Source organism: Lonchura striata, chromosome 1 (genome assembly GCF_046129695.1).
Source record: "Lonchura striata isolate bLonStr1 chromosome 1, bLonStr1.mat, whole genome shotgun sequence".
Classification (NCBI taxonomy): domain Eukaryota; kingdom Metazoa; phylum Chordata; class Aves; order Passeriformes; family Estrildidae; genus Lonchura; species Lonchura striata.
Genome location: NC_134603.1, coordinates 143,255,816 through 143,826,744, shown reverse-complemented (window position 1 = coordinate 143,826,744; position 570,929 = coordinate 143,255,816). Strand labels below are relative to the sequence as shown.

General features: G+C 37.9%; 2 protein-coding genes across 14 annotated transcripts; both read left to right on the top strand.

The window, feature by feature from the left end:
• The first annotated feature begins 11,098 nt into the window (after positions 1–11,098).
• Positions 11,099–51,392, top strand: CUL2 (cullin 2). 2 transcript variants are annotated; one of them, XM_021542927.2, is made up of 21 exons: positions 11,099–11,205; positions 14,033–14,171; positions 19,607–19,709; positions 21,480–21,574; positions 24,191–24,296; positions 27,169–27,251; positions 32,795–32,891; positions 32,990–33,100; positions 34,315–34,477; positions 35,608–35,732; positions 37,319–37,426; positions 39,446–39,505; positions 39,880–40,008; positions 40,109–40,195; positions 40,702–40,854; positions 41,233–41,310; positions 43,074–43,140; positions 44,235–44,437; positions 47,025–47,126; positions 47,835–47,951; positions 51,009–51,392. In XM_021542927.2, the coding sequence occupies exons 2-21, from the start codon at positions 14,053–14,055 to the stop codon at positions 51,138–51,140; spliced, it is 2,238 nt and encodes a 745-aa protein (XP_021398602.1). In that variant the 5' UTR covers positions 11,099–11,205; positions 14,033–14,052; the 3' UTR covers positions 51,141–51,392. The 2 variants fall into 2 exon arrangements, with proteins under 2 accessions (XP_021398602.1, XP_021398601.1); XM_021542926.2 differs by lacking the exon at positions 11,099–11,205 and adding an exon at positions 11,301–11,414.
• Positions 51,393–97,860: 46,468 nt separating this feature from the next.
• PARD3 (par-3 family cell polarity regulator) lies at positions 97,861–539,319 on the top strand. Of its 12 annotated transcripts, XM_031503797.2 has the most exons (26): positions 97,862–98,110; positions 145,565–145,666; positions 244,757–244,937; positions 273,311–273,489; positions 288,213–288,344; positions 321,170–321,261; positions 324,085–324,096; positions 324,236–324,319; positions 333,133–333,258; positions 334,619–334,998; positions 345,133–345,272; positions 346,774–346,902; positions 350,760–350,798; positions 363,445–363,633; positions 364,100–364,270; positions 374,201–374,351; positions 380,930–381,119; positions 385,925–386,073; positions 387,112–387,156; positions 393,509–393,736; positions 400,314–400,530; positions 422,434–422,544; positions 440,780–441,034; positions 524,268–524,388; positions 533,700–533,827; positions 537,215–539,319. In XM_031503797.2, the coding sequence occupies exons 1-26, from the start codon at positions 97,991–97,993 to the stop codon at positions 537,606–537,608; spliced, it is 4,065 nt and encodes a 1,354-aa protein (XP_031359657.2). In that variant the 5' UTR covers positions 97,862–97,990; the 3' UTR covers positions 537,609–539,319. The 12 variants fall into 12 exon arrangements, with proteins under 12 accessions (XP_021398603.2, XP_021398607.2, XP_021398612.2 ...); XM_021542928.2 differs by lacking the exon at positions 324,085–324,096 and having other exon boundaries at positions 97,861–98,110; positions 385,925–386,076; XM_021542929.2 differs by lacking the exon at positions 324,085–324,096.
• Positions 539,320–570,929: the final 31,610 nt, after the last annotated feature.

The following is a 570,929-nucleotide window of genomic DNA, read 5'->3' as shown; positions in this document are numbered from 1 at the left end:
CACAACCCCCGGTTGTTCCCTGGGCGGTGCCGGAGCCCTGACGGACACGGAAACCTGCCCAGAGGCCGCCCCGCCGAGATGCTCCCCGCAGGTTGTTTTGTAATTAGTAAAAGCACGGTCCTTACATCAGTCATTCATAGTATGACATAGTTCTTTTACATTTATTTGGCTAAGTAAATCAGAAGTTGCCAAGAGGCAACAAGCGGGAGCGACGTGCGTGTTTCCCCGCTCGCTGCCGCGGGATTACGCCCAAATACCCTGAGTCATGCTGGGTTTGTGCTGAAGGTGTGAGCACGTCCTTTGCCGGAAGCGCAGGGCCCGTCGGCTCAGGGCTAATAATGTTCAAATGCAATAAATGCGTAAGCCATAAACTTTGTTACTATGGGTGATTGAACATCGCATGTTTATTGCTGATCAGTATTTTACAAAGTAGTGTTACAAGGGATTATACTGCAATTAATTTTAAATTGCACACATCACTGCACATATATTCTGAAGTTATGTAATGCATTTACCTATTTTTATGGTTTAGGTTATTTTTTTTTTTACTGTAGGAATATACTCAGTGTGCTAAATAAACATGAAAAACCTAAGTTAATTTCACATAACTCATGATTAAAGAATTGGAGGATGTGTGTGTCAGGATTGGTGATAGGTCCATGCAGGTCAAACACTCAGTCTTATTCATGGCACGGAGAGAACCTGCGTATTGGTTTCCTGTGTTTTTAAAAAAACCAAATAATTCTTATCTCTGACTTCGTAAGAGATGACTCATACTTATTTGCAAAGGTCTTACCTTTAAGCATTTAGTTCTTTAATTTCCTTCACAGGAGTTAACACAGCTATCAAAATCACAATCTAGTGGAAAAAATACAGAATCTTCAATCACCACTATTGCTTGTACAAGTTTTCAGTTTTTATCCTACATTTCCTTTGTTGAAATATTGAACACCCCCTTCCTGTTTTGAATTCTGTTTCCCTCCCTTGTTTTTTGTTTATATGTTATGTGTCTGTTCTGGGTTTTTAAATAGGAGTTTCTCTTCCCGTAATTCTGCTTTAAGATCTAATCCATTACGTACACTATTGTTATGCTCATTCATTAAAATATATGTTTTCTCTTGTCAATTAATAATATTTGTTAGAATAGCAAGATAATCAAATGAACAGACAAGTGTTAAACTACTGAGAATTACTCTGCTGAAACCTTTGGAAGAAATTCCAGTTTTGCCTTGTGTATTCAAAAAGCCAAAAATGGCTCTTATGATATTAGAAGCAAATATTTTTGAAGGTAGAAGTCTTAAGACAAACAGGAAGAAATTTCAAATGAAGTGTTAAATAATGGAAACCACTGGAGTGAGTTACCTGTAAACAAAATGAGAATTTCCATGAACTCTTAGGGCCTGGATTTGGACGAGCAGTTATTTTTTATTAGTTTTCAAGTAAGCCATAAACACTTTGAAATGTTTAACTAAGAATTTATTACTATTTATACCACTTCTCTCGTAATTAAGTGTGTCAGAAGCATAAGTGAACTGCCAGAGGGCCTTAGACCTTGGTGATACAAGGATGACTAACCAGATTTGGCTCTTGATGCAGCTCGCCGAAGTTGTCAGGCTGGAAGAGGAAGAGAATGAAAAGGGACTTGTGTTCCTACCACAGCAGGGCTGGGGTACCATGTTTGTTACCTGAGGCCAGACCCACCTGTGCCACGAAAGTGCTCACTTCTACTAAAACCAGTTCTCTTTAAATTGGGATCAATGCCTGATGTGAACCCTTTTAATTTCAAGTGCTGAGACCAAAAGCAATCCATTAGAAGGCCAAACAAGTCAGGATTTGTTGTGATTTTCGTCGTTTATGTAAGAACATAAACTTGAAATCCAGGCTCTTTGCTGCTGTCAGAATGACCACCTGAATAATCTTTTCTCTCTATCTCGAAATGTCCATTGCTTTTTTTAATTTTTTTTAAAACTTCAGTGGGCAGAGCCATTAAGTTTCTTTCAACCTGGAACAATTCTTAAGTCTGATCCCCACTGCACCATCACACAGAGAGAAGTACTACCCTAACCAGGGAGGGTTATAGATGAACAGGGAGTTGTAGCAACTTCTTTTGGAACCAAAAAGAAACATGGTGCTCTTTGCAGAGAACATATATATTTCACCAATGCACATTACATCAGTAGGAGTGCTATCTCTGTAATTTTCAGACAGCTGATTCTACATATGAATCTCACAGTTACCTTTTAAATAGATTTTTTAAGGGGATTGAAAGAATTTTGTACATTTCAGCTCTAATCTTATGAAATGCCTATTTAGTTTGTTAAAAAGTTCATGGATTGTCTTGGCATAAACAACTACAGCAAAATGGATATGCTACCTAGCTTAGTTGTCAATTTCTCTTTAATTAGAATCCAGACATCTGAAGATAATAGAGGTAAAACTGACAGAAAAAATAGACTGGTATCCTATTTGAAATAATACTGATACTTACTGATGAATAATTTCACCACAAGTCTCCTCATGGACCACTCCAATTTCAGCTGATCGTTGAATAACCCTACCTCTACTCTTTCATTGCCTGCAAGGAAATAGAGGGACAAGTGCAGAACTTGCAGAGTAGTCACAGGAAAGTGCAGTAAACACATAGACACTGTTTTCACAATTTATTTTGTGAATGTGATGAAAGTCAGAAGTAGACAATACCTGCATGCTGCAACAGAATTCTGATCAGTCTGAAAGAGAACAGATCTGGCAAGAAGTACATTTTAATGAGTATAAAATACAAGACTAATAATTTATTTTACCTATTCTTTTCTCTTCTAAACTCCTAGCAATGCAAGAAAAATATGGACTTCCATTAGGTAACAAATAGGAACAGAAATGGCACACCCTTCCAAAGGCAAACATTGAACAATATTGTAAAAGGTAAAAGGTTTGTAAGTATTTTTTTGAATGTATATAGTTTTTTTTTTTTAATTACACATCTGTAGAATTATAAGTATTTTGTAATGCCTCCTTTCCTAAACTGTCAAGTTGGAAATAAAACTGACTAGTACGTGTAGTACAAGAGCAAATTGATGATCCTTTTATTGTTATTATTTGCTACTGCCATCACTGGAACCTCTGAAAATCAATACTGCCTAAATTAGTGCTGTGCTAAGGCACTGCCTTGACTTTTGTGGGTTGCATAAGCCAGAAGCACAGGAAGGAATAGCCTTGAGGAGTCCTAGGTCTGGCTTAGTGAGAAGCCTGGCCTAACAGCTGTGAGGCTTTGCAGTACCTCAGCTAGATCTAGTTTGCCTTATGCCATGTAAACACTAGGCTTTCTTTATTTGGAAGGGTTGGACATTATTATTGGTGAAGGGGATATCAAATAGTATTCCAGGTCCATTTTTTAAATTATTGTTACTTTGATTTTCTTGGGTTTGTAATGATTTAATTTTGGATAATAAGTTGCAGTAATGTGATAATATTTTACACTCCAAAAATGAAATACAACATTTTAACCATTTTAACATGGTTTGTTTGTGTTTGTTTTGTTTGTTTGGTTTTTTTTTTTTTTTTACTTTTTTAGGATTTGTAATATGAAACTTATAAATACAGAACAGGTTTCCCAAGTCATATACTACTGTCTGGTATGTTCTGCAGTTTGAAAGGAGGTGCTTATTGATGCATTAAAACTTAGCAAAGCAAATCGGAGTACACTAGCAGCTAAACTGCGATCACTTCATTAATCACTGCTTGAACAACAACACAAATGGCTAAAAAGATTTGTGAATGTGTACTTAGATACCTGGTATGGTGTTTGTAAGTCATGAGGAGAACTGACAGGATTCAGACTGTTTCCTAATCTACCAGTCCTAGGTCAGGTCCCCCCACATGCTAGAGCCAGAACAAACAAAACAAGGGAGAAACTTATCGTTTGGCAAATAACTTGACATTGTATAAATTGCTACATATTCATTTGTTGCATATTCATTTCATGAGAGAAATCATTATAATGGGAAAATAATATTCTTACTAGGGAACAATGTAAAGTATCTGAAATATTTAAAGGATTGACTGGTGACTTCAAGATATATGCATAATGATATTTTTGTTGCAGCAGAAAAAAATAATGCTAACTTAGATCTACTACATGAAAATTTTGTTTCCTGTGCTGAACAATAAATTTTACTTATATAACACCTTCCTCATAACATGTATATAACAAGTACTTCACAGTATTCATAACCATTTACAATTTATTGTCCTTTGTAGAGATCTTTGAACATTTCAGGTGAAAAGTACCAGATTTGTATAAAGCACTATTTTGTATTTATAGCATGAATATTAAATTTCCCAATAACTGTTTGAGTTGTATTTAAAATTTAAATACATAAAACTTTACTGTTAAAAGTTTTGTGAATAGGCTGTGTTAAAAAAAGCACACAAAGAAGAGTTTGTTGTTGACTGTGAGTACACTGTGCCACAGGAATATGGATATCCCAAACAGTTGACATACACTTGTGCCTTGAAAAAGATGTACCCTGTAAGGCAGAGTAAGCCAGTGCAGGAATGTGGCCAACACTAATAGGACATTGAGGAACTACCTCACACAAATGTGAGTGACATCAAACATTCAGATTATGCAGTAAAAGGCAAACATATACAAAGGGTTCATATTTATTCAAAATATTAAGTGAAAAAATATATATTAAAAAATAATTTTAATTTGGTTAACACAATGGCTGTAGACTAGATTTTCTAGCAACTGTAGGTTGTTTTTGATGGGGGAGCAGGTTGTTTTGTTGGTGGTAAATGGTTGTAAATGACAGTGAAGAGCAAGAATGCAGAATATAAAATGAAAAGCAAAAGCTGCTGAATAAATGGACATAAAGGTGTCTGGGAGCTATAAAGGGAAGGAAGAAGTACAAGTGAAAAATAACTAAATGGAAGAGTATAACAGAAGATTGTCAGGCTATTTGGAATGTATTTATATGAGAGAATTTCTGTATTTCTTTCATGTCAAGAATTGCTAGTTCTTAATCTACCAGTGATACAGATAAATGCCTAAAGAACATATTTCTCTGAAAAGGATATATCTTTCATCAAATGCTAGCTCAACTAATTTATTTCTTTGATGATGGTATTTTGCCAGCTGGCTAAGTTATGAGCTGTTTTTTGTCATTCTATTTGTCTAGTACTTTTGCACCTTACAGGAGGTTTCCATCTCCATTAAGTATGAAATAAGCATTTTACTGGATCATTTGAGAGACATATATATCCTTTTATAAAATAATTTCTCAAGAAAACCCAAGGAAATTGAATGATGCCTAGTTTAATTTGCAAAATGACATGTTAGAAATGGACACTAGACATGTCCCATTTATCATATTTTAGAAGAGACAGATACTATTTGCTCTTTTTCCCTTGTCTTTTGGGTTGTTTTGTTTTTTTTTTTCCTGGAAACCACAGCTCTGCAAATTCAGCTTTGTCTCAACATTAGGTTATGTTGCCTAAGAGTCTTCACTAGGGGTTCTAAAGTCACCAAGTTCAGGTGTTTTTCTTCCATCTGTGTGTATATTTATATGTACTGTACACATAGATGCCATAGAGCTGTATGCTACCATTTTTAGTATAGTGGTAGAACCACTCAAGATTTACATTACTATTTTCTCCAAAACATTGTGCCTAGCAAACAAAAAGCAGCAGCTGCCTTCCTCTCACAATATATGTTCATAAAATCATAGGATTAGAAAATCATAGGATTATAGGAGGTTGGAAAAGATCATGGAGTCCAACCTGTGGCTGAACACCACCTTACCTTGTCAAATAAACCACAGCACTAAATGCCACATCCAGTTGTTTATTGAACATCTTCCAGGATGGTGACTGCATCTCCTCCCTGGGCAGCCCATTCCAATGGTTGACAACCTTTGAGTGAAGAGATTCTTCCAACCTGAACATCTCAGCTTGAGGCCTCTTCCTTTCATCCTGTCTGGTTGCCTGGGAGCAGAGGTTGACCCCCACCTGGCTACACTTCCTTTCAAGGAGTTTTAGAGAGAAATAAGGTCTCCTCTGAGACTCCTCAAGGCTAAACACCCCAGCTGCCCCAGCTGCATTCTCATATGACTTATTTTCTATACACGTCACCAGCTTCATTCCCCTTCTCCAGACATGCTTCAGCACCTCAATGTCTTTCTTGAAGTGGCAGGCGTAGAACTGAACACAGGACTGGAGGTACTGAGCAATGTCTTTTCACTGTGTTGCTGCATATCCATGAAAGGATTATTTCACTATGATTTTTAAAAATGATTGTACAGCAGTGCACATCTATGTACACATCTAAGTACACATGATCTATGGGCCTTTTATTAAAAGGCACTGCTAAAAGGGACCTGAACCACTTTCTGAAGATAATTGCATAATTTCTGAATCAAAAGGGGAGACATTTAGAATATTGTTTGGTTCATTGCTGGTACTATAAACAAATACATTCCTGGCTCATGACCTGGTAGACGTAACAGAACTTCCTTGGTGTGGGTGTCAGATTCAGTCAAAGAAAGAAACTGAGTTTCTAGCCAGGCAAAAAGCCTGGGAAAGAGCTGGGAAAGAATGTAAATAATGCTTTATCTTTCTTGTTTTTCACATTGTTTATAGTTAAGTTCTATCACTGTGTGTCAAACACTCTGCACCAATGCTGTGGGTTGTTTTCACTTCAGAACCAATGGATTTGGTCCTTGTGGAGCTCTGTATAAAAGAGCGGTGTATTTTGAATAAATCAGAGTTTTAGTATTACAGCCTTCTGAGTCAGTCTCCTCATTCCCGTCCTACCTCGACAGCGACACCTTGGAACTGCAGCTTCCCTTCCCCTGTGTGCAGCATCCTCTCATGGCTCTCTCTCTCATTTCCACCAGCAGGAGCAAGTGATGATATTTGAACAGTTCCATGTGCTCAGCTGTGGCACCACACTTCCCTAACCCGTACTAGCTTTGGGATTTTATGTATACAAGCTAAAGCATGAAAACTACAAACTAGCTTATTTACTAGAGTAAATTTCAGGGGTAGTTTCATATTCAAATTAAACCTGAAAGCAAAATCCCAGTAATTAACACAAACCCACCCATATGGTGTCTCAGCCAGGACTCCTTCATTTTTAACAATTCAGAAAATAAAGCTAGAGAACCTAATAGCTTCTTTAGAAGCTTTTTGCATTCTTTTCTCAAATGCTTAGATAAGCAATATGATAAATAGGAACACTGAAACCTCTTTCATGCCAGGTTGCTTGTTTGTTGGTCAATTGTTATATCTGGTTCACTCAGCACATAGCAAGTACTGAGCCGTTGGCATCTGATGCACTTACTGAACGGAAAGGATTTACAACCTTGTAACTGAACACACAAAAGCTCCAGAATGTTTTACTCTTTTGATACCTCATAGCTGTTTAATATCTCAAAATTCCTTTAAATAAAATCATTTAGGCTCAGTAATTGCATCATAGAGTCTTGGCAGCTCATTGATCTCTAAATACAAGTTCTAAATACATGATTTTGCTTGTCAATACATGATTTTGCTTGTCTTGGCAGCTCATTGATCTCTAAATACAAGTTCTAAATACATGATTTTGCTTGTCAATAATGTTGCAGAATATTTTTTAGAAATTTTTTGGGGAAAAAAAGGAAAGAATAACTAGATTTGCTCAGACAGATAACTTCTTAACTACAATGACATGAAAATAAATTGGTGCCCCTTTTTAATAATAGATAGGAAAAAAAATTACATTTGCAATTTTTTTTCCAAGCAGTCCTGGGGAAGGATAGAATAAATCTGGGAGTTGAACTAAACACTTGATGGCTAACTAATAAATGTTGTTTGAGAGAGTTCAACTTTTGCTAGATTTCCTATTTCATGGACAAAAGGGGTGGGTTTTGTTGGTTTTGTAGGTTGTGCAAGCTGAAACTCCTGAACTGCTACTTTTTAATCTATTCAGTACTGACATCTTGTGGCCAGGAGTGCAGTGAGCATCTGCTTCTTAAAATTAAAGGGATTAAAGCAGATTAAATAACCACACATTTTAAATTCTTCATAAACCTAAAAAAAAAATTACAAAAATAATACTTAATTGCTTAATACTTAAATACTGCATATTTTTATAATCACAAAGGATTTGTTCAGTTTATACATATATTTTGCACATTACCATATGAAAGACAAATACCCACAATAAAAGTCTAGATTAAAATATCTATAATGAAATAAAGGTCCATTCTTACTTTAATTTATTTTGCTTTCAGAAGCAAAATATTATTTTTAAAAATTTGTATTATTATCTGCATCAATAATGCAGACTAACTCATCCAGTAAATTGAATATAACATGAATAAAACATAATTAATCCAGTCAATATTCTCATTTTCTACATGAAAAAGGCTAATGAATATGTTACTCTAAAAATAGGATTTTAAATCAAAGACAAGAAGAGCAGATAGTATAATGGAAGACATTTGCAGATGAGAGGGTGGTGGTGGGGAATGTGGATACTCAGTATCAGTTCCGACTGCATTCTAAACCAGCTTTTACATGAAGCATTAGGTGATATAGTGGCACATTTAATACAGTGTTTGCATCACCTCGGGGCTGTGGGATTCCTAGTTCTGTACCAGAATAATAGTGTTAGATGTAGCATCAACATAAACAAAATAGACAGCTCCTTCCAAAAGAATTAATTACATAAGGGCAAAGAAAACAAGTTAATGTAAATAGAAAAACCGAAGTATCAGATAAGAGAAAACTGTATGTAAACAATGGGGGAACTTAGGAAATACTCCAGTACTGGTTAGGACAGTGAGCAGATTGGGTAGCAGATGTAATCAAAGAAACATAAATTTGCGTATGTGGTGGCAAAGTTTTAAGGTGGTATGTACATGTAGTAGAAAATAACCTGTGTCACTCACTACTGTAATCAACAATCTATAAAGAACCAGCACGAATTTACTGGGAAGAAATTGACTTCTCCATAGGACTATCCTGCAAAAACTCCCAGAATTTCCATCTGTTCCCCATCTGTGTCTTCTCTATCTACAACTGCTGAAAGACAACACTAAGCCTTAGTCAAACAGGATTTAAAGGTCTGCACATCTGCTGTCATCAAGAAATGCATCAAGACATGACTGAGGTAGATGAGGACACCATTAATGGGTCATGCTTTGCCAAATGGCAACTTTCATTGCTGGCTTATTTGGGCACATCTGCACAGCATGTTAATTCAGATGATCTGGGCTTTAGCAGGTAGGAACTCACTGATTCATAAATCACATATCCACTCACATAAAGCATTGGTGTATACACACAAGTTTTAGTCTTGCTCTTGGCAGATACATTACATCTGCATAAGAACCTTTGTTCTTTTGAAGTGTAGGCAGCACTGTGGGAGTGGCAAGATGAGTTTAGTAGCACACACAGAGTAATGCTCTCTGCTTGCTCATCTCAGACTCCTGCAATGCCCCATTCTGTGAAACACCTGGTCTGTGTTTTCACGTGGTGATTCTCTGGACACCATTGACAAAGAAACTTGATGAAAAGGATATCTAGATTTTAAAATTTTGTGACTTAAGTAGGAATTATTTCCTAAATATATTTAAATCCAAGAACAATTTTTAAATATCTTACATAAAAGCAGTAATGTTCATGTTCTTCCTCTGAATTGTGACTCCCTAATTGTGCTTCCTCAACTGCAGCCTTGTAGAACAGTGTGCAGAATAGTTGAGGATTTGGTACCTAATTAAAGTCTGTGCTTACTGTGAATGTTCATAATTTCAGAAAATTGCTACGTGATTCTTCCATGCTGAACAACCCAAATGATTAGTTTTGAAAATACCTCATTTCCTGTATCTGTTTCCAGTTTATAACTGTTAACTCAGGACTAAACTTCCTCATATAACAGAAATTTAGAAAATATGTACTGTGTAATGTTTGGGCAGCGTATAGATAAGGATGTTTTTCATTAGCAGCAGTCTAACTTGTGATATGTGATCTTGTACAATTAATACATTCACACAGCATGATTAAACAGGATAATTAAATTGTGCCAGCATATATTTGAACTTCTAAGCTCACAAACTTGTGGCTAAGACTACTAAAATGTGAAAATATTAGAAAATGAGAAAGTGCCCCAGATACAATCCAACACTTGTAGAAAATAGCAAGCACCCAAAAGCTTAAAGTTACAACTTCCCTCCCTGCCCCCCCGGCAAATAGAAGAGCTTTAAACTCTGCTAGTTTCTGTTAAATTAACAGAATGGAAAAATAAAGGGGTTTACGGTGAAAACAGAGAAAGTTGAAATAGTGTCTAAAATGTCTAGAAGGAGCTAATAAAAATAATTTTAAAAGAGAACACAAAGGAAAACATTAAGGCTTAATGATAAAGCTGCCAGCTTTATGGAAAAAATATAAAACTTCATTTATGGAAATGAAACGGGCAAGGGCTTGATTCGAAAACAGAAATAATTATTTTTGACGTTTTGAGTAGTTTGAACAATAGAGAAGTTTCAGAAATAAATGTCTGTTTTCCAGAAGACTATTGTCTCTGACGGAGAGCTGCACTATGTGCTCTAAATGATTCCTTTTTTTAGTTTTTTTAGCTTTTTTTGAAGCAGATCTGCAGGGCGCTGGGCTGCCGGGGCCCGGCGGCTCGGCCTCCGCAGCGACTCCGCTTTGTCACTCCCACCCAACAACCCCGCGTCGCCGCTTTCCGCCGAGGCCCCGAGGGGACGGCGGAGGCAGCCGGGGCCGAGGCACTGCCCGGGGCGTCCCGCACCCGAGCAGGGTGCTGGAAGCTGGGGAAACTCCCTGCTGGGGTCCGGCGGCGGGACGGGAACACTTCCACCGTCTGAGGTAGCGGCGACCTCCTGACACGGAGCCCGGGAACGCCGCGCCCGTGGGAGAGCCCCGTTGCAGCCCGCGTCCCCCGCGAGTCCCTGGCGGGACGGCGCGCCGAGAGCGGTCCCGCCATGGGGGCGGAGTGACGCGTGCGCGGGGCCGCCCCGCCGCTGGGAAGCGCGGCCGCCCGCGCTCGCCGTACAGCGCGGGCTGTACCAAACCCCGCTGCTCCGGCGGGGGACGCTGCGATCGGAAAGTGACGGAGCGCCGGGACCCGTCGGCCCCAGCTCGCCCCGCGGCCGGCGGAAAAAGCCCAGCGGGGAGAACCCGGGGGTGGCGGCACCTTGGGTGAGGCGGCGGCGCGGCGGCGACAGCACCGAGCGGGGCCGCGGGGCCGCGCCCCAACCCCGGCAGTGGCGGCGCCGGCGGAGGGGCGGGGCGCGAGCGGCTTTGGGTAATGGCAGCGCTGTGAGGACGGAACGGGGCAGCGACCGCGGCCGAGGGCAGGAGCGAGGGACGCCGGGCGGGGGTCGCTGACTCGGGCCCCGGGCCGCCAGGTAACGCCCTCGCCCGGCCCGGCCCGGCCCGGCCCGCCGCGCTGAGGGCGGGAGCGCCGCGCCGAAGGGAGGTGGCGGTCCCGACCCCGCCGGCTGCGCGCGGGGGCGATCGGGCCCTGCCCCCGGCCGGCCCCGGCCCCGCCGCTGCCCCGGCCCGGGCCTCATCCCCGGCGGTGCCTGAGCGGCAGCGCCCGCCCGCCGCCTCCTGCCCCGGCTCCTGCCCTTGCCCCCGGGCAGGGCGCGGTGCGGCCTCTCCGGCGGGGCCGCTCATTATCCGCTGGCTGCGCCCTCAGCCAGTTTCGCTTTTGTTTTGGTGGAGGGGGAGGTGGGCAGCGGGCGTGGGAGGCAGCACTGGTCACCTGTTTGACGCGAGTGCTCCTGCCCCTGTCTGCGCGCCCGCCACGGACTTGTAATACTGCTTATGGAGGTGGTTAAATAGCTTGGAAATTTGGGGCGTTCTTTGATACTGGACAGAATGCTGTGCTTATTTGTGTGAACAAATATATGCTGTATGGCAGTGGTGTGTTTTAAAGAATGAGGCGATGGAAGCGGCATCCTTTTATTATCTTACTGAGTAAATATGTTTCAATAACATCTCTTTACCTTAAGGCTTATCAAACAGGTATGGCTTCCCACACCCTGAATAGTCTAAACCCTAGGGTAGATATTCTGCTCTCCTGTGGTTCTTACCGTGATCAATACAAGACATCTAATAATCAAAGTTGGTGAGCTTTTGCATCGCTGATACTGGAGCACAGCATGCCCCAAAAAGTCCAGTGTCTTATAGTAAAAATTATACCATACTTGTTAAAATATCTCTAAAACATACTTAAATTCATATTTCCATGAAAGTTGTAAGAGAATGCCAAATAACAGTTATCTTAAACTTATTAATTTAATCTGTCTTAAATTTAATTCCGGAATACTTGGATGACCATGTGGATGCTTTACACATTATTAGGTTTTAATCATCCTGAACACGTTTAATGACATTGGGATGTACTGTGGTGAGGACTTTTCCTTCACCCTTCCTTCTTCCCCTCGGTTTTGCTTCTCTTTGAAGAAAGGGCTCTTTTCTCTTGGATGTACCACCTGTGTTTCCAAGACAGCAACTTCTAATATAACACAAGTACAGCTTCATTAACAGAAGCAGTTATTATGATTCTTAGTGTCTTTTGTGGACCATGATTATTTTTTCTTGGGGTCAGCTGGAAATGATCTTGTGTTTTCCATAAGAGGGGTATTTGGTCTTTTTGAAGATTACCACTTCCCCCTCTCCCCTCCCATCCTGGAAGTGAGCTGTTGTCTGCCTCTACTAAGGTTCATGTTTCTGTGAAACATACATCAGTGTGTTTTTCAGCTTACGTTACTTGATGGATCTTTGTTTTGTCAATTCTCACTGATTTTTCTGTGTAAACTCCTGCTAACATAAATGGATTGAAGTAATAGCCAAGTTACAAATACCACAACATTTACAGCAGTTAAGGAGCTTGGTTGGTTAGTCATGGGGATGGGTTGTGTGCATGCATGCTAAAAGTTGCATCTGATTTAACTGCTTTTTTTCTTAAACTGAGAAGTGATATATCCTGTAAGAGCCAGTAGTGGTTAATCTAGTAAGCTAGTTGCTCAATAGTTTTTTAGCATGACATTTCATTCTTTCCCTTACAGAGGTCTGCCTCTTGTTCTCAAAGTCTGTCACCAGCTTTCTACTTTCCCTTTTGACCTTGAAATTTTGGAAAGACAAGAGTCACTTGTCCATCTGTTTGAAATGGAAATAGAAGTATTCTTTCCATTTTTTATTGTAGTCTTACAATGTCATGTTTCTGAGCAGCAACTAGACTTGCTTTGTGCATGGAATGTCACACATCAGATCCCTTTTAAATTAGTGAAAATGAGACCTTCACAGTTGTCTCTTTTTAAAATCACCTTACTTTCCCCCTAGTTTTTAGATAATTTAATGTTGAGTGTTTTTTTTTTTTCTCAATAAATCTCTTCTGTTATTTTTGATAGGATATAACTATCACAGCTTCTGTATTTTCAAGCCATGTCTTATTTGAAAGGCATCAGTGTTTTCCTGGCTCTGCATATTGCCCTGTGTTTTCTTTTTCACATCCTGATCAAAGCTTTTGGGTTTTGTGGCTTTTCAAATGTAAAACCAAAAATGTCTCATGAAAGCCTGAGGTGAGCACAGGCTACAAACTGACAGTAGGAATTTCAGATACTGTGGTAATCGTTTAGTTTGTTCTTACCCCAAATTTTCTTAGATACAGTTAAAACAGTCTTTGATAAAAGTAAACAAATCAAAATTTACAGGAAAGTTGTTTTCTTCATGGGACACTCTTAAATGAATAGTTTGGTGAGATAATGAACTTCACAAAGTATGATGATGTTAGATTAATTGGTATTAAGTTATAGGCTACTTATGCAACATTCATATTCTATTCCAAAGCATTAAAAATGAGGAATTGTGGAATCATTTTGGAAGAGGTGGGTGTTCTTTGTGTCGCTGTATCATAGTGGTGCAACAGTGTACAAAGTTTAAATTCAAAAATTCAAAGGAAGTGTATACTTTTTTAATGATTGTGCAATGTTGTCTGACATGTTTAATTCTTCTACAGATTAACACTAAAGCCCCACAATGTCCTTGAAACCACGAGTAGTTGACTTTGATGAAACATGGAACAAACTTCTAACAACGATTAAAGCTGTTGTGATGTTGGATTATGTTGAAAGAGCAACGTGGAATGATCGCTTCTCGTATCCTTTAAGTGAAAAATCTGACTTGATGTGTTTGTGTGATGTGTTTAGCACAGGGTAAACCTGTGTTATGCAACAGTGATCCTGGGCAGCTTGTTGTTAGGCTGTACCTGTTATTAGGCCTGTGAATAAATTGAAAGGGATGGGAAATTCTGCATATTTGGGAAGTATTCTATGTGAAAATCACCATGCTGATAAAAAGTTAATTAGCCTCAGTTCTAGTCACTTTTGGTAGCTATAATACTTAGCTTATGCTAAAGCTGTTTTTGCAGGTATTGAGTGTCCCCTATTCTGACACTGAGATTTTCTTGTATGTTTAAGTGTTTGTGTGCAGCAGGGGAAATACCCAGGACAGAGAGTGCACATCTTTAAATTTGAGATGTGGGGGATGTTGAGATTGTTCTGTATAAACCTTTCTCCCTCTTCTTTGCATTTCTAACTCTACTGATAGCTACCATACTAGTCATTTCCATAGCAAGGATATATTAAAAAGCCTTCTTCCTTTCCCTCCTCTGTTACTGCCTTATTACTTGTGACAGTTAAGCTACGTTTAAGAATTACTACTCTTTCTGCATTCATATGGTCTTACTATTCAAGTCACAACTGTACATACATTGTTGTAGTGGAAAGGTTTGTGTTCTACATGTAAAATGGACCTGTAATATTTTACAAGATTTAAGTTTCAGTGACCTTCTTTTAAAAGAAGTGTAACGTTTCTAACCAGCTATACTGTGCCCTGACATTAGCCATTTCATTGTGGTGAATAATTGGAGAATTTTGGAGGCTTTGCACCTCTTCTGCAGGGGTTGGTCATAGTTTGGTTTAACTACGAGGGAGAAGAATTGTTTAGACTTATTTATTTGTTAATTCTTGTGGGTGAAAAAAGAAGCACCTGAGAAGATGCTTAGACATAAGTTTTTACAACATAAGCTTATTCTGTGGGTCAGAGCTTGACTCTAAAGTCTCATCTCATTCTGAACATGTTAACCATTTCTCAGAATTGCTTGCCCACATGCCTGTGTTTTGAGTGTGTGCATGTGTATATGTACATAGCTCCTAGTTCTTGTAGAGACTTTTTGTGGTGTAATAATCTTTAAGAGCTCTTTCATTAAAAAAAATTTGTAATTAATTTCTGGGGGCATGACCTTGTACTGAAGTCAAGTTCAAGTGACTCTAGAATTTAAAAAAAAATTTGAACTAATTAGGTGGGTACTTACATGCTGAGAAGTTGTTCTGTAGTCATTCTTTCTAAGCAGTTTTTGAGGATTACATAATTCAGTCTTTATCAAGTGGTTAAATTCTGTAGCTTAAAACTTTAAACATTTAAACAAGGGTATCTAAAATACATTTAAATATAAAATAATTGTCACATGAGCTGTTGTATTGGTTCCACGTCACACTGTTTTGCTTACAACTTCTTATGTGGAGACCTTCCACACAAGTTTGCTGTTGATCCTCTTTTGGGATTCAGTCCAGTTGATTGAACATCAGAAAAGGATTGTTTATGAACAGCAGACTCAGGAAGCAGTCTTGGAATAAACATTTGATATGTAATTCTTAAGACCTTACTTAGTATCATCTCTTAATTATATTCCTTGGAAAGTGGCACTATTAGTGTCTGATTTGGCACGGGCATGAGCCTTTTGGCTTATTGTCTGTGACTGAATGGCCAAAGGAGTTTGTGTAACTTCCAGCTTGAATGTTGGTTGTTGAGTACTTCTGCTTCCAGAGTACTTCTGTAACCAGACTTTGTGTTTTAACACAAGCTGCTCAATGAGTGCTCAACAACCTGGTGGAACTGGTAGTTCTATACAGCTGGAATAAAAGCTATTTCCAAGTTTTATACATAAAGAAGACTAAGATATTAAGGATATAAATTTAAATTGGCATTTAAAAAATACGTCATCTTGTTCCTTGTATTTATTTTCTCTTAAATTCAATTTAATTGGAGTAATGTTTCTAAACATCTAAAGCAATTATAAAGGAAATGTTCTATTAACTTTTTCTTAATTGCTTAATCAGCACAACATAAAGATGGCAAATTAGTTGAACTGTTTCAATAAAATCCAATAAATAAAATTTCATTGATTCATTGATAGTATCAGTTGATCTTTGTACTGTATGTATAGTTAACAGAGTGATGTGGAAACAAAGGATAAAATACAGGAAGCAATCACTGTTTCAATCTGCATCAGTGTATTCTACGAAGTGTTAACTTTCCCTTGTGCTGTTTGGGGCAGTTAAGATCCGATGGAATATGGAAGCTGAAAGTATTTTAGGGATAACAGGCTTGTACTGCACATATTCCGTTTCTAGAACTATTTTTTTGCCCCACTAGTTCCCAGAACTTGTCTTTAATATTGTGTTTCCTTTGTAATTTACGGTAATTTTATTGTTAAACATGGCTTATCTTTAAATAAATGTTTTACCTCATACTTGCAATGGTAGAATGGCAATGAGCTGGGAACCATTGTGGTGGAAAAGATCACCTGAAAGACCATATGTCACTTTATTTAAAATGTGAGTCATCCTGAGCCACCTTTGACCTTCAGATTTCCTTTTCAGATTCTCTCTAGAAGGACATGTGTATGAACTTGTTTCATTGGTAAATGAGTGACAGTTATGTCTCTGTTTGGGGTGTTCTTGTGAACACATTGTATCACTTGCAAGGCTGTTCAGTAGGCATAGACGTGATTTAAAGTTAAGGCTTGGTTAGAGAGTGGTAGGTAGTTCCTCTATACTTTGGTAACTGCCTTTTACCTAGAACTTTTTTTAACAGGTAGAACATCAAGCTCTTCCTGTGTTGTCTTGGGATTTCTACCCAATAAGTTAAAATAAGGTCAACAGTACTCAGGGACAGCTGTGCTTTGAACAGAATTATTTTTAAAGTATGCAGCATGACTATCTGCTTTTTTTTCACCTTTTTTTTTTCTCTAAGTTTGCTCTGCCTCCTCTAATGAACTGTTTTGCAAGGACCCTATTATGAACCAGAAACTTAAACATGCATCTCTAGAGACAACTGGCCAAGAAGGAAGAGTAAATAAAGTTCATATGGTCATGATTCTTTCTGACTGAGTCTTGAAATTCTCTACAAATTTTGGTTCTGTTACAGAAGATTGATGAATAGAAATTTTCCCAAAGCTCTACACTAGTTGCCTAGAGAAGTCTGAACTAGGTGCTTTTTAAACCCCGAGGACAATATTTGTGAGTTTTTGTAGCCTTGGATATAGCATTTTCTTGTTGGTAGTAATTTTGTTGTTGTTCCTTCTTAGTTTGGAAGTGCTTCCGTTTCCCATTGCTGGGTAATGCCCCTCAAATAGCAACTACCAAAGCACTTAAGTCACAGAAGGGTTTTGATGTTCTTGTTCTCAATACAGAGTGAAGGCCCCTAGGCAGCAGTTTGGCTACAGCTTCCTCTGGCCTTTCTCACCCTGCAAAACTGCATGCTGAACTTGAAGAACAGATGGCTTTCACCATTAAAGATAAATTATTGAACAGTGAAGGCTTCTTCCTGTTGTTTGATGGGACAGCAGCACAGGAAAAATAGGCTTTAAGTTTATGGAGTAAAATACCAGTGATGATTAAGGATTAATTTCATGTCAGAGATTTTTTTTTTTTGTTAAGAGGGTCACAACACTTTTAATATGACCCTCAAATTTGGATTCTAGACTCAAAGATAAAATGGATAAAGAAACAAGTACAAATTGAGCAAGAAAGAACAGCTTTGTTACAGTCAGATATATTTCAGTCTCATGATAGCTTTTCTTTTGTATAATTCCAGAGAAACCTGATATCCAGCAAGTAGTATTTAGTTGATACAGGAGGGTGAGGTGCTGTTCAAGTGCTTCTGTGATTAAGCTCTTAGTTTGTGTATCTGCTGATATTGAACACAGTGGCAAATACCAAGGAAGAGTACTAGATTCAGCTTTCTTCATTTGTAAGAAAATTTCTTCTCTAGAATAAGGAAAGGCATGCTTGGAAGTTTGTTTTGGTATATTATTGGTCATTACTTTACAAGATGGTATATTGCATTGGCTGCTACTGTTACAAAGCAGTGGATGTTGCCTGTTTTGTTTCACAGTGTTTCCATTTAACACTTTTTTGTTCTAAGGAGAACAAAATGTTTTGTTCATTTAACACTTTGCTGTTCTAAGGAGAATTCTAGCAAAGATGATCTATATGAGTGAAATAATGTACTCAAGATTAGATTCTGGTTGGGGATCTCTGAGATTACAGTTGCCAGATAAAGGGTTTTTTCCTAATTAGTTCTCCTGCATCAGAATCTTCTTTGTTTTGAGTAGTAATTCCATATAAAAAATGAAACATGCATTTGGACAAGCTGTGTGATGAGAGCTTGACACTGTTCTGTAGATTAAGCAGGTGACTCTTCCACTGTCTGTCTTCTGCCTCCTTTCACACAGGCATATGATTTTTTAGGGTAGACTAGAGGAAAGCAGATCTTGTGTCTTCCCTTGATTGAAGTGATATGCTAAATTATTGATTCCTACTATGGCTGGCTCTATAAAGTGCCTAGGTTTAGTGGTTAAGCCATGTTTTAAAGTAATTTTTGCAGATTTAGTTTATTTCCCGCAGTTGTTCATGTGAAGCCTGACCTAATCCTTGCTTGAATTTTCTGAAAGCAAAATTCTCAGTCATAACTTCTCTTCCCCAAGTTACTCTTAAAACTTGATACAAACCAAAGGTATAGCTCTGCAAGGTAGTTTAGGGACAAAACTACCTTAAAGGTGGCTTTACATGTTGCTGCTGCCCCGTTAAATTAGCAACTCAACTGTTTTTTGTGGCTGTGATCTAACAGGATTACTGAAATTGTGATGTTTAAAAAGCATATAAACTTCTTTTTTATCCACACTACCATTGTGATTATTTAATTTTCAGTGTCCCCTGAAATTATTTTACCTGTGGAGGTGAGGGCAAAATGCAGGGACAGTAAGTTATTTTGGACTCCAGGAAGGGAAATTGAAGTCTGCTTCACCATGTACTTAACTAATCATGTTCTTGATCTAATTAGTGCTCCTTTCCATTATATGAGAAGAATTTCAGTTCATGCTGGCTGCAAATACAGAAGAATGGTGCATGAAAGCTGCTTTTTCACCTTGAGATTATTGTATATTATACATGGCAAATAAAGGGTAGAAGCCACATCAGTATGAGGCTATGAGAAGTTTCAAGATCTTAGCTCTAATACTGCCTAAGTATTCAGTATTTAAAATTTAATATTGATGCTGTAAACTTGGATTCTGCACAAGCCAATACTTACACTAATTTCAGAAAATTATGCATTTTATCTTTTTTGCTTGATGTAAAACAAACCCCAAAACCTAAACTGCATGTGGGGAGGAGAAAGGGTTCTGTAAATCATAAACTTTGTTTATATTGTCTTCACGCTTAATTACAAACCTTGACTTTGAGCCCAGAGACATTTATGCTTTGTGTGTGGCCTATCCCGAACCTCTTGGAGAGAGACTTTATACTGAGACTAAAATTTTTTTGGAGAATCATGTACGCCATTTGCACAAGGTAACCTGTACAGTTACTGATGTCCATGTAGGTGTTCTTCATCCTTTTTTTGACTTTTTATAGGTTTTTATGAGACAAAATCACAGATGACAGAGTTGCAGAGACACAATTCTTGTATATATGAAATATATATAACACATGTCACCACATGGACACAAATGTAGGCAGGTATTATAGATACCTTTTGATTTGCAACACAAAAGAAATAATTTTATTTCTAAGCCAACAGTTATGGTTTATGCAATAGTGTCATTGGCTTGAAAAGCAAGTTCTTTCTTTTACATTGAATGCTTATAATCAAACAAGTTAGAGAAGCATCTTCATTTTGCAAGTGTTTGTAGTTTGTCATTAGACTTGTGTTTCAAGATAAATGTATCTGCTCTAGTGTCTTGGAAACTGATTGTATATACTCTCTTAAAAAATAAACATAAACCTTCTGAAATATGTGGGAAATAAACACTTGGGAGGAGATGAAATAATGGCAAATTATTTATTATGACAACTATATTTGTATGTCTATATAGCTGTGTTAAGTTCTGTTTCATCAGCTAAGACAGCAAATTTCATTAAAATTATAATTCATCATGTTTTGTAGATAGGACAGATGTATGGCACCTCCATCTATATCAGTAAAAAGAGAACTAGATTTAAATAAGATGCTTTTCAGTGTCTTTATATTGGGTGAAGCATCGCAAATTCTGCATAGTGCTGCTAAGTGGCTTCACGCTTAGGTACCTGAGTATTTGACAAGATAGACTGGGTATCTTAACAGGCAGTTCCACTGGCTACAGAGAGGTTAATTCTGGCACTCAGACTAAATAAGTTCACTAAACTAGCACAGAACTCTGCCAAATAAGTTCTTCATTTATTTAATGAGATGAATAAGCTCATGTAGGATAATCAGGGAGGTGCCAGAACAGTGGAAGCTTTGGGAAGTAGTGGAAGGCATACATCCAGTTTTTAAATTGGCTAGCTACCACTTGTCTCTGAAATAATGTTGGAAAATTCTGTTTTGTCTACCAACTTTCCTCTTTCGTATTTTTTTACCCTTTTTTGCATGAGCTTCTTTGCTGCTGGAGCCAGATTTTAAAATGACAAACTCTAAAGAGAATTAAGGTTGAATTCCTAGGATTTCATCTTCCCTCACAAATCATACAAATTAGTTTAAATGGTTGAACTTACTTCTCTGAAGTATGAATCTATTTTGAGAAGTTCAGTAGCTTGTCAGATAATGATTTGCTTAAATTTCAGAAGATTGGGGCCTAGATTTGAAAAACTTTAATGCTTTTTTTCATTTATACATGTCTGTGCTTTGTTAAACTTGTATTATTCTGTGATTCTTGGTACATATAAGGACTTGTCTCCAGTAAGGCATAGTGGTTTTACAGTTGGTCAGTTCTGGTGTGCAGTGCATGTAGCTGTGTGAATATAAAACTGATCTGTGTCACTGAGAGTATGGTTCTGTGAGTTATCCCACCAGTTTGATGTGAGAATATGAACCAGGCTTATTTAAGCAGGTACTTCTGAAAAGATCAATAGAAAACAATACAGTAGAGAGACTGCTATTTTTATATGCAAAATAAAGCAAGTCCAGGTGTTCTAGCTGGCTTACCACAACTTGATAGTATTAAGATGTGTAAGCTTTTTGGTCATTGCCGTGATTCTGAATATGCAAATACTATTCCAAAATGATCATCCCGTGATAGCTTCCTAAGTGTGTGTGCTATTTTCATACTAATTCTGGTGTGTGGGGTATGTGTGCCTTCACAGAGAGTTCTGGAAGCTGAAGAACAAGTACTGGTTATGTATCACAGATACTGGGAAGAGTATAGCAAAGGGGCAGACTATATGGACTGTTTATACAGGTAAGCTTTGCAAAAGAGTTGTTAAACCTTTGAAATTAACATGAAATTTAACATGATCTGCTGGTTAAGTTGAAGAGTGTTGATTAAAGAGAGCAGTAGATGAATATGCCTCAGGTTAATTTTGGAGAGAATATAGTTATGGTAGCAGAACATGAGAAAAAAGGAGTAATGCCTCAGCAGGTAAGTAGCCAAGATAATTTCTTAAGTTCTTTCATTACTAATATATTCTGCTTGATGTTGCAGTGCCAAATGTGTTGGTGCTAATCAACCCAGCAGTGTATAAACTCAGAATTGTAGGAGTTCTACAAGGTTGGCACTGTACTGCAGTTTGCAGTTGAACCAGCACGGTTTGAGTCAAAGCTTCAAGATATTCTACTTTTTATTAATAGTTGGTGTTCTTTTCTTATTGCATGCATACTCTGAAAAAAGTACCATAATTTAGTTGACTCTTTTGTATTCCAGGTTCTAGATTGTATAATTCTTGCAGCAATGAAAACTGATCAATGTCTATAGGTGGTAATCTGAAAGTTATTTTAAAATAGATTCCCTTAAAACTTAATTAGGCTTGCATCTCTGATTCTAACCTGATAGGCAATACTTGAAACACTGCTCAAATGTGAGGCATTTTTGAGCAAAATTCCTAAAATGTGAGATCGATCATATCATTGGAAATCGAGTTAAATCTTTTCTTTCTTCAGTGTTGATTTTGGTTTGTTTTTTTACCCATCCTCCTTGGTGCATTATGCTAGGAAGACAAATGTGGATTCAGTTTGAAAGTAAAATCCCACATGTGCTTGACTAAACCAAGTGTATAAAATTGATGGAATAAGGAACATTGAAAGAAACATCTTTGGTTGTTGTTTCATTCTGATGGTAAAAATAATAGATAAAACCAATGCTGGACGTTAGGCATTACCAGTGTTTTGGTGCTGTAACTGGTTTTATAGATACTTCAAAAAGATCTGGTCTGCCTACTTTAATTTCAAGTGATTTGGGAGAGTTTTCTTATCTAGCAAATTGAAATTAAGTCAGTTAAAGGAAAAAAAAAAGAAGTATTACAAATAAAATCCTGAAAACTAAACACACATGGTGCAGCTTTTGCTTTGTTCCATTTTGTCTTTGAAATATTCGTAATAATACCAGCATATCATGGTATAGCAATTTTTAGTTTTACGTGCTACTCTTGTTGTATGTACTAATGGGGGGGGCGTGGGGGGTAAGTGAGGAGAGTGTAGGGCTTTCCTTCTTAGCAAGTTTAATGAGAAAAAGCAGATTGGCAGCTGTTGGCTTTGTTCCCATGGGGGAAGATGGGAAAATGCCACCAAGGAGCCTGCTTAAGGCTGGTGTTCAAGGTGTTCCTAATGTCCTCACAGGTTTGATATGACATGGAGGGCCCGGAGCCTTCTAAAGAGGCCTGCATTTATAGTTCATGGTTACAGTACCTCATAAGAGTGTCAAACTAGCTGCTGTACTCCAGTTTGTCATCACTGCACTAGGACACATCTTCCTTCTTTGGACTCTGTGGTGTCCTAAATTCTTTTAAGTTCACAGGATTTCACAGTGTGTTCTTCCTTTTCTCCTTTGCTTGGCCTTTGTCTTCATGTCGAGAGTGTTCAGACATCTCTAGTCAGGTGCAGCCTCTGAGGCTCTTAAAGTGCTTCAGTAACTTGGCTCTTTTCGGTGTCTAAAACTGAGCATCTCAAAACTTCTGCTTAGATCAGAAATTTAAAAAAAACTCTTCAGTTGGCTCATTTAAGCATTTCTAATGTAAGAAATAGTGTAGTTGGGAAATATATTCGAATTTTTTTTCCCAGTTATCTAGGAAAGGAAAGAATTGGTTCTGTTTAAAAATGTTACAGTATTTGTTCTATGGGAATACTGAGAGTCAAGAGGGATGTTTTAGCAGGTCTTGTATAGAATACATTTTGTGTTCTTTATAAAAACTATGCATACAGTAGTAAATACTGAATTTAAAAATAACATTTATGGCATTTCTTCTCTATAACTGTTACTTAAATAATTTCTGAAAATTCTTCTCTTTAAAATTTGTCATCTGGCTGTTAGCTAGTTATCATGAACTGAATAAGGGATCATAACAGACAAAAGTTTGCCCTGTTAAAATGAGCAGTACTTCTCCATTTCAGTCTGAGAGAAACACATAAACAGTCCAGGTAGAAGGAAATACTTTTAACTTAAAAATATCCAATAGTAGGAGTGTTTTTCTACCATTAAAATACACTACTAGCACTCTAATACTAATCAGTGAGTTTAGGAGTTATTTTGCACATAGGTGTATGTATGAGAAATACATACATACATGTATCCGTATATAAGCAGTGCATGTTGAAAGGTTGGATTCTTACACAAGATGTTCACCAAGAAAATGCTGACAGTGATATTTCAGGATCCTGTTTGATCTCTGTTACCAACACTACTGTTTCAATGTGATGTAAATTCTTTCAATGTCATTTGTACTGTAATATTTTTCTACAAATAGCAGTGGAATTGTTTAAAGGAGGTTATATTTTGTGATATGGAAGACATTCCACAATTCTGAACCTAATTTTAAGTTTCTTATTTTTGCCTGTTTTGATGAGGATGTCCTTATTTCTATAGGTACCTCAACACACAGTTTATTAAGAAGAACAAATTGACTGAAGCTGATCTTCAGTATGGTTATGGAGGGGTGGATATGAATGAACCTTTGATGGAAATTGGAGAGGTAGGTATTTCTGAAAGTAGGGTTGGCTAGAAACAGTATTCAGAATGCTATTAGTTCAGCTTTGTCCTTTGAAACATTTTTGCTCTTTTATGTCACAGAAATGTTGTAGATGTAAGCACTATTCTCCTTGTAAAATGAGATTACAATTTTGGTGTAGAAAATAAGAGTGACCTGGCAGGGAAAAAAAACAAGTATAAAAACTGTTGGAAAATCTGGGCTTAAAATGTGATAATAGGAACACTTAGCAAATAAACTTTAGATTCTTAAGTGATACTGCTATCTAGAAAACATGTTGAAGAAGCAGTATACTTTTGTTTTTGAAGCCCTTTAAATATTAGTTTTTAGGCTTCTATTTCTTGATGTGACAAAGTATAAAAGCTTTTCTTAAGAATCTCAAGGCAGTAAAGTTAATATCTGTTCACAACTGGTGTAGGTTTAGGTTTATGGCAATCACCCCTTTGTCCTGAAAAGTAATGGAGACTTGAGTCCTACATTCATATATTAAATTGCAGCTTTATTTTGGTGAATTCATTGCTAGATTTCTTGACCTACAAGATGAGCTCCATTTCTTGACCTAAACTTGGCAAGTTTATCAAGTCTTTGTTTTGAAAGCATTTTCTCCTTCATTATGGTTCATGTAGGATTCTGTCTTTTATTCTTTGGATTGTACAAGGGCTCTGGCAGAAGTAAAATTATTTGTTGTTTATCACTTTAAAATTGAATGAACTACCATTTATGCCATTTTAGATGACTGAAATGATCTGGACTTTATCTACCCAAGGGCAAACATGCTTATTTTATGTATAGTTCTCTTCAGTTTCAGCGTGAAGTTACAGAAATAATGCCCAGTATTTTTAGAAGCAGAGCTGCACTCTCTGTTCTGAAGATTCTGTCTCAACGTCATTCTTGTGTTGTAACAATACTTTGGGAGCTTTTCAGTAATCTTAAACAAGTCCATTCTTGCTCAGCTCTTCCGAGGTGTGTAACAGTAGGTCTGTACATGAGAGCAGACGTGCGTGTGTGAGGTGTGTGGGCACAGCTTCAAACAGTTCTTCATCCCCACAAGTGTTCAGACATTCAGTAATTGTTGTAGTAGGAAATATACAGGGTGAGATAAGTTAATGAAAGTAGTTTGCCAGTGCTTGCAAGAGATTACTTTTTTCTTCTCTGTATGTTATGAATGCATGGTGAAGGAGACTGCTTTTCTGAGTTGAACTCCTATGACTGATTTCAGTCTCCTGAGTTTTCAATGGCTTTGTGGGAACCCTGAGCTAGAAGGTATTTAAGATGTGCCTTCTGGGGTTTTTTTCCCCTGATTCTGGAAAATGGAGAAAACTGCCACGTTCAGTATTGCCAGTCTAGTTGGAGAAATAAGATCAGTCCCTATCCTCAAGTGGGAGAAGCTGTCTTGAACTAATACATCAAGTTGCTGGATTGATCTGTCTATAGTTTATTTGACAGGAAAATTCCAATAGGCAACTTGACTTTGCTTCCGCCTCATATGTGAGACAGACCATGCTAGAGACCACATTCAGAAGAGATCTACTTGAGCTTGTTTATCCTCACCTCATAGTTACTAAATGTATCAGTTCTTTTCCTTTCTTCCCCCTCTCTCCAGAGCTGGCTTTTTTCAGCTGGCTTCTTTCATTCAGGATGAGTTCCTGTTGTCTTACAGAAATTTAACTGTCCTCCAACTACTCTCCACAAGGCATGACAGTGAAAATTGCTCCTAAGATGACTTTGTTTCAAAACATGATCTGTCTTTGGCTTTATAAGCAAACCTTTACCTCTCCTTTAGCCTGCTTATGGTGCAGTTGTGTCAGGTTTACTTTCTTAACCCTGTATTGCAGCATGGATGCTGAATAGCTGTGACAGCTGGAGCACGTTCATTTGTCTGCTTTTTAAAAAGGAGATTTATTTCACAGAGTGGGTCAGATTGGCAGTTGATAGCTATGTACCTGCTTTCATTTAAGGCATACCTGATTGATTGTTTAATTTTTCCATCTAGTGAACTGTTAGTTGTATCAAAGCTTTCTTAGAAACAATATTCCCTCTGTCCTTACTGAACTGTGCAGTTTCATTTTTTTCCAGTCTACTACTTCCTGGCAGGTGTTTTTGTAGGTCTCCTATATGCAATTATTCTCTGTGTATAAGGGATCACATCCCTTTTGGGCTTTAAATCTGACTTTGATTCAAGTGCAAAAGCTCATTTGAACTATTGCAATTCTGTTTTTAAAAATGGTGTACCTTGGGAGCAACTGCTTCACTTGTAAGAATTGATGAATTCCTGAACTGATTTGAATTCCATTAGAAGCCAAATGTTAGCTTGCCAGTGACTTTGCTGAAGATGTAAGTATCTTAGTTTCGAGATGTTCTTTGTGCGTTGGATGAAAGGATTCTGTATCTTTGACTGTGACCTCTGACAAATGGGCCAAAAGAAATTTCCTTTTGTCAGCTGAGGCTCATTTTGCAATCATTGATAGAAATACTGGTGTTTACACACATTCAGACTTTGATTAGAAAGGTATGTTACTTACCTATTGCCATGCAGATGGTTTTTTTTATGTGTAGTCTCAAAATCTGCCTTTGTAACCAACTTGCTTGGAGTCCTTACATGTATTTGAGAATACTTGGAGTAGAACCAAGGAATGAATCAGTTCTATGAGATGTGTAGAAAGAATGCAGGCTGGGAAGCCAGCATTCATATACTGCCCAAGTAGGGAAAGAAGAGGTTATGTAACAACTGAATTTTAAAAATCCTCAATGGGGAATTGTGTCATCTTTGGTACTGTTCTGGTTTTGGTGTGGTGGTTTTTAGGTTTTTTTTTAAATGTACTTTTTATTGATATAAACTTGTGTTGTGTCCTGACAGCTAGCTCTTGATATGTGGAGAAAATTAATGATTGAGCCACTGCAGGCCATCCTTATTCGGATGCTCCTCCGAGAAATAAAAAAGTGAGTGTTTGATTGTTTCTTGCTTTAACATAATGTGGGTTTTTTTTTACTTCTTTTTCTTCTTTTACTTTGAAAATCTGTGGACTTTTACACAATTTTTATGTTTGTTTTTTTTAAGGTAACTTCTTTTCTGATTATGATGGTCAATCAGCTTTTCTTGTTGTAGCTGTGTGTTTGTGGCTTTCATGTGTAGAAAAAGGCAGTGAATTCCCTGTAACCACAGAATAATGATCTTTCTGTTTCAGCAACCCTTCTTATTAATTGGATAACAGGAGTTAGAATAACTGTCTAGGTCCCATAGGATACATTTTACCTTTTTCTCCACCTAATGCTGACTACCTTTAGCTTCTGTGCTGTCAGTCAAGTTAAGGAATAGGCCTTGGGCAGAGATTTGCCAAAGCCAGAGAAGCTGTGTTTGCATGGAACCCAGAGCAATTCTTGCAAGTGAAAAAGCTTCTGGGTTTCTGTTTTTCAGATCAGTACCTTCACTTATCATTTTTCATGTTTGTCTTGAATGAAATGAAGATAATTATTTTTTGTAGTTTGAGGGAAAGTTATTGTTTTATTTATGAATATCTTTTTTTTTTTTTACTACTTCTAAACAAAACCAAAGCGCTTGAGATTTTTCAAGCTTTGATTTAAAACTTTTATTTGATTAACTTCTAAAGGATCTTCTATTTTATGAATAAACAAATTTTGGGATCTACTACAGATCTTGTGTGTAGTTGTAAGTTTCATCAGTTTCTGCACTTCTACCACTGTTTATGATAACTCTGGGGTTGTTTTAAGCGCTTACTCAGGTGACCAGACTGCTGTAGACAAACTGAAGGAGAGAGGTATTTTGGCAGATTGAGGTTCCTTGAACATGCACTTGGTCAGAAAAAATATCTGTAAGGCATTGAAAACCTAATTTTAATAGTTTATTTGTATTTTTCATTCCTGAATTACATATTGGACAACAAAGTAAAGGAAGGATATGATGTCTCTTTTTGATGGCATTTCTGAAGCCAGGAAGTATTTATTTGCTTCCCCTTGTTGACTCATGGTTCCTTTGTAACCAGGACTTAATAGTGCTTTATCCATTTTTACTCAAACTATTTTTAGTAAATGGAGATTTCCCTAATTCATGGTGAAGAACATTCTCCTTTGCTACATGAAGCATAGTGTTGCTGAAGACTTGTCTTACTTAATGTATATATTTCACTGGTGGGTGGGAGTAGAAATGTCTATGAAAACTTTTTTCAACAGACATCTGATGCCCCTTAAAATAATGGTCTGTGTTTAGGTTGAGGCAGATTGCCCCAGGGTGTTTAGATCAAGCCTGTCACTGGGAGGCAGTGTTTCAGAGGCATTTGATCTCGAGAGTGTAACAAGTTGAAAGTATTTGTTGCTAAACTATTTGGAAGCTTTGAAATAAAACTTTGGGCATGCTCTCTAGTGGTTGGATTGGGATTTTTTTCCCCCATTTTTTTATTAAGGAGTCTTTTGTATGATCTCAGAGAAGTTAATTCCGTTCTGCTTCTCAAAATATACATCCAACAATTCACACTAAGTTTCTTCTAGCCACTTTGTGATCTGTGTATCATTTAATGAATTATATAAGAGAGAACCACTTCTTGTAGCTGTTTTTTTCCTGCTGTCATGAAATGCACTGCTCCCTATGGGGATTCTGAGGATGGCCTTTGCATGTAACAACAGCCTTGTTGCTGTTCTTTGCTGTAATTTCAGTGGTCAATACAGCTTTTAAGAGGCAGTTTTAAAGACGCTACTGCAAGTGATTTAAATGCCTTTTAGCATTGAGTTCAGTAATTCAGGGATTAAACAAGGTGGATATCCATAAGTTATATCTATCAGACTTGCAAGAATATGTATGGGATTAATATAACTTCAAAGTTTTAATAAAATTGCTAATACATGTATATGCTTAAAAAACCCTCTATTTACAGTAGACCTTCCTCATAGTAGCTGTTTGTGTATGGTTCAATTTATTACAATGCTTTAAAAAATAAATTAATGTAGATGGGACAGTTGAACTACTTCTAGGCAGGAAGTTTGTGTAGCATACAACAGTATGTGGAGTTGATATCCAACACTGTAGTAAATTATTGCATATAAAAGTAGCTTTCTTACTTTGTAATGAAAAAGGTAGGGAAGCAGAGCCACAAATTCTTCTTTCAAATGTTACTTTATCCATGTATTTAACTGGATTTTTAAGACTCCTGACTATAGCCTTGAGCACGCCAACCTTTTAGAAGCTATAAGCTTGTGCAATACGTTATACATTAAAATTTACAATAAACTTTTTTTGATACATGAAAATAAAGAAATACACGTAGTGGCTTGTGGCTCAGCTGAACAAGATAGCTAAACTTATCTAAGAGTTTACTGACACCAAAAAGGAGCAGGCTGTCCTCTGCTACCTTCCATGTGCCAGATTTGGTGCTCACCTAGTCCCTTAGTGACCCAGCTGAACTGCTAATGTGACAGAAAACCATTTTGGATATTGTTTCACCAGATTGGCATAAGTCAGTTCAGCAAAGCATTAGATGAGTGCCAAAGCAAATGGAGGCCTGTGTCTGAGCAAAAGAGAGCAGGATCAGCCCCCTTGAACAGCAGAGAATTCTTAAATCACTTAAGCCTGTCTTGTCTGACTGCACTCCTAATATAGAGTTCCAAGTACAACGCTTTCATCCCAATTCCTCTAGCCCAAACACTCCTCCTACAAGGAAAGCTGAATATCAACTTAAGCATTTTTGTGTCAACACAACAGGAAGCCGACAAGATCTTGAATTGTGAGAAAATTCATCCATGCAATTCTTAAACAGAAATAATTTGGATATTGCTCAGGTGCTATCTCAAATGAAAATGTGATTAGTACAGAGTAACTGAGAGAGGCCTCTCTACTAATGCCACTTTCTAACTAACTGGACTTACTCCTGTCTAAGCTGATGCATTATCTATACCATTTGTTTGAAATTAAAGCTACTGGAAATTAACTTTTTCAAAAGTGTTTGAAACAGTTTCATCAAGTTCACAATGAATTCTATAGGTAATTTTCCTTGAAAAACCCTTGGTCCTACATAGCAGAGATTTCTTTTAATGAATCTGATATTTAGTTATTGTACCTGAAATTTTTTAAATGTTCTTTGGGGCTGTAGTAATACACTGTACAATACATGTTGAACATCCACTTTAGCTTGAGCCTGAAGATAGGAACAAGATAGAGTTAATATAAATCAGCACAACTTTCTTGTGTTTTGTAGCTTTCTTCATTTCCTTTGGAAAAAAAAAACAACACTTGTCACCACCTGAATTAGTGGAACTTGTGTTTCTAGCACTTAATATTTTTATCCAGATTCCTTTCCAAAGGTCATCATACCCTTATACCCAAGATATCACAGGATATCCCTGCTTCAACGTGTGTTGCAGATGCTCTGTAGCTTTATGTGTCTGTATTGCTTGCTGAGTGCTGCCAAGAAGGAAAATAAACGTTTCATAGACTTCTACCTTTGCAGGGTCACCAATTCCATTTTAGTGTGCAGTTGTTCTTACTACTACAACTTATGGGAAAGTTGTCCATAAAACTTCTGCCAAATTTTGTTGACATTTGCACTTCACATTCCTGGGAGCAGGGTGCCATTGGTGTAAATAAAAACCTGAAATGTTTGCGAAAGCAGGCAAAGCCTGTTTCTGTGCTGGGTTTGTTTTCATTTATTACCTTTGTGCCATCTGACCTCTGCTTCAAAAGCGTGTTTCCTTCCTTCCAGCTCTTCCATGGAGTGTGTCTCCTGTACTTATACAGCTTTTTACTAATGTTCCTTTGAGTCCCCTGGGTCTGGCCATTGCTGCCCGCTCCCCTCCCACACATGTATCGGCTAAGGTGTCAACTGGCCTGTTGAGCAGAGGGAAGCTGGGACTTGAGCTGTTCCTCCAGTAATGCTGCTTGTGTTTCTGTACCAGGTCCAGAGCCCTGCATGTGGGAGCTGGGCTGGGCTGTGTCTTACCAGAGCCCCATTTGTACTATGATCAGCTTTTAGTTCTGTGGCTTCCTATGCTACATGGCCTAGCCCTGTGTTCACAGGCTGCTGCATCCTGCAGCTCTTCATGCTCCTGGGCCCCTCTATGATTCTGTGCTGCTGCCTCTGCCATCATAAACCAGACCCCGCAGAGAGATGTTGGCAAGGGTGCAGGGTGTCATTACATGTACCCAAACCCAGGTTTAATCCACTGGTTCAGCTCCACAACCAGATGAAATATTCCTGTTTCCTGTGTGCAAAAATCACACCATATCTGGTGGAACCCATCAGTTCAGTTCATTTGTAATGGATAATGAAAATCAGACCATCCCTGATGGAACCCGTCTGTTCAGTTAATTTGCAATGGATAATAAAGCTGCATAAACCATACAGTGACTGTTCATTGTCTATTAAGACAGCTAATTCTTTACACCCATCATGAGCTTAAGTTTTCAGAACTGAAAACCAGTAGTGTTTGAAAGCAATATCCATGATTAACAGTGTTGTGAATACATGAAGGTGGTCTGATGTGCATAATACAGTGACTGCTGGTGGGGCTGTCCTGGTAAACCTCCACAGCTCATAAGCATCCTCTGGAGTTTTTCCTGATTACAAACCAAAATAAATGACATTTGCAAAATTACTTCTCTCCCATTTTACCCCAGCCTAGATGGGTATATGGTAATGTTTGTCTTTGATGCTTAATCATAAATATACTTTCACAAATCATATTTTGGTCCTATTTAACACCTTAGGAGTTAGAGAATATTTTTTATGTAATAGCAAAGTACATATGAAAAGAGGTATTATTTTAGAACTTCTCATGTCTTAGGAGGAAGTCTCTGATGTTTTGAGTGCTGGTATTTCCCAGTCCTTGCAAAGGACTGAACACTAGTTTTTAAAACACTAATTTTAATTACTTCTATTTTCACCTGAGTGGAACTAAAGACAACATTTTCTTCACTTCAACTCCTTTGTTTGAAGCTAAGAACTTGACTGGAAGATGTAAGGTTTTCCTTTCCTGTATGATTAAATATTGTGACATAATGGGCCAGGTGTGTTATTTATTCCACTTGAAATCTACATGTTGAATAGTAGATATTCAGAAAAGAAAACAGCATGCTTATTGTTGTGGTGCTGGTAAAAAGGATGGATTTTTTAGAAGGAGGAAGAGGGTAAAGGTAGTCTATGTAATAAAGGCTACAAATACAAGATGGAAATTACTGTTGCTTTTAAACTACTTGCATAGAATATATAATTTGGAATACTTAGATCCTTAGCAAATATTTGGAAATCTCACAACCTTTAAATGCTTTTGAACTGTTTATGAGTAACTATCTGAACAATTTAAATGTATATAAGAGAAAGAAGTGCATTTTTTATTTTAAGATTAATCTTCTTTTATTTTGCCAATTTGAGCAGGGGAGTTTACTGGAAAATGTGTTCATCCAATTTTATTTCACTTGGCTATAGATGAGTTACACCAGAAATCTGCATTTTCATAAATGTTTTCTTTGTCTGTTTCAGTGATCGCTGTGGAGAAGACCCAAACCAGAAAGTAATCCATGGGGTTATTAACTCCTTTGTTCATGTTGAACAGTATAAGAAAAAATTCCCCCTAAAGGTAGATACACATTTCTGATTATGTATCTTTAATTTGGAATGTCAATCTAGTATATACATTAGTTTAATGTCCTTTAAAAAAAAAAATCTCTCTTCTAGTTTTATCAGGAAATTTTTGAGTGTCCTTTTCTGAATGAAACAGGGGAGTATTATAAACAAGAAGCTTCGAACTTATTGCAAGAGTCAAATTGCTCACAGTACATGGAGAAGGTAAGAGATTCTTCAGTGCATATGCAGTAATTAAAATAATTTTACTGATGATACATGTTGTCCTTTACAGTTCTCATAGTTGTTCTTTGTGTTTTACACTTTTATGTAATCGAAATCATATTTTTTAGTGACATGGTTAATCTGAACGTTAATTACAAACCTTGCTATGGATGGAAAGTCATTTTGAAAATATTTCATAATAAATTATGACTCAATGGCATGAAAAGTCAAAAAGAAAAATAAAATATATCAGGTTGATTAGTATTATTTCCTCCCTTCCTTATTTTCTTTCAGTTTTGAGTAAGGTAACACTAGAGTTTTAGCAATATGTGGTTAGAAAATACAAGTTGTTCCAAAACATTATTAAAAATTACATACTCTGAGGTGGATTTTCTTTCATTTTGCTTTGTGGTGTATGAAGTTATGTTGTGGTTAAATTACTTGGAATTCTTATATATGGTTTGAGAAAACAAAGATTAATACAACACTAGGAGTTAGTTCTTGGTCCTGTACTGTCCTCACTACCAAGAAAGAAGAGTTGAGAAGAGGACTGTGAAGTTGCTTTTAAGTTGATGGTTACACACCTATATTGAAATTCAGGGACAGGCGAATGCTTCAACTAAACAAAAAACAGTTCTGCCTATCATTGGCAGTCTGCAGCTTCCTAGACCCCCCTCATATTCACAGAGTGTAAGTGCTTTTATTGGCAGTATTCATATAACTTGTCTTATGATTAAGCCTATTTCCTTCATTGAGTTATAAAAAGATATTTTATTAATGGCTCAGATGTACTCTTGTACCTATTGAGCAGATGTTTACATACAAGGAGATGTACTTAGAATAGTAAAGTGATTCTTGGAGTTCTCTTTTTGTTAGGTATTGTGGTAAAATTGTCTCAGAAGGAATAAGAAGTATGGTAAGAGAAATTGGAGAAGACTAGTCATAAGGTTAAAGGGAACAAGAAATTTCAAGATGAAGACTGTGGAATGCTGGTGACATCTGACCAAGCCTAGTTAGTACTCAGACTCGATTATGTTCATTTGTAATAGCCTGATTCAGAAGAACAAATTAAGTTTTTCATCCTGCACAAGTTCTTTTATAACTCTTGTTACTTACTCTTGTTTCTCATTCTACACACATACACTATTGAATATTCTGGTACTATATAGGTTGTCAGTATTTCTCCAACTTGCAGTTTAAACTCTCCTGTGTAGGTTTTAGGTAGATTAAAAGATGAAGAAATGCGATGTCGGAAGTACTTGAATCCCAGCTCATATGGCAAAGTAACTCATGAATGCCAACAGAGGATGGTAGCTGATCACTTGCAGTTTCTACATGCAGAATGTCACAATATTATCAGACAAGAGAAAAGAAGTGGTAAGTCCCACTGGTCACAAAAAGACTGAAATGGTTTTCTGTTTTATTCACTTAGCATTGCAATTTCCTCTTTTTTCAATACCCTACTGTGCATATGAGCATTTTCAACTAATGTTACTAATCTAGAAATCCCCATTAAATCCTGAATGACATTTCTCTTTTAGCATGTAACTAATTCAAAACCTTCTTTTTATTGTTAACAATCCTTCTTTCAGCTAATGCTCTTTCCTTGTCCTAGTCATCTTAAAAACACACTGAAGTCCCATGTCCTGTAGAATTGATTATATTTTATGCTTCCTTTGTAAACCCAATGGCTCTGTCTTAACAGATTTCTTCATCATCACTTAACAGGTCAGGCTTATAAAATATTTTGACACCTTTTCATAGCCTCTTTTTATCGTTCTGAATCTTTTGTGACCTCTCATCCCAAATCTTTTTTATAGAAGGAGATGCTCTTGTAGTTATATTCCCTACCTGACTAAAAAAAAAAAACGTGCTTCCCAGTGACTACATGCCTCTTACATGAAAGATGGTATCTCTTATGTGAAACAAATTATTTTTCACAGTCAAACTCAATTTGTATTTAATAATGGTCTGTTCAGTTTCCAGGCAATCTTTCAAGTTTGATTAGAGTTTGGATCTGTTTTGTTTGGTTTCTTTTTGGGGGTGTGGAGATGCAAAATACAATAAAAATAGCAGTTGCTTATTTAAGAGCTTTTCTCACCTGAGAAAAATTTCAAGCTACCACTGGAGGCAAATAAAAAGTCAAGAAGCTATGTAAACTGATTTTAGTCAGCTGCTGCTAAGGGATATTAAGGAAGACCAGGGTTTAAAATAAACTGGCACACTATTTCTCCGCACTAGCCCAGCTGTCTTCTTAGAGTCTCTCCTAAAAAAGTTGCATTGTAAGGGTGAGGTGGTCACAATGGCAGGACTCAGTAAACACTGATAATAGGCCTACTCTTTCCTTTTTTCTTTTGTCAGTGATCCTGTGTATGTTAATTTTTTCTTTCAAAACAGTTAGTCTTGTTTCAGTCTTTAAAAAGTTCTGTTGGATATTATGATACTATATTAAGTATTAATTTTTAATGTTTCTAAGTGTACTCTATAAAAATGTATCTCTGTTACAGACATGGCAAATATGTATACTCTACTTCGTGCTGTGTCAAGTGGTTTACCTCATATGATTCAGGAACTACAAAACCATATCCATGATGAGGGCCTTAGAGCAACCAGCAATCTTTCTCAGGAAAATGTGAGTTTCCTCAGGCAACTGAAATGACTGTGTGATTAACATTCTTGATTGAGTGTTTGCCCTTTTCCTCTTAGTTGTTTTTTGTTTTTTAATTTTGCTTATATAAAATTGGTTTGAAACACGATGGATAAGTTGTAACTTCTCATCAGCATGGTTAGCTCTGCCAATTATCTGTCCTGAGTACTGATTGTTGTAATTGCTGATATCTAACCAGAAACAACTGCAGCTAGATATTTCTCATTGTTGTTTGCTTAATACTGCCAGGGCAAATAGGTCCTTTTGTTCCATGTATGCATTTTTTTTTTTTTTTTTCAGAATTTCTCTTAAGTCAGTGGCATTTGCTGTTCTGATATATTAGAAGCCAGTGATTCCATTTTGTAAAGACCTGACATCCTGTCCTGATATCAGTCTGGTCGTTTTCTTAATAGCTTTGTAATCATATTGTTTTATATGGTCATGCAATTTCTGCAAATATTCTTATTTATTTTATTAATGTGTATTAAACTTTTTTTTTCCATTTATGTCTGTTTAAATTACTCAATTCCATTTTTGTTTCTCCAGCATTGCTGTTCAAACTACAAGCTTTCATTTGACATTGTATTTTTGCATGTGTACAAGCACAGATCTTGCTGTCTAGATCTGTGCTCACTTTAGGATGGTGACTTTAGCTATCCAGTGTTTCTGTCTATAACAATATATAAACACAAGCTGTTTTACATTCACTCTGTACTGACTGCACAGGGATGCTTACTATTCTGTGACTACACTGTGACTTCAGTGTGCATACTGAAAAGGGACTGAAGTCTTTAGTAGTACAGTTTGCTTTCCAATTATTTTTAGGTTTATTGAACTTATTCTTTCAAACTAATAGTGTCCTCACAGAGAAATAAATACAGACCCATGAGAGTGGTGACAATTCACAGCCTTATGTAGATAATTTCAAAGTGTGAAATACTTGTTCTGTTGTATAAACATTTGAAAAAAACTTTGAAACATTTTTATGTGTAGCCTGAGATAGTACTTGGGGAGTTATGCTACAGAGCCTTTCACAGCATTGCACTTGTGCCTGCCAGCTTGTCTGTGTAGGGACTCCTCCAGCTCATGTCAGTCATTTCTATGCAGAATATGATGCTGGAATATAGGGCATGAAATTCAATTGGTAACTGCCCTATGTAGGCGAATGTAAAGGGATCATTCAGATTTTCTGTGTCTGAAGTTACTGTGTAGGAGAAGCAGTAGTTTATCAGTTGCTTGATTGCTGTATTTGTGTTAGCATTAATGATTTTTGAAAAGGCTAATAAATAAAGGATTTTAGGGAAAAATTAGATAGCATGAGAGCAGTAAAGACTCAAATCTAGGTTGGATAGCATGACTGTAAATGTAGCTTAGACTTTTTATTTCCAAGGCATGCTGTAGCATCATAATGTGAGAGTACATCAGAACCCATCCTCTCAAAAATCACTGTAGTATTAACTTTCACAAAAAAGAGTAATTAGTAAAAAATCTATAACTAATGTAGATATGTCTGTTTTAGATACTAGTACTTTTCTTGCTAACTTGCTTTCTGTTGTATCTACCCTCTTTAGATGCCAACTCAGTTTGTGGAGTCAGTTTTGGAAGTACATAGTAAATTTGTTCAACTGATCAACACTGTTTTGAATGGTGATCAGCACTTCATGAGTGCCCTTGACAAGGTAATTTTTACTTAAGTAAACAAAGCATTGGAAAACAAAATCGAGGACTTGATTCAGGCTCACCAAAACTCTTCACAGCATCAACACATATGGTCAATGATAGTTCATATGCAGTCTTTCTAGTTTAGAAATGCAATGGAGCAAAAGACAATCCAGTGTAAGGGAAAAGATAAATTAAAGACCATTTTAATACTTGTTTTCTGAAAGAAGACCTTTATTTTTATCATATTTCAAAACACAAAATGGTGCTGATCCATTCAGTGCAATAATAAATGCAGATAATATATAGGCAACTGGTGGGGTCTGGGAGGTTTGGTAATTCCTGCATGCATTTGAACTTGAATTTGCTTGCTGAGATAATGTTTATCTCTGAATCCTCTTAGTATTACTTCCACAGAATTTTTGCTTAGATTTTTCAAGTTGACTGCAAAGAATATCTGGAAACTTACATTACTTCAATCACTGCCACAATAGGTAATTTTTTCCAGGAGAGAGCTGCATTTGAATTTAAATAATAAATATAGGGAAAGAGGCTTGCTGCTGTTTTATTTGAAATGCATAGCCATGCAGGTATTCAAGATAACAGTTATAATTATAATAAATGTTAATACTAATAATTATTAATTATAACTAATAAATCTATTTTCTTTAATTTTCTCTCAGAGGATACACACATAGAGTTCATTGCTCTTTTGTGGTGTATGCAGTAGTTGCAGTTTGTAATTAATGTCAGAGTCTAAGCTTTGACAATTATCAGTCAAGGTTAATCTGAAAAGGAATAATGGAGAAGGTACCAGTGATGGTACCAACAGTAATTACCCAACTGTATTTGTGATATTGATGAAATAATTATTTAGCATTTTAAAACAAATACTTCAATGCCAAATACATTTCTCTCTCTCTTGCAATTAATGTCATGTACCAGAAGGTGGAGTAACATGAGACTGACAATTTCATTTGCTGGCACATAGGCAATGCACTTTTTCTTAAATACGTCAGTTCTTCACTTCATTGATCTTTCTTACAGGAAATACTTAAAAAATTGATTTGCTGTTAATTTTTGATGGTGGATATCAAAATCACTATTGCTGCCTCCAGCACTATTGCAAAAGACTGCTCCAAGCTTTAAAGAGTTTCCTATTTCTTGTCAAATTGTGCATTCTTTTCTCAGAGGAATTCTGAGACCTGTTAGCAAATTTTGCAATCTTGAGGTGTTGTACAGAAGAGTTCCTTGTCATTTTGTCTTTATAATAATAACAATAATATTTTCCTTCTTCAGAGGAACTATAATTCCTAGGATCTATGGTCATGCAGTATTTTTGATTCACTATTAGTTTACAACACTAATTTAAATGTGACATGTAGTTTAGAAACTCCATTATTCTGATAATCTTTTTTCCACTTCTAAGCTACCATTATCTCTTTGCTTTTTCATCATGCTCAGGTTTTCTTCAGCCAGCATATTGTTTGTATTCTCCTACTTCAAATTTCCACTTTCACTGATATATTTTTCTCCTTTTTAGTGTATGAAAAAATCCAACAACCAAAAGTGCTTTGGTTTCTTACTGTTGTGAACACATCATATAAGTTTTTCAGCTGAACATACATGCTGTTGATGTGCTGCTGCTCACATCTACTTTATCTGCACTTATTCCTAAGTTTCTTTCCATCCATTCTTTTGGACCATAATATTGCTGTATGCCAAAATCATAATACTTTTGTGAAGTTTCTAATCAGAACTTAATTTATTATTTGGTTTTCTGTAATTATTTTTCTTCTACTACTCTTTCTCCTTTTACTTAATTTTCAACTTGAAAATGTTTAACAAGCAAATTCTCATAAAGCAGTAATTTAACCTTTTTATGAGTTGTTTCTTTATTTACCCCCTTTTGTGTAGTTCAGTTTTATAGGATCTCAGATGGTCTTTGCCCTGAGGATTTTTTTGATTTCTTCAAATTTCATAAAAGAAAAAAGTTTAAGTCATTGGCAACTTCTCTCTTTGCTCTATGTTTTATGTAGGCTTTGACATCAGTAGTTAATTATCGGGAGCCCAAATCGATCTGCAAAGCACCTGAGTTGGTAAGTGATGCACACAGAAAGTAATTCTTGTATATAATCATCATATGAATTGCAGTAGGGTCCTTCAAGTGCATATCCAGCTCTCACACTGGGTCACACTCAGGTGTGTATTTTAGTAGTAACAGCTTAAGCTGCACACACCTTTGTGAGTGTGCAGAATTGCTATGGTTCTAATTTTTGTTATAGATTGTATTTTCTGTGGGTGTAGAATGTATCGTTTGCGCATGAATCAGCCTTTGTATAGAATGTGAGACAGTAGACTGTGACTTATTTTGTGTTTGAGCTATTGTAGAAATCTGGAAATACTTTGGCATACATTTGTTCTCAATCTTGACAAGTAGTTTTGGGTTTGATTTTTCTTTTTTTAATTTGAGCTGGCCAAATACTGTGACAACTTGTTAAAGAAATCAGCAAAAGGAATGACAGAGAATGAAGTAGAAGACAAGCTTACAAGTTTCATTACTGTTTTCAAGTACATTGATGACAAAGATGTATTCCAAAAGGTAACTTTTCCTCTTCAATAATGGTTAAAATGTCACATTTAAAGCCTACTTGAAGAATGTGGTTATGCTTCTTAAAATCCTCATCTCTGTTTTAATGCAGTTCTATGCCAGAATGTTGGCAAAAAGATTAATTCATGGTTTGTCTATGTCTATGGATTCTGAAGAAGCAATGATAAATAAACTAAAGGTAAGGAAATGCTCTTCTAACGCAGAAGAAACAAATGTAGGAGTATGTAGTGTTGAGAGGGAGCAGCAGAGGGTGCCAGAGGTAACTTAGCAATTGGTAAATCTGTTTCCAACAGCTGAAAGTAAAAGCTAGTGTTTTGGTAGTCTATGAAAGATAAAAGGCTGAATATCACCTAGGCATTTGAGATTTTTCTGAGGTTTTGGATAATTTTATTAACTGTGTTCAAGTCATTCATGTTAACATTCAAAAAGTACTAAGGTCTTTCTTAAACGTCTATCTTTTGATTTTATAAAACAATATTTTTCAAAGAAATAAGTGTATATAAGGTGAAACTAAGATAAATATAATTTTATTTTACAGTGTTTGTCTTTTATTGTAACTAGTGTTTTCTATAAATAAAACAACACTTCTGCTGATTAGATTTTCATATTGTATTAGTGAGGGAGCATAATTTATGTGATGAGTACTGTTTTCACTTTGAAACCTGTTACAATTTTTCTTCTCAGCAAGCCTGTGGTTATGAATTTACCAGCAAGCTCCATCGAATGTATACAGACATGAGTGTTAGTGCTGATCTCAACAATAAATTCAACAACTTTATCAAAAACCAGGACACAATCATTGATTTGGGAATTAGTTTTCAGATATATGTTCTACAGGTACTAATGTATGTTTATTGCTGCTGAGTTATTTGTACTTATTTTTTATGTTCTGATAACAAATATACATTTTTTTAAATTATGAATACTACTTTATATGGAAGCTGATAGTCTGTGATCATTGTGGAATTATTTTTTCCTAGTGTTTCTTTGTAAAATCAACCCACTAGGTCCCTAAACAATAATGATATAAAATTGCAGTCTCAATTGATACCTTGGTGGGGTGGGCAGAAGGTGCAGTAAAAAGTGATCAGTAAAACTTCCTGAGTGAATTGATTGTCTTTGTACACTATACATCCACTTAAAGGTGTTTGGATTTTTTTTTCTTAATATGTTGTGTGAAAATGTTAATGCTTTTATTTTCCCCAATACTTTTAGGCTGGTGCATGGCCTCTGACTCAGGCTCCTTCTTCTACATTTGCAATTCCTCAGGAACTGGAAAAAAGTGTACAGATGGTAGGTTAGTAGGAGGCTTCCTATAAACATGTGGAAAATGTAAAATAACTCCAAAAGAAAAAATATCACTCTAACAGAGAAAAACTTGAGCTACTTCATTTTGATTGTAAATTATGGCTATCATGTTTCCAGTCCATATGCAATATGGAAGGGTCACTCAAATACCTTACTGAATTTAAGTATATATTTGTGTAGCTTTTTCACATCTCTCTTTTACACTTTGTGATTGCTGAGAGAGATGCTAATAAATGCAATCAAATTAACTAGGTTAGTTCTTTGCTTCAAAACCAACTCTTAATATTTAGATAAAAGAAGATTCTGTTTCTAATATTGAATCTAAACAGTCTTAATAGCAGACTAAGATGCAAATAGAGGTTTCTTGTTCCGTGTTTCATATAAGCTGTTCAAAGTCAAGCTTCGTGCAAACGTCTCTAAAACTCATTTTATGATTTTTTCAAAGCAGTAAAGGTTTTGCTTTAGCCAAATATTTTCTTCTTATGTGATTATTTCTGCTTTGTAGAGGTATTTTCTTGCTTTTGATTATATTACTGTATCCCAAATGTTACCTGTACAATGTCTGTTGAAAATCAAAATATTTGTGTTGACTTTTGCTAAGGTGTATTTGATGGTGAAGTACAATTTAGGCAATACAAATTTTGCATTATTGGACGTAAGAGATTTTTATAGCAGATTTTATGCTTTAAATTATTATTTGATGTTAGTTATAATGGCAAATGTCTTTTTTCTGTGGTGAAGGATCTTTTTCTTGTAATTATGCTTAATATTCAGACTACTTACTCAGCGTTAATTTCCATTTAAGTGGCACTTGGCTTTAGCTATATAATAGTTTCTGACCCAGACTACAGGATCACCAGGTCTAATGAGATTTTCCTGTCTTTGTGGGTTAAAATAGGAGTATTGTCAATTGTTCCTCATTTGGAAAAATGGTACAGAATTGTGTATCAGAAGCAGCTCAGAATCTGGGTTGCTTGCCTAAATTCACTGTAATTTCATTTTGCTATTTTAAAGGAGCAAACATATTTGTGTGTCACCTAGGTAGAGGTCAGTGCTTTAAATTAGAATTCCCTAAAGAAAGAGAACATGCCCTTGAGGGGGAGTCTTTGAAAATTGTCTTACAATGTCTTTATTTACTGTCCAGTTTGATAATTTGACCCATGGAGAGAGTTCTCTTAGGATTCTGGCAAGAATTTAGAAAGAAAAGTGTTGCAATTGCACTCTGAAGTATACGAGTACTTGTGTAACTGGGCAACCTCTTCAGCAGCTTTTTCTGAGATTGCTGAAGCTTCCTGTAAATACATGTTTATCTGAGTAGTGTACAAATACTGTTTTTCATACTGTGCAAGTTTGTGGGTGGAGGAACACCTAATTCCTAAAGAGATCAAAATTCCCTGTTTTTATGTTCTCCTTCAACGTTAATGAGAGTTTCCAGACCAAATCAGAATAAGCCAAATTGATGTGTGTACACAGTGCTGGCATGGTGGGGTTTAGGGTGTTTGATCTCATTTTAGGAAAAGGTTCTCTGAATCTGCTGAAGTTCTTCTCATTACCAGAGTTAGACCTTAAATTAAGATTAAGTCATCACTCATCTTCTAAAGGAAAAGGCTGTCGTGAATGGATCTGCAATGTTTTCATCCAGTGTGATGGACATAAAACCAGTATTTCTTCATTAGGGTGGTAGGGTGATGATAAACTGTTGTGAGTAGTTATATGTGTGACTAACTGATGTTCATTTTGTTTTGCAGTTTGAATTATTTTACAGTCAGCATTTTAGTGGAAGAAAGCTTACTTGGTTACATTATCTTTGTACAGGTAAAAATAAGTGTTTTGCTAAATTTATGATCTAACAGTTACTTGCTAAAAGTTATTTTCAAATTACAAAAACATGGGGAGTTGGAACATTATTTTGCATATAAAGTCAATGGATGTATTTTGTGTTATAAATTTATATTTAATACTTAGAATTTCCAAAATCTATGCCTTGTAAACTTGTGGTTTATTAAATCCAAGTAAAACTAGAGTTGTACTTAACTGCAGAAAAGCACTGCAGAACTGCTGAGTTAATAACAGTTGTCCTGGAATTGTTTGTGTAGTATAGCTGTTCCTTACATAAATACTAAATAATTTTAAGAATGCATATTATACTATTTTACTCAGGTATGTGAGTAACTATATAAATACATACTTCTAAGTATTTAGTATTTATTATTATTATTAAGTATTTATTTTAGTAAATGCCAGTCAATCATGTTTTATTTTAAGTGCTTTCAGTCTCAGGCTTTAACAACTGAGCACTGCAACTTATCACATGGAGATGAAAACCATAGCCCACAACAATGTAATATAATGAAAATCTAGTTCTGCTAAAAGAAGGTTGCTGTTAACTCACACTCAGCTTCACACAGAAAATCTAAATCTGCTTTCAGGTAGATTTCTTCAGTGCTTTTTGTTTTTCATGGGAATTTAAAAATGTAAGAATTTGAAATTTTTCTCATGGACAAGTATTTTACTTTGTTTTTAAATCTTTCCTTTTATCAACTTCTTCATTAATCACTATTCTGAGATTCTGTGTAAGCTGTTAATTGAAGTTTATGCATTGCAATGTGTTGAGGCTACTTGGAATTGCTATTATTATTATTATTATTATTATTATTATTATTATTATTATTAATTGTTATATTGCAGTATTTGTCTAGTATTCATAGTTAATGGGGCTGGGGTGGTTGTTGTAGGCCACGCTGTATATGTGTAAATTCACAGCATCAGTTGTCATTGTTCCATTTCAAGTGTTAAATACAAACTTGAGTTGAATGTCTGGAAATATTTTAGGAGCTCTGGTAGTCAGGCTTCAGAGGACTTTTCAGCACCTTTCATCAGTTTATAAAATACTACTTGTGTCATTACAGGTGAAGTAAAAATGAATTATTTGTGCAAACCTTATGTAGCCATGGTCACAACATACCAAATGGCAGTGTTGCTTGCCTTCAACAACAGTGAGACTGTCAGTTACAAGGAGCTTCAGGACAGTACACAAATGAATGAGAAGGAGTTGACAAAAACCATCAAATCTTTGCTTGATGTCAAAATGATCAACCATGACTCAGACAAGGTATGCCATAATGATATTAAAAAGTTTCATGTTTTCAGTCTTGTCATTCTGTTATTTGTTGAGGACTTTTTTAAAATATCAATTGTTTAATTTTATTTTTGTTTATTTTTGACCCTTGTAAAAATTTGTAAATCTCTACTTATAAGGAAAGAGTCAGGAGGAAGTAGAGTGTCTGTTATATAGGCTTTCTATGCCTATAGCAGCATGAAAAGGTAATAATGCAGGGACTCTTTATTATTTCTGTTGCCTTGCTTTCAGAGTTGTACTGAATCATGGGAAGGAGCCCAAGCAGTAAACCAGAGTTTTACAATGATCTTAAAATAATAGTTGTGGTATTAAGAGAATGAAAAAAAGAGCAACCCTGTTCTTCCTTGCTGATAGATTACAGGAGCAAGAAGGAGAGCAAGGAGACTTTCTGGGAGAGGATTTTTGCTGCAATTTGCCAGACTTGTCTTTCCATGAGTTTCTTGGAATTCCAGTAATATCTGAGCTTTGTTTTTCATTAAGGCAATGGTTGATACTTCTTTTTCTGACTCTCATCCTTCTGTATAGCCTTTGTGAAACCTTTTTTCCAGTACAGCAAAGGGAAAATACTTTACTCTGTTAAATAAAAAATACTGCAGAAGAGCCTGTGCATCCCATACAGACACAACATGTGCATCCAGCTCACCCAGAAAGCCCACTGTGCAGACAGTATCAGACAGAACAAACTGACATAAGCTGTTCAATTCGATTACAAGAAGAAATCCAAAGCTGCTCTGACAGCTGCTTTTGTTTTTAACCAGGAAAATTTTAGAAAATGGAAAGTGAGATCACAAGGAGGATTTGGTTCTTGGCTGAAGCATAGGACTTGCTTCCAGTATCTAGAAATGAGCTCAGGTTGGAACAATTGCTGGGAAGATGTCTGTTAAACCATGGGTCAAATAAAACACTGGGAGCTATTACAAGAAACAGTGAGACCTTTAATAATCTTAGAACATTGCCTGTTATTTAAAGGCTTTATATTGCTTTCTGTCCATTGTATAAGGTTCACCCAGTTTCTTAAAACTTATGTCATAGAAGAAGGAATAATACAGCTTTCCACCCCTTTTACTTTTTAATGTTTACCACTGCATTTTCCAGTTCTTTACCTTTCAGACACTGTATTCAAGTGTCTTTACTATTTCTGTTTTCTTTGCACTCCATCCAGCAATGTGATAACAGATCTGTGGACAGTCTATCTACTTCCTTATTAAATAAACAAGTGAGCTTTAGTGGTTTAAGCAGTGGAATTCAATACATAAACTTCCCTTTACCTGTATCTGAGCCAAACAGAAAAATACAGTGTAGTAAATGTTGTAGTTTGCTTTTGCTTGTTTGTTCATTTTTGAATAGATGTGGGGGAAAGAGCATGAGAAGTTTAATTTCAAAATCTTCATTGTTTCATTAGAATCATACTTTTTGAGTGCATGCTCAATACACAATTTATTTTGGTTTATATTCAACCATGTCAGCAGAATAATGCAAAAATTTAATGCTAGCCTATTTTTTGTTAGCTTATTATTTTCAAAGCTCTTGGTCTTTCCCCTTTCATATTGTATTTTCTATACTATGCCCGGTATCCTGGTTTTGATATATATATATTGCAACAAAGACTATTTGTTGCAAGATATAAAATTGGAATTAATATCGATTTGAGTGCATATTTAGATAAATATTTTCTGTTTTTACTAAAATGCTTTTGTTTTAGACAGTTTGGCAAGATTCCAAGGTCTCAGAATCCCAGTAACTTTATTCTGTTGGAAATTGGTAATACTTGTACAGACTCTTGCCTGGAAACTGCAGAGATATGTCCAGTCATGCTGTGTTGAATGTAAAGGTGTTTTTAGTGTAGGGGAAAAAAAATGAAGAAGAAATAATAATAATAATAATAATAATAATAATAATAATAATAATAATAATAATAATAATAATAATTATTGTTGTTATTATTATTATTATTATTATTATTATTATTATTATTATTATTATTATTATTATTATTATTATTTTATACACACACATATATATGTGGAAAATAATTGAGATTCTGACAGGAAAGAATTCAAAATCTGCAGCCAGATGTGCATTGTAGAAGTTGCAGTCTGTCAGCTATTTCTGCTATAACATTACAAAATGTTTAGACGCTTTTCCTTAAATTCTGGAAGACGACATTTGTAAAAATTATGAAAGCAGCAGCTCCCCTTTGAGGTCCTGTCATAGGTAAATGCAAATCCCACTTTATTTGCAGGAAGAAAATGACTTTAAGTGTAGAGTGTTTGCAACTAAGATAAGCTATCAAAGTATTAAAAGATAAATCTCTTGCTAACTAAATTATTGTATGGCAGAGTTCCTCAATAGTGTTTTTTGAAATAGATTTGATTTCTAGGTCAGTTAAACTAGCTTTAAAAATTGACCTGGTTCAAGTGGCATTTTAGAATTTCCACCTACAAATCTGAATTTTTTTCTGTGTATGTAAGACTTTTCAAATTAACTGTGACTTTTCAAAGTAAATTGTTGCTATTTTCTGGTTCCATTCCTGATTTTTAAAAATTATTCTCTATTGCAGGAAGATATAGAGACAGAGTCTACGTTTTCATTAAATATGAACTTCAGCAGTAAACGAACAAAGTTTAAAATTACCACATCAATGCAGAAAGACACGCCACAGGCAAGTATTCTTTAGTGTTTCTAGCCTGAATAGCTTAGAAAGCTTATTTTTCTAAAATGGAATTTACTTTGTTAGTTTGTGTAAGCAGATACCAGATTCCATAAGATTTACAAAAGAAATTTTATAGATTTAAAGCTTAAGCAATGCAATTTTTTGTACTTAAAATATAGGCAAGAGAAGATGAAATAGGGAACAAGTAGAAGAAAAAGAGAAACAAAATGGTAATACCAAATGGTATTGATGTTTAGTCTATATCATGAGACTTTTTTGTTGGTGGTGTTTATAAAAGCAACTTACTGCAAGAACAGCAGAACCAATCAAGTATTTTCCTATGGTTTTATGTCCTTTGGCAACTAAAATCAACTCCTCTGTTGTTAATCCATGTTCTCGGTGTATCTCCTAAGACACAGGATTTTGTACAAGATAGGTATGTGCTGCCAAACTCAGTACATTATAGTCAATTCTTGCTTGCTTTTCTTCCTAGCAAAAATGTCGGTTTAGATGCCTCTCTCCTACCTTTCTGCTGACTTTCATGAAACCTGATAGCCTTGATTTACGGACGTACTTTTACTGGAATTGAACTACACCTGCATTTTTGTATTAGTTCACCACTTTTAGTAAAGTAAAAAGTATAGATCCAATATACTTATATGCAGTCTTTATTTGTCTTATTGTATTTTGAACATTACTGTTGTTCCTGTATGGCAGGAGATGGAGCAGACCCGAAGTGCTGTAGATGAAGACAGGAAAATGTATCTTCAAGCTGCTATAGTCCGTATCATGAAGGCACGTAAAGTGCTGCGACATAACACTCTTATTCAGGAGGTAAGAGAAAGTCCTTGAGCTTGATTTCATGCAAATCTTCAGGATAATAGGGTAGAACATCAGACTACAAAACTCAACCATGTGGAAACCAGTACTTCAGTGAAATTAGTGAGAATTTCCCTGGAGTCTGTTTTGAACTGCAGTACTGGAGCACTAGCGGGGATCCCTCAATCTCATAAATGTGTCTTAGCACCAAAGCATTAAGTTCTTTCTCTTTCCGGTTAGCTGGTTCTATGCCAGCTAAGATATGTTGTATCCTATAAAAATCATTTCCAGAGCTGTTCAGAAAACCTGAATAGGGATATTCTAGTATGGAATTTCCACAGAAGCATTTAGTCAACTCTGTACTCTAATCATTATTTTATTATAACTCATGGTTTAAATTTTAAAAGTTGTCTGAGTATGGAGACATGCACTTTTTCTTCTCCCTTTTCCACAAGGCAGTACAGTTCTCTAGATTTTTTAAATTCCAGATTAATGATCTGTGAACTGTCACAGGCTGGCTTGGAAGGAAGTGCTATTTCTTTAGTATTTCTCCCACTTTCCCATCTGCTGGTTGCCTGCCTAATTGTATTTCTCATTCCAGCCTAACATTTGCTTCTTCCAACCAGTTGGAAGTTGCCAGTTTTACTTTTCTCAACCTTCCAAAGCTCTTTCTTTAGTTCAGTTCATTCTTGCATCTCTGAGCCTTGCTGGATGGCCTCAGAGAAGACTGGTGGGAGGGGGAATTGAGATGCCTGTTTTATTCAACCATTTTGAGCATAGAGGTGGAGAGACATTGAGCAATTTGTGGTGATGGAGGAAACAGTTTACCACACCCACCCCTTAATTTTTATTTCTTAAAAATAACCTAGGAGCAACAGGGAGTTTGTAAGGCCAGAAGATGCAGTGTGCAACCTCTTAAGGGTTTTGGGTATTGAAGAAGTGTTAATACATGAATAGTCTGAAGGCAAGCTTAATTTGAGAAATCTGATTTTGAATATCTAAAAGATGAGGCAGCATAAGTCCTGATTTTTCTCAGAATCTTTGTTTTTCTGGTTTCCCATTATTTGAATCATCCATGCAATTATTATGAAACCATGTAAGAATTTGCAATTAAAACTAGAAAATTATAGGCAAGCTCTTTCATCTTTGAGAATACTTTCTTCAGCCCACTGTTAAATTATTAGAAAAATATCTTGAAATGTACTTTGCCTGACACCAGTTTATAAGAATGAAATAGATTACAAATTTTTATGTTTTGTAAACAAATTCTTTCTGGTTGCTTCTTCCTTTGTGTAATAGAAGGGCCACTTATATGCCCTGCTGTGTTTTGCTCTTGCAGGGCTCTTGCAGAATAGTAACACTAGGAGCTTTTTCTTCAACCTTGCAAAAAAGGTGGATATTTTCATGGTTACTCAGTTAAAAACTAAGTAGAGAGTATAGTTGTGATATTGTTACTGATTCTGATTCTGCTGCTATTGTTAGTTTTATCATGCTGTTTATATTATTATATATAATGTATCAATTAAAATGTGCTGTTTGACTTCCTGAGTAAGAAGGAATATTTCTGAAAGGAGTCTGTTTACTATGAATAGTTTATATTTTCTCATCTCATTTTTTTCTTAGCTCTAAGGGCAGGCTCCTAACCCGAATGTAGTTATCTCTGATTCTAACACTACAGGACCACACATTGCATTTAGTTTAAGGTGTACAAAAAACACTCCAGACCCTTGATAGACCTGTATATGTCAGCCTGTGGTCTTTGTGGAACTGTTAATTGTGTTAGATATGCCCTGATAATTTCAATTCTAGCTCAGCTGCAGTCCCCTGCAGGGCGAGGTAGCTTTTCCTATAAAATGAGTAAGATTGGAAGAATAGTGGAGGGGAGATATCACAGCAGTCATTCCCGAAAATTTTTTATTCTGGCCATCAGATAGTTCTGTTTATCCTTCTTACTTGTACTATCTTTGATTTAAAAAGGCAACAACTACAGGAAAACACATACCAATACAAAATTCTCTCTTTCGTTTTCTCTGTCTTAAGTAAATACATGAAGTGTGGTGATGACAATCAGCCTCAGTGGAGGGCCAAGTTGGGTGAAATCTGAGCAGACCTATCAGCTTGTTAGCACCCAGTTTCTCCTCACTTGTGCTGCTGTGGAACATACCAGACCCTTGGCTGTTAGCCCAACAAAACTCACTCTTTTGAGGTTTCTGTTTGCTTTGCTGGGTGAGTTCCACCTGGAGAGTTCTGGTGGCTCACAGAGGGCCTCAGCAAACTCTGGAGCTCGGACAAAGCCAGCCATGAGAAGTTGTAAAGAAAACTGAAAATTCAGCTGAAATGAAAGTTATTTTCTTTACAGAAGAAATAAGAAACTACAGGAAAAATATACTGTGACACTTTAGTATTAAGATCTTTTGTTTGAAAAAATTTCCTACTTATAGATTTGTACATTCTGTTGGTGCACACAATTTTTTCCCCTTCTTTACAAGAGAATGGGCAAAACTGAGAACTTCTAAGAGACATCTGAAGTTTGGCCTGGAGTGGCACTTTCTTCCACAATGCAAATATAAATTTGTTTTTACAATAAATAACTTCTTACTGCATGTATTAAAAAGTTCCAGTATAGCCAGATGGAACTCTCTAAATTGTAGGTCTATGTTCAGTGACTAAAGAAGGAGAAGTTCATCCTGATTTTCTCCAACTGTGTAGGAAAGGAGAGTTGTGGTAGGGGAACTCCACTGTGATAGTAGTGAAGAAATGTGTTAGTATTAGATGAATTTTTAACATGAATATTTATCTTCATTTGTACTGTGACAAATGAAGCAAGTGATAGGAATGAGGAGGTCTGGGGAACATGTGGCCAAAGTAACCAGTGAGCTGACCAGTCAGTTTCAATGTCCTGACACTTATACATAGAGATACTTTCTCGTTTGTTATAAATTAACTATTCCAGGGTTATTTAATCCCATCTTTAAAAGAAAAATGTACTGAATTTTCTTAAGCAAATAGTTAGATGACATTTATAACTGTGAAAAATAAAAATAACACAAAAACTGTGTCTTTCTTTTGCAGGTAATTAGCCAATCAAGAGCTAGGTTTAACCCAAGTATCAGCATGATTAAGAAGTGTATTGAAGTCCTGATAGACAAACAGTACATAGAGCGAAGCCAGGCCTCTGCAGACGAATACAGTTATGTAGCATGATGTTGCTATCCTGCAGGTATGATTGTAAGGAGATCATTGCTGTCACTGTTTGGTGTGTTCCTGTGGGAAGAGGCAGGCCTGTGCCTCCATAATTGGTCACTTGGCAGCCCCTGTTTTTCTGCTGTTTACAACATCACCAGTGCCATGTCATGAGCGTCAATGAAAATGCCTATAGATATTTCAAGCTCATGTCATTATGACATTTCTTAAAACTTTACTAAAAGAATGAGTGAAGTATTGCTGAAATGTGGAGAATTGGTTGGGTACCATGCTTTTTTTTTTCCCCCTCCCCTTTCACGTTTGCAGTTGATGTTTTTTAATGTATCTTAAGACAAAGTAAAAAAAAAATCACACAAAAAACCTAAATATTGTAATATGACAGATAACCTAATAATTGTATCTACATTAAAATGTAAAAAAAAATGACGAACATGATACTGCTGCTTGTCAAATAAAAAAATAAAGTTATATAATGTGTCTTGAATGATTGTACAGCTGGATATAGCATTAATGTCTGTAAATATTATTCAGGCCTGAAGAATAGAAATAATGTTACGTGTTTGGGTTTTGGATAACCTCAGAAGTAGGTCTGACATAACAACTAATTTATATAAAACTGAATACCAGGTATGTCATGTTTGATGTGATTATAAAAAATATTTATGATTTGAGTGCACATCTTGTTTTCTTGAGATTAGGCTAATTTACATTCTCGGTGCCTGAAGGCCTCTACTGTGTCTGTTAATCCCACACTGCAGGAATACGTTACAAGAGAAAATAAACTGATGTTTGGGGGGATTAAAATGGTGTAGTTCACAAACACTTAGGAATAGTTATCGTGAACATCAAAGATAGAGTTCAGTGGCTTGTGAAACCACTTTCTTAATGGGAAAGCATATAGCAGGCTGGTAACTGAAAAATTTTTTCTCTAATGTATTGTATAGAGAGTACGTGGATGGGTGTCTATGTTTGTTTCCACATAAACTCATACTGCTTGTTTCTTGTTTTCCCTCCTGACTCCTATGGTTGTTTTTATCATGTTTTGTTTTCCTCTGCCCCAATTAGATTTCCAGCTGTTAGGGTGAGACAAGAAATCCACAGGCTATTTCATGTCCTGTGTTGTTCATTGGGGTTGGCATGGTGACTATTCATTCTTAAACAAGCAAACTATAATTTTAAAAGGTACTAACTCTACCACTGGAAGTGAATGGAATTTAAGAGCATTGAGAGTTTGAACACATTGAATGCCTGCTGCAGAAGAGTTTCCTCATGACTATGCCTGCAATTATGATTGACAGGATAAATATTAAGTTTAAATGTTCTATTTTTGCCAGATTTATTTGCGTGCATATAAAAATACATATGTAGATATATAGTATTTGCAGTATTTTTTTAGATTGTGTAGTATCACCTACTAAAAATCCACATATCAAGAACTAATTCTAAAGAAAAGCAAACCTTTGAAGGGAGCTTTTTACTCTTTTTTTGTGGTTTTTCTTTTTATTCTTTTTTTCTTTTTCTAGTTCTCCACTGTATGAAAGGCTTCTCTCCAACTCTCAGATTGTTGCTGTCTCTTATTTCTTAAATGATATTGCATTCATATACTATCTAGAGGGTATAGGAAACTTTCTGTGGTTAACTAGGAAATGCATCAAGAAGTGATGCTGTTTTTCTGATGTGGATTTTGCTAAGGATGAATAAAGGGCAATAAACAATAAAGTGCAATAAACACTCCTTCCATATTTTTGGTGTTTTATCCCACTATGCTAAGATCTAAATTTTTTTATGTGGATTTATGTCTTTAAGAAGTGAGGTTTTTTAACTAATTGTAATATGGTGCTGTAGATCATTGTCTAAAGTGTTAGTTTAGAGTTGTCTCTATGTGATGGGAGACAGCAGAGGTGCTTATACTGTCACCAGCTGTAGTAAACAGGAGACACATCAGCTTAGATTTTGACTGGAATGACTTCTAATCTATTTCAGTGTGGAACATTTCTGTGCTTTATAAAAAAAAATCATTAATTACATCGACAGACAAAAACTAGGGAAAATACTCTATTACGTAACACAAATAAAAAGAAAAAAGAAAAAAAAAGAAAACATATTTCCTGAATGCTGAATTAGCACATCCTTTCTGCAGAAAACAAACTAACACTGACACCAAAGTTTCTGGAAGCAAACGTGGTTTATCTTGTAACTTGTATTTGAGTCAACAGATTTTAAACTTGTTCATAAAAGGGTTAATAAAAGCTTTATTTAAATATAGATTCCAGTAGCAAAATTTTAAGGCTGAGTTTGAAGAAGTTTATTTTCAGAATCATTTCAGAGGCAACACAAGAACTTCACTGCTCTAGCCCAAACGTGCAAGGTTTTAACATTACCTTATCTGTCAATTTTTGCATACCTAAACCATCATTTTGGGTTTAGGTAAGCATGCCGCTGAGTCGAGACATGTTGGGTGAGTTAAAAACATTCATCTCTTTCAGAGCAGTTGGCATCCCCAGATGATGTCTTTCATAATTACAGACAAACTTAGTCTTTTCAGTGCCTCTTAGGAAGTGTTATTATAGCTGGGAAACATATTGAATTTTACTTTATAAATCACACCTTCCCCCTCAGGAAAAAAGTAGCGCAAATTCAGACCCTGTAGCTGGGTTATGTCACTGAAATAATTGGTGGCACACAGGGATGCAGTTTATAGTGTGGAGCTTCAGCCTGGCAACCAACAGCTTTGGCAAGTGTAGGTTCAAAATATAAAGTGCTAATGGGTATTAACAGGGGGGCAAATTGTAAGAAAGATAAAATAGCCAAAAATGTCATTCAGTTTTAATTTTTTACTGGAAGAAACTGGTATAACTGTACTGGGGTTTTTTGTTTATTTGTTGTATGCCTATTGACATGTATGACTTGCTAGTGTATAGGAAACCATACAGCTGAGTGGAAACATAATGGTTTAATACATCCCAGACATGCCTGATATCAAATGCATTTTACCTCTGGTATTGAGTGCTGCTGATCATTCTTACACTAACTGAAAAGGTGTTTCTTGTCTAGTTCTAGGAAAGAAAAGTGTACCTGCATTTTAGTGTGTTCATTCACCCAAGGCAGCCAGAGCTAAGAAAGGTATTTAATCACCATAACATGAACTGTTTGCAAAGCAGTGAGTATCATTACTTTCAATGAGTACATCATCTTTCCAAATAAACAGAGTACAGAAATTGGTCAGTGGAGAAATAAATTTTATAAACTGATATCTTTCAATTATGTTTATACATTCCTTATCCTTTAAAAAGTTAATTTTAAAAACAACTACTGCAGCATAGTATTGATATTGAGCAAATTCTAATAAGAAATATGAATTCTTTGTACCCTAGGACAGATATTTTAGGACTGTCCATGCTTTACAAATATGGTAAATACTTAGAGTTAATCTAAGATATCATGATATATGAAAACATACTCTCCAGAAACAATTGTTGTTACACTGATTATTTTCCCTTATTACAAACCTGACTTTGTCTTTACTTGTTTTTAGTAAGTTGTACTGCGCTTCTGAGCTGGTAAGAAAACGGCATTTTTCAGTTTTGTCAGGGAAAAGAAGAAGAAGGGTCAAAAAAGTGTTTGAGTATAATAAGCTTAAAACAGTGTAAGACTTTGATAAACACATGTGCGTGGTTTTAAAGAGGAGGGATTGAGAAATAGATTTGTAAAGGATTCTTAAAACCTGACTGAAAACTCACACAGTCTTGTACATCTGTATGTAAACTCTGACATAAGGTGGGCTGACTTAGGAAGGCTATGGAATAGAAATGACATTGTTGAGAGAGACATTGAATTAGAAACAAGTTTCAAACTATGGCTTTGCAAAATGACCAGCTATTTTGGGGAATTAGAACAGTGAAAGATGCATTGTAGCAAGACAGCATGAGGTAAAATGATAGGTGATTGGTGTTAGAAGTATTAGCAGCATTGTGTGGCAAAAGCTAATAGGCTGAAAAACATAAGGAAATGTAACCAGGAAATAAGTTGCCTTCTAGTAGAATGGCACTGAATTTTACATCTCTTCTGTCTTACCCTTCTATGTGACTGATAACAGAATAAAATCTTTCGAAATGCCTTTCAGTTGCCCAATCTCTGTAGAACTGGGATTTTCCAACAAGGGGAGTGAGTAAATATGATGCTAAAAGTAACCAAACATATCCATATACATATAGGTGCTTGGATGTGCATTTGTTCTTATCTCCATTCTGTGGAATTCACAATTGCATCAATAAGGAAGAACATAACAGGCAGCAAAAGCAGAGAGGTAGATGAGAGGCTGGTTGGTTGGCATGTGGCAGTCATGTTGGTGCTGCTCCCACCAGCTGTACCAGGAGTACAGCACAAGACATCAAAGCTCCCTTAGTCTCCCCAGTAAGCCCAGCCTTATAAATGCATCTGGGAAGTGAAGGATTAAGCATCAGTAGTACAGAGCAAGCCTTAAGGTATTGTTGGTCACTTCTAAAATAGTTCTAGTAATTTGGGGAATTACTTCCACCATTCATGTCTACACTCGTTAGGATCCCTGTGACTGAAAGCTGAGCAGTGATTTAAGTTAAGCAAAACTGAAATACTCACTTATTTGGTTGTTTTGGCTGGAGTAGCAAGCAGCTGGCATTAACAACATCATAAGTTCTTCCTCCTCAGCTGGGGTGCAGTGCTGGGTGCATGCATTACTAGTTTGTTACAGGATCAGGTCCAAAGTACACTTGAACCACTGGCAAACTTGCTGTATGTGAACCCTTTTCTAGAGCTTCTGGACTAGCTGGAAACCTCAGATATTTTAGAGAGAAGAGCTATACTAGCTTTGTGTGTCCTTTCTTCTGTTCTTCCACTGAAGTAAATAAAATTACACACTGGTGTTCTGTAAAATTTGCTCTCCAAATCTTTGATGCAGTTGTATAGCATGAACAGAAATTATGTATTTTAGGACTACAGAAAGTAACATAGGACAAAATACTTGACAATGTCCATACAGCCATGGCATTAATTCTTTCAGTCTGACTCTTATCCAACCAAACATTTGATATATTGGTGTTTACAAAAGCAATGGATACATAAGGAGATTGTTTGGCATGTTCTCATGTGAAAGAGGCCTTGTTCTTAACATAATCACTGAATGGCAAACACTGTAATTACCACCTTTGGTGGAAGCTGGTGCTTCTGATGTGTGTCAAACTGGCTTTTTCCAGCAGCTGAGAACAGTAGCACTGTTGCTGTCGAGAGTTAGTAAAGAGGAGTGATTTGAGGGCAGTCTTGAAACTTGCCAGATTGCTGTTGCCTGTCTTTTAAGGTTGGTTATATAATCTGCAACCTACTAGGTGTATATGTTTAAAAGTGCAGTATTCCTCTGTTATTATTTCACATTATATTGAACAGTTTCAGTTGAGTTTCATAAGATGTACTTGGTCCGTTTTCTTAAAAACTCTACTCATGGGTCCATTTTGATTTCTTCTTGCCAGTCACTAGCTTAATATAATTTGTGCTCATCAAAAGCTGAGTTTGAGAGAATAAAAAAAATGTCTGAAACTCATGATACTGTGTACTCATCTGTATATTTGAAGCCAGGTCAGGATGTTTTATGAGATTTATTTTAAGAAATGCCAGGCATTTGGCTCCTTCAGAGTGACAAGATACATGGAGTGAGGTGCTGCCTAGAGCTGGTCAAGAGGAGGCTATCAGTGGAAGGGTACGAATCATCTTCTGATCCTTATGCTTTGGAAGTTGATGTAGTGCACAGAATCCAGCACATCACATGCTCTATTCAGGGTTTGTTCTCTTTTAAAGAGAGGCACAAGCAGTTATGCTAGTGGACATGCAAGAAACATGAGACTTGGCCTTTTTGAGTCTGTTCTCATTCTTTCCTTGACCAGAAGAGTGCCCCAGTCTTAATCAATAAGGCAAGCAAGGCCTGTCACTTTTCTTGCGTGTGTACAAAATTAAACTGGCTTGAAGGTAAATCAAAAAGGATGAGCTCTTACCTGCTTCCCATGGCTTTTTGTGTATTTTTCATTGCAGTATTTGAGGGACTAGAAAACAGTAATTTAGACAAGGGACCTGTAATTTAGTCATTAATATATTCCTGTGGGAGCTGGGGCTGGGGGTATGGGTTCCCATCAGTGGGTTGGTAACTGAAGAACCATCTGCTTCTCGGTGCACTAGGAAAAGTAGCAGTGGCCAGAATTCTGTATGCAGTCTGCATCCTCTGTGCTGGTTGATGTTCATAATAGACTTAAGTGATAGCTAGTAATCTAGATAGCAGTAATGAATATTTGAGCATTTAAGTTTAGAGGTCATCTCACCATCTGGTGACTCAAAACTCAAAAAGACTTGGAAATTGGGCTTTCAAAATGATGTTTACGGGTTTGCCCGTATGTTCTGCCTGACTGCCATCTGAAACCATGGAAAGGAGTCATGTGAACCTCATCTGTAGCCTTGTCTGAGTGCTTCCAAGTGAAATTCTCCCTTCCTCCAAGTGGTTGTGTGCTGGCACATGTTTTAGTGTGCTGGTAATGGTGTATCTAAGCCTTCCTGTAGCCACAAATTGAAGAGAATAGATGTACACCCACAAAACATTCCCTGCTTAAAATCTGAGTCATGGCTGTGAATCAGAGATTTGCCCGTTGCAGCTGGTGAAATAGATTTGGGAAGATGTAACATTCCTCTTGGGAACAGCAGTAGTCTGATTTTGGGCTAAGGAACTTGTCCATCTGCGTGAAAACAGGCTCTATCCATGGAGAAGACCCCACAAATTAATACCTCTCATCCATCCTGGGAGAGTTCAAGGACAGTCTGGATGGGGCTCTGACCAGCCTGGTGTAGTGGAAGGTGTCCCTGTCCATAGCAGTGGGACCAGAACTAGGTGATCTTTAAGGTAATTTCCAACCAAAACCATTCTATTATTTTTGAGTGATGTAATTGAGAAACTTCACTAGCTGCTCCTCAGCCCTCTTTCCTCAAGGCAGTAGCCTTGCCTGTTTTGGCTGCTCTCTCTCTTTCAGAGCACTGGGCATTCAGTTTTTAAAAATGTGTCTTTTAAAGGACATGTATAGGTTGGCAGATAGGATGGGGAAGAAACGGAGCTTGTGCAGTGGGCACACCTGGTATTGCTGCAGTGGGGAGGGACAGGTGGGGACGTGCTCCGGCCCTGAGCCTGGCAGTTGGTGCAGCAGAGCATGAAGCTTTGCATGTGGACTGGCAGACCCTCTTTATTCTTTCCCACACCCAGGCACAACCTTTGAAATACAGACTTGACAGGCAGAGCTGGAATATCTGCTCCTTCCCTTCCTGGTGCAGTTCCCGTGCGCGTAAGGGCCGCGTGTCGGGACAAGCCTGGCTTTGCCAGCAGAGCCCATGGAGAGCAGAAGCACCCTCACTCTTTGGGCAGCGGGGGAAGGTGCAGAGCTGGCAGGGATGCAGCCCTGGGGATTTGCAGGTGGCAAAGGAGCCTGTGATCCGCATGGACTTAATTTTAATATAGGGACAAAGATCAGAAACTGTGCATAAAAACGTCAGGAAGCATGGGATAAACTTCTTAATCATGTATTAACTGAGGTGGCTCATTTACAATGACAAAAATGAAACTATGACAGGTAAAATAGTTGGTTTATGCTTGGATTTGCCTTTGACTTTTTTGCCTTCTTTTTTTGTTTGTTTGGTTTGGGTTTATAAATCCTTTTGTAAAATAAAATACAGGCTTTTGAAAAGATTTTCAAGAAGTTTGTTTTGAAAGAGGTTTTTGTGGAATTTTTAATCTACATTTCCTGTCAATGTGCACTCTGGGCTTTGCATTCTTCATAATTCTCTTCCACACTGTCTGAAATGGCCATTGTGCTGTTGCACCTCTGCAGCAGTGGTTGGCTGCCTGAGTTCCAGACATAAAGTTGTTTCTCTTTACAGGGGCTGTTCTTGCTACATCCACCTCCTCGCTGTGACCAGCTCCTTTTGTGCCATACCTTCTAGGCCCTGGTGCCTACATAGTACATTTTGTACATGACAATTGTACATAGTACTTTCTGTATATGACACCTGTACATAGCATCTTAGCACTTCTTTAAAATATGTGCCTATAAAGGTATGTCACAAGTTTCTACTCTCTCTGCTTCTGTAGCAAGTGATTTGGTTTTACCTTCCTTAGAATGTGGTTTTATTACTGTTGTACTTACATGAGCCCTTGGATACTTAAACCAGATTTTCTTCAGGAGTTTGCTATGGTTGTGTCTGGTTTTTTAATTATGAAACTAAAAATCCTATTAAACCCTGTCCATATAGACTAAGGTTTTAACACCACTCCTACAGTGCACCGAAAACTAGTATTTAGTGCTCTGCGTGCTAGAGTAGTATTTTGAATTAACTTTTTGTTGTTTAGAAATCCTTTGTGGGATACAGTGTTCATTTTTGAGTGTATAAAATGCTTGTGAAAGCTTCCACTTAGCTGCATGCTGGTTAAAGTATGGACAACATAAATGCAAACTCCTTTTCAAGCTATCACCTGCGGCAATAGAGGAAGCAACTGTGAAGGAACATCTCTGTATTCAGACTCTGCTGGAGGCTACAAAGGCTGTCAGAAATTTTACAGCAGTTGCATTTGGTGACAACTGCTCTAAAATCAGGATTTCTATCTTATGTTGCAGCATGGAGGGTGAATACCCTTCCACTGTTCTGGTTTTGCACAATGAGATTGTTCTTTACTCAGCAGGGAGGTTGGCTGATTGCGAAAATTTGGGGAAGGTGACAGAAAGCTATCAAACCTGCTTTGAGCAGTTCTCATCTTCCCTGAAGCCACTACTGCAACGTGATTCCCCTGCTGGCTCCGGGCAGCAGAATTCATTGTGGCTGCGGGAAACGTGGGTGCTTTCCTCCAAGTGTGACAGCCGAGTCTCTGCAGGTTTAAGGATTTTCCAACCCTAGTGACCAGGGTGGGGGGGCCAGCGTGCTGACAAGGTTGAATATTGGGAAGATAAATATGCAGAAGTGGAACTGTATTGTTTCTCCCTGGTCAAATCGAGGCGTTCGGGGTGTCCGAGCCTGTTGGTGGAGCAGCGGCCCCGCTGCCGCCTGCTGCCGGCAGAGGTGTCTGAGCCGGGCAGAGGGAGCCCCGCTCGCTCCCGCGGCTCCCCGCCGCAGCAGCCGGCTCTCCTCACTGTGGTCCAGGAGAGGGAACGCTCTCCATTATGGGCCCAGCATTTAGCAGCTGCTGCAGCAAGCTGAGCTGTCCGGGACCCAGCAAGGAGATCTTGGAGGGCTCAGGACACGAACAGAGTGAAACTTGTGCGCTCACGCTTGGAGGCTGGAAAGACAAACTCCTGCTGCTGCCATGCTCTTAAGATTTTGGGTAATGGGGTTGGTATTGGAGTGTCCTGGACTTCGATGATCCTCGTGGGGCCCTTCCAGCTCAGGATATTCTGTGATTTCAATGTTCCTGATGAATATGAGGACTCACTGTCATGCATTTCTGCTGAGACAGCTGCAACCTTTTAGCAAATTTGGATGGGAGGGGGAAAAGGGGAAGGTGCTTTGCATTTCAATCAAGTGCCTTCTCCATACAAGGACAACACATATTGCAGAAAAATGTACTTGGCTTTTCCACTGGAATCCTGGGTAGAGGTAACCATTTATTGTTGTAGGAAGAGGAGGCTGGGGGAGTACTGCAGCTTTTGAAAAGTGTTGATCATCCTCTTGCCAAGACCGGAGAGAGGAGGGCTAAGAAACAAGATAGGTGTGGAGCTGTTTGCAGATAAATCAATTAGAGTAGAAGGGACCTAGAAAGGTGGGGAAAGACACAGTTTTGGGGTTTAAGGGTGTATGGAATCGAGGAGTAGGCAGATGCAGAGATAACAGTGCAGGAATATGTTGTGTGTTTTGATGTGTGGTGCATAATTTTGTCTCAGAAGAAATCCCTAACCTACAATTCACCAGCTGGGTAGTTTTTATGCCCAAGTAGTAACCAATTAGAAGCTTTATGTCTGATTCCCCATAATTTACTCCTCTCTTAATATCCTCATTCCTTGTGTTCCTGTTAGCTGCTTCCTCAATCCCAAACCTTTCTTTGCATTTTGTGTGGATTATCAGATGGTGTGAGTTTCTGAAGCCTTATTGAAAATAAAGGGCTCCTCATCTGAGGGTGTCACATGAGAGTTAAATGGGGAATCTAAACTTGGCTTAAGAAAGAAGCTGGAAATAGTGAAAGCAATGAGAGTTACAGGTGCAGGTACCAAACTTTCTTTCCCAACCTTTTGAAATGGCTTAGCAATGCTGTTATGTGAGTTCCAAGTGAGCAGGAGAGAATGGGAGAAGCCCTGAAGCAGAGAAATGGATTGGGAATGGAGCCAGAAATCTATACTTGTCTTACCATTTGAAACAGGCTGCAGCTAACTGGGGAAGGGGGAGGTGTGACAGGAGAAAATGGGTATAATAAATTCTGTTATTTGAAGGCTGGTCTTGTGCCACTTAATCCTTCTTACTTGTTTTGAGATTTTATGTCTGAAAGCTGTTAGCTTTTATTCTTTTTCCAAAGTCTTTATGTATTTGTGGGGTTTTTCCCCTATTTTTTTGTAGCAGAAACATATTAAGAAAGGATTTTTAGATGCTTGGGTATAGTCATCTGGTTGGAATAGATAGGCCAACCTGATAATAAGAAAATTTAGATATTTTAACCTTTTATATTATGGAATACTTTTATTCATGGATTTATCACCATGGTAGGTGGTGCTATGGATCTGAAGAAATGTGAGGACTGATCTGGGAGCAGAAGCCAAAATTTACCCCAGGTAGCCAGGACATTAGAGTGTGCTTTCAGTCTGCCCTGGTGGGGTTCTGAATTCCCTTATGTTTGGCAGCTTCAGTAGCAGGGTTGGAGAGGCCTCGCTCCCAGGTGAACCTTAGCAAGGTGGCCCTAAGAGGCTGCTTTGGATTTCCTTGGGCTCAGTGTAGGGAACTGAGCCTGGGTCTTCTTCCTGGGTGTGTGCTCTCATCCCCAGGCTATTAAATAGAAGGGATAGGTGAGAAGGTTGCTGGCTTCCTTTGGCTCTATTTTAAAAGGAAGTTTCTGCCATCAGTGCACTTCATGGGGTGCCTAATCTTGTTGTGTGTTCTGGAAACACCCTCCAGACAGAGCCCCTTAGGGGACATTGGGTTCTGGAGCCTGCTCAGGCTGCAGTGCTGAGCTGTTCGGCCCTGCTGAGACTGAGGCAGTTCTGGGCATGCACAGAGGTGAGACATCACCTATCCGGAACATCTGGAAATCAAAAGTAAGGTGCGCCTGTGTGTGAAATTTCAGGATCACTGTTCTTGTCACTGTTTGGTTTAGCTTGATAATATGGTTCAATATTTTAATTTTGAATAAATCTTGACCTAATAAAGTCTATCTCCATCTCTGTGAGAAGCAAGGATTTTTTTTTTTTTTAATATAACTTGAAGCAAAGGTTGAACATATTTTCATGAGCAACCCCATTGTTGGATTAGTGCCCTCATTCAATCAGAGCGTGTAAAACACAAACCCTAGGCAGAGCTAAACTACAAGCAGAGGAGATTTTCACAATGCTAAATGGAGTGAAAGTACCAGGGGAAAAAATATCTAAAATCCTCTTACATGATTATTAAAACAAAAACACACACACACATGAAACTAGCCAAGTCTTAGACTGGGGTGCCACAGGGAACTGGCAAAAGCACAGCCTGTTCTAGTTGGATGCTTTGTTTGATATTAGGTGGAAGCTGTAACAAAGCAAATATCCTAGGGCTGCTTGTAGGCCTCCGTGGAGGAGCTGAGTCTGTTGGCCCCTTTCTCCTTCCCCAGCTGATCCCAGCTACCTTTCAGTTCTCAGCACTACTCCTCTCTAGTCACACATTCCATCTTTTTCTCCCTTCAGGTTATTAAGAAACCTCATGCTCATTTTTTCCTAATTCTCATAAGGTGAATTTATCGGCCTTTCCACACAAATATCCTTTGTCATATAAAGCTGCATCCATGTCTGTGGATTCTGGAGGGATTAGCATTCTCTCTTGGACATCTTTCTTGCTTGCACTGGCCTTCTGTGCACACATGCTTTTAGCACTACCAAGAGACATCAGTATGTGCATCTTCACCAGAGTCCAGCTAACATTACTGCAGATTTTTAGAAATAGATTAAGAAGTCTTTATGTATACAACCTCATTTTCTGGCTCCTTTCTTTAGCAGCTGTTCAAAGGCACCTGCATCCATTTTCAACAAAAATGGTGCATTAATAACAGTAGGTTCCACAGCAGGAGAGCAGATTGCTGAAGCTTTATGAAGCTGTCTGAGAACACATGGTGAGATGGGACTGCATAGTTCACATTTTGGGCTGTTCCCATTAATGTTACTCTCCACTGTGCTGTATGAAAACTTACAGGTGAGGAATTACTTTAATTTTGTAGAAATTGCATCTAGTTTATGGGGCTGAGGCCAGCAATTATACTTGGAAGATGAAATACAGTGTAATGAAATGAGCATGCATAAAATTGCATGAGAATATGAAATCCTAGGTGAGAAGAGCTAAAGGGAAAATAGAGAGAATGCAGCAGAATGGCAGAATGAATACCATTAGATTTGCCAGGTCAAGTTCATGTGCATTCCCTTTCCCAAAAGGAAATGGATACGTAGAGGAGAGAGTTTGGCCTCCAGGCTTTAATCAGAAACTTGTTAGGCAAATCATGAAGATTTGATAAGAAACCTCTATCAGGTGCTGCAATAATGAATGACCTTGCTCTGCCACATACCTGCTGGTGGCTTGGAGCATGGTGGCAATCCCCGAGTGTCTTTACTACTCTGGATGTTTCCAGGAGCAGAAGGAAGCCACAGTGGCTACCCAACTGGAGAAGGTGGCAATGACTCAGGCCTGGCCTTTGGATCTGCTGCCAGCGTGCAAAAACCCCAGGCAATGAGTATTTAATTCTTACTATGGATGAAGAGTCCATGGTGATACCTGAGCCCATCCTGGTTTTAGAATCACTGGTAAGATAGCATTAGTGTGAGCCAAAGTTCTCTCCTGGCTTTGCTGTGTGTTGGATTCCTCCTTTGCTGCAGCCTTGCTGGGGAGAGCTCCTCGTGGCTCTGCTGCTGTAACTGTCAGCTACAAGAGCATGAGAAGCTGGTCCCTGAGCTCTGACCTACTTGGTAGAAGAGCTGTAGGACTGTAGAGAGTCTCCTTGAGCAGCTCAGGGCTTTGAAGGACATACTTTGATTTAAAAATATTTGAAAGATAAATATGAACAAGGAGGAGGGGGGGCATAAACAATGTATAAACAATCTGGGGACATAAAAAAGAGGCAGTAAGGGATGGTTGGGTGAGCCTAAAGGAAATTCCAAGCTGAACATGAGGAAAACCTTCCTTACCACAATTTCTAACTATGCAACAACATTCCAACATTTTGGATACTTAGACCTAGAATGTAATGAACAGTAAGAATGCAACTCAAGAGAGGCATTTGGCAGAGTTCAATGAACTAGATCTTTACTATTTCTAATATATTTTCACTGAGATGCTGCAGGAGAACATCCACAGAGCTCTGAGAAGCTTTATTCTTTGTCCTTTGCAGATATTACAGGCAAGATCAAAAAGAAATTAGATTCATTGTCTTAAATAAAATTACCCTTGTTTGTGTCTTTCTAAATAGGCTGCAGAATAGCTGCAGCTATTTAGAGAATTCAATTATTTTCTAAATCTCTATTGAAAGCAAAAGCCTGTCCTTTAATTATTTAGGTTTTATTGAGTAGACAGTTTATAATCATAAACAACTTTGCATTTAATAACAAACTTTGAAACTCAATGTGTAGGAATCATTAAAATTTGTGTTTGTTGAATTAATATAACCTTTTATCTAGGAAAAGAAAATTCCATTATTTTAGCAGCATGTAGAATTCTTTTTTTGATGTCAAGAGATGTCTAACTTCAGAAGTCTAGAGTGTAAAGGTTTGCACCTGAGTTACTCGTCTTCTATTCTTGTATAGTCAATAGGAAAAAGTAGGTACTTTGTGCTTTCCTCTGAGCTGTTCTGGCTCCTCTCAGAGAATAAATGCTCCAGAGATGCTACTGAGTGGATCTCTACCATGGTGAGAGGAGTGCTGAATGAACAGGTTACACATAGATACCTACATTTATGTAGATTAATGCTGAGCTGCAAGCTTGGCCACAAGAAATGCTATGAGGACAAAAACAAGGCTGGGCCCAAAACTTGGACAAGACTGCAATTTCTATGAGCGTTTGGGAATGCTTAGGGTTGAAACAAGACTCAGGAGCAGCTGTGGGAAATCAATTATCAGGATGCTGTAAGAAGAGGGGGCTTCTTGTGATTGCCTTTGGTTGTGGGGGTTGCATGTGTAGAAGAGGACATGAGCTGACAGCCAGCCTGCTCCTCCCGGGCTCAGGGCAGTAATCCTGCACCGAGCTCAGGCTGCGGCTGCCGCCTCCATTACTGCAAGATAAATCTCTGTTCTTTCAGCTAATGGAATAATGCAATTAGGACAAGGCACTGCTCATAAACTCTTATCATTTAAAGGGCTGGTTGGTAATGAAAAAGAAACGCCAGCTGTGAAGTATAGAACCTGCCTGACCAAGCCTTGCTGTGCTGGGGGGACACCGTGTTGTACCTGCCCATGGCTCTGGGCTGGGAAGGACAGATCTGTGGACAGGAATTAGGGAAGAGGTGGGAGCAGAGGAGAACTTCACAAAGGTCATAGCTGTGAATAGTGTGGAAATTATGAGCAGGGATTAAGTTATTTTTAACAAAAACTATGGGGCACTAAATGAAGCTAGCAGGAGCTAGGCTAAAAGCAATAAATAGTAAAGTGGATTTTCATAGGATGGGTAATTGAGTGGTTAGACACTTTGACTAAAGGATGTTGTGACTGCTGAAAGTTCTTGTGGCTCAGGAGGAGACTAGACAAGTTTATGGAACTCTGTGAAGGGCTACTAATACCAAAGAAGCCACATCTAGCCAAGAAATCCCTGAAAAGGCCTGGAGACAGGGACAATATTGGCAGAAGTACGTATCCTCACACTCCTATCTGGGCTAGTGCTTAAGGAGTGAAGGTACTGGGTTATGGAGGGACCTTAGTGCTGACTTGTGCAACCACTCCTAAGTGTTCTCTCACCTCCAGAAAATTATTTACTCTTTCTTAAGTTGGTAACTTTTTTTTTATAGCAACTTTGCATGTTCTTCATACCATAGAATGATGTTTTCTTTTCCTGTCATGTTATAATAATTATTTGTTTTGCTGGCTTTACTTATATTTATTTTTAAAATGAGATATTCATCTCAGGGGAACAAAACTCATTAAAAAAACCTTATTCATGCCAAAGCACTTCTGGGAGATCTGTTTTTATACTTTAGAAGATGCAAAAGTAAATTTAACTTGCTGAGGTCAGACTTTCATCTTGTTTTCCAAAATAAGCTACAAAGAGCTGTTTACATTATTGTTACAAAGCAATGTATGCATCTGCAGCCTTCAGCTTTCTGTCCTGCCTACTGGGACTCCTATTGCCATCTCCATGGGGAAAACAGGATGGTAGAGTGTAGAGATGGACATAAATCCATGGGAATTGAGGGCTGATAGCATGGCTACAGCACACTGCCCAGGATGAAGCAAAAATCTGTCAAATCTATATCGTTAATCTGTTTTCATGATGGGAAGAGCTGAGTTGGAAGATCTGTTTTTAATATTTTGAATATTGTGTGTAATTGTTGTTATGCAACTACAATTGTAAAATCCCAGGCAATTGTCTCAAAATGAAGCTGTTTCTGAGTGTTCACATTTGAACCCTTGTAAAAGAGATTCTGGGTACTCACACAAAGCACTGCAGTCCCTGGGATGTCTGTTTTGGATGGGCAATTCCTCTAAGAAGTGCAAAATTCACTGGCAGTGAGCTGCTTGAATTTCTGGTTGGGAATCTGAAAATCAGCATAGTCTCAGCAGTTTTGGCCTTTGACATCCTCTGCTTCACAGACTCACTGGGAAATGGGTAATGTTATCTGCTCAGCTCAGGGTTATTGAGAAGAAAAGCCAATATTCACAAAGTTTTTATTAATGATTGGCTAATACCATGCCTGGTGCAAAGACACCTAGTGCAGTGTAAGGCAGGCTTGGGACTCTGCAGTGAGTGTCTCTTTAGTGAGATAATAAGCATTTGGTGCCTCAGGAATCCTGTGACAAGATCACCATGTGGTTGTCAGTCTCAGTTCTACTTGCATTTGTCCTTTTTTTGTGACAGCATAGTTACACTTTATTCCCTCTGCCACCTTTCAGAAATGAACATTGTACAGGCATTTGAAAATGGCACCTTGAGAAAAGCACTGTCCCTCCCATGGGCATGGGTATGCAGAGGGCTTTTCTCAGAGAAGCCTTTAGGGATTTAAAGTACCTCTTTTATGGGAGTGGTGGTGCTCATATTGTTGAAATGGAAAGGTATTGATTTTAGCAGTAAGAGGAGCTGTGTAAATGCAGAGGCAGTGTGAGTATACCCAAGTCAGAAAGCAATAAACCACAAGAAGCCAAACCAAACCTATACTTGTCATGAGTTAAAAGCAATCCTCAAAGAGTACAATGAGCTTTTGCCCTTGGTGGCAGCAGGTAATAACACACCAGTGGTGACTGATACCTGGAAGAATTACCCTGTGTAAGGAAGGTTTCAGCAGAGTATGTGCCCTGAGCTGTTGTCACAAGCTGCTGGCACTCCTCAGCACTCACTCCCACAGGCAGTATTGCATTACTCAATCTGGAAATCAGGCAAGGAGAAGTAAAGACCAACCACTGTCCTGGAAAGCAAATGTTCATTTCTCCTTTTCCTAGTGGAGAACACTTTCTGCCTGGTCAGTGGATGCTAAATTTAGCAGGGAATGTGTAGGGTGAGCTGACTAATCTCCAGAGTAAAATGCCTTTGGTGTGACAGCAGAGAGCCAGGATGAAAATTGAGGTTGGTCCCTGCAGTGCTGTGCTGGTGTGAGTTGCAGGAGCCTGCTCCCAGTACTGCTGCTCCTCCAATGTCCTCCCTGCAGGAATACAAACCCCCAGGTGATGCAGGGGGAGACATTCATACAGATTTAACTTCAAATTTCAATGTTTAAGGCTTCCATTTGTGTTATTTGCTCTTGCACTTTAGTTTGTGAGTACTGGGCCAATTAACTATAAATTCCTGAAAATAACTTTTGAAAAAATCTGGCTTGTCTTTTTGGCTGTCAAAAATAGACGTGATGCATAGTTTTATAGTCAGCTGAATATATTACTGAGAGGATTAGAATGATTCCAATTTTTTGAAGATGAGTGAGAAAATTGTCCTTTTTTTTCCAAATTGATTCTCTAGCAACAGCAGTTTGAATCAATATGGTAAAAAAGTTTCTATTCATCTTCTTAGTTTTTGGACTGCTGTTTTTCCTGGTTTTGAAGTAGCAATCAGTGAGACTGTAGTAGATGCCGTGTATAGCATAAACTCCACTCCATACTCTTTTCCTCTGAGGCTCATGGAAAGCACATGGACTTGCTACCCAGAGATTTGAGATGCCATGATCTTGTGAGACCTTTGTGTACCCTGCAGAGTTCTTACTTTCTCACAGGCTTTGTTATTCTTCATACAATTATATCAGACAAGTTGACATAACAAAAACAGATTTAAGTCCAAGAAATGAGATTGCTTGGTCCACTGAACCATTGCTTTAATTCCTCCTCACCACCTACCTGCTACTCTTTGCATTATTTTCTTGTTTTGCTGCACAGCCACAGGCTGAAGTTCATGCTTAGTCCAAATAATTTTAAGAAACACAAAAAAACCAACAAAAAAACCCCAAAAAACCACATGAGTCGGACATTCCTCAAAAACCTCACAAACCTGCTCTAAGCAGCCCCCTAAAATCTCAGTAGGATTGTCACTGAGATATTGGGTTTTACTCTAGGCTGAAGTGATGCAATCTGGTGGAGGGACATTGGCTTTCTGATCCATATCTTGCTGTTAGAAGAATTTCTATCTGGAGTGCTCCTGCTCACTGGCAGGGAAGCACAGATTCCTCACCAGCACAAGTTTGGTGCCAGGAGCATCTGGGACTGACCTTTCAGAGGCAATTTTGAGAAAGGTGAATGTTGTCTGGTTTTGTGCAAAGGAAAGTGAAATGTATTCAAGGGCAAATCAAGATGTTCTCTGTGTTTGAAAAACAAAAGAACATTAAAACAACCCCTGAAAGCACTACAGTAAGCAAACAAGAAAAACTTACAGCAGATAAGTTGTAGTAGGGCAACCCTCTTGTGGGAGATGAGACTTTTTGGATATAGTCACACAAACAAATAAACCATAAAACCTGTCTGCAGGTAGGCAGTACAGGTTCAGTGATTACTAAAAAATATTTGGGTTTTGCGTTCTATCTGCTGGTGTCATTCTGCTTATGCAACACTGAAGTCGCAGTTTAGAAATCATGAAAAGATCTCATATCAAATACAAATGGAAAGCAGAGGGTGCTGTAATTCACCTGCTGCCCCTGCAGTCATGCTCCATGAGATAGTCTGGAATTCCTCAGCAGAGACCCTGAAACTCCCATTCAGGTCATCCGATGATCCTGATATGCTGAAAACATTTATTCAAAATATTCAAATGTAGATTATGTGATTAGTTTGAAGGTAAGTATGTTGTCAGCCAGATCATTTGTTTTCATGTAATTTGTACCAGTCTGTCTCTAGACTATCATTTTTTCCAGGTCTGCCACATACTGTGTTTGAGTACCTGAGACCTGTAGTTCACCAGTTGCTTTGTGCAGGGTGTAAGTCAAGAGAAGGTTGTTTTTGGAACTGGACTTCTCTAGGGGAGACTCTTGAAGCTACACTTGGTAGCTGAAGTCTTCTGTTTAAATCCAAGGGCCACACAGCATTGGGTAGTTGGTGCTGCCTGGCAGGATGAGAGGAAATACCAGCAAGGTGCAGGTGGCTTGAGTTCACCACAGCCTGCTCTGATTGATCAAGGGGAACATAATTAATGGTTCTGATAATAGTACACTGGTGCACTCACACTTCAGAATCAGTAGTAAACCAATATGCAGGTGCACACCTCCTTTGCTCCAAATGATCTACAGTTATAGGAATACCTTCAGTTGCTGTATACAAGGTTCATATTTTTAAAACCCACCCACTTCTGTGTGGTGCTGCAACTCATGTAAGTAGGAATCTTGTCCATAGTGGTTTCAGCCCTCCTCTGATTTCCAGCTGAGGTGTTGAAATGACAGACAATGTAAAAGCAGTCAGAAAAACCAGTTCCTGATTGTCTCATTATCATCTTTCTTTTCCCTATGCTAATCATGACTTTCACTAGTCATCTTTTTATCAGTTACCCCAAGTTCTCCCTCTGGCTTCTTTTCATAATCTTTTAATATTACTGAAATTTGAGAGTCAAAACTAAGCTGCTGCTGTTGGCATCTCTGCTGTCAACTTTGTTTCAGGAGTCTTAAACTAGGTGTGATCTTTGTCTTCTTGCTACTCTTGAAGGTATACATCAATCAATCATCAATTAATTTGGTGGATATGTACCTATTTCCTTCTTTTCTTTGTGCCCAAACTACCAAAATCTGTACCCTTCCTTCCCCCAGGATGGAGTTCATGTCTGACTGCTAAGTTAATCTTACATCTCTTCAGCACAAAAATGGGGAAGATTTTCTCCTGCCTGCTCCCACCCTGATTCTTTCTCCTTCTCATTCTGCTCCCTGCCAGACCCTGGGTTCAGCCTGACAGAAAGCTTTCTACTGCCTGTTGCTGGATCAGTTTTCTGCCTGTTTAGGGAGTTGAATATTCTGACCATGGGGTCCAACAAGCACTAGAGCCAAGACAAGCAGGGGCAGCAGCAAGGAATGAGAATGTGCAAAGTGGAAGAATGTTTTCAGACAGAGGATTTTGAGCCCAGCTAGAACTCTGCTTTGAGCTTTACCTTCCATCTCCAGTGACTGATGGAGGCCTTGCACAGTCCTCAAGGTCTGTAGCTTCCAAGCTTGTCTCCTTGCCTGTCACTTTGGGCACATTCCTTCTTAATGTTTCTTTCTTGTTTCAGCATACAAAGTTTAAGTTTCTTGTCTTCACCTCGAATGCCTTCAGAGTTCTGTTCCTCCCTGTCCAAACCCTTCTCCTGTCCTAACCTATAACCTTCATTTTACCAATGATACTTTTGTTTTCCACCCACTTGCCTTTTTTTTTTATAGAGATGTGTGTATGCATATATATGCACATACATTTGGTTCATATTTGCCTAAATGGGCAGAAATCCCTTCCCCAGCTCATCAGCAAGATGACAACTCTCTCCCCAAAATATGCATCTTTGTAAGAAAATAATTAATAACCATAATGTAGGACAAATGAAAGAAGCTACTTTTTATGGTTCAGATGAGTAAGGACAGTAATGATTATTTAGTTTAAATACTCAGTCACTCTCTTTAAATCTCTTTTATCTTAAAGAGTCAATTTTGTGCAACAGAGGTTATGTGTTGCATGTATTTTTGGGGCCCATTACACAGTAGGGACTTGACTCTAATGCTGTACCAAAGCAGAAATATTTAATAACAACAAATATAAATGAAGGAAGTAAAATAAAATTACACTTGTCTTCCATGCTTAAAAGCAGAAAATCAATGAAAGTGTTTTTTAATGTTTGGTTTTTCTGAAAAAATTATTTTGCATTTTATTGGTTTTTTGGGGTTATTTTTGCCTCACCTAAGCAGCAGCAGCAGCAGCTTGTGCTGGCAGCAGTGGAGGTGTTCCCATCAGACAAGTTTTCAAAATAGAACTGCCACAGGAATTCCAGCTGTCACCCTCTTCATGATGTGGCCTTTGTTGGCAATGCTCTGGAGAGTATCTTCAGCTTCTCATTTAGGAGAGGTGGTGGTTGTCAAAGAAACCTCTCACTGGTGCCTTATTCCATTACTTGTTATATAAAGTAGATTTTTCAGTGTGTATCACAGATCAAAGCATGGGCGGTTGTCAAAAATGTTGAAAATAATTTTGCCAAGAATTTTGAAAAAAGTAGAGGCACTAAAGAAAAGATGGGTAGCATTCAGGCAGCATTTGATCTGGCCTTCATGAGGGGCACAGCAGCAGAAGTATGGGCAGAAGTTGAAGTGTGGAAGCTTCCATTCATAGTGCTGATCTCTGAGGCTGTCAGTGCTTCTGAGCAGGGTCTGGGTCACCTGAACAGGTTGAGTAAATTCCATGGCTGTCTTTTGTATACCCCAGTGTTCTGTAGTATGCTCTGCCTAGCAGCAGGGGTCTTCTGTATGACTTTCACTGGGTAATTGAGTGTGTGTGGGGTCAAATATTTGAGACTATCCATCACCTTCTTTCCCTGAACAAGGTAGGAATAGAGTGCCAGCAGGCAGCTGCCCAGCTGGGATTCTCTGTTCCCTTCTCTCTGACAGCCCACCAATGGAGCCCACTATTTATTTTCTGGTGCCTGTGCAAGGTACTTTCTATTTTTCACTATTTTATACCGCTTGTGTTGTAACTCTGATAGTTAGGCTTGTAAAAGAAGGAAGGTTTGTAACTGCAAGAAATATGTGTGATTAGATCAGCTGATATAAAATGTGGTCAAGCTTTCCAGTTTGCATGCATTTCAACAAGTCTGATGCAGATAACATTAGAAAACCATCATTCCCAGGCTGCTGGTATACCTGTTGGAGCAGCAAAACAGATCTTGGAGTCCTTCACCCTTCTAGAGCTTCTCACTCCTCCCACATCACTGCATTGACTGCTCCCTCAGAATGAGACTATACTATAAAGCCAGTGAAGTTCTGCAAGTCATTTTGAAGTAACCAAACAAAAGAAAAAGCAATCTGTAATTATGTTAATGAATTAGTTTGTTTGTTGGAGAAGTGATTTTACTAGTGAGTTTCAGTACCAGGAGAGCTGATAGACTGAAAAGAAGAAAAAGCATTTACAGCACAGGAATAAGGCAACAGAGATGAAATGCTGAGAGAATTGCAATGAACATAAACTTTATGTCCCTATTTATTCTGTACTATTCAATACTGCATCATATGATAGTCGTATTTAAATCTAAATGTTTTGTAATTCTCCCTTCAGAGTCAGATGTGAGGAGTTACTCTTTTGTGATGTATCTTGGGGAGGGGTAAATGATAACTCTGCTTTTTATTTATAATTCTCATGAATTTGTTTTGGCACGTAGAGGTTGACAGGTTCCCCCCTGTACGCTCTCCAAGGACCTCTGGCATGCTGCACAATGTGCATCACATACTGGTTGTAAAGCCTGATGGCTGAGAATTAAGAATATTTCTTGTAGATCTTTTGGGGGCAGGCTGGCAGCTTTTGCATTTCTGATTCTGGCAAGATGTGATTGTATTCAGTTCTCTGATCCTTTCCCTTTTTGTTGTTTTTGGGTTTTTTTTATTTGTTTGTTTTGTTGTTGTTTTGTTTTGGCTTTTTTTTTTTTTTTTTTTTTTTTTTTTTAAGTCTGAAAGATTGAGTGCTTGCTTGAAAGTTCTAAAGCTCTGAGATTGGATTCAGGAGAAAGATCTGTCAAGGATGCCTTTCTTCCCTAATAGGCTGTATTTCTCTTCTGTGTTACTGCCAGTTTGAGGCAATATGTAACAAACAGAAGTGTCTTGTTAATGGGAGTTTTCTTATTGTATGTGATACTTCCTAGAGAATGAGCCTAATTACTTCTAATATTTCTCATGCTCTGACATGAAGGTAGCATTTATGCCTATCAGCTTTAGCGTTATTTAAGCCAAAGTACTTGTGTAAGAAGATGTGAAAAGTAGAAGCTGAAGTTTATCATCATTTGTTTCTTCAAAATTTTTTACTTCCTCTATTTCTGCCCCCTCAGGGTGGGTGGTTCTCTTAAATGTGTCTAAAATTGAGAGCTTCACAGCTGTGCAAATTGTGCAGCAACCAACCGTTTCAGGTGTCCATAAAGGAAAGCTCCTTCAAGAGCAGGGGCTTTTTTCAGAGTTAAAAAAAAGACATATTTAAAATTCTTTTGACCCTGCATCATAGCATGAGCAGCTGTCACTACATCTGACTGGGAGCCTGAAGGATTAGAAGGAAAAAACTTTGTTCACTGCAGAAAGAAAAGTTCTTGTAGTGGTTTTAAGCTGTTGTGCTTAGTGATGGGAGCCCTTCATAATTGCTCTTCACCCCTTTGAACTTTATGTCATCCTCAGCTCTCACCTTGTCTATAAAACTTTCTGCCTTCATGGTTTGCTTAATTTTATGAAGATAATTTTGTTTTTCTAAAATGCTGTCTCCCAGCACTTAGGTACAGAGTTCCAACTCTGTCTGCATTAAGAGCTCCATTGAAAATTCCAGCCCAGCTCTGGCTGTCCATCCCTGTCCCCCATGGCCACATCTCTGTGCTGGGTCTGCTTTGGGACAAGGACCCCCTCATCTCAACCTGAGCAAAACCAAGACAAAGAGAAACAGTTTGAAATAATAATCATAGTGCACACAAGGTCACTGTATTAAATGTGGCATGGGTATCCTTTCAAAGGGGTTTTTAAACTTAATTAAGTAGAATCTATTAATATACCTTTACTTGCAATATACATCTATGGGATGTATATTGCAAGTAAAAGTATGTCTTGCAGCATGAAAGAAAGCCCTAGCAGCTCAAGCAAGTGGTTAAAGAATGGTAGAGCAGTAAGAAATACATGTATTGTTGTGAAAAATGTATTAAATAAAACTACCTAGAGTCAATCCTTATGCCTTCTTAAAGCATGTAGCAAAAATAGCTATGACTCTCTCTCTAGTTTTCAAATTTCAGGAAATAGCAAGTTAGAAGGAGGGAATATCAAGTACATACAAGATGAGCAGTTACAGGCTGGAGAGGGAGAAATTCTGATTCAACACTGTTGTGTGTGATGCTCTTCTCTTAGTTTGCTTCTCATAAGCTAGCATTGACAGTCTATTTTCTTTTGTATATTTTGCTAATAATTCTGGTGGAATTATGTTAGGGGAGAAGTTCACTGATTGCACAGCAAGAATGTTTCTTTGACATTTTTTGGTGAAGCTTTAGCAAAAGAATTTTAAATTTAAACTTTCATCTCAGACACTACTGCCGTTTCTGTTGCTGAATGCAGAGAATGAAACTGGCTTGATAAGAGTGGACCAAATTCAAAAGTGAGATTTAATTGCTAAGTAAAATAAAATTCAAAACCTGAAGAATTTAGATATATACTCTAAGTATCTCAAGGTTAAAAATTGTCTTTTAGTACTGTAGTTACAAGATGTTAGCATTAATAACAATTATAGTTAGTAGTCCCATTAACAGTAGCACAAGATGTTACTATTAATAATAAAAAATATTTATTAAGTTTTCTACTAGTTGTCTAGTGTTTTCAGCAGTGTCCCTAGTTTGTATTTAATACTATATATATTGAAAATCAGTATTTCCATATTGTGCCACACTGTTGACATTTTCTTCTCTCTGCCTTGTTGCTTACTAAAGATGTGAACACATAGTGCTCACGCAGTCAAACCTTACCGAGATTGAGGCCGACTTCCTGCCAATGCAACGTGGTATTTTGGGCTGAGTGAAGCCTTTCAGGAGAGAATCCCTAAATAATTGATCTGCTTGTCTGAGCTGTCATGCTCCACTTCCCCTGTCTGTGCTTGGCAGAATTCTCTGTGCAGTGATGGCAGGAGCAGCGGGCGGCGCGGAGGCGGCAGCGCCAGCACCTGTCCCAGCAAGGACGGGTGGTGCAGCTGTCCTGGCTCCACCAGGTTCCTTGGACACAGCTCCAGGGATCACGGCTGCCAGAGGCAGGGAAGCCCTTTTGATAGATCTACATCCACCTTTTTTTTATTTTAATGGCAAGCCAGAACTCTTGCTTAATCAAGAGTTGAGGATCATGTAACAAACTAACCAGCAGTTTGCTTTAGCATCACACCAAAGTCTACACAGGCATTTAGAAGTTATTTCTTGTATTTTTAAACTCAGAGGGGGATCTTGTGCTGCCCTTCAAGCAGCAGCTGGCCTGTCAAAGCAGCAGGCAGCAGCAGAACTCAGCCTGGTGAGGCATTGCAAGCAGTTTTCCTGCTGTTGCCGTGCTCACCAGGGTCATTCCATGGGGTCTGTTTCTGGAATGCAGGATGACGATGGTGCTTATTCACCACTGGAGAATATATTCGTGACATAGTTGAAGGGAGCAGCTGGTTCTTGCTGAGGTCCCTGTAAAATTTATTGGCATGGGAACAGCAGTGGAAAGCAAATTTCACGCAGAAATTTTGTTTCAAAGACTCCATAGGTGACTGTGATGTTTTCTGCAGAAAGAAACAGTTATGAAAACATTTGTGTCGTATAGAAAATTGTCTTAATATCAGATTACTGTGGATTTTGTATGTTTATTTTAACCAAATACTGAATTGTCCTCTGAGATTAATTTAAAGAATTATATCTAAGATACATGAGGATCAGTACTGAGTATCCTGCCATGAAAGGGTGACACAGAGTTCACTTGGCAGCAGCACCAGACCAACCTCTGTCCTTCCTTCAGCTGTGTCTTTCAGACCAGGTGTGTCTTCATACTGAGATAATCAGACTTGGGGTAGAAGCCCCAAGAGATGTGGTGTAGCTGGGGCACCTGGAACTGGTCACTGGAATGGGTCACATTGAGTCTGCATTAATGTTTTATTACAGGAGTGGAAGCTTGGCAGGAAAGCACAAGTTCTTTGTAGTGAGGACATAGTATAGAAGTGATTATGCAGCACAATAATTACTTGGCGTTTAATTATTTTATTTTTTAAAAACATGGGTTCTGGTCACATCTGTGCAGGATTTTTTTGTAAACCATAGTGAGCTGCCAACCACATTTGAAGGCCTGTCCTTCAGAGGAAGCTTTTCAGAGCAAATGATTGTTTGCCAAGAGCTGGGCAGCTCAGTGCAAAATTGTGAGGTTGCACAGACACACACAAACCATCCCCCCCAAAAAAATCCAAACCCCCAAACCAACAGACAAAATTTGTGCTTACAGTATCTGTGATTGATTTGATTCCAGTATCAAATCACAGGGGATTGCCCTGAGAGCAGACTCTTGTGATTCTTGCTGGGTAATTCATGCTGCTTCAGCGAGTGCTTCCATCCCAATCTGCAAGTGCTGGTGAAGCAACTTTGAGGAAAAACCTGAAGCAGTGCATATAAACCATGTAATTTGTAATTATATATTTTAGGACTTTTCAAGCAGATTCATTAATTGGGAAAGACAAAATAAATTTCCTACTTGTGAAGTCCCTGGACTTGCTGTTTACAAATTTATCATTCTGTAGCTACCAGTTATACCTAATATAGCATATACACTCAATGGGCAAGACACTGTGAAATGTCTTAATGCTTCTTCATCAAAAAAAAGATATTAGAGAAGGAAATATAGACACTTTGGAGTTGAAATGAGTTCAAGTGAATGGAAACAAATAAAAGATTAAACCACAAGACTACAAATTATTGCTCAATTGAGCTAAGTGAAAGCATAAAATTTTAGAAGCAGAAATGTTTGTGTCACTGTTTGTTTTTTACATGATATATGTAAATATGTCATGTGGTAGTCATGTATAGAGGAGGCGAATGGGGAGAGGGTTTCACCAGCTGCCAAGGATGGGCAGGGTCAGGCTTCTGCAGGAGCTGGGCATGGGAAAAGGACAGTGCAACATTCTGAGAATAATGCAAGTTCTTTGAAGGGTAGCTTTTTACCCAAGAAAAAGGGCCTAGGGGATGAATTTATATCTATTGCTGCTTTATGGGGAAAACCATCCCAATTCCAACATACAATAACCACCAGGGCATTAGAGATGTGAAACTGTGGAACCTCTCAGTTCTAATGGGGTTCTCCAGATATACACTAATGTTGCTGTGTTCTAAGCCTGGCTGCAAACCTGCCTGAAACTGCATGAACCAATTAAGAATTTTGGTTCAGATTGTATTGATTTGTGATATTTTTACTGCTATATGGAATTAGGGGTTTACTTCCAGTGGACAAGAAGGAGATCATCTTAATTTCTTTAGGACCCATGAAGTGCCTAGCCAAATACTCATATCCTTAATTTTATTACTTTTGCTTTTTTTTAATATATTTATATTTTGTATATATTTATGTATATATATATTTCCATATGTTTTTTATATATGCTATATATATTCTATATATACTTAGGCTTCTTACTTTTATTGGAAAGTAAAACAGTACATAAATTTGTGATACAATTTTATGTTTATGGAAATAATATCTAAAATTCTGTTATCTGGAAGACAGTAGGGATAAAACAACAGGAGGTGGCTCCTTTTCATAGTCTCAGTATCTCAATATTTGTCCTCCCAGCCCTCTGGTCAATATGGACTTTCATAGCCTTTTTAATGTTCTAAGTAAAGAGAAAAAAACATGATCTCGTTTCATGTTGGCCTTTTTGCTGCCTTTTTTTGCTTTTTCCAGAACATTCCCCCAAAGCCATAGACTTCATCTCCTTTCTATAATGCTCCTCACCACCACCTACGCTGTTAAATTTCCAAACAGTGTAATAACTGCTTGATGCAGTAGTTTTTCTCATTTGGGCTAATTTGTTCCTAAAAGGAACTTACTAATATGTCTTCTTTTTATTCTGAAAGAAGACTACTATAATGTCCATACTCTGCTTCTGTCAGGTTTTATTAAACCTTCACAGTATTAACAAAAAGCTGTATTTTGTTTTAAGAAGTTCCTGAGAAATTTTTTGGTCAATGATAATCAGATACTCTGTGTTTGGCAGGACAGATGCAGCTGAGGATATTTGGAACCTGTGTATTCCCAGCCTTCCTGTGCAGGGTCCCTTCATTTCTCTGCTCCCAGTGCTCCCAGTCAGCCCTGGGCACAGTGGTGCTGGGGAACAACTTTGGCAGCTCCTGGCACTGTCCTGGCCTTGGGCTGCCCCTGTGTCCAGCCAAGCTGTTCCTGTTGCTTTTCAACCTGCTGGGGCTTGTTAGTCCTCTCCAGATGCCTCCCAGTGTCTGCTGTTGCTGCTGGTTCTGACCACATGAGAGTATTAAAAAGACACAATCCTGTCCTATTCAAAGGAAGTTTAGGTGGAAAAACAGTCCCAGGTTGTCATTCATCACCCTAAGGCCCTTCCATGTGTTTGTGTGCCAGCAGAAGCTCCTTGCTGTGTAGCTGGGAAATTCATGTGTCCTGCTCTGCCTTAGGAGTGTAGGACTGCACAGCAAAACAAGGGAAAACATGAAAGTTTGCAGGAAACTAATAATAAAAAAATAGGAGCACAGAAAATCTAGAGATGAAGGAATATTTTTGTGTTTCTTTAAATTCATCAGAATATCATTTCCAGCAAAAAGTGTGCAGTAAAGTGTGACAAGTAATAGTGACAGAGGAGGCATTAGGTCCTGCTGTATGAAACAGAGGGGGAAAACTATCTTTTAGAAGATCTCAAGGTGAGATGGGATATTAGCAGCATGATAGAAATCTTTTCCTGGTAACACAACCTGCAAAGGAGAAAACCTTTTTAAGAAAGCCCATTTGCTGAATGGAAGACAGGCAGTAGAGAGAATGGTGATACATGAGAAAGAGTAAGGAAGAAAACCCAGCTGGGAAAAGAAAGCACCAGACCATCTGTTCCAAGAAAAGTGTGCACATGGTATCCTCTTTTAGAGACAAATCCCCACAGAAAGGTAGAACTTGCCTTTAGTTTCAGAAAAGTATTTGTTTCAGTCTGATTTTAAAACCTGTAAAACTTTTATATACAACAAATCACTGGTGTTCAGCCAGGGTCTATCAGAGGTTTTATAAAGTAATGGACAATGTTAAAAAATTTTAGACAATCAGCTCAGAAGACAAGAGCTGTTTCATTTCATGCTTTCATTTCTTTGGGAGATGATTTCAGTATCTGTTTTTATGGAATAGGAAGGTGTGGGGTGTGCCCCTCACCCTGAGGGAGCTGAGCTGTTCTGGTAGCACCAAACTTTTGTCCCAGCATCTGGTGGCAGCGAGGTTGTCACTGTGTCATATGCTTGCACTTTGCTGCTGGGTGGAGCTGAAAGCATTGCTCCCATGAAGAAGCCAGGGGGTTTGGAAAATGTGATTTGCAATTCCCCTTCACTGTAGCTCTTTTAATTACTGGGATTTGTGCTGTGCTGCAGTAAGCCAGCATGTTCCTAAAAATGTGCCATTACAAACAAATAGATGGTTATATGCTAGTCCAATTCCTTTGTTTTCCTCCATGGGGTCAACAGTTTTTTCTTGAATGCAAGACAGTCTTTTGCCCACAGGCTAAACTTCAGTGCCTGAGACAGAAACACAAACTTTAAGGACTAAATACAAACCAGCCAAGGATTTCATCTCTGGGGTCATGAGCAGAAGGTCACTGGGCTGATACTTGGAAAGAGATGTCTACGTGCTGGGAAGTTTGCATGCATAAATAATGCAGTAACTGTGACTATGCCCTCTTTACTATGGTTTTCCCAGTGTTCTATGGACACTTATCCAGTCTCTTAATCAGATTGCTTTAATGGACTAAAGATAATGAGTGTGACAGTGCAGAGTTTGTTGATGAGAATTACGGTGGATGGACTAATTCTGATTAGCCTGGAGGTTTTAAGTCTGCACTAGAAGTTTCTTTTTATCCTCTAGCACTGAGGGATCTGGAAACATGGAAATATGTAATGTTACATCAGTCATATAAATATTTAGTGTGGTGCTGGAAGCTGTGAAGAAATGCCATGTGGAGATTCACACTAGAAATACTCTGTCTTCTGTAGTCTTCCCAAAAACATCTGCTCCTAGTTCTGAGGTTACAATAGTGAGCTAGATGGATCATGGTTCTTGACAGAGTATGGCAGATTTTATGTCCTTACACATGTGTTGGCTTAGTCTGGCTTGTGGCAGTGGTGTATTTCCAAAGTGCTCATGAGTTACTAAAGGAGGAGTGAGCAAAATGTGTGGATTGCAGGATGAGGATCCAGCATAAAATTGCTATTTAAGTGTTAACAGAAAGGATGTGTACAACACATTCATGAATATAACTCGGTAGTCAAAGGTGTATTTTGACTGAGAAATATGATTTTACTGTTTATTGTATTTGAATCTAGGTGGTATTTATAGAATCATGTAGTATGTGTTCTTGTAGCCTGGCCACACTCCTGGTATTAACCTTAAACAAGGATTCTAATTGCAATACAAATATAGAGATGGTGCTGCTGGGAACAGAATAGCACCATACTTTTGAATTGGCAAGCTTATAACTAGTAACACACCAGATCACAGCCACTGATGAAATTCAGCTGATGAGAAATATGCCCAGCTTAGATAAGTGTTCTAAAAACAGAAACGTAACTGTCAGCACATGCATTTATCTGTAATATTTAATAATCCAAACATTTATAGTACTTTATTAAAGTAAAAATGTCAAATTATGTTATGGCTTGCTAGCAAGTTTGTCAGTATTTCAGAATTTCCTGTGTACTTTTTATTTCCCGAGGAAATAAAGGAGGGCAAAATTTGTCTGAAGCAATATCACTCAATTTACATTAAACCATTTAATCTAATACAATATAGCTGTCCTATTTCTTCACAAAGTTGATTCATTTGCTCCTGGAAAGGCTCTTCTTTGGGAAGAATGTTGTGTAGGAATTTTGGTCCTGAGTACTGTTCTTTGTTACCTGCTGCTCCTGACTGAGTCAGGGAGACGGAGCAGAGATACTCGGAACTGCTCAGGGAGATGCCATCCCAGGATGCTGCTCCTGAGCACCTTTTGGGTTTATAGCACTGAGACCTTCCCAGAGCCAAAGAGAAATGGAGATTCAGAAAATTATCTCAAGATCAGAGTGACAGAAAAGTGATCCTCGTGTTACCTTTCCAATCTCTGACTTGCACTCTCCCATTGTGCTACGCCCAGCAAGCTGGCCCACTGCTCTGCTTTGGAAAAAGCGTAGTTACAAGCTGGGGCAGGTTAGTTTAGGCAACACTTGCTTTGAGAAGTCATTGCCTTCAGATGCCCATGCACACACCTACTTCTTTGTCCGTAAATAATTATATGTACATTAGATTACTCTGAATCCTAATTATGACATACATTTAGTAAATTTGAATGAAATTGTGTGTCCATGTTATATTTGGAAATGGGCTTGGTGTTTTTTTTTCAGGTTGAAAAAAAGGCCTGAGAGAGGCTGATTTTACTGATAACTTCTACAGTTCTCTCTTTCATCCACCTGTTGTGTCTTCTTGTAACACTTACGTGGCAGGAATTATTTCTATAGACTTTGAAATGCATCCAGTGCAGCTGCTCATCTTGACCCACAGACACTACTGTCTGCAGGGCAGGAGGCAGCCAGAGAAGGGACTGGCAGGAAAGTAGGGCACTTTATGAACCTTCCCTGTCTTGTATGCCAGCCATGCCTAGGAGACCCAGGGCCTTCCTATCACCTCTTCTTGGTTTTCCTACCTGAATAGTGCATACAATGAGAAATATCCTGTGTACTGCAAATAAGTCACAATACTTCCAGGACTGGTGTCACACTGAGAGGAAGAAGTCATCCAGTTCTTACTGATAATGGGAGAATATCTTGCTTGTAGTTACATGGAGAAGAAGGCATTTTTGAGTCTAATAACTTAAATGAAAAGGCAGTGATCATGGAGCTTACAGCTCTTAAAATATCTCTGGCTCTGCCAGTGACTCACTCCATGGCCCTAAATACCCCCCAGACTTTAGCTTCCTCCTCTGTCAAAAGGGGACATGAATACTCACTTGTGTTTAACTGCGGAGATGATGCAAGACTTAATTAGCTATGTTTGTTGAGAGCTCTGAAAATGTGGAAATGTCACTGCTCTTGATCATCTTGAATAGCTGATGGCCTGGCTTGTCAATGTGTTACTGTCAGGCCCCTCTTCAGAAGTGAGTGGGACAAGTGAAATCTCCTGGGTTTGTTTGCCTGCTTTGGGGCACAGCTGAAGCTTGGCTTTGCATGTCTAAGTAGGTGGACAGAAACCTGGTGGTTTCAGGAGGGAGGGTACATCCCACCTGCTCCTGGTTTCCTCTGGGGCCACGTTAGAGAAGGTGCACGTTAGAGTGGCTGCCTCCTTAGCCTGAGGTTACATCTGCCTGCTCTACAACTATGTTTTCTCTTCTGTTTTGCTAACAGGACAGCTCATTGGTGGAGGCTATTAAGAAATTATGGCTCCTCTGGCAGGACTCTGGCAGCAGCTGTACCAGCAGAGAGCTGCCTAAACTTATAAAAACAAATCAGAGAGGAACATAATCAGAGGAGAAAAACTTCCATGCCAGTGACCAGGACCTTTCAAAGCATGAGGTTTTCAAGCCTTTTTTTTTTTTTTTTTTTTTTTTTTTTAATGAGGCTGTGCTCATTCAATTATCCATTAGCTCATTCTGAGTTCTCTCTTCCTGGGGCTCAAGCAACCCTTGGGGAAAACCCTTGTTCAGGGCCAGAGGGTTAGGGGGAGGAGGAGGACTCTCTGACTCTCTTCCATGAGCTTGTCCTACTACTCTGCAGTGAAGTTTCACACACCCAGGCAGTAAAATGGTTCTCAATGAACTCTTAGCCCCAAATATAGGCAATGCTTCCTATAGATGTATAGGAAGGAACTAGAAACATGAGTTTTGGATATGACCATGCACCTTGGTATTTCTTCATAGCTCTATTATACTAGAGGCATATATACCATTTTTGAACTCATATTTCAAATGGCTGATGCATTTCATATTCCATGCAGTTTACATTGCCCACAACTTCAGTGTTGTTCATTAATAAGGTTAATTCAGGCTCCTTTGCAGAACAGGTGGAGTAACTCTATGCAAGTCACAGAGTCTCTCGGTATCTTTAGGTTTGTGGTTCATGGACCTCTGAGGTGCTACCACTAAGAAGCAGCAGGTAAAAATCTCCCCACTTACTGTGAATAGGCTCTAAATTTTAATGGAAGCATCAAAAGACCCATTGGTAGTTGTTTGGGGTCTGTCCACTGAGAGGGACTGAAGCCACTAAACATAAGTTCCCTAAAGAAAGGCAAATGGATTGTGGGGATAAGCTATCAAGTACAGATGGCCCACAGAGAGAAACGCCCAAGCAAGATGAAATCATTACAACCTAAAATTAATCTTTCTGTAGTTAACCTCGTGTAATTTTGTGGTCACTCAATTACAGAATAGAAAGAAATGAGGAAAATGCCTGGGGCCAAAGTACGATTTTAGTGATAAGTGATTTGGAAGTAATAACAAAAAAAACCTTTGCTGTGCCCACCTAAATATAGGTTAAGAAAATAAAATTTATTACCTATTGCATACATTTTGACAAAGTTAGAAGTATGCACACATAATTAATTGTCTTGGAGGTTTTATTTAAGTGACAGTAATGAGACTTGCAATTCTGTACCTTTCTTTTAAGTTGTATCAGCGTGTCTGTACTTGAAAAATGTTAACAGGTTTGTTGGAAAAATCTTGCTGTGGTTGGCCAAGTTTTTATAAGCTGCAGCCTGATCCAGTTTGAACATCTAGATAAATATTAACCACTCTCAGGCAGAAAATCAATATCGGCTTTATTTTGGTTTCTTTTTCACTCTGTGACTAGCCTGCCACAGGTAGGTCATGCCACCTTTCTTACCCACCTCTAAAATATATACCTTCCTTCAGCAGCTGACAAAATGAAGATTTTATATGGTGACCTGGCAATTCCTCCAAGGTTCAGTGCCACATGGCACACAAGAACATTCATCTTCTGACACCTGTGTAAGAGCAGAACGGTTTTTCTTTCACAGAACTCAATTTTATTTTTACAAGAATGCAATGCCATTGCTACTGCCTCTCTTCCCTCCTCCCCAGCAGGCCAATATTTATCTTTACCCTGCTGGAGATGAGCTTTCCATTTCTACTTTTCTTATATCACCCCAATACTCTCAGGTTGCCCTTGGCCCCCTCCCTGAGCTCACTCACAGGCAGCAGGTTGTGGTGGGTGGTTGTATTATTTCAAGCTCCTCAAGCTGGCAAACTTTGCCAGAGTGAATCACTTTGCCTTCTTATTGCAGTTAGAAGCAAGCCAAAACTTGCCATTCACGAGGTAACTTTCATTTTGTTCCCCACATTGTTTCTTTGCCCTTGGCTTCCAGAGCTGAGGTATTTTTCTCTTCTGCCAGCTCTGCTTGGATCTAAAACCAGGCTGAGTGAAGTAGTTACTAAAACTGTGTGAATTCAGGTTACTGCTAAGGATCTTTACTATTTGCAGTTATCTATCTTTTAAACATGCTGGACTCTTCTGGTTGACATGAACAGTCAAGTTCAGTGCTGTGGGTTATTTCATAGTCTGATGAGAAACTGGTGATGAAATAAGGTGTGTCTGTGGCACAGTCCTGTTTATTTATAATCAAAGCCTTGTTTTCCACTACTATAGGGTAGATCTTAAGCAGCACAGTTTTCAGATCTAAATCCTATTTTAGGCTTACTCAAACCTATTTGTGAGGCTTTTTATTGGGACCATACGTTCTTATATGCTTCTATTGCTTGTTCTCTCAGCTTCATGAACTTCCAATTCCTCTTCATCCAACATTAAAAAATAATACTAAAGAAACTAGTCCTATTATATGTGTTCCCTATTTTGGGTAGTAATATATGGAATGGAAGCTGTGTGTCATAAAGAAAAGTTGCAGCTCCTCTTCCTATTCAGTCCACTTGATTACAGATATTAACATGGTCAGATGGGAAACCATTGCATTTCTAGGGAGAGGTGAGAGCAGGCAGGTAGGGCAGACAGTCCAAAGCCTGTGTCCAAGTTGCTTTTGGCAAGAGAAGATTTTGGCCAGAGAGAAAGATGTCAAGGGGAAGAAGAAAACTGGTCTTATCAGCCTCAGAGATTCTTATTGTTCTCTGGGTTGCAGGAGAAAAAGCAGATGCTTAAGATAATGGATTGGGGTTTTGGCAGGGAGGCATTTGGCTGTATTTTCTAGAGGACAGTGGTGCCTTACCAGATGTCTTTCATCATCAGGTGAAATGCTTCTATAAAATAACTGCAGAGAATATCTGCACAGCTGGAAGCTGGAAGAGTAAAATGGATTAGGCAGCTCATGGAACAAAGCTCGCGAGTCCAGAGGAACATCTGCCCCCAGGGAGGGCAGGACTACCTGGATGTGTGAGTTACTCCTGGGTAGGCAGTGTAATCCTCAGAGCAGAGATATTCAAATATGAATACGAGCCTGAGCCTCATGACAGTGAGCCAAATTTTCCTGCAGTGTGAAGGCAGTCAGACTCATGAGGGATCCATTCCACTCCACTGTGGTTGCTAAAGATCAGCTGGAAATGTGCTCTCTTGTAAGCAAAAGTTGCTGGACTGATGGCTTTGTCATGTGGACACCTTTACTGAAAATGACCACCAACACCCTCTGCTGTGGTTGATGAAACTGGTAGCTCTGATATGTCTTATATTTCACATCAGAAAAGCTTTGACTGACAGCTCCAAACAGAGCCAATGGCTGGATGGTGTTCTTTGACCAGTGGAAGCTCCAGTGCAAAAAACCATATATTCTTCTTCCATCCTTCAATACAATCCCCAGAGTTCAGGGATACAAAAATATGCTGCATTTAATCTATTTGTTTAAAGTTTTCACTACAATTATCAAAATACTGTGGGGAAAGCCAAAAATTATATTTCAAATAACTATCCTGTCTCTGGTTAGTAAGGTAACATAATATGCACTTTCCCCTAAGCATTTCCAGAGTTTGTAAATACTAAAAAGTGAATTTGTGTTCAAGAAAGTACAACAGAAGACTATTCAGAGCTGAGTTTGTGCCCTACAATAACAAGTTAATGGCTTCCCTGGTGTGATGTATAAGAAAGCTTATTAATTTCCTTAGCTGTGGTACCAAAGATATATTAAATAATTTTGTGTTCATGGAAGCACTAACTCCACAGCAGAATAGGCAGACACCAGTAAAATGATGCTCCTAATCCTTCTGCCTATACAGTACTGGTTCTGTGAAGAGAAAACTTTGCCTAGTCATTAGTGCTGCCAAACAAGTGTGCTAACAATTATTAAATCAACCCCCCTCCAGTCAAACCAGTAATGTTTTGTTCCACTGAGTTAGAGTAGACATAAAGCACTACTCAAGGGAAATCTAGAGCAACATCTCCCATATCTGATAAGTCTGGCACTTTTCACCATCACTAAAATTATCTCCAACCTCCCACGCACTAAAACAGGGCTTTACAATTAGTTCCACAAGTGCCAGTGAGGAGTCTCCTAATGATGCCAGCAACTACAGCCGAGTTTATCCTTCTGCATTTGCAGAGAGAGGGATGGATCCTTCCACTTCTCAGCCTCAGGGAAAGGCCTCACTCAGCCCATGTGTCTGGATATTTGGTTTTGTGTCCCTTCTGTGGGCACTGTGATTAAAGGGAAGCTTTTCCTTTTCTTTAATAGCTGAAGAAATTTGAGACACAGAGGACTGTGGCTTGCTGCAGGGATGGCTATTTCTCAGCTCTGGTGATTAGTTTCCAGTAATACTGAGAGTGGAAAATAACTGCCAAAGGAGAAGAAGGCTGCATTTAAAAAGATGAACAGAAAGAGAAATCATGGTAGTGACGGCAGACCAGAGCTGCAATGTTAGCAAAAAGAAGCTCCTGCAAGGGCTTTATATACACAGCTCTCACATCCCTCAGCTGGGTGTGTTTTTGTGTTTGTATTAGGGATGAAAAGACTTATTTAGTAAGCAGCTGTGAATTATTGAATAGATAATGGATCACTATACATAAAGAGAAAACAAAAATAGAAAAAGGAATATCAATATTGCATAAGCAATACAAAAAAGCTGAAAAAATGTCAAAGGGAGTAGCTGAAGTTATGATCTGATGAAACAGAGAAATATGCAACTAGAAGAAGTTAGAAGAAGTTATCATATCCTAAAAGCTTGAGACATTAAAAGAGACAAGAAAGTATATTTGGTGCATAGTAATTAAAACTGAAGATGCCATGAATACAAAGCTGTCCTGTAAAGGTGGGCAAAATACATAAAGTATTTTCATGATGAACAGCAGAAATCCAAGTTTGCAGTCATCACAAGAGAAGAACAAGTTCAGGTAATTGCTATATGCAAAACAGGGTGCCAGGCAGTATGGAAGAAGGAAGAGATCTACACCTTTTAGACATTTATTGTCTGAAAAAAACCCCAATCTTGAACAGGTGCATGAATGGAAGGATCTGACCGAAGATGAGATCAAACCAAAAATTTCTCAGGAAAAAAATCACACCCTGCACACAGCTCTCTGATGAGGCTGTTATTTAACCAGCGGGCCTTGTGGCAGAGGTGTAATCCTCTGCAAATATTAGGAGGTTAAATACTGACTTAAGTCATGTAATGTATGAGCAGTCACATTGACTACCTTACCTTTACCAATTTGCCCATGTACATGGCATTCAAATCAGCTGTTTTACTGTGAATTTCAGTGCTTATGTGACTGAGCTAAAACCCATCAAATTATAAGGTAAATTTGTAGAATACATTTTTTCAATTTTTATACAACCTAGGTGCTTTTAGCACAGGTAGAGATCAAAGTATATGAAAATATGCAGCGACAGTTAACTTCCAGAATTAATACACTAAAAAAATTAAGATATTTATAGAAGTTGCCAATAGGAAAAAAAGAAATGTTCACATATGCTGCTTGCAGTTAAGAAAAAATTAAAGCAAATCTAAGAGAAAGGTGAAAGCGGATGTCAAGTACACATTAAATATGCTAAAAATTCCTTCTAGATCTAAACCAGGTTGAGATCTACAGCTGGTAAGTGGTAAATATTCAGTGTTTTGGAAAATTTCAATTGATAGACTTGCATAGATGACTCTCAAGCATTGCTAACACCTTCTCCTTTGTCTGAACCATGCAATTCAAAGGGTGTGAAAGGCTCTGTCCAGGACAGGGTGCCTGTCTGTAATGGCTCCCCACAGTGCTGAAAGAAGCAGGGTGAAATATCAGAGCTATTAATATTAGAAGACAAAACCAGATGCCCTCACAGAAAGGACACCCTCATGGAACAGGCAGCCCAAAGTGTAACTAGTGGCTGCTCTGTGTCCTGCCATGGACAAGGACAAGTCAGCAACACAAAAAGCAACTCTTGAGCTGCTCCAGTTTAGTCACTGGGATTTTACTGTGCGTTGGCCTTTTCAGGTGCCTTGGGACACTGTGAGTGATTCAGAGTGTCTCATCTGCATCTGAGGTCAGTGACCTGCAGGAGTGAGGTGGAGAAATCCCCAGGCAGGATAAACTGTTCCTCTCCAGCTTTAAGGTACCTGTGTCCATCACAGCTGCACTTTGCAATAGTGAGAACTGAAAGACGCGGACTCCCTCCACATCCCTGCTCAGTAGCTTTAGACTTTGAAATCTGTTTCAGGTGCAAAAAGTATAGAGAAAACAGCATTCATTACATTCTTATTTCACAGCTGGATAAGTATTGGAATCTGCAGGAAAAAAGTTGAAAAACTTTAGCAGTGTATTGATAAATCTTGTGAGAAAGAAAGCACAGAGCCTATATGTAATTAAACTCTTTGTTGGCTTCCCTGTTTTGGCTAGGGTAGAGTTAATGTTCTTCATAGTAGCTGGTATTGAGCTGTGTTTTGGATTTTTGCTGGAAATAGGTGAAGTTGTAATTTCTGTTGTGTGAGAAAGACAATTTTTGAGTCCTTGAGAGCAATTATAGTTTCTTTGGGTATTATGCCCTTGCATACCAGAATCAGTGTTTTATTTCCACTGTCTTTTTGTATGAAGCTGTATCCTGTACTAGTGACTTGATGTACTTCAACTCATCAATCTGAGACATAATTTAAGTTATTAGTAATTTATTTGTAATATTTTTTTTCCAAAGAGAATATAAACTTTAGATAACTTACTGAAGTATATATAGTGCACACTTATTCCATATGAAGGAACAGTTTTTAAACCTAGCATAAACTGAAATCCCAGAACAGATGACATGATAAATGGAGGTGCAGTGTCAGCTGGATTAGTGTGGAGCCACAGTGTGAACTTTGGCAAATTAGAAGGCTCCTGAGTTGCTAATTCCAGCTGCAGGAAGATTGGTAGAGCTAATCTTGTCCATCTGATCTATCTGTTTTGGTTTGGATGTATGAATTAATCTCCTTTAAATTCTTCTCTCAAATCTGAACACACAGCCCCTGCTGACGGTAGCAGGACCTGTGCTCAGGTGTGGTCCTGAAGACCATTCTGTAATTATAATGTGTGGGAAATCTTGGTTTTTAAAGACACTCCTAAATGTTTCCTTGAGCCCTGGAATGTCAGTGCTGAAGGGCCTTTCTGCCCAGTGAAACAAGATGAGACCTGAGTGAAGATTTCTTTTTGGCACTGAGCCGTGGTTCTCAAGGTGTTCTACCTACTGCTGCTCTCCACAGACACACTCCTGCAGCATGCTCTAGTCCATGTGCTATCACAGTCAACAACTGATTAAAACCCAAAAGATGTTCTTATCAAGTGATTTTGTTTTCATTGCTTTCAGCTCTACTCATCTGTTGTCCCTAGATGGGCCCGATATCCTACCTCTGCCAGGGCTAGTTAGCTGACTTTGCATTAGAGAAGACAGTTTGGCTTTAATTACACATTTTGAATCTTTGCAGACCAATTTAAGCTTCTGTGAGGAATTAAATCATTCTTATGCTGTATAACGCTGTACTGAATTCTGGAAAACCTACCCACTTACTGTCATAATCTTTTCAGTCTTGAATTAAATAGATTACTGGTGGCATGTCACAATATGTCATGTATTGTAACTCTTGGGGATTCTCCTATTTCATGCGAGTCTTTCTTTTTACTGATTTCAGCAGCTGCAAATACTTTTAAGCAAGACAACAAGGAGGGAAGGCAACAAAAGGATGTGAGATGGAAAGAGAAGTGGGACTGAGTATGGAAAAGAGAATAAAATATAGAAAAAGAGGAGGGGAAGAAAGAAGATTTTGAGGTTAATGAAAGGAAAACATGAGAAATCATAGAGTGAAACAGATAATGTGTCACCTCTTTCTGATTATTTTTTTCTTACTCTGTCTCCTCTAAGTCAAGAACTATCTTAAAAGCAGTGTTCAAATTTCAGCTGTCTGCTTTTGCCCCATTCCTCTTTCAATACTTGATTCTGGTCATAGCATGTACTTGGAGATTTTTGGAAGTTTTCAGTGAGTAGTTTTGCTGCAGCAGTGAAGGTGACAGTGTATATCCTACTCACACTCCCTGCAAGGAAATGTGTAATACATTCCCTGCTGGTCCTGCATGCTTTGACACTTGACTGCTGGCCTGTGCCCTAGAAAAGGCTTTCTGCAGGTGCCATGGGACTTTGCTCTGGAGCAAATATTTATGCAGGAGTGATAGCATGTGTTTGCATCAGGAGTGTATTTAACTGCATGTGTAACAGAGATGAATGTGTTCCAAGTGCATGTCTGTATTTTTATCCCTCTAAATTCCTGTGCAAATTGGAAAGTCTTTGCTGTAATATCCTTACCCTGTGCAGTCCTCCCTGTTACCATCAACACAGGGAGAAGCTGAGCAAGGGATATATTTCCCTTCAAGCTTTATCAATGTTTTCCCGCAAATATCAAGATAACGATTTTTTTTTTCAAAGCCATGCCGCTCTCCCATTCATTTTCAGTCCAACAAGGATGGGGACAGGATGTAAAATTAAAGATTCCTAAAGAGGAACAACAGTTGAGAAATATATCCTTAATATGTTTATAAACCCCATGAATAATTTGTGTGGTGGAATATATGTTCTATCATGTTTTGATAGGCCTTTTGACTAACATATCCTGTGGGTGTTCTTCTTCATGTCACAGGCAGGTATTTTTTCAGGAATGCTCATCAATAGATAAAACCTGATAGTGGCAAATAATTTGGCATAGCTTCTCTTCAGCAAATGGGTTCCTCTGGCAGTATCTGAATTTGTTCCACCTCTGCAAGTACTTGACAAATGAGCCCAGTACTGTAGCTCTGTGTTGATATTTTTTATTCGTTATTTGGGTAGAGCTGATAAGGCCTGAGGGTTTGATCCAAAGCTCACAGAAGTCAGGGAAAAGACTCCGCAAGCCTTTTTTAGTCACTGGATTTCTGTATTCTGTGTTTCAGAGCTTGGAAATCTGTGCCAAGAACTTAATCAATAACTGAAAGGCTGGAAGAAATGCAAAGAGCAAACTTCTAAACAGGCAGAACAAAACAATACAAAACAAAACAAAACAAAAAAAAAAAAAAAAAGGAAAACATCCAATAAATTCTCATCAGAAACAAAATGTCTCCAAGTAGCTTTTACAGGTGAGGCTATAAGTGAAATAACTTTCTGAAATTTCAAGGAAGTACCAGGCTTCTAAAAGCTTTAAGACAAAACTGAAATGGACATCCTAGAGTCCCAATATCATATATTCTACAAGTACCCTTTAGTTCAGTCTTCTGTATATTAAATAGGTTCACCTAGATTTCTGATGCTGCTTTTAAATCTCTTAAATTCTGCTATTTTTAACAGCTTTATTTTTACAATTTTTAATAGTTGCTGGTAATTGAAAAGTTGCTACAAATTTAATTTTACTGATGATATGTTTATATGTTTGTGTTAAATATTATAGGGCTAGGCAGCAATGACCCCTCTACTTAGATTATCTAGTATTTTCCATGGTGGAAAATACTGTGTTTAGTTTTTCATTTTTTAGGTGTTAGGAAGCTTTGATGACTGAATGTCTGCAGCTGCCCTTTGAAACTGGTCAGGGATAAAATTCCAAATCTGTGTAAGTGCTTCGTCTTTGTCCTGTGAAATTCTGCAGGGATTTTCTGGTCTCAGCTGTTGACATTCAGTGTTCCTGTTCTCCCTTTTCGTTTCCTCTGTAAAGCTTGCTGAAACTATAACTGATGATGTGCTTTGGGTATAACTAACCTCATACCCCCAAAGCAAGCCCTAGGGTGGCTGGATCCTGCAGAACAGCCTCGGTGGCTGCAGAACAGCTCTGTGGCATGAGAGAAAATGAGAGAAGGTGAGAGATCATTCTCGTCCCAGTGCAGTCCCTGTGGTGGGTGTCCCTCCTGGCAGGCACAGGCTTACAAACTCCTCATAGCCCTAAGGGCAAATAAAAGGAGCTGGTCAGCTCCAATGTGTGACTTAGATTTGTGCTTTGCAGTGCAGGGACATTCAGAACCCTACCTGTATCATTATGTGAACATAATTTTGTTCAGCCCATAGCATAAATATAGTGTGTGGTATGAGAGCAGGCTGAAGCAATTGGTGTCAATGTTTTCCTTATGACATTCCATAGCTCTAGCACACACAAAGATTATTTTGGTATCTCCTGGCAATGCCCCCTTGTGTGCTCTGGACACCTCCAGTAACTTCACTCTTTTCATGCAGCTCATGTTTTTCACTTTTTAGACCTCTAATGATTCTGCTTCCTTACCTGTGGATTGCCTTTAAGGGCCCAAACCAAGAAGTAACTCAATATGTTTATTTCAGGCCTTCCCAGATCTCAGCTCAATAAGCTATTAGTTGATATAAATTAGATAAAGCAATTCCATTTATACAGTTCCATGATGGGTGAAAACCACCCGAGCATTATCAAGAAAACTATTCAAATTCCTCAAACATAATTCTTTTAAAAACAGCAAAATTCAGGAAAAGAGTAGTGAATTTACCTATACTCATTCCTTAGCCCTAAACACCTCCCCACTACCCAAAGTTGCTTGAGACACAGGTTGGAGCCCCTGGAAAGGGTAACAGTCTTGTGGCTTTTCTTGAAAACAATACATTGTTCTTTGCTACAATTTCCTCCTTCTATTATACCACAAGGAAAGTTCTTGTCTTCCCAAATTTGTGTGTCTGCATTCCCTAAGTCGAACATCAATACATGTGTGATTCTGTAACTACCTCTTACTGATCTGAGGGCTTTTCAATCCTGAAATCCCAGACCCTTTTGAGAAATTGTAGAAAATAAATTTTTATTCAGTTTCTTTTTTTTTTTGTTGTTGTTTTTGTTGTTTTTGTTTTTAGACCAGGGCTAGCCACAAATTATTTAAAAAGCTTTAATAATTTTCTCAATCATAAAAGAAAATGATGGGAAACACTCCCTTACTTCTTTGTGGAAGAACCATCAGTATGGCAGGAAAAAAGTCACAAAATATAACATCTGAGAAATCAACCCATTCCTATAGATGAAAGGTTATCCATGGAAAGATCTCAGTCACAGACATGTTTACTTTGATTAAATTTCTACCTCAGAGTAAAATGTAAACGACTCAGAACTTTAAATTCAGAATTTTGAAAAGGAACTTAAGGCTTTACCTAATAACTCAGCAGAAGTGTTACAGCAGGTAGCTATCTTAAATCATTAAAACCTAGTACTGTTTGGTATATCCATAAGGCATTTTCACAAATGGCACTTTTTAAAAAAAGACCTGTAATTCTTCAAGGAATACTCTTGCTGTTCAGTTTGACACTGGTCTTTCTACAGTACTGTATGAACTTTAATGGGCTTAAGGAAATATCTATATTTAAAAGAAACTGAACTTAATACATACTCTACCTGGAGTTGGGGTTTTCTTATGAAACCAGGGAATATCTGTATGCCATGAACAGACTACTAAACCTGAACACATCCAGAATTATTCCATAAAAATTCTCTGATGTAGAGTATAAAGATGGGATAAACTGTGAGATAACTCTGGAAATCAGCATCATTCCACTGTCTGAATAATTTACCATTCCCGTAAAAAAGGCTTTTGATAATCTGCATTTAATTGCAAGATTCTCACTCCTTGCATGTTTGCAGCAGCGGCTTTCAACTGGTTGGCTGTTTTGAACAAAACTTGACTAGTGATCATTAGCAGCTTTGATTCTCTCCATCCCATACTTCACCACCTACTTCTTCCTGCAAGACAGATGATGTTTTCATGGAAATCCTCCATCAGTGTACCATTAATAAATGAATTGACAGGTTCTGTGGTCTGTTAGCCCATGAAAGTTCAACATCCAGAACCATATATATGCCACCCATATTGCAGCCTGGATAGTAGTTGTAATTTTTTTAAACCAGCAACTCTTGCCAATTCTTCTCCTGATTAGTATAATCCTTTTCTCATAATCTCTTATAATAATGTTTTATACTTCATTTACCGTACATAATTAGGCCTCATACAATCTCTCAGCCTTGTTGTATTTTTTTTTAAAGTTCATTCTTGCTTTTAAGGAAGAACAAAACAAACACTATATGTGGTAAATTTTATTTTAAATGCTTTCAGAATGATGTGTGTATAATTTGTGTGTGTATCTAGTGGGGAAGAAACGCAAATCTTTGAGGCTCTCATTCCTGTTAGGTCTATCACTATTCATGTTCAAGTCTTTAAGTTTTGGCCTTAAATCAGATCCCAGGACAGACTTGTTTTCTTGTACGTCATTACTGAATTTTCCTGTTTCACACATTTAATGGAAAAACTATCAATATTTCTTTCTAAACTGTTGGAGGTTTTTTTTGTTTTTTTTTTTTTTTTTTTTTTTTTTTTTTTTTTTTTCCAGGAGACTGTTAGAACAGCTGGGAAAACTGCCAAGCAACTTGTTAGAGACAGTAGGAGCAGGAACTAAATCACAGAAAAACATGAAAAACCTGTAGCTGCGTCTGAACAGTGAAATAGTTACTATCCACCAGAAAGAGTATTAAGCCTTATAAATATCAAGTTTTAGAGCAGTGTGGAAAAACTTCTAATATGCAACATTTTGTTTTAGCAGATAAATGCAAATGACAACTGAATGTGAAACATTACAAAGTCTATGACATAGTAAAGTTCTTGTTAAAAACAGCCTGGGAAGAGCCTCTATTGATTTCACATTTTCACAGTCCTTTCTGCAAGTTTCTTAAGTGATGTATATTAAACCAAGGATTTATAGCTCTTTCATCCTTTCCCAGCAGCTCTTATGATCACCTAGAAAGCACAGAAGCTGCAGGTTAGAGGACATTTTCATCTTTCTCCAATAATAAACTTGATGAGCTATGGCCATAAAACTGCAGAGTGTACTCAGTTGTCTCAGTCATGAGCTGTAAACTGTTTACACCAGTTTTATTTTATTTCTGCCTTTCTGAGCTCATGCATACTGCCTTTATTCCACACAAGTGAACACTGGGGATATGACAAAATATAACAACGCAGGTGTGCTTGTTTCCTGCTTTAAAAGGCAGACTATTTCTTATTTAAATTCATATATATTAGTCCAGATAACTCGGGTGGGTAACTAATAAAACTGGCATCTAAGCTAAAAATTATCTGTAGGTCAGCAAATGGATTCTTTGATCTTGTGAGTGCCCCAAAGCTTTCCAAAACTGAAATTAATAGAAAAAGGTTCTATAGATTTGAATGAAATTGGACATTATTCATGGAACCAAATTAATATAAACTGACTCCTCCATTTTCTATACTAGAAACTCCTAACTAGAATGCAAAGGGTTAGGGATGCCATTCTCACCCTTGACTTAACAGGGCAATAATTCTACCTTTGATGTTTTAAAAACATCATTAATTCTGCTCCATACCTCTGTACCTACTAAACCGCAGACAGCTTTGCCATTTGTACCAGGTTTGAAGTTCTTAAATTTACTAATACTATTGCTAAGGGAACAGGAGCAGACTGCCAGCTGGGACAGCTGCCGGGCAGGGAGCACCAGAGGACACGTGCTGAGTTGTCCGGTGTTGTAGAAGGATGTTGACATTATGTGCTACAAAGCTTACTTGAATTTCACATATTTAGCGCTGTGTGTTCAGGAAAAAGAAAAGAAAGAAGAAGAAGAAAGTTTTTTTTTTTTTTTTTCACTGCTTTCTTGTCCTCCAAACTCTGCTTTCACTCTAGTTAAATTGTTTTACCATATCTACACAAAAGATATATATTGTCAGGCCACACTGAATGACCAATGAACTGTGCAATTCCATTGTCCTCAATGAAATCCGTGGAAAAAAGTGAACGATATCTGCAAACCCCTATGACTTCTGACGGCTTTGCAGAGGAGATTGCTCAGCGGTTCCATTGATGCTGGTGTTACTGACGATGAAGGAGGTTTTGCACAGTGCCGGTCCTGTTGCGTTAACAGATGCCCGAACGACCAGGAAGGCCATCTGATTTCGGCCGTGAGCGGTGGCTGCGTGCCCCGGACACCGGGAGGAACAGCAGAGCACCGCGGTGTCCAGCCTTCTCTGCGGTGCCGTGCCCTGCTTTCCCCGGACCCGCGTACCTGAGGCAGGGCGGCGGCGCCCGTTTCCCCCCGTGCACCGGGACCAGGACTTCGCGGGGCTCCTTGTGCCGGTGCGGCCCCGGCTCCGCATCCCCGGTTCCCGGCGGGGCAGAGCGAGGCGGGGGCAGCCGCACCACCTCGGGCTCGCTCGGGGCTCTCGCTCCGATCGTGTGCGGGCCCGCCGGCTCCCCCGCCCCGTCCGCGCTGCCGGCGCCCCGCGGAGCGGCCGGCTGCCCCCGCCCCGCCGCGCCGCCCCACGCCTGCGGAGCGGAGCCAGCGCCGCCGCCCCGCCCGCCGCCGCTGCGCGCCGGGGCAGGAGCCGGGCAGGTGGCCGCGGGCAGCGCCGCGGCATGTGAGAGCCCCCGGCCCTCGGGAAGGCAGCACCGGCCAGTCCTGCGCTGCCCTCCCTTCCCCGCGCCTGCCGGGCCGGCCGCGAAGCCGGGGCAGAGGCAGGGCGGCCGCAGCGGCAGCCCGGCGGCGGCCGGGGGCTGAGCGCCGCGCCCCGCCGGGGGGCGGCCGTGGCGGAGGGCGGAGGGGAAGAGGAGGAGGAGGAGGAGGAGGAGGAGGAAGGCTGCGCGGGGCCGGAGGGACGCGGGAGCCCCCCGGCCGCACAGGATGAAAGTCACGGTGTGCTTCGGGAGGACGCGGGTGGTCGTGCCCTGCGGGGACGGGAACATGAAAGTTTTCAGCCTGATCCAGCAAGCGGTGACCCGGTACAAGAAGGCGATCGCCAAGGTGAGGGGCGCGGGGAGCGGCGCCCGCGATCAATATGGCGCTTCCCGGAGCGGGGAGGGAAGCGAGGGGGAAAGTCCGGGCTGCCCCGCCGGGGAAGCGGCGGGAGCGGGGCCGGGGGCGGCGGCGGAGCCCGCGGGAGCGTGTGCCCGGCGCCGCCGGGGAGCGGGGCCGGGGGGCTCGGCCCCTCCGCGGCGGCCGGCGCGGCCCCTCCGCGGCTCCCCGCGGGCCGCGGCCCTTTGTTCGCCGGTGCCCGGCGGCCCCCGGGGGCGTCGGTGCGGGAGCCGCCCGAACGCGGCCGGCAGAGCGGCGCGGGGTCCGGCGGTGCCGGGTCTGCCCCGGGGCGGGTGGCGGGGCCGCGGCGCCGCGGAGGGCTGGAAATCCAGCTCCAGGCTTCCCGGCCCTCCAGGCCCGGCGGGGAGGGCGGTGCGAGGGGACCCCGCCGCGGGGGCGTCCGGCGGCGCCCCGCGGGCCGCCCCCCGCGCCGGGGAGGCTGCGAGGGGCCCGCGGCCGCCCGCGGCTCCTCCGCGGCTCCTCCGCGGCCGCCGCCCCCGGGGGAGGCTGCGCGCCAGCGGGACGCTCCGCGGCGCCCCGGGGTGCGGGGGGCGCCGGCCCGGCCCGCGGCGGGGCCCGGCAGCGCCGCGCCGGCCTCCCGCAGCCCCATGTTGAAATCCCTGGCTGTGCGTGTGCAGGCAGCTGCAGACTTGGCTTTCCCTCCATGGGCAACATGTTGGGTTTTGAGTTTCTTCCCTTCCTTTTTTTTTTAAAAATATTTTTTTTCTCTCTTTCCTCCCTTCCTCCCTTTCCCACCCTCCCCGTGCTTTCTTGTCGCTGCAAACTTCTTTTTAATCAACTGGTTTGTTGGGCAGTATGAGCATCGTTGGCTGAGAACTTCAGCAGTGCCCTTCCCCTTTCCTCTGCCTTATCGATCCAAGAAGTTTTAGTGTGCTTCTCTCTCTTATCCCTTCTGAGACATTTTACACTTTTACCGGTTTTACTTTGGCCAATGCACACTGCCAGCCTGTCCTGAAACATGCAATGGAAGGAATATTGTGACCGGTTCATTGATTGGTTTGAAGTGATTCCTGAGAAAATTTTTAAAATCAGCTTTTTAATAGAGAATTGCTGATGCTGGGAGGAGAACAGGAACTAAGTTTCCCATCATCTCCCCACCTAAGAACGTGGGTTTGAAGACAGCAAACATATTCTGATTCTGTCTGGAAAAAAGAGAAAAATGATTCTTGAGGATACGGCTGTGGCTGCATACCAGCTGTCATTCATATACAGCAGTTAATGCACATGGCAGTCTACTTGCATGTAGGAGTCTGGGGCTGAAAGTACCTCTCTGGTTAAGGTAAAGCAGTGAACAGTAAAGTGAGACTGTTTATGGAACACTGAATGCCTCATTGGGCCATTCACATGAGAAGTGTTTGCAGCATTTGTTCATCAGTGTTAGAGCATTAATAAAAATAATTACTTTGCTGTGTTTTTTTCCAAAACTGTGGCCCGTGTAACTCCTGTGGCAATGGGCTGCATCCTGGCTTCCAAGTATTAAGCTGTGTTAAAGGGTGGCAGTTGCATTCTGCAGGATAATGTTAAACCTGGGAGGGATTGAAGTTGTAAGCACAGGGGACACACACAACAGTGACCAGGAAAAGGTTACATCATTGCAAATTTCATTATAGAAAAAAAGTGGCCCACCTGTGGAAGCATGGGAAGGAAAACATGTAACTGACTATGGCCATGTACTTCTTAAAGAGACAGTTTGCAGAGGGGCAGCCAGACTTTGACTGGTTCCTGGTATCAAAAGCTCTGCATCCTGGGTTAAAATGACATGGTGGTTTTATTTATTAGTATTTATATGGTGGTTATGCTAAATGCCACTGGTATGGACTTGAGGTAGCTGCAATTACTGAGATTGTTTCTATTAGATGGAAATTCTGTGGTTGAAAACAGTAGCAGTGTCCATGGGCTTTCTCTGAGTGTTTTATATGGTCACTGTCAAACCTTACTTTTAACTTGAATTTGCTGACGATTTTCTGTGGTGATGTTTAGGTGGGAGGGAACCGGATCTTACAGTAAGTAAGTTTTGTAAGTAGGTGTATAGTGCTGTTTGCTGTGCTTGCAGTAGAGTAACATAGTAATTGTCTGGTTTGGATGCTAGAACTCCACAGATGACTCTATTTTTGTAGCAGTTAGATGGCTCCTTTCTATGCTTGTGTAGCAGATGTGCAAGTCTTCACTTCGTAAGGAGACAAGAGAGGGGACAAAGTAATTCCTGAGAGGATCAAAGTATATGTGGCCATATGAACTTACAGTCTGGCAGCTGGTATCAAACTGACACTGAAATCTATTTCACCACCACTATGCTTGTATGGAAAGAATATCTGGTGGAAGATTATTCAAAATATTTGAATGAAGTCTATGGTTTTCATACTTATAGGAAAAGCAGCATTTCTCATCCTTCAAGAATGTGTGTGTCTACTTTTTGCAGAAGTTCTTCAGGAGAACTCCTTGAGAACTGAGTTGTCAGCCCTTCCCAGATTTCCCCCCGCTTTGTCACGGTTTCCCAGTTGTGATTAGCAGTGAGGCTGCCCAAAACCATGCTTGCAGAGTGCCAGGAGGGAATAGCTTCAAAATTTGACCTCAGTGTTCTGACTTGGTATTATTTAGGTTGAAGAGACATGTTGACAATGGAAAAAGTACTTATGGAGAGCAATCCACATAATAGTACAGTTCTCCTCGCTGTAAAATTTTAGGAGTTAAAGACATACAGATAATACAACTGCAGATAACTGCAGTTAGTTCTGCTATGTCTTTGATCAGGATTCATAAATCTCCAAAAATTTATTATGGATTAACATTGCTGTCAATGCTAAGTCTTTGTGTGTGGAATTAGTTATCAATATGAAAGGCTGTGTTTAAAGGCTGGTCTGTGTAGTGTGTATAAATTTTTGCGTTCTTTTACTTTTATTCCAAGAGAAGCTTTGTGTATGAAACATGATTCATTCTTTCTGCAGGTTGTGTTTGCTGGAAATGAACAAGCAAATGATAAGAGGTGTTTGAAGTGTCCACCTTGTTCAGGGCAAGTGGAGTCAGCAAAATCGATCATGTTAAATGAAACCCAGTTTTCATGGGGGCAGGCTAATGGTGCACTTGTGTGTGGCTGGATGGAGTGATGCAGCCTCTGGCACCATCTCTGCCGAGTCTTAAAGGAGTACAACTTGGGCAGGAGGAATGGGAGATGTAGTTTCCAGACCCTGCTGGTCAAGGGTTGTGCAGATTTGGAGTTGGTGTAGTCCTAGCAATTAATGTAATGGTTAAAAACTTGCAAGAAGGTAAGTGTGATTTAAGAGGGGAGGTCAGCCACATCTGAGTGGTTTAACATTGAGATGATGGCCTGCACCGTAAGGGAGAAGGCAGACAGTCAGTTGAGATGAAACATGCTTCTCAAATATTGAACCAGTGTTAAAAGGTGGAAAATTATTATAAAAATCATGTATTGAGCAACTATTGAAAGGAAGTAATTCTGCATCTTGTAACTTTGGTTTGATCTAGATGTAGCCAGAGATGTTTCTGACTTTTTTTGTTGACTTTTGACTGTCAGTATAATCTCTTGTGCTTTGGTTTTTGGGGAGGATATTGTAAGCATTTTATCTTCTTTTTCTTGCAAGTAAAAGTTGCATTGCTTAAGCAATGGGTAGATTAAAAAAAAAAGTGATGCAAATGGTAAGCAAGAGAATGCAATAGGAAATTGTAGATTTGCTCGAGTTGTTCAGTGGCATGTTGAGTCCCTGGAGGGGTTATTTGGTCTCCATGATAGTTCAGGCTGATGCCCGGCATATCATGAGCTTATAGGGTGCTCCTAGACTTTATATATAAAACTAATTTTCCAGTTAAAATAAATAAATTAAGTTTTACTGCTGAATCAAAAAGATTTAAATAGAAGTCTTGAGACACCTTTCCCCTCTCCCATGTCAAATGCTGTAGGAGATGAAGTTTTGTGAGGGTTTTGATGTTGCATGGAACAATACTTCAATTGTTAATTTGAAAACTGCAGTGCACTAATATTTGTGAAAAGAAATTGTAATCTGCTCTTTGATAGTGTTAGAGGCTGTTGCTGATAAGAGACCAGAACTCCAGGAGAGTTGGCAGTGTAAGCGAAGGTAACAGGTGTCAGATGACCATATTCTCTTGTAATTTGTACACTGGGGGCTTAAGCCACCCAAAGCTTAAAGCTGCATCTCTTTGGTAGGTCTGACATTCATCAGCAGGGAATTGTGAGGGATGAGGGTTGAAACCTGAGTGATTGTGTCTGTGAAGCTTGCTTTTTTTTCTGTTTTTGATTTTATCCCCCCAGTGCCAGCTAACGGGGACTATTTGCTTAGAAGTCAGTTCTCAGGCAGCCGGTTCTCTGCCAGGTACACAACGGCAGCTTTGATGCAAGTTGTGTTCTGTAGAGCAAACAGTTGCACAGTTCCTCATGACTGTGTCACTGGGGCATGATTTGTAGAGCCTAACACATGGGTGGGTTGGTGTGAAAATCTGCTGATTTTGCTTGGGCTTTGTATTGTTCTTGGCACATTCCCTCCTTGAGCCAGACCACTAGGTTTTTGCTACAGGCTTAAATGGATCTGCCACAATGCCCATTCAGTGACCCCTTTGGCAATACTCAAGGGCAGTAGAGGCTAAATTTACCATAAAAAAGATTTAAAGTTCTTTTTGTGTGTGTATGATTTTTATTTTTTTTTACATTTTTAGGTTTGGATTTATTTTTTCTATATGTGCAAATCTCAAGCCTTTTTTAAGTAGAAAGAAATCTTACAGGTGATTTCCAGAATGCACAGGAATCCTCTCAACCCCAAAATGTCAAAAAAATGCCTGTCACCCCTGCTGCTCAATTGGCAATCAGTTTAGTTCTAGCCAACACCCCAGGATGATGTTTCTGGGCTCTGCATTCAGTGTTGGCTGGGTAGTATTTCAGTGATTTAGCTGAGGCCAGCCAGGATTCAGTGAGGCTCTGGGCAGTTTTGAGCTGTCTCTTGACCTCTTCACTGAGACAGGTTCCCAACAGTGCAGTGAAACCCAGCTGTTGGGGAGCCCAGCTGTTGGGGAATGTGATTCTGCTGAGGCTTGGTGAACAGCAGTGGAGAGATGCTAATTTAAAGAAGATAAGTACTGAAATGGGTCATGATTGCTTCACATTTAGAAAGCTACTGTGTGATCCTGCAGATTTGGTGCTGGAAATGCAAGGCTATAGTGATAAATTCCCTCTGCTCATTGAGGAAAACTTCTTGTAACTTCTCTCCAATTCCCTCTGTGTTTGCAGCCAAATCAATGTTTTCCTGTCATTGGCTCATCTGTAAATACAGGTGGCTCTTGCACATGGCAAGAGAAGTTGCAGGGTGAAGGTAGAAATGAACCTTTGGAGTGAGCGTGGCAGTGGCTGCAGAGGTCCCTTGCGTGGGGACTTTGCTGTACAGCAGTGCTGTGCCCCAGGGGACCTGTGGCTTGCAAGACAGGGAGCTGCACAAGCCCTGCCATGCCCTCTCTGCCAGCTTTTGCCTTTGTTCTGAGCCATCTGTACAAAAGGGAGGAGGCTTGTCTTAAAAAGGCCTGAGAGCCACGCTGGGGCTGTAGCCCTGTGATTTGAGCAAGCAGGCACTTGGGATTGTTCAAAGCTAATGAAGAAGAGTGAATTCTGTAGTGTTTAAGAAGAGAGTCTTGAGAAGTGGGTAGCATGTAAGCCCTTCAGCTTTGAAGGTGCTTTCAGTGAAGGATGTGTGTGGTACTGCTGAGGCTGGCTGGTGTGAGCAGCACCTATCTCTGGCTGGACAGGATGCACCATGGATTTCAGTTTGGCACTGTGTGCTTTCTCAGTGTTTCACTGACTTAATAGTGATCAAAGTGAAGTATGTGTTTGTGGAAGAGTGGTAAAGTGGAGCTTGTGGAGGGTGATTTCCCTTTGAGCAGTTCCTGTAGCTCTGAGGGGAGGACTGTGGAGGAGCCTGTGAAAGTGCTCAGTGCGTTTGGGGAAGAGTTCCTGGAGGCAATCTGGGGTTTAGGGCGTTGCCAGCCTTTCTTCTCCTGGGCAATGCAGCCTTCCACCAGTGGAAAGCCATCTGATTCTCATAGCTTTTTACACTTTAACTTCACTTACAACAGTCACAGATGTTTTAGTTCTGTTACAAAAACACCACTGGAAGTAACACTTTCTCAGTTGTATCAGACTATGACATCTTTTGGTTGTGGTACATTTAATCTGGTAAAATAAGACATAGTAAATGGGGGAGAAATGGTGGTTATACAGAATATGGTTAATGTAGCTTTAAAACAATTTCCTGGCTCTTCAAAGGAAAACAAACCGTTTCATCCAAATATAAATTGAATGGATAAAACATGCAACAATGCTGAACCAGTGCTTATGTATATTGAAAATAAAGTGGAATTCTTCTAACATCAATCCAGAATATAGCACAGATGTTCTCACTCAGAAATATTTTCTGAGCAGTAAGAAAATAAAAAGTGAAGCAAAAAGTATTAAAAAATTCTGGAAGATACTTTAGGGCATCTGTGCTTTATTTTTTTCCCCCTCCTTTTTAATATGCGCTATATATTTTTGTTGTTTCTTTGAGGTCATTTTGATGTAATGCTCAGCAAGTCTGGTGCTGGAAAATGGATAAAAAAACCACCAAAAACCAAACTGCCTTTGAGCTAAGTTACATAATCCAGTGGGGCTGTTTAAAAAAACAAGAAAGTAAAAAGGAAAACAGCAGGACAGACATACATAATACTTGTCAAAATGACTAATATTGCTAGTGAAAGAGAAATTAGTCAAATTTTAAATTGGGGAAAATAATTTTAAATTAACAGCAAATATTAAAGCCTTTTGTTTTTTGAGAGAATCACATTAGTTTTACTTGCTACAGTACCTCAGCAGTGTCAATATTTTTTTTCCTATGGGTATCCTTAGTTATTTTCTCAAGTAGGTCCCAAGTATTTGTTAAATTTGAAATAATTTTAATAACTGTTTTGTTGTAGAACTTGGTTTTGGTCTTTTTTTTAAAATTAGGTAGCAGGTACTTGGTGGTAATTTATTTTCTACTTCAGTTCCCTGTGGCAAAGTGATGCACATGAATCACCTATTTAGTCCCAAAAAAAGGAGAAATGCATTCCTACTTTCCTACTAAAACTCTTGAACTGCATCCCACACCATACATCTCAAGGCTGGGGTTCTGGTGCAGGAGAGAAGACCAAAAGTTTTCTGTGCAAGGGGTTGATCCTTGCTGCCCAGGAGCAGAGATGAGCATCCCCTGGAGCTGGGCCCTGGGGTGCTGCTGTGGTCCTGCCAGAGACCAAGTTTTGGTGCTGCACAAGTTGGCTTGTTCCTCTTGGGTCGTTGTGCCTCCAGCTTCTCAGGGCTTCTGTGGTGACAGAAATAGGGCTGGCAGAAGGGAAATGACTGTGGGGAGAAGGATGATCTTCTGTGGGGGTGGAAAAAAGAATGGGATGTCCTTGGAGTTTGGTAAAGGGAAATGCTTTTGAATGATAGATAGATATGACTCCTGTTGCTTTTTCTTTTCACGTGAGTGGGAAATGGGACTTTGCAGGGAAGCAAGACACTAATGCAGTGCATGAAGTACAGACAAAGAGAAAATGCCAAAGATGGGAAGAAATGGGTTAACTTGGTGCCCTGGAGGCAAGTGGTCCATTTAGCAAGAGGATGAAAAATTGACCTCAGTGGTGCAACAGATGTCACCCAAAGACTTTCTTTTTAAAATCAACCTGTGGAATTTATTATAGGAAGCTTTTCTTTCTGGGCAATAAGCTTAGGGAAAGTAGCGTATCCCTGATTTGGTAGGGAAAATAGACTCTGTTTTGGAAAAGCAGTGTCACTTATTTTGGCCATACTCTCCACATTTGCTCATACTCAGCCTGCTGCTGATGCAGTGAAATTATGAATTTGTTACAGGAGGAGCAAGATGATATATCATTAGCAGTTTTCTTTTTAAGTGGCAGCATTTATAGGATTTTTTTTTTTTGGGTGTGCATGTCTTTACAGATTCAGAATAGCAATTTAAAATGTTTCTGGTGTTGATGTGTGTTACTAGAAAAAACAAAAAGTTACGTGGGTATAAAGTATTTTAAATGGAGATAGAACTTCTGGGAGTGCCTGTATGTTTGTGTGTGCACCCACTTAGGTGTTTTCATTTGCTTGAAGAAACGTAGCCACACTTACTAAATGGAAAAGTAGTTTCACCTTACCCCATCTTTTTTGCATGTGCTTTCAAAGTTGTTGGGTTACTCTATCTTCCCCCTAGGCAAAGGCCACATAATGTTTTTTCTCCTCTGTTAAATGTCAGAAGCAATATCTTACTTGTGAGAACCTTGCAGCAATATACATCTTTGTGCGTATAATGAACAACTTTGTTCCAAGTTCTTAAGGACCTGAACAGGAAGGAGCTGAACTGAGTAAATACTGGAAAAATTACTTCTGAGGTTGCTGGAGTGTCTCTGAGACCACACAGCCTAAAGTTTTGTTGCTCTAAAACTTAAATGACATTTGAAAAACCCCAATAAATAGGAGGCTTCAGAACCTTTTGCTTCCTTAATAAGCTGCTAAGTGAAATAACAAAGCTTGATTTAATTCAGCCTCTCCAGGAACCTGTTGGACCATGTGTTATTTGTGTTGTTTTAAGTGTGCATTTGTTTGTGCTGTCAGTTTGCCCCTCTGCCTTCCTGTAAAGACCCTGTGCCTGCAGCTGTGAGGATCAGGAAAGCAGCCAGCTGCTGGGTACCAAAAGAAGGAGAATTTAGGCAGCAGGGCTGTGGTGGCCAATCTGTGGTGGCCATCCATTCCTGATGAATGAGCTCTGGCCTCAGGTCTCTGTGCAGCCTGAAGAGGGAAGGGATTTTATTCACCTTGAATTTGTCTCTTGACAGTAGCAGGCTGCTGGAAGACTGCTAGCCTGAAGTGTTAGTCTTTGCTAAAAGTTAAAAGGTATTGTGCAATTATAGTAATTTGGAAGTATTACAATAGGAGGAGAGTAGTCATCTCTATACACCTCACTTATTTTGCTGGGTGTTTCTGGTTTTTATTGCAAAGATGAGTGCTGGGTAAGAGAAGAAATGCTGCTGCTTTTGCAGGGAGATGAGGGGAGGTAGCCCAGCAGTGACTGTGACTTTCCTGCAGTGGGGGAGCCAGCTTTGTAGGGCTCCTGCAAATAGTGCTTTAAAATTCAGAATACTGTTTTAGTGTAAGCTCTCTTTGTAAAAAGGCCAGTGAATGTGATTTTAAATTACTATAACTGTATGCAAAATATTTGTATGTGTAAGAGCTTCCATTTGAAGAGAAAACCTTCTGTATTTTCTGGACTTAACTAAAGTGGTCTAAAAGAAAATGTTATGCTCTGTATGTGAAACAGCATATTTAACTTGTGGTCATGTTAGGCAATGGAGTAGTCACCTCACCCTGTACCCAGTGATCACTCAGGAGCACAGTGCTTTGGTAAACTAAACCCAGATGTTAATGTGTTTGAAATGTTACTGTAATCAGTGTCTTAAAAGTCTCTCCTTTATTAGTATAGCTGTTTGAAGTAAATTCTTGATGACCCATTTGTTGCTTTGCCATGTCCATAAAATAGCTGTTGTTAGCTTGAAGCCTCTGCTAAATTAGAAGCCACAGGTAGTGAACATCCTGTATTGTATCTTTTGGTGGTTATGAAATATTTAGCTGAAAAGGCTTCTGGTCCTTACACTGTCGTTGTGGAGGAAAGAAGTTTCTTTTGCTGTGAAATTCCCTAGCTGAGGAATGGAAGCAGCAGTGAAGGGGAGCTAGCTTGTATGAAAAGCTATTTTGTGCTGGGTTAAATATTCTTGTGATATTTGAATATGAGGTAATTAGCTTGAATGTACTGCTGTTTACCTTTTAGAATCTGGAAAAGTCTAAACAATCTGCTGAAGGGAACTGTATCCTAAATCTACTTCCAAAATGGTTTTTACAGTTGTGTATTTCAGACTTGACTAAATCTGCTTTTTGTGGTGGTATTTTCCCAGTGGCCAGTGACCTGTGGGAGAAGTGCTGAGCTAAATGGTTGAGGAAAGGTTTGGGCAAAGTGCTAGTGTTGTCCTGTGGTCTGTTTAGAGTGATCAGACAGATCCACATACTTGTTCCCTTTCTACAAATACTGTCAAGGTGGACCTGTAAATGCATATGCATGCATACTACTTTTCTCAATTAAAAAGAAAAGTATCAGTATTTACCATAGCCATTCACTGTACATGAGTCCAAATAATACGAAATGGTCTATTTTATTCTAAATTGCCTCAGTTTAATAGTTCAGCACTTGCTTGGTCTCAGAACAAAATAAAAAGGCTTTAAAAATTTGCTTTATGTGAAAACTATTTGGAATCTGTAAATCATAATAGCTAATTTTGTATGTCATAATATCATGGTAGCTAAGATGTATGTCTTGTTTTCATAGAATCATAGAGTGGAAGAGACCTTAATGACCATTTTTTATAATTTAAAGGTCACGTGCTTCCAATGCCCCTGTCAAAGGCAAGGACACTTTCCATTAGACCAGGTTACTCAAAGCCTGATCCAACCTGGCCTTGAACACTTCCAGGAATGGAGCACCTGCGGCTTGTCTGGGCAGCAGAGCAGATGCAGATTTTATGGGTTTTATGGGTGGTCTGCGTTACCCTTTATATATTATGTCTGTGATTAGACAGTGTGTAAAGACTGCTTTAACTCTAGCAGCCTTCACAAGCTGCTTCTGATTCAGTGAGCCAGTGTTTTGTTGCCTTCTGAAAGACTTTGTTTCCAAAGGCTGGTGGATGCCAGAGACATGGTGAATAGAGAGAATTAAGACACAATGAGTCCACATTTTTTTCTTGATCGCTCTTGGGGATTAAAGTTGTGTGTGATACTGAAATAAAAAAATAGTTTTTCTGTAGTTAATTAGTGTTTTAGAAACATGCTGTTTATCATTCAGAATTTTCCTGTCACTTTTTTCAAAAAGTGTGCTGCTCCTTCTGAACTTAAGTGTGGAGTGTGATAATTCACTTTGTGTTTTGTGTTACTCTTCATTGTAAGGTAGATCTGAACTCAGTTTATAATCAACAGCCCTTTGCAGCCTGCCTTTCACCTGGTAGGCTGCTAGGGAAGCTGGCCTTTGGGGAAGACCACGTGGCTTTGGGTTTGTACACTGTGCCTGGATGCAATAAATAAGAGGGTTGGTTCTTCGCAATTGCGAATTGTGCATTTCTCAGCATGAGCAGCAAATCAGAGACAGCCTGCTTTGTTGAGAGAGAGGGGCTGTGAGATCAAACACTGAGCTCAAAGATGCCAAAGTCTGTCTGTTTTAACTTTGTGGCTCCTCTCACCCTCTTTCTGAATAAGTAGGACTACAAATACAGCATGATATGTAAAAGCAAAGCTGTGGAGTCCTCCCCCCCACTGCTTGCATCTTTATATATAGTTCATTCTGCTGATCAGACTGTCACACCTGCTACCAGCCTCCTTCAGAGAGCAGATTGCAGCCTTGCAATTTAAGTGCTCCTAACATATGTTTGTGATACACCAGCAGCAGGACAAGGTTTTAGCTTTGATAGGCTCTACTGTTTTGGGAATGTTGTTAAATGGACAAGGGAGGAACAAAATAATAGTGTAATTTTGAATAAAATAAGTAAAGTAAATATGCAGAAGGATAAAGTGAACTAATAAAATAAATCTGCCACTTCGTGTTTTTTTTTTTTTTTTTTTTTTTTTTTTTTTTTTTTTTTTTTTTTTTTTTTTGTTTGGGTTTTTTAATTTTTTTTTTTTTAAGCATGGATTTTAATACATATTATGTTTGGTATAGAGCTCCACAGATAAAACCTTCCCCTTTGTGTCATGACTTACACTGTTGCCCTGGTCATTGCCAGGATGTTGAATTTCCACATCTGTATCCAGACTCACTGGTACTGGGTTGCACTTGCTGTGTCCCATTGCAGGCACCAGCTCTGTTACTGCAAGACAAGCAGAGGCTCTGATTTGCAGTGTGGTTGGGCTGCCATGGTATATTCCTCACTAGTAGATGAATAGTTTTTATAACTTGCTTTCATTATAGAATGAACTACTTCAAATTGCCTAATTTTTAACATGGAGGTAGGGTTATGGTGCAGGTTATGCAAGTTGTTAGAAAAGACTGAACATTTTGTGTCCCTACACAGTTAAAAAATTCTCTAACTCAGCTCTAATGCAGAAGTCAGAGCATCTTCAGAGAAGTTTAATGTGGCTTCAGTAATACACAGTAAAAAAATGAGTGGTACTATTTTTTGTGAAAACTGTTGCTTATTCCATTTTAGTAAGTATTCTGCTGCATAGGAGCTTGAGTTATAGAAAGAGATATATGTGGAAGTGAAAAGGAGAGACTAAAAGTGCTGTGGTTCAGATTTAAGGAACAGTTAGCGTATTTTGGTTCCTTTCAGAAACATTGGCTGAATCTTGTGGTGAAGATACAGGAAATGTCTGGTTAGTTTTGCTTTCCTGATGCTGTGATTTGGAAAGGGAAATGTATGTATCAATGCCCTGTGTCTTCAGGTGTGAAAGAGGGCACAGAGTAGGAATGGGCTCCTTTTTGTCACGACTTACCAAGACAGGCCTGCATTAGCTGGGAAGCTGTGTAGGTTTATTCCAAACACAGATGATGGAGTATGGGATTGCTCACCTGGGAGCAGCTTTGTGTATTCCTGTGGCTCATTCTCTGCACGGACCTCATTAACACATGCATTTCACTACAGCACGATGTTAATTGCAGCAAGTGATTACTGGCACAAAGTCCTGTGGTTTTCTTTGCATCTTTCTTTGACCTTAGGAAAGAGAAATGTACTTTGCTGTACGGGTTGCTTGTGCTGCATCAAAGCTGTGATGCACCCACCAGTTGTAACAGCGTGCAACACCCAAACTATCTGCAAGGATATGGCTCTTCAGCACCTGATCCTCTTAGCAGGGCAGTTTTCTTCTTTGCTTTGCTGCCTTTCCCTTCAAAACAAAATCGGCAAGCAAATGTCATAGCATGAGATGGGCAAGTATGGATTTATCCCTGCAGGGTGCATAGAGAAAGAAGGCACAGGAGGTCACTGGCTGATCCAGGACCACACAAGCAGTTTGGAACCAAGCTGGAAATAAAGTGCTGACCTGCTGAGTCCTTCATTGCAGGACTGTCTTTCCTCTCTAGTAAGGATGTGGTAAAATATTGCTGTACTTAGTCCTTCTCCAATCCTGTAGCTCAGACACTATGAAAAGACACACCAGGCTTCCCAAGCTTGTAATTGGCTGTTGAAAAGAAAGTCTCTTAGTTTCAGAAAACTGTGGAGTCCATCATGTTAAACTGCTTAATAATGTCTGTTTCTTAAGTAATTTTTTTAACTTGGGTTGAAACTTTCATATAATATCTGTCCTTGACAGTGTAGGATGTTGATACTAGTATTGTTTAAATGTTTGTAACTTAGGGTGTAAGTAAAGGAAGTGCTTATGTTTGACTTCAGTGTAGCTATCTAAAAGGATTTATGAGTAGTGATTTTTTTTTAAGTGTAAGTGACACACTGAAGCCAGAGGAGGTCTGTCAGTGATATATTTGCTTTAAATATGAGAAAATTGGAGAATGGAGAATATTAATCCATGGTAGTAGAATTTAAATCAGTATTTCCATTTTTTCCTCCATAGAAGTTCTGTAATACTCTCCTAATGTAGAAGTGTTGTAAATAAAGGTGGACATGGCCAAGAAATCTGAGTAGTTGATAAGTGCTCTAATAGTGTTCAGCTGATGCTGGTAAGGAAGAATTATTTACATGGTTATGCATTTTTTTTTAGATTGATGAGTCTCAACTTAGCTTGTAAAATACTGTGCTACAGACCCTGATTTAAAAGCAACTCAATCTACCAGAACTCTTTTATCTCTTCTGCATACAGTGCTGAAGAAAGCATGTTTTCCCCCCATTAGGTGTGTCATATTAGGATTTCTATATTATAATGTCATATTAAGATGGATCTCTATATTATGAATAAGGAAATGTGCAGGGCTGCAGTAGGGCCAGAGACAGCAAACAGGGGAGCGCTTGCTGTAGTACAAATTAAATAATAATACCACCAAACCCTGAAAATTGGGGTTTTGCAAATCATAATTCCACCCTAAACTAGTTATTTCAGAATGATTGATTTGAATGTAGCTTTTGTATTTTAAAAACATGCTACAGCATAACTGCCACTTATTAATACTGCTTTTGTTGCAGCCTTCAGGTTTTATTAACAGCTGTGATAGTCATTATGTTATCTCCACAATCCTGCAAAAATGTGGCTGGTAGACTATGCAGCTAGGGGAATTTATGAAATAATTTTAGATGACATTATAACTGTTTTTCATTGTTTTCCTCTAGAACCTGTATTTTCAAGTGATTTTGTTCAGCTTTGATAAACATGCTGTTACTAGGCATGGAGAGCCTGAGAGATTTCCATGAAATCTAGTAGAATGTATCTCTTAACGGTTTACATGAATTATTTTGTGTTTCTTGTTATTTTGACATATCCCTCTTATTTTAGACAGCTGTCTCCAGTAGAAAGCCCCTGAGAAAAGAAAAGCTGCTTGTATTTAGATTTAACAGTCCTGAGGATAACAGTGCTGACTGATGCTTTGCTTCCTTTGCTGCCTTTGGAAACAACTGTTCCTGACCTGTTCAATGGCATCTCTGTTCCTGGCTTTTTCAGAAAAGTTAATTCTGTTCTACTACACTCTAGCCTCTATTGTTTTCTTCTGGTGTTGTTTCTGATTCTTACAAATTATTTTTGCACAGCAGTTTCCCTTTTTTTTTTAAAATATGCTGCATGTACATCAAAGATTCTAATTTAGAAGGTTTCCTCATCCTCCTGCATTGCTGAGTTATATAATGATACTTTGGAAACTAGTACTGTATTTGTTTATTTTATTGTAGGCTGTGCACTAGCTGTCTTTTAGGCTGTCTTGGAGCTTCTTTTTTAGCTGTTTTAAACTCAGCTATTCCCTATAGCAGTAATTAAAGAATTCTCTACTGTCCTATTAATCTTGCTGGTTACCTGATTAGATGAGTTGTTCCTTAAGGCATGCAGTAGCAAAGAGAAGGGGTGGCTGCTGAGCAGGGATGGGCACAGCAGAGGGGTTCTTTCTGTGCAGGGATGGTCACAGGAGAAGGGTGGCTGCTGAGCAGGGATGGGCACAGCAGAGGGGTTCTTTCTGTGCAGGGATGGTCACAGGAGAAGGGTGGCTGCTGAGCAGGGATGGGCACAGCAGAAGGGGTGGCTGCTGAGCAGGGATGGGCACAGGAGAAGGGTTCTTTCTGTGCAGGGATGGTCACAGCAGAAGGGGTGGCTGCTGAGCAGGGATGGGCACAGCAGAGGGGTGGCTGCTGAGCAGGGATGGGCACAGCAGAGGGGTGGCTGCTGAGCAGGGATGGGCACAGCAGAGGGGTGGCTGCTGAGCACAGCAGCACGCTTTTGCTCCAGTCTCTCTCCTGCACTCTCCTCATACCCCTGAGCTCACCCTGTGAGGAGGATTCACATGGACAGATTTTTAAGCTACCAGCAATACTGTCATGGGAGTCCTGCAAATGCTACTGCGTCAGGACATTTTGTTAAAAGTTGAGTTTTATTGAATGCAATTGAATTGCAATTAGCAGTGATGTATGTAGAATAGATGTATGGTGGTAGGGCTCTGCAAATTCAGATGTTGATTTTTCTGTTTGCCCTGTACTTTTGTAAGTGGGATACGTTTCCAAATGAAGATTGTTCTGATAATAACTTAAAAGGCTATTCCTGTTTCTGTTCTATCCCAAGTTGCATTTATATTGAATTTATACACCATTAAATAACTTTAAAATATTTATTTAAGAGCCACTGATACTTTTTTTTTTCATGTGAACACTTTGACTTAATGTTAAGAGTATGTATAGTCAGCATTTCATCAACAACAAACAGAAAATGCATTGGATGAGCTTATTACCAAGCAAGCTGGATATATAATCAATATTTGAAAAAAAAGCCCCCAAACTGAGCAATATGAAATAAAGGAAATCATTTAGTTAAAAATGGAAATTGATAATTGTCTGTAGTATATATCTATATACTTTTCACTGAAGTACAAAGCCTATAAAATCAAGTATGTTAATTGATTCACAGATTGCTGAAACATGACTGATCTCAGCCAACTGAACTATTTTCCTAGAGGAAACTAGCATATCCTGAGGATCAGAAACCCTGAAGGACACTTTTTTGAATCTTGTGTTTCCAGGCAGAAAGCAAAATGTTCTCATTTTTCTCTGTCCTCTCTTCTATACTTTTTTTTTTTTCCCTCTCATCTGGAATTGATTGTAGCAGTGGGCACTGTGCTTTCACAAACCAAGCACGTTTCCATACAATTGTGATATTTGCTTGCTGCTTTATCAGTCCAGGGCAAACTGTTCAATCTATTTTTTTATGGTACCTCCTTTTTATTACACTTGCATAGTGCATAGGCATGGTTGTTAACATTCAGTTGTATTTGTACGAAAGAACAAATAGGAGTCATCCCAGCTCTACTGGCCACACATCTACAAAGTATAAAAATTTTGCCAGCATCCTGTAGTTTGTGTGGTATGAATCAATGGAGAAAATAGTCTGCTGTGTGTCTGGAATTTGATATTTACCTATGAAATATGAAAGGTAGAGCATCTGAAAAAGAAAACGGTCTCAACCCTTCTTTTGCTGTACTGTGGAATGAACATATATGGTACCAGGCTGCTCAGGGTAATGGTTACTTTGTTGTGGTGTGTTATGTGATCAGGTTGGGTTAGAAACTGGGTAGAAATACACTGAAATCAGCAGAACTGTGTCCAGGCAAAGGGATCTGCCAGTACAGCTACTTGTAAAATTCTGGAGCTAAAATCTCAGTGATACCCATTTAGCACTGTGTTTTTTTTTTTTTTGCAGTTTTTTCAGGTAGCAGCCCTGCAGTTGGATGTATATAGTGTCATGAAATCTGTGCAGTGCAGCTCCCCACCATGAGAAAGGGTGGCCTTGTTCCCAAGAGTGACCTGTGCATTCCCAGCTCTGATCAAGGCTTGTATGACTGGATCACTGGGGATTACAGCAGGGAATGGGGGTGGGAAGGAGAGAAGGCAGAAGGGTGTATTTGTGTTGGGCAGTTCATGTCTGTAAGCCTGCTCTTTGGAAGTGGTGAATGTCACCAGTGTCACTTGCTTGGGTCACTCTGCAGTAGTACCTGTGGAGGGAATTGCTTCATGGGTGATTGTGACATCCAGGGACAGAGGGAACTGCTGTGTTATCCTGTGTCATTGCCCTTCCCAAACTTGCCATGAGTGTCATCCCCTCCTGATCACCTGTCAAAGAGGTTCCCAGGGTTGGCTCTGCTGGCCCTTGAGGCACCTCAAGTGAAGCTGAAGCCAATGCATTGATAGGTAAATACCTGGCTGAATGATTCTCCTGCTATTGAAGATGTGCACTGTAGGTTCAGTCTGAATACAGAACATGGCTTTTCGACCTTGTATGTTGAAGCCAATGTGGTGGGTCTTGGGTTTTCAGGGGTAGATTATATTTGAATTTTTCTGGTGGCATTGGAGAGCCCCATGAATCATACTTTTCTTTACCTATGAAGAATGGTAGGCTCTGTGATGACAGTCATCCTTCCTGTTATGGATAAATATTTTAAATGAAAAAATAATTGATATGGAAAACTGAAGAGAAAAAGGGGTAAAGTAGTAAGAGACTACATTTGATCTTGCAATGGTTTATCTTCTGGATAACCACAGGATTGAATTTCATTGGATTTCAGTTACAGTAACAGAGTCCATAATTAAGGAGTTGTGTGTATCCTGAGAGTCAGGTTACTGGCATTTTGAGGAGTTACTTAAGTCAGCTTAATTTTTGTTCAGAGGTGGAACTTTTATAGGTTTGTATTTATTTTGATATTTCTTTTATTGTCTCTCTCTCTCTCACACACAAAGATTGTTCTGAAGTAGAGTTTAGTTGCTGTTTTATCAAGAAAGAATTTGGGATTTGTCCTCAAAAATCCCCAAAGTTTCCAGAATGTGTTTGGAGTGGCCTTCTGAAATGATTTCCTGTGGCAGAGAAGCTCTGCATGGGTAGCATTTCTCTTTAGCTGGGAGTACATGGAAATACTCTGTTATTCAGAAGTCCATCTGCTCCACTGTAGTAGTTTGGGATGAGCATAAAATTTCATTTTGGAGTGAGCTGGCATCAGTTGCTGTAGGTAGCCTGCTTCCCCCCATGGGCAAATGTTGAGATTTCAGGTGTCTGGCAGTCTGGGGAATTTGGTTCCCAACTGAGGGGGCTGCTCTTCACTTGCCAATAAGTTGCATGAGTGTAAGGATCTGCTGGTTTCTTTTCTAGCAAAAGAAAACCACAATGATGTAAACCAGTAACTTATCTTTAGAGTTTTCTTTTCTGCTGTTCTGCTGAACCCTGTTCATACTCCTGAGCACTGCATGTGTGCTCTGAAGTGTCATTGCCTTTGTGGCTTAGGGTTTACAAGTATTAAAACTCTTTGAGAGTAGCCCATTCACTGGCGAATGGTGTTAGTGATTCAGATACCTATTTTCGAGGGCAAAAGAAATAACAGAAAATCCAAGCATGATTTTTTTGTTGTTTGACAATCATTTTTCACACAGTAAATGATGCCTTTTTAGCATTCACAAGCTAAAAAATGTGACAGAACAAGCTTTGATATAATTTATGGTAATCAAGTACTGCCATATCTCGTGATCTTTTCTATGCACTGCTGGTTAAAGGTGTCTCTTTGCAATTGGAGTAATAAATGGAATGGTGAATCAGCTGGGATGACAGCTGAGTCAGGCAGCCGCCCTGCTCACGTGATGGAGTGTGTGCCTGGATTCTGAGCACACCAAGGCTGTGTTGAAGCTTCAGGTGTGCATTGAGAGAATATGTTGAACTCAGATACTCCTGCTGAGGTGGAGGTGTGTACCAAGGTGTCTGTGAGGAAGAACACAAAGGTCACATTTGCATGAACAAGGAGAATAAAGATGCTGCATTTTTTATTGAAAAGGCTTGTGCTTGTCAGGGTTTAGCCACAGAGAGTTTGCCACTATGAGAGTTCATGTCAGAGTGTGTGAGAGCTGTTGCTTCTAGATGTGTATGCTGCTATCTCCAAAACCCTTACCCTTGGTTTTGTTTCATATTCTATAGTGAGAATTAAAATCCAGTTTGGGAGACTTACATGGGTTGTTCTATGTAACTGTTAGCTTCTTTAAGACACTTTTGTAGCACAATTTCTTGTATTAAATGCTGTTGTTTTACACAGAGACTATGCACAAATCTCTAACTGCAGCTCTTATTGATACTACTAATTGATACCCTCATCCTTAGGTTGTCTTCATCTCCTTCACCTTGGTTCAGTTTGATGTGTAGGGCAGTGTTTATGTAGCCTGTTAATCTACAAGATTGGAGCCTGCATAAACTCTATGTAGAAGCAGTGCAGAGAAATACATGTCTTTAAGATGTGATTTGTCTGTCCTGAAGTAGCCATGTGAAATAGCTCAGTTTTTAGAGTGCAGGAGCTGGCTGCAGTATGCTGCAATCACTTTGGACACACATTGCCAGTACAGATGGCTCAGGTGGGTCCCAATCATTCCATGTGTCCATTTGTCACAGGCTGCTTTTACACTAGGGTGTGATTTTGCTGGGTGGCTGCTGTGTATAAAAGTAAATATAGGCATGGAAAAAGCACAGCTACCTCCCTGAAAATAGCTGCTAGCTCACTGTGTGGCCATAGGTAGGCTGCACTGTCTTTACATGGGACAGAAATGTTGATGCCTTGCGGGATGTTGTGAGGGCTAGACAATGTCTGTATGGGATTGTGCATATTTCCTCATTGCTGAAGAGCAGACTTCCCTCTACTCTGGGGACTGCTTAACTCCATGGAGTTGAGCCATGTTGGGAAAGGCTTCTTTGTATCTGTTCTTGGGAGGAGGAATTGGCACTCTCCAGCTTCTTCCGCTTCAGGCATTTACTCCCCTTCCATCAATAGCTTAATGATTTTTTTTTTAAGATCAGCAACTTCAAGTTGTTTAGAAAAATCATACCTATATTTTTCTAAATAAGCTCAGATAAACTTTCCAAACCCACAGACTTGAAGAAAAGGAACATAAGACCCTGGTCATATCTATAATGTAATTTTTTGCCCATTACTGCTTCCTAGTTGTGTGAAACTTCACACTTTCACGTGTTACAGTACATAATTTAAAACTGGTTATTTCAACCAAATATTTGCATTCAAAATCAGTATGCCTGCTCTTTCTGCAACTTTGAAAGCAGACAGCTACGTGGTGATCACATAGAAGCAAATAGGTTTTGCACATGCCTTACTCTTACAGATGAGATGTGAGGTATAAATATTAGGAACCTTGGAAAAAGTGCAAGAGAAGTACCAGGGTTGTGTCACCAATCTGTAGTGAAAAGTGGTGTCAATCAGATACACAGGCATGTTGCAGCACATCTAGAAGCAGTTTGAAAAGAAATCAGGGCCATTGTTCCTTCTACTGTAAACATTTTGTAACTCAAATTAAAAAGTATAAGCAGAAAACAGTTGTTCCTACAAGTAGAGAGTTATTATATAATGTGTTGGGGCAAACAAAGTGTACTGTTTGGCAATTTATATAATGTAACTTAAAAACTGAAGTTTGTAGTGGAATGCCCTTATGGAGGTCATCAGTATCAGGTAACCTTAATCTACAGACAATCTGTTACAAAGATAGGCAGGTCTAAAATTTTCAGGCAGTTACTTGCACTGTTTTGGAGTAAAGTTGACATTAACAGCTTGCTGGTGCTGGTAAATTTGGCAATAAAACTTTTTCCAGTTCATTTCATAGCATGAACACTATCACACACAAACAGGTTGTCTCAATATGTTGGATGCAGATATACAGAGAGGTGAAATGCTCGTTTGCAGTCCTGAAGGGTAATGTTTGTAGATCAGGATGGGCAGGCATCAAGAGCTTTGTACCACTTCTGGTGTTCTTGAACTGAGATTTTTGTAATCCCTATTGTTATAATATTTATTGCTTGCCATTGCTCAGCAAAATACTGAGAATTGTTCCAAGGCTGCAAACCAACTCTTCTGCTGAAACAGTTTTAACTGCCAGAGCTGTTTTGTGCTGAAGTTAGAGGAATATGAAAATACATTTGTCTTGGCTGCTTTGCAAGTCATGTCTTCGTTTATATGGACAATGAAAAACCCTTCTCCAAACTGGTGTTTCTTAGCCTAGTGATTGTAAAATCTGTTTAGAAAGACCTTTCTTTTTTTTTTTTTTTTTTAATGTATTATTATTAGGAGAAATGTCCAGAAGATCCAGCTTCTTTCTCAGGACTGGGTATTGGTATCTTACCAGGGAGCCTTCTTTTGGTTTCTGCACTGCTTCTCACTGTAGTCCTTAATAATTCCCTGCTGTGTATCACTGGTTTATTGTTGCTGTTTTTACTATTTTTCCCAGTGTGGGTCTTACCCAGTGTTTTTCCCTGCAGTATTTGGGTGTTAGTTGGGTTGGTAGATGAAGGGTAGGTGCTCATGGGCACTGGGCACTCGGGAGGAGAGTGCCCAGTAAAGCAAACCTGTTTCTCAGTGCAGAGCCCTGTGAGCTTTGCCAGTTCTTCCTCAGTTTCTATGTGGCATTTTCCCAACCTTTCCTAGTGAACACTGATACTTATATTTGCATGTACTAAAATTCAGGTATAGTATTGTTAACATGTTGTGAAGCCAGAGGAGCTGCTTATGTGGTGATGACATCACTAGTTTTTTTAATTTGGAGCTGCTCTTGTGCTTTAAGAAGATGCTTCACAGCTGGGAAATCTTGTTTCTGTGAATCCAGGTGGGAACTCTCACAATTTTACCTCTGCCTAGTGTGAACAAATGCAAAATATTATGAATAACAGTTCCCATGAAACAGTAAATCTGGATGTAGTGAGTTAGTGAAGTATCAGAGAATCCACTGGTTCAGCCAAATTCTTTTGAGAGGCCGAAGATGCTTTGCCATCTGCAGTGACCTGTGAAACAGTTGGGTTGGTGTGCTGGATATTCAGGACAAAAAACCAAGCTCTTTTTCAGTGCCCAAAGCTTACCTGGCCAGGCCTTGCTAGTGTGAGAGTTCACACCAGGTAAATCCTAAAATTTCAAGTTTATTACTTGCTTCCTTGAAGTTTTTAATTTGTCAGAGTATTCACTTCAGACATTTGCACAAATTTGAGGTTCTTGAAAGTCTTGCTGTGCCAACATTGCCAGGCTGATACAAGTGGGCTTTGAACATCTTGACGTTAGTAGTGGTTTGAAATGAGGTATTCAAATTAGCAACTCCCAGCTTTAAACTAGACTGCTTTAAAATCTTTTATGTTGTGCATGGTGGATGTTCAACATGGAATTTTACTGTGAATTATTTAAACTATCTGTGCTCATTAGGTGTTGGTATCTGAGTGAAAGAAATAGGGCTATCTAGCATTGTAAAAATATATACTAGTATCAGCACTGGGCAGAAGAAGGAATACTTCCAAGGAAAATGTATTCTCTCTTTCAATTGCAGTAGAATAAGCAATTCTTATTCTACTGCAACTTAAAAGATTGGGAAAAAACAACATGGGAAAACTCTGAAAAACTGTTAGGAGTAATTGCACACTTCATCAGGGTGGTTAGTGTACAATTGCATGTAATGACCATAAGCTTTCTTTTTCTCATTCCTGCCATTCCTCTTTATTTGGAATGATCTTGTGCCTTCTCAGCCCTATAGCCAGGGTTTTGAATAGTGCTTTAAGAACTGCCATTGCTCTGTAAAATGGAGTAAGCTTGCAGAACCAGAAGGTAGATGGACTATGAGAGATTATAAGTTTTAGGTTGTTTTTGGTTTTTCTTTTTTTTTTTTGGTTTTTTTTTGGATACCACTGATGGTGAAATCAATAGCAGTTTTAGGCTGTATGCATTTTTCATCCTAAACATGTTTTTTGATACTAAAACAAGACACATGTTGACTTTTCACTTGTGTTTGGAGCCTATTGCAAGTTGAGGTGTTCACTCTTGTGGAAGCAGCGGCACTTCCCTCCTTAATGCTCGTGGGGAGGGAGCTTGTGCATGGCTGTCCCCCAGGGCTGTGGGGACATTGCTTGAGAGGAGGGGAAGAGCCTTCTGCTGAGAATATGTTGGAGCCAAAATGGAATGTTCTGGGTGAGGCAAGCAAGTGGTCGCTCTGGGAGAAGCTTTGGAAAATCAGCAGTGGCAAGAATGGGGAAGAACCTGATGAGCAAGTAGGTTAGCTCCCAAATGGAGAAGGGTAGCCAGGGGCAAGGAATAATAAGGCCAAGGATAATCATCCTTCTGGTAATGCCTGTACTGAAGAGGGAAGAAGGTTCAGTTATGGCCCTGCCAGCAACACTTTGAAGTGGACCAGAAACTTCTGTAGCCTTTGGACAAAATTAGTGAAAAAAACAGTTGTGAAAGAGTTTCTTTTCTTTTTGCTTAAAAATTCACTGGAAAGGGCTGGGGGAAGGGAGAGCAGTCTCTCTTCAAGGGGTGGGACTGAAGAAGCATTTGTGTTGTGTATGAAAGGAGAGATAGGAACCAGGAAGAGAAATGTTTGAAAACAGCAAGTTTGTTTGTAATCATGGGAGAGCTGGAGGACAGCAGAAGTCGCCTGAATATATATACCAGGGTGAACTTGTTGAAGGCAGCATGCAGTCAATTCGTGTCCTCCTTGAGATTTGAAGGGGTTACCATGCTGGTACTGCTGGGGGTAACTCAAAAAATTAATGACCCAGAAACTACCATTTAGAAAGACTGTCCTTCCCTGCACCTCTTTGTTTCATTTGATTAATATTTTAGTAGTGAGGGCATTAGTAACACCTGCATGCTGGCAGTATTTTTCTATATTTAAACACTTGCACACTTATTTCCCCTCCCCTAGTTCATAAGCATGCTTGATATTCACATTCCTTTTTCCTGCACAAAGGAAAAACTGGGGCAGCAGAATACTGAGACTCTTACTTCAAATACTGTGCACCTACAGGCTCCAGTGCAATTCACAGGAGGAATATATAAAGGTTTTTCTGAGTCGGAGCTGTGTTTTACCCATCTATAATTTTAAGAAACAGTGGAGTAAAAATTTCTGGTTTTTGTCTACTACCATCTTCTGCCTTTCTGCAGCACAGAAGCTAGTAGATTTTCCCCTCCTCCCATCATTTATGCACATGTCTACTTCCTTATAAATTATTGGCATGTTCTCTAGTTAATTCTTTGACAACGACAACAAAAAGATGCTTGTCTTGCTTCAGTAGAAAGCAATTTCCCTGATGTGAATATCTCATTGCTTTTGCATTGCTGCTTTGACTTAGCTTCCATGTTCCCTTCTTCCTGCTTTGTAAATTGATTTAAAAATAAAATCATGAAGGACAGAGACAAAATGTTTTATTGTCTACAGGTATTATGTTACCTAAATGATATAGCTGAAAATGAAAGGAGAAGTACTGAAGGGAGAGTGCAGAGGATAAGCAGCTGCAGAAACCTCTCTTCCACTACTTATGCTGCTGCCTGTCAAATTCAACAAATGACACCAAAATGTGTCATTGCTGGATTTGTAAATAGGTGTGCTATGATGTAAAAATCTGCTCTTTTCCAGGTGGGTGTTGCTCATCTCTCAGCAGTGCATGGTAGTGTGACTGCCCCTCTCAAAGGGGAGAGATGGGGTTTCGTGTCATGGTCCCCCTGAAATGCACACACAGCATCTGAAAGGTGGGGCCTCTCCCCATCCTGCTTGGAACTGTGATGCTTTGCCTTCCTCTCAATTAATAAATGCTCAGGTGTTTGTTAACTTGATTTATTCTTTATTTATTGACAGAGGCGCTTTAAGTGTGAACAGTTACATTCAGTTTCACTGTTAATTTCTTCAAGGCAGTCTCACCATTTGCGTAGTGCAGGGGTTTCTGCTGTTCATGAAAACTTCCAAGATCTTGTTACTAAAATATTTTAGTATAAAATCAACTGTTGTAAAAAGACTTTTCTGATGTGATGTTTTTTCCCAGTGAAATCTATAGTTACCAAAGACTGGGAGGAGATTGCTATTTCAACCACTGAAAAAATTTGAGACAACTTATTTTTAATTTTATTTTTATTCAGGAAAAAACAAAAATTGGTAAATTCTTTCCGTGGAGTAGTATGGTTTGTTTTACCAGAAGTTTTACTGTATGTCAAGCTTTCCAGGTAATTACAGAAGCTCATTTGAGTCCTGTGAGGGCAGATATTGAAGGTGTGAAGGTTGTCCTTTGTGTTTCACTGCTTTGTTGTGGACACCTTGATGGAGGGTCCTGTGCCAGTGCTCTCACTGCACCACGGGTTTCTCTTAACTTCCCAGTGACTGACAAAGGACTGTATTGCAACATAGATGCTTGCAGAGGCTCAGGTTCACTGGCAAGGCTTGGTAGGTGGTGCCCTGTGTTCTCTGGGGTCCTGTGCACCTGCAATACTCCAGTTGTGGCTGTGGCTCCTCCAGCTTCCCTGGGCACAGCGTGTTGGGCAGTCACAGTCCCAGCAGTGCTCCCTTACCCTTCATTCTGTATTGGATTGCACCCATCTCCCTGCAGCATCCTGAGCTGAGTGTTGGGACTATTCAGAGTGCTGCCACCTGACCTGCATTTGCAGATGTGTTTGATGTATCTGTTTAGTAACCGTGCCCATGTTATTAACAGAGAAGATAAACACTATTTTTAAGAATGGAAGCTTTTGTAATCTTATTGAAGGCACAGGATTTCATGAAGAATTGCTTTGTGATATTTTGCTTATATTGCAAAATTCTCACTTGAGGTCATAAAAGTCAGAGTCTTGCTCCAAATTTTCCAGCAGTGGTATTCCCAACACACCCTGTAACTACAGAAGGCACTAAGCATCCTGCTCATTTTGTTAGAACAGAGCTCTCTAGAGTTCTTGAGAGATGATTCTTACTATATAAGTACAGCATTATGCTAAATGTTCTTTGGAATGAAAAGCAGGTATTCCCAAGTCTGCTGTTCAAGTATTGCTCTTGCAGAGAAAATCTGTTTTGCTCCTAAATCTTCTGATACTTCAGAATAGCTGTGAAGTTAAAAAAAAAAATCCTTCCAACAACAGGAGGTGAAAGAAAAGCACAAACAAAAGAACAACACCTAAAAGAAACCCCAACAGCCCCCCAACTTGTATTACCCATACCCTCTTCCTCTCCCTGTTTCCATTGTACTTTCCTTCTCAAATGAAGAAAACATATTCTTTCCAGACAAGAGGGCATGGCTTGCCCATAATTTTTCTTTTAGAAGTATGAACTTCTTTCAGTCTAAATAAATCAAAAAATAATACTGAGAAAGCAAATCGTTTGCATGTACTTTAGTGTTATGAAGTGTGTGATGTGTTTTTTAAGGGAGGCAGGAATGTGCAGAAAATGGGAGAGAGTGCAGAATGTATGTGGCTGTTGCAGAGTCCTTTTTGCAGTGCATTGTGGAAGGTTTCTGGCACCACTTCTGAATACTGTTTCAGAGTGAGCTTCCTTTCCTAAAGCTCTGCACTGGAGATAATACTCTGGAAAGTATAAATGCACACTGAGGGACATCAGGAAGGGAAACCTTTAGCACACTTAGGTGTAATGCACAGCATTGATTCCTGTAAGAAGAATTGCTTAATCATAAGCTTTAAAAAAAACAAAACAGCTGAGCTTGTTTAAAAGTCAAGCTTGTGAAAACAAACCTGAGTCAGGATGTACTGGAACGCTTATAAATGTAACTATGATATATGGATGCACCAGATTTTTAATCAAAGGAATAATTTTATCTTAAAAAAAGTACCTGGGGGAGCAGAAGGGAATTGGAAGAACAGAACAACTTACTGTTACCCATGTTTTAATTTTGTTTACCAATCTTTGCTGCCATACTTCAATCTGCATTTGCAGTAAGGTGTATTTGTATTCACAGTCCACCAGCTCTGGGTGTTGCAAAATATTTTTCAATAGAATCTGACTTTTTTAGCAGTGAACTCAGTTAATCAAAGAAACTGGTTTATATTAGTTTTGGTTTTTATAATTTTTGTTATAGTTTCTGTACAACATGATGTAGCAGCTAAATTATTGGTTATGGAGCAGCTACCTAGACTGTGCAACAGTACCTACATTTTAATGTGCTAATAGCTATTTCTCCAGCTAACATTTCCTAAAGACTGCAATAAATAAAATATTTTTTTGCTAAGCATTTTGTATAATTAGCTTTATAACTTGTGTATAGAAAGAAAGCTATGTTAGTAATACTCTTAAAAATTGAAGCAAAACAGACAAGGTATTTTACTTGCTTTGTCTACAGTCACTTCCTATTGTTGTCATTTGACAGTTGAATTTCTTGCTTTCTAATACCTTTACCAAAGAACCCCAAACAAACAATTACAAACAACGATAAAAAAATTTAAAAAATCCCAAAACAAAACCAACAATAAATTCCTGTGTTTCTTGGAGGAGAGATGCATCATTTTGTAGAAGTGACTGCTATTTATGATTTTGTGCATTTTAATTTTCCTTACTATTTAAGAAGATTCAACATCAACAAAATGGTAAGTCACCAGAGAAACTTAGTGTTCTCTTGCAAGAAATCTTGCAAAATATAAGTTTTTTTTTTTTGGTGTAATGCCTGTTTGCCAGAGGGTGAAGGCTTCAGAGAAGCTGGTCAGAGTGTGTGAAGGACTTGGTGTGAAGTGACACTGGTGCTGGAGCCCTTTGGTGTGTATGTGGTGAATGCCAAGGAACTTTTGCAGGTGTGAATGGTTTGGGCAGTGGTGTTGGCAGGAGAGAGAATTTTGGAGATTGGATGGTTGGGGGATGCTTTTTCTTAAGGATCATTGAAATAACTGGCTGCACATGACTGCGGAGTGAACTTCCTTAAGCCACAGGAGGACTGCCTTCCCCTCTGCATTTCTGGTCTTCCAGTAATGATATATAAGGAGATGGTCAATGCTATAAGCCTCAACAGAGCATTATGCTGGGAATAACTCCTTTTGTTCTCTCATATAAAATAACTCCTCTTGTTCTTCTCGTATAAACAGGGATTTAATTGCAGAAATGGCTGCTCGGCAGCAGTTTAGTGTTTGGGCAGTGTATTTGTGAGGATGTTAAGACTGACTGTGACTTGTTTATCTGTGGTTTCCTGGTTTATGGTAGCTGTGGCATACAGGCTTTTTCCTCCCTCAGAGATAGACAGTGTGCATTCGTGATTTCTGCTATGGTATCTTTTCCTTGGTCTGTGTGGTTGTAAACCTTGCTTGGCAGAAGGCTTGGAAAACCTACATAACTTAGACTTTTTTTCTTTTTTTTTTTTTTTTTTTTCCCCCTGAGTAGGAAAGGTGAGGAAGCTGGGAAGGATCTTGTTGTCCTTTGCCAACCTACAGTGAATTTGTCTAGTGAGCCTGCCTTTCTCCCCTGTTTCTTCTTTGATAGTCCTTGGTGAAATGGAGGTCTCTGTGCCTTGTTGGTTTTGTTCAGCTGAGGTGCCAGGTGCAGGCTCTGGTGAGAGAAGTAGCAGTTGCTGTCCAGCAGACCAAGGACTGTTGGTACTGCTGGCCAAAATGCCCATGAGTTGAATTTGAGGCTATTTTATAGCTGCTAACGTGAGCCAGGGCTACTGCTGGCATTTCTTTCCCCACCCTGTTTTCCCTGCTGTGCTTTGCATTGCTGCAGAGACAGCATTTGGGAGCTGCTAACTTGCAGACTTTGTGAAAGCCAATTAAAGAGAGAAGAAATAGCAAAAAGATTAATTGGCTGGGGCCACTGGTCAGCATCCCTGAGTAAGTCACACTGGCTGTGAGTTAGCATCAGGTGGGTGGAGAGCTGTGTCCCATCAAGCTCTGGCTGGTGTTTTGTGCCTTGCTGGTGCCCTTCTGTCCCAAGGGGAATGGGATTCTCAGTCTGGCCTCTCAGGCACCTCTGCACCACCTCTGGCTTGGGGCAGTCCTGTTCCTCTACCCCATTGCTGCAGTCACCCATGCTGCTGAAGGTCAGACTTCTGCAGGTGGTGGCAGGGCAAGAAGGGATTGCTCCAGATATGCCAGCATTAGAATTTTGTTTTGAAGACTGAATAGATAAATACTAGATTTTTAAGCATGCCTTGGTTCTCCCTTCTTCTTTCCTAAAGCAGCTGAAAAAAAAAAACCAAAAAAAAAAAAAACCTGTATCATGAATTACAAAATAATTTTAGTCCAGATTTTATTTTTTTGAAAATGAAACATTTACCAATATTAATTTAACTACAGTAAATAAAACACTTTTATCAACATAAACAGGAGCAGAATAAGCAACAGAAATGTATATAAAAAAACCTTAATGGATGGGTGGCTTAGATCTTGGCAGTGGTGTTTTTTCAAGGGCAGGAAGTACTGTTGTGCTGGTAAATAAAATGTATGACCTCCAGTTATTTCTGTCCTGCATGTTGTAGCTGAGCAAAACTTCTAGTAATGATATTACACTGAAATTCCTTTATTTATCCTTTCTTTCCTTGAAGTCATGGACAATATGTTTGAGAATTTTCTTTTAGTTGTTGTCTGATATAAACCAAATCTGCTCTGATCTGCAGAAGGAGGGGGTCATATAAACTAATGAACTGGCTGTTGTATGGACATCTTTCAGATTATGACACACTTTCATTATTTATGCATATGTGCCAATTGCCCTGTGTCATAGTACAGTGCCTGCTTTGTAGCAAAATGACAATAATCTCTTTGCACATTTCATGGGTTAGGAATCAAATATATTTCTGAACTTCATTTATTTGCTTTGCTTGCCAAGTGCTTCTTGCAAGAATTTCGCTAGAATAAGATGTGATGCTCTATGCCAAGTTGAAATGTTTTCTGTGAGTGAGCAAGAAAAATAATGCAGATGTGCTATACACATCTTGGCAGAAGACTAGGGTTTTTTTATAGCATATCTACCATCACAGCTCAAGCTTGGCAAAACATTCCTGTAGCATATGTATATGGCTTTTCAGGCAAACAGTAAGCAAAGTTTAATGTGGCTTGCAGCACAGACTGAAGGTCTCTGGAGTTGGGGATGCTTTCTCCTGATTTCAGTGCCATTTGAGCCAGACCAATTATGTGGTTGCACGTTTGTCTTGGCCTTTCAGGGTAGTCTCTTTTGGATTTAGTCTGTAATCAAAAGAGAATGTCAGAAACAGAAGTCTCAAATAACCTTTTCCCTTTGCCTGTAAGGCTGAAACAAGAGACACTTATGTAGGCAGAAATAATCTAAAGCTAAATACAAAGTAATTGCACAAAATGCTTATTATTTCACTGTTTCTGGGCTGCCCTGTGAAAGTTTGAACTGCAAGTTTTAGGTGAAAGACAAACTGTATTTTACAGAGTTTGGCTAAAATGGTAATGAACTTTTCTTTTAGAGGATGGAGATCTGTTAGAAATTACAAATTCTGAGTTCTCCTCACACCCTCCTTTTTTTATATTTTTCCTGTAAGATTCTTGTGCTGTGCGTAGAGCTTCTCCTGCATATCTTCAAAAGATGGATGAACATTACTCACTGAACTGATCCTGTGCCCTCCCTCCTGCTTGCCATAGCTAACCAATGCTTCATCCATATAATTTAGACTCTTAAGTCTTCTTGTTGTGGGACAAGGCCCAGAGTCTCTAAGGGATTTGTGTAATTTTCCCAAAGATTATTTTACTGCTGGTTAGAGTATACTAAAGTTTATTTCTGGTCTGAAGCCCCCTTTTATATTCTTTTTCTGGCTTCAGAAGCAACCAGTCAGAGAGAGGCAAAGGAGAAGAGCCCTTCTGCCACACGACACAAGCAGTGCAGGCATGAAGGCTGGACTTCATTCCTATCAGAGAAATGGAAAGTGCTTCTCATTGAATTGAACTTGCACCAAAATAGGCTGGGTGTTCCACAACTAAAACTAGCTAAATTAGCACTGACTACTACTTGTTACCTCCTACTTGTGGAATACCTCTGTCCACACTTCTCTCTGGAAATAATAAAATCAATTTTAGGAAATCCACTGAAGTACATCCGTAAAATTTCAACTGGATCAGCTATGAGCTGTAAGTTTTCTGAAGCAGATGGTCCATCTCTGGCTAAGAAGGATTCTGGTTCCTGCTGAAATTTCTGGCTTCTGTGTTAATGTCAGAAATAAGGTGGGGCGGGGGAGGAGATGGCAGGGAGCTTCCCCTGTGTGTCACCGCATCAGCCGCGCACCGCAGCCCCGCAGTTGTGCTGCCGGCCGCGCTCTGCACGCCCCACCCAGCTCTGCTGCCCTTCACTGCTTTCAGTAAGTGCCTATAGCCTCACCTGGCTTTGATGCTCACAGAAAAGGTGAGCTCAAAATAAAGCTTTGCCGTCTACATGTCTAATATTTGAGGTCTGAAAATCCTAAAGAAAATATAACTTTTCTTTTTTTACCCCATTGGATTGTCATGGTGGTGTGAATAAAAATACATACATTTAACTTTTCGGTTGTGACCAAGATCCAGATTTTTCATCCTGAATATATATCTTTATGCGGAGTAATATATGCAGTTGTAACTATTTATGGAACTGTTTCTGCTATCTGTCATTTGTATATTGACTTAATTGTTTCAGTGGAACATTTATCTTCTGAACATAAGTGAGAATGAAAGCTTAAGCACAGTCTTTTCTGTTTGTTTGGTGTTTGGAAAAATAGCTGTTTTGAAAATATGATCTTTTTTTCTGTGAATCTTGAAGGTGGCTTGTAGCTTATCAAAAGACAAGTGCTAAACTACTAAAAATTTCAAGGAAGTCTTAATAAACAAACAAAAAACCAACCAAAACAAAAAAAAAATCAGTTATCCAGAGAAGACTTATGTAAAATTCAAAGTTTAAGGAATTTTGTTAGAGTTATCATAGGAGGTTATAAATTGCCATTTTAAAACATTGTGCTAAAATCAAATTGATTTAATTTAGATGTGTCTTGTTCAGAATTAGCAGCATAAATGTGTCTGCTTTTACTCTTACTTTACAGACCAGTGCAGAGAACAGCTTGAATATGTTCTATTGTATTGTGCAACAAGATTGTACTTCCCATAGGAAGAATGAAAAACTCCAGAGTTCCAGAGAATGTGTATTTTTTTCCCTTGTCTTTATATTTTAGGAGATTGTTTGGCTAGTACAGTATTATGTTTGATCTCATCAGATGTAGATAGTCCAAAAAGAATGTTTTATACAAACTTTATGGTTCTAGAAGTTTTTGTGTCGAAGGAAGCTTAATGTTTTTTTTTTTTTTTCCTAAAGCTACATGAATTTTGAAACAACCATGGTTTTAAGTAATAGAACTAGCTAGTGAACACATTTTTTTGTTGTGTGAAAGTAAGTAAGGATTTTTTTCCTTCAAAGAACGAATGAAAAGGATAGCTTTTGTGAAAAATACTTCCTAAAATGCCTGTGGAGGCTGTTTCAAAGAGAGGAAGTCTCCATGGGACAGGGATGCTCAGCTGGGAGGAAGGGGAGGAGGAAGGACTGACAGCAAGGTCATACTCTGCAGAGCTTTCCATAAACCTGCTGCTTTTCCAACACATGTTGGATGTCTTAATCACTGACACTGAAGTCTTTTCTAGAAAAGCTTTGGATCAAAGAAAAGCTTTGAATAAGCTGACATTTCTACTTCAAGTTTGGTTTTGCACAAAGCTGACATTTAAGAAAGCTTTCTCCTCAGGATGAGGATTCCTTGCATCTCTAAGCTGGCTAAAGTGTTTCTTTTTTCAAATGGCAAAATTCTACTTTATTGCTAATTTTTACATTTTTACTTTGTCTTTCTTGATGAAATGGAACTGCATTCCTAATGTAACAACCTGCAATGTGTGTGGAAGAACGGAGTGAAATGACATCAGCCTTTACAAAATCACAAGAGTAGAAGGTGTGTGAGTCATCCAGTGAAATAAAATGTTATTAAGGCTAAATTTTAGGTATGATGCAAACCTCCTGATGAAGTCCACGCATGTGAACTTGGAACAGAAGTTGGCCTAGCTGAGGGTGTTGCTGTGAGTCAGTGTCTGATTTCCAACAGCTGGGAGAGTGCAATCCCTCCCTGTGTGCGCTGCGTTTGTGTCCCATCACCTACCTTATAGTCATGGGATTTATTACATCTACAGTCTGGTTTTTACATTGAGGCCTACGTGACTAGGTTTCCTGCCTCTTCCTTTTCTTCATCACTAGTGCGTGAAAATACAGCAAAGCTTTGATTTCATTTTGGAGGAGTTGGGGTCTGTGTATTGGACATGCTGCGAGTTTGGAGGACAGCAAAGGCCCTGGCTGGCTTTATCCGTCTCCTGCAGCTGGTGCATCTTGCTCTGTGTCTTAACCCATGAAAGTTCACGACCTCTGTGTATCTGACCAGCTCACTATATATAGACCAGGATCTTCCCTGGGAGCTCTCCTGGCAGCCTGTCAGGTGCAGCCGTGGAGCAGCTCAGTGCCCAGGTGCAGGTGCTGCGTGTAACCAATTTGTGTGTGCAGTTGTTTGTCCCACTCTTCTCTGCTGGGGCTTTAATCTGTGCATGGCTGGGAGTTACGTTTCTCTAGGAAAAAGCTTGTGAAAACAGCTGTAAGACTCTCTCTGCCAAGCTGAGGATTTCTCATTTAGAAAGCAAAGCCCCATGTTCCTGGAAAATAAAAGTAATGTTATTTAATGGAATATTTTCAATTGTGTAAGTGTACATAATTTTTATTCTGAATCAAAATAGAGTGCACAGAGTACAAGAACAGTCTGAGAATCCAAATGCGAAGACTTTGAGGTAGACTTCTTCAAGAACAGTATTTTTGGCTTCAAGGTTTCATATACAAGAGTGTATGTGTATATATATGTAGGTATGTATACAAGGGTGTTATTTTGATGCCTGCAAGCTTCTATCAGTCCAGACATCTCGATATTTAAAAAAGTATGAGGGTTTATTAAAAAAAAAACAAACAAAATTCTTTTAAGTTATTGAAACTTCCATTGTATTTTTAACAGTGAAGCTGCTATTAATATAGAAGAGACCAAACAAAGGCCTGTTGATTGCTACAGGAAAACTGGCAAAGTTAATTTATTTGAAGTGTTTTACAAAAATACATTGATGGAACCTTATGTTTAGATGAAATGGCTTAAAACTTTGGTTGGCTTGATGCAGCCCTGGCTGGGGAATTGTTAGTGTATGCTATCTAAACTGTATGCTAAACCAGTCAAAAAAACATGCCATATTTTAGTCTCTTTCTATTCATAAAAATATTTTCTTTTTTCTCTACTCTTACAGAATAACATGCAGATGTTCCTCTGTAATGGAGTTCAAGACACTATCTCCATGTAGCTGCCTGTAGCCTTGGTTGTGCTCTGATCGTTCAAAGCTAGCAAGAAGTAGTACAGCCCCCTTCTTTGAACTGCATTTGGGTAGGAAACCCATTTGAGAGACCCCAGGTGCTTAAAACCAGCAGGTTTTCTGATAGAAAAGTTGTGCAGTTTCTAAGAACCTGTTTGGTTTTCTTTCCCCTCTATACCTTATCAGGTTTGTTGCTTATTCTTAGTCAAGCATACTGTATGCATTTCTTAGAAGTTAATCACAGAAAATAGAAGTTGCAGTATTTTTAAAAATACTGCTTTTCTGTGAACGAATGAGCTGCACCTAAATGAACATGACACATACATTTTTTCTATTTTATTTTATTTTTAATCAGTCCTGTGTGAAACTTATTTTGTTTATGAATTATGAATAATTCTTAGATTCTGTGCATGTATACAATATAATCAGGCTGTTACACTGAAAACATTTTTAATAAGGCTCTGAAAGCACATAAAGAACTAGAAACTGGAGGTTTCAAATTCAGGTTTGACTAAGTAAAGGATACTCTCTAATTTCTAGCAGAAGAGGAGAAAGATAATTACTTGGGATTTACCAGGTTTGAAGGTATAATTCTAGGTAGAATATTATGCTGTGCTTGAGTATATTTCTAACATAGTCCCTGTGTGTGCAATTGTAGTAATTTCTTTGTACCTTCTGCCAAAATTGACTTGTTACGAAGATGGGAATTTCTAATTTAAGCCACAGTATAAGTTATGACTGAAAACACCACTGTCATATCATTCTTATATTAATCAAAACTTCTGGGGATGCAAATTGAAGTGCTCTGAGCTCAAAAAATTAAATAGTTTTTACAATTTTATATGTGATATACTCACAACTCAGCTGAAAAGACTTGAAGGTTTACCTCTTGTTCAAAATAGGGCTTGGCATTGCTTCACTGATTTAATAGGTAATAGGTGGTTTTTTTTGGTTGTGCTTTTTTATTTTTTTTTTTTTTTTTCTTTTCTGGTCAAGAAGACTAGCTGGTTTTGCTTCTCTCTTAATAAAGTCTTCTGCTTGAATTTGGACGAGTGCAGACATGCTGTTAGAGATTTGAGCGATTTTGAAAGACTCAAACTCTAGAGTTCAATGTACTGCTGTTAGCTGCTCCCTGTCTCTGGGGGTGACAAGGGAGAAGATAACTAAGAAAGTAAAAGGAGGTTTTTTGTGCTGATCACCATCTTCCTGCAGTAGTGGATCCATTCTCAGGGTTTAGCGTGGCGAGCTTTGCTTATGTTGGTGGGTGCAAGTGCAGCTGGGTCTGGGAGGGGATTGCAGTGTCTGGTAGGAAGGAATGCTGCTGTGGTAAATGGAAGGGGTGTGCTTTTAAAGAAGTGTTTTCCAATAGCTGTCACCTGTATTTGCTTTAACCTCTTGGAATACCTTCTATTTTCCGTTGCTGGTCAGGTATGGAAGTGATGGTGACTAATAAGCAAATGTAGGTGATGGAGGAGAAGAGTGGGTTTTGAGAAGCCAGAGTGCGAGGGGAGGTTGTGGTGAACCTGACAGCTGCAGCTGGCAGGTGATTTTTTGTATCCATACCAAATTCTGGAACTGAAAGTGAGATTGAGGGAGGAGTTTGAAAATGAAAAGAGTCCTCATTAATTCACAAGTAAGGTTCCTTCGTTAGGGTTTTCTGTTATGGGCTCAAGACTGTGACACTGGGGTCCCAGTTATACTGGAGCTAGCCTCAAGCTTAGACCTGAGCTTAGTTACTGATTTAAAAAAGAGGATTACTGCTGATTTGTGAGGAGGAAATGTTTTACTGTTGATCTCTGAACAAAACATGGATTTGAAGTAAAATGGCAGGAAAAGTAAAATGTGGAGCTGGTACCAGTTAGCATTAGTTCTGCCTTTATTTTCCTGGTGAGGTCTCCAGACAGATATAGTGCTAGTTTTTTTCATTTTAAACATGGGAATACACTACAGCATGCTCAGTCAGTAGGACTACAAGCATATTAAACCTTAGTGTCAATTAAAAAAGAATATCTTCCAAAACAATGAATACACTTGGAAAAAACCCAAATAATCCTTGAGAGTGGTGTTTATAAAAGTTTAAAGGTACTTCCGCTCCTTCACACTAACATGAAATGCTGCATTGTGGCTTGTGCCCTAGGTTAGCAGCAATTGGAACCTTGAATTCAAAGAGAATTGCAGATCTGTTTTATTTAACCTTATAAAATAAGCATGATTATAGTAGTTGAATTTATATAGTGATTGTTCTTGAAGTTTCAGAAAAGCATTAGACATGTTTAGAAAAGAGTGACTACATACTTAAATCAGTGCCACTAGAAGGAATTGAAATTAGACTCCTTCAAAAAAGATTGAGCAATTTGGAAAAGTAATAGCTAAATATTATTGCTACAAATTGTTCCCTGGAGATGAAAATAACGCCTGCTTTGGTTAAAGTATCTTGAAAAGTATTTAAGAGATAAATTAACAGGATACCATGATTATTTCCACATTGCTTTTGCAGATGCTTACTAGAAGCCAGTTTTCCTTGGAGGGTTTGACCTGGAGGTACCTGCTCGTGTGTCCAGGAGTGTGCTAACCACAGATACTGTTCCACGGGTGTCCCTTAGAGGCAAGATGGTGGAGTGGTGGAGTGTGGGGGTCCTGGCCTCATGTCAGCCTACTTAGGCAGTATAGAAAGCTCTGTCCATGAGCTAGAATGTGCACACAGGAGACGAGGACAAAGATTGGGAATATAGTCTTGGAAACAGTTTTACAGAGCACAGGGGAAACTCCTAAACCTTTCACTATTAGCAGGGTTTTCCTATAATGCAAATCAGTAGAAATACTCCATATATTTATTTTGGTGTTGATTTATAGGTGTTTTTCAGCATATGTTATTTTGCCACTTTATTTGTATCATTTACCAGATTGGGTCAGCAGCCATAGGTGACATGTTGCTCCTCCTCTAAAGCAGAGAGGGAATCGTTGTGCAGGCAGCAGGCAGTGCCCAAGCACCCTGTGTGCCGCAGTGCAGGGAGTGTGGGGGGGGTCTCCTCCCACATGCACCCCACTTACAGCAACTGCAGAGGGGCAGTAAGGCTTGTGGGTACCCCTGTGTGTGACTGACAGGGTGTAAAGCACCAGGGATGCTAAAGCTCTAAATCCTATCAAAAACATGCAATATCATCGCTGACCTAAATTGAGATTAATTTTTCTGTGATTCACGTAACTTGTGCATTCCTTCCACATGGTTCAGCAAAGCTGTTTCTATTGCAAAGTCCTGCCCACCAACTCTAGAAGTTCCCCAAGGAATAATACAGCCATGAGGACAGAGAGTGGGATTTAGTATTTTGTCTTAATGTTATACTTACAGTGTGTTAGAAATGTGAGGCGGTGGATGTAATAATGATTTTGCAGCTCTCTGTATATTAATCATTGTTAAGAGTTAACATGCTACATGATTGGCACAACTGTGCCAATTTGGGAACATATATCAGAAATTATTGTTTCTACCTTTCATGGTACTTGAGATTAATGGCCCCCGAATGAAAATCTTATTTCAAGTACATTTCTGAAATAATTTAGGGTCTTCCTCTTAAGCTGGATGTCACTTAGGTAGATGACTCTACCCTTTTAAATTTTCTCTTGAAATGTTTTCCAGACTCACTTTTTTTTTTTTTTTTTTTTGTTTTGTTTTGTTTAATCTATGTCTATGAGGAGTAACATGTGTTGGTCTACAACGTACAGGTCTGTATGTACAGACATATATGTGGTTGGTTATTCCAGTAAAACCCATTATTCTGGTCTCAATCTAGTACTGTATTTGAAGAGCTGTTGTGATGGCTGAAAAAAACAATGAACTTATTAAATCCAAGTAATGCTGCAATGATGGGTGGAGGTAAATAAACTCTTGGAAGAAACAGAAAGCACTTCTTTCATCAGATTCACTTACGGTTCAATTGTCAAGCTGCAATCCTAGCATGTTCTGCATTTCTTCAGCATTGTTGCCCAAATGCTAAATCCCTGCATACAGGATTGTGCACCATTATAAACATACATTTCCCTGTATATTCATGAGCTATGGATTTGATTACTGTAATTCGTATCTGTCATCTGAAGCTAATGCTAATAATTAAAAATTGTAATCAAGAAACACTTTTGTTGCATTATTTGTTGCATTTAGATGCAGATTATGAAGTAAGCTCTGTGTTACAGTAAAATAAGCTGAAAAGGGCACATTTATCTTTCCTTACTTGTGGATTTACTGCAGTTGGAGTTTGTGGCAGTGCTTCAATAGATTTCTTGGATTTTCTTTACATGGGATTGAAATAAATCCCATGTAAAAGCTTTATTTTGCAGTTTGGGTAGGACAGTGTTATTTGGTGCTCACAGCATGGCCATAATGGAATTTAGATATGCAGTGTCATATTTAACTTCTTCCCCTTAGCAAACAGAACATAGTTATTCACAGTGTAAAGTGTCAGTAGTCTTGGTGAAAAGTGTGTTAGTTTTTCATAGCCCAATGTAAAACTTTAGTCTTCATTTAATGGTAATCAAATTTGGTTGCCTGATGCATTATAGTGGCAGGAGAAAGTAAGTTTCCCTTTTTTGTGGGTGCCTGACTTGGTGCTAGTATCAGAGTCCAGGTGCTGACCTGGTCCTGCCCTTTGGTGGTGGCACCTCCTAGTGGTTACAAGGCTGTGTGCCGTGAAAAAATGTCATCGTGTCATTAGTTTTGACAGTGAACAATGTTTTCAGTGCAATATTTTGGAATAGGCTGCCATGAGACATGTGAAATGTAGCCAGAACCCCAGGACCTGGGGATGTTGATCAGCAGCTGGGCTGACCATGAGCCAGTGTGTGCCCAGGTGGCCAAGAAAGCCAGTGACATCCTGGCCTGTGTCAGCAATAGTGATACCATGGCTAGCAGACCCTGAGGGGCTGGAGCATGTCCAGAGAAAGGGAACAGAGCTGGTGAAGGGTCTGGAGCACAAGTCCTAGGAGGAGCAGCTGAGGGTTATTTAACCTGCAGAAAAGGAGGCTCAGTAGAGACCTTATTGTTCTCTACAACTCCCTAAAGGAGGTTGTAGCAAAGTGGGGGCTTGTCTTTTCTCCCAGGTAACAAGTGATGGGATGAGAAGCAATGTCCTCAAATTGCACCAGGGAAGCTTTAAATTGAATCTTAGGAAAGGTTTCTTTACAGAAAGGGTTATCAAGCATGAAAAGAGGCTGCCCGGAGAAGTGATTGAGTCAGCATCCCTGGAGGTATTTAAAAGACATGTAGATGTATCACTTAGGGACGTGGTTTTGTGGTCGATTTGGCAGTACTGGCTTAACAGTTAAACCTGATGATCTCAGGGTTTTTTTCCAACCTAAGCAATTCTGTGATTCTGTGCATAGTCCTGCACTAGAGAAGAAGGAGTCTCATGCGGTGCCACAGGCTGGGGCTGGGGACAGTGAGTGGGCAGGAGCCAGCCCTGCACACTGGCAGCAGGCAGAGTCAGCAGGGCATATCCAGGAGACAAAGGAAGAGATCATCCCCCCCTGCTCAGCAGGTCCCCGTCCAGTTCTGGGATGTCCTCAGGTCCCTTCCAATCTGAATTATTCCTTGACATGAAGTTATTGGGGCATATAGAGATTCTATTCTATGTACTAGGTAATGAAATTATGCAGTACATAGGAAAACTTCATTTAAAGCACTTAGTGATATGATTTCTTGTGCAGTGGTATAGATTGTTTCTAGGTAAAGTGGATGAGTTAAATAAAAATTCCAGGCTTTCATGTTGCATGGGGGATAATGTATTAATAGGAAGAACTTGCATACCCTTTTAGGGTAGGAAAAGAGGAAGTTTACTGCTACAGTAGACCTTGTACTACTTTCCTTACAGGTGAGAAAATTACCACTTCATTTCAGAAAAGCAAGGATTTCATATATATATTCGAAATTTTCTGTAATCTGTGAAGTGGCTAACAGCCAAATTTACCATTTCTAATACAAACCTTTTGGCACTTGAAGGAAGACTAAGTAGTTTCTTGATGCTTTTTTTTGTACTCAAGTATTAATGAAGCACATCTCAATATGTAGTAGTATTCCAGCAGTTTACCAACCATATTAGTTTGATTTAATGGGTTTTACTAGGTATTTAATTGCTGATGTGGATGACTATTTGGCTCATTTTTTTGGCTATCAGACTTCTGTACTGAGGACTGACATTGATAGTGTAATGTGATTAATTTTTAAGTAAAGCGTTGTTGAAACAGAACATACAGGACAAAATTCAAAGCCCAATATTAGGTTTTTTTTTTGCTTCATGAATACCGTTTCTAACATTTCAGTGTGTTAGGAAGAGTGATATTTGCCATATGTTCAGATTTTGTCTTGGATGGATTTCTGGTAAGCTAAAGCACTTTTAGCAAGGCTGGAAAAGCATTGGTGAGTGCAAAAGTGGAACAAGATGCTTCGGTGATCAGACTTGGATATTTCTCTCTTTTTCATAACTGGTTCATATCAAATCAGTGTGCATCCCTTGGTTGAGGACATTATGTGTAATCTGTTGTGTTTGAAAAAAGTCGAATCCTAGACCAAACCCTCTCATTACAGCATGAACTGTAACCTTTCTGAATGTGTATTCCTCTTTCTCAGTAAAACAGAATAGCAAGAAATTAGCTTTAGTGTGGTGCATCTTCAGAACAAAGAGCAGTTTTAAAGGTTAAGGATCAAAAAGATGAAAGGGATAAGGCCCATTTTCTGCTGTACAGCAGTCAGCTATTTTCTGTTGTAGTTTGTAGCCCTTTTTTTCTTAACTTTGTGGGATACAGGGCAGGTGTGTGTGAATGTGCTCTAAAATTCATTAGAGAGGAGTGATTGCAGGTAGAGTGAGGTCAGAAATGGAAAAGATAACTGTCCCTTCAACTCATCTCCTGGTAACTTAAGAGTTGCTACATGTATCAGCTGCCTTCTGAGCCTTACTGGGATGCTTTCATTAATGTTAAGTATCTTTGTGGCTTGTGCCCTTGCTGGGACAGTGAATGCACTTACGTTGTACCAGTATTGCCAACCATCCGTGCTGCAGCATCAATGTACTTTAGAGAGCACAGTCGGCTTTGGAGCGGATTCTTCCCCTGCTGCTCCTGTGTGTTGTGCAGCAGATCTTTGTGCCTGAAATTCAAGGAGACAGATGATGGGATGGAGATGCAATTTAAACCCAGGGACTTGTTCTTGCTGGCTTCTTAGGCTGTGGAACGTAACTGGAAGCCAGCTGACGTTGCAAGCCTTCATGGCTGTCTTTTGGCACCTGTCTGCTTGTTTGGATGGTTTCCGCCTGCAGCACAGAGCTAGACAGGGAAATGAATGAATTCACTGGCAAATTTTCAGATATATTAGTTTTTTATTAACTATGGTTTCCTTTCAGACAGTGTTAACACGCCCAAGTGCCATATGCTGCTGAACAGACAAGTCCAGTACACACCCCAGCTTGGTGATTTAGTTGGTTTTTATCTGTGTGTATTCTTGCCACAAAGGCTTTATCTGTTCTCAAAAACCCCAATCCAGTGAAGATAGCCACACACATGGCCTTATAATTTTAAATTCCAGATGGTTTGAAGCAGAAACAAATTATATATACTTATTTTTCCCTTTATCTCTTAATTTATAATTGAGAAGTTATATTTACATACTTGGAAATGCTTCTTCTCTGTCCTTTGTCCTGGTGACGAGTCTGTTTTCCTTTGAGAGTTACACTGAAATACTTGTGCACAACTGTCCAGCTGATAGTGGTTTTTAAGAATCATAGAAGGATCTTTTTTAAAGCAAAAAGCTATAAATTATATCTAAATACAAATAACTTCAGTTGGCAATGGAGAGCCTCTGGGAGCTCAGCTTGGCAAAGCCAGTCCATTTCCCAAGAGTGTTGTGTGGTAAAAAATACGCTTCCTATTTGGGCAAGAACAGATCAGAAAATATAGGAGTGTGGGGAGAAAAATACCTGTCTTACTTGATTTCCTAGTGTGTTAAAAATTATAATGGCAACTGGTCTGCACCCAGCTGAAGGCAAGCGCAGTTGGGAAATGTGGGCAAAATTAAGACATACAAAGACCTCTTAGGGAGAGCTTTGTGTCCTCTCTCAGTAGTGTTCTCTGCATGGGCTTCAAACAGCACACAAGAAATTACACACACACACTCCTCTGCCATCCCAGCTCCAAGTACGTAATTGTAGCCAGGCAGATTATTGTCGTTTTTCTGATGCTTCAGGACATCCTGGTGGTGACAGGTGAGATTAAATCGCAGTAGTGGGCACAATTAGTAAACTAAGCATTGTTCATCAGGCTTTTAGGAGCCTGATTTTCTGCTTTCTGTTAAATAGATTGCTACCTCTCAGAGGTTTGTGGTGCTGTCTTCTTGTAAGATAGGGACAAAGTATTTTAAAGAATGATCTTATATATTGTTACTTTAAATGTCAACTGTTTCAATATATTTTCTGAAAGGGTACATTTGTGAAAACCAGGACACCTATTTAGCTGTAAAGGAATAAGAAATCTTCCTATACCATTAATAAGAACACATAGCTGTTTCCGTTTTGATTTCTAGATATTGTTTTCTGCATATGGTCTTTGTTTCCATTATGTGGGAACATGAAATTGTTAGCTGCAGAACACTGAATGATACTACTTAAGCTAATGGTTTTCTCAGTTTTTCCTTTGTGCATTTTAGGAGTCATTTTATGTAATAAACAGAATGTGAATGGCTGCATTCTTGCTGCCTTTGTAATGTACTCTTGCTTCCAGTCTTAGTGCTGATGTTCACTTAGCAAATATTTAACTTCTATTGCTGAGGATTAGAAAATGTGGTGCTCATGAGCTTAAATTACAAGTACCTTTATAATCATACTCAAGTTGAAGAGTTAAATGGGTGTAGACAGGAAACAGGAGATCTGACTTGCTTAGACTTGAGCTGAGTGATGCAATATTTAAATGAAGAAATTATAAATCAGGTTTAGCGTTACTTCTATCCTTGTATTCAATGAACTGAACTTGCTGGTTCTTCTGCATGAACTAGTGACAAAGGCATCTACGCAGCTTTTTCAAAATAATTGTACTTTGCTAACTTACACATTGGTGGAGCAGTGAAGCTAATGAGTTCTCTATCACCACTTGTTTTTCTGTCTAAATGCATTGCAGATTTGGAGAGTGCAGTACCCTTTTACACAATCATAGAAGTGAAAGAATATAAATGTAACTTTGTTTTATTGACAAAATATGAAAATCCGATTCTACTATACAACAACAGCATCAGGTCTGACGAAATGATAATTCTGAAGCAGGTTTCTTGAAAAACTTGTGGGAGATGTAAAAAATTGTTTTGTAGTTTTTTTCCTTTTTTCTTTTTTTTACAGAAACTTGACTTTTATAAACTTGATTTACTTAGCATTTTCATTTTTTCTGTTTAATAACTTGAAGACATTTTCCTTTTGACTTGTGTAAGCACCCTGTTGCAGGTGCCCTGCACAGATCGCTGTGGGTAAGTGTTGGTGGCCGTCTCTCATTTTTGGCATCTTACTTGAGAGCCCTGCACTGCCACCCAGAGAGGGTGATCCCAAAGGTGTTCAGGTGTCCTGAAGGAGTGACTGGACTACTTCGCCCCACAGACAAAGTTATGTCAACTCCAGTAAGCTCTGGAAATAGCCGATTTCCACTTTAGGAGCTGGTCTAAGCCAAAACAGTGTATTTGACTGCTTCAGAAAATGTTTCAGGACCGTACTACTGCTATTGCGTAGGGAATTGTGAATATCTGTTTACTGGCTGAGATTGAGAAATGCAACTTGACCAAGCCATGAATACAGGTGCACTTGTAACATCCATGTAGGAGTATTTAAATTCCAGTCTGCATCAACTCTGGTTCAGTTTCTTTCGTATTTAGCAGACAATGTATACGAGCTGACTCTAGTACAACATTATGTTCATTTTAAACAGATCACAGAATAGGAATTTAAATGTGAACATTTATGCAGTTTGGTTTTTTCATGTTGTTTGGTTGAATAATACATAGAAATAATTGCTAAAACTTGGAACCATAAATGGCTGTGGATTTTCGTAACTTGGTAAAATCACTAGTTTCAATGTTCTTTACTTTTTTTTTTTTTTTTTTTTTTTGGTTTCTTTTCCCCCCCCAGTATGGTGTAACTAATCTCTGTACAATGTGAGTACTCCCTTCCCTCCTAGACCTCTCTTCCCTCCCAAACCTCCCCCACCAAATCCTTGATTTATACAAAACATGTAATAGAGTAGAAGGGCCTCAAGAGAAGACTGTTCTGATATTTGGAGAGGGCTTTAATGAAAAGTTGCATTGTTATTTCGTATTTACTTACCAAATCCCGCCAGAGTAAATTCTTGCCAAACTTGTTTTATATATTTCTTGTCTGGTCTTGCTCACGTATTGTTTTGTATCAGGACCTTGTCTGACAGGAAAAGCAACCAGAGCAGTTCAAGCTATGGCAGTACTAATAGGTGATGCAGTAAAAATGAAGTCTATCTAAAACTTCTTATGCAATATTGAGAAACTTTTAAAGGAAGTAATTAGTAGAAGCAGCTTATGTATCAAAGCTATTTTTAAGTAGATTGTGCATGCTGAAATAGCACAATAGTTATTTAGAAATGGGTGTTTCTGCTGTTGATTCTGTAATTGTGAATGTTTTTTTTTACATTTGCCTTGGAGGTAGGAAACAGTTGAGGTAGGAAGCAAAAAAAAAAACAAGGATACATGGATGCATGGATATTGAAGTTGTAGTTTCAGCTTGGGTGCTGTTTGTTTTGATGGATGTAGTCAGGTCACTGAGCCAGTATTGCAGTTAACCTGTTTTTAATGTTTCCATTCTTTGGTAAGAAGATTAATTGTTGCAAAGAAAAATGGTGAGTTGAGTGATGTCTGAGGGATCAGCCTCTCTTAAAGCCCAAACTAAGTTTTCCATCTGTGATTTTGCAGTGAAGAGTGGTTTATGGCTCAATTCTATCTTAGCTTTGAGAGGGAGAATCTTAGCAGAGGAAACCTGAGTCAAGTCCTTCAGGAGTGCAAGGTGCTTCACAGCTTGTCTGATTGTGTCTTCTAAGTCTTGGTCTTTGAAAATGTATTTCAGTCTTTCATGTAGATATGAGAGGCAGAGGAGACTTTTTTAATGGGCTGGAGGATGAGGAAATATATTTTTTCCTTTTAATCTGAGAGCAGAGTTTGCAAAGACTTCCCTTGGATCATGTTTGTTAAGAAATGTTGAGACATTTCTGGTGTACACAGGTGACTTTGTCCAGCTGTGTCCTAGTGTTTGCATTATGTACCATTTTTACAAAGCAGATTTGTGTATTAACTAGCTATGTAGGCACGTCTGTATGCATGACAGTGTGTATAATGTAATGTCTTTTTTAATTATTCCCAAATCTTTACTTTTAAAAAATGTATGCTAAGTTATCTCCTGTAATATGCTACAACAGAAAGTCTATTTAGAGAAAACCCACATACTAGAAATCCAGTTAATTGTATAATAAGTGCTTGCTTAGAAGAAATGGAAGGTAATGATATTTAATACTTAGAGAAATCAGAGAAAAAAGTCTGTAATTTAATTTTTGAAATGACTAGCCTAATGACTATAAAATGTAATTCTGAAATCTGATCATCTGATGATGATGACTTGCAGCAGTGTTTAAGGAGGATGTACTTATACAAACAATGAAGTAAGTTTCATAGTACCGAATATCTCCAAATTCATTGACCTATGCATATATATCATATGCAAATACATAGAGATCTAGGATATCAAAGCCAAGATGAATATCTGCTTATGTTTCTTTGTGCAGCATGTTCTGTCAGGATTTAAATATGTATATGGATTTAGAGGAATTCTGGTAGTCCCATTTCTTACCCTGTTCTATCTTTGAGAAATCAAAATATTTTCAAACCTTTTAGGGTGGAGCTTATTTATTTATTTATGACTTCTGTTTTTAGTGTGGGTGGGTTTTGTTCAGTACAAGTTTGGCTTTGGCTTGATGTTTGTATTATTTTTGTTTGTTCATTTTGTCACTTCTAGACACCATACCTAAAAAGGCTCATGCTAATTGCTATTTTTAGGAAGTCAGGAACTTTACAAGTTGATGCAATTTTGATGGTCCTCCCGGCAGAAGCTTTGTGCAGCCATGCCTTCTCAGAGAAATGCAAGGGAGCTCTTTTAATGTGAGACACTGAGCAGCAGCCCGGGGCGTTGGGGGGTGTATTTGAGAAGCAGGATTATGTAGCATGATCAGGCCAGGTGTTTACAGAGCAACTTTCCCCCATTAGGAAACAAATCCTTTAAGAATAGCATGTCAAGTACTAGCCAGCACTTGGGTCATATGCTGGAGACACTTTGTGGACCCAACCTTACTCCCTGTGCTTCCTTTGCTATCAAAAATAGTAATAAAGATTATAAAGGCAGTCTTCCCAGTTACTGCTAGACACCTGTATAAACACAAAGCCACACACACATATTTGTATGCATATATGTGTGTGTATATGTATCTGTGTGTATATATAATTTTTTTATTTCATATGTGGAAAGTGTTCTTAGTATAAGTTTTAGGTATCCCATTTGCCACCTCTAGCAAAGGACATGTAGAAAGCTTTTTGATGGTGTTTAAATGTTGGTTTATGCCTTTTATAGCTGTTCTGTAAAACCCTCACACCTTTTACAGCTGCATGTAACCTTTTGTGCCTGTTGACCACTGTCTGGCATACTTTATTTTGAGGACAGTGTATTTTCCTTTTATGGAAGGAATATGGGGAGTATGATGTGCAGTAATATTTGGAATATGTCAAAGTCCTATGTGTCAATGATGGGATTGTGACTCATTCAGACCTGATAGAAGAGGGAAGACTACGTATCTAGTCTGAGACAATTTAAGAAAAGAACTTAGGCTTTGCATCTCAATTTACATCTATTTACAGAAATATGACCTAAATAGATATTTGATGTCAAGAATTTGTGGGACTGCGGTGCTGACTATATGGTGGAATAACATTTTCATGTTGGCATGTGATAATCTAATAGTATTTTCTTCTTCTTTTGTGCAGGATCCAAACTACTGGATACAAGTCCATCGACTAGAGCACGGGGATGGTGGGATCTTGGATCTGGATGACATTCTTTGTGATGTAGCTGATGACAAAGACCGTGTAAGTACATATGGCTACAAGAGCAGCATGGCACAAACTGCACATCAGCACATCAGTGGTGTGTGTTTCCTGCACATGTCCCAGAGTGGGAGCCAACACAGAGATTTTAGATATTTTTTATGTAGTTTGCCTGACAGATGTGAGAAATTGATTACTGTCAGGCTTTTTCTTTTAATTGAAATAATGGGTTTTCCATCCTTTAACCAGTTCAAATAGGAAAAGAAGGCTGCAAGGACGAAAATACCTCAAACAGTGGAAAATTAATGCGCAAAAAAAAAAAAAAAAAAAAAAAAAGCATCTGTAAGTTGATGTTGTAGCTTTGTGTTACCAGTTGAATATTTGCAAAATACCATGCTGGTTTTAAACTGTTGAGTGTTGGTTTTTTAATTCAAAAATCGTTTTTGGAGGAATTGCTAGTTACACAGAACTTGAGACAATAATTATACATTGCTGAGCCTTGAGTGCTTTTTTTCTTTTTTAAGTAGAGATTTAGATCACAGTCAACTCAGAGGCTTTTTGTTTATTGGCTGTTTGTTTGAAGTTATAGATACAAGTACATGTGGGTAAGAAACTGTGGCAAACTGTAAAGTCATGTAAATATTTGACTTTTCTCTGGAAAGCTGAAGCTCTTGAAAGCATCTGAGCCTTATACAGACTTCAGTCTGGAAAAATGTTTCAGGAACACATTCCTTCACAGACAGTATCCTTAATTGCCTCTGTTGGAACAGGCACTGTCAAGGCTCCTGAAAACTGGCCAAATGATGACTCTTAGGCTAATTTTTCAGAAATAGATACTTTGCCTGAAGTTATTTCTTGTGACAAAACTTAATTGACATGGTTATTTTAACCAGGACTTTACAAGGAAAAATTATGTGAGGAGTCTTGGGACATGAAGACTCCTCACTGTCTGAAATGTTGGGATTACTCAAGCTGTATAGAGTAACAGTGCTGAGTTTTCAGGAATTTCTTCTGTAAAAATAGTGCCCGGATAAGATTTCATGAAAAGCTAATTAAAGCCTCTAGTTGGTTATCTCATATTGAAGTGTTCAGCTGTGTGATTAGTTTAGCTTTTGCTTACAGGCCTCAGGGAGGCCAGTGCAACTTGTCACTAAATATAAATATTTGTATATATACACACACACACAGACTTTCTTGAAAAATGTACTTCTTAGCTCCTCATGTGCTTTTCCCCTGAGAAGTTTGAATTCTGGTGACTTTAAGACCTTATTCTTTGGCTATTACCCTGCCTTACTGTCTTCAAGTGGGGTAATTCCTTACAGTGAAACTCTGTGGGTGTTTTTATGTGCATGACTAATAGCTGAAAAACTCTGACTGCAATTGAAGCAAACAAAGTCATTATTACAATATTGTTTTTGTGTATAGATGGACAAGATACTTAGCAATTAGTAGTATTTACCTCTGCATTCCCCAAGCTCATCTCTACTGATGGCACCTATGTGATAAATTTCCTTTTTTTAAAGAACCTTACACCATTGATTAGGAAGGTGCAATATAAACATGCACTGTGCTATACTGGTTTATATCCTTGAATTAGTCATTGTCACTTGACCTTCACGTTTGGATCTTTTCAAGTATTTTGGTCATTAGTCATTGGTTTTTAGTTTCCTGTAGTGTGTTTTACAGCTGATCTTCCTGGTTCCCTTTAGTTTTGGGTTGTTACTTTGCCCCCATAGCAAGTGTATCAACTGGTTTTGTGTTGCTAGAACCTAATACAGATCTCATTATTTGTGATGTTTGGAATATATCTCCAGTTAGGGATATTTTGTATCTTATCTGTACAGTTAAGCGTATCTTGTAAAAAAGCATTTAAACAGATGGTGTCTAAACATGTAATTAAATGATTACTGAAGTCTGTAGGATTAACTGTGCTTAAAATCAAACATTTGCCTATATCTCTCTTTTTTTAAAATTGGGACAAAAATGTCTAGGATATTGGAAAACGGAACACTTAATGTTTTAGTGTTCATTTTTACAAGGAACTTCCTTACATTCTTGAAGAGTTGTTATGTTACTTAGTACCTGAAATCCGTATTTTTAAAATCGGTTTGTTTTTACCATGGTTCTTTAGACTTAAGGATCAATGATAAATGTGATTTTTGTCTTTGGTGGTGCTTTTATGTCTTACTGCTATAATTGTGCAGTGTCACATCAGCACAATACAGAATGCAGAGCAGCTAAGGACCACTTGTCCTTTTGATGGATTTACTGCTCTGCATAGTCAACTGCTGTAGTAAAATAAAACACTTAAGTGGTGTGAAGAATATATTTACTCCTGTTCCACTGTCTCCATGGAGAAAATGTTCTGTCCTATAACAAAGACCCTTAGAGCAGCTGTTCTGAATGGAATGAGAGAAGTATCTTTGATGGCATCCTTCATATTAAAATGCAGCATGCTAGGGTGACTTTATTTAGCTTCTTCTGTCCCTATATTTTGTTATTCTCTTGTCACTTGCTAAAACAGAATGGATGAGTAAGGGTTAGCCAGTTGCTTTCTGGAATAATTTGTGATGCTCAGTGATGTTCCTCCTTAAAAAAAAAAAAAAAAAAGGAATAAAACATGAAACAAGCTACATGGAAAAACTGATTTTGCTAAGCTGTTTGTTCCTTTGTTCCTTGTTCTGAAACAGCTTTACTTAAGCCCTTTAACATAGTTCATTGAGAAAGGGCATAAAATACTCTAACTTAGCCAGCATAAGTTATGGACATTTATATTACACATATCACTGAATGTGAAGTTGCTTAATACAGTAATGGTAATAACCTTATAATCAAAAAAATCAAGAATGCTCATTTGAGTAACATTTTTTAGAATACTTTTAATAATTTATTGAAATGTATTTTTTCCCAGATTTTACTATGGAAATATGGATCGTTTTCAGTGGAAACATATCAGTGTTTTATACAGTTATATATCTCTATGCATACATGAATAGAAATGGGCAGACTTGTTACTGTTTTTGAAAAATATTTGGCTACACAAAACAAGATCCTATTTTTAGCTAGCATTTAGTCATCTGTGTAACCTATTTTCATTTTTTAAAAAATACAGGTTTCCTGTGCATTTAGTGATTAGACCAATATTTTAAAGATAGGTTACTAACCTGTTTTGTTCAGATTTATGTAATTTGCAAAAGTAGCCCTCTGTATGAAGACTCTCAAAAAACATATGTCGTCTTGGTAAGTTTCCAACTTGATGATAGCATACTTGATGACCTCAGATCAGTTTTTAGTAGGCAGACATTCTCAGAAGCAAAAAAAACCCAAATAAACCCAACTGCAGAAAAAACCCAGATCCCAACCATTCTTACCTGTGTTTTCTTCTGCTAGACTGAGGCACATAGACACTTTGGTAATTCTTACACTTTGGGTGTAATATGGAAGTGCTTATTCTGAGATCTCATAGACCCTTGTTTGTTCATGAAAAAATATTGAGAAAACTGTGGTGTAATCTCATGAAAAAAAAAAAGCAACCAATGAACCCAAAGTATGTGTATGACTATAACTTGCTCCAATTTGAATTCTCAGTGAAATAGTATTTTGAACAACTTGAAAAAAGTTTTGTTTGCAATTACATGTAATTTTTTTATGAATAGAAATGCTCAGACTGTTGCTCAGTGGAAAGCTTTAGAGATCAAGATGTTTATGTTTGGTGTAGTTCTAGTGTTGAAAAATCAGAGTTTTTTTCTTCCTGAGAGAACAACAAGGATCTGCTATTAACAGCCACTGGTTGTGGTGATCAGCTGAGCAAATAGGGCTACTTTGAATCAATGTAGGTATGAAACTAATGTCAATTATTCCTAAGTTTATTTGCTCCAATATGCTTATTTTTTGCCAAATTAGTTTGGGATTAACAACATGTAAATCCTAAATGCCTTGGCATTTTATGAATTCCATTATCACTGATAAATTCAGCACTGGTTCTTAAAAATAACCACAGTAATTTGGTATATACTTAGATTTACAGCCTAGCTTTATTTCTCTAAACTAAGGCAGGCATGGGCTTTCTTTGCTTGACTTAACATTTTCAAATATTCAGTCGGCTCTTCACCCTGCATAATTCATGCTTCTGCCCACTGAGTGCAGCAATAAAAACCAGAGGAATATGGTTTGGTCTTGTCTGCAGTGAAGTCTTGTGCTTCCCACAGTGTTTGTGTGTGTGTGGTGCTCTATCTGGGCCAGGTCACTGGAAGTTCAAGGTGATGTTGGTGCTTAGTGCTGCTTAGACAATCTTTGAACCTCCCAGAAAGACACACAAGAAGTTGCTTGTTTGAGTGGAATACTTCTGGTGAGAATGGGATGGAGATTAATTTCATGGATCTGTCCTGAAGTGGAATTTGTAAACATTCATGAGCTAGAGTTAACTGTGTTAAGTAAGCAAACTGCAGCTGAAATTCAGTGAAATCAATTGTGCTTCGTTTTTATCTGCTTTTAAGAGACCTACAGAGATTCTATGAATACTATTATGAAGTTAGTGCTTGCTTGCTTGAAGTGTGAGTACTTCTAGTGGGAAAAAGTCATTGAGCAGCTTCTTCACATAATGTGAAGGCATATTAGGACCTTTTCCCAGTGTAGTGGAAAGGAAATGAACTTTTGGGTTTTGTGTTAAAACAGATGGTCAATTCTAAATAATACTGTTGTTTTGTTTACTTCCTCTTGGAAAGCTCTGTTGAGTTAGAGAGGCATGTGATACACAAAATGTGGTTTGGAAAGGATGACTGTATTTTGTTTGTACCAAATGTTAACTGGAAGGCTACACAGAAATAAGGCTATTTTGAGCAAGTGCATTATAATGTTAAGGTTAAAGGCTAGCTAGGGACTGAAGGGCTGTGATTACAGTGTCCTGCTGCTATTGATTCTTGCTGTCTCACTCTTATTTTTTGGGCCAGTTATGCAAGACCCCATTTTTGTAGTAAATTCAGGGTAGGCCAGTGACAGCAGGATGCTGTTAGAAAGAATGAAATTCTGGTAACCCTGTGCCTGTTCATTCACTCAAAGTCTTAAAAAGCTTTTGAAGTCAATGGAACCTGTGCAGATAAAGTTGTTGTATCTTTAGATTTCTATCATTACATAATCAGAATATTCAAAGTAGTGTTGTTTATTCTAAATTTTGGGTGTCTCTGCCTCATTTAAGCAAACTTGCAGTGGAATTTACATGTGATTTCTCTTTGATTCTGCAAGTAAAGAATTTAACCCTAAAAGCATAAGTAGAGAATAACAACTTTTTGTGCTTCTTGTTTCTGCCATTAAAAGATTAACTCCCTGGAGTGAATGAAGAAGCATCTTTTCCAGGGCCCATGCAGCAAATCTGACAGCAAAACCTTAAAATGCCCAAAAACAATTACTCGGAAATATGATTCACAGTATTTACCATATCATGATTGGTATACCCTTTTTTCCCCTCAAAACCTTTCTATCAAATTAATCTCCAACTATTGCCATGATTATCTTCTGCCCCACTCTGCAGCTTCTCTCTTCTTGTTCTGTGTATTCATTCCCAGTATCCCAGGAAAACAGATGACCTTGAAACAATTTGTTGTTACTCACAAGTGACTTGGCAAAACACATTTTGAGCATAAGGCATTCCTTTCTTGTAACAGCTTAAAATAACTGCTTGAGCCACCAAGCTTGGGAAAGTATTGATAGTGGGAAAGAAACCCATCATATAACAACCCCGTGATTATTTTCTGTTAAAAAATTTCAGTTTTTGAACAATGGGCTCTTGATGTCATCTATTGTTTGGCAGTGATTTTTTTTTTTAATTACACTTTTAGAGATTGACATTTTGTATTACTGAAATTCTGAAAAATTGGTAAAGACAGAATGTGTCCATTTAAACCAGGTGTTTTTGCATTAACACTATTGAGTCAATGCTGGGATAGCCACATGATGATTTTTAGGTCTGTTTTTCTGATGAATCTAAAGAAGAAAACAAAGTATTCACACAGCCTTTATTCCCAGCTGCTATTTAATGAAAACATATTTGAAAATAACATACTCAAAATATAAATACTACCTTCAGTCAAAGAATAGAATTTAAATGCTTGCAGTGTTTCTAATAGGGAACTAAGTTTTAATTTCACAGTATTTGTGGATGAGACAAATATTCATGTATACATGGAAGTGAGGAAACAAATGTCATAATACATGGATATTGGAATGTGCATTTTTCTGTCCCTCAGAGATACTAGATGTAAGTAAATTTTGTCTCCTAACTGTAGTTCTTAGTTGTTCACCTCTTTCAGCACTGTTCTTCAAATTGCTAATCTCATCATCACTTAGTTTTTTCTAGCTATGTGGTGACAGCATTTCCATTCATGATTTGCTGTGTATTTTGAGATAAATTGAAATATTGCAATTCCTTTCCCGTAATGCTGAAACAGTGGTATTGATGCACTAAGAACTCACACATAGGAGAGCACTGATATTTATAAATCCATAAATCAGTTTCCATGGAGATCTGAAGAGCTGCAGGTAAATCTGACATCTGAAAATGGAATATTTTGGTAAAAACTGTTCTCTGAGGAATTGTTTTCTGAGCAGGCCCATGCATGAATATGATATGCTGGGGAAGATTGTGACAGTACTGTCAAGAAAGTAATATCTCCCAATATTATGCCTGTATTCTCAGCAGAAAGACAAACCTGAGCAACAGTGACTGGGTTAGTACAGTCAAAAAACCACAGACTTGGCATGGAACAAGAGGAAGGATTTTATGGATGTGTAACTGGTTAGAAGATGGAAAATAGAGCATGTATTGTTCAATATATTTGCAATTGTTCTGAAAGAAGAGAAGGGAGATTTGAATACTGGAGTGACATATTCCATTATTGTGTGTGAAACCACACATGGATGGTGAAGGCTGGTCATGAAAAACTGCAGAAGCATCCAGGGAGGAGACAAGAACATGGTGGATGTAATATCATTTTGGCAAAGGTGCTTTTGGAGAGAGACTGCTTTAACTGAGTACACAAACTAATGAGTTCTGAGCTAGCTCTTATGTTTGGGACAATGTTTCTGATTTTGCAATAGACCTCTGGACACAATGGCATACGTGCAGGTACATAACCAGGTCTCAGAAGGCTTCCAGCAGTTTGCCCTGTCTCTGCCTCTCCCCAGAATTTTCATCCTGGTCCTACTGCTTAGCTCACGGGGGCTCTGGAAGATTTGTTCACTCAAGGGGCAGAAGACTCTTCCTTGCAAAACTAACCGAGTATTTCTCTGCTATTTCATGAATATTGTAAGTTTACCAAAGGACCTTTCAAGCTGAGAAGGAAAGTGAGAGGATTTTGCGTCTGGGAATGGCTGAGGTATGTATGAAGGAAGAAGAAGAAGAAGAATGGGAACATGACTGGGCTGAGACCTTGCTTTTCAGTGGTGGCCATGGAGCTGCTGGAGTGATCTCAGTGCTGCAGCAAGGGGTGGTGGGATCTCTGTGCTGTGTGTGCTGGTGGTGAGCCCTCTGCTTCTTCCAGCACCAAACCAAGCAACCAAATATGGTTTTGTAGAAATTGCAAAGAGCACAGAGCAAATGCCAACACTGACTGCAGGTACAGATTAGCGTCCTCCACCAGCAATGTCTAAATGGACCAGGATCTCAGCCTTGAAAAGACGTTGTAAGAAGCAAACCATAGATGGCTGTAGAATCAGAGGTGGTGTTGAGAAGTGGTTCTTTGTTTTTTTCAATGCAATGAAACTGTCATAATAGTAGCTGTCTGCAAAAGGTTTTCCAGCTTTCCTTGACGTTAATTTTCATCAGAATACCTGTGATGGTTATCAAATGTTATAGATACTTCACAAAGTTTTGGAGGATATGTTTTTTACTGAGCACATAATGCTGAATTCTCCGCTTATTTTAACTCTTCAAAAAGGTGATGCTTGTAAATCATGGAAACTGGTAATTTAAGTAGGATTTCAGTTTGTGACAAAAAGTTTCTTCAATCTAAACTTTGAAAACCACAGACTGTGTTGAAACGATGGTGGTCTCAGTGTCAAATATTAGTAACACTGAAGGTCAGTATGTGGCTATAGATAAGGACTACTACAGTATTGTAAACACATCACAATTAAGAGAGACTTTGTGCTAAAAATATTTAATAATGGATTTTTTTCTATGTCTTGTAATAATTACAGATTCATTGGTTAGGTATAGTTGTAGATAATATAAAGCTGTGCTTTATCATCCTTCACAGTATAAATCTCCACAAAAATGTGCAGTGACTGTAGAATTAGGCCATTATGGATAATAAATACTTAACATTCTGATAGTTTTTGGTTAATTTTAGGAATATCACTGTGTCCTAGAGGTATATTATTCATCCTACAACAAAGGAAGAAGTTGCAGGAAGGGTTGGTTATGGGGATTCATTAATGCTACTCTCTTACTCCTTGATATCAGCAAGTCTTAAAAGAAATGCTGTTCCAACTTTACAGATATTTCCTAATAGAGGTAGTGATACTCATACACCAGAGGGCTGACCCATATTAGAGCTTAATTATAATAATGGATAATCCTGCAACTATAAATTATTCATATTTGTTTTGTACGCAAAGTAGCATAATGAATAAAATAAGGAAAAGTTTCTAGAAAAGACCCTGGTCAATGCTCAAGTTTGTCAAAAGGTAGTTTTCCTCCTTGTCTTTCAATATGGATTAAATGATTTGTAGAGCTTGGCCCTTTGGACGTGTTTTGTTTAATGGAAATCAGTAGCAATAACTCTTGGAGCTCTACACCCTTGTAGAGTTCCTTGACTAATACCTTATGCAAGAGAAACATTCCTACCTAAACACAGTCCTGGTACAAAAGTTGCAATCTCAGCTGATACGATTCCCACACTGTCACTAGGATGAGACTTCATTACCCTCTTATCCATTGATACCAACAGGTCTTAAGAGACTGTTGTAACTCCATGGTTATTTCCAAGGAAGGACAATAAGGTTCAGAGTCAGCTACTTTATTTTTCAGTTGACTTAGAAGTTGAAGTATCTCCTAGGTTTGTGATGTGAATAGTCTTACTGACAAGGAGAGAATAGGGAGTATTTAAATTAGATTAAAATAGGGCCCCTAATGCATTTAATGGGGAAGTTACTTCATGCTGAAGGTTTCTTCAGAGAGGTCCTTGGATCCGAAGAGAAGAAAATAATGCTGTCATTTTTGGGGGAACTTTCACCAGTCTGACTTTTCAGTTGACTTCCCAGCAGTAGCTCAGAGAGGAAGGAGTTAAGAAGATGCTTTGAACCCGAAGTCTTCTGCTTCATCCCCACACCCTGTTGGTGTACTTCCACACCCTGTTGGTGTGCAGGGAACTACCTCCCGTTCACCTTTAGCGTGCTCAGCAGGATAGTCACTACATTTTCAGATTAGCATCACCGCTGAAGCCTGTGTGACTTTAAACAGCAGGAAGGAGTTCTGCCTGCTCCTCAGTGACATCCAGCATTGCAGGACCATCGGCTTCTTTCATTTTTACAACCTGTTGGAAGAACTGAAACTGTTCTTCTGTGGGCTCCATTCCTTACAGGGTGCTAGATTTACTGTAGGATTGAGGACTGTTTAATACAAGCTTGGTGAGAACTTGATGCTACTGAGTTTTTGCTTTCTTGGGATGCTGTTTACTTGAAGGTAACCATACTTTGGATGAAATGGCAGACACACCTAAGAGGAAAATTACAAAGAAGTCGTCGTCTTTTTCATATGATCGCCGGAGAGATTCAGTGAAAGTTAGGAGACAGTCCAAGTCTCTTAGCTTTAAGTCTGCTACACTGGGTGCTCAGAAAAGGCAGGCACAGAAAAAGCAGGTTTGTATTTGGATATTCCTCAAAAAAATTTCTTGCCTTCTAAATTTTTGTGGATTTGTAAATCTTGCTGTGTTAGTATGAAGTGGAAAGCAATCCCTGCTGCCTTGCAATCTGTGTTTCTGTAGATATGTTATACATACAAGCTTGTGTGCAAGTAAAGCTGGATTTTTTTTTTTTTTCTGTAATATTTAAGAGCTAGATAGGTTTATGGTGTTAATTTTATGCTGAGAAAAGTCTGCATCTTTTCTGCTTTTAAGGCGTGATTTATAAGTTCTGTTTCATCTCAAGGAATTGCTCCTATAGTGCAATATGTGTCCTGTGAGCTTTGGTAGTGTTGTGCTGAAAAACATGATGGATGCTGAAGCTTTCGAAATTATTATTCAGATTACAGCTGTTCCACTGCTCTTCATTGTTATTATTTTTTTTTTAATGTTGAAATGTACTAGACTGAGAGCTTTAGGGAGTGAAATATCTTACTTATTCCAGAACAGGTAATGCAAGTCAACAGAAGCACCTGTTCTGGTGAGACCAGTTCTTGGGTTAGAGGGCAGTTTAATGCCTTGGCAGTGCTGCTCTGCCATAGTAAAAGACTTTCATACACATACACGTTCATATTTCTTTTTATTTTGTTGCTGGGATCTAATTAATGAAATTTCTCCAAAGAGAAGATGCAGTGTGAACTGTCGTAAATAGAATAAAAAGTGAGTTAGTTAATGAAATATCTTTGTATACTGATCCCTAAAATTTAATCTGATATGGAAGGAGTACGGGATCATTGACTCTGATTCACCTCTTGCTCTGCACTTGTGTGCACCTTCTTGAAAAGTTTAAATGAACTTTATAGGGAATTTTTAATTAGCTGTGTACAACCTAAAATGGTTAACACTTTGCAAATAGTGTTTCTTCAAATGTTTTGAGATAGACTAGATTTTCAGTAACACCAAAGAGAATTTCTTGCAAGCAAGTAGTTTTTAGATCCTGACCATTCCAACTGCATCTAAATTTTGAGGGCATATATCCATTCAGATTTAAGAGAATGTAAGTTATTGTGTCTCAAACGTTGGTATGAGATTAAAGTGTAAACTTTGGTATGTGTGTGGGATCATATTTGGTTTTATTGCTATTTCTCTTGTTCTTGGAATGTTAAAATGTCTGTTTACATAGCAAGAAATTCACTAGTAAAATATTAGAATATTCCAGTTTATCATGATTCTTCAGTGTTAAATATAGGAAGCTAAAGATGTTTTTCTTAAATTGAAGTTTCAAAAGTTCAAATGAGGAAATATTTGAAGAAATGAGGAAAATCTTCAAAAGTGCTGCAAGCTCTGACAATCCTGCTGCACCCCCACCCATTATTTGATGTGTTTTTTAGAAGTCAGTTTTATGAAAATGTAAAATACTAAATGACATCTGTTAACATTCAAGTTCATTGAATCTTTTGGGGAACTAGGCTACTCACGTTAATTTCAGAATTACATTTGTGGGTGCAAATCATTGAGTACCCCTGTATTTTGATTTTAACAGACCATAAGGTTCTTAAGTCCACGCATCTTTTGGATGTCTGCCATGGTTACTGTGTGACCTCTAGTGGTTAATGAAAAATATGCTCAATTACTGAATTCAGGCTGTTGCTTGAACAAGTCCCGAATGTGTATTTTTGTTGGTTTAATTATTTGATCTTCTAAATTCTATTTTTATTGAAAAGAAAGAAGCATCATCTGCTTTAGCTAAATCTTTTATGGTGTCACTTCCAGAAAAAGTGCTTTTCTAAAAATTCTTATTGATAGGGATGTATGTCTGAACTCTGTTACTCATAGATGCAGAATTATGGGAGTAGTTTTAAGAGACTTTCACTACTTAGGGGTTACAATATGTTATTGGGTGATACATTGAAATGAAGCACTCTTAACCAAGGTCCATTTTTATAACTTTTGTGTGTTGGAAAGAGCTAAATAAGGGCTTTTCTGACTCAAGAACATATTTTTTCCCCTTCTAAATGCTCCAGTTAACCGTAAGAAAAGTTAATTTTTCCTACAAGCTAGGTCTTGTTTCAATCTTCAGATCATTATAATTAAGTGAGACAGAACCATTCTTACCTCCTCCCTGCCCTCTCCCTCTTCCCACAAGGGCAGCCACTTCTATGTGTATTGGAAATGATGTTGAACACAAAGCACAACTGCATTTGTTACTGCTGAACTTTAAAAATTATGGGTTTGGAGTTACCAGAATCTGATCAGTTTTCAAGCAGCCAGACCTAGCTGTGCTCAGCACAGTGGCACTGGTGGTCACACAGACTCCTTCCAGGATGGGTTACTGCCTGAGCAGAAAGTCAGTTACAGCACCAGGAGAAATGTTATTAAAAATGCTTTTCTTTATTGATTTAGTTTATTTCTAATTTTTTTAAAAAACATTTTTGTAATAAATGTTTGACATCTGAGAATATTTAAAACTATGCTTTGGTCTTTGCTGTTTTAGGAGACAATAGTAGACTTTACTGCTCACAATATATGTGGTTTTACTTGGGTGGTTTCCTGGAGAAACAATACTCTGCTTCTGCTTATACAGGCAGGCAAGCCAAAATTATTTTTTAAATGTTTTGGTAGATTGATATCAGTCAAAGTCTCTCAAAATCACAGTATGTTGCAAAATCTTTTTCTGCCTCCTTGGCATTAGTATCACTGACCTCCTTTTTTTTGCAGTTTAATTTATTTTTTTTTTTGTGGTAAAGTTTAATTTTGACCTCCCTGCTAATGAAAACTATTAAATTACTGGTAAAATTGTAATAAGAATCTGAGAACATTTTTAACAAAAATTTTTTTACATTTTCTGAATTACAGTGATGTAAGAAAATGTTAAGGCAAATTGCTGCGTATCTCTTGCTGTTCTGTGGAGTTTTCAGTTAGCTTAGCTAACTTACTGGAAATGGAAAATCATGAAGTGTTCAAACCCAACAATATTAAATGTCCTATCTGATGTAGCAATGAACTTTGTTCAAGATAATCTTCTCATCAAATTATTTATTAGTACAGATCACTTTATTATTCTGTTGTTTTCCCATGGCTTATCTGTTCTGAGGTAGAAAATCTGATGGTAATTACATTCACTGGCTGCTGATACTGTCATATTGGTTGATCTGGATAGAAATCACATTCCAGAAATATGTAGGCTGGTCTTCTTAGGTGTACAAGTATTATGCAACACAATGTGTGAAATATTTGATAGTTTTAAGAGAAGTGGTTGTCTCTTGTGTTTTGAATGAAGAACAAAGTCAGTTGCATGAAGTATAAATAAGTAGAAATTTGAGAGCAAAATCCTTATGTGCAGGGGACCATAAAAAATAGATTCAGTTTTATTTTTAGCCGTTTTGTGAGTGCCTTTCAATTCTTATTTCTCTTTGTCATTGCCAGCTGACTGATTACTGGGACATGGGCTGGAGCCTCAGTGGTTTAATTAAGATCTGAAACTGTTTTCCTCATAACTACTTATGTGTTGCATACAGCATTTTGGAGCCTGGCAAAATTCCATGCTTATACAGGGCTTGCATAGACTGCTGATTTGTGGTTTATTCACTAATATTCCTATTTTTCTTCCATGGAATGCTACAGAATTGAGACAACAAACTTTTTTTTCCCTTTTCTTTTAAGCGCTATAATTCCTGAACCATGTGGGATTCACTGCCCGCTATCTCAGATGGAAGGCAATACATACAAAGAGGGTGTTGTTAGAAAATCTTCCAGTCCCTGTGTTTAAATATGACTCAGTTAATAGAAGCATTCCAGATCCCTTGTTATGAGCATCTGAGAGCAGGCAAAGGCCTATGAGTTACACTTGCTGCTGTCTTATTAGGAAGAAATACTGAGTGGAAGAATGGCACTGGTAAGGTTGGTGATGTGAGAGAAGGGAGTTGCCCAAAAGGGTTATGGTTTTTCACATCAATATGTAATAGATGTGCCAGGACCAGGACTATTGGTGTGTGACAGGTCTGGTGAGCAAAAAGCCATAGCACCAGCTACCAGCAAATGGTTTGTAATCACTAAAGATAACTAAACAGTAAAAAAAAAAAATTAATCTCATTTAATCTTCAGATGTTATTTTTGAAAGCCATGATCTGTGATTGCTTTTCATCTAGTGATTTTCTTCCTGTCTTTTGCAAGAGTTTGTTTTGAATTCTCTGGGAAATCTTGAATGCCTTCTTTGAGGAGAGGGAAATCACCTTTAAGTGTGAGCCTGAGGATTTGTTGTGAAAAATCTGATTCTATTTTTTTTAAAATGAAACCAGACAAGCGTGTAAAGAGGAAAAGCATGTGATATGTGTAACAGAGCGCTGGGAGATAAGAGTGTCTAGGTTCCTCTGGCAGCTGGGTTGTTAGTAGAAAGTTGGCCTAGCAAAATTCATTCCCTGTGGAGCCTGGCAAGCTGTTAACCATGGTGGTTAGCTGTTATTACTAAAGCTGTGGTCGCAGCAGGGTGAGGTGGGTTGTAGCTGGTGAAGTAGGCTCACCTTCAGCTAAACAGAGTAAAATTGAAGCAGAGTGGAATGATAGCGAGAGGTTTGGCCATGGTGAGTCTCAAATTCATGTTTTCCTTTTCTTCCTGAGGCTTGTTCATGGAGATTGTGGTAGATGTGTGTGTTGGAGTGCTCCCTACAGCAGTGTAAATCATCGTGCCTTGATGGCATTTGCTGTGGTGGTGTTGGTTGGTGTTCTCCTTGCTACTGATTTCCAGTGCACTGAGAGGAGTTGTCTTCTTCCAGAGTTGTGGGTTCCTTCTCTTGGTGCCTTGTCCTGGAAGTTATTATGGTATTGCACACCATCCCAAGAAATATTTTGTTTTGTTATAGTGTTAAAATAACACCATCTTGACAGGAGGTTTTCAAATTCAGTTGGTGATTTATTTAATGCAAGCAAAATACTAGGCTTTATTTTGACAGTTTAGGGGTTCATCTGATTTAAATTGAGCTGTTGCTTTTAATTCTGTTTGAGTAATTGTTGTTATAGCTCATGTAAAAGCTGACATGATTTTTGGTTCCTGATAGTGTGGCTTTGTGGCAGATTTTAGCTGATCTAAGACTGTGGTGGTGCTGCAGATGAGTGTGACTTCCCACCTTCCCTGGCCATGGCTGTGCTTCCCATCTCTCCCATTTCAAAAGACATTGTCAGCTGCAATAATACCTTTCTAGGTTTAGCCATTTTGTTCCAGTTAAGGGGGGAAAAGCCTGCCAAATAAAAAAAAAAAGGAAGAATGATTTCTGGATATACTGGCAATTGTAGGTTGCAACAAATGGGGTCAATGTGCTGATTATTCTGCCAGAAAAAAGGGAGAGAGAAGAAGGGGTAATACAATGGCCTCTGCTGCAAGGAGCAGTCTGGTGCTGCCAGCAGAGCTCTGGATATTACAGGAGAGAATGAGTCTCCCTTAGCAAAGCTGGGTGAAAAAGGCATTCAGGGTCCAGCCCTGCTAGCCAAGGGAGCACAATGGCCAACTGGCCATTACACTCCAGTGCGTGATATTACCTGTGCCTAGAGAGGAGGTGCAAAAGAAGGCAGGTCCTTGTTCTTGCCTTGTGGGCACTTTGCTTGTGCCTACAAAGGGCTGGTGGTGTCCCACAGAATACTGGGTTAAGTTTGGCCAAATGCAGTGTGCTGAGCTGGTGGGTTCTGAGTGTACTCACCAAACTTCTCCCAGCTGCAAATACTCAGCCTGCCTCGACTGAATGCTTTTGATCTGCTGTTGCAGTGTAGGCACTGAGGAGAGTAAGAAACAGAACATAGTCACAGAGCTGTAGTGGCTGAGGCTGGAAGGGACCTCTGGAAGCATCAAGTCCAAGTCCTTGCTGCAAACAGGTCCTGCACAGTCTGGATGTGAGCATCTACAGGGCTGCAGATTGCATAGCCTCACTGTGCACCTGTTTCAGTGTTTGCTGACAAGGTGAAAAATTGCTTCCAAAGCATCATCTGACTTCCTGGTGTTGCAATTAGTGTGACTGTTGCATCTCCTCCCAGTTCTGGGTTGCCTCTCAGAAGATCCCAGCTCTGTTTTCTTTCTTCCCACCCACTAGGTCACAGATGACAGCAACAATCTTCTCTTTTAGCCTCCTCTTTAAACTGATTCAGCCCAGCTTTCTTGGCATCTCCTTGCAGTTCCTGTGGTTCAGTCTCCACTGTGCTGGTGACTGTGACAGGACATTCCAGCTACCCTCCTGCTGTCACAGCCTGGTCTGCAGGAGCTGCCTTCACCACGAGGGTACACTCCTGCCTTCCAAGTGCTGCCCACTAGGGATCTGCCCACCCTTCTGTACAAACTCAACATCCTGCTGGCAGCCAGCCAGTACTGCTGCATACTGATTATTAATGTAAAATTCTTGATGGCATTCCCTGATTATTAAGGAAGTGGCATGCATGCATTTTCTTTTTTTTGCTGCTTATGGTGCAGGACTATATCCTCAAAATAGGGATGATACATTTCAAAAGACATTGTCAGCTGCAATAATACCTTTCTAGATTTAGCCATTTTGTTCCAGTTAAGGGGGGAAAAGCCTGCCAAATAAAAAAAAAAAGGAAGAATGATTTCTGGATATACATATCATAACACTCCATTTAAAAATGCTCATATTCTCAGCACTTTAGCAGAAAGAGTTAGATAACTAACTAAAAATTAGTGTTTTAGTATCCTTCAGTACTAAAAAGTACATTTTAAGTGTTATGCAACTGTTTTTGTGGAATGATGATCCTTGCATGGTATAAAAATTATGGGAGTTTTTTGTCCTGTATAAGCAATATTTTGACATGTATTTTGAACAATCACTGAAGTTCTGAGTGAATGGTCTTTGTTTTTATTTTAATACTATAAGAAGTTGTATTGAGAAGAAGTTGTTTTAATGTTACAGAATTTCCTAATAGAAAAGGATTTTATCTCATCTCCAACTACAGTGTTGTCACTTTTGTAATAGCAACAGAGTTTTGCTCTCTGTTGTCCTGTACAAGAGTGAGTGAGCATTTTGCTTTACAGCAGCTTTATTTTAATATTTTGTGATAAACAGGAAAGAAAATTATTTTTAATTATCTAAAAATATGTTCCCTGTCTCAAACTATACTTCTCAGATAGAAAGCAAGTAATGTTTTGCTTTCTCAGCAATTTCTTTCACTTGAAGTGTGAATTGATCATGGAGGTAATAGCACATGGAGAAAATCCAGTGGGAACTGTCTGATTTCATATGTGTTTCAGTTCAAACACTTAATGTTCTTTTGATTTGTAGACTGTAATTTTCACTGACAGTATTAGTGGCTTTTAGAAGAACAGCCCCTGACAGATGACATCCATCTAACTAGCTGCTGCCTAATCTGACTTCAGGCTGAATACTGTGTTACCTGACTAATTTGAAATACAGTAAATATTAATGACTGTTCATCTGTTATTTAAAATAAACAGAAAGTAGTGAGAGAGTGATGCTTACATTTCATGCTTCTGCTGTAACTGGTTTCTTGTCATCTGTGACTGACAGCTTTTCTGCTAGGGTACTTTCTTTGTGAAAAATCAATGTTGTTTTAATTTTCTCTTTTCTCCCACAGGCTTTATTACTCTAGTTTTCAGTAGGGTCAGAAATAGTGAGATGACTCATGAGGTCTAAGTTTAAAACTGAAAAATCAAGATCTTCGTTTCCTTGTCAATCTTAGGAAAATTGCCTTTCAGATGAATTAGATGTAGTCAAGATATGAAAAATAAAAAAAAATAGCAAAAATAGTGCATTATAGATTTAGAATAATAGAATCAAAGAATAGGTTGAAAAAAGCCTCTAAGGTCATCAGTCCAACTGTTACCCCAGCACTGCCAAAGCTACTACAAAACTGTCCCTAAGTGCCACATACACACTTCTTTTAAATACCCCCAGGGATGGTGACTCAATCACTCCTCTGGGCAGCCTGTTCTCATGCTTGATAACCCTTTCTGTCAAGAAATCTTTGCTAGGATCCAATCTAAAGCTCCTCTGGCCTAACTTGAGGCCATTTCCTTCTGTTCTAGCGCTTGTTAGTGGTGTAAGAGACAGACCCCCACTTTGCTCCAACGCTATTGCTGATCCAAGCCTGGATGTCACTGACCTTCTTGGGCACAGGCTGGGTCATATTCAGCACCCCCAGGTCCCTTTCCTCCAGGCAGCTCTCCAGAGACTCTTCCCCCAGCCTGGAGTGTTGCAGGGGTTGCTGTGCCCCAAGTGCAGCATCCTGCACTTTGCCTCGCTGAACCTCAGACCACTGGCCTCAGTTCACTGATCTCTCCTGCCCTCCAGCAGATGAACACTCTTGCCCAGCTTCGTGTTCCCTGCAAACTGACTGAAGGTGCCCTCAATCTCCTCATCCACATCAGTGATGACAATGTTAAACAGATAATAGAGATAATACTGAGCCCTGGGGGGAACCACTGGTGACTGGCTGCCAGCTGGATGTAACTCCATTTACCACCACTGGGTCAGGGCCTTGCTGCTCAGCCAGACTTTTACCCAGCAAAGAGCACACCTATCCAAGCCATGAGCAGCCAGTTTCTCCAGGAGGATGCAGTGGGAAATGCTGTGAACGGCTTTTGTAAAGTCTAGGCAGACACATCCACAGCCTTTCCCTCATCCAGTAAGCAGTCACCTTGTCATAGAATGAGATCAGGTTGGTCAAGCAGGACCTGCTTTTTATAAACCAGTGCTGGCTGGGCCTGATTCCCTGGTTGTCCTGGATGTGCTGGATAGTATCACTCAAGATCCCACTTTGCAGCTCTGAGGTCAGGCTGACAGGCTTGTAGTTTCCTGCATCTTCCAGGACCTCCCTGGTTAGCCATGGCTGCTAATGAGTGATGGAAAAGGGCTCGGTGAGCACTTCCCCCTGCTCCCTCTGTACCCTTGGGTGGATCTCATCTGGCTCCATAGACTTGAGTGTGTCCAAGTGGTGTAGCAGGTTGCTTCCTTTGGATTATGGTGGTTTCATTCTCCTCCTCATCCCTGTCTTCCAGCTCAGGGACTAGGTACCTGTAGAACTGCTCTTTAATATAAGATTGTGGCAAAGAAGACATTAAGTTAATTGGCCTTTTCCTTATCCTTTGTCATTGTGTTTCCTTCTGCATACAGTAAGGAATGGAGATACTCCTTAGCCTTCACTTTGTTGTTAATGTATTTACAGAAACATTTTTATTGTCTTTCATGGCAATGATTTAAGTTCCAGAGCCAGCTTGGCTTTGGTCCTTCAAATTTTCTTGCTGCATAACCTCATGACATCCTTGTAGTGTTCCTGCATGGTCTGTCTCTTCTTCCAAAGGTCATAAGCTCTTCTTTCCCCCTGAGCTCCAGCCAAAGCTCTCTGTTCAGACAAGCCAGTGACTTTCTCCCCAGTGACTTGTCTTTCAGCATGTGGGGCTATCCTGCTCCTGTGCCTTTACAGTTTCTTTCTTAAAGAATGTCCAGCCTTCCTGGACTCCTTTGTCCTTTAGTACTGCTTACTAAGGGACACTTGTCACCCAGCTTCCTAAACATGCCAAAGTCTGCCCTTTGGCAGTCCAAGTCACAGTTCTGCTGCCTGTGGCAGTTCTGGCTCTTTCATACTTCAAGAATCAAAAACTATCATTTTGTCAACTCAGTGCCCAAGACTGCCTCCAACCATCACATCAGCCATCAGTCCTTCTCTGTTTACAGATAACAGGACCAACAGGCACCTTTTTCCTCTCCAGCTGTGTCAGGAAGGTTACCTTCTATAATCTGCAGGTGGCTCCTGCACTATTTCTCTGCTGTATTTCCAGAAGACATGTGGTAAGTTGAAGTTTTCCATGAGAACAAGGACCAGCAACTGTTAGTCTTCTGTCAGCTGCTTATAAAATATTTCCTCTGCAGCTTGATTCTGGTTAGGTGGTCTGTGACAGATTCCCAGATTCCACCCTGTTGGCCTTCTCCTGATTCTTCCCCATAAACACTCGGCTCTTGCATCACCGTCATTTAGCTCTAAGCAATCAAAACTGTTCCTAACATATACAGGGCTACCTGACTTCTTCCTTGCTTGTCCCTTCTGAAGAGTTTAAGGTCAACCCTTGCAGTTGTGTGAGTTATGCTTCCATGATGGCAAATATGGGAGCTTTCCTCCTGCACCAATGGCTTTTATCTCCTCTTGTTTTTGTATTCAAATAGAGCCATAACTTTTGTAGGAATGGAACTGGTTTCAAAAATCTTCCTTTGAGTGGTTTCCAAAGTTTAGGATATAGAATTCATAGAATTCCAACCAAAAGTCGGAAAGTGGTAGTGCAGAATAGGGTGATGGTTATGGGTATTCATACTGGTCAGAAAAAAAATCTACACAGCCTCTTGAATTTAGATCTGCTGTATGCTGTGCATGTTAAAGAGATGGTTGGAAAGGTTACTATAAACTTAAAAATGCTTTAGTTGTTTCTGTTTAGCTGATCATGTTTAAAATGAGTTATGGAAAGTTTTCATAATGTAGTTTTCTACTTCATTTGCTAATTCCTTGGGGAAAAAAAAAACAAAACCAAACCAACCAACCAAGACCAAAAAACCCACTAAAGAGAAATCTCACAAAACCAAAGAACTTCCACAGAATTGTTTCCTGAAAAGAAAACCCAAGAAAATTGAGGTGGTGATAACTCTACCATTTGTCTTTCATTGCTTTAATTCTGGTTTTCTTGAGAGCAAGATCAAACATGAAGTGTTTGTGCTTGAGAGAATCACAGTGTTCCACAGTCTGTCACACTTGAGGTCAACTTGTTCATTAAGGGCTGGTCCAATTTTTAAAATATTGTGAACTTTAAACATTTTTGTTAAACTGCCTTAAGTTTTCCTCTACAGACCTCACTTTACTGAGTTACTTTCTCTTCCTCTATTAGTACTTTGGCATGTTCAGGCAGACTACATTGATTTCTTTGTTTTGAATATTGTTAATCTTGTTGCTCATTTTTCATCAAAATAGCTTTCATAAATCTGTCAGCTGTCAGAAATAGAAGTCAGCTTTGAAAACTTTTAAAATATTGCAATGAATTTTCATTAAAACAAGTTGACAGCACAGAACATATTTCTTTTCTTGACACCATCCCAATGCTTTGATGAATGACACTGGGCAGTGTTTTTTTCACTTTATGACATTGTTGAGGCATGATACCAGTGTTGCAGATGCAAACTGAGACTCCCAACTCTTCCCTATCAGCTCCTGCACCTGTTTGCTCCACAGACAAGTGATGGAGCATTGGCATTGGTGCTTGCTCACAGACATGGGCAGATTTTCACTGGGGGAAACAGAAGCAGACAGTGGTGTAATAGCTTGTCTTCTTAGAATGACAATGATTTCCTGAATTATTATGAATGTTGATGCTTGCTGCTACAAAACAATTCAATGAACTCCAGTTCTGTACATGTAAAAAATATGTTCAATTACTGAAATATAATGAATTCATTTTTCTTCCTCCTTCCATGCTCCAGCAGAAGTTAGATGGACTGAATACAGACACTTAACTCAGATGCAAATGAACTAAATAACTTGAGCATTGCCTTTGGCCTAATGTCTTTAAGTTGGTATTTAGGCATCTGAACAACTACATGTGGATTACAGAATAGGGAAATAAACGTTCCCCCCCCACCCCCCCGTTATACATCTTAAAAGAATAATAGCTGACATCTACTAATTAGTAAAAATGTAAGACTTTAGTCCTTCTGAGTGATAAAGTGGTGGTTTAATAAGCAAATAAACTCTGTAATAAACTTAAATCTTTGGACATGGAGCCTTCCTTGCTTAACTAGCTTGCATGTTAAAGGTTTGTGACTGCAGGCAGCAGGGTCCAATCTGAACAGGGTAGGTCTTCAGGGCATTTCTGTCTAGCTCTCGGCATCTTGGCACTGTTCTCTTATTTCCCATTATCAGTCTTCTGAGTGGCCATCAAATGCAAAAGAGGAAGGGTATTTTCTAATAACGTGAAAGTTTGTTCTGTAAAGGTTTTACAGAGCTGGTGTGTGATGCTTGCTGGTGCAAAGATCAGGATGACCATCTTGATGTACCTGTTCATTCCCTTCCCCACCCCCTTCCTTTTTATGGCTTCCAAAAAGCAACTGTATTTTCATCTGCCAAAATAAAAGAAAAAAATGAGCTGTTATGTGTACACTCACTTCTATTGGGAAGCAAAGTGCTTGTTTAGCCCCTGTGAATGTATTGCATCCCTCCTATGGAAAGGGCAGTGTTTCCTTCAGATTTCCATAGGACCTCCTAGTTAGTGTATGGATATTGAATCCAGGTTAAACAAATACTTGAAACTGTGCTTACCTGTTCTTAATCATTTCCAAATGTCACAGCTTGTTGATATGGAGCTCAGATAGGCTCCTTTTAAATCACTCCAAAAGTTAATAGGTACTTATTGATGCATTCAGTGAATTTATGTTTTGGTAACTTACAGAGATTAACACATTAATCTTCTGCTGCATTTCAGTAAACACTTCATGAGTCTAATACCCTGAAATTGAAAACCTGTTGCAAATTTGAACCTAGCTTGTCTTTGCTCATACTGTTTAGATCAGCATTTGGGTTGGACTCATAAAATGGAGCAGCTGTATCTCATGCTTTGATCAAACAAAAAATACTATTACGCTTACTGATTTTGATTCAAGTTATAATCCTAAAATTGTACCATAGAAATCATAATAGGAGGAAAATTGCCCCTTAAAAAATTCTAGTTATATTTATTTCTAAAATGCAGCCTAAATTTTCAAGTAACTTTTCCTTTTTGTTTGTTTTCAAGTTTCTTTTCATCACTACTTATTTTCTTAATTCTGCTGCTAGAAAGCTGGTTTTGCAGAGAGACTGAAGTGGAAAAAGCATATGGTTTTTTGTTGCTGAGGGAATTATTCTTGGAGCCATGACAAAATTAATAAGAGAAAAAAAGCAAAAATTTTTTTGTTCATTTTACTTTCTGCTTCATTATGTGTTTAGTTCAGTAGATAAATCAATAGCAAGATCTGTAACACAGTTAATTAATTTAATAGAAAAAGTTTGGAAGGAGTAAATTAGTGATATGGCAACAAGCTTCAGTGTAGATGGAATTAAGACAGGACCTATGTATTTTTTCTTAAATGGAAACTTTTTAGATGATAGATGGTGGAAAAAAAAAGTAGGAAGTCTCCAGAATTTAAAGAAGAGCATTCCATTACAGCATATAAGCAGAATACACAGAAATCCCAGTGATGTAACTGTTGAAGGAGAGAGGATGGATGCATTTCTCTTCTGCGTGTCAGCAGAATGACTAGAGGACCTCTGGGGAAGAACTGATTTTTCCACTCCTCCTGTAGTTGGCTGTGTTTTGACTCTTGTCACAAACATCCTGTATGACTTTGGGCAAGTGTGTTTTGGAGAAATTGTTGTTATGGTACACCTTGCTAATGAGGAGAAGGAATGTGGCACAGCCAGCTCCGATTCTGTTATACAATACAACTGCTTGCAAGCAGGAGTGGAGTCTGAGTTGACAAAGGAAGACTTTGCAATTGGTTGCTCTTCTTACATGCTGATGTTTTTATGAATCTGATTTTGTGGGGAGGATCGACGTGTTTTCTGTCTCATATGTTTGTTAGTATAAGTCAGATTTCATAAATTGCTTTGGGTTACTCTGGTGGAATTTGGATGATCCATATGGTATCTCACTTGGATTTCTGAAAGATGTTTGACAAGTTCTGTCCCCAAAAGCTGTAAAGATATAACAGATATGGTATAAGGGAGGAGTTTGTCTATAGCTAACAACAGCAACAACAACAAAAAGTAGGAAATAAAGTGGAAGGGTGAATATCAAGGTTTTATTGTCAACAATAGAAGATCACCAGCATTGTTTTTTTTGGAGATGACTGGGACTTGTGTTCTTAGAGAGAACTATAAATGAGCTGTAGAGGGAAGCAAGAGATGGCAACACTGAAGGATGATGCTAAACTGTTTGGAGTAGTAGGGAAGGTGTCTGTCACAGTCTTTCATGGCTGGTGATCAGAAGACTCTGTGATGGGCATTACAATCATAGATGAAATTAGTTCAGTTAAATGTTGTGGGGTTTTAGGGAGTTATTTCTCCCCTTTTCAAGTTTATATCCAACTTAATGAGCTTTGAGATAGCTGCTGGAACTAAGGACAGGTATCCTGTGCTTACAGTTTATAATTTAACAAAAATATCTCTGTGATCCATAGCAAAGGGTGGAATACTATTTTTTCTTTTTGCATCTCAAAATTTAATGATTTGTAATGGTAACTTCTTTGTATAGGTTATCTGTAGAAAAAGATACTTGTTAATCATACTTTAGATGTACTTACCTATTCTGTATTGGCATCAGTAGATGAATCTGTAAATTGTAAGTTTATTTTATAAAAACATAAATATTACTTTCTACTTTTCTAAGATTGTAGTGCTGATTTGGTTATAGCTATGTATTTTGCATCCTCAAGTAAAGATGCTATTTGTCTGTGGATTAATAGTATAGAATTATATTTGTCATGCTTTCATTAAGTGAGTAGTTTATATAATACTTTATATATACTTTAAAATTTATATTGATGTTACAGAGGTGTGGATTTTTTATAGCTATTTTAATGTTTTTTTTTTCCCCCTACTTGTACTACATTGCAATTGTTACAGATAAGATGGAGAGATGTTTCTACCATCTAGTAATGTAGCAGCATGGAAATGGATTCACTGAGTGTAAGTATGAGCATTTGTTTGTGTTCTGTCCATAATGTGATGGAATACTTCTTAATCTAGAATATTTATAATGTGGTCTAAGTGAGTAACAAAAGAGGACTACAGTAATTCAGTTTCCCTTTTCTAAAACTTAGAAAAATCTGAAATAGTCTAGGCAATTAAATTGGAGTAAGTGGATTCATGCTTCCAATAAGAAGCACCTCCCTGTCCTCATTGTCCATTTAAAGCCCAGTATATTTGCTCTAACCCTGGCAGTTTTTAAAGCCAGGTGGGGTAATGCCTTGAGCAATCTGACCTAGTGAGAAGTGTCTCTGCACATGGCAGGGTGAGTTGGATCTAGATGATCTTTAAGATCCATCCGGACCCCTTAACATTCTGTGATTTTATAATTTGTAATATGCCTAATTTGTAGTATTCAAAACAATTCTTAATGTTAGTAATTAAATTATATTAAAAGCTTTACAGATATGTTTGCCTTGATCAGATGCTAACAAATGTGAGGGTAACACATCAGTGTGTGATGTCCCACCCTGAAACTTGACTGTGACTAATGTGAGGCTTCTCTCCTTGTTTTTGGGTGACAGATTTTGTCTCTGGCTCCTGGTGCTGGAGAAGCAGCTGTACTTTGGCCCCCCTGCGCCGTGCTTTGGTGGAGCCACTCTGGGTATCGGCCACCGAGGGAGCATAAAGCAGATTAACGAGGGGAGCTCAAGTCAGCTTCTGCAAAAGCTTTGTGTCCCAGTGCTGTCAGAGCTCCAGTTTAAAGAAATGTCTTGGGTGCCTAAATCCCTCGACTTTGACAGACTCCAGACATCTTATGCCATGCTGAGAGTTGTTTCTCAGAAATGATTAAATTGCAGGAGTATGCTTGTTATCTGTGCCTGGTTCTCTCTCACACTCCTCTCTGGTAGCGAGCCTGGCCTCGGCCATCTCGGTGGCTCCTCTTGCTCCCCTGTTGGCAAAGGAGCCCAAGGAGTCTGTTGAAAACTGGGGGATGCAATAAAGCAGTTTTCAGTAACAACATGCAATTAAGTGGGGGTGATGCAGGTCCTGGCTAAGGGCTCATGTTGCTCTGGACCATCTCTGTTGTCTTTCCAGTCAGGTTTACCTGTGTTCTGTTTTACTTGAGCTCAGGCCAAAATGAAATGGCATCCAGCTGACCTAGTTGATATTTAATCTGCTTTGGTGCTTCAACCTCTATGTGTTCCAGGATTGGATTCCTCTAGTTTGTCTTGTCAAATAAACATCAGCATTTAAGGATGTTAGGTGGGTAAGAGCATTAGGTGAATTACCTGCTTCTCCCTGTTAGCAGTCTGGCAGTTCACACATGTACTGCCAACACTGTCACAGGTACGGTACACTCAATTAAACTGGGAAAATTGTATTTTCCATTGAGTGGCTACAGCTATGTTGAAACTGAAATGTGTTGAGCTGCCTAGGTTAAATATTTTACTAAGTCTACTTAAGTTATTTAAATAAAAGTTTTTTGGAATGAATCATTGCTTCAGCTGTTTTGAACAGCACCTGGAATGGGTACATGAAAAAAGAAATGTAGACTATAATAGATTACAAATTATGAAATGGATATTAGTTTATAATATTATTTCTCATTTAAAACTTTAATGATGGCATATTTTTATGTGATGTTAATGAGCTGTGAAAGTAAATTAGGATTGAAACTAAGGTCATAGTATCCTTATTTTTGTTTCAGTAAACACTGAGAACTAGTATAGTTTTTAGCTGCATTTATATGTTTCTCAAGAACATGGTGCAAAGTTAAGTGGTATGGAGATTTTATCTCAAATATACACTTATAGTGTATAGTATATTTTTTTCCTTTAGTGTTTTTGTATTTTCCCATTTAAGGGAATATACAGCTGTATATTCTGCATCTATATATCTGTGCTTTCTTATGCTTTGGTGAATTTTATGCTGTAGAGATCATATGTGCAGTTTATTGCATACCATGCATTAAATGTTTTTGTATAGATAGCTTTTCAGCATGAAACATTTGAGACTTTTGAGCTTTGAGATCTGTTACTTAAAGATTCTGAGTGAGAACTGGGTACTGAGATGACAGTAAGATGTGATTTGTTATGGCACTGAATTTTGCACATTACTGTAGCAATCGCCAAAATTTCCTTCACTCCATTTATTCCATAGGAAATCTCCTGTTGATAAGAACAGTTTTTATTCAAAGTCAAGAGTTCTGCATGGTTCTTTGCATTGTTTTTGTGATAAAGGTTATCTGGCAGGTCCTAATTTGATCTTTCATATTGAGTGCATTCATATATTTGAAGAATGTTGGCCAAAACTGAGATCCTGCCATTGCCGGGCCATATCTGTCCTAAGGGTGCTACCCTGAAGAACAGATCCTAATCTGAAATTTATTTAGGTTTGCTTGTCTGTGGAGACTAGAGACTGTTGCATCTAATGAGTAGAGACAGCTTCAAGCCTACTAGTGTTTGTGAGAGTTTACTTGTTTAAAATTCACCTGCAACCATATATTGATTAAGAAAATGTAAATGTGACTTTAGGAAGGTCCTGGGCATTATTTTCTGATCCTTTGGGGTTTAAATAATTGGTAACAAATTGTATGAAAATTAAGATGATCAAGAGTTTTAGGCAAGCCTAAAAGATCTTTATAAAAGCCTCTTTCTCGCAGCATTTTTACTACGGGCAGGTGAGCATAAGGTGAGCATCAGTACTGCTCTGCAGCACCTGGTTTGACACCTGAGTGTGCTGCTGCTGGGAGGGAGGTGCAGCAGTCAGGGGTGGGGAGCTGCTCTGCCCACTTCAGGCTTCTGCATCCTGGAGTTGTCCATAATGAATATTCTCTTTTGGTTCCCTGCATGTGTGTAATTAATGGGAGAAACTAGAGAGTGAGCCACAGACAGGTACACGTTGTGTCCAGCTGCCTAATTATTGGCATTAGGAAACATTTGGATGTTGCTGGTGTGCACTTTAGAAACCTAGCAGTGAGGGAATCTCTGTAGATTTTTATGGATTTGTCCATTGTATTAAAAGATTATTAAAGTGATTAGATGTGCAGTGTTGAAGCATTAATTTTCTAAACATATTTATCAAGAAGAGGTAATAATTGTAGTCTACTTGATAATATTATTCACATTACACTCCTTTTAGCCAATTTTTTTCCCTGCAACTGTGCCATATTTTAATTAGTATATTTGAAAACAGGTATGAAAAATTCATTTATAATGGCATCTTGAATATCAATAATAGGTGTTTTCAGAAAGGTGTCCTTACCATACAAAAAGTATATTAGGGTAATACCCTGATCCTCAAGAAAATACTGGGGTTATACATGAAGCAGATAGCATTCCTTTTCAGTGGGGAAAAAAAGAAGCAGCCTGGGTGAAAATGAACTCTTCTCTGTGGGCTCAGGGCTTTGCTATGAAATGACTCAGAATGAACAGGCTGCTTTCCACAGAGGTACAGCCAGGATAACCCACCCACTCACCGCTCTCCTTGAGTTATTTGAGCCCAGAAAAATCCCTTTGTCCATTTTGCTTTTAAAAACACATCTTTTATTGTGACAGCTGTATTTGCTATTCCATTTCCTTTTCTTTCTTAGTCGAATGAAGAATATGGAGACACGAGCTACCTCTTGTGTTCAATCTGCTTAATTACACTCAGGGGCTTTTTTTTTTCCTCTTTTTTTTTTTTTTCCCCTCTCTTTCCCTTCCCCACAAAAGGCTGGGCAATTATTAGTTTTTATTAAGATTTCAAATAATTTTTTGAAAATTTAAAAATAGTCATATCGTTTTTTTGTTCTTATGCAGAGAGGTAGGTGAGGCAATATTTCTACATATATGTATTTTAGTGAGATGCATATTTTTTTGAAGACTTGTTATGGAAGAGCTGGTCTTCTTTTTGAATTGATGAAAATTAGTATATATTAAAGATATCAAAGATACGAATTCACAAAGCTGTTTTTTTGAATTTTCTCTTAAAATGTTGCAAAATCTGTAACTTCTTCAGAGACATGTAGGTCACTATAAATGAAGATGGATAAAATAACCATAGGTGCAGTTTTATGGCATACATTTTTTAGTGTTCAATAGACAACAAAAAGTGTATTGCAAATGCCAACAGATGACTGACTATTGGATTTTTTTTTTTCCTAGGTGCTTGGGAAGTCTTTGTTATACTGAAAAACTGTTTATGGAGAATGTTGCCAGCTAATTTGTAATACTAGTATATCTGTTTTGTTTTAAAGGATTCATATGCGATTATCTTCTTTAAAAAGAACAGATAATGCTACAGCTTTTATAGCATATTGTAGTACGATCTAAGCTATCAAAATCATATCATTGCTTGAAAGTTCAGAGTACTCTTTTCTCTTTGGGAAGTTGTTGTTACAGCCTACAGCTCTTCTTGATTTGTGGACTCCTGGACATTTTCCTTTATTAATTTCTGAATTGCTTTTTTCTATTTATTCCAATTATTCCAACTTATTCCAGCTATTGGAGGCATGTCAGATATAGGAAACTATTTTGAATCTGAAATTAAGAAAAAAATGATCAGAATTTTTATAATTTTTGGAGGACAAAGACTACTAATTCTATTTGGGGTGATAACAGTATAATTGCAAAAGTAATTTCATAACATGTTTATCTCCTTAATCAGACAGTTTAAAAACTAAAAATACTGCTTTATTTATAAATTAGTTGACAGCAGAACAGCAAGGTACCAGGAGTATGACTGGTGTCAGGTGGAAGTTTATTACTTGAATTCCAACACTGTACTTGATCCAAACCAGTAGAGCTGCAGACTTGTAAAACTGTCTAAATAAATATCTGAGAGCATGGTGGTGTGACAAAGAGCTTCCTGCAACTGCAGAGTAGCACATAAGAGAAAGATTGAAATATTCTGCTGTTTGTATAAATGTTGGATATGGGGTCTTCTGTCCATCTTCTGTACATTCATATGTGTGTAAATGTAAAGATAGGCTCTCTGGAACTCTGGAACTGAGATTTTTCAGTGGATATCTAGTGCCAGCTGTAAATAAGAATGAAAAATACTAACAATGTATGGAAAATATCACAAGTATAGGAACTTTTGAGTGCTTGATTGTAGTCTCCTCAGTGATGATTTAATATGGTTTAAACCCAACAGTTCCTGTTTATGTTTGAGGTTAACTTCTTAGATGTTTAAAGCTGTCCCTGTCAATAATTTGACCCCCCTTTTATCCTTAAATTTTTTTCTCTTGGATGCTTTTGCTTTCTTGTTACTGACAGGTAGCTGAAGAAGATTTTTATTGTCCTTCCAATTTATTTGAGACCTGAAATGTTTTTGTTACCTATGGTGTAGCAGGAATGTGGTACAAATTATTTCTGCTGGATCTTTCTGTGCATTTTATAACACCAGTGTTGCTTGGAGATAGGCATAGCCATTAGTTTGTTTCCCATTTCAGTAAACTGTTCCAATAAGCACAATACTTCTTGGTTATGGGGTCTACTTTCTCGCTCTTTATTTCTTACAGCATTTCATATGTGACACAGATATATATCACCATGCAGGCTTGTCTATATTTCACATAGCCCTGGAATATGCTTTGTTATTATTTTTCTAAATATAAACACGCTTTTTTTTCCTTATGTTGTCACAGCAGATAGTGAACAGAGGTGCCATTCTCGAAGAGTTTTGATTTTCTGGTATGGTGTATGCCTGGCCCATCTGCACGGTTCAGCTCAGGGTGCTGAGTGGATGAGCTGGCTCACTTGTTGGCTTTGTCTGGATACAGTTTGCTTATGGGTTTCTCACAGTTTGCCTGGTGTGCACAAGTTTTGCAGTTTATTTATGCACAAAATCCAGTGGAGATCCCTTCCAAGATTTTTGTGTGACCGTTTATTTAAATGAGGAGAAAATGGCTCAAGGCTCAAGCTGAGATGTGGAAGCTGCAAGCTTTCCTTCCATGCTCTTGTCCAAGCTCTGGCAGGGCAGGATGGAGATGCCTCATGGGCGGAGCAGATCACACAACCACTGCTCTTAATACTGATAAATGACACCAGTTTTGCAACATAGCCATTTTCAAACATACACATTTTCAAAATTTATTCACAGTGAACAGTTTACACTTGGATGTGGTTAGTTGGTTTTTTAAATACACTGCATTGCAGCCTTGGGCTTTTCTTATTTTAAGCCGTTCACTCAGTTTTGTTTTGCTATATTAGGTAGCTCAGTCTGAATTGAAGGCAATGGAACATGTGGCTACTGTGTGCACGTGGCTCTGGTAGGGGGGCTTTTGGCCAAGCCTTGGACATGGAATTTATATTCCTATGAACCTGACTGCCTCCAGTAAATGCTGCTCATCTGAAAAGCAATATTTTTCCCTGGAAGACAGTACATTTAGTGCTGGACAAGTCGGTAAAGTCACTTCAAGGAGGAAGAAGTATTTTACTCTTGTTTTATGTATTTAGGAAGCTGCTGCTGCTTTTTTCATTTCTCTCACTTTAAACTGTTTTATCCAATTCAGGATGTTTCAAGTTATTATTCTAGACAGTCACTTAAATAAAAATAAACAATTTAAAATACATCATTAAAAAGTATGTTGTTCCCAAAATGGAGTCAATGATGTGTCCCACAGGACCAGAAAATGAACCTCAGAATATTATGGACAATTTAAATGGGTAGATTTAATTATAGCAGGAGTGTGCAATTACTGAATGAGGTATGAGAGACATGGGAAATGTTCCCATCTAAATAATGACCAGAATGTGCTTGTTCTAATAATATTCCATAACACATTTAGGGCCCTAGGATTACAAGACTTTCAGGTTATTAGAAGACGATGATAATAGTGTGTTTTATTGCCAAATTACTACCATACTCTCTGAGGTATGAAGTGATATTAATGACCATTTTCAATAAGGAATAACATTGTGCAACATCAGTAGCATTTAACCATATTAAAATATGTTGTGTTGTGCAGTAAAGCCCTGGGGTATAGAGATGAAAACTAAAGGGTTTAATTTTGAGATGCAATTGGGAAATTATTTGGACATTCAAAAAAGCTTTAGGGTAAAAATACATTAATGAAATAAGTTTTTTAACTATTTGCAATAAATAAAAGATGCATGTGTATTACCTGATTATAATTTTGGTTTATAAAAATGTTAAAAACAGTGCATGGCTTATATTCTCTTTAGTGTGCTATATAAAATTTCAATTATCTACATGTCTGTTAAATCTAGAAATGAACCAATAAAAGAGAGAATTAGTACATATATGTAAATGAATGCTGCTTGGAATGCATATTAAAAATATTTTTCACAGCAGAGGAAGCTTCACAGAATAGGAGACAAGATAACATTCAGTTTCTGTGGTAGCATATTCTCTTAATGAGGAGAGCTCTGTGTTCATCTGTGTTCATACAATTTACCAACAGCCATTCTTTACAGATTTGTCTGCCTCTTTAACTGTAAATATTGCAATATTTGTTTTGCCAAGGTCAGATGCTCAGACTTGGTGACATTATTGTCATTGATCTAATCAACTGTAACTCTCGTACCATCTGGTTAAGTTATTATGTTAATTCAGAGTAAATAAGTTAATTCCAGTCACTCAGAACTGCCAAAGATGGGAATTTTTATGATGTCAAAATATGTCTCTGAAGCTAAATAAACCCTCTGTACATCTTGTGTTTTATGGAATGTTGTAAAAACTAAAGATGTATTTTCCTATGGGAGCATCACTTTCATTTACTTAAAACAAATCTGAGTTTTATTTAGAATCGTAAAAATAAGGAAATCATATTGTGGTTTTATAGTTACTGTAAAATACTATAAAATATTTCTAAGTTACCCTTTTCTATTGAGTCAGCAGATGAAGAGTTGCATATAATACACATTCTCATTGTATATTATATCATTTTATACTATACAAATACTGTTAAATGGGCTCCATAGGATACATTAAGGATTGGTTTACAGCCATGATCTTGCATTTCATGTCAGATCTGGAAGTGTCAGAATCATAAAGCTTGACATGGATCTGTACAGAAATAATGTGAACAACTTGCTGTCTGTTAACTTAGAGCTTTAGTTCTGCTTAGAGATATGAAAGTTAAATCTGTCCTTAATTCTGTCCTAGATCATGGAAGCTTCAGTTCTGTTCTCCCTTAATGTACACAGATAATTTTTTTGAGTGAGAATTCAAGAGGTTACGTTTTAGAAGTCATTGGAATTAGTTGGAAGTTTGTAATGAGAATATCATTCTTGTGATGATAATGTGTCTTTGTAAAATGAAGACGCATTCAGGGTTTAAGCTAAAATCTATGTTTTGATACTCTGAATTAGAATCACAAGAGTCTTATGAAGTATTAAGGACTGAAAATCCTGACATTTTAGTTAGGACTTGAATGAATCCTGGTTCAGCTTGGATTTGATGTGTATCTTTTCTTTCCATACTGTTTTGAAATGGTCAGTCTGTGGCTATTAGCTCTGGGATACTCCAACTATTGCTGCATTTCTTATCTCAGAATTACTTAGGTATTTAAGATTAAAATAGAAAGTCACCTCCTCCTCATAAACAGAAACTTGGTTAGGCTGTGTCAGGATAATAAAATCTGGAATCCCACAAGTCTTCATGGTTTAGAGCTGTGGGGCACTGCAGAGTTGCTATCTGGTACCTTTGATACAGGAGCATGGCCTTGGGAGCTGTTGTGTATAAATGAACAGAGTAATTTGAAAGGCTCTCAGGGAAGTATTAGTGTTTGGTGGCATAAATATGCAAATTATTTTCTTGGCAACATAGTGTGTAATGCAATTTGAGATGCAGTTTTAACTAGTCCAGTTTTCTGCATAATAACTTAAAAGCAATATAGAGACTTAAATATTAAGCTATTTATGTCGGTCTCACAGTTTAATATGGGTTATTGGACTGGATATTGTTTAAATAAAAGCAAGTTTGTGTATGGAGGTACACAAGTGGATTAAATGGCTCTTGTAAGTATTGATAATAACTTGGTTTTGGTAAACACTGGTAAATCTGAAATGTATATGGTTTTCTGATGGTGGAAATAAGTAAATGAGCTCTTTTCTCCCATTCTGTAGTCAGAAGTGCAATCACCTGCTATGAAGTAAAAAAGTGGGAAGTAGGGAGGTGTGGGACTTCTTCTCCTAGCAAAATTTTTTATGCTAGAAGAATATTTTTAATGCATTTAGTTTACCTGGCTTTGAATAAAATGTACCATGTCTCTGTGTACAAGTTTTTTTCCTCTGTACTTCATAAAAAACCAGATGTAGTAGCAAAGCAACTGTTTATTCATCCAAAAGATTTTTGATAATCCCTCTCAGTAGGAAGATTCCCCAGTATATTCACTGGAAATACATATACTGTGTGTGTCTGTGTATATATATTTATATATTTCTAATGCACACCAAGAGGAACAACTTTTTCTGTACCCCTGTGTGGCATGAGTGCCCTGAGACCCCTCTTATTATTTCTAGGTCCTGGAGTAAATGCTCTGGAATATTGTTGATTTGGCCCGAGAGACTCAACTATATACTTTCTAACGGGGAAAAAAAAAAAGAAAAAAAAAGATTACTTAAATCTGAATAGAAAAAAGGAGTCCACCAGCAGAACATGGTTACAGTGCTTCAGGACAGGAAGACAATGGGAGCTATGGAGGGAAATTGAGCTGTAGTGATATTACTCCTGCCAACCTTGGAAACAGAATACAGAGGAAGTTCTTAATTTTTGTTGAACTTGGTTTTCTTTTTTTGTTATCCCTTGCTCCTGGATAGACACAGCTGTGGCTTGGAGTAGCACTTGGGCTTCACCCACATACCAGGCAGTGTGAGAGCCTGCACAGGGAGGAGGTGGAGAGGAAATCTCATCCCATTGTCCCTGCTGTGCACTCTGGAGCCCAGGCTGATGTCAGATGCCCAGGGCAGCTCTCTGCTTATGCTGCTCTGCTGGGGCTCACAGCTGGAGAAAAACAGCTGTCCAGTGTTGGCAAGGCTGGTTTGGACAACTGCACCTAGCCTAAGAAGAGGGTTTTGAGAAACAGAAATATTTGCAATAGTTTTGAAACCGTCAGACAGAGATTTCTGAATTTTCTCATTTATGAGATGAAACTATTCTTAGTGTATGGCAGCCAGTGCTGCTCTTACCACAGTCATTATTTAGGCCCTGTAAGCACAAGCAGCCTGCTGTTGTTTAATTTACTGCAGTAAGTGTAATCCCTTAGTGAATAATTGAAATTACTGGACGTAGCCAATAGCATTACTTAGCTCACAAAGTGACATATAGGGCTTTGGTGAAACCTAATCTTTTTGTTTTTGCTTATCAGAAGATTCCTCTTGATATTCTGCATAAAATTTTATCTGTTCCATATCAAACAGAGCTGTGGGTTTTGTAGCTTAGGCAGTGACATTCCTTTCAAAATGCTGTTTGTGTCGCAGATTTGTGTGTGCTGGGATTGGCAGTGTAGCTGCTCCATTTTCTGCATGGAAGATGCACTAACTGTTCAGCAGAGGTCACTGTGACTTTGTGCTTGAGACATTTTAATGTAACTTATCAAAATGTAGTACTGAAAATATTAATATTATGACTAGGAAATTCTTGTGCCTGCATTAGCTTTGAAATGAAAGTGTATGAATTTTAAGGAAGGTCTTTTTTTGTGAAAGTAGAAAGTGGAGGTGATTGTAAGATTTCAAAGACACCTGAATAGCCTTAAGAAATAAGTCCAGAATTTAATAATCTTTAGCTTTACTTATCAAGATTTATTCGAGTGATCACTTCTGTAGAAGTTCCTCTTCCTCCTCCTTCTTCTAAAATGTATTGCTCCTCCAATTACTCAAGAGCCAGGTGTGTCTGTCCCTTGCACAAATGTTTTACACCTTCCTAAAGCTCAATTTCCCTGCACTTAAAAGCCCCAAAATGAAGACAGAAGCGTGGTTTTCCTGTTGCTTTGTTGACTTACTAAAGGCAGCATTGAAATCAGCTGTGAGTTCCGTCTGTTTTCCCAACTGTGTATGTCTTGTCCCTTCTTGTTCCCTTCATCATCACAGTAAGCATTTCAAGTTTATGGCAGCAAAATAACCTTGTGCTGCTGTTTCCCCCCACGACTGGGTACCTCTACTCTGCCATTGTCATGGGGGGAATAGTAGTAGTTCTCATCTGCTGTTGGAGAATGTTTTCAAGTTACAAAAAAACTAAACCACTCTTTAGAGCTTCGGAAAAATGCTGGTTTAAAGCTTTTTGTTTTTCTGCTACCAATTGCTAATTACAGCTGTGAAAACAGTCCTTGGAGAAATATCAAGAGTCCCGTTCTTCTAAAGACAGCTTCCGATTCTGATTAACCAGAAGCTAATGAGGCTTTCAAGTCTTCTGGATTTTTCACTTGATCTTAGTTCTTCAAGGGCTTGTATAATCTTATTATGGAAATAGTGCCAACAGATGTTTGCAATTCTGCATCCGCTGCAGCTCTATCACTGTAAAGGCATGGGAGACTCCAGAAGGTGATTAGCAGAGAAGGCAGGTGGAGTTAGATTGTTGCTACATATTTCGATGGAACAAAGAGCTCCAATTCCTTTCAAGAAAATACAGGAAGGAGGAGTTTGTTTGAGCATGGACATTGCAGGGTGGAAATTATGTTTGTGACATTAACACTGGGAGTCAGTCTTATGTTAGATCAGCAAACAGAGCTTTGTCCGAACATATACATTATCATTTTACGTTGATGCTTTATCAGTTTTATTTTTTATCATTGCACTGAGGTGAAATAAACTGTAAACCCAGCATGGTGAGCCTTTCAGTAAATCATGCCTGTAATTGTGACTTTGGAAACAGCCAGTTTTGGTTGCCAGAAATGGGAACTGTGTCATTAGTTACAAGCCTCTGTAGCTCTGTGGCTTTTCTGTTCTACTCCAGTTTACTCATAGTACCATATTTTGAATCAAAAGATCTCAAAGAGTGTCCTGAGGGTGGAAGGACATGTAGTGGTCAGTGGCATTTATGTGTTCCTCCTGCACTCTGTAGTGAAGTTTTCTGAGTATGCCTCATTCTCAAAGAAGCATCTGGGGCAAAGATGGGTGGCAGAGGGGTTGATATGTTCCCCACAGGACAGAGAATTGTGGCTCCAGCTTTGGCAAGGACTCAGAAACTCAGACACAGCCTGTAGTTACGAGTAACCTCCATGGGGAGAGCCCCTGTGGTGGGAAGGAGTTTGTAGCCACAAGTTGGAGGTGGAATATGAAGCTCCCATCCCTTTAGAGGGAAACAGGTACCACAAACACAAGGCAGGTTGTACAGCTATGATCAGAGCAAGCGTCCCGATGCTTCGAAATGGGTGGATTGAAAACAACACTGTTGGTGTGATGTTCACTTTGTTCCTTTCTGCAGGGCGATGAGACAAAGTCAATTAACACCAAGTGCAGTAGGAGTACTGGCTTAAATATGTATTTAAAATTTGTAGCCAGAATTTGAAAAAAATATGTAAAACTGCCAGTTCCCCCCTCCCCCACCAGTGTTTCTTCTTGGCAACTATATCAGTGTATTGTTATGTCCTTTCTGACCATTGCATGATGCCTTCCAGCTGGGTCTTCTGAAGACAAATTGTACTAATTAAGATAACATCAAGGTAGTAACTAGCTTTAACTCAGTAAGATCAGTAGTTTACTGGTAGAGGACACCTTATAAGATAATCCTTCTTAATTGTCATTTTGAAATATTCATGATTGTTTCTGAAGGGATAGAGGTAATGCATTTTTGGAGATGTCTGCCTGCATAGAGGAAGGCTTTATGCAAAGCATTGATTAACGACAAAGGTTTGTTGTCCACAACAGGTTAGTCCATCCACAGAGCATCATTCTGTGGCAAGTCTGTGCTGAAGTATTCCTCAGCTTGTAATGGTTCTGATGTTGCTGTGCAGGTGCAGCTGGAATTCCTGGCACAGGTATTTCTGAAGTAAATAACTGTGGCTGAGCAGGTGCAAATAGCTGATCTTCCTCATAGTGACCTGATAAAATTTAGAGTTCATGGCTTTTTTCCTGTTAAAGAACTTAATACTGGAGTCTTTGTGTCTTCAGAATGGAAAGATTTTGATCTGACCAGCTTCCTGGCTTCTTTTTTTGTTTTGTTGTTTGTTGGTTTGGTTTAGTTGGGTTTTTTAAAATTCTTTTTTATGTTGTTTTTTTTTTTTAAACTTCAAGTAAGAGGACATAAGGATTGGGAACAGGCAGCAACTCATCATATGATCTGAGCAATGCTTGCCTGCATGGCATCAGGGTCTCATAGAAGGTGATCCTTTTGGTCATTTCTGTTCAGCTTTTGTCAGTAATCAGAACATTTTGAAATATTAAAACAGAAATTACCAACTCTTCCTCTACTTCAGTTTTCTGATCCCAAATTCGGTAAACAAAGTAGAACCCCTTCACTTATGCTGTATTTATGGAAAATGACCATGATGTTGGGCTTTTCTGAATAAGATGGATAAAAAAATATAGGAGTTTAGCTGATTTATGCTAAGGTATGGAGAAGAATATTGTGACAGGAATATAATTTTAACACTGTTAAGAAGATATAGAAAATGTTTCATACATGGCATTAGTGGTAAAGAGCGTTGAAATAGTGATGAACAGTGAAATAAGTCTTTCATTTTATCTCTACTTTGATTAGTTATTGACATTTTGTCTCTTTGTGATCCTCCACATTAAAATGTAATATGCAAAAAAATAGGGAATTCAAAATCTATGCAAACCTTCCATATTTTTCCCAGCAATAGCCTTGCATAGGAAGAAATATGGACCAGTTATAAAAAGCAATACAATGGCAGCTCTTCTGGACTTGGATTGGTTTTTTTGTAGGTGAAGTTCCACTTGATAGTGCCGAGTGCTTTCTACATCTTTTCAAATGTAGATACTGAACTGGGAGTGAAGTTAGCAATTACATATTCTCCTTTTGCAACCAAGCATCACTTTTATTGCTGCTGTTTTGGATGTGTCTTTATTTATTTATCTGTGTATATATAAGGATTTTGTAACAGTTCTCAAATGATGTCTCAGCTTGGGTTTTTTAGCTAATTATGATCTTTTCTGAAAGTGGATGTTGCAAGTAGTTAGCTAAATTGAATAGAATTTGGAAATGTTTTTTGGTCCAAATTTGGTAGGCATGTGAAAACTGCTTCCCAGCTCAGAGTATCACTAATCCAATTTGTTGATTCAAAAGATAAGATTGCCTGACTGTAAATTTAATCTAGGCAAGGTCATTGGAAAAATTTGGAATCAGCTAAACTAGGAAAAGGAGGAATGTCTCTGTGTGGAGGACAGGCTTGATCTGCTAAAATTAATTTTCTCTGTGGAGAAGGTAAAGGCATTCTTTCTTTCATTTTCTCTTTTGAGGTTTGTTGCCTTACTACATGCATTCTTAAGCTTTCAAAACAATCAAAAAACAGCAGCTTTTTCTGAAAACCTGCAAAGCAGAACCAAAAAGCTCTAAGGAAAACTGGTTGATATTTGTGATTAATGTGCAAATTAAGGTAGTAAACAGCTCAGCATTAAGTCTGGCCTGGGCTGTGTTAGCAGACTATGGCAGCAATCTCTAAAAAACCCCAAAAAATTACCTTCAACTTTCTCTTAGAAAGCTAAACAATTCTGGAACTGTCTGCCACTCTGCAATATGTACATACTCTTGGTTTGTTTGTCAGTACTAAATGTATTTGCTTTTATATGAGATAGAATATTTGCAGCCAAATTTATTGGTCCTCCTGCTGCCTCCTGCTATCAAGCATTTTAAGTATGACTGTTTAGCATCATAAACTTTTTGACAGGAATGAGTTGACTGCTGCATTTCCTTTGGCTTACAGGGCCTTGAAGCTGTCAGTTACCTTAATGCAATAGAGTCTGCCCCAGCCTTGGTGGACACATCTGTGAACCTTCACCAGGAGGTGGAGATTCATGTTCCTCCTCTGATTCCCCTGAGCCACAGCAGTAACCACATGCCCAATGCCATTTCTTCCTGACTGGGAAGCACATACACCAGGAGTGCCACAATATTTTGGATAAAATTTTGGTTCCTTGTTTACAAAAATAACTAAGGAGCATAATTTGACATAAGGACTGAATTAGTGGAGATGAGAGCTGAGCAGATGGCTTAATACTAAGATTTATGAATCACCTGAGATGCTGAACATTAAATACTTGCATACTTCTTATTCTTAGGGATCTGTACACTTCTAATTCCTCTAGTACCCTTATTTAGGTATCTGGCCTTTTGTGATGTGTACTTTTATAAAAACCAAATTAGGTAATGAAGTATTTTTGTTATAGGCCTGCAGCTGAAGCGCTAATGGAAGGTCACTGATCACTGTAGAAAGTACTTTTATTTGTGTTATTGCTGCTCTTTAGGAAATGTCGGTCTCTGTTAATTCCCTGGCCAGCAGAAGAAATCATGTAGGGACATACCTGCTTCAGTGCAAAGCCAGGTGGCCTCAGTGCTGAGCCAGGGTGTTTGAACCAACCTAGGAGCAAGGATCAGGTCTGCAAATCACACCCCAAAACTCCTGACCTTAATGCTCTCTTAAATTCCAGTTTAGTTTCTTAAGTGTTGGGTCACCTTCTTTGTCAACTATAAGATTTATTAATGTTTTTTTTTTCTTTATATTTATTGCTTCCATTATTAGAAAACAGAGAATTGAGTTTAACAGAATTTTAATTTAATAGGAAAAAAATAGTAGTTTTCTGGATGTCTTCCCCCCCCCCCCCCACACACACACACTTTTTCTTTTTAATCTATGTCATGGCTTTTTATTTTGAGCAGGGTGTGGATATATTTTAATTTCTCTTGGCTGTGTGCCTTTCCCACCCAGCCACATGAACAAGAGGGAACATCTTTCAATTCAGAAGTTGGCAAAAATAACGGAGCAGCAAAATTCTACCCTTGGGGAGAACATTAGGTGTTCTTTTAAGAATGTGAGAAAAGCAGCAGGTTTTTCCTTAAGGTACCAGGGGTGAGAATTGTTATCTTTGCATGGGATCTTTCATTAATACAGAACAAAGGCAACACATGGGAAGATATGCAGAAAAGTGCTACTACTTGTAGAGAATATCAGCTTTTCCTTACCAGGGATTTGGAACATATTGGATATTCCTTATGTATATTAACCTGGAGTTTTGTAGCTGGTACTGAATGATGTTTATGCTTTTCTGAAATTCACTTTTCATTTTTACTACACTTTTTCAGGAGCCCTGACATCACTATGAAGAATTACTTCAATCCAGTATTTTAAATGGAAAAAATAATTAATTGCTGAGGAGGTATAATAACAACATGTATGGGAATAGCTTCCTGTTTTCATATTTTATGAATAAACCAAATACAATAGCTAATTAAATTATGAAGGATCAGAGAGTTTTAGTCTTGATCACAGGGCACACTGATTTATATAATTTAGCAATTCAAATACTTAGATTTGTCACAGATCTACTGTGGCAGATGGAGAATCCCAAGGGATAATTTGCTGAAACTCAGTAGGAGCTAAAATGCAGCTTGCAATGAAATGGGCAGCAGCAGGAGAGTGACAGAGAGAGCAGCATAAGAGGAAGATGAGCAGCAGTCTTGCATGCTGTGTTCTGGAGCAGCGTGGCTTTTTGGGTCAAATTAATATTGGAGTTAGTGCTTCTGTTGCAAAGTTTCTGTTTGGCTGCACTCTTTTACAAAGCATGTAAGACAAGTCTTGTCTGTGAGTGTTCGCAGATTTTGAATTCAAGGTTGACATGAAGAAAACTTATTTCAAAACATCTGTTGTGCTGAGGGCTGTGGTAAGAGTAGTAGTAGGTGCCTGAGTGTGTTTTTGTGTATTTCTGTTTGTTTCTGTGTACTTAGACATAGTAGGGAGAACTCTGTCATACTGTCTGTGACAATAACACATACCTAACTGTAATTTTTACATTGATTTCCAGTTTATTGATTGGAGATGGTGTAGGCTGTTGCTAGAGGGAAATACTGGTAAGTGCAGCAGAGGTTGAGAAATGGTGCTTGACTGCTAGGATAAAGAAACCTTCTGTATTATTGCAGAGGTCACTGAGGTTTGTAGAAATTGGCTACTTTCTGGAGGGTATATTTATAGCAATATTTAAGATGTTATATACTGTGATAGCTATATTCCCAGAAGAGCACAATATTCTGATGTTCTAATGTCACTGTTTGTAGTCAAGCTTTGTCATTATCATTTATAGGGCACAGTCAATGAGATCAGCACTTTACAGAAATGAAGTTCCTGGTCAGAGGATTTTTCATTCTAATTATGTAATTAACATTAATTAATTTATTAACTTGAATTAATTTATTAATGAGGATTAGCAAAATGATAAAAAAGGGGAAAAAACCTGTTAAACTCGTATATACTGTGCTTTATTTTTTTGTGTGCACAGACCTGGACTAACCATCTCATTGAACAGTTATTTCACTACAAAAATTTACACACTGAATTTTCCATATGGATAAAACTGCTGTCTGGGTTGGATGTCCTTATAGGATGGAAGTAAAAAAAAGTTCTAAAAATAAAGCAAAGCTAAATGACATACTGTGATTGGATAGATTTAAAAGAATGAAATTTCAGGGGATATACATAATGAATAATGCATATATTGGTAAAATATTTAACATCTGTTTTATATTACTTGCAGTGACACCGCTACAGCATTTTCTCAAGGAACTTAAAACTGCTAACACAGTTGCATAGCTTTAAGTTAGCAGGGTTCTTGGGACCTGAACATCTGTGGAGTAATTGCTTCTCTGAGATTTTTAGTTCTTTCCTCTATTTCCTTAGATGGCCGTTTTTTGGTTTGTTTGGTTGTTGTTTCGGTTTTGTGTTTTCGGTTTTTTGTTTCACAGTGCCAGTTGTAGTTAGCTGCCTAATTGCAGAGTCATTGCAGTTCTTCCTTCTTCAGAGGCTTGCTAATGGCAGTAATTGATTAACGAGAAGCACGTTAAGGTGTCATTATAGAACCACTGAAACGTTTATTTCCATTTCATGGTCAGTGGCTCTTGTTGACCCTGCTGATTAGATCATAAATGCAGACACGTCCTGCTGGAAGTTTGGAGGTTCAGCTAAGGGCAGGAAAGAAGAAGCTTTTAATGCTGTTTTTATGTCAGGCCACATTCAAAAATAATACAGAATTTTATTGGTGCATTTCACATCAATGATATAAATTGTTCCTAGGAAGAATATTGCTTTCAGAGGTAATTTGGAATACAGGCACAAAAGAATATAGACATTCAATATTTATTCTCTAATTTAAAGAACAGGTATTTGTGTTTGTCTTTCAAAATACATGGCACATACATATAGATGTCTATATTTACCTAAAAACATCAGACTGTAGCAAAATAAGTCTTTCACTATTGACTTTTTTGTTTGTTTGCCTCCTACACACAAATTTAAAAGTCTACCTTTATGTGTAAATAATCCATAGGTACTAATAGTTAGAATGACAATAATTACAAAACATGACTAAAAATAATTATGTAACCAAATTAAGCACTTTCATGATGCAATGCTAGAGTTAAAGCATTTAATGTACATTTTAAGCTTCCACGCAGTAGTTTTTAAAATTTTTTCTTTTTTAGTGTAATTTCTTCTGGTTGTGAAATGCAAACTGGAAACTGCATTTGGCTTTAGCTGATTGTGGAGAGCTTAGTTCTGCTGCCCAAAGCTCTGCTAATGCTCTAACATGTAGAAGTTGAGTATTTCCTTCAATCTCACTTTGCATGCAGGCAAGTAGGAAATAATCCTCATGTTTAACCAGTGCTGTACATAAGAGGAGTATTTTCAGTTTATATTCCACTTGCTCTCTTCCAGCCTCTTCCATCTTGCCTTGCTCTTGTCTTGGCTCCTTTATCTATGTAGTTCCAGTTCTTCATTTTTAATCAGGACTTTTTATTATCTGGTCCTAGTCTCTTACTCACTTTCTCGCCTTAAAAAAGATTTATTTCTTTTATCTGCTTTCCTGTTGTATCAATCTGATACCATCATTAGTAACAGTGCTGTACTTTGCATAAGAGGGAAATAAAATCAACATGCCCCAACAACTGATTATACTTATGGGAAATTACAATCTAAATTAAATAATGTAGTAAAACTTGCTGTTATTTTTAAAGAATCAGTTTCTATAAGTTCTGTCAGATTTCAAAAACATAAACATTAGAAGCCCTGCATATTCAATCTGTTTGGTTTTATGGCTTTTCTGCAGCCCAAGTGAAATGTATTCAGGTTAGCTGGTTCCTGTGTTGCCATCCTGTCTAACCTTTCTTCCGGGCTAGAAAATTGATAAGTATCTGATAACCACTGCGGAGACAAAACAGAAACATAAAGATCATATGTTGTGTAATCATCCTGATTACTCTGAGCAGTACAATGCTGCAGGTTTCGCTAATCAAGATTAATTGTCATCTAGGCTACCTGAACTGTCATGTAGAGTGGATTGTAATTAAATAAAAATATAATCATTTTAACATTGTGCCACTAATATGTATTTACAATAGGTAGTACTTTTGAAAAGACTCTTTCTCCATACAGTGATTAGGAAGCTGAGTTATATTTTCTAACTGCACAGATGTTGTTAAAAGCTCATATTTCAAGCCATAAAGACTTATTATATTTGAGCTTGTACAACAAAAGAAAAATGGTTTGTACATCTGTCTGCTATGTGAGACATTAAAACTGAAAAATCTGGAACAGTAGAGATGTATAGAAAGCCTCACTTGCATGTGTATATATATATTTGTTGTAAATATGTGGTAGGTAATTTATAGTGGGGTATTGCGAAGAAAAAAATGCTTTGACAGGTCTTGACAACTCAGAGGAAGAAAATATTTAATACAGTATCTAGTAAGAGAATTGTCTCTGTTTCAGCTTTCTCAGCATTAGCTGACAGGTCTTAACTTGATTTCTTTCACATGGTATCTTTCCATTTTTATCCGAATGGATTGTACAAATGCTTTTCTTTGAGGCCAAATGAACCAAAATGGGTATGTATGCTTAGGCTTTTTATGTAGGGGCCTAAATCTGTGTTTCTGAACATTCTGTTGTGTATTCTGACAACTAGAAATGTAATAAGCTTAAATATTTCTTCTTTCCATAAGGAAAAAGGAGTGCATCCTAGGCAACCGTACAAAAGCATTAAAAAACCCTTGTATCATGCAAGTGGATTTCTGCCTGTGTACATACAGAATGGTCTTTGGGTGACTTTTCCCTCCGCTGCTACTGTTTCTGACTCTTGACCATTGCTTTTATCAAGTGCTGCTTTGTTGGGTGTCTGCGCTTCCATCCTGGTGCCACTCTGTGCTGGTGGAGTTCATACACCTCTAAAGACCTCTAAACATGCTGGCTGGGTGTGTTCTCTGCCATCCAAGGCTCTCCTCCCTGTGGCTTCCTGCTCAGGCAGGATATTACTTGGAGAAGGTTATTTACTGACCTTGCTTGGGTTTGTTGAGAGCCATGCTGGGGTTGGGAGGGCATCAAACACTGGCAGGGAGGTTGCATTGATGCTTGCTGCGGGGAAGCCGCGCTGTCACGGGTAGAGCCGTCTTGTGCGCTTAGCTGAGATTTTATCTGGGAGCACCAGCTACAGTGGGCGTTTTCTAAGTGTGATTTTCTTTTAGAAGATGTTAGTGTTTAAACCAAAGGAAATTAAATTCCAACGTGCTCTCAGATATTATTGAGTCAAGCAAATAAGCTGATAAAAGCATGCAAGCTCTTGCAATGGCAGGGATCTTTCTCTCTAGGTGTGCTGCTTTAGGTGTGCTCTCCAGGATTAGGCTCTGCTCTGTGGTGTCCAGGCATGTGTTACTCACTGGGCAGGCTTTCATGGAGTGACCCGTACACAGACACTTGGGTGGGGCACTATTCTGCTTGGAGGAAGCATTTTTGAGCCCCATTCCCAGCAGTCCCTTGTGGTGTGGCCACCCCAGCTTTGGTGACTCCCAGGGCCTTCAGAGAACACCCTCAGACAGACTGCAGGATACCCCTGTCACTCTGTCATTTGAGACTAGGCAATGAAAATATATTCCCTAAAGAAGCTATCTCAGAAAGAAAATTAATGGTTTTTAGAAAAACATAATCATAATTAAAAACCACAAAGCATGTGGATTTTATTTTAAAGACTCGTATCAGGAAAGACAGTTTATATTTTCTTTCTCAGAGCTGGAAATATAACAGAGACACTTCTAAAATGGGTCTCCTTTATTTATTTGGTGTCTCTATGAAAATGTAAATATCATGCTGTGTGTCAGATACTGTTGAACCTGCCACATGTCCCAGCTCTTCTTCCTGGGAGTGAGTAGCAGTATGTGACCTCTGAAAATGATCAAAACTGTCTTATTTCATGGCTGCCTTTGAAGATGAGTCGCTCTAAATTGCTTGTGCCTCAAACGCTGCAGTCTCAGTAGCAGGGCTCTAAAGAGGGGCAATTTCTCTCTCCCCATTCCTGAGCTGCTGAGTGGGTCAGAGGTGTGGGTCACACAGCTGAGAGAGGTTGCACTACAAGATGGAAACAAGAAAGCATCGCTGTGATTAAAACCATCATTTATTCAAGCTATGTAACTACACGCTATCAGAAATTTGTCTTTTCTAAGCAAATGTGCAATGAGTGTTATTTATTTAATCATAGTAAACAAGGCACTGTTAATTTCCCAACTGAATAGAATTAAAGCATGTTATTAAGCCTCAGCAGCCGTAGTTCTGCCCAAATTAATGAAACTGGACTTCATAATCATGGTTAAGTATTGACACACTATTGAGATCTAGGTCCTTTTATGCCTTCTATTTCATGTAATGGTGGATGCTTTTGAAGGGTACTCTAAAATGATGGGCGGTTGCTATACTTGTGCCTGCTCCTGCTGTCATCTGTTTTTTTAAATATTTCCATGTATTTCTGTATACATAAAATGTGTGATTTCCTCCCTGTAGACACAGTTCAGTAAAGAAACTTAAACGAGGAACAGATATATTCATTTAATTGCAACTATTTAAACTGAAATTTAACCTTGAGTATTAAATGCGTTGTGGAGTCTGGGTTTGAATGGGATGAAATGATTGCAACAGGAAACTGATCCTTCTTGGCACCTTCCCAGGCTTCCAGGCTTGTAGAGGTGTTGCTAATGTTGTCTGTGGTTAGTCATTGAGGATTTTGAAAAAGGAGAGAGTAAAATCATTTTACAAGATAAAATGCTTCCTTTTTCCCCATTTTCTCCTCACTGAAGAAGACCAGATAGTTAAGTCTCCAACTCTTCTTAGCTCTACCTTATGGAGACTTTGGATTGTCAGGAAGTTAATGGCATTACCAGTCAAAATTATAATTTGACCAAGCACTCATTATATATTGTTGCTAAATTTTAATTGTGGGGGTAAAGAAAAGAAAGATTTAATTATTTTCTATTATCCTGTTTTGACTTTTGTGTTACTGATGTTTTTCCTATGTCTGCTGGACTCTTCTGCATTGCAAATGTTTCAATTCTGCTTCCTTTTAATGAAACTCGATGGAAAAGAAATTATAATTTCCTTATTCCTAATTTTTAAATATGTTGCATGATTTTTTAAAAAAATTGCCTTGTATTTGAATGGTTTCCTTTCTGGTTTTTGTAATAACAAGGATTTCCTTACAGTTTCAAGAACAGCTTTAACTGAGTTAAACAAATGTGTAACAGCGAAACCTCTTTTGTGTAATTTTGTTCCTACATATATTCTAGTTTCCCCTTGATCTTTAAGTAAGTGATAATAGTGTTTATATGACATGTACATATATAATTTGTACAGATATGTACTCACACCTGTGTATGTTCTAACTTAGCCTCTTGTCTCTTAAATTCTTACATGAACTGTTGGCTGACTTGTTCCCTGGAAGCTGATTTTCTTTTAAAGTTGAAGCCTTTCTAGGAGATACAGTAAAATGAGATTATGGGTAGATTTCCACTAAGTAATCTATATGGATTGACTATTGCTGAAGGCACTTTTATTTCCTGAATAAAAGAAATGTGACTTTGTCTGCTTGGGTTTATTACTTTTAAATTAATGTGACTAGTGTAAGTCAGATAGGCTTAGTATGCCAAGTATAGTGCAGCTATTTAATACTATGATGAAATGTACTGGAGCAAGTGGCAACAAGGCATTTTACAAAAGTAATCATACTGCTGAAACCACCAAAAGTCTGTGTTTTCTTTTGGTTGGGCTTTGATTTTTATGAACAGAAGAGATGCTCTGGTCTTCAGAGATGGTTAGCACTTATTTAGGGAAATTTATATATGATCTGACAGGGGTCTCTATTTCAGTTGGGATTTGAATTATTTTTTTTCTGTTGCCCTCAGAGATTCTCTACAACTTTGCTATCAGTCCTTCTGGTAACTTTTCAAGTTCAAGGAGTTAAACTGCAATAAACTCTTTAATCTTACAGGACTTAAAAAAAAAAAACAAACAGGCAACATCCACATAATTACATATTAGGATAAAAAATTATGGTTTTCACAATAAAAATGCTTTTGGGAGTTGTTCTCATTAAATTAGGCATAAACATTTGGAGTTTGAGTTTCTGTGTAACAGCCTACCAAAGGGGGTTGGAGGAGGTCAGGTCTGCTGTGCAGATGTTTATTTCAGCTGCAGGCAGCTGGCCAAGCTTAGCAGAGCAGGACATGAGCTGGGGACAGTGGGCACTGGAAGGGCTGGTGGGGACTGAATTACACTGACTTATATCACTTTTTTCTACTGAGCTGCTTTACAACAACGTATATGCTGGAACAAGGGTGGGAATGAAGGTGCTGCCTCTGTGGGTGTGTGTTTGATGAGTGGAGGAAACCAGGTAATGAAAGAAGAATTAAGACTTGAGAGAAGGGAGCAGTGGAAATAAACAGTAATAAAAAAATTAAAAGAAGGCTAATTTTGTCTTTCTCACAGAACTGTGAGAAAAAGCAGCAATGATTTCACAAAAACCTTTGTTAGTTGGAAGTGTTATTTTTTTTCTCCTCTTTGTTCTCATTTAGGGTAATAACCTTATTCAAAGTAGCAGATCTTGATGAAAATGATAATTCCATAATCTTTGGCTTACCTATTAATTTTCCTATAATGGACAACCAACTATCAGATTCCTGCTACTGCAGGGCTTTTAAGCCCTCTACAACTAAAAGGAAAAAAAAAGGGCAAACTTTTATCCTGTCTAAACTATTTTTATGGGGATGGCTGTTTACCAAGGAGTAGATGAACGAAGCAGTGATGTACTAAGAATTGTTTTTACTAGTAATCCTTACATAGGTACATTTTTGATAGTGGTCTGATTGAACAGAGTTCTGTAGTTGAATCAAAAGTATTTCAGACACAGACTCCTTGGCCTGGGAGGGCTTGATATTCAGGAGGAACCCACCACCTCCTCACTTTTGAACTATGATTTGTTTGTGTTGTGATTTTTTTTTTTTTTTGAGTTGTAACCTGTAATGTTGGCACTTGACAAGGCCAAAGACATGCTTCTTTCCATGGTTAGTAGAGGCCTAACTTTTTTGAAAAGTGTCTTGTAGCAAAATAGTAGCACTTATTTGATTAAAATTTAAGTCCCAACTGATTAAAGCATTTCGCCCATATCTGTCTTCATATTAGAAAGGGCAAGGAAATGAAAATCTAACTTTTCTCATCAGCTTGTGGTAGCAATTAATCAAACTTTCTGTAATGAACACAGTCTAACTTTATTGCTACCATTGCCGATAAGCTTTCTTAAATACTTCTTTGGAGAAGGAATTTTAGAAGTAGCAAGATCAACTCAGCTGTAGTGTTGTTTTAAAGGGGAAGATGTTTTCCATGATATTCTTTCTTCTTATTGCTTTAGTTTTTCCTAACAGGGTCTTTTGCATCACGTGTCAAGTCCGTTGGTTGAGAACAATTTGCTTTAGAGAAGTGACAAGATTTAATCTCCAGTTCCATTGAGGAAAGAAAGAATTAATAGAAATTTTACTGAAAACAGGAAACAACTGAAAATATGCCAGTTTTAGGCAAGCACAAAACAAAACAAAGCCCATTCTGTACTTTCATGTAGAGAAGTTCTTCTGTTATGAGAGAAAATGAATGTTAAAATTTACCACTGATTCTAATGAGCTATTTATACATCGGTAATATAAACACAAGTTGCTTGTATGTGAGAAACTGATAAAGATCTTCTAGATGTGTTACTTTGTTTCTTTTTCTTCAGGAAAAATAGTGATAATAAATTTGGGATAATACATAATCATAACAGAAAATTTTGGTTTTGATGCAGAAAAGGAAGAAAGCATTATTAATTTAAACAAAATAATATTTTTTTATTCTTAACAATAATCTTATCCATCAATGGCTTTACCAGAACACCCATGTTTCTCTCCTTACATACACTATGTATATACATTTGTCTGTATTGGCCTTAAATGAGCTAAGCAGATCACCAATTAGTTGTAAAGAATCCTTCACAGTGTATTCTAAAGGTTGCAAAAGAACCACGGCTTGAATCATTATTGGATGCTTTACTGAGGCTTGAAATAAATGTTTCTTAGCTCTTTGGAGATGCCTTGTTCCTCTTCAGGTGGCTTACTTCAGAGTTTATAGACTTCAGTTTATTTTTAATGCTGTGATATAGGATCACATATGTTCTTATTTTCACCTGTTTAAATTTTGCCTTTTCCTTCCAAGTACGCTCCACTGCTTGTGACATCTGACTATTTTTCATTCTCTCTTTATGTTGGTCATGTTGCTGTCCACTGTGCAGCTTGGCTGCTCTATTTAAATACAACTTTTAGGAAAGGTCCATTGTAGATACTCGAGATCAGAAGATGCAGATACTGTCCTGATCTTTATTTTACTGAAGTTTTAAGTAATTTACAACAAATGTAGTTGTCCATAAGCCTGGGCTACTGATACCTCACTCTGTATTAAAATATGCTTCTTTACCTTCTTGTAGCAGGTTCTTGGGCAGAAACGTCTGATATTTTTTTCTGTGCAACTGTCCTCTTGGGTGAGGAACTCTAACAGGAATATTTGCACAATGTGGTTTAGCTGTTTTTATTCTTTATTTGGGCATGTGAGGACACGAGCAGACAGTGAATGGAGAGCACTGCTGAGATGGGCTCCGAGCTTCTGTTCCCAAAAGTTCATCTGACAGCAGAGAGAGCTTTGATTCACACACCTGAATTGCATGCATACATTTCAATTATGCTGATACCAATTACAAGGGATTTTTTCTCTGGCACAAGTGTATTGGGATTGTTACGGAGTTGTGGCTGGCAGTACCTCACGTCAGCCACCAAATATTGAGCTTTCTAGCTTGCAGACTTAATTACAAATCCATGGTTTACTTCTGCAATCTGTTGTGCTCAGTGGTGCTGGGACTGGTGATAAGTCTATCAGTTTTTACTAGGTCACCAACACATCACCAGCATTAAATTCTAAATGGCAGCTTCTGTGTACACTGCCCAGGCTATCTCTGATAAAACATTAATCATTTCAAGGTTCCATTCAAACCCATTGATAGAAATTGCAAAATGTAATTTAGCTTTGAGAATAGAATTAATGTTTTCTAATAGCTCTAACCTATTCTATGATTTATTGGTTCCGCTGCTTGAGGGTTTTCATAATCTAAATTGGTGATTACAGATGATACACAACATTGTGTATCATAAATAGGGATTATGTGTCTGGTGAAAATGATAATGGGTTTTTGTACCTTGTATGTATATTAGTACATTCAGTAGTGTATTAAAGCCTGTTTTAGAATTGGAAGATGATTTTGCCCACATATAGATCTTCCCATCTCATTCAGTCAGTGAATCTGCTGCCGTTTACTCATCCTCCTCTAATTTCAGAAATATGTGTTGCATCAGAACATCATAAAATTAAAGATGTGCTTGTGGATTATTGTTTTCTATTATATGCTCTTTTTGAAAATATTCTTCTTATTTTTTGCTTAGGAGACTATATTACTGTTTATGATTCCTGAGGAAATTTTACCCCAGTTCTTGATTGGTGATGAATGAATTTACTGATTATGTCTGGGAGGATTATTTTTGCAAAGCCAAATTCACCATTGGATGTATTGGTCTTCTCTTTCTCTCTCATTGTGGGATTGGTGGGCTCTACAGTCTTTGTCAACAACCAGTGGTTTTGAAAGGCTATTGCTGTTGTAGAAATTGAAAATACCTTGTCATAAAAAAATTTCCTTAGAATCACAGAATTATTTGGGCTGGAAAGGAATTTCAAAGGTCATGTAATCCAGCTTGCAGCCATGGACAGGATCTTCTTTCACTAGACCAGGTTGCTCTAAGCCCCATTAAACCTGACACAGAACACTTTCAGGAGTGGAGCATCCACAACTTCTCTATTGCCCCAAAGATGAGGTATATATATAACTTGTCTGAAAGTATGTGTGATATCTATAGGATATTACCTGGAACAACTGGCTTATAATAGTGACCTGTAAATTCTTCCCTTAAACATTTAATTTAAATCTAGTGAAGAGTAGATGTTAGGATACCCCAAATATTGCTTGTTTTTCCTTTTATTCTTTATGTGAAGATAGGCAGTAAAGGTTAATGTCAAATTTAAGTAAAGTTAAAATAAATGGTGTAGTGATTTTTTGATAGAAATAAACTATACTTTTAAACAAGCTATTTCTTATCAAACAGTGTAAAATTGTGAGTATTTTTTATTTATTGTCTATACATCTAATTATAGAGAAACTTGCTTGAGACAAGACTTTCAATGAAACAAGGAAGTCATTTATTTTATAGCTCTTAGAATTTGTAAAGCACTCAGCTTTCATGGTGATTACCATTTATTATTATTTTTATTATATAAATACTTAGATAAAGAGAAATGGGTGCCAGCAGTGAATTAAATAAAACCCTGAATTGATCAATAACTCAATTTAGTTGAGAATTTCTTTAGAAAATACAGTGGTATTAATCAGGAGAGAACACTTCAAGTATAAAATTTGATTTTCTTAGTAGAAAATCAGTTTGCTTTATCAAAATCCCGGGGTCTCTTTCCCCCTTTCTCTCCCCCTCATACAATTCTTCAGTAAAGGTAAATCAGATTTGTCTGAATCAGTAATTGGTGATTATCTCCTAACTGCAAGACATAGTTGAGCCTCTTTGGTTAATCCTATCTTGCTTGCCATCTCTAGTGAGTCACAGCAGGGCAGGGAGAGAGAGGACTGCCATGTGGTTTCATTTTTCCAATGAGAGGTAATTGTGCCCAAGAGCTCTGCAAATTGTGGCGAGAAGGACAGTTGTACCTCGCCAAAGAGATGTGCAATGGTTGGGGTGGAGGATGACTTCCTGCCTCAGTGTAAGGCTCTGTGGCATGCAGGAGGGATCCCAGGTTGTGTTCACAGTCACAGAGGATGCTGAGTTGGAAAGGACCCTCAAGATCAAGATCAACTCCTGGCCCTGCAGAGCCCCATCCCCATGTGCCTGAGAGTATTGTCCAAATGCTTCTTGAACTCAGTGTGGAAAAGTAAAAAACCCTTGTGGAAAAGTTTCTGTAGTTTTTAAAGCTTTTGTGTGTACTCTTGCGTGATCTGTTCATTATTTGGACTAATGAAGTATTACGAAATTAAATTTACCTAATGGAAAAAATCCCTACTTTATTCTACACAGAAATTAAAAATGAGAAGTGAGGATTATTTATACTTATGCAATTTTCTATATTCTATTAAAAGCTGGGTTTTGCTTCACACTTGAGGAAGGATTTATCTGCACTAAAGCATCATCATTATTATTATTGTTGTTATTATTAACAACAGGGTAGTCTAATAAAAGTTATCTATCACTTTAAATCCTGACTAGCTTGTTTTAGTGATGCATCTTAGCAGCACTTTGTCAAAGATAACAGTTTCTATAGAAGTAAGTCTCTTCTGAGAGATGTGGAGAACCTTTTGAGTAACCCCTGTTGGAACCTAAAGGTTGATTTATAATTTTATTAGCAAACTTTTCTCTTCTAGACAGCTTCATTAGATGTTTTATGGGAAAAGAAGTGTTTCAGAAGTCAGGCACTAGTTTTTTCTTTCACATTTATATCCCAGAAAATCTGACTGCACCCTTAGTGCCAGGTTTGTGGCTCCTTGGCTAGAGTCCCTATTGCTATCAGAACAATCTGAAAGCAAAATGGTAATGAGATTGCAATTGCAAAGTTTATGAATTCATTGTACATCCTCTCTCTCTAGTCTGTGTTGCTTTCAATTTTGGAGAGCAGATCAATATGATAACTTACATATCAATCTCTAGGTAATGTTGCATAAAACTAATAACTAAAGGAACTTTTTCATAAATTGCTGATGTTTATGCCTTGTGCTCTTTTAAAGCATTTTTTTAAGTATTTTGATATGCGCTTTAGTGATACTGTGGTGGAAGGAAGATTTTTTAATGTAAGTCTTGGATATGTGATTTTGTTAGTGCAAGTATATATATATATATATATATATACACACACACACATATATTTGTTTCTTCCAGAGCTTCCCATTTTCAGTTTACCATACATTTGAAATTATGTTGCACCAGCAGAATGCTTTGTTGTCTTACATATTGCTGTAGAAAATATACTGACAAAAATCTATTAGTTGCTCCAAAAAAGCATCTTGACAGTATTAGGACTGTATCTTGTGTGTTTGTATAATACAGTAGACTGAATTTTCAGGCCATGGGCAGATCTTGTGTATGCAAAATCCATTCTTGGCTACTTTGTGGCTGTCCTTAAATCCTGTCTCTTAAAATGTCAGTTAAGCAGAAACAAAGCCTCTAAAAAACCTGTACCACAATATCAGTGGTTTCAACAAATTTCCTGCTTCTTGTGTTTTGTGCTATGCCTGAGAGTGCCTGAGATGCAGCCAGGCTCAAAGGCTCAGTCTGCAAGGTTAACATGGAGACATTCACATAATCAAGGATATGTTAAACAGAAAACACTTACAGAAGGTTGTGGGGGGAAAAAAGTATTTAATTTCTTAATAATTGTTTTCAGAATTTTATAACTAAGTAACTTCATGTAGATCTCCTCTTCTCCCCTCTTCTTGAGATCAGCCAGTATAATTAGTTAAATGCATAATATGCTTGACATTCCTTGTGAGTCCCAAGTCAGAGTATTCTGTCAAAAACTTAAGAGCTGCAAGGAGCTGTCCAGTCCTTGCAGGGGAAGGTGTAGCACTGATTTGCTGAGTAGTGCTTGCACCTTGTCAGCTCTGGTCAATCCTGTGGACACCTGTCAGAGAATTAAAAATCACAGTTGCCTTCAACACTGCAAAGGCCACAAGAAGGAGCTGGCTGTGAGATAAGCCACCACATCAGGAGTGTGAGCTAAGCACTGAAGAGAAGAATTTGCAACAGAAAGGAGCTAATTCCAAGCCTGACAAGAGGTGAGGTTTGGTTTGCACATCCCGGTTAATGCATCTGGAGAAAAATTCCTCAATGTAGCAAACAGGGAAAGGAAGCAACTGCTTATACCCATCACTCTAAGAAATGGGAGTGGCATCTATGCTCTGTTGATACCTGGACTTGGACTGTATAAAGGTGGTACCCCAGAAGAACAACTCTGGGACTGGCACCACCGAGAAGCCCAGGGTGAAAGAAGGACCAGCTGGGTGCTGCTGGATCCATGATGGGTGGTGGTATCTTTCTGCTTAATCTGTCTCTCTTGCTCTCCTTTCTTTTTCTCCCCTTCTGGTACCCCCTATGCCCCCTTCCCCTCACTTTGCTATTCCTTTCTGTCTCTCTGCCTCACATTTACTGTTAAATAGAAGCTGTAGTATTGTCTGTGGCTTTTGGTCTTTTTTGCACCGTAACTGGGGCAGAGGCATCTGTCAATAATTGAATTGCAACAGCACCATGATGTTTTGGCATAGGAATGAAAATTAACCTACGTGTCCTTAATTGTTATATTTAACTCTTGCTCTTCTTGCTTTCTGTATTTGGCATTAAGATTTCAAGTTCTATTTCAGAAAGTGCTGGGACTACTGATGGTGTGTAGTTTGTTTTCACTTTGCTCTGGACAGATTACAGTAGGAGAGTGGAGCCTGTAACTTAGGTAAAGTCAAAGAAAGATATGTTGTCCTTTAAAGATAAAATATTAGTAATTGATAGATCTTTTTTAGGCTGAGGGGGTATGACAGTAGTCAGATTTTTCTTCTGATTTCTAGTACGCAGGAAACTGTCAAAGCTTGCTTTATTTTCTGGAAAAATGTTCATTTTCTTGTGAGACATTTTTAGTGCCTTAAGCAGTATAATTACTGCTCTTCTAAAGAATAGGGTTTTTTTTTTTGTTGAATTGCTAATTGCATACTTTGCTGAGAATTGGTATGTGCATTTTTCTCCCATCACCCCAATGACTGCAAAAAGACACATGGGGTTTTCCTTCCCCCTTACATATTTCTTATGTATTAGACAAAATTCAGAGTGTGTGAACAAGGAATACTAGGCAAATTTCTGACCTATTACTCTATCTTGTAGTTCCTGCAAGTCTGTCAGAATGCAGTGTCTGAACATGAATTACGTAACTTCAAGCTACTTTTTGGGGCACAACAGCAATGTGCTACTTTCAGCATTTGCATTTTCAATACTATTGTGTGATGGTGAATGATGAACCTGGCTGGTGAGGTCAGAGCAACTAATTTCCTGCTGATATGGGTTGGCTTTTCAGAAGTGGTACCAGGATTAAAATAAATTCTCTGTCCAGAAAATATGCCATCTCTAGTTGTGTGCTTGCAGATTTTGAGAATGTATATGTTAATGGATATTATGTTCTGCATATGAAAGAAATAATTACCTGATTTGGTTGTTTGAAATCTTAATTCTCATTTCTTAGATAATTACTGAAGACACAATTATATTTAATTGTTTGAATTTTCAGTTTAATAAGTATTTTTGTAATTGTGGCTTCTTTTTGTTCTGTTCAGAATTCAATGAGAGATGGGATTTTTCTTTTTTTGGTTAGTCATTAGTATTCACATCTCTATCAGACTGCAGTTCAAACTCTTCACTTGTTTTTGTCACAGAAGATGATGGAGCAAGGTTGCTTAGAAACACTGAGCCACACGCAATGGGAGCTATCAGTCTGTTCTGTGTATTCACCTGCACATGCAGGGCAGAAAATTGGTTGAGTTTTTCTGCAGATTATGTTAATTCATTCCAAGTTTATTTCATCTGTAGTATGCTTAAATATAGATAAGCAGACATTTTGTTTTAGTAGATATAGTGAGAAAATGTACACTATCGACTTTTTTTAAAACAGTAATTTCAAAGTATGACAGTTCTAATTTGCTTGCATGACTTCCAAAAAGACAGTGTGACTATTCTTGGCTGAGTTAATCAACTTGTCTTTTATTGACAAGTTGCATAAATTGGAGATTATTTAATGATCTATTTATAACAATTTTCTGTAAATTCCCAGCTTTAGTCAAGAAATATACTTGGCTACCAACAGCATAAATATACAAGAAATATGCTTGACTACCAACAGCAATTACATTTCCCCTAATCTAGTGGAACTCTTGATCTTTTAAAGACTGGGCTAAAAATAAACCAAGTCAGTCAAGTTACACAATTTTTGATCTTTTAATCTATGAGTAACTTTGCCTATTTTTAGACCAGCTGTAATTGTACACTAATGTGGTGGAAAAGATAAATGTAGCTTTTAATCACTCTAACTTCTAACCATTTCAATTACTACACTTATTAAATATGCTGAAAATGCATATATTTCCTCCCGTGAGTCTGGAATAGACTTTAGTGTATTTTCAAGGGACTTAAAATTTTTGTCTCACTGAGCTCCTACCTGTCTCTTTAACACAAAAGTTGTATGGGGAGGTTGTTGACATGGGATGCTGCTTTATTTTCCTTACTTTGTGCTGAACGGATCCTCTTTACATCACAAGAGCAAGAAATCAGGTTAAAAGTTGCACAGCAGTGCTTCTGTAAAGCTATAAAATTCTTGTGGGTAGCTCATACAGTAACACAACAGAAAATTAGTAGTATAACTGCAGTGGTGCCAATGTAGTAACAAACTGATAAAATGGCAAGTGTGAATAAGCAATAATTCAATTCTCAGTTCAGTTTTCACTAAGATTTTAATAAAAATCAGAATGAAGTTATGTAATGTATTAAAGCATGTTACATGTTGCTAATAATTGAATTATTTGGATGCCCATAGACTTAGATGTTTTTAGAGTGCATCCTTTTCTGAAAATTTTATATGCTTAAAGGTAATGGAGTCTGACTTTTCATATAAAAGACAGACTCTAGTAAATACAACCCCTAAAACAAAACATCAATTTATTATGACATACATCCTTTGGAGTTACAAGAAAATATTTGGCAAACTTTCTTCTCTTTAATTTGTTGTGAACATTGTATCGTGCAAAGGAGGAAATATCTCTAGTACTTTATGGTGATACCATTGTCTTCTCTAGCTTCTCTTTAGATCAGGTGTGGGTCACAAGAAAACAAGAACCCAGAACTATGGTCTTTGTCTTTTTACACTTCTGTTTTTTCCCCACATTGTACTGTCACAATCCCTTTTATATTTTTTTCGTCGAACACTACTTTGTATTGTAGTTTGACATAACAACTACTTTGTTATATTATTTCTAATTTGACTCTGCATTGATTTCCTAGTCTGTGCAGTTGGTTTCCTGCCTTTCTATTGATGCAGCAGGTGGCTGTAGGTTTGAGCACAACTACAGATAAGGTATCTAGGCAATTTTCAGTCCTATAGTTTATTATTAGGAAATGATATTTTGAAAATACATGCTTATAATGCTGCAAAGTCAAAACACTTTAAAGTCAGACTGGTAACTTGGCAATGGTAAGAAGCCAAATCTTTCCTGAAAGTAACACCATGGAGATGTACTCATGTGTTAGAATGGATGACTCTATTACTATGGCAAAGTAAAATGTGTATTCTTCATTACATTCTTCAGGTTGTTCAGACCATGTATAAAAACAATCCAGAATTAAAATCATCCATGTCAGTAGTTGTTAATGCAACTTCACTACAAAGTTGTGCTCTGAATGAGATCCCAGCAGAAAATACACAACCTCCTACATGTATTAATAAGAGGAATTCTCAGGGGAGAGTCTGTAGATCAGGTAAGGCAAAGGCATGAGGAAGCAGAGCCAAAAATATTCTCAAGAGTAAAATTGGGAGGGAAGCAAGTTGAATATGCTCTCATTTCCTTCTGAGTTTGTCTCTGTTTCTTTCTCCTGGCTCTGTGATGAGTCCTGCCATTTCCCCACTGCAGGAGTCAGCAGCATTTTGTAAGAGCAAGTGTACCCAAGCCCCTGCCTGCTGCCTTCAGGCTGCAGTGCAGTGTGTGTCTTTTTGCAGTGTTTGCTATGGGCTGGTAGCATCATTTTAGAGCATTTCACACCAGATTAGGAGATCCTGTATGGCAGGTTGATTGTTTGGGTGATAGGGGAAGGATGGGATCGACATGCTGTATTGATGAAAATGGAGTTGGCTATTACTACAGACTCTTGTTTATTTGTTAGTGAAGATGCAGGTAAAGCTGCAGAGGGAATAATGACTGCTGTTTTCACCTCCCTTTACTCACCCTAATGATTATTTAAATTAATATTTCATAGCTCTAGGGTAGGTATTTTTTCACCTCTTTTGGGCTCCCAAAAACATGACTTTCAAAAACCCCAGAAACACCCCAGCAAAAAAGCAACAACAACAAAAAAAAAAAAACCAAGTAAAACCAAATAAACAACCAATCCCTCTAAGATGCTGAATACCAGGCACAGAATTCAGTTTTTGGTATGACAGTAGGTGATACTGAAGTGGCAGGAGTATTTTTAATATACCTGAACAAGATTTTATTATCCATTTGGTTCTTCTTGGTCTGCGTTTCTAGTTGTGGATGTATGTTTGTAGCTTCTTATGACTAAAATGCTCACATATAGCAAAGGCAACATTTACTTCTAATGCTACCTTCTCAATGTGTTTAGTGAAGATAATTAGGAAGCTTTTCCTTGTACTAAAATCAGAGGGTAGGAATTTTTAGAGTCATCATTCATGTGAATTCCTCTGGAGGGTGGGCAGTAGATGGTACATGGGGGGAGTTCTGTGTCTGTGTTTCAGGAATGAGGAGAAGGATCAATTGGTGAGAGCTCAAACATGCTGCAGTAGGAAACAGGTGTACAGAATCTCTCTTGCTAAAGGGTAGAAGTCAAGAGAATCCACGTGTAAGGTGGAAAGATTTTAAGGTCTTAAATAAATTTTAAAACTGGAAGGCATTATTATAATGTTTAAATCAAAGTGGCTGTCCTTTGCTAGGCATTGTCTTGAGCCACCAAGTCTTGTATTTGTGCTAGAGAACCTCCCATTATCAAATGCACAGTAAGACTGTTTTTTTTTTCATTTTTGCTAATGCACAAGTTAGTTCACAAATTAAGCTTGTTTAACTGAGCTAATTTGGTGTCATTATCAGTCAATACATCAATTGAAAGTGGCTTGTGTTTTGCTGATATTTGGGAGCTTTTATTAAAATAAAGGCTTCTGCCTCTATACGAAACACATACATCCTTTATTGCCAGAGAGTTATTTAATTCACTTTGTGGTTTGTGAAATTTTACTTTTTTTTTTTTTTTTTTTTTTTTTCCCCTAGGAAAATTAATTATTTTTCTCAATGCATTGTTGCTGTTTTTCTCAAAGTTAGTGATTTTCTTTTTATCCTCCTTGTTTAGGACAGGGCTAAAATTTGCTGAAAATTTCCTTGACATACAGAAAGGAATAGTAACTTGCCCATTTTTCCCCTGTATGCATTTTTCGTTATAAGAAAGATTTATGGTTGTAATATGACCCTGTGAATTGAGCCACTTTCTGCAGAGCATTGTTTCAGCACCTAAAGCACCAGGAATTATTGGAATGCATGTTTTGCATTTTGATTTCCATCCTATAACACTGACCTTTAGTTTCTCTTCATTTTTGTAATGTTTGCCTTTTTTTTGTGCTTAATGGGTATCAGTGTTGCTTTTTCTTCCTATTGATAATAGCTTTCAGTAACTTCTGTCTTTGTTCACTGGGAGAGATAAATAGTTTAAATCTTGATTAAATGCCATGTTAGATGTTGAATTATTATCAATAAACCCCTTGCTCTAAAATCATGCATAAATCTGAGTGTATTCTTTATGGTCCTGTGGAACTGCTGACTGTGTTCACTATGCATTTCTGGTGCAGCTTTGATTTCAGAGTGAAATGGAAAGCATTGTGAGAAAAGAGAATATTGATTTTTCTTCTAGTTAAGCAATGGTTTTCCAGGTGACAGAGCTCAATTATATTATACTGGTTATTGGACTGTCCAACATATGCCTTTTTAGTGAAGTGATTCTGAACAGTAATCTCCTATATCTTAATTAAACCAATATTTTGAGGGCAGTTGGATAGAACATACATTTGAAAATGTAAATGTCAAGTATATTGTACTAAGGCTTATCTGTTAAATACTGTGAGGTTACTGCCCAGATGAGGCTGCTGGGAATAATAACAATTGTTCAGCCTTTTTCTGTTGCTGTGTAATTGGATCATGGTGTTTGTCCATTTGATAATGACTGTAAAGTGTAAATTAGAGTAAGTTGTAAGTGGATGTAAAAACATGTTATTTAAATTTTTAATTACTGAGTTGGAGTAGGTGCTCCATGGGAGGTCAGCCTGCAGGCTTCTCCCAGAAGCCTTGTCAGAAAATTCCACTTAATGGTAGAGAAAAATGCTGAAAGAGAAGTGTCTCAAATGGCAAAGACAGCTTAGTCACTTAAAGGAATTAAATGCACTCTATAAAGTAGGTGAGAAGCAGTGTGTAATGCAGGCATGGCTTGTGTTCTGTATATACTCTTCATATTCTGAGGTATCCTGCCTCTGTGCTGTGTGGGCATGTGAGTGTGTGTTGTAGGGAATCAGTTTCAGTGAGCAGGGATATATTCATGGCCTATTTGGGAAGCACTGTATAGATTTAGTTAGGTGGGTTGCAGTTTCTATATTGATCTAAAGCCATTGCAAATAAAATGAAATTAATGGTAATAGGATCTCATTAACCTCATTGATTTATGCATGTTAAAAGCTCTGAGATTCTGTCTGCAAGATCTTTAGCTTCCAGCTTTTTCTCCCTTCCCTCATTCCCAAGTAGGCACCAGTGCCATGTACAGAGAAGTTAACTGTATCAGTGCAATGCAGACATGTTTCTCTAGAGCTGGAAATACTTTAATAATTCAGGAAGAATAATATATTTTTAGGTTGCATGTTTCTGCTTCTGTTAAATAACAAGGGCAGTTCTGAGTTTTAAGAACTGATCAGGACAGTGATTCTTGCTAAAAGTGCTGTAGGGATAATTTACAACTAGTCTCAGAAGTGTTTTCAGATTAGATAAGAATATGATGATACATATATGTGTGTGTATATATATATGTGTGTATATATATATACTGGTGCTATCCCAGTGTAGTGTGCCAGTATGACAGAAATAAAAAGCCTGCATCTTACACACTAGCAGTTTTGTATTCCACTTGGTTTTTCCTACCTTAGTGTAGGTTCTCTGAACTATTCTTAAATGAAAAATATGAAAAATTTAAATCTCTTTGAAGTTAGCAGAAGAAAGCAACTTCTTCTCTGTAGATGAGCAATCAAGATAAGAATATGCCACTCTTTGTTTGAGGGACAAGTGGTGGTCCTGCTATCTCAGAGCTTCTGTGTTGTTTTGCAGGATGTGACCTTCCAGTTCAGTGAGCACACAGTGAGGGTATTTATGGCCCTGTTTCTTCATTAAAATAATGCAGAAAGACTAGGGAGAAGAAGAAAACCCAAAGGCTTCTTGTAAAGTTTGGTGGGGTTTACCTTCATTCTAGCAGTGCTGGATTGATACCATACGTGTGCATGCCATGGCTGCCAAATTCTGATTCATTTCTCTTTGGGCTTTGGTGCAGATCTGACACAGTTTGGACTTGGAAGGGTTTTGTTCGTCTGGATTAGTGAAAACTGCTGGCTGAGGGAAGCTTGTTGAGTGATCAGGCAGTCTGACTGTAAACCTTTTGTTTTGGAAAAAGATTAAAAAGCCAAATAAAAGCCACCACACCTTACTTCATTAAGTTGAGATCTTTCGAGAAATTATGTTCTATTCTATGTAGAAACAAATTAGCATTTCCAAGTAGGTTAAAAAGAGAAAGATAACTAAGAAAGATAACTAAGGCTTTGAAATTTTTTAACATTTTGTGATATTTCTTCAGTTTTCTTTTTTTCCCCTAACTTAAGGGTCCCAAAAATGAATGCATAAAACAGTCTAGTTCCACATGGTTGCTATTTTATGATCATTCTTCTAAAAAATGCACCTAAATTTTTGCCCCTTGCTTAACCTATGCTTTGAAGATACACCATTTGTGTCTTAAAAATGAAATTAAGATTTAAGTATGTTGCATAATAAATGTAACCTACTGTCCTTTAAGCACAGTTTCCATATTCATTAAAAACAAGGAGAAATAAGCCAATTTAATTTATAATTAAGAGATTTTTTTTTTTCTTTTAACCATCAATATCTTTTGACCAGTGCCATCAGTATTGCCAATATGAGGGCCTGTGCTTTCCATATAGCTACATGAGCTACTGTGAATAGAATAGGTTTGCTTATACTCTGACAGCTTTGTGATTTGTAATCTGCTTTTCTGTCCTCTGGTTAACAGAATATCCCCTCCTAAGCAAGATTCTCATTGATGTCTTTCTCCTCCATATGCACTTTGCACTGATAATGTAGCCCTTGGAGGAAATACTTCCACACAGATGTTACATGACAGACATGTAGGAAAAATAACCTTTTAATCTGATTGATGTGTTGCTGTCCCATATGAAGCACAGGCCCCAGCTCTGCTGACCTTTTTTGCATGCCAGGAGCTACCTCTGCCAGGTGTCCTATTGAACTTAGGTGAATTTTCTGGGCAGGTAAAATTCTATTTGCCAACATAGATTGGAAGTTTGTGCTTGCTCTCTTCTGTGAGTCACAATTTGTGTGGGTGAGTCTTCTCAAGAGGGAATTACTACAGATTTTGAGCTGAACCTTGGGTTCTGAAAAGCTAATGTTCCCACCAGAATGGAAATATGAAAGACATGTCTTGTGCAGCCTGCTGCTGCTTGCAGCAGTGGTGGGCTTTGTTATCTTTGTTGATAACTGAAGGCAAGAAATAATATTGCTGCATTTTCCCAACAAAAACTTTCTGGTATTTCGTAGTTACCTTTGCAGACCCTTCTTGCCCATATCCCTGAGAAGATAATGCCATGGAGAGTCCAGCTGTTGCCACCTCTGGGGTAGAATGGTGTTACAGGGAGCAAGGCAAGGGCAGCCTGTGGAGGCTGTGGGTTCATATTTGTCTCTGTCAGTGTAACAGGGGAGAGGTTTTGAGCTGCCATGGAGAGCTCGAAGGAGTCGGGAGAAACAGCAGGAAATTTTGCTTGGTATGTTTTGCTTGAATTTGTTTTTTTTCACCTGCAGCTTTTATTTCTCCTAAACATCACTGAGAGTACTGGACTTGTATTTCTTGAAATATTAAAAAGTTTTTTGCCTCTTTAAATTATAGTAGTTTACTTTTAATCTTAATGACATTTGCTCTCTAGGGAGATTCTGAGAGTAAAGAACTAGTAATGCTGAAACCCACACATCTGTTGGTATATGGGAGTTCATGTCCTGTCTCAAAATATATAAGACCATAATCTGTTATAAGGAGTTTGAGGGACATGATTCATACTTAGCTATTGAAGAAAATTCAGACTTAAGGTGGAAAGAGTGTTCAGCCAGCCCTTCTGTGTTCTCTGTGGACCGTGGCAATGTAAGGGCTGAGTCCTGCACTGGGTCACAGCATCCCTCCCCAGGCAGCACTGCAGGCTTGGGGAGGAGTGGCTGCAAGGCTGCCTGGTGGAAAAGGGCCTGGGGTGCTCGCCAGCACTTGGCTGAACAAACCAGCAGTGTGCCCAGGTGGCCAAAAAGGCCAGCAGTGTTCTGGCTTGTATAAAAAATGGTGTGATCAGCAGGAGCAGGCCGGTGATTGTCCCTCTGTACTCAGCTCTGGTGAGGCCACACCTCGAGTCCTGTGTCCAGTTTTGGGCCCTGCACCACAAGAAGGACATTGAAGTGCTGGAGCATGTCTGGAGGAGGGCAGGCCAGCTGGTGAAGGGTCTGGAGAGTAAGTCATATAGAAAGAGCTGAGGGAGCTGGAGGTGTTCAGCCTGGAGAAAAGGAAGCTCAGTGGTGGCATTACCACTCTGCAATTCCCTGAAAGGAGCTTGTGGCCAGGCACGGGTTGGGCTCTTCTCCCAGGCAACCAGCAACAGAACAAGAGGAAATGGCTTCAAGCTGCGATAGAAAATGTTCAGGTTGGACCTAAGGGTGAATTTTTTCACTGAAAGAATTGGAATGGGCTACCCAGGGGGGTGATGGAGTCACCCTCTCTGGAAATGTTCAGGAAATGACTAGATGTGACATTTAGAGCTAGTTTAGTTGACAAGATGGTGTTCAGTCAAAGTCTGGACTCATTGATCTTGGAAGTCTTTTCCAATCTTTATGATTCAATGAAGTAAAATAAAAAATTGGCTCAATCCATGAGCTGTTGGGCTATATGCCCTGATGTTGGCATTAGCTCCTATCTATAAATATTCTTGTCTCGGCTTTATATGGGATTTAATTGGGAGATGTTTGGTCATTGTTTTCTTGGCATTCAAATGTGGAAAACAGCCAGCTCAAGTAAAACATGTGATGCTCATTAGGGCAAGCTAGAAATGAGCCAAGTCTTGTGTCTGACGGCAACAGGAAGGCAGTTGTTTTAGCTGCCATTCACCGGTGATTTTGCTGAAAAATAAATGTGTAGTGTTTCCAAATAAGTTATGGTCTTTGGGAGATGCCAGGCTTTGGCAAACTTGTCCCCTTGCTTTATGTCTGGTATTCATTTTGTAGTAATGTGAGGGCATATTACTACAAAAAGTGGATTTTATTTTTCAGGCAAAGTGCTACAATTTGGGATAACTCTGTCCTTCCATCAGTCTTCAGCTCTGTGGTACAGTTCTTGTTGAGACAAATGCCTCACTTACTTGTGTCTTAGTGCTCTGAAGAGAAACCAGAGCAATACATTCCAACTCACAAAAACTACCACACTTCTGAATCAGTCTGTTTCCAAAGTACTGTTCAGACTCATACTGAGAGTGTCCCAGGAGTGCCATGTGTGCAGTCTGGGGCTGGTCCTGATGGCTCTTTGTTATCTAGAGCACATATTAACTGTATTTTATGTATAAAAACCATCTTTGCATACATATGGCCAACAGACCAATTTATTTCTGAAAAACAGCTTAGCTGTTACTGCTGCTTGCTGATTCTGACCTAGGAAGTCTTCTTGAGGCCCAAATTAGAGTTTCTTTGGGCTTTTTGTGCCTATGACATCATTTATGCAGACTGTAGGCTTCACCATAATGCCAAGTATGAAACAGCATCTTGTGAAGAATTATTTTTGAACAGCTAATTATATCATTATAAGTAAAAAAATTCTGTATTCATTTTCAGCAGACTCTTCTTTAAAGTTTCTCATAACTTAAATTTATTTCATACTCATATCAGCTCTGGTGGTAAATACTTTCTTCAACTATATTACTGCAATTTCTGAAAAAAATCTTGGGCTTTTTTTCCCCCTGTGCATATGATGTTCCTATTGTGGTGATGATATTAGGAAATTTTTCATCTCTTCACACAATTCCTCTTCTGGATGTGGACTCTGAAGAACTGTCTTGGAGATATGTTTTGCTTTCTTCTAGTTAATATGTCCTAAATTTTCCTCGCAGAATAGAGGCCTTATAATTTTTTTATCAAATACCTTTTAGTTAAGCTTCTTAAAGGGTTCATTGCTTGAGATCAGCAGGGAATGAACTATATTGATTTGGGGATAATGAATCAAATTCTTCTGTACTTTTTTCAGGATGCATTTTGTATGCATCTTATAAAATTTGAATTCTGCACGCATTGCAAGCAGCTTGAAGATAGAAATAGTTGCACAGGGTAAGAAATGCAGGAACCAAATTTCTGACATACTGGGGCAGGTAGTGTTTTTCAAATTGCAGGTAGTGTTTTTCACATTTAGGATTGTGAAAGCTGATGTCCCCACTGAATAAAATGTAGAACTGCAATTGAAGAATGTAGGTTTCTGTTCTATGTTTTGCAGGTTTCTGAAGTCACTTGCCTGGGCATTTAGTCTCTTAGTAACCTGTTACAGGCACTATGGAGCATTGGCTTGCCTTGGAATGCTAAGTAATATAATTTGGACATTTATGTGGAGATGCAAACATACTATGAAATGATTTTGTATTAAAGCTTACCTGTCCAAGAGAGTAGATGAAACAGATATCTATATTGGTAGTTTCAGTCTCTCCCCTGGGGTTTGTCCACAGCAATCCATGTCTGTGTCCCATTAGTACTGAGGTGAAGTTGTGGAATTACCCTGGTGTGACAGCAGTTCCAGTTACTGAGGAGCAAATGGAACTGTGTTTGTGGTGTCTTTGTTTCTAAGCTGAGCTGCAATGGGTTCTGCCAGGATTTGCCAGGTTAGGTTATTCACTGGACAGTAGAAAACTGGACAGTCTTTTCTTTAAACATGGTGATACAAACACAAAGTTGCAAGGCCTTTCTATACGAGCATTTTGTCATAGCCTTTTAGAGCATTTTTTCACTTCCTTTGTTTTGCAGATACCTTTGGAATGTGCTGGTGAAAATACAGTCTTCCTGGCAGTGGGCACTTCCTGGCACCTTAACACTTTTTGATTTTCGTAATTTGTTTTTCTGGGCTAAGGAGTGGTTCACAGGCCACCAGGTGTCCCAGACCTGGAGGTGAAATCCCGTTGTTTTAACATTTTTTCTTGAGTACTTCAGTGTTTCTGTAGTTTTGCTAAAGCCAAAAATGTCTGTAATATTGCTGTTGGGAGACTGGAGTATATGAAAAGAGAAAAATAAGGTTCCATCTTAGTATGTTTTCGTGAGGTGACCAGCATACACATGTATGTCAAGTCCAAGGGTTTTAAAAAATGTTTTATAACTGTAGTATTGAAAGGGTCATAATACAGCAGTGTGCAAATGTGTAGCTAATCATGTTCTCATGCCAAAATGTATTGCTACAGATTTCCAAGTACTAGATTTATTATTAGAGAAGGTGGACTTAAAATGAACTCCAAAAGATGCCTTATGGGAGGAAGCCAAATACATGAGGACTTTCAAAAGTACAGGAGGAAGCTAGTCTTATGTCACACACACAAAGACCTGTTCTCAAAGACCTTGTATTCTTTTGACTTTTATTTTGTACATTATTGACAGAGAACATAGAGTGGAATTTATTGATGGAAAAACTAAGAACAAAAATTCACTATAACATTTTTCTTCATGTATGTCAATGTTGGATGTTTGTTTTCCTTCAATTTTTGTCTAGAAGAGAATAAGTCTGGCATTAGGATTGAATTTATCTAGTGAAATGTTGGAAGTATGTAATCCAAGTCCTATTTTTTTCTTCTTGGCACCTTAAAAAGATGCATGTTTTACATGAAAGTGATATCAGAAATGGAGTAACTAAAGGTTTTTTATTTCAACATTTATTCCAGGAAAAGGATCAGGGTCTAATAAATATCCAGTAGGGGGAGAGATAATGGAAGAGCAAGTCAAGGTATATATAATGCTTTACATGTAGCATATTCTGAACTATTTATTTTCTTGAATGCCCCTCAAGTCAATGTTTGCCAGCTTTATCTGGCTAGTAGGCAAACCCTCTGAGTGGTTAGCAAGCTCTGTGGACCTCATCATGTTTGGTTCTCCTTGTTGGTTTCAGTTTTAGCCTAAGCCCTGAAGATCTTTTGAAGGTCTCTTGAATGGGTTGATACAGACTGTGTCTGGGGAAGCATTATGTGAATTACATTCTATCATCTTGCATAGGCTAAGGATAATTGCTTGCTGCTTTTCTGTGGATGTGAAGGTTCTGAATGCTTTCCATCGCTCTTGTACCTGATGGTATATTTGTTGTTTAGTAACTGTGGATTTCAGCCTTTGTTTTACAGTCCTCAGCATTTTTTTTTCTCTGTAGAGGAACAAAAAACCCCATTGGTTTAATAAAAACATTTTCAATAATTATACACAGTAATGCGTGTCCTTTTATTGTGACATTAATGATTCATAACCCCCTCTGAATTTGTCAGCCCCAGTCAGCCATAAAGATAAACTGAGGAGCTGTGATTTTTAGCAGAGCATTTTGAAATATGAGCAAACTGAAAAAAAATTACTGCTATTACAAACCATACTTCTCTGCAGAATTGATATAAAACTGTACTTTAATATAGAAAATCGCATTGTGGATCATATGGAACATTTCTAAATGGTATCTGCATCTGTTGTGTTTTCTGCTAGCAACACTTACTTCAGAAGTGCTTTTTTGTTGTTCATGTGTGTACTTTTAGTTACAGTAAGTGAGGAAGGTCAAATCTTACTGCTGTTCTGGGAGCAATTAAAAAAATTGTTTATCTGCATATTTTGGTGGATAGGTAAGAAAGTCTATAAAAGTATAGAATAATAATTTAAATTATAGTACAGTTCTTCTGTTGGGTGCTGTAGGAAGCACATCCTTATGATAAAAGGTACCCTTTAAGTATTTTGGGAGACTGTATCATTCCTTTGTTGAGCCCTTTTATTTCATGGCAATGCTGTGTTGGTACTATAAAATGGTTGGTACCATATAATGAGCAGCAATCCTGAGCTTCTCCCCTCTTGCTAACCCAAAATAAAACATTAACCTGTGGGGTTTTTATTGCTGCATTATTCCTGTACTCCATTAGAAGTCTCAAGGAATAACCAGGCAATGGTACTTACAGAGACAGTTGGCTTCTGCCAAGGATTTGAACACTAAAAATCTAGTTTTGAAATTGCCATAGTTACATATTTTCCATAAACGTAGACCAACAGATTTACAAACTTGAGAGAAACACTTTTTCTTTGGGAGGCTGAAGCTATTGCTCATGTAAGGCCTCCAGCCATTACTGAGTTCTGGAGACCATGATTCTGCACCACCATTGGAAGGTATCTGGACCATTTCCCCACCTGCCCATGTATTGCAGCCCGTCCTGCTGCTAAGTGGTGGGTTTGAAGACAACTGCACTTCTTTGACTTGTCTCTCCCCATTGTTCTTCACAGCAGGAACAGGACTTGTTTGTGATCATGGCAGTTTTGTGGATGTGCAGCCTGTTTGCTGCTTCAGGTGTCATCCCTGTGGGACCCTGAGATGAGGGAGCACTGGCTAACCCAGTAGCTGCAGGAGACATCGTAATTGTTTTGTTGAGCTGAGTGAATAGACAGATAAGACCCTGTGCTAATGCATCACCTCCAGAGGGCTAATATTTATGCAACTAATTAAAATACACATTTATGTTAGTGGAAGACTGATGAAGAAAGAATTGATTTGTCCAGAAGTCTGTCTTTTCTAAGAGTATTTGTATTAGCTTATAAAGTAGTTGACTTTTCTCTCTAAATGTTGTTTCTATAAATTTACATGAATTGAATACTTTCATGCTATGGAGTGGCTTTTCCTGATTTCTTTGGTTTGGTTTTTCAGCAAGCCTTTGTATCAACTCTTACATTTGTCAGTGCAAAATTGATTTACTTTTAGGGGAAATCGGCTGGGACAGAGGTAAGCAAGTGGGAGAAAAGTTTAATCTGGTGAGCTTTGATGAATATTGTATTGCTGTTTATGGCCTGAAGCAAACATCATTCAACTTAATAAGACTCATTCAAGTGTATTGAGTGAGATGTGGTTGTTTCCTGTTTTGTTCTTTTAGAGACACACTGAGTTCAAATGTGTCAAATTATATCTAAATTAAGGGCAACAGTTCTTGAAAAAAAGGTACTTTTTTTATTTGGACTGTCCAACATTTCATGGTTATCTTGCATTCACCTACTTTTCATTTGCCTTTTGTACAAAATATTGCTTTCACCCTGGATTTCTTGGCCATTTTCTGTTTTTAAATCACTACACTGAGATTAAAATCTATTCTTTAACTGAAAGATATATTTAGGTGAAACTTGTTATGTATTTTAACGCAGCCCATATTTTAAGAGAAAAAGTACTTTCTGTTTACTGTATTAAAAATGCCTGGTAATACCAGAGTCAGTGATGGGTAGGGGTGTTAGTAATTGGCAAACAGCTTTCAGCAGATACAGAAGTATCTGTGAATTGTGAAATGAAATACTTTCTTTTTAGCAAAATGACTGGGCTTATTATTTCTGGGAGCAAGGAGCAATAAAAAGGAGAGGCAAAATGTATTAGTAATTTACGAAAGTTGTCTCTCATAGAAACATTGCTGTCTTTGATTGTGTATCACAATCAATGTATCCGATTTCTGTTTTTAGACTTTTTATTCATGCCATTTTATCTGACAGTTGAAATAATTCAGCTAGGAAGATAGATTATTTGACTACTCTGCATCAATGGGATTTCCATTTAGCTTGCTTGAAATATTTTTCAACATTTTTTTGAGATTCCTGACTCTAGTTATCTTTGTCAACAGGATAGTATACCTGAAACAATAGGAGATGTGAAAAAGTTCCTTGTTTTTTAGTAATCTTACCCTTTTTAAAGACCAAAAAACCCAAACAAAAAACGTGTGAAAATAAGTGGATTGTGTTAAAATGGCCAATTCAGTGAAAGAAGGTGTAACAGCTGAAGAAAACTCCTATACTCCTATTCCTTTAGAAATAGCTGGGGTTTTTTGTTTGTTTGTTTGTTTTTGTTTGTTTTTGTTTTTTACATTTCCCTTGTAAAAATACAGGGGGCTTCTCCACGCATGTAAATATTCCTGGTTATTTCCTACCTTTAGATGTGTTTGTTCTGGAACAGGATGACTGCTTAGATTCTTGCTAACTTCATCCGTGAAGTGGAAACAGTAGAATAAAACAAAAAACAAATGATTTTTCTAGAGCTAGCATGTCACACAAAGAGCCATTCACAAACTCCTGTTGAGCTTTAAGTAGACTCCTGTGTCAAATCTGAGCACTAAAGAGCTTGACTATAGATGAAGGCTCATCAGTTTTCTCCAAGTAAATGAAGCTGTTTGTATGTATTATTACTTTAGGACTGAAATATCAAATTGTTCTGTTGGGGAGAGGGAGGGCAGAAATTGCTTGCTCCAAATCAAGTGATTCTAGGGTAGGAAATACACAGTGCATTTTTCTCAGGATATTTTTTTGCTTATCTGAAGAAATATTTACTATGAATTGAGCAGATGTTGTTGTAATTTATAGCCATATTTTTATGTTTTTATATTTCTATTTTGCTCTTTTCTATCCTTTCTATCTCATTTGAAAGTGTTTCCTGTAATAAAGCAACCTCACACACTGACTTATGCATATGATGGAAACTAATGGTATAATGATATATACAAGAAGTTTTTTTTCCATGTCACAGAAATGTGGAAAAAAATTACAATGACTATTTTTTTTTCTTTGATTGTCACCCCTGCTTAGTGTCACAGCTTCTAATAGCATTGGCAAAATCTGCAGCATGGTACATGTTGCTACTTCCAGGGTTGGAAATAAGTAGATTGTAGGGACTAAGACTACTTGTATCTCAACTTGGAGAAAAAAATAGCAAGGAAGTTTTGGGGGATGGTGAAGTTGAACACCTGTGCTCACTCCCCATACCTGGAAGATAAGCAGTGACAAGGAAAGTACTGAAATCCTTGAAGATCACTGCTTACCACATCTGTGTCTCCTGTGCCAGTAGAGAGGGACAGGAACTAAAGAAAGAGAACACAATGGTTTTTTTCCAGGCTAATTAATACCTTAATGAAATTATTTTGGGGAGTTACAGGGTAGAAATAGATTGCTGTTAATATTTACCCTCACGTTACTCCACCTGTGTTGAAAATCCCTTCTTGTAAATGTGAGAAATTTATTTAGGCCTTTCTGTCCAGAGCTGTAGTAATGTTTGCCCTAAACAGACATAGATTCTGCTTGCTACATGGCTTTCAGTGTGACTATTGTTTTTATGGAGACTATTTTACAGCAAAGCTAGCAGGATTATTTTACTACTGAATCTTCATTTTTGAAGATTTCAAGGGTTTTTTTCAGTTCAAGGTTTCAAAACTGCTTAATTTGTGGACTTTCATAGTCTGGTTTTCCATCTACACAAGTTCGGTATTTCCTGAAAAGATAAGTACATAGCATTTAGCTCTCTGGCTTTTATTTCACTGTCTGTCTGAGGAATACTTTCCTTAGCATTTCAGAAAGGAAAGACTATGTAAGAGGCACGTTACTCATAAAATCAAACTTTCAGCTCAGGCAGCTCACAGGGGAATTGTACATGTTTGTGTCCTGCAGGTGGCTGGTGAAGAGCCTTGCCCTGGGGTCTCCTATGGCAGGAGCCTCTTGAATCCGCTCCTGGTGGGAGCTGCAGATGGGAGCGTACAGTGCTGTCAGTTCCTCCCCTGCACATCTTGTCTGTGTTGTCAGTGCGATGCTGATCCTGCTCTGAAGTAGCTCCCAGGCTCTCGTGGGGTTCTCTGCTGGGTGCCCACAGCTCTCAGGGCTCCTGCAGCCTCCATGCACCCATGGCAGCAGTGGAGGCTGGCTCGCTGGAAGGACATGTAGAGTGCTCTTTGCTGGCCTGCCAAAGGTCCAAGGACTTGTGAGAGATGCTTTTGGCATCCTTCTTTGCAGAGCTTTCTGGAGTCTGGCCACCTCTTTAAACCAAACTTTCTGGTGTTTCAGATGAGGCGCTTAAGGGTGCTGATTCATTTACTTTGCCATTAGGCAGAGTCCATTCATCACCTCCCTGTCCTGAGGGCATGAGTGGGAAGCTGCCAGGCATGGGGACCTCTTCTCAGCTGTAGGTGCAGTCTGGTGTTGTGTGGGGATCGCCATCTGCAGAGGCAAGTCTTTGATACAAACCTCATCCCCTGCTATTTTTAATTAGATCTAGTTTAAAGTATAATATTCTTCTAGTAGGAGAGACAAAAGGGGATATTTTATTAGGTTACAGCATAAAAGTGCCATCTATCATGCTGCTCTGCTAAAATAGAATTATCAAATTTTTAATGTTATGTTCTTGTGTCTGGCCTGTCTTCTGAAACATGGTATAGTTTTATAGACCCTGTTCTTGGTTGTGTGGAGACTCTGTTTGGGTGGAATGAGCATTCTTTATGAGACAGATCTAAAACAATTCCATTTATTAATTGTACATTTGTGTATGTGAGGTCAGTCTGATTATAGACTGGACCAGTGATGCCTTACTCATCTTGCTTTTTTATTTATCATGTGTAAGGGAAAAAACAGCAATTGTAACTGGTTGTGAAAACTGATTGTGGTGTCCTTGCACTCAGTTCTACCTTTTACTCCACTTTCCTTCAGTTTGCTTTCATGCAGAGGCACTGTTTGTCATGGGAACTGTATTTTAGGCTGGGTGTTACTTTGCAAGGTTCTTAAACTGCCCCTTTTTCCTGTTCCAAGAAGCCTGCAGTGGAGGAGGCTGGCGTAGCCATGAGCATGCTGGCCCCATGTGAGGAGTGTTTGACTTCATCTGGGGAACTGAGCTCTGGAAATATTTGTCCTCATTTTCCCCTCTAGAACTTTAGGACCCAGCACTGTTGTGTGCTGATTCCTGAACAGTAGGACAGATAGCTGCATAATGCAGAAGCAAAACCATAATGTCTAATTGTCCTAGAATCCTGACTTGAAATAAATATTTCAAAAATATTTGTAGGGCTTCTTGAGTAACATCTCTGTTTCTTAAAGAACTAACTGCATTTTAAATGTAATTATTAATATGCTGTTTCTAGGTAGTGTTGGGGAAATATTTTTAACATCATTACTTATGAGCTTCTGAGGTCTAGTGTACATTTCTTAATTTAATTTGGATAATTTAATTTGAATTTTCCTGACTTGGCTCATTAAAGCCCCTGAGAGAGATTTACATCAAAATTAATTATATCAATAGTTGAATTGCTGAAGTAACTCAGAGAACTCAGTTTTGAATAGGTTTGTAAGATGCTGGTTAAATAGTATGCTTGGGTTTTGTAAGATGAGATTATATAAACCCTTGGATTCTCATCCAAGATGGCTTTAATAGAAGTAGTGACCTCTGACAAGGACCACAGAAATAACTACTGCATGTATATTTTATTAGTTTGGGGTTTTTTTTCTCTTAAAATTTAGTTGCAGAGTATTGGAAATACTTCAGTTACTTTTTGAGCAGGGTCCTTGTACATTTCTCACTTAAAATAACCACAAATTTGGAGCTTGCAATTCTTACTTGATTCCTATCCCTCCCCCCTCATTTTTGTGGCAATGTAGACCTTCAAAATAGGAATTCTAATATGTAAGATGAAGTACCTTGTTTGAAAGGCATGATACAATTACAGTTCCAGAACTTCTGGCTTTTATAGGAAGATTCCTAATGGTGTCATAGAAAGTGAATGTATAAACCTTATTTGCAAAGTACTTTGATATATTTAAATTGTTTTGAAATCTTATTTAGTTATCTTTTTTTTTCCTAGAAAGGAGCATAAAGTACAATATAATATGATTTAGAATAATGCAAAACAGAATTACTTAGAAAACAGAACATAATAGTGTTGTAGTCCTTTTATTTTATTTTACTCTGAAAGCTAAAGGCCAAAAAAATATGTATCATTTTTTGTAGATGTATATATTTGCAGATGAGGAGAAAATACTTGATCATCCTACTGTTTTATGAGTGCAAAACTTATTTTCACAGAAGGAACTGTGTCCCTTCTGCTGAATGTGTTTTGAAGTGCAGAGAAACCCATCAAAGTTCAGAGCAGCTCTTTATTACTTTTGTCAGTGTTTGCATTACATACACTGGGACTTTGCAGAAAAGCCAAGAGAGTTTAATAGGAGGAGCGAGATGAGCACATTGCAGAGTTCTGTGGGCTGGGGGTAACCACAGCTCTGAAGGAAACCTCTGTGCCTAGTCTGCAGTGTGAGAAAATGAGAGTGAATATTGAGTCTGGCACTCCTACAGAACCAGAAACGACTTGAAAATGTGAATATTGGGAACTTTGAAGCTGGTCCTTCGGGTGACAGTTGCACCTGGTGATGGGTGACACACACTGTGAGATGCTGTTATCCAGGGCTCTTTCTGAATTTCTGAAACTCAGGAAAGGAAACAGTGCAAAAAATTACTTTGTTGGTATAAGTAAATAGTCTTTACATTTGAAAATACCGTAAGTCTTTAGAGCTAAATAGGGATCTTAGTATTATTCCCAAGGATATCACACATGCTGGATATTCAGGCTCACTGGAACCTTATTTTAAAGTTTGTGTGGATCAACTTGATACAAATTGTACCAGGAAAAAATAGTGAGAAACCTCTTAGTTTTATAATTTGGAAGTTTTGAGTTGAAATTCACTGCTTGAAAAGAACAGATCTGATCAGGTCTGAACGAATGGCATAAATAGCACTAAATCCCAGGGCCTGGATTTAGATAATTTTCAAAATATTTGTATAAAATATTTGTATTATAAATTTATATTTAATTTTGGCTTAAAGAGCCTAAGCAGAAAGACTGTATGTGTGATTTAGGATGTCCTTGAGCTGCAGGTCATGAGAGCAGAGACAAGAAATATTTTTGCTCTGTTCTTATGGCATCTGCTGTTGGAGGTTGTTAGAAGCAGAATACTGGGATGGGTGGATCCAGGACATCTGTGTGTTTGGTGGGTGTTTGGTTTTTTGTGTGTGTGTGTGTTGTGAGGTTTTAAAAACTTAGTCAGTGCCTGATTTCCTAGAAACATTTGAGAATTGCTTTTCCACATGGAACTGTCTTTAATATACATAGAAGGTATCCATGGACTTGACTGCTTGAGTGTCAAAATGGCCCACTGATGAATGCTAGTGCACAGTTAATTTGCTTTAATGTCATTTTTATGTGCAAGCTATCAAGGGATGTGATTTCATGATCAAACAGTATGGATCCCTCTGGTGGCTCTGGGAAGTGAGGATGCTCAGAGGATCCCGCTGGAGACAAGAGTCCCTTTGGCAGCTGCTGGCTGCAGCACGAGCGCTGGGGGCTGCCTGGCTCCCCCGTGGGAGCCAGCTGTGCTGAGATTAGCCTCCAACCAGACTGGATGTGTCTATAAAATTGTAATAAGTACAATTTTCAGCTCAATTCTTCTCTCACTAGTGTACTGGGAGAGATGACATCTCACTGATTTTCACTTTGCGGTTTCTACCATCACTCGAGTGTGCAGGAAAAATAATCTCCCTTTTCTTCACTGCTGTTCCATTGTTCTATATTTCTCTATTATTATGCAGCATAGATTGTGCTGTCTAATTATAGGTGAGCCTAGTTAAAGTAGGCAATCTCTGTGTAGGGAACATTTCAGCCATGGTGTTTGTTGTTGGTTTGTTTTTCAAGTGCAGCAGGAAAGAGGTTTGAAAGGTGAATGCTCTTTATTTAGTGCTTCTGGGTTTAGCTATCATACCACACATCTCACTTGCTGTAAATTTACTGTGCACTGAAATGACATTACCTGGTTGATTTAGTGTGTATAATTTAAGATATTAAAGTAATATTAATGTTTTTCAGTAATTGCTCTCTTATTAATCAGTATTTTGATTAATAAAAAATAATATCCTGCATCTTCCTAATGGAATAATTAGGATATTTCAACACAGCAAAACTGAAATCCAACTCAAACCTATTTCAACAAGAAGATAACATAATTTTCCCACAAAAGCCTATAAAAATAGGGGAAATATTTTCCCTTCCCATTTCCATTTCTAGCTTGTCTTCTGAACATCAGGCTAATAACTTCTTGCCATGTTCAGAATATTTCATTTGAGTTCTGACAGTAATAACCATGTTTTATTTGGCTGTCAGGGGCCCTGTAAGATGGAAAGATAATGTGTTCATTCTCTGTCCAGTGGGAAGAAAATACATTGACTGTCTAAAATAATATGAGAAGAATGAGAGCTAGTTAAGTTGATTTTAGGGAAAATAAAAGCAATATATATATTTTCAGTGGTACATTGCAAGCTCTTTGTTAGATGGACATGGGTAATTTCTTGGGTTTCTATAAAACAAACCAAAACAAACTCAGCCACCTTTCTTTGCAAACACAGACACCCACTTCGTTCTGGAGGTGCCATCACTTTGAGATGCTGCCCTGTTTCCTGTAGTTTGAGGTTTGAACTTTGTCTATGTCATAGGAGATTCAAACTATTGGAAAGTCTGCAGTGAAATATAGCCTTTAATAGGGAAATACACTTCCTGAGGCATCTGGTGTAACAAAACTGACTGGAGGAGTTTTGTTTCAAGGGATGTAGCTACATCTCCATCGTGGTCACAGCACTCTAGCAGTAAGGCAGGTGTGTCCTTCTCAGCACTTGCTGGATTGTGGCACATGGAGAATACAGTCTGTGTCTGTTTACTCTAACTTTAATTTTGTTTGCTTGTTGTCCAGTTGCTGAAAGTCAGAATGTGTTCCTGATTTACTGCCTGGTGCCAGTGGTATGGGGAAAGGAACTGCTGCCCATATATATATTTCTTTTCTTCTTTGTCACTCTCAGCTGCCTGAATCTGTTCTCCACCTCAGTCATGTAATTAGTCTAATACTGTAAGTCTTTAATGTAAAATAATCCGTGCATGTGATTTTAAAGTGCTTGAAAATATTCCTATTTCACAAGAACACAGTAGGTGGATCATTAATAATGGACAGACAAATCTGGAATCCTAAATCTAAAGAGACACCTGCTTTTGCAGTCCCATATGTCTCCCAAAGCTGCTGTGGTGGCAGCTCTGCCCTAGTTAAGATAAGAAATTCTTTCCTGGTTGATTGTCAGAGTGGAAGTGTGTGAGGTATTCCACTAAGGAAGGTAGAGTTATACTTGGTTGCATTACTGGGTCATACCTACGATGACCTGCAAACAAAAGTGTTCCTTGTCAGTGCCTGTGAGGGGCAGTTTCAGCCAAGAGTTGCACAGGGCTCAGTGGCTAAAATCAAATAATCACTTTTTGCTTGCTGACAATTTCAGAGAAACTGGGGCAGGCAGCCCGTTATTGTTTTCAGCTCTCATCTAGACTGTGTCATTCCTGAGGGTTAGCACTGCTGGGGGCCACACTAGGACCTGCAGGCACTCGGTGATTATGGTTACATGTCATGTAGATGGTTCTGGGGATTTGGAGTACTTTTAACAGGAATTTTTTCTAACTTGCTTTCAGTATTTTAAGTAAATGATGTTGTAGCTTTCCATGGTCCTCTATGTGACACCAGTAAACTCTTGACTCTGATTGCCTATCTGACTAATTCATCTGGATACTAGCCCGAATAATCTAAGATATTTCCATATATACAGAGGTAAAGATGTCTGACCATCCAAATTTTTGTTCTCTAACTGATGCATTTTTTTTTTACTTGAGCACAGTCAACTCTTATTAGTTTGCTGAGTCAAAGATGTGAAAATGACCTATCATGTCATTTCGATGCAGTTTGAATTACTCCTTCAAAATAAAAATCAGATAATTGAATGGATGGTGTTATGAGCACTTTGAAACTTTTTGCTTCTTACTTTCAAATTAGGCTTAAGACGTCAGTCAGCCTTGGTCTGGAAAGCAACTGGTGAGCACTGTGTTAACAGCCATGTCAGTCTCATAAACTACATTTTTGTAGCCTTTTAGTCAATTGTTCCTTGATTTAAGCCATGTGATTAAGATGATACACAGCATGCAATGCTACTATAGTTGTTCCTCTTCGAACATGGATTCTGTAGCTTTATCCATAAATGTTATAAAATATATTTGGTGGCAGTTCTTTTATTTGTTAATATCTCATAGTTTCATAATTGGAAGTACAACTCTTAAGTGGAATTATACAGTGTTCTTTTTTTTAATTATTATATTCTTCTCTCCACTCTCATATAACTTTGCAATTGAATAACACAGATGGCTACTTATGTTTCTTAATTTTAGGCATTGGAATTGTGCTTAAGTTAAACTGGTATCCTAATGTCTATACTGCTAGTGGAAGATAGCTGCACCCTCCAGAGAGCCATTCAGCATCAGGCACACAGAATTCCTGCTGGTATGAGGAAACTGGTTTCTCAAAACAAGAATCTAAGGTTGATGTCTGAAATTATGCCATTCTTCTCCAGGAAAAAAAAAAATGTTACTGAAATAATTTTTTTTATGGTTTAATGTTAAGGTCAATTTGCAAAATTAAATCTGCTGCATGACAGGATCTAAATAGAATGAGCTGAGTGTGTAGGACACTGTTTGGTGCCCAGGTTGTAGGAAGTGCTGCTGACTAGGTGCCAAGCAATGTAATACTCAGTGCTCCTTGCTGGTAAGTGTTCTGCTAACAGCTGTGCAAAATCCCAGACTTTGGGGTATCAGGAAAACATCTTCCAGAATCTATGTGCAAAGTCAGTACTGGGGTTTTAGCTGGCTTTGGTGGCTGTGGTGCCTCGGTGAAGCAGTATAGCCTGAATATAGTGACAACTTGTATCTTTAAAACATCTTTTATTTTGTAACCACCAGTATTGGTGCCTGCTACAGGTAAATTACTAAATGCAGAATGTCACATTTATGCATAGTATCCCTTTTCTTATTTGATGTATTAGCCCTTAATAAAGAGGTGTGAGGAGGAGCATACAAAGGATCTCTATAACCAACAGTAGCCTGTGGTTGTCACAGGTAGCCCTCCTCTTTCTCCAGCTGTGGTGCCTCTGCAGGTGCTGATGTTGGCCATCTGTCCTTACAATGGTTTGGAAGGGTGCACTTGCTTCTGGAATCAGTGCACAAATCACTGCACAGTGGAATTGTGTGAGCATCCTGCCCTTCCCTGGGCAGTCAGGAGGCTCCTGTCTGGCTAAGGTTGCCAAGCCAACAGCTGTGGCATATTTGCATGCATATTTTCTCAGACCAAAAGTTAACTGGTAGGCTCTGTGCTGTCCACTGGCTCCATGCTGCATGGCCCTTCTCCAGGAGAGTTGCGCTGTCCTCAGCTTCAGAAGTAGTTGCAGTTCTGGATTTTTAACCAACCAATTCCCACATTTTGGGGAGCAGGGCAGTGAGATGATATGTTGATCTGAAATTTTTCATTCCAAATTTGGTCATTGGTCTTAAATTATTTTTCCTACCAAAGGTGTCAGAAAATGACTGATGTCCCAAGCTTTCCAAAGAGTTATTTAGGGATTAGAGAAAAGAGGAAGTAGAAGCTTCCCTTCAGGTTTCACCACCAAATACCTTTTGCCAACACTGAAACCTGTACTGTTTCCTTGTCTGACTGCTCTGCAGAGAAACCTTGCAGAAGGAATTTAGGAAGCTGGTCTCTGTCAGCTCAGTTTGAACTGTTTCTACCTGACAGACTTGCATGCAAGATATACTGGACTTTGAGTGAACCTCTTAGAAAAACAAACCCTATTCATAGTTTGATGTTATAAAGTGAAAAAATTGGGTCAAATGTGTGTTTCTGATGAGAATTAATCACAGCTTGAGTGCCTTATTTGAGTGATTTTTTTAAAGGTATGTAGATACAGGGCTTTTTGTTGGTTTTGGATTTTTTTTTTTAATTCTTCTGTATTACTAGATTTCTAGGATCAAAGTGGACATGGAGAAAAGGCAGGCATGCTGGTTAAATCAGTATAGTTTTATTTTACAGGATTTAGAAACTGTTCTAACAGTTCAAATTCAGGGCTTTCTCATAGGAAGTGTTTGCTGGAAGGTGAATTGAAAAGTACATTGGATCAGCAAAGTGTAAATTAGATTCCAATGTACTTCCAATGCAATATTCAGAGTAGCCTATACTGAACTGTTCATCGCTTTTGCTCACAACTCTGAAAATTTTTTGGGTTTTTTTGGAGGGGCTTGGTGAGTGATCCAAGCTGTTCTGTGCTTTTGAAAGCTGAGCATGCTTTGCATTTCCTCACCCGCCTTTCCCTGTGGTTTTCCACTTCTGTGCAGTCAGCTGAGGGGGAGCAACCTCCTCTTTATACAAATCCTATACATACCCTTCTGGGCTGGGCATGTACCATGGTCCTGTTTTGGGAAGCATGAAGTGTCAAGGTGCACTGTGTGAACCCAGAATACAGGATGTGTGTCCAGAAGACAACGACATGCACAGAATTCTTGCTTGAAAGAGCAATGCAAAACACTGAAATGAGTTCTTAGAAACACTTGTCCTCTTGAACACCTGGTGCTTCAGCTCTGCAGTGATTCACACCACTGCCACAGTTTCTTCTCCAAGTATGAGTAGGTTCACTTGCTGGTTCATGACTGTAGCTATTCAGATACTTAAGAAAGTTCCTTTACTTGTAAGTTTTAGGGATGGGAATGGAGTGAAATGAGCATGTAAATAGCTCCTAGTGGAGCTAAAGTTTACTTGAGGGAAGGATTGTTGGAAAACCAAAATGATGAAGCTCGCTTGTTTTCTCAAAGGATACTTCACATACCAAAGCCTTGATTGGGTCCTTCTGGCATCTTCAGGATACAATTTGCGAAATTGGAACTGAAGGAATATAGCTGGTAACAGGCCCAAAATAAACTCATAAACTAAACTTTATTCATGCAAGGCAAGAGGTAAAGAATGAACAGAAATATATATAAAGATTGCAGCTTTCTGGCAGAGATGGGAGAGTGAGGGGAGATTAGGCACAGTTTTGCTGCTGGGGGTAGCATTAAGTGGCCTCAGAAGAAGCAACTGTCGTGTCTGCTCCTCAGCACAACTTACTTCCTGAATTTCTGCTGTAAATGGATGACTGCTGAATCCCACCATGAAGGGGTGGGGGAGGCTGCTTTGTATGTGCTGGCTCTGAGATGCATCACTGTTATCTATTCTCTGCTGGTAGCATATGTGAATCATGTGTTTTAATTCCAGCACTGCATCCACTGTGCATTCCTTCTGAGCTGATCCTGAAATCTCCACTCCTGCAGTGGAGTCTTCCCTTTGCCTTGGCATCACTGCCTGTGCTGCTGCTCCTGCTCCCACCCTGAAGGCCCTTGTTACCATTTAATGCTGCCAAGATACATACTTCCAGAGGAAAAAGTGCATACCTGTCCACTGGCTGGTTCAGGGAGCATGATGCAGCTGTGTTTTTGACAAAAGCTTGCATGATTCTCCCCTTACGTAAATGCACATATGTTTGTTCTCCACTCACCTTTGAGAAGTGCCAAGGCATCTGAGATTGTAAAATATCTGTACTGGACAATGCTAAACTGCCAGTGTGAAAATAAAAAAAGACGTGTTCCAGTACAGTGTAACTTCTCTTTCCTTTCTAGTTTGTTTTCTGCTGTTTTTCCTTCTCTTTTCCTCCTGTCTCTCCATGATGTCTGAATGTGAAAGGATGGTGGAGACCGCCCAGGTGGTGTTTGTCTTTCCCATCTCAGATATATCTGTACCAGAACATCCAGAGTAGATGTTCAATGGGCATAACAAGTGAGTCCATCTTTGGAGCTCAATGAAATAATGGCATCCTAAGATTTTTGTTGTTGTTGTCATTGAGGTTAATTCTGAAATACAATTGTGGTTGGCAGTGCATGTGGGTGGACTGGACTGGGGAATGTGCAGCCCCTCTGCTCTTTGCCTTTTGATTTTGCTTTGCTCACTGCCAGGCTGAGGGAGCATTTCTGGGAATTGGCATGTAGTGGGAACTGCATTTTCTTTCTGTGTGATTTCTAAGGGAATTTAAAATTTCAGCTTGGATTGAGCTTCTTACATGGTAGCTGGGGCTAATGCCTCTGCATGTCCTGGTACCAGCACAGTGGTCTGACAGATTTACATTTATTTGCTTTTTTAGGCAGCTGCACTAGTCCACCTCTGAGGACTAATCTCCTTTTCTTCTGCATTAGTTATTTTAGAATTAAATGTAACATGGAAATACTACACATTTGAAACTTGAGGATTTATCATTTGGAGTTTTAAGGGACTTAGCACAGCTCAAGTACTCTTGGTAAACTAACATAATTTAAAATTTTAATTTAGATCAGCTAAGGACAAAATGCTTTATCAGTGATCTGTAAATTGTATTGGCTACATATCAAAATCCTAAAAAAAAAAATCTTTTCCAGCCATTTGCCACTTTTCATAAGGAATTTGATAATGATAATGGATTATGGATATGATAAGGAGATGCATTGCCTCTGTTCATTGTACAGTCTCAAGCCAGTGCTTTCAAATATGTGTGCTTAAAATTAGATGTAACCAAAGTGTATTTCAGTACCCCGTGGTGGTTTCTGAGGAAGCTGTTACAGACATTTTTTGTGTCAGAAAGTTGGATCACTTTTAAGGGCCTTGCCTGATCTTCACACTTGTTGGCATTATAGAAAATAATGAAATATAAGGAAATAACAGTTCCTTTCATCAAATTATTTTAATATGTTGAACTTACATGTACACACATGGACACAAAGAACAGGATACCTACAGTAGTTAACTCCTTTTCCAGAGGCTGCTTCATGCGCTGCTGGTTTGTACATTGGTAGTGCTGGAGCTTCACAGCAAGGAGGCTTCCCTCCTCTCCCCCAGACTTCTGGCAGCTGACCATTCTGCTATTTTTCTTGCTCATCTGCTCCATCAGATGTGCATGGTCTGCACGCTGCCTGTCTCACACTCTGCATTTTTGCATTATATCCCATTTTGCTCGGCGTTCTCCCCAAGACGTTTGAGGTTCCCATCTCAGGAATTCCTGCCAAGTTCTGATCTCAGCATCTGTTCCTGACATTATCCAGATGCTCTAATTTTGGGGCCTTTAAAAACATGACTTTTCTGGTTCTGTTTTTCTGTGAAACCCAGGTAACCTCAAGCGCAGATAAGATCATGAAAGTGTTAATCTAATTGCTAAACAATACAGTTGTTTTGGAAAGGACACTTCTGACCACAAGAGTTTGTGCAATTGCTGGTGTGTGCTGAATGTAAATTAATTCATTGTGCCTGGGATAAGGTTACTTTTGTGTAGCTGTGGCTAGATGGAGCTGTCAGAATGCATAATGCAGTTTGATTTATGTGCAGAGGCTACACGTGTTAGACTTTCCTGGTATGTGCTATTCATTTCACCTACTATGGGGTTCATTTGTGGTACCCTTTTACTGTTTTAGCATAGGTGATATAATGCTTGGTAATTATTTTGGAAAGTAGAGGAATCATCTGGGATACAACAATTAGGCACAGAGACTTAAATATGGTTTGTTTTCAGTGAGGGGCAACATTATCCTAAAGCAAGGACATTTCCAACAGTAATGAATGCATAAATGTTTCTGATTAAATGTGTATTTTTTGTTTTAGTGTGGGCAAAGTTCTCTTAATAAGTGGTCTCCAGTGAGGTGGGTAATGTAAAAGCAGTTTTGCACATGAGAAAAGGTGACCCCTAATGAAAAGTATAAAAACCGTTCTCTTTAGAAACTAAGCTGTCTCTCATTTTCAGTCTTTGCCTTTTAATAATAATTGCTAAGATGTTTTAATTAAAAGCAGATCTGGGAGGTATTATCTGCTTCCTCTGTTTAGTCCTTTTAAATGTTAATCACTTTTGACAGCATAATTTACCCAGCTACCTGTGTTACCCTTGTGCAATGTATCTGCTTTGTGTGGCACCAAAATACAAACTGCACCCCAAAAAGACTTTCTAAAAATTCATACAATTGCAAAGATTAAAGGTGGCAGGAAAAATACAAAGAAAAAAGAATTAAATGAAGGTTTAATGAGACATTCAGAAAAGCTATTTCAAGATGGCTGGAGCTTCCCAAGAAATTATTCTTTTGCAAGAGGTAAGCAGATTGAATTAACTTCTGTTTCTGCTGAAGGACATTTAGAGAGCAGTGGAAGGTAGGAGGCAGGATTGGAGGTAGTCTTGGAGCTTATGGACAGTTTCTATCAAGCAGGATTGCTAGGTGCACGCAGAAGAAAAAGGAAAACAAAAGAGAGAAAAGGAGGAAAGAAAAAGATCTTGCCACCCCCTCAAAAAAATGGCAACCTTTAACTTATAATTGTAAAAATTAGAGGACACTATAAATTAATATGAAGAAGGTATTTGTCTGTAGGTAATAAATAATCTTTTGCTATGAGTCAATCAGCTTGCTTTGTGTGATGTTTTTGAATGGAGACTTTGGCAATCAGATTCCACACTCTCTTTAACCTTGTGCAAAATTTAATGAAAAACAGAGTTACTACTGAATATACTGTTTTGCCAGCTCGACAAAAGATGTTAAATTCTGCATATTTTTGCATAATAAAGATGAGTGTTGACAGTGTAATGATCCATTTGGCACAGATAAAATCGCGAATGATTTTAATAACCTTACAACAATATTTGAAGTCACTGTGAAATATAGATACTTCAGCCAGGGACAGGCCTGCTGGCCTGGTATGAGGTGTCAGCTACTTTTATAACCTTAATTTTTCCAGGAGAGAAAAGAGGAGAAATATAGGCTAGATGAGCCCTGAGGAGATGGGGAAGCATTAGGGGACCTACAGAATGGAAGCGATCTGTTTTGAGATTTTCAGAGCAGTCCTTGTCCACAAGTTGAAGCTGATGGGTTTTGGCAATGCTCGTGTCTCCTTCCCTAGGCTGCACTACACTTTTATTATGTGTTGAAAAATGCATTTTATGAGTATGGGGTGAGTCAAGGTAAGAATGATAGTCTGGTCCCAAGTTTGGTAGCTTGAAATGATTGTGCATACAACTGTAATTTCTCTTTTGTGTATTTCTTTTGTTTTTTACAAGTTTTTTGTATTCATCCAGGCGATGTAGTTGCATTATTCCCAGTTGTACAGTGATTTAGGGAATTAATTTTCAAAATTAGTCCTGAAAATAAGTCTACAGTCTTTCAAGCTTTCACACAAAATTATTTAGGAGTATAATTCTGTCAAAAGTCTCTATTTATGTTCTTGTTTCTTTGGTTATAACACACTACATCCCTATGTAAAGAAGGAGCAGTACAAGGTGGAGGCTTCTGCAACAAGTATTCAAGAATCACAGACTGATGCAAAATTATTGTTAGAGTAATATCAGAGATGTCCTTTACTGGTCATTCCTGCATTTCAAAGAGAGAAAAGCACTTGACTACCAGCAAATGTTTTCAAAATGAATGTGATGACATTAACCTGCTAGTTTCCTTCTGAGGTTCTCCCTTCTTCCTCTTATTTCTTCCTGTGGTTGTGGTTTTTTTTTTTTTTTTGTTTTTGTTTTTGTTTTTGTTTTTTTTCCTGTTTGTGTTCATAAAGACTTAAGAGGAGAGATTTGGAAAGTTACCAGGTGGCTTTTAAAAGCAGAGTTTCAGAAATGCCTGGCCATCTGATTTCTAGCATTTTTATGGGGAGAAAATACATGGCATACCCTTCCACAATCTTATCTGCCAAAATATGGTTGAAAAAGTGGCTTGAGATAATTTTAAAAATGGTTTTGGCATTGGAAGCCCAGGTTTTAGTGAGTGTCCCTGGGGCTGTGCTAAGTCACTAAACGTGGTATTTTGTTGGAAATAAGCTAGTGTGTGGTAAATGGAAATCCACCTGTATATGGATGAACCAGGCTTTTTGAAATCCATACAGAGATCACTGTAATCTTCTTAGCAGTAGAAAGCCTAAAGGTGTTTAGGAAGATTCTCTCCTTTTCTGGACTACCAAATGTTATCTAAGGAGTGTGTTTTGGTTAAGAGTAGAGCTCTGTATTTGGCACAGGTTCACATAATAACTGTGGTGAGTCAAGATCCAGTGTCTGGGGATTGCCACAGGATGGGACAACCTCCATGGATTTCCTGGCATGTGTCATTTACAATCAGCCCAGTGCTGTTGGACAGCTACCTTTTATACTTAATTTTATAAGGATAGCCCTACTGTAAGTTAAGTTGCAGTGTTTTCACTATTGTTACATGTTAAAATAATAAAAACTGTTAGTCATGAGGGAACAAGCAGTTGTTTGCATTAAGGATATTTTAGAACCTTATTCAAAGAAGGGAGGCAAGAATTATTGTCTAATGTGCTGGTTATTTTTGTCATTATACACAAAATGAAGAATACTGTTATTGTTGTCTTAAATGTCAGAGTTAAATGATTCTCTCTGATTTTTTTTTTTAATCTAGATAATGAAGTTAGATAAAAAAAGCACCATATCACATTGTTTTTCAGACCTCTGAAAAGTTTGGGGGGTGGGGAGAGGATGTGTTATACAAAAGGCAAAAGGCACACGGTTTTACCTTTTGAACAGACCTTGACGTTTATTTAAAATAAGCCTAATTTAATCGGTATTGTATTGCACACTGAAGATAATTTAGGCTAGTGTCAAGGACAAGTGTTATCTATTCCTTTGTTGTAGTGAGGTATTGAAATAATGAGTGGAACAGAAGGGAATCAGAAAATGTTTGAAGTTTTTCATCTGTGTCTCTAGATGGGTATTTTTAATCACATTCTCCTGGCTTTTGCATGCAAATTACACTGAACAGCACACACTATGTAAAATGAAGAGCTGTATTTTGCAAAATCTATTTTCTTGAAGTTTAATAAGCTTGCAAAGATGTCCTATGCTTTAACTAACTAGTTACCTTTTTGTACCTCAGCTGAAATTAAGATCTTAGAATTTAATGCTGCTGTTTTGATCCTGTAGCAGAGGAATGGAAAGCTTGGCCTTTTTTTGGAGGTTTTTGAAACCATTTCTTTCTTACTACTCAATGACTGCAGCTCTCAATGACAGATGAGACAACTGTTAAGATTTAATACATTTTTATTTCAGCAATATATCTTGCTATGTGACACCAGCCCCTCTAATAACCCAGTGTCTGGATTACTTACTGCATAGCATCACTGCTTAACTGCTGACCTCTGTGGCAGAAATAAAATACTGAACTCCTGTATGGTCTGAGCTTTTGACTTGGAAATCTGCAGCCCTGCAGAGTCATCCCATACCACAAGCTCAGATGCATGAAATACAGTCAGGGTATCCTTTAGAGCCTTGTTCTGTAAAAAGGCTGGCTTTCATAGTGTTCTCTAAAAGTGTAAAATTGTTTTGAAAGTAGCACTAACGTCATTGTCCTCAGTGTGGTTTGCATGTACTCATTTGTGCTGAGAAGTCAAAAACAGAGGAGATGAAATTGGCTTATTCACATGCTCAGATGTGCCCCAACTACTTCCCAAGCACAGCACTCTCTCTTCTGAAACCATGTTTTCTTCATGCACCACTTTAAAGCCAGGATGGATGTAATTTTTTTCGGTTTCTTTTCAAAATGAGCTGAGGAGGTACCCTGGTAAATCAAATATTGTGATAATTTTGCAGAGTATGTCCTTAGCCGTGAACAAGAAGACTGTTGGTACAAAAGGATTTTGGAAGAAATCTTTTCTGTATAAATTGAGGATTTAAGAAAATAACAGGGCAGCATATACAGAAAAGTATTATATATGCTTTTGTGAAGAAACAGCTTATTTTAGAAATACCATGATAAAAAACTTGTGATTGAAAAACTGTCCTATTTAGGACAGAGATATTTTCTCCAGCTGTTCTCATAGCCTGAACAAGCATGGATTTAAGCATTTTTGTACCTATCATATGGAGGGCTTGTAACAATTATAGAAAGCAAACTTTTCTCTAAGCACAGTATCTTAATTTTTGCTAGGAGCATAAAAGAAAAACAAAATTATTTAGAAGAAAATGGGGTGATGTTCTTTCTTCTTGCACTTTTAAGCATAATTCTGTTTTCAGTTGGAAGCTGGGAAGTGTGATTACCCTATAATCTTTACCAGACCAGTTCTGCAGTGAGATGTGTCTGCAGCATTTCTCATATTTGGGTTCCCAGGGCTAACTCCATCCTTGGCTGGATTAGGGTGCAGCGATGGCACTGCCCATGCTTTCAGGGATGGCACTGCCCATGCTTTCAGGGATGGCACTGCCCACCTTTTCAGTGATGGCACTGCCCATCCTTTCAGGGATGTCATTGCCCATCCTTTCAGGGATGTCATTGCCCATCCTTTCAGGGATGTCACTGCCCACCTTTTCAGTGATGGCACTGCCCATCCTTTCAGGGATGTCATTGCCCACCCTTTCAGCAATGTCACTGCCCACCCTTTCAGCGATGGCACTGCCCACCCTTTCAGGGATGTCACTGCCCACCTTTTCAGTGATGGCACTGCCCACCCTTTCAGCAGGGTTTGGCTTAGCAGCTGTGGGTACCAGTGCTGTTGAGTGCGTGCATTGGGAAGGCTGGGATCAGCAGCTGATTGCAAGAGCTTGTGTCATGTTCCTTGGCATGGTTACAGTTAACAGCAGAAATGTAGCATTCAGAGGAATGGTTTAAAGTAAGAAACTGTGGCTTCTAGAGCTGCTCCTGGCCAGGTGAGCCTGCCCTGCTGAGGAGAAACTCACCTCCTGGCTCCATTGCCCTTCTGCATGTTCTGTCAGCTTCATGAAATGTGGGGTGTTCCTGCATTTCTGAGTTGTCTGTCTGTAAGAGCTGACCAGTGTGGATGTCTTTGGACATTAGCTGCACATGAAGGCCAAGATCCAGCCCTGGTGTTGGACTTGCTGTAGGTTTAGCTAGGTAAGCACATCAGAAGGGTTTTGTAGGATAATCTGTGTGTGTTCTGCCTGTCCTTGTGTCTGTCTGTCAGTGTGTGTGTGTGGGCTGGCAGTTCAGCTCTCACACAGTGCATTGTATGTAGAAGTGGTGTCTGGAACAGTCGTGAAGTCATGGAGAACTAAATCCAGCCAACCAAGCAGGCAGCTCAGAGTCAGCTACTGCTAATAGTCCTTGTAATATAACTACTAACTCTGTTCAGTTATTGTCTTATTTCTTTGGCTAAGCCTCAGCCTGATTTACACCCTGGAGGTCAGGTCAAGAGCAATTCAGACATAATATACACAAATGACTTTTCCAGGGTGCCAAAATCATGCTTGCTTTTAGACTGTTGCTCAGCAGGAAGGGAGAGAAGATAAAAAATCTTTTAAATATGCATAATATGAAATTAGTATTTTAAATATTTTAACATTTTAAATATATTTGAAATATTTTTAATGGCATAAGAACTTACAGAATAGTACCTAAAAGTGCATTTAAGTCCTACTGGGAGAGGATTAGATTGCAATTTAATATTGATTCTAGAATTTCTCAGATCAAAGTGCCATGGGAAATGAATAATCTAAAGCGATGTTTTAATAAAAAGCCTGTATATTTACTTCAGAATAATTTCTTAGATTTAAAGAATCATGAAGCAGAAGATTTTAAAACTACCTGGAAAATTAAAGTGACTTTCAAATCAATAGATGAGTTTTGATCTTGCAGATATGATTTAACTTGGTGTGATATGTTGAGCTTTGAAAGCGAGGGGTGCTTACTTAGTCAGCAGATTTGGGAACGACTTTCACTGAGACCTATGATGCATTTTCCAGCACTGGTTATTTTATCTCATGGGTTTTTGAAGGGGTGGATTATGTTCAGTATTGGTAAATGCAGAGTCCTGTATGTGGGCTGGAATAACCCCTCTCAGCAGTATGGGCTGGGAGGCTGCTTCCTGTAGGGACAGACCTGGTGGAGAACCTGAAGAATGTGGGTCAGCAGTGCCCTTGTGCTAAAGATGACCAGCTTGACCCTGGGCTGTATGAGCAAGTCTGTAGCCAGCAGGTTTAGGGAAGTGATTAGTCTGGGCCTGAGCTGGGAATGTGCACTCACAGCCCAGAAAGCCAGCTGTATCCTGGGCTGCATCCAAAGCCCTGTGGACAGCACAGCACAGAAGGGAATTCTGCCCCTCTGCTCTGATGAGACCCCTCTGCAGTGCTGCATCAGCTCTGGGGTCCCAGACAGGAAGGGCATTGACCTGTTGGAGTGACACCACCAGGGTGATGGAGCACGTCTCCTGTGAGCAAAGGCTGAGAGAATTGGGATTGTTCAGCCTGGAGAAGAGAAGGCTTCAGGATGATCTAATTGCAGCCTTCCAGTACCTGAAGGGAACGCACAAGAAAGAGGGAGAAGGATTTTTTACAAGGACATGCAGTTACAGGGCAAGGGGGAATGGATTCAAACTGAAAGTAGATTTAGATTACATGTTAGGAAAAAGTTCTTTGAAGGTGGTCAGGCACTGGAGCAGGCTGCCCAGAAAGTTGTGAATGCTCCAGGGAGACCCTGCCCATGGCAGGGGGGTTTGGAACTGGATGATCTCTAAGGTCCCTTTTAACCCAGCTCATTCTGTCATTCTATGATTATTTCTCTCTGCTTCTGGAATATTTTGGGCTTCTGAATACAAGGAGAGCATTGCAGTGATGGCCCAGGCAGAGGCCATCAGGGTGAGTTAGCAGGCTGGAAGCTGTCACAGGGCAAAGGGACCTTTAGGGTGCTCTGTGACCGGGTGGCTCCCTAAGGCACAACAGTTGTGATGTAACATCTCTCGGTCAGAGATGGTGGAGATGGAACTGGGCTTTTCTCTGAGGTGCACAGGAGTAATGTGAGGGACAAGAGAGGCGCTGTAACAAGGGAAGTTTCAACTCCATACAGGGAAAAGGACCAAGAGGGCCAAATGCTGGGAGAGAGCCTAGAGAGGCTGTGGACTGTCCATACTTCAGGTTATTAAAAAGTACAACTGGATGTGGCTCTGAGCAGCCTCCTCTCACTGACCTTGGTTTGAAAATGGGCTTGGACTAGTTGATCTCCAGAGGTCTCTTCCAGTTCAGGTTATTCTATGATTCTGTACAAGCTTACACTTCTGTATAATTCACTGAAAACCGAATACAAAGTATTAATATGATGGTGGAATGTGACCCTTTAAATGTCCTTATTTTTCCAAAAACTACAATGCAGTAAAATTATTCTGAAAAGTTCTTTGTTTGGCTGCCTTCCAGCTACTTTACTTTGAAAAGTTTTATGAAAAGCTAGTTCTGGTTTCATGGCTGAAGTGATTAATTAGGACAGGTAATGATTTTCTTAAAATTATAGAGGTTTGTTGTTTGTGCTACAGCTTATCCTAAATTGAAATGGTGCTTGCCCTTTTTCTCCTTTTAAAATGCTGGGTGATGTCTAAGTCTGTAGAAGGGATGCTCAGGTTGCACATCACATCCAGCACAGAGTGACTCTTAGATGCTACTATTTTGCTAATTGATTTTTTTTTTTTTTTAATATCTGTGGGCAGTAGGGTATTATTGTGGAACTACCTATTCTGTATTTTCTCTTACTAGCTCATTGAAACAGTAGTTATATTTAAATGGGTTTTCAATGAGCCATGTAGAAAAGTGAAGCTCAAGGAATAATAAGAATTTGAGTCTGCCATGGGGCTATTAAAGTCAGTTCAGTCATCAGAAAACCTACGAATTGATTTTGTATTTAGTTTCTTTCGTTTCTAAATAATAATTGGCTACTCCCTTGCTAGAGATTTTCCTGAATTTATGTCTTTTTTTTCCTTACACTCATCTGTTCATTCACAAGCAACTTGTGTTTTGGGATGTTATGGAGTCTGAGGTGCCATTAGCTGAAATTTGATTTACTGCTGGGCCTTATTAAACAATTCTGCTTATTGTAACAAATACTCTGCATTGTAACATGGACTGAGTAATCCATAGACTGCGTTGGGTATAAGTGGTTTTTGCCAGCCCTCAGGAGTTGCTAGAGAACTGTGCTTGTATTCTCTGGCAATCTCCCTCAGTTGCATAGGATGTGTATAGTCAGTTCTGCTGGTGCCCTGTTAGTTCACTGTACAGTCATGCTTGAGACTGGAAATGCTTTTAGCTGAGGAAAGGATACCAGTGGTATACATGTTTAAATTTTTTGCCAGCTTTCTCCATGTCCTCTTCCCAGGGACTTGCTGCAAATGTCTGAAAGCCCGTGGCCATGCTGTGAGAGGGATTGAATCTCCCTTCTCAGCAGCCCATGGCTGTCACGGTGTGTGCAGGCAGAGACCCACACAGTGGGACTGCAGGACAGGGCTGGCCTTGACCCTCTGTCTTCTGAGGTTAAAGGAAATGCTTCAAGTAGCTACTGTAGGGGAAGATATTTTCACAAGGCTAATTTAGATTTTAGAGTCTTATTTGAACCATCAAAATCTATTTTCAAGGACCATAAGTCCCCTGGGAAAAAGGTTCAGTTATTCAGCATGGAGAACTGGAATCCTTGACAGCATTGGTGCCTCACCAGAGGTGTGTGGTTGAGTTGCTCCATCACTTGGAGCTGTCTCACAAGGTCTATGCTCTTTGTTCTCCTAGAGCCAGAAAAATGGCATATTGTGAGAAAGGCAGTTTTGTCCACGGATGACCATCCTTCAAGAGAAGCTCTGGAACATAAATGCCAGAAGACCATAGCAGCTGTGAAAGGGAAGACCACATCTGGAAGTTGTATAGACCAGAAGGGGAAGTGCAGGGTTCAGCCAGGGGAATCCAGACACTTTGAGTTGCTCAGCAGAATAACTACTGAACAATTGGCCACTGAACAGCCAGAAAAATTAGGAATGTTCTTGTAGGGACATATCCAAAGTGTCCTGGTGAGAAGAAACCAAATATTTTTAATGGCTCCTAATAATCGAAAAAGATGAATGATTTCAGTTTCACTCAGTGTTAAAAAGAGTGGATAAGAAGTGTGGAGCCTCTGTGAGACCCAGAGGGTATGAAAACCAGAGGATCAGTTGCTATCTTTGTAGCAGGAGAATGGAGCTGTAACCTCACTGATACTAAAATAAATCTGAAATCATTGCTGGTGCCTACACATGAGCCAGTACCAGATTCATCAATAAATATAACTAAAGAATTAGCAAATTTTGGACAGGTACCTAGGAATGTGCAAAATTCAAGGCTTTTTTTTGACAGTCTTATCATAGTGGTGGAAAAATACAGCAGAAGTTTTTAGCTTTATGAATTTCTTTGGAGTGAAGGATTTCTGGTTTTGTGGTTTGGTGCTGAAGAGAGACAACCTGATCAGACCATTTGATAGTGATGAATTGGTTTATATGATAGTAATACTTAATAAAAATGTAAACAGCCATTGCTGGTGGAAATAGTTTTTTAATCCAGTTAATTAACATTCAAGTGCTTAATCTAGTCTATTAATTAGGACTGCATATGTGTTTACTAATTTTTAATTACTTTAGAATAGACGGAAATTGTAATAATTAATGTTGGAATGCAGACTGCTGCTGCTGTGTCAATATGAAAATAAATCAATCTTCTTGCCTTTTATTTATTTAAGTAAATATAACCTGGTTAGCATCATGTGTTGACTCCCAGACAGAACACTAGAAAAGCTCATCGTCTCCTTTAGAAAGAACAAGATGTTGGATTGTAATTAATTCAGTACAACCTGGTGTTCTGGAGGGCTGAATACAGTAATAGGCTGGAATGGTTTCCTCCCGCCCCAGATCCAAAGGTGCCTCAGTAAAACTTTGTTTTAATATCTCAAGCTGTGAAATAATTTCTTTATAAAGCATTTGCTTGATGAAGCTAACATATTTAACAAAAATAAATTATGTTACTCTCCATTGTCTGTGTGCTATGGAAAGATTCTTTCATCAGTCAAAAGAGTGGAGCATCAAGTTGCTGGTTTTTAAAGTAGTACTACTAGTACTACTACAGTACTCTTACATTTCTTTTGTCTTCAGAGGATAAGGATGGCAATAAATCCCTTACACCACTTGAAATATATTAATGATCACAAGTGTGCTTTTTACAGCTGGGGTAATTGTTGAGTTTTACTGCAGTTTTGTATTTCTAAAAAGAGAAAACCTATTGGTCAAACACTTAATGCTATTGCTTTTTAAAATAATTATATTTTTTGTTGATATTTTACACAAAATTGCTTGTGTGTCTTACTGTGGAGTTTAAAAAGTATTTTAGTTTATGCAGTTGACCATTTGAAGATTTACTCTAATTCCATTGCTGCAATAGGACTAACAATCTATAAGTTATGATCCAAACAAAGCTGCTGTTTTTATATCTGAATGTGTTAATGAATATTTGAAACTTATTTTTTCTTGAAAAAGTTGTATACATATACACTGGGGACCAAAATCTTACATTGTTCAAACTGATGACAATTCCTATGCTATTTTACCATGATAAATGGTGATAATAAAACCTCTCACCTTTCTGTTGCTTTTGCCATATTATAAGAAGTGTAAGCACTCCAATCTAGATTAAGCCTTTCATTTATTAAATTTGTTTTGAGATGACATGGTGGTTTGTTTTTACTTGATTTTATTTCCTATTTGCAGATTTTTAGTTCAGTGATTGAGAAATGCAGAGTCCTATTGCCTCAGGTGAATAAAACTACTGTAACCTAATAAACCATTCAAGTTGAGGTCCCATGGAGCATGGGTTGGATAAAATATATGATAATTATTTATTAGCTGTTGTTGATATGATATTTGGTCTTTGCTGTGGGTTTGTCTTCATAAAGAAAAATAAAATTAAGCTAAATGGCAGCAGTGCTGACTGAATTCTGGTGTAAGTTCTTTGAAAGAGCTGATAGTGGTCTAACATTGAACACCTAAGCTATTTTCTTTATTAATGCATTACTATGGCTTGTTCAGTCCTTCTGCTGTTAATTTCTGCATAAGAATGGATGTTATGATGAGCTTCTCAGGTCACTGCAGGTGATGAGATCTAAAACTGAAGGACAGATAACAGGAAGCACAGCTTATCTCAGGTATTGGAAAGAACAGAGTGATTCTCAAAAGATTAGGGTAACTTCAGTCATTTATTTTTTATTAAAGAAGAAAAAGATCCACATGGAAGCAGTCTCCTGACAGTAAGCATGATGTTTCCAGAAAAGATAGTCATGTTCATTTTCTACTCTTGTAAATCTGACATCTAAAGCCCAGCAAAATACCATAGGCTTACTGTTGACTTTAAGGCTGATAAAAGCTGGTCTAGCAATGTGTGCTCCATTCTATGTCAAATTAAAAACATCTCTGTGGCCTTTAAACATGACTCATCAAGAGGCCTTTTCCCTGCACACAGCAGTGTTCATGGCTGTGGATTCCAGCAGCAAAGGATTCTTCATAGCTCCAGTGACTTACTCCTGTGGTTCCTTCCACATTGTGTAAGGCGCCTCTGAAAGTTTTTTGTTTTGTTTCTTTTTCTTGCAAGGACGGGAGTCAAGATGTGATATCTGGGCCTCCAGCAGTACAGTTCCTCTCCTTGAATAATCTCTTTTGATTCAAATAAAGGGTATTTGAAGTATCATGTTAAATAAAGGGTTTCTGAAGGAATCAGAGATAAATGCAAGATGTTTTGGCTGTCCTTTTTTCCCATAAGCTCATAATCTTGCAGAATGGCATACCAGGGTCTGGAAATCAAGATTTAAAAGTGTTTATTTGCATTAAGTCTTCCAGTCCCAAAGACTTTCTAGTTTATTATAAGGACTGAGCTACTGTGGTCCAGATGGCTACATTGTAGTGCTGTTTCACAACGAACTTCCTAACCTGTGTTCCTAATGCTAATTAGATTGGATGAGACTAACATGGCTTGTGTTTCTTCACGCTGAAAAAATGTTACAACTTGGTGTGCCTTTTAATGGAACTGAAGCCTTTTGAAGGTTTGATGCTGTCAAAACTGTGAATACCTGAAAAAAACCCAGTAAGATCAAAAGCTAAGCTTGAAATAAGAAACATTCATTTTTAGATGTTCTGAAGTTATAGGTTGTAGACTGTCTGGAATAGGCAAGAAGCTGGAGGCAACTTAGAGTAGGAGATAACATATATAGAGATTTATATGCACATACCTTTTTGCATATATATAATATCTATAAAATACTTGCAGCTGCATGCATTGAATAATATTTTTCAATCAGCCTCAAAGGAACAGAATGTAATTGGGGGATTTATCTTGATACATGACATGCAAAGGACAAAAAGATTTGCTGTTTCATGCTAGGATTCTTAAATGCTTTGTTTGTCTTTTGTTGGAATATCTTATAGACCTTCACTTGTGGATTAATTTATTTTCAGTTGCTGGAGATTGCTAATTAGCTTGCTATAAAACAGTAAGAGAGTTATGAGCAAAGTTTTAGAAGCATATTTTTGTAAGCATTGATATTTCACATTGTGTTAGAAAATTAAATTTCCAATACTCTTGAGCTACTGACATTTTGGTGTTGTCACATCTCTTTTGTGTGTAGATTTCTCAAGCATAAAATAATGACTTTTATGGTAAAAACATGTTCCAGCTGTCTGCAGCTGCAGTCTGGTTTTCCTGCTGCTACCTACCTTTCAACCAGCACTGGAGAGAGCATGGATCCTTTATCCAGTACAAGTTTCTTCTTTCTGTTTTTTGCATGCCTGAACCTAATTTGCATTAGATATGGAATTATTGGCATAAATTTGCTGTTCCTTGTAATTTCAAAGTGATTGGTGAAAAAGAGTAAATGCCTGAGAGTACTTTCACAAGCTAAATTCCCAAATGGTTTCCACTTGGGCTTAGAGCTGAGTTTTAAAATTTTTTTATTGATGCTTATGTAAGCTAAATTTGAGTAAAGGGACTATTATTAAAATCTTTTGGCTAAGATGATGTTGAAATCACTTTAAAAAAAAAAAAAAAAAGAGATGTCTTTTGGTTATGTAAAGTTTTAGCTGTGTTGCTAACAGAATAAACAATTTGCAGAGACCAGCGTAGGTTTAAGTTGATTTGCTCCATTTACCCTACCAATTTGGACAGAAAAATGTAATGCTTTCTTGGAAATGTCTTTAAAATATTATATTATAGATTAATTTGCAGGCTGCAGAGTGCTGCTATCCATAACAATTTTTTCTCTGTCTTGAAAATTAAGTTCTAAAATGAAATGTGTATAAGAGCTGGCATTATCTCTTTCAGTATGTTATGAAAGATAAATTGGGATAAATTATTTCTTTCAAATAAGTGCATAAAATCATTTACAGTGGAAAAAATATCTCAGGTGTATCAAAAACCACTGTGATTTTTTCCTATTTTTCTTACAGTGGTGAACACAGAGTTAGTAAATATTCATTTAATTAATGACTTGGCAAAGTTCTAAATGGGACTTGAGATTTTAAACTTGTTACTTGATGGCTAACAGATACAGAGTATATCTGACTAAAGAAATTTTGGAAGAGAAGTCTGCAGCTTAAGTCATAATAATAGATGGCAGATTAATAGATGATGACTGCTTGTGATTATAACACTCCCTTGATTTTGCATTTTTTCTGTAGCTTTCAGTGTATATAAACATGACATATTGAATATTTTTATTCTATAAAACTGTGGTTTTGCTCATGATTTGGCTCTGTAGTAATGATAACGTATAGAAGTATCTAAACACAGATATTGAATTCCAGTGCACAGGCATCAATCCACACTCAGTTTTCTGCATTTCTGGGTGGGATGAAGTGGTTTCCTCAGGAAGGTGCAGCTCTTGCTTTCCTGACTTGGTGCTGTTCTTTCTCTGGCTCACTGTGATGAGTTTTGTGTCCCATCAGAGCTGTTGACCCTTTGCAGGATCCCATTAATGGCTGCCTTTCCTTTGGCTGATGATGCTGTGATCTAGGCATTGATCGGAGTCTCTGTTATAGACACTTCTTGCTCTTTGGTGGGAAGAAATGTTGAAATGCTGATCTGCAATGGCACTTTGATGGTGTTGAGATCTTTTTTTAACAGTAGATTAAATTGTCATTTGCAGCTCGTGGCTGTGTTTGATGAGCAAGATCCACACCATGGGGGTGATGGCACCAGCGCCAGCTCGACAGGCACGCAGAGCCCGGAGATTTTTGGCAGTGAGCTTGGCTCCAACGCGGCGTCGGCCTTTCAGCCTTACCAAGCGACGAGTGAAATTGAGGTCACGCCGTCAGTCCTTCGTGCAAGTGAGTAAATGTTCTTGGTATCTCAATGTGTTTTGTCTAAATTTACAAAGATGCCAAGAGCATCGATGCTGCTGGGAAAAATGATTCATTATCCGTCCTTATTGAAAGCTGATCAGAACTGAGAAACTGCGTAAATGCTTCTTGCATGCAAGTAAACAAACCTGTTCTGTTTTAATAAATTATTTATAAATTGCTTTTAGGAGCCATAAGCTCCTTCTATGTTGCCAGTTTAAAATTGTCCTCACACTGAAAATCACAGCAGTATCTCCAAATGTAGTTGCTGCATGGTGTAATTTTCAGTTTTGTTCATTTAATGAACAAAATGGTAAAAAAGAAACTAAAGATAGGAGCACTTTTTACTTAACCTGTCAATGTTGCTAGGTTATGCTGTCACCTTTCCATAAACACCTGCTAAAATATGCATTTACTGTGTTTCAAAAATACACTTTAAAAAGCAGAAACTACATCCAGAAACATCCCTTTATTTTATTTCAATGTGATGAACATTTGTTGGAAAACCACATAGCAGGAATTGCTTTCTACATTTCTTGCTCAGGCAGGTTTTTGACTATTTGAACTTACTAAGAAGAAAATTATGGAATGAAATTCATTGTATAATTTTCATTGTTGTTAAAAGTACCATGCAAAGAAAACAATGTGGATAAGGCATTGTGTCCTTTTATGTGTAGTGTCTATAATTTTGAACTTTTGAAATAGGCACTCCACTCCAGAAAATACTTAGTAGAAGTTAGTATTATCAGTCCTTTGATATTTTACAGATACATTGTTTAAAACAACCATGTGTAATTTCCAAGAGATTTTGTATAGGTGTTTTATTAATGGATAAAATCTGTGTTTAAGCAATCAGGTAGAATGCAAATGGAAAAGTTACCACTCTGTTAAGTTTGAGGGGTTTTGTACCAGAATGTTTTCTGTACAATTAAGGGAATAGCATTTAACAATTAGCTTACTTAGAGCTAAATGTGTGTCTTTTTAAGCTATAACTGTGCTTCATTGCAATACAGAATTAAATTAGGGAAGGATTAATGGCAGAATAAAGAAGTATCCTGGAATTTCAGGACCCTTCCATTTTGCTGTCACTAGAGTGTGTCACTGCTAAATGCACATCTCATTTCCATGCGTAAGCCAAAAAACTGTCCTCCTTGGTTCTCAACATAACAGGGGTTAGAGCAGGCAAGTGCAGACACATTTTCTCCTTAGTGTGATCATCTGGTATATTATACAATACGTGAATTTTAATGCATCAAAATCATATAGTAGAGATAAAACTCAGTGATATATTGGACAGCTCACTTATCTTTGGTGTCATTCTGGAAAATACACGGAGCACTTGGCTAGTTCACTGGCTGCTAAGATGACCCAAAAGGAATTTGAGGCCCTTCAATACAAAGCTCTTTACAAATACAGAAGACTTCTAAAACTGTTGGTAACGATTATAGCTCTTTGACACTTTTTGTAGAAGCATGCACAAATAAAGTGTGTGAAACAATTAGTAATAAATATGTTATCAGAAATCAGAAATGTTCTCCTATCTAATTCCTTTCTAAGTGTTGACAGATATGTTTTGGTTTTAAGTGTTCCAAACCACAGGCTTGGAATCTCATTGCAGTAATATTATTCTATATGAAACATACCTATTTCAGGAATTTCATTTAAATATACATTGAAAATGGAAATACCATCCTTATTGTTGTTCCTTTATAACTTGTGAAGTGAAGCATAGCATACAAATGGTATTCTCAGTATTTCAAATAATTATCTTCTTACTGTGTAAGTTCTATTCAGCAAATAAAACCCATCCAGTTTTGCGGTAGATGCAGATCCTGATTATTACATGTTGACAAGGTCATATATCTATTAATTGGATTGGAGATGGGATACAAAATTGCTGTAATTATTGTAATTTTCCAGCTAATTGCAGGGTTGGCGGTGAATATTTTACTTCTAACAAATGAAAAACAGTATTCGGTCTGAAATTGGTTTATAGCATTTGAGCCGTTTTGTTTTACATCTCTGGTGCTTTTTGCTGGCACGGTGGGCTCTGCTCCGCGCCCGTTCCGCGCGGTTTTGTGCCCTCGTGCTGCCGCTCACCTGCACCCTCTGCTCCCAGGCAGCAGCTCCGTGCATTAGGCTGGGGCTCAAAGCCTGCTGAGATCCTCCTCTCTTTGTTCTGGTTGCCATGCTACCCCTTTTGTTTGTTTACAGATCACACCATCGCTCCTCTCCCAGCAAGGGGAAGGTTAGCTAGATCAGGTCCAGCTGGAAGAGTAGTATTCATCTGGAATCCCTCTTTTCCCATGCACAAACACAGCCTCTACTTTGCATGTTGGGGAGGGCGTGTGTGTGACAAATTCCATCTTCCCATATAAACATGGAAGCAAAAATGAGGCTGGCCCATACCCCCTCTGTTGTTTTGCAGCATGAAAACACAATTCATTGATACAAGCAGTCTATTTATTTATATTTCTTATCTAGCTTTCTTTTTTACTGCTTTTCTGTCACCCAAGTTAAACTTCTTATTGTATTTCATCACTTCAGCTGCATCTTTTTTTAAGCATGCAGTACACAAGGCGTTTTTTGTGTTGTGCCTGCGTGTTTTCTGGGAAGAGGTTGGAAGCTCACTGCAGAAGATTGTTAAAGCAGACTGATGTTTATTCCCTGCTGAAATATAAACTGGAGGCGCAGGTGAAAATTGCCAAACCTAATGAGCAATTTGGCAGATAAGACAGGATGTCAGGCAGTGACAGTTCAGCAGCGGGTGCACTGCCTGTGAACCAAGTTGTTTGTTTCACAATGCTGCATTTAAATATTGTAAATAAAATCACTTTTCAGCTTCATGAGATATTGTGAAAAGGGTCATCTCTTTGTCTTGTTTTCCTTTAAAATTATTTAGTTTGTTCAAGAACTAAGACCACCCTTGGTTATTTGTCTTGGTGTGATTATGTGTAACAAGTCTCTGAATATTTCAGCAGTTACAGTGAAAAAGCAGCTTTCATACATAACATTATTTGGAAAACATTATAAGAGAGGTAGAGAGGTTTGGAGAGCTGATGTTTTTTCCCTTAAGGGGAATAAGAGGGTTTGGAGATACTCTTTTTTCTTCAGCTGTTAATGGAAGAGTATTGAGAAAATGAAGCCAGATTCTTCTCACGTAGATGCATTATTGCTGGAGATGACAAGAACAACTACAGACAAGGAAAATGCCAGTTAGAAATAAGGAAAACCATTCTCACCTGGAGAGCCAAACAAGCTTCTCAAAGAAATTGTGACATCTCCATGTGCTTGGAGATGGACAGAATTTGACTGAACATGGCTCTGAACAGCCTGCTCCACCTGGTCCTTTTTTGTGTGGACTGATTAAACCAAATAACCCCCAGAGATCTCACCCAACCTTTGTAATTCCATGACTACAAATATAATTAATAAAAGTAAACTATTTGCTTCTCAAAGCTATTGCTTGTAGAAGTGAATGATGTCCACAGTGACATATTTAGCAGACAGGTGTAGAAGCATATTGTGCATGTACAGCTTCCCACCTGGGTTTGTATGGTACTGCTTCATGCCAGTGTGACACAAAGCAGCTGCCTGTGCAGCTTTTAGAGGACTGCTGCTTTTGTTTTCAGGATGTCATGTAGGTGCTTCAGTTCCTTAAAAAGGACATATGGGATAATTGTAAGGTTCTCCTAAAGGCTGGAGGGTCAGGATCTCCTGGAACACTGGTCAGAGAGCCTAAGAAATTGCTAAGAGCTGGCTGGAATTGGTGAACTCCAGTGAATTATATGCTCAGGTGATCTGTATCATATATTTTATCAGGACTCTCAGCATCAATTTTGTACTCTGGTCACAGAACCAGACCATGAAAAAAAAAAGTCTAGATGAGAATATTTTGAAGTGAGTGCACAGCTGGCTCTGAAGATGTGCTAGAAGGGCAGAGAAGCAAAGAAATTGCTGCAGTGTCACATCATTGTTTACCCAGCAGTGTGGCTGTTGCTTTAAGGTTCCCTGTGTGCAAGTGTGCTCTTACCCTGCAATCAGCACAAGTTTATTCCTCACAGGTAAGAGCATGCATGCAGACTTTGACTGGGAATTCATTGCTATAATAAAGTTCCTGACCTTGCTTGCCTTTGAATTTGTCTCTTTCTCTGCTTTCTGAGTAGTTTTTAGTTGTTCACTGACAAATTAGTAGGACATACCAAGTATAGTCCCTGAGGGCTGTCTTAGTTTAAGGACTGTTTAGTACTTTATCAAATCTGAACTGGAATATAAAGCGCTGCATAAAAAGCTAAGATGGAGTTTCAGGCACATGTTTCAGTTCAGCATAGACTTCTGATACATTTATTAACTGTTTTGAAATCAGTGAGATGAGCACAGCCAATGCATCTAAGAAGAGAAAGGTGATTTTTAAGGCAGTACTAATGAACAGCAAAGTCCACAGTACTGTTAGAAGGATCCTGTCAATATGGTGCACTATTACACTGCAATCAGGCATTATGCTCTTCCATCAAAAGATCAAAAGCAAATGCTGTTGTGGGCTCACTGTTGTGAGCAGGAAGACTTAATCAGGAGTGACCAGTTGTGGTGCCAGCCGTGGAGAAATTCTGAACCAGTTGGAGAGAGTGAAAAAGAGCAATAAGGGTAAGTTGCTTTGGAGACTATGATAAATTGGTAGGACTGGTTGATTTAATTAAGGAAAGAAAAAAACTGGTAGGACCCAAGTCTTCAAATGTGTTGATATTTTTCTCATTCTTCATGTCTGATAAGAGAAGGAGAGTTGGCATTTCCTGGGCAAAAGCCATTTTTTGTAACCCATAGGGCTAAAAACATGTTTACTCCTCATTTGGCAAGGCAGTATTTGTGGGAATGGTTCAGAGGCGGGTTCTGCATGCTGCTGAGCACTGTTCTACACTGTGCTCTGAGGCAGGAGGGCTGCTGGGGGCAATCTGTCCTGTTCCTGGCTAAGCCATCAGTTTGTTTAGTGACCCCAGGTGAACCATTTCTTGCGTCCATTGTAACAGTGTGTATGTCTTTGCACCTCAAATTTGAGTGTTCAAAAAATCCAGTGCTAAGCAAGCCATTTAAAGATGGGAGCACACAAATGTGTAAACTTCAAGTACGTTAAAATCGCTTTAAATATGTCAGTTCACTGATTTGATACAAGTATTTATCTAGAGTCCCAAATATATGTTCTGAGAATTATTATGTAAATATTTATAAGGTAAGGGCTTTGGTTTCATGATTTGAAGCACTCCATGTTAATGTGTTGGCAAAGAACTGCAGAGGTGAGTTCATATTTGTTCTGGTCTCAAAAATTATGATTGTTTCAGCACTTTTTCCCACATATGGCCACTGGAAACTTTTTCATTCTTGTTTATGTCTCCTTGACTCCTAATTCAACTCTGAGTCATCTTTATGTATGGAAATAAATTCTTCAAATGTTGAAGAACTAAGGAATTGAGAGATTAGAAATGGAGGAAAAAAAAGATGAGTTCATCAAAACCCACATTTTAGGAGCTTTATCAGATTCAGTTATCTCTAAGATTAAATAGCTGAATACAAAATATTGAGAAAATCATCCACATTTATTATGAAAGATTAGGACTTTACAGACAGTGCTTGCTGAAGTCAGGGTGAGATTTTCTACTCTCTGTGTTGAGTTTTGGATCAGCTCAGCTTTCCATGGTTCATCTCCTTGGTCTCTCCTTCATTGATGTTCAGATGCCTGTCGTTCCAGTGAAGTTCCAGGAATGAAATACAAAGGATTTCCAAACCATCATTCCCACTGTTATTCACTTGTCAGGTTCTCCTAGGTTTCTTTTACTGTCTGGACAATAAAAAAAGAACCTCGAACTGAAGCTTGCACCTCAGTTGTTAGCATCTGAATAAGGAAAGTTTCTCATGCATTGGAGTTTGAGAAGATTTAGCAGCATCTGTTTCCTCACCTTCTGGTGCTCTTGCCATGCAGGAATTCTTATCACATTTTATCCCTAAAGCTCTGTGAGGCATATGATTGTTTAAAAGACAGAGTTATTGAATCAAAAAATCAGTACCAGGTGCTGCTTTCTTCCGTGAGGCTAAATTTGATCTTTGTACAGCACAGTTCTGACTTGAGTGGTCTCCAGTTGGTGTTTTCTCCAAGCATAGTGCTCTGCTGTTAATTTGGGATTGTTGAGCAGTTTAAAAACCATGTGTTTTTGATGAGTTTGTGACACATTTGTAAAAACAAATGGATTTTAAACTGCTTAAGTTCCTAAATTAACCTCTAATATCTTCAATCTTCTTGGTATAACAGCAAGCAAAATACTGTTGCTCCTAGTAGGATTAAAAAAATCCCTGTAAACTAATAAAGTAAAAAAAAAAAAATGAGAACTTACTGATTCTCTGGAGAAAACCTGAGTAATTGTGGTGCATTTTAAGATGTTATTCCATATGGTGAAGACTTCTATCTACAAGTGTTAATAACAAGAAGTAGTAAAAATACAATATTGTATCTGATACCTGGTTAGAGCTATCAGGTAGCTAGAGAATATAGTGCAAGAAAGATAATAAGGAAGGGTTATGAAGATGTAAGTATTGAATTTGAACAGTTTAAGAAGTCAGGTTTGGATATTAGTCTAAATTTGACATCTTAAATAGATTTAATGATCACTTGAACAACAAGCTATTATAGAAATTAGAGCTGTATTCTCAGAATATTTCAACACTCATGTGGTGGTTGTTGAGTTTTATTTTCCCTTTCTTTAAATAAAAGGCAACTTTTTCCTTAATGGAACTCTGGTTTTATGTATGCAAAAACATGATACCATTTTATCCAAGCAAATGTTGCCTTGTAGCTGCTCAAGTTTGTCATATTGTGGTATCATGGGTTTAATACCATTGAGATAAAACTATATGTTTATTTAAAGAGTTTGTCATCCTACATATCAATAAGTATTATATCTGTAAGTGTAATAACTCTTAAAATAGATACTTGATTGCTTCTCTGTTTCTTGTAATTTCATTATAAGCAAACGAGGAGTACAGTGAAGGCAAAAGAACATTAATCTGAAATGAGTAGGAAATGCTTTCTCACAATACAGACAACCATCCTGTGAAATCTTTTACTCTATGAAGGCATATGTACATATTACATTTTTTTACCCAACAGTTTCTAAAAACCTTATGCAGTATTTATAGATACTTGTTCTGAAATGTGGTAAAGCAGTATGCTTCAAGGCATCCTTAAGATCCAGAGCCACTACTCTGCAACAGTAACTGGCATCCCAGTTGTGTTTTGCTTTGCTTTGAGGCAACATGAATGTGTCTTTGAAGGGGTATTGGGGGGGGGGGGGGGGGGGGTAACTGACATTAATTACTGACAAAAAATCTTTCAACAGGAGAAGGATGCAAAGTTTATCAAATGTACTTAATTGCTCACTTGGTCCTAAGCAGGCTGAACTTGTGGGATTGGTGTTCTAGGGCTAATGAGGAGGGGTGTGTGCTGGGCTCTGTGGTGCTACCCTGGGTTCAGTGCATCAGCTAGTGCATGTCCCCCTCCCCAGAAAAGCATATGGGTATTTTTGATCACAAGCCCAGTGTAGGAAGATATTACATTTAAAGTATATCCTTTATTATGCTAAACTTTTACTTGAGTGTTGCTTGCTTTTGTTCGTAATTCACAAGGGATCATCTCGCTCCCTTCCTTATTACATTTGCAGCAAAATAACACACTCTTTTAGATGGGGATGTGTTTTGGAGATAGTCCATCTCTCTGGGTGATTACTGGGAAAAAGTTGCTTTAAATTCTGTATCTTTTGACATATTCCTTTGAGGAGGATGAGAGAGAGACAGATGGCTACTGGTTGAATAGGGTTGTTTTTTATATACTCTCATGCCCTGAAAAGGACTGAAACATGATATTGAAATAAAGAAGTGGGTGAGAAATAACTTTCTATTAATTTATTGCTTTATTTCATACTTGAAACAAAGATAAAATTTGTTGTTTTTTCTACCCATCTCTTGCTATAATTCTTTAATTAATTGTGGAATTGAGTACCAGCTTCAGAATGTTGTGGGTTCATGTTAGGGGCAGATGAGGCATTCAGGGTGAGAATAAAGAGTGTATATTTGTAAGAACTTTCCTCTTTTTGACCCCTGGCACTGGATGCTGTGGAGGTGACTAGCTTGGCTTCAGCCCATGGACCTGTTTGGAGCTGGGAATGAGGCATGAGCCCAGCACCTGCTCTCCTGCTGTCACAGCTTGGCCCAGCTCACTGTAGCTCAGTGTCCCCAGTACTCTACAGCCAGGGAACCTCAGCTCAGCTCCCCTTCTGTAACACTGCAAGGACAGATGGGATCCCACTATGTGACACAGTTGTCACCTTGCTATTTCTTGCCATGTGTTCTCAGATGTTGAAGCATCAGAGGTGCCAGTGGCTCTGAAAGCCAGCCCAAATCTGGAAGAGTAAACATGATGTGAACATAATGAGGTCTGAAGCATGTGAGTTGCTTTTACTGCTCTATGCAGGTGGGTGGCTCTGTACCCCATTCTTTCACACACTGTGCAGGGTGTTACAGCCATCCTGCCTTTCCTGCTGTTCAGGATATCCTGGCTTCCCTTGCATCTGGGAGAGTTCTCTGTATACACACTCAACCTCTGGAATGGGTAGCTTTGTAAAGGAGCATCCCTCCTTTAATAACCTTAATATAGGCTAGTAAAGTAAATGCATTTGCAAGTTTGCAGACAGAATAATGATGGGTAACAACTGCTGAAACTCTTTCAAATGAAATAACATTTGAAGCAATGCTAGCAGTTCTTTTTAGTAGATTATAAAAGAACAAAATTATGTTCACCAGTTACTAAAAAGTTGGAAAATGGACACATGTGCCTTGTTAACCAGCCTTATATAATACAGAAATAAGTCTTTCAGTGTTTTTGGTAAGTCCTGACTTGATCTCTCTGCTTTTGGGCTTTTTGGAGGTTTTCTGCCTATGAAAACTTTCTCCACCAAATATAAAAATGATGTTAGCTTCTATTCCAATCCATTTTGAGCTCTGACGTTTAAGACTTTCTTTAGATGACAGAGAGATTGTAGGTCAAACACTGCCTGACTTTCACAATGATTTCCATCTGAAGGGTCTTACATAGTATAATCTCTTCATGTTTTATTTAAAATTTTAGTTGGGTTCTTGACTCATGGAAAAATAAATAAAAATGAAGGTCTTGCTGCAGTGAAAAAACCATGAAACTGCTCTGTCAAATGAACTGCGTGACATTTATCCATGGGAAATATCCATTAAACGAGTGAATAAAGTTACTGCTCTAGTTTGACATAGTAGGCAATATTTCTGTGAGTGTTTTACATGTAGATGACTTACCTCTACCTCTGTTTTAAGTTCACCTTTAAAGTAATAAAACACGAGTGGCCAAGGTCTTCCTGTAATCCTGCTTTCCCATAGCTCTTTGTTATGTTGCTTAAAACATAACATTACAGTGTAATAAGTATTTTCTCCACCCATAAAGGGTAGGGGAAAAATCTGTTTGCAGTTAGTGCTGGTAGTGAGATACTATTTCTGGGTTGTGACCGGAGGCGCAGGGTGTACAGCTGAAGGCTTGAGGAGAGGTCACTGCCAGGGTGCTGCTCCAGGAGCTCAAGGAGGAGAAGCCATGTGTAAGCAGCAGTGGAGGGAAGGAGGAAAAAACAGAACTGTTTAAAAATCTATCACCCAAAAAGTGAAGGGTGAAAAAGTTTCCATGAAACTGCAGCTGGGAATACTCATAGACATTTGTTTACTGAGCTTGGTCTGCGTGTTTCTTCTGTTAGCTGAAGAGTTTATCCCAAACTGTGTGTCTTGGCAGCTGCAGTGCAGCAGTGTGTCATGGTGCCAGCAAATCCAGAGAACGCATAGAAAGTGGGGACCCAAGCAGTGCATGCTTGGGCCGTGTCCTCAGCGGTGCTGGGAGTGAGCAGCTGCCCTCCGAGGGTGCAGCCTCTGGGTTTGCTGTGGGTCATCTGTGCCCAGAGCGTGTCCCAGGCCCCAGGCAGGGAAGCAGCACTTGGGGCAGTGCCTGCTTTGCTGGGCTCAGAGCCTTTGGTGGGCTCGGAGCCTTTGGTGGGCTCAGAGCCTTTGCTGGGCTCAGAGCCTTTGCTGGGCTTGAACCCTTTGCTGGGCTCAGAGCCTTTGCTGAACTCAGAGCCTTTGCTGGGCTTGAACCCTTTGCTGGGCTCAGAGCCTTTGCTGTGCTCGCACCCTTTGCTGGGCTCGGACCCTTTGCTGGGCTCGGACGCTTTGCTGGGCTCAGACCCTTTGCTGGGCTCAGAGCCTTTGCTGTGCTCGCACCCTTTGCTGGGCTCAGAGCCTTTGCTGGGCTCGGACCCCGCAGTGTCCCCGCTGCAGTTCCGTGCCAGGCACATGCCCAGTAGAACAAGCTCTGGGAGGAGAGCCTTGCCTGTGTGTGTGATTTCACTGCTGCATGGGAGTTCCATATAATTCCCAGTGCCTGTCACTTCAGGGTGGATTGTAATGCAGCTATTTATGTGCTGTTCGCTGCGTGGCTGCTGATGTACTAGCCAGCTTCTAGGAGTCTTCATTCTGTGTTTTACCAGAATGATTTCGTGCATGTGAATTTTTTGCATGGGATTCCTATTATGGGATGAATTGAATATTAAATTATTCCTCGAACCCTGAAGGTAGTACATCAGCTTCACTCATCCTGAGCAATTTGTGCTGTGCTGTATGAACCATACCCCAGGTTCAGTTTCTCAGTTTTCCCAGGGCTGGAATTTTACTCCATTTGTTTCCATTTTTCTTTTTCAAAGTCAGAATGTTTTACTAAGGGTGAAAAATATTTTTAATGAAGTATTTTAATTTGCTCTTGTGTTATGAGCTTGGTTCCACCCTCCCCTCATCCAGGTTTTGCCAGATGTTTTAAATATATTCTCAGTACATATGCTTTCAAGGTTTCTCTGCAAATCCCAATTGTGTTTAACAGGCACCGAGTCCTTGTGAATCAATGGTGTATTTTTCTCTACTTTATGCCTCCCAGATCTGGCAGATGTCTTGAGTTTTAGGACAGCAGGTTTTCAGTGTTTTCTGTATGAAAGCAGATAAGATTGGTACATAGTTAGAATTGCCTTAGAAAGGATCGGAGTTTCAGACGTCTGTGGGAGGAAGGCATTTCATTGACCACATGTTTTTGCAGCATTTAGTGAGTTTAGTAAGTAATTAAATCCAATAATTAATTTTATGCTGTATCAAAAGGGATGATTTTTGTAAGGAAAGCTGTATTTGTGGGGCTTTTTTGCATTTCTTCTTTTTTTTTTTTTTTTCTTTTTAAGTCCTTGTATATGTAACATTTAAACCAAATACAGTGTTTCATTTATCGTTCCTTGGAAAAATTTCTTAAAGTCATAGTTTTAGCAAGAGGGATGATAATTTTCACCCGTAGATACATGTGGTTAATTCTGTTTTATTTTCCTTTTGACCCATCAAATGAAATACATTTGTTTGATTTTCGTAATAACTATTTTATTACTCTCACTGCAATGTAAACTTTTTGATCTGTGTTTCCTTCTTTGATTTTGATTTTTTTCCCCTCACTATTTTTTTCTGTCATTTGCTTGTAAGATACCTGAAGGGTCATTTTTAACAATGAAAAGTGAGGAAATGTCAAAGGTAGGGCTGCTGCTGGAGGCTCTTTGTGTGCTCAGTGCTTTCTGTCTGTAGTTATCAAGCTGCAGAATGTGAGGTGCTCAGCACGTGTGATGCGATGAGGCTTTAACCCAAGAGAAGGTTAGTTGGTGACTTGATGCTCCTTCCTTCTGTTTCCATTTGCTGACTTCCAGATTGAGAACCCAGTGCATCTGGGTTAACTTGATGCCTCATGGAAATTTTAGAAAGGAGACAAACACTTTGTATCAGCTTGTGATCAGAAACAGAAGGAGAATCGAAAAGAGAAGGCTTGAAGAATTAAGGAGCCAAGATGCATGGATCAGAAGAGGGGAGGGGGAGGGCAGGAAGAGGAGCTAGTGTCAGGGAATGTTTACCTCCCTGGGGACAAATAAAAATACATAACTGTTTCCTTGATATTACTTTGCTGTATAAACAGTTACCCTAGGACCCATGTAAATGATGTATGACTATGAGAGAGAAAGTGAGTAGGTTGCTGCTGCCCTCCCAATCACCCTTTCTCTTTGCAAAGCTCTCTGTAGAACCTAAGACCTGGTCCATGCCAGAAACTGAAGAAAAGAAAAAAAAAAAAAAACAAACCCCAAAAAAGTTAAAGACACAAAAAGGAGGGATAATCCCACATGAATACACTTTTGTTATTTCTCAAGTGTTAATCACAAAATGAAAAATGGTGGTGTGTAATGTTAGATTTGTGTAAGTGCATGATGACATTTTGAATTACCTTTCCTGAAACACAAACTGTGGATTGTCTGACATAGAAGACATTCACTGAATTGCGGAGCTTTAAAAATGACAGTCCTGGGGCTTTGATGGATTCTCTGTCTCCTGAAGTCTTGAAATTAAAGTCAATATTTTTCTGTATTTCCAACAGAAGTTAAAAGACTAAATGCAGACATTATTGCATGGTGTACCTGGGCTTATATAGGTGTTTGACAGTATGATCACAGGGTGTCTTCAGGATTTGAGTTATGAGTCTTGTTTGGAGCCTCACAGTAGTGCTGCAATGCATGTAGTGGGTGATTCTTTGCATATTTGGACCTATGCTTTTCTTATTTTAAGATTTTTCTGTATTTGTTTTCTTAACAATTATTTTTTGTGGTGCAGTTTTTCATCTTTTCTTCTTGTTTACATTGTCCATGCCAGCCAATTCTGTAGTCTTCCCATCTTTGTCTGCCACAGAAATCTGTATATACTGCTCCAATATCCTTTGCTTCTGCAAACCCTCCAGCAGGCAGGTTTCCCATTCATCCATACCCTACATTTTGTTTGTAGCTGGAGTGTGTTGGTTAGGTTTGTTTTGTCTTGCTTTGCTTTAAAATTAATCTTAAAGGGTTTTTTGCATTTGTTTTTTTGATTCAGCTCCTCCTTGGTGCAGAGGAAGTGAAGACTAAGGAGGATGGACAGCATGTGGTTGAGTCACCATAGCTTGGGCTGGTCATGTTCTCCTGTGGGACTGGCTAGCAAATCAGCTGCTACCCAGGAAACAGGCTGACAAAAATTCTGGATTGACTTTTAATGCTTCCTTGGCCCTTCAGCAGAAACTGATCTGTTTTGGCTCAGCTAAAAAAACAAGGATGTTTTGAGCCCTTTTCTTCCCAGAGTATTTATTCTCTTAACTGTACTTCATGGCCAACTGCTGGCATAGCTGTATTACAAAAAATTCTGCAAGGCTGTATTTTGCAACAATGGCTTCAAGTGTGCTCTGACTTAATTAGCAGGAAAACCCAGCTTATATCTCTGGCTGTATTAGGGACTTCATGCTGTTGTGTGTGACTGCCTATTGTTGAACATTTAATGCAGAAGACAGTTTACCTGACAGATTGGGGTGGGAGCGGTTTTGAGAGAAAAATAGGTTAAATATGTAAGTCACCACATAAATGCTAAGTATGATTATAAAATGCAAAAATGATGATACAGAAATCCATGAGGAGAGCCATGCAAGATTGCCTGTGGGCCTAGGATTTTAGTCTTTTGCTTTTACAGCAAGAGACTAGAAATGCTTATGCAATATTAATTCAGGATATACAGCAAATTGGCATTTGGAAGCATTCAATTTTCCTCATAATTGTTCTCCATTCACTTGGCCGATTATCAGTAATTTCAGGGAATTAAAGATGCTCTTTTTAGAAGTTTCTAGTGAACTCTTTAGAATTGTCAAACAATAACAAACCTGCCACTTAGGCAGCAATTTTCCCTCTTGCTGTCCTCACACTGATGTTAGATTGCTGTTTGGAAAGGCTAGACAAGAAACTGCCATGCAGTAAATCAGCAGGAAATTTTTTTCAGCCTAATGCTGCTGAGTGAATTTTGATCCAAGAATTTCTGTGTTTGTTTTGTTCATGCAAAGACTTTCATCCTTCACTTTAGGAACAGAGAGAGGTTGGTTTTCTTTGATAGCAAATCTGATAAACTGTATTTTGTTGAAGAACTTAGTATTATATTTTTGTGGATTAAGCTCGTTATCCTTCAGTCATCTCTAGGTGAATCCCACTGGAATGCGATTCAAAGCGTGTGATGTCCACATCTTTCCTTTTCCTCTCCTGTAGTATGGAAAGGGAAACGGAATAGTTAAAAGCCCCTCAGGAAGGGGGCTGGGAAGTGCTGTTTACTGAAAAGGTGGCACTCTGTCCTCTCAGTCTGTGTCACAGGACTTCCTAAAGCACAAGGTGTGCACGGGGACAAGAACTGCAAAATGTCTGTGGTCAGAAAGGGGACTGTTTTATGGTGATCTGTGACAGGAGCCAGTGACCTTGTGGGGATATTATGTACCTGCCTGCAGGTTTTGGATGTGCTGAGCATAATCATCTCTCAGCCTCATGAGCTCTGCCTCTTCCTTTCTCCTGGAGTTAGCAGGCCAAGGGGCCAGCATCCCAGTGCTGTCCCTGTGCCAGCCAGGAGTGAGGAACGTGGACATCTGAATGCCTGTGGGCTTGGGTAGTTTTGGCTCCCATTTCCAGCCCTGCTGAGGTGTTGCTGCTGAAGAGAAGCAACAGAGCTCTCCAAGACGTTTAACTGCTTTTCTCCTCAGCAGCTGTGTGGAAACAGCAAAAAACTCTTCACATTTCATAGGTGGTTTTAGTCCTGCACTCGTATTTGAGATAACCCAGCTGCTTCTGAGGAACATGGGAGCAGCCTTCCTTCGACAAATGGTTTTGGTCATCTCAGAAAAAGCACATATGGCTGTTTGATTTATTTTAATCTTCCCTAGATTAGAATTGCCATGGTAATCACACAAAAAGGTATGATGATGGTTGTATTCCAAGAGGTGATAAAAACTGAGGGAGTCTATGGTGCTGCTTGATGCTGGGCATGGAACAAGAAGCAGCCAAATTTGTCCCCGTCTTGAGATTTTTTAATACCTGCAGCCAGGACTTGTTCCTCCATGAGTAGTCTTTTGTCTTGTTGGCTTTTGCATGATAAAACCCCCCAGTTTCATTGGAAATGTTCTGTTGTGGAGGGGATGGAATACCCTCCATTATTAAGATTCAGGCTTCATTTCCCACATATGCAAAGTCTTGGCTTCCTTTTTAAAATTGTTGAGAAGGTTTGCATTTTGTATGTGTTGCATGACCAATGGGTAAGTTTTCTCTCCTAACTTTGAGCTTGAGAATGAAAATGTTAAACATCCTTTGGAAGTATTTTCAAAAACTTGAAAAATACATAAATCAAAATCTCATATGACAAAAAAAAAAAAAAAAAAAAGGAGAACTCTGCCATGAACTAATAACTTTTAAAATAGTTCTAAGAATTCCAGAGAAGAACACAAAGTAATGAACTTGTTCTCAGAAAACTATTTAGTTTCAGAAACATTTAAGAAGTATTTTTTGTGTTTATGTGAATGGTAGATAAGACAATGTTTCAGTTTTTCTAGAGACAAAAATCCCAACTACAGATAATATGTATCTGTATTAATACAAGTTTACTTTTCTGTAATGACTTCAAAAAACATCTGCAAGAGGTAACTGTTTTAGGTAGCCTTTGTATTTGTTGTGATGAGTAAGTATCTTAGATGTTATTTAATGCAGTAGATTTTTGACGTCTTATATGAAATATTAAATACACTAGCTCTCATATAGTTATAAAAATACTCTGCCTTCAGAGATTGTATAAACATAGGTAGCTGAACAATATTAACCTATTTTTCTTCTTTCTTATTTTATATAAAACACAAGATTACTACTTTTATTAATCAGTAAAGTAGTTTTAGTCAGAAGCACCATATTTAATGTAAAAATGGTGTAGAATGAGAACATTTTGAGTTAATTTTCAGATTTTTAAGTAAGCACTTCAAAAAACAGAGGTGGTTCCTACTGGGAGCACATTGGCTGTGGAGATGATCTGTGAGAGCCTATGGGTATTCTCCCACTCACAGTTGTTTGTGCATTTTCCTTGTGTTTATTCTGTGAATGGCAAGGTGTTTTGCACAAGCCATGTAAGGATGCATGGATTGAAAAATCAATGTGATAGGAAGGTCTTACTACTCGCAAGTGTTCTAAATTCTAATATAATATAAAAATTATGATAATATGACTTGTTCCCTAAAACCATTTGCTCTCAGGTAGGTTAAAGAAATAGCTCCATCAGTACAGGAGATGGCTCTCTTTTCTCTGTGGCTCTCTTTTAGTGATTATGCAAGATAACTTCCTTTTGGGGAGTTGAAAATTTTGAGGAATTGCATTCCACAGAGCCTTTGTGAAGAATTAACATTAAGTATTGTTAGACTGAATTTTATCTTTGGTTATAATAGGAGCATGTTATGGTTATGCAGGTGCAGGGTTGGTAGGGGAAGCCTGCAGATGCTGAGGACTCGATGCCACAGTGCTCTTACAGCTCTCCTTTGCATCCTGGCTGGTATCCCTGTGCAGCTGGGGCACTTAGCCAGAAAAAGTCTCTTTTTTGCCTCTTCCTTTGCATCTTCATCCTGGCAGTTGGATAGAGAGTGACCCTTGCATGTTCCTGCTCTGCTCCTGGATCCATTTTGCTGTGGACTGCGGTCTTGCCCTTGACGCTGTGGGGCTGTGTCTGGGTGTGTGCCATTCAGGGAAGTGAGCGCTCTGTCCATCAGCCCATGAGAAAAGCATCCCTGGCCTGGGGCTCATGGGAATTAGAACAACTGTAGTTCCTTTGTTTTCCTGGTTTTCCTTCTGTCCATCCTCAGCAGAGATTTTGTTACAGTTTTTCTGCAGGGAGTTCTTGGGAGAGAGTGGGGTACACAAGTGCATAAGTTGCTTGTCTGGGTTCAGGTGCAGAAGAAGCCATTCAGTTGCCAGACCAGTTGGAACATGTTTTTTTTTCTGCTTAGCGTAGAGTGCAGAGTGTGAGGAGTTTTGCAGAGTACTCTTGTCCAGCTGATTACTTGCAGGGAATTTCCTGGATAAACTGTCCCGGGCTGTTGATTTTTTTTGGAATCTGTTGACATTCCTCATGTTTAAGCAACAACCTCCAATTCCTCATGCTAATGGAAGAAGACCAAGTAAAATATACTGGTAGTCTGCTCTTTTTCTCATTTCAGTGTATCAATATATTTTGGGCTGCAGAAAAATAACTGCCTTATTCATTTCCTTTGAAGAACAAAACAAAATGAGAATTCCTTGATAGAATAAAATGAATACTAACAAAAAATAATACAAGTTAAATATTTACAGATTTTGTAAACTAAAATTTGTCCACCTCATGTGCCCTCTCTGCAGGCAGATATTTGAAATTATTGTAGCACATTCTAGGATGAGACAAGGAGGGAGCTTTGTGGTGTGGAAACAGCTTGGAAAAGTTAGCTGCTGGGAATCTGACAAATTCTGGCACGAAGTATATACCATAGTATTTCAGTAAATATCTTCTGTTAGTTCTGGCTAAAGCTGTTTCTCCACTAAGAAAGATGATCTTCATCTCTGGGCTAGAACCAATCACAAATTCTAATGAAATTTGGCAACTGCAAGCATGAAAAGTCATTGATCCAAAAATTCACGAACTGTCTTTCATGTAGCAAGATTTCCTTTTGAATCTCAGTTGAAGCTCTTTCTATTGGCTTATTCTTGATTTTGAACTTATAGGAATAATTTTTTACTCTATTCAGATTTGGCAATGTGAAATTAAAAAACTGTGTGAGAGTCACATAATTAAGCATGCAGTGTAACTGCATGTTTTCAGGGCTGTAGAAGGAGAGGAATGGGAAAAAAAAAAAACAGAGGGGAAATAAAAATTAAAAAAAAAAAAAAGAAAGATAAAAAGAATAGACATTGCCAAAGTTTTTCTAAGGTGTAGAAAATGTTCTTCATTTCCAAAACAGAGCAATTTATGCTCCCTGTTGTTGTAGGGGACTTTGAAAACTACATGTAAAGATGCTCAACTTTGCACATTCTTCAAGCAGCACTAGTTTCCTACTGTTCACTAGGCATGGTTTTGAACAGTAAGGGGATATCTAGAAAAGAATTGAGGATGTCTGCTGGTCTGTCTCTGTGGAGACCAGCAGGTGTTATGTGTTACTGTCCCATTGTGGGTGTTATCTGAACGATATTTCAGTGTAGGTTGGATTGCCTTACTATTTGGCTACTGGGAACACTGGAGTTTTCTGCAGAAAGTGATCTTTGACATTAAGAATTAAAGAAGATTTTAGCATATTGTGTTGAAGCTGAGCTTCTTATTCCCCACTCTGTGGCTGGAAAGACCTTGTTTGGTCACCATTTATTTTGTGTAGCTACCAAACTTTGCAGCTTCCAGACTGTTCTCTGACCTACCCCAATGAAAGGTCAGGCACAACATCACATATACTGGCAGAGAGCAGTGCTATCTGCCCTCCTATGTCATGGTCATGGCAGCTCTGCTGTCGTGTCCCCCATGGATGAGGAGGGTTGGTGGCATTTCATCTCATTACTTAAACACGCAAATGTTTCATTTGTCTGTGGGGATTCAGCTTGATACTTGCAACTGAATGACAGAAAATAATATTCTTGAGATCTTTGTGCTTTGTGCTTTGCCTTTGAGCTGTATTAGTCCCTGCGTGCAGAAGAGTTTTCTGCTAAATATTGTTTATCTGAGCACATGGGGTGGCATGACGTGGCCTTTTCCTACTTCTGCTTGAGATCTTTTGCTCTTCTTGGTCATCAGCAGCAGATAGGAGTTCAGTGAAACGTTAACTCACAGATATTTGATAATGAGAGCATTTGATAATGAGAGCATGTTTCATGAATGTACCAACAAGCATCTAATAATCCTAGTAAATGTTTCTGTCATGGAAACAAGAGCAAGTGCCATTAAAATTGCAGAAGCTGTTGGTAATTTTTAATAGAAGTTCAGGACTATGTTCACTCTGTCTTATTACAGACATTAGTTGTAAATGTTGTTTGCTGTGCTGGAAACTCAGTAGTGTGCATAGAGGCAATTCTTTCCCATGTGTTTTGGGTTTTTTTTTTTTTTGTATTTTGTGCGTGTAGCTATGCACATATAATTTCTGTCCAAAAACCCTAACCTTTTAAATTGTTGTGGTCAAGTTTTTTTGCTTCAGTTAAAAATCTGTCTAAATAATTTCTGCAATGAAGCTATCTGGATTTTGTGTAACTCAGGTTCAGATCTACCTCCAGGCACTGATATCCCCAAATTGTTGACTTCTCCAGCTTGACAGTGGCCTGTGATATGCAGAATTGCTTTTATATCTCAAAAAAAACTCCAGCTCAATTCTTGATGACTCCTGAACTTCTCTGCAGTGGAGCAAGGCTGGAACCAGCCATGCTTACCCCAGCCTGAAAAGGAGGGTTGCCAAGTGCCTACTCAGTGGCAAGGAACTGCTCCACAAAACATGGAGAAGTAGCAGATTAACAGCCAGACACCTCCAAAGATTGAGCATTCATCTGATGACTGGCAAAGAAATACCTCTTCTCTTACTGCTTCAAAAATAACTGAGGTAAACAACCATCACATGTAACTTGTTCATAGTTCCTGTGATTAAGACACCAGTAGGATCCCAGCTTCTACCCTTAATTTTCCGTATCCTGTGTACCACCAGACTGTTTAGTGATAGTGCCATTGTGATGTCTTACCAATCCAGAAGTTCAGGAGTTTTTTCCCATTCTTGGTGGAAATGCTGCAGGTTTTCATTTCCTTCCCAGGGAGTGGCTGGTGTGTAGGATTTCCTTCACTGGGCAGTTCCCACAGAGGGGATTCTGATGGACAGCCTGCAGGCTCCGAAGCTCTCTGGGCAGTGCAGGCTTTTACTTCTGTGTCAAGTCAGTTTGTGATGTAATTCATGAGCCAGTGGATGAGGAATTAGTTTTTTTTTGATGGAGAGTAGAGAAGGAGAGAGATTCCAGTACCAGCTTTGTAAGGACTTGTGTTGGCGACAAATCTCTTACTAATTATACACATACCTACTGAATTGCAATTAAGCATGTTTAACTCTTTGGCATCTGCAAATGATCCACATGGGAATTCTCACTTCACACATGAGGTCATGCAGTGATGTACCAGGCTGTGTTGGCAGCAGATGTTGAAAGAAACTTTATTCTCTGATAAGTCAGAAATGGACATAAGCTAACAAGTAGCACTGAACCCCTGATACCTGGTGTGCTGCAGGGTACTGTTCTTCTCCCCACCCCCTTTCCTCCTCACATAAAAGCACAGTGGTGGCCTGGGGACCAGAAGGGGGTCATGACATTGGCAACCACAGCAGGTTTTTCTCTGACTGAAACTCACTGATGAAATAAATTATACACATTTTAACATTCTTTGTTCTTCCCAACTGAGCTCTTCAAGTTACAGTGTAAATCCTATTGTTGCATCTGTGTTTTTTTCTCTCCTATCCAGGAAAATGTTGCAAATGTCTTCCTTCTTTTCTGAGCCTACCCAAAGGCTTTTAGACCATAAAAAATCAACAGTTTTCATAGCACTGCATTATGTTTAGTAACAGGAGGACTTTTTCCATGAAGTTTCAGGGGATGTTTCAAAGTTGTGGGAAGAAAAATATCTGCCAACTTCCTTCCTGTGTCTCAGAGTGCTGAAGTTTTATCAACTCAAAGAAGCCAGGAATTTGTTCCTGTCACTGTAAACTCTTGCTTGCACTGCAGAATGAATGAAGATGTGTCATACAGTGTCTTCATTACTACTGAGCTAAATATCAATCACAGTATTATTAGCAAGGTATGATCTCTAATGAAAGCAAAATAACTTCAACAGCAGCAAAGTTGATTATGTTTCCTACTGTCACACAACTGTTTGAAAAAGTAAGACATAATTTTTTTGCAAAAATTTTGGCATCTGGTGTACTAAAAGTGTATTTTTCTTACATATGTAGCTGTAGCATGAAAATAGGTAAAGAGATAATCCAGTATGTTTTAAGGAAGTAATGAAGAATGTACCCCAAACCCCGAGACTATTTTAGCTCATTAAAATATACTGAAACACAATTTTTTGACAGAGATGAGTAGAACATTTGTAAAATCTGACATTTTTGTCTTTTCTTTTGGCATATAAAGATATTTGCATTTTAGAAAAGAGCCAGAGAAAAGAGACTGAGAGGGTGAAGGTAATTAAATTTTAATTTCAGTTTTAAAGATCTTTCTCTAATTAGCTTTAAAAGTCAGTGTCTAAGTAAATTGAGTTTCAGGGTGCAATCGTAATTTTCTTCCTGGATCCTAGTATTCAAAAGTAAGAAGAAAGAATATTAGATAAAGAGAAAGAAGATTGTTATTTTAAAGGCCTTTCAAGATAAGGATTTAACATTACCTCATTATTAAAATATAACTGTGGCAGGTTGTTTTTTTATTTCTGAATTTCAAAGTCATTGAGCAGTCATGGTTGGGGAAATGGGAAACTTAGGTTCTATTAAAAGAAACTGAAAATTATACCAGGAAAGTAAAGACTTTTCTTCTTTCTTCTGCTTTGTAACAATATTTCTTTTTGGTGGCTTGCTTGCATTCTTTGCTCTGTTATCCATTCTTCCAGTTTTGATCATAGGCAGGCCAACATAATGTCCTATGCTTCTTAAAGGTGTGCTGGCATGCAGTGGGCTTTTCTTGGTGTGTTTTACACAGCAAAATGTCTTTTCTCTGCATTGATGTGATGGCTGGGGACACAACCTACTGCATTCCTCTGCCATCTGCCAGACCACGCTGGGTGTTTTCAGTGCTGTGGCCCAGCCCCTGGTGTGGCTGCCTGCCAGAGCTCCAGCTGCATGGGGCAGTGGTGGGAGGAAAACAGGCTCATGGTGACTTGTCATGGTTTAATGTGCAAATGATTATAAATGTGCCATTTTAAAACTAAAGATACAAGAAAACAGAGAATATTTGATAACATTGAAAATATGTCTGTGAGAAGTACATAAACTGTTGTTTGATGATGAATTGCTAGAAAAACAACTAAAACCAGTTGGTTTGTACATGAAGTAGTTATAAATATCTGGAATTGTGTGAAACTGATTTTTTTTTTCTCTGTAAGAGCAGTGGAAGTCTTGTTATTTAGAGTTCTGAATGTAGAAAATTTTGTTTTAGAAGATTATATTTTTATGCATAAACATATTTTCAAGTAGAGAAATGCTAATTATCTAAACTATGTCACCTTTCTTGTAATTCTAAAAGGGAAAGCTAGGAATACAAAATACTTGGCATTTGCAGGTGAATGCTGTGTAATTCATGTAGTATTTGTAAATGTTGAAGCATTTGATAGAAATTTAAGTGTTTTGAAATGTGACCATAAACATTTCAGTATGAATTAAAAATCAGCATAGAAACCTTAAAAGTTAGAGACAGTCTAGAGATTGTTGTCCAATAGGGTTTCATGAGGCTTCCTGTCACTTTTGGTTTTATTTAACATCTTTAAATCTAAGAGAATCAGTATTGTAAAGAGTATGTTAATTAAATTTCTAGTTGTTAATAGACTGGGAAAATAGAACAGCATGAATGAAGGAAAGATATATATAACCCAACAGGTATGTGCTACACAACTGAATGCAGTTTGATTCAGCCTGAATAAATAGAAGATAATGTATAAGAACATTGATCTAAACTGAACTTATACTTTAATTATCAAGACAGATGCTGAAGCAAGACTACCGAAGAAGTTTCGGGATTTTTTTGGATGTTCTGGGTTGACATCATGACAATAAAATACCCAAATGTGATTACTGTTGTCTATGTATTAGCATCAAAGTTCCAAAAAATGACAGGGAGGATTTAAACAGCACTGAGGGTATTTCATAAAAGAAATACACAATTCATGGTGCCTTCTGAACAAGTTAAGACTGGAATAATATTTACAAAAATGAACAGCAATAGTGACTTCAAAGAGGCAAAGGTTATGTGCTTTGCAGCAGTGTTTAGGGGAGATTTGAGAGGTCTGTGACATATGAAAAAAGAGTTTTTTTAAGGGAAGGCGGGGGTAAGTAGTGACAGGAGGCTAGATGGGGAGAATAATACAAATAAACAAATTCTGGGATTTTGACATTCTGAAATGCTGAATTTTTTTTTTTTTTAGTGATTCTGGGAGAAAGAAAAATACTGCTCTGGGCCATGAGGAAAAGTTGGTGGTGTGTGTATAAATAAATATGTATATTCTCCTACTTTGCTGTGACGTTCAAAAGTATGTTTCTGAAAAGACCTACAATTGGTGGTAGCTTTGCACTGCTCCTGTTTTGTATCCCTCCCAGCTGCCATCTCCATAGAGTGTGACTGTTTTCTTCTGCAGGACAGATGGTGCTGTTTTCCCAGCAGTGGTTCTTTACCTCTTGGAATGGCTTAAGGTTGTTTTTTATTTTTTTTCTCTTTCATTTCTAATTCAGGATATCTACATTTGATTTGCACTGTTTTGTTAATCTTGTAGAGAAGTCCTGGCTTATGTTAGCTGCTGCTAGGATTTAATGTAGCTTGTAGATAAGTTCACAATCAGCTGGTTTTTGCCTCCCAACTATTTTTCTTCTATCCATAGTCAAGTCTACAACAGCCTTTGTGGTCTTTGGAAATTACCATCACCTTGTCTTTAGAGGTTTGCGAATAGGAAAGTTGAACTGATGCGGGGATTTGAGCTTTTGAATGTCATAGGGGCTGTTTGGCTCTTGCTGTGTCCAACTGAGTAGAACAAGGAGATGAACTGAACCTACGGAAATCTGAGCCAGAGCTCCAGGAGCTATGCTGGAGTGTGAAACTCAAGGCTGATTAAATATTTTTAAAAAGGTATTTCAATTAAATATAGACAAAGCCTTAGCTTGTAATTCCAAGTACTTCAAGCTGAAAGAAGCAGTCCTGCTTTCCTCAGCCCCAGGATGACCCTGATTCAGCCTTTCTCTTGGGCTCCAGATGAGGATTTGAGCAGAACGATGAGCTGGATGGGTGGTGGAGACAGCAAGGCTGTTCAATTTCTGTCTCCCATCCCCAGACTGTTTTTTTGATGCTGACGTAGGATGTGTGTGTGTCATGTGCATACAGTGCACCCTGATGTACATATGTATCTATGGGATCACTTTCAGCATCTCTGTCTAACCTGAAGAGCTTTTTGGTTAAAAGCTACTCTTTCCCACAGAGTTTTTTGGTTTCACTGATTTATCATTTTCCCAGAGATGTCTCAGAGTGTGGAGAGGAAAAAAAAATCCTCTTCTGCTCTACTCATCTGTCATGAGCCTGATGGTCTGTGTGAGATGGCCAGAAATGACTCTGAGATCATTTTTTCATTTCTGTGCCTTAAATCCACTGCACGCCAAATTGCACAAACTGCAGTCGCACTGGGGAGCCAAAACCTTCTCAGAGTAAAATTATCGTGGCCATGCTATATAAATATAACTATGTATTTTTCTAGTCATGCCCTCCAAGCTGACATCCAAGAGGAAATTGGGATGGGAAGGTATATATTAGCTCTGCTCTGGGGGACCACCATCCATTGTGCTGAGTGCCTGCATGCAGGGCAGCGTACTCAGCTTTATGGATGAAATTTGCCAGATCCTCAAATACTTTTGCTCATGAGCATATTTAAAAATCAGAGAAGGTGATGACCCTTTTAAAATAAAAATGGAATTGCTGGCAGGAAGGGAAGGTACAACTCTGTGTTCTTTACATTTAAAGAAGGTTATAAAATGTGTATTGGCTGTTTTTATAATTTATAGTGAAACTGCTGTTGCTTTTAATAAAATGAGACTTCCAGTCAGAATTTCATGATTATGAATGTGAGCATTTTGTTATACAGCTTGGATCTATCCTACAAATAACCATCTTCTAGCAGAATTCTGGCTATATACATAACTTAATGGGATTCTCTGTCAACATAATTCTTTCTGAAGTTGACTCTTGGTTGAATACTTCAAGTCCTTGAATGTGACTCAAGAGCTGTGTTAGGAGGGTAACTTTCAGGATTTTTAATTTAATTTTTCTTTATTCTTTAGACTTTTAAAACTTCCTGTAATTCATTATTAGATTTACCATTTCAAGTGCTTATTTAAAAGGCACCTTAGCTGCAGAAGCAAATCAATATTTACAGTGCATTAGTGCCACAGAGAATTTGAAGCCTTGTGATTAGAGTTCATTGCTGTTTTATCCACTCTTCAAAGAAACCACAGACTTCAAACAGTATCAGCCATCATCCTGGAATCAGTGACATTGCATCGGTCCCATGCGAACTTTATCTGTGGTTTAATTATTAAGTTCCTTTCCTTTGATTTTCCTTTTAATATTTCAAAGTATATCCTCTTCAAATCTATAAATTCTAGTCAAATTCTGTAAACTAGAGGATTGTAATCAACAATATATTGGTTAAAAAAATCTATTCAATATATTCTTTTATGTTATTGTTTTAATGGAGAGTGAACAGAACTGAAGAGAATGCAGGAGATGTTTCCAGCTTGTGGTTAACATAGTGTGAACAAGATTTAGTTCTTAGATTAAGACCTATTGACCATTGCCAAGCAGCATGTGTTAGAGCCAGCTCTGTGTGCCTGTCCCCTTCCAGCAATACAAAAAATAATGCCATGTGTTTAAATGTCTTGTTAACTTGGGAAATATATAGATGCAACACACACAATTTTTTTGTCTTCTATAATTCACTTTATTGCAAAGTTTGCTTTGTAAAACAAATTACTTCTTAAATATGGAACCATTTCCATAAGAATAGACTAGAAGAGATCATTTGTATCTTCATATTTACTGAATACCTTTTTAAAAAAAGATTTGATGAAATGTTCAGTAAACATCTGAAAATATCTTAATAGCTAAACTTATTGAAATTAAACTAGTCATACTAAAGGTGGCTCATCTGTGAGTAGATTTTGTAGAGAAGCTTCTCATGTTAATGTTCTCTCTAGAGCATATGAATATTTGGGAATTCCATTGTATAATTGACTACCTGTATTTTGAGGAGTCTGTAATCACCATTGTGCAAATTGTCAGGTTTTCACTACAAAGCAAAAGCCAAGGCAGCAATAATGGCTTGCTCCTCTCCAGAAATGCTGGCTTGATTTCCTTTCTTTCTTTGGCTTCTCTTCTTACAGAAGTTCACCCAAGTGAACTTTTGTTTTGTCAAGCAATTTGAAGAAGAAGTGTAAAAATACAAGAACATTTTGCTATCACCACACTTATATATAGACATACAAGCATAAGGAGCAAGTGAACTCATGTTTGAAAATTGTAATTCTCTGTTGTGGGGTGGGTAGTGAAGGCAAACATGGTAATGTGCACGGGCTGCTGCTTGGAACAAATATAGATTGGTATTTTTCTTAAGTGGTACTACATACTGCAGAGCCCCCTTTGGCTCAGGCTGATCTAATAAAGGAGAAAGTGTTCTGGGGGCTGCACCAGCAGCACGGGCACTGCTGGGAAGGGGTCACTTCATCCTGTGTGCTGGGGCACTGCCTGGGGCTGCAGCTGAGCCACCTCTGCTCAGAGATCTCCTGTGGTCTGACAGGGCACTGTTTGTGTGTTTGTCATCCAGGGGAAAGGGGATGCTGTGCCTTCAGCTGCTTCATGAGAGCTGAAGTAGCTGAAAACAAGGCAAGGCAATCAAAGAAACACCCTCTATTAGTCTATGAGTATATACTGAGAAATCAAATTCTTAGTAGGCTTAACTCTGCCCATTAATACTTTCCTTCATAATTAGTAATCTTTCATGAAATAGTCCTTTAATTAATTCTTGTTCCATTATGCACTTACGTGTATATCTATAAATAAGTGTATATATATTTAGAAAAGAAAGTGTTTTGTTTGCTGAAAATTAACTTTTGTTATGAAAATTAAAAATAAAAAAATGAAAGCAAAGGGAAATAGTATAGCAGTTGTGGGGAAAAAAACATTAATTCTTTGTTATTCTTGTTTACCAGAATGAACATAACATAGATTGACTGTTTTGGTGTTTGGTCATGTAACACTTGTTTATATCTCAGCAGCGGGAGTCCTTGTGGATTAAAAAAACTAATGTTTTCATTGTGTGGCAAGACCTAGTGTATTTTTCAGTGTATTCGTAATGCCCTGCAAAATAGGATTCTTTAATATTATTAAATGTAACATTAAAATGAAGCTATTGTCGAGATTGAGACAAGTCATTTAATAAACAACTCCTGTCACTGTGTTTTCATGTTAGTATTGCCAGACATGCACCCTCAGTTTCCTAGGGAACTGTTTCATCGAAGCATTAAAACCTAGTCCTGGTTTTTATTCTCAGCTGTTGCCCATTGTGCCTTTCCCACTGACTCAAATGCTTAGGTGCCATTGCTTTCACTTCTTTCCTTTGCACTTTGCATTCAGAGTTCTCAGTGCTGCAATAAAGAGAAATAAAACTGATAAATCACAGCCTCTCTGTTCTCATGCTGAGTGGGAGAGTACTAAGAGGTCACAAATTCAGGCAGTGAAACTTCTGTTTGGTCAAGGAGAGGATAGATGTGTGGGTATTTGCTGTAGGATAATAAATGAAATTGGAAAAAATTAAGTTGTATTTCAAAAGAAACTAACTTTAATGTGCCATTAAAGTTTCCAGAATGGATGTGACCTCTACATATATTAAGAAAACCAAATCTCTTTCCAATCAGTCTACCTTCCTGCTGCATCATTTTTTACTAATGAAATATTTTTCTCCTGTCAGTCATGCCAGCTGGAAGGCTGAGGGAATCAGGGTTAATCAGCACAGATCTTGTTTGAGCTGTCAGGAAGAGGCAAAGGAAGAATGCAGAGTAGAAAACAGTCCTCTTCCATAAGTTTTGAGGGGGAAATGCAGAGTCTATTTTAGAAGGTCAGGAGGCTGCCTTGGCTGGCCTGCAGTTTCCTGGCAGCCTGTTGTGCTGGCAGTGCCCAGGCTGCAGTCCTGGCATTAGGGTGGGGGACACATGTCCAAGTCCACCCCTTGCCTTACCTTGCCTTGCCACCAGGCTTTGCCCGCTTGCTCTTTAAAATACCTGCATGTCACCTCAACCTCCTGGTTGTTCATGTTGCAGCTTTTTATTTTGCACGACACCCAACAGATAACTTTGTACTTGGAAAGCCACTGAGCTGTGCTTGGTTCAAAGGGGTTGTTTTGCCTTCATTTTCTCCTTGTGCAGCCAAGCAGCAAGGCTGTGGTTTTGAGGGAACAGACCTTGTCCTTGAGGAGCTATGCTGAGGTCAATAACTCCTTATTCTGTGAAACCACATTTGGTCGCAGCCACCCTTCCAGAGCTTGAAAAAATATTTTTCCTTTGTCAGAAACATTATAAATCTAGTCAATGTTTATTTACTGTCTGTTTTATTCTTCAGATATGCCTCTCCACGTCCGACGTAGTAGTGACCCTGCACTGATTGGCCTCTCAACCTCTGTGAGTGACACAAATTTTCCTTCTGAAGAGCCTTCTCGGAAAAACCCTACCAGGTGGTCCACAACAGCGGGATTCCTCAAGCAGAACACCCCTGGCGTGCCCAGCGCTCATGAAAGAAAGGTATATTTCTCTCTCCCACTTTAGTAAATAAATGACAAATGTGCATGAATCTTGAATTGTTTTCTGTTTCTTTCATCTGCTCCTGGTTTAAACGTGTGTTTTCTGACATTGTCCACCAAACCTCATCAGCAGCAGTGAAGTGTTTGAGTCACACGTGTCCTGCCCTTCCCAGACTCTGGGTGATAACCACAGTAAGGACTCTAAAAACTTGATTTTTTTTGTCCTTAGCTGTAGTTGAATCTATGATTACTCACTATTCTGCAAAGTTTTTATTTTTCGACTTTTTCTTAATGCTGGTAGGCCATGTCTGTAATAATTTTTACTGATTAGAAGGTCAGTGAATAATCTGCATGCCCACAGCTGGTCTGGTTTCTCTTGCTAACACAGCATTGCTAATTTGTACTTTCTGAGACTCTAGTGAAGTAATACAAAACACAAATTGCAAATTATTTCTCTCCTTGATAACAGTTTTAAAAATAAAACAGTGAAATGTGGTGTATTTTTTCTTCATTTTTTTCAATATGATTTCAGTATCTCTACGTGAATTGCATTATTTGCTAAAGAAGTCAGCAAGAACCACTCTTCTCAGTGCAATATTAAGAAAAATTGGAAGAATCGTGTCCCTTTCTACAGATCCCACATTGCCCATAATTGTGATGGTAACATGCAGAAACTCAAAAGGAAAAACTCAAAAGGAAAAAATGTGTATTTTCTAATAGAAATGAGTAATTTTAAAAGAATGTTGCATTTTTGGTTGCCATTCTGACTACACAGGACAAAGTCCTCTTGGAAAATATGCAGCTTATTATAGCTTTTATTTTTTCCTCTCATTCCTGTTAACTGTATGTAGTATAAATGCAAACTAAGTCACAGCAGTAGGGATTCACACACCCCAAATAAAGAAGCCTTTATACACTGCTAATGAACCAAACTATTTTCAGTGGGCCTTTGGTCATCTCAAAAGAATCTATGAAAGCTTAGTGCTCATAGGCATTGAGGTCCCTGTTCATGCAGAGGTGTCAGTTTAACTTGGTATTATTGTTATGTTTCTGATCAGGATTGATCACGATTTCAGACAGGAAATAGTATGTTTTCTGTCACTTGTACAGGTGTGGCACAGAAGTGTGTGCCCTTTTGTAAATATGTGTTTTATACTACTCTGGTTCAGAGAAGAAAAATGATAATCTAATCCATTTGAATTATTAACATTTTCAGTTAATTTTTGTGAAATGATAATGAGATGACACTTTGTTACTCCACAAGCATAGATATGAAGGGCTATACACAGTGTAATCAGATTTCTTTGAGTGTCTGAAGTTAGCAGAAATTGGAGAGAATTGAACAGTAGCTAATCTTTCACACTAGTCTCATCATTAGTTGTTCAGCATGTACTTACTCTTGATTTTTATGAAAATATTTCATGTCTATTGGAGCACAGTGACCAAACTAGAAAGGAATGCATATGATCTCATGTAGGGATGGGAAGCAAGGCACCAGAGAACATTAAACCAAGAAGATTGGAAAGAAATGAAGTTAAATTAGTTAGTACAATAGATGCTGGTAAATTCTTTTATCATTTTTGAGCATTCTGTATATTGATCATTTAAATAGAGCAGATCACTATTTTTAATAGATGAGTTACAGTAAACACATGGAATTAAATAATTACTTGTGATATATATTATGAATTAATCCTGAGTTGATTTATGCTAGACTATTTTTTTTCTGTTTTCAGTGTCTTGATTTCTTCATGCGAGTCAAGATTTTGTAGCCAATCCTTCTTTTCTTAGGAATGGGCATTAAGAATTCTCATTTCCTTTCACAGTATTAGCAACAATTTCATTTGAATTATTATTCTAAATGGTGGCATTTTTGAACTCCCTGTCACCAATCTCTTACCAAAGTACTAACAATGAATTTTTACAAATGTATTTGTGTTATTTGAGCTATAACAAGTCCTCTGTACTTTTCTTATGTTAGGTTGTTTTCTTCAGCTACTCGGCTAACAAAGAGATGGCTGTGCTTTGTTCCAGACTGTTTCATTGATTATAGATGACACAGACATTTTGAGAAAAGCAATGAGAACAGTCTTAATTTTCTGCTCAGCGCATTGGGCTTGAGCACCCATATATCTTTTGTGAGTGGTTGGCACTATGTAATGTTTTCACTGCAGTTCTCTTTCTTGACAGCACAAGAACATATGTTCTTGGGCTGAGATTTGCAGCACAGTTGTAGATTAGCAACTTTGCCCCAGCAGTATCTTGCAGAAACATGAAAAGGGTTTCTGGGAGAGTTGCCAAAAGCTTCATCCACCTACTGACTCCAAGAAGTGACATTACTTTCAGTCCGTCACCTCTAAAGAGAAATAATTGACAGGTAGAAACCCTGTCCAATTTTTGGAGAAATTAGCACAGGGGAAGCTGCATGTGTCTGGCAGAAGGGATTTATTTCTCAGGGACAAGTGAGAGAGGACATCTTATTGGTGTTTGTTTCATTTTGGTTATGAAGAATTTGGAATGGCAGGAAAACGGGCAGATGCCCAAGCTGAGATGAAATGAAGGGGTGAGAGTGCTGCCGTGCACAGAAGGCTGTGAGGAGCCAGGACATATGCCAGTAGTTCTGGGCAAACAGAAAGGGAAAAGGGTGCTGGGGAAGAGTGAAAATATGGGCTGGTTGAAGGATCCTACTGTTGTAACTATAGTGCTGCCTGTAGCTACTGGGATAAATGGAATGAGACACCAGGATCTCCTGTGTCCCTAAGAAGAGGATAACCAGAGACAAGAGTATGCTTTGGAGGAGCCTGAGTTGGTCTTGAAAAGATTTGGATGTGTGTTGAACTTGAGATGCATTTCTGTTACAATAAGTAGGATGTTGTGATATGAAATCCATGCCCATTATAACTGAGTGTGCATTCTCATCCATTTTTCAAATCATCTCTTGTAAAGAAACATCTTTTTATTATCAGGATACATAATACATTATTCTTTATCCTTAGAATTGGAATCTCACATAATTTCTGCTTTCTATGTTTTTCACCTGTAAAAGCAACTGGTAACCAAGTGGTCTTTGTTCCAAGGTACTCATTTATTTGTGGAATTATTGATTATTTGCAAGTTATTGTAGTGCTATTAACTGTACTTAGCTAGGTAATTCCTGACCTAATCCCATGCTTGGTTTCAACCAAACGAACAGGTCTTCCCATCTGTGAAATAGTCACACAATTGGCTCCTGATCTACTATAGTTGGTAAATGTGCTTCTTGGGATTTATTTTTTTTTTTTTAATTGAATGTTAAAACCATTTTCAGACACTTTTGTATGTGTGAGAGAGACATATTTGTACTACCTAGTGACTCATAGCTTGACTTAATCCTGGCTCTTGCTTTCCTGAGCCATTCTAATGCAAAAAGAAGAAATCTCTAAATAGAAATCTCTTCTCAGAGGTGTGGAGTTATACCTGGTTTGCAAGGTGTAATTTTGTTTGAATTGTATTGAACTGTACAGGTGAACAGATTGTACACAGCTGAAGCATATCATATGTGCTTTTTGCCACTTCAGTGACATCTTTTTTGATACTGTTGTTTTCTGAATAATTGTTGATTTGAATCACATTCTTAATAATTCAATACCAAAGCAAATTTGCTCAACTAGCTGTCCTTAATAGATGTGAGCTGCATTAATGAAAATCATGTTTTTTTCCCCATAGATATTGTGTTACAATAGTGGAAGAGTGTAAATGCAACAACCAGTTGCATCTTATAATGACTATGAATTAATTATCCCATATATTTTCAGTGTGGTTTTTTAAATTTACAATTCCATTTGTAGTGAGGAACAGCTTATCATTATAAATTAGTTACCTGCCTTGATCCTGCTACTCTGAAAGACTGAAGGCATATCTAGTTAACCTGCCTTGCTTAATGCATGGATACACTGTGGATAACAGGCTCATGACAAACTTCCCACTGCGACTTTTCTGATTTTGATTCATATGTTGCCCTGTCAGAGATAACAACATGGTTACAACAGAAAGAATTGAAAATGTAGGTTAAAAAGGAGAGCTCAAGAGAGAGGAAAATGTTTGTGCATGGGCTTCAGTGCCACTGGCTGTTGGGTTCACCCACCTGCAGCAAAGCAAATGGCACATAATGTACTCTGTGGTGTGGATCAGCAACAGCAAGCCCGTAACTCAGTGTATTTGGCACATCATTTTGTAATTGCTTTTTTCCTTTGCTTTTTGTCTTTGCTATTTAGTCAACAGCCACATATTTTGCTTAATTGTTGTTAAATATATTTGTCCATATATGTATTTTGAGGTGGAATATCCCTGTGCCTTACAGAAATAATAATTTTTTCTAGGATATGCTTTCTTCCTACTTGGAAACGTAATTTTTTTTTGGCTCTACAAACCGCAGAGAAGTAATTTGAAACTTCATGTGATTGCTCTAAGTCTCATCTAGCATCAATGACCTTACCTGCAAAACAGTTTGTGTCTCTCACATGTCCTAATGCAGGTAGTTTTGCTGTTCCTGTGGGTTGAGACTGATGAGTACAAATTTTCAGATTGCCGGGTTTTAGGGTTTGTAAACAGAATGAAAATTTATTTCTCTAATGGAATGTGTTTAGATAGGAGAAAAGCATGTATGCATATTTTGAAAAGTTTCAACAACAATAATATTTCAGTTTCAAAATCAAATTTAAAACAAAATTAGTTTCATTTACCTTGAAGTCCTTTTAAACACAGCTTGGTGACAAGTGTTTTGTCACTGTCACGAAAGACATGGTATTTCAATAGCATTTAAGTATAATTCAGAGAATTGAAGACCCCATGTATTAAAACTGTATATTGGCGTCATTTTATAGCCAGGAAGCCTAAATGGCAGAGGTAAATCTATTAAATTAACTGGGAAAGGTTGTGGACTAAAAGACTGGGCATCATTCTGGGAGCCTGAGATTCCCAGAAAGTGTTGTTGATGTTTTTTTGGAGCATTAATCTCTGGTTTTGGCTCCTTCAGAAGGGAGGTACTGTGTACCTGGTGAGCAGTGTTGGTAACATGTTGTAATACAGGTGAATCTGCTAAGGAGAAGTTCAGGATATCTGCAAAGAGACTGGCATCTCTGTCATGAGAGACTTTAAACCCCCACATGATGGATACAGCTTCCTGCTTTTAACCCAAAAATGCAATGCTTTAAACAGAAGTTCTGAGGGATTCAGTAGCTGTGAATATTTCTTCATCCTGGTATATTTGAGGAGGTTTTTTTCCTTTTCAATTAGATGATCATGAGTTTTGTAATTTCAGATGTGGTTTTGCATAGACTGAGAGGAAGGGAAAATGATCATGGATTGTCAACAGGTGATGAAATAAAGTGTTTTAATATGTAAAATGTTACAGGAGAGATGTTAATGGAAAGTCAAGAAATCCGTTTTCTTCCTTTGTGATAGTAACTTGTTGCTGGCAGCTTGTTGCATGGTGATTAAGCAGTTTAGAGGAATTGTACCCAAAGAGAGTGCAATATGACATCAAAATAGTATGTGCTGTTTTTGTCCTGGGTAGTGTGTAAAATTCATGACTTTCACAGCAGCACAGTTCAGCTGAGGTTGGACAGGCTCTCTCTGGAGATTGTTCAGCCTGCCTGGTCAAAGCAGGGGTAGCTAGGGCAGGTTACTCAGGTCTGGGTCCAGCCAGGTTTTGAGAATACACATCTCCAAGGATGGAGCCTGCACCACCTTTCTGGGCAACCTCTTCCAGTATTCGATCCTTCTCAGAATAAGAAAGTTGTTTTCTTATGTTTTCATGGAATAATTTGTTTTTCTCCGTGTGCCCTCTGCCTCAGGTGCTTTCTTGAATTCTATGAAGAATTGTCTGTCTTCAGTACAGTAGCTGGTGATATTTTAATGCAGTGAAAACTCTGTGAAAGAGCTCAAAATTCCTGACTTTCTAAATGTGAAAACAAATAGAATATTTCTTATCATCACCAATAGACACAAAGTGAAAAATCCTTGCCTAGTGCACAGAGGTAACAGCCAGTGTGCATCATTTGATGCTATGCTTTTCCATTAGCTGAAGGCTGTGTACATGGACAGGATTCAGATGTTGGCATTCAAAAGTCAGTCATGACCACATGTTAAGCAGGGAAAAAGCCAACAGCAAAATTAATAAATCCAAAGTGAAGGTGTAATTTTCTCCATCTCCTTTGTTGTTTTGCCTCCTTTTGCTCCAAGTCATCCATTTGTGGATGCCCATCTGTCAAATCTCCTCTCTGCCCCTCTAAAGATATCCATGGAAGATCGGAGAGCTGGTGAGTTTTTTCTGCTTCTGCTCTCAGGCTGAGCAAGTCTGTTAAACACATTGCCTTTTTTTTGCATCAGCAATGTAGGAGGAGTGTGTATTTGTGTCCCAGTGCTGTGCTATCCCATGTCTCACTGCGAGTGATGGGTGAGCAGTGTCTGGGTGAGCAATGTCTGCTCCATACCTGCGGTGCTGCATCACGAGCTGGGAGTGCCAAGGAGGGTCAGGGTGAGCGAGTCTCTTACTCATGATAAAGGAATGGTGGAGTGTGCACAGGTTGTTTGTCTTTCCACTTCAGTAAATGCAGTGTACAGCACCTCTCTGAGAGCCACTGAAAGCTATACTGAAAACAGAAAGCTCTCAAGTACTTTGTAAATTCCCATGTTTGTTTGTCTCTATTCATTTTAATTTTTTATGTTTTTGCGGCTCTCCCTTGGTTTGAAAGGTTGAAAGACTGGTCCTGAAAGAGTAGGTTGATACAAAATTGAGTTAGTTAAAGAAAAAACCCAACAGTTAGATGTTCAGATTTAGTGGATTTTTTTATTTCCAAAGATTAGAAGCACATATATTTTTATTGGTAATAGCTGGATCTGTGTTTTGATCTGCTTTTGTCTATTTAGTTGTAACCTACAACCATGCAACCATATATCCTTGTCATTCAAGAGCTTTTGCAGATTAAAATATTTACCTGTCTTGCTTTCTGATTATTAATATAAATTATAATTTGTATTGGTGCAAAGCACGTTTGGATTTTGGCTGAATGTGTAGCTAGCAAGAAAAAGAAGGTTGCAGGCTGTGCTTCCCAACAGTATTCAGACATGAACCTGCAAGTTTTAAACAGTGAATATTTTGTCATGCTTTGCTAAATTTGTTGCATTCTTAAATTCACTTATCTCATCTAGCAATGAATAAAGACAAGACAACCAAGCAATATTAGAATAAAATTCATTCGTATATGAAAATAATCAGTGCAAAGGAGTAGTAAGGCTGGGTGGGGAGGAGATGTTAAGCTTTAGTTAGTGGGGAAAGTCAGCTCCAGTAAATACAGGAATTCCTAGTAACCTCTTGCAGTTACTTCTGTTACGACTGATTCCCAGGCTGTCACTTAGCCTGGTTTTGTTTCACAGCCTGATGAGATGATCACTGTGGGCTACCATCCAGTTTTATTGTCTCTTTATAAATGAGCTCTTCAGCTCTTGTGTACAGATGTCCAGTTAAAGAGCATTGCCTGCTGAGCATGTGAAGTAAATGAAACGTGGACAAAAACTAAAACAATAAGTGAAGATGGAAGGGAAGCTGTTGAGTGTGAGGAAGAGCAGTGGGACTGCAAGGAGCCGAGGGTGTGTGTGCTGCTGTAAACTCAGATAAAAGAGAAACACTGCTACAAGCCCCTGGTCTGGTTCCTCTCTGGGCCTTTCTCCACAGACCGTGGGAGGAGTTCTGGCTGAGGTCTGAAGAGAATGGGCGAGTTAAATGAGGTGATGGATGCTTTGCTGGGAGCCCAGTGGATTTGCTGGTCCATATCATTCCATATGGAGGAGGCAGGGGCGTGTGGGTGCCACCAGGGACGAGTGACTGGTTGGGCGTGTGTGAAGGTACTGTGGGTTTGGGACATTGCCTTGGTGCTTCTGACCTTAAAAACCTGCTCTTCTCCATGATGCCCAATGTAATGAAGAAAGGGGGAAATCAGTTCCATTAGTTGGAGAAGACAGACTGGCTACCTCATGTCCCAGCCTCCTTTCTTCATTTCAGAACATCAGATGCAAGTTTCTAAACATACAGACAGCCAGTTGCAGTGTTTCATTGGTATGGCCAACTAAAAGCATCTATTCGACATTTAAAAGGCTGCTGCTGGTGGTTTATACAATATTATTAATTTCAGGATCTAAATATAACATCGTCATGAAGTTTCCTATGTCCCCTTATTTCCTTTTCTCTTAGCTTCTCAAATATATTTTATATTGCCATTCTATTAGTTAAATCCTATTTTCAGAGTCTGCTTTGAAATTAATTAGCAGCATTTTTTTCCTTCCTTAATTTCTTGGCTCTCCCAAGGAATCAAATGCATCATATCAACACTTAACATAAACAAACAACTTTATAAATTATATTTTCTCTAAATCCAAATTGGCATAAAGCATATAAATTTGGATGCAAAAGCAAATATCTGCTGAAAATGGCAGGACTGGCAAAAATGTGCATAATTATTTTAGTGCATTTAAACGAATATCCATATAGATTTATGTCTAGTTGGAAATACATAAAAAACTCTTTAGATGCCTTTAAAGTGGCACAGGAAAAGATAATATTACTTGAATGAAAAATAGAAGGGGAAATGGTTTTCTAAGTATAATGTGTAGAGGAATCAAAACTGTAGCTTCATGACACTTTAACTTAACTGGTTCATTTATTTTTCTCTAAAATGGAACCGTGGAAAGACATGTCTTTACAGTTACAGTTTCTGAATTATAATTACTGAATATAAATTGCTATATGTTATTTGAATTGTTTAGCATTATCCCTTGTGGGGTTTTATTAGGAGATTAGTAAGTGAAGAGTGAAAGGAAGAAGCAGCTTTTTTCCTGTCCCTCCATCTGAGAAATAACAGTGCACACTGTCTGGAAACTTCTGGCTTTGCATGTGAACGTGCAGAGGTCATGATATTGTTCATTTTTGTGTCGTAAATAACAGAGATCAACAGAATGTTTTGGATGGGCAGTATCATGTTTTTTAATTTACTCCTAATTTAGCCCATATTCTTTGACACTGAACGTTTACATATAATACCACTTGCACAGAGAACTGTCGGATTATCATGGCCCATAGTTACTGATTTTTTTTAAGGTCAGGCCTTGCTTATCAGCCAAAGGGTAACATGGAATATATAAATTGGAGCACAACTTTGGAAATTTCTGAAAGTAAGGTGATAGAACTTAAGCAGAGCACTAGCTTTTCAATTGCTTTTTTCCTTGTTGACATCTAATGAGCTCTTCTAGAAGCATAATACATTAATTCCTTTCATGGAGCTATATAGAGGGCCATTTCTGAGACAAGTCTTTCTGAAAATATCCAAATAAATATGGAGTGGTTATTCTTCTCATCTATTTTAACCATAGGGCATACAAGTTCTTTATTATATTTGTATCTTTTGCAAATCAGTTTTTACCAGTTGGAAAGGACCCTTGTTCTGGGTCAGAGCTGATAGAAGGGATGAAGTTGTGGTAATTCTTTAATGTGGGAGTCCTCTTTTACATCACTCCTTGGAGAGTGGTCTCAGGTCAAAGGTTTGTGATACTGGATGACTGTAACTCATTCCTTCTTCTCTACACTAAATGGCTGGGCTGTATCTGCATCATTGCAGCTTCTGGGGTCATGTTCTTCAGTACACATCAGGAAAACTGAACCTATTGGGAATAAAAGGAAGCTCACCCAAGCAGTAGTGCCAGTTTCCTAAGATACATGAATTGTTATAGGAAGTGGTACAACTAGTTTGGAGGTAAATTACTGACATTTGGGAGAAATTGTTGTTACAAGATGCTGTGTTAATAGAGAGTACAGTTCCAAATCTGACATCTGTGTAAGCAGGGATTTTTAAAAAATGGAATTTCTGTTCATGCAATGCATCTTTTGAGTTAATTAATTTTATATATGTAATGTATTTTTCATGTAAAATAGACATTACTTGTGCTGCCTTCTTTGTTCCTTGGTTTTGTTTTGGTTTTTTTTTTTAGATATGGGGATGTATTTGGTCTTATCCCATATTTCTCTAAAATCCAGTTAAAAAGCAGCCACAAAACCTCATCCAAATGAAAATCTACAGGAATCTATTTGCTAGACCATCAGACAGCATGGAAAATAGATCTGTGTGTATATTATTTGATTTATAAACAGATGTTTTCATCAGACAGAGTTACTTATATAAACCGTGTGAATGTTTTGGTAATTAATTACAGCTTTTAGCATCCTGTCTGAGAGAGACAACAAATTGTTCAGGGTCTAACATGGTCATAGTAGAGCATTAAAAGAAAGAACAACCTTTATAACCTGTATAGTGATTCAACAATAATTGCCCTTATAGACATGAATTTGCCCAAAGTCTTTCAGTTGGAATTACAACCTCAAAAGACTAAACCAAGTCTTTTTCTTCATCTCTCATCACAAATCCTGTCTCAGTCTGAGGCCATCACAAAGAACTAGAGCCACATGAACAAGCAGCCTTTTCCTAAGTGCATAGCATACAAGGAAAAAGACTGGATATCAAAAAATGATCAGTGAAAAAAAATTATCTCTCTTAGTGACTGTCCTAAAGGAGACATGGGCTATTTGCTGTAGAAATAATTTAAGTGAAAATTTGGTTTTCTTTTTTGAATTGTCTTTCAGAGAATTACTTTGAAGAGGTCTTCAGTGTATTTTACCCCTGTTGTAACGCTGTCTAGTGGAGTTTTGCTTCAAATAAGCAACCAAAATGTGCCACATTTTAGCCATTCAGGAGGTGAAACAAAGAGAAAACCCAGTTTTTTCACTATTTGGAAAGTAGCAGATGATTTAACAGATGTGGAACTGTCGCCACACTGGGTGGAGAACGTTCTGGTTTGGTTGTGATGCTGGGAGTTTGCAGAGGTACAACTGCAAGTTAAAATCACAAGTGATTTTGTGCAATGACAGCTAGTAATTGAAGTACACAGACCATTCTAATGCATAATTTTGTCTACAAGCTACAAAACAAAGTCTTTGATGAGACTCTTGTTACGTATTGCCAATCATCTGAAATTAAAAGTATAGCAAAATTGCTTAATTTTTCCTGTCCCCTTTCACCCAATCCTCCAGCAAAACCCCACAGGGACCCCATGCTGAACTAAATCTTAAAGTGTTAGATTATGTGTACTCATTAAAATTACTCCAAAATGCTGCAGTTAAGTGTAGTGGTGGTTATGACTTGGCACTTTTAGTATTAAATTGATCAATTTCCATTTCAAACATGATAAAGCTGACATGGCCCATAGTCCCCAGAGATGTTCAGGAAAGAAACTTATTTTTTAAAAATTAGGGCATTTAATTGTAACTGATGATGCATGTCAACCCTGGTCCCAGGATGGCTTACAGCTGCATTTCCAGAAGAAATGGGAATTCCCTGGGTGACCCTGATGGCTTCTGTACCATGAAATCTTCTGCTTTATGGTATTGTAGCTAAAAGTGACATGCACCTTTTTCAGCTGGATGTTGGGGGCATGTGTGCTGAAGCTAGATCATGCTGAAGACAAGTACAGCTTTCTGGATTAGCAATTGAATATTTTACACAAAAGAATCCCCAAACAATATATATTTATATATATATTTTAAATAGCATCATCACAGCTGGCTCAGTAAATCCCAATGTCTAAGCTGCAGCAGTGTTTTTCACATGTACCTCTGTAGTTTGTTAGCACAGCTATCTTTGAATTAGCTGTGGCAGTAATGGAAACCCCTACAAATATGGGGTTACAGGTAGCCAGAACCTTAAGGCTGTGTGGTTTAGATGCCTGTGAGAAGGATGGTGTGGGGCAGTGCTGAGTGCTGATCCCTCTGCTCCTCCTCTAGCTTGGTGCTTGTCCCAGTGCTGTCACTCGAGGGGTGCAGGGACAGCTGTTTGCCAGAAAGCAGTGACAGAGAAAGGAGTGGAGGGCTTGTCTGTGGCTGGTGGATCTTACATTTCACTATTTAGCTAACATCACCATGACTGTGTGTGTGATTGCAGCACTGGTATTTTATTCCAATCTGATAATGGCACTATTTTGAGCCTTTGAAGAAAGGTGAAAGGTGAAAGTGCTGAGAAACAAAGAGTTACAGAAACCACATCTCTCTACCATTCCAGCTTTGTTTTCTGCTGTCACAAAAAATTGCTGAGTGACTTGGATGTCTTCTGTGTAAAATGAGCTGATTTAAGTCTTAGCAGGAGAAAGGCAGTCTTCTACAGAAGTGGGCTACAAGCAGAAATATTTTGGTAGGTGGGGTGAATGCATTCTTCTGTCAGCACAGATAATATTAGGCGTAAACTCTTGGCAAAATTCTTGACATTAGTATAGATACACAAGACAGAAGCCTAATTTAACTCTCTTAGCTTAGGTAATTTCCCTTACATTGAGTGCTGTGATATTTGAGACATTTTACAGCACAAATTTCCAATATACACTTTGTGCAATGTGGCTGTTCATTGTGATTTTGAGACCTGGTGATTAAATAATTGAAGAACAACACATCCCTAGATGAACATCTTTCCTTCTCTCTTGCTCTTACAAAACACTCCTGTGCAGACATAATGGATGCTGTGTGGAGAGAGGTCTATGTGTTTTATAAATAAAAATGTCTTTTTAGAAAGAGTCTATGGAACATTGTAAGCTGGAATCAATAAAAATTGGAATTTTCTATGAAGTACAGAAATACAGAAAACATCTTGTTTTATAGGAAGAAATTTGTGTTCCTTCAGACTAGGTGATGGTCTGTCAGGTAGTGGGTTATTGTTGGGTCACAATAATGCACACACCAACTGTATGGGTGGTTTTGTGCATAAAATGATTTTTTATTATTTCTTTGTCAGATTCTGATTTTGTTGTTAGACCTGTCCACCACTTTGAACAAGAGAAATTGTTGTTTTGGCTTATAGAAACTGTGCCACCCTTATCACCTGAAGAGAAGAATTGAATAAGAGAAGCAGCAGAAAAAAAATCAGTTTGTATACACCATTCCCTGGCTTTTATGACATTTGCTCTACAAAGCTGACTTCCCCTTTCTAAGCAATACACTGAGCAGGTTTCTAGTTTGCTGTGTGGTTAAGCAGCACTGGAATACTGGATTCTTTTCAGTTGCTGAAAGACACAAAGCTTTTGCTCATTTGTGGCAGGGTAGAGTAATTAATATTGGTAATTTTTTAGGCTGGTTAAAAATATGCAAGCATATTTTTATAAGGTTGTCTTGCATTGGATGAATTGAAGTTTCAATGTCTTGAAATGGAAGACTTTATTTTATACTACAACATCTTTCAAGAAAAGAAGTTTTCATCAATTTAGAAAGCTTAGATTTGATATGCCTGGGAAAGGATTGGTCTTGCACAGGAAGCTTTTAGAAACTGTTCTATTTCACAGTTATACCAAGACCTGAATTTCTTAGTAAAGCCTGTCATATATTTGCAAGAAATAAAGTTGTGAAGGACAATTGTAAAATAATTGATGCTGCATCTAGAATATTGGACTAGTATTGTTCCAAGCCAAAGAAATATCAGTATGGCAAACAGGGGAAGGAAATACTCATGCTGATGGAATGAAGTATTGATTTAAGAGGGGGTCAAAAATCTGCTGTGTGCTATAAATAAGGAAAATAATAACTTTTAGTTGCAAAAGTGCACTGGTGTTTGTTTATTATTTTAGAGGTCTTTGAGATTCTTAAAAATTGTAATATTGGAAAATATGTAGGACTATAATCCTGTTTTAAAAATAGATACTCTTTCTAAATTATATGATTTGGCATGAAGATGGACAAACATTGACTGGAAAAAATACTCTGCTTCTGAAGAAAGTATACTTATATATAGATAGTATATTTATAATTCTCTTTTGAAAAGCTAAGCAGAATTTTAGCTCCATGTATTATTTCAGTTGGAAGGAACTAAGCTATGTAAGCTATTGGTAACACTGACTTTAGGCTAAAGGTAACTCCCATCATTAAGAATCTGCCTCTGTGCTTTTGTTGGCTTTTAGTGATCAGACTGGGTAAGGACTAATAACCTCTAGAAGCTGAAGAATTTGTACAGCTTGTAGTAAAGATGTGCAGACAAATTAATCAATTAAAAAAAAGAGAAAAATTATCAGTCTCAGTAGGATCATTGTATCTCTGTCAGCTCAGTCTCCATCTGCTGCTGTTCTACAAATGTGACTGTATTTGTACCTTCAGGCAAACCGGGCAAAGCATTATTATGTGAAATAATAAATTCAGGTTTTGAACTCTACAGCATGCTATTCTGGTTTTAAAGACAGTACCTGGAGCAGTGAGACTGCTTTGATTGTAAAATGGATTACATAAAGAGACTTGGGAAAATTATAGAGTGGCCATAATGGTCACTGAATGGCTCATTTGGTGCATTTGCTGTCAGTGAGAATGAACTGAGGACAGTGATGCTCCAAAAGCCTTGCTGAGTATGTGCTTGGGAATCTGTACACTAGAGGTTTGAGGTTTGAAAAAGAGGAAGGGAAACATGAATGGGTGGAAGATCTACAACTCCACCAAGGCTTTATTTGGGTGTCCCTGGCATTAAGGAACAGGAGCTCTTGCCCTTGAGCGGCTGAGCAATCGCGCTGTCCTTGGGTCCAGTCTTCCTTTTGTGTTCGTTTCATAACCAGCTGCATTGTTAATGTGCAAGGACTGGTTGTTTTTTATAAGACACTTTTTTGTTTCTTTTAAACTAGAAAGATGAAAACTACAGAAGCCTACCACGAGATACTAGTAGCTGGTCTAACCAGTTTCAGAGAGACAATGCTCGTTCATCGTTAAGTGCCAGTCATCCCATGGTGGACAAGTGGCTGGAGAGGCAAGAACAGGTAATATATATGTGTATATATATATTACTTTATCAATCTAATCTTTATGCTACTCCAAGCTATTACGAAGAACTGTATTTTTACCTGACATAGGCTCTTTAATCATGATAGAAGCACCAGCAGTATGCTGACTACATTTGTATGGGATTCCTTCTCCTTCAAAAAAACCTGCATTTAGACTAAAATGGACATCTGAAAATCATTTCATTTTTGAGTTCATAAACACATTCCTATAGTATATGGAGTGCTGCTGTTCTTCACAACTGATAACAGGGTTATTTTAATTAGTATTGATTTGATAAACACTGCCATTGAAATCCAACAATAATACTAAGTGGTAGCCAAATGTGGATCAGTTTTGGCACTGCACTTTTAAATGCTTGTTATTTTTAATACCATAAAACATATTAATTACAAATTTTAAGACAGTATTATGTTTATTTAGTGTCTATTTAAATTGCTTTTTATCTTAAGCTTTTTTGAGACATTTAGCTGTTCCAATTTGCAGTTGTTTTAATTTTATTTATTTAATTCTTAATTTATTAATAAGCTGGTAGTTACAGAGGTTTAAAGGTCTGAAATTCAAATTACCTAGCAGTCATTTCATGTCTTTATATATGTCTGAAATTTTCAAAGAAGTATCTTCAGATGTATATAGAAAATGCATCTTTAATATGGAAATTGGAAGTACAGCAGCAAGCTCATATGTAGGGCAGTGCATATGTAGCCTTATTACCTCATTATTTTTCTTTATGCAATGTGCCATGAAAATACTGAATTTCTGCATTGAACAAAAATGTACAAATTTTCTATTTTACTGTAATAGGACATAAAACCAAATTTTGCTTTATACAGAAGAGCTTCAAAATGAAATTTATTATTTGTCACAGCCCTGGCTTTGTTATACTGTACTGTGTGAATGGAAGGGAAGGTTTATAATCCAATCCCTGGTGTCCTAGGACTGATCTTCACCCACAAATCCCTTACGGATATTTGAAGTTTGGCATTGCTGAATCATAGCATACTCCAAACATTCTTTATTCAAGCCCATTCTTAGTTTAAAAGGAGCTGAAATAATATCACAGAGTATTAAAAAAAACATCAGCCTCCTCCCAAATGTGAGTTATTAACTATTTTTATGCCTCGTAATTATCTGCAAATTAATTATATGTTCTATGAGAAAAATTCTGTCTTTGGTCTTTCTATTCTTTCCTCTGCACATTTAATGCCAGCGTTCTTTCTATTGCTGTTTTCCTCCAAGAAGATACAGTGTTAGGTTGGATGAAGTGAGCTGCTGTCTCTGTGTCAGCTTGTGTTGAAAGGGAAAGTCAGTGCCCAGATTTGAAGGCACCTCCTGTATCAGTTCTGCTTGTTTGATGTTGTCAAGGCATATTTCCATGCATCATTAGATTTACACTATGGCAGTTAATGAAACTGTTGTCTCAGCAAAAGAAGTTGGATTAGAAATCTTAATAGTAATCATCTTGTAAAATGTTGGGTACATGAAATTTTAATATATTTCATATTAAGCTTTGTGTTGATTTTAGTCTCTGAACAGCTTAACTAGTCCTATTTGTTCACCAATTAGGTAAATAATTTGCCAGTAGTGGTAGGCTGGAAGCATATTTGTTACCAGAGTTAACTATTTGCAGTTTGAAATTGTAAATATGATGTTTCTTTAGAGCAAGTTCTCTGCTTTTTATTTGTAATGCTGTTTTTTTAAGAGAGATGGTTTATTCTTTGAATATGTTAATGATTCTGCATGTACCTGGAAGATCAAGAGCTTCTTGCAGTTTAGTATCAGCAAGATAATTAGCTAAACTGAAACCTGTTTAGCAGCATACCTACAGGAGAAGAAAGTCTGTTGGGAGAGTGGGGTGCACTATAGGGAAGAAGGGAAGGGCCTGGCAGGGGATGGAGTAGCTGCAGACAGAGATATTCTTCCACACTTTTTGGCGTTTTTTTAACATCTTCTTCAGTATCCGCTGTGGGATGTTGTTTCCCACTGGTTGTACCTTCACTTCTGAGAAGGGGAAGCTCAAGGAACAAGGTTGCAATCTGGCAAAATCAATTTATTTAGCAACTTCAGTTGTGCTTCCTTTGTGCTTGGCAGAGCTGTGGAGGGGCTGGAGTGCACCCACCAGGACGTGCACAAAGAGTAGCAGACAGCAGGTCTGGCACCAAGGGAAGGCAGCAACAGTGCCAAGAAACCTGTAGGGCAGAACCCATTACAAATACCAGGGGTATTAAAAGTCCTGATCTAATGTGCCTTTATGGCTCTTCAGAGAAGGTAATGGAAAACATTGAGTTCATCTTGCAGACTTCAGAGACTTTTTGCTGGATGAAGGCTCTTCTGTCTGGGCTCAAATTATTTGTCTCAAAGCTGGCCTTATCTCTTTCTTTTGAATATAAGGCAAGAAAGAATTCCATGGTGATCTTTGTGACCTTCTAGCCTAAATGAATATTCCCTAGAATTTGAAAGTGTGATGTGCCAAAGAAGGACAATTATTTTTGTGTGGACAGCACCTCATTTCCTATGAACAGCATTAGGGAGCAAACTGTAGTGCTACAGCATCACAGCTCTTTCTGAAGATGAAACAAGAGACATTGTTTCTGGGAAACCATTATAAACCCCTGTAGCAGGGATTAATAAGGGCATAGAATTAGGTATGTTCAAGTAGGTGTTAGAGAAATAGTTCTGTAAACTTGTCTGGGTTTAAGCAGCTAAAAATGGAGGAATGTATGAAGCCTGTTAAAATTTCTGGCACTAATTACTTTTGCTCGTATCTGTTGAGTTTTACTTGGGTTCTAGTAAATTAGAGTGATGCATCAAATAAATGGAAAAGACTGTCTGGTTTACAGGTTCTTTAAGGTCTTCTGGTTGTATGTGCTGGTTAGCTATATCTGCCTAACAATTGTTCCCAGTTAGTTCCAGAGCCCTCTGGTTGTTCACAGGATAAATGACCCATTTGTTTCTCAGTAACTTCTGGTATTTCTCAAGCCCATGACATAAGTAATGTGAAACTCTATACCAAAAAAAAAAATTCACCACTATGGAGCCAAAAATGCAAATTCAGTTTCAGAATACTTTTAGAAAGTTAAGGATTTTTAAGGGGCTTTTTACAAGGTCATGTAGTTATAGGACAAGGGGGTATGACTTTAAACTGACAGAGAATAGATTTAGATTAGATACAAGAGGGAAATGTTTCATTAGGAGGGCAGTGAGGCACTGAAACTGGTTGCTCTAAGACGTTGTGTACCATCAAGGCAAGGTTGGATGGGACTCTGAGCAACCTGGTTTAGTGAAAGGTGTCCCTGTCCATGGCAGAGGGCTTGGAGGTATAGGTGATCTTTAAGGTTCCTTCCAACCCAAACCATTCTGTGATTCTGTGATTGTAGTTTTTACTCTTTCACTCAATGAATTCTTTTTTATGGATTGTCAAGTACTAGGAAAAAAAAAAAGTGCAATCTTTAATTTCATTCTGAAATATCTTAGAAAAAGTTGGTTTTTATTCTTTGCCTTGACCTCCACAACACCTTCCTTTTCCCCACAGCAACCAAACTTTAAAGAATAGTTGAAAAAACCTTATTTTCTCTGAAATTTATTCATATATATGGTAATGTCACTTTTATTTGAGAACTCTTTCTTCCTTCAGTTCACCTCAAGACTTGCTTGGGCCCTGATCAAATCTGGCCTCATGCTGTTTCATACCAGGGAGACATGAAAGGGAATGCATGAAAGAGTTAAAGTTTTCACCAATTCCTTAAGTTTAGGTACACAGAAACTTTCTCTCACATGGTCATTTTTGTTTTATTAGTCAAATATTGGAACTGACAGCAAACAAGACACCAAGAATTGGAACAGTATATTCCTTGCTCAGCTTGTTGGGAATGGGTGCGAGGACAGCAGGAGAGGAGGTCATAAAACAGCCTCATTTAAGTATGAAGCAGATTTGCAAATACAACAGGTTTAGTGGAGTTGAAACTGTATGTAATTACAGTTTAGTGTAGTTAAAACTATATGTAATTCTATATACATACAGGTATCTATATTTTTATACATGCATGTATTTGGTGTTTATCTGTATTTATTGGTGCATAAAACCAAAGTAGGAGATGGAATAAAATTTCATAGTTATTACTGAAGAACATGTCTGATTCCTAAGTGCCCTGTAGCTTTCTGGTATCCAGCAAAAGCCAGACTAGAGCAACCCAAATGCATTCTGGAATGGCAAGAGAAGCTGGCTACTACTGCTGTCTTCTTGAGCAGAAATGTGCTGTGTGGAACACTTCCCTCAGCTATTTTTGTTCATGACATCTGTCCATAGTAATCTGGTTCAGTTTCTCTGGTTCCTGTTGCAGCAGGATCAGACGTGGCAGTAGCATATGGGTCTTGTATCTCCAGCTGTAGGGTACCTGCCTTCAGCTTGTATTTTCAGCAAAATAAGGCCTGCTTTTAATATGATTGAAGATGCTCTCTTCAAACATTTGGATACTATAAATTAATGCGTTTCAGCACTGTCAGTTGAAAAGAAATAATCAAAGCTTCAGAGGTAGGTTGGTGAATTTAAACCACTAATTTAATGTGGATTTGTCAAATGTTTGTGTAACAATGAAAAACGTGTTTCTATTTCATGCTTTAAAAAAGAAGGCAGCAGTGCAGCTCTTTTATTTTGTTTATTTCTAAATGTTTCATAGTGTTATGGCTAATGTATATATTTTTGTTTTCACTAGTGTACCTCTTTTGTGCTTCTCCTTGTTTGACTGGTATACTTTGGCTTTTTTTCTCTAAGTTTTATCTTTTATAGTGACTGTAACTGCAGTGGAAGTAACTGCAGTCTGTGAATTCTGTTTCGTGTCCTGAAAGGCTCAGGGGTGGAGGTTTCTATCTCATACTCTTCACATGCAGAGACTGAAACTGCAGTAAAAATTGTTACCATTTTAAGGAGTTGGGCTTTAAGATTTGGAAAAAGAAATAGCTAGGCTTCAATTAGAGGAATAATTTTTAACTGGTTATCCATTACTCTATAAAATGCCAGGGTAGAGTCTATTGCTTTCCTCTCTCTCTCCAAGGACCATGTGCTTCATAATTAGTCTCATGTGGTAACAACCTTAATGAACATGGAAGATGGCAGCACATACATTATAAAATACAAAGATAGTTTTAAAGCTTATCATACTCCCTATAAAGGATATCTATCACAAAAATAGAGAAATGCATATGTTCAGAGCTCTAGGCACAGTGCAGAGAGCTGTCTTTTGGGGGGCTGTCAGTGGAGGTCCTGTATGAAATGCAGGCTGTATGTGTGTGTGTAACCATGAGGCTGCCCAGCAATTGTGAAACGAGGCAAGAACACTAAGGCTGATCATGGGAGGAGTAAATATAACCAAATGTTATGTATTTGCTTGTTTCTGGCTTGGCAGATGATTTAATATTGAGTCATTGGGCATAGTTGTAACCAGGGGCAGGTAGAAGTGACAGTGCACTGGTGGAGGATTTACTTACGGTTTGTGTTAAGTAAAGAGTTGGTTGGAAGACCTCAAGGTGTCCCTGCAGGAGTTCAAAGTATCCCTAGTCCCATATTGACTTGCAAAAAATTTTTTTTTACTATTTGAGATGGGTTTTTGGCCCTGTGATCACGCTGGCTTCATTCTGATAGGGCTGTCAACAGCCCGGCTGCTACAGCAGTTGTTTCTTCTGGATTTTGTACTGAAGATGATGGAAAGCTTGTTTTAGCCAAAGAATATTTTCTCTTAGCTGGTGCTGCTACAGGTAATTAGGTATTGACTCCTCTCTTTATTTCTTTATATTGGCAAGATGTGAACTATTTCAGCACAGGAGATCAAATGCTTGGATGAAATGTTAGCTATCAAGTGCTGCCTTCTCAGCCTCCACTCAGCATGAAGAGGGACAATTACAACTCAGTAAGGGCAGTGGTCTGAGGCAGCCAAATGCCCTGTCTGGCTGCCAGAAGAGCATTTTGACATCTTGGAGCTGTTACTAAACAAACCTTTAATAATATTTTCCTTTTTTTTTTTTCCCTCATTTTTTCTTTGACTATTCATCTCTATGGAATATATTATATATGTAACATGGTCAAAATTTGTATGCAATTTCTCATAGCATTTGACTTCCCATAAGACTATTGTGGTCACTGATGTATGTGGAACCACAATTAAGTAATTATTCTCTAGATTTATTTCAGTGTTCTCCCGCTGTTGCTTTTATTACATAAGCAAAAATGCTATGTGTAGCGCACCCCAAAACGAGAAACCTGTATTTCAGTGATTATAATGTGAGTACTTAAAAAACATGTCCAAACTCTTGTTGTTTACCACTGGAGTGTGGATCTGCACCAAGCTGAGGTGTGCATGAGCTCACTGTCACTCCCAGGCTGGATGTGCTGGGCTGCTTCGAGCAGCTGATGCTCTGCTGGTGAAGGGCCCAGTCCCCACAGACATGTCTCAATCTGGGAATTGCTGGAGCTGGTTCTGGTACATGTCAGAATGCTTAAAAAGGGCCAGGGAAGGGGAAACAAGATCTTATGATGGGCATGTAAGTTCTCTGTTTCTGTATTTATGGTTTCTGCTTTTATGGTTAAAATTTTTACCCTGTTTTTCTGTGGTGAGAATCAGAATCACAGGTCTGTTCTAGGTATAAATCTGACTTTGGATCTGACTTGATTCAGATCCAGATTTCTAAATCTAATAATAATAATTTCCATATTTAAAATCAATTTGATTTTTAAGTCCTATCTTGATATTTTTTCTGATTTTTTTTTTTTGTGTATTCATACACCCATAGAAGAGTTTTCATGCCTCCTGAACTCAAAAGAATATCTGTGTTTTCCTGTATAAACCTTAGATGTGAATATGTTAATACAGATATTTCTTGAATATTCTCTGAATGTTTGTGTATAACCACAGAAACAAAGAAGCCCTAAAGAGAAAGACTTATTTTTATGCTGAATGCATCAGTATGTACAGAGACAGAATCAAATTTCAAGATACAACCAATGTAGTATGCATTAGTATTAAGAAAATATTAATGTGGAATTTATAAGTCCGTGCACTTTCATAGAAAATGGACATTTTTGGATATGAACATAATTGTATATTTTGGAGAGAAAAGACTCATCTTATTTGTCTTGGAGTCATGAACAGATTTGAAGTTGTTTTTCAGTGCTGAGGTTTTCGGTTTATATGAGGTAGGAGGTTGGAATAAACAGCTTTATTGCTTGGGGACAGCTGTAGTGGTGATGCTTTTATAAACACTGTTTCATGCTGGTATCTATCTTGTTCTCCTTTCAAAAATAATATGTCATTTCATACTGTGTATTAAATAGGTGAGGCAGTTGGGGGCTACAGTCTGCTTTCAGTTATATGCTGCTGTGTAGACATGAATTCAGTGGCAGAATGTAACTCCATATGTGTCCACAATAAAAAAAAAAAAGAAGTCAGACATGGCAATTTTACAAAAATACTCATGGTTTTTAATTATCATAGCAAAAGACATGCATCATGTTCAGGTGTGTATATCCTCACACTCAAACATTCTCACCCTCAAAGATGTTTAAGTTGAGGCAGGCAGATGATGGACTACTGTGAAATGTAAAGAATCAACAGCTCATGTTGGAAGATGCCTGGTCACCTGTTCCTGCCTTTTGTAGGAAGGAGAGCCTAGGTGAAACTACCTGGTACCCAGTCCAGTCCTGTCTGACCACCTCCAGTGATGAGGAATATATCATGTTCTTAGGGAGGTTCTTCTGGTAATTGATATAACAAAATCCCCCCCAAAAAATCAACTAAACTAAACCAAACCAAAAAACCACTACCACCAAGTTTTTCTGGTATTAAGATGAAATCTTGCCTGAAGCAACTTGTACCTGAAGCTCCTTATCTTCTCTTTGTGAAGAGAAAGCCTCTGTCCTCTCTGTAGCTACCATTTAAGTACACAAATAATGTGATTAGGTCCCGCTGAGCCTTCTTCAGGGAGAAAAAACTTCCTCAGTCCTTCTTCACAGTGCATGCTTGTCAACCCTTTAATCATCTGCATGGGCCTCCTCTGAGCCCCCTCCAGTGCATCCTTGTCTTTCATGGGCTGTGGCAGCCAAAATTTGGCACAGTTCTGCAGGTGCAGCCTGAGTGGAGTGAGATAGCACAACTCTGTCTCTGCTACTGTCTGCTGTAAGACCCACTCTGTTTTGCAGAAACTTCCTGGAAAGTGTTGTCACACATGAAAGGCATTTTCTGACTTGCTAGTAACCATGGACTGCTATTTTTCTGCCCTTTTGGACCAAGCTGTTTAAATAATCCTGTTGTTATGGAAATTTATGGTAATGAAAGTACCATACCAGCAGTATAAATAATACTCTCTAAAATTGCAGAGAGATCCTGTAGGAAGGTCTCAATTATTGCTGTTAGGTTTTTTTTGCTGTTTCCTAAATATTTTGTGGAACAATATTATCTTGTTCTTTTTAGACTTCTGTTTGTCCATGGCAGCAGGTCAAATAATGACATCTGAAAATTCATTAATGACCCTGGAAAAGCATTTTGTCTAAGGATGTGTCTAGTGCTTTTTTCTTCTTTGTTTTCTTTCTTCATGCTGTGAAAAAGGTTTATCTTCTCATATGTTTACTTTCTACTTCAGGTGTATATAATATAGCCCTACAAATTGTTTATAACAAAAATGCTCTCTGTTTTGATAATGTGCTACTGTGCAGGATGGGAAAGTGGCAGGAGTTAGTCCTGTTCAGGGCAGCTTGGGGTGGTGATGGTCACAGCTTGGCCCCTGCACAGCTCTCCCTGCCTGGGAAGGAGCGGCACGAGGCGGCCCCGAGGTGGCCGAGTGAGCAGCACCGAGCAGGAGCCTCAATTACAGAGTGCCACAGTAGTGCAGAACTGAAATACATTAGTAAAATTAAAATTTGTCCTCATTCCCTCGGTGGGTAATACAGTTAATGAAAATAGATCTAACCAAATTAAGATAATTTATTTCATTAGTTTACGGCACTGTAAAACTTTTCAGGGCACTACAGCCCTTCGGTGGAAACCTGAAATAGATGCAGTTCCACTGATCACTTCAAAGACCACAAAGGTTAAAACTTTTAAGTGTATTAAAGCAATTCTGTTAATTGTGTCTATAGAGGATTCTCCCTTGCCCTTCCTAGTAAAGTATTCTTAATTTAAAATTCACATTATGCTTGTTCTGCATTCTAGCCTTTTAACCAAAGTGTAAATATCTGATTACTTGTGTCTTCGAGGCTTAAAAAGAAATTATGCATTTCTGTTTCAGAAGGTGGTACTGGTAGTACATGGTATTGATATTTTACCTTTTTTCCCCTTACATTTTGTATTCTTATTTGCTCTACCTTTCTCTTCTTCCTATGTATGTGCTTAATGATTTGTAATACAAGTTGCTATGGGGCAGGAGCCAATTCCTTGGAAGGAAAAAGGTGCCATCTTTACACTCCATTCCCTAAATCCCTTTCCTGTTTCATTTTGTGTAGTCTTGGTGCTAGTTTTTTCTATGTTCTATGAGAAAGACACCATTCAGAATGAGGTTATCCCAGATGCTGTAGGTTTGGGTTTTTTCACCAAACCACAGGATGATTGGGCTTGGAAGGGACCTCTGTAGACCATGTAGTCCAACCACCTGCTAAAGCAGGTTCACCTGGAGCAGGCTGCACACAATCATATCCAGGCAGGTTTTGAATATCTCTGGAGAAGGAAACTCCACAAACCCTCTGGCAGCCTTTCCCAGTGCTCTGTCACCCTCAAAGAATTATTTTATTGTTCCTTTCAATTTATTAGAAAACCCAAGACCAACAATTTGCTTGCTTTTGTTGTCAAACCAAGCTTTTATAAGTCTGCATTAGAAGCCAGACTGGTGTTTGCTTAAGCTTCACAGTAATTTTTAGTTAACCTAATTCATGCTGTAGAATTTTCTTTACCTTAAATGGAAAAATAAGTTCCTTTTTTTTAAAAAAGCTCTGATTTTCTTCTTGATACTATTTTTCTTCCAAATGTCCTATGTTACTTATTTTAAAGTAATATTATTATTTGTACATTATATGTATATAAAGTATATTATTAATTTGTAGTGGAAGGTTTAGTCCTTCCTACACTAAAATAAGAACACTTCCTACAGTAAAATAAACTTTTCTGGACTGGAACATGAATGTGAGAGCTCTTGCCTTCTCCTTAGAGTTTTTTGGGTAAATCACCAGGTAAATCACTGCTGAGACCTGCAAATCAGTTAACTCCAAGCAGAACAGAAATAAGGACAAAGTGGTTATTTTTGGCAAGGGAAAAAGAAAGAATTTATATGAGTGGGAAACATATCTAATTCTTTGAATAATAGCAGGATGATTTTAATAGTTTTTCTTTCAAATTTTTTTTTTTTTTTTTCACTAATTGTGAGGAAGGTGTTTTCAGAAAAGGGCCAAATTTGTCCTTTCTGTTGTGCAAGTGATAGTTAATTTCTCTTCCATAGATGGAAATAGGAAAGGTGCTTACTCTTTCAAGTCCCATGTGGACAGGTCATTTTAATGACATGGTTGCACTTGGCTGTAAATGGGAATGATACTTTGTAACTTAGAGTTAATAATTGAGTTATGTGGAAGTAATTTGTCTGGGTTTTTGTTTTATTTTGGGTTTTAAATTTAATCTTGATTTTATTGCTTAAGTATGAGCATTTCATTATTGAATGTAGTACTCTCTGGCTGTATTAAGTGGTTACTGTAATTTATAGGATACTTTGAGAAATGTCATGATTCTCATGAAGTGAAACAGCATGATTTAGAGAGTGCAGCAACTGAGTGAATGGAATTACGTAATATGACCTGGTTGATGCGAGATACCATAAGATTTTAATTTATCACCTCAGTATAACTGGGTGAGAAAAGAAGATAATAGGCCAGCCCGACCAGTTCATTCAATGGCTGCTTTGAAAAAGAGTTCCATTCTAAATTGATCTTGAAACTACTTGGAGTTGCAAATGAAATGGTCACCTTCCTATCCAGGGCCAGGGAAGGGGCAAGCAGGGACAACAGGAATTAAGTTGGTTAGGAAATGGGGCTGTAGGAAGAAATTATTTACTTCTATATATGTCACATACAAAACAGAAAAAACCAAAAATACCTCTCTTTTTTGTAAATACTTTTATTTTATCTGATTTAATAAATAATTTAAAATAGTTTCAAAATACCCAAGAACTAACTGCCAGCTGCCTTGTGGCACTGGTGAGGTTTTTTGCTAAATCGCTGTGGCAGAAAAAGATCAGCAATGTGTAACTGATGCAGTTACTCTGAGGGAGTAACTCTGAGGGATGTTCAATATTCAGAATACACAGAATTAAAGCAAAACCAGCACAACTAGTGTTTTCATGAAGAAGCAATTGATTGGATGAACAAAAGAGCTTCTGTAATAAACTGCTGTAAAGATTTTACTTTTCAAAAACATACTCCTTGTAATTGTGATCTCTTGACTGTGATATTTTAAGAATAAGAATTGTTGCCCAGATTCCATATTAAGGTATTACTTTCATGCCATCTACATGTGGTTAGTTCAACTTCATTTGGATTGAATTTTTTTATACTTCTTTTTCCAGCCAAGAGTTGACTATTTATGAATTTGAGAAAAATCAGTTGGCTATTATTTTCATTTGCTATTGAAAATACTGCTTGTTTTCACAGTTTAAAAATTAGGGAAGTATACACACAAAATTATTTCCAAAATGGGAGGGGAAAAAAATTTATCCTTTGGTTTGTGTACTGCAGGCATTTTTACAGACTGTGAAATAAACACATGAGGAGTGAGGTACCAATATGATAAAAATCTTCAGTTCTCTTAATATTTCTTCAAAATACTGGGCAGGAAGCCATTGTTCAGTGACTTTGTTTCAAAGCTTAATTTTCTCTTCCTTTTGTGGTACCCTCATTTGTCTTCAAAAATCTTTACTTTCCAAATGTGCAGGAACTCATGATTGCTTATAATTTCCACTCATTTATCCAAAGCACAGACTAAATTAAATGTCCCAAAAGAAAGCAGCCATATCTGTTAGCATCTCTGTTTAAAATTATTAGAAGTTGCATTGAGTATTCCATCATGACATTTTTATTTATCTTGGTTTTCTAGGCAATAATTGTTACAACAAAGCACAGACTTAATAAAGCAAGCCTATCAGTAGTTCTTCCTTGTAGTTACACTTTACCACTATAAATAGCTTTCTCTTCATGAAAACACTTTTAACTTGTCTTCTCATCAGAACTGATAGATTTTTCTAGTGACTTGAAGGTCTTTAAAACTGTTCTCCATGCAAAGACATAATATAATATTTCAGTAGGATAGTGTGTATTGTAGCATTGTGGGTAGGTGAAATTAATGTAGCTCAAGGACTCTGACAATTTTTTTCTCTAAAATACCAAATGTCAGCTTTACTGAAAAACTGAAATTGGGTAGGAGGCACTTCAGCTCCATACTGGTGTGTCAGAAGACAGCAGAAAATACTGGGATGTAGGCTGGGAAATACGTAGGAAAAAAAAGTTGACACAATCAATGTGAACCCACATTGATCTACCGCATATCTACCTACACCATTGCAACACAGCTCCTTAATAATTGTTTAATTTTATGGCTTCTTGTGTTTGAGACACTCTGTGCACATCAAATAAAAGGAGGCACAGTGGAAGAGTTGTGCCCTCCCATGGTGGCCCTGGGGCTTTGAGCACGTTGGTGTCAGGCACGCTTTGACTTGTCTTACTCCAAAGGCAAACCTCAGAAACCTTGGGTGAAACCAGAGCAGTGCTTGCCTCTGCTGAGTGCAGCTGAGACTCTTCTGGGTGGTGGGAGTCACTTCGAAACCATCCCTGGGGCTGTTTCAGCAGAGCAAACTGCAGCTGCTGGGGCTTGCTCAGGCTGGGTGTTCTGGTGAGAAGTGGAACCTCTCTGGGTCATCTCAGCCAGGAGACTCAACAGAGATAAAATTAATTTGATTTGTTATGCTATCCTTGTTTGCCAGTTAGAACACAGCAAACCTTCACGTTCAGTTTTGTAGTTCAGCTTTGTTGCTTTGCTCATCCATATAAACATTGGAGTTAAATGAAGTATAGGCCCATACTTGTTTGAATACTAGAAATACAGAGCAATTCATTAACTGCTCATTTTAAAGTGTTGTCACTGATGACATGCATATATACACATATATATGAGCATCTGTATGTTTACATGTGTCCATATATAACTTCTAAAACTTTGAGACAAAGCTTTTTCATGCAATTATTATTTTTTTTAAATATTCATGTTGCTCAGTTTTCAGTAATTTTCTTTATATCTTGTGCTTATCTTGATAGCATCAGTAATTGTTTTAGATAAGAAAATGCCCAGTGTGAACTTGTGCATACTGGAAGAGGTAGTAAATAAATATAATTAAAAAAAATTTATTCTGTTTTTTTGGCCTTGCAAACAAACAAACAAAAAATAAAACAACAACAACAAAACAAAAACAAAACAACAACAACAACAAAAAAAAAAACAAAACAAAAAAAACCCAGTGGTCTTTATGGTTATGTCTACAGCTAGCCTGAAATGACAGTGATGGCATAAGATGCTGGGTTTGTTCAGTCATGCAGACCAGCATCAACTGAATTATTTTAATGATCTGAAAAATTGGTCTTAGATCGTGTGTTTTTAAAGTAATAATAATAATTATTCAAGTTTAGATTCTAAGAAGATCTTTCAGGAAAGGCTGACCTTCGAACATACAGGTCTTATACATCAATTTCTTGATTTTCAAATCCTGGATTATTTTTCTTTCCCTGTTTTAATACCAGTAGTCTAAACTGGGATAGCTTTTAGGTAATTGTGGTGATTAAAATCTAAGATTGGGGGTCAACACAGCTATTAGTGTGTCACTGTCTAACAACATGGAATCTGGGAAGCATAGTCCTTCTTGCATCTGGAGCAAGAAGTTTGAATATAATTTCAGAAGGAATGTTTCAGAAATGAATGTTCAGAAGGAATGTTTCAGAAATGCTCAAATAACCAGTTCATGCTCAGTTCTATAGTATTATAAATCTGTAAATGGATTCTGCAAGTCACCTCTCTAATCTCAGTGACAAAGTTAATTTTTTCCCCCCGAAGACATTAATTTCACAGTGTGGGAGAGTATAACTTGCTTCCCTTCTGTTTTAGTAGATTGGCAGAGCAGATATCACCGTCCCTGACACATCATTTTTTCTCCATACAGTACAGTGTACTTTGGGACTGTAGCGCAGCAGTGAACTGGCCCAGGAATCACAATCTGGGCTTATTGTCTTTGTGTATCCTCAAGGAGTAATATTTTAAAGTCACTGCATCTGTTGGTACTTAAGAGCATGATTTTTATGTTTAATTTTTGCCAGTTTTTACCATCTGTGTATCTGTTTTTTGGCTCCTCACTTTAATTTTTCAGTTTAATTTCTCAGTTGCACTGGGATTGCTTTCTCTTTCTCACACATGCTCTTTTTGAGTCATCTATGAACTTATATTAAAAAAAAAAGAAATTATTTACAGCAGTTGCATAATAAAGTTCTTGGCCTTGACATTTTGATTTTTTTTAATGATCTCTTTATATTGAGTCTCCTAGTAAATGCATGTCATTTTTGGAAGTGAAATAACTTATTATACTTTGTTTAAGTTTTAAAAAATTACTTTTGGATTAAATTGAAGCATTTTGGCGGGAAAAGCTAGCTTGATCACATTCGACACATTCTAGTCTTTCATACTCATTTAGTTTTTAATGCCCAGGAGGGAACAATTTTCTTGAGAAATCTGTGTTATAATCATAAACAGACATAATTCAGTAATTTTCTCATGAAACATTGGCTGAAGTTCTCGCACTAATGACTTGAAGCTCACACAAGCGGGAAGGTTTTTGTTTAAATTCCAAGAAAAATAGTAATGAAATACATTAAAATAGAAACAAAATATACATGCAGTGTGTTATGGGCTGTTTTCAATAAAAATGATGTATCTTCATCAATTGAATATATGTCTCACAAATTCAGGCATGTTCTAGCATTTCAGGAATGTTCTGATAGTACTTGAGTAATTTTCTCTGATTATCCCTGATAATTTTTTTACAAAAATTTACATTGTATAAATAAATGTTTAAAGTACAGGGGTAACTGTATAGCACATTTATCAAATGTTTTGCTTCTGTATGCATTTGTGAGTATTGAAAACTCCGTTGCTGCTCTGATCTTTTTCTTGACTTACATATTTTGCTTCTTACTTAAAATATAATACATTCCTTAAGGTCAAATTTAGTGGCTTTTTAAAAGCATGCTAGGTTCTTTTTAGCCTCTTTCAAATATTTGTAACTGAGGATTTTACAGTTTGTATTTACCTCCTGGTGTACTTGCGTGATCTTAGTTGATTTTCAAACCAGAATATGGACTTGCTTCCCTTTTGATCTTTTCCCCCTCTCCCTTGGTTTCTAATGAATATTTTGTGTAGTGCTGCACAAAACATTGAGTAAGGATTACATTAAAATACCATCACTAGCAGGTAAAAACATGTTCCTATTTGAATATCTGGCTCTTATAATCTATAGTGCCCCCTCTCTTTGTGTGGGCTGCTTTGCATTATTAACAATACTGTAGATTACCACAAGACCAAAAAAACCAATACTTTGTTCACCTGAGAAAGGAAGTGCTTGTTCACCTTTTGTTTTGAAAGGAGCTTTCATTCCTACTCAATTCTTGTTGTGTCTTGCTGTGAACTTTAAAAAATTTTTCTTAGAGGAAGAGGACTGTTAGTGCTTATCTTAAATTATTAGTTGTCATTAAAAAACATAGTGGTATTTTCCATATTTACTAGTAGGGATTCACATTGTATTTGAATGGTACCAGAAATTATTTAAATTACATTTTTCCAAATCTGAATTCCAAAATTTTCCTCGGCTCTAAGGATTTTATTACTGCCAAGTTTAAATTCCCAATTTCCTGACAAATATTTTGTTATTTTAAGTAAAAAGAAAAGCTGAGTGAGCAAACTGGTATCTATTTCCTGGTGTACCGAAAAATGTGCATGTTTTTACTACTCTAAAAACAGGGAGTTGATTTAGAGTTGATAATATGTAATCAAGAGACTGCTGATTATTTGTTATCCTGTGGCTTGACTCTTAAAAATTTGTGTTTTCAGTTGTGAGTATGAAATAAGAATAAGAAGTAGGATGCTTTCAGTCTGTTAGAAAGTGCCAGTCCCCTCTGCTGTCTGTTTTTCCTTGCCTTTACATGGAAAGCAAGTTGTCTCATATTCTCATGAGATGGAGCTGTAATACCATGACAGCAAAACCGTGCATGCATTGGTCTTTCCATAGTGTCAGTTTACGTTGGGCTGAGAGAGAATTCAAGTAGTATTAAGTATTCCTAATGCAATGATGAGAGCAATCCATCTGTTTCCAGCAGCATCCCCTCTGAACTGGAGTCTTGCTCTTACCTTGAATTTTAACTAACTCTGTAAATCTAAGGATAACCTACATTTGAATGCCAGACACTCAGCTGTACTTTACTGTATATTTTAAAAGGCTTGTTGGAAGCTCGATGTAAACTTTCGTCTTAGGTAGTTTCCCAGCTGACTGGTACGTTGAATTAATTGAGAATGGGAAGGGCTGGTTCAATTCATTTCCATCCCTTGTATCTCAGTCATTTTCTGCAACGATGCATAAGGATTGATTGCCATAGCAACAGTGTTTTAGCTTGTACTACTGTGAATGTGGTTAATGATAATAGAATTATCTACTCATTTTAAATCCTGTTATATTATTAGGTCATCTGAGCCATCCTCTTGCTATGTATTGAGTTATTCCCTGTAGCCTATCTTGTAGTTCTTTGTCCATGCTGCTTTTACAAGTGTTGAGCAGTGGGGATTCTGCTTCTTCCCTTGAGAGACTTTAGAAATCTGATATATCACTCCATTAAGGACATTTTCCTGATATTTAGCCTCATTTTACCTTCTTTCTTCCAGCTACATGGATTTGTACCACATGGAAGTTCTGTTCTTATCTTTCTCCCTATCCAGTATTTAATCCTACTTATTTACTTGTGTAGAATATAACAAGCTGAATATTTGTGTACTTTGCATAGGATTTTCATATAGAGAAAAGCAGGTTTATAAACACATTCTTTGTTCTTCTTTAGTACCTTATTTAGGCAGGAAACTCCCTTGTACTCAGCTATTATTTAGATTACCTGAACTGCATAGACAAAAAGCTTCCAACTTTCCCATGTTTAACTCTGTTTGCTGCAGCATATGCACCACTGGATGGGTGGTTCTGGTGTGTGCATCTGTGCCTCGCTCTGCCTGATGTTCACAGTGGTCTCTGGTGAGTGGGAAGATGTAGTTTTTTTCTCATAGAGGTGGAGACATGTTCCTTCATCCTTGCTACAAGTCAGCAGAAGTCACTTCTCTCTCTGTCCTTCCTGTGTGGCCAGGCTGACGGTGGATGTGCATTGGTATCTCTGTTCTCCTCCACATCCACAGGTTGCACGCTTTCCACTCTGGAAATTTACTGGATTTCTAGATACTTTCTTCCTACATGGTTTTTCCACCATAAAGAGAAATATTTTCCAGTCATGTCCAAAGAGACATACAAGTGGAAATGCAGTTGTCTTTTCCTCTTCAGGATTTTCAAACTCTGTGCTATGTGTAGGTCAGGCAGATCAGAAATTAGTTTAAAACAAATAAAATACAGTATTTTTGCATACAATGGGACTGTGGGTTACTTGCCTATATATTGCATCATTGGCCCACTCCATGTCTGCTTTCTCTCGTGTTGTTGTGGAGCTGCTAAATAAGACAGAGAAGTAATGTAATCTTTCCAGTAATCTGTTGTTTTCACTGCTACTTATGCTTTTTGACTAATTTTCTTCATTAATATTTGATGTCATACTGTTGCCCATTTTCTCTTGTTTTATTCATCTGCAGTATAAAGAAGTACTTATTACATTAATATTCATCCATACTACCCCAAGAGGGCAAGAGACTAAAGGGAATTGCTATTTGAAATTACTTTTAGAGCTAAATTTGATGCAAAATTATTTCATATTGCAGTTAAAACCAGATATATTAAATATACATCAGTATTAGCACAGAGTAATTATTTTATGTCTGGTTATTTTTCTTGGGTTTTTTTGTGGTTTATTGGTTTTTGTTTTTGATAGGTGCTTCTTTTTCCAAGATTCTTCCCTTTGAAGCTTAGGCTAGATTGCATTTTTCAGAATTCTTTATCTTGCATTTATTCTTGTTTCAATTTCCTCAGTCACCAGGATTCTCAGTCCACCAGTGTAATACAGTGAAGTCTCACAAAACTCATGGATCATGTTTTAAAAGATTGTTTTAAACCTAAGTTGTATTTTACTGGCAAATTCCATCATTTTGTTTTAACTTACTCTTCCACTCTTTGGAATGCATGTGTGCAAAAGAATTAAGTTTTGTTATTTGTTTTTATTTTAACCAAACTGCAAAAAGATTCTAAGTACTAATACTAAGAAATCATTCTGAGCCTGTAAATAGATGAGGACAGACCACAAAAAAGAAGAGTAACCTGCTGATTATATTAAATGAAAATTCATAGGTTTTGAACTAATCTGTTTTGTTCCTCCCTGTTTTTTCTTCAAATCATATAATCTTATGAGAACACCATGAGATTTATTAATTTCAGTGAGGAGCCTTTGAGCCTTTGTCAAAGAATATTCTATTTTTTTTTCTAAATTGCTTTTGCCTTTATAGTAAATCAGTTTTAATATATCATGGCCTTTACCTTGTCTCAGAGGTCCACTCTCTGATTCACTCTTCTAGTCCTCTAATGATAGAGTAGATAATTTTCTATTTCCCATCTAGTCAGTACTGGTAGATCAGTATTGTCCTTGCACTGCTGTCTGCAAGAGCCAGAGTTGGCCATAGCGTGGTGCTGGACTAGCCCAGCTAGATTGTCTGAAACATGATGTGTTCTGTGACACTGGAAAGTGGAAATGGCCAAAGATCTTGCCCAGGGATGTAGAAAAAGAAGCTCTCAGTGCAGCTTGATTTCTAAAGCCACTTCTTACTGAAATCCTAGCACTTGCTTGTTGTTAAGGTTTCTTCAAGGTTTCCTTTCATCGTTTGAAGAAAAAAGCCTCAGAACGGGAAGGTAATAGGACTTGCTTCCATCTGGTTTTCTAAAAGTATTTTGTTTTTCAGGTTCGGAAAATAGGTGTGAAGAGGTAAAGCAAAATGAACATTTTTTCCTGGATATCTTAGACTGAACTAGTTTCATTGATGTTGCAGTTCATGTTTATTTTATTGAGCTTTATCAAGTTGATTGTTAAATGGTTGGTTCTGTTGTCCCCAAGTTGGTATTTCCCTAAGTTATGCCCTCCCTTCCAGCTGTCCCCCAAGGAATCCCCTCTCCTTGCTCCAGACCCATCCCCACCTGTCAAGGCAACCCTGCTCCTTCTCTCCTGCACATCACAACAACCCCACCCCTTGTTCTGGAAAGTTCTCTGTCATTCATTCCCCAAACCAATCCTTAACTCAATCCTTTCTCCTCCCCCCATCATGATTGATTGATACCCTGAAACCCACCCCAAGTGTTACCCCATTGGGTGTCCAGTTGCCTCCACCCTCTGTTTAAAACCCCGTGCACTGAGGTGCTTGGGGCTCTCCTTGTCTTGGCTCCTTTGACGTTGGTGCTCTCTGTGGATAAGCCAGGTGGAACTTCAAGACCTGGAGAATCTCCTCTGCCCTCTTTACCCTGCCTTGCCCCCTTGGAGAGCTGCTTCTCAGGCTAGAGCTGGGATAGCTCTAAGGTTCTGGCCATGACTTTACCCCAGCCAGGCAGTTCCCCACGCTCATCACTGCTCCGGGACATCGGAGAGCGAGCCCGGGCTCCGGTAGGCAGTGGCAATTGATTGGCTCATCTGGGATTCAAATGTGATTTTATGGGAAATTGAAAAGTTCCTGTACGTTTGGAAACCTTCAACCTGGCTTTAGCTAGCTTGTAACTGATTAAGTGACAACTAAGATAACTTTGTAAAAATCAATGTTTAAATGTGGAGTTTAACAGTGTTTATGTTTTTGGGACTTAGCAGTGTTTATGCTTTTTTAATCCTAATCAACAAACAGTTTTCTGGTTCCTTACTGAATTTTGCTCCCGCAAATGCTACTGTTTACCTTCAGAAAGTGTTTATGTAGACATCTATGCATAAAGTGCTATGAGTGATGAGAAGCACTCAGGAACATGGTTCTCTAATGTGTCTATGACTTCTTTATTTTCACCTCTTTTTGGGTGGGATGGATGGAGAGGAATTTGACCACAAGATGTGTTTTTTTTCCCCTTTCTGTTCATGCATCTTAACATTTAATACATTCAAGAAATAGAATTTAAAAGCATAGTTGTGCCTCTGTCCTAATTTGGTCTCCTCTGAGGAAGATGGTAGAATTTTAGTAATTCATATGGTTGTTTAGTAACTGCTTATGTGGTGACAGATAAAGTTCTGCTGTAGATTAGAAACTTGCAGGGAAAAAACAAATTACGGAAAATAGGTCAGCAGTGTGCAAGGGCAAGTGGGATTTATTCCTGGAAAGCCTGCTCATTTTGAAAGAGGGGGAGTTGCTGATGTAGCGAATTCAGTGAACAAGACACAATTATTTAGATTAGTTGAAAATAGGTAGTGTTTGAAGGAGGTAATAAAAGAGGGATGATATTAAAAGAGAGGTGGACATAGTACAAGTTACTGAATATTGAAATGAGTGCCTTGAGCTGCTTTTGGGACTGCAGATGAGCAGTATCCTTTCAAACAACTGATTGAGGCCACAGCAGTAGAGACATTTTCAGTTGTCTCTGCTGCTGAAAGAAGCAGTCTTGGCCATGCTTTGCTTCCTCCCTTGTGTCTCCCTAAGCTTTTATGAGGCTGTTAATTAGACTGAACTGGACCAGCCTGGGAAATGTAACCAATTAAAATTGTTTTTATTAAACATTAATTTTAATTTAGATCTTTTGTATAATGATACAAATGCTTGAATAAACTGAAAGGAGAAGGTGGACAGAGGAATCCAGTGCCAGACATGACCATCTGGGGAGGGGAGAAGAGGAGACTGCTGCTTTCAACAACCCACATCTGTGGTTTGTGCTAGCCTTGCAGGATAATGAAATGCCAGGCTGAGGTGTTATTATGGGCTGCAGGAAGGAAACACAATTGCTTGGAAATACTGTACCACCATCACACATACTGAATTAAGTCCAAACTGCTCTGACTTGGTGTGGAAAAGGAAGGGAAAGAATTGCAAATGGAAATAAAATCTCTGAGAAGAAGTTTAAAAAAACTATTTTTATTGAGGAGCTGGGATCTCTTCTGTTGCCACAAATGATAATAAATAAGTTATTTCTTGAAATGCCCTCCTTTTTGTAACATGTAGTTTTTGAAGGGCTTCTGGAGCTGTGCTTGTAACAGTTGTGTGATGGTCCTACACTTTGTTCCTTGGGACATTTTAGACAAAGAGGTTGTCTTTGGTGGTTCCTGGATAGCTTAGTGAGTTGGTGATGATGAAGTTTGGCTGTTGATAAAGTTTGTGTTTCATCACATGCTGTGTAATGGTTTTGCATGGCAGTGAGCAATGCATGTGTGCTGATGCAGGCCCAGGACCAAACTGCTCCAAGGGAGCTGTTCCCAGCCTTTCTCCAGCTCATCCTCCAAGAGGTGAGGAGGCCTTCTTGGTTAAGTTCAAGAGTACATGTACATTTACATTTTTCTTAAACGAAGGCTCTGTGTATCTCAGAGACATCACCCAAAACTGAAAGCTCAAAAATTGTGAGAAAAACTGGTGCCTCAGTTTCCTCAAATAATTTGGAGAATAATCTCTAATCTTCTTCCTGTGGGTGCAGTGAAGCTACAGTTATTATTGTCCATGAACTACTTTTGCCATAATGTGCTGGAAGGCGCTACAGAAGTACTGAGTAGTATTTATTTTAAATTTGATTTAATGCTTTTGATTAAAAAATGAATAAAATTGTCATAGACCAGATTGTAACCCTGTAGGCACTTGGAATGGAGCATTTGTAAATGAAGCATTTACTGAGAAGTTTGAAATTGTTTTTCATGTTGATTTCAACAAAATAAATTGAGCAAAGGACAATGAAAAATGCTATAGCATTTTCTGTTATTAAAACAGTGAATTTGTTTGGTGCCTAAGGTAAAATCCATGTTGTGCAAAAGACTGAAAAAGAAAATTTTATAGCATAACAGGGAAACTCAATTGAAGCAATTTTAGTGGAGTTTCTCAGTGGAATGAGGTGGAAAAAAACCCCCGTGGAATGCAACTGTGAATTCAGCAAAAGACAAGTAAAAGATGAAACTGCAAAATTATGAAATCTCATCACTCAAAATTTTATAGGAGCTCAGAGCAGGCTCGGGTGCCTTGTCCCTCTGCATCAAGGCCAGGTGTCCTGCATCACCAGCACAGTGCTGGTGCTCCCTTCTGGGTCTTCCTTCTCTGGGACTTGGGGCCAGAACCTTGCCTGGTTTTGTCCTTTTAGGGAAGGAAGAGCTGAAACAGTAAGACCTAATGTTAAGAGCACGTTAGGGCTTCTTTACCTCAGGTGTGTTTGTCCATCTGCTTGATGTATAACACAAAAGACCTTTTGAAACAAGATGTATGGGTGTTTTTAGTTATAACCCGTATGAATATAAATTTTAAAAGTAATCAATCAAAGCTATATGTTAGCAAATCCTAGCAAATGAGAAGTGGAGGTAAGTCACTGTCTAAATGAGAGGAAACCTGTGGATTTTTCTTGAAGCAAGATGATAAGATATTAAAATATCAGTGGAATTGAGGACATCCTTGTTAAGTTTGCTGATGACACCAGGCCATGTGGTGTGGCTGACACATCTGGAGGGAATTGGACGGGCTTGAAAGGCGGGCACATGCAAACCTCATCGAGGGCAGGTGAAGAACCTGAGCCTGGATTGGGGCAATCCCAAGCACAAAATACTGGCTGGGTGAAGAGTGATTTGAGAGCAGCTCTGAGGAGAAGGACTTGGGGGTGTTGGTTAAGGAGGAGCTGGACATAACCTGAAAATGTGCATTTGCAGCTCAGAAGGCCACAAGTGTTCTGAGCTGCATCCAAAGCATCATGGGCAACAGTGAGAGTGAAGTGATTCTGCCCCTCTGCTCTGGTGAGATCCCTCCTGAAGCACTGCATCAGCTCTGGGGTCTCATATCATAAGAAAGATGCAGCTCTGATGGGACAAGTCCAGAGGAGGCCATGAGGATGACCAGAGAGCTGGAGCACCTCTGCTGTGAAGACAGGCCCAGAGAGTTGGGGCTCTTTAGCCTGGAAAAGAGAAGGCTCTGGGGAAACCTTTATAGCACCTCCTGGTACTTAAAGGAGGCTTACAGTAAAGCTGGAGAGGGACTTTTTACAAAGGCATGTAGTGTAGGAGAAAGGGGAATTGGTTCAAACTGCAAGATGTTAGGTTAGCTATTAGAAGGAAACATCTAGAGAAGTGGATCCATCCCTGGAAGTGCTCAAGGCCAGGCTGGATGAGGCTCTGAGCAGCCTGATCTAGTGACAGGTGTTCCCGCCCATGGCAAGGGATTTTAGCTAGATGAACTTAAAGGACCATTTCAACCAAAACCATTCCATGTTTTTTATGGTTCTTCGGCAAAACTATCAGGGGGATTGTTGGTAACACAAAACCAAAAGCTTTCAAAGTTGCATTTTCTAAAGGAGACTGAACTCAAAGAATATGTCCTAAGTTTAAACTCCCACCAATGTATAGACTTTTGCCTTACTGGAAAAAAAATATTTTAATCAAATTTTTAAAAAAAAGCCAAGTCTTCAGTGAGCTTTCTGATGTAATTTTTGAATAGTCCTGAGCCATGCTGAGAAAAATATCCAGAATTGAATTTTGTTATTAAGATGCCTGTGTGAGTAAAATGATGTTTTGTGTGATGGGGAACAGAGTGCTATACTTTCACCTTGCTTCTAAATTGACTCTTACATTCAGTCCTCCAGGGGATTGAACTGTTCTGTACTTGGCTGAAGCTAGTGAAATCCTTGCATGCTGATACAGATCTGCAAATCAAGCAACAAGGGACCATTTCAGATTAAAAAAAAAAAAGAAAAAAAGAAATGGATAAGGATAAAAGAGCTATGAGACCTGTTTGAAAATTGCCTAATGACAAATTCAAGTTACTAAATAAGAAATGCTTTTTGTATCTTTGAAAAAAAATCCTCAGAAGAAAATCACGGTCTTTGAAAATGTGAGGTGAATAATAATATGTTCAGGAGTGTTACAGGGAAAAAGTGAAGTTATTAATACAGAATTGTCTTCTTTTCTTTGTCTCAATATCAAGGGGAAACCTTGTCATTTATCTATAATACATCTCTGCAGAAGTCTTTTAGATCTCTAAACTTATAGGTGGAGGCAGGTACACTAGATTTTTCTGCAGGGAAAGTGTGTCCCAATTTCATGCTTTCATTGTTATTTTTTTTGGCATTTAAAAATCACGCAGGACTTAATGACTTCTTTTCTTTTCCTGGTGTCTGTATACAGAATGAACTACTTGTCAGATTAAAGGAAAAAACATTTAAAATTCTATTGCTCTACATTAGTTACAAGCAGGTGAATTCAGTGTGGATCTATTTATAGGAGAACTAATGGATGTGCCCAACTTGACCTACTTTAGGCTACTCAACAGAAAAAAACAAACACAATGTAGTTGTAGCACTGCCATGTAATGTGTTTTTTTCCTACCTTAAGAAAAAAATTATGGTTTTGTTGCTGTGGCCTTCTAAATACATATGTATATTTAGAAACATATCTATCTATCTATCTATATCTATATATCTATGCATGTGTTTATTTCCTGGATGCCACAGTAACGATCTATGTTAGGAATATATTGTGAAGTTTTTTTAATTCCATAAACATTAACTTCTCCATATCAAATGAATGCTTCTGGTCCTGAAATCCCAGAACTTTATTACCTGGCATTGTGGAATAGGAAGAGCTCAAGTTCTAAAAGAAAATTAGACTTCATTTAGTAAAAGTCATCTCTGTTGTGAAAAAATTCAAATGAAGCACCCTCTACCAAAGCAGGGGCAGTTTCCCCTTTGTGGGTAGGTATTACATGAATTAGCAAGAGGTCATCTATAGGAGCAGTGTATGTATCAGTTATCACAATGACAGGGAAAATAAATTGTATATGAAGACATCAACCAGCATGTGTTTGCTACATGCCAAGTGCTACACTTATGTTGGTTCACCATGTGGGGATGTCTCTGTAATTGAGGCAGTTCCTGCTTTATGCAAGGTAGATGATAACCAGGCCTGGCCTTTGGGCTGAACTTTTCAGGGGAATTTGATTATACATTGACCTATAATTGTAGCCTTGTTTCAAGTAAAGCTGGTAACTATTTCCTTTAAAGATACTTCCCATGATTCTGACATCTAAGTAAGACTTTGAATCTGTATTTAATATGAACGCTAATATTTGTTTTACACTGGCAGATCATGGTGGTCTGTATGTCAGTCTGTGAATTGTATGAAAAGGGTATAAAATTTCAGAGATTTGAACATGGAAATATTTTGTAGATAAGCCTTATTTAAAACAAACAAAGAGCAGACTTACACCTGTGAAACAGATATGTTTTGAGTCCTGAGGAAAAACAGAAGATGGAATAAAGACTGTAACTAGGCAGTTACACAAAATGAACCCATTTTTAAGGCAACAATCAATTAGAGGTAATTTGTTATAGTTGTACGTGGGTCTGTGAGAGTGTTACTTCTCTTTGTAATACTATGGACACATCTATAATTTGCTATTGATTAGATCTTCAGAAAGCTCTTTGGATATTTCACTTAATATTAAAAGTGTGACAATCCATGCTTTATATATTTCAAATATGTAGCACATGAGAGGTTAGTGCTTTATTGTTGCATCTAATCTTTTGGTTGATTTTATTACTGCATTTGGTTTTAAAGATTAATTTTAGTGGGCTCCCCAACAGGCAGCACTATAAGTGCTGGGAAGCCTTGTCTGGTCCTGCCAAATTTTTTCTGGCTATTCTTGTTAGCTGTGGTTGGTTTTACTTACAAGCTGCTCTGTAAGTGGTCTGACAAATTCATTATGTGATGAAATGCCTTGAGTTTTGTAGTTCTTCATATAATTGGCATCTAATAAAGTGTTTAAAAAATAGGTTATGCAGTGCAGGTGTTACTAGGTGCTAAGAAAAGGAAGATAAGAAGCACATCTGGTATCTTCGAACAACAAGTGTTTTGTGGCTTAGCATCCTAAGCTGCTGCTGAGACAGTTGAGATCCATTTTAATATTTCTGCTTTTCAAAGTGTCACATCCAAGGCTCTTATATTTGCCTTTGCATGCATGTAATATTATCCCCAACATGTTAATAAAGAAATGCACTTTTGAGTGATTTTGGCCGCTATCATAGAGCAAGTCAGTGTAGGAAATTAGAAAGGACCCAATATTGCCTTAATTTTAAGTCTCTCTTTAATATAATAAATATATAATCAAGGTACTTTTTAAAGTTCAGTTTGGCAGCACTTTACTCATTTGCCAGTGAACAGAAACTTAGGGCACTGTTTTGTTATCATTATATTATTTTGTAATGTACTATGAGTGTTGTAGTGGTGCATATTATGTGTGGACTTAAGGCTGTTGCAAAATGACCACAAAAATAGTTTTGTGCTCCAGAAATATTTGAGTCTTCCCTAAAATGTCTTTTAAATATGATCTGGTGGGAACAGCTACATATTTTTGTTATCCACTTGATACTTGCCATCTGTAGAGGAACCTAGATGTATGGATTTGTTCTGGTAGCTATCACTTTGCAGCACATCTCCCTCTGCCTCCCAGCCTGGACTGTCAGTGGTCCTGGAGAAGTCATTGAAACAATCCAGAGTGGGATGACCTCAGTCTGGGGAAAAAAAAAAACAAACCTGTAGTTTTCAGGCAAACAGCAAATATAGTCTGTGAAATACAATTACAAAGTGCACTGTGAAATGCTGGAGAATGTGTGGTGCTATAGACGTTACTGATGGGCTTTTTTCTATTGGATCCCATTTGGTGCTGTTTTCCTTGTATGGGGTTGCCAAGTTGCATGAGTTTGCAATTTTTAGCTAGTAATTTTTTCCCTTTTCTTCAATATTATTTTCTCTGCTGGTAGGCAGAGACTATTCAGATGCATGAATTAAGAAGCATGTTTGAACAACAGCAAAAAAACCTTTTGACTTTTAATGCATTTCTTGCTGTTTGTTGGTAAACTATCACTGTAAGGACAGACCCAGGATTTTCTTGACTATGAAGAAGCAAAAACAGCAAAATGTCTCAAGTTAAATTCACTAGCAGGAAAGCCTAACATACTAAAGCTCTTAAAAGACTGTCATACTTTTTGGTGCTGTTTGCAATGCCTACTGTAAAAAGAATTAACTACAGCATAATCTAGTAAAAATCTTTTTTACTGGAAGCTCTGCTATGTGGCCAAGCAGTATTTGTGTTGTGCTCCTGCCACCAGCCTGGCTTGCTGTGTGATAGAGGTATGTGCCACCAAATCATTACAGAACATATGTGTGTCATTTCAGTGATGCCTCACAGGTTGTTGAGCCCCCAAAGACCACTGATTCCAGTGAACCTCTAAACTGATACACACTGCAGAATAACTTGGATACCACAGGTCTTGTTCAGCTGTTATTAGTATTGCCAGGTTTTTCTTACATGTTTTAAGAAGTCATTATGAATGAAAAAATTCTGGTTATTCAGAATTTTAATGAATTATCACACATGTTTGCCAAAGGAAGGTTGTATCAAATTGGATTCATTGGCTCTCTGGTGTTCGCTTTTTGGACAATAGGAAATCAAATTCATCTCTCTTTAAATCTGTAAAGCCATTTCCTTTTAAGGCACTTCAAAACAGAAATACTGCCATTGTAAAGCCAACCAGGCTTAAGGCTCAGCTTGATCAGTTTAATAAATGGGAAATAAGAGATGATTGCCTGTGATAGCAGGGAATGAATTTGATATTCATCAGAGACCTTAGAAATCCCTTCCATTCTGCACTTCTCTATGTCTATATGATATCTATTCACTGATTCGACTGAGCAAGGCAAATTTCATTTTAGTGTAGTGAGGCATATAAAAACTATGTGAATATTGTCACTTCCAATTGCAGGGTGACCATCCTGCAGAAGGACGTGAGTAACATAAGGATTATTGAGATGTAAAGAGAATATTAACTTGCATATATATGTGTGTGTGTGTGTGTGTGTGTGTGTGTGTGTGTGTGTATGCACACATAGGATTAAATAATTTTTGCACACTTTTTTTTTGTGTTTAAATGGATGATTTAATGTAAGATTTCTCTCTCCCTGGATTAATGATAATAGCAGTGCACCAGGTACAGTGCTGTTGTGAATTACACAAAGCTCTCACCTAATTATTTGTGCATATATATGTATGTTCAAGAGGGAACATAACCTATTTTTTGTATTCAATATTTTTTGGGTTTTCCCCATGTTGTCTTTGTAACTGCTCTTCAGATTTGATTGAAAATTGCCATTCTCTGGAGATTTGGCCGGTTAATCAAAAAGTGAGAACATTAGCACAAAAGCCTGATGCTGGTGTATTTGTGCTAGTTAAGACACAGGAAAAGAGGTCTCTTAGGAGCTGTTTCCCATCAAGTGTGATCATACAGAGAGAGAGAGCCTACTTTATGTTCCAAGAACCAAACAAACATTTATGAAGCACATCTGCCAGGAGACTAATAGTGAATATGTCTCTTTTTCCATAACCATTACAGAGAAGTGCAATAGACTGAAAGGGGAAATACGAAGGGAAGGGCATATTTTAATAGCAAAAAAAATATTTTATTTGTGTCTTGGCAGAGGAAAACAATATTGGAGCTTGTCATTATAGATACTGTCCTCTGCAGTAAAATCTAAAGCACTTGTTGGGTGTTTGAGCCTTTCAGTTTGGTATTTACAGGACTTACACTCACTGTGCTAAAATGCAAAGAAATTAAATGGTAGAAAGCCAACAAGCCAGTGTCTGATGCTCCCTGGGAAGGTAAATGTCACTGTGATGCTCACTGAGTCAATGCAGAGTCTTGGGCCCCACAGCCACTACTGAGGGACTGAGCTGACTGAATACCATACTCATATATGGTATTAATGCAAGATACAGAAATAACATTATCACAGCTTATCAGTATTGTATCAGCTCAATAATATCTGAAGTTTGAATTGGTAACATTCTTGGAGGAGTGTATTGAACAGAGATGAATTGGGAAAGTGCTTCTTTGAAGATGAAGTTGTGGATTAATTAGAGGCAGGAGCTGATATTTTGGTAATGGACATTAAAATTTCCAGTAAGACAGGGAAAGCATGGCTAGTTTTGAGCTTTGGAAATTACATTAGACAGATTTCATTCAGAAATTTTCTAAGAAAATGTAATTAAAATAACTATTTGGGTTCCTATATATTGGATAAAATTCTGTTGGCAAGGATACTGCTGACATTAACTCCGCAGATTTTGTAATCCTAAGTGGTGATAGAGCCTGTCTTCAAAAATAAAAACGCAATTTGCAACTTTTCATATGTATTTCATTAACAGTGTGCAGGTGAACTGTGAAATGGACCTTTTTATAGATAGAACTTTTAGCACTAATAGTCCATTTTGAGCAGTTAAGATAATTTTTCAGTTTTTGAGTCATTAATTTTATTACAGAACTTAGAAAAATAATGATTTCTTTTTATTTTTCAAACAGTGGGAAATTTTACGCTGAGCACATCAAGATATGGAGAAGTACATTGGAAGAGATGCTTTAAATTTTCCTCTATGCTGTAAAGATGAAAGGATTTTTTAATTACTCATTTCAATTTTGGAAAAAAACATTCAGTCTTTAGTAGCTGTACATTAAAAACTGTATTTTTTGATATAGCAGATATCAGTGGTTTTATGTAGAGAAAATAAACCTCAGACTTTTGGGAGCTTGCTCAAATCAGTTATTTCTGAGAAATATCTGCAGTAATATCCAAGTGGGCTCACAGAAACTTTCTTGCTCTGTTAAATGTCCTTTTGCTTGTTTACCTCATCCAGGTCAAATTTGCCTTTCAGAAGAACACTGCTTTCCAAATAGAGAAATAAGTGCTTGATGCAAAGATTTCCGCAGCTAGTTAGTTACTTTTCATAGTAAATCAGAATTTTAAGTCAAATCCCTCTGCAGGTGTCCAATTTTTCTCTCTGTTCACTTCGGTGTAAATCAAAATCTGTGTTATTTTGAGAAGAAAAAAGAGTCTGATTACTGTAATATTAAAGATTTTTAAAAGGGTACATCATACATCTGTTGATCATGGCAGTAGTGCTTTCATCAGGATTATGATTGCTCCTCTAAGCACCTGTTTATGGGCACATGCATGTTTCTGATACAGATCTGTCTGCTGTCCAGGAAAAGCCAGACAGAGGCGTGTGGGAGCTGTTGTTTCTTAATTGCTTGGATAACTGACAGGCACTGTGGTTCCAAAACTTGCTGTGTTTATGATTCTCGAAACAAAAGGCACAAAATGTAGATGTGATGGTGCCAGATAGCATCTGTTTAACGTAGCTTTTGATTTGCAGTTTCTGATTTGTTATACCCCAAGACTGGGAGGTGCATAGAGGCAGGAGGCAGCTGAGTTGGCTGTTTCTTTTGACCTGGCTGCACTCGAGGTCAGGCAGAGGGGATGCTCCTCTCCTTGGCAGGAAAAGCCTCCAGACCACCAGGTGGGACAGAAAGAAAGGAAACAGAATGTCCAACAAATGGAGAGGCCTATGTCTGGTGGGAGCAAGAGAAAAGATACTTTGGTTTGGGAAGGGTGGGAAGAAGGGTTTGTAGAAGGATTTAGCTCAAGTGTTGCCCAGGGAGCTGTGTCCCAGGAGGCACTGAAGGCATGGCTATCAAGAGCAAACCTGAACAACGGCTGCAGACACTGAGTGGGGCAAGGGGAGTTTTGTTTACAAACTTAAAGTAGTCAAGAGAAAAGCTTTTGGGGCTAAAAATGATGAAGTGTAGGACCCAAGTGTTACTAAATGAATGATGCTCGCATTGTACATATATAGATGTCTGCTGAAATGACACAGCATAAAGCCAGACATTTAAGTTTTGGTAGAGGCATGTCTACAAATAGGATGTTGTTTCAGTCTCTTCTTCTGTATATACATATATACATGTATATACTTCTTGCATCTTTGCTTGGAAAAAACCACACATGAAAATTTGCCAAAAACCATAGTATTAATAAAGTCATGTTCATCTGTGATGACCTTTTGTCACAAGTGAGATTCAAAATTTGGTTTCATCAGCAACTCTGATGAATAGTTCTCTTTAGGCTAGTAATAGCTTCATTGCAGAAAAATGCATAGTTTTCTACAACCAGCACAGTCTTTAACTTCAAACCAGGAAACTGATGGTGACAGTGATTTGCAAGATGCTGTATGAAACAAGGTGTGGAATACCTCCTTTCAGTATGAAACAGCTCCAAATGTTCTGATTTTCCTTTCTAAACCTTTCTGCATGTGACTTTAGCATTGGCATAGAGATTTGAATATTTATTTAATTTTAAACTTTATGCAGTGGTGCATACAGAACTTCAACTGAAATGGTACACATTTCTAGGCAGGTTCAAGATGCTGGTTAATCTTTGAAATGTATTACTTACCTTGTGCTTAAGAGAGGGAGATGACAAACAGGTCCTGTGTCTTGAGACACAGGATCATCAATCTTCCAAGTAGCTTGGCCTTACAAAGCGTGCTGCTTTCCAGGGTGCAGAAGGCATATCCATAGCCCAGGGGAGCCTGGTGCATGCAGCCTCCTTCTGCATATTCCATGTGGAAATCTCAATTGGACATTGCCAACTGTCTGTGCCTGCCTTTAACATCTCTTCAATACTTTAATAAGTTGCCTGACTCTGTGTGCTAAACTCATAACCTATCGTATTATTTCACTGACTTGGTTGCTCTGGTTCTGTCTGTGTTTGAAACCTACTGTTCACACTGTAATATTTTCTGTTTGATTACATGGGTATTTAAAAGTATAAGCTTCCAATTATTATCATACACATAAGAATGGGTTTAGAGCTTCTTACTTGAAGTCCTTGAATTACCCTGATCTAAATTTGAAAGTACAGCATTCACAACTTTGACATTAAAGTTATACATTTGGTGAATAACATATGTACTTTTTGGAAAGAGAAACTAAAAATAAAATCAATTGGTTAGCATTAGAGCCTCACGTAGCTCTTTGATGTCAGCCTTCTCTGGCAAGCTATTAATAAAGGCCGTGATATAATGTTTAAAAAGCTCTTGGTACTTCATGGAATTACAGAAGCTGCATTTTCTTACACTATTTTTAAGTCTTTGCAAATGAGCCTCAGTGATCTGCCTTGTGTGTTGAGTCAAGCCTCCTGCCCACAGAGAGCCTGGGAGGAGTTTCACCAAACACTGCTGACCATCAGCTGATTTTGTATATTTGCTTGTCAACCTTCTAAAAAAATGCTGACTGTGATAGCTTCTGTAACATGGCTTTTATAACTGTAGTAGAATTACGATATAACACTGGCCAAACTATAAATATCATTGCAAAATGTGTAAAGTGACAAAAACCAATTTACACCAGTTTCAGACAGTGGAAGCACAGCATTTCCTCTCACATGTGGTAACTCCAATAATCAGAGAATAGTAAAATATCATGACTAAAATGAGTTAATAAAATTAAATGTAGATTTTTTTTTTTTTTTAATATCTAGGATGAAGATCGAACAGAGGAGGACAGCAGCAGAGTTGAGCCTGTTGGACATGCAGACACTGGTTTGGAGAATGCTACCAATTTTTCCCTGGAGTAAGTTACTGGCAGAACATATTGTTTTAAAAAGTTTTTAAGATTGAACACAGACTAGTGAAGTACTCAGAATAATGAGTGATACTACTCTTAAGAAAATGGGGCAGTCTTTTTTAGGTTATATGTCATATTGGTTTTAAAAAATGGATCTTTTTAAAACAGATTTTAAACCCTTTAAAAGCTTGTATTAAAGATGAACATTGGAAACTTGACATTTATAAGTGCTGATGCTACAGTAGATTTTCTGCCTCAAAGAAGATGTTTATTTGATGGAACTTTGAAAACTTGACAGAAGGAATAGGGTCATGCTAGCACAAATAGATAAACAGACAAGAATTTCAAAGGGGAAAATCTTAATTCCAATCACTAATTCAGTCTCTAGGAAGATGTGTCACAATCACAAGTTGTGTGGTCAAAGACCTCATACTTCCAAATGGATCAAAACTGGTGTTTTGTTAACTCCACCTAATTTAAAAATACAATCACTGAATGATATTTTATGTCGTCAAAAGATACAGAAAACTTGACCTTTTCCATTTCATTGGAAAGAACTGATCCATACCTTGGTATGGAGTTAATGAGAAAATATCCCTTCTAGCCTTAAATTAAATCTTTTAAATTTATTAACTTAAATTTTAGATAAAATTAAATCTTCTGCTCCTGTTATTTTTGAATTAAATTATGAATTAGGGACAGAGGTTTTAAATGTTAGATAAAGATCATGGTGACATCTATTAGGCTGTAGAGCATGCATTTTACTCAGTTCCATTTACAAAATCTGTTACATTGTAAATTCCAAATGCTGTTTCCTAAATAGAATTTGCAGAACTTCTGTCAAATGTAATGCTTCCTGGTGTTGCTTTTAAGTAACTTATTGACTTCTCATCATATGCTACTTCATTTATGTTTTGTTTTGATCTCATTCTTCTTTGTGTGTTTGTTTGAAGCAGTTGGCCCAAACTTCTGAGAAAATCAGGAAGCCAGATTGAAAGAATCTCTCTTAGGGTGTTATCATTCCCTCTTTTTTTCTGTTTTACAGAATTTAACATTGGAATTTAGGATAGAATTTTTTTTTAAAAAAAGAAAAAGCGTAAGAAAAATGAGTGCAAAGATGTTAAATGTGTGTTTTGAACAAATGAAAGACAACTGACTCAAGCACTAGAACAAGCTAAATGGTATACGCTGGACATGGAAAACAAGTGTTTTTTTTAAAAAAAATTTAAGTCTTGCTTCCACTTAGGCAGTTCCAGGTGCATCACACAGATTCTCACTTGTTCTCTCTCTTAGCCCTTAATTTTCTTCTAAGCTAATAGTGAAGTCAGAAGAAGTTGATCATAGAGAATCACAGGCCTATCAATAGCAAACAGTGTATTTTACAGTTCCTTTTGGGGGATGGAGGAGTTGCTTGAATCCTGTGAGCTGCTTTGCACACTAGTTAATGAAAACTTAACCTTAACATTCAGTGAGAAGGAAATGAAGTCAGCCTATACAGAAGTTGCACATGGAACAGTATGAAATGCTGTATTGATCTCAGTCTTAAAATATTGGTCTATGTCTGAAGAACAACAGGTTTTTGGCTGAAGTCTCTCAGCTCTCCTGGTGTTGTACTACTTTCTTGAGCTAACAGTGCCAATAAGGATAGAGACCTTCCATTCTTATTTAAAAATCAAGGTAAAAATTCAGACACCAATTGAGGCATACAGCAGATGTAAAGGCTACCTTAAAAATACATTTAGAAAATTTTATGTAGGGCAAATATAAAACAAACTGTAACCCCTGATTTGTGTTGACTTTCCAACCATATGTGGTCTGGTTATTCTCAAGTTACAGATTAAGAGCTTCAAGCTTTCATGATGGGCCACCATATGATCAAGAGCTTGTTGAAGGAAGTAGAAAATCGTTTACTGCTGTCACAGGGCATTTGTCTTGCTCTTTGCTCCATTTTGAGATTAGATTTTATTTGTATTCTTATGAGGAACAAGCTTTTCAATGATCTGTTTGTATATATATCTAGTGCCAGGAAATATGGAAAAAGTATGTAATACTAGAGAGAGGCATAAGCCACAAATTTAGATTGTGGCTTCTGTTCAGATCTCTCACTTCCAGTTTTATTGAGAGGTTTGGCTTTTGCATATTATTTTCTCATTTATGTGTTTATAGCTCTTTATGGTTCATGGGCTACATTCCACCTTTCCAGATGTGGGCATGTTTCAAACACATTAATAGATTTGTTTTAAATCTATTTCTACAATTTTTACATGTCTCTTTCTGAACCTGTATTTTCTTCTGCTGGTTTTTTCCTCACTACAGCAAAATTTATAATTGAGAACTAGATGCATGGTTGCTTCAGGGGATTGCTTCTGGTTGGTTTTGAATGTTACAGTTAAAACTTTGGAAGCTTTGCTTAGTAAGGAGATGCAGGATTCTTCCAGTAAAAGAAATGGAATTACAATAAAACAGATTAATGTGTATTAAAACTGGAAGGATTTAGCCAATTAAAAATTTAATAATTCTCATTTGATTATGAGGTAGTTATGGGAACGCTAATGTAAAAAAGTTAGCATTGGCTCTAAGGTAAAAAAGTAAAGTATGCTAGTGCTATGATGAGCTTTTAGGTTTCTGAGGAAAAATTGTGTGAAGCATTTAAGATATTTCTACTCAATGGTCAGTTACCTTTAGAATAAAAAAGAAATAAAGCAATATGCATGCAGTGGTGATGATGAGACATATTTTTATGTATTCAGCTAAATTAAAAAAAAATATTTTTTCTTGGTTCTATTAATTGAAGTATTTCTGATGATTGATCTCCTTTCATGCCATCAGATTAATCTTCAGGTACGTAGTATTCAACGATGCTTTCATCACCATGACTTGGTTTCTGGAACGGTTTTGTTTTCGTGTGTATGTTTGTGTGGGGTTTTTTGGTTCCTCCACGGTACATGTTCACATTCCCTCATTCGTCATTGTCTCACAGTGATATGGTAAAGCTCGTCGAAGTCTCCAATGACGGCGGGCCTTTGGGGATCCATGTAGTGCCTTTCAGTGCCCGAGGCGGAAGGTAACGTATCGTGTAGGATTTTATTTCATTGCAATTTGCTGTGCCTTAGCTTGGTTGTGTTAATTTTTGTGCTGTGTGCCCTTGCCCTCTGTAGAATATTGTCTGTTTTTCAAGAAGCAGTCTCAGTGATTAGGAAACGAAGAAATGCAAGATTACTGACTCTGTGCTTGGGATGGACTCCATAGTTCAAAGGTTCTGCTTGAAGGAGTTAGAATTTGGTGCTGTAATCTTGGGGTAAATTGATAGATAAAGACATTTCCTTTTGGTTTCCTAAAATGTATAAACTTCTTCCTTAATTCAGGTGGATATTTGTGCAACATTTTCCTGCGTACTGTTTAAACCATGTTTCCAAAGAGCAGCAGGAGTCTAAACCAGAGGCGTCCTATGCTTTTGCTTCTTAAGTGTAGGAGAGAAACAATTGCCACACTTTCAAAATTTCATGTTACCCCATCTGTTGGGGTTAAAATGAAGTAGCAAAACCAGTTGAAACATTCTGGTTTTGGGGAAAAGTGGACCTGTTTTATAGACTGAAATGGCTGAAGTTTGAAAAAAAACCCAATACATGTAAAGAAAGTAGTTTGCATTTAAAAATATAATGTGGGGGATGTTATTAATAAACATAATACATAATCTTTAATGCTTAATTTGCTAATGCAGACTTTTAATGTTTAGGGTCATGAAGATAATCTCAGGAAAAAAAGCTAAACTTTTGTATTAATTAGTGATGGGTTTGGAAATTTTAATATCTTGAAAAATGATAATTTCTCAGCAACATATGCAAATTTTATACTGGTATTGCACATTCTAAGTGCATAGTGTATTTTCTTTCTTAAAGGAAAAGGGGAACAAATATATATGTCTTAAAAATAATTTTTACATATGAAAAGGGGTGTTATGTTCTCATGTCTGTTGTCCCACTAGCAATTTCAGTTTTATAATTAAAAAATAACAAATTAACCAAACTAATTTGCTATACCAGTCTCAAATATTAATATGCTATTTTCAGAAATACTAGAGTATTTTAGGTATTTTACCTCCTATACCAAATATCTTCATGGGATTTTAAACACAGTATGTGAGCTTTGTTTGCAGTTGTTACTTAAAACCCAGTGCTTTCATAGTATGAACTGTTCATATACTGACATGTATTATGAGAAAATGTAATTTGTTTTACTTTAAAGCTACTTTTTCTAGGGACTACAAGTATTAAGAGCAAACTTCTGTTAAGTGGTGAATTCTTCTCTTCATAATCTGAAATTCAGTAAATTCAGAGTGGGGATGGAAAGGGCATGAGTGAACAGTACTTCAAACATAACTCAGAAGTAAATCCGATAGAGTTAGGCATGGTTGAAATGTTCACACAGTTATCTGGGATTTTGACAGTGTGAAGGCCAGGGAAAAGACTGGTTTAAGAATCTCAGATGCCTACTAAGTACTTCTTTAATAAAGCTGATGTTAAAATATGCATTTTGACACTTTGAATAAGAATTTTAACTTGAGTAAAATTTGCTTCCAGCCTATGAATGTGGTTGTCAAGTCTGAGACAAAGCTTAAACTGTTCATACGTAATGAGACCACGTTAAAGAAAAAAGCCATAAACACAGAAATAAAATATGTATTTTTAAAAAAGAAATTTAACTATGTCATAGAAAATTATATGATAAAGTTTTAATGCAAGAAAACCAATCTTAACATAGATGTTTCAAATCAGGACATACTGGAAAAGCAAATTCTATTACAGAGGAAATAGTTTTTATATTAAAATATATCCCCTTTTTCTTCATACTGCTAGAACTCACTTCACTGAAAAATGAACCATAGGTGTAATTGCTGAGTTTTTTTGACCTTCCACAAAATAATCTGCTGAAGAGGGGAGACATTTGGTTCCATGTCTTGAAAGTGTTGGGGAGGATCTAGAACATTTCCAAAAGTTTTCTGCCATGCCCTGTGTGTTCTGATGGAGGAAAAGCAGAGTTCATTGCTTGGGATTGATTCTAAGTGCTTGTGTTGTGCTGCTGCTTTGCTGTCTGCATACCCACGCCTCTGCATGCTTTCAGGTAGGATAAACACATTTTTCTCCAGCTGCTTCTAGTGTGGGTAGGGAAAGGAGCACACCCAGGTGTTCAGGTTTGAAGCAATTGGTGGGGATTTGGTTAATTTTTTCCCCCCCTCCTGGTTTCCCACTTCTTTGGAGCAGATAAGACACATTTGTTTCTCCTTTTGCTAGATTCAGAGGGAGAGCAGATGCATGGCAGGGATCTTCTGCTTCCTACTTATTTCTCACTGTAGCACATGGCTGCTCTTTGTTCCTCCCCTGGCTGCAAAAAATAATTCTCCCTGCTACAATCAACCTACAACTCCCTGCTTATAATAACTTTATCAGGGGATGTGCTTAGTAGAAACCTAATTATAGAAAACCAAACACAGGACTGAGTAAAGACTTTGAGGGATGTCCAAAATTAATAGATCTCATGTCATATAGATTAGTCCACTGTCCCATAGTTTTATATTTGCTTACTGTTCAATCCCAGTTATGCTGTGCTTTCAATTACTTTTCTTATAGTTCCTTTCTCTTGATTTTGAAAATGTTATCCGATAGTCAATGGTTATTAAATCAATAGATTGAAAAAGTGTAAAAAAATACTATGCAGTTCACCTTTTCTCCTCTATGCAATAATCAGGAGCCTTCTCTCCCCAAAAAATTCACAAAAATCCCTCTCTAAGAAAACACTCCAAAACTATAAAAATTATGTGCCATAACTCTGGTCTTTACTTCTATTAAGAAAATATTTGACTTTTTCATGGTCTTTGGAGGGTTTGGAATAAGAATCTTTTGAGTACTAGCTTTTGATCTTGAACAAATCTGTAAAGGTCTCTGCCTCATTTATATAGATGCTGTGAATTATTTCTATTCCCAGTAAAACTGAGACTTTTTAAATAAAAAAACCTTGTATTTCTCTGGGAAAAGTATTACTGATTTGTAAAGACATGGTGAAACTTTATGTATATGTTTCCTTGTTATCTTTCTGGTTTTGCCTCTAGAAATGTATCTGTCTTTATTGGCCTATTTGATCATATGATTTTGTTAGCAGATTTAGTTCACCTTATCAAAAGGGAGGAGGGTATACATATTCATCACCTTATGGTTGTGCATTTTTTAAGGATAAAAGTTTTGTTTGTAAACCTGCTGGCACATTTTTGCAATGGCATAGATGCAGCATTTAGCAGAAAAAGAGGCATGAAAATGAAAGTAGGATGAAGGTAGAAGAGAAGGCAAGTACCAAAGCATTCAGATAATAGTAGGAAAAAAAGGAAATGAATGACAGAAAAATATGAAAGGAAAGAAAACGGTAACTCTGTGCAAAATTGCTATACTACCAATTCTTCCTTCTTATTAGGTGCTCAGAGACAGAACAAACAGTCCCTTAAGAATCTCATTTGAGCAGCCTGGATGGTGTGGGATGTTCTGTTGATGTTTAAGTGAGGATGCACCAAGTTCTCAGAAAGCTCAATAGTAATTATAGTGTAATTTACCATTATCTGGCCTCTTCTGCTTTTGAAATCTTCTCAAGCTCTAAACCTAGCTGCTCTTCTGAAATCCTGCCATGTCTGTCTTTGGAAAGAGATTCCATTGACACAATGAATATATGAGAGAACATCAGAAATCTCTGTGAATAATGATATGGAAATCAGAGTCCCATAGTCCCAAGACTGCTCTGAAGTCTACTTAGTAAAGCAGAACTGAAAAGGATTTGGATATTCATCTGGAAACCCTACAATGAACATCCACTAATATGTATCAGACATGTTTGATACAGACAGGTATGCACAGCTCTGCCAGCTTTTCTTCTGTTGAAGCATGTCACAAAATCCATGATTAACTGTGCATCTAAAACCTGCAGCTAAAAATTTTTTTTTGTTATATATCCTAAATGTCTTAAATGTCCTAAATGTCTTAAAATATTATTTCTCAAAAGAAAGGAAAAAAAGAGAATTTTTGTCAGTTCAAATGACAAATTTAGCAGGTTTTGTTAAAAAGAAAGAAAAACTTCAAATGGAGGTGAGCGTTTAAACATACACAAAGCCTAATTACCATTACTAGAAATCTATACATTTGAATTTTTTTATACTCTGTTTTTGTTTGGTTTTTTTTTTTTTTTTTTTTTATTGGAAATATACTTTTTTTTCCCTAGAGTTTATAACTTCACCTCATGTGTCACTGTAAAAATTTTAGTCTTGTGCTCAAGGTACAAAGAAAACTAAAGTAATATTTAATGGCCATTGTCTATGTGAGAGTCCATAATATTGCCTTCAAGGTGCCTCTCTAATGATCATATCCTCTTTGATCAAGTAGGAGGTCCATGCTGTCTGCTTCTCCATTTATTCTTCTCTTGCATTTCCAGCCTTTTAAGTCTCAAAGGTAGCCATGGCTTTCAAAAACATATGTATGGGGAAAAAACTCTCTGTGGAGTTAATGTATGATTCCCTCATCTTGTATCTGAATTCAAACTGTGTGATCTCAGCCTTTAAGAAGTTTTATAAGCGTAATTTGAAGTATTAGTCAAGCTAAAATGCTGAGGAGTGGTTACCAAAGACTGGGAATTGGTTCTGGACTTCAGGCATGAAATTTAACTGCCGCCACAGCAGTGCTGTGATCTTAATATTGGCTAAAGGAGTTTATGTGCAATTTAGCATTGAGTAGCCATAATAATTTAACTTGAACAAACAAGCCAATTTGCCTGCTCTGACCTCTGAATCTAGGAATTTTTTACTGTGTTTATGTTTTTGTAGAACTTTTTAGAGATCTTTCAAAGCATGAAACTGCTGCACATCAGCTTTTCAATCAGTCCTTATTTTTGTACCTTAATCTGGTTTTTGCCTTTTCATGTTAGTGACTTTGTGTAAACATTTAAATTGGTTATTTTCTGTTCTGTCTGATTTGATTACACTACAGTTAGCTTGCAGGTAAATAGATAAATAACTTCAATGTGTACATACAAAGGGCCGTGATGGGCAAATCATATTCTAGATGCTCAGTGTCAGTTTTTAGTTTTTCTTACACTGTCAGTTCTTATTAAGATAAATTATCATCATTTTCATACATCTGGATGACATGTGGAGAGTTCACATTTCACAAACTACCCCAACTAAGTCAGACAATTTAGATGTCAATAAAAAAATCGATGCTTATTTCTAGTTTTATCATTGGTTGTAATTTATACTGAGAACTGAAATGTTAACACATGTAGCTGAGTTTATTTTAATAGTATAATTAGAGTAATGAACCTTGTGGAAATACAGTGGTGCAAATGCTAATATAATCTCAGCTGCTTACATTCCCAATTAGGTATTTAAAACAAATACAAAGATTGAGCTCTGTGCTTTGGCTGTTTCCCTTCTGTTTCTGTGTCAGCTAATGTTAGCCTAAAACAGCACAGGTACCAATTTTTTATTTATAATTATTGTTCCAACGGGATTGTAGACTTGCAGAGTATTTTGTGATGATTCATGTGATATTTGATCTCATTCTTGAAAAAGTTGGAGTTTAAAAGTTTTCTAATGAAAGAATTTGTATTAGAAATTGTGTTGGCTTACTTTAACTGGACAAAATTAAGCAAAGTCAAATATACCCATACATTTGTATGCTACAAGGTTGTGTTTAAAATAAATGTATATACTGACTTTGGTACTTTATGCCAGATGAGTTTAGATGCTTTCAAAATTTATGTCTTCCTAATGTAGAAAACATAATATTGAAGCTGTAGTATAACTCCACTTCGCAGGATTAATGATGGTGGCATATGGCAGAGAAAAAAAATCCAATTTGTTTTTAGGTTACTGCATATTTGCAATATCAGGTCTACTTTGCTTATCTCCAGTTGCTGCCACAACAAACATGAATTCCCAGAAAGTCTTTTTCAGAGTCATATTCTTACATTTAACCATAATATGCTGAAGAAGTACTGTAGGAAATTGGTAGGCTTTTGTTAATTTTTGAAGAACATGCATTTTCCATAGTTCTAGTTTTCTCTGCTATGCAAAGCCTCATTTGAAAAATTGTTTCTGAAGTTGTGTCTAAAGGGATCTTTTGTGCCATGTGTTTATATAAAAAATTAAATTAATTAAAAGGCACTGTGAGAAGCCTGGTTTCAGGTTTGACTCTGTCTGTCCATCCAGCCTTGAATTTGCTCTCAGTGACTTTAGCTTTATATGCCTTGGTTAACCTACCTCTAACATTTGTTAAAAAGCAAAATCCTCACGAGCACCATATGCCATGTTAGAGATGAGCAGTCTTTCATTAACAGAACTTATTGGCTTTAATGAGATTATTTACAGTCTTGACTGGTAGTTTATTTATCTGTTACATTTATTCTGCTATTGGTTAGGATTAGTAATATTTTTACAGATTTGAAAGCCTAAGTGGAATAAATTTAAGAAATGTCAAACCATGCATAAAGGTGCATCTTGCATTAATAATTTTATATAAATTCAGAATGTGGGACAGTAGAAAGCAACATTTCAAGAAAAATGCTATGTCAAAACTATTGGTAGAGCAATTATTTTGTAATCATAAATACATGGAGACATTGGGATGAAATAACCACATCATTTTGTATCATGTATTGTAATTGTATTAACTTAGATGGTTGTACTTTGTGTAGATATTGTTTTGATATTTTGGTATTTTTTTGTAGTTAACCATATAAACCAAACACCTGTTGTTATTTCTTTGTATGCTCTTGTGCAAGCATTGAATGCACATCCAAATTCTGAATTGTCTTTGGGCATTGCAGAGGAGCACTCCTGCATCAAAGAGCTGTTGGGCATCAAATGAAAGAAAGGAAGTGTAGACACAATTCCTTTCTTTCCTGCTCAAGTGTTTTGTCAGTTTTCTCTTAAATGTAGCATTCCCTATTTTACAATATCCTTTGCCTATCTCTTCCCCATTTAGAGATATGCTTTTCAGTAGCTTCACTTTGTGGCTTAAAGACAATCTCTCCAAAAGAAAGTCATCAACTCACAAGTGAAGAAGTCACAAACTTTTCTAATGTATCAGTTTTCTATTTGTTAAAATTATAATTCTGATAAAAATAATATAATGAAGCCATACAAGTATTTTTCCTTTCCTTTTTACTATTAATATAACTGTTTGGTTTTTCATGGAACTATCATCCATAATTTCTTTATAATTATTTATCAGTTTTAAAAATCTGAGACTGCTTTCAACACATTTTTTTAGTGATCAGAAGGAAAAAAGGAATCAAATAAGTATTTTAAATTTTGTTTTGTTTTCTTCCTGTGACTGCATAACTTAATAATGATCAGAAAATTGTAGTGCAACACGGTCATTAGGTTAGTGGGCCACTGTTCTGGGCTTGTAGAGTTTTCTGTCATGCAAATGTCTGACTCAAGCTTCATTTGATGATTTGTGCTGTCAGAATTTATGTTGTTTTTCTCCTCATGGTCTCTTTACATGCATAGATCCTTTCAACATCATATCTTAATGTCTCTAGGTGGTTCCAAAATGGAAATACTACTAGGGTCATTTCTCCTTCATCTACCTTGTAGGAGAAAATGGATGACTGTTCTGTAAAAAAAATGTATTATTTGCTTATGCTGGCGGTACATTGGTAAATGAAGAATTGAAAGTGGAAGAAATAAGTAAATTTGGTTTTTTGACCTGTTTGATGAAGTGCTTAAGTGCGTATGTAACTTTTGAGCACATGAGGAGTCCTTTTAAGCACCATTGACTGCTCATTTACTTTGAAGTATTATGTGTGAATGGAAGTGCTGTGATCACTGGAAGGTTTTTGCTTAAAAGACATGTGTGGTCTTCCAATTCCTTCTGATTTGGACCAAGTATTTCTCATTCATGCCTTGAAATGAATTCGGAAAAAAGTAATGCTGTAGACTTGGCTGCTGTGAGTTTGACCCACTGATACATCCTGTGGGATTTCACTGTGAAGCTGATTTTCTTGGAAAAAAAAAAAAATGAAGTGCAGTGTCGATGCAAGAATAATTCTGAAGATTGAGTTCTCGTTCGGGTAGAGAGTTCAGGTATAGAAACATAGGAAAGTATCTCAGAAGTCTTTTCTTCAGGATCCTTTTGCATAATTTCAGGTTGAATATTTGTCTCTCTAAATATATCTTTTAGATGATACTTTGGGTAAGCACAAAACAGAGGGGGCTAACTCACTGGACAGACACTATCAAGTGGAAATTGTCTTCAGTCAATTAGTCTAAGATTCTGAATTTAGAAAGAGCATTTAAATTTTTTATTTTATCTTTTTTGATTTATTAAAAAATGTCAAGCATTTGGTCCACGTGAAATTATTGAATTCTCTATCCATCCCCTCATTACAGGCTGCTTATTACATGAGATGACCCCATGTTTCACTTGCACAGAAGGAGTAGTGAAGGCTGTGGCATTCTCTACTAATTCAGAAATTCAAATTTTAAGTTAAATCTATTCAGCATCAGTTAACTAGCAGAAAAGATATCTTTTCTCAGATATGTGGTGGTTCTTGGAATTTTTACTACAGAGAAATCTTGGCCTTTTTCAAGAATGGATGTGCTGTCAACCTGTTCATTCTTACTTTTGACATGTTTGATACGCCTAGGCCTTTTGTTTTATGGAAAAGGGATAATAAATCAGGTAGTTCTTAAAGTTATTTGAAACTGCTATCCTACTTCAAGGTAAAGATGGTTTGAAATATAGTTTCTGTAGTGATCATGATAAAATATTAAATCAATAGGATTTTCGATGTTGCAAATTATTCAGATAGTAATAATTTGTAATCTTAATGTTCCAGAACGCTGGGGCTGTTGGTGAAGCGGTTGGAGAAGGGTGGAAAAGCTGAACAAGAAAACCTTTTCCGTGAGAACGATTGTATTGTCAGGATTAATGACGGGGACCTGCGGAACAGGAGATTTGAACAGTAAGTGTCCTTACCACACGTTACATTGCATTATTTGAGCTTTAGCACGTTGGAATAATTTGAGGAAGGTAAGAAAAAAAATCTCTAAGCTTGCCTTTCTAAGAAAGAAAAGATACACTCAGTGGCTTTTATATAGCCAGATTAAAAAAAAAAAACACAGGATAATTATTGTCATTAGAATATGTGCAATTCTCATTTGTTTGTTTTTATACCTGAGAGATTTTTTTTCTTCTTATATTGGTAATTTGTTTTTCTTGAAATTCCCATATGACTTTTGCTCTTATATTTGCAATGCACTATGTTCAATATAAATGGACAACATGAGGACTTGATTTTTAACATTGTAAAAATATGTGGTTTCTTGATTGTGTGAGAACTAAAGGTGCTGTATATGCAGAAACTTCCTGGACAAGTTTGAGAGACAAACATTTGCTTACTGGTTGTCTGGACTTGGTAGAATCTCTAAATGAATCAGAAAGACTTTTAAGAGGGGATTGTAGTTCACATTCAGGTAAGAGAAAGAGAAAAATAGAAAAGAGGCATGCAGGTAATGAGTGATTGCATGGATGTTAATGCTGTTCTGAAATCTGTAACACACTGAAAGCCAATTATCATTTGTTCTGATCATCTTACACTTACTATATATTTAAAATGTGGTTTTAATTTCTTTGACTTTAACCTGAATTGAAACATCACCCTATACCATATGGTTGAAAGCAGCTTGTCTCTGCTTGTTCTAAGGTTCTGAATCACAGTTTTAAAGTCTGTGAAGAGACCTTGTTGTCTTTGTATACTTTGGATTGTGACCTTGAAGCCCAGTGTCTGTCTGTACAAGATTGAGCATTCTTTTCCTATTTCTTAATGTTGCATTCCAATACAATACCAGCTGAAAAAAATTGAATTGTAAGCTAGACTGGTTGCAAGACTCCATATAATCAGAAAATTGTGGAATACATAGTCTTTTATAATTAATCGTTTTCATTCTGATAATTCTGTTGTCACTGTGGTAACAGTTATCGCAATTATTACAATTATCAAGGTTCAAAACAAAAGGACACTGCAGTCCTACTATGAAACTGTCTGCATTTCACGAATGTGGTTAAAATTTTTGCTTTTCTGAATCCAGTATTTGCTACATTAGTCGTTAAGCATATTTAACCATAGTGTTGCCCTAAAGCAGTAAACCTTAGCGAAAAGCAGATCAAATAGGCGAGTGAACAGATTCAAGTTTTATGGTTTATGCTTGAGTGCAGTGTGTCTGTCAGCTCGTGTCGCTTAATTAACATCAGTAATTATGCTTATAGTGTCTCGTGGTCTGACAGTCCTAATTTGCTGATTTTCTGTTCACTTTAAAACCTAGAGCACAGCATATGTTTCGCCAAGCCATGCGTACGCCGTTCATTTGGTTCCACGTGGTGCCTGCGGCGAGCAAGGAGCAGTACGAGCAGTTGTCCCAGAGCGAGAGCGTCTTCTACTCCAGCCGCTTCAGCCCCGACTCCCAGTATGCTGATGGGAAAAGCATCAACAGTTCTGGACTCCACACGTTACAGAGAATGTCTAGAGCGGGGAACCACTCCGACCAGACAGACTCCTACTCACAGCTACCTCATAGTGTGAACTCGTCAGGGAAACCACCCTCCGGCCTGGTACCATCACCTCAGAAAGTTCTCACCTCCACTGCCAACAGTGGCTATAACACCAAAAAGATAGGGAAGAGGCTCAGTATACAGCTAAGGAAAGGTAAGGCTCCAGTGTGCTCCCCATGCAGTAGGAGATGTGCGCGTAGATGTGTGTGTGCCCTTGCCACTGTCCTGGGCAGGAAGGCTGGCAAGAGCACGAGGAGGGCAGTGGGTTCATTTTTGCAGCCAAGGCACTGAGTTGTCCCTGAGAGCAGGTCCAGGAGACCCACCCTGCCTTCAGCGCGTGCAGCATGCTTGCAAAAGGCCATTTTAAGGAGTGATTTAACATTTTTTTCTATTTCTCAGCTAATAAAGTAGTGTAGTAAATGCCTCAAATTCTGTTAGCCAAAGACCCAGGGAGTGGTGAACTATTTAATGTAAACAACTAAGCAAAAATGGCCCATGTTCAGTACTTCACAGTTACTTTTCAAATTGAGTTTTGCCTTTAGATTTAATTTAAGAGTGTTTTGAATCCAGTTGGTAAATTGGACGTTCTAATTTCCAGCTAAAACTTTCATTTTTTTCCACTGAGATGTTAAAACCTTTGGTTGAGATGTAATGTGATATTTCCTGTCTTGGCCCTTATGCTAATATAATTTGAACGGGGGTGAGAGACACTATTTAAAGTAGTGTGTGCTTATCTCAACATCTGTGTTATATGTGCACATGTAGATGCATTGGTACATCCGTGAAAGTTTTATGATGTGAGAAAATTGGTATTTTTTTGTAGTTAATGTGTAGATGGTTTTAAGATATTTGGAAGTATAATAAAATTACATTTAGATGCCAGTATTCTTAGCTCTTGGGAAATGATTTTTTTTAAAAGATTATATATGCTGTAGGCTTTATGGTATTCAAATGAGCATGTTTAAGATTAGCTATAATTTGATCTCTAGCAACAAGAACAGTATTCACATTACACAGCAGAAAGTTCATTCGTATGACAGTATTCTCCATGAACTGGGGTGCATTCCCCTTAAGATACTCTATGTGCTTAATGATAATAGTATTTATTAAGTAATCTCTTTATTGAAAGACATTGAAGACAGTGCAATGAATGGTGGAGATTTTACAGTTTCACAGGTACCAGGCTACTTGTCACATTATCATTATGCTTTCCTTTCTATGAACTTCACATGAACCACCAGATTGCTTCTTTCTGGTTGCTGAATTTTAAGCTCTACAAACTTGGATGACATAAGGTTGAGTTGACAGTTTGCTTCTGTTGTTGATGCTCCTTCAAGAATTTCTCTAGGCCATCAGCTCAGATCAGCCTACTTGGAAAAACTTGCTGTTATTGGTTGAGTAAGGAATTTGTGTGCTTATAAATATGCTCTCAGTCACTAGAGTGATTTTTACCTGGGTTTTTCGTGTTTGTGGAAGTCTTTAGAAGTGTTACTTGGACAGTACATCAAAGAATTCTCAGGAAGACATGGAAATAAGGATTTAATGTAATTTTAAAAGCACTAACAAATAAATACATAATTTGGGACCACAATATTTCTGCATGAAACAAATATGGAGTTACAACTCCTCAAAAGATGCAAGGATATAATTTTGGTGTGTTACGGATTTTTGACTGTGATATGATGTTCTGTTTGGTCATCTTGCACTGGATACTGTTCCAGAAATACTCCCCCCAAGGCCATAATATAATTTATCCTTGCTGGCACTAATATCTTAGCTGGGTTTGGAGTAAAGAAGATGCATGCTACCTGTTGACGAAAAGTGATCTCTATGATACTTTAACATCGAGTTCATACCAGAGGAATTTGAAGGTTCTTACAGTAGTAAAAACTTTGAAATATATTTAGAGTATTTTTCAGAAGTTTGAAGGGGATATTTGTTTCTAACAGTTGGCTTATTTGAGAATACTACTTATGGTAGAATGGCAGCTAGCTCAGGCTTTCGATAAAGGTAGAAACTGTCTTTTATGCATGGTAAAAATAAAGAAAAATGTGCATAAAGAAAGATGCCTTTTTATCATTGCTGTCTTTCATTTGTTAATACCCAGTGTGGAAAGAAGCATGCCCTCTCATTTTGACTTACATTTGATCACTCTGAATTCTCACATACAGAGCAACAAATGCAGCAAATGCTTAAGGACACCCCAGGTATTTTGTTGTAAGTATGAGTTCAGTAGGGATGTTGATTGGTTTTGATTATTATTTCTAAGGAAGGATGCTGTAATAATACAGGCTTTATATATATTTAACAAATTTAACAAGTGCTGACAGGCAGTAGTTGTTTCCCCAGTTAGCATCATTACTTTAAAAACTCATTGTGGGTAACATTAAGGCATGCAAAGTGTTGTCTTAAAATTCAGTTTTCATGTAACCTGTACATATTGATAATGTACGTAGTATATGAGAACTGACTGTTTTTCAATACAGACAGACCTTCTTTATTACAGCTGTATTTTTATATATTGCACAAACTTTATGATATAGGTTGACAATCATAGAAAAATTCTACCATATGTACTTCTGTAATTATGATTTCTTAATATTTATTGCTGATTTGGCATTTTAAAATAACCTGAACTTTCATAGGATTTAGCTATTTAATAAAGTCAGAAGAGAAGGTCAGTCGTATGTTTCAGTCAATGTGGAATATTTGTTGGCTTTTCTAAATGAAAATGGATATCTGTTTATCTTGGCTTAAAGGTCAAGGCTTGAACTTTTAGCATATAGATGTAGGGGTTATTGCTGATATTCTAATGCCATTAAGGTTGTATAGCAGTGTAGCTTAATAGCTTACACAAATTAAGATAATGCAAGACATGACAGTGAGCCTATGTTTATATATACATTTTGGTGTAAACTGATACACAGTAAGTATAAATAAATGAAAATAGTTCTTTGCAGCTAATGAGTAAAGAAAATAAGACCACTGATACAACACCCAGACTGTTAGCACAAACTTTGACTTCATATGCACCAGGACACTCCCAGAGTGTTCCTTCTTTGGCTGCAAGTGTTTGAGCCAATGCATGAGAGGAATTTAGTCCAACACTTGTAAATAATAAATAACAATTATATAGCAAATGGCTCTAAGGCTCAGTCTTTGAGCACTTAGTAACTCACAGCATTTAGCCTGATATTCACTAAAGCATTCAAAAGTCTGCTTTTCCATTGGACATTGTGCTACTCAGATTTCATATCTGCTGCTTTTGATACTGCTGTACTAAGACAAGCCTGAAGTACTTGAACTGGAAATTAGCTTAATCCTATTTGTGTGTCATTCAGTATAATACTCATTGCATCATATGATTTCTATCTATAATTACATGTTTCTATAGATAAATTAAATATAAAATTCTGGAAGTAAAATATGAGCACTGAGCTCATGTTTCTTAAGTTGGTCTTAGTTCCACAAAATATTTTGTTAATTTTTTGTCTGAAGTATTCAGTGCAACAGGACTTGAGTCCACATCTCCCCACTACCAGAGGGTGACTTAGACACCAACCATGGGAGTTGTAATTACCTCTTCCTTTTTGGCCTCTTTCTTGCAAAACAAGAAAAAAGAAAGGGGAAGAAATGAGTGACAGAACTGTCAGGAAAGCTGTAGCAGTTACCACATCCATCACAAACAGGACACAGCAGCTCTGTTCTAGATGAGTCCTGAATCAAAGGAGGCACCTCTGCACAGTGCAGGAGAGAAAAATGGTTAAACTGTACATGTGAGCAGGATTATGAGACTTTGCTCTTCAGAGTTCCTTGTGTTCCTTTTGGCTTGCTGGCCTCTCTGAGGTTAATAATGCTGCATCTTGCATACAGAGCTGATCTGAAACTCTGCAAGTCCCACCAGGGGAGTGGGCATTCAGTGCCATGGCACAGTGAGACTCAGCCCTGCTGCATCCAAGTTCCTTTCTGCAAGAAGTCATTAGAGTCACAAATAAGTTGGCATAGATAGTTTGGGAGTATGCTAATTTGACATGGCATTGTATTTGCTCTGGAATGGAGCACATCTATGGACAATTACTTTCTTTCCTTGGGTTTGTACAGGAAAGTATTCAAGACAGGACTGAACTTGTCTGTAAGATATCCTGCATCATGGATCTGAAGTGTACAGATTTATATGCATTTTTCATTATACTCTCCTGTTTTCCCCACACAGATTCTTAAGCCAGACTTTGAACTGACATTTTAAATTTTTGTTTAAAATTTCTTTTGAAGTGATATGTTCTCTTGAAACGCCCGTTCAGATGCAGCGTTTGTCACTTTTGAAATGAAGCGTGTAGATGCCTAAATTACTTCAGTGACCTTGAGAAATGAGATTTCAAAAGTGAAGCAAATAATTTTGAGCATTATTAGTCACTGAAGAAGCATAAACTGCATCAGTTTCATCTTTCCATTTTTTAAAACAACTTCTGATCACCATTAGCAGGCTGGAGCATAAGGGGAAAAGAAGGTTTCTATTAGGTTAATCAAAGATCTTCTTGAGTGGTCTGAGCTTTACTTGGAGGAAAAAAACCTTACTTGTTCCAAATCACTCAACTACATAAAAATGAGCAGGCAATTAGTCTTGGTGGTATATGTGACTGCAGAAATTTTGTAGACAGCTGAGCAGCCTTCTAAGCAATCGTTTGCATGTACTGTAAACCTGACTACATGTGCACAAATTCTGCAACTATGTGGCTTAAACTAGGAGCAGTAAAATGATCTTGGTTAGTTTAGTGATGCCCCTTACAGTAAGAACATATTTGCTGTTCAAATCTTACATGAGGTTCAGTCCTTAAAAAAAAACCCCTGGTTTCCAATGTGGAACACTCGGATAGTTAGTTCAGCAGTCATCCATCTGTATCTGGATCTTCAGAAAGAGTCTCCTGTGAAAAAATCAGGGGGTTAAAGTACTTGGGAGGACACTGTCTGCTCTGACTATTATTAGAGAATATTTGTCCCTTCTGCTTCATTTTACTATGTCATCTCTCTCCTTATTCTCCATCCCAGTATAATCTACTAATTTCATTAACTGACAATGCTTTATTTCGTTTATTTTGTTGTTTTTTTTTTTTTTTAATATTTATTTATTTATTTTGTGTCACACACTTTTTCTATCTGCAGCCGACATTGCTTATTGTTCCAGAAAAGGGAGAGTGTGTTTTTTGTCTTGCATGAAGAATCTACACTTTCCCCTAACAGTCCTTTAGTCTATCTGAGGGACTGTTCACCCACATGAGATGTCCCTTTTAAGGATGCTCAGAAATGTTCTCTACCTTTCTTGCAGAACTACTAAAAAAAATGTGGTGCCCAGTTGTCAGTTTTTAGATGTTTTCTGTTGTTTTAGAAGTGAAGTTTTCAGTGTTTCTTGTTATTTGTTTGTAGTTGTTTGTTTTTTTTTTAATTTAGAGACATCTGTATTGAACTCCCTGAGAACTCATATGCATTTTCTTAAATTAGACTTGAAGGAAGAGCATGATTTACTTTGAGCACTGCTTACAGTGCTGAAAGGCAAGACAGCTGTAAGAGAAGTATCACAGGATGTTGGCAGTGTAGGTCCTTCAGTTGTTCTTTACTGGTCTCTAAACCTGTGTCCTTTTGAGAGGATGAAAACACTGCAGAGGTGATCCTGGCTTTTTGTATCGTGTCCTGCCTGTATTTCTACCCAGGAGCACATTTTGCTGCTGAGAATTTAGACCTGTAGTTGGTGCTGAATGAGGAGCCCACAACTTTTTGTAAAGGATAGCCTTAGAAAGACAGAAATGGTATGCCAGACATATTCTTTCCACAATCAAGAAGGTAATCCCATCACTAGTGAGAAATTAAACACTTTTTCTCTGGGAGATAAGAGTCTAGCCACCGGTAGTAAAACTTAAAAAAATTTTTTAAATTCTGTCAATTTATGATCAGACTGCTTCAGAATGAAATTATGATGTTCATTTTAAAAATATGTTTAATTAAATTATAGGAATAGATTTCCTCTCCCCCTTACCTTAAAGCTACTGGAATTTTTTCTTCCAAAACAGCAACTGACACACATCAAATCTGTCACTTTTCTGTTAGTACAAAATAGATCTTTTACCATTGTAACTGTCCTTTTTATTAATTTAAAACTACTTTGTCTTCAGCTCAGAGCTGGCTGAGCTCTTGAGGGTAATGAGACTTTAGAAGGTGTGTTCAGAATCACATTCAAGAAAAAAGAAGAACTGTAACTTGTCGAAAGAGCTGCTGATTTATCAAAGAAGCCTAAGAATTTGAATTGCACAAATTAGTGGGTAATTTTTAAATGTTATTATCACTTGGTGTTATTTGATCATTGTCAGAGATGACAGCTATAGAAGGAAGAAAATGTTTTCTACCCTTTCAAAAATTTATCTTTTTTAAAATCTAGAAGAGATTAAGGTGAGCACAGATCAAAAAATCTAAACACTGCAAAGTAAAGCTCCTAGCTTTGTGTAGGGTGACTCCTCTGTTTTCTAAAATATGGAAATTTCTTCTGTTTTCTATTCATAGTGGTTCTGCCTGTATGTGTGTCCAGTCTCTCCTGTATTACTGGCATAAATCAGAGGAGCCTACAATATGTTTGCACAGTGCACTCATTATTATAATGCAGTTTTTCACCCTAAGAACTGAAAACATTTTAGCAGCAGGAAGATATTAAGATCTTATATGTATTTCTATCAACAGGAGAATCAAAATGAATGGAGTGGAGAGAACTAAATCTGTTATGTGTATAAAAAAGAAAAAAAAATTTAAATCAATTCAGTCACAGAAGTCATACTTATTTTTGTCCTCGGTTGGATGTATCCCTTTATTTCCCAGTGTTGTGAACATCTAATTTATATATAATAACCATAGTAGTTTATGCAGCTGCATCATACTGGGAAGAGCAGCTCTGGGGTGTGAATGGCTAACTGAAGCAGAGAAATGGTAGAAGGAAAATTGCACCCAAAAGCTGCCTCATGCAAAGCTGCACAGAGCAGCACAGGAAGACACAGCCCAGTTGATGCCCCTTCTTTCTACAGAAATAAGTAATTAGAATTTTCTTCTGCTAAAATCTGGGCTCAGTGTGGATTTGTGATGATCTGCAGGATTTGGTAAAGACTTTCTGGAGGTTTGACAGCAGAAAATGCCACAGTCCAAATTTATATCCTGTGTGCATTTGTAATGGGAACATTTCAACTTCTGTTTTTTCCATGGCGGTTTGAAGAGCTGTGTGTGAACTAGACATCTGTAATGATGCTGTAATCAGGCAATGGGGATTAAGCTTATTAATAATGAAATATTGTGCTGGGAGTGCACTCGTGTTCTGATATTACTTTAGAAATTTTAGCAGACAAAACCTGTACTCAAAGAGAAGTATTCAACACTGATCCTTATAATAAGAAAAAGATAAATTCCATAAAAAGATGAGATGTGACTTAAATAAACCTTATTCAGATCATCTTCACATATTGCAGGGAATTAAATAGCTCTATGAATGTTTGAAGCATCATTAAAATTGGGAGGTCTCCTAAGTAAAATATGGATGTTATGAGATCTAGTATTTTTTTATCTCTATGTAACAGTGCAGATAAATTTTATCTTTGCCTGAAAGTGGATGAAGACTTTGAAATCAAATGTCAACTGTCTTGAATGCAGCAGAAGGAAGGGACGTTGTCTCAAAATAATTAGGCTAGAGAAACTGATCCATATTTCCTAAACAATAAGATCTTCATGTCTTTACTGTATATACAGGAGCACTTAGTTACGTTCAAGATGAAGATTTTAAAAGCTTGTGTCACACCCATTCGTGTCACCTGTGTCAGTTTACTTCTTAGCATGATTTCTGTCTTGATAATGAAATATATTGTACTAAATTTTAATCAAATGCAATTGTGCAGATTTCAGAAGTCTGTATGCTGAGTACTGGTTACTATATTTGACTCCTGCTTTCTTTTCATGTGAATATTAATTTGCTCTCTAGGGAGGTAGGTTTAGCAATTAAACATAGGCAACAGAAATTAGTTAATTTACAGAAATTAAGTAATACTGTGGTGAGTTGACCATGGATGGACACAAGGTGCTCACCAAGCAGCTCTTATCACACACCCTTCTCAGCTGGACAAGGGAAGTGAAGCACAGCCAAAAGCTTGAGGGTTGAGATAAGACCAGGGAGAGATCACTCAACAATTACAGCCATGGGTAAAAACAGCTTGACTTGGGGAAATTAATTTAATTTATTGCCAATCAAATCAGAGTTGGGTAATGACAAACAAAACCAAATCTTAAAACATGTTCCCCTGACCCCTCCTTTCCTCCTGGACTCATCTTTACTCATGAATTCTCTACCTCCCTCCTCCCAGCAGTGCACAGGGATGGGGAATGGGAGCTGCAGTCAGTTCATTGCACATTGTCTCTGCCACTCCTTTCTTCTCAGAGGGAGGACTCCTCACAGTCTTGTGTTGCTCCAGAGTGGGGTCCTTCCTATGGGAGACAGTCCTTCCAAAGTGAGCCTTACCCACAGGCTGCAGGGCTCCAAGAACTGTTTCAGTGTGGGTCCCTTCCATGGGGTCAGTCCTTCAGGAATGGGTTGCTCCAGCATCAGTCCCCCACAGGGTCACAGATCCCACCAGCAAACCTGCTCCAGCATGGGCTCTTCTCCATGGGACCACAGCTCCCTGCCAGGAGCCTTCTCCAGTGCAGGCTTCCCATAGGGAGCAGCTTCCTTTGGGAATCTCCCTGCTCTGGTGTGGAGTCCTCCACAAGCTGCTCCACCATGGACCTACATGGACTGCAGGGGGACAGCTGCCTCTCCATCATCTTCTCTGTGGGCTGCAGGGAAATCTCTGCTCCAGCAGCTGGAGCACCTCTTTCCTTTTCTTCTGCACTGACCTGGGGATCTGCAGAGCTCTTTTGCTCACTCCCCTGTCTGGCTGCTGTTGCACAGTTTTGTTTTTTTTTTATTTCTTATATACATTAACACCTCAAATGGTTCAGTAGTTCTGTGTCTTTCACACAGTGTGTGTTAGGCTTCCCAGGGTTCATAGCTAGCAACTGTTTCAGAAAAGTTTTGTTTCTGTCCCCATGAGCTTTTACACAGGTGTGTGCTGTGTAGCTTTTAGGGACCTACCTGATGTTGCTGAATCCTAACTGCAGGTTGCCATTGTAGGTCAGCTTAAATGTAGGTTGGGCCTGTGTATGCCCAGGAAGGCGACTTGGACTGTAGGTGTGCCTTGACAACCTTTGAGAAGTTTCAAATGCAAGCTGTGGGTGCTGACACTGTGTTGGGGGGCTCTCCACTGGATGGCCAGGTATTTTCATGCTGCATTAAGTGTCCTGGATAGGCTTGATGTGTAACATTAAGGGGGGAAAGTGCAGGTTTTTGTAGATTTTCAGGGGTTGTTGGTAACATTGGATAAATTGTATCTAAAAGAGGATGACAAAGGAGCTTTCTGTGTACTAGGAACGACTTCTGTTTATCTGTTTATCCCAGAAGTGATGGTATACCTAATTTCTCTGACATACAAACAAGTCTCACTTGCTGTATTGACTGGACTCCCACTCTGCATTTCTCCAGGTCATTTTAAGTGCCTCTGTTTTGCTTCAGTCTGTCTTGGCCAAGTGTAGTCAGTCACCTGGATGTGCAGCAGGACCTCAGAAGTGGCAGCCTGGGTTTTGCTCCCTGCCTGCAGGACAGGCAGTGGGGTGGAGCCCAGCGAGAGCTGAGGTGAAGCCTGGGGGCAGAGGAGCTGTCGACTGAAAGCAGCCTGAGGTCCCCAGAGCAGGAGAAATGAGACCACTGAGCTCCAGTACTGTCACCAGTGTCCACAGGAGAGCTGACAGAGCCCCATGCCCAGCAGCATCGCTGACTGTTGCCATTGAAAGAGCTGCAAAGGAAAAAGGAAGGATCATTGATGAGATCCAGATTGACAAGGGGGAAGACAGTGATAGGATATCAGATATGCTTTGTTCTGATTCCTTGTCACTCAGCTCATCTGAAATAGAAAGTCAGAAATATGGCAATGACTTGGAAGTCATCAGAATAGCAAGTTGCAGGGAGTGCCTGCTGAGCCACCTGTGCCCAGACTCAGTGTTCAGCTGCAGCTTTCTTGTAGATCTTTTGTTTTCATTCTTTGTCATGAAGTAATTCTTGCATCTTACATGTATTTTCATGGATTGTATCAGTGAGGTATGCATACATTCTGCTTGGTAAAAATAATATGTGATATAAAATGTGCATTTTAACTAGTAATGTGCATTCCTTATGCAGGTACAGAAGGCTTGGGATTTAGCATTACTTCAAGAGATGTCCCCATTGGTGGCTCTGCTCCAATTTATGTGAAAAACATCCTTCCGAGAGGTGCAGCTATTCAAGATGGAAGATTAAAAGCTGGAGACCGATTAATTGAGGTGAGGAAATATTACATGTTCCTTGTCTGTGTTTTGGCATGAGCCCACACACTATGTCACTTTGAGAGGCATTTTATGTTGCGGGAGACTTTTTCCCTATTTTTCTTTTTTTTGGCTTTTTTTTTTTTTAGACATCAAGTTGCTGGGCATTTTCAGTACATAACTGTTTGAAGAGCTGGACCTAAACATACTACAAAAACATAATTTTACATGTCCTTATGTGAATATAGTGTCAGAATCTTGCATTGCTGTTTAGGAACATATTGAAGCAAAGCAATTGTTACCTAGTAAGTAGAATTAAATCAGCATGGACTGACAGACTAGAAATTATTGAAGATGTTGCCAAGGATAGGAGGCAATACCCTGAAAGGTTTAGTGAATTAACTGAAAGAGACATAAGAGGAGAGGAGTCCTACTGCGAATCAAGGCCACTTCCCTCCTGAAGTAAGGATGTCCTCAAGGGAACTAAATTTCTCTCAGATAGGTGCACTGCAGAGAGCTTTCTGCAAATCTAGCTGGAGTGATGCGTTATCACCCACAGCTCTTCATTACTGTCCCTAAGCCAAATGACACCGGAGGTCCAGCTGAGTCTGTAACTGCCTCTCAGGGCTCCAACTTCACTTTACTGCAAAATTGGCCAAGTCAGCTTGAATTGTTGCTGGAGGAGAGCCCCCTGTAATTACTGTAATTCAAGGTAACTCAGATGACTTGGGTAGAAGGGGACTGAGAAGCATTTAAGATGACAGCTGTGGCATCTCAACTGTGTGAGCTGTGCTCTTGTATGAGGGGAAGGAAAAATGATTTGCTGACTTCTGAGCACTATGCTCCCTATGCTCCCTTGCTTAACACTGTTAGTTGTTGTGCCTTCTTTTCCAAAATGTTTCTGAGCAGGCAAGCCTGAGATTTATTTGATCTTTCTCTGGCTTCTCCCTTACTGAAGTTAGCTCGTACAGTGGGGAATGCTGCATGTATTCCTTACCTGCCTGTCCTGATCAGTGGCATGTGGAGGCCAAGGGATTAGACAACTGAACAGAGGCAAAAGTAACAACCCCAAGGTTATACAGGGAAACAATTACTTTCTACTTTTGTCACAATTTGTTGTGCTAAATATATTTGGAAGGTATATATAACACCAAGACACATGGAAGCAGGACCACTCTGGGATCATACATTGATTTTGCCAAAAGATGTTTATGCAGAGGTTCTTGTAAGAAATACCAGTAAATGGGATTAGTTGGCTTTAGAGTGTGCTGGACTGTACCGTAGCTACTGAAAAGGAGGGAAATATAAATGTCTGGCTTGTTATTTTTACTTATATGGCAAGAATGACCATTTAATTAGTTCTATTAAATGAAAGCTGTAATGTCAGCTAAGAAGCAGATTGCTCCAATGAGCTTTTTTTTAATACTGTCCCATATTATGATTCACATGACTTTTTGCTGCGTCTGCTGGTTTCTCTGTTTTGGAGTCTCCCTGATATCTAACATTTCCTTTGTTACAGGTAAATGGAGTTGATTTAACAGGCAAAACTCAAGAAGAAGTTGTGTCCCTGCTGCGAAGTACCAAGATGGGAGGAACCGTTGCCCTTTTGATTTTTCGACAGGAAGAAACATTCCATCCAAGGGAACTGGTGCGTAAAATAGAGAGCAGCTAAGAGATTTAGATGAGTATGAGCAACTGATTTAATCTTGTCTCCTGTTAGTAAACATGCGTGGCCAGCACTGAATATAAGAAAAAGGAAAACAGCTATTTTGCTTTATTTAGAACATTTTACATGCATGTTTTTTGTTTTCTTCAAGATCTGCTATTGGAATTAAGTATTTGTTGATAATGTATGAGTGAGAGCTTTATTTTGAGTGAAAATGTTTATTATAGGAGAAGCTATTGCATAGACTTTATTTGGATGCATGCAGACAAGTAGATTATTTCATATCTTTCATAAGGAGAAATCTATGTTTGAAAGCCTACCATTTGTCCCACAACCTGCTCACTAATATCTTCTCAAACATATACTATTATGCCAAAATAGGATATGTAAATACTTTTCTATCAAAAAGTGGAAAATATAAGAAGTAGTAGCCTTTTTTGAATATAAATGCAATCTCTATGGAATGGAAACCCTGCAGTTATTAATTTAGCAGGCAATTCAGAAGATGTTTCTAAGGAATTTACATTAAATAGGAATAAAATGATGTTTCATACTGTACCTGCTGCACTTGCTAGTGTATATTGATATTTCTCTGATAATTACTCAAGATAGCTTCTGTTATGAAAAGGTAGATTCTGAATGGTAGCAGTCTCACTTTGTTCTGTACTCAATTAAACTGCTGAAGTTATTTATTATTTGTATTATTGTAGCTATATACAACTCTAAAATAATTTACTTGGCTGCATTATTGTGAGAAGATAGACAAATATAAGTATGATGAATTAATAACTTCATTTTTCTATTGGATTTGTGTTACTTTGAATGCAAAGAAAATGAATTTTTGTTTAGTCATTTCAAGATATGAAACATTAGCCTTTTACTTTTCAAAACTGCCATTAAACCTAGGAAGTCAAAGTGTCAGGGAAGGTTGAAAATGAACCAACTTTTACCTTAAAATTCTTGGAACATGCCTTCAAGTGCTGAAGTGAAAGCTGTCATAAAGTGAAGAGAAATAAAAGTTTGAAATCCTATTACACCCTTCCTTATCACTGTAACAGTGAAAGCAATCTGTTTATAAGTTCCTGTGGTACAATTTTCGTGGCACTGCTATCTTTCATAAAGGTGAATGAAAATGCTTTTTGAGATTTCTAAATAAACTTAGAAGTCAGAAAATACCTTAATTTTGTGTATATTATTTCTGTGGTAAAATGAGGAAGTTTTAATCCATATTTTGACATGAGATTTGGTTTAAATAATTGTAAACAAATATATGGTATAAGTAATGCAGACATTTAATAGCAATACACTATCTAGTTTTAAAATAACAGCCAGTCAGCCCCTTTGAAGGAGTTCAAGCTCAGCAGCCTCCCTGCTGTGGCTCAGGCAATACCCTGTCAAATGCTTTGGCAAAGTCCAGCATAGGGAAGCCAGACCTTGCTGTGGCTGTGTCAGGTAGCAGGTGGGCTTTGCACTGTGAAATGAGATTAGATCAGAACTGGTGTGTTCTTCTGCAGCTCCAGCTGATCAAGTGGTGTTGTGAGGATCTGACAGTACATGTGATGATCCTCTGTTGCATAAGGATTTGTTTGTTTGCATTCTGAAGTGAGGAACTCTTAGGTATGCACTGCTGACTGCTGTCAAAGAGCAGGGGCAGAATTGCTGGGGAAGGTGTTGAACTAAAAGTCATCATAAAGGCTGTTCTTTCTTCTCTGGTAAGAAATAATCCTTAAAAAAAAAATAAAGCAAATCTTTTCAACCAGCTCCTCTCAACTGACTTTTACTGGCTTATTTAAAAAAACCCAAAACAAATAAAAACAACAAACAAAAAAGCTTAAAAAAAAAAAAAAAAGAACATTAATTTTGAAGGAGGGAGGAGAATGAGCTGAAATCATGTCCATTCATCTTTTTCACATCTGATCTTCTCTGGCCACTTAGGAACAATTTGTCTTTGCATCCATCCCCTATTTCTCTTATATTTTCTACATTTGTGTGCTTTAAAATATTAATTGCATGAGATGTGTCTCAGCAACCATATGTAGAAAATAATGTTATTTGATGTTATCCATCTTATTAAGGGCAGGACTTGCTGTTGCTTATTGTAAACACTCACTATTAAAACCATTTTACATTTGCCAATGTTTGTATGGATAGTAATCTCAATAAAACAGGTGTTTGGATTTTATGTTTTGGGTTATGGCTTGAATGACTTTTGAAAAAAAAATTAAACATAATAGGGTTTAATTTTAAGTAAAATGAAGATAATAACCTTCAGGAAAGTTAAGGAGTTTAACATTGCTGTTATTACAAAAATGTGTAATTTTAGCTACAACTCAGGGGATTGTTAAGCTGGGCCTGTTCAGGTTGGTATGGGATCTCTGAAACTTGTGTGGATCAGGTCAGGTATGTGTGTGTGATGATTCAGTGCAGCAGAGCAAGATAAAAGTGAGGAAATGTGGAAGCAGGGAATAAAATCAAGTTGCAAGAAGTCAGGTTTTGTAATTAGTGAGATGTGGAAGAATGACCATATTTCTCCAGAATACTGGGCATTTTATTGCTTCCACAGTTACCTGCTGCCAGATAGGTAATGTTTTAGGGCTTGTCCACACTGATGTGAGCTAGACATTATCTCTTAACAGCCTTCCCTCCCTGCCCCCCTCTTTTTACAAAAGGGCTGAGGATTATTCTGGCTAAGTAGAGTTCCTGGAGCACTGTGGTTACCTCACATAACTTGTGAATCATTTGCTTAGAGCTGCTACTGACTGTGAATCCTCTGAAGGACTGACTTAGGTTATTTAGTTTTTGAGCTGTATTTTCAGTGCCAGCAGATACTGGCTGGCAGTGTTAGTCTCCAGTACCCTAAGAATTAATATCCCCATTCGTACATGTGGCACCTTTACATTTTCCTTGTAGCTGTCTTAATTTTTTTTTTACTGGTTGTTGGCTTCAGGTTGAAGCTATTATGTAAAAATGTATTACTGCTTTGCACTGGATTTTTGTGCTTTATCATTTGATTCTCCTGCAAAACAGCCTAAAACAAAAACGTCCAGTAAACCCTAGCATTTCATTAGGGCCCAGCAAAATGGAAAGAAATACCTGGTTAGCCCAAAAGTGATCAGCCAGCATTAAGATGTCTCCTGAGCCAGCATTAAGGTGTCTCCTGAGTTCTCAAATGGGTTTTAACATAGGTGGGTGTGGGCTTTGAAGAGCCATAGTTCCTTATATGTGTTTCCAGAATTGGTTGTGGGATGCATTTTCCAGTGATGTGTGTTTGCCTTATGTGCCCTGAGACACAGGTGAGGAATAAAAAGTACAGGAGGATCCCTTCTCTGGTGAGCTGAATACATCCTCCTGTCCTGGAGTATGCAGAGCTGCAGTTCTAGTTCATCCAAACATGCTCAAAAGGGGAATCCCTTGCTAATAAGATTTTTTTAAAAATAGGTACTTGTTTAAAATATTTAGAAGGGTTCATCAGGGCTGCTGAGGTCATTCTCAGAAAACTTCAGAGTAGAAGGGAAAAGCCAGGGGGAACTTCCCTGAATGAGAACGTTCCACCAGTCAGAAAATAGTGCAAGCAATTGTGGTTCCTCCTGGGCCAGACAGTCACCACCCTCACAGCCAGGCAGTGTCAGGTGCATATACCATAATGATCCTGGAATTATTTTTGTTCACTTCTCATGTAGTGATTGTTTAGACAAATTTCAGTCAGGGGCGTGACGAACATCCTTCATTTTTTATTACCACTTCACTTCAGAATAAGAGATCTTTGTTTATCCCCTTGCTGTTAGATAGTATGTGTCGTATGTAGTTGTGTTCTTATTTATTTTTTTTACTTCCTTTAGAATGCAGAACAAAGCCAGTCACAAATTCCAAAGGAAACGGTAAGAGCTTTGTCTTTTCCATATGGGAAGACTCCCAAATGTTTTTAAATTGATATGGCATTTCTCAATCAAAGTTTTACAGATCCTTCTTTCACCTTATATACTGTAGATGGCTCTCTGTAGCTTTACATTTTAAATGCATTTTTTAATGTAATTTGAAATACTGTTTGAAAATTATACACAATTCTCTTACTACATATATTCAAGTGCTACTTGAAATTACATCTCTTGTATACAGCCAAAGGCTGAAAGCTAAATGATAAGAGTAGACTTTAGTTTGGGTTACATATTGAAGCTAATTGTTTAAATCTTGATTATATGACAGAAATCTGAGATACAAACACAGAAAGTAGTCAACTAGGATTTAAGTCTTAATTGTATCTTCATAATAAACCATTGTTAGCTATTTTTAAGAAACTATATGGAAGTAGTATTAAGTTTAACCTTTTGAGGGGTGCAACAGGTGATACTTCAGTGAGGCTCTAGATTGAGGTTGTGTAATGTTAATATATCTCATTTTAGTCAGTGGAACATGATCAGTCCAATATAAAATACACTAATACATCTAACAAGTTTGTCTAAAATAAAAAGTGTACTTTATGAAATAACAACAGAGAATATAACAATAATATATTACCTGAAAGATATACTGGATCTTAGCTAAAAACATACTTCAAGAAACTCCATTCAGTTAGGTACCTATTTTAAAATTAAATAATAAATTCAGTTATGGAGAAATTGAGAAGATTCATGTTGGGATTTGAAATGAGTTAGGCTGCTGAAAAACAAAAAGAGCTTGTCTAGATAATTCAGAATGTTCTTACTAGCAATGGTAAGATGGTGTCTGGAATAAAAAGAAAGTCAGGACTAGGTAAAGGTATGTAAGAGCTAACTCACTGAAGGTAATCAAGAGTATGTTGGTTGATAGTATTAATTTTTCAGGCCAATGGAATGTAACTGTAAAAATGGGAATTTGAGTTAAATGTTGGCAATATTCACTTCTATCCTTCTGAATTTTAGTGTCCTTCTCTCTGAAAATTACCTGCTTAAGGGCTCTGCAAAACTGTGGGTGTATCACTGTTTCAGACATGCATTGCCATATCTCTTTACTGCATCTCATTAGAGGATGTATATTTTTATCTTGATAGTTTCTTACCATGTACTGCTGATAGGTAAGGAGATCAAAGATCAAAGCCCAGGATAGTATTTCTATCTGTAATTGCATACCATTGAGAATGGAATACCATAATTTGTGGGTGCAGCCTTATAAAAGTATCCTGGTTGTAGGAGTTGAAATTCCACCCTGAAAGCTCGTTAAGATAAAGCAGATTGCCTCTAAGGTGTTTATAGAAATCAGTTGCTCATCTGTTGCAAAGTTAATGTTTTGTAGCAAATTCTTTGGTGAAACCCCTTCTTTGGCATTCTTAGAGCCAACCACTTCATCTAAGGAAAGAACAAAATAAAACAGGTATCTCCCATTTGCTCTCTTTAGATGTGGTGTAAAAAATGCTTGTTAATCAGGAGATTGCAGGAGGGACAGTGGGTGTATGAGTAGCTAGAGATTTTTGAAAAAAAAAAAAACAAAAAAAACCAGCTATAAATCCTTAGCAAATCTTGAAAATATGGAAGTGAATTGGAAAACATATGAAGACTGAGTAACATATGGTTACTGAGGGAATGAAGCTAGAAACTTGATCAATACAAAAAAAATTGCCTAATGTCTTGTGTTTTTCATTCTTTATGCATTGGGAATTTTTGTTAATTATTTAAAGGCTCAAAACAACTGTGATTGATGGTAGTAACACCAGCTCTCTTTATATTTACCAACTCCAGTATGTGAATAAAAAAAAGAGACTAAATGTGAAAGGTTTTGGTGGGTATTTGTAATGCACAATTCTTTTGCACTTATATCCCTTTTCCCAATCTACTTAGCTTTGGATAAGTGTGATACTTCAGTTTTACGGAACTAATTTTCCTGAGCTGCACATTAGTAATACAGTCACACATTCTTTATTATTATTTTTGAAAGTACTTCTCTTTGCTTTCCTTTATTCTCCTTGGTCCTGCTTCAATACCTATTTATTTCTCCTCTGTCTATTTTTCAGGTCTTTGAGATTTCTAATCTCACAATTTTGTTTCTGTGCCTGCTCTGATCTTTGTGCTGTTAGTAGTGAGGTTTCAGTCTCCAAGTGTCAAGGACTTGATAGTTGAAAGCAAAGCAGAAAAAACCAAAACCAACAAAAGAGCATGATGAAGGCAGTGAAGCTACAGAAATGAGAGAGGTGGAATGCAAGTCTGTTTTTCATTTAAAGGCAAAGTGGTTGTGAGGTTCTTTTTTGTAGTTGTTGTTATGTCTTTGTGGAGAAATAGAAGGAAAATGCACCTTTGAAATTAAAATATATATATATTTATGGAAAAAAACTCCCTTGAAAGTAAAAGGCCTGAAATAAAATCACAAAATATCAAGCCAAACTTATCATTCTTTACTCAGGGGTTCCCTTCATGTAACTGTTACTTTGAAATGGTTTGCATGAATATTGTGGCACTTGGATGCAGTAGCTAGTCCTCAGAGAGGTAACAAAAGAAAATCTTGAAGGTAATTTTTTTTCCTAATTTGTGGCCTGAAATCCTTGACAGAGTTATTCCTTACAACCCATATAAGAAAGCATATGAATTCAGTTTTTTTATGCACCATCACAGAATACAGATTCTCAATCTTAAACTTCCATATAAGAAGGTTTTGTTATTTGAGAGGCTCACACAATTTAAGATCTGCTCTCCAGTTTTACATAAGAAATGCAAATTGCTGATGCAGCTTCAGCCTCTATCCAGTAACTGTGCCCTGGTGAAAACAGGACAGGTGTTTTTACTTTCTCCTTTGCTTATGGACAGAGCCATCGCTCAGCTTCCTCATGGAATGAGGAAATCTCCTGTATCTTGGCTGAAAGGTTGTTCCACCCAGCCATGAGTTTGTGCCATTTGTATAGCTGATGACAGTGTGGAACAGATGCACCTATTGCTAAACAGGTGATTATTTGGAATGTAGGAGATTGCCTGTAATATGAAAAAAATAGTAATTTATCATTATTACATTTCTGTTTCTAAGCATAATTATCTTAATCCTGTTACAGTGCATTGAAATGAACTGTTAATTATGCTATGTAAAACATCTGCCAATTAATTTTTTCCTCATACTCTTTGAAGGTTGATAGTGTTTCAGTAATATTTTGCTTTTACAATTGTCATTCACTCTTAGTTTTCTGAATTCAGAACCAGCAAGTTAACTTTCCTGTTAAGCATAATGCTAGAAAAATAATAATTATCATATGAGTAAGTATTTTCTAAGGAGTGTTGTCTATTGATAAGAAGAGATTCAGAGTTAGAATGATTGTTGCACTCAGCAGCATGGAAAAGCTTCAGTTTTCTCTTCTCATTTGTTTTTCTGTCAAATTGCTGTAAGTGAGCAGAATGTTATGAATTTAAGTGAGTACAGGTTTTGTAACAGCAGCATAACAAGAGTGGTTGGTGTGTTGGAACAATACATAAATGATTAGCAGCACTGATAGAAATTGCAAATGGGATTGCTTTTTGTTTTCTTCTGAACTCAAACATTTGATATTCCAGTTATTATCTAAATTTAATTTTGATCACTGTGTTTTTTCAGATCCAAATGCAGTTCTTGCTATTTTCTTCTGTGTGTGATTCTGAGTAAATTAGCTAGCTACCCTGTTTATGCAAGAATTCATTACCTGTAAGAAAGGGGTGATATTGGTCAGAGGCATTTTGTCAGAACTAATGAATAGTTACTTTGTATGCTTTTTGTTCATAAGTTCTCATATTGTGAGTATGAGAGGCAATACTAGCAAATACTAGCAAAATGCCTAGAAACACATTTATTGATTAATAGATAGAAAATTCTTGTGGAAAAAAATCACAGTCAGTGTTGAGCTTTAAGAGGATGTGCATGTGTGTTTGTCTTTTGCTCAGAAGTTGTTTGTGTTACTTCAAGATACCTAGTCACTAGGGATGCATCCAGAGATATTTTTTAAAAGCTGTAATAATTTCCCACCACTTCCTATTTAGCACCTATATAGAACTTCAGCTTGGTGATCCAGATCTCTGAACATTGAGCCAATAGATGGATTAATGTCAGACTATACCACCAGCAGTGTTGTTATCAATAGCTACAGAATGATTTTATTGAAAGACAATATGTCTGACTGATGATTAAGTTGATGCTGTTATTTCCTCCATGGTGCTTAGGAATGCTGTAGGAATGCATATATTATTGTACCTTTTTACCTTCTAATGGTATGAGGCACAAGGGTGATTACAATGTTTTAAAAGCATTTTTAGTGCAATTTTGAGTGGTTTCAGCTAATAATTTTAATCAAGTTTTAGATCACTGCCCATATGAAAGAAATATGTAGTGAATGTGTGATTTCTGCAAGGTACTGTTGTGATTTCAATCTTTTACCATAGGAGATACTCTAGTATTAAATAGCATGTTCTGACACATTTATGACTTGAGATAAGACATTAATTCCTAGTGAATAATTAATACAACAGTTAAGTGGCTCTGATCATGAATGCTTTTTGACCAGTCTGAATTTCCTGGAACATTCAGTGATAAGCCACATAAGCTTCTGCATAATGCAGTACTTAGTACTGACCCTCAGGCTCAGTTTTGGCTGTTGGCAGCTGGTGATTTACCTGGGATGTGGTGTGGCACATTTAAACTGGCTTCGTGCAGCACCATAGGGAGGCTGTGGCTGCCTTCTGAACACTGGCATTGAAGACACTTATTGAAAAATTCCCAGTTTCATCTAAGACAACATAAGTGTCCCTCCACTGTGACAGGGTTGTCTTAGTGCCACCATTGCAGAGTCATCCAGAAACAACACCCGTAGGTGCAAACTTGTTGATTTGGAGCAAACCTAGTTTTATTGCATCATTGCCATTAGACTCTTGGTGTTGATTCTCCCTTGATATTAAATGCAGGGAAAATAGTGAGATGAAATGGTTTGCCATGGTTGCCTGAAAGTTTGCAGCAGAAATAGAAGTGAGACACAGATCCTTCTGAGGTGCTCCATACTTCAGGTGCCCCATTACTTCATGGGGTGTGTGTTTCCTGCCATGGATTTCTACAAAGACAGTCTTTCTTTTTCAGCTTGTTTTTCCTGTCTGTCTTTTCCAGACACTATCTCTTTCTTTAGTCTTTCAGGTCTTGTAAATCCGATAGGCCAGTGAGAGAAGTGTAAGGATTTTTAGGGATCTCTGTCATTAGTGTGTTGGGCATTGAAGTTTTTCTTGAAGAAGGGAAAGTGCAGAGAGCTGTAGCTTTATAGGCTTCTTTGGCAGAACAGACACCTACTGTGTACCTAATCCCTTGGTTTTCACTTCTCTAGGATAAGCAATGTGTACAGAAACGGGGTTAGCATTACAATCACATGTTTTTGTTTCAGGACATATAGTAGGAACACAAAGTTTGAATAGAGCAGCAGTTTTGAACATAGTATGTTGGCCTAAATAAAGTATAGTCATGGTACCTGCAACAGACTAGTAGTGCCTGTGAGAAGTTCTGAGATTAAGAACCAACAGAATGTAATTTTAATTGTGTGATCATTTTTTGAAATGTGGAATCTCATTTGATTAAACCAGTTTCTATGACAGCCCAGATCAGAGTGTTGGCATTAGGGAGAGTAATGTAAGAATAGACAAGCAATGGACTTGTTATAGGGAGAAGTAACAAACATGTGGATGTACTTACACATGAGCTTTTGCAGAGCTTTGCTTTCCATTCTAAATGAAAATCACATGCTAGAATTTTTGTGCTCTGGAAAAGCATTTATTTTTTTCCTAAATCATATCTTAATCCAGCCAAACCTTTAAACTGAAGTTATTTTTGCATGTGGAACATCTTTTTTGATATTAAATTAAATCCTTAAAATGGACATAACAGGAAATGCAGTGGGGCTGTTTTGCACTACTTTCATGAACTAGTATTTTTGCCTATAAATACTTACCAAAGTTAAGCCATATCTAATACACAAAAAACTCTTCCTTGATGGGATTAAGATTAAAGCAGACCATATTTCCCATAAAATCTCAGAATTCAGATCTAGTTTTTGATATCTAGCAGCTGCTGTTTGATTTGAATTAATGCAATTTTTGCCAGATGTGGCATATTAACTTCACTAATATGAATAATGAGTCTCTGTATATGAGCAAATAAGATTCATTAGTGTTTATCTAACATATGACAGATATTAAAATTCTTAGTCTAGGAAGAGTTAGAAAAATAAAGCAAGCATAAGAATTCTGGTTGTTTAGTTGGCTTGAACCCTATACAATTTTATAATCAGGTAAGTAGTAATTTAGGTCCTCAAAACCTATAATGCAATACAACCGTTTGTTTAAAAAAAAAAAAAAAGAAAAAAGATAAATGGTCTTGTATTTCAGGAGAAAACTGGGTTGGAGTGTGCATGCCACTACTGGATCAGTAGGCAGGATTTTCTCTGGTGATGGAGTTGCTCTAGTTATATTTTTCTTTAATGCCTCCCCATGGTGGGATGCACCAGCTCTCCATTACTCCTCCCAAGGAGATTCCTCAGCTGTTGGGGAGTTGTGTTTCAGGCCACCTACATTGCTCTGTTTTCAGTACCTCCAGCAGTAATACATTACATTTTTATAAGTACTAAACATCACCCCCACAAAAGTTGTTGACCAGAGAAGCTGGTGTGTTTTTTTTTCCTTAGAGGTGTTTGTTTAATGTGTTCTATGTTTGTATATGTGATGGCACAGGATGAGAGTGAGTCATCATTTTTTTGTGTACCTCAGTTTAGAGGGTGGCATGATAAGACAGCAGTGTCACCCACTTAACTTGAAGGACAAAACAGTTTGAGTTGCCCCTGCTGTTAAGATTGTCTTTGCACAATAGCTAAGTGAAATCTCCTCTCCTGCTGCATTCTGTTTTGTTACAATAATATAGAGACAAGTTTTATTGGTTTCCCAAACTATAAGGCTTATGATTCCTTAGTATTGTGGGTACCTTATCAGAAATAATTAAATATTAGGTGCTGTATTAAAATCTTCTAAAGACTGAAAGTATCTTGGAAAAAGCTGTTAGGTTGGAATTCCCTATTATTGGAACCCAGTGACTAAACTTGGGATTTTGAAATTTCCAGTAGTTTTACAGACTACGTACACTTCCTAGAAAGCTCTTATATCCACCAAACTTATATTTTGAGAACTTGAGGTTTTCCATCTGGATAAATTGTAAAGAGAGAAGACACATTTGTGAGACAAAAGGTTGATAGATTAAGAAAATAGTATTTAAACAGTGGCTAACAGGACTGTAATGTTGGAAGGCTGGACCCAACAGAACTTGAGACAGGTAAATTGAATAGTGAATGGGGTCATTCAAGTTATTAGGTAGTGTTTGTGCTATAGTTAATTAATCATATGAATGTCATAATTGTGGTGTATATATATACTCATATATAAGGGTGTTCTGTGTGTGTACATGCATATATGTGTGCATTCAAGAGCCTTGTAAAAATTTTTACATACATGTGTTCACATATATAACTGGAGATGCAGAGCTTTATTGATTGCTCCGTGAAGAGGAACAGGAGCACATTTTTGTATGCATAGTCACAAAGTAATGTGCAGACAAGTGTCAGTGACTGAATAACTGCTGAGAAGGCAGCAGGTCTAAGCTTGCAAGAGAATGCACTTCACTGGAGAGAATGCTGCCAGACTTGTAGCAGCAGCGAGTCACTTAGGAAACCTGTCCTAACTTGACTGAAAATTGCTTCCCCTGTTAGGTGGGAGGAAGGTTTTCTTTGCTGTTCAGTTTCTGTTTTCACCCATCTCATGCTGCTTACTCACCAGCTGAACCCTGATGAGGTCCTGCAGAGGGAGGAAGTCCCAAGCAATAGTGTGTAAAACATGAACCCCCAGCTGGTCGAGAGAGGTGATTGTCTCGTTCTGCTCCTCACTGGTGTGGCCTCACCTTGGAAATTGTGTGAAGTTCTGGGCACTGCAGGATAAGAAAGTTCTGAAGCTATTAGAGAGTGTCCTAAGGAGAGCAACAAGAATAGTGAAGGGCCTTGAGGGAAAGCTGTGTGAGAAGCAGCTGAGGTCACTTTGTCTGTTCAGCCTGGAGAAAAGGAGACCAAGGGGAGACCTCATTGTGGTCTTCAACATCCTCCTGAGGAGAAGAGGAGAGGCAGACACTGATCTCTTCTCTGTGGTGATCTGTGACAGGACCTAAGGGAATGGCCTTAAGTTGTGTCAAGGGAGGTTTAGGGTCTCCAGAGAAGTTATCACAGCACCAGCCTGACAGAGTTCCAGAAGCATTTGGACAATGCCGTCAGGCACAGGGTGTGACTCTTGGGGTGTCCTGGGCCAGGAGTTTGACTTGATGATCTTTGAGGTCCCTTCCAAGTCAACATATTCTGTAATTCTGTGATACAATGATAAAGAGGAGATGCTGTTAGGAGTATAATGAGAAAACTAATGGCACTCTAACTGTTGAAATCTATTTTAATGTTGTTTATAAAATTAAATCTGATTTTATGATGAGATCAGAACTTACATAGAAGAGAATGTTATGTGGAAGAGAAAAACAATTCCCCCCCCAGCATTTATCTTATGGCTTTTTAAAATCTCTGTATATATCAAAACACTGCCGTAAGTTTGCCCTAGTCAGGAATTTTATCTTTCAATTTACAATATATTTATGTTGTATATAAAAAGTGAAAAACTTATCTCAAATGTTGTTTAGCATAAATTGATGCTAAATATGATTTTGAAGCCAAAAAAGTCGCCTACATATTTTATCACCGATCAAATTTTTATTATAGATTACATACTTGAGCAGCTTCATTCATCCAACTGAAGTCATTTCAGATGACCTTTTCCTCAGCAGCCTCTGTCTGAACAGAATATTGTTCTGCTGTTAATTGTTTTGGACACAGTGTGTGAAAAATCTTAAGGGAGTTGAATTTTGTTGTTCAGGGTTCACAGTACATAATTTTGCTTGCATGTTTACTCCTGGCCTGTCAAAATACATGACGGGATAAATTTCTCCTACAGATCAACTAATCATGAAAATAGCATTGAGGTGTTTGATTGACATAGCGAAGCTGTTAATTTAGAGAGTATCAAGATCAAATGGAAGCTACTGCAATTAAGAAGTGATGTGTTCTCGGCTGAAATTTTTAATGCTGCATTTTAGATTTTTTGTACATTTTAATGCTGTCTCTTGGACATATTAGGGGATTTCTACGATTTGTTACATTTAAATATTTAATTTCAGTGCAAATTTTACTTTTTTATAATAGCTGTTTTTATATTGATTGGGGAGAAAGGCTGTACATGTAATGTTTCTGTACTCTAAAGGGCTTTGGAGAACAAAGGATTCAGTCATTATGAGATTTTGCTGGGTTTTTTTTTGTTTTGTTTTGTTTTCATCTTTACAACTTTGGTTCAAAATATTATGGTAGCAGGCTAAAAATCTTCCTGCTCACAGTCATTCTCCGTGACTGGCTCCTTTATGACATGCTTAGAGGTTCCATGTCACTATATGGTACTGCTCCAAGGTTTGTGGTATGAAGTTACATTCAATATATCATACATAGTAAGACCTTCTTTGATGTGGCACAAATGTTAAATTAGCTACTTTCATATCCATAGCTCTTGAAAGTTAATAGTTAAGTTTTTATTGAAAGCCACATTTTTCACATTTGTTCTACTTTTTTTTGTTTTCTTACTCTACATTCAAGCATATGATACTGGCAGGTGTCACACAGAGTCTGAAGGGCAAAAGGCTTCTTATGTCCCTAAAATTCCAGATACAGATATGCTGGTAAAGTGTTCTTAGGTGGGAAAAACTGTAGATACCCTATGAAGTCCCTCAAGAAATTTAGCCATAGCCTAGTAATGGAAATTTTCTTCCTTAAGTGATTTGAGCAATTTTCTCATGCTTTCAGCACTTCTTATCCAGTGCTGAGGCTGCTGTTTCTCATTTTTTCATGAGCATGATCTACTTGCTCATGTACGGCTGCTACAGTGTAGTTTGTTCCAGGTATTGGCCTCACATTTCAGCTGCACACTCAGGCGTCTGTAGCCTAATATTGCTTTGTTTTCTTATTCAAGATTGCAGGAAACAAGCAAGCACAAGCCTCACATTAAACCAGCACTGAACTGATAATGCAGCTCTTTGGTCTCACTGAAGAGAAGTAGGGTAGAGGCCATTAGCCACGTCTTTGGGGATTCTTGTGAGCTGCTCACTCCAACTGACCCTTTGTCATATAGAAATACACCTGACAGGTCTGGGAGACTGCTTTGTCTGAAGTTTTGGTGGATTGTTCTAAGATTAGAAAATACTGGAGGAAGAGGGAAATTGATTCTAAATTTATGTTAACAGTAATAAAGAAAAATTCAATAAGCATATCTGCTTTCCTGGATAAGCCATACATCCTACCTTGGCTTTACCTCTCTTTTGGCTCACAAGATTTATTCCTGCTACTATTTATTAATGAATATGAAAATGATCAGTGTTACAGAAACTATAACATAATGTGCATCTGTCTCAGATTGTTTTATTCTGCAGCCGCTCGACAAAATGTGGATTCACATGTATGCTGAATCGAATGCTTCTGTGAGCCAAGCAGAAAAATTAGGGTGGTAATTTTCCCATAATTTGGGAAACACCTTTTAGATAAAGTGTTTTTCAGTGGTCACAATGCACCTTTCCATTCCTCACAGGTAGCATTGGTCGCTCTGTTTTGTGTGGCAAAGATATATGTTTGAATAGTGGGATTCACAAGCAAGCCTCCCTAGCATTGGCACGTTGATAGGTGTTCATTTTTTTCATTTTTTGGGACTTTATTGGTTTGTTTGTTTTTTTTTTTTTTTTTTTTTTTTTTTTTTTTTTTTTTTGATGAACCATTGTGCTTAGTTATAAGCAAAAGGAGTCTAGTGTAAAGGGAAGGGCTGGTGAACACATGAAGGTTCACGCTTTTAACCAAGTGGGAAAAGATAGAGTTCCTGTTTTTCTTCCCTCAGCTGTTGCGGCTCTCTCAGCAGTCTGACTGCCTTCCCATGTGACATTTTTGCACTGCATTTCTAGGTCAGTGGTGACACAACTAGCATGCTTATGCCCAAATTGATCATCTCAGTCTGCTGTACTCCACATGGCTTTCACATCTATCTTTGCCATGGGCTGTGTTAGCATTTCCTGAAATCTTAAGGAACAGGGACAGCTCAGCAGGCACGTGTTAACTTCTCTCATACGTCTTCTCACTCATATGAGTGAGCTTTGCAAGCAGATCAGTGATGTGGGGAAAGTTGGTATAAAATCAGTGTCAGAAGCAGAGGTGACATGTTGCTGAGATTATGAAAATTTGGCCAAATTAATTCTTCCAGAGAAGAACTGCTGATGCTGGACATTAGTTTGCACCTTCTGCTGTATGTTCTCTTTCTCCTTTATGTGGGTGAAAAATCCCTAGCACAGTTGAGTTCACAAGCAGAGAATTGCCTTTAAGGGCATGACTTTTTTCTTTAATTGGTAAAGTTTTAACCAAAAGTGGTTATAACTGCTTTGTTAGATTTGAAAGTGGATCAGAAACAAGTGAACAGCACCTGCTGTAGGAGATAGGGCTGGTGAACAGCCTGTCCCTCCCATTCCCTCTGGCAGAAGTCTCTTGGACATGAGCACTGCTCCTCAGGGCATGGGCTTTTTCATTCCTGGGTGTTGTGCTCATGCTGCTGCCCCAAGAGTGTCACTGCTTTGTGGGGACACTGCAAGGTCTCTGGTCCCAGCCTGTTGCCACCCTGATCCAGCAGGAGGTGAAGCGTGAGGCAGGTCACTTGTGCTTGTATGGCTTTTGTATGCATGGAAAGGTGTCACTGAACAGCTCCTTGCTGGTGGCTGTGGCAGGCTGTGACTGTAATTTGGGGTGCTTAAAACCTGGGATTTTCCCATCCAGGCTAGGACTGGGTATTGAGGACAGCAAAGATCCAGAGAGGTGGGTAAGAGGGCAGAGGTGAAGGGAGGAGCTGGGAAAATCAGGAATATTTGCACTCAGAGCTGGATTTGATTATAAACCTGGCAATAGCAGAGAGATGTGCTGTTGCAGATCTCAGCTGTATAGTTTTCTGGTTTCTCCTAACACAGATAATTTTATATAAAATGAGGTGAAGTAATTTTTGAATTTAATTTTGTTTCACTTAGTTTCTCTCTAAGACTGCAAAGCTCCATAGATGATGATAGTACTTTAAAAATTCTGTAGGTTTGCAAGTAGGAAAATATTTCTGATAAAGCTCTCTTTAGGCTAGTGAAATAGCAGCTTATGTGTGAGTTAGTATTGATGGCAGATTCAGTAATGACATGTGATACAATTACTTTACTAGAGAGAGAAGCACTTAGGCACAAATTTAAGATATTTCTGAACCTAGGCGTCAACTGGAGGTGATTGAAAATACACTATTTCTGCACATTTCTTCACATAATTACTGTGGAAAATATTGTGGCATTGTAGTAAAAAGCAGAGAGTTTTGAATGCTAATAGCTATAGGGAGAAGAGAATTCCCAGAGAAATGCTATTCTATAATGCCATGCTAATCTCTCTAACAGAAAGCTGAAGAAGAGGAGCTTGTCCTCACACCTGATGGCACCAGGGAATTCCTCACTTTTGAAGTTCCACTGAATGACTCTGGGTCAGCTGGGCTTGGCGTGAGTGTCAAAGGTAACCGGTCAAAAGAAAACCATGCCGATTTAGGAATCTTCGTCAAGTCCATTATTAATGGTGGAGCAGCATCCAAGGTAAGAGGGTATTTCTGTGTACTTCGGTCTTCCTCAGTTTTCCTTAATAAGTTATTTTGAAAATATCCATAGGTTGAAGAAGAGTGACATCTCTAGTGTTCACCAATTATACTATCAGAAATAACATTTAGATTTCTACTCACATGCTTGCACATTCCAGGATTTAAGCAGCGCTAACAGATTTGGGAAGGAAGGTGCCGTCTCTGGTACAGTTCCATTAGTATGCTATTTGAGCAAACAGATTATGATAATAGCCTTCAGTGCAAATCTGTAATTGGAATAGACATTTCCTATAGTGGCTGCAATGGAAGCTATTATTTCAGTGTTCATTTCGCCATAAACCCTTAGGACTAAGTATAATTGGTTGAATATTTTTCTTTTGATTTCGTTTTTTTTATTCTCTCCAGTAGACAAAGCTTCCTTTGTGTGTGTTTTATGTAACTATCTATAATTTTTACTTTTCCAGGATGGCAGGCTTCGAGTGAATGATCAACTAATAGCAGTTAATGGAGAATCATTATTGGGCAAAACAAATCAAGATGCTATGGAAACCTTAAGGAGGTCCATGTCCACCGAAGGAAACAAACGAGGAATGATTCAGCTTATTGTGGCGAGACGAATAAGTAAATGCAATGAGGTAATAAGCTTTTGATACTGGGATTGGCAGTTTTCACTTCTGAGGTATTTGTGTTTACAGGAGATGTCATGTTTCCTCTGGGACTTGAAAAATAATATCTGAGAAGCTAAAGAAAGAGAGAACGACAGAATGATCTGAATTTCAGTGTTAGACATGCTAACATTATTACTGATCAATAAAGTTTTTCTTTCGAGTATTTTTGTCAATGAAAAACAGGAAACACTGAATAAAACTATATTGATTTTGTAATTGGATCTCACTGTTTACGTGATTTTTGTTCAGCGGAGTTTTTTATGGAGGTCTATTAGATCTTTCATTTATAGACTTTGTGTTAACTGACTTGTTTCTTTGTCACTTCCAGTTTTTTTAAGTAAGAGTAATGCTCTTGCATTTCATTATTATATTTTATCTAAACAAAAGTTTCATGTATAGATTCTACAAAACTTTGTCTTGGCTTTAATTGTGGGTGAGGTTGAACTACTGAATTCAAGGTAAAGTGGTGATTCTTCTGATGATTATGTCTGCTCTAGTGCAATGTTTATGTGTTGGTGTTTTGAAATATATTCATGATTTCTAATAGCTTATCTTCTAAGTAATGCTATATACTAGGAATATATGGACATATAATGAGAAGGACTGTAGATGTTGGGGAGGACTGAATTAGATTTCAGAGCAAATTGGAGAAAGAGCTGAGTTAAATAGGATACAGCTGCATGGCATGTCAGAAAAGCATCTCTTTAGAAATCTAAAAGTCAATTTTTTCATTCTTGCTAATATACTAAGGCCTTATCAGGAATGTTATTTCTTGATCATCATGCTTCAAAAATGATGTGCACAAATTGGTTTAGTATCACTGCTCCTGCCTAGGAGAAAAAAGAATGGTTTACTTTTTAATGCATAAATCTAATCTTCAGAAAAAGTTAACCCATAGTGTATTATAAAATCATGTCTGAAAAAGGCACTAGGCATTTTTAAAGTGTTAAGCTTCTCCTAATAAATTGCTTATACAAAGGTTTTGTACACATGCATGTTTATATATGCACACTGCTGAAAGCCAGCTTGGATGCACAGCGTGTCTTGCTGAGTGTTGAAGGAATTCTGACCTTTTTGTATGTGGTGATGTCCTTATCTAGCCCTAATTCAGCCTGTCCTTTGGAGACCATTCCTTATTCTTACCCAATTTCAGACTCTACTACATGCTACTACATAAAAAGGGTGAGATATTTTAGATTATTTCTGTGTTTAGGTTTTTATTTTCCCTTAAAATTATGTAGAAGATGATCCCTTTTCTCCTAGTGAAAGTCTTCTTAATTGAATTAATCCAGACAGCATTTGTAAACACAAGGGAGGTAATCCAGCAGTGATGAAACAAAGACATTTCTCCTTGAATCCAACACAATTTTTACTCACTCGAGAACAGCTTGGTCCCCTATATCTGCTTGACATTTAGTACAATTTATTTTGCAGAAATCATGTGCCAAAAGCAGCACAGCTGACTGCAGTATATGTGCTTCAAGATAAAAGAACTGATTGTGGAAACAGATTTAGATACACTGAAATGTACCTGCACAAGGGCATGATATGCCCTGTCTTTCTGGGCCTCCTTTACATTTTTTGTGCATTTTCCCAACTTCTTAAGAAGATGGTAAGATTAGTTATAATGATTAGGAAAGCATTGATATGTCACTATTGCTGTAGTAATCAAAAAGTTGCAAAGTAACTTTTGTAAGTAATTTTTCCTAGAAATCATTGCTTTTATCACACTTACCCAAAGGAAATATGATGTCAGTACCGTTTGCATATTTTAATATGATGAAAGGATGACTTGCATGGATATAAAGCTGTTTACTTGCTGAGCTGGCCGTATGCAAGGAGTCACTTTTCTGGAAGTCTTGCAATGCCCAGACTTCAATGAAATGAAAAGCAAAGAGAGTTATTTTTCTTGGTATTTTGCAATTAAACCCTCTATCCTCCTTCAAGAATGTGACCAATTTAAGCTTTAGATGCTCTAAGCTGATGTAACATTGATAAGCTGTGATAGTGTTATTTCTGAATGTTGCAGGAGTACCATATATGAGTATGGTATTCAGTCAGCTCAGTCCCTCATTAGTGGCTATGGGGCCTGAGAACAGGCTGGTGACAATATTGCCTCAGTGGCTGACCATGTCTTGGCTATATTGTGTGTAATTCAGCATGCTTAGACATGCTGGTATACAAATTTTCTCCTTGGAACATTCCAGTAATAACCACCAGGAAAGATTTTTAGTATTAGAGCACAAAAAGAAATGACATTTGACTGGCAGCAAATTCAGGAGCTTGCAGATTAGAAGCAAAAGCATAAAAAGGGCACAACCTTATCTTAATAACTCCCACCGCTTATTGACATAGAAGCACAGAATCATTTAGATTGAAGATTATTGACTCCAACCATTAACCCAGCACTGCCAAGCCCGCTCCTAAACCATATTGCCAAGTGCCAGATCTATACATGTTTGAAAGACCTGCAGGGATGGCTACTCAGCCATTCCCTGGGCTGAGTCCTGTTCCAAAGCTTGACTATAATTTTCATGACATATCCAGTCTAAATCTTCCCTGGCACAACTGGTAACTGTTTCCTCTTGTCCTATCACTTTTTACCTGGGAGAAGGCAAGGCACCAACCCTCACCTGGTTAAATCCTCCTTTTAGGCAGTTGTAGAGAGCAAAAAGCTCTCCTTAGCCTTCTTTACTCCAGGCTGAACAGCCCCCAGCTCCTCAGAAATTGGGGTTTATTGGTTTAATTAAATATAAAAAGAAATGTTCAACTTTTGAGAAAGTATTTCCTGGTGTTTTCTATGCTCTTTTTGTTCTTCAAAGAAGTCACCATAAAAACCCAGCAGATAAAAAAGGATAAAAATATCCTTTTCAACTGATTCTTTCCTTTGTTGATTCAGCATTGTATCAACATTGTATTCAGTGTGCCCACTTTGTAGACAAAAACATAGCTTTGTTTCTTGTTAGTCTGAACTGCAGTTAAGTGGAACTGGTTTGGTGTTATTCCCTTTTGTGTGTCACCAAGAACAGTGTTCACTCTGCTCTGTTCCAGGGTATGGTCAGTCCTGCGAGGCCAGGTCTTACCTGAATCCCTGCCACACCACGGAGCACCCACAAGTGTCTCAAAAGGGAATCCGTGCAAGGGGTGATAACACCAGTGCAAAAATAATTGTGGTAAACATCTGGATGATAAAAAAACCCCAGAACAAAATAACAGCAAAATGGAACAAAAAACCCCAAGCCTTTTTTCCCCCTGCCTTCAAGTCTAGCAATTGTTTTGCATTTGCCAAAGTCAAACTGACTTTCTTTGGCGTAGACTAGTCAGTCTGCTTCTTTCTTCTGTAAAACTGAGTTTGAATTGAACTTTTAAGGCAATTGGTGGTATGGAACTGTTTTGGTGGTTTTAATGTCAATTTTCATAATCAGCCCTCAGAATTGCTGAGGAGGGAGAATTAATTTTACAGCACAATTCTGCAGATTGTTGTTTATGCATGTTTCAATTTAGACTAGGATTTTTGTGTACTTTTTGTATTTTGTTTGCTGTCTAGAAGTGAGTGACGGAACCTCTGTTGTCCTGGGTAGAGAGAGACAGAACAGTTGCTTCTGATCTGCTGCAGAGGCACTGTCTTTGTCAGAGAGTTTTCTTGGCTTCTTGAACATGAAACTATTTCAAAACTTTGTGAAGTGACCTTGGATACTCCTTTCCCATGTCATCATTATTCTCAAACAGCTTCACAAGTTCTCATGTTGTAATCTAAGCCATCAGAGCAATTGTAGTAACTATGTAAATGTACATAAACACCATAAGAGTATTATCTTGACTTGAGAGAGACAGGGAGGAGATAATTTATATGACCAGCCCTTCTATAACTGTAGAGTCAAAAGAGACTACAAACTTCCCAGAAGGTAAAAAGAGATTTTGTGCTACTGTGGTTTTGCTGAAGATTTGCCTGTAGAAAGAATTTTCATTGACTCAACAGGAGATAATGTGTAATCCATCCAGGTTTTCAAGTGAATTGTCTTGTAGTAAATATTGATATAAGCCTGGAGTGTTAGTTATGAATGAACTCTAAGGCAAAGCTGTGCATCTCAGTTTTTCTCCTGTTTGCATCATGTCTATACAGAGTACAGCAATGTAGAATTCTGCAAGCTGCACTATTACAAACCTTGCAAAACAGTGTTTAATATCTCAGTCACTCCAGACAAAATCACACACTGAATATTTGATGGACACTGTTAGATTAGTGTAACAAAAACATTTAATTTGGTATTTGGCTATATTTGAGTTTCCCTTGCCCCCTGTTTTAAAAAAGTTAAACATTCTATTCTGTTGTATATTTTCAGCTTCCAGACTTGTGTGTTAACTCATCAAGTTTCCTACATAAGCATGGAGAGATTCTTTAAGACACATTTCCAAAGCTGTGAAAACAGTGGGAAAAATTGAGAGAATAACAATAATATTCACTTGATATTCATATGGCCAGTTTTTAACACCCCATTTTCAGAAGAGGCAGCCATCAGGTTTTTAGATCTTTAACTCAGGGCTGAAATTTTTTTAATTGCTCACATTTAAGGAGAAATGGAGTTCCTTGTGCTGTATTCTTCTGTTAATTAGTGATGCTATTGTGATTAGTCTTTATGGGCAAACAGCTGGTGGCTGCATCGCCAGAACGTGCTCAGCACTCAGGCACAACTGCCAGGCACATCCCACAGCTGGTGGCTCCATGTGCTGATTCAAGAAAATAAAGGTAATTGTTACTTTTGGAATCCTGTGCTTTTCAGTCCTGCAACCTGGACAGCTTAGAGACACAGATTGCTTGTCTGCACTCTGTTCATGTCACAGACAGGCAGCACTTGTCTGCCATTAAGTGAGAGAGCATCACCATTTTCGTCAAAATGAGAAATTTCAAGGGTTCTTATTGTTTAGACCTCCCTTTTTTTTTTTTTTTTTTTTTTTTTTTTTTTTTTTTTTTTGGTAGAATGACTATTTTGCCAAACCTGCCTGAAATGAAGCTTTGCAAATGATTTGTGGATCCCCAGATTTCTTCTTGCATGTCTGGTCATTTTTTTTCTCCCTTTTAAAAGGAGCAAACTGTGAAGCAGAGTCCTGATTCCAGACTGCATAAGGACCTCATAATTCATGAAATAAATTGACTAATAGATCAGTGAGACTTTGCAAATGAGTGGTTTCATTATAAAAGAAACAACAGCATCTTTTCTTTTCCAGTGTGTGTGCAAGTATAAAATATTCAGCATCATTTTCCCCTGCATGCATTACTGAGTTACCTACATTGAAATTTAGGTGACAGGTTTGTTTTGCTTTCTCACTAGATTAGTCTTGTGATGACCTTTTGGAATTTAACTGTCAAAAAGTTTTTAGCATCTTCTCCAAACACAAGTGATTTCCCTGTTCATTCCCATCTCCAATTAATTGATAAAGTTGTTTATCTACTTAAGCTATTCCCAGCTCTGATTCCTAGGGGAATTTATAGCTTTTCTCCATCCTGAAGATCAATCTTTGTGTCCACTTCTTTAGCCAGTTTTCAACCCAGAAAATGAAAATTTATTCAAATCCTATGAAAACTTAGTTTTTTTAATGCCTTTGATATTGATACCTTAATATAGACTAGTAGTATTTTAAAAGTATCTATGTTGGAAAATGAAACTGTAGTACTTTGAACTTATTTTAACCACAGTACACAGATAAGAAGGAAAAAGAAAGCCTGGAGAATAATCCTGTGTGACAGAAAGAGCTTCAGCATTGTGGATGCAATGTTATATATAGCAAATTTGTATATCATCTTCTTTAGTACCCATAATGCTTGCATTCCTATATTTGGACAATTTATTTTCTGAAGAAAAAAGGGAGTCTGATTCTTGTTTCATTACAAAAAAAAAAGTTTGTTTATGCTTTGAATATTTGGCACTCTTCTTGTGCATAAACCTTTTTCATATTTATGTACATAACTTCAAATAGGATGGATGGTGGTGTTTAAGTAAAAGGGACTGCATTATTTGTCCTTTTATCATCTAGATAAGCAGCAGCTGGGCTAGCTAGTACAGACAGTACTTTAGCAAACAGCTGGTTTTTATCTGAATGACAAAGGGTCATTTAAAAAAAAAATTAATCTTGCTTCTCTTTTTAATTTAAGAGACTGGATAGAAAAGGAGCTACAGGCAATCTGTAGCATGGGAGGTTTTATTGCATTTTTGCAAATATGATCATTTAGTACAGATCAGTGCTAGGATCCAGAGAGGGAACTCACTCTTTTCAGTCTAGAGAGAAGAAAGACTGGGGGATTTTTACCAGTCAGTATTTATAAAAAGTAATAAAAGTAATAAAGTAGTAATAAAGAATACTGATTCAAATTCTTCTCAGGGCTGCCCAGTGACAGGACAAGAAGCAACAGGCACAAACCAAAATACAAGAAATTTCTTTACACGTAAGAAAAAAAAGGTCCCTCTTAGAAGTCAACACTGGCACAGCTTGCCCTGAGAGGTCGAGGTGTCTCTGATCCTGGAGATATTCAAAACCCAACTGGGCAGGGCACTGTGCAACCTGCTCTTGCAGATCTTGCTTTGGGTAGGAGGTTGGATTAGATAATCTCCTGTTGGTCTGTACATCTCCTCAGTTGGTCTGTGACTCTGACCTGGCACACCAAGGGGTGCTCTAGCAGCTGTTGATAGGGGGTCAGTTGCCACATGGATTTCTTTCCTTGCCAGGCCTTTAATGAAGCTAGGAATTTGTACAACTTTATTTACATTACCCACTCTTTATCAGTCAATCAAATAAAATTATACCAGATAGCACTGAGAGTGGTTAAGAGAAGGAACTAGAATGTGTAAGTCCAGCTCTTTATTAGAAATGCATCACGAAGAATAAGCAATCTTGCTTTGGTCTGTTGGACTGTTTGTCTTGCCCACCACACAGTTTCCAAATTCTGTGTTTTTTTCTTGCATAAACTTTCTGTTAACAATGTAAGGAGAAGGTGTTTTGGGTTTTTCTTGTGATAACCCATTGTCTAATTTTTGGTCTTTTATAAAAGGCATTGTATCTTCTGAAAAATGTTTGTGTAGCTGGCTGTCAATGCCTTTGTTTAAACCCATCTTTTGAGGTGCTAATTAGAAATGGAGAAAGGTTTATTCTTGGAAATTATAAAAATATATTATTTACTTCACAAAACATGGTCTTATAAATGCAACACTCTTTCTTTATTAGCTTGAACTTTACTGTATTACCAGGAGTGAATTTCTATATATTTCTTTGCTTCTGAACCATCTTCTTGTCAGTGTCTTTCTGAAAATCTCTTGAGATCTTTCTACAAATGAGTCTGAAAGTTGATGGCTTGTCACACAAAGGACTGTGTGATATGGCTCACTAAAAGCTGGACACTTCTTACATAAAGTCATCAATATACCACTGGGAGAATAAATCCCAAAGCACTTGCATATTTTCACACCTTATTTAGAGGCAGTGAAATAAAGGGTACCATAATTTAATACTTTTATTGTGCGAGTTTAAGCTCTCAAGCAGTCTAATGTTGCTGTGTCTTTTCTTTGTGAAGTGTTTCAGAAGTTAACATTTTTTTTCAAATGGGCCTTAGATTCCTTCATAAGAGAGTCTACAAATATTGTTTAATTTACTTTTCAGTAAAGCTGTCAGTTGTAATCTGCAATTTAAAAAAACTAATAAAACAAATCCTCATTTCACAATTTAAACCTTATTGAGTCTTATTCACTTGCACTGCAGGTTTATTATTCTCCTGCAGCTTGACGTGCCTCCAATTGTAATTGTGTTGACCCTCCGATGCAGTAAATCTCCCCGGTGCTTATCAAACTGGGAGAGATAAGTCTACAGTTTGGAACTTCATTAAATATCTCATTTATATTAAACAGATGATGGCTTTGAACAGAAATAATAATTTTTACAGAGTCTGTGACCTCCCAATCGTGGTCTCCTTGACCGTAATGCGGCGTTTCGCAACCCTCCGCCCCCGCGCCCCAGGCGTCGCGCCAGCGCCCGCGTGTCGGCAGTCGTCCCTCCATCGGGCTCACTTCAAAGCCTCTGCTGGGGAGAAAGCCCAGGGCTTTGTAGCCCTTGAAACAGATTCTTTAAAACTCTTTCATAGCATACATTTCTTAGTCGTCTGGGGAGTGCGGGTGGAGTGATTAATAATGGGCAGCTGTTTCAAAAAGAAAAAACAACCAACATGTTGCTTGTTTTTGTAATTCCTGAAAGTATGAACTACTCCTCTCGTGCTTGTTTGGAGATCAGTCAGTACTTGGAACAAGCATTTCCAGGGGCTTCAAATAGTTTGCAGCATGCTCAGTATCTTTGACTATCTGGTCCCCACTGTAGTTCGATATGTTTGAAATAAATGCTGTGGGATTTGTGTAAGGACACTGTTTTTAAGATTTAACTATATGCTTCAATATGAAGAGGTTTGTTGGTTAGAAGAGCTTATGCTTTGATATCTGAGTTCATACTACATTTTCTACAAAATACATCTGTTTTTAATAGTTGTTTACTTTTTGATAGAGCTGAATTCAGCTCAAAGTGTTCAGGTGAATTGGTTTAATGGTCTGGCAATGCACCTTGGTAGCATTACTGAGAGGACAGCAGGGTGAGCTCAGGTGAACCAAGAGTTTTAGGGGCAGCAGTAAGGCTGGATGGTGTGAGGATTGGGCCATGGTATGGGGGTCTCTTATCTCTCTGCAGGGGCAACTGGGCCCTGCTACATGGGGCATCCACAGTGACCTGTGAATCAACAAGTAATCATTCTTCTCATTTGCAAGGGGCTGTGCTGACAGCAGAGCTGTGGCTGATGGGGTTGCTAAATCCAGGTAGATGATACCAAATTATTTTCTTTGCCTCTCATGGGTGCTGTGTTCCCTTGAGCTCTGATTTTCTGGGGCTCACCAAGGGGAACTTGACTTTTTCCTGTCCTCTAGAAAAATCTGTGAGGCAGGCTGTAGGAAAACAAGGGATGACCAGCTTCTGCAAGCAAAGATTGGGCTAGGAAGATACTCAGGCAGTCTTCTGAAGGAGAGCAGCTGGGGTGGGCAGGCTGTATATGCAGCCTTTCTCTTTCCTGTGCATGTGGCTAAGCAGCCTGTGTCCATCACTTCCACCACATACTTCATCTTTTTTGTGATGCCCTGGGGAGTTTGGCCTCTGTTGTGGTGAGCAGGGACCTGACAGCTCCAGGGGTTTGAGGGCTGGGGTACAGAGCACCTCAGGTCTTGCCAGTTCTGTTTTTTGTGTCTCTGCCTGGATGCTGCAGCAAAAGATTAGAGGAGCTTCCAGGCTGAATGAAGCACATAAGACCGCTTTACTCTGCAGTCAGGAAAGACAGAGTAAAGAACTCAAATGAAAAATAAAATCATGGTGAAGTATGACAACTTTTATGTTTTTGTCTTTTGTTCTTAACTGCAAAACTTTGGAGTATGATGATTTCATTTGAAAGCAAGTTGCACCACTGTGGCAGCAGTGCAATTCCAAATGAGAGTTCCTGTTCCATGCTCCTGACAAGGGCCTTGTTGTGTTCAGCTGTCAGTGTGCAGAAGATGGCCCAGCTGTCTGCTGATGGTATTGGAGACAGCCCAACTGTCTGTTTAAGAAATTATCCAACAAAGAGACACCCAAATGGAATAGTGGTTTTTTTCATCAATTTTCTGCTGAAGGATTTGAAATTTGACAGGGCACCATGGGGGGTGCAGTGTAAAGGGGTTGAAAAGTTGGTCATTAGGCAGAGCTGTCATTGCAAATTATCTCTGTCCAGGATGAGAAGTTCTAGCTCATTTGGTGCTCAGACAGGTCTAGGCCTTAGGCAATTTGTTACAGTTCCCCCATGTGGTTAAGGGGACCCCAGGCACTAATTTTCCTCTCTCTTTGCAGTTGGAATCACCTGGGAGCCCCTCTGGGCCAGAGCTGCCCATAGAGACTCTGCTGGATGACCGGGAGCGGAGGATTTCCCACTCCCTCTACGGCGGGATTGAGGGTCTCAGCGAGTCGCCCACAAAGAATGTGGCACTGGGCAGGATAATGGGTGAGTCAAAGCTCTGCCAAACAGGGCATGATTTTATTTCTCTCTGTGATTCATTGAAGGGTGATCAATGTGTTATGTGGGAATTGGGAACATGGAGGTTGCACTGACCAACTTAAAATGTGCCTTAAAATTCTTCTATGCAAGCCTTCTGATACGTAATGTAAGGAAGAAGGTAAAGTGGGATTCTAAAGTAAATTTTACATCCTGTGACAGGTCAAAAAATGAATCGTAGTAGCATTTAACATGGTTTTCAGTGTCTGGTTTGGGGCAATAAATTATTGGTTGGTCTAGGCTCCATGTTGCATCAAAGTCAGTGACTCATAGAAATTAATAATTTTTTTTCAACATTCCTTCTCCTCTGTTTCAGATGTACAAAAATACAAAAACAAATAAGGCAAATTTATGCTTATTAGGGGACTTATTAATTTATTTGAATGTTTGCTTTGTAGGACACCAATTTTAAAACCTCATAACTAATTATAAGCATCCCTTGTGTAGATTCTGTGCCCTGCCATCTGCATGGTCCCAGCGGATAATGAGGTTATTAGCACTTGCTTTGCAGCAATTCCACTTCTGATGTACAGAGCTAGGTAATAAAGACTTGCCTTGCCACAGGAGTGGTTGGATTTACTGACTTAGGATGGGATTAGTTTGAAAGGATTTTCAAGTTTAAACACAAAAAGTAGTTTGATGAGAATAACACCTGACAGAAGACGTGACGATTGCTCGCTTGAGTTGCGAGTTTTAAAAAGAAGACATGGCTATTAAATGTAGGGCTTTTTTTTAGCATATGAGATACACAGATTATATTGGAGGATGCTGCTATAAACTTGATATGAAGCAAGGCATAACTTAGTTTTCAATTGCTTTAGATCAGTTTTTGACATTAGAAAATTAGTCTACCGCTTAGGCTTTTCCAGTCAGCAGATTGTATATGTTTTTCACCCTATATTTTTTTCATTTGGGTTGGGTTTGGTTTTTTTCTTCACCCACATTTTCTTTTTTAAATAATTCTTGGATTTTGGATTTTGCATTTTCTTTGTGGTAGCAAAATAGGACTGTTGTTAACTCTCTGAAAATCCACAACTTTTCTATTTAGGATCTTCCTTCCAGTAAGTCTTTTGCCCTTTTTTGTGCATTTGGGCAAAAGTAATTAGAAACATATCATATTCTGTTCTGTTGCATTTCATTTTGTGCAGCTTGGAAGAAAAAATGTGCACATGAAAATCAAGGCAGTGTGAAACCATGTCACCCAAAGTCATATGCTCTTAAAGAGAAAAATTTAGAAAAAATTGTATTTGTTTGTCAACAAATTTAAGGAGTGATAAAATAATTTGAAGTCTTTAGCACTACTCTCCCGTAGAAAGAACTAGTTGTTGTGGTGTCAAAGCTTTAGATAAAACATTTGAAAAGCACTGCCTTCTGCTTTTTCCATCAGTGCTGCAGAGGATTTACACACAGAGCTCATATAAACAAATTATTACTTAAACACATTGTATGTTGATGGGTGAGGGAGCCCTGAGCATGTGTGTCAGCAATACAGTTTACTTCCACATCAGAGGAACACAAGACTTGCCATGCCAAATTGAACTAGTAGTTCATCAGTCTGGTATCATCCCTTTAGCAGTAGCCAGTAATTGATGCTTAAACCACAAATAAACAAAGTATTTCCAAAGCTGTTAACATCTAATACTTTTAGATACCTTTGTATTTTATACATAGAAAAAAAAAAAAAATTCTATCCTTCATTTTCTAAGTTTCTTATAACCTGAAGTTAATGTTTAGATTTCCTGGGAATCATTGCATTTCTGGATTGTTTTCAGGGACCAGTAACTATGTAAAAAATTGGTTGGTTGTGACTTTAATTCACTGAATCTTTCATAAAAGCACGTTAGTGGAAAATCAAATTGTGCCTGAACCTCATAGTAATTGTGATCTAGTGACATGTAACTAAAAACTGGTCTTTCCAGGATTGGACTGTTCCCTTCTGCAATCACAGCAGCTTCACAGACCTGTGATGTTTAAACCCAGGTTTTTGGGAATGGTCAGTTTTCTAATAAGACTATTTTTTCTGAATTAATCAGTACCACTAAACTAAAACTGCAGTGTTCATAATCTTTCGCATGCAAGTTTTCTTGCAGTGCCCAGCAGAGAGGTATTGCCTATTGGGAGAGATAGGCACAGTTGCTTGTTTCAGAATAGCTAACATTTTAAAGACTCAGTCACTTTCATGCAGTGGAATCTGTGTCTTTTTTTTAAATTGGTAATGAGAAAAAAAGCAGGGCTTTTTTTATTTTCCTGAGAATGTTTGCGCGGTGTTACATGACTTTCTCTGTTGAAAATTGGCCTAAAAGTGAGGATTAGTCCTCAGAGCAATCTGACTGAAGAACACTGGAGGTCTATACCTTCCCACACCAGTCCTGCCCATGAAAACAAGCCCAAAGGAGTGCTTTATGCAGTGCTGCTTCCCTTGAGTGCTCTCCCCATATCAAGAACCCCTCTGATGAGCTCTCTGAATCATCTGATGTCTTTTGATTTACCCCTCAATGGATTTAACTGTATAAACTTCTAGTACTCAGTACTTTTTAGCCAGGAGATGACTGTTTTCATGGAAGGAGTAGGTCTTCCTGCTGCTTTTGCTCTTGGATGGGTTTGAGTTTTCTTCCTTCATAAGTTAAACTATTCAAAAGTAACAATTTCGAAGTCTGGAAAATGCCTGCTTGTTTTAATCATTGGTTAAAATTGGAACAAAGATTTCAAGAGTGTTTTGTTCTTTTAAATACCATTAATGTAATTTCAGGAAAGGTATTTAAGACAATTCCTTACTCCTTCATAACTGACAAGCAAGAACTGGCTGTCAGAGCCTTGCTGTGAGAGTGGGAATAAAATACCAATTTTAGGATGTGATTTAAATTATGTAAAATAATGTTTGCTTACTGCAATAAGGCTACGTGAATCTTTTCATGGTTCTGATGATTCTTACGTTGATCTACTTTTCTAGACGGTTATTGCTATTATAGATTTTCTTATGCTTTTTCATTTGATAATATTTCACTGAAAATTTCTCTTGGAGAAGAGATACAACTTTCTGTATTCAGGGAATACTTTTGGTTTGGAGGAGATGGGGTATTTTATTTATATAAATTTGGTCTTTTAAGAATTAGATGGCTGTAAGAAACCCTAATATTTATTTATTTTATTTCCAAGATGCATGTTATTCAGTAAAACAACTGTGTTATACTGGTTTTCTTGGCTCTATAATTAAAAATTCAAGTCTTCTTCTGACATACTGGTCTTGTATCTCATGCATTATGCTCCTGAGTTTTGCAATACACAAATACATAGCTGCTGACTATATAAATTATTCTTATTCAACAAACAGCTTTGTACAAAGTCCTCTTTCATCTCCTTCTCCTAGTTGCTGATATTTTTTTTATGAACGTGGTGGGTTTTGTTGCCAATGGTGACTAAACAGAAGATATTTTTTGGGGGGTACACAGAATAACAGTCGCTTGCACTGAATCTGCTTTTCATCCTGAAGGATCCCTCAGAACTCAGTGAAGTTTGATGGTTCCTACACAACAGGAAATACTCTGTTCTCTACATAAATAATTGCTGTCTTAAGGGTAGAATCAGAAGGAAGCACTAGTAACAAAAATTTAGCTAGAGATGTAGAGTGTGTGTCTCAGTGAAATGAAAATAACCTTTTACAATCAGAATGTAGTTCCTTGGCCAGGAATTTCATCAAAATGTGGTGCTCTTCTACAATAGTTGACAGATCTGAGCACTTTCTTGAAATCCAAGGCCTGTGTGGAGAAATCTTTGTTGTTAGTCACTCTCCAGGCATTCATTGTGCTATTGGTCTGAATCCCACAGTATCAACATGCTCATGAGTCATTCATAAGGTAATGCTGGGTTTTGAACATACGGTGAGAGTGTTCAACAGATTTTGTAGACCATCCTTTAAAGAGAAAGCAACAGCAAAAGCCCAAGGATCGAGCCAGAATTAGTTCCATGACAATGCAGTGTCATTATGGGAGCCAAGTTATCCCAGCAAACATATTAACTGAATTTCAGGGAATTTCAAGATTTGAAAGGACATGGAGCAGTTTAGTTCTTCATGAATAAACTTGTTATTCATACTATGTACTGTGTGTGATGAGGGATTTTTTAGAGGGCTCTATGTTGGTGGTTTAATTCAGGTACAAATTATTTTCTGGTGTATTATAGGTGTATAATAGGTTTGAAGGTGTATAATATTTTTTGAAATAGGCTGCTTGGCATATTTTTCCTTGTAGGATCAAAATCCTCATAGACCAGGAGACCAGCCATTTGTTATTGGAGCTCTGAGGCTTCTTTTTCTGCACAGATAGATGGGAATCCTTCTTACCCAATAGTTTGGTCTAGTCCTCAGGCTGTGCTTCTTTAGATTGATAACTTGTCCAAGAAATTTGAGCATCATTGTTCTGAGATGAGAAACATTTGAAAGGGATAATGTTTTACCTTGCTTAGTACACTGTCCAAAATACTTTGTTATTACAGATTACCTCACTGAAGTTGAATTAATATATGCAAAACTGGACTTGAAATGTAGTCAGTTTCTAAATTTCACAGAGTCTAAAAGCACTTTTTCAGCCCGAGGGAAAATTATTTCCTTGAAGAGGTTTGTAGACAGGTTGAGCAATGCATTGAATTTGTAGATCAGTCAAATATACTGAAGATTACTGGGTTTGAAGTTTCTTTGATGTTCCCTTGTAAGGTTTCTCACAACACTTGTGGAATTAATTCTCCAGGGATATTTTCTGTCCACTTCAGCTGAATTCTCTTCAAGGCACGTTTTGAGTCCAGTGCTGAGGTTTGTCCAACCATCTGCTGGAGGTGAAGCCTTTCACCTGTTTTTAGCTTCATCTGCAATGAAAAGCATAGGCATGTCAGATGGGTTTTCTCCTTAATTCTAAAGCAACTATTAAAATGTCAGTCTTCACCCTTGTCAGGTATAAAGAAGGGTAGTGAAAAGTTAAAAGTGTTACTGAATTACTGTAGCCTCTCAAATGGGAAGTTCAATCTGCCAAGTGCCATAAGGTTATACCTTTTCACAATCAATTCTTTGGAGACATTATTAACTACAGAGTTAACAGTCTTGTATGCATTATGTTTGGAAAGAAGTACATTACCAGGCTAAACATTAAACTGTCCATCAAAGGAACTATTGCTGGTCAGAATCAGCTGTTATGCAAACTGCATACATTCATTTCAGTTTGACAGTGATGAGATTTCAGTACCTTTTTCTTCCAGCCACTTTTTCATCCTTCTTTAATGATCCCTTTGTAGCCAGTTTTCCCTTTGGAAAGATTACTACATGTATTATCTAGTGCAGTGAGTATTTTAACTACCTCTTTACACATAGGGTTTTGTTTGTTTGTTTGTTTGTTTACTTATTAATAATTGCATGCAAAGGTAGTGATGGTAACTGAAACCTTTACAGAGAAGAGAAAAACTTTATTTTTCCCTAATTATTCACATTTTTGTCACATCTATAGTGAAAGTAAAGTATGGAAATAATTTATGTGTCCATAGAAGCAGTTTAAAATATGGAAGTAGAAGTTTTGTGATACATTACATTGGTGCATCATAGTTTTAGAGTAATTTTCAGTTTGTTGTCAGATGAATGGTTGATTAACCTAGTGTGTTTCTTCTCAAGAGGTGTGACAATTGTACAAATTGTTTTAATAAAATCATACCATATTTTAAATTGTACTCTCACAAATTTGCCTGATAAAGTCTGCCACTGAATATACTCATGTTGAGTCTTGATGTAGTCCCTATCATGTATGTGATGATTCTTGTTTAAGGATTTTAACAAAAGTGTTAAAACTTACTTGAATTTGTTGATAATATAATTTGGTAATTTTTTTTTCTCCAAATTTTGCATATGTCCACTTCCCAGCATCACTTGAATAATTTCTCATTTAATGAGGGTCAGACTGATCAGGAAAAGTGATGGCCTCTGTTAGTCCTTGTGGAACACATTCTTTGTTACAAGGTGGTACAAGAGGAGATCCTGTCTTCTGGGAGAGGTGCTTTTGATCAGTTCTTCCACCAGGGCACAGACAGACTGGGGCACAGACAGAAACATGGGAGGTTCCTCTGAGCATCAGGAAACACTTTTTCAGTGTGAGGATGACCATGCACTGGCACAGAGTGCTCAGGGAGGTGGTGCAGAAGCACTACTCAGAAGCAATTTGCTTGGGGTCCTGGGTACATGGCTGTAGTAGTCTCTGCTTGAGAGGAAAAGGTTGGACCAGAAGAGAAGTCTCTTCCAAACCTCAACCCTTCTGTGACCTTGTGGTCTTGCAGTAGGCCACAGAAACAACTGGTGTGCATCACTTTTCAGATCTCTGCACAGGAAGATGGGTACAAAGTGAGATATAGTTAATTTTATTATCTGCATTGTGTCACTCTTATCAGTAGCACTGCAGTTTGACATAACCTTTTATCATCTGTGATGAAATATTTTTCAAGGCACTCTCTGCATGCTGCTGTTATTTAGCTTTGGGTTTTTTTCTCCTTTTGTCCAGGTAAATATCAGCTGTCTCCAACAGTGAACATGCCCCAGGATGACACTGTCATTATTGAAGATGACAGGCTGTCAGTCCTTCCTCCACATCTCTCTGACCAGTCATCATCCAGTTCCCATGATGATGTCGGGTTTGGCACTGTTGAAACTGGTGGATGGGCTAAAGCTGCAATTAATGAGTCAACAGACTGGTAAGAGCATGGTTTAGTGGAAGGAAAAAAGAGAGAGCTGTAGTTGCATCTTTTCCTTTAGTTACATTTTTGGCTACTGCTAATTTTAATTCTTTTTTTTTTGGTCACATTTCAATATTTCTATTTTCAAACTGGTAATTGTCCCTCTTTCAGGGAGGAAGTCTATACAAATACCTCTGGTTGCAGTTTTCTGCTGTGTTAAAGCTTATTTGTGGAAATGTTACTTAGTATATAGCTATGTTATTTTGATGATCTAACTTTAATTTAATTGCTACCTGACCTAGCTTTTTAATAAAAATAACTTATCAAAATTTAAACATTTGAGTTTATGAAAGATGAAAGACTGATTGGAAATTGTAGTTTATAAACCTCACTGAAAATATTTCGAAGTTTATAAAACAAAGATTTTATTTTTATATTCCATTGTATATCTGGGAGCATCTCAATAGTTTTGTATGCTTCTTTGCTTTTCCTAATAATGTACTAATCTTTTAAATCTACTTGGAGGTCAAAGCTCTTTGATTTGCCTCTGTGCTAATGCTTGTGCAAAAAGAGCCAGTTAGAATTTCTTCATTATGTGTGAAGAGCTACTGTTCATATTGTTAGATGATTTGCAGAGACTATAATAGCTAAAGACTACTGTAAATAAGACTACTGTAATAGCTCTGAATTTAAATATACAGAAAGTAACAGTTCCACATTTGAAGGTATGGAAAGTAACTTTATATATTTAATCCATAATAAAAATAACATTTATGAGTCTTAGGTTGACTCTCCGATTAGTTTAACATGTTTAAATGTAGAAGCCTTAATGAGAAATGCATTGAGCTTCATTATTGACTTGCTTAAGTTGCTGGCAAAGAAATACTGTTTATTGCTTAGTTAGTACAATTAATACTGATCTAAGATTTAATTTACACGTCCTGTAATTATCTATAGTAATAGCAAAATAAAAGCCCACCTCTGTACGCTGCTACTTCTTGAAGCTGGATAATTACCACAAATGGTGTGAAGTACTAGAATTTTCTTGTTTTTCTTGTCTCTTGAGCCTGTTATGAATGTGTCAGCAATATCTTAATAGAACAGCAATAGCACCTGCTGGCTGATATGCACCTGTCAGCTTCTTCTCTGCTTTAAACTAGTTTATTTCATCTTATATCCAGGAATTGAATTCTGTATTTTAAACTCTGTTTTAATGATTGTATGAAAATGTCATTTTTTCATTCTCATTTACTTTTTTTTTGATGTTGCAGTTCTTCTTATGGACAAAGTCATACCTGTAATCTGGGTAAATGAAAAGTCCATTTGTATTTCGTAAAAGCTGAGAATCTGAGACATTTAAATAGGATAGTCCTCAAGCCTGCACATAATAGCTTATTTCTGAGGGAATATTTTTAGATGAATGTGAGCAAAATCCTATGAAATAAAGTTTCATAGGATTTGAAAACTGCAGATGCTTTTACTTTGACTTCTGCAGTGTGTCTTGCTATTCATACACTTCTTTGTAAATGAAGTAACAGTAAACAGGGATTAGATATTGTAGAATTGATCACACTCAAAAAAAAATTTAAGTGTGTGTATGAGAAACTGTAAATGTCTTCAGATACAATGGCACTTAAAAGAGTTGAGGCACTTAAAGCAGTGTTGTGCTTTAGTATCTAATGTATTCTATTTGTAAATAAAAGGCAATAGAATTAGATTTTTCCTATAATTTCCTGTTGCTAATGGATGAAGGAAGACTTGTAAAATGAAGGTGTGTTGTATGATTTTGCTGGAAGGCACAAAGGGTAAAACTAAGAATATGGAAGAAGGGTTATCCAAACAAGAATGGCAGCTGTTCTGAATCACAGAAGAAAATGTAAGCTTTTTCAGCCTCACAATATCTCCCTAATCCTTGATGAAAATGTTATGAAAACAAAAGGCCAATAAGACAGGATTAATAAATGGAATTTTAATAACATTGAGGGTCAGAAGACGGTTACATTCTTTTAAGGATCAGCTGTCATTCCAGAAATCTTATTTGTTAAGTATTCTAGAATATAGTAAATTGCATTTGGCATTGCTTAATGACTTGCACTAAATTCACCTCTGTCTTTTATATTGATGTAGTTGAAAAATATTAAAATGAGGCATTTTTAGGGGCATTAATTCCTCCCCTGTGCTCATTGGCTTCTGCAGTTGTGACTATTCTTGGGGACTTCTGAATACTTTTAGACAATTTACATGCATTCAGACTCCTGTGATCCACTCCTTCCTTAATTACTGAAACACACTCATAAGTTATTAATAATAGAAATAAAACAGGACACGAAAATTCAGAACTCTACATAAGGCTCAAATAAAGGTGCTAAGTAGCACCTTTAGGGTGCAGGATACTATGCAAACATGTAATAAGAATTCCCTTAATAGGTATGTGTGGAAGGGAGGTGTGACAAGGGCAGATCAGGGAAGCAGAAAGTGTTTAAAAGTGGTATCAGTGGAAATTCTGGATTCCAAACTCCCAAGTTCCCAGTTGCTGATGCCATGTGCAGACCCTGCTGCTCCCTCTGGGACCTGTGGTGTCCTTTTCAAGTTATATTTGAACTGGAGTTCTAGTCTGTTCTCAGGACTTCAAATTCAATATAGAAGTGTGTGCTGTGTTTACATGGAAATGATATTTTACTCTACTAGAAGTTTTATATAGGTGGATCAAAGCGAGCTTTTATGAGAAAAGAAGCACAGAGCCAAAACAAATAATTTTGTAAGTTCACTTTTTCTGAAGAAAGTGTCACAAGATACATTTTGTTCGGCAAGATGAAGCCAGTCGTTTTAACAAACGTGAGCCTGTGCTAACAGATGTTGCTGGAAAAAAATTCTCACTTAGTAAAACCACATTTTTCTGGCCTTCAGAGACAGGACTGACTAGCAGGGAGCCAGAAACATCTGTGTGGCCTTGGTACAGTCAATTATGATCTGATTATGAAAGGTGTTGAAACCCTGTAAGTTCAGTTGGAGTCGCTTTGGAGGACGGTTTCAGATTTAGGTAGTTCTCACTCAGCTACGTGTTGCACTGCTATAACATGCTGGAAGTGTATATTGGCCTTGTCTGTTTTATCTTTCTATCATGAGGAGATAAATTTTTCCCTATTTTGTGGGAGTGAATGTTAGGACTAAATAGTTATTTTTGAGCATGGTCTCTGATTCATCAGAGCTTTTAAGCATATGCTTGAGAACATTGCTAAATTGTGCAGACATCTCTGAAATAGTTGCAGTAATTAAATGTAAAACATTATGAGCCTGAGCCAGAAACAGTAAAGGCAAAAGGCACTTGACATTGGCTTTATTCACATAAGCTCTGATCCTGCTCACACTGAAGTATTATATGCCAGTCACAAGCACATCTCTTATTATTTGTAAAGCTGCCATTACTAGACCGAATTTCATTTTGACTGTCTGGTAATGAGGATAGTGATTTTCATCTTTTATAGTGCTTTATGCCTTTGGACACTTTTCCTTACCTCTTTTTCTCTGTTTTGCCTAATACCCAGCTGTTTCTTGATCAAAGAATCTTCTGTAAATTAGAGTACATGGCATACATAAATATGTGCATGTTACAGAATTTAAAATTATAAGTTGTTTTTTGCTAAAATGCACTATTTGCCTGTTTCTCACTAGGAATTAGATGTGTGTTACAGTAGAAGTAATTCTTTAGAAACATGGTACTAAACTGTGTGATGGTATTAAACAAAATATCTTGAGTGTCATTTGGAGATCTATTTAGAGAGCTCAGTGACAAAATTAACTTTTTTTATCTTGATGTGCAACAATATTCAAAGAGGGGATTTTGAGGGATTATTTACCTATAAGATAGATAACAATGGTCTAAAATACTGATTTTTTTCAGTATTTTATGCTTTTGATTTCTTTTTGTGCCAGCTGAAGTAGAGATCTATATTACTGTCCCCTTTTCTAGGAGCCAGATCTTTTTGTGAATTTTCTTTCATATTGTTTATTAGCAGTACACAATCTTGCCTTTTGAAAAAATGTTTTTAGCTTGCACACCAAATTTTGCCTGCATTCTTGCACTCATGATTCTGCCAGTGTTTGAGCACATTAATAAATCTATCTTCAGCATGTTTCTGAGGCAGCTTGCTGAAAATCTGACTCCCTGAGCTGAGGTCAGTTTAGAAACCTACAGAAGAAACAAAAACCAAATACAGTTCTCCCCATTTCTGATTTGGGGGTGAATCTACTGTGGCAAGTGCTTGCTCTGTAGGGAAGCAATGAGTAAATATATGGTTGTTTGTCATAGCCAGGCTAAAAGCAAGAGAAGCTATGAAAAATCAACAAGAAGTTTCCCATATGGACAGAAATTTTAATGCAAAGTTTTTAAATTAAGAAGTTTCAAGCTTTGTGAGCTTCAGGCAGGACAGTTTCTATTTATGCTTTACTAAAAACATTTTCTGATAAAGACAAACCGGATAAACTTCTATCACTAGAATAAATTAGTTTCTCAGGAAGAGAAATTATTCCTGCAAATTATTCCTGTGTTGGACTTTATTTTGTGATAGAATATGTATAGTGCACCAATTGTGTATATCTTTTGTTAAAACTGTAAGTGAAATTCTTGGTAGTTTTTAACTAGAATTGCTTAATGCAGTAAAACAAATCCATTGTGTGTGTAACTGAATACTTGCAGTGGTGTATTTAAAACTGTGAACTTAATCATTGGTAGAAGTCACGTGCTAAATAAATTATTTTCTCTGAAGAGTGAAAGGTTGCGTGATCTTGATAAATGTTCGCATGATTTTTTTCCCTTCCTACAGCACTCTTAGTCCAGATGTTGATCCAGTACTTGCCTTCCAGCGAGAGGGTTTTGGACGCCAGAGCATGTCAGAAAAGCGTACAAAGCAATTTTCAGATGCCAGTCAGTTGGAGTTTGTTAAAACACGAAAATCCAAAAGCATGGATCTAGGTAGTGAGTGATGTTTTTTCAATTTTTTTTAATTTGAACCTGATTTTCATGTTGTAAGTATATAGATTTTATAATTCCAAACAGATTGTGTATGTGCGGTGGTACTGCACATAATGTCTACTTGTGGGTAGTAAAGTACTAACGTGAATGGCCAAGTGGCCTGGGTGTTGTTTGTTGTTTGTAAATGTCCATACATTCAAATATCATAGTCCTCTGGATATGTGGTTATACCTAAATGCAGTAAACATAATTTATTAAAATGGAGGTGAAAAATGCATTTACCAATCCGTAGAGAATGATTGTGTAAAATTGTACCACGCTGTGGTTCTGGGTAGCTGGGTTTATTCTCAGTCCATGATTATAATGCAGTTAGCCTTAAAGGTCTTTCATAGTCTCTCATTTTGTAGATGAATTCAGAATTAGAAAATGGTCTGACATCTGTTTGAGACCCAAGTTTCAATATTTATATCAGAAGCCCTATAAAGTAGCAGCGGCTAAGACAGGCAATCACAGTGCTCATTTTAACTGATAAACCAACTGAGAATACGTAATTGCTAACAAGCCCATCACTTTTTCTGCCATTGAATTTAGATTCTGAAGTGCAGACTCTAGTAACCTCAAACAGTGAGTTTTGATGGCTTAAACACACAGAATTCCCTACTCAGAATAATAAAATATTATGCAATTCCCTCCTCTACGATAGTTGTGAGTGTATTGCCTACAGTCCCTAATTCACAAACGCCCTCAGGCTGCAGTCAGGTTGGAGGTGTTGACTTGTCTTGACTAGTGCCATGTGCTAACGTGTCAATAACATGTTGTACCTGCCTGTGATGTGAATGACTGACTGCATGAAGGTTACTAGTTTGCTGCCACTTCTACCCAGAATGTTTGCTTACTCTTGCAGTTTATTTGCATGAAGTAGGACATTTCTAAGGTCCCCTAACTTGAAAAGAAAATATGCAAACCAGGAGGAATGTTGAGTGCATGTGGGGCATGGGCACTAACTGGGCTAACCGTTATGCATTTACCTTTTAACAGTAGCTGATGAGACTAAGCTCAGTACAATGGATGACCAGAAAACAGGTAAGAATTGACAGTAAGGCTGTTGCTATAGAAACCTTGGTCAAAGCAGCTTACCACAATTACAGAACTGCCAGTCAAATTGCATGAAAACATGAATATTCCAGTACTTGCATGGCTGCTTTCTATTGTGAATAATAAAGTTGTACAGAAAAATAATTTTTTTCTATAAAAATAAGTATTTAGGGTAGCATATTCAGCCAGATCATGCATGTGGCTGTAGGCAGACACCTGTTTCTACACTTTAAATTCATAAATATTCAGAGTTGTTTGGGGTTTTTTGTCCTTTCAAAAAATATCTTGGAAAATCTCCTCCTAGCTCCAGACTGTAGTGCACAGAGATGATTTAGAATAGTTCAGTGTTTGGCTCTTACAGTGCTAACACAGTGCTTGAAATTAATTATTTTAATTAGAAAACTGCTGCCTTTGCCTTAAGTGGTCATCAGATACATGTTGTGCATTGAGTTGAAGATGTTTTGTGCGAGTTGATTTGCTTTTGGAGCTGAAACATGAGCATCGTAACAGAACAAAAGAATATGTAAATAGATTATTTTCCACATACAATTCATTGTAATGTTTCACAAAACGATAATGAGAAATAGCTTTCAAGGCATATTTTTTTATTAGTAATTAAAATAATGCACCAACTGCAATTATTAACCTTTATGATTTATTAATATAAGTTAGCTTTTGACCTATAGAATGTTATTTTAATTAGGCTAGATCCAGAGGATACCATAACATTACTTAGCTCTAATTAGGAACAATTCACCTTTTTAACCTGAAAATATTATTTATTTTAGCATGATTTAAGGAGTAGTGCATTCAATACAGAATTTACATTTACTAATTCACAATTTCATCTCTGTTTAACTGGACTGTATAACATGAGTAGGGATACTGAAAAGCTATAAGTAATCAAGTGATAAAATTTTTATTTGAACAGATAAGTCTTCTAGCTTTTAAAACATTGCAGAATATGGCCACAGACTTGCAGGTTTGCAAAAAAAAAAAAAAAAAAAAAAACAAAAAAAAAAAAAAAAACCAAAATCAAAATGTAGGAATATTTTGGAGGATTAAATGAGGCAAGCCCCCTCCCACAATTAAAGCCATCAGAGTGTTAATGCATGAATTGTGTTAATGGTTTTGGTAATAATGGATGCTTAGGAACTGCCTTCACCTCTAAGCATTAATCACATAAAAACAAGTTAAAGACCAAACTCAGAATTTTTGTAAATTATTTTTCATTTTCTTATTAAACTGTCTAGTTGAATGGGATGTGATTAAAATGGTGTAAAACCCATGTGTTTTAGTAAAATACAATCCTCAGGTATTAAAGATGCATAGTGGTTTTGGTGGTATCAGTAGAGGGTGATATAAACTGAGTGTAGTTTTCCTTTATATGTAACACCTGGATTAAATTCCAAAAAAAGCAGACAACTTGGACAACCTGGGTGAAAGAGCATGACCATGCTGTCTGGACTAGGCAGTTACATATTTTGTGCACAGCAAATGTGCTGGAAAAAAATTTCAGTGGCTGGAAAAAAAGAAAACACCTTTTGGTGCACTTTTATTTTATTTATCTTGCGTGCTTTTAACCAGATTTTGTATATAAACACTGGATATCTCCCATTACTGAAGATGGATGTAGCTGTTAAACAAACCACTTATTGTGGTTTGGCTTAAAAATTGTCTGCTTCTAAGAAAAAAAAAACCAAAAAAAAAAAAAACAACAAAACTTCAAATGTGTGATGAACTATGCTTTAATGAACTCTGGAAGCCAGAAAACTTCAACAAGTATTTACTTTAGAAAAGATAAAAACAAACTCTGTTACTGTCACAGTTGGATTTAATAGTATTGGCTGAAAAGAAGAGCACAGACCTCTCCAGCTCTAGTTACTGTAATAGTTTTTTAATTATTTTTCTTTCTATAGTTCATTTGAAGTACCTAATCCTTGCAGTGTTTACAGTTCATCCTAGAGGTTAGAAGTATATTCAGTAGCAGTTGAGCATGGCTCATTTATAGAGTCCTTGGCATACTATAGCTCTAGGTGATTATTTTTCCATATGTATGTTATGAAAATGAAAAAGAAAAAATCAAATAACATTTATTTAAATTACTTATTGATTTATTTTTACACCATGCTTTTTAATTAATCTTTTATTAAACAGAATCAAAATTAAACTGGTTTTGATGCAATTTCTTGCTTTATTCCTCTCCTGCCTTCCCCTGATGAAGTGTTAATCTCTTAGTGTCTGAACTGAACTAGAAATGGAAAAATTTATCAAATGTAATGGAGCAGATATTACTAAGTAAATAGACTCACTGATAATGTCCTTCAAGAAGTTGTTTAGAAAGTAGACTTTATGCCTTTGCAAAACTGGTTTAATGAAATCCAGGGAAGTTTTTGGCATCAGTTGCAGGTAGCATTTGACTTGACAGCTCATAAAACTATTTTTTCAGAAAGAAAAAAAAAAAAAGTAATTTTAAATGATTTAAAAGAATGTGCTGATGAAAAATTTGCTTTACAGAATAAAATTAGCCACTGGACAAAAGATCCTATATCCCTTGAGACCATGGGCTCTGCCTTTGCAAATCACCCAAGCGGATTGGTGTCACTGTATAAATAATTACCTTAGGGTGAGATAAGGGGAGGCACAGTGAGTTGTTAAACAGTGTCAGCACAAGGGAGAAACAAAGGAGGTGGGATAGGGAGCAGCACACAGGCTTCGTCTGATGTCTGTGTGCTCAGTGTCTCCTAGGTGTGCGTGCCCTGGGAGAGGCACCTGCACAGTCACACATGAACAGGGGGTGGGCGCATGGCTGGGAGGGCCAGGCTTGGCCCTTGTCCCCAAGAACTGGGCAGCTGGGGACACAGGGAGTGGAGGGACATGTGTGGTGGGCAGGGGCTGTGCCTGGCAGGTCACAAAGCCCTTGGGAGATGGACAGGGGCTGGGCACTGCCGAGCTGTGAGGAGGATGCATGGTGGCAGTCATGGCAGGAGGGCTGCTGGGATACAGAGGGATGAATTCACCTCAAAGCATATTTGTTAAGAAAATAGTTGGAAAGGGAGGTTGATAAACTTCAAATTTGAAAAATGATAAAAGAATCCCTTTCATCCGCAGTCATATAAATATGCTTTAGGTAGATGTGTCTTTTCCTCTCCTTTTTTCTACTTTAAATTCTGGTGTCAAAATAGGAGTAGAGCTCATTCTGAGCAGATAACGCTTCTGATGATTACCACCAGTGCTGTAAAGGCTGGAAGAAAATGCTGACATTTTTGTATTTAGAAAACAACGTTTTGATGTGACTCATAAATTTTAAACAGAATCCATTTTAAAGAAAGTTTGCTGGTGTTTACCAGATTATGGGTAAACTACTCATTTTCTGACTGGTGAATTCTAGTAATAAATTCATAACCCACTATTTACAGGGACACCTAACTGTATATTTTTAGAATAGTAGATTTGCTATGAAGTAGCCACAGGAGATAGTGAAGGTATTAAAAGATACATAGCTCTGTGATCACACTGATAAAATTGCTTTTGAGAGGAGATTTCCCCATTTCAGATTATGCAACCTGTTCACACTTGTGTTCATGGCCACCCAAGTTCAATAAATATTCTTATCACTTATGTAATCCATTATTAGTTTTATAGCACTAAACATTAGGTCATATCCCAGATGGGATATCCTTTGGGAAAACACAGCTTACATAAATACAGTTCTCACAAAAGTCTATATTGGGTGTCAGGAAATTGAACTTTTTTTTAATGTTCTTTATGAACACAAATGGGCATATAAATGCCTTCTTTGTAATTACTGTTTACAAAAACAGCCACTCAGTAATTAGGAAAAGATATATGAACATTTCCTTTGGAAGGTTACAAAGCAGAATGTGGAATAAGGAAGTTTACAGTAAGTTGCTATGTAAGAGGACACCCTTTTCTTTTGTATATGAAACTGGATCTGTCAAACAGCTGGTTTATATATGATTGTCCCATTTCCTCTTTTTTTTTTCCTCCAACATCCTTTTTTTTTTCCTGTCTTATAGACAATTTAAAAAACACAATCTTTAAATATAAAAAGCAAAAAAAATAAAGTCTCATTTCTTATGTACTGCAGGCATTAGTGGAGGAATAGCAGATTTGACCATAGTCTAGAAAGTGGACAGTTTTATATGGCACTGTCTAAATTGGAGTGCTTTTACTTGGCACAGAGAATGTTCTGTAAAATGCTCACCTTAGACTTCAGGCCATTTTCAGAAGTTTGGCAATTCCAGACTGCAGCTTGTTTGCACAGCTGGGAAGCCACCAGCCCTCTCTGGTCCCAGCTGGCCCTGTGCTCTGCCCCCAGCCATCCTCACAACCTTCAGCCCTCTAATAAGCACTGGCTGTATGTGAGAGGGTGGCTTCTTCTGGGAGGTGGGAATTCATGAAGAAAACATTTCTCATTTGTTGGGGTGCATTTATTTCTGACCAAGGGTCCAAGCAGCAGGACTACAGACTGCTGGGGGAACCAAACTGCAGGAGCTGTGTAGACCTGGGAGGGCAGATTTTTGGTTTGTTTCTGTTTACAAGTTAATCTTATCAGTAGGGCAGCTGAAGGGAAATACTTTGACAGCTGCTGTTTGAATTTATTTGATCTGAGGGATTTCAGTTTAATGTAATTGCTCAGACTTTTAATAGCTGAATAGAAAACGACAGCATTCACTGCCTTGCTTCATCTCATACCAAGGTAACAAATGATGTGGAGAAAATTTGCCATGCTGCTGTTCAGCATCTCTTTTGTGGGGGACAAACAATCTCCTTTCCTCCCCAACTAATACTAAATAGTTTTAGTAGTGCAGTAGCAGTTTTCCCCAGTTTAAGGTAACTTCACTGACCTTTCATAAAGAGCAGTGACAGATGCTGTCTCCCCTTGGTCTCCTAGTAGCTATCAGAATAGGGACCATCTTCAGAACATTGTATTATTCTGAGATGAATGCTTAAAAGAGGTAGTTTTCCTTTATTACACCTTTATTCACACCTGTGCTTACTAATGTACTGTTAATAGTTTCAGTATTCTTGGGGATTCAATCCTTGGCTCTGGCTCTCAATGGTGGCTGGCTGTGAAATTTATTTTTGCCAGATAAGGATGCTGATGTTAACTAGGTAACAGCCTACCACCTGGGACCTGTTGTGGTGCCATAACAGTTCTCTTTTGTTCTCCTTTTGTGTGGAGAAAAAATGCAAATTTCATATTACAAGTGAAGGCTCTGGTCTCATAATTTCAGGAAATATAACCATGATGATGTTGTCCCACCTCATCTTGCTTTCCACTCCCAAGTCCTGTGGAAAATCTAGCTAAGACTGTACTTGCACTTTTGAATAAAATCAATAAATGGAGTGTTTTTAGTTTTTTTTTCTCCCTGAAAGAGTCTTCTTAGTTTTAACTTTAGTATGAGGTCTAATTGTGCAGTTGTGATTTGGAGTGTGAGTGGTAGTCTGAAAATAAAGGCTCTATATTTAACCCACAAACCTGAGAAGTGGAGTCTGGATGGAGAAAGGCTGTTGCAGAACACTGCCTGAGGCTTCCTTGGCACATCTCTGGACATGCTGCCCTCTTACCAGTGATAAGAGCTGCCTCAGCCCCAGCTGTAGCAGTGCTGCCCTAACAGTCACTCCTCATGACTGCCAGGAGTGTGTTTATTTTCCAGTTGGGTAACTGGTATTGCCTATTTTACTGGATCCTTTCCACAGATTATTGTTAAGCAATTTCACATAATCTGAGCAAGTCAGGTGATACTTCTCAGAAGCATTTAATTATGAAATAGTTAGCAATTTGATGCAAGTTCTTTAAGCTCAGACAAACAGCATGTTCCTTGAAGCTAGAGGTCAGGCTACTTTGCAAGACTGTTACACTAAACATGGTAGGATTCATGCCCATTATCTGCTCTCTGTTCATCAGTTGCTAGTACAGAGGAAATTTTCTGCTCAAACCAAAAAGAGTTAATTGCTTTGTTAGATGCCGTTAGATATGCATCTGTGCTGGATGTATGAGCTAAGTTGTTAAAGCCCTGTGATTTCTTTGTCATTTAAATTGTGTAAAATAATAGTAATGGATGTTGGTCTCTCTTCACTGATTTGAAAAGCCAGACATTGCTAACATTGTCAGTTCCGTTGACTGTGACTTGACATACTCATTTGCTTCTGAGACCAACAAATCTGTGGAGAATTCCCTACAGATTATTGAGAGATGATGTGAATAATGTTAAGTGTGTCCCCAAAGACTTTCAGGATGGATATGCATAATCAAGCATGCTGTTCTCGATACTAATTCTAATTACTTTTTTTCCCCCTTTAAATCACTAAGGTTCCCCAACCAGAGATGTGGGGCCTTCATTAGGGCTGAAGAAATCCAGCTCCTTAGAAAGCCTGCAGACAGCCGTTGCTGAGGTGACTCTGAACGGTGACATTCCTTTCCACCGCCCGCGCCCACGAATTATCCGAGGCCGAGGCTGCAACGAAAGCTTCAGAGCTGCCATAGACAAATCATACGATAAGCCTGTAGCAGATGATGATGATGAAGGCATGGAAACTTGTAAGTAAACTGTTGTTTTGAGTAATGAATGTTTATGTCACTAGTCGCTTTAGAAAGTGACTAAAGTAGTAGAACATAATTTTAGAATTTTAAAAGAATAGAACTTCATCACTATTTAGGCTTTTTCCCTTCATTTGCTTTAACAGATCGCTGCACTCTGTAGCTTTCTTCCTTTCTAAAATATGAGAATAGGATTATTTGGAATGTGTTTACTTAAATTACTGTGAAAATATTCTGTAAGATGGCTAATTAATGTACTAATGTAAACTAGAAAAAAAATAGGTAGAAAGGCAAACCCACTAAATTTATGTTACAAAATATAGGCATCTAACTTTGAAATAGTACATTTGTAGTGTTGGGGGGTGATAAAAAGAAATCACTGTCCTTTAATTAGAGTGAGTAAGGTTGGCAGATCTAATAAAATATAAAGTTAATGATCAGCTATTACCCACCCTAATGGGCATTCATTTACATTTGCAGTTCTTTAACCCAAACTATGACCCAACATGTGGAGAATGTCATTAACATAAAAGAATCACTTCAAAGCTAACCTTATCATTATTGAACTATGTAAGAATGGGCTGCTAAAATGACAACTCATATTGAATGAAAATAGTATGAATGGTAAATTACCTCAATCAGGGGTTGTATTAAAATCATTGAATTTTTTACCTTCATGTTGTACTTCTTTCAACTTGTCACACACCAGCAGAATTTTTTTTTAATCAACCTGCAGCTAGTTAGAAGTTTATGAATGAAGATGATGATGGGGAGGTTGAAGTAGTAAAGTATTTAGTCTGAATTTAATGAAGGCTATGAAGGCTTGAAAAGGAATTTTTCACTCTTTTCAATATTTTTTTAGTTTCAGAAATTCTGTTTCATAAGCATCATTCCCTAATACTCTTTTATAAGTTACTTCTGTAACCACTCTTTTTTTTTTTAATCTGCCTCTTTTTAAGAGTGTTCTGAGGCTGCAAGGGAGATAATTTTGCTAGTCACTTTTCTCAAAGGTAGCTACAGATGGAATTAATTCTGCTTTGCTTTTCCACCACCTAATGATTTCACACAGTAGTGAGGCTAAATGCTGGTGTGGTGCTGCTGGCTGTTAATCTCTTTCTGGCCAGTAGAAGAATAGGTGTGAGAAACTGTGTGATGATCCTGCTCATTCTTACAAATTGCATGGCTTTTATAAAAGACCTTGTTGGTGTGATCTCACTGATAGCAATATCCTGGTTTGAGGCTTCAGATATCCAAGGTTTATCCAGAAGTTACAAATGGTTTAACTTCAGTTGATCAAAAATATAGCGAAGCAGTTGTTGTGAGGTGAGTTGAGGTTTATGAGATTCTGGTATGGGTTTTTAAGCTTGTTGATGCAATGCATAGAGAGTAGCAAGGGAGTGTTTGGAGCTCTTTGGATCCTTCACATAGGAGCAGTGGTGTCGTGGCTTAACTTCTGCAGCAGCCAAACCCCAGGCAGCTGCGTGCTCACTCCCCCACCAGTGGGACTGGGGAGAGAATTGGAAGGGTGAAAGCTGGAAAACTTGTGGATTGAGATATAGTCAGCTTCATAGGAAAGCAAAAGCCACATACACAAGCAAAGCAAAACAATTCATTCACTGCTACCCATGGGCAGGCAAGAGCCTTCTTATGTCATGAGAGAGCAAGAGTAAAGATGGGAACAGATAGTCAGATCCCACATGATAAAGAAGGGATCAGCAAAGTGTGACCAAGCTGTATGTGTAGAACTGTGCATTTTGTTGTGTTCTAATAGATTCCACATATGGTAATAAAACATCTAAGAAATATTACAGAAGTTTGAAGTGCCAGATTCATAGAAGTAGATGAGTAACAAGCCAATTATAATAAGTTAATTGGACAGAATTCAGTCCTTGATTGAGGAGAGAAGACAAAGGACTCTTGTGCGATTCAACATGAATCAAGCAAAAGCCATTTATTGTGCTTCTAAACATTGTTTATATTTACTTCTTATTGTGGTTCTACACGGTCACACATTGTGTGATTGGTAGTTCCACTTTGTCCATGCATCTCTTGATTGGTAGCTCTACTTTGTTTACAAGGCAAGCAGACATCTTTTTCTTAATCTAATTGGTAGATGCTGTAAGCATCATTTTACTCAGGTTGACACCCCCATATTTGTCAGCAATTTCTCCGCTTCTTCTTTCTTCCTGCAACATCAGCTTTTTTATCTACAAAGATGACCTCATTCTTTAGCTCTAGAAGGTTAGGCTGGTTCATGTCCATTTTTCTGTAAATACTATCCTGCACTTCGGGATTTTTGCTTCTCATGGTGATTGTGGGAGCTTAAGAGCTGTCCCAGCCCTATGTTGCCTGTCTTTGTATAAACATCTGTATCTGCACTAACCTCAAAAGCACTGCAGTCTGCTCCACTTTGTGTCAATTCTGTATGGACTTAGGCTTCCAGAGAATTTAACAAATGGTGTCTTCAGCTGGACAAAGTTTGGGTACCTATGAATATATAGGAGTTTAACAATCTGGATCTAATGTAACTAATGCCTCACTGCTGCCATAATGATGTTGCTTAAGTTTTTTTAAAATTTTATTTAATTATTCTATAATTGTTTGAAATTAGAATATGACTTTCTCTCATTATAAAACCCAGACCAACATGCTGGTGGTCAGTTTGGTGATGCCACTGAGGTTGGATCCATTTGTCTGACTTGAACTTTTTTGCCTTTCTCCAAGTGTTTCAGTGCTAGAAGTGTTTCTTTGTCTTCCAGACAATTACCTGCTTTGGATTAGCAAATAATAGCACTGCAATGTATTGTATAGAGAAGTTCCTAACATGTCATCATTCCATATACAAAAGCCATAAAGAATACAGGTAGCATATGTGACAAAGGGACTGACTCTTCTAAATGTCTTGGAACAATATGCTATTAAATTACTAAATGTAGGATTAAAATCAGATGGCACTGACTGGTTCTGAGGTAACATTTTAAGTATTTGAGATGTGTGTGCGTTTTAATGGCTGTAAGGAAGGATAATTTGTGGAAAGACATGTGGGTGTTCAGCTTTTACAGATAATTTTTCCTCTTTTCTTTTTCTTTTTTTTTGTTTTTTTTTTTGTTTTTTTTTCTTTATTACTTGAAATAGCTTACTGTAAGCAAAATGTTTATCTTTAGTGTCATGAAGAAGAACAAGGCATTTTGATTGGGAGAGATCAACAAAGCTTTCTAATCTTTTGCTGAATCTTAATTGCTGGAATCTAGGGCTGTATTAAATATCACAATAAGAGGCCTAGAAGCTTAGTGGGAAAATGGTTTCACATTAAGTAGCTTTGATTCCTCATGTGCATCTTTTCCATTTTATGGGCTAATTAGGAGAATAGCTTCATAATACCTGTTTGTGTAGTTCTCTGTACTGCAGCGTGGTTCATGAAATGACACTAGTGTTCAGTTTAATTGATGTTTAAAGTATACTCCAATTTAAATTTTTGGCTTCAGCATCCTGAATGGGGAGGACGGAGGTTGCAGGAAAAAAAGGAAATAACAGCACCAAAACAAATACATCCTGCGTTTTGCAGTAACCTAATGTCATTACTACAACATAACAAAAATTAGAAGTTTCATTTGTAGCCTGGGTTTGAATTTTAATTGAGCAGCATTTGCATTTGTTCTAAACACTAGTAATTATGTGTATGTTAATTTCAGGATGACTGCACTGCATAAAAGTGAAACAAGTGTCTTCATGTTGGGTCTTTTTAAGAGAACTAGAAATCTGTTTAATCCAGTAGAGAGACCAGTGTTTACTCCAGGCATCCCAGTTCACAGGCCTCAGGCTAAGCTACTGAGTTAATTGCAAGCAAATGTGTATGATAGACAAATATTAATTGGAACACTAATGTAGAAATGAGACAATGGAATTCTTCATGGAACGTGCAAAATTAATAGTAAGTGCAAGTTTTGTTCAAAAATACTCTTAGTTCTGGCCAGGACAGGGCTGACTTTTGCAGTAGCCAGGAGGGGGCATGGCCAGGACCCAGAGGTTATTCCTTACCACCTCACATCATTTTCCAGGGATGGGGACCAGGTGCTGTAGAGTAGTGGAGGGAACAGTTGGGTGCTTCCAGGGCTGAGAACTTGTGTGCCAATCCTTCTTTCCTTGTGTGCTCTTTCATTGGTAGTGTTACTGGTACTGTTGGTTTCCTTATCTCATTGCTGTTTCCTGTAAATTGTTCTCATCTCAACCTGTGATCTTTACCTTTTGTGCCTCCAGCTGTCCTCTCAATCCTGCTGCAAGGGGAAGGGATGGGGAGCCAGTGGGTGGCACATGTTTTGGAGAGTCTGAATAGGAGCACCAACCCTTCCTAAACACAACACACTGTTTTGACAAGCTGTTCCACAGCTCAGCATAGTGCAGTAAACAATACATATATATTTATGATTTATTTAATGTATTGCTATGTGAGTATGAACAAACATAGGTCAAAACTGATTTATCTTTAAAATTCTACTAGTGAATTCAACTGTTCCAAGTAAACAGTTGATCTCAAAATTTGTCAGAAATTTCATACAGGTTTTGTTTTTTTTTTTTTTTTTTTTTTTTTTTTTTTTTTTTTTTTTTTTTTGCTAATTATATTCATTTGCAAGTACAGTCTTTTAAATGTCTAGTTAGAACAGATTGTAGCTATAAATTAACATGTAAAAAATTAACATTTCTATTCCAAAGTGTTTTTCCACAATTCTTTTAATAATAACTAAATATCATTCCAGACACTGATTAAAAAGTGCTGGAACCAAAAAAAGTACAAGAACAGCTAGTACAGAGGCATGTGTAGGAACTATTAGTTTCTTAAAATACAATAACATGAATATTAAAACTGTTTCTACAGTTGAGAAGCTGTATCATCTGCTTTACTCATAGCAGTCCTGAATTAGATGCCAAGGCCTGGCCACTCTGGTGGTTTGTACTTCAGAGTGCTAGTTAAGATTCAAAAATAGTTACTAATATTGAGATGTATCTGACATGGTATATTTTTCTTGAAATATGTCTGTGTGATCATTCAGGGCTGGAGAATATTTATAGCAAACTTGATACTTGGTGAATAAGTGCAAAGTCTGTTGGACTATAACATGTATGGATTGTAATATTAAGGAATAAAAGCATTTTGAAAGCAAGTTTCTGAGAGAGAGAATACATTATATTGAATGGTTTTCAGTCAGTGATTTGTAGACTTTTCAGGTTCAATGATTTACCTGTAAGGTGAAGATGAATGATGACTAAGAAAAGCAAGTTTATATTCTACAGTAGTCTATAGATGAGAAATTTCTGAAGAATTACACTCTTCTGGTAGCTGTAGGAGAGTTGCTGAGATCTCGAGCAATATTAGCAGAATATTAAGAAGTAGTAAACAGAGGTGAAACTAAAAAAACTTTGTTTTTTCCTTCTATAAGCCATGACCATTTCAAAAATCTTATAGAGTACAAAATTTTTTTTCCTATATATTGTGTATATATAAAGCAAGACTGTGTTTTTTTCAAATTTTGCTGCCAAAAGTTATTTGGAGCCTTTGTATTCATTGGAACTACAGGAGGCAATACTAAGTATGCATCTGTGATCCTAATTGCTGCTTTGTGCAGTCTGTTGGAAAGCTGGGAGATGGTGGGAGCCCTACTTAAATGTGATGATATAAAATGTTAGAGCTCATGGAAAGTCCCTGCTTCACAAGGCATGCAGTGCTGTGTTCTGACCCACCAGCTTGAAGTATTTTATTTCTTTCTTACTAAACTACTGAAACAGTTTTCAGGTTTTCAGTGGATTTTTTTTTTTTCTTTTAATAATTTTTCTTTCAAACTTTCTGAAATACATGTGGAGTGTTAAATCTAACCTTGAGTGTGCTTTAGAACTCCTGGTCTTGAATTAGAAGCAGAGAGGGAATGTGTTATCTGCCTTTAAAGTATTTTCCTTGTTCCACTGGGTGAAATCTCCTCACCTCAACCTCCCAGGCTGCCCCATCTCAACCAATAATAACACCAAAAATGACAATCATAGCACATGATGTGTTCTACTTTACTCCAGGAAATGAAGAAGCATAACAAAACTATTATGTTACTTGCAGAAGAAAAAAAAGTCTATTATGGCTTGTGTTGAGGGTTAACACTCCCTAATGACTTTCATATTTTTATGAGAATATTACTAAGAATTTATGGACAAGGCATGCTGCACTGCTGTTGTTACTTGCAGATATTTCTAAATCTCTCCTCAACTGATTTAGATACAGAAACAAAATGGGCCAATTAATATCGCTTTGCTAATCCTCATTATCAATCCATACATTATCCAGAGTACCCATAAAGTGCAAATAGTGTTTTACAGAATGATCTGCAAAGGTGAATTCCTTGCTTTTATGAATTTAATACTTCTAAATGAACACTCTTGAAAAACTATGTAAGCAGATACTCAGTAAAAAAAAAAAAAAAAAGTTTATTGTGGTTTTGCATATATCCTGCTTCAAAATACATTATGGAATATACCAAAAAGTTTGCCCTTTTTCTTTGTTCTTATGTCACTGATGTTTCTTAATATGTGCTTTCAGTGGAGGAAGACACAGAGGAGAGCTCAAGATCTGGTAGAGAATCTGTGTCCACAGCAAGTGACCAACCATCCCACTCATTAGAGAGACACATGAATGGAAGCCAAGATAAATGTGACAGAAAAAAAACTGGAAAGGAAAAGAAGAAAGATCGAGATAAAGAGAAGGATAAAATTAAGGCAAAGAAAGGAATGCTGAAAGGCTTAGGAGACATGTTCAGGTAGGTACTTTGCAATCAAATGTAGAATGAATTAAAAAAAGAAGTTTCTTTTCTAATTACTCATTATATTGTAAATTCTCACTGAGGTGGTATTTTACTATGCAGATCCATACACAATGTATATAGGCTGGTCTCTCAGTTTTTGAGCCTATGGGTGGTATCATAAAAGGGAAGCAGCTCAGAATGCAAGCAAAGGAGATGCCTGGCAGGCCTAAGGAAAGGAAAGGCAAAGGAAAAAATAATTTTAAGCCCCAGACTGCTTGGTTTGGAAAGAGTCTTTGGTGACGTCTAAGTCATGCACATATCCTTTGACAACTCAAAACATTTGGGGCTTTGTTTTATTTTTCTTCTTTAATACCCAAAGCTTATGTGTTGCTAAATGAATGTTTTAATTTGCTTTACTATTAAGACTATTGGTGTAATGGAGGCATGATGTGAAAGAGATTAATCAGTTTGAGATTGAGAAGCAGCATGCTTCTCTCAAGAAGACAGGATCTAAGGTTGTGTGCTCTGAGAATCCAAAGAGAATGGGTCAGTGAAAGACCTGATTTACCAAACACTGAGTTCTTTTTAAAGGAGTCATCTCTCCAACAGACATAAGTGATCTGAAAGGAGCACACTGCTGAGGTACACCCTGCTGTTGTGAGTAAATGTAACATGACAAACATCTTTGATTACTTGTGGAAAGGGGGGAGAGAGCAAGAAAACTAGGCCTTCTTTTAGCCAGCTAGAGTAAATAAACATATTTCAAAGAAAAAGCAATATTAAAGCAGTGTTTGTTTTGTTATTCAATTTTCAAGTGAGGTGCTGGTATTATTTTAATTATTTATTAATGATTCTGCTCTGAAAGCATATTAGGGGAACTTCACTTAGCTTTCCTCCCATTACTTTCTTTATCCTGTAAAATATTAGTTTAACATGTGTTGTAACTGCACAGTTTCTTGAGAATTGTTCTGTGACTGAGAATGATATTAGGAGACTAGTAAGTAGAAAAAGTGGTTAATTAGGAGGAAAAAATATACTTAATTAGAAAATACTGTTTTGAAATCTGCTTTAGAAAACACTAAATAATACCAGGCTTTTAGACAGTGTATGCAATATAACAGAAGAATAATTATAGGAGATAGTGCCACATGTCAGGTAGGAGGAGGGTCCTTCAGCCTGTGAAGCCATGGGGATGCCCTCATCCTCTGGACTTTTGCCTACCTCAGTTCAAGCCTGAAGCAAAGCATTGTACCCCACTCTGGAAGAGTGTCTAAGGCAGGAGATGTGAAGTGCTGACTGGTTCTTTTCTGCACTCTGTCATTTTTAAACAGCATAAATGACAGGTAGAATTGAGGCACAATATGCATGATAAATTCTATAGGCTTTAAGCAAGTAGCATCTTGGATACCTTGAGTGTTGGTTGTCTTGTGAGTTCAGTCAGAAATTGTTTACAGCATCTAGAAAGCTCGGGCAGCTCCATGGGCCAGGCAAGGTAACCTTTCCTGTGTGTTTGATATAACACTTCTGAACTCTCTAATTTGGAAACAAAACTAATTTGAGTGATAGGATGATCCAATGCTTTGTTGTTTGCTCTTCATAACAGTCAACATTTTCTTGATTTTTTTCCTTCACTACCATTTCTGAGTGAACTTTACTTTTCAGTCTCTTCTTAATTAATGTGAGAGCTGTGCTATCTGGATATAGCTGACTCCTCCTGGATCTGTAAATTAGCTTGCACCTTGTCAGCCCACACAAGAGAGGTGTTCCTGGCAAGCAAGAAAATGCTGATTGAGAGAATTAAGCATTATGCCTCATTTCTACTTGGTGCTTGATTTGCTTTGTTGACAGGCTTCTCAATAATGTTTGAGACATGGGCTTTGTTATGTCTGCAAAATAAGCTACTATTTCTACCTATAACATGTTTTGTTTTTCTGTACATTTGACATATATCATAGATATCAAGTAATCACTGAAAGAAGTTGTGCGATAGAAAATAGTGATGACAGTAACATTTAAAATTCAAACCAGGATCAAAGCATAATTGGATATTTTAGTTCTGTACAACATTGTCATTTCTTTGTCGATCTTTTTCTTTTCTCCTTTTTCACTTTTTTCTTTTCAGTGCTCTAATCTTTAAATAATCTTTCTTCATTAGGTTGTATAGTCAAAAACACCTGTGGGATGAAATTGCTATTAGCTGACACTTTATTCCAATGTCTGTATTTAGCCAAAGGGCTTTTTCTTACCTATATGCAAACTGGCTTCTCATAAAGAAGAGTCTGTGTGATGTATAAAAATAAGTCTCCTTGTGTTCAGTTAAAATCTTAGTATTTGCTACTGGAATCTTCATTAAACTCTACTGTGAGATGGAAAGTCCCACTAGAGAACCCTAAGTTACCTTTATCCTTCAGCATCTAGTCATCATTTCCAAGAAATCCCTGGATGATTCATATAAGAAGTTAAAATCTTCTAAACACCTCCATTGTTTTACTGCTTGTGTCAAACATGGTAAAGAGGATTGACATAACCTTGGCTGAGAGCTGCAAACTGAAAACTGCAAAACTGTGTGGCTGTGGCACACACAACTCCCATTATTCCCAGAGGATAATGGGAGTTTTTCCCATTTATTTTTTCCAGCATTGGGCTGGAAGTTCGCTCTTCTGACTGTGACATAAATCTGTCTGAGCATGTGTGTATTTCTTTTTTCAAATCAACACACAACATATTATTTAATTATGCCATTTGGCTGAGAATTCTCCTCACAGATGAAAATAGGACAGAAGTTAGCTAGAGAAGTGTTAAGTAGAAATATTGGTCTATTGGAGGAGAGGCAGGTGCTGCAGTGCCTTGCTTATACCTGAATCTATTTGTTTTATCTGAGTACTGGAATCATTCTTGTCTTAGCCTTTCAAGAAGATCATGTGCCATATCCTGTGGCCTGTGAAATGCTGTGCAGCTCTTCCTTCTCCACTTAGAGGGTGCCTGGATGGCCACTGCCAGCTGAGCAAATAGCTTTTGGGAAGCTGATATGAAGTTCTGCTAGTTTTTTGTTTCACTCCTAAGAAGCCTTCAGTAGATATGTTTTGACATCAGAAGTTTATAAAAATCTGTATACTTCTCCCAGATGCAATATGAAATATGTTTTACTCATTTTGAGTCTGATTGTATTTTTAAGTAGAGATTTTGTTTCTTGATAAAAATTAACCTGACAAAAATAGTCAGTAGTTAAAGAAGTTATTGTAGCACTGCCTTAAGAAAGAGTCTTCACAGTTTCAAAGAGTGTGCCTGTAATTAGTGCTGGTAGATGTACATTAATGGGTCTCTGTGTTGTGCAATTCTTTGACATTCCTCTCCTGAGAGAGAAAAACGGTATATGGTGCATTTTTTCCCCTTCCTTTTGCCCCTGTCATGTACAGAGTATTTTTATAAAAATGGATCCCCATAGGATATGAGAGGAAGATTTGAGATGTTATATTTTAAGGTTTTGGATGATGATGATGCAATGACACATCTGCTGTGGTGCTGCTGATCACTTACAATCCCTTTACTTAATTAATGCTTCTTCCCAGTGTGCAAGCTTGTATACAATTGTTAGATGGGTGACTGAACTGATGATGTAAAATAAGTCCAGCAAGTGGTCAGTCTCAGGAAGGGATGTGTCTAAGAAATAACCTCTTTAGGTAAAAATGAACCTCCAAGACATTGAGAATAATGAGGAAAAGGAAGCAGCTCTGGGTTTCCAGAGGCAGGAAAGGGAATAGTAGGGAGGCCAAGCTAGCTAGCCATGTCTTGCTGAAAATACCTAGGGACAGTCACTCATTGCCTGATGAGAAACCCCAAACCTACTGTAACACTTAACCCTTGATATGGCTGGAGAAAAACGGCTTTGAAAATTCATATGGTGTGTTTAGATTTGTGTGTGGAGCAGATGATGAGAACAAAAGATGGGGAAATGACTTGTACCTTAATCTGGGGTTTAAGCAAGAAATATCTGCATTGGTTTTGGAAGTTATTTATGGAATAGATGTAATGCAATTTGCAGCACCTGCAGATAAGTATGTTATATGAAGTAAATAAATTTTCTACTATAGGAATTAATACCTGAGTCCCACATAAACTTGACTTTTCAATGGAGAACATACGCACTGTATATTGAGTTTCACAGAGCAAGACTGTATGCTCAAAATTAATCCTATGCGTAGATGTTTTTTGTATCAGAGGTTGCATATATTAAGATCTGGTCTGTAATGTTGATGGAAATATAAAGTCATAATGTAGGGTAGCTGATCCTTAATTCCCATTTTAAGTGTTGTAGCATATAGGCGGGTAAATCAATGCACTGAATAACCAATGCAAATGTAATATCTCCAGATTTCCATTAAAATCTAATCCTAATTAGATTTAATTACATTTAAAATGATTACTGGGAACCTTGCAGTGTTGTATCTTCCAGTTCAGTGAGAGGAAATAGATAATTCAGTTTGCAACCTTGTTTAGCTGAAATCAGATATACTGCTGGCTATTTTTTTTCCCCACACAGCTGTTTCCAAGGTGCACTGGACATGTCCAGATTTATAAACATACTATTTGTAGCTCTGAATTACACATTTCAACCACATGAGCTGAAACCACTGACTAGGCACTTGGGAGAATAACCTATGTGGATTACTGTTGGCTTGTTACATGACTTCCTTGTATTGCCTATTCTGGTTTTCATTTAAGTTTTCTCATTTTGTAATGTCTGTGAGGAGATGAAAAGCAACTCACAAAGGTTACGCCACTGATTTAGTAATAACCTGCTTTCTCTTTCATTTAATAGCAATCTTCAGACTTTTAACTAGGCACAATAACTAAAACATGTCAGAGTTGTGCAAAATACTGTTGAATTATATCCTAATCAGCAGGACTGGCAAATACCTCAAACTTGATAAAACAAAATCTTTGGTCTGATTTCTATCATTCAGTAGCTTAAGAAGCAGCAATAATGACATTTTCCTTGGAAGCATGACTAACAGGACTTTGTGTTGGTGAATGACACTTACTGATATATGGGTTTAATAGAAAACATGGGAATGAGCTGTGAAAGTTAGAGGTTTTTTTTCTTTAGTGCTCATAGAACAAAATGCCATAAATCTTCAGCCTTGGAAAACAGAGGAGGAGGTTAGTGCTTAAACACCCGTCAGCTGCATCGTTTCAAACCTGGAAGCTCATTGTGTGCACACTGAACTGTGCCTGGGTTTGCTAATGCTCATAGGAGAACATTGCTGACAGCTTGTGGTGCTTGTGCTGAGACTTCATCAGAAACGCTGGGCTGGGTTGTTGGTCAGGTAAATGGAATCTGGGACTGTTTGTGCTCTGGTTTTTGCCTGCTGCTATTACAAGCCAGCTGGCACAACTGTCATTAAGTCCACATCTGCTTCCTCCCTTCTGCCACCAGCTAGAAAATGCATAGCCTACTATAATCCTGGATGCAGGATCTAAGCAGGATATCCTTTCACTTTAGAAGAGGAACACCGACCTCATACTGTCTGCAAGTTGGGTACCGCTGACGCACCTTCTCTGTGCTCCTCTGGCTACTTTGTCCTGATCCATTTTCTAAGTTTCAGCTGGCCACTGTGACACACAGCATCAGAAAAGTCTTTCAAATGAAATCAGCCATGCAGCAAATTGTCATCTTTGATGCAGACGATTACCCAGGACTCTTACAAGAGTCTTTCAAATCATTTTCATATTCTTCAATTCCTTCTTTCCAATTAAAACTAAATAAGGGACTGAGAGAGATAAGCTTGGTTGGAAATAACTTTTCTCTTTTGGAAAGGCAAGCAGTGCTCCTTCCTTTCTCTGTGCAATTCTCTGCCTTCCTGTTTCCTGCTCTCGGTGGAGGCAGTTGCTTTGAGGAGAGGTGTGTTCATTGCTTGCAGCCCCGAACACACTGCTTTAGACTAAGATGTCATTGGGGCAAGGGGTAGTGGAATGGCAAATTTATGTTTCTAAACCAAACAAGTTCACATAATCTGTCAGGGATTTAAGGAATGCGGCTTCATTAAGTGGTTAGTAAACTCTATGACTTAAACGAAACACAGAAAGCAGTGGTATGCAATTGTACAAGGGAGATTTGAAGTGGGAGATTAACATAATCATATGTGACTTTCTGGTTTGTCACTCTGACAGAAAGCAGGGATTTTGCTCTATGTGTTCTTTACACTGGATTTTCCCAGAGTAAATCTTGAACTTATAAATCTGATGGTGGTATAGTGTATGGGGGTTTGTTTGTTATAGCCTTTTTTTTTTTTTTTAGTTTCAATAGAATCAGGGCTCTTGTTTCTAACATCCAGAAGTGTCAGGATGACTTGTTACTAGAGATAAGTTCATAGTGGCTGCTAACATATTCTCCCAGTGTTCTTCCTTTGCTTGTCAGCGACTTTAAATAGAGAACCTTTGACACCTTCAGCACTGTCTTTGCCTGCAAAGCAAGCGAGGGAGGTAGGCAGGGTGACAGCTGAGCCCTCCACCATCCTGCCCGCCGTTCTGCACACTTCTCTTCCAGGCCTGCTGGATGAATATAGAACGCAAGTGTCAAGCATGACACCTTCTTTATAATCTCTGCAAAGCCAGCCTTTTCAAGGAAGAATTTGTTGACAGTTCAGAGATTCAAAGTCAATTTCAGTTTAAGCTCATATAGAAATGGAACTTTTTCTTCCACCTCATGTGATAATTGAAGACTAAACAGGCAGTGCCATAGTCCATAACAAAGCATCTTCAATAAATACTGTCTTGAGACATGAAGTATTTGTTAGGTGAAAAGCTCTATAAATGACATTTGTTTTATTATCTCTTGGAAAGTTTCTTTAGAGGTTTAATTCACTACTGATAGCACCTGTACATTGGTATATATTGTGGATGCTGTAGATTATGTTTTTAAAGCAGAGTCATCTTAGAAAATCCTTTTTAAAAACAGGTATAGGAATGTTGATTTAGATGAAAAAAAATGCAACCTAATATAGTTTTGTATCTGGGATAACATAGGTGGTTAAATCACATGTTCTTAAGGTACTGAAGATGGTGGCTGCAGGACAGCTGATCCTTTTTTAAAAGGCAAGCTCCAACTTACTACTGCATTTTAGTTCCCAGGAGCAATGATCTGTATTTGAGCTGTGTTGGCAGGCTGATGCCCCCTGATAAGATGTTAACTTGTCCTACTATTGTGCAAAGAAATAGCCATTAAAGACATAATTATGCAACCCTTCAGTGAAAATGGCAAAATGTGATTAAACCAGTGTATAATTTCTGGAATAGAATATACTGGCACAGAAATAGTTGGTGAGCACCTGTGGTGCCCTGAATGCAGTAGTAAAATAGTAGGTATAAGGCTTTCAGAGGTCTCATTTAGACTTTTAAATTGTTACTTCAGGAAAAACTAAGAGGAGCACAAGTTTTGTAGAAAGAATAAGAGAGAAGGAAATATTAAAAACACAAGTGACAATGCGGTATAGAAGTAGTATTTCTCCCACTTTGAATCTGTTAATGACTTCTGGAGGAAAAAAAATCACAAGGCATTAAGATATATTCAAAGTACTACACTTTTAGTGATTTGAGCAAGAAAGGTTTTCTGCTTGGTTCATCTCCTACTCACAGCAGCCCAGCTTCAACTCTTCATCAGCAGTTTATTTTCAACTATCTCCAAGGATGGAGAGTCAGCAGCATCTTTCAGCAGCCTGTTCCAATGCTTAACCACTCTCCTGGTGAAAAGTATTTGTCCATGGTAAGACAGGAATAAGAGACACTGAATAATTGCTGGTACAAAAATTGTGAATCAATCAGCATGTACGTATGCTTCTCATGAATCAAGAACATGTGGATTTACAACAAGATTTTCATGCAAAAATTTGCCATTTTAAAGGACCTTTGTGATGCAGTGTTACCCTCAAGGACTGCTGCCCTCACAGGACCCCAAGAGTATACCCGAGTCTGTATTTGAGACTCCTTACATTCATGACATGCTAAGAGCTAATAATAATTTATACTACTAATAATTTATCTATTAAGAGGGTTTTTTTTTTCCATTGTGCTTCCAAGCATCTTACTCCAAATTGTCTTGGACAAGCAACTATTGGGATACTGAGCTGATTGTCTGATGTGGTAATAGTGTCTTATATAATCCACTGAGCTAGAAAAGGTGATTATTTTCTGTGCAATTGAGGAAGAAACAGTTTACGGAAATCTTTCTTTCTACTATTTCATGCTACACCAGGAAATGTCACCTGTTTCTCATTAAATATCTAAAATTAGTGTTGTATTAATGCTAATACTTTCCATTTTCATCCCAAAGTACATATATCAAGTAAAACCTCAGGCATTTGTAGTTCAGCCAGTCATAAAAGGAGGAAGTTTATTTTACTTTTGGAGGGGGAGGAAGAGTTGTTTTTAATTCCACTCACGTTTGGTTGATTCCTTAGGATTTAATATAAGAGCGTAAGAATTTGGTCACACAAGAGTTAACTGGTACCCAGGAAGTCCCTGTATCCCTGTCCTTTGCCTCTGACACTGAGCAGTTGCAGCTCCCAAGGCTGGGATACCAGAGCTGGGTGACCAGCTCTTCCCAGGTCTGTCTTCCAGACCTCACTGATCTGTAGCTCAGGGGTTTCTTGAGACACTGCCTTTGTGCTCAAGTACAAAATACAATGTGTACACACATTCTGTTCTGGGCAATTTGTCCTGTTACTGATAATTTGGGGTATATTTACCTAATTCCAAAATGCTACAAAATTTGAAGTATGCCATATACAAAAATGTCTTTTAGAGATTGTGTAAATGACTTTTGTATCAAGGAGCTGCTTTTGCATTTCAAGTGCCCAGACCTGATTGCAGTGCACCGCAGTAGATCTGACTCATTATGTCAGCATTTTATGGCACTCAGGTAAGCATGTTTACAAAGTAGCAGTAAACCTTTTTGATGTGCAATAACATTTCAGTAGTTAATGTAGTGTTCCACCGTGTATTAAATTTTACCACTTCTGGGCAAACTTAGAATAAGCAGAAGTGCAAGAAAGGGCTGTAGATGTTTATAAAATAGACCCTACTGGAATGAATTCAAGAACTAGTTTTACAGTATATGTTTGGTCTAGCTGATGATGTGGTTAGCAGTAAATGTGTAAATGTTTGCTTTTGCAGAAGATAAATTCTTAGTTTCTGTGAATGTTAACACTTTTTTAAGGACTTTGCTGCTATCAGTCTTGTAGCTCCAAGTCCAAAAAGGAAATAGAACTTAGTATAGCTTCATGAAACTACTTGATGAACTTGACTAATTTCAATAAATGTAACAGTGTACTACTGATAGACTGTTTTAAATAGTTTGTATTTTATGTTGGAAGTATGTTGGAAATGCTGTATTGGTAGAGAAATTCTCTGTTATAAATAAATAACTAGCTCAGTCAATGTAAACTGACTAATAACTTCATAGATTTAGCTTTGTCAATGAAATCTGAATAGTTAGTCCTAATGTTTTTTGGGCTTCCAGTACAAAAACTCTTGGAGTTTTGCAAGCTGCTTAAACTTTCAAGAGGAGCTATTTTCTCATTTTAAACATAGGATAGTACCTTGTCCATGCTGGTGTCTCCAGGCGTTTTGGTGTCCTGTGATGTTTCCTGTATTGTATAAATATGAAATATATGTATGCTAAAAACATGCTAGAGCTCCCAGATACTGGTGTTGAGTGTAGTTTGAAGGTGGATGAATGCTGGATGGATGTTGGATAGATGAATCACTGAAAATGTATGTAGTTTCCTTTTTCATGCCGTGCTGTTACAAGTAGTGCTTGGTAAAAAAATGTCTAATCAGTGTCAAAGTTTATAGATTAGCTTTAAAGGATCTGAAAAAGAAGATTAAATAGCAGAAATACATCTAGAATCTTGTCTTTATCAGCAATTTTGAGTACCACAGTAATAAAAGTAGTATATTTTTATACCAATTGCAAGTGCCTCCAGCATATTCAACACCAGGTGTGTTTAGTATGCAAGCTTAACTGCTATTAGACATTTCAACAGCAGCATACCACGAATAAATCACAAATGTTTCACAATGTTGTTATAGATGCTATCATTGTCTTTAACACATAGTGGTAAAATCCTGAAATTCAGAGCACAACATGTTGGCACAAGCAGCAGTTTCAGATGTTGTGTGACAATTAAAGTATTTATTTTCTCTGATGTTGCTGAGCAGGTAATGATACCTACAATATTATAATCTGTAACCATTAGGATTCCTGGTATCATCTGTAGAGTTCCAAATACTTTGCTAGTTCTATTTGCCTTTTATAACCCCAAAGGAAGAAAACTGCTAAGAAAACTGCTTGTATAAGTTAACGGAAATGTGAAGAATCAGTATCATTTTAGTAGTTGCTTTTTTTTTTTTTAAGATTTATTTTAGGCTATATATTCAGAAGAAATAGTGAAATGGCAGTGATAATTGCTGTGTACTGTGTGCAACACTGAGCGTGAGCAGAACTGTTATCATTTCAAGAACATCTCAAGAGCCAGATATCTTTGAAGTCAAGTCTGGGTTTATTTTAAACATCATCGCTCTGGGTTTCTAAATAAATACAGGCCTAGTCATTTCCTTCCTATAGTGCCTGAGCATGTAGAAATGAGAACAAGAATGTCAGTGTGTATGGGGCTGGTCCAGGTCTGAGATTTTCTGTGCTAGTAGCTTATTTATATGGGTTGGGAAAAAAACCAAACCTGAAACCAAACCAAAAAAAAAACAAACCACCCCAACTCACCACCCCACATCTCTTGCCTGTAATTAGTCCTGAGCAAGTCCTGCTTTGTACATCTTTCAAATCTGAAAAAAATCTCAGCTCCTAGCTTAACCCTAAAATAATCAGCACTGTAAATCACTAATAAAGTTATTTCAACTGCTTTCAAATTCTTACCATGAAGACAGTGCAAGCTCTGACTGCTGGCAGCTACAGGATGCCAGGCATCTCCAGGGCTCCAGGTAGCTCTGGGCAAGCTCTGGAAGCAGCTGCTGCAGGGACCTGCTGTCAGACTGCTGTCCCAGCAATGATCCACCTGAGTCGTATTTAGACCTGAGTCTTACTGCATCTCTCCAGAGATGGTTTGTTCTGGTGTAGCAAAGCCTTGCTCTTCATTCTTCACCCAGAAGATACAACATGTGTAAACTAAATTTTCCTGCTGCAGGGCAGAATATCAGCTGATAGAAGAGACAGAAGTATGTGAAGCCAGCAGTGGCATATTAATATTTACTACCCAGAGCCTTGGTTCAGGCTAAGTCCCTGTGTCATAGCACTATCTTTGTAGCAAACTTTCAAAATAATGTGCCTGTTATCTTTTACTCTCTGTTTTCTATAATAATGTAGATTGGTAGAATCACAGAATGGTTTAAGTTGGAACTTAAAGACCATCTAGTTCTGCTAGATCCCTTACTGAGTGAGAATGTCTTCCACTAGATCAGGTTGCTCAAAATCCCATCCAACCTAGTCTTGAAGACTTCAAGGGCACTTAAATGAATTGTGTTCCAGGGTAGCTTGTAAAGATGTCCTGTTGGCATTATTAATTTTGTTATAGAATTAAACTTTATTTTGTAACCACAAGGAGACTTGAGTAGCACTGTGAAACCCAGAATGAGACACAAGACCCTGAACTGTAACCTGCACCCATCAGCATTGAGTGCTGCAGCTCAGCGAGGGGAATTGCTTTTTGGTGCTGTAGAGAAGAGAATGACAGCTGCACACTTGTCTGGTTGTAGGAATATTTTATTTAGACTTGTCCCACAAGTCCTACAGTGTTTACTGCATCTTCTGCTGGGAATTGTCTGTGGCTTCTCTACCTCCTGTAAGTGTAAATATGTGAATGAGGCTAAACATACAGAGACATCACCTATTGCTTAATTTACCCTGCAAAGGTTGTTTTCTAGGAGGTGTGTATGAACAAAGTTCTCTAGTAAATGACAGAAAAAGTGCTGACTGATGTATTAACATTTCTAGGTAATGAGATCTGTAGGGAAAATTTAATTTTCGGAAGGTTCTGGATGAACTGCAACTAGTTTGTTTGCTGATTTTTATATAATACAACTACAAGACTTAAGTTCTTGGAATAATGTAACTGCAATTTCCTGGTCTAACTAGCTTGTTTATTTTTTTTTTTTTGTCCTAATTCTCTGCTGTTCTATGTGCTTCGTGAGCATTTTTAGTGATTTTCATGTAGCTCATGTTTACCTATGGCAGGCCTATTAAGCAAAGTGTTTTGGTTGTAAAGTGGAGCTGTGATGCCTCTTAGTATTACTGAGGGAAATTTTTTGCCCTTTTCTGGCAGGAAAGTCTTGAAGCAAATTTCCCTTGCAACTTTTTATTCTCCTTTTCTTTGGCCATCTCTTGAGTGCTAGTAAAATGGGTGAGTTTTTATCTTTCATTAGCATTTCTTATAAGGTCTGCCTTTAGACCAGTACCAATTTTCTAAATTGTACTTCTGTAGGGTTGCAAAAAATCATGGTAACCAGATGCAGTATTTGTCTCTGGCCTGGCAAAGTGTTAGATTTAACAAAAGAAGCTAATAAAAATGTTCAAATTGACCCTTCTCATCATTTGGACTTCTTGGAGCTCAATCAATCACTCATTATTATCAGAGTTATTCACACAGAGGCAGAAGTGCTAGTGTTTCTCATAATCAGCCCTTGAGCCAGACATAATTTGCAATTTGAAGCATTGTATTTGGAAACAATAATGCATTAAAATGAACAGAGCAGGAATTAGAAGTATAGTTGTGGAGAGAACGCGTTGCTGAGTAGCCATGGTTTAAACGCTGTCTCTAAGGATCCGTAGTGGACACCAGTAATTAGAGGCACACAATGTAGTATTGTTCATACCTCAAAGGGTCCACAATTTTTAAACTCCTCTGTGGAGTGTGACAAATGCAGCAGCAGAGCTTGCCCACCTTGCTGCGTGGTGCAGGGCAGCTGTGGGCAGCTGGGGTAAGGTGGTGTCACCTGTTTGGCACAGTGTGAGCCAGAGATGGGGGCTGAACCTGGCACCCAGTAGCACTGGGATGGAGGATTTTACTTCTTCATAGAAAAATTGTTTATGTTATAGAAGAAGGACGACATTGTACTTTAGATTTCCAGGAACTTGTTAATAGTGGCAGTTGTTGCTACTGAGAATTTGGGAATTTTTTGTTACTCTACGTATGCTATTATGTATTGCAAAGTAGAGAGTTGTATGTGTGTTTTTATGTATGCAGTCTGTGAGTTACCATACTGCAGGCCTTCACTCAGGCTTCTTCAGGAGCCTGCTCTTTACTCTGTATGTGAGGCTTTATTGTGTTTTTTGTAATTTGTATTTACAGTCTCTCAATTACTGTTTAGTATCTTACTGCCCAGTATTGCATTTTAGAGCAGGGCACTGCAGTCTTGAAGGGCACATTCTGTGTGAGAGGGGTGACAAGAGAATTTCTAAGTACATTAAATCACAGTATAAAAGGATATGTTGCCAACTGAGATTATATATTTTTAGAATATATATTATATAAAAATATTGAATTAGCTTGGTTGGGTCATATGTATGAGCTACTTTCTTCAATGACAAGTAGCACACAGTGTATCAAATTCAAGCTTGGGGCAAGTAGCTGTGGTCAATAACTACTCTCTTTTTTTAATACATACCTTACATTAAAGAGCTTTGTTCACAATCTTTAAAATGCTTAGACTGTTATGAAATGTCCATTAAAATGTCATGTACTACTTCTGCGGTTGCTCTCATCACTGATGACTGTTAACAAAATTGTACCTAAGCAGAAGATTTTTTTTTTATATTCCTGGCTCCTTCAGGGATACCACAATCCCCAGTTTAACAGATTTTGTCTGACCACTATGAATATGAATTATTTATGGTGACTTTTACTATATTGTGGTGTTGCTTACTGAGTAGATTTGGACATCTCTGCTGTCTTGCTGCCTTCTTTCCAATAGCATCATTGTCAAATTTTTGATACTTTCTTTGAACTCAGCCTGTTTTTCAACTACAGTAGTTTGAAGTTGCTAGGGCTTTTTCTGATTTCTTGTGCTTTATTTATTTATTTATTAGAGCTGTCCATGGCTTCAACTAGCTTCAGGCAATCAGAAGTAGCAATGCAAGAAGATTATCTTCTGTTTAGAAATTTGCAAACAGATGGTCTTTCCATAAAAGAAATCTGCTTTTAAAAGTTCCACCATTTTATGCTGGAAGTAAATATTACAAATGCTTAAGTTGTGAAAAGAGAGCGACTTGGTGTGAATAATATTCTGCCTGTTGTGTCATGCCTTTCAGGAAATGTTATCAAAACTGTTTAGGAAAATAATTGAATGAAACCTCATGACATGTCTTTAGTTTGGCATCATACCCATTTTCCTCAAAGTTGGGATACTGGTTCACAAAGCCAGGCAGATTACGTTTCAGTGGCTGGAAGCAGTTATGGATCACATATGTTGTTTGCACTTCTTTCCAGGAAGCTGTTGTGGGAATCACCGGCGCTGTTGTACGTGAAGCATTGCGCCGTCCTGTCTGTTCTTTTTGAGTAAACCTAGTTTGGTGAGATGTACTAGAACACCCCCTTGATTGGGGCTGATAAACGGTTTTTTCATGTTTGGAAAGTGATATGGAGGCTGCTGGGACAAAATATGTGAATAGAACACAGAAGACCTTCACGTGCTTCACAGTATTCAGGCCCAGGGTGGACACTTAGAGCTGATATTTTGCAGTAATAGCCACTTTGGTTCTAGTGCTTTAAATTTCTGTGTTTGTGGCTGAGCATGTGAGTTTCTTTATTGCTTGAAGGCAAATATCACTGGCCTGAAGAGATACAGGTGTACCTTTCTAGAGTATTAATTTTCATTACCTATGACCTTTTGTAATGTGCTTTTCTTGGTTTGTGACAGCAGACTTCTCCAGGAACCCTCCTGGCAGGGGTCCTCTGCTGGACGTTGCACCAGGATTGCTTCTTTATCAGTTTTAACATTGGTGAGGAGATCCATGGAAAATGAATTTACCAATGTCTGTTTTAATTATGCCCACAAGCTCTGCATCAAGGTGCCTGCACATCAGTGCTTTTGTGTCATCTCAGGACAGTGCTGCTGCTGAGTAACTCCAGCAGTCATTCCACTCCCTCCCAACAAGTATAATTGGATCTACTAATTTGATTAGTAACATGTGATAACAGATTATTTCTAGAAATCTATTGCCAATATGTAAATATTTACACTTAAAACATGTTTTTAAAAATAGCACTTGCACAATTTTGCTTGGAAGGGAAGGCTTCTAAAGTTTCAGGTCATCACTAAAGAGGGTGGCTTTTGCTTGTGTGCTATGTTTTTGTTTAAGCAACAGAATGGTTTTGTGTGTCCTAATAATATGTTGCAATATAAATCTTATGATTTTGCTGATACAGCAGGGTGAAAAAGAAATCATTGTAGAATCTTTCAAGCAGTGTTTACATTATGTGTGTGTTTGTGTGTGTGAATACTGTTGCTACAAAGGGGAAAGAGCATGCCTTGAAGCTAGAAAACTCTGACAAAATAGCTCAAGACACTTAACAATTGTTAATTTTTAATGATGGTCTTTTTTCTATTAAGGAACATAATGCTACTGAACTTGTCTCAATCAATTTTTGTGGTTTTTTCATTAATCAACTAATGCATGTTTCTTCGGTAGCTCTTTATTTTAATGAAATATGTGGATGATTTGGCAGACGACAATGATCTCATCAGTAACGCATCAGAGTAAAATCCTTTTAGCAGATTACACGTGTATTATATTTGTTGTATCAAGGATGCTGACATATATTCTTTTAAACTGAATCTACTTTTGAGATAACTTGTAAATGTGAAATTTCTGTAGTTACTTCACTTGTTACTTCTTGCTTCACTTGTCCTATATGTGTTTATATTGATTTATGCAAAATCATTTACATATTCTTTTTGCCTACATGTGTACTTTATGTACATTTCACGTATTTTTCTATATATATGGCATCATGTTGTAGCTTGAGCCTGTTGTTTAAATGTTCTGCTAAGCTGTTTTCTCTGTTGAGCCTCATGCTGTTCAGTTGCTCTGATGCACTGGCCCAAAGCCACCGAAGGCACTTGTTAGTCAGTGCCTCTCTGTTCAGCATGATAGACTTTGGATTAGGTCACCTCCTAGTTGGTGGCAGTCATTCAAGCAAGTAAGCTTGAAAGTGAGCCAGCTGACAGAGAGGTTTGGGTATTCATTTTAGTTTGATTAGCTTATCCAAAGTTCATGCGATTTCCTATTTGAGGGTCAAGCTTACGGCATACAGGTCTGTGTTCTCATCTTTTTATTAATAATAATGTGACAAGCCAGTATCATCAAGTCTGAGAATGGTCATTTCCTCTGATATGACTTGGCTGTTATGTACTAGAGATATGTTTAGAAGATGGTCCTCTTACAATTTTCAGTTTCTTTGCTTACTGTGATTCCTGTTTTTGGCTGAATTTAAGGATTAAGTCAGTGGATCTGTGAATATGGCTTTGAGCATTAACACTTGTCTTGAAACTTTCTCCAACTCTTAATGTAAAAGGAGAATTAAGAACATATAAATTAAGTAGAACTCTGGAGTATCTTGGCAATTAGAGTGAACAAGATTTCAGCCGCTCTCTTTCATCAATTTCTCACACTCTTGGATAGACAGGGTATTTTTAATTTACAACCTGTATTTCAATTAGTCATAGAAATTTTTTCTTCGCTGGTGCAGCTACAAAATAAAATTAAACTACATTTTAGCTCTACTTTTTATAACAGGGTTTAAATGATAAAGCTGCTAAATAAACAAGCTGTTACATGAAGTAAACATTGTTAGTGTTACGGAGAGATTATTCTATAACCATACAGTTCATGTCCTGAACGAAGTATTAAGCTATATCTGTGAAAGGGTATTTACGAACAGAATGGTAATTTTTTTATCACTTGGGTTTTGGAGGAAAACGTGCACTTCTTCTTTTGTCTTTTATTTTCTACTCTGAGTAATAATCATCTGTGCTCTGCTTCTAAGAATTGAGATTGAGGCAAGTGGTTCCCACAGTGTTGTGCTTCTGTAGCTGCAGTTGCTTCAGAGTAGTATAGTATAGGTATATATGGTATAGCTCCAGCTTTAGACCTGTTTTCCTCATGAGTGTGGTGACTTGGTGAGGCAGTCATGTGTGTAATTTGGTTGCACATCATGTAGTGGCCTGTGTCTGTGCATTGGTGTCTTGTGCAGTGATTTAGGCTGGGCTTTTATAGCTCATAGTCAAATTGTTGGCACCAAACATTGTAAAAGAAAAGAGCTTGGGATTAGATTCTCAAGACACATCAGAGCCACAGATGATCCTTTTCTGTATGATTTTGGGTTTTAATTCCAAGATCAGTAGTTTCTACCTTTGTTTTAAAGCACTGTCCTCCTTTTCACTAATACAAGGAGCCTTGCTGTGCAGATGCTAAGCGATGGAGTTTTCATATCTGTATCAGAAGGAAAGTTGTCATTTCATTTGCATTTGTGAGAGCTGCAACAAGTATCCCAGCAGCCAGCCCCCAGCAGTGAGAATGAGACCATCTCAGGTTCAGACAAGCGCCTGAAAATCACCAAGTGCTGGAGGCACTCTGTAAGCAGCTGCACACAGCGGAGAACTGCTCCTGCGTCTGGGGAGGGAGCAGCAGGGCTGGGATCACAGCACTTGGCTGTGTCCTCAAGGCCTTGCAGAAGTCTGCAGTCTGTGTGACACAGCACAAATGGATGGTGATTTCTGCTTTACAAGGGAGATAACCTTTGCACTTCACAAGTTTCAGTCTTAGGCTGTTCTCAGTGAGCAAGCAGTCACTTCAGTGAGAGAACTTATTATGTGGGTGTACCAGGCCTTTCAATATACAGATTATGGAAAAAATATTATTGGAAGCAGTGAGGTTCCAAATTTGCCATGGGTCATGTATGGGACACACATCCTAATTCCATCTCTCCTTCCTTTTGAGTACCCGAGCAGTAAAGAGGGAAGATTCACAATGATGCAAGCCTGGTGGCTTGCAGGGAAGGTGTCAAACACATGATGTTCATGGGGCAAATCAGGGACTAAAGGAGTTGCACTTGTAGGGAGGTGGAACTTTTACACAGGTAAGCCAGATCTTTGCATTGAACCAATGCATTCAGTTCAGGCTGTTGAATGTCCTGGGAGTGATTCTGGGGACCTGACCCAGACTTTTGACTCACACAACTAAACAAGAGCCACCAAACAGCAGCAGAAAGGGCTTTACCTCTGGCTGTGGAGACAGTGCACTGTAACTGTGGGATGTGGTTTTGGTGTTTTTAAGGGATATTGCATAGACTGCTTGAATATCAGTGGTCTGAATAGTCTTATTTTTAAGTGTCCTGTTTCAGTTAATATTCATGAAAAGGAAACATCATTTATATGAGTAGGAAACATTTACCTCAAGAAATTAGGACAGGTGATTTTCAATAGCTTGACACCAGTGTAGTCACACCACAGTACAGTTTAACAGCTGGCTTTAATGGTGTGCCTTAGCATTGCTGGATGTTGCATTTCTGTAGTTAAACTTAGCTTGATTATGACTGTTAAATAAATAATTTATAAATGTCTGCTATAAATCTGGTGGAGAGGATGCTGATTTGGACTGTGGGATTCATTATGACTGTAAATCATTGTTCATGAAGCTAACACTTTTAATAGAAGTAAATAACAAACACATTTATTGCTAGCAAGAGTAATCTTACCAAAGACTTAGAATTATGTTTATAGTGTGAAGTATTGGCTGCCCCTACAGAAATAAAGGCAGTGTTTGGGGGTGTACAAATCTATCTCCATCACAGTTCTTTTCAGCACCTTTCTCAATTGTGGCTCTTCAGCATCTTATTGAGATGCTGTCTTAGCATCTTCTCAAAGCTTTGTGACTGTTAAGCCACAATTAACACAACTGTGCATTGTGCTAGAAACACGAAGCCACAATCCGGGAGGGGGGGGAGGATGGTGTTTGTTTTTCCAGGTCCCAGTGTAGGGACAGTGTGGTTAACGTTGCTACACTTGTTACAGGCAGTGGTGATTATGGCAGATAGATCATTTCTGCGGGTGACAAAGTCCAGAGAAGGCACCTGTGCAAGACCACCATGGCTCATACTCTGCCAGGCTTGTCCACTGCTGGGATGACCACTGAGCTTGTCAGAGATGGGCACTGGGAAGTCTCCAGTCAGAGTGGGAACAGTGTGGCCACCCTCTGAAATGCCTGGGAAAGAACCAGAGCTGTCTTCCAGAGACTTTTATCAGGATGGTCCTCAGGGGCAGAAGGAACATTACTTCCCGGATGATTGGAAGAAAACCCTGAAGAGAATAAGGGTTGTTGCCACAACCTGCTCATGACTCAAAGCAAACTGAGCCCTGGTGCTGCTCCAAGTGCTCCATGTGTGGAGCCCACCTCTGCCTCTGCGGGAATGCACATGAGCTCTGTGTGCTCTGGACCTGCATGGTTTGATCTGCAAATTCTAACCATTGAATTCTGCTAGGTTTGCATTACATGTTAACATTAGAAGTGCTCTCCTCACAATCATGCAGCCTGACCAGAGATTTACTAGATTGCTTACAAGGATTATTAGAAATTTCCTGTGTACTTTATTTTTTTAAATAAGGTATTGATTTCACTATATATCTGTTCATACTTGCAATGAATTGATCTATGGTGGCAGAAATTCTATTTTGCTGCCAAAACCTAATGGGCAATAACTAATTCAATTTTTTTCTTCCCTCCTCTTTCCCCCATTTTTAAAAACAATTATTTCTTTTTCAAAAATAAACTGGGTACTCCAGAGTATGATTCCTTTACTTTGCCATTTTAAATGGGTTGGGGAAGGACAGGAGACTGAAGCAAATGTGAACATCCCAGAGATGCTGTGCTAGAGTGACACATATGTTGCTTGTCTCCTTACAGCTCTGCATATTCTGTTGGTCAGACCCATGCTGCCACCTCAGGCACTGTCTGTGTATCAGAGTAGAGTGGCTCAGTTCCACTGTTTTTCTGCCAAAACCCTTCTCTAGGCTAGAGGTTTTAAGGCTATTTTAAATTAAACAGTCTCTTTTGTCGGGTGTACAACATCCAGAACTTGATTTGAATTTCTTGTGTCATATGTGTAAATGCTTTGTATAATGGTTGTCTTTACTCTCTAATAAACAGGTGGATGTTTTAAAAGATACATGTTGGTGTTTTGAATTTAGGTTTCACATATGACATTATAAAATCAGAGACTTTAACTTTACACCCTATTTTGCATTTCTTAACCCCATCATGTCCTCTGCCTATTCCCTTTTCAGGTGGCTATTAATAAACAGTTTTAGTTTCCAGATGCCTGAATTACTTTGGAAATGAGCAATCTTTGTAGAGAACGGGCTAACAGTTTTTAAAGCTGATGTACATGCTCCTATGCTGTATTTTTCTGTTTTGGTTTTAAAAGCTGCCCTAAGAGCCGTAAACATGATTACGTAATATAAATAATATCTCTTGATTGAATGGCCAGAAATTAATAATTCTGCAGGGTGGCTGTGTGGTGGATCTTCAACCCCCATAATGTCTTTTTCCTAGAGTTAAAAGGAACCTAGAATCAAATGGGAAAGTATTATAAATACCTGGTGAACTGGAAATATTTTAAAGATGTTACATTAACAGGTCAGAAGGAAGCTTTAAGAACTCTGTGGTTTATTTTACTGTCCATGAGCATTTGTGGTGTCCTTTTGGCACTATTGCTAGGCATGTTTGATTGCAAGTCTCGATGCTTTAATTTCACTTTTGATGTGAACCTGAGTGTGAAGTGCCACAGACTCAGTCAACTCTCAGATCAGCATTTGGTATAACAAAAAAGTAAAATTCTTGCTGCTTTTGGTGTGATAAATGATGCCACATTTAATTGGTAGCTATACTGTTTAATAGATATGTGTTAGCCCTTCTGCCTTAAATAGAAAATTCTCATCTTAAGTTTAGATCTATTTAAAGGTTATATTGAAGTGTTTGTTTGGTTCACTCTATACCCATTCCTTCCAGAACAGGTCAGAAATGTCTTAAGAAATAAGAATAATTTTGTCCTAATAATAACTGAGTATCTCAAACGCCAGATTCTTCACTCCCTGAAAGTTTAAAGAAAACAGTGGAATGTGCAAATATGGAAGAAACCTAGTATATTTGAAATGTAGCCTTTAGAGGGGAAGTGGAGATGTGAAGAGGGCAAACCCTGGGTTTGCAGTGCCTGTCTCTGTCTAGGACAGCCCAGACTGCTCCATCCCTCCATTCACCCTCCCGCACTGGAACACCCTTGGGGAAAGAGTGATGAGTATAAAGTTTAAATAAGAGCCCCTGATGCTGAAAAATAATAAATTGGCAGTTTTGAATGGTGTCCTCTGTGTGGTGAAATGGACCTTGCAGGGTGCAGGGGCCAGTGCTGCCCCAGGAGCTGTCAGACCTGCAACTCCCTCTCTCCTCTCCAAAGTGGGGAAGACTTTGCTTAATGCAAACCTGAGCTGTGTCCTCAGGCAGAGATGCTGTTCTAAAACATTGTTTGACTCTGTTTAAGAATAGCAGCCCCAAAATCCTGGCATAAAAGAGAAATGTGGTCCAATTATTATTTCTTTGTTCTTTGTGTTCTTCAGTGAGGAATTCTATAAACTTTTAAGAGGAGTGAAATGAAAATAAAAACAAAAAAATTTACGTAAAAAAAACAACAACCTGGAACCAGCCTGAAAATACTAAAAATTGAGATTCTGAGGTCTTTGCACATTCCCTTCCTGGTTTCCCAGCAGTCCTTCTGGGAGAACTCTCTTTGTCATGGAAGAAGGAAAATACAGTTTTGTTCATGTCACAAGTTAGATTCTTTTTTTGTGTGTTATTAACAGGTTTGGCAAACATCGCAAAGATGACAAGAGTGAGAAAACTGGTAAAATAAAAGTGCAGGAAGCTCTTACTTCAGAAGAGGAGAGAATACGAATGAAGCAAGAACAGGAGAGGTAGACTTCAGTATTTGCTTAAACCTTGATAGAGAGAGTTTGTTTTTTAAATTAAATAACTGAAGTTCAATTTTCACTGATGAAATCTTCCAGATGTTGATATGTTTATTACTTTAAATAACAAGACAAAGCTGGATTTATTTTGGACATTAGTATGAACAGCTCCTTTGGCTGTGTTAAGCATCTTTTATAGACGTAGAGCTCCCTTTCTTATTGAGGAGACTGAAGTAATAAAATTAAATGCTTTCTCTATATATTCTATAACTGATTTTATTGACATTTTCAGAAAACATATATTTATATAGAATGAAGTATGTTTTGTATTTTTCTTCAGAGTTTTGCATATCTAGATTTTTCATTGATAAATTTAGGAGAAACATAAAAATTATGCTTACCAGTATATTTGTCACTGGAGTTCAGTCTATTTATGTGCCATGCAGTCTGTTTATGGAATTATATATATATATATATATATATATTAAACTGCTAATGTAAAAATGAGTGGTGAGCACCTCTATTTTTCCTTGTCAAATTCCCTTAACATAAAAAAACTAAATAATATATATGTCATATGCTCTTCTCAATATTTCCAGTCTACTTTTCATCCTATCTCTTGTAGTCCTAGATATTTGGGCCCTAGACTCTGGTGTCTCTCAGATCAATTTAGTCAAAATCTTGAAAAGCGTAGGTTATTAGTTAAGTTATGCTGGGAGATGTGAGTTGAGAGACAACCTCTTTGAGTAGACATCACTTCAGTAAGGAGACAAACTTTACAAAGTTTGATTGCTGGATGTTAGAGTCAGGCACATTTAGCAGTGAAAGTGAACTATACATTAGAATTATTTATCTAAAACTCATGCTATAGCTCACCATAAGTTTAGGACTGATGCAGAAACTCTGGAGGGAAATTTTCATATCCTTGTAGAGGAGATATCACCTATTAGTCATAATGATCTCTTTAATTACAATCTTTAGGCACCTTAGTCTTCTGCAAATAAGAACAAAAGTTCATGAATGGTGGCTTCATCAAACAGCTCAGTAGAGAATATTAGAGCCACTGTATAACAGAGAGCCACTGTAACTCTTGTGTAGACTCCTCAGTTAAACCTAAAATCGTTTGCTTTCAGTTCTTTTAGGGTTGAGTGATTTACAGTAAAGACAGGGTGGGAGTGTGTGTTTATTGGTTTCACTTGTTAAACTCCAGAAACTTTATCATTTGTGACCATCTGTTTAGATTACATCATGGGATTTTTTTTACTCTTTAACAGATATACTGTCATAAATTGATGAAAAAATTTATTCTTGTCTTTGTCCGTCCATTCTGATTATAGAAGGTGGCTGGATTACAGTGCCTGGATGTTTTTTGCTAGTCTGATTGGTTTTTATTTTTTCTTTTTTAACAAAAGCGAGGCAGAATCATTAAATTTATTGCTGCTTTTAAAAGTAAAGTGCTTTCAGATTAAATGGTAAGAGAAAGGCTAGAATTGAAGGAAATAAGTGATGAGGCTGTCTGTGCAGCCAGCTTCCCTTCACATGGATGAAGCAGCCACAGAGCTCATGCCAGAGGTGCAGAGCCATGGAAAGCTGCCTCGGTTGCCCTGCCCAGCTCAGGGCAGGGGATGGTTGGCCAGACAAGCACCACACTGTGCCCTGGCTTCACACACTGCTGAGCCTCAGCTGGCCCTTAGGGTTTCTTAGTAACATTAGGTTCCCAGAAAATCAGCCATATACATTTATAAAAAGAAGAACTTGACGCCTGAGTTAGTAACATTTTCTCTCTCTTCATTCTCTCTCTGTGTCTCTCTGTCTCTCTGTCTCTCTCAGTAAGAATGGTCAGAGTATAGACTGTCCATGTGATGATGTAAGAGAGGTTGCAATAGTCACGCTGGGTACCAAGGTAGAATTCTGAAATTATTTGTATAGCCCCCAATGCATGGAGCAAATCCTAATCCCTGTCCATCAAGTTATGCTAACCAATCTGAATCTTTCCTGGAATCTCACTCCTCATGTGTCATAAAAACAGTTTTATATGTTCACTGAAACTGCAGAAAATGCATGTGCCAGAACTTCATAACAGCTTGATGTTATAGTAACATGGGTCCTTATCCTCCCATTATTCTCTTTCCCTGTGTATTTGCTTTCCTTTGTGTTATGTCTATAAGAGAATGCAACTTCTTTGGGGTAGTCGCATGTACAACTAATAAAAGATAATAAAATAGCAACCAAATGTGTGAGGTGCTTCCTTATGTTTCTAAAAAATTCACATGTTGATTTGGTCCATAGAGACTAAATGTTGTTGCAGTTAGATTGCAGTTTCCTTTTGATCCTGTAAAATAATGATGTTAGATACATGCTGTTAATGAAGAGTACTCTTGCAAATTAACTGAACAATCCCTCAAAATGTTTACTAGGAGACACAGTAAAATATTACTGTCAGTGTTGGCTCATAATGGCTGCTATTTTAACTTTGTTTTCGGTGGGATTTTGTCTTCTCAATTTTTTTAGCAGTGCAATTCACTTGTTCTATTTCACTTGGTATACCTCTAAAATGATGCAATGCTTCGGGAAAATAGGTTGAATTTAATGAATTTACTATGTATGAGAAGCTAGGAGCAAAAATCCTTAGGGGGGGTCAGAGAACAAGTGAACAGCCCATTAAAAAATCAATCATGCCCACAATTTTATGGAATTATTAATTTTAATAGTATTGTGCTTACAGTAGTATTTTCTTTAAAACCTAGCATTCATATGGATTATGAGACAAATTATAAAATTAATGCATTTCAGTTTACCATGATGAAATTAATAAAATGACCTTTCATAGGCATATTATTAGTAATAATTTCTTGATTCTGTGATTCTTTGGTTAAGGAGTGTCTCTCTTAAGCTATGTATCTCTTAAGCTACATCCTATATATGTTGGATATATATGTATATGGTGTATGTTTACCTGACAATCTTAAAGTAATTTTGAATGAAAAAGGATGTTATCTAGTTGAAAATACAGCTAGTTTTCAATAACAAGGAGTACTGGAACAATTAGATGTGTACTTGATGAGACCACCCACTAGTCTTGCCAAAAATTCTGTGAAATACTTGGTATTTGTAAATCCTCCAAATGGCCATAGACCATTGCCCCATGTCACTGTGCTTTAACACTGGTTTACTGCACAAAAACAAGTGTGCTTGCATTATCCTTGAGTATCTGCCAAGCACTGATCTTAAAATCTGGCTGGGCTCTGCTGTGCCATTAGAAAGGTTCTCCCCAGCAGTGGCACCAGTCAAAAACTTGAGGCAAGACTGGGCAACCTTGAATCTCCTAAGAAAGAGTCTATACTGCAGTCTTGAGGAAGCTGATTTAAGGCAAGTTCAGTTAGCTCTGGTCCTTTGCCAGATTACAGCTGTTTTACATATATGCTGATTTGGAGCCCCTTGTTGCTGTGTGGTCATCTTGTCTATCACTGGACTGCTCAAACTGGGTACCACTGAGATGCTACATTCACATGGATGGACTGAGAAAACAGCCCTGAGTCTTTGTGGTTTTGTTATAGAAGGTCTTTTCTCAACTTCAGAGTCTCCTGATGTACCTATAGTTTGCACATTTTCCTAAGATCTCTTGGATTTTGCAGACTGGAGATGTGTAGCATGTCTTGAGCTTTTAGAGATGCGTCCAAATGCTTATAGTTTTACACAGGTGTTGCAATGTTGGATAGACTTAAAAGGAAATTTTGAAACTTTTGTCTGTGACCAAGAGGAATCAGATCATATGGATGGTCACTTTGTACAGTGCTGCTGCATCTAAACCTCTGGAAGCTCACAAACCCTTCCAGTCTAGAAACCCTCTACATCTGGTCTTTGAGGGCCTCCCAGAGTAGGTTTGCTCAATATTTAGCCAGTATGTCCATTGATATCCTGCAACCTGATTACCCTGAAATGTTTTCTGAATTCTTCAAGGCCCTTTAGTGTAGTCTCTTTCTTAGGAGATATGAAGACAGAATTGCTCAAAAAACCTACTGCTTTTGTCTTCTGGTTGTTATTGGTAGTCTTTGCTGGAGAGAGATATTCTTCCAAACAGCAGGTTCTGATACCTTTGTTTCTCCCTCTTCTACACCCTTGCATTTTTCCCTTCAATTTCATTTTTTGGTTTTTTGGGCTTTTTTTTTTTTATTTCCATTATTTTTCTTTCCATTTCAACTTTGTGTTCATTATGAAATGTATTGTCAGCAAATCCAAAACCTTTGCCTGTGGTCTTCCCTTCTTTAGCGCAGGCATGTGCAGTTCTTGGCACACGTGGCAAGGCTGTATGAGCCGGCGATCTTCAGCCTTGGACTGACTTCCTTTAGCAAAGAAAGTTCTCCCTGACCTGAACAACTTTACTCTTTGTACCCGAGTAGTAGATAACAGAGGAATGAGTCAAACATACCTCTTTGTGAAGTTTTTAAGAAATTAATCTGAATCCAGCATGCTTCACTGCTGGATAATGCTTAAAAGATGAAAGTTGCAATTCTCATGTAATCTCATGATTCAGAGTTCGTGATCCATCTACGGGCAAACTGTGTTTATGCTGTAATCCGCCTCTAGAGGCACTTCTCCTCTTGGAAGCAAAGTCTAGAGGATATTTTCTCTGTTTGGTTAATACACTGATTTAAGAGCTTTACTAATGTTCTATAAATCTCTCTGTTACCATAAAACTGTTTTAATCTTAGTATTGTATTCTTCCTCAATTTCCACTGAAATGGATGCAAAATCAAGTGCTTCATTAAACACCTGTGTTGGGAGGATCAGTCTTGAGGAGATAAGGAGAAACCTTTTGGGAGAGAATGAAGGTGTTGTGCTGGTGGAAGTGCTGTGACAGAGGCTTCGGCGGTGCTGGGAGGGCGATAGAGCGGTCGGTCAGACGGGAGCCGGGGGCTCGCTCCGCTCTGTCGCAGCCGCTGGACAATCGCAGCCCGTGCTGTGCTTGCTGGAGGACGCTTAACGCGGGCTCCGTGCTTGAGAATAGCTCCCGTCTGCACCGGGAGCCTCCTGCTGGGCTGGTTTCCCCCTTTCTGATTGGGAAAACATGACCTTTGTTCCTCTGGGTTACAAAGCGAGCTGCATGGACGCGATTCTGCCGTCGCTGTGCCCCAGGTGCCGCCGGTTCCCGGCCCGGGGGGTGCCTGGGGACGGCGGGCCCGGGAGGGGGAGCTGCGGGCCCGGGAGGGGGAGCTGCGGGCCCGGGACGGGGAGCTGCGGGCCCGGGAGGGGGAGCTGCGGGCCCGGGACGGGGAGCAGCGGGCCCGGGACGGGGAGCTGCGGGCCCGGGACCGGGAGCAGCGGGCCCGGGAGGGGGAGCAGCGGGCCCGGGACGGGGAGCTGCGGGCCCGGCCGGCCGGCGTCAGCCGGGACAGCCGCGCTGGGCCGGGGATGGCGCTGGGCCGGGGATGGCGCTGGGGCTGGGGATAGCTCTGGGCAGTCAGGGATGGCTCTGGGCAGCCAGGGATGGCTCTGGGCAGTCAGGGATGGCGCTGGGCAGCCAGGGATGGCTCTGGGCAGTCAGGGATGGCTCTGGGCAGTCAGGGATGGCGCTGGGCAGCCAGGGATGGCTCTGGGCAGTCAGGGATGGCGCTGGGCAGTCAGGGATGGCTCTGGGCAGTCAGGGATGGCTCTGGGCAGTCAGGGATGGCTCTGGGCAATCAGGGATGGCTCTGGGCAGTCAGGGATGGCTGTGGGGCCGCGGATGGCTCTGGGCAGTCAGGGATGGCTCTGGGCAGCCAGGGATGGCTCTGGGCAGCCAGGGATGGCTCTGGGCAGCCAGGGATGGTTTTGGTGGCTGGGGATGGCTCTGGGCAGTCAGGGATGGCTCTGGGCAGCCAGGGATGGCTCTGGGGCCGGGGATGGCTCTGGGGCCGCGGATGGCTCTGGACAGTCAGGGATGGCTCTGGGCAGTCAGGGATGGCTCTGGGCAAACAGGGATGGCTCTGGGCAGTCAGGGATGTCTCTGGGGCCGGGGATGGCTCTGGAGGAGGTGATGCTGCGGGTGCACGGCTGCCCGGGGAGGTGGGTCAGGCGTCCGTCCCGCACTGGAGGATATGCTGTTCTTTTTGGAGCTCAGTCAGTCGGCTGACAGCCCTTTTTTTGTGAGGATGTAAACAAGGCTGCGAGTAGAGTGGGTTTCATTCATTATTTGTCCTAAATTTAGAGGGAAACATTCTGCCTGTTCATTAATAGTTAAAATAAGGCTGATTTTTTTTTTTAATTTTTTTTTTACCCCCCCCCCCCCCCCCCCCCCCCGAAGGATTTTTTTATTCCATAAAATGCTTCCTGTATTATATTTTCCTAAGGGTATATGGGTCTTTATCTCTATCATGTAATAAACTTCTCTTCATCCTTCTCTAGTACCATTAAAGCCACAAGCCCTTTGTTGTAAAAGTATACTAATGAATAGAAATGTTACAACAAGAACAGAAGTCTTGTGTTTTCCCTTCATCATGCATCATCCATTTTAATTAGACGAAAGGGTGGTGAGTACTGTGACAAGAGTCTGGAATTAAAATCATTAATTGATGTCAAGCTGACGAGAGACTGCTAACATGAATTTACTGACAGCAGGAAAGAAATTAACCTTATTACTTTATTTAGTACATTGGGACTATTTATTATACTTTCCTATGTAAGTTCAATGTGTTCTGTTAGTGATGACAGAGAAAGACAAATAATTAATAAAACCTACATAGAGTTTTATTACCTCCTATCAATGACATTGGGATGAAAACCACATCAGTAATTTACCAAAAACAAACCCACCACATCCTGCTAATCAATGTAACTCATCAAAACTGTTGCAGCAATATTTTTGATATTTTAGATCAGTATAACATGCTATGCTGTATAACCAAGTAGAATTGCAAAAGTGATTTGATTTAAAACCGTGCCTTAGTTTCTTAATGTCAGTGTTGCAAAAAATGAAACATATTTTCTGCAGCAGTGACATTGATTGGAATAACTGTCTGGTTTGATCATCATTGGAAGGTCAGCCTAACAAAGATGAGTTTTAATGTTAAGCATCTTTATTCTTTAGATGAAAGAGTACAGCAGTGTCTTACAGAATGACAGCAGCATCCTATAGATAATTTGTGACCCAAAGGTCATAATAAAAGAATAGAGGGAAGGTCATCCTGTAGTAAAGGCCATCTGGAACTGTTAAAGTATCAGATGGAGTAGGGGGCTGAACAGCAGGATACTCTTGGTGTCTTTCCAGATTTCCCAGAGAGACCATAATATTTTTATTGGAAAACCCCAACTTTTTTCCCCCTTAAGCAAAATATTTTCATCGAGCAGTTTCATCTTACTTTATGGAAAAAAGACAACATACTGTGATAAGAAAAGGATTTTTGTTTCTTACAATGTCTAAGAGTTATCTGTGTTTTTGAAATAACTCAGAGATTTGGCTTTACTTTTATTGCTGCTGTATTTTGATGCCACTTAACAGCTTTCAGAAAAACTCTTTCTTCTAAAATTATTATTACTACAAAAATTCAGAATATAAGTAATTTGTAAAGTTTTCTGTTAAAATGTTCACCTTCTTCCCATCCCATAACAGAGGAGAGGAAAAATTCCTCAGTGATCAGAAAATCAGAGCAATATGGTTCTCATTCTCACTTATTTTGTGATGGGATCTGCTTGTCTTCAGTTTCATGGTCATTTGTAGCATTGTTTTTGGCATTGGTTTTTTACATAATGGATAAAGGTGCAGGATATGAAAAAAAAAAAATCAATGGCAACAGTTTTTGGAAGAGAACACAGAAGTGAAACATTCAAATATTGAGCTTTGGAAAAGCATTTCAGGCCAGTTCCACTTCATAAAAATACTGACTTTGGGAGCTATGCAAATTGAAGCCTTTTTAGAATAATAGTTACTGGAGTAGTTTTTCAAACAAAACACTACATATTCCCTAGCTACATGTTGTAATTATAGAGATTTTAAGACATCATGCTAAAAGCATATTTTCTCTTATTATTTTTCTGTAGTAATTCAACACATTGCACTGGGCAAGATCTAGCAAAGTCTCTTGCAATATATTGAAAAAACATAATTTAGGTGGTCTTTATAATATTCTGTGTTATAAATTAGTTTAAGGTGTCTTGTAGATCATACACATTCAGTACTCTCTTAGACATATCAGTTCAAAGTAAGAGCACTAAAATGTTTCACTTTAGAATGCCAAGAACTTTAGGCTAAGGCAGCAGCATGTCCTCTGATATCATGTGAATTCTCCTTAAGTGGCAGAGTTACTGTGGCAAAGACTTATTTGAGAATTAAAATAGCTATACTATAGTTACTGACTTACTGAACTTATTCTTGCTGAATTGAGCAGAACTCAAAACCTATCAGGTTTTCCACACTGCACTACAGGACTCTGACAGTAAAACAAGGCACTAATCCTACTCTTTTTTCTAATTCTTAAAAACAGCAGCAAATATTTGATTAGCCAGAAGGACACCTAATGATGCATTTGTAACAGGCAGATCCATCCTCCCTCCACACCACAACTACAAACTTTATTTTGTAACCAGTTACCAGAAGAAAATTTCTATGAGTTACGAGACAGCTGGCTCTGTTTCTGGCCATGCTAGAGATTTGTGTTCTCAGTACTGTGACCCAGTAAGGTTTTAGAAGTGAATCCTCAGAGGTGTTGTAGGTGTGAATTTGAGGGTCTTGAGCTAAGATACTGACTTTCAAGCTACATTCTTTATTGGTTTGGCTTTTTTTTCCCTTTACCTTTTCTTTCATCTTCAGTGTATGAGATTCACATAATCTTTGCTTTGTTGTGAGGTTTTTCATTGCTTTTTTTTTTTGTCACTTCATACTGTTTCATTTTCCAACTTCCAGACTAGGCTATTTTATATGTAATACTCTAGAAACACAGAACAGTGGACCTGAAATAGAGCTAGCAGCAGAATTTTGTGCCCACTTTTGCTACTAGACTTCAGCTAGAGGAGCATGACTGGTGGATAGGCTCAGCTCAACCAACTGATGAGAGTTTGACCTCCAGTTGCTGCCTGCAGTATCTAGGAATGACTGGTTTGATTCATGGTGTGATGCATGGTACCAATTGAAATGTGGTATGCCTACGGCATTTGCTTCTTGCACACACAGGAACATCTTCTCCTTACACATCTAACTGCAGAATTCAGATGTTATTCACCAGTGCTGCTTTCTGAAATTGTTCTCCAGTTGGGGGAAAAAAAATGTACGGGAAGAAATGGTCCAAGCAAGTCTACATGAAGGGGGAAACCAAAGTTCTTAAAGTGAGGAGGGAGGAAAGCAGAGCTTGTGTTTCAGCAATAGTTGAATATCATGATCTCTTCCTTTCTACTTCAGTCCAGCAGAAGAGCTAAATTAAAGATTAGAGCTAAGATAATCTAATGATGAGGGACTTGTTGTCATAGGTGTAAATATCAGCCTTTCTGGCCAGTTTTGTTATGCAAAAGAAAAACTAATTTCCATTTTACTTTCAGACAGCAATGATGTTCTTTGATGCAACGTGGTTCCCAGCAGGGTAGCAGTCTCATTTGCTCATTTGGGTGATCCTCCACTGCTGGGGTCGCTGATCCTTGGATCAAACATGGAAATAAGGACAGAAAATTTCAGTGGAGGTAGTGTTTGTTTTGGATACAGGAGGACCTATACTGCCTGTGTACCTGCAACATTCTCCTTTGGTTGAAACATATTCTTCAAAAAAAGCACAGCAGGCAAACCCTCTACCCTAAAATGTGGCAGACTGTTAACTGCAAAGTAGGCTGAAAGCTCCATTGAAGTGTAAGTAAGATAATTTGCAGATTTTTTAACCCAAAGTAAGCAAGGATTTTCACTTGTGTACTGCAACAAGAAAACAGGTTTGAGATACTGACAAATCTGCTGACACGGACATGTCTTCACTTTGTAAAGACAAAGGGTTAATCAAGAAGGTCAGGTGATAAGGAAGAATGGGGGTGAAATATATGAGAGATTCCACAAGGTTAGAGGTAATAATTTTAATGTCTCCTTTAGTTTCATCAATGTCACTTGATTTCAAATTGGTGTTTGCACTTCACCTGCTCATATGCATAATATTTACTTTCTCTCCTGCATTTTTTCATTCTTTACATCTTCATTTGTATTTTGCTGTGTTCTTTAATAGCCTTCTTTAATATAACTCCTTATAAAAATGAGCATAATGTTCTCTCCTTAATATATTAGGGCACTTAAAGTAATCACCTTATCACCTTTATCCTTCACCTTTTTTTCTTTTGTAACTGCAGCCCTCCTGGGTTGTAGCTCATTAAACGTTTTTGAAATTCTCATGCATCTCTTCTGATTTGAGGAGGGGGGATCTTCAGAGAGACAGTAAGTACTATCATATATTCTAATTGGCAGATAGGCTGTGATTGTTGAAGGAGAAAGAAAATTAAGACTGTCTGATTATGTAGATACATTTCTTTAATTTAGAGATGATGGGCAGCCTTTTTAAATAAAAAAAAAATGTAGTCCTTTTTATATTTCTCAGCTGTTTCTGTGATTCTGTGAATTATATATATGTAAAATTTCAATGTCAGGGCAGAATTATAGATCTTTAAGAGAGACCATATCACTTTTTCAAGGTAGTATCTGCAGGGTATGCCTTTCCTGCAAGATGTTTGTTTCATCCTGGTTTTTTATGTTTGTTGTTGGTTTTTTTTTGTTGTTGTTGTTTCTTTGTATTTTTGGTTTTTTTTTTTTGTTTTCCTTAGTTTACAATAAACTCTACAGCTTCCTATGGCAGTCTTTTACACTACCTTTTCTTTAGGAAGTTGCCCTGCTCACAGTATCTTAATTATTCTTGCTTCACTTAAATACCTAACACATTATTCTTTTTCTCTGCTGTTTGTAGACTATTATGTCCCCACTCTGTCTTTTTCTTCCCCAAATAGCTTGATGTTGCTGACTCATATATGTTACCTAGTGGAACTTCCAGATCCATTCTTGAAAAAGCAACTCAACAGATTTTTTCTTTACTTTTAATTGATTGTTTATTTATTTGAACTATGTAAATTACCTTCTAGTTGCTGTTATTTAAGTTAATTCTATTTTTGTAGTCTGTATTTCAAACACGTTTGAAATTTTAATCCTTTCCTCCAGAGTTCCTTCATTTGGGTTTTCTGCACATTCAATAGTGTCCTAATTAATAATTAAAAACCCCTAGTAAATTCAGAGTGATCCCCATAGAGAATATCTCAATCTGTCCATTCTTGTGACTGTGAATCTATTCTCTAGATACTCTGTAGGAACAGCCTTGTTCAACCTATTGCATCCATCCCATAGCTGTTTTTCCTAGCCTGGGACTGTTTCTGCTCTGTTCACAAGGCCATTTCCCGTGTTTTAGAAGGGAATCTGACTGACTTACCCACATCTGTTCTTGATAACTCTAGGTGGCTACTGCTTGTCCCATTATCTCTTCTGTGTTTACCAGTAGTTTACTTAAGAAGGGATTGACGTTAAACTCACGAATCTTTAATTCTCCTCCTTCTCTGAGGTATGTTTGACTTTTCCTAGTTTTTTTAGTATTTTATCTATCCTCAACAAGTTCTCTTAGTTGCTGAAGAAGTCTGAGGCTGCCTCAGACAGTTGTGTGTGTCATATGAACTTCAACTACCTTAACCAGTTTCTAGCTACTTTTTTTTTGCTGGTATATTGAAAATATTTTTGTTATTGGTGGTAGTCAGTTTTGCTGGTCATCTGCTTGCAGTCAACCATTTCAGTGAAGACAGATGCAAAGGGAAAAACCATTAAGCCCTAGGTTTCCTCAGCATCATCTGTCAATATCCTTCCCTCACTACCACGCAGGGGAGCAACCTTTTCTTTGCTCTTCCTTTTACTGCTAATGCAATTACTCAATGATTTATTGTCATCTTTAAAGCTCCCTGCTACTTTTATTTCACATTATGCCTTGGCCTTTCTGATTTTGTCCCTGTATGCTTGTGCAAACTGACTACATTTTGCATGTGTTTCCTCATGTGTCTGAGGTCAGAGGATGGTCGTATTTCAGTCAACTGGCCACACATGTATATCTATAGCAGATAAGGCAGAACTCTTAATATTTTTCTTTTAATGACTTGAAAAAGTTGGGTCTCTAGCCTTTCAATTTAAAAATTATATTTACATAGCAGTATTTTCTGACTTTTAAAAAAATATGCTTAATTTTTGAATGAAATGGAGGGAAATGAGGAAGAGTGTCTTTCTTATTTCGAAGCTGTGGCGGTTGGTGGCCAGGATTATCCATTGTGCACAGTGATCCTTCAGAATGATTTTCCCAGGAAAGCAGATGGCTCTGCTGAGGGATGGTTATAACTGTGATAACTGACTAGCTCTAATCATGGCAAGAAAAGCTAAGTGTCATATGCTGTTTCAGAGTGAAATCACAGTAATGCCTATAATCAAGGTACCCTCATTAGAAGGGTAGTTGTCAGAAAAATTCTGCTTGGCTTCAGACAAAGGTCAAAGAAAAATAGAGGAGAGGACAAACTCCCATATTGACTTGATTGCCAAAAATTAGAAAAAGGGCCATTAAAGCCCTGAAGGCAGTTGAGAAGGTTGGGGGAGGAACAGTGAGACCTGGCGTGCTGTGCCTGCAAGGTATTTTTCACTAGCAAAGAAGGAGGGGACAGATCTGACAAGATCTGGCTGCTGGCCAATGCACTTTCTGACCTCTTTATTAGAAACGATATCTGGCAAAAATTGGACTGAATGTGTTCATCCCTCTGGACTAACTTGAACAAGCTGACTGTCTTTATAAACGTGTTGTTGTTTTACTCTGTTTCCAATCCATCATCCCAGCGCATGCCAGTCTGATGGTGGAAGAACTGAGAACTGGCAGCCGTGAATAGCTTGTCATTAAGCTTCTGTCCTTACACAATGCTGCTTCTATCCTTAATAAACATTGTCAGCCATCTCACATATGTGGAACTGCAAGCGTTCAATACTGATTTTGTAAATGAGTGAGTCTCGGTGGAAAAGACGAGGGTGTGGATTATCACTTGGGCAATAGCTGAATCCTGGCAGCAGCAGGAGGATTAATTGAATTGACCAAGCAATTGTGCACCAGAAACAGCAGCCAACTTTTTTTCTGCTCTTAGGGGAAGACATTGCTGCCATTGCAATGGCAAATGGAATGTACTAGCCATGAATATCTTTCCCATGCTATGTTCATCAATTAAGTAATGATGTTTTTGCAAGGACCTAAGTTACTAATATGAAAAAATCCAGACAAAGGAGACTGAAGGTCCCAGAGGATTTGGGATATATTTATATTTTACTCTTAACTTTAGATGAAATTAGGGTTGATTTATTTTGACAGCTTTGCTTACTCACTTTTACCAGCAACAGCTCATCCAGCTCCATGGATTTGACTTTTCTGTTGCTGAAAAAAGTTGAAGTATTGTTCAGAGAACTGCAGTAAACATTTAGCTCAGGGCGGAATTGAATCCCACATTAATACGATTACTTAGTACCCACATATGAATTACATGACTAAATGCCCTTTGTGGTCAAGGAAGAGCTACTCAACACAGTTGGTAGAGCCTGGAGAAGGGTTTGGCTTTACCTTAAAATGTCCATGTTACAGATGTTAACTGAACTGTGTGCTGGACCATGCAGCAGCTGCCTGATGTGACTGAATCTTGACCAGCTCTCCTGGGATTTCATAACGTACCTTGATACCTAAATTTAGGTGTCTAAAATGGTAGTTACCTTCATCTGAAAGCTGAATATTACTCACAGTTTATAAGAAGGGGAAAAAGGTAGCTGCTGTTTCCTGGGGGCAGCCATGCAAAAGCTTCCACCTTCTTTTTGCGACCACCATTTCATGTGCATAGGAATTGCTGTACAATGGGTATGTCTGTCATTACTGGATTAGCTTGCAATGAAAAGCTCTTCTAACAATTATAGGAAGTTCTGCAGCTAACAATATTGTCATTTGAGGCAGTTATCATTAGCTTTTGAATTGAATGGCACACAAATGCATGAGGATAGTTTTTACTGAACATTATAATTTGAATCTCAAAAGTATGACAGTGCATTGTTGACATTTTCTGTGTTAACACTTCAGCAGGAAGGGTTTAGAAACTTCTTGGGATAGCTTTTGTATTTTTAAAAGTTCAGTTTAAATACTGAAAAACTGATTAGCAGTTTCTGCAAAAACTCTTCAACAATGAAAAGAATTATGTCAATGTTAAGCATTAGTATTATTATTATTGTTATCAAAGCACTACAAAATCCTAGGACAGCTATAAATCCTGAAAATTAGCTGATCTGAAATCTCAAACGTGTGTTTTTATTGTGCCGTGTCATGAAGGAATACAATTCAGTGAAGACAGCTTAATACACTTATCCACATTACGAAACCAAAGCACTGTGGTCCAACACTTCTCCAGATATTGGATTTCATTAGCGGGGGTGTTGCTGTTTAGGGCTGAAGCAGAGAGTGAATTTTAGGTTCTCATCTGTGCTGCCCAGTGTGTTTACATAACCATTTTAATTTTGCCCACAACAGGCATTTCCTATATACATACTTGATATGGTATGTGCTCACAAATGATTTAGGGCACATCAAGCATATACACACATGGGTACACAGAGGGGCCAGCATAAAATATAGCATTACATTAAGTTCAAGTCCTTATATAAAAATATATTCAGAGTTAAAAGCTATTAAAATTCAAAAGGGATAGTGCAGTATTCAGTTGAGAGCTCTTATTCTTTTCAAGAATATGCCTACATATTTTTACCTAGTCATTTGGTTCCTTCAAGCCAAAAGACATAAAGTTGAAATGTGGTATATCCTTGAAAAGGCAAACCCAAACATATTTTCAACAATACTCAGAAATAAGTTTAGGAATTGAAATACCTATACTTTTGTCATGTGAAAGTGGTAGCATTTTCACACTGATTTAAATGTAAAGCACAAAAGAATAATTAAAAGAAAAAAATCTGAATATTTTGGATTTCAGTTTAGTTGGACACCTTATACCTTTAATTTTAGTGTTATCCTTTGTTAAATGTTATTGCAAACAGTTACTGGGCACTTTGTTTATAGTTAACTGGAAGATTAATGTGTTTAGACTCCCATTTTTAATACTATGTAAGTGTATTAATACATTTTATTAGCAATTGTAGAAAATACTCTAAAAATTGTCCTAATGGATGTGAATATAATTACTTGCATAACACCTCATCAATCAGTTCTTTCCCACTTGAATTGGAATAAGTATCCCTCATGGAGCCATGCATGGAAAAACCTGAATGCTCTGGCTGCAAATGTCTCAGCATCCAAACTATTAAAGAGCCAATAAGCAGAGACAGGAGAAATGGTGGTTCACATGACACAGGGAACACTCATGTCTGCACCTGTGGGGAGTGATGTGATCTTCATGGTCAAAAGTCACAAAAGGTCACTGCCCTCTCCCATAACAGTTTGTGTAACAAAGGCAGATATCACCTGTAACCACTAGGTAATTCTGTTTTATAAGCACTTCAGGTAACAATGTTTTCTTCTGATTAAATTAATGTGTGCCACATTATTGTTACACTGTCTTATTTCATGCACTGAAATTTTGGTTGTCTAAAATACATGGATTTGTTTCCTTCAAATTGGTGTCAGATGGTGTTCCTGTATGTGATGACAAATTATCCATTTAAAGAAAATTAAAGCTATCATTGTCTAAGAAATTTCTGATTTCCTTTGCTTCTCCCATTCAGAGGACAAATATCAGTAGATAATTACATTTCTTCACAGGGTAATTAGTACTGGACTACAAATTGGGAGGTAATCTACAGTGAGAGGAATCAACATGAACAGGTGATTCTCAGACCTGCTTTTCCTTCTACACAGGAGGAAAAGCATACCTCCTCATACCTTCCAAATTATTAAGGCTGTAACACTTCTGAATTAACAGCTTTGGGGTATTGGAGAACAGTAAAATATATGTTTTTTATTTTAAAATATACCTGCAAAAACCCTGTTTAAGTTTGAAATTAATTTTGCATTTAAATTTGATTCCCTCTCCACTGTAAATTAAACAAAGACCAATTCAAATCTAATGTTGCTGAAATTGTAGAGGAAAATTATCTCAGCTGACTATGTAGTTATGATTTTATAGTTTAGTCTATAGTGTTATGGTTTTCACTTCCATTTTTCCCTATTAAAATAAAAAGCAACCAAAGAAAATAATTTTAATATTTGCAATATTAAAAAGATATGTTATTTAAAATGAACTTTTTTTTTATTTTCATTGTGACTGAATATGAGGCATGTAAATGGATCATTGAACCATCAGTGTAGGTGGCTCTGTGTGTTGAAGGTAATTCAGTCAATTTGATGTATCCCAAATTACAATCTATAGTCAATACTTTCAGGATTTGTGGGAGAAAGAATGTCTGTGTATCCATGCCATCCCTGTATTCTCTTTTTTTTTTTTTTTTTTTTTTTTTTTTTTTTTTTTTTTTTTCTTTTGGTGATCTTTGTCAGTGTAAAGGAACAGTTTGCCTGGGACTCAGTCTGAGGATGAGACATTTCTGATCATCACATACCAGCTCAGGGCTGGATTCACATGCTTGACCACAGATGACTTGTGTCATTTGGGCTGTCACAGGCTCTGGGACTTCAGCATGACCTGGGGGAGTCCTTGCCCTGTGGCCACAAGTCCATCAGGATTACCTGGGGATGGCAGGTGGCCAGAGCTGCTTATGTGTGAGCAATCAAGGCTGGGTGTCCAAGCTCCCAAGGAAGACCTCAGGAGCATCAAGAGTGTCTCTAAAGTTACTTCTTTCATTCTCTGACACATGGATGGTTCCTGACTCTGGAGTCTGCTGCCAACAGCTCCTGGCCACCATGAGGGGAGCCTGCACATGTGGCTGCTCTGAGCTCACCTGCTGCTGGCACTAGGATTTCATGTCTATCTGTAGTCTGAATCCCCTGAATCCCACCCTTTTTGTATCCCTTTTTGTTTTTGCAAGTCTAATCTTGAAGGGGCCATTTTAAAATTTCCAAGAATGTCAAAGTTACCTAACTTTAAAGGCTCTTCTATTTTCAGAAGAGTCAAGGTTTGCTTTCAAAAGAGACAGAGGCTTTGAATAGGCTACTCTTGCTGAAAGTTGGCAAAGATTATGTCTTTGGAAAAGGCACACAGCAGAGATTCATAGAGCTGTAGTCTGCATGGATAGATGCTGTCACACTGCAGCGATAGCTGTATTAGATGAAAACGGAGCACATTTTACTAATGGAAGGGAGGAGACAGCTTCATTTTGCAGTGATGGCAGAGCATTAAACTGGTCTGGGGTGACAGTGTAAAGGGGGGGTGTGGTCAGTTCGCTGTGCATATGTGTGTGCAATACATCAAATTTTATAAAATACCAAAGAGACTTGGAAGCCCAGATCAAATTTTGTAATAGCTTTATGTGCTTTTGAAAATATGACTTCTGCTCAATTTATGCTTGTCAGATTCCTAAATGTCATCTGTTTATATATCAGTTTTTATCATACAGCTAAATTAGTGCACATAGATATAAACCCTGCCCAGCATCACCTTTCATTTGTAACTTTAACACAAGGCACATGTTTTTACTTTCTGAGAAGATGCAGCCTGCTTTTGAGAGATGCCAGATTGTTTGTTTATATTTTAAAAAGCATGCATATCTCAAAGGAATAATACAAAAAATCTGCTTCTGCTGTTTACTGCATGCATGCAAACATAAATATGTCCATGTATCCTATCCCTACACAGTTTTTAAATTCTGAAAAAAAATATTTTTGTAGTATTAAGCTAAGAAAGTACATTAAAATTCCTCTCTAAATATATGCATTAGAACCATTAAATCTGGTAAGTTTTGATGGAGTACAATGTAACATGAATGGTGTCAGACTAGGTAATAGCACAGGCAACATAAGAAGCATGACACTATAGATTAACTGTTTACCAGCAGCTATGGCTAGTTCTTATTTAGCTAATAATGAAGGAAAAGACAGTGGATAATCAGATGTACTCCCTAAATGTTGATTGTTAGCATTGTTTCAATCTAGGCTGCAATGTCCAAGATAAACTTGAGACCTCATGGAAAACCGAAACTGGAAATCTTCACTGGTTTCCATTGAGATAGGCTACCTAAAGTGTCTGCAAACTGCTGCATTCAAATTTCTCAGGGGAGACATCCATCAGTTTCAGCCTCCTTTTGATTTTTCAGAATCCAAGCGAAAACTCGAGAATTTCGAGAGAGGCAAGCTCGGGAACGTGACTATGCAGAGATCCAGGATTTTAACCGGACGTTCGGCTGCGATGCGGATCCAATGTACGCTGGGATCGCCGCCTATGACTCTCCCAGCAGTGGCACAGTAACGCTGAGCGCCCGGCCGCAGAGCCCCAGGGACGGGCAGACGGTGGAAGCCTTGTACGCCCAAGTGAAGAAGCCACGGAATTCAAAGTCTTCACCTGTAGACAGGTAGGTGCCACACATCAATCAATACACCCTCTCAAAATCTGCCCTTGTCTTGCTTTTGTCATGGGAGAGGGTTGTCCACATCGGTTGGAAAGACAGGGCTACATTTTTATTAATGGCTTTTTAAAGCTTTTATGTAGAAGAGTATTGAAGTCACTCAAATAAACCTGTTACAGAATGGGATAGGAAAGTTGTTTTCTGCAGAGCAACTACATTTCTTCTTCTTCAGATACTGTTGGATATCATTAGAATTAAGTTCAAATTTTCAACGTAATCAGGTTTATTTCTCAAAGCTCTAAAAGGTATGTTTGTGGAACACAACATTTCCAATCTATTTACAGCTGTTACAAAATCTCTAAAATGTTACTGTTGTTATAGGAAAAATGTGTTAAAGCTTATGTGAATTCTAGTCCTACTGTGGTCCTGAACAGCAATCTATCAGGTTGAAATTTTTGGTTAAGTATGGACCAAGTGAGCAAATTCTAAGCTTCACTCACGAGTTACTCGTTGGGTTGTAGCTTATGATTTGTACTCTTTCTGCAGTTACATTTTCTAAACTGTCTTGCTTGTTTTTATGCTGAAACTGGGCAAAATGCTGGTTTCTGTTGATGGAGTTCTGAGTTAATTTGAAAACCTGAAGCTAAAACAGGAATGTATACTAACATAAAGTAAAAATAGTGAAAGGCAAAGGCAGAATTCACAGGGTTTATTTGTGCTTTAACAGTGAAAATACCTGTTTGCTTGGCTCACTATTGTAAACTTGTATTTCTGCATTTTGTCAGCATTACAAAAGTTAACACTAAAATCCTAGTGCAAGCAATATTGTTCACTCATTGGGAAGTTATTTATTTAGTTAATAGTAAAGCCATTAATTTTGTTTTCTACCTCATTCTTTCCAGCAGAAAAATACTGAATTTTCAGTAAAATCAGCAAAGCAATGTCTTTTTGTGCAGTGTTTGATATCTGTTTAGCTTCTACATGAGCAGTGGCATTCGCCTTCCATATTCTGTTTTAGGTGGTAATGGAGTAATTTATATTTCAACTAAATATCTAAAACTCTTTGAAGACTGAGAGTATTGTATTTGACCCTGACTTGATTTATTTTGGAATGTTTCTTTAAATAATATTGAAAACATACATCCTCTAATATGACAAATAAGAAAATCTCAGCTGCATTGTGGAATGCGTACATTTTTACTAAAAATCAGTTGCACAGCTGCCTTTTTATTTTCTCAATCAACTGTTCCTTTGAATTGTGTAAAAGGTCTACTTTCCATAGTAAATAATTTATATATTGTGAATGTATGTACGTTATTTCAGTGAAGGAAGCAAAATAATGTTAAAAGATGACAGCATCTGTGTCCTTGGAATTTTGTATTCCTTAGCCTTATATTGACTGGTATACCCAGGTGCCTGACATTTCAGCACTTTTGTGCCTTTGGAAATCAAGATAGCTTGGTTGGATATGTCTGCCACGTGGTGACTCTCATGGCTGTTTTTGTTCGACCAAAGGCAGTGTTTCATGCTGGAGTTGAATGGCATCAATGTCACATCAACAAAAAAAAAAGTTCTTTGATACAAACCTGGCACAGCAAAATAGGAGACCTGCGTGACCCAGTTAACTCTGTGTGGTGGCTGATAAAAGAGCCAGGAGAGAGTGAGTAAAGTGGAAGATAATGGAGTACCAGTGGAATCTGATGTTAATCAGGTGGGTAGGACTGAAGAGCAGTGCAGTAGTTTTGTACATTCAAGCTGCTCCTGGAGCATGGAGGGTCCTGTCTCTCACAGCTGGATCATGCTGTGACAAAAGGAAAGACCCAGCACACACAATGGGCCTGAGCAAAGGGATAAAATGCAAGTAGGGTACCAGAAATGGGGCATGAAAGGCCAACCCGAGTCCTGTGATAAAGAGGGCCACCTTTGACAAGAAAGAAACATTTAATTCAGATGTAAAAATATTATTATTTGTTATAAGTGTACTCTAAAATACTGTTCAGCGGTTTGAGGCATGAAGAACTGGTGTATAAGGTTTTCTTTCCTCTCTCTCCTCACATCTTTGTCAACAAGTCGGCTGTGGAGATGGTGAATCCCCCCTGCTTCCAGGAGACCTTCTGGGGAATCTTGCAATGATGTGCACAATCTTAGGCTCAGAATTACCTCTCCCAGAAGCTGAGTCTGTACTTTGAGCCTAGTGATGAGACAGTGTATCACAGAATCATATAACAATGGTTTGAATTGGGAGAAATCTTTAAGATCACCTGGTTGGGCATGGAGGAGGTGTAACAGCTGTGAGGGAGCAGCTTTCAGTCATCCTTGAGGTGTGTGAGGATGTCTGGGAGCTTGTCCTTTGTAATGTTCAGTGTGAGAGCCTGGATTATGGCTGAGGTACCTTCCCAAAGGCTGCTCTGTCTTTTACAGAGTTATCTTAAATATATTAAGAAAGCATCATTTGAGCATTTTTCTAAGAATCAGTTATAACCCTGTGGACCTGAGGTGCTTGTTAACTCTTTTTGTCTCCTTGTCTGTAGAATACCCATCTCCTCACCCCATGTGCATTGCTGCCTCTTGCTATCTCTTTCCAGAAGTGAGACCTTCCTCTTTAACTTAGCATCACCTGTGATGCCCCTTTTGACACCAAGCATCCAAGTGCCTCTGCTCAAGGCTCTTCTCCATCTCTCTTCTCTGCAGTCTGATTTATTCTGATAAAGCTACAAGAAATTTGATGAGAAATAGTTGGTTGCAGTTCTGCATCCTTAAAATATTGTGTACATGAGTGTTCACCCGTGGTGAGTGTTATTTTCAGTGTTTTACTTCTTCTCCCTCCCATCCTTTCCTTTCTTCTGGATGTTTCAGAGGTTACCCAAGTAGATACAGTTGCTTCTAGCCTTTGTGGATGGAAAGGGAAATGGAAAATACTCAGTGTCTTACCCTTGTGCTGAACTGCTGGGAGCCGGTAATGGCCAGGCTGTCTCAAATCTTTAGCACGTTCATATTAAAAGCAGCATTGTTTATATGGGAAATGTTATTTCTATTGAAGTTTGGTGCTTAGTGCCAAACAAAATTTGACATTTAAGTATGTCCAAAAGGTTATTTAAAAGTCTGTTACGAAGGAGATTATAATAAAATGTCCCATAATAGTTTTCATACCATGGCTGAACACTTATGACAATTTTTTTTGTAACTTGCAAGAGAATTACTTTGGCTGTGTGTGAGGCCTTGTCAGGGTTTGTTTTCCTTTAATATTCCCTCAACTTCTCTATCACTTTCATCAACACATACCACCAACTGTTGTAAGTTTAACTGTATCATGGCAAATAATGAATAGCAAAGGACAAGTATGTAAACTGCTCATCAGTGTAGATAATACAAAAATGGTAGAAAACACATGGTTGTTCCTTAAATTTTGTCTTTGCATTTCTCTAAATAGAAAGTCAAAGATATAATGTCAAAATACAGCAAAGGAGAAAAAGATATTAACTCACTCATTGGAGACATGCATAGCTAGATGTGTGTGACAATGTTTTACCCAATTTACAGCAATGGCTATTAAAAAACCCCAGTCTGTAAATAGTAAATGCTACTCAAATATATCCTTACAGGACTTGAAACTGGTTTAGAACTACTTTAATGCAGATGTGTATTGCATCAGAGTTCAATCATTAATGGATATTGGTGGGGTTTAGAGGGGAAAGTGTTGCTTGGTTGGTTTGGTTTTTCCGTGATTATATCAGTTACAGATGGAACACTAAAGAAAAGTATTTTCTGTTCTATATCCTAGAGAATCAAAGCAGATAGTCTTTCTTAACAGAGGAGTTAATTGCTCAGAAGAAAGGAAGCTCCAGCAATAAATAAATAAATAAATAAATAAATAAATAAACAAATAAACAAACATGTTGGAAGAGATTGATGATCAGCCTAGCTCCATATACATAAGTTGCCCTTGTGACATCAGCTCCATCCAGTGCTCTGACAGCAAATAAAGACAGGCTGCTAAGAAGTTTTTCACTTCTGTGTTAGGCATTGATGGAGTGAAGCAGAGGTGGAATGTATAATCTATGTTTATTTTACTATTCGGGAAAGAGGTGTCTCAAGAACATAGTGCTTGAGAATAAGGCTTTCAGCTTAGCTGAAAAATGTCTCTAGTACGTTTTGCATTACACAGAAGAGAAGCTGAACGTCTGATCAATACTGCTTTTCATGTAGATGACAAGGATGCCATACAGTGGGGCTTTATGGCAATCACCTGACATCTGTAGCTGAGCACGATGGAAAAAGACAACTCCTAATGGCTGTCACTCTTTAATCATTTCCCACCAAGAGTGCATTGTCCTGAAATAAAATTGAAATAAAATAGGCACTGTGCTGCTGTAAATCTAAATAGCTTGAAAATAGTAGGTTAGACTCCTCCAGCTTGCTGAGGACATTTTAATGGAAACATAAATACCATAATCATATGCTTTTTGCATGCATTTTGCCATTAAAAGAAAAAACCTTTATTTTAGAAGGGAGACCTTTATGAACTGCTTTATTTTATATCAGAAGTGGAATCATGTCAAAGGAATATCTGGAAACTGAAAATAACCCCACTTCCTTTAACTGTCATCTGCTCAGTGCAAAGAGGCAAGATTGTTTTTTTTTCAGGTCGGGTCACATACTTTCCTTGCTGCTTTTCCAAAAAGAAAGGGAGAATATTTTATTAAGTTGTTAACTTTGATTCTCTCTGTAATATCTTTGCGCTTAAATTGGCATGAGAGTAATGAAACCTGGAAACTGCTTAGAAACACTCTGATATAATAAAAGAATATGTAAAAAGTGAAATAAGCACACCCTGTCTTTCTAGTATATATAAAATAATTCTTAGCAATAGCAGAATGGGTCATGAAAGCTATGAAATACTATATTGCTGTGCTTGGATAAATATTTGTTAAAAAAGCTGGCTCTTGTGCAGCTGTATTAAACTTCTTTATTAGTAGTGTCAGTCACAGGAGTATTCTTAATTCTGTGGGATCATTTATGCGTAGGAATTTGAACTTACTGCCAGGCCCACCAGATACAGGGATAGGAGTTATTACTTAGGGTGATGCATCCTGTAAATGCTAGGATGTTTCTCAGGTGAAGAGATTTTTTTGGTGGTTCTGGAAGTTGACTTGAAGAGCACTTTCATGAAGGGAAAGGCCACAACATGGCAAACTATCTATCCAGTGACATTTAAAAGCTGCAGAGCTGTGCAGAGGGCTAACAACCTATATTGAATAAGATTATGAGTAAACTCTTCCCTCCTACCTCTGTTTACTTCTCTTTGCTGATTGGGAAATGTTTTCCTATCTCCTGGATCCCATGTTCTTCCCTGTTTATCACCCTCTGCCATCAGAGCCCTGCAGATACCATGCTACAGGGGAAGGTACCACTCCTGCAGGTGAATATGTTGAGAATACATAAGTTGCAAGCATTTTGGAGCAGGGACCTTTTTGTTTTGCAAACTCTGTAAGTAATCAGTAATGTTTCAGAAATTAATAGTCACAGGTTTTTAATCCTTACCTTCCAGTCAGTGTCACTCTTTTGTGGCATTACAAAGCTTCATTCCTGTGGGAATCTGACTTCTGGAAAGACTTTCCTGGCCTAGGAAAAGGTACATATGCCATTATGGAATAATCACACTCTCCAAGGCAACCTGCCTGGAGAGCACTGGGTTAATGAATTATTTGCAGTTCTGTAATGTGTAAAACTGAAAATAATACTTGGAAGTCATTGTGGTATTTTTCCTCCTCTGTCTGTTATAACCCAGAGAAGGATTAGTTAGAGCCTCTGTGAGACTCTTCATGGGGTTTAATTTCACTTTAGCACTAACACATTGGGGTTTTTTGTTTCTCTACCCTTCATCCTATAAGCCAGTAATCCTTGCCCCCAGGACTGCCTAAAAATTAGCTTGGTCTCTCATAGACCCTTATATTTAGAACCCAATAGACACTATTAGCATTGGCATTTTATTATCTTAGCTTGGTTGTTTTCTTTTGTTCTTCCATCTTGATAGAATATAAGACAAGTTTTAATATAAATTCATGAGGATTTATGTAGGCTCCCTATTGTGAAAGTATGCAACTGCATTCTCCTGTTTAGGTTACCGCTTTGGTGGAATAAGTGGCAGCCTTACAGTGAACTCTATTCAGGCCTCCCATTTTAATTACTTGGAAGTCCTGGTCTCTCTGTGAATAGATACCAAGCACTGATACTGTTGTGAGAACCATGTCTCTCTCCATTTACCACAGCCACAGCCTTGCTGAAACCCCGGTGGTTTCTCTTCCCCTCTCCTCTGGCTGGCTTGCCGTGCAATCTGAAGTGTGACAGCTATTTGTTTGTTTTCACAAAAGCAGCTGGGGTTAGTACCTCTACAAATGGTTGCAGTGGGCAGATGCACAGAGAGATAAAGGGAGGTGAACTTCCCTCTCTGGGTTACAGGACCAGGAGGTGAAGAGGGGCCCACCCAAACGTGCCCTTGGTGCCCCTGCTCTGGGAGGCTGCAGCTGGCAGTGTCTGCATAGCTGGGTGATTTTCAATTCCTTTAAGTGCAGTTGAGAGACTGTTTATAGAAGGGGGGGGGGGTCAAAACCTGTCACTTCAATACAATATATTAATAATTTAAATACGTTGTAACTAAATAATGCGTAGTATTTTTTCTTGTTGTATTAGTACAATTTGCACACAGATATAAATCGGTTGGGTGTTCTTTTGCTTGGATTTAAAAAGAGAAATACCCTTACTTTTTTTCAGATGGTAGAAGTTTATATTTAATTTAAAGAAAGAAAAGGAAAAAGAAAACTATAATTATATATCCCAGTATGAAAAACCATGATGCAAAAGCTAGAAAAGGCCATGTCTCAGGCATCAAATGGTTATTGTATGGCTTGAGATTGCAGTCCAAAAACCCAGCTGTGTGCATAACGTGCACATCTTTTTTTCCCACTAATGCCATCAATGCAACTTGAAATTCTTCATCCTGAGAAAATTATGGGGAATATTTGAGTACACAAAGCTGAAAAAGCAAAGGCTTTCCCATTCATTAAATCAAGTGTTTTGATCCTACTGATGTAAACTGCTAAAATCTGTTCTTTGCAAGTCCTTCTAACCAAAATTGGGATTGCAAACTGATGTTGTGCCTCACTTGAACACCATAATTTAATCAGTTTAATTTGTTGTTGCTGTTGAATGTGGCCCTTTCTAAATAGAATACAAATTTATGATGTTTTTGTCTTTTATGTCCCTCCAGTCAACCCATCTGTTCCTCTTTGGTAGAGGATTCAGGCTCCTACTTTCCAAGCATTTGAAGAGCTAGGGGTTTTTCATTTTAGATTTGTCTGGTTATGGGAGAGTGGTGCACAGGAAGAGCTTGGAGAGAGTCCTGTGTTTCCATGAAATCTTGGCTTTTTACTTTCTTAAATTAAATATGAAATTTGAAGTTAGATCTTTAATGTAGTTTAATGTATGAACAGTATGTTGGAGGGTTTGAAAGCGTTTCCCTTCTTTTCTATTTTTATGAATGATACCTCCTTCACAGATGAGACAAACTATATTTAACTACATTGTTTATCCTTATGGCCAGTCTTGTTTGTTTATGTGACCTACAAATCATCCTGCTTATGGTCAAAGTACTTTGTCACTGGAGGAAGTGGTGGAGTCTAATTGTGGGGAGGAATCCTCTGCAGTGAACTTCAGGAAGGAAAATAGCATCACTTCATATAGGTTGCAGGGGGAAGTGGTTAATTCCTTTTAACATATTGTAAACTCATTGAATGAAACATACCACACTGGCAACCCTGGAAACTGAGAAATTGCTGAAAGATCTCATTTCAGTTTGTTCTTGGTTGGAACGCTGAAAAACAGTGCTTTTCCACTCATCACTCAGAAAACAGTGTATATTCCTGCAGCCTTGTACTTCATGATACATTGTTCAAGAATTGGTTTATAAGGTGTTAGAAATCTTGTTCCTTAAGGCTCAAACACTGTGATGTGAAACATTGAAAGGTTTCTTGCATGACCTATTTTATATGATTAGGTATTTCTGAAGAACATCAGACTTATTTCTAAAATCAGACTTACTTGCTATGATTTTTTTTTTAAATTCTTTAAAATACTAGTGGCATTTAAATAGCTTTTCAATTTAATGCATTCATAGCACTATTTCTTACATGATGGATATATCAAATGTTATTATGGTAAATAGATGACATATTTGTAATGGATAGGTAATTTCATCTACCCGGAGTTTAGACAGTGATATAACATATAAGACTGAATTTATGAAAGAAAAAGCAGAGTAGCAGATTTTGCTTCATTTTAATTTGTGTGTATAGTTTTGTAACAATGCATGGCATGCCTGAGTTGCATTGCTTTTTGTAACAAAACGTCTTCTGTGTGCAACAATTCATTGTTTAATACAGCCTTCGCTCATTCTGAGGTTTCCATTTAAAAGCAAACATAGTGCAAACTGGGATGAAAAGACAACACATAATTTCTACTCCCAACATTTAAAAAAACCAATTATAATTAGACTTGAAGGGATATGAGAACTAATATCCCTCAGACTTTTCATTTCCACTTATCTTTGGGATGGGAAGAGCTCTGACCTGGCAAACAAAGAAGACAGAAAATACCAGCATTGGTTTTTATTTCCCAAGACATAGTTCATGGCTCATTAACAGTGGTAGTATATGTTACTGTGCTGCAGAGAAAACAAGCAGAAGTTGCCTGTGGTTACTTTGTAATTGTGTTAGTAGATATAGTGTGAAAAAAAAATCAAAAAGGAGAAAAAGAAGATTTAGCTGTGTAATATTTTGTACACCATCTTAAACTGTGCTCTGTCTGCCAGCTTAAGATAAACTCTATGCATATTGGCTAAAATGTCAAATTAACCCACCTGTTTTTAGGATTGCTAAATGCCCATCAAGGAATGGAGGGTTGTGCTGAAGCTATTTTAATTAGCAAAGTGTGATTTAAAGGTTGCTAAAATCAAAAGAGCTTATTCATTTTTCATCAATAATAATTTTTTCTTAATATTTCATCAAAACCTGCTGATTCGGAGACCACCTTCTGGGCTTTGATTCATTAGGACTCCAGACATAATTTAATTTTTTCCCCTTTCCTCATTCTGTGATATGCTCTTTCATCTTTGAGACATTGTTAAGATGTTTCTAACATTCACAGATTGCTAATTGATCCAACTTTTTTTAAAACTGTACTTAAGACAGAGGCTTCTTTTCTCTGGAAACAATTTTCCCTGGAAACAATTTTCCAAGCATGTGCTTTTTTTCAAACTCTACATCTGATAAGAGTTCTCAAACAGACATTGAAAATGGAGGACTTGTATGATTTTATATATGGCAAGTGAGGCAAAAATATTAGAGATGTGATAGAGGGAATTTAAAAGAGTTGGTAGAGTTATTAAGATTATGCAGTTACTACATTCAGCCTTTGTAGTTCATCTAGAAGTGACTTGGTATTAAAACAGTGCTGTAAGTAATGTTTTTTGTCTAAATCTTTGGGGGATCATGGAGAAGAGCAATTATGGGAATTTATGCAAAGGCATTTTGTGAAAGGATGTACAATTAAAAGAAATTGCTCCTTTCACTTTAGCAGGGCTGTTCATCTAAGTTTTGTCTACCTTATCATACGCTGGTAATTTCTAGTCCCCAGATGCATTTCTGTTACTATTTTAAGTTGAGCTTCATAACCTGTTTCTTCTTGGAAGATTTCCCTGCAGAGATCTATCTGGAAAACTTTCCATTTGGGTGCCTTGTTAGAACAACAAGGGGCTGGTTACTCAGCATAGTAGGTTGGAGCAGTCCAGGTGCCATGGGCTGTATCCTGATCCTTTTCTGTGAGCGGTTGGAAATCCGTCACAGTCTTCATTTTCCTTTGCTCAGCTTAGCTGTGAAATGTGTCACACTGGGTGGGTGCACCTGATTCTGTGAAGGCACAGTGAATTAGAGAAGGGCCATCTTTTTATTTTCTTCCATGAGGCCCTTTCCCTCAATTCAGTCTAATCAGAATTTCGGGAACGTCCTCTACGTCTTGCTTAGATGGCCAGAGCTAAGTGTTTGTCCTGTGAAGCCACACTTAACAATTCATGCAGACTGAATTTCATTAGCTTTCATTAGTTGCGCTGTTCTGCTGTAGTTAAAATTGCTGCAGCTCAAGATGTCAGAATTTAGCAGGAAAATAGGTAAAGCCAACTTACCATTCAGTGTCAGAAATAATCCTACTTTATTGGAGCTCACACTCCAGAGGTTTTTATTATTCCTTCTCATGGCTCAGATGCCTCTATCTTTTATTTATCGTGTCATATGTGTGTGTCCACATTCAGTAGAGCACATGCCCATGTGCAGAATGAAATGCAGATACAAGGATGTGTTTAGCTGTGACAAATTTTTAATGTGCATGTGCTTATGTCTGTCTGTATGTTTTGTATTTAGAAAATCTCTAAAATTTCCTCTGCTCCAGAGAAAGTGACCTCCAGAAGTCATCTAGTCCAACCCCCTGCTCAGAGTGGGTTTGGTCAGGTCAAGTTGCTCAGGGCTGCAGTTGTGTCCTGAATATCTCTGAGGATGGAGATTTTATTTATCTCCCTGGGTGCCTGTTCTAATATTTGATCAGCTTCATGCTAGCTAGAAAAACAAAGGCAAAGAGAAAAAGCTTTTTATATCAGAATTTCCTGTGCTTCTGTTTGTGTCCATTCTCTCTCATTCTAATGCTGTGCGACTCAGAGAGGAGTCTGGTGTGTGTGTAAAAAATAAACTTAAAACCCCAAACAAAAGTAATGAATCACTTAATGTAATATTTGGAATACGAAGCAAGAGATTCAAATTTTACAGGCACCAAAAGAAATTTTAAAATAACAAGGATTACCTTACAAAAGAATTGTTATCACTGAACTTCTCCTTGAATGATCATCAATGTTGGGTTTTTTACCTATTGTATTTTCATATTTCTAAATATACTTAACTACATCTTGTTTCTCCCAAATTATTTTGAAAACATGCATTTTTTTTCTCTAATGCACTCTCAAAACTTGAATAATAAGTCTTAGAACACAATATAACTCTTGGTTCATCTTTAAATAAAGGAAGCTGCATAGGAAGTTGCCTTTTGTGCTTTAATTCACAGGTTTTGTATTATGTTTACAGCATTCAGCTCCACCAAAAATTATGCATCTTAAAGTACCCTTAAAAATGACTCAGAGCTGTATGTGTTGTTGGATTGCTCTTTATAGACACTTAGTTCTGCTAGGGTAGGATTTCTGTGTGGGACGTGTGGCTCTGACAGCCTTTCTTTTGCTAAAGGATTTTCTGTGTTTCTCTTTTAACACTGAGGTTCTGCAGCTCATCTGTACAATTTCCTGGACAAAAAGAGATCATAACTCCCAAAGAAATTATACTGTGTTGGCAGTGAATTCTGAAACAGAGGCTTCCGAGCATTTCTGAAAGTCCTGCTTGCTATGTTCATTCTGGGCTAGAATTTGCAGATGGTGAGTGCATTGCAGGAATAGAGGCTCAGGAGACACTGGATCTCCTGTGGAGCTGAAGGGCCACACCAGAGGAGAGTGGGAAATGAATCAACTCTCCTATGGAGATCAGGAGCACTGCAAGATGGAGATTAGGGAGAGGAAGCTACCTGCTGAGCTTGCAGGGACAAAGGGGAGCCAGCTGTCCTCTCACCTACAGGAAAAAAATAATAGAAAAATCAGCTGCCCTTCTTGTAAGCACAGGTGGGGAATAGGGTGGTCGGTGCAGGGTTATCTTTCATTTAGAGAGTATATTTGCAAGGAGCCTGAGGAACTCCATAACATTTAATGGGACTTGTAGTTAATATTGCTACACCTTCACCCCTCAGCTGATCCCCTCACCACTCCCTGCACTGACACCTGTGCAGTGACACACTGCTGCTCTTTAATTGCACATAAATCAGGGCCAGAGAGTGGAGACAAGCCAGGACAGTATGGAAGGAGAATTTAAGTGTAAAATGTAATTACCTGGGCTGAAACATGGCTAGGGCACCAAGGTTAACACCTGTATGCTGGTGAGAACTGCCTGTTGATATTCTTCCAGAAACCATTTTCTACAGAGTTACAGAGAAGACCTTGTTAGTCACTTGGTCTGATCTCTTCTGTACACAAAACTTGTTCTTACTGTGGTGTATTCTATCACTTGTGTAGTGCACATTGAAATGGGATGTGTTCAACAGCATTACGTGGGCTCTTTCTCTTACAGCTCTTGTTTGAGAAGACAATTGCCTAATATTTAATCTATTTTTTTTGTTTTATTGCCTTTTAATGTACTAAGGTCTACAGCAGAAAGACATGAATCACCTGAGATTCACGGTACCTGAGAATATCCCTTGAGATACTAAGAAAGGAGGAAAAAATTATTTTCATGCGTGTTCCTCAGTCACAAAACATCAGGTTAACTACAGCTGAGAACTGAATAAAGCTCAGCTATCTCACCAGAAAAGACAAAAAGCATTACCATCTTCCTTTCCTTCTTTGTAGACACATGCAACATCACGCCTTTTGTGTGCATAGTTTAATAATATTTTTCATATTTCACCCTCTTATTTCAGTATTCCATCTTCAGTCAATTTATATTCTCTGGGTAGAACACAGGAGTGCCATTTCAGGCAACTCAGCAGTCATATCCTTCATCATTCTGCCTAAGCTACTCAAACCTTCTCTTCACTGAGGCAATACTGAGAGCAGAGCTACCTCAAATCATTCAAGAACTCTGAAAAGTGGTTTTAGATTTCTTCTCGGTCAGGTATTTATCCCATCTAAAAATCTTCCATACTTTCATCTGAAGGTAGCTATCTCTTAAAAACATATCTCTCTAGTAGGAGGAGAAATAAATTTTCTTCTGCTCTTGACCTTGTTCTTGATGGGTCTTCTTCATTTGTAAGAGGCCTACCATATTTCAGAGGTTCTGCACAGTCTGTCCTGATTTCATATTATGCCTGTCAGTGTTACCTGAGCATCTTTTCAGAGGAGGTCTACAGGACATTGTGTCTATTTGTTATGTGAGGCTGAATATGGACATCCAGAAGGAAAACTGTCATTCCCAGAGATTGAGCCAAGTCTTGGTAGCTCTGGCTGCAGTATTTTATTCCTTACAGATGGGCACTGAAAATGACTTGTGCACATTCAGTAGCTGGGTACACAGTCTAGCATTCAAGCTAGACAATGTAAGAGCAGATTTTTTTGTTGTTGTTATTATTGGTTGTTATAGTTGATAGTATAATGATCATTAATATTTCACTGGAATTTATTATAAAAGAGAATTATATTGTAATGTTAGAAGGGCATGTTGAAACTTTTATGTGATTTTAAATTGCTGTGTATCCAGTCTGACAAATTGTGCTAGTGTATAGGAAATAAAAGGAACTAAGAGAAGTTTAAATTCATGTGACCAGAGAAAGGCAATTTTATAAAGTAAATAAATACAATATTAGGAAGGATGACATGAGGGAAGTGTTGATGTGAGAAGAACATGTCAAAATAGGAGGAAATGAAAGTTAGAAGCATCATGCTGAGGATTAAGGATGAGAATGAGGTTGTGTGCCCAAGGCAAAAAGAGCTCCCAGACTTTGGACTTGGAAATGACAAGAAGGTGGGATGAAGATGGCTATAGGGGGTAAAGAAAGGTAATAATTACATTCCAGCAATCTTTAATATATGTCAGTAAGGTCCTTGGCTATTATATAATTCACACACAATTCACCAGAATGCAATTAAATTCTGTTGTTATACTTTTTCCTCCCATATGAGCTCTCTTCCAGGATCCACCTGAGATTAGGCAAAGGTACCTGAGCTCATTTATTCCCATCCTGCAACTTCAGCAGTGCTGCAGATACAAAAATGAAGCCTTGACTGCTACATCCCATTTGATACCACATCAGAACAAATTAAAGAGGCATAAAACAGCAGGAGCTGCAATGTAGGTGTTCAGGTTCTTGCTGCTCGGCCACATTACTATCTCACTGTAACTGCAAGGGTGTTGCAAACTTGATTAAAAAAATTAATGATGAGAAACAAAGGGATGGGCAAAGAGACCAAAAGAAAAAAATGAAGAAACTGTGCAAGAAGTTTATTGCATGCAAGTCATCCAATTATCCTCAGAGCCCACATCCCTTGTCTAATTGCCTAAGTTGATCTTTCTTCAGGACTGAAGGGATTAAATGAAATAGCAGGGCTGGTGGAATGCAGCCTATGGGAGGCATTTGGTGAACAGGCTTGCATGAACAGCAGAATAGAGTTTCTATTTGCTTCTGTTTGTCTGGGCCTTCTGTTATCAAAAAAGAGCAAAGAATGAAAAATATGAGGACTTTTGATTAGTAAATAGTCCCTTTGGCTCAGAGTTGAGACACTGGGGGATGCTGCAAAGCCTATCCTGATACTTTTTATGCTGTGCTAGTCTGTATGGTATATTTCTCTCTGGGATCATAAACTCTCACTTTACACTATATTAAGTTCATTTGAAAAACCGAGGGAAAAGGAAAACTTCTTCAGAATATCTCACTATAAATTCACTAGACACTGGAGAACATCAGGGTTGAGCTGGCATTAAAATGAGAGTCAGTGGCAGCCTGGATCCTTGTCTCACAGCAGTCACACGTGCCAAACTCACAACAGAGGAAAGACAACTGTCAAGCTTAATGTACCTTAAAGGACTTCTGTTTAATGCATTCCTCTGCAAACATACCAAATAAGAAAGAGTCCTGTCTAATAGTTTAGTAGCTCACCCTATTCTGCTAAATAACCCCTGCAATTATCCCCTCTAGACAACATCCATCCCTTTTCCTCCTGCAACATTAGGGGTGGAATGGGAATTAATAATTCCCATTATTAAGGGAATGAAATAAAGAATATCCTGTAAAAGGATAGGAAAAGGAGAGGAAATCAGAAATCTTCCAGTCTTGTTTCCTGTTGTCCAAAACCTTCAGTTTTGCCCAGTACATTGCCCTGTGAAAGAGTACATTTATAGCACAAAAAAATCCTCAAGGGTGATGTTATCTTACTTTTATTTGTACAATTCCATAGAGTGTGGTGCAGTATTTTGTAGAGTTTATATTAAGATCAGGTTGTCTGTCTTACAGTTGTTATGTGAAATGTTAAGATGTAACGCAGCATTAGAAAGAAAGGAGGGTACAGAGATGGCAGGTAGTTCATTTGGATGTCCTCAGGTGACATCAAGCTAAGAAATTAATTTCCTGAGAGAAGCCTGCAGCAGAATGGAAACATTATCTGGACTGGAAAGGGCTTAGCAGAGGGGGCAGAAAAAATGATGTTTTCTGAGCAGTCCTAGACCTGACTTATACCTACTTATGCCTTCCTTACTTATACCTCAAATTTTACTTAAAAGTAAGAGTTTTAAAAATTTCTATGCAGTTATTTCATCAGGACCATTTCCCAGCTTGCTCTGTGGTGAACACTAAAATAATTCATGCAGTCATACTGTTCTGACTGAATAATTAAAACATTTTGACAGTCTGAATGTACAATGGATTACATATGCTTCTCTCTCTAGATATATATATATGATAATTAACAGGACTAGGTCTTATGTCATATTATTTGATGGCTCAATGAACTGAGCTGTCATACTACACTTAAGAGTGTTGATAGAGTTAAGATAGTCATGATGGTTTATGGATCTAACTGTCAAATTAGAAAATTTCGCAGAGTTAAAGAGAAAATGTTTGTGAAGCACAGAGAACTTAAAGAAGTGCCACTGGTATGTTTAGATCCAAAATTTTTCATTCTAAATTCTACTCTTAGCTCCTGGAGGATGAATGGATATCTCTGAAATAAGAGATTTAATGTGGTTCAATTGGGTCTAAATCTGTCGGGATGTGTCCTAGCCAAAGCCACACAGGCTCCACAAAAGAAGGATTCAAGGTTTTGTAAAGGAGCTTATTCATGCCTAAATTAGAAAGCCAGACTATCTATATAGCCAAAGGAGAGAGCTGGTATCCTCAGGAGTGCAATTCAGAGCATCCAAGTGAGATGGCTTTAGGCAGAGTTGCAAATGCTCCCTATCCATACATATTAATCCTGCCCTGAGGTCATTTAGTTACCAAGTTGATATGAACTCTTAAAGTCCAGAGTCAACCAAGCTTCCTCCCTGGGCATGGTTCAAATGAAAGTCCATTCAGGGACGCTTGGCCATCCATAGCTCTCCAGGGCATTGTCTGGTTTGCTCTGCTGATGTTTTATGATCCTGATGTTGTGGTGAATCAGCATCACTTTTGCATCTGCCTTTACAGTCTTGGCATTCTCATTAAATGGAGGCACTGAGGAGGATGTTCACATGCAGTGTGGGTATTAGGAGAGAGAAATCTATATAGTGCATAAATAGAGATACCTCCACAGGGAAAATCAAAGCACTCTAGGAACATGTTTTTCTCTAATGCCTGGGACGTCTGATTTTCATAACACATGTTCTGAAAATTAACGTGTGTATATCCCATGAAAGGCAGATGCAATGCCAAAATGTAAATACTTGGAGGAGCTTTGGATGTCCTACAGGTCACAAATCCGGCCTATAGCTCCAGTCAAGAAGGATCTTCAGCTGCTGTTTCATATTTGCCATTTCAATGGAAATAAGTCTTTGGATCACTAAAATGACACTTAGATTTCCATGTTTAGGCATCTGAATTGATGATACTCACCAAGTAACTTTTAGCTACAGTTACAGTAGTCAGTGGGAAACTTAAACCTGATACATATACATGCCAAGATCAAACTTAAAACCTCTCCACCTTCCTGCCCTTTCCTGTTAGTTAGATCAGTCTGTCCTCATTCCTGTGCATGAAAAGGTAAAAGTATTATGTCTGAATTTGACAGTGTCTGGACATTGTCAAATACTGCAATGTGCTTAAAATGTTACAAGATTGAAATACATGTAAATTCTAAATATTTGTATGTAAACCAAATACTGTGTAAAGGAATTAATTTATAGGATTATAATAATCAAGTACTTGCATTTCTTTCCTTTAACCATTAAGTGTTTTCTGCGGCAAGACTATATGCAACACAAAAAGCAGTGAAGATTTAGCTCACTGAATCTGGCCAGTTTTAGAATGTTTCTGGGCTTATATTTTTCTGGAGACCCAAATATTGCTAACTAAACTTGGTGTTTCCTATTTCAAAGCTTATTTTTTCTTGTAACATGACTTAAATGCATGGATGTTTGTTATCTCTAACTAGCTGTCTCTTTTTGGTGGGTATTTAAATATCACAGAGCCATAGATATGATTACCAAATTGATAAATAACTGGGGTTTTGTTTTTAAGAAAGGTATTGTTTCCATATTGTACTATAAAATTTTATATGCTTCAGGGAAAATAATGTCTGAATTGTTGGATAATGTCTATTTGTAGCTTTTGAGTAAACTCTTCTGTGCAATCTCTATATATGTGAAGCTGAATTTAAAAACTAAATGCTGTTTACAGACATTTCCTCAGCAATTTCAGTTGCATGTGATAGCTCTAATTTGGCTGCTAGAGAAGAATTTGCCTTTCAGGGATAAAAAAACAGTTGTATACAGTCATCTACTTTTACATTTCCATTAATACCATTTACTCAAGCTAGACAAAAACGAGTTTTGTAATGTATTTTGAGAATCTATCAGACTATAAAACTTTTTGCTTTATGTAGATAATATAGTATATGATAGATTGGGGGAGACATTGTTCAAAGAATTATTTGAAAAAGCATGTAAGAATTTTGATGTCTCAGCAACTGCAATATTGCTTAAGAAGTCATGACATTATGTAGTCAATCCCTTAAAATGCAAAAATAGATTCTTTTAATATTTGTAATTAAAAGTAATTTTTTCTCACTTGATTATTATAATTGGCTCAATAAGTAAAACGTTCAAAAAATTTTATGTTGACAGTGCCAGCATGACAAAGGACTTACTTAACATGAGAGTGTGCAAACAGATGTTTAACTTCATAGGCAATAATTATTAATGGAAAGATGTTTCATAAATGATTTTGAAAAGGAGACACATCTTTTTAAGAGGTGACCTTTACTTCTGTCCAACTCTGAGAGACCTCATATGATGTAACAGGTTTTTCAAAAAAAGGAAATAGTTTATTCTCCCTGTTTTCAGTGGGCAGGACAAAAATACTGGATTTACAGGGGAAGTCAAAAAGATATTTTTATCTAGTGAGAAAGAGAATGAAGCAGAGGAAGTAGATTACTTGTCAAGACCATAGATTTCTCCAACATCAGAAGTCTTTATGTTCATGTGGGATTGGAATAACCAGGTAGAGCTCATTTTATCAGAGCAGGACTTTCAGGCCCCTTTCAGCCAGGGAAAACCATTTGAGTTCACTGAGTATTTTTTACTAGTAGTATGTACATAAGTTTGAGAGAATGTTTTTCTAACTAAGAGGAGCAGAAAAGAAAAGAAAAGCATGATCCTTTGTGCTAAATAGTTCAAAATATAGAAAATTACCTTGCCTTGACATAAGCTCAATATGTTATAGGAACTTGGAAGTTCAAAGCTAATGCTTTGAAAATCTGTACAAAAGTATCTTTGCTAGAGAGGCAAATATTTACTTTTTGTGTGTCTGAAAAAGAAAACTATAACTACTATGTTTAAACTGCTGTTGTAATAAATATTTTTAAATAAGTATATTGCTTTGGCTTCTTTAAGAAACACCTCATTATTACTGCAGTGATCTTCAGGGTGCTTTTAATCAGAAAATCATGTAAATTAGTATACTAGTTGGCAGCTAATAGGCTTCAGGCTTTGGATGAATTATTTTGTGCTCATACAAGTAATAGGCATATTAAATCTGAGCATTTCATCATCAAATCTCTAATAAAAGTGAACACATTGAATAGTCATACTTAGCACTTGTAACGTGCTTTCCTGCTCTGAAGCATTGCACACAAAATTGCCATTGGAACCCTGTGTGCTGTTATCTCTGCCTTAAAAAAAATTAGCCCAGCAAAAAGCAGTCAGTAATGAACCTTGCATTGATGGGAGGTGTGCATCTGAGAGGTTTCTTCATACATTTGCACTCCTCCCTGGATATTTGCTGTTACAAGACATGGAGCAGATGGACATTTTCTGTGATCCAGTCCAACTGTTTTTGTTTCTTTAAGGTAGAAAATAATTAGGCAAACCAAAAATAAAAAAAATAAAAAAATAAAACAACCAGAAAAACCCCCAAAAAAGGGCATAAATAATAAAGGTATAGTTTTGTGAACTCATTTGCATATGCAGTTTGCTGTCTCACTGACTTTTTGAATTCACTTGCAGGCACTTTGTGACGTAAATAGAAATTTTCAAGTCCAACTGTTAACTTACAAGTTTTATTACAGATGTCTCCATTTTATTAGGTGAATCCCATTCTCTGTCTGACTCCAGATACTTGTGAATTTGCCATTTCAATCTGAGACAATGTGCTCTTGACTGACAGTGGTGAGAAAACAGATGGTATTTCATGGTAACTACATGCCCAAGAACTGCATGTAGTTACCATGCAAGTACCCAAATTTTATTCTTGGGGGTATTGAGTGCGGTGTTTTTATTAAATCACAAATGAAGATAGGTGGTAGAATATGAAGATGGACTTTGGGGCTGGCTATGGGGCTACCAATTTCAGCAGCTGTGGTAAAAACTACCACCAATTGCAAGATGTCTACTATTTTTAGCATCTCACTTACTGCTTAGTGTAGCATTGTTCCAGGCTGTGGAGGGGAATGTGAGTTATGCAGCTTGTATACTAAATTTTTGTGGCCAGATATTGTTCACTTCAGTTTTCTGACTGCTTCATATTAAACTTCTCTAGCCTCATTTCCAACTGCTTGCACCACTTGCGTTCAAAAACATCAGCCACATCTAAATCTTTTTCCCTGAATTTGCTGTCAGATTGTTGTATGAAGGCTGCCTTGGAATCCCAGTGCTGAGCACACCCCATGTGCAAAGTGAGCTTTGAGCTGGGTGTGTTGCTGTTCCTGCTTCCAGATCAGGATCAGGCCTGTGTCACACATAAGTGGTTTGTGCTGCTTTAGATTTTATTATCATCAAAAGAAACATTCAATTCACCTACCATTTAATCTCCTCTCTTCCTTCTCTCCTATTCAAGACTGAGAACAAATGTTGAATGAAATTATTTCAAACTCACATATTTGAGACATATTAAACTTAAACTTTCTTGTCCTAGGATGTTTGAAGTTGTCTGCTTTGTCAATTATCAACATGTTGGCTTCTGCTGGACTTTATTCAATACTCTTCTGTTTCATTATAGAAAAGTAAATTAGAATTGAGGGTTTTGCATACATTTTCTCTCTTTTTATGCAGTCTTTCTAAGAAATATAAGTTTTATATTTTTAAATATTCAGATTTTTAATCTTCAACCTACAATTTGTACTTCAACAGTGGCAAGACACATTTGCTTGTGGAACTCTGCAGTGTCTCTTCAAGACAATACATCCTCTACCCTAATGTATTGGTATCTATCTATTAGATTTCTCATATTAAACGAATAGGAATCATTATAACAGTTACTTTTTTTTTAATCATGTGTCTAACAGCAGGCAATGTTATTTTTCTTCCATGGGTTTTGCTTATCCATCCACTTCCTTTTTTGTCATGATGAATTTCCTTTGTAGTTGATTATAGTGATTTTCTGGTTTGACATCCCTCAGGCTCTGCCTTGTAAATCAATATCTTTCAGTGATGAGCTCCCCCCCTCTCCAATTTAAAGAATACTTAAGAATAACCCCAGTGAAGATTTTTTATGATATGTCAATTTACTTTCTCTTCTTACGTCTGTTTCTCAGTCAAATCTAAATAAATTATTGTCTAAAGGTTTCTCATTTTCTATTCTTATAAATTGCTACAGTCCAGACTTTTGTTTTCCAGGCTGGCATTTATCTTTGTCTTGTAGCTGTCCACATTTTGAAGTATACAAATACCACAGACCCCTGATGTTCCTTCATTAAATGTATTTGAGGTGTTGACCAGATTATGGAAGTCATCAATTCCCTCTTAAGACAGAAAATGCAGCTCAGGTTCTGTGGAAGAGGGGGAAAAATAAACTCTTTGTTTGCTTATTCATCTGGGAAACTACAGGCTGTTGCCAAAGTCAGTTGTCATGAGCTTTGATTAGAAACCAGGAAAGACAGATGCTGAAAAACATAGTGAGAAAGATTTTATCCACTTAGAGAAGGGTTCCTTTGACTTTGGAAGAGCAGAGGGACATTGCTTAGGGAATATGAATATGCATTGCTTTTAATATGTAGATGGCTATGGATGTAGATATTCTAGCTTGCAGTGGTTGTTGTTACAGTGTCACTCAGTTTTTCTCTCTCAAGACTCTTTTATGACCCAAGGGTGCTTTTTTCTTTAATTTTAATTATTTGTGTTGCATCCATATGTGCAGACTTCTAGTAGCTCAGATTTTGCAAAATGTGCCCGTTAATTCATTTGGCTTTAGCTGAGTGATCACAAGTTTGCTAGTTTAAAGTCTTCCAAACAGACAGAAGAGGGAATTCTCTTACATGATTAGTAGGATACATGGTTAGTTGCTACATTTCTGAGTGGTTTTGTTCATGTGTTCCATTTATCTGGTGATTTTCTCTTCTCAACACAAAATTTCAAGAATAAATTTTTAGTTCAGAACCTTAGATACTTTGCTGGAAAGGCTTGTTAACCTATGAAGCTTCTTGACTGCTGCAATTTTGGAGGTTTTCTTGATTTTGCTGTTTTTTCAAGTTGCTAAAGGATTTTTTATGCAGAAATATTGTGTTGTTGAACCTGAGAACATCACTACTGATGTTAATATTTCAATACAGAGCCACTTCCCTTTCCCAGAGCTCTGGTGTTCTGCTACTGTAAACAACCAGGCTGCTGAAGTGTCTCACCAAAAAGAGGAATGTTTTGTTGCCTTTCCAGTTTCCTCCATTTCAGATGGTCTGACCTCCTCCCAGTGGTGGTTTGGGAATCACAGAACCATTGGCTGAGCCAGATATGCTCTCTGGCTGCACAGAAAACTCCCTTTTCTACCCAGGATAATTTTCTGCTGAGCCTGAGTCATCACTGCTCTCACAAAGTGCCTGGTGATCACCAGAGCTGGTGAAAATGGTGTTAGTTTGTGAGTGTGGGTGTGGGAGAGGGAAGAAATTCTCATGGAAGAGGCACAAACTGTAATTCTGTGTAGTTGGATGGCATCACCTTTTTGTCAACTGGCAGTTTAAGGTGGATGTATGTTGTGCTGTGCTGTTGCCCTGATTTTTGAAAGTGTTTTCTTTTATAGTTCTTTTGAAAGTTTTAAAGTTCTCATAAAACTTCTTTAGCCTTCTGATAATGTTTACATATTTGAGAGTCAGAGTTCCCACACAATTTCATGTATAAATAGAATAGTTTACATATTTCTTTGTGGGTGGAGAGAAATGATTGATTGATCTTTGGACCAGTGTGGTTGGAGAGGTGGTAATTCCATCCTCCAATCCACAGTCACCTTTGGAATTCTATAAATACCAGATGTTTGAATAAAACTGGGTCTTTTTCTCTTTTGAAATTACCAAGCTTGTGTGTACTCATTTTGTGTCCAACAGCGACACTGTGCCTTTCCCCCTTCAAACCTAGAATGATACAAAGAGTTTCACAGTCAGGAGTCAGACCTGGCTTCTCTCTGTCATAGTTCTGTGATATTTGTACTTTGTTCTGTTCATAGCTGACCCTAAAGTAAAGTACAAAGTAACAGTGCTTTAAATCCTGTCGAGTTTTGCAGGTTTTTGCTAGGATTTTGGCAGGGGTGATTAGCTCAGTTGGTTGGAGCAGGATGCCAGTAACACCAAGGTTGTGGGTTTGATCCTTGTACAGACCATTCACTTAAGAGTTGGACTCAGTGATCCTTGTGGGTCCTTGGCAACTCAGAATATTCAGCGAGTCTGTCATTACTGTAATTGACAAAATGGCCATCTTATAAGGCTTGTTTCACCATTTCAATTTAAGAACTCTATGTTTAGAACAACATTTTTCAATTTAGGTGCTTAAATTTGTACTGACATCCATTTTCTGTAATCCACTATGTCTTGCTTTCAATGATAATCTATGATTTTGAAACATGTACCTTTAAATTTGGTGCCTAAGAAGATATCTCATCCTTGGAAAATGTTGACTACATAGTGAACAAATATTGCTAGACCAAGATTAATACTTACAGACACATGTTTATCCAAGGTGAACAAAAGGTGTTCTTAGCATTTGTGAAAGTGTATTATATGAAAAGAGAAAATAAAATTATATGGGAAGAAGTAGTGTAGTAGCTAATCACGAATCTTCTGAAGTCTGAGCACAATAGCAGTAAAATGAAAATATGAGGATCGGGTTTGACTAGAAGAGAGCTCTGAAAAGGGTGAAGAGGTTATTGATACTCCAGACAAAGAAGGGAAGCCCGAGCAATGTCAGTGACCCCAGTGGGAGGAGGTCTAAAAGGAAGATTTTGGACACCTGAGCCTGGGTTGCTCAGGCAGAGCAGATGTTTTTAGTTTCACACCTGGCTTCTGCTCAGGAATGGCAGTGTCCATGGCATAGATGCACAAAACTTATGTGAATGTAGCTGACATGTTTTTATTATTTTATTGTAATTGCTTGATTTCCTTTGCTCCTCTGTTTGAAGCAGCGTTGTTTAGAGCAGAGAAGCAATAGTTCAAATTCCATTTTTAATCTGAAAGCAATGCGATTAAGTTACCTGGCAAGAATTCAGTGGTCAGAGTCTTGACATTTAAAACCATTTGTTTTACAGGATTAGACAGATTTCTTTTTCATCTTTGGTCATTGAAAAAAATAAGCACATTCCTTGCATTAACATAAAACCTAGTGCTTATAGAAGTGTTTAAGGAACTCTTAGTCTCTTTCATGACATCCTTAAATTTTGAAGTTGGGAGGTTATGATCCACTTTATAAAAACACCATTTTTTCAAAAATTAAAATAATTTCTTATAAAATTGTATTTCTATTTCAGTTGATTTGCACTCTGCCTTGCAGTATCATTGGCAAAAGCAAACATAAAATGTGTTTCTGGTATGCTATTGAACAGAGTGTTATGTTGGGTGCTGCAACGCAGCAATGAATGTAATGTCAGTGTATTTTGAAGGTCAGACATAGTGTATCAGGTGTGAGGGTACCTGACTCCAGGTAAAAAGAGCTTCTGGAGATGAAAAGATGCTGAGAAATTGAGCAGTAAATTTACCACATTGGGTCTTCACATCCTAGTAAAGACTTCTCTGTGTTCATGGGGTCCTCAGGGGGACCTGAATGAGCCTTTTTTGAATGGCTTTGCCTAGACCTTGCTACTATTAATTTAACATGGATATTGGAGAAGCTCCATGTAGTTCAAGCTCCAGTGTGTTGGGTGTAACTGTATAGCAAATAATTAATTTGGACCCCTTGCTGCTTATGGTTAAGGTGAGACAGAAGCAAGAGTAAAGCCAGAATGAGAGAGAAGGAAAAATATCAGATAGTTACAGTTTTTAGCAGAGTTCACTTAGTGGAAGATTATAACAGCATATTTTATACTGAAGAATGTGAGTATATAAATAGGGATTCTATGTATTTTGTAATTATGGGGTGTGATTATGTGATACATTTTGTTCATTCAAGGACATATTAGGCATTAGATAATTATACAGCAATGATGCTAAATCTGACATTAAAATTAGTGCTTTGAGATTTATACCTTGTTTTTTTTTTTTTAAGAAAGACCTTAAACAGTAAGGCCTTCAGGTATGTGCAGTGTTTACTGACTTGTTAGGGGTTAAGATGCTCCTGTGCCCTTTCCTGAATCTGATAATTTCCAAAGCTTAACCCTTTAAAATATTCTATTCAGCTCATTATTGTAGCAAGCTGTGACACTTAAATAAAACAAATCCATCAGATCAATGACAGATCACACAAAAATGCTTTCTTCCATCCTCGCTTCTGACCATATGTTTAAAAAGTCACAAGAAGCCAGCCTGTAATCTGTGGTTAAGAGTTTAAAATCACATGCATTTTTTGTGACACATACGTGTGGAGTGCTGTATAGTTTGTATTAGCTCTAAAGGCTCTGTGATTTGACCTTGACATCTGTCAGATATCCTCTCTCACACATGACCCCACCAAAAAAAACCCAAAAAACAACAAAAGAAAACCAAAACAGGGGTGGGGGGAGTGGCATTTTAGAACTCACATTTGTGTATGTGATTTTACTTTCCTTAAAACTACTTCCCCTGGTTACTTTGTGTTTTAACTGCTGGTTTTAAAGCCATCCACATACATTTTAGTGTTATTTTCCTGTGTGCTAAAATTTTACATATGATGTATATGAATATTCTTTTCTATTTGAATAATTTTGGTCTGAGAAGTCATATTTTCACACTGATTCCTCAATGCCTTCAGCAGATAGTCTTCAAATCTAGGGTGATGCTTTTACATGGGGGTTGAACAGACCTCACACAAAAATTTCCTGTGAAATCCTGAAACATGCAGGAAAGAGGAGAGAAAATTGTACAAAATGAGACTCAAATACCTGTAAGGAAATTTGAAGGGATTCTATTAGTTTCTGTGACAGATGAATGTTGTCTCTACTGCATTGTTCTTCATACCAATATTACCAGGCTAACTTTAACTAACTCAAAATTTAATGCCTCAAATAATGGAATATCCATTCTCATCCTAAGAAAATTTTTGCCTAATAAACTGCATGTGAACCATCTGATTTTTTGAGAATGTCTGTATCTGGCTTATTTTATAAGACAGAACAATACCTGCAAAGCTGCACCAATGCCATTGAAATTATTTCTGGCTTCAGTGGATAGACCTGTACATTCTGTTCACTGTAGCCTGTTAGTGTTTAAAGAAAATTGTTTAGCAGTCATTTTATAAAGACAGAGGAGAGGGAAAGATGTAAATATTCTAGGCATATTCCAGTCTTAAGACAGTGTCTTGGCCTTGAGCATATTCTCTTAAAATCACAATTTTTTAACTGCTCCTTTAGTCGCTTGTATTTCAAGGATGTTGGTTTCTCTGATTTAGCTGCTTGTGTAAATTTTATGGATGGACTGCAGTGACACGTAAATCATCAGTAGTTTTTGGTCCTTTAATAGATAAAAACAGATAAAATAAGAACATTATATCTTACAAAAAAATCTGAGAAATTTCACGAAGTTTGCTCAAAGAAAGAAGCTGATTTAACAATGCTGTGATTTACGTATCACCAGTGGGAGGTGGTGTGTTTAATATTGTGTAGAAGCATAAGGCTCTTATTGTCTGTGATAGTATTTGAAGTATATTTTTCCTTTCTAAATTTGCAATCCATAGCTATAGCAACAAATAAATATAGCAGTCACATTTACAACACAGTTATTATGTTTTACATTTGCTATAAAAGGTACATTTTAAAATAATTCTCAGAAGATAGATTATCACAGTTTTATATCAGGGTTAGCTTCCTAATGAGTCCTCAGAGTGAGAACGTGCAGTATTTGCTGTTTATTAAAATGAACCACTAAGTTTTCTAGACCTGGTGTTAATGTTAGGAATTGCATTAGGAATTAGATTTTCAATCTGTGCACGTGATTGTATTTCAGAATATTCTGTTCTTTTTTTATATCAATTATCTCAGGAATTTCATGGTTAACTACAGTTTGCCACAGTTATAAAGCAGGAACTCTTATTTATTGGTCAAGTACTATATTTATGTTTGAACAAAACACCTTTTGTTTTACTTTGCTTATCAACAACCACTACTGTTTTCAGCTAAGGTTACATTTAATAATTAGGTTTTCTAGGGGCAAGAAGTCAACTATATCTTTAATGAGTTCCGTGACATCACGAGGGCTGCTTATGCTCCTTGGCAATAGTCTGCTTTGTGTGAGCAGATCACATTAGCTTTAAGAGAGTAGCACAGATGCCAAGGTCAGGGCATTGGTAAGTAAGAGATCTTTGAGTAAAATAAAGGCCTAAAACTATCCAAGGCGAGGAAACAATGAGCTGCTGTTCAGCAATATGGTAGCAGCTCTCTAAAGTTATTTTGTTCCATATTTGAGTGCTTCGTATGTAGCCTTTGCCTGTGATAGTTGGGTGAGGAGCAAGGAGAATCATGAAGGTTTGGGCTAAAAGTGGTAAGAAGAAAAAATATGCTGATGCCATGATAGTACTGCCCTTTCTGTTGTTTTTCATGTTTGAGCACTCCAAACATGGTGGCACCTTTAATCTATGATGCAATTCTCCTCATAATCAATTGGAAATTTGCAAAGGCGAGTTTGTGGGGGAACTCTTTTTTACTACCTGGTTGAGAAGGTCTGCTTTTGTAGTTGATCTGTGGTTTAGCATTGACAAACAGAAGTATAGTGCAAAAGGCTTCATCTCTGTTCAAAAAGTGAAATTGGCCAAATCTCACCTATTTGTACTACATATTCCTATAGATTTTGATAGAGGAAGAACTGGACCTGCTTTTTGCCTGAAGTCAGATAGAAGACCAGGGGACAGGATTAGTACAAAGAAAATTGAAAGGAACACAGTGAAACAAATCCATGTAGAGAGTGAGAGCCAGTAATGGGTGTTATAGCAGGTAGAAAAGACATGAGAAAATGCTGAAGAAAAAGTCTGAACTGGAAATAGCTTTCAACCAAAACCAGAGTGTTCACAGATAGAAGTGGTGGAATAATGCACAGATATCTGTATGAGATTTAAAAATTGCGCATCCCATCAGGCTGAGTAACATTCATCCATGTGTTTCATACTTTGGAAATGTTAATTTTTTTCCATGGCACTTGCCAGCTTGCTCTCATAGATTCAAAATGCAGCCTCTACTGGTTGAGTTAGAACTAACTGAGGAATAAACATGCCCAATTACTGAAATATGTCAGACAAAAAAGATTCCATACATAGAATGAGGGGAATAGGAAGATTGCTTTTCTTTCAAGGGGATTTGCAACAATAACAGTAAAAGTTAACTACACTCATGCACTCCAAATGATTTAAAAACTTAAGATGTCACAGCACATTTTTTATGTGATGGCTTTATCTCATTGCCAGGGCAAGGTCCCATTACTGCCAGGATGTAAAGCTATGAAAGCAAGCAGTTAAAGCCACAGCAAGACCTACCAGCTTGGAAGTTCCTTAATGACTAATGCCTGAAAAACGAGGTGCCTGGACTGGGGAGGAGGCTTCATGTTTAATTTGGGATTGTTCAGTGCCCTGAGCTCTGCTTCTGTGCGTGACCAAAGCCGAGCTAATCCAAGTAGCTTGACATTTCTCTGCCTACTCCCATCTGCGTGCGCGGAGCACAGCGAGCGAGCACTGACTCAGCTGGAGGCCCTGCACAACGTGTTGCGGTGGCTGCTGAAACAAAGGGGAGCCAAGCTCATCATCTGACACCAGAGTGGGTACAGCAGCATGTAGCAAATGAGAGATGGGAAATTGTTTTTCACCTTTTTGTGCCTCATTCCTTCCTTTGTCACAACTGTGCTATTGTAGAACAAAAAATTTCCCTGGGACAGAAGACTTCTTTCCCTGAAGTGTATGAAGTCTTGCTGAGGATTCCCAGCTGTTTATGCCCTTGCCTTTTTTTTTATTCTGGCTGGTGACTCTTTTAATGTATATTGTATAAATGGATCTCCAAATTGTTTGAACTATATCTTTTATTACATGAATCCCAGTTCTACAAAGCCATGGGATGGCAGAGCTGAAATGATTTCTCTTGTCATGTAATGTCATACTCAGTTTTTCAGGTGCTGTTGCCTTGTATATTTAGAGAAACAGCTGGTTTCTAGGGAATGGTTGGAGGCCTGAGGAAGAAATTGTTTTCCTCTAAGCAGGTTTATGGGAGCTAGTTTGCTGTGATTGATTGTGAGAGTCTAGGTGTCTGAACACCAAAACAAAGGCAGGAAGAAAAAGGTGGGGGGAAAGGAAGAAAAACTGACATCTGAGAAAACAAGTTGTTCAATAAATACAAGCCCTAAGAGCTCCTTCATTCTGTATGCAGCTTGCTCAGGTTTCAATAAGAAAATCTTGCCAGTAGGAAATGGCAATACAGATTTTAATCTGTAGGGAAAAGCGAGAGTGCCAGATCAAATACGGCACAAGTGCCCCCACGTTGCTGTCTTCTGGCTCAGAGACCCAGTCGCTGTCTTCAGCCACTGCTCCCAGGTTAGCCCTTTCTGTCCATCTCAGCACATTATGTTTTCCCATGCAAAGTTTGCCATCAGTGCTTTCCACTCCTGCTGAGATAATGCTTTTTTTCTGTATGAAACAGTAAATGGAACTGGTATTCTGCATCCTAAACAAAGGAAAACAAACATCTTTGAGATCCTCTCCTCATGAAGAAATCTCTCTTGATTAGCATTATTCACCCAAATATGCTATCTCAGGTAGTCATTTCAGTGATTCTCCTGGAGCTCTTGGGATACTTTCCTGAAGCTTGCCACACATTAAGATTTTCCCGCTCAACATCCTTTCCTGACAGAGCTCTTCAATGTCCTGTCACTGACCTTATTCCCCAGAAAAGCAATGCACACATTACATGCCTTGGGATTAGGAAGGAGCATTTCTGTGATTTTGGCTTTTAATATAGTGTAACAAATACTCAGTTTGGACCCTTAACAACTGGCTTACAGTGCAGTAACAGTGCAGTAGCATTTAAATAGTGCTTCCATGAGATAAATGAGGAGCTGGCCCAGCAGACAGTGCTACTATTTATTGAGAGCTCAGCGCTTCCCTGAAACATCTTATCTCCATATGTGTTATCAGACACTGATATCAGATATTAAGTAGTGTATTGTTAGCACCACAGTCTTTCTTCAAAGCCTGTTCATGGTTCAGGCTGATGTTTTAACTCCAATGGAGGGATTCCACTGCTGGACAAACAAACCTCTTACTGCTGTGGCACATATGCAGTAACTGTGTGCCAGCCTAGCAGACCATAAATGTGTAGCAGCTACGAAATCCAATGAAAACTAAAATTAAGTAATTTGCTTGGTTTATTCTCTTTTGGAGTTATCAGGAGCTCAGATCTTGAAAACTTGGTGATGCATCATCCTGTACTCTGCTGCTGAAAAGCAGCATTAAGAAAGTTGTTGTTTGCCAACTTTTCAGAATTGTGCTGTCAAATAAACCCGTATCTTATCTAAGATAGGAATTGCATTAGAAGTCTCACTAAAATGTAAATTAGATTTTACTTCCTTCTAGACAGAGCTCATTCCTTAAAGGTATGTCTTTTCCCTTAGAAGTACTCACTATAGGTTTTTATTAGACCCCTTGATTATAGTTTACCATGTCTTCCTTTATGTTTCCAGCTGCCCACAGAGTGTGGGCTCTCTGTGAAGGATCTGGTGCTGAGTCTGATGGGTAATCTCAGGAGTCCTATGAACTGTACTGGTTAGAGCTGGGAGAAGTTCAGGTGTGATCAGACTAGCCACGTGTCACGGCGCTTTATGCCTGCATATACTGCACCAAATGCAGTTATGCAATGGGGAAGAATATCAAAGATGTTTTGAAGGTTGCAAATGGGTTTTATGAGTGAGAATCATCCTTTTTGTTGCTTACAAAGATGAAAGTGCTCAATTTTCACACACATGAAAAAAAAGACTGTCAGATGTTTTAAATGTAAAAACTGCATAATGTGGCGTCTTGTCATATCTGTGGTTCCCTTGTGGATGAAAATTTTAATCAGATGGTTTTGTACTTTAAAGGCTTTTCATTTGATTTACAACTTGTAGGAGTGGAGTAGCAGTAAGCAATCAGGGAAAATGCCATGAAGAGGACAAAAGGAAGGTGAAACACAGTGTTAATAATTTAGTTTCAATAACCTTAAAAGGTTTACCAGTCACTTTTAACCTTGTATCAGAAAAGAGAAGAGCACGAAAAGCAAGCTACTGCAGTGAATCATAATTTTTTTTTTTTTTTTAATTTGTTACTCATTTATCTAAGTCTGGGTAGAAAGCAACCAATACATTTGTTAAACACAAGGGCCAGAAAGACATCTGTGCATCAGTTTGACTTAGTCCTTTTGGAAGGACTGCCTGCCATTTCACCAGAGTCAGTAAAGTCATGAACTGATGGGGATTGTGGCTGTGGAAATGCAGCAGGCTTATGAGTATTTCAGAGTAGCCAAAGCAAGATTCTAAGCAGGCAGTAGAGTTTTCAGAAGTGCTTAAGAGGTTCGTTATTGAAGTTATTGATCTCAGAGGGAATTAGGTACCAATTCAAAGCTTCACATACTTTCAAAAAACTGGTAAGCACCCATGTTCGGGTTTCTTGCCTGCTGACCTGCAGGGTCTGAATCTCTATCTGGTCTCGTATATAAGCCAGGGTAACATAAAAGGTGACATCTTCATGTTGGTTGTGTGTGTTTTTTAAAAAGAAGCATAGTTTTGGTTTTTGTTACAAAAGATCAGGACATCATAAAAATTCATGTGGCGTTTGTATACATAACTTCTTAGCTGAACAGTTGTGTCTCCATCTCCTGAACATGTACATTTCAAATTTTGCCACAAATGTGCTACATGTATTTCAATGTATTTCAATTTTTTTGGCACAATACTTTAAAACCATTTTTGTAACTCTCCTTTTTCATGGTATTAGGCAGTTTGTACAGCACTCTTGAAAATATTTCTAAGTAAAAAATGGAATTCTTGAGATTCGGGGTGGGAAATCCAAACTTTGGGACCTACTATGACCTAGTCTAATTTTAGTAATAATGGTCCAGCACTTAAATGTCCAGATACCTGGGCTGTATCATGAATTATAGAGTATTTTGTGTATACATGTATCAAGTATGGCACCACAATAATAATATTTTAATTATTATTTATTTATAAAATACTCCATAATTTTTTATACAGAAAGCCTTAAATACTCATTTATCTATTTTCTGTATGCTTTTCTCTCATAAAGCCAAGCCTTCAACACCCTTTAACATTATTTCACTCAAAACTGCGAGATGTGCTCTTCTTTTTTGTCAAGTAGACTTGTTGCCATTTGACAGCAAGACTCAGTGCACACTTTTGTTTTGCAATTTTATGTTTGAGATGGAAAGATTTTGAGCTCCCTGTGCACTTTTTTCTTACAGATCAGAGGAAATAATCATTTATTTGCATTGCAGAAATGATCAGTGACTTCATTTGCAGGTATAAAAGAAATGGATGTGAAAACAGAGTCCCCTCTCCACAGAGATAACATTCATTCATATTGAGAAGCGTCATATAAATGTGGAAAATAGTGATGACTGTATAATTTTCACTGTTGCTGAAACTGATGATTGAAAAGAATTGGGTTACTTTTTTTTTTTTTAGATATATGAGCTGGTAAACCGGATTATTTCCATTTTGTGGCATTGTTAATTGACTAATTACTCTTTACCATTATAGTGGCATTCTTTTTATGAGAAGTTGAATGAACAGTGAAGGATGAAAATCCACAGTTTAATCTAGAAAAAGAGAAGATGACATTAGAATAAAGTTGAAATTACTAACACTGAGAAATCCACAAATGGAGGTGTCCATGAGTGGGTCACTAGGATAAGAAACATGTTCCTGTTCTTAGCCTGCCTTTGGGCATGATGGTTTCTGCTGAGACAGGTAATGGTATTAGGGATTAAAGTAAGGTCTTTCTGATTGTTTGCATTTTAATGAGAATGTAATTTCTTAGTTTCACCTCCATGTAAAACCTCCACACTGTCAGATTTGTAGGGATATTCATGAGTTTAAAAGAAATGGTAGTTAATTAGCATTTGGAATATACTATAGCTTTGAAAATGTGGACTGGGGGTGGGATAAGTCTGAAACCAAAATAGACTAGCATGCCATAAGTTCCTATTTGAAGTGAACTAATTGAACTAAATTACTGGTTTTACATTAATGTATAGTCTGTCTCCTCATTTTTATTATTTTTACTAAATTGCTCCTTACTAGAAATGGCTGTTGTTGAGTTCATGTATTGTTGACAAAAGAATCTCTTCAACTTTGCCTTCGATTATTCATGGTATGCTGTTGGTCTTTGGAATAATATTCTGTTGTTCAGGCTTTTAGAGCACAAGAACAAAACCTCTATAAACTGAAAGAAGGCAGGTTTGAAGAGATTTTAGGCCATGTATGCAAACTCTTTCCTTTTAAGTCTTTGTTCAGGAGAGTTTTGTTCACAAAAAAGCCTACAGATATTGAGTTAATTTTTAAAAATTTTACTCAAAAAATCTTCATTTCCTCATCTGAGTTATGCAGTGTGTTGTGTGTTCCAGTTGTAAACAACTTGTTTGTTAAGTAATGTACAAGTATCTAAATAAGAATTGTTTATTTGCTATTTCTCAATCTTAGCCTCAGCTGTATTGTTCCTGGAATCCTTGCTAAATTTATTTCCAAGGCACTAACTCCTGGGAGCAGTCCCATGATTTCAAGCTGAAAGACTTGAACGGGCTTTTGTAACATTTTATTTATGGAGTTCATTTATTGACTTTTCTGTAATGCTCAGCACTGTGGTGTCTGAACACCTCACAGACACTAATGCTTTGAGTATCTCAGCACTCCAGTGCAGTTGGGAAAGTTTTATTTTATGGATGGGGAGTTGAAGCACTTAAAAACTGGCTGGCACAATCACACTTGCACTTTGTAGCAAAGTTGAGGAAAGAACCTGTATTGTCCAATTCCCTCTCCAGCACCTTGAGCAAAACAACATCTTTCCTCTCTAAACAAGTTTGCACTTGTTTTCCAATGACAAATAGACAGTCAAAGTGGTTTAAAGGTCTTTCATGGTTGGAAAACATCAGCTGTGATTCCAAAGTTAACTAGGAGCTTAAAATTTCCCCTCTGCTGGCAGTGGCCATGGCCACTTGAATTGCGGGCACCACAAAACCCCTGGGGATGCACCATGACTTTGTCATAGTTCAGCTGAAATTGAAAACTCTGAGTGTTTTGGGACATGGAACAGGCACCAGTGAACTGTGAATTCCATCTATATGTATGTCTGTATTTTTGCAGGGAAATCATTGAAAATGCTGTGAAGGAGGAGGGAGCAACATAATTGCTAAAAGAGAAATGTTTCCATGTGGGAGCATCATCAGAGTGAAGGAAGGGTTGTTGGGAAAATTATTTGATCACCAAAGTTTATTTGAGTTTGGTACATCTGTACAAATGCAATTTACCTTTAAGTGTAGTTGGCTGTCATGTTGAACTCCCTGTCCACTGTGAGGAAATCACCATTATGGCTTTCATATGGGAAGGAATTCAGGAGTGCCTTGTTTACATTGCTACCATTTATAAAGCATTTAAAGCAGCTATTCTGCTGAATAAACATTCAAGAGCCTGAAGGATAAGCATATCGCTTAAACTTCTTAAGACTAAACTTTCCAAACCATTTCCTGCCAGAGGGACCTAGCAGTAAAATTGCAAACTCTGTGCTCCAAGATGAGATAGGCAGAATTAGATTAAGCAGCTTACTGTTGACATGTCTATTGATCTGGGTTCAGCGCCGTTTCCTGTCTCTGCTAGCAGTTAGATTGCTGTGTACAATAACACAGTGGCCTGGTTTATGTGAAATTGGGGGACTCCGAGCATCAATTACTCCAGGAAGGCAGTGGCACTGGGAGATAAGGTTAAGCCGCTCACAGTGTTTAAGACTGCTGAAACCCAAGCAACATATTTGCTGTCTAAATTACTGCTTATAAATTTGACAGTGTTACGTTTATGTTGTTGATTTTTTCCCCCTCTCCAAAGAGAGATCATCCTGTATTATTCTCTGCAGGTAGCAGTTTGGTTCTCCTTATAAACACGCATTGTTCGTTAGCCTTCACTTCCTATCAGTCCTTTGTTAAAAGTTCCAAAGCATCACCTGGATATTTGAATAGAAAATACTTAGACATGAGGGAGAAAGGCATGAAATGTTATAGAAAATGCCCATAATAAACTAAAAAAATTTTCATGGTCATATTGATTCTGGTATTGCATTAAAGGTATTCATTCTTTTTATTTTCTTTCCCTTGCTATTTAGGAACACAGTATTGAATAACAGCAGCAAAAAGGAAAAAAAATCTGGTACCCTTGAATTTCTCATTTAGTGTTCTGTTTTCTTCATAAGCAGTTCTCTCTTATGCTGTGTGACTTTTTTCTCTTTCTCAGAGACTGTTAACAGAATCAGAAGCAAAATGATGCTTCTCACATTCAAAGAAGCCTGTAGAGAATTGTTTCAGGGGTCTGCTTGTGATTAACTCAACCTGGATTTTTTTCCTCTGGAAGAGGGTCATGCAGAAGAGGTTTTCTCCAGGGGGTGCCTTTTAAGTCACTTTACAGGTGGCTATTTCAGTTTTATGCCACACGCATTTCTATTGTCTTAAAATCAACCTTCAAAAAGAAATTCAGTATTCCCATAGAAGTATGAGCAAAGTTGTGTCAGTTCTGGCATTGTGATGGGAGATCTGTGCTGTGAAACTGATGAAAGGAAATATTTTAATAGTGACATTTGAGTTCATTTATCATGACATTTTAGGGACTTGGTGGTACATATTTTTATCTTTGAATAATCTCCCAGCAGTCTACTGCCATTAAAGTGGGGGAGGGCACTCCTTCTACACAGAACACAGTGCTATAAAAGTCCAAAAAGATACAGCAGTCAGCTGTGATGAACTGGAGTAGTTCTAACTGGTATGTGACAAAAAACAGAATTGTCTCCTTTTATTAATTTTTAAATATCTTTACACACTGCAATTAACATTGCCCTATGCTAAAATTACAACAACATCTGAGCTTCTGTATATTGGCTCATACCTTGATGCTATAAATGAATATAGGAATATGGGAAAGCTAACAGAACATATTTCAAGTATGTTTTAACATTTCACTGGCATATTTTTGAGTTTTATTTTAATGAGTTGCTGATTGATGTTCTTGTTGGCAATGCATAAGGGGCACTAATGTACTACCAGCAGGTGGGCACTAATAAATACTTTATATTGCTGAAGATTATAACTATCAATACAAAACCTACTTCAGTTATTGCAAGGAGGCTGAACCCAAAAAGTCCAATGTCACTGAGGTTTATAATTCCGTCCTCATCTAATGCTATTGTGCAAGGTACGTGTGTGATCTTTATGGGGAGTATCCACTTTCAGACACTGCACTGCCTCATCACAATAGGTTTCTGTCATTTAGTGATTTAAATTACATCCTTTTATTTTGCTAACTCCTTTAATAAGTGTTTTAAACTGCCACCTTTCTGCTCTTTCTTTCTTGCACCTTCTCCCTCCTGCAGAGTCTCCTTGCAGGCTTGCTAATTCTTCAGGGGTTTTCCTGGCACCTTCCTGTCCGTCAGTCCTGTACAGTTAATCAAGGGAACCAGTAAGCATGCAGGGGTTAGCCTGGAGCAGAGTTAATCGGGTTGGCTTTGACTTAATTGTGCCTATTGTTATAGGGGAAATCAGCACCTGGTGCAGGGGGCCAGTGCTGCTGATTGCTTGAGAGGCTCAGCTTGCAGTACTGTGTACAACATGATGACTTGCCCCAGAGTTGCTTCTAGTTGTAAAGAAAGAATTCTAACATTTTTAGCCTAGAAAAACATGAAAGTAATAGCTTAAAAGTAGATAAGTTCATACTCTGGGAATTAAAACAAAGGACAAATGAATAATACCCATTTCAGCTACTCTTTTTGGCTGCTAAAATTGTATTGGAAGTGAATTGGTTGTAGCACATATGTATTTAACTATGGACACTCTCTAGCTTATCTGTACATTGCCTAGCATAGCCATATAGTAACTATGGGAAACTGATGTGGAGTGACACAAATCAGTGTCTGGAGACATCAAAAAACCATGGTTTTTTTAAGGTCCAACACAGCTTTATCACAGACTGCCACTGGTTGTAGTTTAGCTCATTTTGCACCAAAAAAAATTAGAAAAACAAGTGTTGGACTCCCACTGAAAGTGAGCTCATGTTACATGAAGAACAGTGTTTCATGCTTTGATTGAAAAGCAAGCTAAGAATAAGGAGTTTGGACAAAATAAATCTTTTGATTGTTGACTTGCAGATACCTAGATGATTACAGACCTTGCTACAGCTCTGGAGTTGTGTCTCTTTGATGGTGTTGATATTACAAAATAAACTCTTACAGAGTAAAGACATATCAAGCCACTAAAAGACAGCAGAAAGCAGTGTAAAACCCAGCAAATTAGAAAAGGATAGAAATGTTTCTGCAGATGCTGTTAGATGAGCTGTCATCCAATAGCATATCAGCAGAATATTTCCAGTTCAGCCTTACAGACCATGTTTTTATGTCACAGATTTTTCATAGTTTCTAAGTTCTCCTGTGTTGGGGTAAGATCCAGAATCCGCAATGTCTTCAGCTATATGTGAGGTACCTATAGTAGTGTGATAAATAGCTCACATATGCCACAGGGTGGATGCACTTTCTCTTTTCATGATACTAGTGATACATCGGTATCATTCCAATATAGTAGGAAGGAAGAAACCACATAAAATTATTATTTTCCTATATTTAACATTGTTTTCCTAGCTACGTATGAAAGGAATTAAATCTTTTTGAGGTTTTCCAGATGACAAACTGCCAAATGGTATCGGGGCTCTCAGCATCACAAAGGAATGTATTATAAAAATTTAAGTACTGTTTCAGTAAATCACTGGATTTTATGAAATTAATTTTAAAATTAACTTATAATTCACAAAATAATTACCATAAACACTCCTGAAATTATTTACATTTTCTTCTTATTGGTTTCATATGACCAGAGCTTTAAACGGAAATAAAATCTTTTTTATTTTCTCCTTAGAGCTCTGTTTTATTACATGTAAGACTTGAAATCCAGTGCCATTTTCACAGTATAAAAAATATTTTATTCAATCAATTTGATTTTAAACCACTATTTAGGAAATCCTACAACCTTTATGTTCTATCAAAATAATTTTTAGTGATTTTTCTTCCATTTGAAATGGAATTGTTCCTTAAGAGGAAAATTTGTGCTGTTTAAAGACATGGAAGAATTGCACATATGACAGTGCTGTTCATGCAGCTTTTTGCCTGAAGCTCTCATGATGGAGTAATTTACAATTTTACTTCTTCATTGATAAGCCATTATCTCTAGACTGTTTTTATAACTGCAGGGTTTTGCACTTTGCCACAGAAGAGTAGGACTAAGTTCCCAGCAATCTATTTCCCTAATTTCTCCATAATGCACCGTGACCTTTCCCAGGATGGTGTTTCTTTGTGGCAAGATGAAGAGGAAGGAAAATAAGAGTTTGCCCTTTCCAACTAATTGACCAATGTTTTGTTTTAAAGATAGTGTTACCTTTTTAATGCAGTTGTTAAAGATATAATTTCTTTATTCCTTTGTTCTGTTGACTCCTCCAAGACTCTGGAACATACTATAACTGCAGTCTAAAGCTTATTATGTAGAAATTACAAGTAGAGTTCTATTCAGTCTATTATTCAGTCATAATGCTTGCAAGTAATACCCTTGGTAATGTTTGTTACAATATGGTGATAACAATTGAAGTAATCGTTTACTAATTTGTTCACTTAATTGTGTTTTAACATTCTGATTAAAGGATGTCCTATGGAAGGAGGGGTCATTTTTCAAGCTATGTATTATGAAATAATGGGAAAATCTTTTATTTGTAGGTAATTCATTTTAGGAATAAAAGTAAAATAACATTCTATGAATAAAAATGTAATAGACTATAAGAAAACTTCAGGGTTCTTGTGTTTTCATGAGGAAAACTTATTTTTGTAAAATGTTCCCTGGAAGATGTGCGATCTGGATTGCACAAGCAGCTATAAAGTGAGACTCAATGAGGAAATAAAAGCACTTTGCATTTACTGATTCCTCTCCCAAGCCATATGTTTTAACATGCATGGGGTTTGTTTTGCTGTTTCAGGGTGGAGAAGCAGTAAAAGCAAATATTCACATATACGCGCGCAGCAGACTCTAAATTCAGCTCTTTCTGAACATAAATTTGCTATCTTCCAAGCAGGAATGGAAGGTTCCCTGCGATGTGGCAGAAGCTGCAGCGCGTAAGGCACAGCCGTACGCTGGATAGACAGACATTCTCAATACGTCAGACTTCCCCGTGCTCAATTGGAAAAGCTATTAAGCAGTGACTGCAGGGCAGTGTTTTTACTTTTTCCGTGTCTTGGCTTGTTTATGTTAAATCAGACCACAGGAGGTCTGTTGCGTTTCTCTGGCAGTTATTGCAAGGCTTGCTGTGGCAAATTCTATTTATGACACTTGCTGTATCCTAGGTGCAGTGAATCTTGGCAGACAATCTGGAAAATTTCCCATCTTTGTACTTGCAGGATATAATATCTCAGTAATGGTGTGACTGTGGTGACTCGCTGTGAAGGTCCTAAGTTCAACTACCACAGTAGCCAAAAAATCTAGACACATTTTAATTGCTGGCATGACATTTGAAGTATTTGATTCATCAGTGGATGTAAAATATTAAACTGAAACTCCTCCTGTTTTGGCTAGAGTGTATTCAAGTTGAAGAGAAGATTCAAGAGCAGCATTTCAGAGGTGTAGGTTAATGGCTTCTGGCCAGCATTTTTTTACCAATGTGATGTCTGTTAAGAGCAAATAATCTTACATGTGTGTGTTTTGGCACTGCAGCTATTCTCACTGATGTGTGCACTGTCAATCACATGATTGTCCTACATAAATAACATATTGATGATTACAGAGATCTGGGATTCTGTTACGGTTCTGCAGGAGTGTAAACAAGTTGTCAAAAATCATTTATCCATCCACTAAATGCCATTGGTTATTCCATTTTAAAGTCTCACTTTAAAATCACCACCAGCTTTTCTTAAGGCAAAAGTGAACCTTGTAAAATCAGAGACCATTGCAACCTTTTGGTCATATATTTCATGTTAACTTAGGGAATGTAAAAACACATGTAATTTATTTACAAGAGAGTAAAACAACATGACAGTGAGCGGTTGAGCTGTGCTCAGTAACTTTCTTCTGGGCCTTTAGAGTCTTCTGCTGCTTTTAAAACTTGTATCTCATGGTGAAGCAGTGGGAAATTAATCTTTTTATGAAAAAAAACAAGTTATGGCCTCAGGACCCCATTCTGTAGAGTGAGAATGATGATTATATAGATGACCATCAAAGGGCCAATGCTCATACGACCGCTGGGTGAATAATAAGGCTTCTGTGGGGTTTGTGGTGTCTTGTCTTTGTGTTGGGCTGCTGATGCAGTTTGATAAATGTGTAGAGCTGGAGGATCCATGGGATAATTGGCAAAACTGCCACAGATCTCTGGGAGGTTGCCTGGAGCATCTGCCCTGAAGCTGAGAACCCTGGCTCTGGCAATGCCGCAGACCTTTTGCCATCTTGCCATTGTTTCCATGTAGTGACAGAGCACATGGGTCTGCTCAGTTGCTTGTGGAGGCTGCATCAGCATGGAAGCATGGACTAACCTTTTCCTGGCATCTCTTTTTTTTGTGCCATATCAGATTTCCATATTCTCATGCAGTTTCACGTCTGTCATTGGCATGGAAGTGTTGACAGCTGCTACATGATGGCAAAGCAAATGCATCCTTGCCTCCTTGCAGTCTTCCCACTTGTGACTCACATGGGTTTTTTTAAGGGAGAGTATAAAGACTTTAAGGACAAAGGATTTCTCTTAGCGTTCTGGGGTTTTTTTTTCTTTCTTGTGCTAAGAACCATCAGAATAATAAATTTTGCAGTAGGTGAAATACCTGCTTTATAAGACCAACAACTTGTGGACTGCCATAATTAATGTGTGAATCTAAAAGTAGTAAGAGAAGACAAAAGAAGTGAAAGAGAGCTCAGTCTTGCGCTTCCCAGCTGCTGATGCTGGTGGCTTCAGGAACGAATGCCGATCATGCCAGAAATGCAAACAGCATGTGGACGGGTTTGTTTCCATTGTAAAGAGATACTTAATTAATTTCATGAGGCCTCTGGGCTGCTGTTGACAAAAAGTGCTTACACCACAAAGTTAGGTTGCGGGTTAAGGGTAGGGTTAGGGAAGGTTTGAAGTGCTGATCCCTAGACTCAAATTACCTTTAACATTTTCTTTAATGATACAGATACACTGGTTTTGCTTAATTACCCTTTGCTGTCTCAAGCAATCTTTCCCTTGAGTCACTGAAGGTTTTATTACAACACTTTAATCTGATTATGAAAATTAATATACTTGTACCATCTTTTAATTTGCACAAGTAAAATCTCATTTTTTTCACATTTCAACTTGATTAGAGGTATATAGTAGAGAATTGTGAGTTTCAAATGCGTTATAAAGGCAATATAATAAAGTGTAGTATATTACTGACCTGATGAAAATGAGTACAAAATTATTTTTAAAAATATTTAGGAGTTGAAGTCATGTAAGTCAAACTTAAGAAATGCGTATCTTGAATCACCCAGGAGCAACTTGGATGAAATATAGAAAAGCACACATATAAGAAAAAAGAGTGGGAGGAATCCTGAGCAATGATCATGAGAGCCTGAAAACACATTTTGTTTCCTAGCACTTGTGTGTTTGGGTTTAGTTGAAGCAGAATGTATAAAGTATCTTCCCTTGTACTGTTAGCTTGAGGCAGCCCTGCTTCTGGGATGTTGGTGTCCACAGTAACCCTGGGTTTTGCCTCTGTTTCTCTGTGCCCCAAGGCCTCTGGCAGAGGTTTGAGCGCTGCCACGGGGGTGTCACCCTGGCCTGGCCACCCCAGGAATGGGGTCACTGCAGGGTGTGCCAGGCACACACTTCTGCTGCCTTCACTTGAGCTGAGTTGAAGCCCTTGAGGGGTGACTTATCCCTGATATTTCACTGTGGGTTACTGACACCAGGGATATGGTGAAAGCTGATAAAAGTGTCGCTGTGGCTGACAGTAAATGTTTAGCAAATCTGACCCATGATTATTTCCAGAGACCACTTTTGCACTGCAGAATTTCCTAATGTGCCACCTAAGAAAGCTCAGCTGTAGGATAGCATCTGCTCCATGGTTTTATCTTTCTTTGCCTTTTCTGCAGCTCCTGATTTTACTTGTGTGTTGCAGAGGCATGGTGGTGTAATAGGACACAGGTTGAATGTGATGGAGAAATAAGCTAGAAGAGTTAAACTGTGTGCAATCTCTAAGGAACGAGAAGACATTGGCCATCTTAGTGCTGAGAGCAGATATGGTGTAGTACCAGCTGATTAGGGGTACAGCTGGCAGCCAGAAGGGCTGTGGCTGTATATCTGCTGCAACAAGACTAAGAAAATATGCTGATTGTAAGTGTGAAATTACTGAGAATTTATTTGAACACATTTTAACATCATCTACAGACAGCACAGAACTTAAAATCACTTACATTTGTACATGCATGTTACACCATTTTTTCATTAGAGAATCTGTACTTTTCCCCTCCTGAACCTGGCAAAGACTGAGGCTTAGAGAATTAGTAGAATAAAAATTCAGAGAACACCCAGAATCTATCAGAATGGTGATTCACCTTGTTAAGAAATTAAATTCTCTTAGGGGGGAAAAGGGTTGCATTTTGCATGTCTATACATCAAAAATGTTACTGGATTATTTTCTTAAAACTACTAGGTTTAAGAAAAGTCTCCATTTCTGAGAAATGCCATTTGATATTTATGAAGATATTGAAAGCGATGTCGTAAGTAAAATAAAATAAGCATTCAACGTGTTTTTTACAGAAATAATATTTTCATTTAAAGTCAAAATGATGGATTTCCTTACTACCCTTTTTCAGCTTTTTGTGCAAATTGTATGTAAATGAATGCAAATAAGCAGCCCTCACTACTAAGTTGCTTAGAAGTATAAAAATGCATAAAATTAAGGTTTTCAGACAGAGCTGTACATCTCATTTATGTAAAGAATGTTTAAACTTAAATATTTCAGTTTAAGGTCTTATTGTTTCAGGTAATAAAATGCTTTTTTGTGCATTACAGAAGAAGTGTACAGAAATTGTATTACCTTCTGAAGACCTATTAGTGTATATGGAACTTAGTCCTGTGTCAGCCAAACTAACAAAGCAAACAAACAATCAAACAAGAAACTAGGAAATAACTAAGAGGTCAGCACTGAGATTTTGAATGCTTTCCACCCAAGTATGGACTAAGTTTTCATGACTTGTTTTTGTCTGCCTTTCATGACTTGTTTTTGTCTGCCTTTCTAGTTAACACTTCTGCAGTGGATAAACATGAAACCTAGTGGAAAAGAAACCTTGAAAATCTGAACCACAGAAAATTTTCTTTTTCATTCAAACCTGTGTAAAACCTGGTACTACAGCCTGCAGATTCCCCACCCAACTCTAATGGGGCTATGCAGCATGAGAAAGGAAAATTCTGCTTGATTTTCAATAAGATACCAGGCTTGAGTAATGCCTGTGGTGCTGTATGGGATTAACGATCTCTGTGCTATTTATAACGAGGCAAACTAAAATGCAATTTTTAGAGAATTATTGGGATTTTATTGTGCTGCCTGGCCAAATTCAGTGAGCAGGACTCATTAGTGTGTAAAACAGAGTTAATTTATACTGAATATCCCCCATCTTCGGATGGGAGCTCTATGTGAATCATCTTTTCTGGTCATTAATTTGGGCTGTTTGCATTTCCTTTACTGTGGGAGCATAAGTATGAAATATTAACTAAACTTCCCTGGTGAAAGTGCCCCCTCATGCCTCATACTTGATGTAGAAAATGTTTGCTCTTCTTGCAGAGCTCCCCTGTAACTGAAGGGTGAGAGCTGTATTATGCAGTTGAAATACCTAGTGATAATTGGCATTTAAAGCAAATTTCCGTACCTCTAGAAACAGGAAACCAAAGTATCTCTAGAAAGCCATTCGATGGACACTTCCGAAATATTGGACAAAGTGTAGGGAATCTTTGAGTGATTGATTCCATCATGATTGATCTTAGAGTTTTTTGAAATAATTGATGGTATTTTTTTTAGTTCAGTCCGTTAGTGCAAATAATTATTAATCAATATGCACTCAGCTCTTACTTTAGAAGATAATTTTAACACATGATTTATTCTGAACATTTCAATTGAACTACCTTTACAAGGAGAAAATCAATTGGCTAGTGGTCTAAAGCACTTTAATTATCTGAAGAGCTGTATTCCGTTTTAGGGGGATTTTTAGGGGTTTCTTTTTTGGTGTTTTTTTTTTTTTTTTTTTTTTAATTCATTGTCCCATTGTGATATAATCCTTCTGCTGGGCTGTACTTTACTATCCTCAGAGACACAATAATTCTCTATTTCAAGTTATTTAGTCTTAGAAATTTTAGTTCAATACTGAAAACACTACAATTAAACTCTAACACTGGAAATTAAATAATGTGCAAAATGAAATAAAAATATAGCTTTTTCCAGATGAGAAAACGGTTGGTTGGATTTGTTGGTTTGGTTGGGTTTTTTTTGTGAATGTGTCAGCACATTTGTAATTTCTTTAGATGTTTTCTCATTCATAGCAAGCATAGCAGTGGAAAATTACAGTTAATTTGAAATGATAGCCTGATGCCAGAACTTAGACAGAGGTTTGAAACATTATAGGACAAAAGGTGAAATCATTAATTCATTTGCAGTGAATATTAAATTCCTGAAATATGCATTACTCTCTCATTATATTTATATTTATGTGCTTTAATATGCCTGTAAATATTATTGTGAGTCTGAAGGAGCATTTGTGCCGTGTCCATGAGCATGTCAATACAGCCTTTCAAAGTAATTTGCACTTGGGCTGAGGCATAAGGTTATGGAGCCATCTGTTGTCATGAAAAATCATTAGAATAAAGAGTGTGGTACAATTCCACTCATGTTCATGATACATTGCATTTCAACACCACCATACAAACACTTCTCTCAAATGCCCTTCATAGGCCTAACAGGGAAACTTGGAAAGTCTTGTGAAGAAATGGATCAAATGCCAGTGGATTCACACAGACCTAAGGCTTCAGCCTGCAGACAGTCTTGTGGTGGCTCCTTGGGATCTGGGGTGGCTTGGCCTGAAAGTTTCAGGGGAAGAGTTTCTGCCTCTAACAATAAAAGAAGTTTATATGTGTTCTTGAAATGGCCTGAAGTTAATTTTTGATTATATATACATTCTTTATAGCATTTCTTGTATTTCTCCCAATTTGGACAATGAACATATAATCATAAACATCCAGTTTGATTTCAATGAGATTATAGAGATTATAGTGCATTATGAGATGAGATTATAATCTCATTTCAATGAGATTATATTAATGAATTCAATGAGATTATAGTAATTGTTTGTCAGTTCTCATGGCTTTCTATAAAGCTGCAAGAGATTAATTGTTTGTTCCTTTGGAATAGTACAGGATATTTTTTTTTTTGCTTGGTATACCAGAAGAGCTACATATCTTCAAAGTAGGAAAGTTTAGATCTTAGGGTTGTATTTTGCTGGAAACATTCCTTAAGAAGATTCCTTCGAGGATGTTAGTACTGTACTTGTAAGATTTTTAAAGAAGCCAATAATAAAGAGACAGCACTACAGTCTGAGGACCCAATTACTGAAACACTTGTACATATGTTTACTTTTAAGTCATTAAGTACTGTGCATATGGAAAACATCATGTCCTTCATTTCTGAGCCTTGATCTTCAAATGTAAGTGGTGTAGAAGCAGGGTTTTTGAATTTTATCCTGTTAGATGCTGAGTACCTTATTTACTGTCTGATCTACTGGGAGATCTGCCTGCTCGATAGCTTGTAGCAGGTAACTTTGTTATCCAGGCAATCAGAAAGGAAGGAGTGAGTTTGCTTTAGGGTGTAAAAATATATTTTACTTGATGTTAATTCCTACATCTGACAGCATGACTGGCTCTGAATGACCTCCCAGAGGATATCCTAGAAGGAATGCTATGGTAGTTTGTATATTCCTGCTAAAAGCCTATGACAGATGATCATACTTTAAATTATGTTTTGGATGAGACAGACAGAAGCAATAACAATGTGAATATTAGAATAAACCTCTGCTCATTTCAAGTCGATAATTAATGTTGTCAGTGCCTTGATCTGAGATCAAGATTTCTATAGGAGTAAGAGGGAGGTCAGACTTTAGACATATTTGCTGCTCTTGTTTGGTGTCTGAGAGTCAATGTGCTATCTCCCCTTCTATGCAGACATAGCAGCTCTTTTGTTTTCCTCTGTAAAAGATGCCTTTAATCTGAACTTTTGCATTAGGATATGTAGCTAAAGTTATTAATGAGAATTCAGACCTGGTTCAAATCAACCAGATTCTTTTCCTTTCAGTTCAGTTAATGGCCTTTCTGTTTTTTGCTCAATAGCCTGTTTGAAGAACAGCTTTTAAAAACCTGGGATTAGAAGCAGTGCTGTATCGTCTGCCTTATGAGAAAACAGGTGAAGAAGATGTGTTCATGTAGCCAAATCAATAGTTTTTTAACCTGGCTGGTTTAACTATATATTTTTTTTTAGGTGATTATCTCCAACACCAGATAGTCTGTCTACTGGGTATAGTAAAGGTGATCTCTTTTAGGCTATTTAGTTCAATTTCCAACAGAAGTGTATTTAGAAAAGTCTATTTTTCAAGAGTTCTAAGGCTAGAACAAAGGACAGGAGATCATGGTGGTGTGCTGGTAGGGCTGCCACACACAGAAGTACAATAGCGAGCACCTCTGACTGCAGAGGAACTGCCGAAGCACTGTAAAATCAAGTTGCTGTGTGTGAAAGATCAAGCAGGTTAACTCCTGGGATTTTTTTCTATCAAGATGCTTTCTTCCTTCCATTCTGTTGCCTGCTGTCTTCAGAGCACAGTGGTATTGAGGCTCTGCAGATTTAAAACATCTCTGTCTTTCCATCTCCAGTGTACTAGGGAAGGATAGCTCTCAATTTAGTTCTAAAAAATTTAACTGCATGTTAGGGTGCCTTTGCTTTTAGGAATTTTTATCTTTCTTGGGGCTAGAGGCTAGGCATCTATTTTCTATAGTGTTTTCTGTATCATGACCCTATTGTTAATTTTTTTAAGAGTATTTTTAGGCATTATTTCAGAACTCAGATCTATTTAATTAAGTCCAGATTAGGAACCTAAATTATTTTGTATTGCCCAACTGAGTGTTTTCTTATGTGTCTGAATTCTGTTTTTGAGATGCATGAAAACAATGGCAGGCTAGGTATTGTTGTAAGGAAAGAGTCTCTAGTGTTGTTTTAAAACATATTTGAAAATAGATACCTTTTATTAATTTTAAATCATGGATAATGCACTCATATAAAACACTGGACTTTTCATATTGCAATGAATTTGATTAATTTGGCTCATTGGGTACTAATAAGTCTGAACTAAAAATGCAGATACATTTAACATCATATGCAGAAGTGGGCATTAAAACTAGGTCTTGAGAAAAATGATGGAGTTTACATTTTCAGGTTATATGATGCAAATACAACTATAATGTGTTTATAGGTACTCACCACAGGCTTAAACTTTCAGGTTTGAGCTCACATAAAACTGTCTTAATTTAAGAGCTATGTCATGTTAGTGTTAGATAACTAGCTAGAGGATAAATTTGTACTTAATACAAATCTGTCTGAGTTGGTGATGTTGAATATAATTTATATATGAAGTATAGGTTTTTTGTGAGAAACAGAGCAGTTTTATTTGACAGCTTTAGTTGTAGGCATGGTTATTATCCTCTATTGTTGCATATATTCTCAGGAACATTTTTTTCCTTTTGCACCTTACTTAGCATTTGAGGATTCTATTTTTTATTTTTGTTTTCTGCCTACTCACATTGTATTGTTGTGCTACAGTTTGGAGGTTTCAATTGTTTGTAGCCATTTTTGTAATCATAAAATCATAGAATTATTTGTATTGGGAGGGACATTTTGAAGGTTATTTAACCCACTCCCCTTGCAGTGAGCAGTGAAATCTTCAAGTAGATCATGCCGAGATCTTTGTTTAGATCTCTGATGTCTGCTGATGTTTTAAAAGGAGGAAGGAGCTCACTATGTGTGGTGATCATGTAGTATAAGGGCAGCCAGGGCAGGACCAGAGGCTCATGGCTCATTTCAGAAGTCCTTCATTAACTGGATGTAGGATGAACCACTGTCATAACTGATGAGCACAGTATGCTGTTATAAATAACATGCAATTAGGATAGGTTAGTAATAAGCAACATTCAGCTGAAATGTCAGCATCCAAGCAGCTTAGACAACATCTGTTTGAGCAAAACTTTCAATACACATTCTACCCCTGTTTTACAGAACATCACTTGACCAAAATTCTTGGTCAACCAAAGTTTGCTTATCTCTCCCAGAGTTGTACAGCATGCAGACATTAGTCAGCTTTGCTGAGCATAACCCCTGTAAATCTGGCATTTAAGCCAGCTGGCATATTTCTACTGTATTCTGGGACTGAGAACATGAAACACTGTTTGGAAGGAGAGGAATCCAGTGAGCCTTGGAAAAGCTGAGAAAATCTCCTCCTAACTGATAATATAAATGAAACTTTAGCTGAAGGTTTTGATAGTCCCTCAAGACGTTTGACTAGGCAAAAAGATGGAGGTGTAGAAGAGTGCACTGTGGCATATCTGTAACTCTCTCTATATGATGTAAGTGTATGTTCCCATATAAATAATGATATGTGGGTGAAAACCACAGGAGAAATTATGAATGCATTTCTAAATATAATATACTGCCAGGATATTAAGTCTCTTTTTCAAGAACACCATAAGGTTCTATGCACTAATAATGTATTTGAGAAATTTAGTAACTCTGCTCCGTGTTTGTAGTGATGTGCAAAACACCTATTTTTTGTAGGTGTTTTGTAGGTGTAACTGTTTTCAAAGTTAACTTTTGTTTCTGATTTAAGACCTTTTTCCTCTCTGTGTCCAGAGTATTATTTATTTGTTCTTACTGTTCAGGCAATAAGTTCTGTGTACTGGTAACTCTTCTGCAGTCATTAAAACAATTCCTTTTGTTACCAAGCCTGTTTTTCCCACTATTACTTTGACTTGAAGAATGGATTTGCTTCATTGTATTTGAGAGAATATTTTTCTGACAGCTTTTGAGTACAGATCATTAAAAAATTAACAGTTTGCAATGTTGACTTTTGTGTCTCTCTTTTTCTTTTTTTTTTTTTTTTTTTGTCTCAAAAATAGCTTATTACATCTTTCAACTTTTAAAATAATTAAATTTCCTTGAAAACTCATGGGAGTTCAATGCTGGATAGCACAGGTTGTAATTAAGTAGAGTTATTAACGATTTTGTTTTTGATAAATTTGGGCACAACTCTACTCTTGCAGATTCCAGTTGACTTTACAGGCCTGATCTTTCTGCACAGAGAAAGACTGATGTACTCTTTGTACTGCTGACACTTTTACACTGTTGTAAAACCAGAGTAGCAGAATAAAAAACTGTGCCAAAATTATGTGGTGGCTATATGGTTAGTAGAAGATTTATGGTATCTTTAGCTGTCCATTTCTGTACATTTAATGGCTTCTGTTCAGGAAATTATGATCTAGACAAGTGTTTTGTTGGCTCTTGCAATTGACACCTGATTTTCAAATAAAACAGGAATTTGGTATACTCTGGAGTTTGTCCAAGTCCAAGCCATGCTAAAAACAAAGTTCTGTTTAGGAACTGTCTCTGTTGAGCAAAGGATGTCTTAGGATGTTTAATCATAACCATCAGTATCAAAAAAGAGCATCACCATTTCCCAGCCATGCTCTTAATGGTACGCTCTTGATAATGGATTTCCAAGAAAACCCAGTGCATGTTATTGTTTTGACATTTGCTCATCAGCTATCTTAGGGCCCCCAATATTTGCATTTTGAGTTATTTAATTTTGTCCTCCTTCTCCCATACCTTTCTTTTTTTCAGTTAATTTGTCTGTATGAACATCTTCCTGGTCCAGAGTTGAAATTACTGAGTAGAGTTTTCCTGTGACTGTTTAAGTGATAATGTTTTGTAGAAGAGCAGAGCTGCTAATTTTTAGTGCAGGGAGGTCCCTCAGTTATATCTCAGTTTCAAGAGGAAGTAACCAAACCCAAATCACTTCACTAGAGCTTTGCATGTTACTTTATTCAAGCCTGAAATGACACTCCTATAAAAGATATAAGAAACTGCAAAGGTTGCAGCCCCTCATATTTGTATTTTTACACCTTGTATTTCTGACAGAGTCAAAGCAGGCTACAAAACAGGATATTTTATGTTTTTGAAAGGAGAGCTTTTATGCAGCAGAAATGTGAGCTGTGCATGCTTCCCATGCTGATTAGAAAGGTAACCAGAGCTTCACTGTAACACATGGGGCAATTCTTCATCCTTACCTTTCAGTGTTGAATACTACACAGAGGTTAGTCTTCCTCAGCTGTTTACTCAGTAGAGAAAGAATTTTGCTTCCCTAAAAGCTTGTTTTCTTCTTGAGACCAGCCTGCTGAGGAATGGGAATTTGTTCCTGCTTCTGCATCATGCCCTCCTTATCCCAAGGCAGTAAAAAAAGGGTTAGTGTAGCTCAGGACAAAAGTGTAAATACTCTGAATGTGTCCCTGTGAGGGCAGAGAGGGGCTACCAAAGTACCTCTGGTGTTCCATTTAGCAGACTGACTTCTTGCAATTTTAGAGGAATTTTGTTGTTCATGACATGCTACTAAGTAGGTAATAGCTAGATTGAAGGTTAATTCAGGGGGCAGTTTATTTTTCCAGTGGATTAAAGCTTGCAGAAAATAGATTAACAGAGGAGGAAAGATCAGAATTAGTGGAGGAGAAGTGGCTTTGGGAGCTTTTAATCATTTTCCCTGAATTAAAAACCATCTGGTATTTTAAATTTTTTTAGAATACATAAGACAAAAAAAAGATTTGGTTTCTATCATGGATTTATTTTTCTGCTTCAGCAACCAATATTCAATTATTTATAATGACGTATCAGTAGCTATGGAGGGCTCAGATTTAATATGGTAATGCCAGTATTATATCAGCATGCAAACTTAAAAATGAGGTGGAATTAAATATTTTAAAGTAATGGTTTAGTCTCTTCTTTCTATTAACCCCTCAATAGCTTCAGCTCTTTTGTGCAGATATGAGTATTTCTAAAGAACGGTTGAATATGAGTCTATGGAGGTTCATTCTTTCTGTAAATACCCTATAAGTTTCTCAGGTACAGATTCATGAAAATTACAAAATAATGCTATCAAAAGGTTGTGTGTAAGCAATGCAAGTCCTTGTCCCATCTGTTCTGAGCAGTAAAGCAGGTATCTTTCTGATTTCCAATGTGTTTCACAGTGAATCAAGGCATAGTAAATGGGGGAAATTCAAACCCCATTCTCAATTCCATGTTTATATTCTCTGTGGGGATATTCTCCTTCTGTGTTTCTCTGAGCATTGCATCTCAGATGTGTTCCACTTTTAAACAAGGATTTGGCACTGTCATCTTTTTGATGTTCTTACATTGTTATCTATGCTTACCATTCCAAGATCATGAGGGTGCTTAAAGAGGTCTTGAGATTAAAATTTTTCTGTTCTTTAGACGCATGTTATTGATTTTTGAGCCTTTAGATATTTAATGGCTTGTGTTTGCAGGCTTTTCTGCACCAATCATGTGAATAGGTCTTACTTTAAAGGAGAAAAAATTACTATTTTGAGTTGCAGAACTGAAAGTCTTATGTCCTACAGATTTTTGTCCTGTATTTTCTAAACTCTTTGTTTCCAGAAAGATACTAGCTCCCTTCCTATTATGCTCCCACCTGAAAAAATAGGCACCAGTTGTACAAAGTTCAGCAAGTCTAAAGCTACACATGTGCTGAGTAGCAAGGATGAGAATGATGGTCAACCAGCTGGCAGCTCCACAGCACTGAGGGCTGAGCTATGAGCACAGTCCCAATGGAGGGGCCAGCAATTTCAGTTTCTGTCCTTGACCCAGACAGTGATTTGTGTAAAACTTTAAGGAACTTAATTATTCTTGATACTTGTATCCCTAATTGTTTCTTAAATCAGGCAGTAGTTGGTAAGACAGTTTGAAATACAGACCAGCATGATCATAAAAGCTTCCTTTTCTTAGGCAACTAGATTAAAAATGCAAGGGATGTGTAACTTCCATCACTTGACGCTTTGGGAAAATACATAAATGTCATAAGAGTAAGAATTAAATTGTGAGACTTGGCTAACAGAACTGTTCTGCTCATAAACTGATCTAATTTTTCAGATATAAAATGTGTGATCGGGCTGTGCAGTTTTGAGAACATTTTTCCTATTTACCATGGCAGACTATTGACAGGGAGAAGCAAAACTGCTTATTACATAGGCATGATAAAGCTGCAGCAACTAAATGGAAGTTGAGGTGGAAACTCCAGACAGGGGACTTTTCATTAGGAGAGTAACAGCCTCTGCTGTCCCCCAGCATTGCTATTCACTTCATATTGGTGATTTTATAACCACAGAAAGCTCTGTGAATTTAATTGCTAGAAGTTAGCTTTTATTTCATTTACCAACATCTAAAATTCATGCACAGGAGCACCAGTCAGTCAGGAAATAAATCTTTGTTCCAAGTTAGCCTTTACTGGTGGTTTAAAGAAAATTTAGTTCCTTCCCACTAGGCCATGCCAACACCTTTATCCTCTTGAGGAGTTCAAAGTGAAATCTCCTCTGAGCTCACTGTTGGTACTGACTGGCAAGCCTAGGGTGCTAAACAGCTATGCAGGTGGCAAGCTTTGCCCCTGAGAGAAAGCACATCACCTCTGTGTCTACTACTTTGCCTGAAAATACGTAACTGCAACTTTCCCAGAAGTGGCAGCAATGAAAAATTGTACCACTTTCTACATCAGCAATTTTAAATGTTAATTGTACATGCTAGTGGATAAACATGGGGGCTTTTCTAACAATAACATAATTTATCTTTTTTATCCCTTTGTCATTGTGTCCACAGTGTTTTAATTAATAGGCTTACTGAAGTCTATTATATGGTAACTTTGTGGTATTTCTACTGTTTGGTATATTTTCTACAATTATGTGCAACTTTGTAATGTCTTCCTAGGTTTTCTGCTTCTTTCCTCTGAACATATGTTATGCCATTTGTCAAGTGATTTAATAGCACCCCTTGACCTTAAAAATAAAATAAAGCTAGATCAGTGCATAAAACCATGAAAAACTTTAAAAGCAGCCTCTACTGCAGCTTTTCTCACTCAATCCAAGAGCCATGAGACAGAATCATTCATTACTTTCTGTTCCTGCAGTAGGTGAAATGACAGGGTATGTTTCCTCATTTATCACAATATTTAGTTTACATAATGGAAGGTTTAATTTTTGGTAAGGAGAAGGTATAAAAAGAAGGTACAAAAAGAGTGAACTGTTACAGTAAAGAATTATTTATAATGTACTGAGTGTTAGCCAGAAACACTGATTACTTAGCCCATTGCAAGCACCTGTACCACTATCTTATGGTGTTCTTTATCACTGAACTAACAGACATCACATTTACATTAGTGCTTAAATTCAGTGGGAAAAAACAATGTGGCATGAATTTGACAGATGTACCATAAGAACTTAAACACCTGTTTTCTATTTGGTAATTTAGGAGCTTTGGAAAGCACAAGCACAATGCAGACCTAGGGCATGTGTGGCGAACATAATTTCTCTTTAAGATTCTCAGTCATCACATAAAAGCAATTTTTAAAAAAATGTTTAAGATTTTGGGGGGTTTTTTTGCAATATTTCAACTTTAATCTTTTGCTAGTATGAAACTGATAAACTGATAGTTATTAGTAATGTCTTAAAATTTGAGTAATTCCTCTATCATGTAGCATGAAATGCTGCAGCACTTGAATGCTTGACTTCCCCAGCTCAGTCATTTGCAGAGAGGGGCTGCTCTGTCTGCTCTTCAAAGGGGAAATTCTTTAGACCTATTTGCAAGTGTGAATCCGGAGCGGTGTCTCAGAGGTCAATGCATTGCCATATGGAAGCATATTTCAGTCTACCTTTCATCCTTTCTGCTTGTGCTGGCATGGTCTGTGTATGAGAAATGAGAGCAGAAAGAGGTGGGTGGAAAGGGGAGTCGTATCACAGATATCACAAAAGATGGAAATGTATAGTGCATAATTTTAAGGAAGGGTACTCTGCTCTTATTGCTGAAGTAGCTTTTGCTAGTATCTGAGGGATCTTTCTCTAATTCTTTACCCTTCTCCAATTCTTTGCATTCCTCAATTACGATGCCAGCTTCATGTGCAAGACACGATTTTTAGCAAAGCCATGGAGAAGGTTCTGTGGTCAAGTTCAAGAAGTTGTTTCTATCTATCTATGGGTCATCTTTTTATTTTCCTGAGAATTGCAGTTGGTAAAAAACAGGTAAGACTTTCTTGGGACCAGCTGTAATCCTGTGTCCCTGAGTCAGCCGAGACTGAGGGATGCTTTCCTCTCCCCAGCATTCTCACCTGAGGAGAGAAGTTCAAAGGGAGTGACAGCCTAAGCAGTTTGGCTTGCTGAGGAATCTGCCACACTAGACATAATTTCAATTTACTGCTGTCCAGTATAGAGCTAGAGATCTGCCTCATGTCAGCTAGAGAGTTTTGATTCTGAAGGGAACTCTGCAGTGCTGCTGCAGTTGCACAGACCTAATTGTGCATGTACAAATACACAGCCTAACACATACATGCTGAGGAAAGCAGCTGCAAGGCATAGCAAACAATAAAATTTTCTTTTTTTTTTTTTTTTTAAGTTTTCCTTTTTGGAGTTCATTTGCTCATCTAAAATAATACATGTGTTACTTTTTGCAATGAGGGGGCATTATCATGCAAATTCCACAACTATTAGCAAATCTTTCAGCAAAAATAATTAACTCTTACCTTACTACTGCTCTTGGTTGATTCATAGGTGAAGTAAATAAAGTGGGTACTTGCATAGTCAAGTGTCTTTGGCTCCAGAAATTCTACGTTAGGATTGATTTGTCTGTTGTACCTCTGAACTCTGGGCCTGGTCTGAACCAGGTAATTTTTTGAAGGTGAAAGTGCAAGGTACATATTGCTTTGTTCACTTTTACACAGAGCTGATCTACCTATTGTTACAATCTTGTTTACAATTTGGGTTTCAGTCTCTCATTGAGAGACTGCAGGCTGCATTGGTCCCTGGTAACGTCAGTGGTGGTTTGAACCATAGTTTGAAATAGTCTCATTTAAAACACAATAGAACTAATGAATAATATTGAAATGCAGGAGATAGAATCAGTAAACATGGAAGAACATGTGTTTATTCTCTTATTTTTGCATTGAAATAATTTTACAAAGAGCATTTAAATTTATTTCAGCCTCACACCTACTGTGAACTACAAAAGCATTATCAACACTGAAAGGATATTTTTCCCTGTACAAAAATATATTCCCTGTGCAAAAAAAGGTTTGCTGGTCTGAATTTTCTTAATCAGTTCCTTTTTTCCTTCTTCATTGTGGTATTTCTAATCCATCTAATTTCAATTTTGGGTTTCAGATGAGAGGAAAAATAACTGCATATACTGTAATTTATTCTAAAGGTTTGTCACTCTTATAGTATATTCTGTTTTTCTAATAGACATTCAGTTGAAAGTGTGGTGACAGAAATTACAAATTGCTTTCTTTTAATGTTATCAATGTCACATGCAGATATGTGTGACTTTTTTGCTCCTTCCTTGCACATCCAGGTGCAAGAATATCCACTGAATACACAAGTTCAGAGTTGCTGGTTGTTTATAGGACTGCTAAGATGTTTTTAGTTACCACTTTTGCCCAGAATTTTGTTCTGAAGGTTTCCATACATATCTCAAGTTTGCTGTTCAGTCCTATTGGTTCTTCATAATGCACATCTTTACAATGGCACCAAAGATGTTCCCATTAGCTCTTGCTTCCCTTGCAAACTGTTTTTCAGATTCTCAGTGTTCTTTAACATGTTTAATATATGAGCCATTTTGATTTTGTGCCGTGCTACTTTTTCATCAGAGAGATGAAGGGAGAGATATTTATACAGAAATTAAAGCAAGTATTTTCAAAAGTTATCTTTATCTACTGAATTTGTAATATCATCACAAAATGGTATGAAATTTCCCAAGAAGACCTGTTTTCTATTAAACAGTGTTGATTGGTATTAATCATGCTACCACTCAATCCGACTGATTGCCTCTTTTAACACTATTTTCACAATTTTTCCTTACAATGAAGTCATGTTGAGATGATCCCATTTATTTCCTTGAAATGTTGTCACACTTTTTTTTTATAGATTTTAGAATTTCTGCTGTATTACAGTAGATATTACACTTCAAAGTACTTATCCAGAGAAAACCCTCAGACCATCCCTTAGAAATTGTAAACCACAAGTAATCTCCTCTTGCAAATTTGAAAAAAAATCATGTAGATGTTTGGTCTTCAATAATCTTCTTATTTGCTATTCAATTGACAGCATTCTTTCTCCACGAATATTAAAAAAAAAAAAATTCCTTTATTGCTAATAATTTCTGTGTAGTAAGGGACATGAAGATAATTTTAATTTCTTCTATGGTCTGTAATTTTTTTCATTAAAAAGATGTCCCTTTTACATAATTTAATACAAAAATCACATGGAATGATGACAGAATTTGCTTTTCTATGCTTCCATGAGTTTGGGTTGTGAAGGATATTGCTGTGGAATACTTGACCCACAGTAGAAAGTGATGTTTGTGTGTTGTGAAGTTTAAAATTAATGCTACTTCATGATGATTTTCCTGTATTTCAATTATCTTTAATACAAAACTGATCCAAATAGTTGTAAATTCATATCCTAAAGAAAAATATGAACATGAAAAAAGTGGTTCAAATGCATTTTCAAATTATGTTGCCCAACATTTGGTAACAGTAGCATCTTCTGTATTTCAAAATGCTTGTACAGTTTGGGTACAGTTGGGTCTATTTTGTTTTAAAATACATTTAAGGCTAAAGTTCTGCTTTTCTGGTGTCTTACATCTTCTTTAAAATTTTGTTTGACATTGACAAATTGAATGTACAAATGCCAAGAGAATTCTCATACTGTTTTCAGAAGATTTTTAGTAGACCAGGCAACTGTTTGCCAAGAGTTTGAAATGCTGGAGACTCTTTTTTTCCATTGAACAGGACATTTTCACACTGAAAAATCAGAGCATATTTTTTTTTTTAGTTTTAAATATAAGTCAAACATATTTGAATTTTGTATCATAAATTCTATTTTCTTTCTCTAGCAAAATGACCATGAAGCTTTCTTCTTGCCTAGGTTAGAAAAAAATAATTTATGTAATTCTTGTTTGCTTTGGAGAGCTATCTGGATTTTGAAAAGGCAACACTTCCAGATTGCCTGGTTTGAAATAAAGGGTAATAATCCTCTTGTAGTATTGAAAAATAATCAAGGGACTGCTAATGCTTTTATTGTTCTTGAGCTTGTTCCTGAAAGGAGACTCATATCCATACTTTGCAACATTTTGCCAGTTTCCTTAAGGCTTTTTGCAGCTGCATTGATTGTTGCTGCTAATTGGGAAGGTAATTGGAACATGCCTGCCTCTTGTGCTTTACAGCCATGCCTTGTCATTAGCCAAAGTGATGCCCTCTGACCCTGACAGCTCTCAAAGGTCAAAATATATCACTATATTGTAGTGCAGTATTTCATAAGAAAGGCCATAGCAGTAACACAGCTTAAACATTTGGGTGGTTTTTTAATTGAAAAGAATAGCTTATCAAGGGAAAGAATGGCCTGCTAACTATATTTATCTTACACTTTGAGTAACTGCTGGCAAAATACAGAGTCCTGAGATGTGCTGTGTAAATATTTTATGAAGGAAGCTTCTCCAGCAGAGATGTTAATAATTTAAAATATGATGTACTACATACTGAGTTTTAGGCATAGACATTTAGTAATAAATTTGTATTTTGTATGAAAGACTAGTAAATTACTCCCTTGCCACATATTTTGTGTTACAATTGTGTTTGCATGTCTTCCTTCATATATTATGCCTATGTATATATATATGTCACAATAAACTTGGATTTTTCAACCAGACATGATTCCAAGGTCCAAGGTCCATTTAGAAAGGAGTCACTCCTGAAAATTAGGTAGCCTCCAAGTTAAAAGTGTCTGCCTCCAAGAATATCTTGTTGGAGTTTTATATGTCTTTTGGTTTTCCTTCTGAAACTTCCTATTCAATTCAAGGGAGAACAGTCCCCCAGACATAAACTATTGTTTTTAAGTCAGGTTTTATTCTGTTAAGCATGGCTGCAGCAAGGGTACCATTCCTCTTTGCCTTGACAGTCACTCAGTTGTAAAAGTTGGCCAGGAAACTGAGTATACTTTGTAGGTACTTTCCTGTCCTCATCTGATTTAGCCACATAACTCCTCTGGATTGAGTTTTAAATTCACTTTGTTTAGAAAACTAATTTATGTTATTTGCTTACTACTTGAGTGCTTTGGGTTGTTTCAGAATAATGTTGTGGTGATAAATATTCACGTTATATTTCCAATTTTCACAGTATTCATGCTGGGCAAGCAAAATAGATAGACCACACAACAATAAATCAGTATAAGGACAGGCTTATAAATGTGTCAGTCAAAATATCTTTCAATTCTTCAGGTTTAAATTTTTATTTTCCAGTTCTGCTGTTTGTATTGTACTCGTATCTTTTTGTCCTTAGTTGCACTTGCTATTTTATTATCTCATGTTTTTTTAATAGGAAATTAGGTCTCTGTTCTATGTAGAATTAACCAGAGAGAGCATCCAGAGCAGGCAGTTATTTTCCAGTTTGTCAGAATAGGTTTGCCATTTCATACATGTATGGTATTTATGACTGCAATATAATAAAATATTTAAAGTTCAGATTGTAACTCTTCTGTACTAAAATTCGGAACATCTTATGTCAAGTAGAAGTATTACATCTCAGCATTAACTCTGTCTCTCTGCGTCAGACAATGGTCTCTTATTTGTGTTTGTTAATAAGTGCAGATATTCATACTTTAGTACCTGATGGGGATGTAAGAGACAGAATATAGATTTTTTTTTCCCCTAAATTAGAAAATTATCTAAACGGATGGTTGATTAATAATCATTCTAAATTGAAGTGCTTTCATAAGCTACCATACAGAACCTCATTTTTAAAAAATCAATCTTTCAAAGCTGTCACTTTTGTCATTTGTTAAGCATTTGTTGAAGAGAAAAGAGAATATTTGTCCTAATTCTGAGCTCCCTAAGCTGTGCCAAGAAAAAGAAAAAAAAAATTAGCCATCCCACTAATGCACTGTATTGCAACAGAGATTAAATTGATCAGACTGCTTAGGCATTTCCAGGGTGTCCCTTGCTGTAATATCTGGGCTCTGTATTGATGTGCTCCACAGTGCACTAATAGGTAATAGAAGATACTTCAATGGCTAGCAATATATCTAATTCCACAAATGACTTTTACCGTGGTGGATTATTGAAATCATAAGTGGTGTTTGAAAGGGCTGAGACTTTGGTGAAATGCTAAGAAGAAAGGACGAGCGTGTTTCTCAACTTGTGACAGCCAATTCTGAGTATGTGACGGCTCCGAGCCGGCCCAGGAAACTTTCCCACAGAGGTTTATTGCAGAGCTGGGGCTGAGAGTGAGGGTGAGAGACAGTGATTTATAAAAACTGATCCTGGATCTGTCATCCACTCTTTGAGTGGTTTTAACACTGAATTCTGCCACAATTTCCTCTTCTTAATGAGCCAGTGAGGATGAATCACTTAATGTTTGAACATATCTTTTAAAATGTTACAGGCTGTTCTTTGTCGACTTTTATTAAGCTTTTATTTTAATCTAAGAAGACCAGTCAAACACAAAAGATATGCAAAGTACTTCATATTTTGGCAAAGCCTATTTAAAATACTGTACATGGATAAAAGGAAAGAGAGAAAAAGAGAAAACTGGATCAAAGAGCATTTAAGTGCATTTTCTGAGCTCATGTCTCCTGATATGACTGACCTGAAATACCTAATGCTGAAGCATTGTGGAGAATCTGATCCTGGGTCTTGAACAATGTGCAGCACAGACTGGGTAGGAATTTGTAGTTTAGCTGCAGGTGAACTTCCTGTCATAATGGATGTGTTCAATAAGCTCTAGTTATTGAATTTAAACAGAGTCTTGGTTCTTAGAGCCATTCAAGGAGTTTTGAACACTGAGATCCAGCAAATGCCATTTTTGACCTCTTAATAAATTATAAATACATGACTCAGGGGTTTAGAGCATAGATGCATTGCGCTTTCTCTCTTAAAAACAGGGAAGCTGACTTGGGGAAGGGGCACTCAGCTGGCGAGAATTGTTCTTTGATACTTTCTTCCTCTGTAGGTTCTTTTATTGCATTTAGACATGCTGTAAACAAACACCAGTCTCTCTCATCTGTCACATTAACTCGCAGGGTGCTCAGCAGTCCTCAAAGTCTCACAAAGGTCATAACATTTCTTTAATCATATCTAGTTTACTTTTCCTGTGACTGCCCATTTTCCATGCTGTTGTCTTGAAAATAAAGCATGTGATATTAACCTTTGGGTATTTGATTTGTTAGTATTGCCAAGAGGAAGTTGAAAGCAGACAAGATCACAGTTTGTTGTTTGTATCTGTTGTCCTGAATTTATGGTGTATTTAATTAATCCCATGCTTCATGTCATCCATTAGTCACCTGAAAAGGCCAGAATTACTTTGACTTTTCAAGGCAGGTGGTTTGGAGACAAGGCTTTTGTCTGAAGTTTCAGAGCTTAATCACCTCTTGGGAGATACTGATGCTCCTCATTGCACTGACAAACACTGCTCAGATACTTCCCACTAAAACTCAGGGATGACCTGGACACCCCTTTTGAATCAAGACACATTTTCTTTATGTCTTATTGTTGGAGACAATTCCCTTTCCCTGTGTGAAAGGGAAAGGTTTGTTTTCATTGTAATATGAGGTGTAGTTCTCAAAGCACCAACGGAGACATTTTATGTATCCTGTCTTGCTGATGCCTGTTGTCTCTGTCTGTAGCACAGTGAGTTTCATATACTTCTACTATCTTTTTGTATGGAGAGTTTTAATTTTTTTCTGAGAGTATTTTGTAGCTTTACACTGTTCCTGGCTAGGAGGGGGAAAAGGAGGATTTTTCTGGAGTGGTCTTGCTAAGCCTGAGGCTACAGGGTGCAGGGGTTGGTGGATTTTCCTGAACTTCCAGTCCTATGCTGTTAGATGTCTGTCTTCTGAAAATGAAAAGCTGTTTTTATGCACATTCTGTTTTCAGACTAAAACCAAAGGAACACTGTATTTCCAAGTATAAAGGCTATGATCTCAGAGGTTAAACTTTATTTCACTGCATATTCAAAAATTGAATGAAACCAACTTTCTATTAGATCTCTGCTCCTCAAATGTTTCTTTCCTCCATTAACTTTCCATCTCTGCACACTTGTGTGATTTTTCCAGTGTTTTGTCTCCTCTCTACTTCTGCCTTCACTTACCTTAGCCTGGTTCTCACTTAGTTAAAACATTTGTCTTCACCTTTTTCGTCTCATTCTCATAGACTTGCGAGTCTTTTCTGGAGTTTGACTTCTACCTAAGTCCTCTTATATCAAGTAGAAAGAAACCTCTCTAGGGGTCATGTCCTCTGGGATCCTTAGGTATCTAAGGTAAATTTTACATCCATCATTCATAGTCTCTGTGTACTGCTTTTTCTCCCTAGAATAAAAATTGACAAGCTTTCACTCAGAAATTTATCTTTAGATGTCTGAAATTTGAGATGATTCTCACATTATTATTTATAGATTCTTTATAGAATCCCTAAACTCCATTCTTTTTTCCATATTTTCCCAGTACCTTCTCCAGTAATATTGTCACATTTTATTATGCTATTCTCTATCTCCCCTTCAGATTTATGCATAAGTACTTCATCAACCTTTAAATCTCCTGATATCTCCATAAACATATGTTTGTTCCCCTTCTTCCCTCCCTGAAGTTCCCTTAAGTCTCCTCTATTTTAAATTTGCTTCTCAAAAAATTGGTTTCTCCCATATGAGTTCTCCACAATCTTTTTCACTTCATTTCTGTAATAGGTGATCTGCAGAAGAAAATAAGAGCTGAGAGGCAGAGTTGTCTTGGATAATGTCTTCTTTCTTTCATTCTTTTGTGCCAGCTAAAACAGGATTAAGGAGTACTCAGCTGGTTTTCACTGCTGTGTTCTCCTTGCTTTTCCCCCTCCCCAGCATCCTCACAACCCAGTTCTGTTGACTTTCTTCCTGCAGAAGGCAGGTGGCTGGATGCCCTGAAAGGAAAAACCATGGAGCTAAACTCTTGAAGAGCAGATGTGTTTACTGACCTGCAGTAATAGCCTAAAACCTCTAGAAATCCCTTTCCTTTACTCAGAAACAGTTCTTTCACACTATGGTCATTAACATTTGCTTCCTGCAGCGGCCTATTATTGTTTAAAGTCTCTGACACATAAAACCAAAGTCTTTGGGAGAGAATAGGTAGGGGAAAAATGTACATTCCATTCAGCAAATTTGGTCTACTACCATATGTTTTTACTCGGCAGCTTATTGTCCTGACTTTAAACGCCGTGGTTGCAGGAGCAGCACCTGCCTCTCCCAGACTGCCCATGAATACTCCTAATCGTTTCTGCCTCACTCCCCCTTCATCTCAGATACCCTTTGCTTGGTAATGGAGAATGAAGCAGGAGATGAAGTGTTTCTTTCTTGTTTCTCATCTCCCTTACATGTATTATACTTGTACAAAACTCTCACGTTGTTTGAACAGAGGAGGGAAAGGTCCTTGTGAAGGGATCAGATCTTAAACAAGGTTCTTCTAAATTCTTCTTACCAGCTACCAGCTTCACAGTGCTCCATGTGCCATCTGAGATGAGGGTTTTAGTCCTTTAATCATAAAACACTTCTTTTATCAATTCGGTCAATAAATGAATTATATGAAGTGTCAAGGTTTACAAACCACTGAACTCTGTTCTTGTATACTATTGTTCTCTTACTTGCTTTTCCCACTGAAAAGTAATTGCTTTGAGCACTACAAGTGATTACAGAAGATGACACCTTTATAACCAGACTCAGGATCTCGTTCTGAGGAAAAACTCAGCCTATAAAATGCTGTATGTCTCACCCAGCAATTATGCTGTTGTAGCTAATTTCAGAAAGCATATATTGCCCATTATTTCTGAAGATGATTGGGGATTTTTTCACCAGTGGTACTGAAAGTGGATGCTTTTGCAGTGCATTTTTAGATGGCTTCCACAGAGTTATTAAAAAAAAATATTTCTTTTTATTTCTCACATTTTTTTCTTTAATTTAAAATGTAATTATATTATGATAAAATTTGTTGATGAGCAAAGTTTAGTAAACCTTTGGAACCTCCCAAAAGATAGGTTTTAATTTTTCTGTATCAAAAATATTTTATTATGAAGGTGTAATTGTAACGTATTATAATTGCAGATCAGGCCATTATAGAAATTGCCATGATAAAATATTTTCAGGTGTTTAACCTTTTTTTTTTTTTTTTGTCAATAGCCCCACGTAGCATGGATATGGTCTTCTGTGGTAACTTATTACTGAATGTTACCTCTCATAAGGCAGTATATTCTTACTTCTGCTTGAATTTTTGTGGTGTGCATCATGAAATACCTCATTTTGCTGAAAAATCCAGTATTGGAGAATAACTGGATAAACTACTTCAATTGGAGTCCATGAGAGCCTGTAGCAATTTGAGAGCGGCACAGGAGTTTCTTGAAGTGATCCCAAATGGTACATGTACAGTTCAGGTGAATTAAAATTAGTGTTATTATTTAAGGCATAATGAAGTCTTTCATTTTGGTAGATAATTTTAGCGCAATGTTTTCCATCCTAGCTTTTTCCAAAGCTGCTTCGTTCATGGAAGAATTTACTATTTGAATTTTCACCCAAGTCTGAATTTTGTCCTTCATATAAATTCCAATTCTTAACTGGTCTTTGAAATCAGTAACCTCCAGTGCATATTTCTGTGGCAGGGAATACATTAAAAGCACTGTCTTTAAGAAAATGGTATGTGTAGCCCTCAATATGATCTGCTATTGACACAATGTCATTTTAAGAAACTTGATTAGATTATGCAAAAGAAGTTCCCTGAAATTATTAAACCAACATAATAGGTGTTGGATGAAGAAACTGTGGGATAGTACTGAAATATATAGTATTCTGCCCTTTTCCATGCCCATGTGAGGACATAAAGAAGAAAGAATTTCTCTTACTCTCTTCCTGTTGCTGCTCCTATTTGTACTGCTCCAGGGTGGCAGTGGCTGTCTCACAGAGACTCACTGTGCTCCATAGGGAAACGGGCCAGATTCAGGGTGTCCTGGTGTATCTTCCACCACAGGCACTAAGAAACCATAAAGCAGGCTGCTTCCATTCATCACTGTTTGCTTCTTGGACCCTGGCTGAGGAGGTCTGACCTCAGAGCTTGTGGCAAAGCAGGAATTTGAGAGCGTGGTAGATTACTTGCTAGATATGCTTATTTAGATAAGAGGCACCATTGAGTCTTTCTAGATGAAACTGGAATAGTTTTGATGACATTTGTTTTACTGTGCAAAGTGGTCTGTCTGCCTTTCATGGAATATCAAAGGGAGAAGACAATGTCAATTTTCAAAGCAGGTCTATTTGGACAGCAGTCAAATCCAAACTAGGAGAACAAGAAAATAAAATTGCAGCTAACTGTAAGGGACCATTGTGTTAACACTGGGAAAAAAAAAGCAGTGTCTGAAATTAAATTGTGAATAGGAAATTCTTGGATGACTGAATATCTGAACAGTTGAGCACAATGTGAGCAAATAACTTGGTGTTCCACATGCCAAAGCCTGATTTTATTTTAAAACCGAGCGCAATAATTGTTCAAGACTTTCATCTGTCTTCATGTGACAGGCCAGGTGTGCATATGCTCATTCATGTATGGCATTGTGCATTTCCTACATAATTGTTGAGATCATCCCATTTGTTGGATCTGTAACCCCATACTCCAGCATAATAAGAGAGGAGTCTCTGGGGGGGGTGAGGGAACTGAAAGAAGTGTATTCCTCTCTCCATAAAAATAAACCTACCTAAGCTCAGTAGGGTTTCCTTAACAAGCATTATTAGGAGCTGACTGATCAGCAATACTACCCACTTGCATCTGGCACTGAATTTCCCAAAGATACAGCTTTTTCATTATCTTAGGGAAATAAAACTAACTGTATGCTTATAGGGTAAATCCTGCTCCTTTAGTGCACTGTTCAATTGTTCAATATATAATCTTTTCTGTCAGCTCTCTACACTGCAGTATCAGATGCTACTCATCTAAAAAGTAATTGCCTGAACCAGAACAGAGAAGTGTAACAGATACTTGCAAATGTAGCCAGTGCCTTACAGAGTAATTCAGTTTTCAATTAATACGCAGCAGCAAAGAGCAGATGGACAAAAATTACTGGAATTGCATGTACTTCAGTCACCATGAAATCCAGAAGAATGCTGGCTGACCATGAATGAAACCTGACTTCTGAAATAAGGTGTATTAAACAGCTGCTTTCAGAAGTTGAGGGGACAATGACTCCTGATTATAGAAAGAAGCAACAGAGCGCCTGCCGCTTTTCTGCCAGTTCCCTTATGGAGAAGGGAGGAATCAGGCAGAACCCGTGAAAAGTGACAGCTCGTGTGAAGTCTAATCCTGCTGGTTTACCACTGAGGATAGTTTTAATTTCCAACTGCCAATGGCATTTACTGTTCTGTATATAAAATTGCCCTTAGCTGGTATTTCTGACTGCTGATGAGCTTTATTCAATTACTTCCTGGATACTCCCAACTCCTGTTGACTCCTGGGGGCACTGGGGACACTGCAGCTGTTAAAAAGGGCTCCTCAAAACATGTAAATGAAGGGATGTGAGTACTGGTTCCCCTGCACTGCTTGAAGTCAACTTCTAGCTAGGTTGGTTACCTGGGAAACAGCTGTCAGCACAATGGAAAGGAATCTATTTAGTGTGGTGGATAGGTGATGGTTTTCCAAAAAAAAGGAGAAACAGCAAAGAAACCCACTACTGCTCCATAATTTAGGTTTTGTATAATGTGAAAGAAATAGGAGATAGGGTGTTCTTTTAAAGTTTGTTAAGAATAAATTACTCCCTGAACAAAATAGTCCGGAACTGCAGAAATGTTTAATTACTGAGAAGACTCTTTTTTTAAGGGATTTAAATTTGAGTAGTAGCTCAAATTTTGTTTGTAACAAGAGTACTAAAAATAACATTTTTTATTTGCCAGTTACCTTCAATTAGAATGCTGCAAAGATTCCAAAATGGAGAATAGTTTGTCAGGTTGTTGACATTTTTTATTTTCAGGATTCTTCCAAAAGCACTAGTCAGTGCTTGCTGAAGTTAAATATTGTTGAATTTTTCAGGTAGTGTTTTCTGCACCTACAGCAGAGACAGGTTAAGAATAGCTTTTCCAAAGTGGTGAGAATTTAGAATTCTTGGGTTATACACTGTGGTCAGATTCACTGACCCATGTCATATCTCAAAGACAAAAGCAGAAAAGACAGTGAAATGAAAATGCTGGGTGTTGTTGACACCACTTATGCATTTCTGATGGCCTAATGATAGCAGCACCATCAAAGCTCAAGTTGTCACCTGTATAGTTGTGCAGTTTCCCTCTTTTTTGAGGGGGTTTCATGCTGCTTTTTTGGCAGAGGATAACCACATCCCTTTTAGCTATAAAATGGGTAAAAAGTACATGTCTGCCTGTTGGAATCCTGAATACTGAGAATTTTAAACTTTCTGTGCTTAAAGGCACAGACCCACAAGAGAACACTTCATTTGACCTAAGGTCATAGAACAAGCTTTTAAAATTGATAAATAGCACTAAGATTACAAGTGTGTAGTTAGTAGTCTGTAATATCACAAAGTAGAAAACTTAGAGTTTAAGATTTTAAAATATAGAAATAAATATGAAGCAAGATAGAAGTTTTAAACAGAAGCAAGTTGGTCTTTTTTACCTTTTTCTTCCTTCTTCTTCATAAGTTTAGGTAATGTGATTAGACAGAAAAGTCCTCACTGTGGACTTCAGAGAATAAGTTATTAAGTTAAAAGAGAATATAATCTGAGTGTCATTTCTTAATTAGTTAGTTTAGTTTTAAAAGACCTTGTAACAAAAGTTAATTAACCATTAAAAAAACTTTTAAAAAGCTACCAAACTCACAGTAGTAAAACTGTAACATAAATAAGAAAAAATAAACACCTAAGTCCAAACATAAAATACCATCTCAAGTACCTTCAATTCCAAGGTCAAAAAACCAATACCTGCTTATCTTTGTTCATAAAGTTTTGCTTTAGCTCTTAATGTTTCAATTTAAGAAGGACTCTGAGCTTCTCACCACTGATTTGTCTTCCTCATGTGACTAAGTGGATTTCCAGAATCTCATTGCAGAGGTTCTTTCTTAGGTTCCTCTTCTACATTACCCTGGTTTCCTTAAGGTTGCCTGAGGATCTGAATACCTCTTGTGTTGATACACAGTGAATGCAGGACATCCTAGGGACAAATTTCCAGTGAAAATCCATACTCCTGCCTTTTCCTCTGCCCCACGTTCATGTGTCCCTGACTGTGGTAGAGCTCACAGAGAGATCAGGGCACTGATCTGCCTGAATGCAAGCCCAATTGAAGAATAGAATAGAAAATAAAGAGGAAATAACATGATTTTTCATTCAGCTCTTTGATTTGGATAACTGTAATTTCATGAGTACTTTGTGGCTCAAAGGTTGGGACAGGAACATTCTGCTCAGAGAGCAGAGCTTCAACATCAGTTCAAAGAAAGAGTGAAACACACGGCAGTTGTCTTAAGCAGTTTTGAGAATCTTAGCCTAAAAAAAAAAGTGATTATTTTAAGTAATAAATCTCCCTGTCACTTAATTTGATCCTGTAGAAACCAATATGTCTGTACCCCTACACATAGTGAAATTCTGATTTTTTTTCCGGATTGTCTTTTGAAAAACTCTGTTTAGTCTAACCACTTAGTCCATCAGCTGGAAGATTATCATCTCAATTACCCACGTATCCTTGTCCAAGAGCTAACATTTCTCAAGCTCCCAATATGCTACAAAAATGTATCAAATACCATTCGTTGGGAACACAACTGCTCCATAGTGCTCAGTTTCTAGTTGCTAGTCTTGCTGATCAATATCCTTAAAACCACAATCCTTAGCTTAAGTTAAATATAATTATGCTAAAGGAAAGATAGGAAGGAAAAATATCCTGGAATTTATTTGAAGGCAACTACAGCTAGCTAGGAGCAGATGATGAGAGGAAATGATGCTAGTTGAACACAGCTTGTTCCATGAGTTCATATTTTATGGTTCCAGAAATAAAAGTACTTATCCCAGACACCACATATATGGTTTTACTTTTGGATCTTCTTTTAAGCAGTCTCATGACAGCATTATTGCCTTGAAACAATTGCCCACCTAAAGGAACCAGGCCTAGACTGTATCTATTGCTGCAGAAGGAGAAGCCAAATTAAGAGGTGTCTATTAATAAAATGACATGGCATGAAAAGGTTCCTCCTCAGAAAAGGAAAATTTCACATGGTTATAAGCATACGTTTATGTTAATTAAGGACACATCTAGAATTGGAAAGCTTGAGAAATTGATATTACTCTACAGAATATATATGATCACTCTTAAGTATGTTGTGCCTGTAACTGCATATTACTATATGCTCCACACTATACTTAGCAAGTCTGTCTGTCAGAAGGCTCTAATTGCTTTATGTGTGAGAACATTAAGCTGCAATAAATTCATATACACAGCTGTTCCATTACTGTGGAACAAGTTTTATCTCCTAATAAATTGATGTTTCTTTTTAGTGTCAACTCAACCCAAAATTTACACCCGAGAAGGTGAACCTTAACATCACATAATTAGTTCAGTGACACCAGTGGTAATAGAGGGTATACACTGTACATCTCTTAAGCATATTGATGGAAAGAAGTTTTGACTTCTGTTAATTGTTTCATGAAAGCATAATTGTGATTAAGAGCAGCTTTAATTGGAAAAGGAAAAAGAATCATGACCTTTAAACATACATTGCAAATAGCATGTCTGCATTTACAAGGAGTTGCACCATAACAAGAAAAAATCTAAAAGCTTTCTTTAAAATAAAGCGGGGGGAAAAGAAGGCATTGTGGTTCTGTGTCGAGTCACATTTAGGTTAATGGAACAGAAGCTTAGGCTGCCCTGGACTTTTGATTAATATTTAATTAATCTTCTGTAGAAGATTCTGATTTGAATTAAACTGGGTACTAATAAAGGAACCAATTCACCAAGGAGTTCACATAAATTTGACCTGCCATTATGAGAATTTAAATTAAAATGGCCAAAGTTTTGTTTTCTGCTCATTTTATGCCTGGTCTATATCAAGTGCAAGCAATTTACTAGGAGTGATGTAACTGGAAAAGTGCAACAGGAATTGGTCACTAGTAATAGAGCCATAGCTACAATATGACATGCCATTTGGTTTGTTTTAAGTAATTACTATGAGCTTGAGAGTTGTATTGTTCTCTCTGTACCAGCTTTTACAGCTGGAAAAGAAGCATTTAGCTATATAGAACAAAGGGAAATATAATTTGATTTTTAAAATGCCTAGAATGGTTTCTGGGAGTTGCTTATACTTCTACTTTGTCTCTTAATCAGGGTGGCATTAAAAATTATGCAAATGAAGTCAATTCCCCAGATGCTGTGACTTACTTGACCTCCCTTCTCATGTGTGTAGGGGTGGCTGAAATAAATACTTTCTACTGTGAAGACAGGGAGGGGTTGAACTGTCTCATGAAGGATTCGCCTTTTTATCAATCATGATGGATTGTAAAAAGCATCTACTCAACTTCAACTTAGGAAAAATGAGTTTGTAGTCACCTCACTCACAGTTTTTTCTGCCAGCTCTTTTCATAGTCAGTTTTTCTGCCAGTCTTTTCATAGTAGATACCATCACCATCTTGTGTGCTAGTCAGCTCCTGACCTAGTGAGCCACTTTGATGTGACCCTCTCCATTAGTTTGGATGACACCTAAATCCCACAGAATTTCTTCAAGTCTCATTACTAAGTTCTCATTCAGGTACTCTGACTTCAGCAGCCTGCTCTAATATCTAATTCATCTGGTTTTAGGTGTCTCCAGGGTAGTCCTGTATTGCTTGGTTCCTTTTGCAGTCAGTCAGTCACTGAGCTGAGCCCTCACTGCATACATTTGTTCTGGGGAAAAGGAACATTTCACAAATCTGTGTGTGCCTCCATTGTGCAAGACCAAATCTCTTCTTAAACTGTTAAATCTTTGACTAAGGTCTGGGTGTAGGCAGTCTGTGCAGTGTCTGCTGCAGATGGGGGTCCTGCTATTTGATTAATGCTTAATGATGCAGAAATCTGGCAAAAATAATAAAAAGCAAATAGCAAAAGTGCAGCAAAATCAGATCTTTGCAGGTCCTCCTTACTAAGGATATTTATCATTGTTTCCTTACATAGACTCTAATTCCTGGTTTTGGTTTCCCTGGAAAGCAAATTACTGTGTAGCTCAAATGGGAAAATTTGTGGGAGCTGAACTTAATATGAGCTAGCAGCATAGCAACATAAACTGCTCTCTGGAAGCTGTGTCTTGCCTTAGTTCTTTTTGAAAATGACAGTAGGTACTCATGGAGTTTCTCTTACCACTTTTATTGGAGAAGTATTTGTAAAGAAGGCTGGAGCTTACACAAATTATGTACAATGTCTGATACTGCTTCTCTCTTTGCAGGATCATGGCAGTCACACATGAAAAAAAAAATAGTGTGACCTGTTACAATATAACCCCTCAATTACAAAGTCAATACTACATTATGAGCTTATTTCCAAGATTAATCTTAAATACCAGTGCAGTTTTGTGCTGATGTTTCATTAGACTGTAATTTAACAGCTCATTGCATTAATAAGCCTCATTGTATTGGAAAATATTTTTAAGAAATTAATTGCAATTCTTATTTTTTAAGATAATTGAAGAAGCTACACTGAGTTTTAAAATGGAGGTAGAAAAAATGTAGTAGAAAAATAGTTTTAATACCTTTTAAAATAAATGTATTTGTTAAAATTGACATAGTTTTGTATATGTGCCTCTCAGACATTTCAGCCTACTAGGATTTTGCCTAGTTACTTGCTTATAATATTTCATCTTTTCTTCTGAGACCATGAAAGAGGATTTTGTAGGTATGTGTCAAATTCTTCAAGTCAGTTGGGTTCATAGTCATGTAGGCTCACAGTTCTGTAGTTTAATTTTCTTCTGCTGGCAGAAGTTCTTCTTTGCTGAAAATTCCCAAAGGAAACTCTTAAAAAAGATGTGGAGAGTATTGGAATGTCAGGGTACAATTTAGCCTTCTGTCACTTGTTTAATAATAACATGTTTTCTAGTGTTGTAACAACTAATTCCTCTTATTGGAGAGTGGTTGTATATGAACTATAGGTGGCCTGATTAGCTATTTCCCTGGAATATAAATTGTTGCCATCAGTTGTTTGAAAAACTGTTTTTATCTCATTGCTATTCTGTCATCCCACCAATGCCTTCAGAGTCTTAGTTCTGAAATAAGAGAGGAAGGAAGGAAAATATCTTAAATAATGAGTTGCAATGGCAATTTTTTTTTTTTTTTTTTTTTTTTGTTTTGGGGGGTTGCTTTTCATAGATATTTGTTTACTGTATAGATCAAATGCTTAGTATGTCCTTTGACAAGTGGAGTCCATTAAATGCTTTATTCATGAACTGGGATCAAGGGATTGTCTCAGTTCTAGCCTGCTCTCTGAAATAAGATAATACAAGCAATTTCTATTAAGTATTATGGTTTAGGAGAGTGCAGGGAAAAGAAAAAGTTCTTTAATCTCTTTGATCAGATTTGAATGGCAGTAAAATCTTATGCATTAATGCTTAAAATTCGAGATTTTATCAGCAATCATTTTAGTAAGTAGAACTTGAGCTGCTGTGCTGAATAAATATACTTCTCAGTACATGTAATGTGTTGATTTCCCAAGAGTTGCTCTGTAATTCATTGTAGAGAAAGAATGAAGAAATAGTAAATAACAAAAAGAAGAAACTGAGTGATATAGCTGTAAGTGGACATGTTCCAATTGGGGTGATGTGCATCTTTCTGGCAGCCAGGGAGAGCTTACCAGATAAGTTCTATAGCAAATTTTCTCAGAATTAATCCCTGAATTTCATACTGGTAATAAGAAGCTTAGAGCTGAAAATTATTCTTTATTTCTTCTCCCAAAACCTTGGTCAGATTTTCTCATATCCATAAATTCTGGCTGTTGGATTCAGTGGGTCTAGACAGGTTTGCACTAGCTAAAGCTCAAGCCCAGAGATGCATTTTAGAGCTCTGTACAGGAACTGGCATTGCTGTTCTTTAGTTAGAATCACATATGTAGGAATTTCCATTTCAGCAAAGCTCACGAATTAGAGCTCTCACTTTTTTAATAGCGTTCAGGAAATATTTCTGGTTTCTATACAGGGACCCATGAAGCGAGTGCACGTCAGACACTCCAACGGCAGCAGAAGGTTCTGGTTTTACAGCAGCGTTTTTGCTGCTGGGCCTCCTGCCTCAAGTGTCTGAAATAGAATTACAGTACAATTTATTATATTATTATCATGCTGTAGAAGAAAAGGCATTTTCATGTTTTATGATCTGAGGCCCTATACTGTGTGACTGGTCTGTTACATTTTGAGGTGTCTGGCCAGTGCAAGTTTGAGCAGCATACTGTGTGCTACACAGTCATGTTTGATATGTGCAAAACTTTTTTTTGGTACTTGTCACTTGGACTGAAATCTTTCTGATTGAAGATGTCAGAAAAAAGCAGTATCTTAGAAAACCAACTAGGTAATGATGACAAAATAAAGTGATATCAGTTTGGATATATTTTTAACAGAATGTCAAAACACATTGTCATCAAAATCCCCAGAGACACCATTATGGTGTCAAAATGAAACGTTATCAACCTAAGACTACAAGAATAACAACGAGAAATAATACTACTGTAACTTTGTACTGCCGATATCATGCAAAATAAATTTGATGTGCTAAGTGGAATTACTTACTATGTATCTTTCATTTCTTCCTGTTTACTAAAAAGTATATGGCAATTATGTTACCCAAGAAAACCTTATAGTATTTGCATAGCATTTACTGAAGTAATGTAAAAATAGAGATACAAATTATTCATACTGATGAGACCGTGACCACAAAAACTGTTGTGTTGCAGTCCTTGGCTTATCTCAGGCATGCCTATACACTTCTATTTGCTTCAGAAACAAAGAAATTTAAAGCACTTTTTTTTTTCATAAAAGAGAATTACGAACAAGCATAGTGTGCTCTGTAAAGAAACCTTAAAATTATACTAAAGTAAATGAGATCTGTTTATTGTATGAACTTTATATAGAACTTTAAAAAAAGCTCTTGCCCATATGTGATTGTGTGAATGCAAACACAGAGAGACGGAGCAACTTGATTTTGTTCTAATGAGTTTTCTGCCAAAAGAGTAAAGTGTTATACTGCTATGCCAGTTGACCATCACCTCCTACCAGGCATTCCTAGTACCAGATTTCTTAGAATGATTCATTTTCTACCTACCTTGAGCACAATTTAGCCATCTAGAGTGGATTCATCTGCCCTAATATAATTGTCTAAAACTACACTGAGCTTGTCCCTCTATTTTTCTTTGTCAATTAAAAAAGTAACGAGCTCTTGAGAGTAATAATTGCATCCAAAGACAAGTACTGTGATTGCCCTCTAGAATAACTTATTTCTCTGTATTTCCCGTAGAAAGGGTCCAGGTGAGTAGTTTGAACTACATACTTGACTTTTAAATTATTACATTGGTTGAAAAATACTGCATTCTTACCTTCTTCTGGTAAATAAATTACCTTTACTATGAAATTTATCAGGCTAATTGTCTTGGCAAAATATTGATGTTACAAGTAAATGTTGTATTTTTCTGCAGTATGAGAGATACATGCTTTTGGGGTTCTGAAATCGGCACTTGGGTTGAGACTAAACAGCCCAATGGCAGGGAATATTAGAATCCAGGATTTCTAATCCAGTGTTTCAAAGCATAGCAAAACCCTCAGCAATTACTGGGCATCCTGCACAATACATCTGAAAAAGAATTCCTGAGGAAAAGGCATATTTAGCATATCCACGAGGAAAAATAATTGAAATAACTTGAAAATATCTCAAGTAGTGAAAGTAGAGTTCCACCTAACTCACAAGTGATTTTTTGAATACAAGTAATCGCTGTTTTTTTCTGTCCATATATAGGATTGATTATTTTTTAATACAACTGTAATTTCACAGCAATTTATAGTTTTAAAGTCAATCAAGACAGTGTGGTTTAAAACATCTATTTACTGAAATCTTCATTTTTAAAGTAGAATGTTGAAAGGATTTATCCAGAAATCATTTGTTTTGCAAGGTATAATACTGAGATTTGTTTTTACTCTCCATAGGCGTATAATATTTAATTTAAAAATCTTAATTAGTTTTTATGCTAATCAGTGTAAATCTTAGTGATAAACTTCATAAGAAGGCAATAGTCGGGTGAATTTAGGCATCAATTCAAGTAATCAATCTTAGCTTTGATTTTATTTTTTTCTTGGTTGATTCATATTGTATGCACATGCACTGAATGATGAAATGCTTAACAGTAAGTTCTGATATAAAGTTTAATTTACAGATTGCAAGTTATCTAGATTGAAAAATAAAACAATAATCCCACAATTTTCTGTGTTTTATGTAGAGTTTCTAATCTACTCCTTTCAAAGGGAGTCTCCTCAACTTTCACCTAGATTTGTTATCCTTTAGGCCAAGTAATTTTTGCTTGTTTGTTTGTTTGTTTGTTTTTATGGAAAGTTTCTCATTCTGCAGTTTGAAATCAGTCTATAGTTAAAGTAAGATATAATGTAAAATCAATCAAAATATTATTTGAAGATTTATAAGGCATTAACCCCTCTGTCAAAGTACAGAAATAATTATACTATAATTATGTTAGAGGCTGGTAAAGACAGGGGAAGACATGTGAACTTGGTGTAATGTATTATCTTTTATAATGTTCAGGCATTTTAAAGAGATGTCTTAGTCCATAGATCAGTGTTTATCTAGCAGTGTATTGCTTAATACTGTAGTTTAATGAATAATTTAAAGCAAGATGTCATTTTTTCTTAAGGGCAAGTGTTCATAGAAGTCAAAAACATTCTATTTTGTTTTGTTAGTTGCAACACCCTCGTAGCTGTTTACAAAGTGTTTTCTCTAATTAAAGAGAATATAAAATATTTGTTTGGTTTCCAGTATAACTTCTGTCAATGCATCAATCAAGATCTAAATACTTTTAAAATTAAGTTTTTGAAACAGAGCTAAATTTCACCTTTTACACTATATTTTTCAATGGTGCATTATTTAAATAAACCTTTTTTTTTTCCAAATCTGATTTCAAATTTGTAAATTTGAATAATTTGAATAATTTTGATTGGTTTGTCCATCCAATGGTGCAGTCAGGGTTTATTTATTTTTTTTGATTTTTTCTATGTTGCTAGATGCAGCATGTTGGCTGGAGCTGGGCCCTGAAGCAGATTTTAGTGCGTAGAGCACGGTGTCAGCACAGAGCAGAAGCTGAGTGCTGTAAGATGTGCTGGAGGGAGCTGGGCTCTTCCTGCATCACAACATTCACACCTCACAGGTGGTGCTGGCCACAGACAGATGTTCCTTTTTGCAAATCCTGCTGTGCATTAGGAAGTGACTGCTCCCTGGCTGCTTCTGCTGCCCCTCTGCTGGAGGCTCCTGTGTCTCATCCTGAGAGATCAGAGGGAGCTCTCTCTGAACAGCTTCTAGCCAAGCAGCTGGATTAGCTGAAATGGAAACAAAGGCTGACATGGCCTGAAGCCTGCTAGGGATCTTCTGGATGATCCCTTCTGCTGGCACAGGAATGGCCAGCTAGGTCCAGGAGGGGATTTCTTCTCTGTGGTCTTTGTTAAATGTCTTTGTATTCCTGTGCCAGGCAACTCTCACATTGGCACAGAGAAGCCTGTGATGTCTAATTGTGGGTGTTCATCAGACCTAACAGCATTGGAGCCATCACTGTCTGTTCCAATCAGGATAGGAAGATTCTTAGGTCAGAGCCATTTCTCACCACCTGACTTTGAAGTAATTTTGTATTTCATTTGGAATCAAAACTGCATATTTCTCCCTTGCTTGGTCACTAGTAATTTTTAGTTTTCTTTTTTTCATAATTTATTAAATCTTTCCCTCTCTGTATTTCTGCTATTCCTTTAACATTCTCGTAAGAAATTCACAATGAGATGTCTTGTATTTTCCTTTAGGTTTTGTGGCATTCTCTTTTTTCTTTTCCTTTTTGTTTTTGTTTTTGGATTTTTTTTTTTCCCTAACTCAGAAAGTGCAATACCCTATGAGAACAGCTGTAACTGTGTGGCTGAAAATTGTCTTGGCTTATATCTGCAGAACCTAACAGCTCTAAAGTAAGGCTTAGACTGTGTGATAACCCAGTAGCTGAGTATCTGTATTCAGATGTTTATAGCAAGCTCCTAAAATCTCTGCTTTTCCTTTTAGTAGAAGAATTCCACGGAAAAGTAAGACTGGGTTTCAGTCTCCGGTGTGCAGGCTCTGACAGGCTAATAAGGAAGAGTGATGGTGGCAATAAAAAGGGTCTTGGGTGCATTCTTCGTATTTCACTGGTTGTAAAATGATGGCCCTGCTACAGAAGGGCCACAGAGGGACTCAAAGTGAAATCTAGTCTGGAAAGTTTGAAGAGACTGTTGTGGTGAAGTGACCTCCCCATCAGCCCCACCTCTCCACGTTGTTTATGGCCATCACATCAGAAGCAAGTGCTGGATTTTGAGCATTTGAGGTTACCTTTTTAATCTGGAGAAGAGAGGTGTATCTTTTTAATTTTTACTTATTTCCTCTGTTGAAATTGTGTAAAATGATAATCTAAACACAATATCAAAATTTGGAAATTAATTTTATTCACTAAAGAAGAAAGTGAGTGCATTTGGAGACTTATTTGCTTCATGGTATCGCAGTTGATGAACTTCTACTGTGAAGGTAAACTGGAATGACACTAAAATTCCCAATGAGCTCATTTCCCATGCATACATATTGACATAAATCCTAAAGTTTAAATCCTGTTTTGATGGAATTACTATGCTGAAGTCTATAGGTATGTCTAAAGGTAACATTCTATGTCTTGCCTGTCAAATTAAGCCAAACCCTGAAGTTACCTGCCTTTAAAATCTGCAGACTTTAAAGGATATATAATGCTCAGTGTTCATTTAGCAAATACAAAATGGCAAAAGAGGATGAGTTTTATAACTGTGTGAACAGTAGAAATAAGCCAAAATTGAAAGAGATCTAGGGGAAAAAATTCTGGTAGAATGTATATCCTTCAGCATGCAAGAAGCTGCCCTTGTTAGAAACTAACTTTGCATGCATAATTAATTTGAGCTGCACATTTCGTTTCTTACAACTAGATGAGAAATTTAATTCAGGTGTTTGGTGAACATATGGGGGATTTACTGTGAATTTATGACCTGTGGTTTGAGTGTAAAAACCTAAGATACTAGCTGATAAAACTTAATGAAGCTTGTGCAGAGAAATTATTTTTATTTGCAGTTTTGTAATTCATACATTTTTTTTGTTTTTAACACCTCTCCCCTACCTTTTTATGCCTTATTCCCAGTAAATTCTTTGACAGTTAAGAAAAACAAAAGTAGTGTGGAATAAGGCTTTTTTTGCCTCTTTCCAGGTTACAACCACAGTACATTTGTACTCTAACAAATTTGATCTCTTGCTCAGCTAATTTTTTTTTTTCTCAGATGACTGCAGCAATTCTGTAATCATGTAACAACAGCTCTTTTGTACAGCACTGTCCATGGTTGCTCCTGTTTGTGTACTATGTCTGTATGTGTTAATATCCATGTGTTCATGAAAAGTCTATTCCCTGATGTCTCAGAAAAGGACCATATGTAGGGCACGTTGGAAGGAGAGGACCAGCCAAATTGGTCCTCTTACACTAACTTTAGCCTGAGGAATGGCATTTAGATGTCAAAAAATAAACCACAGAACAAAATAGGAAAAGACCAACCTGCTCTGGCAAGCTGGTGGCAGGAAGGAGGTGGTACAGACGGTGCTGCTGCTCAGCCCTCACCGCCCTGCGCTGCGTGGGCACAGTCATCCGTGTCACTGGTGATTAACAAATCTGCTGCAAGTGAACAAACCAGCAGGCTGTGCATTGGGATGTGGTGGTAACTGTAAGGCTGGTAAAGGGCACACTTTCATTTTATTTTATGCCCATGACTTTTTGAAATAACCTGACAGTTTCTGCTTATTCACCCTCAAGGACCATCTGAAACAGACAAATCCATCTGCTTGGGGTTAAGCACTGTGGAGAGAGGGTGCTCAAGTTCCAGTAAATGTAGCAGAAGTTTTCATATTAAATTATCACCACTCTGCTTTCTGCTGGGCTGTTTCATCCTGCTCAAGTGATGAAGAAAGGGGCCAATTTTGTTGGCATTCGGTTAGTCCTGTACTTTGGTAAGGATGCTTGCCACCAGCCGTGGTGTGGCCATGTTGTCAATCAGTGTGATGGAAATAAATTTGTTTCCTGCTCCTCTCTGTGTGTAAACAGAGGTAGATACAAATTCAGACCTTAATTTTTAATATGACACAGGTAATCTGTTCAAATGAAAAGGAATTTATATCATACAAATGGGTGATAGTTATTTGCCAGCTTGAAGCACATAAGAACCCATCTGTGTTTTATTACTGCTATCCAGAGATCTAAGCAGCCGGTCAGGCCAGCGAGGCCCCAGCAGCTCAACTGTGTGATAGAAGATTTCAAGGTGTAAAGAATACTGTTTGTTTACTAACCTTTTGGTTATTCTAGTCAAGTTGCAACTGCCTGGTGGTGTTGTTAAGACCCTTTTCCATGCTTTTTCAGGCCAATAAATTTTTTCCCAAAGCTTCAGTCGTCCCTGTTCAGTGGCATGTTTATATCTACTTTATCACACTGAGAATCTGACTGTTTTGAAAGGAATACAGCTCTGCACATCAGTGCATGACATCACACTGAGACATTGCTTAATGATCTGAGACCCTGATGGCCATTGCTGCAACTGCTTGTTCCTGGAAATATATGACAGCCCTGGCCTATCTAAGTCTTGCTTACCATTGCATTTTTAGTCTGTGCTGCTGGTGGTGTGTTTTGAAGCAGCACTCAAAAAACAACTGATTGTGAAATGTGCCATCTGCAGATGGAAGGCAATGGGGTGCCAAGTAGAGCTCTGATACAAGAAAGCACAGATGCTTTGCAACCCTAGTAAACTTTGGCCCTAAAAGCCTTTCCTTGAATTTTATTTATTTTAAGAACATTTAACATTGAGAGCACTTTGATAGAAGACCATCACTGGTATCTGATGCTAGGAGGTGCTAATTGTCTTCTGTAAATTCACAGCCACCCTGTTATTAAGTAGGCATAAGGGAAGGCTGTCTGGGCAAGCTGTTGTTACTGTAGAGAGTTGTAATTCCAGTTTTGCTAAAAATTTTAAGCTAGCATAGGTTAAATATTCAATAAACTTTGGATGGATTTCAAGGTAAACTCCTTCCTTCCTGCTAATAGTCCTGAATTCTTTGAGGTGGATCTGCCTTCAGATTTTCAGTGCATTTGAATAAAGGACTCAAACAAAATGTGGCACATTTAATTTAACTTTTGAAGACTTGCCCCATACACCCACAATGGAAATTTAGGCAGCAAGAACACCTGCAGCCTGCATCCTAGTAGTCTATTGATATGGCCCTATCTTTACTTTCAATTCATTCAATAAGTCAAAATTTATTTTGCTTTAGACTGGCTAAGGACACTTCACATGGGATAAGATTTGTTTAGCTCTGCCCCAAGGGATAATGATGTGACTTACATAAAGATTTTTAGATAAAGCAGAACATCTCACGATCTGAAAAGGAATAAAGTTAGGTTTGTGCTGTTGACTCCAAAATTTTATTGGTGACAGTTTTCCCTTGTGATTATGATTTTTACATTTTCCTCGTTCTAGAAGTACTAATTGGGAGTTGAAAGAGATACCAAGTGGGTGTACCAAGTGTTCCCTGAGTGCAGAGTTAGTGCAGTGGGAGACATCAAAACCAGCAAAAAAACACTGATGATAAGAGTAACTGGATGAAGAAAGGCACAAAAAGAAAGAGGTAACAGCATGACAGGCCAGGACAGAGATGTGCAAGCCCTCAGTGGTGAGAAGATTAAGGCAGCTGTAGTTTAACCTACAGAATCAGAACAAGGTTGAAATGAAAATGGAAACCAAAGTTGTCGAATCTAAGATATAGTCTAAGCCCTCAAATAATCTTTCAAGAAATGTATCTTAGAGCCTCCTTAGCTGTCTCCCTTTCCTCTTCTAAATAAAAATATTTATTATTATTATTATTAACCCATTGACTTGATCTCTCTGTTTCTTAGAGACTTTTTGAGCTTGAAGAAATTTGAGGAGATACAGAAATGCCTTTTTCTAATTTTGCTCTTTTTTATTCTGTGAAATAGTTACTTTTTATAATTCACTTCTTTTGCAGTTTTCTAAATCTGAGTCATATCCCTTGCTTTTCAGATAAAATAGAAATATTGTTAAAAGATTTATCTTCTCTGCCATTATCAGACCTTTAATAAGTTTGAATAACTTCTCTTAAATCAGCTTGACTTCTTTTTTCTTTTCAATTTTTTGTAAGGATTTTTTTTACATTAAAATAAGTTCTTAGGTCTGGAGACAAGTTGATTATAAATCCCAGGATCCTCCTTGTCCTTTGTTACTCTTCTCTGCAGTGTAGAAAGTGTCAAGTTCATGCATTTGCTGTTTGGGAAAAGATATATTTTGGCTTCATAGCATGGACACTATGCATTTATTTTCTTGCTATTCCTCTGTAAGGTAATTGTTTTAATGAATAACTATCACTAAATGTGCAGAAGCCCTCAGATCTGTCATAACCCTTCCAGTAGCCCATTTTGGGGCTGGTGCAATGCATCCTGTATAATGCACAAGGTGTAGTGCAGTACTTTTGGGGTTTACTTTCTGTTTGCCATTGGATAAACTGCTTCAGTGTCACTTTTGCACTGTGGTCTCTAAAACCTGAAATAACCTTGATTACACAACCCTGATTATTTACCCCTCTTCTTGACTACTACAAGGTATCTATGGCTGGCATTTTTCTAGTAATTTTTGCACAGAAATTCAATGATTTTTTCAAACATATATTCTTATGCTTGAAATTTTAATTTTTACTATATTTTTGCTTTTTTAAGTGCAATTTATCATGTAGGAATAATTTGTCTGTGTAGAAAGCAGCGGACTACTTGTTTGTTGGATTAACAATACCAGTTTTAAAAATCAACAGACCATTTAAAAGTGTCTTGCCTTATATTGGATTGTGATGAATCCCTTTAAAATGTGTAGTGTATAGCAATGCATGGGAAAAAAACAAGTGGTTGTATAGTAAGGCTGGGCAGAATTTGACAATAAAGAATAAATTTACATAAAATAAAACTGTAAGTGGAGATAAGCTGTTTCACAAAATGAAGTTGAATTAAGGAAATAAAATTAGGAACGCATCTACAATGGAGTGGAAATCTTGAAAATACCAGTGTTTCATTTCCACCTGTTCTAAATTAAGCTTTCTTTTAATTGTACTTTTCAAAATGGTAATTTGCACATAGAAATTGACTTAACCTACAAATAAAGCATTTCCTAAAGCTCCCATTTGGGTTTAAAAAAAAGCATGAAAGAAAATACTTCTCTAAATTCCTTTATTTTCTTTGCTTTTGGTTTCAAATAAATTTTAAAAATAAATCAACCTGAACCACTTCAAAAATTAGCCTTTGCCAGAGCCATACTAATTTTTCTGTCTGGCCAACCAAGCACTGATAAACTCTATTTATTGGCACTGAAAAGAGTGGGAGGTAATGTCTCAAACATCTACAACCTCCAATCCCCTGCACCTACCAGTCCCGAAAGACATGGAAAACAGTTACAAATGGGCTCTGGAATTGTCTCTTTTCATACAAAATAAAACACAGGATATAAATTCACTGTGTTTTATTGTACCCTGTGTCCAAGAAAGGAAATCTATGGAATTGCTTTCCATTGTCTCTTTGCAGATTTCTCTTTTGAAACAAAGTAATAGCTGTCCATTCCTCATCAGCTCTTTTGAAATAAACAATGAAATGCAAGGCTCAAGAAGCCCACAGGAATAGATTAAAATGCTTCTGGTTGATACAGCATATTTGTTTGTCAGGCTTTCTGTGGTTCCCATATTAGCATGTTTGAAAGAGGGGGGTTGTAGGGTCAGGTAGGAGCTGCACAGCTGGAAAAATGTCAACAAGATTGATAAATACCCACTTTCCCCCTTCTCCATGAAATAAGCCATTCCCGTGCATATTTCATTATGGTTTCATGTACACCTGCGCCGTTGAGCGTGGATTACTGGGCATTGTGGAAAAATTGATGGTTTTGAAGGATTGAAGGTTCTGGGTGTGCTGGTTTGTATCAGTAGCTCTGGGACTGAGCCCTCCCCTGCCACCAGTGTCTGTGGGGCCAAGTGAAGTCAGCTCTCATCTGCTGCCCAGATCCATTCCTGCCTATGGTCCTGTCAAATGGATGGCTTTTTACTGGTCCCCAAGCCTTTTAATGCTTTCAGACGGATCAATTTAAAAGACTTGTTAAAAACAAAACTAAGGGATGACAGGCTCTTATTGATTGGGGAAAATAACCAAATTTTATATAGGTAGAGCCTCCAGACATTGTAATTAATTTGATGTGAATAAAGATCGGATAGTACTACAGTTTATTGATCGGTGAAAAGTATCTTTCTTGTTTATTCAGTAGCAGAGATCGTTAGGACTTTTAATTTCCCTTTATGTTAAGTCTGACACTACTATATCTATTCTTCTTCATTCTCTAGGAGTGACATATACGGAAAAGGTGCCAACAATTTATGATGATTTTTAGAAAAATTCTTATTTGTCTTGTCCTCGCAACATGTGAAATTTCTTCATAACACAAACAGCATTAATAATCTTTAAAAACCCTAAAGATCTTTGGACTAAATGCTTGTCAATTGTTTTCATGTCTGTAGTCCTGCACTGCAGCAGCAGTCCCAGTCACAGGTGGCAGTTCCCAAGTATATTGATCCTTTCCATCCTTCCTCTTTAGCAACAGATCGACGCCCAACAATCACGACCGGATACAGCGGCTGCGACAGGAGTTCCAGCAGGCAAAGCAGGACGAGGACGTGGAGGACAGGAGGCGCACGTACAGTTTTGAGCAGCCCTGGGTGAGTGTGCAGGGCCTGCCGGAGCTGGGGAGCTTGGCTGACTCCTGCTGTTCCTGGGTGGGTTGGGAGCAGACCAAAAGGGAGGCAGGGTGCTCTGCCTCCATACTTCTGCCCTTGCTGTGTTCCCCATTTTTGGTTCATTGATGTTTACTTCAGTTCTAAACTTCTTCAGCCATCTGTCATGGGCGCAGACAGCATCATTTGCTCTGTGGTTAGACCCTTGACTCTGGGAGTTACTGCTTGGATTAGTATCAAAGGCAGTATCCATTGATCTAAAATTTTCTAGGACAACCAGAATAAAATCATACTAGCAATAAAAAATGGAAGATGTAACCCTGTAAATGCTATTATCGTTGAAGCAATATCACTGTGCTTAGTTATTTTCATAAAGGCAGAACTATGTCTTTGTAAAAGAGAGACGTACCTGCTTTACAATAGTATCACTCTGACACTTACATTAGCTGAGACAGTTCTGTATTGAGATACATATCCTAATTGATCTTTTAAACCCTATTCAAACGGATCCAGTAATGTGATACAATTATATAAATACATGTGCTTATCTTGATTAACATAATTGAATGAATTAGTGCTGCTTTTTAATCAATTACATATCCTAAATTAGGATCCTTTACATATGAGGCAAAAACTGTAATTTTTGCCTGAAAATTCCATTCTAAAGACAGTGAAAAACTTGTGTTCCCAAAAAAGTGGGAACTGTGTGATGACAACAGTAGAATCTCTCAGTTTCCTCTGAAGCAGGTGAGGGTGGTGAGTTATTGTTGCTCTGCAGTGCCATGTACATGAGGCCAAGGTGGGAATAGCCAGAGATCCACCATGTCTGTGTATGAAGTCACTGAGAACAATATCAGGATATATGCTTCTCTTGTATTAGAAAACATCTAACTTCCTCTGAAATATAATTAATATAATATAATATAATATAATATAATATAATATAATATAATATAATATAATATAATATAATATAAATTAACAGATACTTTCAGTTTGAGGTAGGGAAGATAATGTGCTAGCTCATCACAGGAATACTTTATGTTTGGGGTAGATTGGGGCTGGGTGTAGTTGATGCCTTCTGTTACCCATATCAGCTACTGTTTGGTTTCCAAATGAGAGATTTCAGAAACATTCTTGGGAAAACTGTCTATGAGAAAAGCTTGCATTCTTGATAACTTGGGAACTTAACTACTGAAGGTCATGGGCCAAATTGTTGTATATCTAAATGCCATAGCAACTTCAGGCAGTCAACTTGGCTTTTATTATACTTTCTTGTAACAAACGAGAAGGGAATTATTTGGATGACAGACTGATTACCTTAGGAATGGAATAATTTCCTAAATTCTGGGTCAGAACATTGACCTTTCTATTTTCTCTTATTCAAACAAATGGTATCTCTGTGTTTACTCCCCTTCTACAGATCATGCAAATGAGCTCAAAGTGACTAATTCAGCTTAATGTATTAATATTAGTTCTGAAGCTTATTGTTGCTTTTGTAGGATCTGCTCTGCTGTTAAATACATAGGTGATCAAATGTTTTATTTCAGATAAGTACTTCAAAAAAAAGTTGCCCAGAGTCTATTTGACTTCTAATTTTATTTTTCCATCGTGTACTCCAGTCTTTCAAGATCACAATGCTTGGAAAGGATTAAGCAATGATCTCATCCATTTCAGCACTTCACAGTCATTTCAGTTTTAAAGAGCTATAACCCACTTTTTCAAGGAGTCTGTTGTACTGCTTTAACATGTTAGCCTAAAATGATGGGCTTTCTAGAGACAACCTCTCAAAACAGATCCAGATGTGTTATTAAATACCAGTGACACCAAAAAAATGCAGAATTGGTTTATAATACACATGTAGGAAAATACTTAGATACATTCATCAGTGTCTTTTCAGTCTTCTCCATATGTGAGCTGTTGGTTCCAAATCACAGCAGTGCAAAGTGCAACTGTACGTGGGACATTGTTGAAAAGGGTGTTTTCACCTGAGGGAGGTGGGTTGTGCAGCCTACACAAAGGCTTTGCACACAGAGAAGCCTCTGAGCCTCAAGACAGCAGCCAACTCTGACCTGGTTTGGATAGAAAGAGAGGAAAAACCCATCCTTGGAGCAGTGTGTGCTATGAGGTGATAAGTAGTTTGCATTTCTCATTACCAAGCTGATGGGATGGTTGAGGATAGGGAATGAAGTGCTGATGTGATGGGGGACTGTTGGTTACTTTAAAGAAGTATAAATGAACATGGAGTTTGCCCTGGAAGTAATGGATGTTGATGGAAATCTGGCAGCTCTGAGGATATTCAGAGGAACTCAATGCCTCAGAAACCCACTAATATATTATGAAAATGGCCCTGTAAACCTCACCAACTCCAATTCCTCCCAGATTATTAATGGCTTGTGACACAGGAGTCCAGTTACCTGTGACAGATCCCTTCAGTCTCCTCCCTGGGCGGGAGGCAGAGCTCATTCCATGGAGCACATCACGCTGGCTCTGAGTGGTGCCTGGCCCATCCCTTCCTGCTGAGCCCCATCGGGTGAAGGTCATTTCTCTGTACTTGAGCAATGCAGCAGTGCTGGACTTTTTGCCCCACTGTGTTTGTCCTGCCAGTAAACAAAGTACTTGACTGCCTGCGAGTGTTCAACAGCATCAGGCAGACACAAAAAGTGATAGTGCTGGAATGAGATGCCACTGTCTATTAAGCAGAATAACATTTCTGCTCAAGGCCATTTGAATGACACACTTAAGGGTTTAAATAACTGCCTAAATGTTGCAACATCGAGCCATCTCTAAAATTCACTGGTTCTATAAGATGAGTCAAGGCTTTATGGAAGGGGTTTTTGCATTTGTTTATTTTAGGATGACTTTCTCAGGCATTGTAGCTTTCCTTTTTTTTCTATTATGTGGTGCTTTTTATGTGTTTGTATTTAAAAAAGTGAGGTACAAGAGGCTTTCAAGGGCAATACTATAGTCCTGATGCTGCATGGAAAAAAAAATATAAAAATAACATAAAATTTAATTAATCCATTTTAATCCTGCTGGTGTTAATTCCAGTCAAAGTGCAAAAATGTGTATCTGGACATGCAGAATTGAATGGCATTATAGTGTGTCTGCTAATATTTAAGGCCCTTGATGTTGCTATGGCACTTTTATACCAATTAGGATTTTTTTGGGGCTGATTTTTCTGTTTTGTACCAAAGCTGAGCCTCTGTTTTCTGTGCTTTTCTGGATTGTTTTAGGTCTGTTGAGGCTTACCTTGTACCAGTTCCAGATTTTGGGGGACTTGGTTGTAATTTGTTCCACATCTTGTATTTTTGCCTAGTCACATCTTGATTAACAGACACACCCACCCCTTCAATAACAAAACCACAGCTCTGTAGCCCTAAATGCCATGGGAGTGAACAATCCAATTTTTAAAAATAGCATTTAAAATCCATAGAAAACACTACAGCTGCTTGCCAGTCCTGCTTGTGGAAGCACACCAGTGATCCGAAAAAGCCCACAAAGATGCTTGAGGGACAAAAGTTGGTGCTTTATTTCATCATATTCAATACAATAATTGGTGCTGAAAATGGGAAGTGACAAATTCCATTCACAAATACATTCATCTCCAGTCATCCTGGATCTATTTGAATGACAGGAAAAAACTGGTGTTGAGAGAGCAGCTGAGCAAATTGTACTTTAAGTATTTAGGAGTCAAATAAAAATATACTTTATTTTCTAAAGATAACAGCTAACTGGGTCATAATATATACACTACGTGACTTGTCTGAGTATAGCTTTAATAATTTTTGAAAAGTAAATAATGGCATGATCTTCATAGAGGAAAGACTCTAGGAGTCCTAACAACATACTTATACATGGCCTAATAACTAAAGGCTCAGAAGGTCTGGGGTTTTTTTCTGCTTGGGTGTTTTCTGCTGTTTGTTGGTGTGCAGGTCTTGTCTCTATAGAAAATATTTTTTTTTTTTCTGTTTAAGATACTTATTTCTTATCCCTGTACTCAAGTCCTTGACCTTCTCAAGGCCATACTAAATTTTAAATAATCTAAAATTCTTAGGAAAAAATTGTATTGCTTTAACTTTGACCATAGCATATTAATATTACCTGAAATAACTGAATACAGACTTTACTCAATACAAACATTGTAAAGTTTATATCAGTCTGTAAATGATGTAGAATTACTCAACACAATAATGAGAAAGAGAAGTGTTGCAATAATTCTTTCTATTATTAATCCATTTCAAGCATCTATTTTAGGATATTTTATGCAAGATCTTAGGCAAGATTTAACACAGAGTATTGCAGGAGATAAAAGCCTTAGATGGTAAATTGCAATTTCTACAATCCCACAATCTGTTTCAGAGGAAACCAAAGTTATTATTATAATAACTTTTAGGAAAGTGTCTCCACAGGTCATTTCTCTTTACCTATGTAGTTAGTATCCATTTTATATATCAAATCTGCAAAGGATTTCATAAAACACCAGCATTTTTTGCTAAGGTTTAGGCTCTAACTTTAACTTTTTTATTTTTAACTTTTTTGTACCTACTAGCTCTAATCTACTGATATATTTGACATTTTAAAAATGAAGATATAAGATTTTAAAATGAAATTAAGTCATTTTAGTTAGTAAAAAACCATATTTATAGCTCACAGTGAGCATAAATACCTCAAGCAGAATTTCAGGGCTTAGTGGTTTGTTTCTTCCGTACTGAAGATTTTCCTTCTGCTGCTCCTAACACAGAACAGAAATCATTGTTCCATTTTGCTCAGCTTTCTACATATACACCATAGAAAGGCACAGAAAGGGATGGGATTTTCTTATTACATGTTGCTTGAGTTAATACATGCACCTGCTGGCAATTTTTAAAAGACATGCTGCTGTATGTTCTGTTCGCCATAGCAACATAAACACAAAGATGGAAGTAAAAATAGTTTTCAAGGACATCTCCCAGAGACACTGAATGTTTTTTATCATTCTGAATTTTGATATACACAGTTACTGGATTGTCTGTCATCTGTGCCAAGCACATTTACACATAAAGCAGGCAAGGTCATTTAATCTTATCTATTTCTAATTAGTTCTGCACTATGAGAACCACAGACTTTTGGAGGGACTTGTGCCTGCCAAGTTCCCAGGTGAACTTGAAACTTCTTGGTTAAACACAGAGCCTAATCTGAGTAAAATAAAAAAAAAAACAACCCACATTTATTTTAATAAAATAGTGGTCTTTTTTAATAACTGGGAAAATACTAAGGGACTTGCTCCTTTAGTAATCTCCTTGTTAACTATTTCTTTATCACCCAAAGAGTTCTTTGAGTCTGAGTAAGCACTTCTCCCAGCTTGTTCCTGTGGCTCTAGGCTGTCAGGTAGGTATGTTACTGTCATTGGTAGATCTTCTGTCATCTGAACTGGTTGGGTCTCCCTGAAAATCCAGTACCCTGATGGCACCCATGATCTCCTCTCTGTAATTGGGTGACAGCTTTGATTTGTGCCATTCCTGAGGGATCCCTGCTGCCACCATGCAGAACTACCCTGTGTGGGTAGAAATGCCAGTGTGCAGGGCCAGAAGCTGTGTGGGCAGCCCCTGGGATAGGTAGGAAAAGAGAGGAGGGACCTTTGTCCCTGAAATATCTTGCCCTAGACTGCTGATAATGGTCACTGCAACTTGAGCCACAAGGGTTGCATCTTCTGTTACAGAGCTACTCTCTGTAACAGAACATGTAACAAAAAATGTTTTTTGCATAAAGTGAGAAGGTAGAAACTTTTAACTTTGCAGCTCTGGTTTTAAATTAATGCATCTTTGGGAAGAGAGCTGTGTAATTTCATCTATCTTAAAGCACATTGTTTAACAATGCTGAATGCACTATCATTGCCACTTAAATGTATTGTGGAAGACATGAACATACATTTATTTGTATAACTCAGCCTTGGTTGTTATTATGGCCTTGACCACGTCCTAATTTAAAAGGTCAGTGCTTGTCATACATCTCATTGCAAGCAAGGCCAGAGTTCTTATCAATCTCTTCTGTGAGGACCGAGTTCTTGCCAGCTCTGTTGGATGGTTTCAGGTTGTTATAATTGTACTTAGCCTTGTGTTGATATCAGTATTATAATTCCTGTGTTACGTGTGTTCCTTATACACATTTTTTTTGCTCTATTGAAAGATCTGAAAATAGCAACATTTTTTTTCTTAATTTTCTCCATTTTATGGTAACATAAATGGACTGGGTATTTATATAGATGTGTGTTTAGGAATGGATTTTATTAAAATATATGTGTATAAAAGCATACTATGAGAAATGAGACAAAATTACCAATTAGTTTTTGAAGACGAAAGTTACTTATTATATATTTTTTTTTTTTTGTTTAGTTACTTTAATCAACAGGACAGTGAAAAGTTGTATCACTATATGGAGATTTGCATTTTGCTGGGCAAGTTAAGGATCCAGAATGGATTATATTAAGTCTTTATATTATGATGAACATATATCAAGGGCATTCACAATGGTATCACTGAAGTTTTGAATGAAAAGTTTTGAAATAAAGGCCTTTTCATTAATAAGATGGTTGAATGTACCTATCTCTGTGTATATATGTTATCATATGGAATATATGATACAAAGGAAGGATTTTTGTGTCTCATTGACATATTTTTTGGATACTTGAAATGAGATAATAGATTCAATTACATGAACAGCTTATTGTAGATGTGGACAACATTCAGACTAAATATATGTTCTTTCCAGATTAACTAAGTATTCCAAATCCTCTTTGTTTAACAGGGCTTACAGATACTCATACCTTCAGCAAATCAGATAATGGATTTGAGATGTTTGCCTTTAGACCCATCAAATTTTAAATGTCATCCATTAGATGAAATTCTTTGTGAACTGCAGAGAATCCGGACCTGACTCCTCAGATCCTGTTATTCTGGGCTTGCACTACAGCAGGCAGACAGGAGTCACAGCTCCTGCCTCTATTGAACCATTGGTTCCTCTGTGCATTAGAAAGAAACATCTCTGAAGTTACATTTTGATCTTAGTCCATTCATACTCCATTATGACTTTCAGAGCCTCTGGCACTTTACTGCAGGCTTTTGTGGTAACTTCATCTCTCCACACGTATGTGTGCTTTCTAGGTGATGCATTTTATTGTCCTGTATAAACCTAAACTGAGCAGCAGCTCAATCCTATCTCCACCTTTTGGGTGATTTAACCATTCTCTGCACTGTCAAATCTTTAATCCATTATATTTACTGCCAACTGAAAAAAGTGAAACTGTTTTCAAATAAAGAGAAGCAATTCTGATTTCATGTCTTATCTGAGTTAAATATTTTATCACATATGACATAATGTAGCTGCAAGCTTTCCAATGTTGTTGAAGTGATACCCATGAAATTAGGAGATTGGCTGTAAAATCTTAGTTTAAATGTTTTTATTCTTTATGGGGAAGTTGATATGGGAACTTTCGAGTTTCCCTCTGGTTTGCTGTAAGCTGCTTATAGCCACACAGGAGAGAATTCACAAATAAACCCTATGATTTTCAGGTAATCATTCCCTTCCATAAGCTGAGCCCTTCAATAAAATACCAAATGTCAGAAGACTCTCAATAAAGTCAAGAAAGTTAGAAATGTTGACATATGCAATAACTGAAACGCTGCTCTGTATGTGTAGCCCTTATTTAATATAGTCGGAAATCTCTGTGGGGGTTGTTGGTTTGGACATACATATGTACAGCTTATTCATCTCTAAGAAAATTTCCCACAAGGCTGACACATGATTCTGTTTTCTCAATTTGTTGCTTCATCTCACCATTCCTAAAGTATTTTTCATTAGAAATGCTGTTTTACTGAGGTTTTTACAGAGTAAAAAGTAACCAAAAAAAAGTAGACAGTACTGTTACATTCAGGATTCTCTTAAATGAGTTCACTGTTATTCCTAGCCTGTGCTTTCACATTCTGATTCTTTCAGCCAGTAATCTTCTTTTAATGGGAAAATTATATCTGTTAAATTCTGATCTGAAACTGATGCTCTGTCTGAAGTGCATTCTCATTGATAACAAAGTCTCTAAAAGTTGTACATCTGTTTAAAACTTGTTGTTTCTGGCTACCTGCAGGTATGTGACTATAGTAAGACACTTATGTTACAAATAGTTTCTAAAACTTGTCTTCTATGTGCAAAGCTTTTGGAAGACCTTTTCTCTTGCATATATTTGTGAGCCATTAAGGTCTCTTTCTGCTGCAGAAATTATAATGGAAAAAAAACAAAACAAAAAAAAAAAAAAAAAAAAAAAAACCAAGAGATGTTTGATTTGAGGGAAAGCAGAGATAAAAAGGCAAAACATGCTTTTAAAAGTAAGTCTGAGAAAAGCTGTTTCAGTCCCAGGCTCAGAGAAGTCGTTATGCTCCCTACCCTTCTCATATTTAAACTTACATATTTTGAATAGTACTGGTAATTTTTAGGAGAAAAAAAAAATAATACTCTGTTTCTTTGTAGGCAAAACCATATTAGTAAAACAAGAAAAGCCCATAGCATTATTTGATTTTTGTGACACTCTTATTTTGCAAAATGAAATCACAAAATCTGAAGAAAGTGATAGGTATCTCTACCAAAGTAAACTTTTCTATGTTCCAAAGTTTGAATCCAGCCATTCTGTCAGATCTTGACCTGTAATACTCTCTATGTCAGAAAGACAATCCATTTTCACTTGCTCTTAGTATTGGCTTCAATGTTTCAAATTGTCTCCTCATTAAGACCCTACTCAGAGATACAGGTATCCTCATTGTCCACAAGAGACTTTCTGAATTTATATACTTGATCATATTGAACCAGAAAATATTTTCCCAGTCTCTGGGCCAATTGCAAAATAGGGTGGTTCCACTAAGGCAGAGCATCACTTGAGTGTATTGGTGAGGTTGAAAGGAGCTGCTGCGCTCCTTCCCCTCTCAAATCCTTAGTGGGGTACCAACTTAGCTGGCATGGCTAGGCCAACGTAGAGTCTGAAGATCTGTTCCATTGATTTAATTTAAATTACAGCATTGCCATAAAAGCATAACCCATTCTGGATGATTGTTTGCTCATGCATCTCAGAAATAGTAGGTCAGAAACAGAATTTATAGCACAGACCACTGTTACAGGTCAGAATTTAACCTAATTATTGTGCAAGAGCTGCTTGAACTGCATGTTAAAACAAGTATCGCTGTATTTGTACAATAGCAATTTAAAGGATAGCTCTTTTAACTCTTTTGTGGGTGTTCTGCTTTGTTTAAGACACTTTCATTTTTGTTTTGTAGCCAAACACCAAGACGTACTCGCAGAGCGGCAGGCACTCCGTGTCCGTGGAGGTCCAAATGCAGCGGCAGCGGCAGGAGGAACGAGAGAGTTTCCAGCAAGCCCAGCGCCAGTACAGCTCCTTGCCCAGGTATGGGAACTTCTGCAGCTGCTCCTGCCAGGAGCCTGCAGCTGATTTCATTTGTGGTGGAAAATGTCATACTTCGTGCAGACACTTTTGTTCAGTATTGATATCAGGTGGAATGTATTCACTGTGGAAAAGGCATAGAATTTCTTAAGTGAGAGCATGTGGTAGCTGAGAATTGCTTCAGAGAATTTCTTCAGAGCTGATTTCAGGGGAATTTGATGACATTCAGCACCCAAAAGAATTGAAATATCTAAACAAACCTATTCTTTGTGGGACACCATCCAGTTTAATTTTCTGCAATTACAAAAGTCTCCTGAGCATGACATGAGGTATCCCATTTTGGTATGTCAGATGATTATTTTTCTGTTGCCTAATTCCTTACTGGGCAGAAATTCTATCTTTGAGATGTTACTGTGGAAAGAAATTAAAAGGGAAAACAATTTCAAGACCTCCAGCAAAAAGACATGGAACTCAGAAAATTATCCAAGAAATCAGAGGTCGTCAAGTTTGCATATATAAATTTTTAATAGAAATAGAATGCTGAAAATTAATATTTTTTTGTGTAAAAAAAAACTTTTTTTTTTTTAAAGTAGGTGTTTTAAAGGGCTATTTTTTTGGCAAAATGGATTTTACTTGATATTTAGTTTTAAGAATTAAAAGAAGTTTAGCCAGTCTGTATACAAATTAACTCTCATCGTTAAGCATTATGCAAATACACTTTGCATTTTGAAATATCAGCAATGGTTGAATGGAGAATAATTTACACCAGAGCTTGGTGTCAAATTGCTTTCCAATGAGGTTGTATTATTTTTCATGACTTGTGTGGAAATGGTGTGGAAGAAAAATTTGTTGTGACAAGATATGTTTTACCAGGTATATTATACCTTTTTTTGGAAACAAATATAAGCCTTATAGCAAAGTTGTCTAGCCGTGAGCTCTTATCTTAGCAGCATCTTTGAAAATAAAACAGTTTCAGGTTTTCAAATGGTTTAACACCTTTCATCTATTAAATTTGGAAGGTGGGAAAGGGAAATGTAAAGTTACTGTGTTTTCTGAGATTGTTAGTTTCTCATCTTGAAAATCTTTGCATCCTTCTTCTTTTGTATCCTTCTTCTTCTTCTCTGTCTTCCTTTGGAAGTGACCACCCCTATTAATGCCCTATTGTTTCTCCTGAGAAATTCTCTTTCAGTTATGCTAGCCTCAGTCAATCATGTTCATTTATAGTTTTAAAACTGTGATTCTTGAAGCTTGCTTCCCCTGTTCACAATTGCTGGTAGCATTTAAAAGTTGGAATCAGTTGCAGTGCTGTTCAGTGGCAGAAATTAAAAACTCTTAAGGTGAAAATTAATCTACAAGAAAATTAATCAACAAGAAATATGAAAAATAGATCATAGAACAACTCATAGAAATGCTTGTTTTGAAAAGAGTTACTGAGAACTTTACTCAAGGTGGTTTTCAACATGAGAAATGGCTAGCAATCTAGCAATGCATGTTACTGTGTAATTAATGATAATTTAATGGATTAGTTTGAGCTCTCTGGGTGTTTCAGCTGTGTTGAGAGCAGCCAGAACTGCAGGGCTAATGTTCAGCACTGTAAATACCAAAATATACTCCTATAACAACCTGGGGCATCCAGTTCTCCAGCTTTGTTCCTAACACTGTGACTGATTTTTAAAGAAATCTTACTGTTAGTCTGAAACCTGGGTCCCAAGCCTGATGTTGCAACCGTGACTTCATAATGACTGAAGTTTGTTCACTGGCTTCATTCTTGAGCTTTGTTGCCTTTCATCCTATGAATTCTCTGAGCACCTCCTATTTTTTCCCCTTTGCACATTCAAATCTGTAGTACTGAAGGCAAATAAACTCTTGAGTCATTTTTTAAGGAACTTCCCAGACAGGGAAAGTGTGCCAACTAATTTTGAACAAGTACCAGAAAACAGTCAGTAAATTAAATTGGTTCAACTAGTCATCCTCTGTCCCATGTGAAACTGTAAGAGCAAGGTTTGACTCCATGTTAATTTTCTATTACTTAAAATTTATCTTGCTCTAGATCAGGAACCTGACAGTTTCGTAGCCTACAGAGGTTTGTTCAATTCGCTCTTGTTCCAGGGAGTGCTAAGACATGACTCAGAAGCATTGTTGCTTTGGCAAAGTTGGATATGAGATTACCAATAACAACTACAAAAATTTTGTAAGAATTTACATTATGCTGTAACTTTTTTCTGCAATAATTCACATTTATCTTGCATAATATTTTTCATCCAGAGGCCTCAGAATCAGTTATGATACAAGGTAGATATAGTAATTTTCAAATTATATATGTGAAAGGAAGATTGAGAAAATGTTAGGTGACTTTTTACTTTTAGTAAGGGTAGAAAAATTTTCCAGTTCTTCTGTCTCTCTGCTGCATATTCATTGGATGAGGCCACACTGTCATCATATGTGATGACATGAAAAATCAAGCCAAATATAAACAACTAAATTATTTTCTTATTGATTTATGTCACAATATATTTTATTTTATTGCTTGATCCTCATACTCTAATTTTAATCTCAAAGTGGGTATCTCTTTTGCTGCAGCACAGAATTGTTTTACTTTATCACCACCAATCTTATTTTAAATTCATACAAGCATCTAGCAGTTTGATAGTAAATTAAAGTTATTTCAAAACCATAATCTGTCTTCAAAATAATGTGGTGATTTAGTGTGAAGAGATAAGAATTTGTAATTCCTATGTGTATTTGGCCTATTTATCTACTCCCTGGAGCCAAAAAATGAGCAAAAAATGTTATCTTTGCCTCTTCTTTTATGAAGGCTATAGCAGACTGGGAGACATTCCTTATGGCACTAAATTCCTTAGTTCTGGACATGGAAGGAAGAAACTGGAACTACCTCTCAGTAATGAGCTTTATCTTCTGACTTGTGCAGTGTTAGGGCAAGTGTTTTAAGTGTCTGCCTGTTGCATATTTAATCAAGTGTCAGTCTAGATTCAAATATTTCATGAGTGAATTTACAATTGCTGGCTGTTACCTGCATTCATAGGAAGCACAGAAACACCTGTGGCCTTTCCTAGTTTGCAACTGAATTGTAACATGTTTTTCATGAGACCATGAGGTAATCGTAGCTGGATGGGTTTTTATGGTATATTCCTCCTGCAGAGGCCTGGAAACATAGTTCTGCTACCTAAGAAATATTCTCCTAACAAAAGAGACATGATTGTGGGGCACAAGAGAGCTGTGAATCTAGAAAGTGACTTCTAGAGAATGCCATCTCTGGGCAAAAGCTGATGGCATGGCAGAAGCTGCTTTCTTCCCAGTGATCGTTGTAAATAACAGTCGAAGATTAACCAGAACATTTGTCTTAAAAACCTTTTTTGTTTTTCTTTTCAGGCAAAGCAGGAAAAATGCCAGTTCTGTATCTCAAGACTCCTGGGAGCAGAGTTATTCCCCTGGAGAAGGGTTCCAGACTGCAAAGGAAAATCCCAGATATTCCAGCTACCAGGGATCCAGGAATGGCTATATGGGGGGACATGGCTTTAATGCCAGGGTGATGCTAGAAACACAAGAACTGCTTCGTCAAGAGCAGAGGCGGAAAGAACAACAACTGAAAAAAAAAACTTCTTCTGAAGGGCCTAGCAACTATGACTCATATAAGAAAATTCAGGACCCTAATTATGCCCCTCCTAAAGGTCCTTTCAGACAAGATGTACCGCCTTCCCCATCTCAGGTAGCGAGGCTGAACAGATTGCAAACACCGGAAAAGGGAAGACCGTTTTATTCTTGAGGTGAAGAAAAGGAGGATCAACTTACCATGCAATAAGGAACATTTTCATATAAAGACTTATATTTTGAAAACTTTTTACGCTGATGGTACTAAGGAATATATCAGTTTTCTATTTCAGTGCCTTTGAAAATCTGGGCAAAGCGTTGGTGGGCCTTACGTGTTTGCCGCTCTGTCGCGAGTGCTGAATCCGCGGAAGGGCGTTCCACCATTTGACAATCACAGCGGAAGCGAGCGGCGCCGCCCCTGCCTCCCCAGTCCCGCAGCCCAGGCCCGTAGCTGTCAATGGCTTTTTGCTAGGATTTGTTGTAATGCGTTTCACTTTGCAGTGACTTATTACACCAACACGCAGCTTTGTGGCATAAAATTAATGAATTTGAGGTTGAAGGAAGCATTGACATGTCCTTTATTATTTCTCTCGGGTCAGAAGGAGGTGTACATATCACTCTTGAGTGGATAAGGCTGAGCTCTACTATGAATTGCAATTGGAGTTCCGATGGTGGAGTCATTACCAGTCTTTGTTGATCAATATTTAAGTGTCTATATGCTGAAAAACTATCCTTCTTCTATTATGCACATATGCACTCTTTTTTTTCTCTCTCTCCCCACTCTGAGCTTATTAAAAAAGCCTTTATCCTGACTCATGAGGAAAACAATATTAAGCTTTCAGTTATCCTGAGAATCCTGTTCCAATTGCCTTATAATCTTAATGCACAGTCCATTACAAATGAAATAACTGGAGAGAGATTATTTATACAGACACAGGGAAACCTTTGATAAGTATATTTTACTATTTTATTAAAGATGGGAAATTGTGAACACACATGCAATTGAGTTCTGCTTTGCTTTGCTTCTAAATTGATTTGGTCATATGACACTTGTATCTAGGAAGAGAACTAGGGAGGGTGTCATGTCAGCTCATCTGATATACAGTAGTCTTTGGATAAATTCTGGAGATAGCTCCAAGCAAGAGCAGAGGAAATCAAAGTTTTTCTTTGGATCAAATAGCTGTACAGAGAACAATTCCCTCTTTTTAGACATTGTGAAGCTTTGTGGACAATTTCCTTTGTGCTTCCATGCACCATATTTTTGCATCATGATGCTACATTAAAAAGAAACTTTTAAGTACATGAATGAGAGATAAGTGGAGACAAACTGTTACGCATCATCCTGAAAACATGTCAGTATCCAAAAATTACTAAAGCAAAATGGTTGCTCTAGCAGAGAGTAATATTTGAATGTGCATATGGGATATGATTTCTTTTGCAGCAGCTGTTTTTCTGTTTGTTGGTCTGAACTTCATGTATTGTAAAAAATATAGCTGGGTTGCTGAAGTGCCTGCAAATCCTGATGTGAAAAGGCTTGAGAATGGATCTCAGCATATTGTGTAAAGAAAAGAGAGAAAGCAAGAAAAAAAATCATGTATTGCGTGATTTTTTTTTAAAAAAAAAGCCTATTTTTTTTTACTGGCACATTTTATTTTTGCGCCAACTCATTTCTAGAATGTATGTGAAATATCAGCACACATATCTGTGTCTTTTATGCCTGTTTGTTAACAGTTTTTGTTGTTAATAATGTACTCCATGTTTAAAAGTTCTTATTAGTGTAAGCACAGTGACATTGGATGACAATAGCTTTTTTACACAGAATTTACAAAACTGTGTAAAATGGCTTTCCTTGTACATATGAAATTTAGAATAAAAGGCTGTTTCCATCCTTGTCTTTGTATTGCCTGTAGACCCCTGCTGCAGAAAACTGCTGCAGACATTGAGTTTAAAAAATTCCTAGCAGATGTTGTTTTATACAAATTCTAATGGTTTGTGTCATCCTGTGAAGAGAAGAGAAGAGAAGAGAAGAGAAGAGAAGAGAAGAGAAGAGAAGAGAAGAGAAGAGAAGAGAAGAGAAGAGAAGAGAAGAGAAGAGAAGAGAAGAGAAGAGAAGAGAAGAGAGAAAAAAAAAAGAAGAAAAGGAAAGGAATGAAAAGAAAAAGAAAAAAGAAAAGGAAAGAAAAGGAAAGAAAAGGAAAGAAAAGGAAAGAAAAGGAAAGAAAAGGAAAGAAAAGGAAAGAAAAGGAAAGAAAGAAAAGAAAAGAAAAGAAAAGAAAAGAAAAGAAAAGAAAAGAAAAGAAAAGAAAAGAAAAGAAAAGAAAAGAAAAGAAAAAGAAAAGAAAAGAAAAGAAAAGAAAAGAAAAGAAAAGAAAAGAAAAGAAAAGAAAAGAAAAGAAAAGAAAAGAAAAGAAAAGAAAAGAAAAGAAAAGAAAAGAAAAGAAAGAAAAGAAAAGAAAAGAAAAGAAAAGAAAAGAAAAGAAAAGAAAAGAAAGAAAAGAAAAGAAAAAAGAGTTTATAGCCCAGCTGAATGAACACCTGAGGACTGACCTCAGAGGCAAAACCCACATGGTTTTAATGTGTTGTGTTATTTTAGGCCATACTTATGACATTTAAGAGGCACATTTTTAAGACTAGCCTCTGCAGCAAATATCTTCTATGCTGTATCATGGAGTCCTCTGCCCAAGGAGAGCACTGTCAGAAGGACACCCACTGCAATCTGACCAAATCCAGGCATGTGTTAGGAACCCCTCTGCACTTTGTGTGTTTTGGGGTCTGATGGGAGCCCTTCACAGGAATGTTGGCATGGTGAAAAATGGAAGAAGGCAGATTATGAATAAAGCAATATTTACCGTGCCAATGATCCTCTGTTTCCCCCATTAGTATTGGAGCTGAGTCTGGTTTTCTCCTTCTTCCCCTCATTTCTCATTTTGTTGGTTACTGCAGGAATGTCAATCATGATTCTATGTATGCATGACATCAAGGTGTTGCCATGGCAATAATAGTGTCAAATTATTCACTGTGACTTTCGTGTGGGATCTCAAGGGGAAGAGCACCAGGAGCTGTAGGGTGGACAGGCAGCTTTCAGTGCCCAAATAAAGTAAAGGCAGGATTTTCCAAAAGACTTAAATTGTAGTGTCTTGCATTTGGGTGTGGGGAAATAATTGAATTTGCAGTTTTGCAGGCCTTGCTGTCTCATCTGACTGCATTCCCAGATTACAAAGTTTGACATTTCTACAGATTTATTTGCACTGGCAAATAATTGCAAGTGCTAAAAAAATGCATCCACAGGAATAGAAAACAGGTTGAAGTCCTTTTCAAAACAAGGCCTTTGATAAACTGTTGTAGAAAAAAGGGCATGTGTTTGGAAAAGTATGAAGTACAGGATGTTTTATGTGTGAGGATGGCATATGTTAAAGTTTACTCTTCTATAAAACTCCTCTTCAAGGTGTTAACAATTTACCATAATTAGATGTGTTCATGAAAGAAGGCAGATGTTCTCTTTGGGCTGTGTCTGTGTTATGTTAGTAAAGAATAAGGTCTTTTTCTGGCTCTGTCACCCTGTCTTTTTCCTGACATATTGTAGACAGAATTTCTAATATTAACTCCCATAAGTTGCAAAGGGTGATAAGGAAGTAGGAGGGAAATATTTTAATAGAAAATGACCTTTAGTTCCACCTAGTGAATAGATTCAAAAGTTAATTGAGCTAACAGCATTACTGCAGTAATTTGTTTGTGGATGCATTACCATTATGAGATTAAGTCTGTAACATTAGTATGTTTGAGAATGGTCACAGGACAGACTGTAAGGGAGCTCACAACATCGAGGAGTGGGTGTACAGCTTGCACATTTTGCTCTGTTGAAACCCTGAGAAAACCATCTGCAAAGCCTCCTGTATTTTATCAAAATAATTTGTTAATGCTATTGAAATTCCTTGGGAAAGTTTAATATTACTAATGCAGAATACTGCTGCCTTTCTCAAAAAACCTATTTCCCCTCTTCTTATGGGCCTCCTTGGAAGCATGAGTGCAACTCTAGTGAGTTATTGCATGGGCCAGATAGTTTAATGCATGTCTTTGAGAACTCTGCCATTAAAAACAGTGAAAAATGGCATAGAGCCCAGCTGAACATGGTTGGAAAGTACAATTGCCATTTATTGCTGGCAAACAGCTGGAAGAACAACAAAACAAAATTTAAGCCCATCATGACTGTAGATATGTGGCCATGACTGTAGATCTATGGCCTGCCTTTCAAAGCTGCGCTGTTGTTTCGGTCACGTTCTCTCTGTTAATGGGTATCTGTAACACTGCATTTATCTGTTCTGGGTATTTTGAGAAGGGAAGGGTTTGGCCAGACAAGGAAGAGATGTGCCAGATTAGCAGTGTTGGCTAAACATAGGATTTTCTTGAGTAATTCAAACCTTTGAACTTTAGTTGTTGAGACTTAAAGTGAATTTGGCTATTGCATGTCCTGGCTTGCAAGACTGTTTTCAAAATATTTCCTAATTCTATTTGCTGTGCCTGAGTGTTTCTACATCTTTCTCTCCCAAGCCCTCAGTCTAGTTAATAATAAGCATTGTAAGGAATCTGTCAGGAATGCAAATGCAGAAAAAACCTCATCTATTTCTTATGCTGCTGTTGTGCCACTCCATCCTAGCCTTCCAGACTCAATTTAAAATTTGACTTTAGCATGGCAGAGGAAGGATGAGGGTCAGAAATCCACAAAGGGAACTGACTTTGTGAAAGTAGGGTTTGTGTGTGTGCATGTGTGTACATGGGAGAGCACAGACTGGGTTATTTGCCTTTAATTCATGTCCCTCTTCAGAAAATAACTTGTAGCATTTCTTCAGTGTTTGTCCTATCTGTTCAGAAAGCAACTATGGTTTGATGCATATGGTCATTGTTTCATGGCTCCCTGTAATCTCTTCTACTTTGTATCAGCATCACACTCTTTGTTTTGCATCTTCTGATTAATTCTGTTGCATTTATTGTTTCTCTAAATGACATGGAATTCAGTCATATCCTAGGCTACTTCTTGCCAGTGATGGATTTTTCTATCTTATATTTGCAAACCTATTTTAATACTTTTCTCTCCTTAGGAGCAGTATTATCTTTAGTAATTTGCACTTTAATCAATTTTAAAAATTGGGACTGGAAGCTTGAGTTGGGATTACACAAAAGCAGACTAAAGAATATGGCTTTGATTTCTATTCTGTGTGCAATGCACACTTCCTAGGCACTTACAGGGACTGGACAGAATACTCTCTGAATTAGATGAAGAAAAACATCAAGCCCAGCATCTTTATAAGAAAAAAAAATTAGGGGAAGTTTGGAAGATATTTATGCCCACTGTGTTCTGTCTACTGTGAAAAAAAAACAAAATTCCTTAGATGTATCACTCTGCATGACTGATGGTTTCAGAGCTCAAACTGACATGACTGTGGCTTAAAGGCAGATGGATGGAAGAGGAAGCCACTTGCACCATTCCAGAGGATGCCAGGACCTGCTCCCCTTGCAAATAGGCTCCCAAAATTCTGTTTTCAGATGCACATCTTAGAGCAGCTGAAGTCTAGAATGAGCTTACATTCACAAATTGAGCTCTCAGTGTAGTGGCTGCAGTGACATTTTTCAGGGAGGGAGAGATGACAGCCACAGGTGATAATAGCTTCAGGTATTTGATTTTAATCTGCTTGTTGGGGTAATCCTTGTTTTAGAAAAGTAAGGAAAGAAATAAAGAGTGAGAGGTGTAAAATGTGAATAAAAAGGTTCTCTACTTCCCCTACACTCTTTTCACCATTACAGCCACTGGGATTTGGTTCCCTTTTCTTGTTCTTTTTGCCCCAAAGGCATAAAAAGGAATAAACTAGCTAGCAGTAACCTCAGAACAAAACTCACCACTCTCCTAGAGAGTCACTCTATTGTGTAGCGCATAAAATGTGAATTAACAAGGTGACAAAGAGAACAACGTTACTGTCCCTTTGTTATTTCCTCTGTGGGTTTCCCTGGGGTGTGTTTAGATTGTCATCCTTGGGACAAAGAGCTGTTTTTATTTTTTATTTCTAGAACAGAATAGTATTGTTGGCAATAAAAGCTAGTGAATCATTGGTGGCAGAGGGGGAGTTGATGTGAAAAGAGTTTTTTAAAGTTGGTATATATGGAATTTTGCAGCGGGTGCATGATGTATTCATAGTCGTAATTATATTCTCATTTATAAGTACGGACCATATTGCAGGGCTCTTTGCTACAGTTAAAATTATTTTCTCAGGTCTCTTAATTTATCTAAGGCACCACTTCTTTAAAGCTTTTAGAGAGGGTGAAAGAAATTTCTCATGAAAATAGGAGACACATTCCTGAAGTCACTCTTTGAAGACTGCAAACTATCTAGAGGGATTTTAAGAGATTTTCAGGAGCTGCAGCCTTCTGCCAGGATCCCAGAACCATTATCACATCTGTTGAGAAAGCTGGAGAAGACATTAGTTTCCAATGCTACACCAATAATTCTTATTTCCACTTAGAATATGCTGAAGTCTGAGACCCCCTTCTGGGTACCCATCGTATTTTATATCTTCCTTAGGAGCAAATGCAAAGCTTTGTAAGAGTTCAAATGTAGCCAGGCTATTAAAATCCAGTAGGTTCTAAGGAACGGGAATGACTTTGCCTAAAACTTTGCATCTAATGGTGGTGATGTGTGTTTTGCTTCATTCTACCAATTGTCTGTTGTTTCCTGCTGGTGACACGTGTCTTCCTCAGCTTTCTCAGTGTGTGGCACATTCAGGCTCTGCTCTGTGGTCCAGCCTAAACTGCAAGAGCATTTTATTAATTGTTTATAAATAATATTAATTATAATTTATTCCTATGTGATCCATTGTTTTATGGGCTATCAGCTACAAAGGAAAACAAATTTACATATGAGGAACCAGTTCTGCATTTGCAAAGGAAGTTAAGGCTGAGAAGTCTTTTCTCACTTTGGGTTCTGAAACTCACTGAAGGTTAATATAATCCACTGCAGTCTAACAGGGACTGAAAATGGCAATGTCTTGTTTTAGTGCCTGGCTGATGATTTGCAAAAATCTGGTTTATAATCTGGACTGAGTTAATTGCAATTTTCCACATATTGTTCCTCACTTTGAGAACTGAATAAAATAATATTAAAAATTGAAACCACTAAATTATGCAACCTGTTGCTAGTCAAAAACGCAGTCAATGCTATAGCCAGCAAAGTAGAAATAATTTGTCTTTGCACATCTCATTTTTTTTATGAAATAACGCACAGAATTTTTTATGAATAGTAGTGTACAGAATTTAACAATTGTTCATTCTTTTTTTAAAGTCAGTTGACATGAATAATTTTCTCATCTTTATGCAGAAATTTTCTGCATTTTTGTTGACTAAAATATTACTAATCTAATTTCCTATTAAAAAACTCATTTCCAGCATTGCAGAGCTGAAAGGTGCTACCAAGCATTTAGTCTTCAATTTACATACAACAAACCCTGTAATCTGATGGGGGATTTCACACAAGGATGGCTGCATGCAATTATGTGGGCAAAGAAAAAATTCCTTCCAAGGATCTGCTCTACAACAATTTCATCTGTTGGTCTCCCATTAAGATTTCTATTGTTAAATTGCTTATTGATGTGGACTTAAGAGTAGAGAAATCTACACAGTGTTGTCATACCATGTTTTCAATGATGTTTGCATTTTCCTTTTCTTTTTCTTTTTTAATTATAATTTGCATTTGTTAGAAAGAGACAAAGCAAACAGATTGGAATAATTCATTTGAGTTAACACTCATTGACAAGAAAACATTAAGCATTCTCCAGATGAAGCATCAGTCATGAAAGACAGAAGGATAATCCTAACATTACAACTCAAGTAAATTAGTTTTTGGATATATATTCCAGCATTGCATGAAGCTGTACCAATTCTTAATACTGTCATAATAATATGCACTTTTAAATGCTGCCAGAAATCATGATTACAACAGAGAGAGGATCCACTGTTTGTGTTTATTAATGCGGGAACGTTGGAAGAGTATTTGATATTAAATGTCACAGTCTACAGTGATTTGAGCTAAACTGTAAAACTGGTTGGGAAGGTTTGTGCAGATAAATATAAATGGCAAACAGCGTTCCACACACTGCCCTGGTGGAAGTACATTCTGGTGTTTTGCCTCTGGCTTTGCAGGACAAGTGTAACCTTGTGAACCTGGAGCCACCCCTTTGGAAAGGATGTGAGAGAAAGGGCAGGGTGCAGCACCAAGGTGAGCATGAGCCTGAAGCACATTTGCCCTTTCTCTGTACAAGGAAGCCATTTGTACCTTGGCTGGGCCACTTTGTTTCCCAACTCAACTGTGTTTGTCCATAGGTGGACAATTGGGTTGTGTTTTTTCTTAATTTGCTGAGAGTGGGTGCAAAATGCTGCCCCATCACTCTGAGCCAACAGCACCATCACAGTTGTTTCTTAGAAGCTTTGACTCAAAAGCTGATGATATTTCCTTCAAACAGGATGGAGGAAAGCAGGGCAGGGAACTATCTTGCCCTCTGTGTGTTAGGGAGACATTACCACAGAGAAACCTTTGCAGTAATGTTAGTTTGCATAGCTGTTACATCTCGCTTGAATTAACTGGTGTACTGTGAATTTCACAGTAGTGTCTAGTAAACTTTGTGTGTCTTTGCACAAAATTTAAGATGCAGGACTCAGGCTGAGAAGGAACATATAGAAATCCTACTTGTAGGAACATATAGAAATCTGACTTGTAGCTCTGAAGATATTAAAAAAAAAAAGTTACAGAGCAGCTGATTTATCTCTTAATGTCACCATGAATGTTGTCCCAGTCCACACTAAATCATAATTGAAATGTGATTAAGGGTTAATCTCCCTCTAAATACTATGTATAGTTATTAAATAGTGAGCAATTTGCAATATTATGACATTTGATAGGTGGTATTTGGATCCAGTTGGTACAGTTTCAGCAAAGAGCTGAGAGAACAGCAAGAGCCCTTCTATTGTCTTGAGCTGGTGTTTTGAGGCAGCAATGAAAGCAGTGAAGCTGGCAATGCAGTAACCTAATGCAGAACACAGGCTTCTTCTTTTGTTAAACATCTCCTCCTAAAAATGCTGGCAAGTACACATTGTTTCCTTATCGTTTTTTCCTCTTGAGAGATTTCAATTCCATTTACCCCACGGGCCCAAATCCTTCCTGAACACACGAGTTAGACAGTAAGGAGGATTACCAGAAATAGCCCAGACCAAAAACCATCTTCCATGCCTTTTCTTTCCAGCCAGCCACCCAACGTTCATTATCAAGGGGATGAATACCACATCTGACTGCAAATCAAAATCCAGTGACCTGTCAGAGCCGGCACTCTCTTGCTGTTTCCCTTTGACTAGGCTTCAGTTCTGGCACCCTTTTAACCCAGATTTCCTGACACATTGTAACTTGTAGACATTTAAGGATACAACCGCTGAGCTAATACGTTTTAGATTGTGCCCTTATAGTATGTACGGCATATTTAGTGTCATGATTTCTAGTAAAATTGGAGCACCCTGATGCCAAAGAAATAGCATTTAATTTAAAGAGCACAGCAAAAAAGAGTGAAAGCATATTGAATAATAGAAATATCTGCCCAGTTTTTCCAGCAATTTTTCTGCCTGTGATATTTGCCAGTACATTCTTGATGAATGTCTAAGGTAAAAATGACTGCTCATTTGTATCTTGAATGTCATTCAACATATGGAAAGAACTACTGACTTTTCTTTAAATATAGTCCCACGCAGTCACTATTGGAAAAAAACTTTAATTTTTTTTCTTTTCCCCCTCCAAATACGTTACTAGGCGCTTAGTGGATTAACGCTCAGCAAAGTTCAGAGAAAGTCATACAAGGTGCCAAAAGGGCACATTCTTCTGTTGCAAAGTCTAAACTTAAACTCTGTTGCTTAGAGCCAACTCTAGAATTTGTAAAGAATAAGGGAGAGATTATTTTAAAATGCTTCTCCATACAGTATGATTCCCTTTCTCCCTCTTAAGTGAGTCAAGGAAGCAGCACAGCTCAACACAGACATAATATGCTTTTTTGTGGATTGGTAAGGGAAAACAGAAGGGCTGACTTCACACCTCCAGGATAACTGTGCTGCCAAAAGGGGTCCCAGAGTAGGTGCCTTGGCAGGCCCCATGTATCTCTATGGTCGATTTGTCGCTGGGCTTAGAGAGCAAGAAAATTTCTATGGGGAGTCCTCTCAAGTGTTTTTCAGAAGGTTACAGTATAGAACTTCACAGTCGTCCCAGATTTCTAGATGTTTTAATAAGGATTAAGTACTGAGCTGACTTATTTTAACAATAGATTTTCTGTTCTTTTAGAGAGGACATCTCAAAAAAAAAAATCTGGGATTCCTTTTATATTTTTTGTCCTTTTCTCTTCTTTCACAGAGGTGTGAAGTTGGTTACCTACCCAACCATTTTGCCCAAGGAGGATAAAAAGTGATACCTTTTGGAACAGACATTCTGAGGCTCCAAAATAAGAAATGCCATTTGTCATATTTATTAGCAAAATGTGAAAATTACAGAAGTCAGCCTATGAGCGAGGTACCAAACCAGCAGCAAGCAGCAGACTGTCCCATGTCTGGTGTTAGCCCTAGACCTAGATCTGTTCAATAACTTAAACAACTCTGTCTTGGCATCAGGCCCTGGAGACTTTTGTTATTTTTTTTTCATTTTTGAACTCAATGAAAATTCAAATACAGTACTGATAGCTTTCTAATTGTCTGATTCTTTTCGTATTTTCAGATTAGGCTGTGCTTGGCAAACAGACTTTTATAGGCAAGTTCTTCACAGCCAGAGTTGCATTCCTACTTAGTGTGCAGCAGTAATATTTCTTAGACATCTAGTTTATGTGACAGAGAAGAAACATCATAAGCTAGTGGAAGTTATTAATTTTTAATATTTTATTTCAAATTTTAGGGTGTGCAGTTGCTGGATAATGAAAAATACTTGGAAGCAAGCATTTTGGGGAAAATGCACATGAATCAGAAGGATGCTTATTTTGTATTTTCACTTCCTATGATCTTCAGAAAATGCTGACCGCAGTCAGCAGTGTTGGCAGCAGTCCTTTTTCACAGAACCCCTGAAGTATTGCAATACTTCATTGCTCGCAACAGCCAGCCAGGCTTTTAATAAATTAGTCCTGAAGGTAGAGATAGATTCTGGAGAGATTCTGAGGTCAGAAGAGACTGCTATAATAATCTAGTTTATTACCAAACTTCCATTTTAACACCGACTATAGAATGTCGTTCAATACTTCCTGCGTCAAACCAGTTTGTGGCTCAAATCAAGAAAATCTTTCAGAAAGACATCCACTTTATATTTAAAATGATAAGGGGCAGAGAATTTACCACATCCTTTGGCAATGTCCTTAGTTTTTAATTGCTTGTATTGATAAAAATTTATGTTATTGTCAGTCTGAAGTCTGCTAACCTTGTCTTTAGTGATCTTGTTGTGCCTTTTTGTTTGCTCAGTTAAAGGCAAAAATACATAGACATAATTTTACACACTGAACATGAGTCAGTAAGACCTGGGCTCCAAATGAGAAACATCAGCCTTGAGTCTCAGAAATTCTGATCATGGAGGAATGAGCACCCACATGGTACAAGAGGAGGGAGAGGGAGAGGAAAAGCAAAGCCAAGAATGAGATCACATGCTGAAATTCCACCTGCAAACTGGACGCAGTCAAAAATAGAGCCCAATTTTGAAAATCTGGCCTGTAAATATCACAACTAAGAAATACACTTTCAAGATTCTCGCTGCTGTCAGGTTAGCATTCTCTTGATGCTTCAATATCTTCTTTTTAATATTTTCTTGGGGTTTTTTTGATATTTCTGTAACTAAAACCTGGCTTGTGTATCAAAAAGATGGTTTGCAGGCTGCTAGTCAGTACTGTGACCTAGAGATAATGCTTTTTCTGTTTGGTATAAAATCATAATGCATTGTCACCTTGAACCTACCCATCCTCTTGTAAAAGGCTTTAATCTTATTTTCCCTGTTGAACAGAAGCATTCTCATATCCTTTTGTAGTCAAATCATAGGATCTGACTAAAGCTGTTTTCAAAGAAAGCAATGTATCTGGTAACTGAAAATCTAAATTTTATTTTAAAACCAAATAGAAATATTTTGTATTTTAATTTTTTTTTTTTCTGAGGACAAAAAGGAGAACAGGAACTTCAGCTTGAATATTAAAGTCAAGATAAATGCCTAAACCAGAGCCAGTATTCCAAATCCATTTTTTCATTTTCTTTGCTGCCAAGAATTTTTCTCTAAACTAAGAAGAATATTTGCCATTGCAGTGACAAAACTCTGAGCAGCAGAGTTCAGTCATGCCAGGGAGAGAATATGATACTTTACATGAACATGTCAAGGTAACGTCAATTAAAAAAAAAAAAAGAGAAAGGGGAAAAAAGAGGCACAGAGTGACTTCTTAAATCTTTCACACAGATCTTATCTATTCATAACCGAAATCAAAGCATCTCTGATTGCTCTATCAAGTGTAATATATAATTAAGGCAATTCAGTCCTAAGGTTTGGGGTTATCACAGTTCTTTTGACTTGAGTCGCTGATTGTCTTAGTGAAAGAACTGGTGGGGAGTTTTTTGACAGAGAGGTTTTCATCATAAAGAAAAAACTCATCTGTCAAAAGGAAAACTTTACAGTGAGGATAAAGCCTGCAGAATAATCAATAGCCGGGGACTTACAGCATTTCCAAGAGCGTGGTGGTGCAAGTCCCTGCTCTCAGCTGGAGCAGTGCCCAAACCCCAGAGCTGCTGTCAGGCCAAGACTGGGCCAGGCACTCTTTCCTTTGGCCTCCATTTAAATTGTATTGCAACAAACACCCAACTTCTGGGTTCACATTCAGTCCCTCAGCCTCTCTGGCTGGTTTTGGTTTGTCCCTGGGACAGGGGTAAGAAAGGTTTGAAATGTTAAGAAAGCACTCTCCAACACAGCTCATGTAAGCTCTGCGATCTCTGTGAACTCGCCTGCCCTGAGGCTTGACCTCTGCAAGTCTCTTTGAATGTTCATTTTCGAGAGGCCCAGAGCACACATGAATTCCTGCCTTTCTGTGGCACCCCTGAGACTGGAGGAGCCGGGCATATGCTCACGATTTCTGTGTCCTGAGCCGGTGTGAGCCGCACGCAGCTTTTCATACCCTTTATTGGTGAGGGTGCAGACATTTTTGAGGAAAGGATTGTGCTTGCCTGTTCCACCTACAGTGTGCTTAAAGCTACGTGTGATACAGTTAGGCTGAAAGGTGTTAGTGGCTGCCAACAGGGATGTGCTGGCTCCAGAGAAAATAACAATCCTCGCTAAAAATAATAGGCGTGCCAAGCAATTGGCCAGGATACGCGAACAAAGCAATCAAGACCCTTTATGAGGTAAAAGCAGCTGGTGGCTGAGGAAATACCAGCGGCACTTGGATGTGGCTTTACAGCACAGGAGCTTTGCAGCAAGGAGCTGATGGAGTTCGTTCCTCCCTGCCCTCCTCCCTTCCCAGGGCTGCCGCCTCGCACGGGGAAAACAAAGCAGTCAGAGAAGCCTGGGGGGCTCCCAGAGCTGGGGCTGCAGGAACCCGTTCACTGAAATAACATTGAATCTGTGCTCTTGTATTACATTGACTTCTTTTTTTCTTTTGCATTTCTGGTGGTTCAGTATGATTTTTTTTTTTTTAATAGACAATGGAAAGGAATAAAATAATGCAGTTTCTCTATTATCTTTAATGTAAAAATTTAGTGCCTCATAACACATTTTACTGAATGCAAGGCTGAGAAAAAGGAAATCATAAATTCCTATCTCAGCCATGCTGCTTGCTAGGAGGGGTGTCTATCATGTGCACTCCATTCAGGGTGGGATGTACATTCTCTATTGAGTTAGTCGAAAGTGTGTAGGGTAAGTTACTCATATAAATGTATTTCTGAGTCAGCTGAGGGAGAACCGCCTACACAAAAAACTTCTGCCTGCCCTAAAAAAGGGTTCAAAACTAGCTGGCCTAGCCTTAAGGAAGGCCTATATGATTGACAGCTAAATTTTAGAGTATTGAAGATAGGTGTGATGAATTCCACCCTTTTAATCTCACAATCTTGTCCTACTTAAATTTAAACCAAGATTTATTTGTATTTCAGTGGGATGAGGGTGTGTCCTTTACATGCCTCTTTAAGAGAATTTCTTTCTCATATTTCAAGAGGAAAGCACATTAAAGTCCCTGAGACCCCTGATCCAGATGAATACACTTCTCTGTGTCCCATGGCTAGCAAGAGCTACACTGGTTAGTGCTAAGTGGGAGGAAAAAAACAAGTCTCCTTTCTTTTTTGTAAATTCCTGATCTTTATCTGCCTCACTACTCTGGTACTTTAGAAATGTAATTAATGTTTGTTAAATGTTTCCTAGGTGGAAGATATTAAAATCTCCCTGTTTATTAATAACAAGTGCTTTAAAAGTGAATATTGAAAGCTTACTAATCATATTTGCTACTGATGTATTATGGAGGAGATAGAAAACCAACATAAATAATTACCAGCCTGGAAAACCATGCAGCCCCAGTCAGAGAAATTGCACCATTCCAGCAGAAACCATGTTAAAAAAAGAAAAATCAAATAAAGACTTTTGTTCCAAAAAGTTATATTGAAATGCCCACTGTCTGCTTTAACCTCCCAACGGTGAGGAGGTTTAGTGTCTGCAAATCTCTCCTTATCTCATCTCATTGTGCCCAGTAAACGGAAAACCTATTTGCATCTAATAGAACAAGGCATGCCAATAGAAATCTCGTATCTATTGGCAAGTTGTGCAATTCTTTATAGCTATATAGTAGATCCAGATGCTTTGGAAAGGGATAGCTTCCTTCAGGAGTACTGCTGGAGGGAGCCTGGATTGATTCTCTTTGTAATTGTAGATCAGACGATGGTAATCACTAAAGAAAGGGAAATATTTTAATTCTGCATTGTGTAGGCTCATTCTTGCCTTTAAAAGCAAACAAACAAAAATCCATCTATTTTTCTTGTCTGTATAATTTTAGGTGTATCATTTAAAAAAATGTATTCAATGGGCAATTAAGGAAGCTAGCAGTGTGTCCTGCAGACATTCCCAGGCTTCACACATGACATTCAACAATTAAAATTATTCAAGGAAGATCCAGCTCAAAATTCCAATAAATAATTGCAGATCAAGACACTGATTGTCATTAGACTCTTCCCTGAGTCCTCACTAATAAAACTTTGGGTACCTAGGTTGATCAACAGGGTGGCTGCTCCTTTGGAGCAGACCAAGAGACCTGCCAGGTCACTGGTGGCTGTTGCTCCACTGCATACACAGTTGCCTTTGTGTTTGGAGCCTGTGACTAGACACAAGTCAGACTAATTTGTCTTAATTCAGTTCAGTTAGAGGGGGGCAGGTTGTAGATGGGCTTATATTTAACATTCAGCAAATCCATTTATCACGAGCTTGTGGCTTTACAGGCACATCTTAAACTGACATAAGTAGATGGCCCATGCTGTGGCTTCTTCTGGCACACACAGATCCAATTCAGCAGAATAGCATCAAGTCTCATTTGAAGATATTTGCAATAATGTCTTAAGTTTTAAGTGGTAGTTATGATATTTACAGCCTTTTAACCTAGATCTCTAGATTTCAGTAGACAAATTGAAGAGGGTCTGTCATCAAGATGCTTGGGGAACTGGTATTTAATCTTATCTCAACAGAAATGCTCAAGGAAACCAGGTCTGTGGACATTTCCTACCTGTTCCATCCTCATTTTATTCCATTTCATTGATGACTTATTCCATTATTTGAAGGCAGTCATTGATGGCAATGAGTGTAGTGCACACGACTTCTTTAACTTTGCCTGGTGCTTTTCCTTTTCAGTGGTATAATTAACATAACATGTTTAAAAGCTGTCAGTCGGACTCTTCCAAGTTATTTACCTTGGAGTATGCCTCTGGCACAAGGCAGTTTTCCTCTAACTTGAAGCCTCTGTAGAAAAAGAGAACCCCAGCTGAGGATAGCATTCCCAGCCTCAAGAGAATGTAGCCATGGAAAAAAATGACAGGAGTTAAAAACCCAGGCAGTGTTACCTTCTTTACTTAGACTGTCTGAGAAAATACAAGTTTCACTTCTTTAAGTCTTGCCCACATAGCATGAAATATGAGGTCTTTCCCTTAGATAAGTTACATATACAAAAAGAAGTAATAATGTTATAGAATTTTCTGTGTGCAATTTTCTTATTTTGAGAAACCTTGAGTTCTACTGTGTCTTTTAGAAAGTGACACTTTGCTATAGGGAAAATACTGAATTCTACAAATAATCATGGAGTGTGATAGATACAGTTTATTGGCTTGTTCTTTCATATTTAACTGATGTTTGCTATGAAAATAAAGTTCAGCCAAGCAGAAGGGGAAAGAAGTATGTTGTGCCACATTAATTTTAGTTGTACAAGCACATAAATGGCCATGTGATCATTCCATAGGTTAATTTCATACCCTTGAGGAAGGCTCAGTCTGGGTTTTTTTTTTTTCCTTGTTAAAATTTCACATTAATAAATAAAATGGAGTATTCATGCTTTGCTGGACAGTCAAAATTCAATGATAAGAAGCTACTACTGCTTGTCTTGAGCACTCTGCCTTCATTTTCCCCTGAGTACCTTCTAGATAAGCTGAAATACGGTGTCTCTGTGGCTTGAACCCCATGTTTTCTAAAATATGATGGAGAGGAATGCTTTTCAAATGGAAAGATGATTTTGCTGCTGTGTTCCAGGAAAAAAAACCCCAAAACTGCAAACGGCAGCCCAGAATCACAAAATAACAGGTCCAACATCATTTGACACAAATGGAAATCTTTCTGTTCACATCAATTGGCTTTAATCAGACCAGTATTTCCTTATTGCTTAGTCTTGTTTAGAAACATCCTTTAGACTTGGAGTAAGAACTAAACCCTTCTCTCCCTCTCCCTCCATATTTATGATCCAGGCTTTTGTAACAGTAGCATTTTCCTGCAATGCCTGCAGAATACCAATGAAATATTTCTTGCCGTAGTGACACACACAACCATCCTCGAGTGGGAGGCTCAGTATTTACAATATCCTACTAGAGTCCCTCTTTAGCTTCCTTCATCTCTGTCTCATGGCTGATTACCAAACGCTGTGAGAACACATGGAACACCTACACCTCACTAGAAAGACAAACTGAATGCCTTAAAACACAGCCTTTCAATGACTGAGTCACAAATTATCACTTGGTGAATAAGGACTTTATTGCACCTACACTCTTGTGCAAAATTCCAGTCAACAAAGTGACACAGTAGATAAGTTTAGATGAAGGTGTTTACTGATGGATAAGACAATAAAAATCTCCTGGCTCAAATGTTTTGAACTCCTGTGCTTTTTCCCAGCTTCATTTTCTCTTTAAAAACACAGCATGGCAGAATTATCCAGTAGCCAACGCGGCTGTATATGGATACTCTGTATATGGGATTCTGTAATGCATTAAATGCATTCTGTATTTAAGCATTGCTAAGGGTGTTACTCTGGTAGCAGTCAGGGTTTCTGGAAATAATCAGTGAATCCCAAGTCAGAACAAAGGTGCTAATGTGGTACCAAGTTCCTGAGTAAATAAACAATTGCTAAACAAAATCTTTTCAACAGCATTGCATGTCTGTGTCAACATTGTGTTTCCTCCATGAGTCATCTGGTCAGCAGCACTCCAGCTACATGGGAGAGGTCACCCACTTCCTACAGCTGGAGTTTTGTGTCAGAATATACCACTCAGGATTTCCTGTGAGCCACAGGAGTTGCATTTTTTGGCAGGATTAGGGAAAAAAATCAGGTTAGAAAATCCTGATGGGCATATTTGAGGGAAAGAAAAGACATTTAAAAAATGCTGCTTGTGCCAGCCTCAGTGTCCATTAGCTAGTCAGAGACAAGAACATATGATCTGTATCATCCAAAAAAAATCTTATACATATATATATATATATATATATATATATATATATATATGCACATGCATATCCATATATATGATCTTTATTACCCAAATATAGAAATATAGAATTTTAATACAGGGGAAGGATGCCTCAGATATTTCTTATTCTTCAGATTTATAGGAAATTACTAATATATGGGGTAAGGGGGGTGTGCATGACATCCACAGAGGCATTTATTTGTTTATTTCTAATATCCAGCACTTCAGTAAAAACTACAGATCTTTTTTGTGTTCCTAACTGAATCCAGAAACAAGATACATACTTTCTAGCTCAAATGTAGTGGACTAGCCATTTTTTTGAAATGCTTTTTATTAAATGTGGGAAACCTCACAGAACTCCTTCATTCATATGATTGCTGCTAATTAAGAGTAGAAAGTATATGTTCAGTTCATCTGATAGGATTTTTGCCAAGGCACTTTGAAAGAGCTTGCAAAGATTTTGCAATATTTATGTTTGTCCTGATTCAGCTTGAACCTGAACTCCAGGGTCTGCTTTTGAATGTCCTCTCAACTCATTATCTCTTCCTATCTCTTGTTAAGATGCTTTTCCAAGTCCAGGCAGAGGTGTTCAGCCTTTTTCTAATAGAAATACAGTAAAATGTCTCCCCTGTCATCATAATGCAAGATTCTTGAAATAATCACTTCACAAATTTCAAACTAATAACTTATTATTTTGCACTGATATAACACATAGCTGGATAACATTCCATCACCAGTGACTATAATCACCTTCAGCCTCAATTCAGCATCCCAGGTTCTGGCTTGATTAAGTATTTGTCACTTCTATTTCATCCTCTCGTGACAGAGATAACTTTCTTTTAAGTCAAACTGTCATACTCTGGAGTTCAGGAAGGACATGAAAATGTCAGGTAATAATCCCTCCTCAATCTTGTGAGTAGGTAACATTGCTAATATGCAGAAGCATTAGTATGTTGGCATGAATTTAGCTTAATCATTTGCAGCAGTTCAAGCTTTATTAAGATACTTTAAGACTGATCTGGATAAGCTTCTCCCATTTTTACATGGTTTGCTCTGCTTTCAGTACTTAACAAAAGGCACGTTTAATCTTTCAAATTCTCCTGGACCTTTGTAACTTTATTTTAAATGAATTTCATCAGTCACTTGAGCACTTCAAATAAGCAAATATAATTATTTTCCCTAAGGAAACAACCTTTTGAAAAGCAATCTGGCTCAAAAGTGTTTCTATGTGGTTAATGCCATCTCTGGATGTTGGAGACTCTCATGCTAACATCATTATTCATGCAAATAAACAGAAAAACTGCTCCATTAAACAGATATTCAGAAGCTAAATAATACCTGAACAAACTGATCAGGCATCAGTAAGAAATTGTTTTATGTTCTGTCATTTCTATCTCTTTGTCTTTAGAAGGATAATATCTGGCACCTCATTCTCTCTCTCCAAGTCAAAACATCAAGGAGAATATTCACCTCAAGAGTTAAAACTTCAGAGTAAGGGAAGAAGCACTATCTTTTCAACACGTTTATGGAATATGTTAAACATTCAGTGTGTTTAAAGAAAATTGTCTTTGACATATATATATTGTGAAGGGGCTAAATAGAAGATTTCCAAAACCTTTGTTCTCTTAAAGGTGAAATTGAGTTTCTATCTAGATCTTCTATTTAGATGATCCCATCTTTTTACTGTAGCAGGATGGGATTATTGGTGTACTATACCCATCCACCCACCTAACTATCTTTGATTTCTTTTATCCTTTGAATCGTTTTTTGTTTTATAACATAACTCAGTAGCAATGTTCAGCACTAGTTCACTTTCTTTTTACTTAAATGCACTTGCTTGAAATGCGTGACAGCTGCCATGTCTGTACCTTCAATAATGATGACTAAACACAGCCAAAGGGCAGTTTTGTGGCTGATGAGTCAATTTATCTGCAGGAGTAAATGATATACCCTTGTTCATTAGTAAGTCTTTCTAAATAGTCAGTGAGCACTTCAGAGGTGAAGAAATATTTTGGGTTGAAGGCTGCAATTTTGTGTAGAATACCCAGCTCCTCTATGATGTGGCTGCAAACACTGTGTAGTTTTTGTGCTTATTCACACAGAATCTGCTTGTATTTCTGAAGCCTTTTAATCTGAATAAGATCTCTCTTGAAAATCTTGAACTCCTCTCTTCACTTTTCCTCATTATATTTATAGCTTGTCTCCAGCTGCAACACATTAAAACCAAGTATTTTACTTTCAAGCTCACAACCCAAGAGCAAACTAATGGTTTCTAAGTCATACCTTGGTTGAATTCAAGTTGTTCCCATGAATTCAGGTTAAAACAGAATTTATAAGATAATATTTTTTTTGTGGGAATTCAGAATAAGGTCATAATGACCTTTTTTCTCAACATTTTAGGGTGATATGAGGTTCTGCTCTGAGATTTATTTTCAATTTATCATTCCAGAGCTTTATGGCACTGTTAGTTGGTTTCCCACTTTCTTATTGGCTCCAATGGCTTTTGCCACATCATCTGTACTTACTGCTCACTATTCATTTTCTCATCATTTCCCATGTCTTTTTTTTTTAGAGTTGTAGCAGCGCCTACGAGATCCTCTTCAAAACTGCCAAGGTTTAAAGAAAAATAGCTCAATAAAACATTTACTTTGTCTTTTATATTTCTGCATGCCACAGTTTCCATTTCTCCTGACTGCAAGTATTTCAATGTTGTGAAGCAATGGAGCCTGCAACAGCTGCTCCTTGAGGTTCCATAGAAATAGGACCTCATAGTCAAGACTAATTTTCACTCTGCCTTACACATATTAAATTCCCTAAGTTAGAAGAAAACAAAAAAACCCTCCAAATATTCCAGAAGTAATCTGAAGTGTGCTGTGAATGACTCAGAGTGCCCAAAATGCCACTCTTTGCAAAGTATTCCTTAACTGAAAAATCACTTTTTGGGCTATCACTTTGAATAGCTCTGAGGTGTAGTAGAAGGTAGTTCTCTTCCTCCAGACTAGGCAGAAGGCATGTGCCTATTTTAATCGTTAAAATTCAAAACTTAGGAATCATTATAAGAGATTCATTTATTCTGTGTTTCAAGCACATCTTTCTCCTTGCAAGAACATATTTTTTTCACCTTCTTACTCGCTTCACAAAGCCATTAGAATTTACTGATGAAAAACTATTTAGCAAAGATTAAGTATCTGGAATTCATAAAGCATGTGGTTATAAGAAATCAAATTTAATATCACAGAGATTAAAAGTTTACCAGGAATTGATTCTAGATATTTCTGCTCTGACTTTGTAAAAGAAAGAATCTGAAAGGCCAATTTTTCAACTGATATACCTTGTTATTTCTTCATAGAAGGAAGTGGAGATGGATTCCGATGAGCTCCAACTGAATATTTGGCTTTGAGATCATCAAAACTAGTGTGTATTATCCCCATGTGTTTATTGGTCACACACTTCCCACTGGTATGTGCTGATGTGAATATATTAAATATCCTTTTGGGAAATTAACTATTTTTATTATTGGGAGATATTAATCCTTACAATATAAGCTATTTTCTTGATGGAAGTTGTCATGGTTTAATCACAGCCATTAAATTACTAAACTAAGTACCCTGTTCCCCTGCCCCCAAGGGATGGGGAGGAGAATAGGAAAAAAAGGTAAAAGCCATGGGTTGAGATAAGAACAGTTTAATAATTGAAATGTAATATTAATGGTGATAAAATTGTAATGTAATGAAAAGGGATTCAGTGAAGAGGAGGTGGGGGGTAAGAGAGAGACAGAGGGAGAGGGAGATAAAACCCAAGGAAGACAAGTGAGGCATAGTTTTTCATCACCTGCTGATTTATGCCTAGATGGTTCTTGAGCAGCAATTGGCATCTCACTGCTAACTTCCCATAGTTTATATACAGAGTATGACCTTCTGTCGTATGGAATATCTTTTTGGATAGTTTGGGTCAGCTTTCCTGGCTATGGGCTTCCAGCTTCTTGTGCAGCTCTTTGCTGGCAGAGCATGAAAAAGTCCTTGACATACTGCAAGCACTGCTCGACAGTAACTAAACCAGCAGTCGTTATCAATATTACTCTCATATTAAATACAAAAAATGCATCACAGTAGCAGTAGTTTAAGTCTATCCCAGCTAAATACAAGTCAGAAGTAATATTTTAAAAAAAACAATTAAAAGAATAAATATGTATATAATAATAATAAAAAAAAAAAGACAGTATTTGGGAAGTGGAAGGCATAAGAATCTAATGCAGTGTGCTCCACAGTTTCTCTAGGTGGGAAGTAAACTTATTGGATTAGTATATTTTCTTAATGGGGGTGATGGGTGCTTTATGTATTCATTTTCAGGTGTGTGTTTGAAAGGAAAGTTGAAATGACAATACCAGAAATCTACATGTGCATTATCATATTCAATATGAGAACAGAAGTAGATGAATCCTCAATGGTTAATGACCTTGGAGGACTCTGGCTATGAGATTGAAATGCATTAAAAATCTAGGTGGCCTCCATAAAGGGAAGTAAATGGCAAGTGAGAAGAGACATGGAAAATAAAGTGTGTGTGTTTGCTTTGGCTGGCCTTCCTTTTTTTTTTTTTTTTTTTTTTTTTTTTTTTTTTTAAATTCAATTTTTATTTCCTGCACAGGTAACCAAAAGAAGCTTAGAGCAGACTTTATGAGAAAAGGAACTTGGCTTGACTTGTCTTTATTACCAGCAAGAGTAGCCTTCAATATCACAGACTGATGAGTGAATCTCAAATAGCACAAAGACATTTGCTTATTGTTCCCCATGTGGAACTGATTTGTTATTTGTTTTATTACTTTATTTGTTTTAATCTTCATGTTGTAATTATATTGGTTCCTGGACATCATCTCACGGGTGAGCAGCAAGAACCCGGGACAGTTTCAAGAGAGTGCTGGGTAAACTGATAATTCAATAATTCCCTGTTGTTTCTTCCTACAACTGACAAATTTTAAGATAAGAGCAAGAAGAAAAAATGTCTTTAAACGAGTTGTTGTGTCCTGGTAAGCATGTGACCCATTGTCATGTATGTGCAGTGCTTGGATGGTTCAGTCATCTTTATTACTTTCTCCGACACTAGAAAAAAATGTTTACATATTTAACAGGTTAAGAATGGTGAAATTCACATGGGAAACATTTCTACAGGAAATAGTCTCACTAAACTCAAGTCATACATTATACCACTCTTTCTTGTGTATTTTGGGTTTTGCTCTCTGAAAGAGGAGTTTGCACAAAATCACCAAAACCCATGAGTCAATGTATTGCCCAAAATAAAACTTCCTGGACTATTCTGTTATTCTTCCTGCCCCTTTCTAAAATGTTGGTGTGCAAGAACAGAACACTTTTTCGCTCTGAGAGAGTTAAATCCAACATAACAAGTCCTAGCTGTTTATAGCAGGCTTATTCTGCAGTAAATGTTCCTCTTAATGTAGCTCTATTAATTAATTTGGCAGACTTCAAAATAATAAAATACCTATTAAATAATTGTCCTAGAGACTAAAACATTTAACTCAAAAGTCATATGACAATTGCCAGGGACTGTGTTTGTAGACACAGTGAAGTAAGAATTCCTTTAGGAAAAAATGAGATTTTAATTATTGACTCCTAGCAAGACATGATTAACAAGGGCTTCTCATCTTCATTTATCAAATCCCAAGTGTCTGCTCCTGCATCTACTGTTTCTTAAGTAAAATCCCCAAACTTCCTTCCAGTTCTCAGAGCAGCCTCATTAAATCAACTGTAGTTAAACCTCCAGTAGATTAGAACTGGTTAGGGGAATGTAGATGTAACACTTGATTACCTTTCTAAAGCTGATGACATGAATTGATTTTTAGAGATTGGTCAGCCCTGCCACTGCCAGCGAGCTACCTCCTCCCACCCCCAGGTTTCCCAGGAGCAGGAGTTAACCCCTGCATTTAACAGTCTTGCAGTAAACATGTTTTTTCTGCTCACAGGTGGTAGCTGGACTTTTTCTCAGAATAAGAAAGCCTCACAAGTTCTGTGATCCATCGATGCTGTACGGTTTACATTATGTTTAGAAAAGACACACTACCAGGGAAAATATTGTATATCATCTCAGCAGGGGACTTGGAGCTGTTTAGCACTGTGTAATTGGATCTAGGACTAATCCTTAACTTTGATGAGGCCAAGAGGAGTTACACCACTGCTATTTCCAGCACATTAATGATAGACAAAACACTTAAACACACTGTCTAACACTTGATTGTAAAGGATTAAATACATTTCAGAGTCAAGTTTTGGTTCTATAATATGCCTTTGGATAATTCTTGTTTTCTTTGGTCAATACACATATGATTTCTATTATTTGAGGCACACAGTAATTTAGTAAGAGTAATAGTCAAAAAATGCATTCAAAAATAATCATTTTACCTATTTATCATGTGCCTTAGATCAATTTTGTAATAGCCTACCTTTATTATGTAACAGATAAACAAAAGGAATAGTTAAATCAGGCACGTGTCCTGTTTTAATACAAGGTAAAACTTCATCCACTTTGAAGAATTCACTGTTAGTATTGCATTTCTTGGATTGTCTGTTTGCCTAGCCATTGTGGAATTTTATTGTAAACTAAGTTAGAGGGAACAGAGCATTATTTCTCTATACCTTATTCACTCTGGGATTAATTATGAGGCTGATTTTAATATTTGGTCAATAGCAAGGCCTTACATAGTTTAATTTGTCTTTTCAACATGTTTTTTTGATTGCTTATTCACAGGTTTGTTTTTTCTTTTTTTTTTTTATTTTAGTCATCTTCCAAGCTTTTTCATTTGTCTCATATGCAGGCTACAAATGTTTTATATGGCTCATATGCATTCACACAGTAGGTGCCCAAGGCAATGAAGCTTCACTACAAATGTAATAATTTCTGAAACAACTATACAATTCCTATGTTGAAGTTATATTTGCAAAATCTTTTGGGTAGTTTATTTCATTTTAAAAGCTTCTTATGTTTACTTGAATTATCTGCTTAATAAAGGATGCGTTTAATGATTGTTTTTCTCTCCTAAGAACTCTTCATGCTAAGGAATTCACAAATTACATTAAGAAAGGAATTTTCTTCATCCACTCTCAAAATTCAGTGTTGAAAGAGAATAATAGTTTTTCAGCTTTGATCAAGAAAGTCTGGAAACATATGTTTCCCTAATAGAAAGTGTAATGGCCTTCGTTGTCTGTGAATTGCAAACACAATTCCATTTTACAGAAGATCTTGCCTATGAAACACCATGTACTAGGCTTCCTAAAGCACAGTTTTTCTGACTTGGAAGCATAAGAATAGGGCTAGTAGTCTCTTGCCAGTTTTGAACCTATGGTTCAAGGCAGTCTAGGTTTTTCAAACTTAACTTGTAGCACTAGAACAGCTCCTCCAGTTTTTGAAGTGCCAGTTAATGAATCATTCCCCACAAAATAGTTGCTTCTGACATTTCAGCCAAAGCCCTGCTGCTCTTGCAGGAGCCTATATGCTTTTATCTTGCACATTGGTCTGAGCTGCAAAAATGTTCCAGTTTGTCACATACTGTTCTGTACTGTCACTTAGAAATATGCTTGTGCTCGCTGTGTGAATATTGATAAGATACCTTGAGACTGTGATAAAAATGGGGCAAAGAGAAGATATCTTTCAAATTTGATAAATAAAGTCTTTAAAATAGTGATAAAAGACTTCTGAGAGTCCATTATTGAGAATGAATTCTCAGAGGTGTACATGAAGTTGGGGGCTTATTGTTTGGTCATGCTCTTTCAAAGGTTTAGAGCTTTTACTGTGTTCTAAGAAAAAGCTCTTTGAAGGTCATGTTTGAATTCAAAGCTGTACTTATTGTCTGTTTTTCCATGCTATCTACATTACTGTTGCATATCGCATTTGGGAGCCAAATAGCTCCTGAAGGTAATATTTTCTAATTCCACTTATCCTACCTCTGGTGTAGCATTTGTCAGTGCAGGTTTGTGTCTGCAGGTGTTGATAAGGTAGAAAAAGCTACCTGACTAACATTATTATATTGCTTATTTTTTCCTAGGTAGTTTGAAATTATTATCGCTGCTGGACTATAGTCATGTGCTAAAAGATAGCCTGCCCTCCTTCTGCTATACCACCCTCAGTTCTGTAAAGCAGAGGCAGCTGAGCAGATTACCTGGCTGTGCAAAATCTTACAGTAACAGAAAGTGGGAAGGGGGGAAGAGGCTGGGAAGAACAGAGATGGGGGAGGATCTGCTTTTCACTGCAGGTGTTATTCTTGTACTGAAGGCTGTGGCTCCTTGTTCAGGTGTCTTAGTGGGCAATTAATCTCTTGCTGTTAGAGAGCAGCACTGAACATAACCACTAAACTACTGATGGTAATGGAGGTCATAGAAAAGGAAGGGAGCACTAAAAGTGAGCCATAAACCCCTCTGCAGCTGATTTTACTCTGTGAGATGCTGGATTCTGCACCTGCCATCCTCAGCAAGTGAAACATGTGGGTCCCCCTGCCCTGAGATGTACCCGAGAGTGGCACATCTGGGACTGACGAGGGGGTCACTCCTGTAGGACCAGATGAAAGGGGTCCCTGGCCTCATACCTCTGCTTCTATGAGAGGGTAAACAACTTACCTGTGTGCTTGAATCATAATAAAACAGGATGCTCAGGAGCCTTTCTCAGCTGTACAGACAGCTCAGCTCCACCGCCTCTGCTGCAGCTCCCTGTAACTTCCTCAGCAGAGCATCAGACCAGCTGTAGGTATAAATACAACTTGGCATGTTCCACCAGACCTGCCTTTCAACACCTCCCATGTGACAAAACAATCCCTCTTTTTGTTTCTCTAATAGGAACAAGCACCCTAAAACATGTTTAGCCCTAATGGAGAGAGTTACCCAAGTCTCTCAAATCCTCTTTTTCCCCAGGCTCGGTAATAACAGCACTGGGATCAAAACATAGGTAATAAGTTCCTTGGAGAAAGAGCATGTTCCTACGTCATAGAAAAAAGTTTGTGTAACTTCAGCATCTTCTGCCCCCCTATTTTTGTGTTGTCTTTTCATCTTTCTATTGTCTTAGCTTCAGGAGCTGATGCAAGATATTCTTCTGCATTTACTTTGTATACCAACCTGTGCACAGGTTGGTAATTAGCCCAGCCTCATGGGTTGTCAGCATATTCCACGAGAATCCAGTATTTCAGTCAGCCATGTGAATGTGAGCAGGTTTCTTACTCCAAACATTTCTAACAAATATACATAAAATGTTATCATTAGGTGCATGCAAAATATGTGTTTGAAAGAACAAATAAATGGATGACATTCTTAGCAACCAATTTATATATGTTGGGCTAATCTTTTGTGCCTTAGTAACCATAAGAGGATAAAAATAGATTCATCATAATTCTGGTTTCACCAGGATCCTATGAAGATTCATTAGATAATGTGTGAAATTAATAGAGAACTGTTTTCTGTGACTGTCTCACTCTAGTTTTGAAGAATGAACTAGTGAGCTTATTCTCAAATCCTCCTTACAGTTTGGGAATTATTGTTCTCATTCACATGCCTAAATTCCAATTAAACCGAGATTTAATCACACTTTATTGGCTCAGTGCTAAGCAAAGGCATCCAGTATGTTATCAGTGCTATAGATGTGGCACCTGTGAGAGATCTGATAACCTTTCAGAGCAGCATCTGAGAGTGGGCACCCACCGAAGGTGCTAGACAGATCTGTGACAGCAGTTTAGCTGAAATACTAAGGGAAAATTCAAACTGCTCTCTAACAGTCTGCATAAAGCCTGGAAGTGCCTGGCCTACTAAAGCTACATACTTTGGAGCCAGAAAAGATTCCTCAGGCACCATGGCAGAGGCTTCTGCACCTGGTCAGAAGCCCTGGCAGGAGAGGTGAGGCGCTGTGCCTAAGCAACCATGCAATGTGATAAGAATGACCTTAAAAGCCAGTCATGCTGGGCTTGTATTGCACTCTTTTGAATAATTATGTAGTTTCTCAGAATAGTTTGAGTGGTTTGCTCTCTCGAGCATGAGGACAGTTTGTTTCCACAATGCCTGTGGTGCAAAATAAGATCAAGCTGTGAGCCATTGGCTAGACACTCTTGGCACATGAGAAGAGAAGCTGACACCTTGCCTTCTTGCAACTTAAAAAAAAAAATCTAAGCACAATACAATCAGAGTGGTTTTAATCTCTTAAGGATATGGATATGTCTGGGAACCCTGCTTGGCATTAGGTTTCTTACTTGACACCCCCCTACAGCCAGGATAAATCTCCCTGGTTGCTTGTGGGGACAGATGGTTCTTTGAATATACATCTGATTTCTGGAGAGGTCACATGAGAAAATTAGGCTTATTCTAACATGTGGAATTTATCTCACCATTTTTATATTCCTTGTGAAACAAGACCATTTCACTACCCTACCTGTTCTGGGATTCAGTCCTTGGAGAGGGAGTTATGCATATGGGTCTAAGCCTCTCAAGGTCATATCAGAAGTACATGGCAGGAACTGAAGCTACATCTGGTGAGCTTTGGTCCTGGCCTATGGATCCAGCAACCCACAGATTTGCTATTTAACTTTGGCTATGAATACAACATCCTGTTTTTTTTCAGCAAGGACACTATTATGATAGCAGCTGAAATAGTAATTATTAATTCTGAGCTAAACTGGGCAGGGGAGAAGGAAACACTAGGGTTTTTTTACTACCCATAGTATTTATTGTCCAATATTGCTTCTCAGGTAATTCATGCTGAGCATTTTTTTTTTTTCATTTTGCTTTTTAAAATGCCCTCTTTGCTTGCACCATTTAAATTTTATAATTTTAATTCTTGTTTTGGTAGCTTATTAAGTTTGTGATTTATGGCAAAGATTTTTAGAGTCCTGCTCCTTCATTAGTATAGCCAACATTTACACTCCTTGGAATAAGCACAGATATAAATAGAAGGTGTGTTCATTTAAGCAAGATCTGGAAATGTTTTTCATATTAATCATTACAATAATGAGTAGCTGATTAAATTATTGATCTTTCAGGATAAACAGTACCTTAAGAAGTCATGTAACTAGGTGTTTAAAGCTGATGGAGACACTTTTTTCATTAGTGTAAGATCTGACCCATGAATATAATATTCCGATCTGCTGAAATAATGGCTGTGTACATATTACCAGTCTCCCTGATATTTTGTTTTCTGAAATATGGAAAGTATCATTACTTTATGGCTATTCTAAAACCAGAATAATAATTTTCTTCTACCTGGTATGGCCATTATTCATACATGTCTCTTATTTTAGCTGAACCTGTATTTCATAAAGTTGAAGGACCATTTATTCCAAACATTCTTGGCAATATGTAGAAACCTCAAAGTGCATTGTTTTCATTTCTGACAGAAAACGATGCATGGCATATTTTTGTTAATGTATTGAACATATGTAGTACCTACTCTATAACAAAATGTATAAAATTAATAACTTGTAGCTGTGTCTTTGAATTCAGAACTGATGCATGGGCAAAACATATGCACTTAATCTATCAATATAAGCCATTAAAATTAACCTGTCCTGTACTTGATTCTCAGTCTAAAGAGGTTTTCTGCTGTGATAAGGTAGGTGAATTATCATGTGGTACTATTCGGGCTCCCAGAAAATATTATAGTGACTCAAATAATAGCAGCTTCTACACCTATACATCATGATTTTCCATTGTATTTTTACTGAAAATCTATGTAAACCCATACTTTTTTTGCCCTGCATAAATTTAGGCTGATAGAGTAAACCACTATGGCCATGGCAATAATAGCAATCAGGGAGTGAAAATTTTGCATTGCTACTTTTGGTCAGTCACAGTAATAAGAGTAGTTCTCCACCCATTGAAACTGTTCAATTTTGAGACTTCAAAAAATTAAAATAATTTTAGATATAATAAAATGGTTTATTTTGTCAATAAAGAGTTTGGAGTAAGTTATATCACTGGCCTAAGCTTTTTGTTGTTGTTGTTGTTGCAATTACCATGTTTAATGAACTGAATGTCTGATGATATATTTTCCCCTTCTTCACCCACAAAATCTGCTTGTACTTTAAAATATTCCTTCACCTTCTGAAGTTTGCTTAGAAAAGGTTTAACTTGTACTAGGGGTTGGAATATAAAAGCAGATTGATGCATTGATTTCCCCATTTCGTCACCTCTAGAGAACAATTCATAAAGCACGGAAGTTCTAACTAGTCAATCAATAGTTGCTACTTAAATCAGAGACACTGCAGATAGCCTGTTGTTATTAAAAGTGTTCTTCAGAAGATGATAATAAATGAAAAGAGAGGAACCAATTCAACCTCTGAGTGGAGTTCAAGATTGGCACATTGAAGGAAGGGAAGCTCCACATGCAATTTATCCATTGTTTTCCAGAGACAAATGGGAAAAGCATATTTTCCTAAAAACTTCCCAATTCTTAAGAACAGGAATAACCTGAAATACCAAAAAGTTCTGTGAAAAATCCCAACAAGAGAATGACATGGAAGTTCTGTCAGACCCCTGGGAGGTTGTTTGAACCCCTGACTTCCCAAATCCAATCCAGAGGCTGGGGTCCTATATTGCAGCCTGCTCTTGCACCAGACACCCTGATGTTCCCATAGCAAAGGAGAGGTGAAAATTTCAAGACTTAAGTGACATGTCTGAACAGACAGTCTGAGCTGGGAGCCTCCAAGCAACCTCAGAGCCAGGCAGTGTGAGTGTTTGATGCTCCTGCATGATTTCTGGAACTTGGTGAGGAGATGTGGGAGTCAGGAGACAAGGTTTTCATTTCCCTGGAAAATTTTAAAGATTGTTGTTTCATTCTGGATGAAATGTAGGGATTTGGCTTTAGCTAAAAAAAAATTAAAATCATACAGAACGGGAATTTTAAGCTTTGAACATTTCAGCTATAAAAGATTTTGCAATACTGTTGTGAATGATGCAGCTGACAAATGTGCCCCTCCATGTGATGGCAATGAAGGAAACTAAAATTACAGCATAAGTTGCAGTTCGGAGTGTTCTCGTTCTGAAGCTGAACTTTAGAGCTGCGAATAATGCACACTTCAAATTAAGTTGGTTAGGCTGTTTCTGAGCTTTTGGGAATTTGTTATTTTCCTAAACCCATTATAAAGGTGTGCATCTTGATCTTAATGGAGGACCTCAGAGCAGATGGGTAAGGTGTGATCTTGCTGCCTTTCAGCTGAGAGCACTCGAGTTTCTCAGGCACGAGGTGGCACATGAGAAGTGGGGGCGTGGTGGACGCTGTATGGATGGAGACAGGAGGGACCACTGTAGGACAGCGTGCCCTAAGGTAGAGTGAAACAGTGGAGAAACCCCACTTTGCAGCAAAATTTAACTATTGTATACATCAATTAGCCATTTAATCATCGAAGAAGCATATGGTGAACATGTTAAAACCCATATGACAAAAACACTTGCAAGTGTTGGGGATTGGAGGCACACACTTGTTGAGGCTCAACACTGAAACCAGTCTCACTCTGGAGGGACTCACAGTGGGACAGGGGCATGAGAAATCATTTTGCATTCACAGCAGGTCACTGTGAATCAAGACTGTGCACTCAGGGGGTTTCTCTTGGGTCCTGAGTACACAGCAGACCCACAGCATCCCTTACACAGCAGTGGTACAGCCATGTGCCAGGATACCTGTGCCCTGACTGGGAACAGATCGTGTTCTTTACAGTCACACCTTAACCACAAGGGTGGACTTTTCTCATATTGTTCCTTCAGAAAGAATGGAGAAGCAAAGAGCCTGTGTCTGTGCAAAAAGATCATAATTTAAATTCACCACTCAGTAATGTTTGAAGAAATAAAGCTGGGCTTGCTGTCTCTTTGTTCTTTAATAAAGGGGAAAAACCTCTGTTAACCCATGGACAGCAAACTGCAAAATGAGATTTGGTGTCTAAAGATATTTCTACAGTTATTATTAGATTTAGAGACCTCCAGCTATATCAGTACCCAGGATCAGTGGTAGGGTCAATGCTGTTCTGCTTATCCTGCTTAAGAAAACATTCTTTTTAGCTAATAAAGTTTTCTGAATCTGTGAGTCTTCATCTATTGTTCATCTTGGTGCTCTTCTGTTGCATTTAAACCATATTAGATTTACAGCAAGCTGCCATTGAGATGATACTGAGTGACCTATTTGCATTGGCCATCTCTCACATGCTGATGTAATGGTGCATGACCTACCAGCAGAACATTCAAAAATGGAAGATTGATTGGGCTAAGTGTTAATTGTTATATTAAAGGGGAGAAGAAATGCTGCACACTCTCCTTCTCTTAACCTCAAGTCTGACCCTGATACTATTTGTCACAACTCAAAATATCCTTCCTACTTCCACACCTGTATAATTAACCCTAAATAATTACAGTCTCTAATGGACCCAACATGTCAGGTTAAAATCAGATTCTCCAAAGAGATTTGATGAAGTGGGTTGAGGTAATTCTGTTCCAATGTGGCAAATGAAACATACATTGCTATTAGAAGGTATGAGATGATGCCGATCATTTATAAGGTTCCTCATTCTGAGAGAAGTGGAGATAATATATCAGCAGGAATAAGGACAGTGTGGTAACACTTTCTATGTGAAAAATATATTTTAAAGCATGAGTGTGAGACAGAAAAACTGCCTAGCTTAAAAACCTGATGTATTGTTACTTTGTATAGTCCTTTGAGAAAGATTTACCCCAAAAATGAGATAGTCTTACAATATGCCCACATTTCTCCTGAAGTGGGTAGATAAACACCAGGTGTATGACTCTGCTCAGTAAAACTTCAAAACCCATGTAATAAACAGCAGTGATTGTATGAAATACAATGAGCTGACAGTCAACAATTTTTAATTCTGTTTCCTCAGTGCTGTTTGCTGTCATGCTAAGCCTTGCAAGGCATCTATGGGATACTAAACAACCCAACCAGTTAAATTCAGCAGTACTACTAGGATAGAATAGAAAGCCCTGAGCTGGTAGCCATCTAAACAACAGATTCCTTTCAAAGTAAGCTAGAGAGATGCAGAAAATTGATGCTAGGTAGCCTGAGTCTAGTATTCATGTCAAACAGGAGAATTGTGTTATTGCAAAATAGAGCTGCTTGCATGGCAGCCTTCTCTGGATGGGCTCGGTGACTTTGCTGACCCACAGTAGCTCACAGCACTAAAGGCAATGGAATGACTCTGGTAACAATGCAAAGCTGCACAAGGGACAGAAAATACCAAAGGGGACTAAAAGGGAAACTGTAAATGGTTGTTGGGAGAGCTGGCATCAAAAAGGAGCATATAGCTGGAGTTCATATTGTATGAATTTATCTCCTCCGCAGTAAGTCCCTCTTAAGTAATTTAAGGCTTTTACAGGATGTCTCCCAGAACTACAACATTTCTTGGTAAAGGGCAGATGCAGACAACTGTCAGCCACTCCTTGCTACAAAGAATAACTGGTGCATTCATTCAGCTCCTAAATTGCCTACTGTAATCTCATGATTGTTAATAGATGTCAAAAATTCT

What these genes read in the sequence shown, in the direction of transcription:
- PARD3 (XM_031503797.2), top strand. Translation starts at nt 97,991, where the DNA reads ATGAAAGTCACGGTGTGCTTCGGGAGGACGCGGGTGGTCGTGCCCTGC. An exon ending in ACAGTTTTGAGCAGCCCTGG is followed by an intron (nt 524,389 to 533,699) that starts GTGAGTGTGCAG and finishes TTTGTTTTGTAG; the next exon opens with CCAAACACCAAGACGTACTC. An exon ending in CAGTACAGCTCCTTGCCCAG is followed by an intron (nt 533,828 to 537,214) that starts GTATGGGAACTT and finishes TTTTCTTTTCAG; the next exon opens with GCAAAGCAGGAAAAATGCCA.
- CUL2 (XM_021542927.2), top strand. Translation starts at nt 14,053, where the DNA reads ATGTCCTTGAAACCACGAGTAGTTGACTTTGATGAAACATGGAACAAA. An exon ending in GCTCACAGTACATGGAGAAG is followed by an intron (nt 33,101 to 34,314) that starts GTAAGAGATTCT and finishes TCTCCTGTGTAG; the next exon opens with GTTTTAGGTAGATTAAAAGA. An exon ending in GTTACATTATCTTTGTACAG is followed by an intron (nt 43,141 to 44,234) that starts GTAAAAATAAGT and finishes GTGTCATTACAG; the next exon opens with GTGAAGTAAAAATGAATTAT.